Below are 421,773 nucleotides of genomic sequence, written 5' to 3' on the forward strand. Positions count from 1 at the left end.
ACAGTAACTTTTGTTAAACTCAATGAATATTTATAAAATACCCAGTGATAAGAAAATTACAGAAAAATTTCCATTACATTGTTGAAAATGTTTGGAATCCAAAATCCATAATTTTCTGCAATGGTTTTTAATATTTCTTCTGGTTAAAAAAAGATTTTCTTTTTCTTTCTACTTCTACATAGTCCTGGTTAAATTAATATAATCTGTTCCATGAACTTTTAGGATGGCCATTTTCTGGATTTAGATTTTTATTCATACATTTTATATTAATATTTTAATATTTTACATAAAACATTGATTTGTTGTGTTTTATGAAACAAAATTATAGATCCTATTCATGGTGAGACATTTCCAGTTTTGGGGAAAAAAAATCTGTAGAAGGTCATTTTATGCCTTTTTTTTTCCTTTTTAGCTATAATAAATAATTAGCAACCTATTCATTACAAAAATTCTTAATTATGCTTAGAGCAACCAGAGAATTTTCACAAATTTAAATTCCTATTTGTTACAGTATGTTGAAGTCATTAAGAAAAGCCTCTGGTTTTCCAGTTTGGTAACAAATGGCTTTTTTTTTTCTGATGCATAATTAATAGAAACTAATGATGACTATGTAGCTCTTCCAGAGTTTTTAAAGGCAAATCTATATTGGCCTACAGTTAACATGCAAATTCATCCAACAAGCAACACAAAATGTATTGTAGTAGTCATTCATTTTTATCAACATTCAAGAAGATCTAGTCAGCAGCACAACTCCCCTATGTCGGAAACACATTATAACAGGGTCACAACTGAAGTCAGAACACACCTGGTAAAATACCCCTTTCCTAATTCATCCTCTAAAGTCAGTTCTGACTTCCAGCACGATACAGGAACAATAGCAATTAATACTGGTACGAAGGTAAATACAGACAAGAGTTTGGTGTGCTAGCATACAGAGTTTTCGAAACAGTGACAAACAAAACCAAACATCTTGACCTGTTCTCTCTCCTTTCCCTTGGTGAGACTGGAATTCTCAGTCTTCCTTCAACATTCAGTTTGGGGAACTGGGTCCAATGATCCTAGCACTGAAAACTGTTTCCTTGGTGAGAAATGTGGCCACACTTGGGGAGGGGGAATATCACACCCACTGGAGAGAGGGCATGGGGAAGGGGAACACCCTGCTGTGCAAACACTGGTCTGCAATTAATAACCTTGAAGGAAAATTAGAATTTTCCAAAGATTAAGCTTTATCCCAAGGAGTGGCTTGGTGGCTTACTGTGGCTCCAATTTTGTTATTTTTGGTTGGATAAATGAAATGTGCACCTCCATCACCATCACTCTTAAGTCTTCCTCCATCACATAAGACACTTGTTAAGATAAGAAAGATATTCTACTAAAGCTGATGGTGATTGAGAATCATTCAGTATTCAAAGTTCCTAAAGAATCGTTGGTTCTCTGAAAGGGATAAAAAAGTAGGAAAGGCTTTGTTCAAACTCTTGCTAGTAAACAGGTATTACTTCAACTGATACTATGGCTACGTGACATCAAAGTACTATAAATTATCAAAACTATCGTACAGAAAAATTACAAATTCATTGCAAAATACATTACGCTGCTACCATTAAGAAAAAAGTGCTTTTTGTTTTCCTTTCTTTTTTTTTTTTTTTGCCAGAAAATTATTCTTTCAGTATAGAAAATCCTATGCATTACCCTGCATGTGGCTAGGATATGTCGTAACGGAGTTTGTACTGAGTCCTTCTGATTTGCTGGATGAAGGGCTGAAAAATATAATAATGACTATTAAAGCCGTGTTCCAAATGACCACGCCAGCTGTCAGTGGAGAGATGCCTGTTTTAAGACACAAGAAGATGCCCTGGTCTGTTGAACCCTGCCTGTCATCACATTGTCCCACCGATCAGCTGGTTCGAGTACACAGGCCTTTTTCATGTTCCTCATGTTCTCCTGAATTATTGTCATGTCCTCATCTAGCTCTTCCACCTTGATTCCACCAGTAGAATCCTCTACTCAGTGATGTCTGTATTGTCTCATAAGGGGAACGATGCAAGATGGCGGACCTGCCAGTTTCAAGAATGGATGTCCAAGGAGTTCCTGGGCTGTGGCTCTTTGGGAGGGTTCCCTCACCAGCATCAGGTCTAGGAATCCCCGGAGCACTGAAGAAACCTGTGAGAATACAAGAGCCCATCCTGAGGACTAACACAGAAACCTAACCCAGTTCCCCAAAGTGGTTTTCCAGCCACTTCCCAGTTAAGTCATCTTATCAAATAATAGCAAATTCTAGAAAGTCAGCTTGAGAAGAAAGTAGTTATGGAAGCAGTAAGTATATCTTACAAACATTCAAATTAAGTGTATGTCTTGTGTAAGGTGTGTGTGTGTGTACACACATATATACATATACCTATTTACTCTCCAGTCCCACCACAACACAGAACAATTCTACCACTCCAGGGGGCTACTTTGGGTCTCCTTCCTGTTAATACTCATCTTCCTCCAAAGGTTCACCACTGTCCTGACTTCTAGTAGCATAATTTTGCCTTTTTTGTCCTTTCTAGAGATGGAGTTATGTACTGTCAGCTCTTCTCTGTCTGGCTTCTTTTACTCAACGTTGTGTCTGTGGGATTCATCCCTGAGGTGTGCAGTAAAAGCTTTAACCTTCTCACTGCTGTATAATATTCACTGTTAAATTATACCACATATTGTTTATCCATTTGGAAAACAACCTTGGGTGGTGTTCAGTTTATGACCATTAGGATTAAGACTGCTCTAGTATGTGACTTGGAAGAACACCATGCCATTTCCATTGGGTGTAGGACTATTTTGATACCATGCTATTTTAACCACTTTTGATTATTTAAACTTAGTCCAATGCAGTAAAACTCTTAAGCTCCTGTTCAATTCAAGCAGTTTCCTGTTTTCCTAAAAGTTTACACAACTATAGGGGTGATTCTGAAGGGGTTCTTCCTTAAGCTTTAGGGGTAAGGGGAGAGGATAATTGTCCCCTAAAAGGCAGACTCAGTTCCTCCCAGTGCCATGAGGCAGAAGGGAGGGGAGGAGTGGTGTGCGTATGGTCATTTTTTATATGACCTTGTGGAAATGGCCACTCCCTTTTAGCAAGCCCTTCCCTCCACCCCTAACCAGTAAGCAGTTCCCAGACTGCTGTTTCTTTGACTCAGCATCATTATTTTCTGAGCTTGAACCTACTTGGCAATCCTTGGAAAACAGAAAGACCCTACTTGGTTCCTTAACCATGCTCTTCATTGCCCTGTGTGATCTGGCCCCTGCTCCCCTCCCTGACATGTCTTACCCTTTACCCTGGCTCACTTTGCTCAGCCACAGAAGATTTCCATCTTGGCCTAGGGCCTTTGCACCTGTTGTTCCCTCTGCCTCAGACATTTTTCTCCCGGATCTTTGCATATCTTGCTCCTTCCTTCTATTCATATTCCAGTTCAGATGATCTGTCCCCAGAAAGGGCTTCTTTTACCCTTCAACCTAAACAAGTTCCCAATCCCCTCTCCTGCATACTTCATTGCATTACAGTGTTTGCTTTGCTTCGTAGCATATATCGGTCTCTGAAATTATTTTGTTCATCTATTTGTGGTTTACCATATGCCTCCCCAACTAGAACATAAGCTCTATAAGAGTCAGAAATCTGAGGTCTGGTGCTGCAATATTCCCAGTAATTAGAACAGTCCCCAGTATGTCACAGGTGCTCAGGAAGGGAGTTCTCGTGGAGTACCTGATTTACTCTTCTGGCCAACCCTACAACAGATGAGCCAGTTGTAACCCATTTTACAGACAAACTTCAGAGATGGAGAAGCTGACTCCCTTGACCATTGAGTGAACAGGAAGAGCAGAGATCTGAATCCAAGTGATTCGAATTCCAAAATCCAGATCCATCAACCAGGATCTACTTCTAGGTATGAAATGCCAGTCTTTGAAGCTACAGAGAGACTAAAAATGTCTAAGAATGATCTTTGAGCTTCAGCAACAGATGGTGCTTCTTACCTTGTGTAGGTCCTTCACTCTTGGAGGTAAACTGTCCCGAATCCTCCGCATGGCCTGGAGGGGAGGCTCATTGAAGTAGGGTGGTTCGCCATCGATCATTTCTATCACCATGATCCCGAGGGACCAGATATCTACCTGTTAGGCACAATCCAATGGTTGTCTCAGGCAAGGAGAACATTCTGAAATGTTGGATGTTTCCAGGGGACCCAACAGATTCATACCCATTTATAAATGAAGGTGGTATTTGTAAACTTCCAAAACTTATAGCCCAGATTTACAGACTGAAGTGCCCAGTTACCCAGTTTTTGCTAATGGTCTTCATTTGCTTTATTTTTATTGTTATTTTTATTTTATTTCAATTCAGTTTAACTAACATACAGTGTATTCATTTGCTTTTTAAAGACAACTTTAGTGAAGATTCTGCCATTTAGGTACATATGAATATCTTAACATGCTCGAGTTCAGAGCTTTTTTTTTTTTTTTTTTTTTTTAAACTGCTAAATTAGGTAGTTACCTATCTGGGCAGATAAGAAAAACACTCAAATTTTATGTTATGAACACAGAGAAGACAATTGCATTTAAATCATAAAAAAAATGCATCTGACATATTCAGAACAAACTGCAAAAAGCTACATTGCCCAACAACACGATATATGCTGATCCTTTTATTAATTTAATTTTTAAAAATAGCTCTTCCTTCCCTATGTCAGGGTTCTTTCCTTTACATTTTATCATTTTGAAGTAGTGTGCACAAAAACCCTGCTTTACAAAACCATTTTCAGGTAACAGGGAAAAGAAAAGGAAGAGCCGACAAGCAATTCTTTCTGAGTGCAGAATGGGAAGTCAGGACAATGAGAAGCCATAGCTGGGCTATTGGTTCCCAGTTACAGCCACTTCCCAGTCCCAGGCTCATTACACCTCTTATCAGTGAGCTGCATTCCTGTTATAACCCTTGCTGTGATCTTCACTGAGAATTTATGCTCTCGGGACCACATTGAGACAAGTCGAGTACTCATTCAAGGGCAAGCAAACAAGGGAAAGAGAGCGGAGCCTGCCTTCATTTATGCTGATATCCTTAGTTCACTGGTCCATGCCACCTCTTCATGTTCCCCTCTCTTAGAATCGCCTTCTGCACCAGAATGTGTGGAAACGCTGTGTGCCCAGCTGGAACGAGCTCCTTACTGCCGTGTGTGTGGAGACTTGCATGCCTCAGGGCTTTGCTCACAGTGCTCCCTCTCTAGAACACTTTTCCTCCACTCCTTCTGGCCCCTCATTTTCACATACCCAAACCTTATCCCTTAACAGATTATAAGCAATTGCTTCTTTTCCAAGGGAAGCAGAAATTGTGCCCTATTTTGAAATGCGTTATAATATTTGTATATAATTTTTTTCTAGGGGAAAAACATTATTGCTCAGCCCCAAATATTACCTCTATTCTGCAGAGCTGTCTCTGACCCTTTATCCTTTGCGTCGTGACACCTGCTCATGTGTGCATTTCTGGCCACATTTCAAGTTGTGTTGCCCTGTTTAGGGTATGCCTGCCACTGAGGGTGGGGTCAGAGTTTGCCTGATTCCCCCTACCCTGGTGTCTGCTTAGGACCTTGATAAATGCCTCTGGATCAACGTTGTGCCAATTTCCTCAATGGTGGCCAGTCCCCTTCCTGCCACAACCTACTCTATGACAAGTCTAGTGAATGGGGGTCAAATATGGAGTCAAACATCATCGCCCTGATCTGTGGTCATTAACTCTCTCAGAACCACTGCATCCTTGAGTCTGTCCAGCCACCCTCAATGACTGCTTCCCCCTTACCTCTGTCCCATAAGGTAGCCTAGAAATCACCTCGGGTGCCATCCAGTAGGGAGTGCCAACCAGTGATTTCCTCTTGGGCACCTCTTTAGAAACTTGAGCACAAAAACCAAAGTCCGATAACTTTATCTAAAAAGGAAAGGAATGCAACGAGGTTAACAATCTAAAAATACCAGCTTCCAGATGGAGAAATACGGCTTCATATTTAAAACAAAACAGTCTCATGAACAGGCCTTGGAAAAATTGGTGGTTGTCAGACCATTTTATTGGAAAGGCAAGATCCATTTTTTAAAAAAGATTTTATTTATTTATTTGACAGAGAGAGAGAGATCACAGTAGGCAGAGAGGTAACAGAGAGAGAAGGGGAAGCAGGCTCCCCACTGAGCAGAGAGCCCGATGCAGGGCTCGATTCCAGGACCCTGAGATCATATCCTGAGCTGAAGGTAGAGGCTTTAACCCACTGAGCCACCCAGGCACCCCAGGCATGATCCATTTTAATGGAGAGATCTCCCATCGTCCACCAGGGTTCACTTGCAAATGGAAAACAAACAAACAAACAAACAAACAAGTACAATTTACACTCCAAATGAAAATTTGTTAAAATTCAAACCCACAATTATAATTTAATGTACAGATGATGGTTTAGTGTAAGTAAATTGCTAGGGTTTTGTTTGTTTGCTTTGTTTTTTTAAGTAGGCTCCATGCCTAGCATGGAACCCAACACATGGCTTGAGCTCACGACCCTGAGATCTGAGATCTGAGCTGAGATCAAGAGATGGATGCTTAATGATTGAGGCCCCCAGACACCCCAGTAAATTGCTATTCTTAAGGTGAGTTTTGTACATACTGCTGCTGTTTAGGTGGTTTTGCTTTGAACACATTCAGATTTCCAAGTACCATGAGAGGATTAAAATGATCAACCCCATTTCTGTATTTGAATTAAAGCAAGACCCTATTATGTGGAACGCTGAGATATCATTTTGAAGTATTGGCTCTTCTTTTTGTTTTCCTCCTTTGCTCACAACAAACTGAATTTGCCAATGTAAACGTCAGTGTGGGTGTTAGCACTTGGTCACTAGGGGTTTAAGTGGCCATCCTAATGACCCCATGTATATATATGTTATTTATTCTAGATGTCATCAGAGAGAAAAAAAAAAAACTGAAAATCCTTGCACAGAATTTTTACAATTATCCTTAAGAACCATTGGGCTCCCTGCAGGTTTATATACTCTGGAAAACCAAGATTCAGTTTATTTCTGGGGGCTGTGACTCCTGTTGATGATGGCTTGTCTGAACTTCAGATGGCCTCACTGAAGAGGACTGGGGCTTCGGGTTCCTGGTGATGATAGAAAATATGCAATGAAAATGATGGTTCAGAGTGGGTGTTTGAAGGTTAATTTCCATAGATTAAATGTATGGTCTCTATGGCACAAGTTCTCTCTTAATTCTCTTCAGAACTCCCTGAACTTTTTCAACATTTTTCTCTGGCTCTTTCTCTGCTGCCTGTACCTTAAAGACTGGGCTTCTGAGGGTTTGTGTCTTAACCCTCATCTCTTGTCTTTATATGCTCTTGCTGGATAGTCTTTCTCCTCCCATGGTTAATGCAGACCTCTCTTCTCCCTTCTCGGCCTGTATTTCCATTGAGTCTGTGTTTCCACATAGAGTTAATTTTTATGAAAGGTATAAAGTCTGTGTCTGGATTAATTTTTTGGATGTGGATTTCCACGTGTTCCAGCACTATTTGTTAAAAAGATCATCTTTGCTCCATTGTATTGTCTTTGCTCCCTTGTCAGAAATCAGTTGACTCTATTTATGTGGGTCTATTTCTGGGTTATTTGGTGCCATTGGTCCATCTGTCTTTCCTTTTGCCAATACTACACTGTGTTAATGACTGTAGCTTTCTCCCATCCAAGTACTAACCAGGCCTGACCCTGCTTAGCTTCTGAGATCAGACGAGATTGGGCACATTCAGGGTGGTATGGCCGTAGACTGACTGTAGCTTTCTAATAAGTCCTAAAGTCAGGCAGTGGTAGTCTTGGATGACTTTGTTCTTCTTTACTATGTTTTGGCTATTGTGTTGGTCTTTTGCCTCTCCCCATACACTTTAGAATCAGTTTGTCAATTTCTACAAAATTATTTGCTTGGATGTTGACTGGGATTGCACTGAATCTATAGATTGAGTTTGGAAGAAATGACATTTTGGGAATATTGAGTCTTCTTATCCACAAACATTGAGTATCTCTCCATTTATTTAGTCCTTTGATTTCATTCACACTTACGTAGTTTCCCTCAAATAAATCTAGTATATGATTTGTTAGATTTATGCCTAAATATTTTAGGGTGTTTGTATAAGTGGCATTGTGTTTATAATTTCAAATTCATTTTCATTGCTAGCATGTAGCAAAATGATGAACTTTGCTCTAAAACCATATATCCTTCAACCTTGCTATAATTGTCATTAGTTTTAGTTTTTCTTGTCAATTCTTTTGAATTTTCTACATGGGTGATCATATCATCTGTAAACAAAGACAGCTTTATTTCTTCCTTCCCAATATGTTTACCTTTTATTTTTCCTTTTCTTGAATTACTGCATATTTTAGTACTTGGGGGAACATCTCTGTCTACTTCCTAGTCCTAGAGGGAAAGTATATTCAACTCTTAATTCAAGAATATGAAATTCATATTTCAAGGCCCTTGTCACTTCTCACTTACTCCAGAATTTTTCTCAGGAACCCATATTGATCTCTCCTCTTCAAATGTGAGAGAATTTAACGTTCATTCAATCTTGAACTATTTTCTTTTTTTTTTAAGATTTTATTTATTTATTTGACAGAGACAGATCATAAGTAGGCAGAGAGGCAGGCAGAGAGAGAGAGAAAGAGGGAAGCAGGCTCTCAGGACTCGATCCCAGGACCCTGAGATCATGACTTGAGCCGAAGGCAGCGGCTTAACCCACTGAGCCACCCAGGTGCCCCAATCTTGAACTATTTTCTGATGCTGATTTTGTCCCTCTGGCTAGAAATGAAAGTCCTCAGAGGCAGAAGCTCTCCCTCCTAATTGTGAAGCCTCACTGTGTTCCTTAAAATCTGGGAAAATAGTAGATACCCAAAAAACACATATTACTAGATTGATTTTATTTTATAATGACACATACATATATGATAGCAAATCGTGGGTAGAAGACACACTGGTACTCTTTCTGAAACCATTATTGACTTGCTGAAGACACCTGCTTCTAGACTCAAAGTTGGAACACAGATGAAATGGGGGTAATGTTTTGGAAATTGTATCTTTTTCTATTTCTTGTTCATGATCTCCTCTCTAATCAGGCCAAGGTTAGTGGTGGTGTGGGTTGGGGTGGGAAGAGATTGGATTGTTCTGGATGGACTGCTAGAGAAAACTGGCTTAATGGAGAGATACTTTACTCAATTGCTTTGGCATATCAAGAATCAAACCCTAATGTGTCAGATCATAGATTTCCTATGTGGTACAAAGAAGAGAGCCCTGTGGCCTTGCTAGCTGGTCCATAATCCTTGTTGCTTTCCTGTCAGAGGAGTCTACAATTCAGAAGTGAAAAGCCTATAGTCCAACCCTTTCAGCCTATGATTGTTTGCAGGAGAAGACAAAGAGAAGTTATTTGATTTAGGTCCCAACTCTTTATTATATTCACTTCCAGCACCCCAAGCGGATGGCAGTGACCTTCAGAAATACCTGAGTAGCATACAACCCCAAACAAACAAGGGAGAGGAACAGCCACATGCATCTGTGTTCAGAGGTAATATTAAAAATATTTAATAACCGGAATCATCTAGATCAATTGGAGTCTAGAAATGAAGTTGAGCTGTGTCCTGGAATTATCCTATGGGCTTTACGATCTTTAATGAGGTAAGGGCATCCCAGTAAAGAGCTGTTGTAATGGGGGATACTCCAATGACTTGAAACAGTGGGTATTAATCAACAAGCATGAATATATTGCAATATTTTAATAATGGGTATAGACATACTAATGAATGCTGGCTGAATATTAGCTGTAGCTATGCCCAATGTGGCCTCTGGGAGAGATGGCACAACAGAGTGGGTGGCAGTGAACTTGAGGCAGTGCTATTGGCTTCCATGGTCTCTGTCTGTTGTGTAGGGTTCCAGAAGATCCTCCAGATTTCAATGAAGGAATGGAAAAATGCCTGGCACAGGCCTGTGGTTGACATGAGGAGCCTCAGGATGGCTTTCAAGACTTGAAACAAGAGGCTGGAGTTGTGACATGCAGCAGAGGCACTCTTCTGAAAAGCCCAGAGCTGTGGGACCAGTGGTCACCAGTCCTGGTAGCAGAAGAGGCCAGTTATGCCAAGGCAGGGACCAAAGAAGAACAAGAAGATGGGTCTTACATCTGTCACCTTGAGTTCTCAGAAGCCACATTTGTCCCTTATTCTCCCAGACTCCTTGAGAAAGAGAGGGGTGGGAAATGAGAAGAGGAAGTAGATGGTGGCCAAATCTGAAAGTTTGAGATTCTAAAGCTATCAATTTAGGCTTACCATAACGTGGCTGAACTTTCATAGACAATGTTTATTTAAGTAGACTGAATTTAATAGATTAAATTAAGAGTTGCCTTTGTTTGTTTTAGTCAGTAGAAATTTGTGAAGAAGTCTAGATCAGTTTTAAGAAACAGATAAACTATAATTGTGTGTGCATGAGTGTGGTTATTTCCAAAGCTTTAATGCGAGTAAATTCATAACCGTACTATGCAGACAGTGGGGGAGGAACAAATTCGCTAAAACATTTTTTTTTTTTGCCTGTAAATTTAAAAAAACCTGAACTAAGCAGGTGAATGTATCAGCATTTTGACGTTGGCAGTTTTTAATTTCCATACCTCTGGTGTGGCTTTCTTTTTCCAGACAGAAAAAAAAGACCCCAAATCTGCCAGACTAATAATTATCTCCCTGACAGTATGTAAGCTGAGAAACTGAAACTCAACACAGGAAGCTAGGTCTGTTCCTCCGCTGGAGATGTGAAAGTACTTTTATGTGAATTTTTTATTCATCCAAGGACATAAAAGAGACAATTCTCTAGAAGAACATAATTGCACACAATACTCATCCAAACCAATCTGCAAGTAGATAATGAGAACTCAAATAATGAGTACAATAAAGCACCATAGGCAGATCTTCAAATCAAATCACACAGACTCTAAGCTGAGCCTTATTTCACGTAGAATGGTACAACACGGTGGATTAGGAAATGCTTTGTCTCACTAATGCAGCTAGGCTAAGAGAATTGCAGCTAGCACACCGCTAGCGCCTTAAAAGGAGGTGATGCAGCTTCTTCCCCAGGAGCCAGAGGAGGAACTAGAGCTTAGGGCTTAAAGCTGATCTTTAAAGCTGAAATCCTAGTCATCTCAGCCAGTCCTGGCTAGGAATCAGGGGCTGCACAAAACCATGGCTGGAGGAGGAGAAGGTGGGGAGAGTCTATCCACAAAAGAACTACAGGTTTTAGAAAGAGGGTAAAACCCTCATTTTGTAAACTGCCTTCACTCTGAAGAATTCACGCATCTGCTCCAGGTTTTTGCTAAGGCAAAAAGATGGATTCATTTGTGCCTGGTTTCTGGGTGCTTCTTATAAGGCAATGATATTCAAAGTGGGTAGAACTGGCATTCCCTGGGGACTTGAGAGGGATGCAGGCTTTTGGGCATCACCCAGGCTGGCTGGAATCAGAATCTCTGGGGAGTGGACTCAGGAATTTGTTTTTAAGCCGAAGACTCCATTGGTTTTCATGCTCGTTATAGTTCTTAAATTTGTTTTAAGTAGAGCAATGATCCGGGACAAAGGAGTGGAGAGAGGTACTAGAAGGGGCCAGACTGATGAAGGGGTCTCCAGTTTTGGACCCACTAATTCAACTGCTAAACTGAGGAGGAGAGGGAGGGCATCAGAGCACCTACGCTGGATCAATACGGAGGCCTCAGCCAGTTCTCTGCCGTTTGACAGAGTGGGAAAGGATGGGAACTTGCCCAAGACTGTACAACAATAGGAAGATGATAGAGAGGAGGACTCAGACCCAGTCTCTTGACCTCTCAGTCTGTGCTTCTTGCAGGGAAAGGAAGAGGCCTAGAGTCTGGGAATATCTCAGATGCTGTGGTAAAGGAATCAATTTACACATGCTTGTAATATGCTCACATCTCTCTTCATTTATGAACAGCTTCTGGGAGATAACCTTCAGGTCTTCTTCTAACTGTAGAACTCTATGTATTCGAGACACAAAAACACTCAAATGCCTAATGGTGCCAAAAGACAAATTTAACAGGCCAGGTGGAGACTATGAAAAACTAGGGGTACATGTCTTTGGTGAAGAGACACTGTCCTGGCTGTCAGGGCCCAGGAAAGGGGGTGTGGAACAGTCTCAAGGCCCTAGTTGCCTTCTATGGCCCCACAGCTATCCTTTACCTTGGTTTGTAATCCTGTGAAAGAAGAGGGCGCACACACATTACACTGCGCCTGCGCAGTACGTTGGTTTAGTCCCCTCTCCCTCTGAGCATATCGCAAGACAAGGAATCAGCGCAAGTCATTTATTGGGGAGATACATGAAACAGTGGTAATGAAGTGGGCAGGGAAGGCAGCCAGGCCCCAGCAATGTGGGAACCAGAGCTTACTTCTGACGATGAAGTCCGGGAGGCTGGGTAGAACATGTCTATCCAAGGGCAAGGCAGCTGGGGTGTTTATACCCCAGCTTCCATCAGGTGATCCTGGGCTGCCCCAAGGGAGGGTGAACGTTAATTCCCTGGAATTTCTAGCCTGTTCTGGACTGGGAGACCAGACCACAGAGGCTGGAGATAGTCTCCAGGAAAAGAGATGCCAGGGGTGGCCCTGGGAGGGGGAGCGAGTGAGCACTGGAGGAGGAAGTCTGGTGAAGATGCGGCAGCAGCAGCATTGGCTTAAACGCCAGTCACCCTAAACACACCACCGCCAGGACTGCCATGTGTGAAGGCAGGCACAGCGTTGTCAGATACTTTGATTTTTTTTTTTTTTTTTTAAGGAAGATGGGAACCTGAAATTTTCTGTGACATCTCCTGATTCTTAAATTGTGGCAATAAATTTTTAGTTAAAAAAGGTGGGGGGGGGGACTATAAAAATCACTGTGCATGTCCCTTTTCAAAATAGGAACTGGGCTTAATAGGTCAGGGGTTTGAATTCCATTCTAGCTGGTGAATTTGATAAAAGTTAAATCACTCCCTGTCAAGTGGCTCCTAAGTATCATATCTCAAATGTAAGCCTCAGGCTAAAAAACAATTGTAAATGAATTTATTCCACCCTTAAGTTCCAGGGTGGGGGGATCAACCTTTTTGGGCTTCTGTGTTGGAACCGTTTTACTTCTGATGGTTTTACACAAATTATTTCATGTAATTCTTGCAACCACCTGTGATATGCTATTTATTTTCCCTTTCAAACTCCAAATACCATATCCCCCCGCTTAACACAAATTAGTGACTCATTAGCTATCATTTATATCATAGACAAACAGTCAACAATTTACTCTGATCACAATTTCTCTTCTAGTCTTTTTTAGAGGCCACAAAGGATGTATCCCCCCCCTTTTTTTTCTTTTTAAAGTAGGGTCCACCCCCAGCATGGAGCCCAGTGTTGGGCTCAAACTAACTCATGACCCTGAGATCGAGAGTCAGATGCTTAACCCCCTAAGCTACTCAGGCACACCAGAAATTTATCCTTTGAAAAAAACTTAAGCAATTCACTGTCTCTTTTAGTTTTTTTTAATTTTAAAATAACTGTAGATTCATAGGAAGTTGCAAAGCAATGAGTAACCAGTCCTTCCTAATGTTGGCATCTTGTAAAACTATAGTACAATATCAACACCAAGAAACTGATGTTGGTACATCCCATAGACATTGTTCAGGTTTAATCATTTGTACATGAACTCATTTATATATGTAGTGTTTAAGTGTGTGTATATACTTTGCAATTGCAATTGTAGCCTTGAGTAACCAACAACAGAGTAAAGGTACCTAATTGCCCCTTGGGGCATATGGGTGTCTCAGTTGGTTAAGCATCCAACTCTCGATTTCAGCTCAGGTCATGATCTCAGGGTTGTGAGACTGAGCTGTGTATCTGGCTTTGCACTCAGTGGGGAGTCCACTTGAGATTCTTCCTCTCTTCTTCTGTCTCTCCCCTTGCTTTCACATGCTCTCTAAAATAAATAAATTAATTTTAAAAATGGCACCCAATTGTCCCATCACCATAAGACTCCTCGGGCAACCCCTTTACAGTCACCCTGCAGTCTTTCACCCCTGCAACCACTAATCTTCCCTGCCTTTCTATAATTATGTTATTTCACAAATGTTACATAAATGGAAGTATGTGTCATGTATCTTTTTGAGATTGGCTTTTTCCCACTCAGCACAATTCCTTCATCTAAGTGCTTACGTGTATTACTGATTTGTTCTTCTTCTTCTTCTTCTTTTTTTTTTTTTGCCTGGTGTTCCATGGTATAAACACATCACAGTTTGTGTAACCACTAACCCTTGGAAGAACACTCAGGTAGTTTCTAGGTCCAAGCTATGATAAATGAAACTGCTACAAACATATATGTGCAAGTTTATGTGTGAAAATAAGTTTCCATGTTTCTGGAATATATGCCTAAGAAGGCAATTACTGGTCACATGCAATTTTTAGTTCTGAAAGGACTCATGTTTTGGAGCTGAACTGTTCCACACTCCCACCAGCAGTGTGTGGATAAGTGGTATTATTGCTACTTTTCACTTTAGCCATTCGGATAGATGTGAAGTGATATCTGCTAGTTTTAATTTGTATTTCTCTAACGGTTAACGAGGCTGCACATCTCCCAACAACAAGAAAACTCATTGTAGCTTGTGTGACATAACATTTTCCAGAAAAAGCCAGCAATATTATGCCCCAGCCCATGAGCTCCTTTGACGACAGGAGTCAATCCTCTTCCTGCCAAGGAGGGTTTTACATTCCTTCCTCCTGAACTGGAAGAACTGAAAGTACAGTGGATGTGGCGTTATGGGACTTCAAGATTATGTCATAAACCTTGTTTTCTTAGGACCCTTGCTCTTGGAATCCAGCGTCCATGCTGAGAGGAAGGCCATAAGGAGAGGTCACATCATGGGTGTTCTGGTTGATAGCTCAGCTGAGTGCCCAGCCCCCAGCCAGCACGTGTAAGTGAGGAAGACTTCCAGATGCATCATCTAACTACAAGTCAGAGTGGTCCTGGCTAGCTGAGCCCAGCCAATCTTCAGAGCCATGTAAAAATCCTAAATGACTTTTGATTTAAGACCCCAAGTGTTGGAGTGATTTGTTACAATAATAAAAAAATGAGGGTGCTTTCTCCAATATAAAACTTCAGACCCTAATAAATTGGTACAAAATAAATTAGTACAAATCTTGAAGTGGTCACACTATGTCTTCACTCCCATTCTCAAAAAAAAAAAAAAAAGTTTCCTTTCTCTATAGAAACTGAAGAAGCCCAATGGAATCAACATGGTATGTTGTTCTGAAATGTGAAAGAGCATACTCTGGGCCACATACCTGAGACCCATAGGATCTACTCAACACGCTGATCGCTCCCTCTTCTGGAAGATTCTCAACCCTGACAGCCATAGGACCCACTCAGTCTCTGCCGTAGCATCACCACCTCAGAGGGGCCTTCTCTGATCCCATCCTGTATCACTTTCTACCATATTCTTACTCTGCTTAAATTAATTATGGAAAACTTAGTGCTTATCACCACCTGTCTAGAGTGATTTTGTATATTTATCCCACCTCCATGCCCCAAATATGCTTAATGAAAGTAGTGGTTTTGCTGTGTTTATCCTTAGGACCTACAACTGTCCCTGGAAAGCAGTAGACATTCAGGGAATATTTATGGAAGGAGTGAGTGAACAAACCAGTAAGGCTAAAAGCACTCACCATGTGCCAGTCCTTGGGAGCTCTTTGCTGGGTACATGGAAATTCAGGAAGTGTGTGGAGCATAGGTTCTGCCCTCGAGAATGACACTGAATGATTTTAATAACCTGTGTACTGTGGGAAGGGGAGATCTTTGAGCTGATTAAACAATGAATTATCTTAGTCTCATGTCTGATATTGCCATCTGACATGTGCTTGTAGCAAGAAAACTTTTGTCATCAATCTCTAGGAAGGGGACAAGCCTGCCTTGAAACCACTCTGCTTTTTTCTTTTTCTTTTTTTTTTTTTTCCTGTAAGCATCAGTCCCCAGGACCCATTTGTGGACCGTTCAGTGCTTTGTGAATTATGTTCTATAGTCATGGAACCTTGCTTAAGTACTCTCTTGACTCAGGGCAGGGGAAGGTCCCAGACCTTTTCTCACAGCTCTCCCACTCTTTAGGAAATTGTGCAACATGGCCACATATCCTTCTCCTCCCTGTACCTACATCCCTTTGCAATGTGACTCTGCATCTTCTCTCATCAAGAGGTGGAATCCATTTTCCCATCCCTTGCATCTAGGCTTGGCTGTGTGACTCACTTTGGCCAAAAGGGACATTAGCAAACAAGATATAAGGATAGGGTTCAAAAGCGTGCCATGGAGCTTGCCTCTCTTGCTGATCTGAGTAATCTTGCCATAGGCACCATGGAAATAAGCCTGGGAGAATCTGCTGGGAGATGGGGGACCCATGACAAAGCTCTGGGCAAATGAATGAGACCATCAACAGCAGGCTGACCACAAATGCAAAAGTGAGCTTGGCTGATGGCCATGGAGTAGAGACAAGCTGTTCCAGTAGAGGTCAGCCCAAATGCTGGCTCACAGAACTGTGAGCAAATATGTGATTGTCCTTTTAAGCCATTGAGTGTAGAGTGGTTTGTTACGTAGCAAGAACTGACTAATGCACCCTCCCATACCCTCTTTCTAAAAAAAAAAAAAAAAAAAATCAGCCTGAGTAATGCAAAAAGCAGGACTTAAACTACCCATTAAAAATAATCCCAAGTTTGCAAGTACATGTACAGGGAAATATGGGGAGAATGGGAAATGCATTAAGGGTGATCTTTATTTTGTCCTTTATACTTTTCTGAATTTCCTGAATTTTCCACAGTAGAATTGACAATCTCTTTAAAACAGAAAAAAGGCTGAAGTGTTGGGAAGAATTTCTTTTAGCTGCCCTCTGATTGTCCCTGGGCATTCTGCTGTGATGTGAACATTTCCCAGATGGCTGAGATTGCTGGGCTGTAAAAGACAGGTGTACTAATGGGACAACTGGCTCCCTGCATGCCAGTGCCATTACCTGTGGTGGGAGTTTCTAGGAGATTAAAAGGGCCTAGATGATAAAAATCTATGCTTCAAAACTCTACCGTCTAACTAAGACTGCTTTGAAATGCCAACTCATTCTTTCCTTGGCTACTGTAGTCTATATTCTTTGTAACCTGGTGTGGCTGATGAGTTTCTGCAGACTCCCTTGAGCTGGCTGTGGGAATGGGAAATGCAGCAGTCTGGGCCTCGGGATAAGTTGGGGTGATGGATATCTTTCATTTGCCTTTCCATATCTATTCTCCTCCCCTCTGAGCCCTGGGACGCCAACCTGTGTTGACCGCACTGATGGTTTCTGATTGGGTTCGACTAATGGGAAGTACGAATAGGAGACTGGAAGGAAAGAACGGAGGGAGGTTCAGATATTGATCCTCCCAGCTCCCATCATGCAGCTCCACTGTGGCCTGTCTTCCACTGAAGATCAGAGTTCCTGCCAGGCATCCCTCTTCATATAATAATCTCTGTTTTCAGATTCCAGTAGCCAGTTCCTGGCCTCCCCTCCTCAGGCATGAGGCAGTAAGAGTGGCACACTATTCTAGAAGGCCACGTGAATCGTCATGTACTCCTCCTTCTGACTTGTCTACGTGTGCCCACACCTTTATTAAACTCTCCTCAAGCTGTCCACTGGAGTTTGCCTTCTCTTTCCTGCAGGAACTCTGAGAAATACCACAGACATGCACAACTCCACAGACAGGGTGGACAAAACCCCAGAAAAGTCATCTCTTTTCCTCCAACAAAAATAAGAACATAGAAGAAAACGGAAAGAAATTTCCATAGTTCCTATCCCTTCCTACACTCATTGTTAAAGTGGGAAGTCATCCATCAAATTCAGATCACAGATAATCCTGACTAATAGGATGACACAGAGGATGGTAATTTCCTTTTTGGTAAGCTTTCTGGGAAGGGCAGTGGGTGACTGTGACCAGGGAGACTTAGAATTATGAGAAAGGGTTCTTAGGAGGATAATGCCCATGACAGACAAAGTGGCAAACTAAACTATGGAGAGGCCAAATAGGAAATCTTACCCGGCCATCACTTGTCAGGAGGATGGAGTCACTCTTTATGTCCCTGTGAATTACTCCTTGATTGTGAAGGTAGGAGAGAGCTCTTAGAACCGATAGACAGACGGTAGCTATCTGTTCTTCATTCATTCTGGAAAGGAAATAACATTTAAGGAGCAAAGAGAGGTTTGAGAACATCTTTGAAATGATCAAGAGAGGCAGCTCCGTTGGGGTCTAGTGAACCAGTCTATGCTCTCCAGCCCATGTCTGGAAAATCTACAGGCAAGCACAAAGAAGTCTTGGGATCTGACTCCTAGAACCTAAGATTTGGAGGATGACAGAGGCCAAATATAAGCCAAAGGAAATGGTTTGTTTGCTGGCTTTTGGGTCATTAATACAAATGTACTTCCTTAGACTCTCATGGGTAATTTCTTAGGTATTGATAAACCTCCAGGGTTCTATAGAGAGACTGCACTGCATAGAGCCAAGGTTCCAAGTATGCCTGATAGGTGACCTTGAGCAAGGCTTTTTAACTTCCTCAGGTCTATTTTTTCCTCATCTTGGAAATGAGGACACCTACAGTTAAAAGTCGGACTTGGACAACATGGTCTTTGGATCTCTAAGATCCCCTGCCTCCAGGAGCTGAAGATTCCTGTTGCCCTAGGTCCATTAAGAAGGAAACTGGACTTAGTTACTAATAACTAAGCGTGACTGGATGATTCTTGAAGAAATTGACCTTAGGAATGAGAAAGGCAAGCGCAGTGTTGGATATGTGCTTCCACATTTCATGGCTGCACCCTTCTAAAGAAGGGTTCTGGCTTCAGAAGAGACTGAGGTCAAGTGACCTGCCCAAGTTAATCCAGCTAAGAAAGTGACCAGATTATGAATGCAACCCCACCTCTTCTTGAGTTCAGACCCATGCTTTTCCAATGTCCCCACTGTATCACACTGCCATTGTAACTCATATGAATGGATTTTCAGCCATGAAGAACCTATGTGGGAAGAATTACTTGGACATCAGTACCATCAAAACAACCCCCAGAGGCCTAACTCATCTGGGTATAAAACTTCCCTCTCACGGAAACAGTGTGAGGCTCAAGCCAGATAGCAAATGTGAAAGAGCTCCTTAAATAGTCATGCCAACAGAGGAGACTGTCAGGAGAGACAGAGGGTGTAACTGACGAGAGTCCAAATTCAAGGACAGCCTTGGAAAATCACCCCGGGGAACTCATAATTCAGCAGGACAAGGAAATGGATGGCCCTGAATATGTGTCAGTCTTCTTGATGCCAGCAAACCATGTCTGAGTAAAATTAAGAGTCCAAAGTAAAATCCAAGGAGGTGGCCAATTAGGAGAAGGTCAAAGGTGTAAAGAGAATGGGTAACCTTTCTCTTTGAAGACGCTTCTTCCAGCAATGTCTCATTCTCCTACTAAGGCAGGCAAGAAGAAAATGTTCTTGTCTGAGAGACTTCTGTGCTCTTGGTTTTGTGTGAATGGGTTGGTCATTGTGCTGGATTGTGAAAACAATGGCTAACAACTCCCACATCTGCCCACCACAGAGCCCTCGGAGACTTAGAGCATCATCAGCAGGGATAAGCTCAAATATACCTTAAAAATAATTCAGGAGCAGGAATCACCTTTTTTAATAAAATTCATTTTTCTAGGATTTCATGGGATTCCAGTTATTTGAAGCAGGCATTAAAATAGTTTACAGGTCAGCAACAACAAAAGTTAATGGAATCTGAGCCCCTATCAGTGACTGGAAAAATCACCTTTAATTGGCATATGTGACAAATAGTACTGATTCTGAATTCAGTGGCTTTGAAATGTATAAGACCCACTGTAGAAAGACGGTGCTTTCCTACTTCTGCAGAGAGGAAGCCTGAATTGGGATTAAAGATGCCTCAGTTCTGGAATCAAATCCAAACTCAAATCCTGGCTCTGTTTCTTAGAGGTTACAGGAGTTAATGTTTGAAGTGTTTGGCACTTGCCTTTGCCTTCTAGGACCCTCTGTTCCTGGAAACCAGTAGGATGTAATTTAACAAGATGCTAGGTAGGGCTAAAACATTGGTATCCATAGGAAATGCCCGAGTACCTGGTTACCTTGTGTATGGTCAGTCCGGGTAGAGCCTGAGATTCTGCATTGCTAACAAGCTTCTAGGTGATGCTGATACTGCTATTCTCCAGACCACACTTTGAGTAGCAAGGGGTTATTTTATTAATCACTCAATCATTCAGTAAAGCCTTTATTGAATATCTACTATAGGAAAATCTCTCCAAACAACTCAAGAATTAAATTCTAAACTTAAGATTCAAAGGATTTCAAGTTCTAAATATTCAAGAGTTCCTTGACATACAACTTCTCTCCACTCCCTGGAGCTCTCTGCCTTCATCCACAAAACTGGATGGAGAGGATTAGAGAACACAATGGATTCCAGAAAGGCTAGCTCTTAAGTGGATCCCACTGACACACAATAAAAACTGAAAAAAACTGTGACAAAAGGGAGAGCTCTAAAGAGACATGTGTAGTTATCTGAAGTTTTTTGGGGCAGGAAAAAAAAATCCTCTCCTCTGGATATATTTTTATTAATTGTTTTAGATGCAAGTCACATTTGTCTTAAGCTTAGGTTTCTTCAGTATATTTGTTCCTTTAAGTTAAGATGATCTTATATACTTTGGGGAGGGTTGGGTCCTATGGGTTTATTAACAGGGATCTGCCATCTGAAATGGTGGTGATAAACCTTCAGTGTCTTCCCTTATGTTCTTTTGTTTTTAGGTGGTCTACTGAGACTGAGAGCTGTAGAAGGTCATGATTGAAACACCGCCTGATTTTAGGGAGAAACAGCATATTCTGTCTCTCACAGTGTCCCTCAATACCTTCTTACTACCTTGCTTCTCCCCTATTTTTCACCTAGATTCACTTACAGTTTAGGCACCATTTCAGTGATATTGGCTAACATCCAGTGCCTTTCCTTCTTGACAATCATCTCTTATCCCTTTGGAGCGTTATTTTCTACCAAGAGCAAATTTATAAAGTTTCCCAAATGTAACATTTGTTTGTTTGTTTGTTTTTTAATATGTCTGTTCCTTAGAACCTTGCTTCTCCAATGTGGTCCGTGAACATGGATTGGCGTCATCTGGGAGCTTGTTAGAGTAGAATCTCATGCCCCCTTCTATTGAATCAGGATCTGCATTTTACTAAGACCCACAGGTAATTTGTATGCATATTAAAATCTGAAGAACACTGTCTTAGCACATATTTTGTCTACCTTCAATGCCCATTTCCTCCCACTTGCCTTCTTAGCAAACTCTTACGCAACTCTCAAAACTCATCTTGGTTAACCCCTTATATTGGAAATCTTTATTTTCCCTGTTAGAGATACTCGGGTATTCTTTGCTGCTTCAATATATCTTTCTACTACTGAACAGATATTATAATATATTTATTTCTAACCTGTGACATCCTTGAGGGAATATATTTGAGACTTTAATTGTTTGTATCTTTTGTGTCCCCAGCACTCAGGAAAGAGCCTGGCACATAAAAGGTGATCAAGACACACTTAATTCAATGACCACAACTGACACATCAGGGAAGCAAGTAGCAGAGGTAATAATGATAATTAACCATTGTTACTTGCAAGACTATTTAAAAACAGAATCGAAGAATTTCAATTATGTAGGTTTCTTATTATAACATAAAACTTTGACTCATCTTCCATCTGCCTCTTCCTCACTCAGGTACCCTTGGTGGTATTACTACAGAGCAATAGCATAGCAACTCAGAATAAAATTCGGTTTTAGCAAAATACCTAAGAATGGGAAATTCTATTGTTTGGCACCAAAAGTCTTTTGTCATCAGTTTGCTGACTTAAAATCATTAGGTGTTAATGAACTTCTGGAGGACAAGGAGAATGTTAACTGAATGAATGAACTAAACATACATGATATTACAATAGGCATTTAGGGAATTTAAAGAAAAAGGGTTGTCATACTCCCTGACTTCAAAGGGCTTTCAATTTAAAAAGAGTTTGTAAAAATAGTCGTTGAGGGCTTACCCTGGATAAGAAATAATAAGCATTTGGAATTATTTGTCTGGAGAATGAAGAGACATACCTGGTATGAGTGACAATGTCTGTCAAGGCACCACCTTCTAGAAATTCCATGACCACCCAGAGCTCATCGCCGACAAGGTAGCTGTTGTACATGTCAACCACGTTGTCATGGTGGTAATCCCGCATTATCACAACCTGGGCAAATGGAAAGATGCTTTTTGACTTGTGATGGTGAGATTTGGCTTTCTGTTCTCTTGTGGCCACAACTGTGCTGTGAGTATAACTGATTAAGAAATACTGATGGGGGGGATTTATTCAGGAGTCTACAATAGACAAAAAGACAGGATTGAGGGTAGCTAGCAACAATGAAAGGAATCCAGTTAGTCAATTCAGAGAAAATGATAGTGCAACCAGATGCTAGGTTTGGGGATAATGAGATTGAAAATAGGGAGAACTCTGGCAAGGTTTGTACTTACAAGAGGGAGTTTTGTTGACTGTTTGCGTTGAGGGGGAGGGTATAAACAGATATCCCTAAGGGTCTCCTTTAGAATGCACTGTTCATACTCCACCATTGTTTAATCTGGCAAAAGTCACCAATTCTAAATGGTAAATGAAGAGCAGGTCTCACAAGTGAATGAAATGAACAGTAGGAGTGGGGCCACATGAGGCTAACTTAACATCTTGGGAGGAGGTCTGGATTGAGTGTAAGAGAGGTTTGGGCTGAATACAAAGGATAGGTCTTGAAGGTAAAAGCAAACATGATTCAGGCATATACAAGGTTAACTTGAACTTACCAGAGAGGGCTTTCAAGCATTGTTGCCCCACGGCTGCTTCTGGTGACATTTTCAGATTTAACATTAATTAATAAATTACAAAATTATCTACATTATGTTGTCCTGGCTGTTCTGGCACTGTGATTGGGAAATAAGTTCCAGAAATCAGTGTTGTGGAAGTGACAAGCTGAAGCCCACTCACCTGGAGCTGTCTTTGCAATGTGGAACATAGCGAGAAAGTGAACACCCCTGGGGGTTGAAGCCATATGTGGCTTCATGTGAGCCTCCATAGAAGAAGAATCCAAAGTCATTCTTGATTGCATTTTTATAATGTCTGTTAGGAGATGTGTGTGGTCCATCCTTTGCTAGAGACTGACATATTATCTAACATTGGAATCCTCACTTGCTATCTTTAAGACCTAGATTTTCCATCCACGGAAGCTCATCTCTCTTCCCTAAATGCTCATAAAATCAATAGAGGAATATTACTCCAAAATATTTTATGTCCCTAGACATAGGTATTCATGTTTTTCCTCCTATGTGCATTTTAGAACTTTCAAGTAATAAATGTAAAAGGCAAATAAACTGGAAAAATATGTTCAACAAACACATAGAAAAGGGTTAATTCCTTAATATATCAAGAGCTCTCACTTATCAATAAGACAAATGTTACCACCCTAATTGGAAATTGTGCAAAGGACATATAGTTTAATAAAACAAAAATGGCCTAAAAACATATACAAGTAATTTTACCCTCACTAGTAATAATAGTGTTAATTAGAGCAGGAAGATTTACTCATGTCTATCAGATTAACAGAGATAATTTGACAAGTATCCAGTGCTAGGGAGAATGAGACAGGACCGTCAGTGAGGGTCCGCATTGTTAAAAACTTTCTGGAAGTCGGTATTGTATATTACTTTCTCTAAAGAGAACAAAATACAGAAAGGAAATCCTGAAATATTAATGTGGGCTATTTCTTGGTTGTGAGATTATGGGACATTTTCTGTATTTTCGCTATTTTCCACAGGAAGAATTCATTATTGCATGTATCTTAAAGTTCTAAAATAGTGGTAATCCACTGGTAAACTAACCTCTGTTTACTGAGATTAAAAAAAAAATGGCTACAAAGGGCAAACATGGTATCACAATCATGTATATACACCCTTGTGGACAGTGTAACATGAGTCTTTGGAATCTGCTAGAATTAAAATCCCAGCTATGCCATTGACCTGCTGTGTGACCCTGGGCTAGTCACTTCACCTATCTGAGTCCAGATTTCATCATGGCCATGGTGGTAGCATCTTTCTGTCTCACAGGTTGTGTGAATCAAGCCAAGGTCAGTGCTTAGCATGGTGACTGATCCACATGAAGCTCTTTAGAGAACCATAACCCGCAGAGACAAAGACCAGAAGGAAGGATTATGGGAATGTGATCTTTGTATTTATATTTTCGGTGCTTTCTGAGGTCCTGAACCCTACAGGTAATATTTTTGAAATGGGAAGTAAACATTACACAGGAGAGAAAGAGTGATCTGAACACACCATCTACCTCATTAAAAAGTAGTTCTCGCCTCTGTTGCTTCCGGAGGTCCATCTTCTTCACGGCGACTTGTTTCCCTGTATGTTTCTCGGTTGCGATGCACACGATGCCGGTTGACCCTTCTCCGATCTTGATAAAGTTGTCCAAATATTCCCTGGGGTCTCCTGGGCTGACCACCAGCTGTAGAGCAGCCCGAAACTGTTCATGGGACACCCTGGAGGGCTGCTGGTCTGAAGAGGAGCCCCAGCTGGGTGGGGGGTAGGTGCTGGATGAGATACTCAGGGAGCTCAGGTAAGAAGCTGTGGAGATGTACTGGGAACTGGTCTGCAGGGAGGGGTGGTGGTACAGGGTGGCCTTGTGGTACCCAGATGGGTACTGGTGGCTGCTTGAGGAATAGCCTGCTTTGCTTTGACTTTGAGGTAGTTTGGCGGGGCCCCTGGGGTAGGTGTCAGACCCTGACAGTGGAGGGCTGAGGACCATCTGTGCTCGATCGTAATCCACCTGGGAAGACAGACACAGATGGAGAGGATTCACATGCTAGATCTGAATGCCGCAGTGAGCCAAGCCACAGCTGGCCTGACTGAAGAGCACGGTACACGAGATGGTTGTGGGTGATGCTTGCCTTGTGAGGTCCGAGCTTGCTCTTGCTTCTAGACCCTTTACCTACCCTACAACCTCCCCATCCAGCTGCTCTTTTCCTCTTTCCCCTTTTTCCCTTTTCCCCTTTCCCAGAAGCATGGATGCCTGAGGAGCTCAGTCAGTTAAGTGATTTAAGCATCGGCCTTCGGCTCAGGTCATTATCCCAAGGTCCTAGAATTGAGTCCTACACCGGACTCCCTGCTCAGCAGGGAGCTGGCTTCTCCGTCTACTGCTCCCTCTGCTTGTACTCTCTCTGTCAAATAAATAAAAAAAAATAATAAAATAAAATCTTAAAAAAATATAAGAAAAATCCCCAGAAGCAGACTATGAGACCTGAATTTAAATGCAAGTAGTGGAAGGTGATTCCAGGAGTTATGAAGTGAAGACAAAGAAGGGAAAAACCGATGAAGGGTGAGTCATTGAGTGTGATGGCTAATTTTTATGTATTATCTTGGCTAGGCTATGGCATCTGGTTATTTGGTCAAAAACTAGTCTAGATATTACAGTGAAGTTATTTACTTTTTAAAGATGTGCTTAATATTTAAATCAGTAGATTTTGAGCAAAGCCGATTGTCCTCCATAATGTGGGTGGGCTGTATCCCACCAGTTGAAGGCTTTAAGTGGAAGGATTGATGTCATCCCCAGAGGAGAGACTTTGTGTACACATACACATCCCCTTACATTATCTCTCTGGTGAACCCTAACACACACAGCACGTCACTAGTCAAGCAACTGGAACCTAATTCCACCAGGTAAGCGTCCACTCTGGGAGACTATGTTAAGCATGTACCTTGGAGCTGTCCCATCTGAGGGGCCAAGAGCTGGGGTATTTATGCACTGCCTCCCTTCAAAACATTGTTTAACACCTAATTCCATGAATATTAATTTCCTGGCACTTGTGACTTCCCATGTCCTGGGCTGAGCAGGCTCCAGTGGGTAGTGACAGCTCTTAGACCAGAATTTCTCAGCCTTGGTACCATTAATTCTGGGGTCCAGATAATTATCTGATGTGGGTGACTGCCCTGTGTGTCCAGGATGTTCAGCATCATCCCTGGACTCTACCCACTAGATGCCAGTAGCAGGCACTTCTTCCAGTTAGGACCAAAAACATTGCTCGAGATATTGCCAAATGTCCCCAGAATACGGGCAAAATTGCTCTTGGCAGAGAACTACCACCTTAGACAAAGAAAAGCAGTGTTGGCAGACAGAAACAATAGGTGGATGAAGGGAAAAGGTTGGGGCACCAACTGTACCCACTGCTCCTAGGAAAGGACCTTATCCACTCAGGTGAAGCACAGGGCAAGTTTTAGTTAAAATGTGCCTTATCCAAAGTGTTATTTGGTTGTTTAGACCCTATTTTCTTTTTTAGGAATAAAAGATCCCATCTCTCATTAAAGGATGTTAGTCTTCAGTGAGAAATCTCGGGGGTAGAATGCTTTCCCCATGCCTTTGAACTCATATACTAGAGGAGAGTATGGGCCATACACATCACCTAGCAGGTATAGGTAAAAGGGAAAACCTGATTTCCTGTACTAAGCAGCTTTTCAGTATGGAATATATGGTAAACACATGCAATGTTCTCATCAAATAAGTGGAAATATAATTGAGACTAGCCAAAATTTGCAGGAGCATGTGTGTGAAAGCCAATTTGGTCATCCCTCAAAAGGATTCTGGCAGAGAACATTCTACTCTAGTTATGAAGACTGGATTGAGGGAACTCAGTGGAGAATAAGGAGGGCAGGCAAAGCAGGGATGGGAAGAGTCAGTGAGGGGTTTATAGGACACTAGGTGTACATTCTAGCAATCACTCCCTAGGAGGGATCAAGAAGGACCTCTGACTAGCTCTGGAACAACTAAGGTCACATATGGTAAATATACCACAACATAACACATTCACCTCTTTGCCCAGGACAGAAGGCACTACTCAATCACTGCACTCTTGTGTGATATCCTGATGACAACACAGTGCTGGGTACACAGAAGGTGCTCAAAAAGATTTTTGACTGGACTTCAGGCTCCTTATTAACACAGCACTCTAGGAAGTCTCTACCACTCTACTGGGATGTACATGAAATGACATGGACATGTCTCCAGGCCCCATCCACCCCAAGGATCTAGATCTACTCTAATATCGTAGCTACTGGCCACATATAGCTACTTATATGAAATAAATAAAAAAATAAAACTAAAATAAAAATCTGGATCCTCAGTCATATTAATCACATTTTAAGTATCTAATAGGCATCACATTGGACAGCGTAGATACACAACACTTCCACCATTGCAGTAAGTTCTATTGGGTGGTATCTTTCCAAATAAGCCCGTTGTTCCCATGTAGTACATTCATTAATTCATTTAGTCCACAAATTAATCCTTGAGCTACTATTATGTGCTAGGCATCATTTCAGGTTCCACAGGAAGGTCCAGCGATAATAAAAATGGATGGTATTTGTGCCCTTGTGGGGTTTATATTCTAGAGAAGGAGACAGATAATAAACAAGAAAACCAGTAAGTCTGTAGTATGCAGTCCAGTAGTAATAGAGATATGAAGGGAAATAGAGGAAAGGATTTAAGATGAATGAGTAGAAATCTGGCTGACACGAGGGAATAGGCCCAATGTCTATGTGGAGAGGGGTCATCTGGGCAGAGGGCACACACAGGATTCTAGGCAAATACAGCCTTCACAAACAGCACAGGGACTCTTCTGGTATGAACGATGGCCAGAAAAGAAGCCAGAGGGATGATCATGTAGGTCATAGTAAGGGCACTGGTAATCACTCTGATTGATGTGGGAACCACTACAGTTTTCTGAGGAGAGAGGAGTGATATGAGCTTGATGTTGATCTCTAGGTGCTAGAGGAGAAGAGACCTTTGGGGCAAAGGTGGAAACAGGGATGCCAATTAGCTTATTGTGGTCAATGTGAGTTGAGATTAGAGAGGGTGCTATAGTTGGGATAAGAAATGCTGGGGCCTATGGTAGGATCTGAAGATAGAGCTGGCACGATTTCTGTTGGATTGGATTAAAATGTGAAAGGAAAGAATCAAAGATGACTCCCAGGATTTTGGCCTGAGCAACAGGTCATTTAATGGTCTGAGGAGTAGCAGGGCAGGGCTAGTCTCGTGAAGTGTGACAATCAGCCCCCATCCAAGATGGAGTCTGAGGATCCTTGTGTAGTCTTCTCCTACACCATATCAGGCTCCTCTGTGGGATCAAAAGAATACGATGGAAGTGATAGCCAGTGCCTTCTGGGACCAAGAAAGATATCGTGGCTCCATTGCCTTCTGTCTTGGATTGCTTGCTCTGACTCTCTCCTGCTATCACGTCATGAGGACACTCAAGAATCCTATAGAGAGGCTGAAGGACAAAACCTCCTGCCAAGAGTCAGAAACTGAGGCCTTCCTCCAACAGCCACGGGAACCATCCTAGAAGTGATTGTCTGGCCCCAGTCAAGCGTTCAGAGGATTAGCTCCAGCAGACATCTTGACTGCCACCTCTTGAGAGTCTCAAGGCCAGAATCATGCAACTAGTTTAGTCACAGAAAACTGACCCAAAGAAACTATGTGAATGTTTATTATTGTTTAAATTCATTAAGTTTTGTGATAATTTGTTTCAGAGCAAGAGGTAACTATTGCATGGTAAAGCCAAGAATTCTGGCATGGCCATGTTCAGATTGGGAGAACTATCAAGGATTCATGCAGAGATGTTGCTGAGGGGGCTTAGACATGCTTTGAGTCTAGGAAAGAGCTGAAACTAATGCCATGCACCTGGGAGTCATTGGTGAGAATCATACCGTTAGTTGGTATTAAAAGTCAAGATGTTGCATGTGTGAGAGAAGGTCCAAGGATTCCAACATTCAGAGACCAGAAAAAGCAAAAGGATGTTGCATAAAGGAGCAGAAAACTGGCCAGTGATACAGGAAAGAAATGAAGGGGCTAGGGGGTCCTGAAACCAAGGGAGGAATACATTTCAAGGAGGAAAGAGTAGTGAGCAATTTGGATGCCAGAGAAAAGTGAAGTAGGATGGGGTATATTGGTCATTGGACCTGGCAATATGGCAGTTGGCTAGAAGAAGGCAGGTGTCTCAAGCTCCTGCTCCAACACACAGCATGAACAAATGTCTATTCCATGATCTGGCAGCAAGAGCTGTACACAGTGGGCTCCTTAACATTGTTGCCATGGCACCGTTCTCACTTTTGTCCCATTCACTGGCTCCCAAGTGACAGTGCAGCCCCTCCCAGTCTGGAGAACACCATCATCAACTCAGGTGAGCTCACCAGTTAGACGGCCTTGCACCAACCAGCAGAAACCAGCAGGAACCAGGCTACTGCAAAGCCAGCACCCTGTCCTGATTGTTCAACAGAGAACACATGCTTTTGAGGGACATACATAGGGTTCAGCTCTGACTCTGACAGCTTTGTTAAATCACTGAACCGCTCTGAGCCTCAGTTTCCTTATCTGTAAGAGGAAATCATAAATACCTCCCTCATAGGGCTTTAAGGAGGCTAAACTGTGGCAACCCAGAGCGACCTGGTGTCTAGGAAAACAGGCTCTTGGTTCAAAAACCTTGCTGGCCGTTTACCAGTTGCATGACATCAGGCAAGTTATTTCAACTCCTGTGCTTCAGTTTTCTCACCTGTAAAATGGGAGTCATCACAATAATAATGACTTCTTTAGTCACTTTGAGCTCTAAAGGACAAAACACACATCAAAAGATTTGCATAGTGACTGGCCAATACATTCAAGGCTCTGGTATCATTATAGAAAGTCCTTAGCAGAGTGGGAACATCAGAGAAAATAAAGAGTAAAATATTAAAAAAACAAACCCAACCAGCCAGCATTTATTGAAGATAACGTACCAATAGCGTATGTATTCCTAAACACCAGTCCTCAAAACAATCAGAAAAGGTGCTTTGAATTATAATATATTGAACACCACATTATAATTAAGATGCTGTATTTGGAATGATGCTGATGTTTTGCTAAGCCTTTGGATCTGGGCTATATACAGGAAAAATGGGGGTGTTTATGTGAGGTGGGAAGGGGGAAGAAAATGTCAGTGTAAATTAAACAACTGGGTTCTTCCCTTAAATTAAGTCTGAGATTAGCTAGGCCCAGGCTAATTACAAGGCCAGCATGTGAGGCAAGTGGGGGCCATGACTTTTATTTCTGAAAGTATGTCCTGGGAGCTATCACACGCCAGCATCCCCCAGTGTCTTCCATGGAGGATTGGCGCCTGTACGTTAAGTGAAATTGAATTCATTCCCCACAAGCATGTATAACTGATCTCCGAAGATATATTAAAAATAAGGAAGCTGTATCCAAGAGGAGTCGCAGACATCGCTCCACATTGCCTTGGGCCACTTTTCTTCTTTATCGACTGTCAACAGCATTATCAGCGTCTGGTCTTGGCAGCCAGTGTGTGGCATAAAGAAGAGGAGCCTCGCCTGCATGAACGGGACCATTTCCAGTCAGAGAGGAAAGGCTGAGTTGTTCACTGGGAGCTAAAGGTCTTGGAAATTAGGTCTTCGCGACAAAACCGTGCTCTTGTTTTTCATGGCTGCCAGTAAGAGGCACAGATTCAAAGAAATAATGATGGATGAGGAGGAACCACTCTCATGAGGGATCATTTTTGGAACCAAGCTTGAGGTGTACCTACAGAAGGAGAATTGACTGCCTCCCCATTGAGAGAACATGGGGTCCTCCCTCCGGGCTTCCATCCGCTCAAGGAGAAGATGGCAGACAGATAGCTGACTTTGGGAAGGTGAAGGGGATGAGTGACCTTGTTCAGGCCCACCATGTTGCTGACTTACAGCCCTCAGTTGGGTCTTAGTGACCCAACTGGGGGTTCCATGATGATATTGCTAGCCTGCATATTTGTGGCACCCTCATTCTTTTTCTGAGAGCCAAGAAGGGGGCAATTTGTCCCATTTAATTGTTGATAAAATGGGAGGTTCAGGGAGGTGAAATTGCCACCTACCAGCAATCCAAGGCAAATGGCCCCATAACCCTAAGAAGATTGTGCAACCTAGTTCTTCTGCTCTGGTCTGTCCTTCACTCTCAGGGAGGGTGTCTACATGTCCCAGATGCAAGGCACACTGGCATCGCAGGCTTGGTTTCTTGCCTGCTTTGGCATTTCTACCATTAGCTGTCACCTCCTCAATCTGTATTATCAAGGCTGGGGCACTCACTCCTGGAGAAAATGCAGGAGCATGTCACTGGGAGCCCAAGGACAGCCCCTTCCATTCCCAACTGCTCTGTTAGGAGTCTATCCTTGTAGGAGTGATACATATGAGTATTAATTCTATTCGACATTCGTTGAGTGCTTTCCACGTGCATGGGAGACTGTTCTCAGGACTTTATATATGTGAATGCATTTAAACCTCAAGTTAAACAATGAGACGGGCCTCATAATTGTCCCATTTTACAGATAAGGAGACGGAGGCAGAGAGATTTTAAGCAGCTCATGCAAAGGTCCCAAAGCTATTAAGAGGCACAGTTGGGATTAAATCCAGATAATGTCACTTCAGAACTTGGGCCTTTGATATGTTCTCAGACTTATCCTTCAATGATAAGAAGGTAGACATGATCAGGACAGAGGTGGGCATGGTGTGGAAAGAAAACTACAGAGCAAAAGTCTGGTTAGGGTGTTTCCCTGGGGGCTCAGCTGTCTTCTGGGGGCAGCTGGGAGCAAGATACAAGAAATCCAAGGGCCAGAAAATGATGAATGATAATGCCTGGCTGGGGGAGCAGGGTAGTAAAGGAAAATTAAGTTGTTTTGTTTGAACAGTCTTGCTTTAGAGGAACCAACTCCAAATACACAACAAAGAAATAACCATCATAGCAAAATGAGCTGATCATCTACGTACAGAATTTATTGCTTTCATTTTCACATTGGCCAGATCAGAACTTTGTGTTCAGATATAATAATGCCCTTTCTTCCTCTAAGAAGCAAGCAAGCCTAAGCTTTCTTCCATAACAAGGCCTCCTGGCCCTCTTACGTGGCTCTTAAACAGTTCTAATTATTTCATTGTCCTACGCTAAATCATCATGATGTCCTATATTTGGAAGTAGGTGAAAAAATCTGATGTACCCATATATGTTGTTTTGCACAGACATGAACCAGAGTTCATGCATGTAAACACAGGAGTAAAACCTGACCTGTGTGATTGTTTTTACAACCTGACTTTCAAATATATTCTTAAAAAAAAAGAGAGAGAGAGAGAGAGAACATTTGGAATATAGTTTCTTGAGACAGAGGTAGGGTTTAATTGTTGAGTGAAACCATAATAGAGTGGAGTTGGAGCCAGCGAGAGGTACAGATATTTAATGAGCAAATCCAATGTACCTCCCACCACCCGCACCATTTCCAAAATATCGATGGACAGACATTGTTCACCTTTGAGGATTTATCGCAAGGGCATGGGATGGGGACTGGGAGCAGGGGTAGGAAAGTCACTATGCAGGAGGGAGGACAATAAACACCAGAAAGGCGTTCTTCCTAGCCCTCCCAAGAGAATGGCCTGGGGGGATTTTGTGAAGGAGTAACTTCATGGAAATGGGACTAGGGACTTTCAGGGGATTTCCATATGGAGAGAGGTAAGCAGAGAAGACCAGGTCCTTTTGCAGTTTATCCCCCATCCTGCCGAATGACATAGTGGCAGTGCTCGAGGGCCACTAATAGTTACCGAAAATCAAATACCGTCTGAAAAGGACTTATCTCTACAGGAATCTTTAAATGGTCGAAAAGAACATCAACGCAGTCTTGGTTTCCCTTCCTCCTTGAAACGTTTAATCACATACATTCCTAGTTTAGTTTCCATTTTCGTTGCCTTTTAGCATACCATTCCAAGGAGTTCTTTAAGAATGTGCTTTTTCAAGTCGAGTCAAACTCCATCAAAAAATAATGGCACAAAACAAACAAAAGGCTCTATCATCTGGGAATAAATAATCCGGGGCTAACGACTCAGCTGGACTACCCTTCCACAATGGGCACCAAGTCCCCAAGGACAGGGTCAGACACAGGCTTGCGATGTATCAAAATTATAAATAATTATAGCAATGAATTCATTTAATCAATCAATTTCACCAGTGGTGCGCAGGGGTGGACAGGGCATAAAACTCCACATAGCTATCAATTGCTCCGATTACAGCTGGCTGTCAGCCAGAATTCCCCTGATCCATGTTCGTTAAATGCACATTAATCTGAATTTGGCAGTGTAATCAAGGACCTAACTGAACTGTGAAATTGAATTCTGCAGTAGAACATCATTTGACCATTTTATGCCAAGGCTGGGGGGAAAAAAAAGGTTTGGTTGGGGGGAGGGCGAGAGAAAGAAAAGGATAAAAGGAAAAAAAAAAAAAAGATCCTGCCGCAACATCTATTTGTCATAGTGGCCTTCTGTACTGGTGACAGGGAGGCTATGGCGAGATCACGCTGGGCTGGCGGGGGTAGGGTGGTGGTGGGGGAGGGGCCCGGTGAGCATGTGTCTGTGCGGAAGGATCGGGGCGCAGGATGCTCCGTGAAAGATGGCGAGTCTCTCTTTCCACTGCCCACAGAGCTACAAGGGATGGGAGGCGGCTGCTGGCAGCTGCTTGAGCGTGGTGCTCCAATCCACCTTTTTTGAGTACAATAAAGCAGAGACTGCTCAGCTCAAAGAGGAAAAAAGCCAGACCGCGTGTTGTTCGCTGTACATAAATCAAACGTGGGATAAAAGGGAATCACAGACCCCTATTATCTGAACAGGGAAAGGACATCTTAAATTGTCCTTACTTGACTCAAAGGGAAATATATGAGGACCAGCCTTGGCTTTGGGAAAGGAAAAGGACTGCCTATAAGAATTCCAGAGAGAATCTGTAACTAGCTTTCTCTGCAGGGATGTTTTAGAGGCTGGCAATTAGGGAAAAGGGATTCATTCAGCCCTGTGTCTTGAATATGTATTTACTCTCCTGTGTCCCTCTGGCTGTGTCTTGCTGTGCTGATTCTCCCTGCCGTGGGCAGGACTGCCACTGATGGGGGCTGTTCCCCGCCTACCCTCAGGTGGGGGCACATTGCTGCATCCTCGTGGAACAGTGGCTGCTACTCCTGCTGGAGACAAGGCTTCAACACGTGCCCGTCCACAGTCAGTCTCCTCCGAATTACTTATTTTCATTTACACAATGGAGTGGCCTTGTTTCACCGATGACAAAGGGACACAACGCACGCTATGAGCTGCCATTGGATTTCGGTTAAGAAAGGCAAGCAGCACGCGCTGTCACTGCCAGGGAACAGTGGTCATGAGCCAGACCTCTGGGGACCTAAAGAATCAGGTGTCTGCTTAAGATTCTAACGCGGAGGACTTGAAAGTAGCTTAAGTTCTGGATAGTCAGACGCTGGCTGGATTTCCAAATTGCGTGTAGCAGACAGCCATTCACCATGTTTAGTGTTTGGCAAGGAACTCTCCCAAACCATGACGCTGGATTCCTAGTTAGGCATGTAGGAACTTACACCTTGTGACGTGAAGTTGGAAGAGTTGTGCTTTTCTTTGCCTTACAGAATATACGGCAAAAGGACGCTGAGAGAGTCTGGACACATGGCTTATGACCTGTACACGTAGGCAAAGCCTAGTTAAAGAAATGAATAGGTCTGCGCTCAGTCAGCAGGCTCAAGCGTACAGGTCTCTTCCTTCACCTCTGGACTGGTATGTCCAATTAACACCCCCCGCCCACACACACACTTGCTGTTCCAAACTCACAGAACGCATCTTCTGTTCAAGAGCAGATGACTCAGACCTGAGATCTGCCCCCACCTGCAGCAGTGGGGATGGGGAGGGGCGGTGTCTGTACCTCTGGGGACCGGCTGCCTGCTGCGGAATATGGTTCAAGTACATCAGGGCCTCTAAGACAGCCGGGACAGATACTGCCAGGTCAAATTAATTTCATTTTAATTTGGTAATGGAAAACTCACTCACAGTGACTAAAACACAATTTACTTTGAGCCAAAAGAACATTCGCGGAAAGATTTGTCTATTCATATGCAAAGGCCCCGTGAAGCCTGATGGATGGACAAGTCTTCGAGATGTTCTGAATCACCTCGTTGGATGTTTTCAGGTTTTATGAACCTTAATGAATATCCTATAAGAGCCTATACATAAAGAAAAAAGTCGAAATAATACCCATGGTTCTGTTAAGTGATTAGCACCTCTCTCTCCCACTCTCTCTCCCCCACCCCACTGACCTCTGATTTTTGCTGCAGCCCGTAAGATTTCCCAAGTATTGCCATCTTGTGACCCATTGGGTCCTAACAGGATCTCAGCAAGACTTCAGCTGGGATAAGGAACTGCAGTTTTGTCCCTGGACCTTGGCTGAATCTGGGTGTGCAAGTGTTACAGAGAACAGTGAGTCCTTCAATTACTGGTGCAGGAAGGCTGAACACACCGCCTCAGCTGCTTTTCCCTTCCCGGGAAAGCAGAGTGACAGCTAAGCAGTGGAAAGAACCATTGTACTGGTGACCCCAGAAGAAAGATCTGGGGAATCCTGCCAGTTTTTCTTATACCCTCTATCTTTGCTCAGATCCCTTTAATATGTCATCTGTTTGGGCTGTGCTGGGATACAGCACTGGTCACTTGGCTGCCTGGGACACAGGAGATGGTAGGCGTAACATGGAGGGGTTGTTTAGCAAGAACCTTCATTGTAATGACAGATGTAGTTATGGATAGTGCTTCTTGCTTGAATGTTGCTGGATACTCTGCTCTCTCTTAACATCCGGGAACTCTGAGAATTTCATACCCATTCTAGAGGGTAGAGCAAGCAGTAGGGTGATGGGGTTGGGATCCTCAGGCTAGCTCACTGAGGTGTGGTGGGGCCTTGAGGAAGTCACACAGCTATTCTGGCCTTCTGTGACCTGCATCTCTGAGGTGAGGACGGCAGAACTTATTAGTCTATACGGAATGGCTGTGAGGTCAAAGTTACATGGAACTTGTTCTCATATGTTGATAATATGTAAAAGGTTCCATGGCTGGTGTTAGCAGATCTGGGGACATGTTTTCCAACCAGAAATATGTCGGGGAATCGGGGCTAACACTGAGCGTCTGCTGTGTGAGGACTCCTTTACATTTACTCATCTGTTTTCATCTGTAGAAGAAGGTCAAAGTAGTCATGGAAACACTCTACAGAGGAGGGAACTGAGGCACACACAAGATCCTACAGCAGTAAGTGTGTGAATCCAGGGAACTGGATTCTAGATAGTGTCTCCTGTAATGGGTGAGAACATCTGGTTGTCATTCAGAAAACGGAGTAAGACCATCAGTCAAGGTAGAGTGAATGTGTATGAGTGTCTCAGGGAACTTCACTCTTAATGCCTCCTTTTGGTCTGTGGTCCTAGCTTTTCACATGGTCTGGGTGAGGCTAAAGAGATTCTCAGAGGATTTCCCCTCACTGAGAACAGAGAGAATCAAGCACATTCTCTGTGTGCCCCAAATCTGTGATTCATCACCAATTCTTCACCAGCGAGATGAGGGCTGCCTGTGGTGTGCACCTCTGGGCCCCAAGGCCTCATACCCATCTTTCTGGTCCTCAGTTTTCTTCTGGGGAAAAAGGAATATTCTGGAATATATAGACTGTGCAATCAGATGGACCTAATTTTGGGTCCTGACTCAGCTGTCTGTAAAGAGCTAGCCTCTGAGTCTCAGGTTTCTAACTGTAAAAGGGATATGATCTTGAAGTCTTCCAGCATTGCCGTGAGGGCTAAATCGCGTAGTGCTTACAAAATCCTTAGCTCGGTGCCTGGAGCACAGTAACCCTCAGCTTCATGTCACAGCTGTCTCCTGTCCACACGCTAGACCTACAGATTCATGTGTCGACTGTGTGCATTCATAAGTAGACTTCTGCTAATTATCAACTTATTTAACCCTCACACAACGTGATTATTCCCATTTTATAGACAGAGGAGTGGAGTTTAAGCCATTTACTCACCCAGGTTTAAGCCGGGGGTAGTTTATCTCTAGGACCTATACCCTTGAATGCCCAAAAGTACTTGCAAAATGGTTAGCTATGGAACAGTGATTTCTCAGCTGGGGCCAGCTTTGCTCCCTGCTGCCCCATAGGTCATTTGACGGTGTCTGGAAATAGCCTGGATGTCACAGGAAGGGATGCTACTGGCACGCAGGGACAGAAGCCAGGGGCGCTGCTTACCTTCCTCCAGTGCAGAGGGCACCTGCCTACAAGACAGAACCATCAGGCCCAGCATGTCCATAGTATGGAGGCCGAGAAATCCCGCTATTGAGTGGGACAGGACCACACTCCCCAAGGGAGCTTCATGGCTGCAGGTATTTAAAGGAGTTTGCAAGGTGAGGTGAATGCAAAGGCTATTCCTGGGCCACTGGGGATGTGTCTAATGTCTGGTGTAGGGGTTGAGCCTGGAGAGCTGGATGCCAGCTCAGCAATGAGTTCAGATGACTGACTGGGCTATTTCTGAGCCCCTCCAAGCCCCCAGATTCCTCAGAGGTGCAAGGCAGGCAAGAGTTCCTGCCTTCCAGGACTACGAGGCTCAACAAGGCAACATGTGTGTCTGGCATGCAGTGAGTGCTTAGTGAGCTGGCAGAACTGTGATTATGCGGGGGCGGGGGGGGTGCAGGGATGGGGGAGAGGAGCCTTCTTGGGGCTGGAGCCAGAGAGGGGACAGATTGCTGGGTCAGCACCAATACACGCGAGCTGGAGGCTGCCTGCTCCCTGGAGAACAGTGGAATGAGCAAAATCAAATGCCTGGTGACACTGTCTCTAGCCAGTTTCCCTTCCTGTGAAGCAGACTTGTCTGCAGGGGACGGTGGAAAGCATCCTCTCTCCACATCAGGCTGTTTTTATAGTTGTGTGATGTGGATGGATTTTGTTTGGCTTCATTTGTTGCCCAAGGTTTTATCTGCCCAGCCCTAGCACCAGACATTCAGAAGTAGGGAGATAGACGATACCTACAGGTTTATAACATCCTTGATTCCTGTCTTGTGAATGGGAAAATCAGGTAAGTTGACAGCACTGGAGGAGTTTTTTCTATGGATTAACGGTATTTTCTTCTCCATTAGGCCAAAATAGAAAACTGGTGTCTGTTAGTCTCTTTCTCACTTACGCATACCCATCCCTCCTCATTTTTGCTCTGTCTGGAGACCCACAAAAACTGCATGCTTTCATGTATTATCTGAGATATGAACATAACCCACCAGCTTCTAGGACTTTCCATGAGGCACAGCCAAATTATCTGAGTCGTGATCTCTATTTCTTCCCTCAATAGAAAATCCAAATGTGATTGGTAGATTTTTAAGAGTATAGCTCTAAAGTCACAGGCACCTAAGTCTTTTTAGAGAGATGTTATATTTTTAATCAAGTAAACATTTTAATTACTAACATGCCTCCCACCTCCTACCCTCCCACTAATTCTGCTTGTGATTTTCTCATGGGTCTCCTGTGAAATGGAACAGCAGCTTACATCTTTGGAGCCCTTGATTATGAGAGCTGAAAAACCCTTGGTAGAAGTTCCCAAGGGCTAGTATATTATTTATTTTTTTTCTGAGCCAAAACAGTTTCTGCTTTATGTATTTCTTTTCTGAGCCATAATAGTTTTCTGCATTGTTTCTGAGATTAACAAAACTAGATTTCAGAGCAGATCTGCTTTGCCTTATATTTGGAAGTCTGTAGGAAGAGGGATCTAGCAAGGAATGAATCAAATTATCCCCTCCCTCCATCCTCTTCCTATTCCTTTACTTAGCCTAGAGTTCTGGTGGTCACTGGGGCCTCTCATGGGTTTTACTAGCAAATGCAATTGAGCCCCTTAAATAACATATGCCCATATAAAGGGAAAAATGTACTAGGAGAAAGACCAGACCTGGATTTCATCCTTGTTTTGCAACCAACTAACTATGAAAACTTAAGCATTCTACATGACTTCCCTGTCTTTGTTTCTCCTTCTGTGAGATACCGTGGTCAGGGGTTGTGGAAGGGGTGGTGGTGGTGGTCCTATTAAATCCCAAATGCCTTTAGGGATTAGGCTAATGGGGAAAATGAATGAAGTGGGCTGGACAGGGCCTGTCCCCTCTAATGGGGAGTCTTTTTCTCTAGCCAATTCCATTCCCAGTGCTAGGTGAAAATGCGGTCCCAGGGGTATCAGATCATTCCCTCCCTCCCTTTTTTAAAGAGAAGCCTAAAACCCAGAAGTTGAAGATTTTAAGTGAAATATCTTGATTTATCAGAAGTTGGGAATGACTATTTGGTGGATAAAATAGATCAATGGACCAAATATGGCCCCAGGGCTGAAACATTATTTCCTCTGAACAGAACTTCCTCTATGATCTTGACCTAAACAGCTTCCTACCATGAGTGCTCAAATATGTCACACACACACAAAAGTCATATTTGATCCTAACTAGCCATAGCAATCCTGAAAAAGGAGAACAAAGCTTCCTGATTTCAAACTACATTACAGGGCTATAGAGATCAAAATAGGATGGTTCTGGCAAAAAAGCAGACTCATAGATTAAGAGAACACATAAGAGACCAGAAATAAACCTACATATACATAGTCAGTCAATTTTTGACAAAGTTGCTGAGAATATAAAAATGCAGAAAGGATAGTCTTTTCAGTATACAGTGTTGTGAAAATTGGACAGCTACATGTAAAAGAAGGAAACTGGACACCTGTCTTACACACATACAAAAATTAACTCAAAATGCATTGAAGACTTGACTGTAAGACCTGAAGCCATAAATTCTTAGAAGAAAAATAGGAGGTAAATTCCTTGGCATTGGTCTTGGCAATGATTTTTCATCTTTGACGCCAAAAGGCAACAATAGCAAAAGAAAACAAGTGGGACTACATCAAATAAAAAGCTTCTGTCCAGCGAAGGGCAAGATCAGCAAAATGAAAAGGCACTGATGGGATGGGAGAAAATATCTGCAAACCACATGTCTGATAAGGGGTTAAAAAATATATAAGGAACTCACCAACTCAATAGCAAAAATAAGAAACAAAAAAACAAACCAAATAACCCAATCAAAAAACGGACAAAGAACCTAAAAACACATTTTTCTAGGGATGATATACAAATGGTCAATGGTACATGGAAAGGTTCTAGACATGACTCACCATCAGAGAAAAATCAAAACCACAATGAGCTGTTACCCCCTACCTGTTCGAACGGTTAGTATATTAAAATTTAACTTTAAAATGAACTTTATTAAAAACTTACCATGTAATCCTGACTTTTTTTTTTCCTTTTCAACACATTCTTGTAAACTTTGCCAGAAGGCAGGAACCACTGTATTCTTCCATCTAACGGCTTACAATCATATGCTCCTTAACAGAGGACTTCGTATAATATGAGCACCCAATATTTAATAGTAGTGTATCAGGATAGCTTTCAAATAAAGATTTTTTTTTTTTTGGCCTTTTAATCAGAAACCCTGTAGGAGATCTCCAAAGACTTTGATTTTAATGAATAAATGGGCCTTGGCTTATATCCTCTGCCCTTGGGGCTTGTGGATAGAAATCAGGTAGGGTTTCAATATGGATTCTCACTTAAAAGCAAACCATCACATTAGAATCTGACTATGTGAGAAGGTCATGCTAGCACCGCATTTGTGGGGTGCCTGCCCATGGGAGGGAAGAAGAACTTTACCTTTGGAATGCACATTGTGGGCTCGGACAAGCGAGGGTAGGTGTAGGAGTTGTATGAGTGTCCTTGGGGGTGGGTTTTAAATGCACTTCCTCCGAAGGGCATCATAGGTTCCTGGAGCCCTGAGCCTGACCTGGACCTCTGCCGCATGGTGGGCTGAGGGCTGGTCTGATGCAGGTAGGACGACTTTGGCCTCCTATCATAGTCATCCAGGCTGGGTCCCCACTCGCTTTCGCTGAACGCCAGGCTCTCCTTGGAGCACCCACTGGTCCCCGCAGTTCTAGAAGGCATGAACTGGAATGGGTAATCTAGAGGGGAGCTGCTTGAGGCTCTCTGGTACTCCCACTTGAGGTCGCCGTATTCACTTGGTTTGCTCAGTGAGTCCAAGTGTGCGTGATAATCAAGGGGAAATCTGGCGAGATCGGATTTCCAAGGCTTCATCTCAGGATAGTGGGCCTCCCCGTGTTTGGTCTTGGTAACATGCCCGTTTTGCTTGGCCACGTGGCTGCTCTTGTAAAATGGATCCAGGTCATCGCCATATAGACTCTTTTCTTGATACTTCTCGGTTGTGTAGTCAGCAGTGGTATCAGATTCGCTGGAATACTGTGAGAAGGTGATGAAGCCATTTTCTTCCCGATGGCCTTGACCGTGGCTGGAGGCTCCCTGGTCTGGGGTAGGCGGGCTTTCCTTCCTTAGGGAGTTGGAGCGAGTCACGGAGATGTTGTCAAAGTCCTCTAGCAGGCCGTTGATGGAGGTTTCCTTGCACGGTTTAGTTCCTCTAACGATTGTCTGGGAATAGTAAAGGGAATGCCATTTAAAGAAAACACTTCATGCTTTCAAACTGATGCTGGAATCCCACCCCTATTCCATCTAATTTAAACCACAGAGGAAAAATGACTCCAGGGAATCCCCTAAAAAGTGATAATAAACAAAAATTGTTGACTGATTTCAGTGGTGAAATAAGCCACATATTCTTAAATTGCAAATGATCTTATGCTGCAAATTTTCTTTTACCTCACTCAATTGAGAGATCAATTAAACATCAAAAAGCCATTTAGAAGACTATATAAGATTATATAAGCAATTATTGTCTTATTTGCCAGTTTAGGGGAAACCTCCTCCCCACACCATCCCATCCTTAAATAATAAACCCTAACCACCTAACAATAGGCTGATTATAATTTTAAGTGTATAACTTGTAAGAAAAAAATCATATTTATTATTTTTTACATTCATTATTCAGATTATTTGCAAAACCAGCAAACACTGTCACGTGAGTATTAATATACCCAGAAATGAGTACACTTTTTTTTTTAAGCTTTTTATGGAAGACATGAAAATTGAAGTTACCAGATTTTAAGGAGGAGGAAGGCCCTTTCTGAACTGTAAGTAAGGAAGAGCATGAAGATTCCTTGGGAGATTTCATTTGTGATCACATGTGATATTCTCATTAATCATCTAACTGTAATGCCTCCTAGAGCCAGACTTTGGTATCATCATCGCTGACGTCCGGATGGCTTAGTAATTGACACAGTCATACTTGAAATCTTAGTGACAAACTGCCAGGCCCAAATGTTCCCTTTAACGAACTTAAATAACACCGGAATACCAGGAACAGCAAGAAATCACAAACCATTTACAAAGCCAGTCAGCTGTGCCTTCACAATGACAAGGTTTGCCGCAAAAGATGACGGGGGTGGATCAAAGAACAAAGAACAAAGTGTTGTGACTTCGGTCTTCCAGGATTTTAAGAGAAAAATACCTTTGAGCATGTAGCAAAGGAGTTCAAAATCATCTCAGTAGAAGAGAGGGTTTCAAACTAGAGGGAAAAGTCAAAGTTATAAAGCTTATACCTTATAAGATCAGTGTTTCTCAAAGTCTCCAGGATGAAAGCCAAGGTTTTGTTTTTCTCTATCCAATCAGTCCGGGACTAAGACTTTTGGTCTATACTCCTCTTTTAAATAAACTTTTATTTTTTTAATTTTTTTTAAAAGATTTTATTTATGTATTTGACAGAGAGAGACACAGCGAGAGAGGGAATACAGAAGAGGGAGTGGGAGAGGGAGAAGCAGGCTTCCTGCGGAGCAGGGAGCCGGATGTGGGACTTGACCCCAGGACTCTGGGATCATGACCTGAGTCACCCAGGTGCCCTTTAAATAAACTTTTAATTCTGGAATGGTTTTAGATTAACAGAGAGGTTGCAAAGAGAATATACGGAATATACTTATATATCCCTTACTGTACTTTTAATATCTTACACTGTTATTAACTAAACGTGAGCTCCTTTCCTAGTGTTCCAGGTTCCCATCCAGGATATGATGTGTCATGTCTCCTTAGTCTTCTCTGACCTGTGATAGTTTCTCAGATTTTCCTTGTTTCTGATGACCTTGCCAGTTTCAAGGAAGAGTGGTCAGGGGCTCCACAGAATATCCCTCAACCAGGAATGTCTGATATTTTTCCCATGGTTAAACTGAGTTTATTGGTTGGGGGGGGTATGCGGGGAGATCATGGAGTGAGGTACCAATTTTATCACATCATGTCCAGCGTGCCTATGATCAATGTGGCTTATCACTGATGATGGCGGCCTTGGTCATCTGGCCCAGGTAGTGTTCAACCAGGTTTCCACATGTAGAGTTACAGTCCCCTCCCTTCCCTGCTTTCCAAACCATACTCTTGGAAGTAAACCACTCTCCCTCCTTGAGCTGGGTATCTACATAACATATGTGGAATTCTTCTGCACAGGAGACTTGCAAATTCTACTTACTTATTCAATTATTCAGTTTGGTCAGTATGGATAGAAAGCATGGATATTTGCTTTATTCTTTGGATTATAACCCTAAACTATGTTTTGTTCTGTTGCTCTAATTGTTCCAACTTCCTAAAAAGTTTTCAGGAAGAGTGAGTTATGAGCTAGGTCCAAGAGAAAATAATGGATACAGAAGGAAAAAAAAAAAGAAAGAAAGAAAAAAGAAAGAAAGAGGTGATTACCAGCTCATCACTTACTCGATGATGGAGGCACAGAGACGATCAGAGTCTGTTAAGATGCCACCATTTTTAGGGCTATGTGGATAATTATGATAACAGAAGAAAATGTTCCCCACTCATACCAAATTAGCATTTCAATCACTTGTCCTGAGGAATTTGTATCCAGAGAACCTGTTAGTTCATCTTTAGCAAATTAACAAATGGCTATGATAGAACTGCACTATTAGTCTTAGAAATTCACTACCAGGATACAGATATTTAGAATGGAAAAAACCCTCCCCATGTAATTCCTTTGTGATTAGAACATTATTGAATACTTCCTTTGAAACTGCTCAGTCCTTAAATTGTCCTGTTTTCCCACTAAAACTCTTCGGATTTCATTAATAAGCTAAATGTGCAGGCTTGGAACTCAGTCACTTTTTTCTGGGGAATAGTGTGAGAAAGGAATTTAGATTTCTATCTATCATCTATCAATATATCCACCCACACATCCATATAGTAACTGCTAAAGCTGTAACAGAGATTTAGAATGTGCCTATATCCATACTATCTGTAAATATTTTTTAAATGACTAAGTGATAACATCATGAAGTCCTGTTTGGAAGAGTCCCTTTTTTCTCTAATTATGCTTTAAATATCTTACTGATCTTACTCTCACTGAATAAGAAACACTTTTAAAAAACAATGTAGTACTTTTTATTCTTGTTTCAAATCAGGCTCACAGCTATGTGACAGTGGGCAAGTTACCTAAGCTTTTAAAGCCATGGTTTCTAACCCATAAGATGGCAAGAATAAATCTTTTCCTCATCGGGTTAATGTGATTCAATAATATGGGTAAAATAGTTGGCATAATTTTTAGAATACACTAAGTACTAGTAAATGGTAGATTTCACTATTTTATAAGTTAAAATTTACTTTTAAATCAGATTGATAATAATTTAGGGGAAAAAGCCTCAAATAACAGAATAAATAAATAGCTTTATACAATGGAAGAATTGATGTTTTAGACCTTTAAAAACTATGATTTGTAACTTGGGATACAAAATACAAGCTTCCTCAGTTTAAAGATATATCATTAACTACAATTGTTATATATATCAAATAGGTATTCCTTATAGGTCTAAAAAAATGGGATAGTTTCAATCATGGTTAGCACTCCGTTGGTATCTTTCTTACAAAGGTAGTGTCTGAGTCATAAAAATTAACAAAATTAGACTTTCAACCATTTAAACTGAAAGATATATATAGAATAATAAAATTAATAGAAATACAATAAAGTATTGCCAGTGGTCATCTCTAGGTGGGGAGATTAAGGGTGCTATATATTTTAGACCTGTGTTCCTCAAGTCTTAATGTGCATACAAATCATGGGCAGATCCTGTTAAAGGGAGATTCTCATGCGTTAGGTCTGAGGAAGGGGCTGAGGTTCTACATCTTGAATGAGCTCCCAGGCAGTGATAACCCTGGTGTTTTGCTCTTCACACTGTGTACTCAATGGGGTTAGTATATTTTCCACAACTAGGGTAACTTTTTTTTTTTTAAGATTTTATTCATTTATTTGACAGACAGAGATCACAAGTAGGCAGAGAGGCAGGCAGAGAGAGAGAGAGAGACGGGGAAGCAGGCTTCCCGCTAAGCAGAGAGCCCGATGCGGGGCTCGATCCCAGGACCTTCAGATCATGACCTGAGCCGAAGGCTGAGGCTTTAACCACTGAGCCACCCAGGCACTCCTCACAACTAGGGTACTTTTAAAATTAAAAAAAAAAAAATCAGTCTGGCATATACTTTTCAGTTTAATAGGATTCAGGATTATATATATGTGTGTGTGTATTAAATATATATATTTTATTAAGTATATAGTTAAATATATTTTGTATCTATAGAGTTAAATATATGTGTATATTTTGTAATAAATATATATTTATATCTAAATATATTTTGTATCTAGATAACATTATATATGCATATACACACATATATAGTATTACATATGTATAAACTGTGTTAAAATTATTTGATGTTACAGTTGGCTGCTAGGAGCTACACTCTTCAACATTTTCCTGTTCCCTATAGGGGTGAAATATTTTTAATGGTTCACTAAAATGAATACTTTAATAGGTTTCATTATTTTGGCACACCTGCCTCTATAGCATCATGATCTTAGTATCAAACTATAAATCTTAGTTATTGATGGAAAAAACCCTAGTGCCATGGAAGTAAAGTTGTGGCTGTGGATATTGGAAAATTTCAGAAAGAAATTTTATCTATAGCAAAAACAAAAAAACAAAACCAAAGGCCAAAAAAACAAAGAAACACCCCAAGACACTGTAACAGGCCATATAAGGCATGGTCTTTTCTTGGATCCCCTTTTTAGCATTTGGAAATGTTTATAGATGGTGTAAGTGTATTACTCTTAAAGGTAGTACACACTTTTCTCTCTTTCCATGAAAACTATTACATCAGTGTTAACAAGCAGGGGCTTGCAAAAAATATATATCTATTAAAAATAAATTGTTGACCTGCCTAAAAGGAAGACAAAAAAAGAAGCGTCGAATAACCTTATTCAATCAGGAAGACCAGTGCAACTAGAAGGTTTCACTTTAAGGAATCATAAACAGCCGAGCAATGATAATACAATCCAAACATCCAGAATTTTACAACATGGTTTAACCAGGCTTCAAAATGTAAGAACCCACTATTTACGGCCGTCGGTGTCTGATGTTTATGAAAGCAAGATTGTGCAGTTTTAGAGATCAATAATGTAATAACTACGAGAGTATCGGTGAATTCATGCTGCGGAACAGCCAGGCATTAAAAATCAATGCAACCCAATCTCTTTGAGCTTGACATCCCGGTTCTCATTGTCTTTCCATTGTGCCTGAACCAGCTCAGCCTCTGCTCTCTCGGTGACAGCGGCCATATTTCATGGCGCTCCTTCCCCAGGCTGCCGGCCAGTGATAAGCTATAATGGATCTGTCCGTAAGAACAGCTGTCTCCCTGTGTTCCGAGGGAGAGATGAAAAAGGGCCTCTGCGCTCACAGACCGTATTAACCTTGACAATAATGAAGTGTGTAATTAACAGCTTTGCCCTAATAAGACCTTGCATTTCTTTAAAAAACAAAACAAAACAAAACAATGTCTTCCATCGTCTTCGAGAATGTGTTCCATTTTGTCATTCTAGGTACATGCTTCTCTGGAGGTCAGTAAGCTAAATATTCCCATGACTCAAGAACAAACCAAGAGTCTCTCACAGAGAGTATCTACTTTTAACAATTTATCTGAATTCTCACCCTGTCTGCAGAGAACCAGTTCCCTGTGGCTGGAAAGAGCTGCGTACATAACAGACAGATTTGACATACTTGAATCCTTATGGCAAGAAATGTTAATTCTCAGCTGTGTTTTTCTAACACCAGAAGACTATTTCTATTCTATTCTATTTTCTTTCATCTTTCTACATACATCTTTTTTGGTAACCACAGGGGTGGGGCTAATTGGGTGAAAATCTAGACTCGCATATTCCTGGAAAACAGAAGCATCAGGACAACACATCTCAAAGTGGCAGCAGTGGCGAAGATTTCTAGTCATTAAGATCTCAGTAAATATGTAATGATCACACAGCATCCAAATAAGCTAATTCCTTGATTAACTAAAATTACTGTTATGTTCTGCACAAATTATCAGGAGTTACAATGTATCTAAGAATGATTTTGTGAATTCAGCATACAGCTAGACTCCTCATGAACTGGAAAATGATCTTTTTTTTTTTTTTTTTTTTTTTTCCTGCCTTTTTAAAGACAGGGAATCCAACACATTTAGTGACCAGTTGCATACAAGGATAATCCCTAGAGGTGACTTCTTGTTTATTGTTAATCTGGCAAAGCAAAGGCAGTTTACAGCCCTGGTACTTGCTTAGAATGTGAGGCAGTTGGGGGGCTGAAATCAATGGGAGTCAGTTTGACTGGGGGTAATGGTCAGAAATGTTTCATGGATGTGTTTAAAGTTGGTTTTTGACTATGAGTATTCTAGTTGGGAACTTAACTAGTATTTGCTTGCTGTTTTCTGGTTCACGGTCTAGGTAGCAATGAGGTCTAAGGAAGTATCTCTGTTCATGAATTTACTCATTTGCTGCAACAAGAAATCATTTCTAAGGGCAAGGAGTACTTGGAGATGAGACAAGGGTCCACCCATCTACTTCTTAATGTGGGTAGTATGTATGAGAATTTACTAATACTCTTTAACCTTCTCATATGCTATATTTATACCTGAGCCGGTGTTCCTCAAAAGCAGAGCTGAGGCAAAGGCTTGCTTGCATGTGAGTAGTCCATTTTGGAAAATGAGGTTAGGAACAGTTAGGAGGTGACAGAGAGACGGGGAAGTCAATTCAAGGGTGTGTTATCAAACTAGCTCTCTGTGGACCATGGGACTCGGTTCTCCTGAGGAGCTGTGAAGCCCATCTCAGAAATGTTCAATCATAGGAATGAAGATGGAAGGATTCATCAACCTGCTCCCATCCTCTGTGTCAGAAAGGTTAAGGGGACTCCCACGTGTGCCCCACGAGGTGGTGGTGAGGAAACCGCCATGTCTGGTAGAAAGGTAAGTGGTATAACAGAGGGGAGCAGCAGGTTGCCTCAGCAATTTCCAGAGGGAAAAAGGCTGGCCTGAAAGACATGAGATGGGACACAAAAGGCAACCAGCACACCATTTTTAGACATAGATATCACAATTAAAAAAAATTAAAAATGAAGACAGGATGCCCTTCTCGAAAACCCATGGGCATGGATATCAGTATATTGACTGATGCAGCAGAGAGGTTCAGTGGCTACCACAGAGCTGTACTCCCCTTCCGTTGTGTAAAGGTATTGCTGCAAAGCTGTTCCCAGCCAGGATCACATTTTCCAGCACCCTTTGCACCTGGACAGACTGAGGGACCAATTCTCACTCATAGAATGAGAGCCGGGTATAATATGTATCCCATCCAGGCCAGAGCCACAGAGAAATGCCTTTTCTTCTCTTTATTCTCCTGCCTGCCAGCTGAATGGAGAAGACCTGGCAGGCTCCTCTTGGTAGTGAAGGGATGCCGGAGCCATGTGGTAGAATGTGCGTTGCTGAATGACCACAGGGCATATCTACCATGCTCTCAGTAGGAAAATCCACATTGGATATTAAGAGAGACATAAACTTCTATTTTATTGAGCTTATTTACTAAGATGTAAGGGTTAATAAATTACAGAAGCTAGAGTTTGCTTAACTAATATGATAATGATTAGAGCAAGTCCAGAATTAGAGAACAGATCAGGAATTAAAGAGCATAGGTAGGAACAGACTTGACCTTAGTGTTCTGGTCACGTGTGCCCACGCTGACTATAACCGGCCACATCAGTTGCAGGGTTACCCAGGAAAGCACTGTGACTTATGAACCTTAAGCTCACTTTCTAGAATAAATTCACCCATAAGCCTTTGTCTCAGCTCTACTTTTGAGGAGCCCAGTCTAAGATGTGACTAGAGCACATGGAAAGTTTAGGGAACATGATATAAGAAGTTAAAAGAGAGGACACTAAGCACCTGAACCCGAGTAGAGCACTGAGAGCTGTGAACAGAAGTGCTTATCTCAGCTGGATTCAAGGGTTTCAGTAAGACGGGAACCATATCTGAACAAATGTTTTATTTTTCAGTATTTTAGCATGAGTTATAAACTCACTGAGGGGAGAGGAAGAAGGCACACTCGTTAGAGCCTATCACACTGGCCAACCTTAGAGTTTGATATCAGTCTCTGTGATGGATTGCTTCTGCAATGGGCACAAGTATCCCCCCTTTCTACGTAATGTGGATTTATAGTCCTTCAGACCAGGAGGTGGTGAAGTCTATGTTCCCACCCTTGAATCTGAGATGGCCATATGGCTAACTTGGACTGAAGGGAGTGGACAGAAGTGGCATTATACCAATTCTTAGCTTGGGTTGCACGGAGTCTTGGCAGCTGCTACCCTCCCTGTCCCCTGCCTCTCCTGGCCAAGCTTGGGCCAGGCTTGGGCTGGCCTGTTGGAATATCAGAGATGAGTCATCCGAGGTCAGCCAGCCCCAATTCAATTCATTCATATGCCCCATCCCTCCATGCTGTCCAGAGCAGGGCGACGCAGAAGGGGAGTCAGAAAAGCTGGGAGTGGGGCCCATTTATACAAGGGCAGGTGAACCAGACTGCCAGGGGAGGACAGGCTTGTGTGCCTATGGTTAGGGGATAGGGATGGTAATCCTTAATGTGGCCAGAGAGCAAGCATGTATATGAGTAGAAATTCCTTAGAGATGACTCCTGGGGTGGCAGCCTTCTCTGAAGCCTCACTGAGCCACTCAACACCTGCTTTTGCTCATAAAGGATGAGTCAGCATGGAGTTCCAACAGGGCCTAGCCAAGGCTTATCTCTGAGTTGCTTTTCGGATGGCTAAAATTATTTGTAATTGGTATAACTTCATGGTTAGAATTTTGGTTCTGTTTATAGAGACCATAAAAAAAAAATCAAGGGCACCTGGGTAGCTCAGTTGGTTAAGCAACTGCCTTTGGCTTAGGTTATGATCCTGGAGTCTCGGGATCGAGCTCCGCATCAGGCTCCTGGCTCAGCAGGGAGTTTGCTTTACTGCCTCTGACCCTCTCCTCTCATGCTCTCTCTCTCAAATAAATAAATAAAATCTTTTTTAAAAATCAGCCCCAAGTGGGCATTTTGGCAATTGTGCAGTTTCCTATTACCACTTAAAAACTTTTAAGCCATTAGACAGCAGGTTACTTTGGCAAATTTCAGTTACTATTCCAAGATTTGTTTTATTCTATCTTTTCAGAGTCTAAAACTTCATATGTTAACACATATATATAACACATATATTATGAACTTTAAAAATGTGGCTACCAGATAGAACATATGAAATTAAATATGGCTTCACATTGTATTTCTAGGGGACAGCATTGATCTAAAATGGGAGATGGTAGGCTACGGTCTGTGGGCCCAATCCAGCCCGTTTTTGTAAAGACGTTTTTATTGGAACACAGTTACGTGCATTTATGCATCATCTGTGGCTGCTTCTGGACCACTACAGGCGGAGTGGAGCAGTCACGACAGAAACCACATGGCCCATGGCCCTCCACAGGAAAAGTCTGTTGACTCTTGAACTAGACTCTTAGCAGTTGTCCCTGTCTTTTTTTTTTTTGGCCTGGGGGTGGGCTGTGCTGTTCTAGTAATTGATTCATGGGCCGCACCAAAAACAAAACCAAAAAAAGCCTCCTGGTGAGTTGGGTGTGCCGAGTGTCAGTGGGATAGGATCCCTAGACACCAAAAAAGGACTCGGCTCATTTATACTCTGTACTTCTATGGCAAAGGGGGATGTGAAACACAGGTCATCTACTCCTGATTATGTTTGTGGGCCAAGTTAATTGACTAGAGTAAGAGATCCTATCCCTTGTCAAAGGAATTTTCAAGCAACAGCAATCAGAGACGCAAGCTGGCTGGGTTCCTGTTCAGTGATGGGCATCACAGATACAATGACAGAGACAAGTGCTGAGCACACTCCATGCAAGATCTGAGCTTTAAATAATTTGTGAGATCAATGAAATGACTGCCAATATTCCATGAACCGGCTTCAAACACCTTCTAGTTGCCCACATTGACCTAAACACTGTGTGCCGAGACAATCAGAAGTGGTTTCCCATATTCAACCTTCACAAGACCCTGAGATAGATGACATTATTACCCCTGGGTACACAGGAGGGAAATGAGGCTCAGAGAGACGAAGCAATTTGCCCAGTGTCACTCAGTTGGTAGAGTACTGCTTCTCAATATATACGAAAATCATAGCGGAGCTCTTCAGCATCCTCAACTTTAACCTCTCAGGGTGTGGGAGAGGAAGCAAAGCACACAGGGACAAGCTCCACCCCCTCTGGGAGATAAGGAAAGGAAAGTAAGCACACCCAAGGCAAGGTAATAGAAAATATTTCCAGAAACAAACTTCCTTGGGACACCTGGGTTCCTCAATCAGTTAAGGGTCTGACTCTTGATTTCAAATCAGGTTGTGATCTCAGGGTTGTGAGATCAAGCCCCGCGTCGGGCTCCATGCTGGGTGTGGAGCCTGCTTAAGATGCTCTCTCTCCCTCCTCTTCTGCCCACTCTATAAAAAGAAAAAATATATTTTTAAAATATTTTATTTATTTATTTGACAGAGACCACAAGTAGACAGAGAGGCAGGCAGAAGAGAGTGAGGGGGAAGCAGGCTCCCCGCCGAGCAGAGAGCCCGATGCAGAGAGCCCGATGTGGGGCTCAATCCCAGGAGCCTGAGACCATGACCTGAGCTGAAGGCAGAGGCTTAACCCACTGAGCCACCCAGGCGCCCCAAGAAAAAACTTTTTAAAATTAAAAATAAAGAAACAAAGTTTCTTATGGAAAGATGTTTACATCTCAGAATTATGGGAATTGGGGGAAAAACAAGGTGATTGCTCTTTGAAATAATTAGCCTTTACAGCAACTTCAAAATTCTGTCACCACAACAAAGGAAACATCTTGTTACATCGCATTTGCTCAAGATTCTGACATTTGAAAATTTAATAGAGAACAAAATGTGTAGTCTACACATCAGTTGCTATCCTCCCCCTGTAAAAACAAACCAACTAATTACACGATTCTTGAAATACAGCTACTCTGCAAAGCCAAATGTCAAAAGTTTTTCTTTCTTATAGACTATATAAAGATGCACAAGGCATATTTAATTTGGTAAACAAAATTTTACCTTTAAGTGTCTAAAGCTTCCATTTTTTTCCACCTGACATTTTAAGCAATTTTATCAAATACGAAAAGGATCTCTTCGAGGCATAATAAATGTTAAGAAACTTGTTAATCTGGAAGTAAAACTGCTAGGCACTTAAATAATATTTTAGGGTATAAAGTTGGTACTGTCATTATGCACTTAATATTTCAGAGATGGACTGGGTCTTCGATGGCAAGAAATAATTATGTTTCCCCATGGAAAAAAAAAACGTAGACAAAACCTGGGCTCTAAATAGTCCAAAAGTTTCAGAAACATTAAACTTCAAGTCCATTAAATATTAAGGTCAGCTTTACCAAACATTCCTAGCTGTTAGTCACTCATTGCTCTTTAGTGATGGAATTCAGACAGATGATGGTTACCTCCAGGGGAAGGATGGTCACTGGGAAGAGGCCCAAGTGAATTTTCTGGGTGATGAAATGTTCTCTATCTTGATCTGGGTCATGGTCATTCCATGAATGCATACATATGTAAAAATATAGCAAGCTGCACATTGATGATCTTTTATGTAAGTTATTCTTTTGTTAAAATACATTGGGGTGACACCCAAACAAGTGGTTGCTTGTCTTTTTCAGCATATATGTGGTACCCTGAGGACAGCCTCTGCAAAGGCGGGGGGGGGGCACTGGATATATCCCAGAATCAGTGTTTGCCAGGTATTGGCGGTAGGTGTAGGGTCAGTATGTGCTACGGTGTGGATGAACTGTGGAGTTTAATCTGGAAGGCAATTCATAAAGAAGGGGCTGAGAGGTAAGCATAAGGCAGCAGCACTGGTAGACTGGAGGGCCAAGGGAAGGAGAAGAACAAATCTTATGGGGTATGGTTTTGAGTGAGTGACCAAGTCAGAGGGGAGGCAAATCTGATCAAAGATACAAGACTGCACACTGAATATTCTAGTAACTTAGCAAGTGCCAAGGAAAGAATGCTCTTACAAGTGGAGAGGCCATTTTCATCCTTAATTTCCTCACCTTTCCCATTGGTGGAGCCTACTGCATCTCTCCCTGCTAACTTGGCTTTGCCCAGAGAAACCTGGAAGTCTGTGAGTTCTCTCCAGGGGAGGTACTAATTCCTCATTTCTTTGGTTTCTATAAGCCATTTATGGAATAGAATCAAGTGGTTTCTCTTTCCTTTTGCAACATGAGATCTCTTTTCCCTCAAAGATCTCTCTCTATCTCCATCCGGCCATCTTTCCATCTATTCAAGATATAAGACTATCCACATTTCAAAGCTTTTATCTCTTTGAAACTCAACGAAAGGTTTAAGAATGCACCGTGGGGTTTTCTAACAGCGGAGGCAGTGGGAGGCTCTGCTCTACACGGTGGCTTCAAAGGCAGTGGCTCTCGGCCATGGCCACATGCCGGAGTCACTTGGGGGAGTTTATGAACATTCGTGAAGCCAAGGCCTCTCCCCACACCAATTACAGCTCTGGAGGTGGCTCCAGGTGACATTAATTTCTCAAGCTCCCAGGTGAGTCCCACATGTAGCCAAGTCTGGGAATCACACTCTAGGAGAGCTTCTCCCCTTGCTTCTCAAAGTGTGTTAGCAGATCAGCCGCCTGGGACTCCCTGGGAAGCCTGTTAGGGCCACAGATTCTCAGCCCCTTCCTCCAGAACTACTAAGTCAGGATTTGCATTTCAAGGAAACTTCCAGTGAAGCCTGAGCTGCACTGGTAGACCATTTGCCTGAGGTCCCCTTTTCACAACTGAAATGATTTCCATTCAGTAGAGAGTTTGAACAGTCAGTCAATTCTCCATGAGACCTACACTCATAGATGCACACAGAGCTATATTGTTTGCACATTCAGATGTGTTATGTATATCTATAGATCTGTATTATCAAAGACAAAAATATTCCTTAACCCTTGAATTCCAGATTAATAGGGTCATTTCTTTGTTCTATATACAAAAAAAAAAAAAAAAAAAAAAAGGAACTGTTCCCAAACAGAAGGGAAAGACAACTGGGGAGCTCCGGGCACATTTAAGGCTAGAATGCCACAGTGTGAAAAGAGTTTACTGGATAATTTTGTTCCCTCACTCAAGGATATTAACAGAAGAGAAAGAGTCCTTCCACCAGCACAGAGAGATAATAATCCACTTCTCTCTTCTAAGTGGGATGCCAGCTCCCTGGACAGATGTAGAGGGATTTTACAACTCCCCTTCCCTGAGTTATAGCTTAGATGAAGCTGGAGACACATATACACACACACACACACACACACACACACACACATCCCAGAAGAGGCTCAAACAACATCTTTCCTTTTCCTATCCATTCTTTCACATTATGAACAGATTTAACAAAAAGACAGTACAAGAAGCATGAAATCCACTCCTGCTTTTGCCCTGGGAACCTTCTTGAAGACACAGTTCACTAATGTCTTTCCCTGTCCCTACAGAAAGACCTCGAGGAACTTTTCTTTACAAATTAGAGTTAGAAAAGCTTTGCTTTCTTGCAGGAAGGACTTTCTCCCATTCCTTTTTCCTATAGATAAGAACTTTGTAACTATTGCATTCCTAGGAGGGGAGACTTGAAAAAAAAAATCAAATTCATTGCTTAACTATTGTTCATGTTCATGTTCATGTGGGAAGTTAGCACATTTGTGTTCTTTTTTATGGTCTTTCTCTCTTCCATGATTTATATTTTTCTGGTCCTTCATCTTTGATTGTATTTATAATTTGCCACATTTTTTAATCATTTGGGATTTCACTGCATATTACTGCCAAACATTTTTTGGGAACAAAGTTTTTTTTTTTTTTTTTTTAAATTCCTCACAATTACCAGTCCCCGTGTTTACCCGTCCTTCCTTATAAAAACACCTTTAAATAATTGTCAGCAATTTGTAAATCCCTTAATCCTACGGGAGCAAGGTCATCAGTCAGGGTCTTCTGGTGGTGGTTTTCACTCGTTTGGAAAATCCTAGCCTATTGCACAGAAGGAAAATGTAATAAAAAGCAGTCAATATGGGCGCCTGGGTGGTTCAGTCAGTGAAGCATCTGCTAAAGCTCAGGTCATGATCCCGGGGTCCTGGGATCGAGCCCCACATTGGGCTCAACTGCTCAGCAGGGAGCCTGCTTCTCCCTCTCCCTCTATATGCCACTCCTCCTATTTGTGCTCGCTTTCTCTGTGTCAAATAAAGAAAATCTTTAAAAAGAAAAAAAGCCGCCAGTAACTTCAGCATATTAGAGGTGGGCTATGGAGAAGTAGTGGCTCAAGGAGCTGTCAGAAACATGCCAAGACTGTACCCACGAACACATAAATAAGAATCTTTGAGATGGAGCCCAGGCAGGAGTTTGTTTAAACCTCTCCCAGCTAATTCCAGTGAATAGCCAACATTGAAAACCAGTGTCCCGGGACAGTGCATCTTCCTGGCTTCCATGAATGCAAATGCCCTGGGCATCTTATTAATTTGCAGACTCATTCAGCAGGTCTGGCTCGAGGCACAAGATTCTGAATTAATTTTTCTTTTCTTTCTTTCTTTCCTTTTTTAAAATATTTTATTTATTTATTTGACAGAGAGATAGAGAGCACAAGTAAGCAGAGTGGCAGGCAGAAGGAGAGAGAAGCAGGCTCTCTGCTGAGCAGGGAGCCTGATGCTGGACTCGATTCCAGGACCCTGGAATCATGACCTGAGCTGAAGGCAACTGCTTAACCCACTGAGTCACCCTGGCGCCCCAGATTCTGAATTTCTAACAAGCTCTCAGGAGAGGCCGATGCTGCTGGTCTGCAGAGCACACTCCAAGTTGCAAGGTCCCCAAGAAGAGAATCAAGTTCCTCTTCCACGGGCTGAGCTGGGACTTATATACCGCCAGGAAAAGACCACCATCGTGTCATAGAGAGAACACTGGACTGAGAGCTCAGCAATCTGGGGTCTAGTCCAAGTTCCATGGTTGGCAGCTCTGAAGCCATCATCAAGTGCCTTTACCTGGCTAGGTCTATGGTTTCCTTCTCTGCTGAGATGATCTGCTTGGCTCCCTTCAGGAGCCCAGATTCTGCTGTCATGAAGACTCTCTCCATGTCTCAGCTTCTCCAAAAAATTACAGCTCCTACAAAGCACTAAATCTGCAAAGGAGCTGGCTTGACTGCAAACAATAATCGGAGAGATACTTAATGTCTGGGAGAGAATGGTATGGGCACTAAGTGCAGTCTGTGTATATTTCCCTACACTTTGAAATTCTGAGAATAAACACTGCCCCTGTACTCTAAACAACTCTTAGATTCATGAGCCTATCCACCACCACTATGCATTTCCAGAACTTTTTTCATCATCCTGAACAGAAACTGTACCTGTTCAAAAATAGCTCCCCCTCCCACTCTATTTTCTGTCTCTATGAATTTGCCTATTCTTGGTCCCCCATATAAGTGGAATCCTAGGATATGTGGCCTTTTGTGTCTGGCTTTTTTTCACTTAGCCTGGTTTCAGAGTTCATCCATGTTGTGGCAGGTGTCAGAATTTCCTTCCTTTTTAAGGCTGAATAATAGTCTATTATATGTATAGACCACATTTTGTTTATCCATTCATCTGTTGATGGATCGGCTTTTGGCCATTATGAATAATGCTGTTAACACTGGTGTGCAAGCATCTATTTGAGCCCCTGCTTTCAGTTCTCCTGGGTATAGAGTGATAAGCAGAATTGTTAGGAGTGTGTGGTCAGTCTCATGTGTAACTTTTGAGAAACCACCAAATTGTTTTCCACAGTAGTCGTACCATTTTATATTCCCAAGACCAATGTGTTAAGGTTCCAATTTCTCCATATCCTTGAAACACTTTTTTCCATTAAAAAATATTTATCTAGCTATCTATAGCTCTCTTTATGTAAGAGCTATCCTAATAGGTATGAAGCAGTATCTCATTATGATTTTGATTGGTATTTCCCCAGTGACTAGTGATGTTGAACTGTTTTTTCAAGTGCTTATTGGCCATTTGTTTACCTTCTTTGGAGAAATGTCCTCTCTAGTCTTTTGCCCACTATTCAACTGAGTTGTTTGTTGCTGAGCTGTGGAAGTTCTTTATATATTCTGGATATTAATGCTTTATCAGATATTTGATTTGCAAATATTTTCTCTCATTCTGTGGCTTGTGTTTTCACATTCTTGATTGTGTCTTTTTTTTAAGATTTTATTTATTTATTTGACAGAGAGCGATCACAAGTAGGCAGAGAGGCAGGCAGAGAGAGTGAGAGGGAAGCAGGCTCCCCACTGAGCAGAGAGCCCGATGCGGGACTCGATCCCAGGACCCTGAGATCATGACCTGAGCCGAAGGCAGCGGCTTAACCCACTGAGCCACCCAGGCGCCCTCTTGATTGTGTCTTTTGATGTACAAAGTTTTAAATTGTGACAAAGTCCATTTTTTTTTTCTTTTGGTGTCTGTGCTTTTGGTGTCCTAACCAAGAAATCATGACTAAATCCATGTCATGAAGTTTTTCTCCTGTGCTTTCTTCTGAGAGTTTTATAGTTATTTATTTTTTTGTGCTTATGTTTTGGTCTTTGATTCATTTGGAGTTAACCTCCATATGTTGTGTAAGGTAAGGATCCACCTTCAGTCTTTTGTATGCAGATATCCAGTTTTCCCAACCATTTGTTTAAAAATATTTTCTTTTCTCTGATACATGGTCTTGGCACCCTAGCAAAAATCATTTGACTGTAATATATGTAAGGGCATGTTTCTGGGCTCCATATTCTGTTCCATTGGTCTAGATGCTTATCATTATGCCAGCACCATACTGCTTTGGATTTTATTGTTCTTTAATAGTAAGTTTTGAGATCAGAACATATGAGTCCTCCAACTTTGTTCTTTGGAAGAATGTTCTGGCTATTCCGGGTCCTTGAGACTCCATAGGAATACAAGGATGCATTTCCTTTTTGTTTGTTTGTTTGTTTTAGAGGCAGCAAGTGAATGATGGCAGGAGGGGCAGAGGGAGACAGAGAATCTTTTTTTTTTTTAATTTTATTTTTTATAAACATATATATATATATTTTCCCCCCCAGGGGTACAAGTCTGTGAATCTCCAGGTTTACACACTTCACAGCACTCACCATAGCACATACCCTACCCAATGTCCATAACCCCACCCCCCCTCTCCCAACCCCCCTCCCCCCAGCAACCCTCAGTTTGTTTTGTGAGATTAAGAGTCACTTATGGTTTGTCTCCCTCCCAATCCCAACTTGTTTCATTTACTCTTCTCCTACCCCATTAACCCCCCATGTTGCATCTCCTCTCCCTCATATCAGGGAGATCATATGATAGTTGTCTTTCTCTGATTGACTTATTTCGCTAAGCATGATACCCTCTAGTTCCATCCACGTTGTCGCAAATGGCAAGATTTCATTTCTTTTGATGGCTGCATAGTATTCCATTGTATATATATACCACATCTTCTTTATCCATTCGTCTGTTGATGGACATCTAGGTTCTTTTCATAGTTTGGCTATTGTAGACATTGCTGCTATAAACATTCGGGTGCACGTGCCCCTTCGGATCACTACGTTTGTATCTTTAGGGTAAATACCCAGCAGTGCAATTGCTGGGTCATAGGGTAGTTCTATTTTCAACATTTTGAGGAACCTCCATGCTGTTTTCCAGAGTGGTTGCACCAGCTTGCATTCCCACCAACAGTGTAGGAGGGTTCCCCTTTCTCCGCATCCTCGCCAGCATCTGTCATTTCCGGACTTGTTAATTTTAGCCATTCTGACTGGTGTGAGGTGGTATCTCATTGTGGTTTTGATTTGTATTTCCCTGATGCCGAATGATATGGAGCACTTTTTCATGTGTCTGTTGGCCATCTGGATGTCTTCTTTGCAGAAATGTCTGTTCATGTCTTCTGCCCATTTCTTGATTGGATTATTTGTTCTTTGGGTGTTGAGTTTGCTAAGTTCTTTATAGATTCTGGACACTAGCCCTTTATCTGATATGTCGTTTGCAAATATCTTCTCCCATTCTGTCAGTTGTCTTTTGGTTTTGTGAACTGTTTCCTTTGCTGTGCAAAAGCTTTTGATCTTGATAAAATCCCAATAGTTCATTTTTGCCCTTGCTTCCCTTGCCTTTGGCGATGTTCCGAGGAAGATGTTGCTGCGGCTGAGGTCAAAGAGGTTGCTGCCTGTGTTCTCCTCAAGGATGTTGATGGATTCCTTTCTCACATTGAGGTCCTTCATCCATTTTGAGTCTATTTTCGTGTGTGGTGTAAGGAAATGATCCAATTTCATTTTTCTGCATGTGGCTGTCCAATTTTCCCAACACCATTTATTGAAGAGGCTGTCTTTTTTCCATTGGACATTCTTTCCTGCTTTGTCGAAGATTAGTTGACCATAGAGTTGAGGGTCTATTTCTGGGCTCTCTATTCTGTTCCATTGATCTATGTGTCTGTTTTTGTGCCAGTACCATGCTGTCTTGATGATGACAGCTTTGTAATAGAGCTTGAAGTCCGGAATTGTGATGCCACCAACTTTGGCTTTCTTTTTCAATATTCCTTTGGCTATTTGCGGTCTTTTCTGGTTCCATATAAATTTTAGGATTATTTGTTCCATTTCTTTGAAAAAAATGGATGGTACTTTGATAGGAATTGCATTAAATGTGTAGATTGCTTTAGGTAGCATAGACATTTTCACAATATTTATTCTTCCAATCCAGGAGCATGGAACATTTTTCCATTTCTTTGTGTCTTCCTCAATTTCTTTCATGAGTACTTTATAGTTTTCTGTGTATAGATTCTTAGTCTCTTTGGTTAGGTTTATTCCTAGGTATCTTATAGTTTTGGGTGCAATTGTAAATGGGATGGACTCCTTAATTTCTCTTTCTTCTGTCTTGTTGTTGGTGTAGAGAAATGCGACTGATTTCTGTGCATTGATTTTATATCCTGACACTTTACTGAATTCCTGTACAAGTTCTAGCAGTTTTGGAGTGGAGTCCTTTGGCTTTTCCACATATAGTATCATATCATCTGCGAAGAGTGATAGTTTGACTTCTTCTTTGCCGATTTGGATGCCTTTCATTTCTTTTTGTTGTCTGATTGCTGAGGCTAGGACTTCTAGTACTATGTTGAATAGCAGTGGTGATAACGGACATCCCTGCCGTGTTCCTGACCTTAGCGGAAAAGCTTTCAGTTTTTCTCCATTGAGAATGATATTTGCGATGGGTTTTTCATAGATGGCTTTGATAATATTGAGGTATGTGCCCTCTATCCCTACACTTTGAAGAGTTTTGATCAGGAAGGGATGCTGTACTTTGTCAAATGCTTTTTCAGCATCTATGGAGAGTATCATATGGTTCTTGTTCTTTCTTTTATTAATGTGTTGTATCACATTGATTGATTTGCGGATGTTGAACCAACCTTGCAGCCCTGGAATAAATCCCACTTGGTCATGGTGAATAATCCTTTTAATGTACTGTTGAATCCTATTGGCTAGTATTTTGGTGAGAATTTTTGCATCTGTGTTCATCAAGGATATTGGTCTGTAGTTCTCTTTTTTGATGGGATCCTTGTCTGGTTTGGGGATCAAGGTGAGGCTGGCCTCATAAAATGAGTTTGGAAGTTTTCCTTCCATTTCTATTTTTTGGAACAGTCTCAGGAGAATAGGAATTAGTTCTTCTTTAAATGTTTGGTAGAATTCCCCCGGGAAGCCATCTGGCCCTGGGCTTTTGTTTGTTTGGAGATTTTTGATGACTGTTTCAATCTCCTTACTGGTTATGGGTCTGTTCAGGCTTTCTATTTCTTCCTGGTTCAGTTGTGGTAGTTTATACATCTCTAGGAATGCATCCATTTCTTCCAGATTGTCAAATTTGTTGGCATAGAGTTGCTCATAATATGTTCTTATAATTGTCTGTATTTCTTGGGTGTTAGTTGTGATCTCTCCTCTTTCATTCACAATTTTATTGATTTGGGTCCTTTCTCTTTTCTTTTTGATAAGTCTGGCCAGGGGCTTATCAATCTTATTAATTCTTCCAAAGAACCAGCTCCTAGTTTCGTTGATTTGTTCTATTGTTTTTTTGGTTTCTATTTCATTGATTTCTGCTCTGATCTTTATGATTTCTCTTCTCCTGCTGGGTTTAGGGTTTCTTTCTTGTTCTTTCTCCAGCTCCTTTAGGTGTAGGGTTAGGTTGTGTACCTGAGACCTTTCTTGTTTCTTGAGAAAGGCTTGTACCACTATATATTTTCCTCTCAGGACTGCCTTTGTTGTGTCCCACAGATTTTGAACTGTTGTGTTTTCATTATCATTTGTTTCCATGAATTTTTTCAATTCTTCTTTAATTTCCTGGTTGACCCATTCATTCTTTAGAAGGATGCTGTTTAGTCGCCATGTATTTGGGTTCTTTCCAAATTTCCTCTTGCAATTGAGTTCTAGCTTCAGAGCATTGTGGTCTGAAAATATGCAGGGAATGATCCCAATCTTTTGATACTGGTTGAGACCTGATTTAGAACCAAGGATGTGATCTATTCTGGAGAATGTTCCATGTGCACTAGAGAAGAATGTGTATTCTGTTGCTTTGGGATGAAATGTTGTGAATATATCTGTGATGTCCATCTGGTCCAGTGTGTCATTTAAGGCCTTTATTTCCTTGTTGATCTTTTGCTTGGATGATCTGTCCATTTCAGTGAGGGGAGTGTTAAAGTCCCCTACTATTATTGTATGATTGTCGATGTGTTTCTTTGATTTTGTTATTAATTGGTTTATATAGTTGGCTGCTCCCACGTTAGGGGCATAGATATTTACAATTGTTAGATCTTCTTGTTGGACAGATCCTTTGAGTATGATATAGTGTCCTTCCTCATCTCTTATTATAGTCTTTGGTTTAAAATCTAATTGATCTGATATAAGGATTGCCACTCCTGCTTTCTTCTGATGTCCATTAGCATGGTAAATTCTTTTCCACCCCCTCACTTTAAATCTGAAGTTGTCTTCGGGTTTAAAATGAGTTTCTTGTAGGCAACATATAGATGGGTTTTGTTTTTTTTATCCATTCTGATACCCTGTGTCTTTTGATCGGGGCATTTAGCCCATTAACATTCAGGGTAACTATTGAGAGATATGAATTTAGTGCCATTGTATTGCCTGTAAGGTGACTGTTATTGTATATTGTTTCTGTTCCTTTCTGATCTACTACTTTTAGGCTCTCTCTTTGCTTAGAGGACCCCTTTCAATATTTCCTGTAGAGCTGGCTTGGTGTTTGCAAATTCTTTCAGTTTTTGTTTGTCCTGGAAGCTTTTAATCTCTCCTTCTATTTTCAATGATAGCCTAGCTGGATATAGTATTCTTGGCTGCATGTTTTTCTCGTTTAGTACTCTGAATATATCATGCCAGCTCTTTCTGGCCTGCCAGGTCTCTGTGGATAAGTCTGCTGCCAATCTAATATTTTTACCATTGTATGTTACAGACTTCTTCTCCCAGGCTGCTTTCAGGATTTTCTCTTTGTCACTAAGACTTGTAAATTTGACTATTAGGTGACGGGGTGTGGACCTATTCTTATTGATTTTGAGTGGGGTTCTCTGAACCTCCTGGATTTTGATGCTTGTTCCCTTTGCCATATTGGGGAAATTCTCTCCAATAATTCTCTCCAATATACCTTCTGCTCCCCTCTCTCTTTCTTCTTCTTCTGGAATCCCAATTATTCTAATGTTGTTTCGTCTTATGGTGTCACTTATCTCTCGAATTCTGCCCTCGTGTTCCAGTAGTTGTTTGTCCCTCTTTTGCTCAGCTTCTTTATTCTCTGTCATTTGGTCTTCTATATCGCTAATTCTTTCTTCTGCCTCATTTATCCTAGCAGTGAGAGCCTCCATTTTTGATTGCACCTCATTAATAGCTTTTTTGATTTCAACTTGATTAGATTTTAGTTCTTTTATTTCTCCAGAAAGGGCTTTTATATCTCCCGAGAGGGTTTCTCTAATATCTTCCATGCCTTTTTTGAGCCCGGCTAGAACCTTGAGAATCGTCATTCTGAACTCTAGATCTGACATATTACCAATGTCTGTATTGATTAGGTCCCTAGCCTTTGGTACTGCCTCTTGTTCTTTTTTTTGTGGTGAATTTTTCCGCCTTGTCATTTTGTCCAGATAAGAGTATATGAAGGAGTAAGTAAAATACTAAAAGGGTGGCAACAACCCCAGGAAAATATGCTTTAGCCAAATCAGAAGAGATCCCAAATCGTGAGGGGGGGGGGGGGGGGAGAAAAAGAAGATAAGAAAGAAAAAAAAAAAAAGAAAAAAGAAAAAAGAAACAAATAAAAAAAGAAAACCAATAATGAAAAAAAATATAAAAAGGAAAAAAATATATATATTAGATAAACTAGTTAAAAAACGTTAAAAAAGAAAAGGGTAAAAGTTAAAAAAATTTAGCAGAAGAAGAGAAAAAAATTGAAAAAGAAAAAAAAATTAAATTAACTGCAAGGCTAAAGAATCATGGGGAGAAAGCCATGAGTTCCATGCTTTGCTTTCTCCTCCTCTGGAATTCCGCGGCTCTCCTTGGTATTGAAACTGCACTCCTCGTAAGTGAACTTGGTCCTGGCTGGGTTTCTTGTTGATCTTCTGGGGGAGGGGCCTGTTGTAGTGATTCTCAAGTGTCTTTGCCCCAGGCGGAGTTGCACCGCCCTTACCAGGGGCCGGGCTGAGTAATCTGCTCGGGTTTGCTTTCGGGAGCTTTTGTTCCCTGAGCGCTTTCCGTAGAGTCCGGAGGACGGGAATGAAGATGGCGGCCTCCCAGTCTCCGGCCCGGAGGAGCCGAGAGCTCGGGGCCCCACTCCTCAGTGCGCCCTCGGGGAACAGCGTCCAATTACTCCCGTCTGCCTGGCCTCCGGCCGCGCTCCGAGCTCACCGAGCCTGCGACCGGTTCAAGGTAAGCCCGAGCTGTGAGCTCACTCCTCGGCTCCGTCTCTGTAGCCGGCTTCCCCGTTCTAATACCTGCGAGCTCTGCGACACTCAGACACCCCGATCCTTCTGTGACCCTGCGGGACCTGAGGCCACACTGGCCCTGCGTGGGCTTCACCCCAGTTAAGCCTCTGGGGCGATGTCCCTCAGCGGAACAGACTTTTAAAAGTCCTGATTTTGTGCTCCGTTGCTCCGCCGCTTGCCGGGAGCCGGCCCCTCCCCCCGCGGTCTATCTTCCCGTTGCTTTGGATTCACTTCTCCGCCAGTCCTACCTTTCAGCAAGTGGTTGATTTTCTGTTTCTAGAATTGCTGTTCTTCTTCTCTTCGATCTCCCATTGGATTTGTAGGTGTTTGCAATCTTTAGATAAGCTATCTAGCTGATCTCCCGCTACCTGAAGTAGTCTCAGCTGCTACTTCTCCGCCATCTTGACTCCTCCCCCGGAGACAGAGAATCTTAAGCAGGCTCCACAGCCCAGCAAGGAGCCCAGTCTCACCACCTGAGATCATGACCTGAGCTGAAATGAAGAGTCAGACGCTTAACCAACTGAGCTAGCTACCCAGGTGCCCCTAGGATGTGTTGTTGTTGTTGTTGTTATTGTTGTTGTTTTTCTATTTCTACAAAAAAGTGCTGTTGAGATTTTGATGGGGAATGCACAGGTTCTGAGGATGGCTTTGAGAAGTACTGCCATCTTAACAGTCTTCCAATCCACCAACACAGGATGTCTTTCCACTTATTTAGGTCTTTCATTTCTTTCAGCAATTGTTTTGTAGTTTTGCGTGTGTTCGAAGCTCTTTAGCTTCAGAGGGCCTTCTTATCCAACCTTATTTATGATAGGAGCTGACTGATCCGTTGTTTATACTAGACCATGACAGTGACTCTAACCCCACAGATTTCTCCACTGGCTAGAAAGCTCCCAGCAAGGAAGTAGCTGTCCTCATTTGCAAAACGGGTTGGAGGTGGGGTGCTCCTGGGTGGCTCAGTCGGTTGAAGGTCTGATTCCTGATTTCGGCCCAGGTCCTGATCTCAGGGTCATGAGATTGAGCCCTGTATGGGGTCCACGATGGGTGTGGAGCCTGCTTGAGATGTTCTCTCTCCCTCTGCTCACATGCTCCCTTGCACGCATGTGCTCTCTCTCTTAAAAACAAACAGGTTCTGAGGGCAACAGCTTCTTCCTTGTCCTCATGTTTCATGTTTCCATGGAGGGTCTTCCACTGGCGTGATGCTTTTTTTCCCCTCTTGCCTTCCCCACTCATTTGTCTGGATGTGACTTATCTGATGGGGGATGGAGAAGGACTATGGCACATGCATGGCACCAGGGCCTATCTTCTCCTTTCTCTGGACAGTACTCCCATCTGCCTGGCTTGTGTATTCTGCTACTTTCATGGGGCAAGGACACAGAAATTTCTCTCCTAGAATTTGGCAGTCTCACTGACCCAGCGCTGACTGATGAGGACTGTGCCAAAGTGATTCCCCTTGTGGCAGGCTGGGTCAGTATCAGCTCTGCAGAGTGCTCTCTCATATGTAAGCTGCAAGGTGAGGTGGCGGTGTGTACTCTCGGAGGCCTCATTAGTAAAGGGGACTTCATAATCACAAAGCTAATATCTGCATCACAATCTATCTTTCCTGAAGGCTAAATACAAGGGAGAGTCTGCAAAGATACGCACACTGTCTTAACCTCATGAGCAAGTATAGTAATTTGAATCAGTCCTGTAAGTGAGAAAAGCATTTAGGAACTGGGGGAGGGAGGAGCTGCTGGTGGGATGGCAAAGGGAGGACATCAGGGGAGAAAAAGTGTCCAGGGGTGCCTGGTTGGCTCAGTGGGTTAAAGCTTCTGCTTTCAGCTCAGGTCATGGTCCCAGGGTCCTGGGATTGAGCCCTGCATTGGGCTATCTGCTCAGTGGGGAGCCTGCTTCCTCCTCTCTCTCTGCCTACTTGTGATCTCTGTCAAATACATAAATAAATAAATAAATAAATAAATAAATCTTTAAAAAAATTAAAAAGTGTCCAAATTGGAATGTGTGGATTACTTTGTCACTCTTTATGGATCTCTCACTATGTGCTACTCTCTCTCTTGCTTTTAAATTTTCCAGCAGCCCTAGGGGGCAAGTATTATTAAACATCATGTTACAAATGGAAAGAAAAGTTACAAGATTATCCAAGATTCTATAGCTTGCTAAGGGTTGTCAAAGGCTGAAATATTGTGCAATTCCTCACTCCCTCCCTATAACGATTAGATACTCTGATCTTTGCATGTGCCTTTTTAGTTCCTCCCAGTAGAGCATGTGCAATATATATCTCTGCTCCATTGACTGTGAGCTGGACCACGTGTCTTGCTTTGACCACTGGAGGGTTGGTGAATGACACAAGCAGAGGCTTCTAGTGCTTGTCTGGTTTGGTTTGGTTGAGTTCTTGCCATCTTCCCTGAAAAGAGCATGATCTGGGTAGTTGCTTACTCAAGAATCATGCCAAGAAGTATCCAGAGCAAACTTGAACCCTAAACTAAACCCTATAGTCGGTTTCAGCTGTCCTGAAGCTTGAGGTAGAGTGGCCCCACCAACCTGCAGACCCGTGGGCAAGAAGACTATTAGTTGTTCTAAATCATTACCTGCTGGGAACTGTTATACAGCATTTTTACCACCAGAGTTGACTAGTAAAGTAGTGAAGTCAGGATTAAAATCCAGGAATGTCTGAATTCATAGCCCCCACCTGGAGCTTCTCCAATATCTAATGGCTGCACAGCTACCCCTGGCTAGCTCACTTGTACTCAGGGGAAACAGAGCCTTTGGGTGTCTGGGATGTGACTAGCACAGATGATCACCTGCCATGCATTCGTCCCCTTTATGGACAGCTTCAGGCTGATTTAGCACTCAGGTCCCAAGAATCTGAAGGTTTCTTTTGTGGTTCATCCTATTCTCACTGTTATGCATTGCAGGACTTTCCATGCTAGATTGGTAGCTGGTAAAAAGCTTGGTTTACATGCAACATTTGACAGAGCTGCTCCAAATCAGTCAAACGTGACCACAGCATCTGAGCAAAATGCAGGAAGGACCCTCTATGAAGCAAAGTTGGGTTTCCTTTTAAGGAATAATTTGAACTTAATCCAAGACTCCAGCTCTTCATCTTGCCTGAATGTCTATGTCAGAAGGTGTTTGCAGGCAAAAATACCCACTTGCTTACTCTGGTTTCTAACCAGAGAGCAACACAGAACAGAAAACAAAGCAAGCGACAAAACAAAAATAACACGCATTATTGGTCTGGCGTTTTGGTTCCTATTCCTCTGAGTCACAGATGGTTGAGACAGAGGTGGCCTTCATGGGAAAGCCAACTTGATTTATTTGGCCCCATTTTTGTCTTGGCACAAAACACAGGAAGCTGGGTGGGACCCCTTTCGACACAGAAGCATCGCAGACCGTAGCAAGCTGGTAGGTACCGTGGCCTGGAGAGCAAATGTCATAGATGCCTCTAGACAGAGAAGCAGCCAAATCGCCTACAAGCTACCTGCCCAAGGACACAATGGCTTTCTGGGTAAATGGAGCTCTCGGGGAAACATGCAACCTTTGGCCTCTCCTAGGAAGTGCATCGTGCTGGGGAGGGAGGACACGTAAGCAGCAGGCAGCTTTACTGGTGGGGAAGAGGTAGTGGTCCATCTTCCTAATCTCTGTCAACTCCACCTCTCTGTCTTCTTCCCCTGTTTCTGAGAATCGCTTCTTGGGCCACCTCGTTCCCCGAAGGCTTCAAGCTCTGCTCTCCTTTGATCAGAGAATCAGTACATCCTGGCAACGCTGGGTTTCAGCCTTTCCCTGGCTAGCATCCAGCTCACACAGGGCTTCTGCTCCCAGGGACAATTCAGGACTGTCTTTCAACATTGTTCTTCTTGACCAGTCTGCCTCCTGCAGACTGGTCAGCCCAAACCAGCTGGAATCTAACTTTCTGTTTCCAAACAGCTTTTGGATGCAGGTTGTTTTTCTAGAGCGATGGATAATGTTACAGTGCTTTGATGTGCTGTGCATTGTCTGAAGTTTTATCTCTCTGTTTTTCTATTTAATCTTCCAAACAAGTCCACGAGTTCTGTCCTAGCATTAATCCCTACTTTACAGATGTGGAAACTGAGACCTGGGCCAGTAAATAGAAAAGCTGGGTAGCTGAACATAGTCCATCTGGCTACAGAGTCCACATTTTAGCGTGCACAGGACTAGATTGCTAGTCCCATTGCTAACATTAAAAAAAAAACAAACAAAAAATTAAAAAATTAAAAAAACATAAAACAAAAACAAAACCACAAAACTGTATCTCCTAGGAGCTGTGTTAAGGGCTCTATATACACCATCAAATTGAATCCACTCCCTAACCCTATAAGATATCCACATCGGACATAAGGAAACGGAGGTATGGAGAAGGTTAAGAGACCCAATCCAACCCACACAACCAGTTTCAGTGGCGGGACTAAGTGAGGCGTGAAGCTCAGAGGACAGCCGGGCGGTCCCAGAACACAGGTGGAAGGGCTCCTTCTTGGCATGGGTCTGAATCAATCATTTAGCCTCAGGGTTTTCTTTCTGTTTGATTTTCAATATCCTTTTCAAAATCAGAAGAAAAATATTTTAAATATCAAATCTCTACAAAACCTGACAAGGTATTTTTGAAAGAGAAATGTGTACGTAATGTGTGCATATTCTCAAATTAAAACGAGATGAAGTCTAAAATGAATTAATTTATAGGAAGCTGCTGAAACACTATTTGAATCATTTAGATTAAATCTGCTTTGCTGGACGAGTCCACTTCCACCGTGTTCTATTATCGGTGGTAGATTGGTCCTGACAACTCTAATAAATTAAACTGTCCAGCTGCTGCTCCTTCATCTGATGCCACTGGTAACAGACACAAGAATGAAGGAGGAGGAAGGAAAACTCTGGTAATGGAAGATATTCAGGACGGTGATGGAAAAAGCAAAACACATGCAAATTCAGTGAATGATGGATACCTCGTCACCAAGTTATGTCCATTATCTGAAAGTATGAACTCAATGCCCCTACTCAGGTTGGGAGAAAGGGTTCTTTCTGCAGCCAGACACCAGGCTCCTGTGACAGGGTACTGGGGACCTCATGGTGATGGGGGTGGGGGTAAGGGGCGGGTGGGGGAGTGATGCGAGAAAGGTGGTGAATTACACTCTGTAGTCTCTCCAGGAATGAAAAGTTACCTGCCTGCACTTCCCCGGGCCCAGACCTGTGGCTCTCATTTGCCAGCTGACTTGTTGGTCTTTGGGTTGAGCCACAAGAATGAGTCCAATGAAAAGGTTACCGGTAGGTGAAGTCCCTTTGCACCACCTTAAGCAACTGAGCTAGGATGTCACCTAACAGATTGACAAGAATCAGAGATGCGGGGCACTGGGTGGCTCAGTTGGTTAAGCAGCTGCCTTCAGCTCAGGTCATGATCTCAAGAATCTTGGGATCAAGCCCTGCATCGAGCTCCCTGCTCAGTGGGGAGTTGGCTTTTCCCTTTCCCTCTGCCTCCCCCACTCTCCTTCTCTCTCTCTCTCTCAAAAAAAAAAAAAAAAAATCAGAGACACCACAGTTTAATCCTGCACAGGTGCCCACATATCAAGCTGTGAGCAAAGCATAGGCATAAAAACACTGATGTTTTCCGGATGAAGACACCAACAGGGACGGAGAAGGCAAACCATTCCTTTCCCCCTGTGAGGCAGGTGTTTACGGTGAGGGACTGTACTGGGCAACTGAACCCATCAACTTTGAGCTCTGAGACCAACCATCAGCCACCAGCAGTGAAAGCCACTAGAGGGAAGGACATCAGGGCTCTTCATGTGGCCACTGTGCGTGCATTACGGAAAGGTTTTATACTAGCAAAATAAGAACACATTAAAAATGACCCCTTTGGGCAGATTTTCTATTCTAGGAATTTGGGAACCATGGCCCATATTAACTGGTTGGTCTTTAACACAAGTAGTTATATCTTCATGTTCAAAATTCAAACGAATCCTCAAAAACTGTCCCAAATAAAGTAGAAAGAAACCCAGACAGGACAAATGGACAGTAACACTTTTAAAGCCAGCCTAGAAAAGGTTTGTAATCAGCAAGTGACAGTAGAAGAAGTAAAATGCAGAATGGTAATTTTCTTGAGACAGCTAAGTGTAGCAGGTTTGTTTTGGTTTGGTTTGGTTTTTTAAATTAGACCCAGTTATTGTTTTGTAAGAACCACAGAGGACGATTTCAAAGACTCAAGTCTGCCCCCTGGTGTTGAAAGTGGATAAAAGCAACTGGAGTTGTTCAAGATGTTTTTTAAAAGGCATCTTATATACCCAACTTTTGTAGCAACGTGGACGGGACTGGAAGAAATTATGCTGAGTGAAATAAGTCAAGCAGAGTCAATTATCATATGGTTTCACTTATTTGTGGAGCATAACAAATAGCATGGAGGACAAGGGGAGTTAGAGAGGAGAAGGGAGTTAAGGGAAATTGGAAGGGGAGGTGAACCATGAAAGACTATGGACTCTGAAAAACAATCTGAGGGTTTTGAAGGGGCGGGGTGTGGGAGGTTGGGGGAACCAGGTGGTGGGTATTGGAGAGGGCATGGATTGCATGGAGCACTGGGTGTGGTGCAAAAACAATGAATACTGTTACGCTGAAATTAAATTTTAAAAAATTAAAAAAGCATCTTATTAAAGTCTCTTGTTGATAAGGCTGAAATTATTTTACCCAAAACTCATTGTGAATAGTGGGCCAATAAAGCCCACCACTGTTTTTGCGCTCAATGTATTCAGAACCAGACTAGCCGCTCTGGAGGTTTAATAGAGGACTGGAAGAATTAGCCTGTGCCTTCTAGATAATCAAACTCTTATTAAACCCCACCCTTATATGCTGCCCCAGGACTCTGAACGCAGCTTAGCACACAGGGCCTGCACTACTAGCTATCTCTGCTATATTTTTTTTTTTTTGGCTTTCTCAAACAAAATCACTGGCCCACTCCCTGACCAGAGAGCCAACTCCATAGCCCAGTGTGTTTGCAGCATGCCGAATATTATATTTCATATCTTTAACTGAATATAATCCAGGAGATGTACCTGACATTTCAATTACAAATAGGCACATATAAGGTGCTGGCATATTAATAGGACTCTAAGGTATTTCCTCTTTCATTTTGTAAATTCCCCTTTGGTCTTTGTAGCAGATGCTGTGGGTAATCTGCTGGGATCCATGAGGATCTCTTTTACCGTTCCCATGGGTCCCCTCCCCAGCTCCCCTGTGCTTTGCTTGCTGCTAACAGCCAGTTTCTGCAAGTGATCTTTGAAGGACTGCCCGGGACTGTTGGGGCCGCTCTGCCTGCACAGACAGACAGCAGAGGTTCTTGCTGGAGTTCCCATCCCACCCTGTTCATTCCTGGCGCTGTCCTCAGCCCACCTGCTCTGCTCCCTGGTGGAAGTGTGGAGCCCAGCTCCTGCCCCAAGTGGGAATCAACTCTGAGGAATGATCTATGCTCCAGAGCGCAACCCCACCACCCCCCGCGGGACTGGGGTGAGGCTGGAAATCTGCCACAAGCTGCCCATTGCTTAGCTCCTTTTTTCTTTCTCTCTCTGCCTATTTGTTACACCCTCTTACCAGTCCTTCCTGGGAGCACTTCCTTGGAAAATCCTTTGCTTAAGAAAGAAATCTTCACCTTAAGGTCTCCTTCTAGGTAATGCCATCGGAGACAGCCTGGTTCTTTTTAAATTCTTTAAACGAGTATGAACAATGTCATTCTGCCACCACGACCCCCACCCCCACCCCTACTAACCCCTCAGGCAAAGCTGTCTGGTCCTTTAAGGAAAATGCTTCATTGGAATGTCTTATTTAAACTCTGAAGCACAGTGGACAGTGGACAACCAAATCCAAAGTTCCCAGGAAGGCCTGCTCTCAGCTCCTACCCGGGGAGCTCCTGGCTCTCACTGCACCACAGGCCACCTGCCTCTCTGAGCACACCCCACCTTAACAGCTGTTGTCCCTGTCTGGAAGCAAATTGCCCCACTCCGCCCGACTTGGGCCCTCACCCCATTCCCATTTCTGCACAAATGTCACCTTATCTTCTGCTACCACCCTGCTGATTACTCTCCTGGTCCCTTGTTGTCCCATTCTTTATTCTTCCTCCTGGCACTTACCATCTATCCCTCACTAAAATATAAACTCCACAAAACCAGGACCTTTATTTTACATATTATCTGATCCCTGTCTTCTAGAAGAGAGGTCAGCAAGGTCTTTCTGTAAATGTCCGCACAGTCAGTAACTGGGCCGCTATGGGCCAGACGGTCTTTGTGGTGTGTACTGAAGGAGCCATAGAAAGTATGGAACTGAAAGGGTGTGGTTCCGTGCCAATAAAACTGTATTTACAAAAACCAGACTTCTGGTTTCTGGTCCAGCATCTAAGAAGCTTGGAAGCTGCCCCTCAGTCTGAACAAAAGGGGAACAAGATGCACATATTGAAAAATTGACAAGTCTCCCAAGCTCCGTCGGAGAGGTGAGGTCACGGGGCGGACTGCTGCCCCAAAGTTGGAGACACAGGCAGATACTGAGAAGTGCAACCGACCACAGCAGAAACTCTTTCTGAAACAAGTACCAGGATGAGAAAACCTGACCTGTAATTGACCAGTTCCTGGAGGCTCAGTCTAGATACGTCTCAGAGTTAAAAACTTTGTAAGGTGGGGGGGGTCCCCGCTTTTGTGTGTTTTACCTCCAGGTGGTTCTCACTGTGAGTATGGGAAATATGGCCCCGTGCTTCCAGCAGGGGGAGGAGGAGGAAAAGGAGCCACTTCGGAATATGCCAGAGCACATTTCTTAATAAGTCTTGCTTCAAGAGAAAGGATTTCAGCAAAGACCAAATGATTTCTTTTTCCCTTCCAGAGGCTAACATTTAAGGAAGGAATTATATCAATTCTTTTTTTTTTTTTAAGATTTTATTTATTTATTTGACACAGAGAGAGAGAGAGAGAGAGAGGGATCACAACTAGGCAGAGAGTCAGGCAGAGAGGAGGAAGCAGGCTCGCAGAGAGCCAATGTGGGGCTTGATCCCAGGACCCTGAGATCATGACCTGAGCCAAAGACAGAGGCTTAACCCACTGAGCCACCCAGGTGCCCCTGTATCAATTCTCTACAATCTTTTCTAGATGACGGAAGCAAAAGGACTACTTCCTGATCCATTCTATGAAGCTGGCATTGCTCTAATACCAAAATCAGACAATGACGGAATCTGGAAAGAAAAACATAGACCTCTATCTCCCATGAACACAGATGGAAAAATCCTTAAGAAAGTATTAGCAAATTGAATCCAACAATGTATGAAGGGAATCAAATACCATGGCTACAGGTTTATCCCAGGTATGGAAGCCTGGTTCAACATTCAACAACTACTGTGATCTACCACATCAACAGGCTAAAGAAGAAAAATCCCACGATCACATCAACAGATGCAGAAAAAGTATTTGGTAAGATCCAACTCCCATTCATAATAAAAAATCAGCAAACTAAGAATAGGAAGAACTTCCTCAAGTTGGTAAAGAATGTCTACAGAAAATCTAAAGCTAACTTCCTACTTAATGGTGAGAAAATAAAAGCTTTCCTGCTGGGATCAGAAACAAGGCAAGGATTTCCTGGATATCTTACTGGAAGTCCTAGTTAATGCAATAAGCTAAGAAAAGGAAATAAAAGGTAAATTGTTGGGGCGCCTGGGTGGCTCAGTGGGTTGGGCCGCTGCCTTCGGCTCGGGTCATGGTCTCAGGGTCCTGGGATCGAGTCCCACATCGGGCTCTCTGCTCAGCGGGGAGCCTGTTTCCCTCTCTCTCTCTCTCTGCCTGCCTCTCCATCTACTTGTGATCTCTCTCTGTCAAATAAATAAATAAAATCTTAAAAAAAAAAAAAAAGGTAAATTGTTTGGGAAGAAAGAGATAAAACCATCTTTGTTCACAGATGACATGATTGTCTATGCAGAAGATCCAAAAGAATCAACAACAATAAAAAAAAAAATCCTGGAATAAGGGATTACAGTAACGTTGCAGGTTGCAACGTTATTAAACAAATTTGATCACTTTCCTATAAACCTGCAATAAATAAATGGAATTTAAATTAAAAATACAATACCACTTACACTACCATCTCCTAAAATGAAAGGTATAAATCTCAGCAGGCATAGGTTAGGTATAAATCTAACAAAATATTTACTAAACCTATTTGAGGAAATGTCTGATGAAAAAAAACCAGAAGGATAAATAGAGAAATATTCCATGTTCATGGATGGGAAAACTCAATATTGTTAAGATGTCTATTCTTCCCAACTTAACCTATAGATCCAGTGCCATCACAATCAAAACTATCCCAGCAAGTTGTTTTGTGGATATTGACAAACTGCTTCTGAAGTTTACATGGAAAGCCAAAAAAAGCAAAAAATAGAACAGTCAACAATTTGCAGGAGGAGAACAAAGTTGGAGAATTAGCACTGTCTGAGTTCAAGACTTACCATAATGCTATAGCAATCAAGACACAAGACAGTGTGGTATTGCAAAAAAAAAAAAAAAACAAAAAAAAAAGAAAAATAAAACAGTGGAACAGAAGAGAAAGCCCAGAAAAAGACCCCCCAAAAAACAGTCAACTGTTTTTTGAAAAAAGGAAAAAAAAGAAAGAAAAATAGTCACTTCAAAAAAAGGTGCTCAATTTGACATCCGTATGCAAAAAAAAAAAAAAAAAAAGAAAGAAAGAAAAAAGAAAGAGAAGAAACTAGACACAGACTTATACTCTTCATAAAAATTAATTCAGAAGGTACATAGACCTAAACATAAAAACGCAACTCTATGAGATTCCTGGAAGATAACAAAGGAAAACCCTACACCACCTTGAGTATGATGATGGCTTTTTAGACGCACCACCAAAGGCACTTTATGCCATTGGTGGAAATAATGGATAAGCTGGACGTCCCTACAATGAAAAACTTCTGCTCTGCGAAAGACACTGTCAAGAGAACAGGAAGACAAGCCACAGAATGGGAGAAAATAGCGGCAAAAGACACATCTGATTAAGAACTCTTGGCCAGAACATAAAACAAAAAACAAAAAAATAAAAGAAAAACCCTTAAAATTCAACAAGAAAACAACCCAATTAAAAAATGGGCCACAGATCTTAACAGATACCTCAGCATAGAAGATACTTATACACAGATGGGAAAGCAGCATATAAAAAAAATGCTCAGCCTGGGGCACCTGGGTGGCTCAGTGGGTTAAATCCTCTGCCTTCAGCTCAGATCATGATCTCAGGGTCCTGGGATCGAGCCCCAAATCGGGCTCTCTTCTCGGCAGAGAGCCTGCTTCCCCGTCCCCGCCCCCAGTCCTGCCTTTCTGCCTACTGTGATCTCTGTCAAATAAATAAGTAAACGCTTTTTAAAAATGCTTGGCATCACGTGTCATTAGGGAATTGAGAATTAATGCAATGAGATACCACTCTACCTATTAGAAGGAGAAAAATCCAAAATACTGACACCATCAAATGCTGGCAGGGATGTGGAGTGACAGGAACCCTCTCATTCATTGCTGGTGGGAATGCTACACAGTATAACCACATTGGAAGACAATTTGGTAGTTTCCTATAAAACTAAACATACTTTTACATGATCCAGGAATTGTGCTCTTTTATATTTACCCAAATGAGTTGAAAACATTTGTCTACATAAAAACCTACACGTGAATATTCATGGAATCTTTGATTTTAATAATTACCAAAACTTGGAGTCAACAAAGATGGCCTCCAATAGGTGAGTGGATAAACTGGAACAGTCCAGCAACAAAGTATTATTTAGTACTAAAAAGAAGTGAGCTATCAAACCATAAGAAACATGGAGGAACCTTAAATGCACATTACTAATGAAAGAAGGCAGCCTTAAAAGGCTATACAGGATTCCAACAATATGACATTCTAGCAAAGGCCAGAGTAGGGGGATAGTAGAAGGATCAGTGGTTGCCAGAGGTTGGGGAAGTAGAGGGAATGAATGGATGGAATGGAGAGAAGTTTGGGGCACTGAAATTATTCTATATGATACAATAATGATGGATACACGTCAGTGGACGTTTGTTAAAATCCATAGAATCTGCAACACCGAGCGCGAACCCCTAATGTAAACTATGGATTTGCGGTGGCAAGAGCCTGCCAGTGCTGGTTCGTGGACTGGACCAAAACTACCCCTCTGGTGGGGGGATGCTGATTGTTGTGGGGAGGCTGTGTGTATGTGAGGGGAATGGGATGTAAAAGACTTCTCTGTTCCTTCAGCTCAGTTTTGCTGTCAACCTAAACATGCTAGAATAATAATAAGTTCTGTTAAACAACAACAATAACCAGTCCTGCCCTGCCCCCCCCCCCCCCAAAAAAAAAAAAAACAGATGGCAGGCTAGATTTGGCCAGTAAGTCATACTTTTTGGACTCCTAGCAGGGGTCCTTTGTTAAAGGAATGAAGAAATTCTAAAGTGTATTCTAATTACTGTTGCTGCATCAAAACAACTGTTTTATTTTGCTCGCAGTTGTGTGAGTGAGGAATTTGGGGAGGACGTGGGCTGAGGAGTAGTCTAGAATCCGGGACCGAGGTTGCAAGGGTGGGGGAGACATCCACGACGCTCACTCACGTGGCTGGCTCACTCACCACGCAAAGCGGTGCTGAGACTAGCCTCAAGGACACATTCAACTGAAGCCAGGCTGGGTGAGTAGAGAAAGAAAGCAATATTTATCAAGGACAGACAATGAGACAAGCATTAGGTCAGCACTTCCCACAGGTCAGCCATTTCCATCTCTTGCAGTATGTACCAGAGCTCCCACGTTTCCATGGGGGGAACTAGAGGCAGAGAGAGATCAAGGGGCTTCCCCACATCATATGGACAGGAAGCAGCGGATTCCGATGACAAATCCAGATCGGCTGGGTGCTCATCCTTCCAGACTAGTTTATGTTCCAGGGAACACAGCAAGGGAAGCAGCTCATTGGGAAGGGAATCCGTGAGCTCTCTCTGGCTAAAACCTTTGTGTCCTCCAAGATGGCGCTTAAGGTTTATCCTGCACACGCCTCCCCTGGAAGTCTTGTTCAAATGCAGATTCTGATTCAGCAGGTCTAGCTTGGGCCTGAGGTCTGAGTCTAACAAGTTGCCAGGGATGGGGAAGCTGCAGGCCCATGACCAGCACTGTGGGAAGCAAAGCTCTGGGGCAAAATAGGGCGAGAGGCAGGGGGATATGAAGGCTTGTCTCCTTCCCTAGGAACCTGATAGTGTTCACTTTCTGCGGGCAGTCAGGACCCAAGGATAGAAAATATAGGGTGGGTGGCGGGTGGAGCAAAACACTGTGAAATTCCGTAGTGGTCTCAGTAAGAATGGGTAGTTAGAAACTGCAAATTTTCCTCTGCATAAGTCCTGCCTTTTCAGTCCTTCACGCTGGTCTTCCCAGAGTTGTGTGCAAAGTTGGTAAGAGCAGAAAGCTAGACTCGGGCAGCTGTGTATGATTTCAGGCACACTTTCAGAAAAAGGCTAACTCACAGATCAGAAGAGAGATCATACCAATTATTCCAAGTGAATTGATGGGATAACGTCTGCTTACCTCATTACAGCATTGGCTTTCCTAATTAAGTGCAAATTTGGTTTGTCTTTATAAACAGAGATGCTGACAAGTGAAAGTTTCAATATGTCCATATTGGAGGCAGCAACATAAAAAGCACAAAGTGTCAGCCACTGCTGTATCCAGTTCATTCTGGGAGTGAGACTGTATTGACTCTTCACGGACACTAGGTGGCAACCTTTGCTTTTTTTTCTTTTATTTCTTTTTCTTCCCCCCCCCCCCCCCCTTGACCAAATCCCCCTTTTAAAGCTGGAATCCAGAGAAAGAAACCTGTTCTGTGATTCTTTGGGAAATCCTGGGACTGGGCCCAGGGAATTTGTATTTTAAGTATTTCTTCCCAGATGAGTTTTCTTTTTCTTTCTTTCTTTTTTTTTTTTTAAGATTTTATTTATTTACTTGAGAGAGAATGAGTGAGAGAGAACACGAGAGAGGAGAAGGTCAAAGGGAGAAGCAGACTCCCCAAGAAGCTGGGAACCCGATGTGGGACTCGATCCTGGAAGTCCGGAATCATGACCTGAGCCGAAGGCAGTCGCTCAACCAACTGAGCCACCCAGGCGCCCCAAGATGAGTTTTCTATACAGCTCGTTGATGGGCTGCCCCCGGCTGCCTTTAGAAACAGCAGACGCAGTTAAACCCTTCAGTGAAAAAAAATGAAGAAACAGAGGGTGGGATTTACTCAGTTTGCAGGGATGAGACTAGGACCCATGAATTCCGACTCTTGTTGCAGTGGCTTTTCCACCAGATCAGGGAAAACAGGAAGCAAAAAATTTAAACGAGTTTGGCTGTCGAGCCTCCAAAATCATTAAGCCCTCAACTGTGTCCTGAAATTGAAGACACACCATGGAATAAAATGTTGAAGCTATCAGAGTTGTTATACAACCGTTTCAACCTACAATTAGGCTAATATTAATGTAACAAAAAACCCCACCAAAAACCCTTCTGTTAGGTACATGAAAGGTGGGAAGCCTTAGAAAGTGGCCCTGAGTCCAGTAGGTGGCAGCCCACTCTAAGGAAAGTACTATATGAGGTGACAGGAGGTAAGTGTCTAACACATAGAGTCTAATGTTACTTTATGTATATATACAAAACACATCAGGAACCTCCTAAATGTTATCGGCCAACTACATTGTTATCTGACTGAAGAGACGCGGTTCTATGCCATGTGGCTTCAGTGTTTCCTCTGTTGAGATCCCCTTCCCAGTGTTACTGCTCAGACATATGTTAATACATATGACAAACTATTATGGGCTGGAATCTACCAATTCAATCATCAAATATTTATTGAGCACCTGCTTGGTGACAGGCATGTTTCTAAAAGTAGAATGTACAAGCAAATTAAACAAAGCTTAGATAAATGAACATATTTATAACCTAGCGTATGCTTCAGCACTGAAGGTTTTGAGCAGAGATAAGGAAGGGAAGGCTCTCTTTTCTATTGTTGCTTTACTGTTGGCAGACCAGAGAGGAAACCAGAAGGAAGAGAAATTTGGAAGGAAAAAAAAAATCATGGCTGTATTCAATCTTAGGAACCAGAGATGTCATCTAGGACTTGACGAGAGAGAAGTGAACAAAGAACTCCATTCTTTGCTGACTTCTCCTTGAAGAACCATGGCCTCACTTCCCACATCTCCCACCTGTTTCTCCCTCCTCCCAATGCTCCTTCCTCTCAGACACTAAATTCCCAGGTAGAATTCTCCACCCTAGTCCCGCCTGGCTTTACCCCTACCCCATTTGCTGTTCCAGGTGCCTCTTGTGTGCACAGGTGGGTCAGTAGTGGAACCTTCCTAATGATGAGGGTCTCACTACTTTCCCAGATGGCCCCTTCCATTGCTAGAGAACACACACCATTCCCGAGTCCTGTTCTGCTGAGGGTCTGTGCAGTACTGACCCCTCTCTGTGCTTTCTTCACTTAGCTCTTCCTGTTTCTCCTCCCAGGGGATTCCTAGAGGATCCTGAATTCCCCTCCCATAGGCAGCCACTTGGTGACTGAGGAAAGCCATCTTGTACCTCCCTTCCTGGCATCTGCAACTGGGAGTTACCCGTGATCTCAACTGCCTCCCTCCAGATTCTCCATCATCCTGGCCACCTTTCTTCAGATCCACTTGTTATGCACTGTCCAAGGATGAAATAAAAGGAAATGGATACCTTTACGGTACAACTAACATGGCAGGTTCTGGTGTGACAACTATGTGGGTATCGAGAGCAGATGTGTGGGCTAGGACTCACCACCATTCCACCATACCCTTTATTTTCCCCTTCCCAACACTCTACGGTTACGTCTCTGGGTCACGTCAATAAAGCATTTCCCCTCTGGAGTACATGTTTCTGGAAGGATAGATTCATGCCTGAGTTATTCACTGCTGTGTCCTCAACTTGCCGCATTGGGTCTCATCCTTGGCAGCATTTTTTGAAACACAGGGACTTGAAAAAGAAGAATGTTAATTTGAGTACAGGTCTCTTCAGAAGGATCTCAGAGAGTATAAGGAGTATTCTGGAACCAAGAGGATCCAAACATCATTCCCTTCCTCTCCAAGTTCAATTTCAGTGTGTCTGCTTCTCTCCATGGGACTATGGGCAAGTGAACATTAGCCAGGCTTGGGTGATGAGGACATCTGAACAGAGAACACTGATGGGCTTGTTTCCCCCAGGCTGGGAGAGAGCCAGAGATCTGGCTGTGTGTGAGTGGAAAGCAGGGGCAGACCTCAGGAAGAGTATGGCCCACAGAAATGTGTGGACCTAGAGGGAGGTGGACTTCGTCAGGATAGTCCTCCTTGCTCTAAAGAGCTGATATAAAACTGAGATATTCAGTCTCTGCCTTAAGGCTGGTGGGGGGGGTGCACAGAGACTGTGGGAGAAGCGAGGGCTTTCCCTGGGGGTCTCAGTGGAGCTCTGTGAGCACCCCTGCATCTGATCATTAGTCCCAAAGGACAGTTCACTTTGCTCACCTCTAAGAGTGGGACTACTGCCACTTGGAAAGAAAACAGCCAGACCTGGGCATCACCAAACTGGCATATGATTATGAATGTGTGTGTATAAAATATATATTCCTCACAGCCAGAGAGAGAATATGTTCACTCACAGCAAATTAAACTCATACCCAGCAAAAGAGAGCAACTGTGAGAGACAGAGTGGACTTCCGTGCAGTGAGCCAGAGCACCCCTGAAGACCCAAGCATGGCACCAAGAGTGCACCTGGAATCAGGCAGTCCAATGAGTGGACTGAAGGAGAGGATGCTTGGCTGCTGTCACAAAAAACAGAGACTGACACGTGGAAGAAACTGCACAGCAACACAAAGAGATGAAAATCGTGATGAGAAAAAAGAAGAGTCAAAGTAATAGCAGAGCAGACAGAGTAAAAGGGAACTGACGGAGGATGGAACTGACAAATAATAGGAGGACATTTCCCTAAGCTGAAGAAAGACCTAAGTAAACAGGTTAAAAGGGTTCACTGAGTTCTGGGTAGTACTGATTAAAAAAAAAAAAAAAAAGAGTCACCTCAGCATATTCTTGAAGATTCTTAACTCTAGGAATAACTTCTATACTTCTAGGAAAGGAAAAGTAATGAGAATGTCAATGGGATTATTTGCTAAAGTCTAAAGTGCATGGAGTAGGTACTGGGTACCTGACCATATCCATCCCCTTTACCAGGGGCTGAGTGATGGTGGCTAATAGCTCATTGCTGCCTACTTTTTCTGGGAACTGCCCTCGGTGCTCTCAAAAAGGGCTCATAGCCTGACTCAGCAGGGCCCAGGAAGTTGTTTCCTTCTTTGGGGTGACCTATAGCCAACTACAGATTGATAAGTGGGAATAAAGGTCACAGATGTTATGTTGCTGTGAGATGAACCCTGTGGTGCCTTTCACACTCCTGAGCTCTCTATGGGGCTGAGGCCAGATCCCTGCAGATGGCATCTCTTCCCAGCTCTTCCTTCCATCCTGCCCATCTTCCCTTATTGTCACAAGTTTCTCCTGAGAGCTCCCCTTCAATTAATTCACTTGCACATGAATCCTGTCTCAGGTTTTAGAGAACTCAACCTGACAGAGAAGGCTTGAAAGGCCTGTACCTCAGCAAAACCAAAACCAAATCTACACATGACCCTATGTTAGAATTCAGAAAGAGAGAAACAGGGGCATCTGGCTGGCTTGGTTGGAAGAACATGTGACTCTTAATCGGGGGATCATGAGTTTGACCCCGAGGATGGGTGTAGAGATTACTTAAATAAATAAATGAACAAGTAAAAACAAACAAACAAACAAACATTCACATACTCATCTTAGAGATAACACTAGAGTCAAGATTCTATCTGAACAATAAATTATCTGTGTCTGTCTTACCTGATTTGGTAGCCACTAGCCATATGTGGCTATTTAATTTTAAATTTAAATTCAATAAACTTGAATTTAAATTAAAAATTTAATTCCTGAGTTATACTTGCCACATTTTCACAGCTCATTCTCTCCAGGTTGCTGGTGCCTACCCTACTGGAAAGTACATATAGGGCATTTCCATCATCGCAGAAATTTCTCTTGGATAGCATTAACCCAGAGCACTGACCTCAACACGAGATAAACAGAAGGAGAGGAAGAGCTTGAACAACACACCCAGTGTGTCATCGGTCTCTATCTCTGTCTATGTATGTCTCTTTAGGTATTAATTCTGGCAGATAATAAAGGGAACTGTCTAGGCACGGTGTATAACAAAATTACTAAATAAGGAATCTTGAAATAATGTAAGTGAAATCCTAATTTATGCTAGAAAGGTCAAATAATTCTGTCAAAACTTAAGAGTTTGGGAGGTATCAGAGAAATAAAGGTATCCATAAAGAGTAGATAAGGGGAGCAAAGGGAATGGAAGTTTTTACTGGAGTGTGAGACAAGGAGGAAATACAGCACCTTCTGAAGGGGAACACAGTGCATCTCATTGTGGAAATTAATCAGTGTTTTGTTTAGAAAATATATATAGTGAGGAAGAGGTATGTGATCCCAAGAGCAGAGAAATGGGGAAAATCCATGAATGAAATTGAAAAATAGGGGGGGGGCACATGGGATGTTCAATTAGTTAAGCAGAGGACTCTTGGTTTCTGCTCAGGTCATGATCTCAGGGTCCTGGGACTGAGCTTCACACAGGGTTCCATATTCAGCACACAGTCTGCTTGTCCTTCTCCCTCCCTCTCTGCTTCTCTATGTACACCAAATAAAACACTAATATGGAAGAAAGAAAATCAAATCTATGACTGTAATACTAAATATAAATGTACCAAATTCTTCTGATAAATGACAGATTTCATGAAGACAAAATGACATACAACCAAGTAACTTCATGCGGTTTGTAAGAAAACACTTACATACACACACGAAGGAAAATATAGTATTAGAAAAGATATATCATATGGACATGGGGGAGGGTATGTGCTATGGTGAGTGCTGTGAAGTGTGTAAACCTGGCAATTCACAGACATGTACCCCTGGGGCTAATAATACATTATATGTTTATAAAAAAATTTAAAAAATTTTTAAAAAGATGTATCAGGTAAACATAAACAAAAAGTAATCTGTTTTGGAAAGACAGGCAAGAGGTCACTTGAAGTTAAATGCACCAAGTGAACTTACTAATGCAGAAAGAAGTCTTGCCAACAGACACCATAGGCAACCAATATAAAAGTTGGCCAAGGAGTTGGACAGACAGACTGAGTGGCCCAACAGTCAACAGTGGCATGAAGAGATGATCAAACATATTAGAAATCAGTGAAGAGAACTAAAGACCACAATGATACTCTCCTCAGAGCTGCAAATACTAGAATGGCTTATAATGCCAAAGCTTGGTCAGACTTTAGGGAGACGTCTGGCCACCTGGGTGGCTCAGTTGGTTAAGAAACTCTTAACCAACTCTTGTGGGTCATGGGATCAAGTTCCAGGTTGGGATCCCTGCTCAGTGGGGAGTCTGCTTGAGATCCTCTTTCTCTCCCTCTGCTACTACCCTAACCCCGTGCACACGCACACTCCCCCCATCCCTCTCTCTCTAATAAATAAATATATCATAAAAAAAAAAAGACTGTAGAGAATTGTGTAGTCCTGTCTTTACCAGTGGTGTGTCCATCCTGGAAAGCTTATTAGGCAGTACTCATTCAATTTAAGGGTATATATATCTATAACCCAGCAGTCCCACTCTAGGATGGTAATATGCGCTACAGACAAGGAAACTGTTACTTATTTTTTATTTTTTGTAGTTTCAGTTTTTATTTAAACTCCAGTTAATGTATTGTGTAGAATTTAGTGATTCATCACGTGCTAATAACACACACGTGCTCATCACAAATGCCCTCCTTAGTGCCCATCACCCATTTAACCCATCCCCGCCCCTCATCTCCCCTCCAAGTCAAGGAAAATTTTAATTCAAAGCTGCATCTGAAATCCAACATTAGAGAATGAAAGAGTACAAGGAAAACTTACTAAAAATCACAATCCTGGAGAGGGACTTACATCTTTTTCAGAATTTGGCAGAGGTAGGGAGTTTTTGCTATAAAAATAAATAAAGCCTAGGAGAATCGTATCAGGAAATTCAAATTTGGTCCAACCCTGTAAACATTTTAGCTCTGCTGGTTATCAATATCTCAGTTACAGACATATACATCTCACCTCTCAGCAAGGGCCAGCAAAGAGCCAAGCTTGCAGAACAAAGAAAAAGGTATTGCTGTGGCGAATAAATTGGAAAACAACGGAATCTGAACACTTGGAAGGTGTTTACAGAGAGGCTTTTTCCTGCAGTGCTCAGGACAGGGTGGATATATGAGAGAGGTAAAGCAAACAGAGCTTCTTCCAAGTTATCTGTTTTCCTGAAATTAAGGTTGATTTTCTCCACACATCCCCATCTTGTAATATGCTGTTAACTCGGCTCTACCCTCAGCAAGTAGCATCCTTCTTAAACACAGACTGGCTGCCTGGAAAGGCCGTGACATCTCAGGAGCTGGGTGGGATGTGTTTCAGCTCTGCCGTTTGATGGCTGTGTCACCTTCAGCAAGTCTCCTGTGTGCTCTGAGCCCCAGATAACAGGTCTATGGTACAAGGATAACAATAACATACCTAACTTTCCATAGTAAAACCCAGATAAGGTCATGTCCATTCAAATAATGAGTACTGTTAGCTCCAGCCTGCACCCTAGAATTCGTATCCTACAGAGAAAACTGAACTCTGAACCTATTATCTGCAAATTTGGGAGGAGAACCCATACCCTTAGACACATTGGTTTGTGGACAACGGAACTTTCTAATTGGGCATAAAATAATTGTGGGCCTTTCACATTTACAGGTAGCCTTTCTTGAAGGTTAAAAAAAAAGGATTATTTCTACTGCCTTCTCCCACCCCTACTACCACCAGTCACCTCTTTTATCACCTTCAGTTTATAGAGAACTCTTATTCTTGTTCGACTTGATCCACATAACAACCTTCCAAGGCAGGAAGATGCCGTTTAGAGCCGAGGGTACATTAACCCAGCACAGGGAAGGGATGTCTTCTTAAGAGCTAATTCCCAACCTGAATCTTTGTCTAAAAACACTACTCCAAGGAGAGAAGCAAAAGGTTGAGTGGTACTCTGATGTATTTTCTTGCTGAGCCAAACTCACCAAGGGGGTAGGAGACCATTCTGAGCTCAGGTTTTGGGTGTGAAATTATCAAAAGTCAGTTTGGGGTTTTATAATCATTTTTTTTGTCTACATTTTCCTCCCCTGGGTTCTAGGCTACGTTCTCTCTAGTTGTTGCTAATTTATAAAGTCTTATCAAATCCTTGGCTTTATTTTTACTCATTAACTTGGAAATTGAAAGCGTAGATGATGGGTTAAAAAAAAAAAAAAAAAGCTTCCTGTTATAAGCTCATTGTTCCTGAAGCTGAACCATTGACAAAACCAAGAAGATCATAGGAGCTGGTGGAAAATCAAAGCATTCAAGATGGCAGGTGCCATCAGGTAATTGGGCTAATTGGTTTCTGATTCCGGAAGGTGAGAATATAACAGAACATAGCTATGGGTAGTAACTGTGTGTTCAGAAATTCCACCTCTACATGAAAGAACGGAACTTCTTTGCCTTTTGAGGGCAATGAACGTATCAATAGCAAACTAGCAGTCAACATAAATTCCTAACAACAGAAAAGATTTCAAAACATAGTATGCCCATCTTAATGTTTTCACTAAAAATAATGTTGCAGACAATATAACATTATGATTCATGGTTCCCAAAATGTATGTTGATCTCCCTCCAGAAGATTGTCATGAACTCACATGGAGTGACAGGATATTTCAAACTTTTGAAGGAAACAGCAATATCTAACCTGTCAGAAGCCTTGTAAATCACCAGCTCCAGGTCATTTGTTTCTGCACTGGATTCCCCTCTATGCTTTTTGATGACATCATTGAATGCTAAGTTGTGTATTTGGCAGCTGTCATGAGGAAAAAGCAAGTTCTGGGTGAAAATCAAGATGGAACAGGAAATGAGGCTGCTGTATCCAACCTGGCCCCAAGGTTGAAGAAGTCACGTGTGCCCAACAGATGTGCACATTTCATTAGTGTTTTAAGAATTACATCCATTTATTTTCATTTGTAAAAGTATTTGAGAGAGAGAGTGCATGTGCAAGCAGGAGTGCGGGAGGGGCAGAGGGAAAAGCAGACTCCCTCCTGAGCCTGATACAGGGTTTGCTCCCAGGACCCTGAGATCATGAGCCGAAGGCAGATGCTCAACCAACTGAGCCATCCAGGCACCCCAAGAATTACAGGAATTTTTAAAAATCTCAATTTAAATGTGTTATTTTTACTTACTAAGCTGTTGATTGAAGTTACTTAATAAATGGAACGGATACTTCTTTTTACATAGGAGGTGCTGTAACAAAACTGTTGACCCCTGAGGGGTGCTGTGAACAAAGTTTGGGAACTGCTGCAGTAGGTGAAAAAGTGAAATAAAATCTGAAAAAGCACTGTAATCAGTCCTGTTCTCCCTAGTGTGTGTGTGTGTCTGTGTGTGTTTGTGTGTGTGTGTGTGTGAGAAAATGGAACAAAATACATCAAGATTAAACAGTGGGCAGTGGAGATATACTAGGTCTTCCTTCTCCATGGTTTTCTATATTTACTAATGTAAACAGCTATTACTCTCATATGCTGAAAAAAATTAAAGGTTATTAAAAATGCCCCCCCCCAAGCAGCACATTTGCTTCTAGGAATAAAAATATCTGTTAAATATACCAGAGAATTTCATTTTGGGAGAAGGTTTGATTGCACTCCACTAAACTTCTCCAGCTTCCTGCTCTACATGTTTGGGATCTGGCTTTAGGGCACTGAGATTTTGGAGAAACCTGTTTCTGAATGCATCTCTCCCTGGCACTGTTAGAAAATGCCTGTTTCCCACCCCTGCAGCCTTCAAGAAGTGAACTTGGCTTGGGGTTTCAGCTGATCTGGCCTCTCAGGGGGAGCAGGTCTAACCAAGATGGCAAAACTGACCGGGTGGGGAGGCAGGGCTTCCCGGTGTCAGATGCAGCTGCTGGGATACCCATTTCTCTGGCTCCTGCTCCATGGGGAAAAGAATGCCCTGTGGCACGGGAAACATTCCTTGAAGAAATTCACACTTGAAAGCCCCCGTAAGTGAGAGAGAGACAGGGTGTTTTGCTGTTAAAACTGACCAACAGCTGTTTCAGCTCAGGTCACGATCTCAGGGATCGTGGGATGGAGCCCCATGTCAGGTTCTGCCCTCCGTGGGAAGTCTGCTTGAGAATTCTCTTCCTCCCTCTGCCTCTTCTTCCCACCCCAAATTAATAAATATTTCTTGAAAAAAAAAAAAAAAACAGACCAACACCTGAGAACTAACTTTTATATACCTTAGAGAGTTATCTATAAAACTGAGACATATATATGTCTTTATGAACTGTGAAGGAAAACAAACTTGAACTGTTGTTGTCCTCAGAAAAAAAGGGCAATTTTCATTCTACTCTATACTTGTGATAATTGGGTTTGTTTCACTTTATTGACTACTAATATTTTAAATCTACTTAACTGTTAAACCCACACACTAGACCTATGAGGTAGTGCTATTATATCTACTAGGAACAGATGAGGAAACGGAAGTTCACAGAGCTGGGGAACTTGCACAGGGTCAACTAGGTGAAATTGGTAGAACCAAGCTTTTGGAATTATTTTGGATAGTCTGGCTCCAGAGGGCTCTTAACAAGACACTGTCACTTCTTCTTTGTAACAATTTCCTTACTCAGGGGTATCCTTCCATTAGGCACCAATATATGACTATACACTTTCAAAATCCAAGCTCAGGGGCGCCTGGGTGGCTCAGTGGGCTAAAGCCTCTGCTTTCAGCTCAGGTCATGGTCCCAGGGTCCTGGGATTGAGCCCCATATCGGGCTCTCTGCTCCGTGGGGAGCCTACTTCCTCCTCTCTCTCTCTGCCTGCCTCTCTGCCTGCTTGTGATCTCAGTCTGTCAGATAAATAAATAAAATATTTAAAAAAATTAAAAAAAAAATCCAAGCTCATACCTTCCCTAAACTTTCTGGGAAGTACAGCCATTTCGTTCTCAAAGCTTTCATAAAAGCTTTTATATGTTCTATTGTGTTATATGTTACGTGTCCTATATCCTTTTGTGACATTATATTTTGTCTTTACTAATGTGATTCCCCACTAGATTAGGTAGTCTGTAGAGAGGGGGACCAAATATTGTTTTTTTCTTGAGCTTCAGGTTTTGGAACAAAGTCAGTGCACAATAAATATCTGACTAGAAATGAAAGCTGATGTTTGACAGCAGTTACCATTGGTGACATGCCCTTATGCCCTCTGCCCACCTCAAAAGTCACCTGCAGACATTTCCCATCCATGCTGAATGTTTCCTGAGTCTTTTCTACCTGAAGGCATTCTCTGGCTACTGAGGAATGCCTAACCAAATGTGGGAAAGGTTGGAGTTTGCCAGGGAATTAACTCCCAGGAAGAACCCACAATCACTGAGGGGTTAAAGCTGGTAGACAGTTTCTTCAGCTTCCTCACTGAGGCAACTCTGAGCTGTGTTCTACAAAGTCTCTTGGGCCATTCCTGGAGGACTGAGTCCCTGGTGCCCACACAGTTACCTATTCCTTAACACCCCCCCACACCTTTTTTTTTTTTTTTTTTTTTTTTACTTTTCTCCCTTAGTGGTCTGAGTACTCCATTCCCCCAGAGCCACAAAGAAATGAATTCTGCCAACAACCTACATGAGCTTTGAAGCAGACACATCTCCAGTTGGGCCCCCAGATGACATGGCAGCCCAGCTGACACCTTGATCTCAGTCCTATGAGATCCTGAGCAGAGGATCCAGCTAAGCTGTGCCCAGCTCCTCACCTATGAAAACTGGGAGGGTATTAATAAATCTGTGTTATTTTAAGCTGTTGAGTTTATGGTCATTTGTTAAGCAGCAATACAAAACTAATGCAGATTTGGGTACCTGGAAGAGGAGTGCCACTGTAAAAAATTTGTAAAACATGTGTGTTGGTTTCCTTGGGGTGCCGTGACCAGTACTACAGATGAGGTGGCTTAACTAGCAGAAATTTATTTCTCACAGTTCTAGAGACTGGAAATCAGAAATCAGGGTATTGGCAGGGTTATTTCTTACTGAAGCCTCTGTCTTTGACTTGCAGATGGCCTCCTTCTGTGTCCTCACCTGGTCTTCCTTCTGTGTCTACTTGCCCCTGGGGTCTCTTTCTCTCCTTACAAGGATACCAGTCCTACTAGATAAGGGCCCACCCTTATGACCTCATTTATCCTTAAAGGCCCCATCTCCAAATGCAGTCACAGTGGCCATTAAGGCTTCAATATATGGATTTTGGAAGGACACAATTCAGTCCATAACAACACATGGGTTTTATAACCAGAAAATGAGTAGAGGTTGGAGGAACTTCGAGGAACATGGTAGGGAAAGTCTAGGCTGCCGTTTCTTAGTAGAAAACTGGACTTTGAGGATGCTGACTATGAGGGCTCAGAGGCAAGTTAACATATTACTGGAAACCAGAGAAAGGGGGATCCTTGCTCTGCATTGGCAGAAAGTTTGGGAAAATCATCTCCTGGAGTTATGTGGAAAGCTGAAGCTCGAAGTGATAAACTTGGTGACAGATCAAAGATTTCCAAGGAAAGTGTGAAAGGTGCTACCTGATGTCTTCTTTCTGCTTACAGTAAAATGCAAGAAGAAATAACTTTAAAAAAGGAACCAGAATCTCAGGACTTAACAATTCTGAGATCTCTAAATGGCAAGAGTTGGACTCTTGGAAAAGCATGCTCCAGAGGAAAGGATGAGATGTGACTGTACAACTCTGATAAAAACTCAGAAAAACTACAGGTCAGAATATGTAATTATACAAAGGACTTTTTAGAGAAATTAAGGGTATGGCCCACAGATCTTCTCAATCAAACCAGAGAACCTCTAGGAAGCTTAAGGGCACTGTCCCTCGGCCATCTTAGCAAGAGGCCAAACAAAGTACAGAAGGGTTTATCTTAAAAAATTATCTATGGATATACTTTGGAGATAAATGGAGTGAACCACAGTGAAATCTATATAAGGTCTATAAGTTCTTGAGAAACTGTTTCTATAGAAATACTGCTAGAGGAGTGCCTTGTGACTCAGTCGTTAAGCATATGACATTGGCTCAGGTCATGATCCCAGGGTCCTGGGATCAAGTCCTGCATTGGGCTTCCTACTCAGTGGGAAGCCTGCTTCACCCTCCCCCACTCCCCCTAATGGGTTCCCTCTTTCACTGTCTCTCACTCTGTCAAATAAATAAATAAAGTCTTAAAAGAAAAGATAAGAAAGGAAAAGAAAAGAAAAGAAAAGAAAAGAAAAGAAAAGAAAAGAAAAGAAAAGAAAAGAAAAGAAAAGAAAAGACAAGACTGCTAGCTTGGACCAAGGGACAGAGAGATGACAGAAAAGAAAGGGAGGCTTTCAGACTCCCCAAGTTCTACTGGCAGGAGAATGCAGGTTGATAAAAACGGTTCTGAAACACAGGTTTTCATGCTGAGTAAGGGCAGAGTCAGTGGGTGGAGTCCAAGCCACATAGGATTATTCCAAAGCCTTAAAACCTAATCAAGGAATCCCAACGCTTGCCAGGCTGGATTTCAGAACAGCTTTGGACCAGTGATTCTGTCTTATCTTCCATTTCCCCTGTTTTGAACTGGAATGTCTACATCTATTACCCTATACCACCATCATAAGCTGGGAGGAGGAGTGGAGGGAGAATGTGGATAGATGTCTGTTTAGTTTCACAAGTCCACATCTGGAGAGGACTCCAGCCCCAGCAGCTGTACTTAAGAGATTACACCCAAGTACTTTATCCATACCTGATCCCATGCTAACTTGAAGATGACACTTTAATGGGAAGATACTTTGAGAAAGAGCTGGGGTGAATGCATGTGGGAGGCATATCAGGGACCAAAGAGGGTGATCCCTACCACCACCAGTGATTCCAGGCCCTTCGTGTTCATGCCTTTGTGTAATTCCTTCTCCCTGAGTATGGGCAGGACCTGTGGTTTGCTTCAAACCAAAGGAACATGGCAAAGGTGGTGGGATGTCACTTCCACAGCTGTGCTATATTATATGGCAAAGACATGGGAGGTACCTCCCATGGTGATGGTACATGATATGGCAACAGTGATAGGATATATCCTATGATTATGTTATGACATATACACAAGACTGCAAGTGGAGTAGATCTGCCCTCCTGCTGACCTTGAAGAAGCAAACTGCCATGAGTTCCATAAACACAAGGAGATGACTTTTGCCAACAGCCTCAATGAGCTTGGAGGTAGATTCTTCCCTAGCTAGGCCTCCTGATGGCAACGAAGTCCTGCTGACCTCATCATGGCGGCCTTGTTAAAGCTTGAGCAAGGAACCCGGTTCAGAAATGCCCTGGACTCCAGACATTGAAATGGAGGAAAAAAATGTCTGTTCTTTTAAGCCATTATATTTGCGGTAATTTGTTATGCAGCAATACAAGCTAGCTGATACAGATTCCCCACAGGTGATTGTGCCATCACAGAAAATACTTAGACTAGTGCCATCTTGGCAGAGCTGTCTTCATTGAAATCTTAACCTTCTAGCTAACAGAAGAGTCAATCAGTTGGATAGTGGCGTGCTGCTTAGACATGATCAAAGCATTGGTAAACTGCTTTATCGCTGGTTTAAATAGAGTCAGCAATGTAACTGTTCTATTTAAAATGACTCAACAGAATGATAACAATGATAGGATTTGCCAGTGTCCCCAAAGAAGCCTGTGGCTGTCATTTTAGTGCCCCAATTTCTATAAGATGCTAAATGAGAGATAAAATTAAATCTTTCAAGTTCCAAACATATGTGGGAGTCACAGAGAGCCACATGCTTTTTTCCTTTTGATTTAGAAGGAATATTTTCAGTTAGGTCACCTCTGCCAGTAGAGAAGAGCTGGGGCAAATAAGGCATTCCCAAGAACATCATCTCCCTTTATATAGAATCTGCCAGTTATCAAAGCACAACCATTCTCATTTGATGAGTTCAGCTGTCAGGAGTGGAGAGCAGGTCACTCAGTGGGAAAGGAACCCAAGTCTGGAGAGAGGCTTGTGATCGGAGGGTTCATGGTTTGACCTTAGGCATGATCAGCCCATGGAGCAGCAAGGCCACCCTGGAGAGAGTGAGCCACACGTGTCCGGATGTGTATTCTTTGTTTTTTGGTGCACACTTGCACAGACATTTCCTATTTAAATATTCTGCCTTATTCACAGGAGAAGACTTGTAGATTACACGCAAATAAGACGCTGCAAAGGACACAGAGCACTCTGCAACCAGAAAGTAAAATCATGTAGCAGTAATGAGAAATCACAAGGAGGCAGGCATTTAAGGGACAGGCTTTCAGATTCTCAAGAGAGTGTCAGTTTGTGGGCCACATCTGAGCTTTCTAAATGCTTGAATCAGAAGCACCCCCCTTTTGCTTAAAGATTTTATTTATTTGACAGAGAGAGTGAGAGAGCACAATCAAGAGGAGCAGCAGAGGGAGAGGAAGAAGCAGGCTCCCCGCTGAGCAGGGACCACGAAGTGAGTCTTGATCCCAGGACCCTGGGATCATGACCTGAGCTGAAGGCAGATGCTTAATCATCTGAGCCCCCCAGGCACTCCAGAAGCACCCCTTTTACTCAGAGATAATATCTGACATCTAGCACTAACTTGCCCTCTGACCTTGGGAAAAATCACTCTACCTACATGGGTCTCAGTGGCCTCATCTGTTCGATGAAAAGGCAGGACTGGGTAAGAAAGAAGTAATTTTTTGACTTAGCATCATTTATACATGCAAGACCTGTTCGTGCCCAGATGTACCCTTATCATCAGGAGACAGGGTGATGTGGTGGTCACAGCCTGAGTTTTGAGTCAGACAGGTTTGGAGTTTGAAGCTGGGACTCTTTCAGTTGCTAGCTCATGGGACCCTCAGCAAGTTCTTTAGCCTTGATGAGCCTTGCTTTCCTCCCCTAAGAGATACCACCCACTTGAAAATTTGAGATGAATGCTAAGGGAGACAGTGTTATCAGTCAGTCGTCCAATAATGCTGTGTAACAAATCGCTCCACGCTTGGGCTCACACAGTATGCCTGGGGCTGGAGCAGCTGCTTCAAGCTGTAGAGATGCAAGTGGGCCAGGGTGATTTTGCTTTGTGTGTTGCTAAGTCTTCCAGATTCCCCCAGGTACCCAAGGCATGTTCTTACAGTGATGGCAAAAGCCCAAAGCTCAACTATACCTTTTGAGCCTTTGTTCATGTTCCTGGATTGGACAAAGCAAGTCACATGGGCAAATCCAAAATCAAGGCATGGGGAAGTCCTTAGTCCTCCATGAGGCTGTGGCAAGAGGAATGAAGAACTGAGTTTAATAACTCAGTCTGCCACAGATGGCCCATGTGAAGCACCCCTGCAGCACAGGTTGCACTTGGCCACAGACATCTCTGATTATGCTTGCTTTGTTTTGTTTTGTGTCCACTTTCTCTAGGCCAGTCAATCTTTCATGCGCGACTTGAAGCAAACTAGAAAATTTCTCTGGCTCACTACTCTACTCACCTGATACAACAATATAAGGTCCTCTCCTTGGAATGATTGTCTTTTTCCTATGGTCCTCTTATGAAAAGCAAATACTTTGGAGGTGAGGGGTATACAAAGTCATCTTTAGCCCGTTGGGAAAGAAGGGCAGAGAAGGAGGAGAGAAAGGGTATGGGAGTGTGGGGCAACCAAATGCAATTGCCTCTCTGACATTAGATCTGCGCTCAACTTAGAAATTGGGTGGATTTCAACAAATGATCAACCATGGTGCTCTCCATGGAAGAGGTAATTTCCCCCCACCTCTCGGGGAGTCTACAACTTTGGCCTAAATTCTAGAGCATTGGTTTTAGGAATGAACTCAGCATCTCCACATTAACACCCCCACTCTGGCTTCCCAAGTGAAGGAGAAGGAAATGCTCACCTCTCACACTGTATGTGTGTGGGACTCTCTAACACTTCAGAAGGGGCCTGAAGGGTTTAGAGCAACCCCATCCCTCAGGTCTCCCTGATGTCACCCCCAGCCCTTCCTGTCTTCCCATGATCTCAAGCTCCATCAGCTCTGCCCCCGAATCCAGACTCTCCCCAGTTCCTTTCATCCAGGAGAAGTAATGGCCCACCCATCCCATGCCTACAGTCTTGGCTCTTTCTCCTTCTCCCTAAAACTTTTTCAATCCAGACTCCCAGGCTGGGAAGCTTTACCCACCAACCACCCACAAATCTGCTTGTTAACAAGGACAAGGATTGGGACCCACTTAGAGTAGAGCATGAGTTTCTTCATCTATACAACTGTTTACTTCATCGACACAACTGGATTCAAACTATTCAATGGTTGTTATGAGAACACCACAAGATAACATTAAAGATGTACTCTGTATAAACATCTCTAGTGTTTGGTAACAGGTCAGGCCTGTTTCCTAGGGTATTCCTACAAAATCCACAGATTATTAGAAGTTTGATGTCTGCCTTGCTTCCCACCAGCATCTGCTCTGGCATTAGTCCTGGGATCAATCACAATGAGGTGGACGCAGAGCCCCTGCATGCATCCTGTCCCTGTGTGGGAACTTTCCAACCTCCTCTCCAGAGTCAGAGGAGACCACAGTCACAGCAGGGATGCTGGCAAAGGCAGGAACCATAGACGTAACTGTCAGTCCTAGATTACTTTCCAGTACAACCCACTACTGACAATTACTTGATACATGGTACATTCTATTTAAGTCTACCTTGGTCTTGAGGGTGACTGCCAATACTCAGCTCTTGAGAGGGAGTGACTGTGACCATTCTTTAATGAGGTCTTGGGGGTCCAATCCTTTTAATTTTTAAAAAAGATTTTATTTATATTTATTTATTTATTTATTTATTTATTTATTTATTTGACAGAGATCGCAAGTAGGCAGAGAGAGAGAGAGGAGGAAGCAGGCTCCCTGCTAAGCAGAGCGTGACATGCAGGGCTCAATCCCAGGACCCTGGGATCATGATCTGAACCGAAGGCAGAGGCTTTAATCCACTGTGCCACACAGGCACCCCAGTCTTGGTGGTCCAATCTTAACTGGAAGCCTAGAATCCACCTCCTAAGTTCCAGGATCATGGACTAGGAATGTCCAATTATTTGGGGCTTGTTTCAGTGAGTCGCAGGTGTGGGCTCCTCTCGGTGTGGATACAGAGCTGCCTGGGTGTTAAGATGAACAACCTGGAGGCCCAGAAGAGGAGTGAGGCTTACATCCTCCCACCTGGAAAGGGAAGAAGGGGTGAGGATCCACAGTGATCACTTTCCTGCAATGGATCCCTCTCTCCTGAAACCATCAGCTGCTTCTGGAGGAACAACATCTGAGTTTAAAGCTGCTCCACCTTGGAAAGGAAATGTTAAGGTAGAGGTAGCTTAAGTAAAACTCTGCAGTGAAAAAAAAGAAAGATGGTACTTACAAGTGGTTGATGATGATTTTATATTTTTCACTTTCAGAGGGGTCTGTGGGCATGCATGTGCACATGGTGGGGGGTGGGCATGGGGCACATCAAATCCTAATCTCACTGATACAAGGCAAAACTGCTTTCAGAAGCTTTCAGATACGACTGGATCATAGAAATGAAGGTATACAATACATCTGGCTTTGGTCTTGGCTTTGTCTACTCCTCTGGAACAAAGAGTACATCATGTCCAAATCTCCTGACTTTAGGCAAGTGAGAGAATTTAAGGCCACTGTGATGGGTTTCTTCCACATTCTCTCTGGCTGTGGGAAGGTTGAGAAGGCATACTGAAAATGGAAGGAGAGATTCCAGGACATAACGGGCACTCAAAGAATTGTTATCCCCAATGGTTTTGCAAGTGTGGATGGAAATACTAGTGATAACGTCAGCAAAGGATTAACAACCCCTTCTCCTAGGGAATGTCTTGGTTTCAGTCAACAGACCCTGCTGTAGGTTTTTGTGGTTGGTTGGTTTGGATGAGAGGCTTTAAAATACAGGTGATGTGCCCAACAGATTTCATGATTACATTTTCCTTTCCAAAAAAATTAGGTCTTTAAAACACACTATTTTTTTTGTAAGATTTATCAAAATCATATAATCAGAAGGATTCCTTGAATCTCAACTCTTATACCCATTTAATTAATAATGTCCCTAAACGCTGCGGGATGGCATATCAAATCAATATAGTTGGGACACTTTAAATTGGATTGTGCTTTTATTCTTTTTAAAGATTTTATTTATCCATAAGAGAGAGAGAGAGAAAGAGAGAGCACACAAGCAGAGGGAGCAGTAGGCAGAAGGCAGAAGAAGGCTCCCACCTGAGAGGCTCAGTTTCAGGACTTCAGGATCACGACCGGAGCTGAAGGCAGACGCTTAACCGACTGAGCCACCCAGGCGCCCTGGATCTGACTTTTAAATGAATCAATTCATTTCATAATGGAACAATTTCTTGATCTGAAACTGGAGTCCCTCATGCACTGGGGTTTAACCAATGGCAAACTCTTGACTGTGACTTCTGAAAGCCCCAACATCATCCAGACCCTCTTATCTACCTGACCATTATCTCCCACTCCTCTTCCCCATCTTATCTATCTGACCATTATCTCCCACTTCCACTTCCCCTTCCCCATCCCCCATTCACTGTGCTCCAGCCCCAAGAGGATCTGTTTGTCCTTTAAAGTCTCTATATTTGTTCCCACCACAGGGCCTTTGCACTGTTTTTTCCTTCCATCTGTGAATTTCTATCCTCTTGGGCTTCTCCTGGTTCCCTTATCACCTTCCCAGTAGGACTCTACTCAAGGACTCCAAATAACTTCCCCACACCCTCAGTTCCTTTATATTTTATGTTTGATATTCTTCATCTCATTTATGCTACTGAAGCTGTGTTGTTTACTTATTTACATGATCATTATCTGTTTCCTATGAGGATTCAGGCTCCCCAGAATAGGCACCTGGCACTTCTTATTCAAATAGGAAGTTCCTCACCCAGAACTACCCCTGGGACAGAGTGAGCACTCAATAAATGAATGAGTGAAATTAATGTAAAATTTTCTGCATCCTGTGGGTTTTAAAGATACAGATCTCAGAACTGGCTCTGAGTTAATAAACAAGGGTTGGCAACCCTTGGTACATGCTTAACAATGATATTATCAATATTTTTATAGGAGGCTAGGTATTGGTGTAACAATACATTTCATGGCCTTATGATAATTTATGTCTTTTCTCTCTTTTGAGATTCTATTTAAATTCAAGTTAGTTAACATACAGTTACATACAGTGTAGGAGTAGGATTTAGTGATTCATCCCTTGCATATAAAACTCAGTGCTGGGGCGCCTGGGTGGCTCAGGGGGTTAAACCTCTGCCTTTAGCTCAGGTCCTGATCTCAGGGTCCTGGGATCGAGCCCCACATCCGGATCTCTGCTCAGCAGGGAGCCTGCTTCCCCCTCTCTCTCTCTCTGACTGCCTCTCTGCCTACTTGAGATCTCTCTGCCAAATAAATAAATAAAATCTTAAAAAAAAAAGTTTAAATAAAACTCAGTGCTCAACAAAACAAGGGCCCTCATTAATGCCCTTCACCTATCTACCCCATCCCCCTACCCACCTCCCTTCCAGCAACCCTCAGTTTTTTTCCCTACAGTTAGAGTCTCTTACGGTTTGTCGCCCTCTCTGTTTCTATCTTATTTTATTTACTGTTTTTGTTGGTTTATAGGCACTTACTCTTTTTCTAAAAATGTTTATGGTTGAAGCAGGCAAGAAATCTTGATTTTCTTGAAATGCTTGGGAGACTCTGATGAATTAATATCTAAATATATAATTTGATCAACAGAATTAATTCAATCATAAAAGATATTTTTCTAAAGAACTGCTTACCAGATCTGTAATTTTATTCCATTATTAAACCGAAGTACAAACTGCAGAACGCATTCTTCTCCATACACTAAAGCTTCTAGAGAGTTTGGATCCTGGCCATATAAGCTGATCCTCACTTTATGGATAAGGAGACATCTGTTCAAAGAAGTCGGTAGGCTACTTATCTAAAGAACTGGCAGATCTTGGGCCTCCGTTCCAGTGTCGGACTCCCTGAACCCTCCCTCCTCTTTCCAATCCTAAGCGCCTAGCAGGGTGAGCATCTGGACACCGGATTTCAGCTTGTAAGGAAGGTGCTTCTATGTTCAGTAGGATATTTTAGTGGGAACAGACCTGAAAGGAGGAAGATGTACAGCCACACAGACTTAAGAAGAAAATCATGGGGGGTCTGTAAGAGGGTACCCGGTGGAAAACATTGGGATCAAAATAAGAGAGTAGGAACCACTCAGTGCAGCTAGTGGTATAGGAGGCTTTCAGATTATAAGACATGAAACAGGCACAGGGGCCCCCAAAGTCATGAAGGGGCAGCCTTCGACTCTCACAGCTGTCGTGAGTGTCACTCGGCTTCGAGCACGACAACAATCTGATGCCCAGTTTGAACCCCCTGGTGACAGCTCTCGGAAGATGAAGGTAGCACTAGAAGAAATGATCTCTCCACACTTAAGTCTGAGCAGTGAGGAAGAGCCCCTCAGTGACATAGAAATGAGAAGGATCCTTAGGAGACCCTGTTCCCTTGGGTCAAAAGCAAATCAATGCCAGAAATGTCGGAGAGTTGCCTTGTAGTTCAAAAAAGTGGATGGCAAAACTTTCTAAGCAAGTGGTGAGTCCCATGAAAACAGAACTAAATTAAGGATGATGTGGCTCTGAAGACATAAATCCTGAATGTGAAATTGTGAATCATGAAAAGAGACAGAGGGTGGAGAATTAGAGAGTAATTATGATGGGAGCGTTCTGTGATGAGCTTTCTACATAGGCTCTGCTGGGGGAGAATACAAAACAGTGGCACAAGCCCTCAAAAAGGACAGTGTGGCCAGACCTGAGCATTTCCCGCTCTTGATTTTCCCTGTTTCTGAGAGTAGGATGCTTTTTGACATGATGGCCAAGGGTGGGGGGTAAAGGAGGAAGGAGAATCTCACTTTAAAGGACAATAAAACACCAAAGATGATGAAGACGAAGCAAACCCAGGCAGAGCCAGTTTTGCTCTAGTCTTCTTTGCGCATCTTCAACCTTGAAAAGATAAAAAGAAGACTGTCAGTAAGAATTTGAAAGATAAATTAGAGAAGGGATGGTGAGCAAGGATGTAGCAATTTTCAATGATGTTGAAACTCTTGGTTGAGGCAAATTATATTCTGTGACACTGAAAAGGATGGAATATTATATCCAAGAATCTCAGATAGTTGGAGAGACTTGAAGATTACCAGCCAACTAAAGAAGACAAACATCTCTATTAAAAAAGAAAAACCACCAAAAACCATCAGTAGAGTGTGAGGAGCAAATTATAGAGGCCGCATATGATAAAATTTGACATCAGCCTGGGGCACCTGGGTGGCTCAGTGGGTTAAGCTCTGCCTTTGGCCCAGGTCGTGATCTCAGGGTCCTGGGATCGAGCCCCACGTTGGGCTCTCTGTCAGCGGGGAACCTCCTTCCTCCTCTCTCTGCCTGCCTCTCTGTGTACTTGTGATCTCTCTCTGTCTCTGTCAAATAAATAAAATCTTAAAAAAAAATCTTTAAAATTTGACATCAGCCTAAACAGAGTGGTTCTCAAATTTTTGGTCTCCAGAACTTCTAATAATTATTGAGGACAGACTCCGAAATACTTTGGTTTATGTTTTATCTATCAACATTTACTGTATTTCAAATAAAAACTGAGAAACATTTAGAACATAAGAATACAAAGCATTGCTCCATTGGGTATCAGACCAATGACATCAAGACATGTCATGTAGCTCCTCGGAAGCTCCACTGTACACTTAGGAAAGAGTGAGAGTGGAAAATGCAAACGCAATGACCCCACAGTATTATTAAAATGAGTTTGATCACATAGACTCCCTCAAAGAGTTCAGACCACACTTTGAGAACTGCTACAAGAAAACTCCTCACCATATGCCCAAGGAGACATGGACTTTCATGACAATATTACTCACAAATAGCAAATACTTGTCAATATCCCTTAGTAGAGAAACGGATAAACTGTAAAACAAACAGACAAACAAAAAAAACAAACAAAAAACCCCCCCAAGCCCTCTAATTCCTAAATAAACTCATTTTCTACACATACATATGATTTATCTCAAAACAATGTTAAGCAAAAAAGCAAGCTGAAGAATATTAGATATAGGATGACATCATCTAATAACATTTCAGTATACCAAATAATACTGTTATATCTATAGCTCTATACCTGAAACTGAAAACCAAATATGAAGCAAATATTAAAATATGCTATCTGTTCACGTTAGGTAGAAACTACAAAGGCTTTTTAATATCATCCTTTATATTTATTTTTAGCATCTTTTAAATGATTTCTAGGCTGTTCCAGAGAGTGATCATTAAATTCGAACTTCAGTCCAGCTAAAACAGTGGTTCTTAAAATGTTCCCCTCCCCTCAATCATCAGCAGCATGAGCAGCAAATGAGGGCTTGTTAAACATGCAAATCACCAAGCCCCCCCCAGATCTACTGAATCTGAATCTCTAGGTTGGGGCTGGGGAATCTGGGTTGTAACAAACTCCTTAGGAGATTCTGATTAAAGTCCAAGTTTAAGAATAAGAAGCAAGGGACAAGAACAATGTGACCATTCAACCTGCCATTTATATAAATGCATCTCATTCAGAAGTAATTTTGGTAATATTGCTTACGATGTTCCGTGGACAAAATGATGTTGGACAGAAAAAGGAGTTTCCCAAAGGTACTTGTCAAATGTTTTAAAGGGATCTCCCCCAAACCCCTCCACCGCCTCTGAGGGTTCAGATTTTCTCAGTCTGCCTACATGCCTTTGGCTGAGTACATGCATTTTAACTTCTGATGCAAGTTTGAGCTAACCTGTGCTTTTGGTTACATTTCTGAGCATTTGGAAATCCTGACCAGCATAAACTTGTATTGATTATACCTTATGCAGATAAATTCCTTTATAATTACCTAAATCAAAGATCTTAAAGTGTGGTTTCCAGACCAGCAGCATCAGTATCACCTGAAAACTTATTAGAAATGCAAATTTCTGACCCCAACCAAGTCCTGCTGAATCAGAAACTCTGGGGATGAGCCCAGCAATCTGTGTTTTATCAAGCCCTCCAGGGGACTTGGATGGACTATAGTTTGAGAAACACTGACCGAAATCGATCTACATGGAAGAAGGGTGATCTGGCAAGGGAGACAAGCAATTTAAAGAAGGTCCTGAATTGGAACAGCTGAAACTCTAATCAGAGAAGAGTTCATTGTGATGGTGAATTTCCCTTCAGAACCAGCCTGCCCAAAGCTTACTGACCGGTACCCAGGAACCGGCAATTTGCCACAGTGCAAGGCGCTATGCATTTCTTCCATTTACTGCTTTCACGTCGCAATCTCTCACTGTTCTTTGCCCCCATTACAAGACAACCTGAGCAAATTAGAATTGTTGCTTCTACTTGAAGAACTTTGCCAAAAAAGCTTTAAATCTGTACAGCTCTTCTCACTCCTTTCTATCAATTCCTTCATAACTTGTTTCAAGGGTTGTTCAGACTTCTGAAATAGATTCTGTATGATTTATTATAATATGTTTAAAATAGGGACGATTTCTCCAGAGAAGGCATTTCCAAAGTACGTCATCCGAACCACATGACATACTTTGGTCCCCTGAGTCTTTTATTTTCTTTATTCTTGAGGGGCTGGTGGAGTCTGCAGGACTCCCTCGGACCACCAGTACTGCCCAATAGCATTAACTGCACTCAGGATCAGGAGGAGAGTATCAAGTATGGATTTATTGGGCATCCTTCAGTTGAAAGCATTTGATTAACTTTACTTCTTCTGGGGAAAATCCAGCCTAGCTGAATACTGTTTTGTCACTCCCCATCTGTATTTACTTTCTTTCTCACAGGCAAAATTGTGCCTGAAGTCCCATTTGCAAAATTCAGGCCTGGGTCTACACTAGAGATGTATTTTCCAGCCATCTTGTGGTTTGCATGTAAGTGTCTCTAACAAATATTTTCATTTCATATAGACTGGAGGCTCACTCATAGGGCATCAGGGCAAGAAGGCCCCTACCATGAGTAAGAGAATCCTGGGGCTCAGGAGCTCGGCAGGTAGGAAACCTTGCTCCGACTCTCCGTGGGGCTGACAAATTCTGTCAGAGAGGATATGGGCCAGCCCACCTAAGAGACGGAAGACATGAACTAGAAGTCTTGTTAAGTCCACCATCCACCAAGAACAGTGGATTATCACTGAGATAGGATTGTCCTCCTCTACCACCAGCCAGGACCTGCTAGGACTCAGACGAGTGAAAAAACCACAGTGAATAAACGATGCTCTCTAGTAAGACAGCACACATCCTGGGCCTTTAGCTAGGATGTTATACTAAGACTGCCTCCTTCTAGAATGTTCCTCATCATCTGATAACCACACTCAATAACTGTATTTCACTTGGGCATTTTACCTTCTCTGTGACAATCAGTGGCAGAGAATTTTCTGGGCACAATGCATATTCCAATGCCTGAGTTTTAGAAAAACTTGGGATATGAGAAAAAATAAAAATAAATAAAAAGCAAATTCTTTTTAATCCCAATTTCGTATCAGATATGCCCCCCCCCAAAATTATTTAGTCATTCCGAAGCATTAGCCTTCCCTTAGGGAGAAAACGTGAGACAGGAATCCATCAGAATCCTAGAGGAGAACAGAGGCAGTAACCTCTTCGATATCAGCCACAGCAACTTCTTTCAAGACATGTCTCCAAAGGCAAAGGAAACAAAAGCGAAGATGAACTTTTGGGACTTGATCAAGATCAAAAGCTTCTGCACAGCAAAGGAAACAGTCAACAAAACAAAGAGGCAACCCATGGAATGGGAGAAGATATTTGCAAATGACAGTACAGACAAAAGATTGATATCCAGGATCTATAAAGAGCTCCTGAAACTCAACACACACAAAACAGACAATCATATCAAAAAATGGGCAGAAGATATGAACAGACACTTCTCCAATGAAGACATACAAATGGCTATCAGACACATGAAAAAATGTTCATCATCACTAGCCATCAGTGAGATTCAAATTAAAACCACATTGAGATACCACCTTACACCAGTTAGAATGGCCAAAATTAGCAAGACAGGAAACAACATGTGTTGTAGAGGATGTGGAGAAAGGGGAACCCTCTTACACTGTTGGTGGGATTGCAAGTTGGTGCAGCCACTTTGGAGAACACTGTGGAGATTCCTCAAGAAATTAAAAATAGAGCTTCCCTATGACCCTGCCATTGCACTACTGGCTATTTACCCCAAATATACAGATGTAGTGAAAAGAAGGGCCATCTGTACCCCAATGTTCATAGCAGCAATGGCCACGGTCGCCAAACTGTGGAAAGAACCAAGATGCCCTTCAACGGACGAATGGATAAGGAAGATGTGGTCCATATACACTATGGAGTATTATGCCTCCATCAGAAAGGATGAATACCCAACTTTTGTAGCAACATGGACGGGACTGGAAAAGATTATGCTGAGTGAAATAAGTCAAGCTGAGAGAATCAATTATCATATGGTTTCACTTATTTGTGGAGCATAACAAATAGCATGGAGGACAAGGGGAGATGGAGAGGAGAAGGGAGTTGGGGGAAATTGGAAGGGGAGGTGAACCATGAGAGACTATGGACTCTGAAAAACAATCTGAGGGTTCTGAAGGGGCGGGGGATGGGAGGTTGGGGGATCCAGGTGGTGGGTATTGGAGGGGGCACGGATTGCATGGAGCACTGGGTGTGGTGCAAAAACAATGAATACTGTTACGCTGAAAATAAACTAAAAAAAAAAAAATCCTATTCAGTAAAAGGATACTGCCTAATATCAACCAGTAGAGTTGGTTAATTGGTCAATTTCTATTAAATACCATTACCCTTTTTGTCCCTAAAGATGTATCTTCTCAAATATCCATCTTTCGAGTGTTTTACACTTTAGCTTCCTGAAAAATTTCAAATCTTGTCAGAAAATCAAACTGAAAAAATGCACGATTAGAAGACTCTGTATTTATCTTTGGGTTGAACTGATCCACCCATTTCAATGACAGAACAGAAAACAAAACAAAACAATGCCAAAAGAGAATGACCAAGACTATGCTTGAATGATGGAATCACAGTGCTAATTTACTCAGCCCCGGTGATCTAAGAATTTCCAGTAACTCACCAGGTAGGCGTCTTTCTTTGCATCCTCTAAAAACACAACCATTCCTGTTTTGCCTAAATACTTAAACACAATGTATTCAATATTCAAGTTGACTCAGAAGGTATTCGTAGCTCAGATGTCTGCTAATGTCATGAGCAAGAGACATAGAATAGAATCTAATCTCTTAAATAACAGGACAATAAAGTTCAATGACATTTAACCCCCATAGATAGCTTTTGGGCAATTGGTTGGTGGTCTGCAGAATTCATACCATTCTGAGATGCATAAAGAAACAGCAATGAGGGGCGCCTGGATGGCTCAGTGGGTTAAAGCCTCTGTCTTTGGCTCAGGTCATGTTCCCAGGGTCTTGGGATCAAGCCCCGTGTTGGGCTCTCTGCTCAGCAGGGAGTCTGCTTCCTCCTCTCTCTCTGCCTGCCTCTCTGCCTACTTGTGATCTCTGTCAAATAAATAAATAAAATCTTAAAAAAAAAAAAAGAAACAGCAATGACTGGATTTTCTCTATACTCACTTGACATACCTGAAATTCCCAGTGATGGGTGTTATATGTAAACAATGAATCATGGAACAGTACATCAAAAACTAATGACATACTGTATGGTGACTAGCATAACATAATAACTAATACTAATAAATTTATTGGAACTAATTTCTGCTTTAATGCAGTTACTCTCATGAACATCCCTTATCAAAAATCTACTAGCCCTTTCTTTAAGGTAAATTATATCCTAAGACTCAAGTGACTCATTTTTATTTGAAATAGCTAGACCATGAAGACAAATATGAATATATATGTATTTAAACATGATTACATATAAAACATGTACACTATTTTTGGGTATGTAGGTATATGTGCATGTATATACATACATATGAATCATTATTGTTGAAAATCTGTTAGTATTAAGTTTTATATACAAGTTTAAACATTCTGAGGGCAAATGCAAAACACCTAAAGGTTGCCTATTTAATCAGAAGTTACTGCCAACACTTACCAGAGGGGCTCAACAATATTCTTTGGTATGAAGACTAGCAAACACCATTTTAAAGTAGAAATAGGGCTTCTCTATTTTGTGATTGCATTTTATGTGTTTTATGTGTTTGATTTAAAAAAAAAAATCTCACATCTGAAAGCTGAGGTTCCTTTTCATGTGCTGCAATTGACAATAAGTGGGGAACATTATACTCATTGGAGAATAAGTACCGATCATCAGCGGAGATTTAAAAACAAGTGTATGATTTAGGCACTTTTCTAGCTTGCCTGTAAAGATGGTGCCCTGCTTCAAATGAGAGCATGCCTCTTGAGCCGACTAAAAGACAGAATCCCCACCATACCTTCATGGGCGCCAGCTGGATGGGTGTGATGCAGGAAGGGTCCACCATGGGCTTCGGCCTGTTGGCCGTGTCCGCTAAGAGGCTGTGCCACTGCTGGGGGAGGCCCGTGAACTTCTGTTCTTGAGGATCAAACCCGGTGTGCACCCTGTGTTCAAAGTTGGAGGGACCAGATATTTCAATCTTTTTCTTTTTCTTTCCGAACATGATGCAAACCTGGGAAATGCAAACAGAACAAGAGATCGCTGGTTAGATCTCGCTGGCATAAGACGACAGGAAAAATGATTCCGTTGCAGTTCTAGCTTTTCAATGATTCCTCTCTGTCTCAGTGGCAAAAGATGAAAGTTGGATTTTCAGGGTGCATAGAGGAGGTATTTCGTTCCTAATCTGTTTTCTCCTTGCCCTTGCCATGTGGAACATAGTTCCCTGTCCCACTGATCTTGGATTTGGCCATGGGACTGCTGTGCAGTCCAGGGTGGAGGGTTTTGAAGGCACTGTTTGTCTCCACTTTCCTCCTTGTGCTTTTGCCATCTGGCAAGAAGACCTGTCTTGTGCATATTCCCTCAGCCTGGATCCTGGAAGGAGAGATGCGTGAAACCGACCCAAATCCAACCTCCAGTCTGGATCCAGGCGCAGATGAGTCACAGGGGACTCGGGGGTAAGAAAGCAATGTTTATAATTATGCCACTAAGATTCCAACCTTGTTATGTGGTATTAGCAAAGCAAAAGCTGACAGGTACACAGGGAGAAGAATCTCAAAGTTTGGCGTGCACTTAATATCTGAACACTTTTGAACAAACAGGGGTATAGATGAAAAATGGGGTTAATAATCACAATCACCATTAAGTCAATCAGAGAAAGACAATTATATGATCTCTGATATGAGGGATTTCAGAGGCAGGGCAGGGGGTCATGGGGAGTAGGGAGGGAAAAAAATGAAATGAGATGGGACTGGGAGGGAGACAAACCATAAGAGACTCTTAATCTCATGGAACAAACTGAGGGTTGCTGGGGGGTGGGATAGGGTGGCTGGGTGCTGAACATTGGGGAGGGTATGTGCTATGGTGAGTGCTGCAAATTGTGTAAGACTGATGATTCACAGACCTGTACCCCTGAAACAAGTAATATGTTATATGTTAAAAAAAATCACATTCACCATATACAATTATCATGAGGCTGAAACAAGCAAACGTTTGTAAAACACTCTGAAGGGTACCTGGCACAAAGTTAAGTGCTGCAAATATTAAATAGATCTCTGAACAAATATGCAAGAAACCTGAGTGGCATTGCCTGCAGAGAAGGAGAGAAGAGAGCCTCAGGGACAAGGCAGGGAGGAAGACCACTTTTCAGTGGATATTATGTTTAGAACATTGCACAGTGTATTTTGTCTATTTGAAACAATGTAGTTTACCTAATTGAAACATATTCTGTGACCAGGATACCTTCAGGATACCTGTAAAATAGTCACTGTGTGCTTAATGGTACTGAAAACATCTAAGACATCCTGGGTTTGAATCCCAGGTTGGTTCACCTACCCACTAGGATCTTGGGTGTAACTGCTTTTCCATCTCTTAGTTTTTGAGAATAGGACAATCATGATTGTTTGGAGAATCCTGAAAAGCCGGCTTTATATAAAGGGAGATGGTTTGGTTTCACTGTAGCTTTGCTGGGGAAGCCTTATCCCAGCACTTAGGCTTAAATAAGCAGCTTATACACTCATACAGCTCCATGTACCTATTCTTCACAGCCTACATCCACTTGCTGTCAATTAATTAGGGATAATGGTGTGCCTGGTGCCTGTTTTCCCTACTAGAATAGAAGATCCACCAGAGAAGGGATACTGTTAGCTTGTTCATTACGATGTGCCAATGCCTGGCATACAGAAGGACTCAACAAATATTTGCTGATGGACTAAAATAACAAGCACGGTACATTTATTCATGACTAGCACCTAGGGTAAGAGCTTCACGGATGTTAGCATCTTCCCCTGCTCTTCCCCTCTTCCCCACCCTCTCTCTCCCTTGCCTTCATCTTCCATTCAAATTTGTTTCTTCTTATAACCAGTTGCCCTGCTTGGCAAACAGGGTCTTCCTGCTGCCTTCAAGCTTTCTCATAGTCCCATTCCATCCTCTACCGATATCTACTAGGTCTGTTGAGCGGCAATAGCAAAATACCCCAAACTGGGAGGTTTTTTAAACAATAGCTGGTTCTTTCTCACGGGTCTGGAGTCTGGAATCTAAGATCAAAGCTCTGGCAGATTTGGTTTCTAGTGAGAACCTACTTCCCAGATGGCTGTCTTTTCCCTAGGACCATGTTGGAAGGGAAGAGGGAGCTCTCACTGGCCTCTTCTAATAAAGGCACTAATTCCATTCACGAGATTCGACCCTCATGAGCTGGTCATCTCCCAAAGGCCCTACTTCCTAACGCTATCTCTTTGAAGATTAGGAGTTCAACATATGCGTTTTGGAGGGACATACTTAGACCACAACACTGGATGGATATGTATTCTCTTGACCAGATTCTTCATAGCTTTAACTCCTCCAGACTCTAACAAAACCCATTTCCCCATCCATCCTGGTTGTTACTTTGGACTAATTTGGAAAATGCATCAAGTGATTAAGAAAAATCAATGAAAGATAAAGGCTCAAAACACCTTGATATGTTGTCTCTTTTGGAGAGCATAACATAATTTTAAAAAACTCTTTAAGTACCCTACAAAAGTGGATTAATAAATATAAGTCAGCTGATTTTAAACATTTGAGGACACCCCAAGCCAAAAATGTAAAGAACTAAAGGAATCCAGCTGTGGTTGAGGACCCTTGGAATGGCCTCTCAATGTTTCATGCCTCCCAGTGTCCATGCGCCTGGGTGGGTCTCTCCCACATGACTCTGGGCCTGGATATGTAATTAGCTGTGGCCAACGGGACAAAAGAAACCATGACACAAGCATGAAATGATCTTGCACATTGGGGCTTGCCCACCTGCTGCTCTTGGAACCAGCAGCCAGCTTGGGAACAAGGCCAGTCCATCCTGCTGAGGATGACACACTTTGCTCTAGCCACCCATCAGCCCAACCAGCAATCGGTCCAGGTAGCAGAGCCACATAGCTGATCAGGTGAGCCCAGTCAAAACCAGCAGAACCACCATGCAGGTGAGCTAGGTCCAAAGTGCTGGTCTACAGAATCAGGACACACTAAATGTCTGTTGCTTTACGTCATTACATAGTGGAGTACATTTTGGCACAGAAATGCTAAGAGCAAAGACTTGCTTATCATCCCATATCTTGTATCTTTAGATGCCCATCATTTTTCTTCTTCTACTTTAGCTGCTTCAAAGTCACAAGTAATAATGTTCAATCTGGGTCACTACATTAGCTGCTATACAATTCTATCAACTCAGAGGAATCTTAATTGTGATATTACTCTCTGGTTGGATATGGGCCTGTAATATGGCCAGGATATTATGCCAAGTAAGTAAGTGAGTCTACATACCATCTTTCGGTGTTATTTAGTGAAAACAAAAATAATTTGAAAATATAATTTGGTCGTCTGTTGGCTGAGTCCACCTGATGTTTTAATAAACTTTATGACCATTTTTAAAAAACAAGATAGCAATTATCTTAGAAAAATCACATGAGATGAAGTGGGGTTTTTTGGTTTTGTTTTGTTTTGTTACATGAATTCACACATGAACAAGCACTGAAAATGCTAGGTCAAATATTTTTAGAACCAGAATAGAAATGTTTTACTATTCCCTTCCTGACTGTGAATGTCCCAGGGGTTGCCATGCCACTCAAGTGAGAATGTAAAAAAGAAAATATCAATGAACGAATACTGTTCCTTGTTCTAAAATAAGGCAGTTGTGGAGAGAAAAATCTGTGGCTGAATTAATTTTCCTTCACTGTACCCTGCGATACAACTGTAACAACTGTTATAAATACAGCGAGACATATCTAGTAAGTTTGAGTTGAAGAGTTACAGAGGAAGAAACCAGAAAGGAAAATTAAAAAGTTCTACCTTTTCAAGCAACGTTCCTGTGAAGCTCACACTTGACTAAATAGAGAGAGAGACTCTCCATGGTGGACGGAGATATTTCATTAGTGATGGCCATTACTCTGATAGCAATGAGGAATCTCACAGTCAGGTGAAAGAATCCTGATGCTTTTTACACCATGAAGCAGAGAGATACAAGATAGGAGGCCCTCCTAAAACCCAAGATCTGCTTGATAAATGGTCTCTTCTCTCTGAGAGGTCCGTACTTCGTCTGTCCCTGGCATAGTGCTCAAGGTTCATTGCGCCCGCTCGCACTTAAAACTCACAATAACCCTACATTGGCAGTGGAACCGGGAGGGGAATATTTCCAGACCACTGTCAGGTTCGATCTGCTAGGAGAACTCACAGCAACTTAGCATACAGTTCCACTCCAGCTGTGATTCATTACAGTGAACGTAGGCAAAGCATAATCGGCAAAGGGAAAAGGCACATGGACAAAGTCTGGGGGAAACCAGGAGTAAGCTTCCAGGGGTCCTCTCCCAATGGACTCACACAGGACCTGATTAATTCCTCTAGCAATGAATTGTGACAAAACATGAAAAAATGCTGTCTACCAAGGAAGCTTTTTTATAGACTCAGTGCCTGAGGATTTTATTCAGTATTAGTCACATAGGCACCCTTTGCATGGCCCATGCCAAAATTTTAGCCTCCAGAAGAAAAGCAGGGGTTCAGCATAAACAGTTCAGTCACAGTGAACCATTTTTATCAGGGAAAGGTGGGAACCCTCCTGGAATCTGAGCTCCCAGATGCCACCCAAGGGCCAATCTTGCAAATCGGCTTTTCTAAGACATGCTCAGGCCTGCTATGTTAACTCTTCTCTGCACAGGAGGTGTTATCGTCATATCTCCATGGAGGAAACAAAATCTGAGAAGTTAAGAAATGACAAAGCTGGAGGCTCAGAACCTCCCAACACATGCTTTTAATTACTACACAATTCAATGTTGTCCTGCACTAGCCTTCTTTACCAATACCCCTACCCTTGCCCTTCTTAGGAAACTTGGTCCACTAGAGATATGCCTGGGTGGGATGATGAGCTCCAATAAGGGAACTATGAGATTCTGGAAATCTGGGGATCCCCTTATGTTTCTCCAGAAAGACCCTTTTTCCTGACCGAGCAGGACTCTGTCACTGAGAAGGGGCCAAAGTGCTGCTGGGAGCCAGGACAACCCCTCCCACAGGAATAAAGACCCTTGCTTCTCAGCCTTCACATAAAGTAAGGGCACAGAACTCCTCATACTGCTCCTGAGTTCCAACAGACCTATTTCCAGAACGTTCTGGTAGCCATCATTCAGCACAGAAAATTCTGCTGATGGTGTTTATGTTTTAAAAAGATCTATTTATGTGAGAGGATGGGAGCAGAAGAAGACAGAGAATCTCCAGTAGATACCCCTCTGAGCGTGGGCCTGACCCAGGGCTCAATCTCACGACCCTGAGATCATGAACCGGGCCAAAATCGGGAGTCAGAATCTTAACCAACTGAGCCACCCAGGCGCCCCTGCTACGGGTTTTTAAATCAGGCATTTCAAGACTTTATATCTGCTATTTCCTAATTGCTTTCACTGTTAAACACACATGTGAACGCTTATCTGCTAGTTTGACTGTGCATCAACCAAAGTGTGTTCCTGAGCACACCACCTCTCTGAAAGGTGAAAACTGTGCAAGATGAAGGGTAGTTCCTTAGTGAATTACATTTGGGAAACAATGGGTTATATATATCTTCTTCGTGGGACTTCTCTGCTACCATGTAGTTTCATTCTTAGAGGAAGAATAAGCAGACCCCAGAATCCGTGTTTCCAAAAGTTTCTTGCAAAATTCAGAGCAAACCGCACTGCTATGATGGACAGTTTTGGCCAGCATGTGTTCTTGCCTGGAAGCTGAGTCGTGGAAGAAACTGAAGGAAATCCAAACTCCCAGACTCCAACGCAACACTCTGGCAGTTTCCCTGTCATCTCAGCCTGTGAGCTGCTTTCAGCAACACCATAGCTCTCAGCCCCAGCTCAGTGCTGCCTGAAGCACACGCCCGGGCTCAAAGCCCTCGTTATGTGGCATCTTGTACCTTACATGAGCAGAGATTCAAGGGACTGGTGAGCAAGAGAAGGGCACCTGGGATCCTTGGTGTCAGGTTGCCTGGTGTGGTAACACATCACCTCCCTGGGGACCAGAAAATGCTAAAATAGACTTAATATAGGACTAACTATGCCAGATGCTGTCCTGTCTGTATAAACTCAGGTATCCTCTTCATGGTAAGTTATGTTGTAAGGGCTATTGTTATTCTCACCATACAGATAAAGAAATGGAGTCTCAGTGGGGTTAAGAAGTGCCCAAGTTCACCCAGGTAGGAAGGTACTGAAATGGCATACAAGCCCAAGCAGTCCACGTGCTCAGAACAGGCTCATCCACGCTGCTCTACACTTGCTGCCTTGAATACCGGACTGGTCCTCACTTCCACTATGTGGCCTGTCCCGTGGCCCTGGCTGCCTGAGATGGAGCCCTCCTCTCTTAATGCATACTCCAGATTTGCTGATCTTCTGGAATAGTTAGAATTACTAATTAAGGAGGCATTGGAAGAAGCCCTTTGAAAAATCAGTAGTCATAGTAGGTAACATGAAATGAGTATTTCCTGGAACCAGACATTGTCTAACCTAAGTGGAACAGCCATTCTCTTATATTCTCACAACTCTGTGAGGTATTACTTTTATTTTATAAGGGCAGGGATCAAAACTTTGGGAGGTTAAATCATGGGGTTTCCCATGGTACCAAGATTAGCAGTGACAGAAATGGAGAGAAATCCAAGTCTACCTAATTTCAAGACTTGGCCCTTAAGGGCCATGTCTGACTGTCTAATTGCAAGGTCCTATTCCATTATCAATATGCAATTTACTGTCATTTAAAGTGAATTTTAGGCAAAACCAATAACTGTGTGTCTGGAACTAGCCTGGGGTGCATAGACAGGCTGGGAGACTCTCCCCAAACCCAGAGTGACATCACAAAGTAGCAGGGAATTTGGAGATAAATAATAAAAATGCATGCCACCTTACATTACATTATAAGATGTAATAAGCAAAAATAAATGATTATTTACAAAGAAGCCATTATAAAAAGAAGAGAAAGACAACAAGATATTTTGGGAAAACCCAACACTGGAATGGAAACAAAAGATAAGCATAATGTAAGTCTTGGCTCATCAGTAAGCAAAGACAAAAATCACAAAATGTAAGGACCACTTACATATACAACCAAAAATAGTTGAAAAAATTATACTGTGAAAGGGTTAGAGGCAGATTATGTAATAAAGCTAAATCCTATCTACACAGCAGAAAATACTGGAGATGGAGATACCTAAAATTATTATAGCTACATACATATATATTTGGCTCCGTATAAAAAACTGAGGGGCACCTGGCTGGCTCAGTCTGTAGAGCATACAACTGGATCATGGGGCTGTGAGTTCAAATCCCATGCTGGGGATAAAGATGACTTAAAAATAAAATCTTAAAAAAGAAAAAAAAAAAAAGCCCAAACTGAAGAAATGTCATGGATACTTCTGGTAAGCAGAACTTGGAGTTATCATGGGGGGAGGGGCAGGCAATCATTAGAGTTCTGGAGCTTTTTTGTAAACCACATGTGGTATATTTCTCTCCTAAAATATCTTTGAACCAACAGAAAACACACACTTGTCAAAATTAACATGTATCCAAATATACTCAAGTAAAATGTTAAAAATCCATCCTTTGGGTTAATGTTCAGAAAAAGAGATTGATCTACGTGGGTAGCAGAGTACACAAGGTGCTTCTAACCATCATTTTGAAATATGGAGAGTAGCTATTCATGAATGACTGAAGAAGTTACTGGCTCTTGACAAGTATCACAGATGACACCTTGGGTTTCCAAATGGCTCCAGTGTACTCAGATTTCTGTCTTGCCTGAGAAGTGGCAGTTCATACAGAAGGAGTGTTTGTTAAGGCGTTTGAATCCCAGTTGATTTCTAATCCTGGGCCCTTTTGCCCTTGTTTCTATTGTTCTACATTACTTGCTAAGGCTTTTGAGTGCCAGAAAAGCCTACTTAATTTTGTGGTGGCCATGTTCACTGAAAGTGGTGTGTAGCTTGAGAAAGAAGTTTGTCCTCTGATTTTTGAACTGCACACTTAGATGATGAGCAGATGGAGACATAGAAAGAAGCCACATCTGACATAAACTGGTATCCCCCATTTCTTGCCTCTCCAGGAAGTCTCTTAGCTCATACTGCCTGCGGCTCATGGCATATGCCTTGTATTGGTCAGGCTTCTTCCAAGAAACAGAACCAACAGGATTGACATAGATGCACAGAAGAGGAGATATATTATAGGAATTGGCTAATGTGGTTAAGTTGGCCAAAATGTCCCATGGTCTGCTGTTTACAAGCTGGAGAAAGCTCTAGTGTCATTCTATCTGGGTCCATAGGTTTCAGAACCACGGGCTTATATGATGGAAGTCCCAGTCTGAATCTGAAAACATAAGAACCAGTAGCACCAAGGCCAAAGGGCAGAAGATTGGATGTCTCAGCTCAAGCGGGGGGGGGGGGGGGGGGGGGGGGGGGGGGGGGGGCAGAGGGAATTCACACTCTTCCTTTTGCTTTTAGTTCTGTTTGGGTCCTCAAGGAATTAGATGGCGCCCACCCACCTTGGGGAGGGTCATCTGCTATATTCAGTTTGCCAATTCAAATGCTAATTTCTTCCAGAAACAGCCTTACACACACACTTAAGAGTTTACCAGCGATCTGGACTTCCCTTCCACCAGTTAGGTTGTCACATAATATTAAATATCACCAGCATGAGGCAAGAATTTATAAGAACATTCTTGTTTTGGTGGGAAATGAAGTGACCTTACAGGTAGGTTTGAAAACTCTACCTGACTCAAACACGCTTACTGGCCCTGAAAATTGCCACTAACACTTGATTCTCCTGAATCTTTTTAGAGCAAGAAGTCAGTTTTGGGACCATGAATTCCATTTTCAACTTTCTTGCTCAAAGTTTAACTAGTTACATATATGTTTGTACAGCTTGAAAATATATATATTTTGAAATATATTTGAAAAATGTATATATATGTACATATATATATTTTTTCTCTACAATTTAATAAAGAATGGCAGAAGCTATTAAAATTACCATGGCAATTTTATATTTTTTACAGTTTTTGCCATTCTTTATTAATTTGTAGAGCTTGAATATTCAGTAAGAATATTGAGAATGGGAATATGAATGGGAAGCATCTGTACTTTCCAAAATGCTGGCATGCTTGTAAGGGTTTTGAATGGACTTTGGGCCAGAGGATACGAGTTCACTAGTTAATGTTTTTCTAGAGTATTCAAAATTATTGAAGATACTTGAGACACATGATACAACGTGGACGAATCTTGAAGACATGCTAATAAAATAAGCCAGACACATAGGTTCAAATACTGTAGGATTCCACTTACCTCAAGTACCTAAAGTAGTTAAATTCATGGGGGCAGAGAGTAGAATGGTGGTTGCCAGGGGCTGGGAGGACTTACTGTAAAATGGCTTACAGTTTCAGTTCTTCTCTTGGGGATTGGACTCTGGATTCCAGTTTCTATCCTTTGCATTTGAACTCGGCCCCCATACTGGACTCCTTGCTTCTTATCTGTCCTCTACTGTAGGACTCTCTTAGGCACATCCTACTGATTTGAGTTGTTTGAATTTCACCTATTTGCTGGCTCCTTCTCATCTAAGCTTCCTGATTCCATCCTGACTCTGCATTTAGTTAGATTTATCACATCCAGGCACCCAACTCCACACAGTCTGGACCATCAACATCGTGAGACCACTCTGGTCCAACCCAGCTCTCCATCCTGGCTTCAACTCATCCCTCTCATATTTCTGCCACCCAACACACAGGTCTGACAAAAGGAGTCCTTTGAGGAAAACATTAAATTATAATCATTTTTACGGTGTCCAGAGTGATAACGTAATGTTAAAACAGTAGCAAGAAGACTACAATAGTTTATAGAATAGCATCAACAGAGTAGCCACTCAAAAATTGCAGAAAAATATGTAAACGTTATGGTCAGAAGCTATTTTTTCACCATGGTCTTATCTCGTACCACGAGTTTACTCGTTCTTTATGCTGATGATCCCAAACATCAAGACATAGTCCCAGTTCCTCTCCTAAGTTCCTGACTTATGCATCCAAATTCCCTCTTGGATTCTTCCCACTTTTGACATCTCCAAAACTCAAGTCACAAACTTCCTATTTGTTGAACTGGTTCCTTCTCTAGATAACTCAATCCTAGTGTACAGTACCACATGTATCAAATTGTTGAAGCTAATTCTGGGAATCTACTTTGACTTCCCCTACATCCTCTACAACCAATCACCACCAATTCCTGCTCATTCTGCTCCCCAATTGTCCACTACATCTGCACGTCTCTCTAAATTCTTACTGCATTAGTTTTCTACTGCTGCTGTTACAAAATGCAAGAGTTTAGCAGCTTAGACAACACAAATTCATTATCTTACAATTTTTGATGTCACAAAGTCTAAAATGAGTCCCAGTGGGTGAAAGTCAGGGCATCAGCAGAGCTGTATCCTCTGCTGGAAGAGGAGAATCCATTTCCTTGCCTTTTCCAGCTTCCAGAGACTACCTGCAGCCCTTGGCTTTTAACTCTTTCCTCCATATTCAAAGCCAGCAATATTGCATCTCTCTCTGACTGTTCTTTCCTCCACCTAACTCTCTTCTTCTGCTCTGTTCTTCCACTTTTAAGGACCCTTGTGAGTAACTGGGCCCATCTGGGTAATCTCATCTTAAGGTCATTTTTTTTTTTTAGCATCCATAATTCCACCTGTAGCCCTAATTCCTCTTTGCAATGTAACCTAACATATTCGCAGGTTTCAGGAATTAGCCCTTGGACATTACTTTGAAACATTACATTCCCAGGAAATTGCAAAGATAATATAGAGAGGTTCCCTGTACCCTTCACTCCATTTCCACCCATAGTCATGTAATTATTGTATGATACCCAAACCAGGAATTTGACATTGGTGCAATGTGCACATAATAGAACAATATTGTATCACACATATAGAGTCATAAAACCACTAGTACAATCAAGATACAGACCTGTCCCATCACTACAAAGATCTCCTTCTTGCTATCCCTTTTCCAGTCACCTCTATCCCTTCACCCTTGTCAACCACTAATGTTTTCTTTGCCCATTATTTTGATATGTTGAGGCTGTTCTATAAATGGCATTATAGAGTGTGTGACCATTTGAGCCCCATTTGGGCTTTTTTGCTATCAGCATAATGAGATCTACCCAAATTATTTTGAGTATCAATAGTTCCTCTTTATTTCGGAGTAGTATTCAATGATATGGCACACTCCAGTGTGTTCAGCCATTTACTATTAAGGGATAACTTAGTTGTTTCCAGTTTGGGGCTATCATAAATAAGGCTGGTATAAACAATAGTGCTCAGGTTTTTTGTGGTCCAAAGACTTACTAATTTTTTGTATTGGTCATTTGTTGAAATGACAATATTTTGGATTAGATAAATATATCAAGATCACTTTTGTTTTATGTTTTAAAATAAGGCTACTAGAACATTTAAAATTAAATGTGGACCTTGCATCATATTTTCCTTTTCCTTTTATTTATTTTTTTTTTTAAGTAGCTTCTGTGCCCAGGATAGAGTCTAAATTGGGATTTGAACTCACAACTCTGAGATCAAGACCTGGGCTGAGATCAAGAGTCAGATGCTTAACGGACTGAGCCACCTGGTGCCCCTTGCATCATATTTCTACTGAACAGCACTGTGATAGAGTAACTTTGAGGAGAGTAACTATGTGGCTACTTGTGATATAGATACTGATGAAGAATGTTTAAGTAAGATAACACTATGGATGAAGAAGAAAGTGTAGGTCTTGTAAAGTTGAGACACAGCATTCCAGCAGAACGAACACCAAGGATAATGGCTCCAAGAGAGAAAAGGACTTGCCTTTTCAAGAAATGGAAGCAGTCCATAGGGCCTAAGCTGTACAGATCTAAGGGAGAATGGAACAGCTCACCATTTTTAGACAGAAAACTGAGGGCAACAGGTAAAAAGTATTCCAAAGTGACTCTTTAGGCAGAGTTTCCCAAATAGATACTGGCCCATACATTAATCCTAGCAATACCACTGATGTCTGTTTGCTTAAAAATTACCGGGAATTATGAGGAGATTAGTTTACCAATTAGCTTTTATTGTAGTAACAAACCACCTAAAGGTTAGTGTCTTAACCATTTATTTAGCTCCCGATATGGGGTTGGTAATTGGGGCTGAGCTCAGATAGGTGGTTCTTTGGATATTGGCTGTGCTGGCTCAAGTGTTCTGTAGTCAGCTGTGGGTTGGCTGGAGATTGACTCACCTAGGATTGCCACGTGGACCCTAATCTGTCAGCAGGACAGCATGGGTACGCTGTGGTGATGTCAGAGTTAGAAGGGACTGAAGTGAAGCCTTTTGAGACCGAGGCAAGAAACAGGCACATGGTTGATTCCACTATATTCTATAACCAATGCAAGACCTGAGTCCAGTCCAGACTCAAGGTACTGGGAAACAGTCCACCTCTTCAAGAAAGGAGTTGCAAAGTCACATTAAAAAGGGTGTGTGGTTACAGGGAGAGGCAGTGAAAGAGGACCAGGTCTAGAATCTACCACAATTAGTAACTGGGTGCTGGAAAATGTTTAACAGTTGGCTGTGGGAAGGGGGCAAACAATCCGTGATTGCAATGTTTTGTCAGTTTCGGTGGTGCAAATATTCCCAACCGTGGTTGATTTCAAGCTACCAATGTGACACCGCTGAATAAGGAATTTTTAAAAGAGACGCACAATTGGCATCTTTTATGAAAATAAGCCCATGTAAGCAAGCTCCAGCATAAATCTGGGAGTTGGCAGTGGAATGCTCCAATTTCTGGCAGTGGCCTATTCAGGAGAGCACACCAAGATGCATACCCTCTCTTACAGAGGCTGCTGCAGCAAGACACGTGTCCTGACAACAGATACAAAGGCCTCTACATTCCCATATTGGGTATAAAGATTTTAGAAGTCTCTGCCACAAAAATGAGGAGATACACGGTAGCTGGTTCACCATCTAATTCTCAAACTTCCCAGGTGACCGAAAATAGGACATGTGCTGGCTATCAAAATCAGATCTTCTATAAATCACACTTGGAAACACTGTCAAGTTTAACAACATTAAAGACTTCTTTCTTTCCTTCAGTCTCCAAGCTGATAAAATTTGATGCATTGGAATTTCACACTAAGCCAAAGAAACTTAATAACCTTAAGTAACCTTAATTATGCTTTATTTAGATTGGTCCATATGGGTCACATCAACACTTCCCTAATTTTGCTTTTTCTCATCTGAGGGTCATATATTGACACCATCTCCTGATGAGAATATGGGCATCACCTAGGCAAAGCAACGGGCCTGGTCTTATTTCCAAAAGTTAGTTATTATTATTCTAATAATAATATTCAAGTATTTGTCGAGCTCAATGGGAGCTCAATGGGAGCTTGCTTCTCCCTCTTCCACTCCCCCTGCCTATGTTCCCTCTCTTGCTGTTTTCTCTCTGTCAGATAAATAAATAAAATCTTTAAAAATAATAATATTCAAATATTTGAAAACCTCACAGAGCACTTGCTTGAGGCTATGGGAAGTGCAAGTTGGCAAGTTGCCCGCTTCTAAAGCCTGGGATCATATAGATTTACAAATAGGGTATTGGATGTAAGAAACTCTTTCCTGTTGGAAAATATGGGTCAAAACATCAAGAAGGGTTTTCGCTGGTATGAGTAAAGAATAGAGCCTCCTTCGTAAATACTACAAACCTGTAGAATTTCGGACAGGCTTTTAAAAATTTAAGCAGTTGGGTGTTATCGGGAACTAATGAATCATTGAACAGTACATTAAAAACTAATGATGTACTATATGTTGGCTAACTGAACATAATAAAAAAATTTTAAAAATTAAGCAATTTGAATTATTGACTATTGTTCTGTCTTCAAACCATCCAAAACTCTGAACATGAACTATATCCCTGATGGTGTGTCAGCTTTAAACTAAAGTTTCCATCCATAGAAACCCCTGCCCTGATGTGTAACCTGTTAGCTTCTGGCTCTCCTCCCCACATTTGCTTCTCCATGACAGCAAGCATGCCAAAGGGGAAGGGCCGGAATGGGCTTGGTGCAGGCAGCCCAAGTCAGACCAGCTGAGAAGTCCAATAATAGCAGCAAAAATAAGAACTAGCTTGTGAGAGCTTAACTCCCTTCCAAACCCAAAGATGCTCATTCCTACTATCAGACCATTCCAGAGTATCTCACGTAATGCCTATCACCTGTGGCTCTCACACCCCAAAGAGGTCAAGGACAATGCTGGTAACAGGGATAAAGGTAACCAGTGTTCTAAAGACTTTCAGAATTATACAACGATGAGGCAAAAATGATGCAAGCAAACCATACAGCAAATGGACTGTGTGTACATGAAATATGATCAGCATTCCGAGCTGACTAAATTGGTTACAAAGCAAGATTTTCTTGCCTTTCCCCTCTTTCTTGCCACAGTGCTCACTCCCTCTTTTGACAACCACCTTACTGAGCACCTGCCAAAGGTCAGGCACTGTTCTGGGATCTGATGACTCAATAGGGAGATGAAGATCTCTGCGACCCTAAGGGGCTCATCTCTCTCCCATCAGGAGAGAAAAACAACGAACACACAGGTAACTTACTTAGTGTAGTAGAGGGTGATAAGACCAGGAGAGGAGACAGAAAGGCAGGGAAGGGGAGATAGTGAGTGGTGGAACAGGGGAGTAGAAATTTTCAATTGTGTGGTCATGGAAGAGAAGGGCTCCCTAGGAAGGTGCTATTTGGGCAAATATCTGAAGGCAGTAAAGGATGTAAACCAGAGGAATATCTAGTATGAAGCAAACCAAATAAATGCACAGGCCTGGGTAGATGGACATGCCTGGTATGATCCTGAAATAGCAAGGTGGCTAGTGAGTTGGAGAACGGTGAGCAAGGGAACAGAGAGACATGAAGACAGAGACGAAGGAGAAGTCATAGAGCAGACGGCAGGTCTTCAGATATGGTCCCCAGACCTGCAGCCTCAGCAACAATGGCTAGTTTGTAAAAAATGCAAATTTTGGCACTCCATGCCAGTCCCACTGGGCCAGCAACTCTGGAGGGGTGGGGTCCACAGATCCGTGTTTGATTAAGCCCTCTGGATGATTTCTGAAGTACGCTCAAGTTTGAGAAGCAGTGACATAAGGCATCAGCTGCCCCTGTAGGACTTTTGTTTGTGGTTGTGTGTGTGTGTGTGCATGTGTTTTCTGCTGAGTGGGATAGGAAGTGATCTGAATGTGGGGTGACTTGACTTGAAGAAGTATCTGATTTGGGTTATGATGTGATTATCTTATTGTAAGTTTTCCAGGCATATTCGTTTTCCTAGATCACGAAAGACAGCGTGGTTGGGAGAGGGTCATGTAGGACCTGCCTCTGTAGCATCGCCTCCTTGGGCCTCCCTTTTGCCTCTGCGAACAGTGGCTGGTCCTGGAAAAGAGGATGCCCATCCTATACCAATACACTGCAACGAAAGCCTGGGTTTATCTGCAGATGTCCTTCCCTGTGACAGCTGAATCACTATAGCAGAGAAGTTTTTCTTTCCATGGTAGTTTGAGATTTTGCATAGTTTGAGTTCTGCCTGATGAGGAACAATTTGTTGACTCACAGCAAAATATTGGCAGTGGAGTGTACCATGCCCTGGGTATTAACAGCAACCGTATTTCTTACTGTAATCACTCCTTGGTCATTCCTTTCTAAGATAACATGGCGGTGATAGTCCATGTGATTTTGGGGATGCTGGTATGGAATGACAGTACTATAGAGAAGAGCACCTAAAATGTTAAGAACCACCACCAAATGCCTTATAATGTGCGTGGATGTCACATGGTCCCCCTTCTGAAGCGTGGAGCTCACTCTAGAAAGTGTGCGCCCAGCTTGGGACTGCAGGCCCTCAACTCCCTTTGTAGTCAGGTATTGTCACGTGATTTGGCCCAGCCAATGGACTATGTGCAGAAGTCAAGTCAGTCAGTTCTGTTTCAGGGCTTTCAAGTTGGCTGGAGGCAGGGAGAGATGAAGTGCAAGGAGGTGGTAAATCTGAAGACACGTGAAGACCTAGGTCCCTGGACTGTTGTATGGAAGAGACCCACCTGCTGACCAGAAGCACCTGCACTGCCCTTCAAGCCAGAGAGAAATAAAATTTTCACAGATGAGCTAAGCCTCACTGTTCTAACAGTGAGCAGGACGCTAACATATGTCATTTTTTTTTTCCTGGTATCAACACTATGCTGTCAGGGAATAGCGTTAGCCTCCTATCAAACAGGGAAGAGCTGAGAATTAGAACAAATTCACTGCCTCAGGTCACGGGGCTAGCTGGTGGCACGTATAGGGCCCATGTTAAACTCTTCTGGCTTTTAATGTATGGTTTTTACATTAAATTTAGTGAGTCAAAGAGGGACACACAAATAGTAGGGCCCCAGGATGGTTCAGTCCGTTGAGCATTCAACTCTTTTTTTTTTAAAGATTTTATTTATTTATTTGACAGACAGAGATCACAAGTAGGCAGAGAGGCAGGCAGAGAGAGAGAGGAGGAAGCAGGCTCCCTGCTGAGCAGAGAGCCTGATGTGGGGCTCAATCCCAGGACCCTGGGATCATGACCTGAACCGAAGGCAGAGGCTTTAACCCACTGAGCCATCCAGGTGCCCCGAGCATTCAACTCTTAATTTGAGCTTGGGTCATGATCTCAGGGCTGTGGGATGGAGCCCCGCATCAGGCTCCATGTACAGTATGGAGTCTGCTTGTCCCTTTGCCTGTGCTCCTCCTCTCTCTCCTAAATAAATGAATAAATAAAATCTTTCTAAAAAAATACAAAATAGAAACAATGGTGATGATGGGCTACAGTGCCAAGCTTCAGTAGGAACAGCTCAAAGAGGAGGACCACTGCCATTGTTAATAAAATCATTGTCTGTTTTAGAAGATGGACTCTTTTGTGACGTTTGACAGTGGATAGAAGTTTTGCTCCTTTAAACATATAAATTAATAAAGCAAAACCAGTACAGTGGTAAAATTCGTGGTGGTCTGGAGCAATGTTCTGTTTTCACCAAACCTTGACTTTAATCTAGACATTTTGTGTTTCTATGAAGCAATTCCATGAGGCAGTGGCTAGTAGCCCTGTAAAATAACCTCCAGGAAGGAAATATTGCCAGAATAGTAACTCCTAATTTCTGCATCTTGAAACTGTGTCTAAACGTACTTAATGTGAAGTTTCTAGAGAGGGTTATTTAAATAGCATTGTCATTTCCCTCTCTGTTATGCATAATAATAACCTTTTGAAATTCAGATCTTTGAACAAGTGCCAAAATGCATTTTCCTCTCAAACTGAATGCTACTGTTTAATTTGGGGAGGTTTGTTGCAGAGAATGGTGAGATTTCTGTCTCTTTTAAAATGGAAAATGGGTTTATCCGTTCCCACTTTCTATACTGTCAGAATCATGAAATACATAAACTCAGCAAAGATTGCCCTTCCCTTTGAAAAGATAAGGCAAAAGCGAAGGGAACTAAGAGGTATAAACTTCCAGTTATAAAACAAATAAGTCACGGGGACAAAAAGTACAGCAACGAGAATAGAGTAATATTATAATAACGTCATGTGGTGACAGACTGACCATGGCGAGCTCTGAGTAATGTACAGACTTGTCAAATCACTATGTTGTGCACCTGGAACTAATAGAGCACTGTAGGTCAACTACACTTTAATAATAAATTTTAAAAAAAGATGCTATATCGGGGTGCCTGCGTGGCTCAGGTCATCAATTCCAGGTCCTGGGATCGAGCCCCACATCTGGCTCCCAGCTCAGTGGGGAGTATGCTTCTTCCTCTCCCTCTGCCTCTTCTCCTGCGTGTGCTCTCTCTGTCTCTGTCTCTCTCTCTCCCAAATGAATAAATAAAATCTTACCAAAAAATGTTTCTTAAAAAAAAAAGATGCTGTATAAACCCAAGTTCAACAACAACAAAAAGGGAAAGAAACAAAGAAAAAAAAAATGTAAGTCAGGGCTTCACTTTGGAGCCCATGTCCAGGATTTTTATGAGCTCTGGAGTAGAGATAGGGAACTCAGATTACCACTGAGAGGGGAAGTTTTTTCAAGATTTTATTTTTTTGAGAGAGAGGGAGGGAACACATGCGAGTGTGTACAAGCAGAGGGTTGGAGCAAGTCACAGGGAAAAGCAGACTCCCCACTGAGCAGGGTGCCCCAAGGATGCTGGGGCTCCATCCCAGGACCCAGGCATCATGACCTGAGCTGAAGACAGAAGCTTAACCAACTAAACCAGCCCGGTGCCCAACAGGGACAGTTTTAAACTAAGTTTCCTCCATATAAGAGGGGAGCTCTTTGAATGAAAAGAGCATGTAATGTTACTGCTTCCACACACAACTGGCTGTCATGACCTACTTGCTCAGGAGTCCCAAACTGGAAAGCACTCATGTAGCCATCAGCAGTAGCATGCATAAATTATGCTGAGCTCCTACAGAGGAATGCTATAGGCCAAGAGAAGGAACTATAGAGTCATATTTAATGAACATCAGCAACATAATGCTTACTGAAAAAAGCCAGATACAAATGAATGTGTACTTAATCCTATAATAGGAGACTTTACAAATAATAGGTGAGACACAGGCAGATGAGTCCCTGCCATCAAGGTTATACTAGATGATGGAAAGAGCCCCAGAAAACATGTCAGAACTCTGAGACTCAATGATCTCACATGAGCAAGGCTTGAAAACAAGAGCCTGTAGATCTTAACCAGGGTACAATGCTTTAATCCAAACAGAGAGCAACTAAGCATTTCCCCTTATCTCTCCAAAGGGTTCAGTGCACTGACACGCTCTTTTCTACGTGAACAAAGTGATCACAAGAGATTCCTCAACCTCCCATAGTTTCCCACAGTAAATCAGACCTCCAATGATCTCATCCAGCTTTAAAATTCTATGATTCTTTGATGCTTTGGGAATTTGGACTCGAAAATTAACAAGATGATATAAAAACATGGTTAGAAAATGGCAGTATTATGGTATATGTCTATACAGAAACCACCATTTTGGCCAGATAACGGAACTTTGCTGGGTATCCTTTAAATATCATGGACAATCATTTCATTTTTTCAAAAGAACCAAGGGAGTATTTGTTGTTGCTGTTGTTTTTAATTATTTTCCCACACTCTCCTGTAGTTACCCTACTGTATCCTTCGCAGATGAAAGGCAATAGTCATGCATGGGTGATAGTTTATTGTTTTCAAAAAATGGTTCATAACCTACAGCTTCAAGTATGTGTCATAGCCGCATAAATACAAGGCCAAAGGATATTAAATATCAGAAAAATATTCACTGAGACCAAGCCCTAACCCATAAATGTCAAATTATTTTCCTAAAAAGCAGTCTCAAAAAAATGGGCACAGAGAGGCATAACTTGGCAGTTAACGTGTGGAGCGTAGAGGAACAACTGGGTAATCATCTTTGGGTATCTGCTACTCAAAAGCCGAATTATTTTATAAGACAGCAAATACGGCCCACAATTAGCTGTGAGCACAACCACCTACCCAAGTAACCTCAATTTCTGCCTGAATGTAAATCCCCCACGGATGGAAGAATAATACAATGTTGCATTATCAGATATGCCTTCAGCAAGATGGCATAGCTTGGGGGTTGAGGCATTTACTCTTTCTCCCTTGCCCTTGATTATGACTGGGAAAAATGGTCAGGATTAGGTGGGGAGTGAAAGGATAGATCAGCAAAAAGGCAATTGGCCCCTTGGAAAGTGAACCCATGAACTTTACTACTGCATAACATTGAGAGTTAGAACATTTCGTACATTGTCATTAGTGTCTCCCTCCAACCAATCACCAAAACTACCTTTTAGAAGCTGCATTAGCTGTTTCTGGACATGAGGGCACCATTTCCCTGATGAAGTAATTATCTCCATCCTATTGGAAAAATTGATTAAGCTACTTTTAATTTCATTAGTTCCATCTGGGGTTGCTGCATCCAAGGCACAGTTCCCTAAATGCAGAAATGAAAAGGAATGTGCATTTACATAATGGACACTGTACTGGAGGAGAACCCCCCCCGGTGGGGGGGGACTTCCTGCAGCCAGCACAGACTCCTCCAGTGGTGTGTCAGTGCCCAGCAGCCATAGCATACTCAAGAGAGTTCCTTTCTTTGGACTGCAGCATCATAAGAGAAAAATTTTAAAATTTTATTTATTTTTCATGTAATCTCTACACCCAGCATGTAGCTCAAATTCACTACCCTGAGATCAAGAGCTGCACACTCTTCTAACTGAGCCAGCCAGGTGCTCAAGAGATATTGTTAATGTATGACAGAATACAAAATCCAACTTGGTGCTCGTGGTGGAAGTCGGTAGAAATTTCTATAAGAAAAGCCATTTGGTATAAATATGGTTATAAATGTAATTATACATGTTGTAATACATGCCAACATATCTTTTAAGACATACACAGAAAATGTTCAAATGGAAGACCATATCCATGTTTTAGAGGTAAGAAGTGATTTGGTTATTATGTTTATTTAAGTATATTTAGGATGGTTTCTCCTGAACTCAGATTACTATTATATTTACACCCTATTTTAATTTTTTTTATATATTTATCTCTATACATGGCATTGTTAAATATATAATTAGTGTCTTTTAGAAATATCTCAGAGAAACTGAGTTTTCTTTCTTTACTTCCATTTTTAGGTGGTTGTCTTATTTTTAAGAGGTTCACATATGCATTTTCCTCTATATTTAGGTGCAATCATGTTAAATGCCCTCCTTTCTCTAGTCTCCTCTTGGTTATAAACTGAATAAATCCCATATTGTGGGTTTGTAAGAAGATATGTCAAGGAAAGGATTTCATTTTTCTCAGAGAAAGGAAGACCTTCATGTATCACCCAAGCAACAACCAAGCTGGGGCATCTCTACCATGGTCTGAGAGGAGAATCAGCCATTTCGATTTGGTGCCAGAATAGACATACAGTTATTCTCAAGTTTTAAAATTTACCCTAAGAGGGGCACCTGGGTGGCTCAGTGGGTTAAAGCTTCTGCCTTTGGCTCAAGTCATGATCTCAGGGTCCTGGAATCGAGCCCCGCATCGGGCTCTCTGCACAGTGGGGAGCCTGCCTCTCTGCCTACTTGTGATCTCTGTCAAATAAATAAATAAAATCTTAAAAAAATAAAAAGCTTTATTAAAAAAAATTTACCCTAGGGGCACCTGGGTGGCTCAGTGGGTTAAGGCCTCTGCCTTCAGCTCAGGTCATGATCCCAGAATCCTGGGATCGAGCCCCGCATCGGGCTCTCTGCTCCGCGGAGAGCCTGCTTCCTCCTCTCTCTCTGCCTGCCTCTCTGCCTAGTGATCTCTCTCTGTCAAATAAATAAATAAAATCTTTAAAAAAAAAAAAAAAATTTACCCTAAGAGGGAAAAAAAACCCACACAAGAGTAAGTTCTTCTAAAGGTAGCTCTGAGTTTAAAATGGAGCTTGCTTTTACACTGTGTAGAAAGTTAGACTGGCGAGAGCTTTGTTCTTAGTCTTTGAATGTAGAATTTGTTGAAGGAAAGAAAAACAAACAAAAGAAGAAAGGAAAAAGAATCAGAGAGTGAGGAAGAAAGAACCCTATGTTCTTATAGAATTAATTCCAGGAATTAATTAACCATACATTATAGGTTATTCCATTTTTGAAGGCAGCCTTGAAACCAATGATTCAGTTTTCAAAATGCGGACATGGACATTTTTTTACTCCAAAGCTTCCTTACCTAATGTCACTGGAAATGCAACCGATTTATACACTTAACATTTATTGAATGCCTCATATAGGTCAGAGCTTATGGTTATTTTATCTAAGATATGCAAAATCTGGGCACATAATAGACACTCAGTAAATTCTAAAAAGCAAAAGTTAGAAATTTGTATCTTCTCTATTCCAAAATTATAATAGTGAGTTTTGTTTACTTTTTTTTTTTTTTAACTCTGTGCACATAAATAGTAGGAGCATAAATACAAACAGAAGGCTCCTGAACCATGGTCTACCATTCGTAACTCTTGAGCAAAAACCTCACTCTAGAGCGTGCAGAAAGCACAGTTGCTGCATTAGATAGGGATGGTTATAAAAACACCCATGAGGTCCCTTCCACTAAGGAACAGAGACTCAAAGAATAATGTCCACCTCGTCTTCTATCCATTCATCTCTGTGCAAAACTATTCCCCACACAAAAGAAAGAATTACATGGGCAAGAAAGAAATCTTAGCATGGAGGGACACAGAATGTTTTTTAGTGTGTTTGACATCCTATTGCATTTAAAATAACTACAAAATGCCAGTTGTCCTTCCTTTTATAACAGATGGAAGGAAACTGACACCTTGTCTTTAACGTTTCCACGAAAGGGACTCAAAATGTGTTTATTATCATATTTATAGGAAAAGAGAAAAAGAACTCAAAAGAAATGAACCTCTCAAATTTCTTCCCTTAAATAAAGGAAATAACTTTTTAAAAGGGCTCTTCAAGACCTTCTACAATGATGCATATGCCACTTGCAACTTTTGAGCACTGGAAATAAGTTTGTGCAACCAAGGAAATGAGCTTTTAATTATATTTAATTTTTTTAAAGACTTACTTGGCCGGGGTGGCGGGAGAAGGGTACAGGGAGAGAGAAAGAGAGAATCTTCAAGTAGACTCCCTGCTAAGTGCAGAGCCCAAAGTGGGGCTTGATCCCAGGACCTGATAATGCCATGATCAGAAACCCAGAGTCAGACACTTAACTGACTGAGACATCCAGGCACACCTTAATTATATTTAATTCTAATTAATTCTATCACATTTCAAAAGTTACATGTGCCTGGTAATTACTATACTGGACACTGTATTTCTAAAGATGAGGACTTTATAGGTTATTTTAGGAGAAGTTAATAGTACAAATAATTCCCTTATAATTTGCTTGATTTAATTAGAGTTTATCTGCCTCCTAACTTCTCCAAGTATCTGCTTGTTAGAATAATCAAGTTGAAAATTCTTTCCCAGGGATGCCTGGATTGCTCAGTCAGTTAAGCGTCTGCCTTCAGCTCAGGTCATGATCCCGGGGTCCAGGGATTGAGCCCCACATTGGGCTCTCTGCTAAGCAGAGAGCCTGCTTCTTCCTATTTAAAAAAATTAAATATATCTTCCTTTCCCTCTGCCTGCCACTCCCCCTTCTTGTGATCTCTGTGTGTCAAATAAATAAATAACAATCTTTTAAAAAAGAAAAGAAAATTCCTTTCTGGTTCCTACTTATCCATCAGTGTACTGTATTACTGATTTTATGGGACATTTCTGCCTGGAGACCCCTTCTGGGAAATTTGCCTCCACTCAGAGTCCTACAGAATAGGAACCTAATTATGGACTACTACAGGACCTTCCCCAGCACTCCCAGGAGGGCTACTGACCCCAGCTCCACCCATTCATAAGCTGGTCAATTAGTAACTTAAAATCAGTGAGGAAAGTTAAACTGGGCTCATCAGAGGCATGGATTTGCCATCAGAACTCTGGGAGATTCCGTTAGTTAGCATGCACATGGGACCAGAGTAATGTAGTAGGACTTGTTGGGCTATAAGGGATCTGTGCAGCATAATCGCACCATGTAAACTGGAATTACGAGGGAAGAAAAGCTCCAAGGAAGCAGAAGTAGACCTAGAATGGCACAGTCACACGGAAGGAAGGACAGAACTGCTTCAGCTCCTGACAGGATTAGCTCCAAAATCTGTTTTTACTGTGGTCACTGTTTTACACACTCCTGAGACCTACAATTCTAAGAACCACTCATCTTTCTTTTACCTCTGAGCTAAGCCGAACCTGTGAAATTCTCTGTTCCCTAGGATACATAGATTGAACACACACAGATTGAACACCTCCCCCTCCCCAACCAGAGCAACAAGAACTGGAGACTCCATGGGTCCTACAGGTGATGAACCTGGATCAGTCCTAGAGGAAGAAGCCTACAGAGTGGGCTGCCTTACATGGCTCTCTTGGACGGCCTTCCCTCACCAGTATTGCTGCTGAATAACCTCTGCCATTGGAATCTTAACTTGTATAAATGCTGGAAAGACTCTTCCTAATTTTTGTTCGTGTTTTCACTTTTTTAGGTTTTCATAGGACTTAATTCTTTTTTAAAAATTATTTTTATTAGCATATAATGTATTATTTGCCCCAGATGTACAGGTCTATGAACTGTCAGGCTTACACAATTTACAGCACTCACTGTATCACATATCCTCCCCAATGCCCATAACCCAACCACCCTCTCCACCCCCATTCCCCCCGGCCCAGCAACGCTCAGTCTGTTTTGTAAGATTAAGAGTCTCTTATGGTTTGTTTCCTTCCCGATCCCATCTTCTTTCATTTTTTTCCTTCTCTACCCCCCAAACCCCCCACTCTGTCTCTCAAATTCTTCATATCAGTGAGATCACATGACAATTATCTTTCTCTGATTGAGTTATCTCGCTCAGCATAATACCCTCTAGTTCCATCCACGCCATTGCAAATAGCAAGATTTCATTTCTTTTGATGGCTGCATAGTATTCCAGTGTGTGTGTGTGTGTGTGTGTGTGTGTCTGTGTGTGTATCTATCTATATATATGTGTATATATATATACCCCATCTTCTTTATCCATTGATCTGTTGATGGACATCTAGGTTCTTTCGATAGTTTGGCTATTGTGCACATTGCTGCTATAAACATTGGGGTGCGTGTGCCCCTTCAGATCACTGCATTTGTATCTTTAGGGTCAATACCCAGTAGTGCAATTCCTGGGTTGTAGGGTAGCTCTATTTTCAACTTTTTGAGGAACCTCCATGCTGTTTTCCAGAGTGGCAGCACCAGCTTGCATTCCCGCCAACAGTGTAGGAGGGTTCCCCTTTCTCCGCATCCTCGCCAACATCTGTTGCAAGATGGCAGAGGAATGGCTAAAATTAACAAGGACTTAATTCTTATAAAGTACCTCCTAGACTGTAGCATCTGCAGGCAGATACTCCATTCATTTTAAGAGAGGCAAAACAATTAGAGCCTGTATAACTGTTAAGTGACTAGAAACAATAATAAATACACAGACTAGGAAAATCACAGAGGAGCTACATTTTCAGAAAATTCCATCTGCCACTGGAATCTTAATTGAATCTGTTATTTGAATATGAGGAAGGTTACGTGGAAGAGGCTAGGAGACCCTGGTATGGCAAAACCTGGCATGACTCTTGTCCTCTTAAGCTGGGTTCCTAGAAGCAGAGCCTGAAGGAGGGATTTGGACGCTTGTGATTTACTTACTAAGGGAGTGATTTCAGGGAAGCATGGAGCTGAGCAAGATGTGTCTTAGCTGGGAGTCTGGTCTCAGCCTAATCCCAGGGGGAGCTCTGGAACACTAGCCGCCTCACAGCCAAGGGAATCAACATTTTGTACTTTTTTGTCAGCAGTCATTGCTTTGAGTGTAGCCTATTGGGGGGAGAAGCTCCTCCTGGCCAAAGGCAATTCTGTATAAAGGGGACCAGCTGTGAGCTGTGGCATCCAGCACTCACCACAGCTCAGGGATGGTACATGGGCTTGGTAAGAGGATGTGGGGATCCAGGTAGGGCACATACCACAACCACCACACGTTTCCTTAACCAGGAACTACAGGCCCCAGGAGAAAATGGTACATCTGAAAATTTCAAGTATTGAACTGAGCAAAGGAGTTTCCTCAGACTGAGAATGATTGAGGATACAGAGATCCTGGGAGAATTTTTAAGTAGGCAGAACTGAATACAAGTGACAAAAAACAAAGGAATACAAAGAGGGCAAGGTTCATAACAGTTCAACAGAATGGAGCTGGAGAGTATTATTCTAAGCAAAATAAGTCAGTCAGAGAGAGACAAACACCATATGATTTCACTCATATGTGGAATTGAAAAAAACAAATGAACCAAAAAAAAAAAAAAGAGAGAGAAAGACAAACCAAAAACAGACTTTTAGAGATCTGATGGTTACTGGAGGGAAGGTGGGAGGGGAGATGGGTGAAACAGGTGATGGGGACTAAGACTAAGGAGGGCCCTTGCAGTGAGCACAAGGTGTTGTATGTAAGTGATGAATCACTAAATTCTATTCCTGAAACTAATATTACACCATACGTTAACTGGAGTTTAAATAAAAACTTGGAAAAACAAGATGACAACAGAAACAGTCTGGGGGAACACGCACAGAAGCAGAAAGACATCTTTCTCTAATGCAAGAAAAAGAAAATGAGGGGTTATCACACTTGGTAGTAACAGAGATTCAATTTGGAATCAAGAGCAAATAGGACTAATGGTGCTTAGCACAAAGTAGGTTTTTTAAAAAGTAGGTACTTTGAAAGATTTGCTCAACATTTGATCATAATAATGAAGAAACGAATGGATAAAACTCTACACAGGTTAATAATCATCATTATCAATAATCATTTCTTTCACATTCTGTTTACATCATTCAGTTCACATTGTTTAAATTAAAATGTACCAGAGAAAGGAATGTTTTTAAAGAAGAAAAGGGAGCTATACAGTCATCCAAAATATTTATGGATAACAAACCAATTAGTCAACTAATACCATGGGTCTTGCTGCTTATTTGGCCAGTCACAAGGCTATCTGATGACAACTTGTTAGGAGCAATTTTTATTTTCCAATTCTACAACACTTCCTTGCAGCATAGCTATAACTGCAAATCAGTAAAGCAAGGCAATGAAACAACTGCTTTAGGCAATATATGAATTATTGAATTTGGATCAATACACATTTTTGTGAATATATAAAATACCACACACAGTATTTTTTTAATTTTATAACTTACTTTGAAAGACCTAATAAACTGTGATTACTGTCCTCCTCCCCCAAATAAGAAAATCCAATAGGATCCTTATTCCTCAGAACAGTGTGCGTGTTACTGATGCCATTTTTTAACAAACATGAAAGAAAATCAGGTGTTTTCCATTTCAGCTTTGCTGGAAAATGTGGTTGGGAAAGAGAGATAAAGGGAGAAAAAAAATTGTTGTGAATTCTTACATTTCAGTTCACTACAAAACTTCTTTCAAAAACAACATATAAAAATCTTTGGGAGAATATGGAAAGGGTAGGTCAGTATACGTACAGATATACAAATATGTACATATCTATGAAACAGTCTTCTATTTGATATAAAATCATCCTGGTTGGTGATGAATCATTTCCCAGAGGGCAAAAGAAGTTGCGTCAGTCAACTCTAATTTTGTTCACAGTTTTGCATATTGGGTGATGTTCAAAATGTTTTTATGTTTTTATATTTTATATGCTGAAGACATATTTACTTTCAGGTGGTAAATTTTAGGTATGACATATATAACCGATAATCTCACAATAAAATAATGGAAGGATGGATCCAAATGGTTGTTGGCTAGTGTTTCAGGGGCTCTAACATTTAACCACTTTAGAATATCTAAAGTGAGAGGAAAACAAATATATCTTCCTAAAACAACTAAGCCACATCCGAAGGGGCACACCAAAAGGGTAATTCTTTTTTCTACAGGAAGGGAAGAGGGGAACCTTCTCTTTCATTTTACAAAGTTAAGAGTGTTGCCTTTCACTTGGTGCCATATTCCATTAATATGAAGCTTGGGTTTTCCTCCACACTTGAACTCTCTCCTCTAACAAATCTCACCTTCTTGGTATGCTAATGAGATGCATCACGTTAGCACCCTGGCTTGACACCCCAGCCCCAGCCCAGCACTCCATACATGCTGGAAGGAACAGCAGAGTGCCGGGGCTGAGTAGACCTTCAGCGGCATTTGCTGCTTCTTCCCAGTCCAGTTTGAATGACTGGGAGCTTGGGCCTGCACCCAGGCTGTAGCTGGCAGCCCTGCACGTGAGTTTATCAGAAGCCTGTATGACCACACTTATGTTTCTAAGACAATGTTGATCACCGCAATCCCACCTTTGCAAACATGCACTGGCTCCCATTTGTTTGTAGACTAAAAAGTCTAAACTCTTTTGAATAGCGGCCGATTTCTCACACATAGGTGCTTAACCTAACCCTGAAGGGCAGGAGCTTGGATGGGAAAAGTTATAATTTTATCATTATTAACCATTAATAGCAATGGATATTATGCATGGAGCCACAGACCACCATAGTAGTAACAGTACCTGTGATCCTTCCACTCGTTGGAATCACAGCTATTATTGTATGAGTTTTTTCAACATTTTGATAAGTGTAAGCTCAATATAATTGAAATTACTCTGAGAAGGGCTCATGGACCTCACCAGATTGTCACCCTGTGGCATAAACAAAAGTTAAAACCTCATTCCAGTCTAGCAGCTATGGATTCTCTCTGCCTACTTCATGCTTCTGCTATAACAAGATGCTTGTTCTTCTCTGAACACTCCCTGGTCTTTTCATGACCTCATGTCCTGATGTCCTAGCTCCTGGCTTGAGATCTTCATTCCTGCTGGAAAATGTGCCCTTGAACAGTGGTTTGGGAAGAAGCAGCTTAATGAAGCTTTCTCTAAAGTTACCAGGCAGAGTTTGAATCTCTCTCCCTTGGAGATCTCTTTCCTTTTCTTCAGTCTTCAGCATTTTCTGAGTCTGTGTGTCTGTCTGTACCAGTTACACCTCTTCCCTAGATTTGGACTCAGACTCCTGCCTAAGGGTCTGCTTCTGAGACCCCAAAGATGCTATAGGAACAAAGGAAGGGCTATTTCCCCAGGGATGCCAGATTAAGAAAGCATTCTAAATAGGGCACAATGGAAGAACCCACTTGCTCTCAGTGACAGTTTCTGAGTAGAGAACAGTGCTTTCATTTCCTGACTTCACTGTTCCTTTTATTTATTTTTTTATTATTTTTTTGGTCACGGTTTCTCTTAAAATCAAATTACTGATTGATTGCAAATAAAATCCGAATACAACAAAGCATCTTCTCAAGCCTGGCTCCAGGCAAAATTGTGAGAGACAAAAGCCCATCGCGGAAAACTTGTCATCTGTCATCAGCCTTGCCCATCTTCCAGAAAGGTTCTAAGTGTGTCTCCCAAGCCCCCGGAGCTCTTCTGCCATCCTAGTACCTGGATGGAGGATATTCCTTGCAGCATGTAACCCAGGCCTGTCCTTCTAAGAGTTCAGCATTCTTTCTACTCTTTTAAAATCCCTGTCTGTGTGGTTTGTTCAGGCAGCCCTGCCTGGAGAGCATGGGAGATGGGTTTCAAATCAAGCTTCACTCATCAACGTTAAGACGAATGTCAAGACTGCTATTGAGCACTTGTGGGATACGTGGAATGCACCATGACCTAGGACGCAGAGGCAGAGTCCCTGCCATCCAAGAGTCCCCACAGGAGATGGCCAATTGTAATGAAGGTGGTCAAAACTATATTAGGAAGCACAGAGGGGCGTTGACCTAGTTTGGGTTCTCAGAAGCAGACCCTCAGATAAGAATCTGAGTCCAAATCTTTTATGTGGGAGGTAATCTCAGGAGGCATGGAGACCTTGTGTGAGGGAATGAGACAAGAAGAAAAAAATCCAGCAGAGGGTATGTTTTTAAGCAAGTTATCATGCCAGGAGCAACTGGGGATCCATCCTGTTGAGGCTCCGTGGAGGTGTGGAGAGTGTACCCCAGAGTTGTCCTAGTTGAGAGGTAAAGGGGTCATATATTTATTCACTTTTTATTTATTTTTCTGAGAAAGAGAGCATGTGCACACTTGCATGAGTGGGGAAAGGGACAGGGCAGGGGGAGAGGGAGAGGGAGAACTTCAAGCAGACTCCACGCCCAGTGCGGAGCCCAATACCAGGCTCGATCTCATGACCCTGAGACCATGACCTGAGCTGAAATCAAGAGTCAGATGCTTCACCGACTGAGCCACCCAGGTTCTCCAGGATGTCATATATTCATGCAGTGATCCCCACTATTTATTGGTTGGGAACTATAATGGGCACGTTAACTCCCTGGCATTTCCAGCCTGTGATTTTATGTTCTTTTCTATAGGTGTCCACCGTTTTCATCTCTACACTTCAGTCTGGGTATTTTCTATTGACCTATGTTCTAGTTCATTAGTTCTACCTTCTCTTTCGTCTCTTACTTTAAACATAAACCCGGTTGTCGAGTTGTTAATTTTAGTCATTCTTCCAGTCAGTCACACAATCTCCAGTTGAGTCTTCAGACAGATTTCTATTTTCAGAAGGTGTTCTCCACTGGATTATCTCTGTTCTTGAACATATTTGACCGCTGTGTTAAAGTCCACATAAAACAGCCCTGATAACTGGGTGTTGTTTCTTTCGCCTGTTTTGTTTCTTGTATTTCTTTTAGTCATTTGATCCCATTCTTAGCATTTCTGCTAAATTTTTATTAAATGCTCAACAACAGATAAGAAAATGTAATAATTTGAAGCTCTGGTGGACCTTTTCTTCTTACACTGAAGTATTCCCTTTTTTATGGCAGGCAGTTACAATAATGTGAAAAAGTGAATTCTGTCTGGCACCAAGCTTTTTCTAAGCTGCTTTCAGAGTGTATGCTTGATGGCTAGTCTGTAACTAGTATACCTCCTTCTTGGGCTGGAGTCCTGTTTACTGGGCCTTTTTCTCTTATTGTATTTCCAGAACTGTTATTTCATCAGTCAGGCCCCCAAGAAACTGAGACTGTTGAAAGCTCTTAGCTTTGTAAGCTCCTAGATATGCTTTCTGCTGGGTTTCATCGTTTTTCAGCCCTGAGCCACTTATTTTAAATGCTGAGAGAACTATGAAGAGGAGAAATCCACGCACATTTTAAAATTATATTATTTGAGCTTCCTTCATATCAAATGATGGCACAGCATTACCTCTATGCTCCAGATGAAAAGGATTTTTTTGTAAAGATTTATTTATTTGAAAGAGAGTGAGAGAGCACAAGCAGGGGAGCAGCAGAGGGAGAGAAGCAGTCTCCCTACTGAGCAGGGACCCTGATGTGGGGCTCGATCCCAGGACCCTGGTATCATGACCTAAGCCCAAGGCAGATGCTTAACTACCTGAGCCACCCAGTTGCCCCATAACTCATAGTTTCCTTAAAGACAATCCTCTTAGAGCCTTCCATCTCTCCTCAACTGTGGACACACTGCACAGTAATCCTGATGCTCTACTGTCTTATTGTTTCTCTATACCATCATCTTTGGACCTCTTTCCTCTCCTTTCTGGGGGAAGAAAAGGGTGAATGAAACACAGAGAAATGAAGTAACTGGACATCGTCACACTGCTGGTATGTTAGCAGAGGGTCGATTCCACCCCACTCGTGGCTACCAAAGCCTTATGCTTAGAAATGTTGAAGTGAAAATTAACAAATTTCCAGGATCAAAGAAAGCTGATGGTATTCAATGTTAATAACCAATATGCATACAGTCTTTTGCTTGACATACCAATGGCACTTAGTAAATGATATAAAAGAAGTCACAGAGCATAGCATAGGACTATTTCATGGCTTTTTGTCCATTTTTAGAGTTTTACTACATGCATTTCTTTTAATGGTACATAAGCAAATCGGAGCCAGGATGTCTGGGCAGATTAGTAGAATTCCTGGTCACTGACAGGTTGTGATTGGAAAATCTCAAGCAAGTTCCCCTTATTGTCATCATTTTTACCACCGACCTTTTCCTGTGGCTAGAATTTCACTATTAAAAAACACCTTAAATTTTTTTTTTCATCTCTGAAAAGGGTAGAGTACAAACTCTTCCACCTAAAACAACTAACAAAGCTTGACAATTTATGAAATTATGTTCACAGGCACCAGAAAGCTACTAAGGCAGCCAGAACTTGAGAGATCAGGCTGTTGAAGAAAAGTGAAGTGTACAAGGTGACATTCTGAGTTGCATTTCCTCTCTCTCAAGGCATTTACTGATGCAGAAAAATGACAGAACCAAAGCCTGAAAATCCAAGCACAAGGTAGTGGCCAAAAGGCTGAGACGCCAAACTAAGGGTACAGTAGTCTTATTGGTAAATAAGATAAAAACTTCAACGTTAGGGTGATAAAAACTTGAGGATCCACGATCCTGAATAAATGGGAAAGATGATGTGAGCCCCACAGTCTGTGCCAACTTGTGCTCTTGAGGTTATGTTCTTTTATTTTTTTTTAATTTTTATTTATTTATTTGACAGAGAGAGATCACAAGCAGGCAGAGAGGGAGGCAGAGAGAGAGATGGGGAAGCAGGCTCCCCGCTGAGCAAAGAGCCCGATGCAGGGCTTGATCCCAGGACCCCAGGACCACGACCAGAGCCGAAGGCAGAGGCTTCAACCCACTGAGCCACCCAGGAGCCCCTTGAGGTTACGTTATTACACAGATTGAAGAAGGGAAGTCTATTGCTAGAGACTGCTTTAGCAGGAGGCAAAGAGGGGGATTACCATCTTGAGAAGAGCTCCTCACCCACTGGAATGATAATGTTCCATACACGGAAGGACCCATGGATCAAAAAATCCTAATTGTGTCCAAGCTCTAGAAAGGAGCTTTGTGGATTCTGTGAAAGCAAATGCGGGATTCGCATTTACTCTAACCCTTTCCAGACGTTAGGGTAACAGTGTTTAAAACTTCAGGCTTGGGGCACCTGGGTGGCTCAGTGGGTTAAGCCTCTGCCTTCGGCTTAGGTCATGATCTCAGCATCCTGGGGTCGAACCCCACATTGGGCTCTCTGCTCGGTGGGGAGCCTGCTTCCCTCTCTCTCTGCCAGCCTCTCTACCTACTTGTGATCTCTCTGTTGAATAAATAAAATCTTTAAAAAAAATAAAAATAAAAATAAAACTTCAGGATTAAGGAAACTGCGATCTCACACCACTTGGGTACTAAGAGGCTGGCTGATACTCTTCTCTTGAGAGAGGGATGTGATCCCATATTGTTCATTAGAAACCTCTAGAGGAGATTTCACAAACCTACAGAGGCCTCCTGCTCAAACATTCACATATATTCTCTCTCTCTTTCTCTCAAACTTCTGCTTAACCAAAAATATCTCTTGTTGTAATTTAGACTACTGCCTCTGGTTCTGTTCTCAGAAGGAATGGAAAAATACATGTCTCACACTCTGAATAACTGTATTTTTACGCAGAGTGAGACCTCAGTCAGCCATTCTCTTGGGAACGAAGTTCCTATAAACTAACTCATCCATGCTGAAGATAATTTTTATTCCTTGGAAATCTCGGAAAGTAAAGTTGTCTACGTTTGCAGCTGCAATGCAGTTTCTATAAATGCAGGACCAATGAGGGTAAAGAAGATTTTTACAAGATATAGGGGCACCTGGGTGGCTCAGTGGGTTAAGCTTCTGCCTTCGACTCAGGTCATGATCTCAGGGTCCTGGGGTCAAGGCCCCAATGGGGCTCTCTGCTCAGAGGGGAGTCTGCTTCCCCCTCCCCCTCTGTCTCCCCCTCTACTTGTGATCTGTCAAATAAATAAAATCTTTAAAAAAAAAGATTTTTACAAGATATTGTGGAACTGGGCGGGGGGAGTCCGTATCTCCCCCCTTCCCTCCTTTTTGGATACACACGCCTTGGTCTGAGATACAAAATTGTGATGGAAACAGTTTCCTTTTTCTCCTGGGCACACAGTTAGATTGCCCATCCCAGCCATCCTTGCAGTTAGGTGCAGTCACATGGTTAAGTTCAGCTCAGTGAAATCTGATGATTTATCTACTTCCAGGCATGACCCATAAAATTCCCCAGAGGGATTTTCAGCTCTTTTTCCTCATACACTCACTGAATAGAGAAAGGAGTGGAACCTCAAGACAGAAAACAGCCTGAGTCTCTTACTGTGCTAAGACACTGGGAATTAGGACGCTCTGTTACAGAAGTTAGCCAGTTATCACTCTAGAGAAGGCAGAGGCAGGACCCGGAGCTTGTTGAGAGCGCTGGCTCTCTCCGGAAACAGCCTGGGTTCAGAACCTGGTTCTGCCACTGGCACTAGTCATGCGACTCTGGGAAACTCCCTAAGGATTCTGGTTCCTGACGGAGTCTGTGGAAGGCTGCTGGGCCAGAACCCCCGGGATGAGCCTGGAAATGAAGAATAAACACCTCTCGCGTTAAACCACGGAGTTTTGAACCTGTTTATTACAGTGACTTACTTAAACTCCGACTATATCAGAAGGCGCTGAAGATATAAAAAGTCATCAAGACAGGGAAGTCTGCAAGAAAGGGCAGTGTCCAAGTTTTGAAAATGTGCAGAAAGGAAGCTACTGATAACGTGCCAGTTTTCCTTTTCATGAATAATTTGGGCATATTGGCTTGTTGCGGCGGCGTGTTGACCCCCTTTTCCTTGCCCTTTTCCCTCCTCCCAGGGATATTCTTACCACCTCCTGAATGGCCTCTGTTGCTTTCTATAAATAAATCTCTCTTCTCTACCCCCATGAAAAAACTAATGACCAAACTAATTAAACCCATTCATGCAAAGTGTTTCTTCAATCAGGCATTTGTATTTTTAAGCCTCTTAGCTTGAAGTATAGAGCTCCTCCTGTTCCAATAAATAGGGGGAAGATTTTCTTAAGAGGAGTAGCTGGCTGGAAGGCAGATCTGATGGCAGTGTGGGGCCTCTGGGGTGGGGGTGGAGCTTGCTTCCCATGGCAGATGCCCTTCACTCTTGGAAGGGCTGCTGTACAGAGGAGCTACTCTGACTATCTTCCTTCTTTTAAGACCCCCGTGCCAGGCCCAACCTCTCAGGGTCTTCAGCCCCACATTTAACCACTCCTTCTTGAACACAGCTTGGTCTAATTTCTCTAATCTCAATCCAACTCTGTCTTTACCTTCCCAGAATAATGGCCCCATGTTACTGACATTTTTTCCCTTTCTTTTTTCTTTCCTTTTTTTTTTTTTTTTTTTTTTTTTTTTTGAGGATACTGGATACCCTTTAGGAATTTTCTAGTTGGGTAAACTTTATGTTGCCTGAATTCTCACGGACTTATCTGACAATGGTATGTGCTCAACTGTGACCCCTTCCGTTCTTATGTTTAAGTCCTAACCAACCCCCCCCCCATGCCTCAGGGCAGGAACCTTCTTTGAATAAGGTTGTCATAGATACACTTAGTTAAAATGGGGTCACACTGGCATGAGCCAAATCCAATACAACTGGCATCTTTCTAGAAAGGGAATATATACACACACAACGGAAACACCAGTGAAATGAAGGAAGAGACCCACAAGCCACTGATTGCCAGCAAAGCACCAAAAACAAGGGGAAAGGTGTGGGACAGCTTTTTCACTCAAAGCTCTCAGAAGGGAGCCAACCCTGCCAACACCTTGAACGTGGATGTTTCTAGCCTCCAGAACTAAAAGCCAATAAATTTCTCTTGTTTAAGCCCGCTAATCTGTGATACCTGTTCATAGAAGCCCTAGCAAACTGATTCAAAGGAGATGGCATCTACGTAATTGGGCAGTTTGACAGATTTCAAGAGGTCACACATAAGGTGCTTATAGCACAGTGTCCAGCCCATAGCAAGTAGTCAGTAAATGTCAGCTATTGATGCTACTTCTGCTACCACTTATTTTCCTTATTCTCCTTATTCTTTCATTATTACTCTCCTTTCATTTGTCAGTTGCATCATCTATGTTCCGAAGTGCAGCCCCATTCTGCCTGCATTATTTCCATCCCTGCCCTCGAAGCCTTTGATTAAAAAATCTATTATGTTGGAACCCATCTTCTTGATTAGCAAAGCATTGCTACATGCAATGAACAATATTAATTGATCCTTCAAACTTCTTTTCTTTGAGCTAAATGAGCCTTGATTTTTTTTTTCTTAATAGGTCTTAATGCTTTAACTTTTTAATCATCCCTATAGTGGCTAGGAAAGGCTCTCCAAGTTCCTTAGTAAAAGAATCTATAATCTGATATGGTATCAGCAGGAGGCAAAACGCTAATGTGTTAAGGAGGAATACCATATGGGCAATTTGTCTTTGGGTGCTCTGCCAAATCCAATTATCTGCCCTCCTTGATGCCCTCAGAGGCTGACCCATGTGGACTCCGTGGTCCAGCTTTCTCTGGTGACCGATGTCCAAATGGGTTTGGCCATGGGCACAGCCCTGGCAGATGACATAGGGCGAGAAGAAGTGAGGTTGGGGTGTTTCTTTCCTTCTCCCCTCCTCCTTCGAGTCTTTGTCTCTGGAAGTAGTTGCATCCTTCCTAGGAAAACACTTGCACTCCCTCTTTAGATCAAAGGACAGAAAAGGCTTCCTGTTTTTCTTAGTCCCTGGACGACTTACGGTCTTTTGTTTGCTTCTTCAAACCTGTCCACGCCTCTGTGGGCATCTCTGGCACTGAAGTCCCTTCCTTTGAACCACCTGGAGTGGAGATTCTTTCTTACCTGCACCCTGACTGATGCATTTATGAAGTGAGAGCCTGAGGCCGATGCTGAGGCCAGGACTGAGTGCAAGTTAACTGGGGAAGTACAGGGGACCAGTTTTAGGGAAGTTACATAGGAAGAGGAAGACAGTTAATTAAGGCTGGACAGCTTCACCCAGGATGGAAGAGAGCCTTCAGCCCTAAAGCTGCACGAACTGGCAGCTGGGAGCCAACGGGAAGGCTCAGAGTAGACGAGTGGTGCTCGGGGACCAGCCATTACATACAGCAAGTCTGCACACTGCCAAGATTCTCATTTTACGGATGCTTCAGTCATGTCATCCCTGTTGAATGTTATCAAATGACACTTGATCATTTTCCATCTCACTTGTAAACTCCCTCTCCTTCCCAAACATGGTTCCCTGTGCTTTTCTGAAGTGGGTTTTATCTGACACTGGTGATTTTGCCATGGCACTGTGAGCTCTGATTTCCTCCAATGCATACTAAAAATATTATTTTACATGATTCTCACCATTGAAGGGCTATTATTGATTGGGTCAGGGTTCCCATAGGTTTCACGTTTTTCCAAAGCATGGGGCTAGACATATAAATACAGGGTGATTAATTTCAAATGCCACAACTCTGGCTCCAGATATGGCCACGTGCATTTCTGGGTACTAGGGTGAGTTCACGTATCCATTCATCACTCCTGCTGTGTCCTCTGTGTGCTCAGCGCGCGCGTGCACACACACACACACACATATATATATATGTATGTGTATGTATATATATATATATATATATATATATACACACACACACTCACACACACACACACACACACACACACACACTGAGTATACTGAAGCATGTTTTAAGGTCTTTGTCCTCATGAGTAGTCCAAACACATAGATAACTGGAGTGGAGTGCGATAAGTACTTGCATGAAGAAAACACTGTGTCGGGGGGTTGTGTTTGAGAAAGAAGGGGATTATCTGTTCTGGAATTGAGAGTTGGATCAAAGAATTCTCTGGGCTGAGATGGGGGATAAGTGGACTGAGGACGCTGAGCGTACCAGGTGGGGCAGGAACGGGGATAAAGATGCCCCAAACATTGAAACAGGCACCAAGGTGAGAGAGAGGCTGGTGCCTAAGATGCCTCAAACACTGAAACAGACCCCAAGGTGAGAGAGAGGCTCCTGCCTTTTGGGGAGGTGGAAGTAGTCTAAAACTGGCTAGAATACAGCCATGGTGGAAACCAAGGCGAAGGGTTGGGCAAAAATGCAGAGTTAGCAGATGGCAGACTCTTCTGCTTTTGTATTTCCAACCTAGATTTTTTCTGAGAACAAGTGAAAGGTCTTGCTCAGATTCTTTTCTTCTTCCGTGTGCACTGTGTGTCACTGAGGAGATGACAGAGAGTAATCTGTGAACTTGAGCAGCTTTTTCAAAGTGGAGTTGAGATCGCCCAAGGCCTTTAAGAAACAGAGGGAAGATGCCTCTGTGTTCACTCGCCTGGTAATCAACCTTGATCAAGGTCATTTCCACTTTGTAGGCTGCCCGTCTGTCCTGGGAGGGCACCGGGCTCTCCTGCATGAGGCTCCTTCTCTGGTGCTGATGGTCCCTTCCTCTTAGTCTCCCAGCAAAGTCAAGTACAGGCAGAGTCTGGGAAACATTGTTGATTCCTTCCAATGCGCAGGGAGGTGGTAGCTCACAGAGCTTGCAGACAAGACAGGAGTGAAGAGTGAGTTAGGGGCACTTAAACATGTCAACCTTAGATCTCTTTGCCTCCTTGCAAACCACTACCCAGCATTGGTGTTCCAGGTGTTATCATCTAAAAACAATTTGCCTGTCAAAAATGAGCACTCCATGAGTTTTTAACTCATCATCTTTCTTAAGCCCCTCCTACAAAAGTGATAACTGCCAAGTGATGAGAGTCTTCAGTGAGCTCTAAAGTCCAGGATTGTCAGTGAAGATACAGCCCCAGCACTTGCAGGGGTGGTAACAACGTGGGTTCAGTCCCATTACTGCAAATGTGCCTTCTGAATCATTACAAAACAGTCCCCTCACACTAACAATTGCCTTTACATCAAAGTGATATTTCAAACTGTTCCCAAAGAACCATGAGCCTTTATTGCCTTTGTTTCTTATAATTAAGGTCTGTAGCTGAATATTTCTCTTCTCAGGTACTGCTTCCTTTGTTCCCTGCGTCAGGAGATGGCACTGCTCTGTAAACATCCTCCCCTCAGCAGAAGATGTGGGAGGTTGTCTGCCATGCCGCGCTCCCCAAACCCTGCTTCAGAAAGAGAAGGGACCAGGATGCAGGAGGAATTCAGCAGTGGGTTGCTTCTTTTCATTCTGCAGCCAGCCTAATTATCTACTCAGCCAAATACCAATTACCTGTAATCAGTGCTACCGTGAAGTTCAATGGCAGATGGGCACTCAATTGATTTCACACAGACTCTTAATTGTTTCTCCTTCTTTACCCCTCTTCTTCCTTTGTGTCTATATCTGGCAGTCGAACTCTCTTGGGTTCCCTAATCTCCCTTGCAACTTCACCAAACCAACAATTAGTCCCTTCTCCAGCCTTCACGCTTCAAGTGTTTAATGACTTGGAACATAGCAATGAAACTTCCGATAAGCAAGAGACATCTGTGAACTGGCTTGGAGAAAGTGATCTCTGGTAACTTGAATAAGATAAATGGATTACGGAGATTCTAAGACATCATCCAAAATGACTTTGTGATCCCTTGTATGTCATGCTTGTTATTGTGGGGTTTGAAGTACACTGGAAGTTAAGGTGAGAATAATTTAAGTGCCCAATCCCTCTTAGGTAATCTCTGTGAATTCATGGGTAGATACATACATATTTTTATAGTCCTGTGTACTGATAACTAGAACACATCTGAGCTTCTAGGCCATTTCTATGGCTACACGATTAGTAAATCGACCTGTGGGCAGTAAGAGCTTTCAGCAAACTTCATGTACAGATGCTCACAGGTAAAATTCCTGAGGACAAGATGTTCTACTCGAGGTCTTTAAAAGAGCTCACTTGATACCACCCTCACAAAATTGTCCCCTTTATCTTGTAAGTCAGTCAAAATATCATATAAATAAGAGGGTATTTAGAAGTGACTCACTTAGGTCAGTTGATAGAAAAGTTGTCAATAGTCTGCCCCTGGTCAGAAAGACAGGACAGTTGTGGTCATGGGATGAGGAATCAAAATGGCAGCCAGAGTCCTGTGGAAGGCAGGCTGACAATGGCAAATCAAAACACACCCCTCACCCTGCCTACTGCTGGGGATCTGTGGTCACTGCTCAATACTGGGGAGTGCTAATTCCCAAAGAAAAGTCCTTCTGACCATAACATTGGTATGACATATCATGGCGTTTCTGAAAGGAAAGATAAGTTGTCCTTGGTTGGGTTTCCCGAGGACACAGACCTGTTTGAGTGCAAGTAGTTTGAGTGCAAGTAGTTGAGCTGTGAGGTAGTCCCAAGAAGCAATGGCAAGGGAGGAAGGACATGTTTCAGGGAAAGGAGGCACCGACACAAGCTCAGTTAATGAGCAAGTCACTGCTGTGGGCAACTGAGTCTCAGTCGTGCTGGGAACCTCTGGGAGATAGGATAAAGAGGTTCAGAGTTGTCTACTGCCCCTGTCCCCTACAACCCAGCCAAGAGCTAGGAAGTTGCAATTTTTCTACATTAACTCTTGTCCACCACTGGCTGGACAAGATGGTAGAGAGAGGCTGCCCAGGAGAATTAGTTTTTCCCCACTTCAGTCTGCAGCCCACATCCAGGTTGGACAGCCAGAGAAAGCCAAGAAGACAACAGCATCTGTGCCTCTTACAGCTGCCTCACAGAAACTCAGCCTCACAGGCTCAGACATGCCTAAGTAGATATGCACTTGGAGAGGTTTCAAATGCATGGGGCCCGTGGGTTACCAAGAGAAGACCAGCAGGGTTACAATAAACAGGGTAACATTTGTGTCAAAGAATGGCTGCACTTGTTTACTGAGAATGCTCAGATGTGGCTGGGAAAGGGTGAGGAAAGGAAGAGAGTAAAGGAAGAAATGCTGTTTGGGGAGTGAAAAGTCATCCCAAAGAGTTCAGGCAACTCTGGCACCCAAATCACAGACTGTCCGGAAAGAAAAGGACACTCTTTCAATCTCCCATCCAATCAGTAGCATGGAGACTGAGTGGCCTGAATTTGGTAGAGTTTAAACAGAAAAAAATATCACCTTATTTTCCTACAACCACTCTAATTGGGTTCTTTTGCATGGTCCTTGTCCTTTCTGTCCCTGCTCCAGACAAAAAACGTATGAGGAAATGGGGCATCTTTGTGGCTCAGTTAGGTGTCCAACTCTTGATTTGGGCTCAGGTCATGACCTCAGAGTGGTGAGATCAAGCCCCATGTGGGTCTCCATGCTGAGTGTGGAGTCTGCTTAAGATTCTTCTTCTTCCTCTGCCACTCCCCCACTGCTTGCCCCTTTGCATCCCGCTCTTCCCTCTAAAAAAGAAGTCTAAGAAGACAGCATAGATTTCTGGTCATTCTCAGATATAAGGATCATCGAATTTTAATAATTAAGATACACAGAAATTGAGTCACAAATCTTATTCTATGATTTAATATAGGGAAAAGAAATACAAAATCACAAGGACATGGCCCTCTAATATTCTTTATATTCATAGAATATTGTCCATTATTTCATCATGAAACAATACTTATTTCCTCTCAAGAGCATCTCATATTCAGTCTTCAATTTAAGATACTTTATTTTTTTGTAAATACTTATTTTGATCATTTTGACCTTTGACTTAAAAACAATTTGTTTCCAAAAGATCTGACAGGTGATCACAAGTCTTAGTTGTGCCTTACCTTAAAACACCTGCCAATTCCTCCTCCATAATCTCCTAAAATGGCTAAGCCTACCTTACTAGCAGGATCAAATTTACTTAAACAGAGATCACTGAACCTGCTCATGTACAGACATCACTCATTGTTCAAACTCTGATTATATACCTTCTCTTTCAAAGAATTAGTATTTAGTAATTGCTCCTTCTAATATAGTTCTTGGGCATTTTTTTAAAAATTTCATGTAAATTTCACTAATTTGAGGAATTTAAGCATATGATCAGAGGGGAAAAAAGAGAGATGCAAACCAAGAAACAGATTCTTAACTACAGAGAAGAAACTGATGGTCACCAGAGGGGTGGTGGGGGGGCATGGGTTAAAGAGATGATGGGATTAAGGGATACCCTTGCGATGAGCACCAGGTGTAGTGTTTAAGTGTTGAAGCATTAAATTGTATACCAGAAACTAAAATTACACTGTATGTTAACTGGAATTTAAATAAAAACTTTACAAATATGAAAAAAATAAATAAAAATTTCATGTAAAATAGAAAGTCACAGCAGGACCCACTTTGCCAATATTGCTTCTAACTTGACTTTAATGTCAAGAAATACTAAAGCCACATCCATTGTGTGAAAGCAACAAGGAAGTTGCCACTTATATGTGTAGGAATTTATCTAATGGTCAACCATGATTTTATTTCAACTGGGAGTTAGCTAGGTTTTAGTCCATGGATAAAATTCCATAGGACTTAAATGAAGTTATTGGATGCTAAAAATTCCAACTCAAGTGATTTTTTTTTTTGAAGTAGAAGATTCAATTTAATTCAGTTAGCTATTTTAGAGATGGGGAGCACACTGGGAATTGATCATTACTCACTGTCACACAGGCATGATGCCTTTTTACCTAGTTAGAAAAGAGATACTTAACACATTTTGGAAATGCACAATTATGGAATTTAGAAGACTTAGGAATGGTAATGACTAACTGGTAAACCTGGAAGGCTGGATATTGTCCTGGGAAGAGTGCGAGACTTATATGGGCCAATACCAACTTGCAAGCCATAAACCTCACACGCAAATCTTGGATCAGTTCTTCATTCCAACAAAACAAAGCAAGAAAACACCTCCTCCCTTTCCTGTCCAACACAAAAACCCACAGCAACACAAATACCCATATTTTAGTTCCTAGCAGAACTAAATAAAATCAAGTATATAAAGCGACTACCACAGTAACAAGGCTAGTTACTCCCAACTAGCAAATCATAGATCAATATTATAACATATTCCTCCTTTATTGTGTACCACACAATTTGAGTGAATGAACGTCTGGTCCCATGAATGATAAAGAAGTCATTTATGATGAGAGGATGTAATTGACTGTTTGTGAAGGTAATGGTATTCCTTTTTCATGAAGGGGATAAAAGCCTCATTTTTTATAAATCTGACATTATTCTTGATAGCCTAAAAGCAGGATAAGCCCTTCATTTAGAGTGACGCTCTGAAGTACAATATGCCAACGAGAAATTGATTTGACTTTTTAATTCCACCAAATGAGGAGGTCAATGCAGCAGTGAGTTTGATTAAGTGAGTTTCTCTTTCATCTCTACCTCCATTCTTTCCTTCCCAGTGTCTTACCCCTCCATTTCCATCTTTCCCTCCTGCCTGTGTCTCTACCTTTCTCTCCCACACACACCCCAATGTGTAACCTTAATAAAGCCAAAGAACAGTAATTACAGTCATTTCTAACTCAAAGAGGCATATAACACATTAAATTAGGGGAAACTTATCAGTAATGTAGCATTTCAAAGTAGTTGAGCATAGATACTATTAACAAAGTATATTGCACTGCAATCATAAACTCATACACCAAAACTAAAAATGCATTTCATCAAATGAGTTTTGAGTCATACCCCTTTAGTTCATTAGTACTTTATAAAAAGATGCATTAAGACCAACTTCCTGTTGGTAAAAAATACATCAGTACATTTTGAAGGTGGTGTTGAACAAATTATATTTTCTAAAATAATGCTTCCATATAATTTATCATTTCAATCTAATGCAAATTACTGGATGACAGCTGTATAAATGTATACTTGTCATGAATCTTTGGAATCTATAGAACATGCTTGCTATTATGGTCTTTATTTTCTTGGACAGGTTGAATCATGCAGGCTCTCTATAAGCTACAGGTCTAATTCAATATAGAATGCACTACTTAAACTTTAAGCTTCCATAATTCATGGTTATTAGATTTCTGATTTCCAACAATCTGTGTTTAGTGAGGAATTCAGGATAAATAAAATGGTTAGTTCCAAAATTCTTATTGTATTAAACAATTTCAATAAGTCAATTACAAGTTAAGAGTTTAAGATGTCATATATAAACTATAACTCTGTGTATTTTAAAGAGATAAGTTACTTTTAGAAGGCTGTCTGTCATAGACTTGGACTTCTCTGTTAAGCATTTTATTACAGTATAGCATACATAACAAAAATGTGCAGAAATCCGGGGTAGAAATTCATGAATTTTCACAAAGAGAACACATTCCTGCAATCACAGCGCAGATGAAGGAGAAAAATGCCAGAAGGCTCCCTTGAGCAATGCCTGAGTCATCAGCTCTACCAAAGCTCTACCAAAGACAGACCTTATCATGACTTCTCCCACCAGAAATTGGTTCTGCTTGATTTTGAACTTTATATACATAGAATCACACAACATGTATTCTCTTAGGCCAAGTGTCTTTGATTCAACAGTTTGTGAGATTAATTCATGTTGTTGTATGCCACATTCTTTCCCATTGTTGTGTGGTATTTCACTGCATGATTATACCACAATTGATAAGTTTGCTTTCATGTTGATGAATAGTTGGGTGGTTTCCAGTTTCAGACTATGAGAAATAATGCTGCCATGAATGTTGTAGTACTTGTCTTTTGATGAACACACATATGATGCTGCCACAGGGTATATATGTACATGGGAGAATTGCTGGGTCAAGGTTATGTGTCTATTTGGCTTGACAAGATAGTTCCTATCAGCTTCCCAGAGTGGTTACACAATTTACACTCCCACCAACAGCTTCTCAATTATTCATATTCTCATCCACACTTGCTGTTGTTGATCTTCCTCATTACAACTATTTGGTTTTCATTATCGTGTGTAGTGGCATCTTATTGTGGTTTCATTTTGCATTTCCATGATGATTAATGAATCTGAGTGTCTTTCATATACATTGACCACTTGCAGTCTCTCTTTCATGAAATAGCTGTTCAAATCCCTTGCTCCTTCTCCCATTGGATTCTCTCCCCTTTTCTTACGTATTTGGTGGACTTCTTTATAAATTCTGGATAAAAGTCTTCTGTTGCATACCTGTGTTGAAATATTTCTTCACACTATGATTTTTTTCATTCTCTTAATAATGCTTTTGATAAACATGTAATTTTAAGTAGCCCAATTTAGATATCTTTTCATTGTAGTTCTTACTCTCTGTGCCCTGTTTTCAAATTCTTTGCTTTCGCCAAATCATGAATATGGTCTCCTAAGCTTAGATTTCCAATCTATTTGTAACTGATTTATGTGTATTACAAAGGTGGTCCAAATGGACTCAAAGGAGAGAAGTTCAGTCACCTTTTAGCCTTTGCTTCTGAAGCTTAGCCATTCTTAGCAACTCCAAGGAACTAAAGAAAATGCAGGAGAAACTGATACAACAGCTGTATTAAGATAGGGAGATGGCCAAGCATCTACTGAAGGAATCTTCTACTGATTATTATCTTATTGTTATTCAAAGAAAATCAAAAAGGGTATTTTTGAAAAGTATATCCCTTATTTACAAAGAAAACAATATTTTCTTTACCTCCACTAGTAACCCTCAAATTCTTTTTTTAGAAGATTTTATTCATTCATTCATTCACTCATTCATTCATTCATTCATTTAGAAAGCACACAAGCCAGGGGAGGGGGAGAGGGAGAGAGAGAATCCCAAGCTGACTCTGGGCTGAGCATGGAGCTCAACGGGGAGATTGATCTCACAGCCTGAGCTGAAATCAAGACTCCGATGCTTAACTGACTGAGCCACCCAGGTACCTCCATCCAAATTCTAAAACAAAACAAAAACCCCCAAATCCTCAGATGCGTATTTAGAAAAGCTTCACAGAATAGTGTTGTCCAGTAGAAATATAATGCAAACCACATATGTTAACTTTAAATTTCCTAGTAGCTATGTTAAAAAATGAAAAAGATCAGGTGAAACTGATTTTAGTAATATATTTTATTTAACATAAAAGATCCAAAATATTTTCATTTCAACATGTGACATGAACCACACATAAAGAGCCCAATAGCCACATGTGGCTATCGTCTACCATATTGGTCAACCCAGCCATAGACATTTATATGAATATAATGGCCTTCTTAATAAATATTACAAGGTACAAATCGACAAGTCAACCAATTTTATATTCATGTTATGTTTACATATTTTTTTTTCAAAGATTTATTTATTTATTTAAGAGAAAGAGTGCTTGTGCAAGCAGGGGAGGGGCAGAGGGAGAGAGAATCTCAGGTTGACTTCCTGCTGAGCATGGAGCCCAAGGTGGGGCTCGATCTCATGACCCTGAGATCATGACCGGGCTGAATCCAAGAGTTAGACACTCAATCAGCTGAGACACCCAGGTGCCCCTCATTCCATATTTAGAGAATAACACAGTGGTTCTCAATATATAGCCTCTGGGACAGTTATCATAGCATCACCTGGTATTGTTAGAAATGAAAATTCTCAGCTCCACCCCAGATTTTCAGAATCAAAAAATCTCTAAGTGTAGGTCTATCAATCTGTGTCATTGTGATTTTGATGTGTGCTCCACAACTTGAGAATAACAGGGTTATCTGTTTTATACGATAATATTAACTTTGTATTAGAACATTATAAATATACTATCTTTTCTGAAGCAGAAGCATTTCTGGGGTGGGGTATAACCTCTTAGGCTATCATCTTGCATATTCCAAATGAGACCTCTCATGGCATGACATATGGTCTGCTACCCTCTACAACAGATATGTGGGAGAATTTTGTTTGTTTGCTTGCTGATAATTCCCAATTGCCACAGGCATCTATTAAATTTTCAGAAGACTTGGGCCCAGATTGTAATAATCAGAACAAGAAAATTCTATCAGAGAAAAGCAAATAGCTACTTTCCCCTTATTAGCTCTGTATGAATACAGTGAATATGTAAAGAGATGCTTGAAGAACCCTTACGATTTTTTAATATTTATTTGTCTTTAGATATATGATCTTGGAAGACCCAATTTTATTAGATTGATGTTTCCTTAAAGGTAAGGAGCTTTTCCCATGTTTACGACTATGGTATCTCCAGCACATAGAACAGTTCCAGGCGCCCAGTAGGTTCTCAAATAAGTATTTGTTAAATGAATGGATGGATGCGTGATGAACCCCCTCCACATCTCAGATTCTGGTTTAGGAAGACAGTTAATTCAGTTAGTGGGGCTCCCTCATTATTTTAACACAAAATGAGCTCAATCATTCTGCTCTGATCTTTTTAAACAGCATTCTGCTTCTTTCCAAAAGACTTCCATCTAAAGGTTCATATAGGAAGATTACAAGAAATCCTCATAATAGAGAATTTTAAGGAAAGTTCTTAAAATAGATTAGATTGCAAATTCCCTAAGGGTAAAGATTTTGTTTCATTCACTGCTGAAATCCTAACGTTCAGAACACTGCCCATAACACAGATGCTCAATAAATATTTGTCAGAAGAATAAATTTTACCCTTTTAAATTTTCTTTATAGCTCTTTCTCTCTTCTTTCTGCACACAGCCAGGAAACTCATCCATTTTTGTATTTTCCCAGGCCGTTCTACTTGCCTAGAATGCCACCCACTGTGCTTTCTTCACATCCACTGAGATCCCATTAGTCCTCTCAATGTGGTTCAAATCTTCCTCTCCCAGAGAGGCTTCCCAGAACCTCAAGGTTGGTTGAGCCTCCACACTTCTGTCTAAGCTCCATACTTCTACCCTCTTCAATCCAATACTTGCTAACATGATGTCTTTCATTCATTCCTTCTTCACCATTGCATTCTATATAGACTCTGGCTTCTTGAAAGCCAGAACCACTTAGTTGGATTTTTTTTTAAATCTTCCCCACAGATGAGTGCTCAGAACATATTAGACATAATTATGATTTGACTTAAAGGGGAACCTTTCAGTTTTGGTGAGGGGGGCCCAGAACAGTCCTACTTTATTACTGTTATCCTGGTATGACTATTAAACAACTGTCCTCTTTACTCTCAAACCAGTCTGGGTTTGGACAAGATATAATCTGTTTTCTCAAGTTATAGCTAACATTGATACAATAAAATATTGGCCATAAAATGTCTTTGAGTTCTTGACAATAAGCCATGATTTTAGAGCTGTTGGACCATTGTAATGAATCTGACCCATGCAATGTCTTTACTAGTAGTGACTGTATTTATTTGGATTTGGAAAAGAAGGAAAACAAATTCAAATAGTATTGAAGGTGGGATAGCTGGCTTGATGAATCTTCTTTTATCTCTCAACATATTGTTTAGAAACCTTCCTGAGAAAAAAGAGGAAAAGGTGGTACAAACCCTCAACTACATGCTTTCTTACTTCGTACTTTTAAAGCCTTTGCTCACATGTGATTTCCTTTGATATTTACAACACCCCTCTTAAGTAGATCAAGGTGGTAGATACTGGTTTTCCTATCTTGGAAATAAAACACCTTCATGGAGTCAATACCACTTGGCCAGCCAGCAAGAGATAGAAGCTAGAATAAAGTCAGGATTTATATTAAAATTGGACAGCTCCTTTTCCCCCATTAAAATACATGTTCTTCAGTTATCCTTCCACAGCTGAGGACAATCACATCCTTCTCCAATAAAAATGAAAACATTTGTAGCAAGAATCAAGGAGCACTTCATCCGAGGAATATTTGCAAACATGCCAATGGGGATGCTTTCTAAGCCATAGAGATGATTAGGATCACACCTCCCATTCATCCCATCTTTACACTTTCTAGGGTGCCTTTCACTTTCTTTCATACCAAACTCAAGGAATAAGCAGACTAGGTGTTTTCACTTTGCTTCACTCAGCACTCAAGAGAGGGGAAGAAGTGAGCTCAAGACTGCATTGAGGCCTGTAAGGGGTGCAGCTAAAAATGATGCAGGTCACCTGACTCCTGACTCCCGGTTCCTTTGGCTTTGCCAAATGAAAAGGTCACAGAATAAAATGCGAAATTTCCCATGAAGCTTACTGTGGTGAGATTTAACCTGCCTTTAAATTTAAAAAAGAAAAAGGAAATTGACACAAAGATCATTTTAAAATTTTTCCTGTCTTTATGTAACAGATCAACAAAGGAAGAGCTTTACAGAGTTGCTTTACGTTTTGAGCTTCACATGTGGATGTAACTGGAACATTCCACGGGGAACAACACTTTTAGGAACACAAGCAGGAGCATCAGCCTAAGGCTGATGTTGTACAGCACTCTTCTCTGCATCCCCTGAGCTCCAGCCAGCTCTCAGGCCCTCACACTTCATGCCATATAAGTAATAAGCTGCAACCAGCAACTTGGAATATAGTCCTGACTGTATCACCAGAAGCCTCTCCTGGCTTAAGGACTCAGTGTGTGGTTCCACTTCTTTAGTTATTCCTTAGGTTTCTACAGATTCTCTCCTTGGCCCACTTTCCAACCAAAAGGGGAGATGCTAGATAAAACTGACTGGGAGTTCTTTGAGGTCACTGCTCATTACTTCCTTCTGGGGTATGAGAAATAATCTGTGTGGCAATGAATTTCTAGTAGTAGAGAAAGACTGGGGTGCATATTTTTTTTCCTCCTAAGTCTATTTCTTAGGGAATTTTGAGGAAACGTTAAGTTTGTGAATGAAGGGAACAGGGCTATTCTCCCATGGTGTTTTTTGTTTTGTTTTGTTTTGTTTTTTTGTGGTGGTGGTTGTTTTTAAAGACATTAGGTTGCTGCATATAAAGATCTACAAGTAATGTCCCCAAAAGCACCACTCCTGCCAGTTTAGTAAGTTTTACAGAAAACTCTAAATTTCTATGATGACTGAAGGAACTCACACTTCACAGATGGGGAACCTGGAACAACGATCACACCACATGGGGAAGCAGCTGGCCTTCCCTATGGGTGTAGCTTTGTACACTTACTTGTGTTTGCCATGGAGACATCTCAGGTTAGAGGGTAACGGGGAGAATTAACGGGCAAGCACCCAGTCCTCGAACATCTGGGTTAATGGGGATACCTGAAAACCTCCTTAATATTGCTCAGTGGTCATCCCTGGGCTGCAAGGCCAGAAGGTGAACTCAACGCCTCCACCACGGCTACCCATTTGGCTACTGACTTTTATTGCATATAGAAAGACGACATTTCAGTTGCCTGTGGTCATAAAACCACTTCCTGGATGGGACAGACATTACTGGCACCCTACGAGGCCCCTATGTGTCCCCTCTAGTGTTCTGTCCCCATGAAGCAGTTTATTGAGTTCTATCATCATAGATTGCTTTCACCTGTTCTTGAACTCTGTAGAAATGGAATCACACATGACATCCCTTTTGTGTATCTGGCCTCTTTTGCTCAATGTAGTATTTGTGCGTTTCATCCATGTTGTTGTGTCTATCCACTACACATTCTTTTTATTGTTGCACACTCTTCCACTGAACGACTAAATCAAGATTTATTTACCATTCTTCTATTGCTGAACATGTGGCTTAATTCCAGTTCTGGACTATTAAGATATGTTGGCGATGTACTAATTTTCCTTTGTTATCAATCCAGGGGGCTATTGCTGAGTCACAGGGTAGCTCTGTCAAGATTCTGAGTTGTTTCCTTGTTTCCATGTTTTACACACACACACACACACACACAGAATCTGCCATGTGTGTAGGGTATAGGTAGCTTTCATTGATGTGGTATCCACTAGGCTTTTAAGTTTTACCAAAGGGGAAAAGATCCCAAGGAAAATAACAAGCAAGCAAAAGCAAAAACAAGTAAGACAGAAAAGTTACTTTCTTGGACACAAAATAATCAAATTGCCATGAAGATAGGATTTACTTTATGAAACTGGTCAATCTTGAGCTGCATGTTGTTTATTTGAAGTTGTCTGCAGGCTAGATCGCATTTGGAGGTTGCCTACAAACATGTTTTTTCCCCCTACATAATCAGGTTCTTTACTGTTAGCATGTTTTTGTTTTTAATAAACCAGTGGTCAAAAACTGGGAGATTTCCTATCAGAAAACTCCAGCTTTCAAGCTTCTCCTAAAAAACTGGAATATCTGGTAGACTTGAGGCCCCATTGCCATCAAGCAGTAACAAAATAAAGTAGGTACTACTCCACTGAGACAAACACAAAGGTCCCTGTTTGCACAGTGCCTTCCACCACCTATGGTTTTTTATACTGCCTGGTCTCTGTAGGCTTGAGAACCTCTACCCTATGACCCGACAGTAAAGCTCATTCACATTTCTCTCATTTAGAGTACAGGGATTTGGCAATTCGCAAGATGAGAGTGTTCTAGAGAATTAAAATTTTGTCTTTTTACATGTCAAATTTCGAAATGTGTGGAAATCTTCCCTAAAATGTACTGTACACTAACCCACCTCCAAGAAATGGCTGACATAAGAGGGACAGCTCAGAATATGTTGAATCTGTGTACTAAATGCATCAGAGGGAATATGGACAGGAGAGTAAGCAGAGCTTGTTCTCCTGATGGGAGAAACGTCACACAGGATATATGCCCACGGGACCAGGCTTCTGATCAACATCTGTTAACCATGAGGGCAGGATATTTGAAAACAGATGAGAAAAACAGCCCCTCTGATCCATTCAATTAACTACTTCGTGGACCAGACTCAATCCCATTATGATGAGTGCACTGGACAGTTGCTAACTGCATTCATATATTTTCCTCATGCCAAAGATATTAGTAGGGAGCCAATGTTACTTCATTTTGGCAGTTTGCATTCTAGATAATCTGAAGATTCCTTATGCTAAATTACAAATATATCCTGGTTACATTTAAGTTTTGATAGGCTCACTAGACAGTAAAGGAAGTATCTGACCACCCCCCATGCTGCCAGAATGAAAGAAAGAGAAAAGAAGCACGAGAACCTATGGAAAGAGTAATGAAAAAAGCAGCATAGTCCTAAGGGAACATGGTAATAGCACCACCAATCTGGAGACGAACTCTCAGTGCCTTTGCAAAGCAAGGCAGGGAAGCTAAACTTGAGAGACCGAACCTAGAATGGAACTTTGGAAAAGGAACAAAGTTGTCCCTGACTCCTAGAGAAAGCAAAGCAATCCTCACTGCAGGAAAACATCCCCATTCAGGCAGGCCCTAAGACTTCCCACATATTAACATCAATAATCAAATATTCCTATCACACAAAGGAAAACACCACCAAGCCAGCCTAACAGTTGACAAAATAACCCATTTTCTGTATCCTTTGTACTTCATGTTGCAAAATGAGCAGCTAAATACAAAGTAACTATGTCTAAAATATTTTTAAAAATTTAAAAATGGAAGATGAGCATGAGCTGACATAATAACTTCTTTGTCCTCTATGTACTCAGATGTGGAAACTTGCTAAGGGACCATGCTATTTCATGATTTGTAAGCTTTTGACTTCTTTTTCTGATTATCCCAATTGTGCCACATCCCTATCAGCTGTCCAATTAATTTGTCCCAAAGACTCCCATGCTCTCGTGGTCACTGTCAGATCCCTGTGCTGGCATTTTAATTGTGCTCCCCTGTGGCAGTTGCATCCACACATCACTAACAGTAAGTGCAACTACTCAACCCCATTCTGGATCCCATCCTCTTGGTAATATTAGGAAGCTTAACTCCCAGACAGTGTCTTTGAACAATCCACCCAGACCACAGACCACAGCCCCCATGGAGCTTCTCAGATATACCAAACCCCTTCTCTAGGGAATGCCTTACTGTCTTTGTGAAAGGAGTACCCTCAGGGTCAGTTAGGCACATATTCAAGTGATAGGTTCTCAGACTGAACCTAAAACCACCTCAACATTCCTCTTCCCTGAGCCATCTGACCCTTTAGCAGAACAATCAAAGAAGCTATGCAATTTTCTCCTTATTTGCTATAAGCCATCACAGCATAAAGACTTCTAACAACCATCCTAAGAAAACTGCCAGAGACAACTTCAAGTGTCTTTGACAAAAGATTAAATCTTGGGGTGCCTGGGTGGCTCAGTCAGTTAAGTGTCTGCCTCCAGCTCAGATCATGAACACAGAATTCTGCGATGGAGCCCCATCTCAGGCTCACTGCTCAGTTGGGGAGCCTGCTTCTCCCTTTCCTTTTCCCTCTCCCTCTGCCCCTCCCCCTGTTTGCATGTTGTCTCTCTGTCTCAAATAAAAGATTAAATCTTGAGTTATGTGTGAATTCCCCATATCAATAAATCCTTACAGTTCCAGCTTCCCTATGGGTTTCACCCTCCCCCTTCCCTCCATACACTCAAGGTCAGTTCCCATGCAGGTTTCCTTGGTTCTGATGACACCTGTTAGCCAGGTACTCCAATTTTTCAGTGGGTGGGCTCTTTCTCCCTGAAGAAGGGCTGATACTCCTTCTGCTCATTATCAGCTTGCAGCAATGAAGAGTGGCTGAGATATATCTTAAGGAGAATGAGAATAGTCTTAGGAGGCACCTCCTTCAAGGAAAATCCTGGCACAGCCATCAGGTGAGTGAGGCTGTTCTTTGTCAAGGGAGAAGGGATTGCTCCTGTCTTCCAGGATGGTTTAGGGGGATTTAGGAATTCAAAGTTGTCAAGCTCATCAACCTGATGACCCCTCCTTTCTCAGCCTCCATGCTGGAGCCCTGAGTTTGAAACAGCAGATCCTACAAAGCTGCGTGGTCTCTTTTGAAAGCTCTGCCAACCTTACAGTCAGACCCCAGGCCCAAATTTTATCAGACTCTGCCCTGCAATAGCCAGTGAGAATTCTCCTGTACAGCTGCCACATATGCCCTCCAACTCTCAGAGCATGTATTAAGTTGGCAATTAACCATCCTCAGCCTAGCATTCCCTTCTCGCATGTCCAAAGTAGTCACCCTGCTGCACAATCTGTGTACACATCGCTGCCCTACTAGTTACTGTATGCTGCAGCCGCTAAAGATCCCAACACCTGACCCTCCATGTAAGTCTTACCTCAATTTACTACATGCGAAAGCTTAAATGATTGTGATGCTGCAGCACACCAGGGTCTATTTTCATTCCAATTTGCCACAGAAAGATGTGGTCCTCATTGCTTTCAATGAGTAATCCAATTCCAAAATCCTATCCACAGAGTATCCCTTTCTAAAACCACTTATTTTAACTTAGTTTCCCTGGGAAATGGACCTGAGACAAGCATTAAGTGCTAAAGATTTCACTGGAGCATGCAATCCCCAGGCAGGAGAAAGAAGAGAACAGAAGCAGGTCCAGGAAAGATAGGAAGCTAAGGTAATAGGTTACGGTTCTGGCCACTCCATGACCATGAACTATGAAGGAGCACAGCCAGTAGCCAGACAAGGGCATCTGCAAAGTAACATGGAACACCTTTAAACATGTGGTACAAGGACATATGTCCTAGAAGAGGCAATCAGATGAGGAGACAAATGATGAGGGAATTTATGTGCCTTGCTTCCTCTTCTCTCTCCCAGGAGCAAGTTGCTAAAATCTAGGTCAGTGGTTGTCTACTAGGTATAATTTTGTACCCCAGGGTGACATCTGATGAGATGTGTGTGTGTGTGTGTGTGTGTGTGTGTGTGTAGAGATTTTTGTTGTTGTCATAGCTGTCATCTAGTGGGTAGGGGTCAAGCATAATGTTAAATATGCTACAATGTACACGAGGTTCCTTATAACAATTGTTCAGTCCAAAATGTCATTAGTGCTTCTGTTGATAAACCCTATTCTAGGTGATTGTAAAGCCAAGAGAACCCAAAGAAGTGTATGAGACATATTTAATAAAATCACCCAGCAGAAAAAGACAAAAGATATGGAAGACATTTCACAGAAGAGAAAACACAAATGGGGAACAAAACACGAAAAGATACCGAACCCTGTTAGTAATGAGAGAACTCAAATCATGGTAAGATACCATTTCACACTTAACTGATCAGCAAAAATTAAGACATCAAGAATACCAAGCATAGGGAGGAAGTCTCAAGGTGATTCTCATTTATGGCTGGTTGGGAGGAGAAACTGCTACCAACTCTCTAGGAAAGAGTGTAATATTATGTTGTAAAGTTGAACATGTACACATTTGAGGTGACCACTCGTTTCCATTTGCCTGGTATTTTTCCTGGTTTTAGCCCTGAGAATCCTGCATCCCGAGGAACCACACAGTTTGAGGCAAGCTGGGGTGGGTGGTTTCCTATATCATGTGTTCTAGTAACTCACTTCTATGTAGATATCCCTGAAAAACTTACACACACACTAGGAGACACATAAAAAATGATCGTAGTATCCTTGGTCATAGCTGAAAATGCAAAAATGGAAACAGAAATGCCAATCTACAGAAGAAGATATGTTCACACGATGTCACATTATTTAGCTGTGAAAATGAGCTATAGTTACATGTAACAATGCAGATGTATCTTAGAAATATAAATGTGTGAGGAAATGAGCAAATCTTTAGACTGAGTATAAAATCATTATTATTAAGCTCAAAAGGAAGCAAAAATTAATAACATTACCTAGGAATATACTCATGTTTGGACGTATTTTTTTTTTTAAGCAAAATAATGGTAAATGGTAGATGTGAATTTAGGATAGTGGTACAAGGTACAACTATAAACTCTGGAGGGTAGGTGGGGAGATGGAATGGGGAAACACTCTGCTACCTCAGAGAAAAATTAATAATAATTAGGTCCCCAGAGACTGTTCACTGGATTTTGTGTCTTTGCTCTCAGCTTTAACTATATTATTTATTTGTCTTTGGCTATGTTATTTTTTATTTTACCTTCTCTGAAAAATATAATCCTTATCTTACTTTTTAGAAATAGGTAGCAAAGAATCACCAATATATGTGCTAGACGAGAAAAATGGAATATGTTCCCCAAGCCAACAAGGGTGGGTATTTGGGTCCTGGGTTCTCCATTCAGGGGTCTGGCCAGCATTTACTTCCAGAGTCTAATTCCCATTCTGCCTCCAAGGAGCTGGTGATGCAATCTGATATCATCATGTTAAGTCTCATGCTAAAAGGTGCTGTGCCTGGTGGCTTAAAAGAGCACCACATCGAAACACAGACCCAAGAGAACTAGAAGTCACTTAGGAAAACAGTAAAATAAGGCTTCTGTTTAATTTATATAATCCAGTTTCAAAGCGAAATACCCATGAACTGAAAATTACCATTTCACACACACATCCCAGTGGAAACAAACATGGACACATCTCTTTCTAAATACATCCCTGATGTCAGCTGCATCAGAGACCTATTCGAGAAACTTGTCCTCGTGAAGGTCTGGAGCTTTGATATTTTGGTTTCAGACTATAATCCAAGATCTTTTATTTGGGGGACCCTTTGTTTTGTGGGTATGGAAGGTGCACCACAGAAAGAGTTTCCATTGTGTAATCTACATTATCACCTGACCTCTCTGAAGCCACAAGTTGCATATGCTGAATCATGCATACAGCTGTTCTTGCATCCAGGATCTCCCTCAAACTCACCTCTCTCTCCAAGTGCCAATCAACATATTTCCTTCCTCCCCCTTCCTTTTTGAAATAAGTATCAATCTTACCAATCACTTCCTAAGAGAAATCTTATAACACTGTTAACCATATTGCTACAGCAACCCGGACAGCCACCCATCCACTCATTAACCTGACTTTGCTCGCCTTCCCATTTGCTTAACATTTTTTTTTTCCTTAAACGTTATTCTTCCTACAAATTAACTTTTCTTTGCTTGAATTCTGGTACATTTCCCTACCTCTCTCTAGTCCTTAATGTTGCTCTCTCTCCTGGTGCTTGCCTCCTGCCCTCAGCACTGTATGTCTTCATTATGGGACACTGGGTGTCTCTGAAAACATACTACACGCCGTGCCTCAAATTTCCTTCCTGCTTTATCTGGCTGAGGAAAACCTACTTACCCTGTAAGCTTTAATCCAGATGTTTCTTTTCTCGGTAGATCTCCTCTTCCTGTCTCAGTGCCCTTTTGCCATGTGACCCTGAAGTTCCTCTTACCAAGAGGTGGAGTCTACGTCTACATCAGGGCTGGTCTTATGGCTGCTTTGACGTATATAATGCAGTGGAAGTGACTGTTCTGAGCCTCAGCCTCGGGAAGTCTTACACACTTTCATTCACTCTCCAACCCGCCTCGGCCACCACAGGAATAAGCCCAGGCTAGCCACTGAAGAACTGAATTGATCCAGCTACATTCACTCAGTTACCAGGTGTGCGAGGGAAAGCCTCTTAGTCTAACCAGTCCCCAGCCAATGTTAGCTGAACGCAGATCAATGAGTGAACCCACTTCAAACCAGCTAAACCTGGCCCACATCAGAAGAACTTTTTAACTCACCCACAGACTTGGCAGCAATAATACATACTTGTGTTCAGCCACTAAGTCATGGGACTACTCGTTACACAGAAACAACTGATACCTTCTTTCTTCATCCTACTTAATAGCAGTAACACACTTCCATATGGCTCTTGTTACATGCCATGTTTTCTGGTCTTTCTCTTCCAGATCTCCTTGAGAACATGGGCAATTTTTTGGTATCCCCAAATCTAAATGGTTCCCGCCAACTTTCCAATAAACGGGCATCTGAAAAATAATTAATTAGTTAATTAAGGACTACAGCAATGCCTGAGAGGTGGTTTTGGAGGCAAATCAGAATCTGAATCCTGGCTCTATTTCCTATATGTATTACTCCTGAGAATTTGGTTACCTTGCTCAACCTTATCTGTTCATCTATACATCGAAGACCCTAAAAATATATATATGCTGCAGGATTGTGGTGATAAAATACCTATTTCCCCTCCCCTCCACCTGATAGTAAGTGACAACTCTCTGTTCAACAAATAAGAATTAAATGATAAAATGTAATGCATTTATTATAGCGCATGGCTTCAAGTATTACAGTATTTGATAAATGACAGTTCTACTAATATGATCATGAGCATCCCTGTTGTCACTTCTAAGAGCAGTAACTCTCAGTACTCCATCATACCCTCTTGACTTCATCTGTGCATGCTGATCTAATGGCCACTTCTAATGGCAAACACCTGAGGTTCTTTTCCTGAGGCTTCCTCTGGCTGCTGGAGTCCTCTTGGCCCACATCTATGGCAGGTCACAGACGCCAGGGAATTAACATCCTTCACTTCTATCCAGGGGAGCAGTCTTCCATCAAGGCAGATGGGAAAAGGTGGCTGATTGCCTTGTCCTTGGTTAGGAGAAATCCAAGTTTATATTTCTATATTGCAGCCCAGATTTGCCCAATGGGATCATACTCCTCTTGGTCACAGTAATAATAAGGTATTTTTCTGGTTTTTTTTCTCTTCCCCACCCCACAATCTCATTTCCCTATAAAGGTATACTGCCATCACTTTCCAATAAACACCAGTATCCAAACTTTTTGTCTCACTATTTGATTCCACAGAAATCAACCTAAATCAACTACTAATTTTTCTGTTTTATTGTATCCTTATTGCTTCAGCATACAGTTACTTGTTCAGGAACTTTGATTCCATTTGGAAGCCTAGCCTTGTAAAGATGTCTCCAACTAATCAAAGAGTTGTATCTGATCCAGTGGATGACAAGACCAATCACAGAATGTGGTATACTACCTTTAGGTTTTCTTGGATATTTTCATCATGGTTCCATTCTCTGAGTACATCAGGATGGGGTTAACTTACAATAGATCTTGGGTAGTTCCATGCTTATGCTAAAGGGCACCTGGAACCACGGTATTGATTCCTGGCCAAGACAGAAGTGACATGTAATAGCTAGTGATTTATAACATGCAGTTAGAAGTCTGAAACTCCTCCCAAGGCATACTGTACCAGCCTGTCCATGCTGCTTATGGAAACTGATGGACTGATGGTTTACACCTGTTGACCTGTTCACAAAGCCTGCTTTTAACTCCCTGGGCCATGGGTTATAAAATCTCCTAGGTAAGCCTGATTCTTGGCTTCGCTGAGACCATGGTGTCACACGTGTATCTTGGTGGTTCATGATCTGAAGATGAAGGGCATCAAGTGTGATGTAGAAAAGGCCCTGAGAGCCATACCTAGAAGTCTTGGTCCCCTCCAAGGCTTGCTGTGCTTACTTTCTCCTGCTGTACCCTTTCCTTTGTTTTATTACAACTGTACATGTGTAATCTACCCGGCCTGTTTTCTGACGATAAAAGGCTTTTGAGAAGGGTTTGGGGGTAAAGAAAGGAAGGGTTCTCACAGCACCCAATTTTAAAACCCTTCCAGAAAGTGGTAAGTACTGGAAAGCAGTGCTGTGTACCTTGCTGAAGCTCTTAAAACACAGTTTGACTGAATTATCACAAAAAGTCTTCCGAACCCAGGGCGTGAGTTTGGTCTATGCTCTAACAGTGGCTGCTGGCTTCTTGAAATCTTGGACCTGCCTGGCAAGGTCAATGCACAATTCTTTACCCTCTCTTCCCCTCCTCTGTGGCTTTGTACATGCTCACTTGGGTCAAGACATTAAGCCCTCACCTACGGAGAGCTTTCGATTCTCTGGCAAACATTGCTCAAATTCTCATATTCTTGTTTTCTTGGAACATCAATTTTAAGGTGTATTTTAGTTATTGCTTCAGTGTTCCAACTAGAAGGAATCCAGTATGAAGTTCTAGTCTTGAAGTCATGCTTGAGGGACTTAAGCCACCAGTCCTTAAAAAATGCATAGGTTTCTTATCTAGAAGGGCACCTGTCATATGGGTAACCTCTCTGTGATGGGAGTAACAACGTTCTCAGAAGTCAGGAACCCTGCTGGAACCAGAGAGAAGTTGCACAAGAATCTGGAAGGGTCATGTCTCCAAATGTTAGGAGACGACCTGTCTAGAAAACCTGAGCTGTCAGAACGGAATTTTCTTTCTTTTTCACTACCTGACATCAACCTCCTCTGAGTTTCAGAACCAGGCTACAAACAAACATATCCTAAGCTACTCTTTGAAACTATAATACAAAAAGTAACACTGGATGAGTGTATATTAAAATACAAAAGAACAGCATATCCTTCATATGGAATTTAGAGTTACGTCTGGGGATTCATAGCACTGGTGGTCATCTAGTTTAATCTACCTAAAGCAGACCCCAAATATATTTTAAATCCATTTATCCCCAATGTCATGTCCCTAAGCCAATTATCTCTTGCCTAGGCAATGGCACTCTGTTTTCCACTATTACAGAGCCCCTATCCCTTTGCTAAACATACCAGAAAGGCCTTTTTAAACTACAAAATAAACTCACTCCCTTGCTAATAACTCTCCAATAACTTCTATCTTCATTGGAGAAAAATCCAGATACTTTTGTCTGAAAGGGGCTCCAACTTCATCTCCTACACAATGCTTCTCCAAATCCCCTCTCCAAGCAATGCAGATCTCTTCCCAAGCCTTGAAAGCATCTGTCTAGATCCTGATTTATGGCACATGCCAAGGTTTTATCTCAGCTGGGTCTTTTCCATCATCAAAGTCTCAAGACAAGATTCTCTGAATGGTCTTCTCTGATACCCAAACTAAAGTAGCCCTTCAGTCATGCTGCATCTTTTTACCTTGCTTACTGTGTTTGCAAACTCTATTAACAGCTACCAGTTTCCTATGCACATATTGACTTATTTCCCCCAGCCAGAATGTCAGCAACTTCAGGGCCATACCCTTGCCTTCTCTGTTTACTACTGCATCCCTAAGGTCTAGAATGGTTTGCTGACGTGGAGAAGCCACCCAATGAATAGATGTTGAATAAATGTTCTCCTCTGCTTTTTTACTATTACATAGCTTTTAGTTTCTTTAAAAGATTTATTTGAGAGAGTGAGTGGGAGTGAGTGATAGTGAGTGGGCAGGGTTGGGGGAGAGGGAGAGGGACATGCAGACACTCCTCTGAGCAGGGAGCCCAATGCAGACCTCGCCCAGATCCCAGGACCCTGGGATCATGACCTGAGCCAAAGACAGATGCTTAGCTGACTGAGCCACCCAGGCACTACTACATACTTTTTACTGTGATATACTTGACATATATCATTTGTCTGTGTTGTACAACCTGATTTGGTATTTTTATATACTGCAAAATGACCACCACAGTAAGTTGTTAACATCCAGCATCTCACATGTTAATTTTGTGTGTGTGTGTGTGTGTGTGTGTGTGAAGAGAACTTTTAAGATCTATTCTCTTAGCAACTTTCAAATACACAATACGATATTGGTTAACTATGGTCACTGTGTTGCACATTACATCCCCATGACTTATTTTATAACTGGAAGTTTGTATCTTTTGGTCACCTTCACCATTCCACTGATTCCCCATCCTCCAGCCCATCTCTAGCCACCTGCAATGTACTTTTTGTAACTTTTAGCTCAGATTAAAAAAAAAAAAATTTGTGTTAACTGATTCCACAAATAAGTGAGTCTATACAGTATTCGTCTTTCTCCATGTGTGACTTATTTCACTTGGCATACCGCTCTCAAGGTCCATCTCTGTTGCCTCAAATGACAAGACTCCCCCTTTTATGGCTGAATAGTATTCCACTGTGTGTGTGTGATGTGTGCAAGTGTGTGTGTGTGTGTGTGTGTGTGTGCATTATATAAAATAAAATTTAAAAAAGCAAAACTATAACATAATTCATTCCCTACCTTTTTATGATGGCTGTAGATGAATCAGACTCCAGAGGAGTTTGGCTATTTCTGTCCTGCAACTTTTTGTCAGAGTTCTTCAGTGCTCTTCATTTTTCTTCAGTGTTCATTTTGGCAAGAGGTGGAAGCATTTTGCCACAGTATATTTCTGTAACAACATGGTAGCAACATGCGTCAGAAACCCACCAACATTATGCTCCGTTTAAAAATAAACAACCTCACTTACTTCACATTCCTCTACATGCTGCACATCCTTTCTCTACTGTTTCAGTCATTCCCGCAGGCATGCAGCTCCTGACCTGTGATTACCTGGATCCCCCCAGCCATGTTAGGCTCCCCTAAGCACCTTGCCTGCATCTCTCATAGCACTGTCCCACCCTGGTCCGCTGTGAGTCCAACTCTTCAATAAGGAGTGAGCCTATGGAGGCAGGAATTGTGCCCTTGGTTCCTGATTGTCTGGGGCCAAGACCACCTCTAGAAATTCATACAGTCGACGCGCATCATTTGCAATAGTCACATTCTGGACAGTAGCCGCAAACACCAAATTAGTGAATGCTGAACCCATAACCTTATTTTAGAGTTTAGAGTTTTATGTGTGTTTCTGTTTAAAGACACATCATATATATATACATATATATGTGTGTGTGTGTGTGTGTGTGTGTGTGTGTGTGTATATATATATATATATTTGATTCATTAAGTTTCAACTTAGCCAATAACACGAGAACTCACACCTGAATGAAGATTGCCAAGGACATGTATTTTTTCCACAAGGCACTTCACACTGAGAAATACGAAACAGAACCTCAGCACTCTGCTCGGGGACCATCTCAAACAGCAAAACTACCAGCAAAACCACAGAAATGCAAACACACATGAGATGGTGATTTTGCACATACAAAATCCACGAATCATGAAGATTGCCTACCTATACATTGGCTGTAGATCTGTAAGTTCCTAGCCTTGCTTATGGTCCAGCACAGCACTGCCATTTAAATGAGCAAATAGACAAATCCTATCAACTGGGTAGGAAGGGACTAAATACAGATTTCATATGCTTCATGAAAGATCCAAATTTAAAAGCAGTTATTCTCTCCTATCTTATTAAAAGGACAAATCTCAGGTCCTAGTTCTTTTCTCTTTCCTGATATTAATCATTGCTCATCCAATTTTCCGACAAGTTCAAAGAAAACGTCCCTGAAAATAATTATAGGTTGACAGTCTACCCTATCCATTATGGGACAACCCAAACCGTTTCCAGAAGACAGCTCCATTTTTCTCCTTGAATAATAAGAAATACCTGCTTTTATTTCATTACATGCATCAGTTAACTGTAGGTACACAGTATACATACTTAGTACACTTGTATTTTCTGTAAAAATGCCAGTACTTTATGACATAATAAGTGGAGGTATCACACTTTAAGTATCTACTTTTCTGTGCCTTAAAAACGTGTTTAAGTCTTCTTAATGGACAGAGATTTATGTTTTAAAGCTGTTGTAAGGATCTTCCCATTAAGTTTACTTCTTAATATTTTAAAACTGGTTAAATTTAAATTTGATTTATTTGTATTTCATGGGAGGTAATTTGCAGATAAAATCGTCGTCTTAAAAGCATGCCTTATGTTTCCAACTACCATTGCTAAAATCAGAACTTGCTAAAAATGCATGTCTTGGATAGGTAACAGGAAATCTTAGATGGTTCTGAAAGCCCAGTTTCTTGTATGTTTCTGTTGTTTTAACAGGTTTTTAATTGAGTTCAAAATCAGCTAAAACATAAGTAGACATAACTTTGTTTTAAAGTCTTGTGAGATTCTCTTCATATATTTCAGAGTAGCAGAAGATAAGTCACCTTGTCAGGAAATGCAATTTCATGACTGATACAGCCATATGGGTCTCTCACATAACAATAATTCAATACATTTTATAACAGAAATAACTTGATCCAGAAAAGTAAAACAAAATAAATACATCTTATTTTTACACTTTATTAGTACTATCATATTACATTTTCTATACAATTACCCAATATTTTTGTTTTAAATTCTAAACTTTAAGTTTATTTTATAACTAGCTTTGTTTTTAGTTGTCTATTATACAAATAACCAAATTAATTTTTAAAATTGGATGTCATAAATTTAATGTGCTTAAATCATCACTAAAACTCTCCTCTCAATTTTTTGTCTTTAAACATGCTGCTTAGAAACCTTTATCTATATATCTCCCTAAAGCCATATTACCACTGTTGACCTAGAAAAAGCAATCTGAAGTCTCAGTTGACTATATTCAGTAAACAGCTACACTACTCTGAACCTGATAATGTACATGAGGTACGTTATGAGGTACTGATGCCAATTAAATGTACTATTTCCAGGGCACCTGGGTGGCTCAGTTGCTTAAGCGACTGCCTTCGGCTCAGGTCATGATCCTAGAGTCCTGGGACCGAGTCCCACATCAGGCTCCCTGCTTGGCGGGGAGTCTGCTTCTCCCTCTGACCTTCCCCCTTCTCATACTCTCTCTCTCTCATTCTTTCTCTCTCAAATAAATAAATAAAATCTTTTAAAAAAATAAATAAATTTACTATTTCCAACCTTCAAGAGGAAGGGGTTGACTCTGAAACCAATAGACTTGGCTTCAACTTGTAGTAGCTACACAGTTAGGGCCGATTTGTCATTCCTCAAGTTTATCCATTCATCTGAAAAGTGGGTATGGACACAATTTATACAGAGGGGTTCTCAAGATAAAGTGAAAATGTCCTATGTAAGGTACCTGGCCAATAGTGAATAGTAAAGAATGTTAGTTATGATTTTTACTAAGTATAAAACCAACCCAAGAAGCATTTCAGACAACAGAATATAGCTCTTAAAACCAAAAATCAGTGACCTGTCACCTGTGAATAATTTGTAAAATATAACAAAAAACCCAAGAAACAAAACAAACCGAAGTTCTAGTTTACCCATACTTTTTCCTCCCAGCAAAATAAGCATCTCTGTATGTGTGTCTGTTATAGAGATGGACCCAAAGAAGCGTAACTTTTTTACCCACAAGTCTATGCCATTTTGTACATTTCATTTTCAGAGATTCCTAGATTCATTTCACTGACTCAATATGGACTCTCCATATTGGGTTCCTTGACCATGAGCTCAAACAAAAAAACTCTGCTCCAAATGGCACCTGACTCAGAGATAGAGGTATTATTGGGCTCCTGGCCAATTACTGGGGAAAAAAAAAAAAAAAATCTAAGTTTCTATCTTATGTAAACTAGAACAAAGTTTTGCCATCAATGATATTAGTACAAATGCTCCTATTCCCTGCACACTTGTTTTACCCTCTCATTCAAGAAGGAGAGCACTTATGCAGATCATTCTGATAAGGAAAATCTGTGTTCTAAGATGGCCGACTGAGTCAGCAAAGGAGTCCCAGCCCCTTCCCTGGGGTTCTTCTGGTTTCTTCTCACTGCTCTGTTTCCTACACACACCAAAAGTACCAAGTAATTAAACTTCTAAACCTCCAAGGTCTCCAAGAGCCACTTGGTTCTTCCATCAGGACCCAGTCCAGGTTCTGTAACAATTTCAGGTGGTTTAGACCCAGAACAAAATGAGACCCCTCAGCCCTGCAATCCTAGAATGTCTGTTGCATTATTCACCCTTTTATCCGATAATTTCGCCTTGTACCCAGAAATTTAAATATGAGTGGCAGGTCTGATATGTGGTCATATGACTCTTATGTTAAAAAAACAAGACTTTGTTTTCATTCTCTTAAAGAGAATAGACTATGACCTTGTCCTCATTAAATAGTGAGTTCTGAGCAAATAAAGTCCTATGGATTATGAAATCGTGAAAGATGCTAAATACCATCAGGTCAAAATCTTACAACAACTCTGAGACATTGGGATAAGAGGAGAGAAATAAATTGGATTGTGTGGAGAAAACCTGTAATTTATTTTTTAACTTTTTTTTTTTTTTTTTTTTTTAGCTGGGATAACATCATTCCAAAACCAAATTAATATGGATCATCGTTCTTGAAAATTTATCTTCATCACTGTGTCATTTGATAATAGCTTTTTCTTTGTGTATACTTGATAACGGGGATAATTCTATACTTTCAACTAGATGTAGCACTGCTCATCTAATAGGAGAACCCTTAGATACACAAAAGGGTTTCATTGCCAGGTTTGACAGTATAAAAGCCAAGGGAAAAACAAGCTGGCAGAGACAGTTTAATATAAACCTCTTCTGAGGACTTGCAAACAACATCACATTTGTTTTCTGCTACTCATCTGCCCCTCTGTGATCTCTGTCTCTCTATATAATAAAATATTCATAGCCAGAGCTCAGCAGTCCTTCCTCTCTTTTCACTGTTGGAATAAGGTGTGTTCTGCTCCCTGGGAGCAAAGAACAAATAGAAACACTAAAACTCTGAATACATAACTTTGGGGGAGAAGAAAACCTCATCCACGGAAAAACAGCTTTTCTTGCATTCAAACCAAGATAACTATGACATATGGAACTGCATTTTTTTTCAGTAATTACTTATGCACTTGTCAAGTGCACTGAATCCTCTCTAGGGAAACTTCTAGGGAGTTTACGGAACTGTTCCTCTCTTTGGATTTCCTCTAATATGAATTGTGCACTATTTTGTTTTTCTTTTCAGGGAATAATGAAGCTCGACTTTCTAAAACCAATCTCATCTTTTCCTACAGGAAATTATCCAGTTTGAAAGTCTGGCCTCTATCAATGGAAGGATTGTGCTTTTTAGGACTGAACTGTAGGTAGTATTCTCATGTTAATCCTCCTTTCATCTGCAAGACCAGTTTGCATGTTGGCTTTTATTTTAAGGAGTAACCATTCTTTTTTTTTTAAATTTTTATTTATTTTAATTTTTCAGTGTTCCAGAATTCATTGTTTATGCACCACACCCAGTGCTCCATGCAATACGTGCCCTCCATAATACCCACCACCAGGATCAACCATTCTTTACGCTAACAACCAAACAATTAAGTTTGGATATATCGGATATATTGGTTTTCTAGTTGAATAGAAAAGGTACTTTGACTTTTTATTTGCAGAATGCCCCCAAGTTCTAGTTCCACGAATGAGTACTTGCTTTTCAAACTTGATTGACTAAATGAGTCTGTATCTGGGCTTCTTTATCTCACACTCCTGGTAATGACATGCTCTGTCACGCAACTTTCAGAGGGTTAAATGAGAGGGTGTACGAATAAGACCTTTAGATACTCTGAAGCACTCTACACCATTAGAAGAGTTATTTTAATTCCTAGGTGTTTGAATGATATAAACATTAATCTGATACAGGAAACAGAAAAGGTAACAGCTCAAAAGTTGGTGATAACATCTTTGGAATTATGAGGGGTCTCTAGCTTCCACCTCAGTTCATCTGCCCATCTGAGCTGATGCTGCGGAGCTTAGATTTCCTGAGCAAGATGATGACATGGGGAAATAGTGGGGAGATAGACACAGAGAAAAGGGGCCACCATGGAGTTCCGTGTTTATAACCACTCCCCTATTTAAAGCAGGGAGTTTTTAAGTGGGGGGGGGGGTCTTCACTTCAAGTTCTTGGGATCATTTAGATAGGATTTATGGGTTCCATGAATTTGGATGAGAAAGAAATTACTTCTCTATTATCATCAGCATTGAACAGGCAACAAAACCTAGGAACATGCTAAGGACTGGTAATCAAGAAACATAAGACTTTCTATACCCACATTGTAATTGCTGCAGACACTTTGAAACATCATCTGCACTCTACACTACTCCAAATGTAGGGCAGTTATTAGGTCTGCCATTAGGTGTTATATTTCCAAATCAAATAACTCATATCACCATAACACCAATTTGTTTTATTTGATGTTTTGATAACTTTATGCCGATATAATTTGTTTCCTTTATTACCCTAGGTATTTTATTCTATGCATTTTGAAACAGTACATTGTCACCCAGGTAACCTAGAGACTCCACTCCTAGGTATCTACCCAAAAGAACTGAAAACCCATACGCAAATTCTGGTACAGGAATGTTTATAGCAACGTTATCTGCAGTAGCTGAAAGGTGGGGACGACCCAAATATCCATCAACAAATGAATGGACAAATAGAATGTGGTATTTCTAGACAACAGTATGATCCAGGCATAAAAATGGATGATACATGCTACAATGATACATGCTACAATGTGAATAACCTCAAACACGCTAAGGGAAAGAAGTCAGACGTGAACAGTCACAAACATGAACAGTCACACGTGGTATGATTCTATTTATCTGAAATACCCAGAAAATGTAAATCCAGAGCAAGAGAAAGCAGACTGCTGGTTACCAGGGCCTTGGGGGGTCAGGATTATGAAGAGAATGGCTTCATGGGCACAGGGTCTTATTTTCGAATGGGAGAAAGGTCTGGGAGCTAGATGGATGTGGTGGTTGTCTAACTTTACAAATGTTAAATGCCAATGAGTTGCTTACATTAAAATGGTTAATTTTATGTTACGTGAATTTTCTCTCAACAAATAAAACCAAACACAGTATTAAACATTGGCTCCCAGGGGATGCCTGGGTGGCTCAGTCGGTTAAGGTGCTGCCTTCAACTCAGGTCATGATCCCAGCATCCTGGGATCAAATCCCACAACAGGCTCCTTGCTCGGCAGGGAGCCTTCTTCTCTCTCTGCCGCTGCCTGTCAAGCTGCCTGCTTGTGTGCTCTCTCACTCGCTGACAAATAAATACATAAATAAATAAAATCTTAAAAAAAAAAAAAAAAGGCTTCCGGGGGCACCTGGGTGGCTCAGTTGGTTAAGCATTTGCCTTCGGCTCAGGTCATGAGCCCAGGGTCCCGGGATCAAGCCCCACATGGGGCTCCCTGCTCAGTGGGGAGCCTACTTCTCCCTCTGCCCCTCTCCCTGCTTATGCTCCCTCTCTCTGTCAAATAAATAAATATAATCTTAAAAAAAAAAAAAATTGGCTCCCGGTCTTCCTGAGGCTGCCAAAGGAGTCCACGGCACAGCAAAAGGATAAAATTCCTGAGTTAAAGGTTTCCACAATGACACGGCCTCCTCTTCCTCTGGCCCAACTGAAGATGCTAGCCTTACTCCAAAGTTATTCAAATTTCCCTAGAATACCAGAGTACCCCAAAGCCTGAAGTTAGAGTTAGCAGGAAGCAAGGATACAACCAATGAGCATTAAGCTCACTGTTGAAAAATTTATATTTGCCTCTATACTTCTCATAAACTCTTAGTTACATTCCAAAAAACAGAGAATGACCAAAATCTTTCCAGATAAAGGTGGATATTAGCTATCAAAACAAACTACATCTTTTAAATGACCAAAAGTGGTAGACATCCTTTGTCAACGGTAAGGTTTCCCCACACTATCAGTTCTCCTGTGTAATATTTTAGGAATATCTTTATGCTAGGTGCAGTGCTGTACTAGGTCCACTTCCTCTATGCTATTTTTTTCATTCAACAAATATACATTATAATATCCACTAGTAACACATGTTGTGAAGAAAAAGACTGGTCAGGAAAGAGAATGACAGAAAGTTACTAGAAAAAGAGATCAAGAAAGAGACTTACAAGAGGTGGCTTTTGAACAGAAACCCGAATGAAGTGAGTATTTGATACTCATTTGATACTCATAAATATTCATTTGAGTAATACGGTGAGATCAATAGTATCCTAGGCTATGGAGATAGCATGTGCAAATGTCTTGAGGTCAAGAATGTTCACAGAACAACACTGAAGGCCCATGTGGCTACAGAAGAGTGAGGAAAGAATGGTATAAAAATAAGGCAAGAACATGTAGCCACTAACCAGACTCTGGATGGCCTTATAGGCCATAGTGAAGATTTTAGATTTTATTATAAATCTGATGGGTAAGCAATTGGAAAGCCTTGAGCAGAAGATGGCATGATCTAATTTGCATTCTGAAACTGTTCATAGATGTAGTAGAGATACAACAGGTGGGCAAGGTTGAAAACTTAAGAGGCTATTTAGGTAGCAGAGGCAAAAAAAAAAAATGATAACAACCTGTATGAGGGTGGGAGTAGTAGAGACATTGAGAAATAATCTGATTTTAGATATATTTTGAAAGTACAGATGACCCTTTGATGGGGTGGCTACTTGACCCTGAGCCAGGTGGACAGCAGTACCACTTACAGGGCTGAGAGGCATTTGGAAAGGAGCAGATTTAAATGGTGCTGTTGTCCATTTGAGCTGCTATAACAAAACATCACAGCCTGGGTAGCATATAAACAACAATAATTTATTTCTCTACAAGGCTGAAAGCCTGAAATCAGGACAGCAGCATGGCGGGGTGATGACTGTCTTCTGGGTTGCATTTTCACATGGTAGAAGGGGCTCAGAGCTCCATGAGATCTATTCTTCAAGCACACTAATACTATCCATGAGGGCTTTACTCTCTCAGCCGAATCTCCTCCCCAAAGCCCTACATATTTCAACACATACTTTGTGCAGAGGACACAAACATTCAGACTGTAGCTATGTGTTAATCAAGAAAATCAAGCATTTAGTTCAGAACATAGGAGGTATTTCATCACATAAGATGGTCCAAATTCTTTGTCTTTTGCATGCTTTTCACCAAGTAACAATTTAGGTCCCTCCGCTCCATGGTTTGGCTATGTCACTTGATTTGGCCAACGGGACATTAGCCGTTTTCCTGTATTTTCAGAGACTTGTTCATTTCTGACTTCTCTTGTGTGTCTGCCATTACCATGAACACATATCCAGGATAGTTGGATGCAGAAAGAGAGACACAAGGAAAGAAACAGTATGGCTCTGATACCCCAGCCAAAGCCATCCCAGACGAGTTAGCAGCTACCTGGTAAACATATACAAGTCCAGCTAACTACTAGTAGAGTCATCAGGTCAACCTACAGTTGACCCAAGCTTAGATCAGTGGAACCCTGCAAAGCTGCGAACTTAATAGATACATAAATAATTGTGCGGCTGGTTGTTACACAGCATTTTCATGACAATATATGGCTGACACAGGATGTACCCAAATATGAGAAATATACCTCATCCCAGCCAATCCAAAGAGGTTGTTCTTATATTCTAATCTGCTTGTGGGTTGCAAATAGAAAGTGGTAGGAAATCAGTAAGAAAAACTGAATCATAAATAATGAAAAACCATAAAATCCAGGTTCCCTCACTTGTATAGGCCCATTCCAACAAAGGCCCAGCCCGGGTGACTGAAATTAAGCTTTTAAAAATCTATAATTTAGGGCAGAAGACATGGGCAGATATTTCTGCGAAGAAGACATCCAAATGGCCAACAGACACATGAAAAAGTGTTCAGCATCACTCGGCATCAGGGAAATACAAATCAAAACCACAGTGAGATACCACCTCACACCAGTCAGAATGGCTAAAATTAACCAGTCGGGAAATGGCAGGTGTTGGCAGGGATGTGGAGAAAGGGGAACCCTCCTACACTGTTGCTGGTAATGCAAGCTGGTGCAGCCACTCTGGAAAACAGTACGGAGGTTCCTCAAAAAGTTGAAAATAGAGCTACCCTACAACCCAGCAACTGCACTGCTGGGTATTTACCCTAAAGATACAAATGCAGTGATCCAAAGGGGCACGTGCACCCCAATGTTTACAGCAGCAATGTCTACAATAGCCAAACTATGGAAAGAGCCTAGATGTCCATCATCAGATGAATGGATAAAGAAGATGTGGTGTGTGTATATATATATATATATATGTTATATATATTTATAATTATATATATATATAACATATATATATATTTGGTGCCACTTTTTGATGGCTTCATCAAAAGATATATATATATATCTTGCTATTTACATTGACGTGGATGGAACTAGAGGGTATTATGTTAAGTGAAATAAGTCAATCAGGGAAAGACAATTATCATATGATCTCTCTGATATGAGGGATTTGAGAGGCAGGGAGGGGGGTTGTGGGGAGAAGGGAGAGAAAAATAAACAAGGTGGGACCAGAGAGGGAGACAAACCATAAGAGACTCAATCTCAGGAAACAAACTGAAGGTTGCTGGGGGATGGGGGGTAGGGATAGGGTGGCTGGGTTATGGACATCGGGGAAGGTATAGGCTATGGTGAGTGCTGTAAATTGTGTAAGAATGATGATTCACAGACCTGTACCCCTGAAACAAATTATATATTATATGTTAATTAAAAAACCTATAATTTAGGAAAGTTTATTAAGTCTTTAATACTGGGATATATTTTAAGGATTATTGTTAAATTCAAGTCTCTCAAATGCAAGATTTTCTTGCATTTCAGAATTTCTTCAGATTGCCAACACTCAACTACTGATTTGTCATAAAAACCCTCATTGACTCGGCTTCTCATACCTATCATGCATAATAAGGAACAAGGACAGATGTATCATGAAGCCTAAGGCTCAAGGCCATTTACTTGTTTATGGACACTGAGACCCTGAAACAGACCCTAGCAATATGTTCACATCATTGTATTTTCACAAAACATGCAAAAGTAAGATATTTTACCAGTAAATAGTTAGGACAGCTGTCTCTTTACATTCCAACTTCCTACATCATACTTCCCTATATGTTGCACAGGGTTGGGGTGGTGATGGTTATTTTGGGGCTCTAGCTAAGGGTTAACTTGAGCTGAGGTTGCATTTGGTTTGTAGTGAGTGGGCTATATTTATGTATTCTGCAGTAAATTTCCATTACAGTTCAGTTTCTGTTGGTCAGCCTGATGCAGCAATGGCTTTCAGGAATACCAGGGGCTGAATGACCCAGCATCACAGCACAGAGATACAGGCCTGGGACACTGCAGTGTGAGTGTCCCCTGCAGCTGTGGATGTGAATGCATGGAGGAAGTCTGCCTTTTCTAAAGCTTCTTAAGCTCTGTGACATGGGGACAACATTTCCCAGGCTAAGAGGTATTTCCAAAGATTCACAACATGTTTATTCAGAAAGTTGATAAGGTTTGAACTTACCATCTACTGCAATCTGGTAAGTTGTCATGAAGGTCTCAAGAAAACAAGGGAGACATTAAAAGTCCCTGCTTCAATCACATAAGAAAGGTATGCTTTTATGTCATCTTTGTATTTATTAAAGAATGGAGGAAAAACGAAGAAAAAAATTAAGAGACTATGAGACAAACCATTAAAATGTTAAGTCAATAAAAATCATTCTGACACAGAAGAAACCTCTGGTACAAAAAATTTTTCAGACCACTGTGAAAGCAGTCATTAGAAGAAAAATTGTGGGGCTCCTAGGTGGCTCAGTTGTTATGCCTCTGCCTTGGGCTCAGGTCATAATCTCAGGGTCCTGGGATCGAGTCCCTCACTGGGCTCCCTGCTCAGCAGAAAGTCTGCTTCTCCCTCTCCCTTTCTCTCCCTAGTGGCTTGTGTTTTCTCTCTCTCTCTTCTCTCTCGATTACTCAGTCTCTCAAATAAATAATAAAATCTTAAATGAAAAATAGTAAAGGTTTGAAAAATATAGTTAGGGTTTGTCTGGGTGGCTCAGTCAGTTAGGTGTCTGCCTTTAGCTCAGATCATGAACCCAGGGTCCTGGGATCAAGCCCCTCATTGGGCTCCCTGCTCTGCAGGAAGCCTGCTTCTCCCTCTCCCACTCCCCCTGCTTGTGTTCCCTCTCCGGCTGTGTCTCTCTCTGTCAAGTAAATAAATAAATGATCTTTAAAAATAAAAAAATAAGTAGGTAGAAGGAAAACAGTGAGGAAAAGTAACAGATTGGTTCTTGATTATTCAATTAATAAAAAGGAGATCATATGAATAATGGAAAATACTGAAATCCTTCCTGATTTGACACAAATGAAGATTATGAAGAGAACATAAAACCCATCACAGTCACAACAAGGAAGACATTGATGAGTAAGTGGTGATGCAATTCATCAGAGAGTATCTAAGATTAGTCATTGCACAAGCAAACTTCAAATGCCCTGGAATCTTAGGCCTCCAGTATTCAAAAACTGTGATAAAGATTTTCCAGAATTTGATAATTTAAAAAAAAAAAAGTTTTCATGTCATTACTGATAAGCTGTAATGCCAAAATAAACTTTTCTAAAGTGTATTTATGTAAAATAAATCTCAATCAGACTCCTTAACAGAAGGGCTGCTTTCTGTTTCTATTTACACTATAAAAAGATATCTCAAAATAATTTTTTTTTTAAGAGAAAGAGGGAGGGAGAAAGAGAAAGAGCAGACAAGCAGGGGAAGGGGAGAGGGAGAAGCAGACTCTCTGCCGAGCCTGACTGACGTGTGGCTTGTTCCCAAGACCCTGAGATCAAGACTGAGCCGAAGGTGGACACTTAATCGACTGAGCCATGAAGGCGCCCCTCAAAATAATTAAAAAAAAATTTTTTTTTCAGTGTTCCAAAATTCATTGTTTATGCACACACCCAGTTCTCCATGCAATACGTGCTCTCCATAATACCCACCACCAGGCTCACCCAACCCCCCACCCTTCTCCCCTCCAAAACCCTCAATTTGTTTCTCAGAGTCCATAGTCGCTCATGGTTTGTCTCCCCCTCCGATTTCCCCCCAAAATAACTTTTATATTTAAAGGTAAAGAGATAATCGGAGCATTTTCAGCCAAAATACTTATGGGTCCAGGTATCACAGAAGTGGAGTGGGAAGTCTACTAATAAAAACACCCTGCTTTTCTGATTTTGTGATGTTTCCATTATTAGCTTTTTAGCTTTGTAATTTTGTTATGGATTATTTTGTTCTAGTATTCACATCCTTACTTAAATTTAGTGTCCACTGGCATCTTTAGATTTATGGATCTCATTTGCTGGGCCATCGGCTATGTTTTCCTTACTGTGATTGCTCAAAGTCTAAATTTAAAAAGTTAACGAAAATGTATATACAAAGCATGACTAACAGTTCGATCAAATTAGAAATGTCACAGTCAAAAAGCAGGAGCTTTGGTAACCTTGTCTGCCTTTGGGATGGCTATCCTCAGCAATTTCACTTCTGGAATTCATCTTCAGTTGGGTGGCGTGTGTCAATAAATTGAAATCCTGATAAGGGTAACTGATTTTAAGTGAAACTGAAATTAATCAAATGCAGGCAACATGGAGTATAGGAATTTTTTTTAAACAGAGAAAATTATGAATAGATCTTTGCTTGTATGGCTGAAAGGAAAAGAAAGCAGTATTTTTATCACTTGGTTAAGGGGGTATCTGCCATGTGGTAAAATGTTATTATTTGTCCCCCTTTGTAGTTAATACCTGGGGGGATAGATACTTTGTGACTAGGTAAATGCCCTCTTCTCCCCAAACTTCAGCCCATTAACTTTAGCATCCATCAGTGGATTGTGTCTGCAACAATGATTACTGTGGTATTTGCTAAGGGGAATGTCCTTTCTTCTCTTTCATTGGAATTTATTTAATTCCATTTATTTAAATGGGATTCTTCCCTAAAGGCAAAATGCCCCTTCACTCCATGTATATATTCAATTATTTATTTATATCTTCATGTACTTAGGGACATTTATCATTTTTCTATGGGTTAGAATCCAAAACTCTCATCATATATTTGGTAGCTCAAGTTATCCCAGGTTTGTCTATTTGGAACGCCATCAGGTTGGTCCCTGTATCCTGTTGACATGTTCTTGTTCTTTTGAGAGTGTTACCTTACTTTTTGACAACACAAATATTCATTCTGGGCAGTTCTCATCTTTTCCCGGCCCCAGGCATGGAATCAGTTACTTTTGCAAAGAGCCCTGGTTCCTTTATCGGGAAATATTGTTAAGAAATCAAGATCTGGGTGCTAGGTATGCTCTTTTTTCCTGAGGGGTCACTGACTGTAGACTCTCTCTGTGGACAAAGGTAGGAAATGTATGTATGTATACTAACTCATGCATATACACACACCTGCATTTGTGCATACCTCAATCTAATCATGAAAAGGCATCAGAGAAATCCAAATTAGGAGATTCTACCAAATAATTGAATAGTGTACTTCAAGTGTCAAGTTCATCAAAGGAAGGAATGAACAACTGTGTTAGTTTGAAGGAGACAAAGACATGACAACTAAATGTAATTTGGGATCTTGGATTGAAGAGAAAAAGGATATTAATGGGAAAACTGATAAAATCAAATAAGGTTTGTAAGCTTAGTTTATAAGCTTAGTTTTATATAAACTGCTTAGTTTATAGCAGACGTTGGCAAATTACAGGCCATGAGTGAAATCTGATCCACCACCTGTCTCTGTAAATAAAGTTTCATTGGAACACAGATACTCTCATATGTTCATGTAGTCTGTTTCTTTGTGCTACAATGGCAGAGTTAAGTAGTAGTGGCAGACACTTAAAATAATTACTGTCTGGCCCTTTACAGAAAAAGTTTGCTAACTCCTGGCTGATAGGTGTTTTGTTGTTGTTGTTGTTTGTTTGTTTGTTTTTAATGTAACTTGTATTTTTTAAAGGATTTTTATTTTTATGTTTTCATATTAACATATAATGTATTATTTGTTTCAGGAGTACAGGTCTATGAATCATCAATCTTCTGCAATTCACAGCACTCACCATAACACATACCCTCCCCAATGTTCATAACCCAGACACCCTATCCTTCCCCCCTCTCCCCTCCAGCAACCCTCAGTTTGTTTTCTGAGATTAAGAGTCTCTTGTGGTTTGTCTCCCTCTCCGGTCCCATCTTGTTTCATTTTTTCCCTCCCTTCCCCACCCTGTCTCTGAAATCCCTTGTATCGGAGAGATCATATGATAATTGTCTTTCTCTGATTGACTTATTTCACTTAGCTTAATACCCTCTAGTTCCATCCATGTCATTGCAAATGGCAAGATTTGGGGGTTTTGGTGACTGCATAGTATTCCATTGTATCTTCTTTATCCATTCATCTGTTGATGGACATCTAGGTTTTGTCCATAGTTTGGCTATTATGGACATTGCTGCTATAAACATTCGGGTGCACGTTCCCCTCTGGATCACTATACTTGTATCTTTAGGGTAAATACACAGTAATGCGACTGCTGGGTTGTGGGGTAGCTCTATTTTCAACTTTTTGAGGAATCTCCATACTGTTTTCCAGAGTAGCTGCACCAGCTTGCATTCCTACCAACAGTGTAGGAGGGTTCCCCTTTGCTTCCTCACCAACATTGGTCATTTCCTGACTGGTTAATTTTAGTCATCTCCTGGCCAACAGTTTTATACCATTTTTAAATTCCTATTTTTGGCAATTGTACTACAGTTATGTAAAATGTTAACATTCGGGATGAAAAGTATAAGGAAACTCTTTGTATTATCTTTGCAACCTCTCTCTAGATCTAAAATTTTAAAATAATAATTTTAAAATATTTCAAATTAAGAGCTACCATAAAAAATTCAGGAAATTTCCCATAAAATCTCTGTGAGGTTTTTTTTTTTTTTTTAAGCCAAGTCATTTCGTAATATTTTCCAACAGTCAAAGTAAAATGAAAGTGGGACCTATGGTTCGTGTGTCAGATACTGCTAGTTATTGACTCATATTGGCTTCCATAGCATGAGAACCCTAATTTTGTTTGGCACAAGATGTCTGTTTAAGATCATATTTCCTTATCTCTATGATAGCCAGGGCTGGGCAATGAAGTATAAGCACAGGTGTTTCAGTGAGACTTTAAGGAACACTCATTAGAATACGGCCTCAAGGGCCCTATTTGCCCTTTTTCCTACTGCCTCTTGCCTAGAAAATCAATGTGATGGCTCAAGTTTCAGTAGCTTTATCAGACCATGAGGTGAAAAGAGTAGTCATGGATCCACCCCCACTTCAGGTAGAGCTCAAAGGCAGAAGAAGTTTATGGTAGATTTATTATGGCCTAATTTTTCATGCATCAAACCCTAGTATTCAAACCCTTTGCAGTATTTCCCATCAAGAACTAGAACCTGTTTCCCAGACCATCTAACCTGGGCTGGACTTAGGACATGATGTGATCAATATAATATGGCAGAAGTGACAGAGAATCACTTCTGAACCCAGACCGCAACAGGCCCTGAGGGATTCTACTCTCTTTTAGAAAATTTCCACTGATATGTGAAATATCTTGTGCTAGAGAAAGGTGAAAGGTCATGTAGGATGGGACATTTGCCTTAGTTGAGGACATTCTGAAACCAGGCCCCCAAATATAAGAGATGACCAAGTCAAGATGAACAGAGCTACTTACTGAACCCTATGTTGATTGCAGATACAGGTGAAACCAAGACTAGAAAATTCTCCCAGTTGATCTGTAGACTGATAAGCAAGGGTACATGCTTGTTTTAGGACACTGAGTTTATGATAGTCTGCTATGTGGTGATGGTGGGCTTGATATAAAACCTCTATCTCTGATAACCATGAAGTTACCACCGTGACCTGAGACTTTGTGCCTAAGGTCATTTTTTAAAAGTAAACTTGGCCCACAATGTGGGGCTTGAATTCATGACACCAAATCAAGAGTTACATGCTCTACTGACTGAACCAACCAGGTGCACCATAAGAGAAAAAATCCACCTTGACTAACCAGTTTTATTTTCAGTCTCTCTTCTTTGCCACCAAATAGAAATCCTAACTGATACATAAAGGGCACGAGATGTCTACTTTTCTATAATCCCCATGCATCATCCATTTAGGTTACCTACCTCTCCCCCCTCATCCCCGGAGCATCTGAATGTGTGACTTCTACTCTACAGCCACATTTTTGAGAAAGAGGAAGAAAGAGTATCTTATGGTCTCACTTTGTACTTCGAGGCTCACTTAATTTAGTGGATTTTTTTAAGGGAGCATATTTGAGGATAATTATATATTTTGCTTCATAAAACTCATACTATACCCCAAACCACCTAAGCTGGTGGCTTGTGGCTCAGGACAACAGTGGAAATACCCATGGGAAACAAAAGAAATAACAGAAATGATTTTTTTAGAGCATTCAAAACTTACTAAATTCATGTCAGCCTCCTTACATTGTCAAGTGTTGCTGGAAGTTCAGTGAAATCCCTTTAGAGAGAAAACATTTCTCTTGGAAAGAGCAGTATAAATCCACCTTCAAATAATATTACCCCAAAACGTGAAAATCCAGGCTACCATTTCCTTTAACATATATACATAGGACTATATATCAAAAGAATTCCAAATTTCAAACAAATGTTAACCACATTGTCCTTATAGTCATAAAAATGTATATGTAAAATAATTAGCTATACGTAAATCATAGCAGAGTTAAAATAATTGTTAACATAGTGATTATTTAAAATATATATGAAGTGGGCCCCTGGGCAGCTCAGTCAGTTTAGTGTCCAGCTTAGGTCATGATATTAGGGTCCTGGAATCCAGCCCTATGTCAGGCTCCATGCTCAGTGCGGAGTCTGCTGGGAATTCTCTCCCTCCCCACCACTCATGTTCTGTCTTTCTTGCTCTTTCTAAACTAAATAAATAGGGGTGCCTGGGTGGCTCAGTCGGTTAAGTGTCTACCTTTGGCTCAAGTCATGATTCTGGGGTCCGCAGACAGAGCCCCACATTGGGCTTCCTGCTCTGAGGGGAATCTGCTTCTTCCTCTCCATCTGCCCTCCCCCCTACTCGTGCACACGCTCTCTCTCAAACAAAGAAATAACCTTTAAATAAAAAATATTTAAAATATACAAGAAGCGACAACTTATGAATTAAAATACACAGAAGCAATTAATTATATCTAATGAAAAGTAGTATAATTCCTTTTATATTTACTTTTTAAAAACTAAATAGCAGTGTCTATCAATATAATTACCACAAAAAAAGATGCTTTAATTTATAACTAGTATTCTGCCATGTTTTCAGAAAAAAATTAATAGACACCCTTCTCTTATGGAAACCTCTACTTTTTAATATTATTTCAGGTATGTGAGAAACACACGAATGCCAAGCCCATGTTTTGAATTTGGGTATTTATCATTTCATTCTGCATGACAAAAAAAGTCAACAACAAAAAAGGAAAAACACGCTCAAGTATGCTCAAGTATGTCTTGGGCTCCAAAGATTCTTTGTAAAACATAAAAGCTCTTAAAATCTGAAAAAAAGTATGCTGCGGATGTGTTCTGACATGATATGCTGAGTCCCTTGGAATGAATATACCTGTATATCCACACTAAATTGCAGATACCAACAACCTCTGTTAGCCCAAGCAAGTGACAGTCTATTCCATCTTTTTTTTAAGATTTTATTTATTTATTTGACAGAGAGAGAGAGAGAGATAGCACAACCATGGGGAGTGGAAGAGGGAAAAGCAGGCTCCTTGCTCAGCAGGGAGCCCCGATGTGGAACTCCATCCCAGGACCCCAGGATCATGACCTAAGCTGAAGGCAGATGCTTAACCAACTAAGCCACCTAGGCATGCCATCCATTGAGTTCTTGATTGCTGAGTTCATATTCTTCTCAGCTAGTTTTCTGTGCTAACCTTTATCTGGTGTGCAGGAACTCAACCTCATCCAATGTAAAATGAGATTCCTGATTGATAGGAACAGTTTCTTGAAAACATATCTCAAAAGTCAGAAAAGGGAGAATTCCTGTGCTGCAACATATAGCAAGACACAATTCAAACAGCTCCAGTGGACACTAACATAATGACAGAGAACTTGGATAGCATTTTGCCAAGTCCTATGGCATTCATTTTACCAACAGATTTTGGTAGAACCTGTCTTCTTGGTAAAGAAACAGGCTCTAAACTGGCACTGTCCAATAGAAATATAATGTGATCTACAAAGGTCCATCACAAATGTAAGTTTAAATTTCTTAATAGCTGCATTAAAAAGGTAAAAAGAAAATGGGTGAAATTAATTTTAATAATTCATTTTATTAAAAATAAAGCCAAAATATAATTCAACATATATTAATAAATATTTTTGTTTATTTAAATAAACATTTCAATTTGGAACAGCCATATCTAAAGTTCTCAGTCACTGGGGTCAGTGGATCCAAAACTGGGTATTGCAAATCTAGAGTCCTCTGTGAATTATTTTGATCATTTAAAAATCTAAGGAGTGACAGTAACTGGAGAAAAAAAGAAAGAGGTTTCAAATACAATGGGCAAATGAATTTTCTAAGAAAAATTTGATAGAAATTATACTAACAATTTGATAGAAATTATACTAACAAGTTGACATCAACTAGCTGGATTTTTTAGGTTTTGTTTTTTGTTTTTTTTTTTTTTAAGATTTTATTTATTTGTCAGAGAGAGAGGGAAAGAGAGCGAGCACAGGCAGACAGAATGGCAGGCAGAGGCAGAGAGAGAAGCAGGCTCCCCGCCGAGCAAGGAGCCCGATGTGGGACTCGATCCCAGGACGCTGGGATCATGACCTGAGCTGAAGGCAGCCGCTTAACCAACTGAGCCACCCAGGCGTCCCGGATTTTTTAGTTTTTAAATACACCATGTTAAAGCAGATACTTCACAGAGAAATTACTAGGACATTGAAGTATGCCAAAATGATTCTATTCAACTTTAATGAAACATCCCAAGCAAATAATGAAGCACATTTATTTAGATTCTGCAACATGGATAATAAAACATAATATAAGAAGCCTGAAGTGAATATAAAATATCAAATCCAATAGCACACTCTTATAATCACAGCCTCCAATCTGATGATTAGTCTTTAGGTCAGAATTTATCTACAGTAAAAACAGACATCGAAATATGTTTTTCCAGAATCAAATTAGTTAATTAAAATAATACATACATCCAGGAGGTCAAGTATAAGGTATAGAGGTCTGGCTGCATGTCAAAAAGCCATAAAACCGAGGAGTCAAGATGGCGGAGAAGTAGCAGCTGAGACTACTTCAGGTTGCGGGAGATCAGCTAGATAGCTTATCTAAAGATTGCAAACACCTACAAATCCAACGGGAGATCGAAGAGAAGAAGAACAGCAATTCTAGAAACAGAAAATCAACCACTTGCTGAAAGATTATAAAAAAAAAAAAATAAATAAATAAATAAATATAGGAAAAAAAAAAAAAAAGCCATAAAACCTCCAGGCAAAAATAAGTGCCATGCAGAAAATGAAAAGCCTTTCTAAAAGTTTTTTAAGTAAAGGTGTTTAGGTATTTCAACAGCCTAAGTACTCTAACATCAATAAAACACTGCAAACCTCAGGGCTGTCAAATTACCTGATAACTCATAATACCGTGTGCTTCTCAGGGCAGATTTTAATTTTCATTCCATGATATTGTGAAACAAATAAGTGGCACCCAATATAAATGGCAAATATTATACATTTTTAAAAACTTTCCTTATCTACTATTCATGTGTATGTTGTAGAAAAATTGGAAAAACATATAAAAGCAAAAAATAGAAAAAAAAAATCACTCAGAATCCCAGCACCTAAGACACTGTGGACATTTTAGTCTATATTCCTCCATGCTTATATTAATATAATCATTACTGCCAGGTCTTCATGATATAATAAACTCATGTGGGCTCTCTTGTAGATCTAATTCTCTCAATAGATCTGATAATCCCACTTGGCACATATGTACCCACACACTTCCCTTCCACACAGATGTCTATTCAAAGGTTGTACAGAATCCAAGAGCACTCTGATCTGGGGTTGATCTGTCAATGTCTTCTGTCTTTTTCTCCCACTCCATCCCCACCTCCAACCATACCCCCAACACCCATACAGTACGATCTCAGTCTAAACGTACTTTCTTCCAGTTAACTCAAAGCTTTGGGGCGCTCTCTTAAGAAGAGAGGGGTTTCATAGAAACAATGACTACCAGTCTACTTAATTACAACCCTAAAACAGAATTCTTAGGAAAAGACACCTTCTTCTCTCTTACTAACAACGTTGGTACTGGCTGATGAACATAACTTTTTGGTCACATTTGGCTTTACTTTGTGCCTGAAATAATCTACTTTCTCAGACAAATCTTTAGATTCAACAATAAACATCTGCCAAGTGCTTGAAAGGGCAGACATCGTGTTTAGGACCAGACAGTGAACTGTGGATGAAGCAGACATGATCTTTTGGCCTCACAGAAGTAATATTTTAGTAGAGAAGAGAGTCTGCAATCAAGTCAGCAGATAAATACATAATTATATACTGGGATCAATGCTACAAAGGCAGTGGACATGGATGTTGAGATAGAGAACACAGCATTGCCTATCTTAGTTTCTGACACAATGACTTGTCTGAAAGACTGGCAAGAACTAAGGAAGTTTCCCACCCATTCCGTCAACACTGACCTGCTCAGAAGCATACCACTGTGCTAAAGAGAACCCACACTGGTTGTAACAATTTTTGAATCAATTACCAAGGTTAAGTCATTCAAGAAGCTTCTATTAGACTTCCTATTATAATAGAGGAATGTCTCCCTTTAACACAACTGTGGACATCCTGCCTATGAAGCTGATCTCATAAACCTTGGAATAGGACACCTTTTTTTGTATTAGAGAGGATGGAAATCTGGAGAAATTTGTGAATCTTTGTTGAGCAAAAGCACTATTGTGAATGTGCATATATCCAAAAGAAGGCCTGTAGTGTTGATGGGATAAGACCGAGAGCTAGTTTGTCCTCCATGGAAGACTAAAAGGAATTTGGAAGAAGTGAGTAGGCAACTGGATAAATCTGAGAGAACAGAGGATAAGTGGGGAGACAAATAGAGACATAAAGACTAATAGAGAATTAAGGTGGGAAACAGGAAGGACAATAAGAGAAAAACATAAAGAAAGAGATACAAAGAGAAAGAAAAGGTAAAGAAACGTAAGACAGCAATGCATGCATACACACAGGTACACCCATGCAAACACACAGAGAGCAGGGGGTGGGAGCGGGAGAAGAAACCCCAAGACAACACCTAACAAAGTTGAGGCCAATAATGTGAGCACACAGTCCGTGAGAATTCCCTTCTGGCTGAGAATGTCTGATGTGTCCAAAATATTAATAACTAACTAAATTTAAAGTTCTCGCTCATTGTCTGGTATAATTTCTCTCTGTTAATCTAAAGTTTGCTAGCAATACTCCCCTTATAATTAGAAGTGTTTTGAGGAATGAAGAAAGAATAGAGGTAACCATAGTGGGGCAAACACGCTGTTGAGAGAAGATGCTAGAGGATCCAAGGGCCATGGAAGAATGAATAAGAGAAACAGGCTTTCCTGTGGGCTGCCTTGGCAGTGGTGAGTGAACTGCCATTCCTCAAAACTATTCTTGAGAAAAGTATATGCAATATATAATACTATATAAATGATAAAGAATTTATATATACTGAGTACCTGTTACCTCTGTGCTTTATAGATACAATCTCATTCTTGAAAACAACCCTACCAATTGGTTCTACATACTTTGATTTTTTTCAGATCAGAAAACCAAGAGTGAGTTTCCAGGCTGGGTAGTCGGGAGGGGGAATCCCAAGAGAGGACCAGCAGACTCCCTGTGCTGTGAGACAAGAGAGACCAAAGCAGCTGGAGTTTTTAGCAGGAAATACCAGAGATGAGAGAGAGCAAGGGAAGGAGGGGGGAGGGATAGGAGAAAATTATACAACCACAGATTCAGAAACCTCAATAAAACACAAACACAAAAAAAAAAAAAATGTGAAGAAAACTTATACTGTTCAAACACAGAGATAAAGAGAAAAATCTTAGCAGAAGCCAGTGGGGGAGGGGGGAGACACTTATGTATGGAAAAACTAAGATAAAGATGACATATTTCTCATCAGAAACTATGTAAACAAGGTAACAGTGGAATAAAATCTTTAAAGTACTGAAAGAAAAATGTCAATCTAGAAAAATCCAAAAGAAAAATATGTTACATAATTGAAAGTAAAATAAAGATATTCTGAGAAACAGCCCCCCACTGCCAAAAAAAATCCCTGGGACAACACTGGACAAATAGAAAAGAAATAGCAGGAGACATCAGACTTAAACTTAACCATATTAATAACCACATTAAATATAAATAGTCTAAATATTCTATTAAAAGGCAGAAATGTCAGATTGGATAAAAAAGCAAGATCTAACTATATGCTGACCATAAGAAACACATTTTATAGGTAAATAGACAAATGTAAAGAATAGAAACAGATATGCTAAAACTAATTAAAAGAAATCTAGAGTGCTATATTAATACTACAGAAAATAGATTTCAGGGCAAAGAATATTACCACCAAGATTAAAACTGGTCATATTGTAACAATAAAAGGGAAAATTCATCAAGACCTAACAATACTGAATGTTTATACATCTAAAAACAGTCTCAAAATACATGAAGCAAAAGCTGCTAGAACTGCAAGTAGAAATACACAAATCTACAATTATTGTTAGAGACTCAATGTTAACTTCATAAAGGTATCTCAGTAAGGCTACAGAAGACTTGAACAACACTAACAACCAATTTGGCCCAATTAACATTTACAGAATAATTCAACAACAGCAGAATAAACATTCTTGACAAAACCACATACAACACTTACCAAGATAGACTATATTCTGGGCCATAAAATTAGCTTCAATTAGTTTAAAAGGATTCAGTACAAAGTATGACTCATACAGAAAAGATTCATACCAAGTATGCTATCTGACTAAAACGGAATTAGAAAACAACAACAGAAAAATCTCTGGAAAATTCCCAAGTAGTTGGAGACTAAATAATGTAATTCTAAATAAACCAAAAGTCAAAGAAGAAATCAAAAGAGAAATGAGAAAGTATTTGGAAGTAAATTAAATTACACATATAAAATTATAGATATGTACATAATGTAAAAATATGTGGAATACCACTGTTATAGTACCTAAGGGACAATGTATAGCATTAAATTACAAAAGAACATAAGGGGTGCCTGGCTGGCTCAGTTGGTTAAGCAGCTGCCTTCCATTAGGGACATGATCCCAGGGTACGGGGATCCAGCCGCACATTGGGCTCCCTGCCCTGTGGGGAGTCAACTTCACCCTCTCCCTCTGCTGCTCTTTCTCTCTCTGTCAAATAAATAAAGTCTTAAAAAAAAAAAAAAAGGTCAAATCGATGACCTCAGCTTCCACCTTAACAAAGTAGATAAAGAATAACAATTAAACCCAAAATAGAAGAAAGTAAATAAAAATCACTATAGAAGTTAATACATAAAAAGTATAAAAATAATGAAAAAAATTGGTGAAATATAAATCTGATTAAGAAGACTGAGAAAACTGATAGCAAGATTGAGCAGGAAAAAGAGATAAATTCTAATAAAAATTTTAGTGGATGAATCTAAAAGCACATAATCTATGAAATAGTATAGATAAAACAGTATATAATCTATAAAACAGATAATACATCATGATCAAATAAGATTTATTTCAGAAAAGCATAGTTGGTCTATATTTGAAAAATTAATGTAATTCATATATTTTTTTTCTCAAATACTTATTTTTCGGGAGAAAGAGTGCAAGAGTAGGGGGAAGAGCAGAGAGAGAGAATCTGTCAAGCAGACTCCCCACTGAGAGAGGAGCCTCTGGAGAGGGAGGTTTAATCCCACAACCCATGAGATCATGAGCTGAGCTGAAACCAAGAGTCAGACTGAGCTACCAAGGCTCCCCTGTAATATATTAACAAGCCATAAGATTATACATCTATTCTCAATAGACATATAAAAAGCATTAACAAAATCCAACATCCATTCCTGATGAAAAAATATCAGCAAACTTGAAATACAAGGGAATCTAACTTGATAAAGGGCATTTATGGAAAACATAGAACTAATATTATATTTAATACTAAGAGGACTCTTTTTTTTTCCCTAAGGTGACAAACAAGAAGTGAATGTCTTCTCTTACCACATCTATTTAACATTGTTCTGGAGGGTCTAGTTAAAGTAATAAGGCAAGCAAACAAAATAAAAGGCATCTGTATTAGGAAGTAAGAAGTAAACTATCTTTATTCATAAAAATGGTCTGTTAGAATCTATAGAAAAGCTATAGAATATACATTAATTTATCAAAATTGAAGAATACCAGACCAATATATTAAAATATATTTTATTTAAAATACTAGCAGCAAATAGAAAAAGAAAATTTTAAATACCATTTAAAATAACATTAAAAACTATGAAATACTTAAGGATAAATGTGATAAATTATGTTGTAAGCTATAGAATATTACTGAGAAAAATTAAAGACCTAAACAAATGGAGAAATATATCTTGCTCTTAAGTCTCAAGTCCTAAAATTGTTAAGCAATCAGTTATCACCAATTTGCATTATAAATTAAACGCGATGACCATCAGAATTCCAGGAGGCTTTCATTTTAAGAGAAAATGACAAATTGATTCTAAAATTCATACTGAAATTCAAACAACTTAGAATAGCTGAAATAAGGCTGAAAAACAACAGAGATGTAATCACTATAATACACTGCAGTAGACAAATAGATCAATGGACAGAACAGAGTCCAGAAATAGAACCACAGTTATATGGACTACTGATTTTCAGCAAAGATGGGAAGGCAATGCAGTAGAGAATGCGATTGCAACAATTACATATCCAGTTGCAAAAACATGAACTTCAGTCATAATTATCACCATATAGAAAAATAACTCAGAATAGATTACAGATCTAAATAAAACCTAACACTAGAAAGCTTCTAGAAGAAAACACAGTGATAATCTTAGTAGTCGTGGGTAAGCAGAGATTTCTTACACAGAACACTAATGACACAAAAGAATTTTGAAAAATTAAACTTCATCAAAATTAAGTACTTTTATTCTTCGAAGGACACTGTAAAAAGAATGAGAAAATAAGCCAAAGAATGAGAAACCTATTTTAAAATCATAAATCTGATAAAGGGCTTGTATTGATAATATATAAAGAACCCTCAAACACAATCGTAATTTAAAAAAAAAATCAATCCAATTAAAAATGAGCAAAAGACTTGAGCCAACTCATGAATATACTGTATACTAAGAAGCATTCCCATGAAAATACATTCAATGACATCAGTCATTAGGATAATATGAGAACACCATGAGGTACTACTCCATTCCCGCTAGAATTGTTATGGTTAAAAAGATTCACCATACCAAGGCTTGGTAAGGATGTGGAAAAAATGGGAGTCTCGCACATTCCTCAGCGAATGTAAAATCCTGTAAACACTTTGGAAAACATTTAGCAATTTCTTGAATTGTTAAACGTTGGTCCACTATTATGGTCCAGCCATTTCATGCTTGGGTATTTGAGAAATCAAAGCATATGTCCACACAAAGCCTTGCACATCTATGTTCACAGCAGCTTTACAGGTAACAACCAACAAAACCAAAACCAAAAATAATAAATAAACCCCACCCCCCCTCCAACCACCACTAACACAACCTAGAAACAGGCTACCTGTCCAACAGATGAATGCATGAACTACCTGTGTAGTATATGCATACTCTAAACTACTAACCATAAAACGAAATAAACTCTTGATACATGCTACAACAGGTATGAATCTCAGAATAGTGATGAAATGGGCCAGACCAAAAAAGTGTACATACCACACGATTCCATATATATAGGTCTCTAGGAAATGCAATCTAATACATGGTGACAGCAGTAAAATTTGTGGTTGCCTGGGGACAAGGGTGGGGGTGGGTAGATAGGGAGGAAAATGAGAGACTGAAAAAGGCCACAGTAAAACTTTTGGGGTGAGGGACATGTTCACCATCTTGATTATGTTGATGGTTTCATGGTTGCATACATTCATCAACACCTATCAAATTGATTTCCATGTCAGTTATACCTCAATAAAGCTGCTTTTTTTTTTTTTAAGATTTTATTATTAGAGAGAGTCCCCATAAGTGGGGGTTGGGGGGGCAGAGGCAGAGGATAAGCAGATACCCTGCTGAGCAGAGAGGCTGACATGGGGCTTAACCCCAGAACCCCAAGATTATGACCTGAGCTGAAGGCAGAAGCTTAACCAACTGAGCCACCTAGGTAACCCAAAGCTGTTTTTTTTCCTTAAAAAAGGAGTATTTTGTTCCTCAGTTGTACTAGCCGTATACATACGCTCAATAACCTCATAAAGTTAACAGCTACTGTATTGTCAGTATAGACACAAAACATTCCCATCAGTTGGAAACCCAACAATAACAGACTGTCTTGCAAGTGATTTTAAATGTTGCTGTATTTTGTGCCAGAGATAAGTTAGAAGATCACGTGGAATTACCCGAAGCCCAAACCCTGGCATGATTCCCAATTAGTCCAATTAACATGTTATGTTAATGTCTATATAGTAAATGATGCAGACAGAGATAAAAAGTAATCTTATCCTGGGGCACCTACACGGCTCAGTCGGTTAAGTGATGGACTCTGCACCCTGCACTGAGCACTGTGTTGGGCTCCAACTCTGGGCATGGAGCTTACTCAAAAAAAAAAAAAAAAAAAAAGTAATCACTTCCTATGTATTTGGTGTCATTCAAAAGAAATACATAATGATCCTAAGAAATCAGGTTAAATCTGAAATACAGTTAATAAAAAGCAAGTATATTTCTTTGCCTTTGGATTATAAAAGGAACTAGCCCCTTGTGAACAAATATGTGAAATGATGTGCTATGTTTATGTTAAGAACATCACCCCAGAGGAAAGATTAACTGTATTTAAATGAAAAGCAAACAGATATGATGTACCTCATGTAATTACAACCCAACCTTGAACAGCTCACGTTATGTTAACTGATAACAGCTGAATAACACATTTTGTATGTTATATGTAACATATACTATAGTCTGAATATAAGCTAGAGAAAAAAAATTAGGAATAGAAAATACATTTACAGTAGTGTATTTAATTTAAAAATCTGCATATATGGAGCACCTGGGTGGCCCAGTCAGTTGGGTGGCTGACTCTTGATTTAGGCTCAAGTTGTGGTCTCGGCATTTTGGGATTAAGCCCCGCATCTGGCTCCACACTGGGTGGGGAGTCTGCTTCGGGATTGTCTCCTCCCGTTCCTCTACCCCTCCCCCTCTTTGGGCATGTGCTCCTGCTCTCTTTCACTCTCTTTCAAATGAGTGAATAAATCTTTTTTTAAAAATCTGCATATAAGTGGACCTACACAATTAGAACTTTTGTTGTTTAGGGGTTAACTGTATTAGTAAATTTGAAAAGGATAATGTTTACATGGTCACAGATATGATGTGGGAGCAACTGTGCAGCTGTATAAAGAGGCAGAAGCCATCTTTGCTGTGTCATTACGGTATGTTGGTACCTTGTTCAGCTCACAATCTTCAAGGACACAATCTCTGCTTCTCCAAATTAAAATATGATAACCTTAAATATATTATACAATGGATAAACATGTTTTGGGGGAAAATATTGAGTAAAACATTCCCATCAAAGCAAAAAGTTCTATTAGACAGCACTTTTCTCAGTCCTATATCTTAATTAAGGAGTGATAAATGTTCAAAAGCATACTGGGATTACTCTCCACCTCACCAATGCCTCAGGTACTTCAGCCAGTATTTGCAATATCCTGTGACATACGCAAAGTCCTTCCAATATCAGGATGCCACACCACACTGAAAAATCCCTCTTTCCCAAGTTGGATTGAAAGAAGGTTTTTTGTTTGGTTGGTTGGTTGGTTTTTGGTTTTTTGAGGGCTTTTTTTTGTGTGTGTATGGTTTTTTTAATCACAGCTCGCAACCACTTTCGATATGCTCATTGACCTCTACTTGGCTACAGTCATACAAAGAACCAAATATTCCAATGCCTAAATGATCTCCATATTTGACCTTTCCCATGACACAGAGATAAAAGACAATTTGCATGCATTTGGAACAGAATCCGTGCATGAGAAGTACAGCAGTAAATTGCAACAGCTAAAACTTCTAAAACCACCCTTGGCATATTTTATGCAAGTTGAATTTCAAATCACCAGAAATTTACAAACACGTGAACTAAATTACCTGCCCGTGAGAGTGCTCTTTTTAATTCATCCTACCCTTTCTCTTGATTTTTAAACAGACTTTTCCCAGAACTAAATGACATCCGTTTCTAATATGAACCCCTACCTCTGTCTCAACTTGTTATCAGAGGGCAGATTAATGACCTCTGTGACTGAGACTGAATAAATATTCTCTTTTTAGTGATCAAGTTTCCGTGCCTCGTTTGAGAAAACCCCAGACTGAGCGACTTATAGAAGGGAGGGATCTTCTGTCTTCAGAGAGGTCCCGTTAGAAGAAAAGGCTGAAGACAGAGGCGTATCTTGTCAGTACAACTCAGCCTGGAATCAATGAAGATAGGAATGAAAACCAAAAAGGCCTGACCACACTTGGGCATTTCGCCACGAAGTGCAAGTTCAAGCCGACTGAAGCAGGGACAGTCTTTATTTTTGTCTTGCTTTGGCTCAGTTCAGCATCTCACACCAATGAGAAGTTGTTTAGAAGTTTGTATATGCTTCATATTTTTAAAGGGAAAAATAATTATTAAGAACTCTGGCACTGGGCAGTTTCCAAACATGGAGTCTACAGCAAAAAGAAATGATCAATGTTCTTTGGTGGTAAACATGTTGAAGCCAACCCCGGACATTATCAGTGAACACCTTAATTAAGAGCTCATCTTGTGGCAGGGATCAGGGGAGTGCTGGCAGAAAACAAGGCCATGCATGGCACAACTGGAGAATGAGAAGAAAACCTGGCAGCAAACCCAAGGCCCTGAATACCTAGGGGCTTATTTGGGGTGAGAGGCAAGTCTAAGACAAATCGAGAGTCTCTGGAAATGAAGTGAGAGGCATTTAGTGTGGGGGTGGGGCAAAAGGCCTGGCTCTATCCTGCTCTTGTTCCTAAATGGTTAGGTAACTGGATTGACTGTTAGGAAACTGGGATTAACTTCTTGTACCCATATGTTTTGCCACTTGACTTTGAAGCTGTTCGCCAAAAGGTGAGGTGTATTTCTCGACCCAGGTGACTTGCTTTGTCCAACAGAATAACAGTTTACTACTCCAAGGTCCTGAGAGTCCAAGCCTGGGCAAGCCTTTTCTCAGCCGCCCTGCTCTTCCCAGCTGAGGCCCACCTAGATCAACCAAGAGCCGGCCAATATCATCTAAGCGCCAGAGTGGACCCGTGGCTCATCTAAGCCCCAAGGGCAATAAACATTTACTGCACTACGCCCCTGAGGTTGTGTGTGTTAGGAGGTATTCCTTTGGTAGTAGAAAACCAATCACTCTAACACCCACACATTCTGAAGTGCTTGAAAATGAGTTTAACCACATGGCCTCTCAGATCCCATATAGCTCAGATTTCTGCCATTGAGCCAACAGAAGGTCTTGGGCTCACCTGTCGAAACCTTTTCCCTGTCACTTTAGACCTACCTATCACATACCATACTGCCAAACATGACCAGCAATCAGCCTCGAGTCAACCTTATTCATGCAAGGGCCCCTCCTGGGTAACCATCACTTATGTTCGCACTGTCTGCAAAGCTGAAAGGCAGGAGTGACAAATGTCTGGCTCCATGAGGCCCAGGAAGCCTCCAATAGTGCTGACAGGGCATAGGGGAAGAAAGAAGGAAAGAAGAACAATTATAGAATTGTTCACACTCCTTTAAATCACCTGTGAGCACACCACTTTCTTTCTCCCCATCCAACATCCCTCAACTGTTATCCACAAAACCCCTGAAGGAATGTATGTCTATCACCGTTAACAGTAAGAATTTTGGATTAAGTTCCTGTGGGAATGAGTTCCAGCCTCCACTCTGTTAAGAATGACGTGATTCTGGGCAAGTTGTTTGACCTCTCTTAGCTTCCACTTTCTCATCTATAAATTGAAGATTAATACCTGCCCAGACTACTTCAGAGGACTATTCCAAGAGAAAATGCGCTAACATTTATAAAAATGCTTTTAAAACCCTAAGGCGCTCTACGAAATATCAGGCTCTATCATAAGCCCAATTGCGAAGGGCAAAGGTCTTTGTTAGGAGAATGATAAAGCAACTAGTTAAAACGTGGGGGTCTCTTGAGGTCTTGCATAGAATCTGTAAGACATGCTTTTTCAAGCAACACTAGGTAGGATCCCAGTGATCCTCAGAGAAAAACATCCTCTCTCTTCCCTCTACTGAAAGTGATACTTTGAAAACTATCAGGCCAAAAATTGAAAGTAGCTACGCAGGGATCTTGCCCTTTTGTCCTTGCTTTAAATCCTACCTTAACAAGATAAAAAGAGAAGTTGGAGACCAACAGTGGTCTTACTATGAGCAGGTCGTCCTAAGGCAGAGAGCAAGGAAACCCGAATAAAGCAACGCGGTCCCCAACTCTCACCACCCAAGGGCATTCAGACACCACACAGAGTTGACCTTCTTAGAAAAGATTCTGGTAATGATTTCCTCCCCACACATGACTGTGAATCTGTTCACAGCAAGAAAACCAACAGACAGATGGCAGTGTAAATATCAGGTGCCAAGTATACACTGTTCCTCCCATGTCAAAGCCAAAATCAAAGGGAAAGAGAATCACCTTACTTTTATTATTGTCTCCATAACAAAGGTTAACTGAAACTAAAGTCAATCCGTCCATAAATAAAAATAGGAGCTCCGTTATTCCATCCAAGTCATTCTGCCATTCCTCAGATGGATATAGGTCTTTGTTTTTAATCTCTCACAATAAAGGCATCTAAATATCCCATAAATAAATTACACACACTGATGATCATTCTCTTAGCTAAAGTCCCTGAGGCATCCTGAGTATAAGCAAATATACAAATTCTGTTCAAACAGCAGACATGATGCCCACAACACCTGCTTTTTAAATGGTTCCTATTCATTCCTGCTGTGTATACTATACTCCTGATGTAGACAAGACCTACACCAGCGAAGTCATTTCAGGATGGACCGAAGAAGATAGTTTTCTGGATTTACTTATATGCTTGGTCTCCAAATAGTAAGGTTTCAAAAATGAATATTCTCTACATCGAAGCCCCAATTCATGTGTGAGGGAAAAAAGAGAATTAACTGTGGGTCTATCACTTCTCCTTCTTTCTCTCCATTCCTAGATAGACCTCCGACCCCTTACTCTAGGAAGGGTTGACCTTGATAAAACCAGAACTTCTTGTCAACTCTATGCTGGGATTTACTAGCAGGAAGATAACCCAAAACTTATCGAAGTTTTTAGCAGGTCATTCCTGGTCTGCCTTGATTTCTTCAAAAAATTAACCCAGAATTTTTGGATTTATGGGACATAGCCTTCTGGAGAATGGACACTGGTTACATTGGCAGAGAGTCTATAGGACCAATCAAGTATAAAAGAGAAGTAGGAAGACCTAACGCTAAATGGCTTTGCCTGAACTAACTTGTACCACACTCTAGGCCATATTATCAGTTACTCCTAGACCAAAATGCAACCCAGTGCATAAAAATAGTTTGAGGAAGCTGTGTCAGAGGTTCTAGACCCCTTCAAAGACCGACGTTGGGATGCTGAAATTGTGCTTATGCTTTACTCATAGTCTTCATTAATTATCAGTAACACTTGATGTTGGATAAGACCTATGATCCTTTGTGGAGCAACATGCTGGACACAGTGTCTATTCTTTTTTTTTTTTTTTACAGTGTCTATTCTTTAATAAACATTTTAAAGGGGAGTGTCCTAATTCCCTGAAGTCTGCAGAAGGCTGAGAAAGGATCAGATGTGATTAAGTTCAGGATTTTACAACGGGGAGATTATCCTGAATTAGCTATCACATTGGGGAAGAGGAAGACACAGAGAAGAAGGCAATGTGGAGAGAGAGATTTGAAGACTGGAGTGATGTGGGCATAAATCAAAGAGTGGTGGTGGCAGCCACCACCTCTTCCACCTGGAAGAGGCCAGGGACAAATCCTCAGGAGAGACACATCAATTTCAGTCCATTGACCTCGATTTCAGACTTCTGGTCTTCTAACCTGTGAGGGAACAGATTTCTACTGTTTTCAGTCCATAAGTTTGTGGTAACTGGTTACAGTAGTCACAGGAAATTAATAATACATACCCTAAAAATGCCCTGTAACAGTACATTAAATAGAATAACCCGAGAATGAAATATGGCTTCTTCTAGAACAAATAATTTCGGTTATTAGCTCACTCAACTGGCAAAAATGGCATGTGCTCCAAGGTCCTAAGGTCCCGAAGACCTAAACCATGTAGAAGCTAGACCATGAAGGCTCACTACCAGCAACAGCTTTTCTGATTACACTGGCACCCCCCATACAGGCCCCCTTCCATGGGCATTCCTAATATGGCTAATGAATGTATTTTTTTTTAAAAAAGGAACAAGTAAAGAGTTTGAGGGGAAAAAAATCATCGAGTTCATGCTGGGTGACCAGATGGCTAGCTAGAAGTGGATTATGGATTGAACAGAAGACTGGCAGACCATTCTGACTATCACCCTGATGACAAGCAACATCCTGGCAGAACTCTTTCACCTTATGAGAGCTGTGTGGTGGGATGACAGTCCTGAATGATGTTCCGCACAAGTTCAAAGTTATTTCTGTTGTGACCGAAGCCAGCCTTGGTCTTGCCTTTGGGTTCAGCAGTTGGCACAGCCACTGCACTCAGCATTGGTTCTCATTTTCTTTCCATGTCACCCGAATATCAATTTTGTTGTCCATGTTTGTGGTTTAGCAAAATCAGCCCATTCCAGCTAAGGTGTGAGGCCTCTTGGGGAATGTACAGTTTATTTGCCTATGATGTGAGCTACTGAAAAAGTTCCAACAGCAGGTGAATGGCGGGAGGGAAGAAACTTCCCAAGCAGAGGAAGCTTTGTTCTTCTCAAGTCAGGTTTTCAGAGTACATCCCTTAGTACTTGATCTGAAATGAAGTCATCCCTTAGTCAAAAGTAAGCAGGACATGCATTACACAAAGCCAACTATAAGTATAATTAATTATCTGACAGTTGGGGTTATTCATTCTTTTTCTTCTTTCAATTTCAGAAATTAATTGAAAGCTGTCAGTACCCAGTTATTTTTTATTAAATTGCCATCTTAGTAAATTGCCATTACCTTAGTCAAAGGCTTAAAATGGTGCACTTATCTTTATATGTCATTTTTCACTGACACTACATCAAAAAGCAATTTTCACTTCTAATACCTAAAATACATTCGACATCTCCCATGCCTATTAGAAGATGGACCGCAACACTGGTGACTCAGTTTCTTTGTGAGATGAAAAATCCCACAAGGAGGAAACCACCTTTTATAGCTGTTAAATTTAGCTGACACTAGATAGTCAATTTAATATCTATAACTCATCTTGGCTAATGGACTACAGAACAACCAACCTAATACAGTAGTGCAGTTAATGCAATATCCTGGGTGCCTCAGATGATTTTCATCCATCAATTTCAGACTCCTACACAGTGCTTTTGCTCTAGCCACAAGGTATGCAGGAATCTCCTTTTGAGATACAGGCTCTGGCTTATAGGTCTGGAGGAGGGCCAAATAACCTGCATTTTACCAAACTCCCAGTGACACCAATGCTTCTCCCCCAGACTCCATCTTGAGTAATAAGGTTTTAAATGAATAAAGGATAAACAAGTGCATTAACTTTACTTAAGTACCCAAAATATGAAAAGAAAAATAAAAGGAGGAAGCATTTATGTAAAAACCACAAGAAAAAGGAAATTGTGAGGCTAATTTAATGTATTATTTTCTCACTAATTGTTGTCCCAGCACCCTCCAACCGCTCCCCATTGACATGATCAATGAAAAGAATGTCTGCATCAAATAAGCAAGGTTTTAAAATGACTAAGAGTGAGCCCAACATTGATAAAAAGTGTTTCCCATTTCCTACGTAGAGAATAAGGGCTCCTCTGGGAATGATCTTCCAAAGACTGTTATCATTTTTTAAAAAAATATTTTATTTACTTATTTGAGAAACAGCCAGAGAGAGCATGAGCAGGGAGGAGAGGAAGAACCATGCTCCTTGAGAGCAGGAAGCCTGACATGGGGCTTGATGCCAGGACCCTGAGATCATGACCTGAGCCAACGCAGATGCCTAACTGACTCAGCCACCCAGGTGCCCCAAGTCTGTTACCATTCTTAAGGTGTCCCAACTCTCCCCTTTAGGCTGATGGATCTGAGGCAGCCTTTGCCCCGTCCCATACACCCTTGACACCTGCTCCATAGAGGGCCATCTGGCTCCATGGAGCACACCTGGTGGAACACATCTTGGAAATGGGTCTTCTCTATCTCAGCTAAGTTCTTCCCAGACTTCTCAGTATCCAGAAATGGCAGAGACATCCCTTGAACTGAACCAAAAAAGCGAATAGAGCCAAATCTCTATCTTTTTCATTATATACTTTCCACACTAATGTATAACTTACTACAATAAGTCTTAAGTGTAAGACTTGATGAATATTGACACTCAATATTCGTATACTAAAGCAACAACCCAGACCAAGGTCTAACATAGTGCTGTCCAATAGGACTTTCTACAATGATGGAAAGGTTCCATAAAGAAATATAATTATGCACTGCCCATTCATTAGCTATTGCCTACCATGTCACATTGAACACATCAAATTGGCTCGTGCAACTGAGGCTCTTAATCCATAAATATATTTATTTTAATTAATTTACGTTTAAATAGCCACAGTGGCTAGTGGCTACCATGTTGCACAGCACAGGCCTAAAACATTTTTAGCTGCTCGAAATTTCTCTTGTGCCCTCTCCCTGGCAAGATTCTCTAAACATGACCTCTCCTTCTTAATTGAAGTACAGTTGAAACACAAAATTACATTAACTTCAGGTGTATATAACCTCTCTTCTGACCTCCAATATAATACCACAAGTGAATTTTGGATGTCCCTGGTTTAATGATGATCAAAAACTTTTTCAGTTTTTAGATTTGGTGCTTTATTTGAAAGAATGATGGGTAAATATTAGAAAATGACTCTTACTTTTTTATCATTTTTATCCATAAAAACTGTTGCAGGGGCAAATAGTTTAGTTTTTCTGTTTGTTTTTTGGAGGGAGATAGAGAGAGGGCATGCAAGTGGGACAGGGAAGGGAGGGAGAGAGGGAGAGAATCTTAAGCCAGATCCATGCTCAGCACGGAGCCCAACACAGGGTTCAATCTCAGGATCCTGAGATCATGACCTGAGCCAAAATCAAGAGTCAGACACTTAACCCACTGAGCCACCAGGTGCCAAGAGTTTTTTAAAACCTATTGATAGCTATCAGTTCTCACACACACATGAGATAAAAATGAACAGTCAACTTATCCAATATTCATTCAAGGTACTATATAGACAGAGCTTTCTAATAGCTATAATTCTTATTAAAAGCAACAATCTGGTATTTGAAACATATGCAATTGTTTTGCTATCTTTTCCCACTTGTGAAGTTGGAAAATCCTGATGACCACGATTATCTCAGATGATTTTGTAAACCCAACAAAATCCAGAGTAGTGTTTTGCATTTAACACTTGTCCAAGGTTCACTTATAGAAAGAGAATAATTGAGTCCTAAAGTAAGGACTAATTTAAGTGTTTTGAAATGAACATTAATGTGAGATATTTTGCTGTTCCATAGCTTGATGTAATCACTAGTTATTCTTGCTTTTTGTAAGATTAGCCATACAATTACTGCTATATACAAACTTTTTGTTACGACCTATGACAAGATAAGAAATTTGCACAAAGATATAAATCAAGTCAAAAAAATAAATAAAAATTTAAAAAAAGATATAAATCAAGTCACTACTTCAAGAAAGTCTTATACAAGAAAAATATCAGCTGGACCGAATAGTGTACTGAATGATTTATATTCTAGCACAAACTTTACATTTCATTGTTTGACCAGTAACAGTGCTCAGACAGCACAGGTCCATGGACCACACTTTGAGTACTATTGCCTTAGACTATAAATTCTGGAGAGCTGTTTTGTAAACAGGAACTACCCAAACATTATTCAGTTCTTACTCTCTGGTGCTTCATAATTCCTGACTTTCAGCAAGTATCCAATGAAATATTATGAACAAATAGTTGTTGAGCCACATAGATCTTCAAGTATTTAACATGTTAATCTTCATCAGTTTCTGCTCAAAATTTTTACCCAGAGGGATTACTCTCCTGGTGGCAGCAGTAAATGGTTGCCCCCCGAAACCTCCTAAAACACAGAATGAGAATGATCAGACTCCACACAAAATTGTTAAGTAGACTAATTCTATTTAATGAAACTATTTTAAGAAGAAAGTGACACCTTCCTCAACAGAGTGAAGCATAACATTGACTTAATGTGCTCTACTTTTAAAATTATGGTTATGATTTAATTAATAAAAGAACCTGGAAACCAATGGAACAAAACCTTTAAATCCTCCTAAATAAAATTCTCATAATTTGGGTCATACATGACAATACTAACTTACAACTCTGTTTGTCATAAGGGACAATATAGTTAGTGAAACAGAACTACTCACTGCCTCGCAAGCATAATTAATTGAAGGTAGTCACGGCTCTTATGTGTAAGCAACCAAAAAGGACCCTGTTTTACCAAAGAGTAAAAGAATTTATTGAAAGAATCATAATCGGAAACATGCAGTATGGCGGAAAAGCCTGAAGAAAGAACCAAGGAGAGACAAAGGAGGCTAACAAGGACCACAGCTCTTAGAATTCCACCCCAATCTCCCCAGTGAGGACAAGTATGTGTTGTCCTATAATTTGCAATGCCACCAGCGTCTGCACTGGTCATTGTTCCTCCTGGGCCTGTAGCCCCAACTGCCACTACCTCTACCAAGAAAATGGCTTCCTTCCCGTGCTGTGCTCATCAGAGTCTAGGCCATCTGATCACCCAAACCCAAACCCAGGCCACATGCCTGAACCCCCGCTGCAAAGGAGGCTGGGAAACCAAGTGTCTGGCTTCCCGGGCATCTACAGAATCCAAAAGGGAGGAAATCACCCAGCTAGAAGAGGGACTGTGGATATCTGGCAGCTCTTCCAAATGACAAATGTTCACCGCAATGTGTTTCCAAACTATTCATGCTAAGAGAGGGTATGACTAATTCCTAACATATAGAAGTCAAACATTACTAACATATAGAGGACCTATAAAAATTAAAAGGGTCCTCTAGCATCTTCCAAACACCAGATGTGCCTTGTTCAAAATGTAGTTTTTGCGACTCAAAGCATTTTAGCATAAACACTTCGAGACGGGATCCACCTGGGGAGAGGCTGTGCAATGTACCACTTCCTCCCCCATCCATCCCTCTCACAGTGTATTTCCCAAGGCCATCGTCTCATTAACGAGCACGAACCCTCCTGCAACCCAACCGCCTATCAAACGGCTGGCTTCTTCATTAGCTTGCATCTCTCTCTTCATCTCTTCCGATTAGCAGCAGATAAAAGGAAATCAAAAGCACCTGATACTCATTTTTCATGATGGAGAGATTTCATTTCTTTCTGAAGCACGAATAAAATTCAATTTCAGAGAGCTCTCTTCTCCGTTTGGAAAACCAGGCTCTGACTACCGAGGCCTTTATCTGACAAAGACTCCTCTCGGAAAATGTTTACTTGTGTCGTATTAAGCAAGGTACTAATATGTTTCTTCTGTAAATGTCATCATTTGATACGAAGCACCGTATATTGGGATTGTAATTCTTTGGACCATTCCAATTCTATTTCCATAATAAAAGATCATTTGTCATGATCAATATTTATGATGTGTGGCTGAGTCTATTGCCATGAAAATCTGGCAAATAAAACACATTTGAAAAGGAAGGTTACTTTTCATTATTTAGTAAAACTTTCATGGAGGGTTTGCTCTGGAGGTAATCAATGAACATTTAATAAGTGACCACTACCCAATGATGTGTATAATCAGATACTGTCTTTGACTTTACGAAGCACATATTTTGGTGGAAGAGCTAAGCAATAAATATGTTAAATTAACAAATCAAACAGCATTCTTAAGGAAGTGCACAAAGCAATACAACAGAAAGTAATCAGAAGAGTCCTATTTGACCCAGGTAGTTAAGGATGTGGTTGTATTCAGAAAGAAGTTCCATGAAAAACTGGAGAAGGAACATACCAGGGAGCGGGTATAGCAGTTACAAAGTTCCTGAGACAGAATGGGCATGATATGCTCCAGGAATTCAAAGGAGGCAGATAAGGCTGCAGCTGGACAGAAGTCAGATCACTATAGGATATGTGGGCCATGGAAAGGAGTACAGATTTGTTCGAAGAGGAAGAATGACAAGAGACAGGAATTGATTTATATTTTTAAAAGGTCACCATGCCTGATGTGTGGAAAACAGATTAGAGATAGCCCAAAGTGGAAGTAGGGAGGTCAGTCAGGGAGTTACTATGGTCAGCCGGGTGAGATGGTGGTCTGGATCAGTTTTGGCAAGAAAGAGAGAGAGAAAGAGATGAATTTTAAAAAATATTTTAGTGAGGGACGCCTGGATGGTTCAGTTGGTTAAGCATCTGACTCTTGATTTTGGCTCGTCATAATCTCAGGGTCATGGGATAGAGCCCTGTGTCAGGCTCCATGACCAGGGTAGAGCCCACTTAAGATTCTTTCTCTCCCTCTGTCCCTCCCCGCTGCTCACATGTTCTCTAAAAAATAATAATATTTTAGTGTTAGAACAGGTAAGGATTACTGACTGATTCAACATGGGGAATCAGCATGCAGCAGACTACAAAAAGACCAGCAATTCTCTAACCCATTGTAACATGACTTTGCACCTCCTCCTGCCAGGAAGATGGAGTCTGTTTCTCTACCCCTTAAATGAATGAATGAATGAATATATATATATATCTCCATCCCTGACAGGATACTGTGAAATAACATAAAACATCATAACTGAACCCCCAAATAAAAGAATAGGAATGTGTAAGGTCTCAGGTAATAATACCAAAATTGGGCAGCTTCAGGGTTCATCCAACAATGCCATGTCAAGGTTACCTATCAGCTTTTCTGGGATTTTCTTGGCTTTTCACTGGTTACTCGATGGCTACCACAGCTCCAAGCACCATGTCCTCACATGGCTTCATTCAAAGCAGGAAGAATAGGTGTTGGGAGTTTCCCTTTCCCTATCTGTTTTACAAGGGACGAATCCTTCCCAGAAGGTTCACCTCCCTAAAGACTTCTTGTCAGCACTCACTGGTCAGAATCGGGTCATATGCCTCTGTCATGGGTGGAGAGGATGCTGGGAAAGTCACTATGTGGTAATTTTTAGGTTCTTTTTGTTTGTTTGTTTTTTTAAAGATAGGATTCTGCCATCAAGGAGGAAGTTTAGGAAAAAAGCTTAGTAGAGAAGTAGGCAACCAACAATTTCTGCCGTCCTATATGAAGTAGCTAAAACAGCTGCCAGCAAATCAGTATTAGCATTAAGTAAAAAATGATAAATTTTAGTTCCTTTTGTTACAATTATGCCAACTTCCCCTCCACATGTAGTAAATCTTGTCATTGATGTTATGCAGCCTCCATTTCCCACCAGTAAGTCTTCCCCAGCCTCCTCTCTGGGAGTCACCATTCCCCCAGTCTTATATCATTTTGGTAGAAGTTAAACTTCCTTCTACTACTGAAGGACAGTGGACTACATCTTTCCTCATATTTTTCTGGTAGAATCAGAGGGGGGGCATGAGCTTTAGGCAGTGCCAATTCACACCTTCTTTCAAGACTGCATTTTTAGTGAGTGATGTAATGGTGGCGAGTGGACCACTAGAGAGGCAGCAGAGGCAGCAATAGGAGCCGGCCTGCTGACCTTCCTGTTCCTGCTCTGTGAGGCTTTCCATGTTTCCTATGTTGCACTGGCTTCTAGATTTTTCTCAGATCTTTTGTGGGCCAGTGCCCCTATCCCCCAGCTGCTATCAGCTTACAACTGCCCCTTTTTCCACAGAACTGCCCTCGACACACAACAAGCCCCCCTTTAGGAGATGCCTGGGAATGGAGATTTGCTAGATTCAGCTAGCACTGGCTCACAAGAGCTTGTTGTACAACCTAAATCTCAGCTTTCTCCTCAACTTCCTATTCAGTAACTTCACACTAGTGGCCTGAAAGAAGCCGTGAGGAGATTATTTAAACCCTGGAAATGGACCAGTGCAAATCTCTTTCTCCCCTCCCCCAGAGACCCTGGGAGGCTATGCCCCATCTAGAGGCAATCCACAGCCAAGCACTGACTGACAGAGGAGCATGAGAGGTTGGCACTATACCTCTAGGTAGAACTATTCTCTGATGAAAACCTCCAGAGCTCCCTGTGGAAAGCCAGCTCCAACCAGACTTTACCTGAACCCTCCTGTTTGCTCCACTCCTCCTCAAACCTATTCTGTTTCCTTTACTCCCTTAAATATTTCTCCGGAGGGCATCCCTTCCTTCAGTCAACCGCACAAGAACCTCCATCTCAGGGTCTGCTTCTAGAAATCCCAACCTAAGTCATCCCTATTTTACCCCTTGGCTCCTGCCTGCCTGCAATGCCTGAGGCTCAAGATTTCTATCAATTCTCTTAATCCCACTCTTTCCAGGAAGTCTTCTTTACTTATGACAGTGTCCTTTTCTATTTTGCTCACATCCATTGAAGAATTAAGAAGATATAGAGAAAGGAACCCAATAACTACCTTTTATCTACTGGGAAATGGCTTAAAGCAGCTTCAGAAAGCAACACATCCTGGAAAATGAGATCTATGAAAACAAAACAGAGGATCTTCAATAACTGAATCCACTGACCCAGTCTGATGTGTTAAAGATGTTTAAAACTAAATGTAATATTTTCAATTAGAGTTACATTAGCACTATTCCAATAGCCAAATGAAAAGTTCACATCCATTAAGGCAATTATTATGTAATAAAACATTCTATTACACTCAGCCAGTTAAATCCTACTAAAGGAATCTTCCTAGCATAACTCCAGAAATACCCTGCATATGTAATCAGCTGAAGCAAAATCTTTCCAAGTGCCATGCTTAGAGTTATCATTTTTCCTTTAGCATCTCAAACCTCAAAAGTCAATTATGCTTGAAAACATCATCTGTAAATTATTAAATGCTTTCACATTTCACTCAATGAATAAAACAACCTTAATTAATAGAGAAACCATAGCCTTTTTCACATTAGCAACTCAAATACCTCCTAGGGTTCAACAGGAAATATGCAAATACAAAGTCTTTGACCTGCCCTGCTGGCAGCTACTTTTCAAAGGCCTCTAAAGTTTAGGCCAGAAAGGTGGCACAAACAATGATTCTCAGCCATGTATCTGACAGCCTGGGGAAAGCAAAATGCTTGAATTCCCATGGATTCCAAGGGATCCATAATATGGCCTTGTAAATGTCCTCCTAGCCAGACTTAGTGCAACTCATTTTACAGTACAGGTAAATCCCTATAAGTGTCTGTAAATTAGTCCAAAGAATATGAATCAAGGCTCTAGGTAAAAAGAACTGCAAGGTGACAAGTTCTGAAAAGTGAGAAATCCTCTTTTAAGAGTATTTTAAACAACAACTATCCAACTTGTTTATTACTACACATGATATTTGAGTTTTACACATGGCATTTGACGAAAATAAGATAAAGCTTAGTAACACCCTTTAAAAACTATTTGCTAACACCTGTTCCTCCTAATGTAAACTATGGGCTGTGGGTAATTATGGCTGTATCAGTGCAGGTTTGCCAACTGTAACAAATGTACACTCTAGTGGGGAATGTTGATGGCGGGGAGACTGTACATGTGTGGGGGTAGAAGGTACAAGCACATCTCTGCACCATCCTCTTAATTTTGTTTTGAACCAGGGGTGGATGGGTGGCTCAGTTGGTTAAGTGTCTGTCTCTGGCTCAGGTCATGATCTCCAGGTCCTGGGATGGAGCCCAAATCTGGATCCTTGCTCAACAGGGAGTCTGCTTCCCCCTCTTCTTCTGCCCCTTCCCCTGCTCAGGCTCTAGCTCTCTCTCAAATAAATAAAATCTTAACCAAATTTTTTTTCTGTGAGCCTAAAACTACTCTAAAATAATAAAGACTTAAAAAAACAAAAAGCAAACAAACAAACAAACAAAAAAACAGAACAAGGACTCTGTTCTTCAGGGAAATTATTTCTATGGTATTCTGTCTACTGTGCCTAATCAAACTGTAAGCTCGATGAAGAGAGAGAGCCCTTGTCTCTTCACTGAAAGTTCACAGGGCCAAAACCATGCATGGCCGAAAGTAACTGTTCCATCAATATTTGGCTGCTGGTGGGAGAAAGCAAAAGATAAATGAACACCTATTTTTCACTAGTAAAACTCTATGCTGATATATTAATGAGAACAGCAGAGACATATTTTCAAAGACATTAAAAATATTAAAGTTTTCCAAATGTCAATAAATCAAAATACTTCTGTAAAATAAGCAGAAGATTGCATTTCCTGGGTTTTATATCTTGAGAAATCAGAGGAATGTAATCTAATTGAGAAAGTAAAGCATCAGTTGGGCCAAAAACTCAATTTACGTATTTGGTTCCCTGGTATACTGGATTAGAATTAATTTTGGGGGTTACTCCAAGAATGACTGACACATGCTCCCCCCCCACACCCCCTGCCAAATGCAGTAGAAAGTCAAATGCCAATCCATTCTCCTAGAACTGCACTGCACTCTTCACATGGGGCTAATGAACATTTGAAAAGTGATTAGTGTGAAATGAGACACAAGATGTGCTCTCAAAGCAAAATGCATACCACATGTCAAAGATTTGGGGCAAAAATGTAAAATATCTCAAATTTTATACTGGCTCCAGGATGAAATAAGGTTTTGGATGTACTAGTATAAAATATGTATTAAGTTGAATTTCACCTGGATCTACTTGATTGGCTCTTAGAAAATTAAAAATTACATAGGTAGCTTACATTAGGGGCTCGCATTAAACTTCTGTGGACAGGCGCTACACTAAGGAATATCCTTCCTCTGCACAGTGAAGACTCCTTACTGCAAACACCTGGAACTTTCTGGCCAAAGAGCTTCTATCAGGCTAAAGCAAGAAAGTAGTCTCACATAGTTGAAGACCTTGGAAGCCACCTTCAACAAGTGACAGAAAGTGAGCAGAGTCAATATACCAGTTTTCTTGCCTTTTCACTTGGGACAATTCAGAGTCATGTTCTACCTGTTTCATGGAATTCCCCAGAAGGACTGAGTACCAGTTGCCCATCAGGGCAGCTCACTTGATAACATACTCTTCGCTGAAGTCTTTCCCTTTCCTAACTTCTACTCGCTCAGATATTTCCTAGGAGTCCTTCCAAGAGATTAGACTTGTGTTAGAATCTGCATCTGGATGAACACAAATTACAACAATACCGAAGACACGACAAACCTTTTAGGAACATCCCATACCTTTTAATCTGCCAAGGAGTTCCAGTTCAACTCTTCATAATCCTAACTTATTAACGTGAAAGTGTTAGAATATTTTTCTTGTGCCTATCACACTCATTGTCCTGCTTTAAACAGGATGGAATTTTTAAAATGTGAATAAAACAAAAACAGATGTTAAATTTTATCAAATCTAATATGGAGTTGTTTTCCTCCTAGAAATTTTATTGGATTCCACTCGACCCACTCAGTAAGATTTTTTAGCTCTGTTTTCTCTGATCCTGTTGGGAAACTTCTAACTTTTTGGAGATACAAAGTTGAAAGATACTGAGATTCAATGAAGAATTTTGTCATACTCCAACATGGATCTATAGCTAAGATGCCTCATCATTCCCTACTCCCATAAAATGGCCTTATTCCAAGAGCTGTGTGAATTGATGAATACACTTACAAAACAAACTTTCCAGATTCCAGGTCTTCAAAGAGCATTCTTTAAACATTTACTTGAATTCCTTTCCTCCTCTTTCCAAATACCTTGGTTACTCAGGTACTGACAGAAGTAAATATGTACATTTGCTGCTCTTGGTATATAAACATGATTCTTTAAGAAGGAGGAGTTTGCTTCAAAAATTATGCTGCCCTGGAGGCTACTTCCTAGTCTTACTTGGACTGCGGACTCTTACTATTTCCTACAAGAGCAAATGTACATATGCAACAGCCTTCTAGAACAATGAGCTGTTTTGCACACATTCCTTTTACTCTTGGGGCAGCCTTAGCTGGGAGTAAGGGTGGTTGCTAAAGTCATGTATGTGAAAATCTGAGGTGTGAAGTTCCTCTGAGCCTTATGCTTTGAGGTGGAACTCATCATATTAATAGAAACACAGAATCCAACTTTTTGTTTTTTGCTGCATCTACCCTAGAATCCAAAATTTTAAAGCTCCCCAACACAGGGGCCAACACATTAGCATGGAAAGGAGTTGGCTCAGGCACATGAATATATTTTCTCATCTACTGAAAACCAAGAGCTCCCCACAGGCTTTTCCCCCCCCAGTTTTGGGTAATACCACAGGCTGATCTAAACTGACAAAAATGATAAAGGGGGAAGTTATCTCTGGCTTTATTCTTCCTGATGCCCTTGTTTCTTCTAAAAAACTAATCCTAATTTCGTCTTGATGCCATATTAATCCAAACATACCAGCTCCCCGCAGGCCAAGCCTATGAACCCAAAAGCGATTTCTCCCCTCCTACCCACATCCACCAAGGGCTAGTTCAATTCCCAACTACTTCAATCTCAGAGGGCTGGGAAGGACATACTTTGGACAGTGCTATGCTCAGGCCAGCTGGCACAGGACAGCGACAGCCGGTTGTCCCAGCTCCACTCCAGCAACATCACATTGGTAAGCTTGAAATTGGCCATGGTGGGAGTATTACAATCACAAAAATCAGCCAATGCTACAGTCCAGGACTAACCCCCCACCCCAACCCTGCACATCAGTTTGCTGACATTTAACAGCACACTAGTGAATTTGGTGGGGACTAGAAACAACAGAGCAGTTTATCACAAATGTGTTCTGCCCACTCAGGAGAAACCTCTGCCCCAATAAGGACAAGAAATGCCTCAGTCCAGTCCACAGGTTTGCTTATCCATGAATTGTCTGCTTTGATGTTAGCCAAGAGGCCATGTCTAAGGAAAAGAAAGGCAGTTAAAGGCTTTTATCAACATAGAAACAGGTTCCAGGACTGAGTTTAGTTCAATGTCTTCTTTTCAAAAGGGACTGAACCTTTTGTGATTCTAGACATAACAGGGTCTCTTGAGGAGTTACACACTAATATAACCTTGTTCAGCTCCTTAAGAACTCCTAATGAGAAAGCAAGCAAGTAACCCTTATAAGAAAAAACTCAAATGAGGATCTTACTTAACATCATGTCCTACAGTATAACAAGAAAAAAAATTTTCCTAAAAATCTTAAATGTAGGGGCACCTGGGTGGCTCAGTTGTTAAGTGTCTGCCTTGGCCCAGGTCATGATTCCAGATTCCTGGGATCCAGTCCCGCGTCAGGCTCCCTGCTCTGTGGGAAGCCTGCTTCTCCCTCTCCCACTCCCCCTGCTTGTGTTGCCTCTCTCTCTCTCTCTCTCTCTCTCTCTGCCAAATAAATAAATAAAATCTTTTTTTTTTTTAAATCTTAAGTGTATGGCAGTTACACTAGATGCTGCAAAATTTAGCTCTGCCTCTTAATATTACTCTTTTCACTGCTAAGCATCTAATAATGCCATGTTTTAAGGAAATTACTTTGTAGCACGTTTCCATGTATAAGAACCTACTTCTTATCATATCTTAAGTGTTGACTCATTTGAGTCTCTGGGAACAACTCTTATTTGCAGGGTAAACAGGTGATCAGGGTGATCTTCAGGGAAGTGTAAAGCTCTATGTCTGTGGTCACCCCCCTCCCTCATTGGAACTCTAAGGTTAGACTTCAGAGAATTACCAAGAGCCCTGCTCCCGGGGATTCTGAGTCAGTAAGTGGGGCCCAGAGCTAACATCTCGAACAAGCTTCCAGGAGTTGATGATGCTACTGGCCCAAGGACCTCCATCTGAGACAGTGCTCTACCCGACACTGCACTTTAGGTGCAGAGGATGTACACTGAACAATGTCCAGAAAGGAGGGTCTTCCGGTCCCACGCATGTGTCTTCTGTGAAGCCCCCAAGTAGTGTTGTTCCCATGTTTCCTCAAACACAGGTGGGAAGGACTCCCTGGAGGCAGAAGGACCATGATCCCTGGTGACAGAATACTGTTAGGTCCTAGAGGAGAGGACCTTATCAAACACCAAGAGACTATTTTAACCTCTGCATCTAAGGTTATGTGAAGATCATAATATATATACCAACCATGTCATTCTCTATTCAATATCTACCTATGAGCTACCAGGTCAAAGAAAAACTTTCAGGTAAGTGTATCTTCATTTTGTGCTAAGCTGCTACTCCCCTGGGAGGGGTCCCCCTGCCCTCATTTTATCCAGGGCTTGTACTGAATGCTATTTAAATATTGGCAATTAAATCAAACAGCACAGATACTCTTTCCATGTGTTTTAAGGAGAAGCTGTGGCAGCCAGAGCGTTCCAGCCCTACCTGACATATTTACTGCAAATAAACACAAATAATGAAGGCTTTATTTTTTAATGTGTTTCCAAAAGCAGAACAAAAAAGAAAGAAAGAAAGAAAAAGAAAACTAAAGTAAAATTAAGGGAAAATTAAAAAGCTCATTCCATACTTTAAGGCACTGACAAAATAATGAAAAAATCTTAAAATATCATCTTTTATTTCTCCGTGCTATCCACAAGAAGTTCCACTACTGAGCGTTTAATGATTACTTTGAACAACAATTCTTTCTGGGAACAAGCCGAAAAGGACTCTTGTTTTCAATTCTGAGCAAAACTAGCCACACAAATCTACTGTTCTTCCATTAGGATTTGGACTCATAAAAGGCATGGTAAGTATCAATATTGCTTCTACAAATCCATCAACCTATTTCTCACAGAATGCTTCCAGAAGTTCCCAGCACAGAATTTCAAGTTTCCGATAGTTTACCGAAAATGCATATTTATCTGAGTTTAGCTTTTTGAAGTTCATCATCTGTATCAATTCAACTGACATTGATACTCTTCCCACGAAATTATAGGGCCTGTTGTAAAAAGACAGCTTATTCATTTAGCACCTCAGATTATGCTAAATCATTTTTCTTATAACACAAGCATATCAAGTATCATCAGTGTTGTTAAAGAATTAGACAAAGATTTTTTCCCCCAATTTTGGGTAATACCACAGGCTGATCTAAACTGACAAAAATGATAAAGAGGGAAGTTATCTCTGGCTTTACTCTTCCTGATGCCCTTGTTTCTTCTAAAAAACTAATCCTAATTTCATCTTGATGCCATATTAATCCAAACATACCTGAGATTTTCTCTGGGTAGTCTCTTCCCCTTGTTCCACATATCTTCATCTTAGGGAGCTGATTGTTAAGAATTCTTCCTTTAAAGCTCAATTCGGTGCTCACTTTGACAGCATATATACTCTTAAAGCTCAATTCTTACCAGATTACTAGACAAGTGTAGGTTAAACACAGTGGAGTTGATCCCATTAAGACTTCGGCCCAAATATTAGAGAATGGATTGAGTTATAAAACTTCAAAATAAATGGAATCAACAGTAGTTTCTCAACTCTTTTTATTTTGAAAAATTTCAGAACTGTGGAAAAGTTGCAAGAGTAAAAGATTCAGGCCTATATAACCTTCACCTATAGGAGTCAAAAGTTAAAATGTTGCCACATTTGCTTTCTCTTCCTGTTTCTGTCTCCCTATCTCCATGTACATGTGTGTGCTGTGTACACAAGCACACATGCTTATATGTAGAAATATATGCATATACTTTAAGGGAAATCATTTGAAAGCTATTTGCATATATGACACTTCACTCATGAATATTCAGCACATTTCTCCTAATACCAAAGTCATTCTCCCATGTAACCACAATATACTGATCGTATCTGGAAACTTAACATTGATATAATATTATTACTTAGTCTATAATCTAAATCTCCACACTGTCCCATATAAACGTTCTTTATAGCTTCATTTTTCCAGAATCCAATCCAGAACCACACTCTGCATTTGATCACAATGGAGATGCCCTTAATCTATACCAACAAGCTGGCTTCTGTGGCATTGACTTTTTTTGTTATATTTTCTTTTTTTTTTTTTTCTTTTTTTAAGGTAGGCTCCATGTCCAGTATGGAGCCCAACATGAGGCTTGAATTCATGACCCAGAAGATTGAGACCTGAGCTGAGAAAGAGTCAGATGCTTAACCAACTAAGACCCCTGTTGTCCCTGTGACACTGACATTTTAAAAAAGAGTATAGGGGTGCCTGGGTGGCTCAGTGGGTTAAAGCCTCTGCCTTTAGCTCAGGTCATGATCCCAGGGTCTTGGGGTCATCAGGCTCTCTGCTCAGCAGGGAGCCTGCTTCCCCCTCTCTCTGCCTACTTGTGATCTCTGTCAGATAAATAAAATCTTAAAAATAAAAAAAAGGAGTATAACCGAACTTTTTCAAGGATGGTCCTCAATTTGCCTCACCCAAGTTTTTTCCTCACGATTACCTTAAGTTTTGGAAGAAATTCTGCACAGATGACATTACATCCTTTCTCAATGCATCTCGTGAGGCACAGGGTTTCATTGTGTCCCGTAACTGACAATATTCAATTTGATTAGTTGGAAAAGGCAAGGTCTGCTCAATCTCTCCATTTTAATGGTAGCTTTCCCTCGTTGTAAGTAATAAATAACCTGTGGATGACACTTTTAAGACTATGTAAATATTTCTCTTGCCCAACAACCTATAACCAGCTGGTTTTAGCAGCCGCTGGTGACTTGCCTAGATTACTATGGTGTTTACAAAATAAGTATTATGCTTCAACCACTCTATACACTAGAGATAGTCCAACACAAACACCTTTACTTGTATACAGAAAGTATTCCTTACAACGAATCCTATTATTGTTTAATAAAGAGTTTCTTCTCTTTCCTCTTTTCTGAGAAAATGCATCACTAGTGGGTAATTCTGTGAGTACAGCTGCCAGTTATTTTCTTAACTCAGATAAATGCAAGAATGAAAATAAACAGAAATGATTTCAATAAGGCTTAACAACAAAACTAAAATGAGCAGCCCTGAACGGATGGTCTCTGTGGCAGACACAGTGATAGTGCATCAAAGAGTCCACGAGTCTTCCCATATTTACCAAGTGCCCTTGCAGTAGGGAGGAACCACATAACCAGTTCCAGCCAAATGACCTCGGAGTGGAACTGACAAGTCACATCTGAGCTGAAGTCCCTACAAATCCATGTATCACCGTCGCGGCTCCCCTTTGCTCCAGAAATGGCCATGGAGCCTGAGTGTTGAAATGACTGTGTCCCAACACAAGAGCCACCCAGGCTGCTGAATCACTGCATGGAGAACAGTAGCCCTGGAGGGTTATTTGACCTACAGAGGACATGATGTGAGTGAGAAATAGCCTATGTGTTGAGCTGCCAGAATTTGGGTTATAACCACATTTTAAGTCTAGTCTATCCTAACAGTGTCTAAAGGCCAGTTTTCACCAATAGTCAGAACTTTACAAGAACAATCTTGGGAAGAGAATGGTGTTTTATTAATTTATCCATGATAATAATTCAATAACGGATGTGAAAACACTAGTTGCCTACAGAAGAACCTTCTCCACTCTTCCCCTGGCCCTCTTTTTTTTTTTTTTTTTTGGCAGAGGCAAACTTCAGCTTTAGTGAATGAAAATGAGAGCTAGCGGTGTGCGGGAGCTGGCCTGTACGAATTTGGGAGAGCTGCTTTGCAAGCTGGTTGATGTAACATTGACACCTTGAAATTGACCATGGTGGAAGCATCTAAACTGAGGAAACTGACAAATGCTACAGATCAGCCCCACTTCCCAAATCTTCATGCAGAGAGCCGGTTGTTGAACATTTAATGGCACATCATGGGCTACTTCTTTTTACGATTTTATTAATTTATTTGACAGATAGCAGATAGAGATCACAAGGAGATGGAGAGGCAGGCAGAGAGAGAGAGGGGGAAGCAGGTTCCCTGCTGAGCGGAGAGCCTGATGTGAGGCTCGATCCCAGGACCCTGGGATCATGACCTGAGCTGAAGGCGGAGGCTTTATCCCACTGAGCCACCCAGGCGCCCCACGGGCTACTTTCTTTCCTAGGTTTTGATGCAAATAGGAGATGGGCATATGACTCCATATTGGTCAATAAAGCTTGAAAGGAATTAGAATACAGAACATCAAGACTTCTCTCCATATTAAAAAATGAAACCGTCTTAACGGTATATCCAAAACAAATGCAGGCATATGATCACTAAAAGACATGTACTAGAATGCAGCACTACTCACAACAAAACCGGTCACTATTCAAATGTTCACGAACAGGAGAATGGACAATACAGTGCTTACTACACAGCCATGAAAGCAATATACAGCTGTACACAAAAAAAAATGCCTGTAAATCTCAAAAACAAGAATGATAAAAAGCAAACACAACACAGTACGTGGTATGTGGTTCTCTTCTGAATAAAGTTCAAAACAGGCAAATTAATCTGTGGTGGTAGGGATTTAAAATGATACAGCCAGTTACACTTGGAGAAGGCAGTCATGGAAAAGGGGCTTATGAGAGACTTCTTACGTAAGAATTATGATCTGCTTCTTGACCTGAGTGCTGGATATCAGATGTTTAGTTTGTGACAATACATCAAGCTGCACACTTAGGACCTGTATATTTTTTGTATGTATAAAACAATTCATTTAAATACTGTTTTGAGAGGAAAAGGAGAGAGCGAGAGAAGAGATAGGAGAGAGAAGAGATGAGACAGACTTTATTTTTCCTTATTATATTAAATCACATCTATGTGAGACCCGGAGGCCCAGAACTATGGTCGCCATCTTAATCAATGCACTGTGGGTAGCAGAGCTGGCTGTCTCATGAAAGGGTTGAATTCTGCACCAATCTTAGAAGTTCCTCTGGGTCTCTTGTTTTGGAAATAATATCACTGTTTTTTTGGCCTAGGGTATTTGTGTCATCAAAATTATTCATTCTGATCTTCGATGAAGGCAGCCTTTGGTATTTGATAAGAAAAAAATCTGAATGTCAAGATTGCAAAGCAGAACGGTTAACCTATATAAGTGAGTAATTTGCAACACTGTATCAAATAATCAACAAGGCTGTCTTAGTCCATTAGGGCTGCCATAATAAATTACCACAGACTCGGTGGTACACAAACAACAGGTTTATTGCTCCCAGTTCTGATGGCCAGGAAGCCCAAGATCAAGTCACCAGCAGGGTCATGTTTTGGTGAGGGCTCTCTTCCTGGTTCATAAACTGGTACCTTCTCACTGTATCCTCACAGGGTGAAAGGGACTGGAGAGTTCCCTAGAACCTCATTTATAAAGGCACTAATCCCATTCACGAGAGCTCCACTGTCATGATTTAAGCTCCTTGCAAAGGCCCCACCTCCCAATACTATTACGTTTGGGGGTCATGATTTCAACATATGACATGGTGGCGGGGGGACAGAGATATTCAGATGATAGCAAAGGTTTTCCTGATCATTCTGTTTCTAAAAATTGGGTCCCCTAAGTTATATTCACTTACCTATCTACTCAGACGTCACCCCCTCAATGGAATTCATTTATAAATATTTATTCTGTAATAACAATTTCTTTGCCCCTGTTACCTATTTCTTTCCCATTGCCCTTTTATTTTTCTTCAGCATACCTATGTCTCCAAAATCATATTTGTGTGTTTCTCTTCTGGAATATAAGCTCTATACAAGAATAAACATAATAGAGGGGCGCCTGCGTGCCTCAGTGGGTTAAAGCCTCTGCCTTCAGCTCAGGTCATGGTCTCAGGGTCCTGGGATAGAGCCACACATTGGGCTCTCTGCTCGGTGAGGAGCCTGCTTCCTCCTCTCTCTCTGCCTGCCTCTCTGCCTACTTGTGATCTCTGTCAAATAAATAAATAAAATCTCTTTAAAAAAAAAAAAGAATAAACATAATAGAGAGCCCTTTTCCATCTTGTTTGATGTGGTCTCTCTGACATCTGAAACTGGCCTGACAGATTATGGACAATCAAGAAGTGCTTTAAAAAATGTAAATAAAGAAGGAACACATGTCCAGGCAATATTTAAGCTCTTCAATGGACACCTGTTGACTTGTTCCAGATTTCTGTTCTGTGGTTTATCAGTCCCCCTGCTGCTTCCCTTTATTTCTTACTGCTACACACAGATACCAGGCAGGCCTTTTGGCACTGGGATCTGTCCTATCTGTTCTTGGGATTCAAGGGGACATACCTTGTCTCCTGGTTTTGTTCTAACCGTTGTCTATGTGTTTCCAGCTTTGCAATCTAACTGCCCCATGTTTGTAAGAGTATTGTAAAAAGATAACCAACTATGCCTTCCAGTCTGCTGACCACCTACCCAGAATTCCCCCTAACTATAATTTTTAAACATTTCCCAAAATAACTCCGTGGCAAACATGCCTTTTAACAAATCAAGAAAACAGAGTTATCATACCTTCTTATGGCCGAGCCTCTGACTAACCAGAAGCCCAGAATAGCCAATGTAGCACAATTACCATCTGTTAGATGAGTGAAAATACAGGCAGACAGGGTGTGACTTGAACCATGGCATTAATACACAAACTCTGAAGTAGGACACAGCTCCAAGTATATGCATAGGAAGCTTACCTTTCCCATCATCAGTACGGTACATGTTACCTGCAAATTCTGCCCATGGAATAAAACATTCCATCAAAATACAAGGCAGAGATTCTAGTAAATCCTCTGTATCCCTGCCAGTCTGCATCAATACACAGGTGTCCCCGTGACATGCTCTACCCCTCAGCCATCAGGACTAAAAATAGTTCTTGGCTACAACCGCTACAGGGTGAAGACTTTGACTTTGACATAATTTATCAGATTGAGCTATATCTCTTCCTCCTTTTCCTAACTTTCAATGACGCTCTGAACTCTTCTGCACAAAACTGAATCTGACAACTGCAAACCAAAGAGATTTAAGAGAACAAATGGTCTCCAAGCTTTCCTTCAAGCCCAGTTACACAGACTTAATGTGCCTTTAGCTCAGCTGCGGGCTAGGGAGAGCACACCCAAGGTACAGAGAAAATTGAAATGCTTCAACAAAGGTGATGGAATGGAATGGTTTCACTTTTCTCTAAATATTTGGGAGCTTTTCCTCTGTTTTAAACCAACAACCAGCCATTCCCCCATGTGATGTGGCCTCTGGTATGGAGATGAAATATTTTTAGAGAGAAGTTCTTTAAGAACTAAAAATGTTAGAAATAAATCAGTAGTAGCTGGTGCTTCCACCTACTCCTACAGAAGTAGGAGACCATGGAATGATCTGACTGCAGAAATAGATGAATGATTCTATTGAGGAATTTTGTTCTAAAAGGGAATATAAAAATGGATAGCTAGAAATTTCAGATAATTTTTCTAAAAGGAAAAAAAATGGAGCATGCATGTGGGTGATGCAGAAAGGTAAAACCAATGATTCGGGAGAGAGGGAAGAGTTGTGAGACCAAGCAAGAAAGCATGGCACTCTGCTCACTAAGTGGAGGGTTTGACCCTATGACCCTGGCAGGAGCACTAACAGTCCAGAGAAAAGGGAACAAAGACAGAGACCATGGGTGCAGAGGCAGGGTCGGTAGTGTGATGGTGGGGACAAGGGGGCATCCTATTCTGATGGCTTCTCTTTTCTTCATGAATCAAGACTATCAGCTACAAGTGAAAATGAGACAGAAGAGAAGATATGGAAGTTACCTAAGCCAACAAGAGACCAAACGGACTTAGGAAATAGGACCAGGCTACTCAGGCGCTCAAAGGGCTCCTGAGTGGTTTGTGGTCATGGATAGAAAGGGAAACCAGCTAACACAGTGGTATGTTTTCTGCAGCCATTTTAGCTTGGCAAGTAGAGGCAATAAGTGAGTCAAGAGTTGAATGTAATCAGGGCTAAACTTTGACCAAGTGAAGAGAAAAGGAGAAAAGGACAATTGTGTGCCAAGTGGAGGCAAGAGAGTAGCTATCATAATGGAGATGAGAACCTGAGCTGGAACCGAAGGGTAAAGACATGAAGGAGACGAGGAATGGTGAGAATGTGGTAGCATCAATGGATTCCAGGTCACAGAGGGATTGAAAAAATATTGAAATGGAACCACTAGAGGGAAAAGGGCTCTCAAGAAAGTATCCTTGCTGCCACATAGGACTTTAGTATTAGCATAAATGGAGAAGCAAGGGGTCAAGGATATACAGTGGAGATAGTCCCCAGTTGCTTGAGTCTGCCATGGGAACAGACATCTCAGACTGGAGTGGTCTGAGGGAAAGAAAACTGTCCCATAAGGAAGACATTGGAAAGGACAAAGGAGACTCCTAGCTATAAACATATACCTGAAAAAACCATTTTCTCCTGTAATATTGTAGATATAAAAAAAGATAACAAGAAATAAAAACATTCTTGAAACGGGATTTCTTGCAGCAGTCATGACAATGACCCATATCCTGGAGCCTTCCTGTCTCCCTTAACATTCATAAAAACAAAGACCGCTACTACTGAAAAGCTCCTTTGGAGTCTTCTAGCCAGACCCATTTTACAGATGTGTAAATAAGACCCAAACAGGTGGGAAGGGGGGAAAAGCCACATTAAAGCCACTTAGTTCTAACAGAGGCATCTTGACTCAGTTTTCTGTCTTTATATCAACTGACCCATATGAAACTGGTATTTTATAGGCCAAAAGAGGCTGAATATTGCTACATTCACATCATTCAACCTAATGTACTCCAGAGTTCTCTCCATGATAGCAGTGTCAATAATAAGCAAGTATCAATAATTTTTTTATTAAATTAACTATTGCTGATCACTAATTCTCTAAATTTTTTCAAGAATATTTGGAGGAACTAAAGTGAAGCTAACAGCAAAGAATCTTTTAAAAGTGAAGTTACTGTTAGTAAGGAGATGACAAAAATCCAGAAGTCACAGAGAAGAGCAGCCATCTGGGGCTGTGACTAAGAGATTACTAGTGACTCTAAGAACTTAATTAAGGTGAGCTGGGAGAAGTGTAATTGGATTAGGATTATGAATCTAATGCTTATGGCTGAGCAACTGCCTGGTTAGCAGGAAGAGAGTGGTCAGCAAGGGGTCTACAGTAAAAGTAGAAAAACAGAATCAGATTCCACACAGTGGATTTTGTCGGAGTCTCCCAGACCTTCCCCATGGAAGAATAGCTCCACTTGGGCATGGAGGCCATTGCTCTACAGAGCTCAAGGATACCAGCCGAGAAGCTCATGTTGCCAACTCTGAAAGCCCCAATCTCTTTGAGAAGATAACCTGGCCTCTCACCAGGACACAACCACAAGGAGAGGCTGCCATCATCAGATCACACATTTGGGATTCCTGGTGGTTATGTTTCTCACTGAATATTAATAAAGTAGCACTATCACTTTCCATACATTAGTCTCTGTTCTTGATAAATGTGGTTTGTCATGCACTGGTGCTTGATAAGTAATAAAGCTCAGTGTCCATGCATATCCACTGGGCCCACACAGAGGGCACCAGCAGAGACTTTCCTCACATGCCAAGGTGTTCCTGCTTCCCTTGGTTAGAGGGTCAAGAAGGTGGTGCTCAGCCAATATGCAAAGCCAGCTGGATATGCCAAGGGGTTAATAGCCCAAGAGCAACCCCCAAGCCAATCAAGTGTTGTTAATATCCCAACTTCATCCCCCTTTGGTGGGAAAATTCAGGTACACCCTACACTGTCTCCTCAAGGGTCTTCAGGGAAAACTCAAACTAAGATAGGCAAGTCCGCATACTGAGAAAGCAGATTTCTCACCCTTCAAAATTAAAAAAGGGCACTGGTGAATTCAACAAGGCATGGAAGGCCACCCATGAGGACCTGTCTGGAAGACAAGCTGGCTTTGCCCAAAGAACTACACCATGGAACAAAAAGAGATGCATCTTGTCCTTGTATTTTTTCCTCTTTAAAGTCTACATTAGCAATGTTATTCATGTAAATTATAGGTTGCTGCTTTTTCCCATTTGGTTAGAGGTCACTTTTCTCATGATTGGTCTTATGAATGAAGAAGAGAAGCCCAAAGCCTGAGTATTACACATTGAGTTAATGGAGCTAAGGAATATGCCAAAAGAACAGAGAAAGAAAGAAAAAAAAGCATGTGGGAAACAAAGGCAGAAGGTGGGAAAGAGCCAAGTTAGTGGACACCAGAGGGTACAATGAAGATGTTAACATTCTCACAGCCACCACCATAATAACGGACAGCAGAGCTGGAGCCCTGAGGTAGCTGTAGTTATGGGCTTTGAAAGCTTGACTCTCACTATAACACGTTTTACTATTTTATTCTCGCATTGCCAGCACTAGGTATCTACAGCTGGTGTCCACCTTGCAGGTGAAGGTAACAAGGCTTGAGGTTAAGTGCCAGGTAAACAACAGGTAAGCAGTCGAGTTAGCAGGTGTGGCCAGGGAGTTTCAGTCCTCAGTGCGTGCTCTGCAACAACTCTTTTTCTAGTGCTCTTTTCTCTCTCCTGACAAAGTGATGGACAGCAAGAGAAAGGTTTCAGAAGGTTCTGAGAAGCAGGGGTGGGAAGAAGAGAGAGGAGAGCCACAAAGCAAAGCAGGATGTGGGGTCACCTACTTACTCTGGCAAATGTTGAGGCCATCCCAGTCTGGAAGTGACAACAGGCTGGAGACCTGCCCTGGAGTGGGACCATCACAAGCATCTGGTGGCAACACTTCCAACTAGTAGAGCTTGGGGGAAGAGGCAAACAAAGACAGCCCAACGTTTCTCTTGTGAAACTACAGCACAGGCTGTAGAAGATGGAGAAGATGGGATTATGTATGTAACCTAAGTAGGAGAGATTGTGGATACCATTGCATACCCACCAGAATGCCTAAAAGTGGAACAATCAACATCAAATATTAGGAGCATGTGGAGCAACTGGACAGCTCCTACCCTGCTGGGTGTAGGGGTGGAGGTGGGGGAAGCTTAAAATGGTACAACCACTTTTAATAATGGCTTGGCTGTTCCTTCTCAATTTAAACACCAACCTTATTACCCACCAATCACATTCCTTAGTATTTACCCAAAAGAAAAGATATGCAAAATAGTTCATAGAGGCTTTATTCATAATAGCAAAAAAAATCAGAAACTCAACTGTTCAACAGATGAACAGATCAACAAACTGGTATACCCACATATTGGGATTTTTTTTTTTTTTTTCAAAGAAAAAAGGAAAGAATTACTGATAATATGCAACAATGGACCTCAGAGGTATAGTAACAGGTGTGGCAGTACACACTTTCTAGATCAGGCTAAAGTAAGGGATGACAGAAATCCAATCAGGGGTTACCTTGGGGGTTGGGGTGAATGACTAGAAAGGGGCATAAATAATATTTTAGGGTGACGCAAATGTTCTGTCTTGATTGGAGTATGGGTTGTACATAGCTATACATTTGTGAAAACTCATAGAACCCTAATATTTAGATGTGTGCCTTTCATTAGTGTAAATTACAGCTAGAACAGCATCAGTAGACTCATTCATATGTTGACAAGTTTCAGGACAGCGTGGGTGAAGTCATTGTAGTCTGGGATTCCATCAAAGTTGTTGAGCACCGCTCTTCCATGCACAGGGTCCCATGGCCTCCTTTCCCCTCCACTAAATAATTTCCCAAATTCATCCTACTCTACTTTCACACATGAGTAAATGGTGTAACTACAGATGAATCCTTTGATTTTTCCTTCAGGTTCAAGTATTACCACATTCATTTCTTTCAGACAGAATAACGGGTCTGAATTACAGCTATGTTCCCTTTACTAAAAAACTGTTCAACATTTGTTGTACAGATTGGAATTCTCTTGCAGGCACATAATAGGTGGAGATTATGCATTCATATTAAAGTTCCTCCAGTGTAATGTAAATTGATTTCTTCAAAAGACTGAACATTCAGTCATTCATCGTGAGGAGAGTTACATTTAAAATTCTGACCTTACTAGTAAAGAAATGGTTACTGTTGAGAAATGGGAAAAATGGAAAGATGGGTGGGGGGGGTGAATCGGGTAAGCTAACATTTGAATAACATTTGAATGCTCACTTTGCACTGAACACTTAAGCATATGCTTTGCATATGCAATCTCATTTCAGCCTCATAGTACCCCTGTGAAACAGGTGTTAATAGAACATAATGGGCATGACAAAACTGAGGCTCATAGAAATTAATATGTTCAAAGTTCAGAGCCAATAAAAGGTAGAGGCAGAATTTCATCCTTGGTCTACACAACTCCACAGCCTACATTTTTACTGACTAGGAGGACATGCACCCATTTACTCATTCAAAAGATGTTTTATCTCCATACGTCCTTGGTTTGCTCTGGGAGAAAGCACACTCTAGCAGCCTTATAGAGAGGCCCATGTAGTGAGGAACAGGGACCTCTTGATGATAGCCATGGCAGTGAGCTTGAAGGCAGACCCCCCAAAACCAGACAATATCTTCAGATGGGACTGTAGCCCTGAGCATTCAGACTCCAATCTAAAGAGGAGCCCAAACCAGAGTCATCCAATTAAGTTGCTCCTGAATTCCTGATCCACAGAAACCATGAGATGAGAAATATTTGTTGATTTAAAGCATTAAGTTTGGGGGCAATTTGTCATGCAGTAATTAAATGGACAAATAAAGATACATTCATTACAAGTACATAGGATAAGATGAGCTGGGAAGAAAAAAAAAAAAAGTGCTGAAAGAAATGGAAAGGTGCCAGTGCTACTTTAGGTACAGTGGACATGGGAGGCATCTCTGTGGGTTTCATATTTCACTGGAGACATAAAGGATGAGAAAAGAGAAGTGCTCATTGGATTTGACAGCATGAAGATAGCTGGTTCCCTTGACAAGATCAGTTAGAGTAACTGGAAGCCAAGGCCCAAGTAGAGTAAAATAAAGAGTAAATGGATAGAAAGAAGTAGAACTGTATGCATAGGTTTTCTGAAATTTCAGGGAGGAAGGACAAAAGAAATGGCAGGAAGCTAGAATGGAAGAGGAGGGCCATTGCTAGTGGTGGTATTGTTGCTCTTTTGAGATGAGTGGTATCAGTGTATATGTATAGTGTGAGGAGAAAAGCCCAGTGGAAAGGGAGGAAATGACCAAGCTGAGGATGTACAATCTGGAGCACAAATTATGGGATCAAGAAGGAATGGTATTTCTTTCATCACAACAAGGCCTGAGAAGGCTGAGCATTAGGGTAAGTTTTCTTTGAAGCTCTGTGTATATGGAGATGAATTGGAAACAATAGGGCTATTGTTTTTATGAGTAGGGCAAAATTCCTCTAACAATGTGTATTAATTTTTAAGTCTAAAACTTTTAATTAAAATATTAACCAAAATAACTATAAACAGGTTAATTTTTAATTTACCGATTTGGGGTTTTATGTCTTTCTTAACATCTCCCATGCCTCTGGAGTGTAATTTACCATAATCCTGAACAAGTTCTCCAACGTTGTTTTTTTGTTTTGTTTTGTTTTAAGTAATCTCTACACCCAACGGGGAGCTCAGATTCAACCCCAAGATCAAGTGTTGCATGCTCTGTCAACGGAGCCAGCCAGGTGCTCCTCCAATGTTATTTTACAATACTATCTATTTATTTATTTATTTATTTACACTTAGTTCTTTGACTTTTATCCTAACATACACAATGGAGCATAGATGATCTTTCTACTTGGTCCCATTTATTTGATTGTTTACCCTCTCTACACTAAATGGAAATGCTACCCATGCTAAATTCTCATGTAAACATGAATCCATTTCTGCAATACCTATATTTTCCCACTGATCTATTTGTCTATTCCTGGGTCTAGACCATAGTTTTTCTATTGTGAAATATAAAGTAACACAGAAAAAGGGGAATCCATATATATGTACAGTTTAATTAATAGTACAAAGTGAACTTCCAGGTAAGAATTTACACATGCATATTTTAGATAATATATCTATCCCTAAACAATAAAGTTTATTTAGACTTCCCCTTAAAAACTTGGTCTCTGGCTGCATAAACCTTGTGCACTATTCTTTTTTTTTTTTCACCTTTTTCCTTTGTTTTGTTTTGGGAGCATTTTCTTTTGCGGATAAATTCTGGAATTAGATTTTACAGTTCATAAAATACATTAGCATTTTGGTTAGTACTGCATTTAATTAATAGATTTTAATTCTTCCTGTCAGTTCTAAGAACTTGATATTAGTGGGGAAAGGGATGTCAATCCCTCCCTTATATATTTTCCCACTTTTGTATATTTATATTTAAACACATATACACCCACCTTTATGTATTTTAATTATGTTTATGCTACATTTAATACTTCAGATGAAATTAATTATAGCCCCTTAAAGTCATTCCACTATTAAAACTAAAAACACTTAAATAACGTTATTAGAAGATCATCTACTGAAGACCTCTGTTTTCAATTAGCAGCAAAGAGGAAATGTATCAATACACCTTAACTAAAAATATGTTCTTTTATTAATAGCTCAAAGAACAAAAAAAGCATAAATTCTATATAAAACAATATGTAAGAATTTGTACTGAATATCCATTTCCAATACATACTTTCTATAATAAAATGCATGTTTGAAGATACTAAATTCTCAAGAGCAACATTTCTAAGAGACCCTCTCGTGGAGCTACCGATACCAACAGGCACGTTTTCTGCACAGCCTGGAGACCAGGCCAAAGTATGAAAATCAATTTTCTAGACTCATGGGGAAAAGGGAGCTCCTAGTGAGTTGCTATCAGTGTGGGACAAAATCAGATGAAAAATACACATTAAATAACCCTTCTAAAACTCTCTTCACCACTAGTTCATTTTTCCCTAACACTAACTCACATCAGGAAAATCATGGACAGAAGCAGAAAAAAATGGGATATAACAGGGTGCAATTTTTTTTAAAGATTTTTTTTTTTATTTGACAGATCACAAGTAGGCAGAGAGGCAGGCAGAGAGAGACAGGAGGAGGAGGCAGGCTCCCTGCTGAGCAGAGAGCCAAATGTGGGACTCGATCCCAGGACCCTGAGATCATGACCTGAGCCGAAGGCAGAGGCTTTAACCAATGAGCCACCCAGGCACCCCAACAGGGTGCAATTTAGAAAGTTAGGCCAATACTTACCAAAAATGGGAAAAAAAAAATCACTTCATGACTCTTCAGCTTTGATATTCAAAGCAACATTTACTTATTCTGTTACTAACTCTATTTCCAGTTTGAATATAAAATATTCTCTCAGTCAAAAGCAAATGTTATCCTGGTCCTAGAGGATGCAGAGACATTTATGCCCATATACCTCCTCAGTCAAATACAATTGGGCATATCCACCAATATAATCTATGTTTACTTAGAACCGTATTTGCATTAATGCTAATCTGTAGTTTAAATACTAGAAAGATTAATTTCTGTATTTCGGTTAAAATCTGTATCTATAACTACACATCTTCGTTGCTTTCTTTCCACATCCCTTCTATCGTGTAGTTCACGCATAACCCCTTGGAGACTGTTCCTCTAAACCATACAAACATTGTATAGTACCTTCCTTTCAACAAGCCTTTTTCTATGCTATAACCATTTGAATGTTAAGCAGATAGAGATCTAACTTCCTAAAAGTGTGTTCTATCCATGTGCCATGTGCTTTAAAGGTTATAATCATATAGTAAGTTATGACTTCATCTTCTCATCAATCACATAACCCTAATGTGCTTGTTCCTTTACTTATCTGGCTATTATCATGATGATGATTATTTTTCCTTTATTGTCAGAGGTCGTAGCCTTCGTCTTTCTCATGAAATGGACAGTGCCTGTTACAGCATCCTCGGCAATAAAGAAAAATATAATAGACAATAGACACATTGTCCATGTGAATTTTAAGTCGGCAGCTATCATGGATACAAATATTGCTGTATCGTTTCTGTGGGGTGAAAGACCTCCTTTTCAGAGTATTAAATCTTAACTGGCTACATTTCTAAACAGATCCCATCACTAACTCAATCCTGGATTTGAGGAACAGAAGTGGGCAGGCCTGGAAGAAACGTACATGGAATCCTTCATGAACTTACCACTGATAAAAATGACAGTCCAGGGGCACCTGGGTGGCTCAGTGGGTTAAGCCTCTGCCTCGGCCCAGGTCTTAATCCCAGGGTCCTGGGATTGAGCCCCGCATCAGGGTCTCTGCTCAGCAGGGAGCCTGCTTCCCTTCCTCTCTACCTGCCTCTCTGCCTACTTGTGATCTCTGTCAAGTGAATAAATACATCTTTTTAAAAAAATGACAGTCTAAAACAAGGTATCAGAAAATGGAAGGAGACATTTTAGAAAAGTTTTTGTGGTACAGGCCTAAATGTGACAGCACCCCCAGAGAAGGCTATCTGATCAGGAGAGTACTGTTCAGAGGATGCTGCTTTTGCTTGTTCCAGAGCCTCAAGGAGCAAGTAAGTTAGGGCAGATATTGCACATTGTATTTGCTGAAATCAGGACATACCAATCTAAGAAGTATCAAGACCAGACCTCTTTCCCAGCACAGGGACTTCTTTTTTTAATGAACATATAATGTATTATTTGTTTCAGGGGTACAGGTCTGTGAATCATCAGGCTTACACACTTCACAGCACTCACCACAGCACATACCCTCCCCAATGTCCATCCCCCAGCCACCCTATTTCTCCCCTAACCCTCCCCTCCAGCAACCCTCAGTTTGTTTCCTGAGATTATGAGTCTCTTGGGGCACCTGGGTGGCTCAGTGGGTTAAGCCTCTGCCTTCAGCTCAGGTCATGATCTCAGGGTCCTGGGATCAAGCCCCGCATTGGGATTTCTCCTCAGCAGGGATCCTGCTTCCTCCTCTCTCTCTGCCTGCGTCTCTGCCTACTTGTGATCTCTGTCTGTCAAATAAATAAATAAAATCTTAAAAAAAAAAAAAAAGAGTCTCTTATGATTTGTCTCCCTCCCCAGTTCCATCCAACATTCTCCTCAACATCTTTTGGATCACTTGCCATCAGGCGTCTGAGAGAAAACTCAAATCCAGCATGTCCAAACCTGGACTCCTGATCTTTTCTCCCAAACTCATTCTACCCACAACTGTCCTTACTGAGGTGAGGTTTCAGATGCCATCAGTTGTGAATCCTACCATTATCCTGGGAGGACACACAAAACTAGGACATGGCACTGATTTTAAGATACCTCTGGGTTTTAGGGCTGTTAAAATGTGAAAGGTTAAGTACTCTGGAATCAATGACATATGGGTGGCAGGCAGTTCTTTGAGAGTATCTTCCCTCGCCTCTTACACAAAACATGCAGCAGCAATGACAGGACAGGAGCCACTGGAGACTCCAACTTTGGATTCCCATCCTCATTCATTCCTGAAACAAGGCTTTCCTGGGAACTTACTCTTCACCAGGCATTATGGGTACAGAAATGAGGACACAACATCTGCTCTGAGAGGAATCTGAGTCCAGTAGGAAGCCTGACTATAAACCTGAGATTGAATTACAGTGTGCTCAGGGCTATGATGATTATGTCATCTCAGAGGAGATCCCCACCATCATCAAACACATACACACCTCCAAAACTAGAGAGTATGCAGAGTTGTGTTGTTTTTTCCTTTTCCCAAACTGCAAAATGGAACAAGTTATGGTACTAACATAGCACCAATTAACATACCGGCTAAAGTATCATTAGACATACACACACATATTTATAGTTATTCCAAGTCCATATACATGCTTGTTCCCACCCCGTCTTGATGTATGAACTCAGGCACTCTTTCCATTTCTGTCTCTACACATTGTGTGACATTCTGAACTTCCGTTTTATCAGTTTTAAGCAAGATGCCAGAAAGGCTGAGCTATTATCAATTCTCAAGAAGGTTATCTTTACCCTCAGAAAAGGAGTCTATTTTATTTTCTCCCACCAGGCTATGTTACAGAACATTGTATTAAAATAGAGACTAAGGATACTTGTTTCACAAGTTAAAAAACATCACATAGGAGTCTCTAAATCAAGTCTGAGTTTATGAACTCTGGGACTTAATTTTTAATTCACAACACAATGTGAACTCTACATCAGGAAGAAGAGTTAGAAATATTCTAATGCTTCGGTCTCCTTTAAAATGATGCACTTGAAGACCCTGAAGACCAGAAGAGCTTTCATCTCCTCAAAAGATTTAATCATGCTAAGAATCTTCCACCTGTAAAATTCTTCTTACTGTCCCAATTGCCAATCAATTCCTGAATCAAGTTTTTCATCATGTAGGACTCTGACAAGATATGGGATACATCAATCAACTACAATTCAACAGTGAAATAGTTTGAGTCATAAATAGCAGCTGCCAGTATCCTCTCAACAACCTATGACACGACTGACCACAAGATTGTCAGGTAACAAAGAATATAGATAATAAGGGTTTTTACTGGCCTAAACTTCCATTAAAAGGACTATTTCTGATGTTCTATTTCCATAGTATGACATAGTAGCTTGTTTAATTTTTGGCTTTGGCTTCTGAGATACAGGATAGGGGATGGGAGAGTGGCTTCCAAGATGAGAGGGGGCTAGAAATAAATTCAGTTTGGGGTATATTTTTAAGATATCACCCAGATGGAAACAAGATGGAAACACAGCTTTGTTGCTCAAGGAAGAGGATGGAGTTAGAGGGACAGACTGGATGACAAGTGTTGTGGAGAGCCCCGAGGCTGGACATGATGGCAGAGGGAGATAGGAGCTTGTGGAAAAAGGCAAAGAAAAATCTCCTCAAAGAGAATGAAGAAAACCACAAGGGAATGGTGAGCGGGGAGAGCTGAGAAGGAGTGATGGAGAACCTTCAGAAGTCCGGTGGATGAAGGCTTAAAATGTTTTGTTGGGTTTGGGGCAGTTTTTTGCTATCAGGAAGAACTCAGCCATTGATGGAGTCACAGGTGGAAACCTAGGTGAAAGGCAGATAAGAAAATGATTTGCCGGAGCCTGAACAGAAGACAGGACTATGCATGAGCACTTCAAGATGTTTAGAGGAAAATCTCTCCAAGATTCCAGTCTCTTGAGGGGAAAGGCAAGTTGCAGGAAAACCTGATGGGATATGTGGGTTGAAGATGAGAGGGCAAGAAAGACATTCTTTGAATATACCGGTAAAACACAGGGCCCACTGGGAGATGCAAAGTCCTAGATCACGTAGGTGAGGTCAGAGCTCAGGGTTTGCAGTAAATTTGATGTTAATACCAGAGCCCAAGGTGGGTGGGGCAGGTGGGTGGAAGCAGAGGCATGAACCACAGATGGACTGCATTCACGGTCAAGTAAAAGGCAGGGCCATAAGCAAAAAGCAAGGAGGAAACAAGACCTCTAGCCAACCATTATGTGGCATCTGACAATCCTCTTCAGCTAAACCCTCTCACTGTTTACAAATGAATAAAGGGAACAGATTGGTCCAATGCATGTTAAATTGAGCTATATGTGTTTCAATTTCAAGCGAAAAACGTTCTCCTTTTTTTAATATAATAGTCACTTTTTCAGGCATCTGGATGGCTCAGTCAGTTAAGCAGCTGCCTTTAGCTCAGGTCTGTTCCCAGAGCCCTGGGATCAAGCCCCACATCATGCTCCTTGCTGGGCAGGGAGCCTGATTCTCCCCTGCCTGCCACTCCCCCTGCTTGTGCTCCTGCTCTCTCCCTCCCTCTCTGTCAAATAAATAAATAAAATCTTGAAAAAAAATACTCCCTTTCCAATAAGTGCAGCTCCTCTTCATATTGTATTAGAGTCCCTTTTACTTACATTTTATCTTCCAGCTTTCAAAACACCTGTATCAACTTATATGTACCTTTAACTAAATATCATAATCCTTAAATGTTTCAGGGCACCTGGGTGGCTCAGTGGGTTAAAGCCTCTGCCTTTGGCTTGGGTCATGATCCCAGGGTCCTGGGATCGAGCCCCGCATCGGGCTCTCTGCTCAGCAGGGAGCCTGCTTCCACCTCTCTCTCTCTGCCTACTTGTGATCTGTGCTGTCAAATAAATAAGTAAAATCTTAAAAAAAAAATGTTTCTCCAGTCTGTATCCTTATGATTATGAGACCTCCTGACCTTAATCAAGTATTCTAGGAAAGGATGTAAAAAATTCATCCATAACTATTAAACAGATTGAAACCATTTTTCTCCTCAAAGTTGACAAATTAACATGTAACTATTTGCACCATTTAAATTATCACCATGGCTTAGAATGCTTATACAAGACATGTACCATTACAACAGACCGCGAACAAACAAAAAGTTTGGTGACGAACGACAGTGAACAAAGAATTTTAATGTTCAGCTTCAAAATGGCTGTGATAAAATGTGCTAGCTCAACCAAAAAAAAATCACAGCATCTGTTCTGTCAACTTTCCAAGTTATCAAATTCCTTCCTAGTCTTTCCATCTCCCTCTGAATACATCTTGGAAAATCATCCAGGCTCCAAGTAAAGATAAAATATCCTCTTCAGATATGGAAATTTGAAAATGTTTCATTTTCTATAGAATTGCTTCACAACTAAGAGGACATAAGATTGCCATCTTGGGGGAGGGAGAGGGGAGTCCAAGGAGGAGAGAAAAGTGTGTGAATCAGTAAAAACCTTCTGCCAGTACCTTTGAGAAAGTTGTGGAGATCAACAAAACCTGGGCTAATTTCATCACGTGTTCTTGCTACCTAGCGTAGGTCCAGTAATGTCAAAACAAACACGTAAGACATTGTTAGAGAAAATAACAATTGTATAGGAAGGGGTCAAAATTTCCAAAGAGGAATGTTTTGGGTAGCCTCAAGGTCAGAGAGACAGGGTCCTAAAATGGACTGTCCCACACCCTCTGAGCCACTGGGTCTGTTAGTTGGACTGACCAATCCACAAGAAGCACAGGTCCCGGGGACATCCCACTTCCCATTTGTCCATCCTCCATTGTGAGTATAGAGGCCTCTTTCCTGAAGCTTGGCATATCATGGCTGAAAGACAGCTGACCTGATTCCAGGCACCACTGCCCTATTCCAGCCAGAGGAAGAAAAGAGAAGGCAAAAGACAGGATTGGAAGGTATGCCCAGTGAGTCTCCTTCTTTTTAAAAGGCTTCTCCAGATGCCCTTTCAACAATTTCAGATCGCCATGCCTGTCCAGAAGGGTTAAGAAACTGAGTATTTTTTTTTTAAGATTTTATTTATTTATTTGAGAGAGAGAGAGAGAGAGAGCTCACAAGCAGGGGGAGGGGCAGAGGGAGAAGCAGGCTCCCCGGTGAGCAGGGAGCCCGATGTGGGGGCTCAATCCCAGGATTCCGGGATCATGACCTGAGCCGAAGGCAGATGCCCAATGACTGAGCTACCCAGGCACCCCAAGAAATTGAGTGCTCGAGCTTTGTGACTTTGAGAAAGAAGGGCAAGCAAAGAAGATGTGGGCTGTCCATTAGTTTAAGGTTCCCATCCCGCAGGATCTTCCAGGTGGAACAAAGGAAGTGTTCAGTGACCACTTCCATGTGGTGCCATGATCTGTCTCCTTGCTGGGTGGGACCCATGCATGCCACGTCCATCCTCGCCCTGGCCTCGTCTCATTTTGTGTCCTGCTTTTGTGGTTCAGTAGAGCAAGCACTTTCCGCTCTGTTGAAACCCTACCCATTCTTTAAAGACTTTTTTTTTTTTTCATTGCAGTGTATCAGGGCGGCTGGGTGGCCCAGTCGGTTCACCGTCGAAATCTTGGTTTCGGCTCAGGTCATGATGTCAGGGTCCTGGGTCTAACTTAAACTCTAACGTCCCCATTTCTTCATGTACCAAACAGACCAACTGATGCCTACTCTGCAGGATTGTGGGAAGGACTTGCTTGCACACAGAATGGCGTACGGTGTTCGTCTCCAGTGCTGTGCCGGTAAATGCTTAATAACAGGCTCTCCAGGAAAAAGAAAAAAAAAGTTCCCGATGCTACCAAATACAGATGTGCAGCAACACACCATTATGTAGTCTTCCCCTGTACATGGCACAGACGTGGAAACTGCAAGAATAGTTGCACATAGTAAAATAATGAGGAAGTGAGGAGGTTTTAAGTGTTTGTTACTTTTTAAATTAAATGTCATTGTATGTTTATATGGTTTGTATTAGGGGCTGAAAACGAGTCGGCTGTGTGGTATCATTGTGTACATACAAACACCCCTGGAGAAACCAAAGCCCAGGCTATTTACAGAAATGAAAAACTACAGTATTTTCTTCGTTTTCTCTAAACAGACATAAAGTAAAGGAAACACTGATTTTGTTGAATGTGATCTTGTACCAGTGATGTATCAGCAGGTTTTATCACGGAGCTACGGCCTCCGCCCCAAAGCTAAGGCACAGAAACTCTGGGATATGTTATACTCAGAATTACAGGGGACTCTCCAGCAAGGAAGTGCTGAACATGTGTCTCCAATAAAAAAGCAGGGATCACAGGTTAGCCTTTCATAGCAGGAGATACCGAGTATCTTCACTGAAACCACATGCTGACAGATCCCCCCCAAAACTTGTCAGGACATGTTACAGACCCCGACAGGCTTTTTTTTTTTTTTAACTTTCTATTTAAATTCAATTTAATTAACATATATGGTATTACTAGCTTCAGAAGTGATTTGTCAGTTGCAATACAACACCCAGTGCCCTCCTTAGTGCCCATCACCCGGTTACCCCATCCCTCCAACCCACCTCCCCTCCAGCAACCCTCAGTTGGTTTTCTATAGTCTCTTATGGTTTGCGCCCCCGCTCGGTTTTTATCTTATTTTTCCTTCCCTTCCCCTATGTTCATCTGCTTTGTTTCTTAAATTCCTTGTGAAAGAGACAAGCCTTAAATCAAGGTACCAGTGCAGTCCTTCCACACCGCCATCCAAACGCCAAACTATCAACCTGCTCCAGCTGTGGTGAAATCCCAGTGGGGGGGGGGGGGGGGGGTAGGATCAAAACAGGGGAGAGAAGCCTTAAGAGCTGGCCCTGGATGTGAGAACCAAGAAAACACTGACGCTCCTGCAGTCAAAGGTACGTTAGGCAGATGCAGCACACAGATAAACATGGCTATTACCTGGCAAAAAAAAACGAGCATCATACTGACCATCCTGTCTTCATATTCTCTGCTCATATCTAAGCCACTGACATGCTTTTATCTCTATGGAAATTAGGTATTTGGACCAATTTATGCATGACTCCATCCATCACTTCAAGTGTTCAACAGGTTCCAAGATTCAGCATAATCCTAGCGTTGTCCCATCTCCACAAAGCAAACAGAGGAGCAGTTAAACCCAAGTGTAAAACTTACCTTGAGCCAGGCAGCAAGGGGGACACAGCCAGGCCAGTGAATTTCAGGTGTTAGAGCTTCCAGTAGGCATCAAACACAAACTTAGGATGTATGAAGGTATTCAAGTGAATAAAGACCCAGACCTACCCTCAGAGATCTCGCCATCTACTAAGGTGCACCTGCCAGGGCATGGCCTCCAGACAGGGGATGCACCTGCCGAGGGACAGCCTCAGAATAAGGCCACCAGAAGGCCTGAAGAGCATTCCTGGCTGAGCTGTACTGGAATCCATCAGTATACAACTTGAACTGAATTAATCAATTATTTGTAGAAGTATGTGCTTCACTGCCACAAAGTCAAGCCTCTGGTCACTCAAATACATCACATTCAAGTTCATTCAAATACTCTGAAAATTGCTGTAATCTCTCTCCTTGGTGTGCTGTCTTTCTTTACAGAACACTGTAAGTGATGAAAGCTATGCCTAATTCATGATTCTCAATCCAAGCCAGTGTCCTTTATGCTTTTTCTTGCTGCCAAGGCTGCATTTCTTGCAGACGGATGGCTATCAAACTGCTCTTCCATTCAGAATACACAGCAGATACCCTCACAATCCCAGTGAAATACTAGGCTTTTAAAGGTCTCAGCATTTACCCTCTAAAGTTTAAAAACTCAAGCTAACTTTGAATTCTCCTAATAGGAGGAAGAAGAAATTTCCTTTAAGCCTTTCTTTTCTGTTTTTCATTAAACACCACTTAAATGAAGTTTTAACTCTTTTCTGGAGTTAACACTCAACGTGACTTCAAGGACAACACAAACCTGACCTCTCTGGACCAAGAAGGGTTCACCACATTTAGTGGAGGTTGCTAGCACCAGCCTGAATATGCATTCCCGGTCCCATATGTGGTGGTCTGGAGAAGACAGAGCAGATCAGGATTTCTAGGAGCAAGCAAAGGAACGGTCTCCTGAATTTCTTGTGGAGGCTCCAGGAGAGGCCAAAATAAAGCATCCCCTCTCCGTGAACCTCCAGAGACTTTCAAAGTCATTCCTGAGGACCATGTGGGTTATCATCACTCAAAAACTGCCCCAGGAATGACACCAACAAGACTAAACGGCTCATTTCCCCATAAATCTTAACCACTTGAGTTTGCAAAAAGATGTTGATGCAAATGAGAGAAGGAAGCAGGGCGGCGGGGAGGGGTCCTCTCCATACCCAAGATGCAAGCAAATGAATAAGCACTGGCCGCGGGAAGTAGCTGCAAGGGCTGTCAGAGAATTCACCTTCTGGAACCTTCTTCCCTACCATAGCTTTCTACCCAAACTGCAGAATAGCAATCTAGGATTGCTAACAAGCCTGCCTCTTGCTGAGGCAAAGCAAACTGTACCCCCAAAGTTCCTAATGGGTTCTGCTTCTGTGCTGGTAATTTCTGCAACCAACTGCTTTGGCTCACGTTTCTGAGATCCAAGGTGAGGGCACAGCCATACCACACCACTGTGAAGCCATAGCACTTCACGCAGTACAATTTACCAATTTGTTTGTTGCCACAGAGCAACTGGAAAGAGAAGTTCCTATTTTGAGGTGAAGCATGGTAAGAGAAAGAAAGGGGAGCAAGAAACGTATTTCAGGACATTAGGGAGAGGGAGGACAGAAGGCTTGGTGGGGGAACATTACCCAGGGGGAGAATGGCGGCTAAAATAAGCCACCTGTGAAGAGTTCTATTTTATAGTCTGATCTTGGAACAAAGATGAGGAAAGGGGAGAGACTCGTTCTGGAAATAAACTTCCACTACTGCACAGCTGGTCGCAGATCCAATCAAGGCTAAGGGAAAAGAAGCAAAAGTTAAGGCATCCCAACACAGAATGGGGAAGAGCGCCACCCTCTAGGACCAAGGGGAAGCTTCCAATAGGGTATGCGATGCCATCCAGGCAAAGGGATGGGCCATAGACACTACCCGTGCCCAACTCCCTTTTGTGTTATACATGGCATTTGTGGTTTTCTTCAAAACCCTGTCTGGTCAGTGCTCCACCAGATTATTTTGCTTTTCGTCCCTGTATCATCAAGCTCCACACAGGTGCAGCATTCTCGGGGGACATCTCATTCTGTATCATCCCCTGCCACTGCCCCTTGACACTGCTCTTACAACAGAGTTGATTGTGAGTCCCTATTGACCAAAAGTCTTGGGATCTGGTCCTCCTCTTCCTTGTCTCTCTGCAGCACTGGGAGTGGGGGGGTTGCATTACTGGTCTTCCCTGACCTTCCTTCTACTGACTTTGTACTTCCTTCATGAGATCACCTTTCCAGGCCCATTTTCATTTGCCCTCCTCTTATGCAAGAGTAGCATCCAATATTTGGCATCTTTTTCTCAGTTTTCTGTCCTTGTTTTATTGTGCTCATTTGCTGTGGTTAGCCACAACTCTATTGTAGACCTCAAAAGCTTTAATTTTTTAGTCCAGACATCGCCTCTAAACCCTTGACATATAGTCCAGATTTCCTGCGTCCTGGGCAGGTCCATCAGCAGGCCTTTAGGCACCTCACAGTGCACATGTCTGTCTACAATTGAACTTCTTGCTAGGTCCTCACAAAGACGTTCCATCTTCTTTTCCACGAGGAAATTCAGTGAATGTCCCACCACTCACTCAACCATCCAGAGGAAAACCTTCAATCGTCTTGGATTCCTGTCTTTCTGACACATGCCAATAAAGGTAGGGGTGTGTGCCATTCATACCCTCCCTGTTCACCACTTCACACACAGGAGACTTCCAAATACCAGCCCTACCTCCCTCTGGGCCATCGATCGAGTCTCTTTGCCCACCTGTGTAGGACTGGCTCTCCACCTGGGATTAGCCAGTACAAGCAACCCTATTTTTTTTTTTTAAGTAGTCTTCTTATCCAGCATGGAGCCCAACAAGGGGCTTGAACTCACAACCCCGAGATCAAGACCTGCGCTGAGATCAAGGGTCAGACGCTTAAGCAACAGAGTCACCCAGATGCCTCAACCCATCAATCCTTTTAAAAAAGTATACCTTCAAACAAAACACTGGTTGCTTAGACCAAACCACTCTTATAATTACTTTGCTGTAATTGCTTTCTATTCAAGGTCTATGGGCTAGAGATGCAGCAAAGAGAGTCCTTTAAAGAGGCATTTCGTGGCTGAGCCATGGGCCTCATGAAATCAACTTTCCCAGGGACCCCATCCTACTGACTGGGTCACACTTCCATGGCTTTGCTGAAGCTGCTGGCTGTACTGGTATTGTTCCTTCTCACATCAATGGTGGGTTTTGTCTTCAAGGACTTGAAGCAAGTGCTACCTTTATGAAGCTGCTTCTGTCTGCAAACCCTTCCGTTAGCAAGGTCAGGGGCGTTTGGGAGGGAAGAGTATATTGAAGCTCAGAATCTCTACCATGGTATTCTTCTTCATCTGCCTAGCTCCCTCACTAGACCACAGGCACCTTGAGGGGCAGGACTGGGTTTGTTAACTATTTTGGATCCTGCCACCACACGTGCTATTGTTATACTTATTAGAAGGATAAATTTAAAAATGAGTGAATGATTTATGAAAAGATAACATTTATGACTGCTTTACACTGGCAGAAAAATACATGGGGAGGTGTTTAGTATTTACAGGATCCATTCTGAGTAACGAGAAAGTCACAGAATCCCAAATAACCGTATCTAAGAGAGGAAAGGCAGCATGGTAATCAGGGTGGGCAAGATCTCCGGTCCTGACCCCTAAACTGAGACAGTATCTTGCATCACCAAATCACAATAGTTCTACAACAGAGCCAGGAGTCAAGTGCCTTTCAGAAGTGCTGTTGCCGTTGTCACAACCCTTAGTCTAGGAATGGCACCAGGGGTTATCTTCATGTGAATATATAACCAAGAACTGCCAGGAACCTTTTAAATGGGATGGTAATTTCTGGCAGACACATCTCTGAATACATCTCCCATTTCGTTTTCAAGAAGCCTAAGTGGAAACAATCCTTTTGAGAATACCTAATAACAGACCCCAAAGAAACAAGCCCAAAGAAACATATTCAAATAGAGAGCTGGAGAAGATATTACCATTTCGGGGATGACTGACAACCCATTTATATTTTACTACATGTTATAGTAGTAATCCCGGCGATGCAGTATTTTCAGAAAGCGAGATTATGTGAGAGATTCGTCGGTTACAGGAGATATAATTAACCTCAGATCAAGTGGAAGTTGGCATCTGAAATCCTTCTAGGAATCAAGCAGGGTATGACTCAATCAATCAAGTACGCTGGCAGAGTTAACAGGCAGGTAACTTGGATTGCTTGCTTAGAGAAAAGGGACTAAATCAAGCTCATTCTATTGCATCAGCAGAGCACCTTGAAAACATAGGGGGAAGGTTTTTCAAATAACCGTGATGGTTCCTGGACAATTTCTCAGCACCATGAGGAGACCATTTTGTCCCTTACAGGCAGAAGAGCTGGTAAAGCCTATCCACCCAGTGGCCCCTCCCTGCGCTGCTCAATCCTTTCATTAGAGCTAACTTCATTTATTCAGCAAATATTTGAGTATTTACTCTGCAGTTGACAATGGGCTAACTTCCTAGGGGATATGAACTATAATCTTAACCCTGTGATTATCAATCTTTGGTAGCAAAAGCATGAAACCAATGAGTAAACAAGTGTTTTAAAAAGATAAAAATGGCTTTGTAAAGAACATCAGTTTGTGCTGGTACCAAGTAACCTGCAGGTCAGTCTACCTACCCCAACAGGTTACCTAGAGGAACCATTTAAGGGGGGCAAGAACTGACTTGGGGTTCTAGAATTAGGAGAAGATTCAGAGGGAGAAAAAGTCACAAGGGTTAATGGAGACGAAGGATATGGATGTAAATCATTGAATCTCTCTGCAGAAGTAATAAAGACAAACAGGACAGGGCTAGAGAACAGAGAGAAAAATATGGATTAACAGACCAGTGGTCTTAATGAAGGAGGAAGGTTTCTTGTAGGAGAATATGGCAAGTGATCTAGGAGAAAAGTTTTGGTCACAGAGCAGGACTCATGCAACCATGATGCTGAAGGCAGTGGTGTTTCCAGTCACGACAGAACCTCTGGTGCAACCTTAGGAGTGTTGTTAAGGTAAAATGCACAAAAAGGTCACTGGAAATTAGAAGATAGAGGAATGAGAAAAGAAATATGGACACATTGTGCTTGTCTGTTTTTGAAAAGTTGGTCACAATGATACTGGCAGGAAGAAAGCATTTCATCTTCCATTAAGGCAAGAGTCTCCAAATCTGACAGTTGTCTTTTTTACCTCCAAGTTACACGTTGCAATAAAAGAAGAATCACAGCTTTTGTCTATGAGGCCCTGGTTGGCTTTCCCTCTGGCTCCCTATCCACCGGGCCTTCCCTCTCATACTGGAAATTTTTGTCTTTTTTCCCCATCAGACTCACATTCTCTACATCCTCCAGACCCCCAAAGCACCCACTCCCCTTACAACTCACCTTCCACCACTCAGAGAGGTTGGCCCTTCTGGATACCCATATATACCCAGTGTGTATTATACATCTCAGCAATTAACAGAAGATCCTGAACCTCCCTTGGGTACTCATTTTTCAAGATGAATATGTCACCAGGTCTGTTAAATCAGTCTCTAGACAAAGACAAGCAAGAATGAGTTTTGTGTCTCCTACTGGGAACCACTGCATATTTATAAATTTTCCAAGCTGTAAGTACTACACATATTTTTATAACTGTACCTACACCAAAAGTATTTATACAGTCAATGATTTTTTCTTCCATCAAAAAGGATGCACCTCGCCAAGTGAACAGTTCTAAAAAGATTAATGAGTATTTTCCCATATAAGCATTTAAATGCCTCTAAAAATAACTGGATTACAACCTTGATTGTGTTTGTCATCGAAAACTTGGAAATAAGGCGGCACAATGGAATCCAACATAATTCAGCACCCTCAGAGATAAACCCTCAAAATATTTACCATCTTTTTCAGATATCCAATTATCGGGCAAAAAATGGATCTCTACTGTATAGCGGTGCCTGGAACATAGATGGTGAATAAATATTTGCAGGCTGAATGTAGTATCCATAAGTTCTGTAGTCCACTTTAAAATATCATTCTTCTCAAACTAGGATATTACAAAAGGACCCCTTGTAAGTTATAAAAATTTAAATAGCTAATAGTTCAAAAGGAGATGAAATAAGAGAAATGCTTTTCACTGCATATTGCCATTCCCTGGAAGAAATCCCAGTAGAAATCCTGGCAACTCACACAGAAAGAGAGATGCACGGAGATAATCAGTACAGAGCTACATTTAACAACAGCTGGTATACATTCTATATGATGTTTAACATTGTACTTATTCCACTTAATATTGCTTAAATAGATCTCCCATATCTGCACGCAAATGTACTTCTTTCTTTACAAAGGCTTCATTTGGATTGTCCTGTAATTTTACCATTAAACTGGTGGACCTGATGTAGTGGCCAAGATTCTCTGCTGTTAAAAGCAGTCCTACAATAAACACTCTCCAGTCTCTCGATAAATACTGACTGAGCACCCACATGCCATACCAAGAACCCAGTTTTGGAGACTGGGATGTGCACAAAACAGCTGAGATCTCCAAACCTCACAGAGTTTGCAAGAGGAGAGTGACAACAAGAAAACAAAAATGAATGTATCCTTCCCAATTTTAACTTGTGCCATGAGGGAGAAGGAGAGAGAGAAAACTAAAAGGAAGTGATGGAAATCGGATAGGCAGGAAGGTCCCTCTGAGGATGTAACCAGTAAGATGAAAAAGAAGCTGGCTGTAAGGTCTGGGGCATCTAGGCACCAGAAGTAGCTGATGCAAAGGGTCCAGTGAGAGAGCTCATCTCCAAGCAAGACAGTCAATGTGGCCACAGTATAGAGAATACAGACCAAGGCTGGGCTGGAGAAAGGAGAAAATGGGTCAGTCTTATAGGATGCTAAAAAGAGTTTTCATTTTATTCCAAATATTACAAGAAACTACCAAGGAGCGATTAGCAAGGGAGTGACACGATATTACTTGCATTTTTAGAAGACCCCTCTAACTGCTATGGAGAATGGACTAGGGAGAAGCATGCATGGGGAACTACCGCAGGTTGCTTCAGGGCACAGGTAAGAAAGAATGGCAGGGTTTGGTCCAGAGTAGGGGCACTGGATGGGGAAAGGCACAGATCAAAGTCACAGTCTGGGTTTGGACCGGACAGAGCAGAGGAGACATGTCTAAGAACATGGCTGGGCTGTGAGCAACTGGGAGATACCTTTTTCTGAAATAGAAGACAAAGGGAGGAGGAATAGGGTTGGGGAAAAATGCAGAGTTCTACTTTGGATAGATCAGTTTTGAGTTGTTGACTGGACAACCAATTTGGAGGTGCCAGTTACACATGCGTGAGAGTCTGGATTTCAGCACAAAGGTCTTTGCTACATAGAAATGATTCCTAGCTTATGAAAGGCTGACTGTCATCCACAGAGATATGAACTGGACTATGTGGGAAAAGTGGGTTGAGAGAAGTAACAACCAGTAGAGACTAGAGAAGGTAGCTCTAGCAAAGGCAGAAGGTTAACTGGGTCAAATGTTACCCAGAAGAGAACCAGAACTCAGTGAGAGGGAGACCAGAGGGAAATCCAGTTTAGTGGCATTTTGGGGGCAAAACTGGACTGGAATGAGTTTACCAGTTATCAGAAGGTAGGAGGATGTATATGAAGACAACTCTTAGAAGTTCCACTTTTTAAAATCTGCCTTAGAGTAACGGTAGGAGTTATAAGATCAAAAATGGTTCACAGTTGTTACTATGTGTATAATTGTAAAATGAGAAGTCCTACAGCATGTTTGTGTATCCATGGGAGTAATCCAATATGGTAAGAGGAGCATAGTCAAGCAAACAATGAAACCTGGAAAAGGTTAGGAAGGATAGGATTCAAAGTACAGGGTTTGTCTTTGACTTCCTTCAGGAGAGAGGATGGATGAAGGAGAAAATGGAATGTCAGACCCCAGCTGGTTTGTGGATTTGTGATAAGATGTCAAGAATCTTCTCTGCCCCTATTTTCTCAAGAAAGCATGAGGTGAGTCATCAGGTTCAAGTGCATGTACTTTGGTGCCTGTAAGAAGAACAGGCAAGTCTGGAGGGGGGAAAGCAAGATGGTGAATTTTTTTGTGGACCCTGGAGTGGAAGCTCGGTAAATTCTCCAGCTAGTGTTTTCCTACCGTTTTAGTTGGGGCTCACAAATTTATAGTGACACCCATCTTCCAGCCATGATTCTGTCGTAACACTGACAAAGCATTTACCTATGGCAGTGTTTCTCAAAGTGTCCTACCCGGATGAGCCCCAAGGGCTTCACCTGATAAGTCATGAAAAATGCAAATATCCAGCCCCACCCCAGACCTACTTATGTCTGAATTCCTGGGGGTGGGGCCTAGCCATCTGTTAATACGCCCTCCAGGCAATTCTGATGCACTGGAGTTGGAGAACCACTCATCCTAGAAGAGCTTTTTTATTCTCTTTATTCTCTTTTTTTTTTTTTTTTTTCCCCATGTGAATGCAAAGGAGGGAGAGAGCAAAATAATTAAAATGCATCTGCAAGAGTAATTATACTGATGATCCACAGAATAAGAAGTAGATAGGCTGTGAAGGCATCCTTTATAAATACAATGGCCCTTCTTGGATAAATACTTAAAAAATAGGCTTACTTCAAATTTTAAATTGTGATATATATTGTACGATGGCCCACCAAGAATGGTATATACATGTCCACAGAGGGGGTGGGGGAGAAGAAGCCCCCTGCACTGTATGGCACCCAACATTTTTTTAATTGAAGTATAATTAACTTACAATGTTCTGTTAGTTTCAGGTAAATAATTCTTATTTCATTTACATCCATTTAAAAAGTGAAGAAGGGGATACCTGGGTGGCTCAGTTGGTTAAGCAACTGCTTTTGACTCAGGTCATGGTCCTGGAGTCCTGGGATCGAGTCCTGCATCGGGCTTCCTGCTCGGCAGGGAGCCTATTTCTCCCTCTGACTCTCCCCTTTCTCATGTTCGCTCTCTCTCAAATAAATAAATAAAATATTTTTTTAAAAAAGTGAAGAAGTTATCTCTTGGTTATTGTTCCTGTGTTGTTGTTGCTTATCTTTTATTGCACTTAGGTCCCCAAAATGAACTATACAAGAACAGGATGGGGGTACCTCGCAGAAACATGAGAGAAAATAGCCAAAGGAGAGTGAATTGCCACAGGCAAGAAGGCCAGAGTATGGTATGGCTCCATGGATAGCAATGTGTGTCCTGTTCCACTGCAGAGACATTCCCATTCAATTCTGCCCAGGAAAAATGCCCAGAGGTCTTCCTATTCAGTTCTGGATATCACACTTTGAGAGAGATGTGCTATCTAAAATTCTACCATAATGAATAAGTGTCTTCCGGAGACCACTGAACATAAGGTAGAATTGAATGGTTGGGGAATATTTGGCCTAAAATAGAGACTTCTGTGGAGGGAAAAGAATGTAGAGAAAGAGACCAGCATGAAACCCATAAAGAAATATGAATAACAAATGAAAGACAGTGTAGACTTCATCATCATAAATCTTTTTAAAAGAATCAGGGGTAGAATTTGTAAGAACACAACTTCTATTACGACCTATAAGAATACTTCCTAATAAAACAGAATCATCTTTCCTGATCCTCTAGGTTTTTGGCCAAGGTTGAATGACATTAGCTAAGGTCTAAAACAAGGGTCTTTACCTTCTTCTCAAACTTTGGAACCCTCAAACCCTTATGTCTAAGAGTGCCTGTTTTCCAACCAAGCATTTTGAGTTTCTCATTTAGCTGTAAGGAAGGAAATACAGGTCACTTTCATTTTTCAAACTTTATAAAAAAAAAACTTTTATTAGGGCATCTGGGTGGTTCAGTCGCTTAAGCATCTGACTCTTGATTTTGGCTCCGGTCATGATCTCCAGGATGTGAGGTTGAGCATGCCAGTCTCCCCACTCCCCACACCTGGCCCACTGCCCAGGCTCCTTGCCAGGTGTGGAGCTTGCTTATGATTCTCTCTTTTCCATTTCCCTTTGCTCCTTCCTCTCTCTCTCCTTCCCTCTTAAAAAAAAAAAAAAGAAAGAAAGAAAAAGCTTATATTTAAAGTCACGATTGTTTATCATGAATCTTAACATCTATTTGAACTTTGTGCCTATGAGATAACAAGAAAAATATACTTGGAGACCTTCTACTTCCCAATATTCTTGCATAGTTTTGACACAATGATAAATACGACCAGCAAGTCAGAAACGAATGTGTAATACCAGACCCAGAGTCTGAATCTATCACGATGCAGTTCACGGTGGCTCTTTGGTAGATTTACTTCCAACATCTCCATGGCTGGTGAAATGACGGATTATGGACTAACGACCTCCGCTATCTCCACTGCTACCTTCCAAGAAGTGAATCTAAGTCACAAGAAGTGAATCTAAGTCACAAATGTCAACCTCCCGCCAACCCGCTCTTTTCTTGAAAAGACTAAACCAACATCACAGACATACTAGCCTCTCTCATCTGCACACCTCCCTCCACCAAGGAGTTTGATTCCAGATCATGCTTCCAGCTGCAGAAAGGATGGAGATCTCTGGGAGTGGCAAAATGCAAGGCAGAAACTGAATAGCGTTAAGAAATGACTATAAAGATGCATTCTGAAAATTCAAAGACTGTAGGAGAATTTGGAGAAGTCTTGTAACAGAAGCACTGTTATGTAAGAGGGATATCTAATTAACCTGTTAGCATATAAACTTCTTTCTTTACAGTAAGATATGGAATCAGTGAAGAAAGAAAACAGGATTAGAGAATTCGTACTTCAATAATACTATTGTCCCTATGGGAAAGCAAATTATGAAAACCTTATATATAACCCCTGTCAAAAGGTTTTCAGGTCATGGCTGAGAATAATTTAGTGGGTCACTCCTCCCTTCACTGCAACCTACAAGGAGAAAAGGGATGCAAGCTAAACACATTTATTCACCATGGGCGAAAATATTAGGCGTAACACCCAGTTAACTCCTCTTTTTCTTCTTGTCCATGAAACGTCTCAAATTTTCAAACTCTGCTAGTGTCAATCTTAAAATTTTTGATCTGCTAAAGACAATAATTAGATAGCACACCCCATGTATCTCACAACAATATCCTGTTGTGTTCTGAATGAAGATTTTCTTCCTCTGTACTTAAAGAGGTAGCCAATTTTTGGACAAAGCTTCTTAAAGAGCTTATCACTTGGGAAATATCTCTGAAACTCAGTTCTCTGAGAAGACAGAGTTGTATTTGTGTGTGTAAAACACATATAAGCAGGTAAACTATTTCTGCCAACTAGAAAAAAATAAAATTTTTCTTCTCTCCATCCCCATGATTCCAAATTCTGTTTTAATTGAATGTGATATTGGCAAGATTTATAATTCAACATTTAAGTAAAAATAAACCCTTACTAATTCAGACTAGTTGTAGGAATGGCCAGTGTAAACTACAGTATCTCAATTCTCAATAGCTTGTGATAAATTAAGGTTAATTCTACAGATCCAAGTAACTCAAACTGAAGGCCACCAAAATACGGCAGAGGAGGAGGGCCTTGGGCAAAGGTTTGTGGGCTGCTACTTTATCAGGGAGTGCCATCTCGGAAAGGGACAGTGAGTGATGAGCCAACTAAAACAGGGAAGCAAGAGTCAATAAAGAAATGCTTCCCAATGCTGGCCACCACTAAGGGGGACAGATTTCACTTGATCTTGCAGAACCATCACCTGAAAGCCCATTTAAAAAAAAATGCTGATTAGGATGGTCCTTCTGCGGGTAGAATTTTTTTTTTTTTTAAACGTGCTCTTGCTTCCCATCTATCAAAGATAAGCTCTATGGAACGTTCATTTCCCACAGTTCTGGGTTGTGTGTTTGTGTGCAGTAAGTAAAGATCTCATGGAGTTTCCTGCTTTGGGTACAAACAAGGGAGGCAAAAGGCATATGGCTCCCGCACATGATGTGGGGCCTGGCTAGACGCATGGGTGGCTGCAGCAGAGACTCAAGGGAGAGACATGTGAGCCCAGGAGGACCTCGAGGACCTCAAGTGGTAAATATGGCAGTTGGCATCCGTGTCTACACAAAGCTTTCATGTTCATTGAAACCATCTAGAAGGGTAGCCCTTGAAATCATTAACATCACTTACCTCCTGGGGGGAGTAACTCTGTAACTGGGGTGGGGAGAAGGAAGAAGCCTAAACTGGGTACATTTTTATGTTTTGATTTTGAACCATAAGAATGTGTTCCCTACTCAAAGATAATTTTAAAAACTTAGAGTTCTGAAAAAGAAACAGGATTTAAGCATATACTTTAAGGTCATGAAGGAGAAATATATAACTTTGGGAAGTGGGGAAAATGGGAGTTGGAGAGGAGTGGGAAGATAAAAGTTAGAGATGATGTAATTGCTCTAAATTCTCCATTTTTCCTCCCTGAGTAAGGATTGAAGAGATTCTGCATCAAGCAAGAAAGACTGGTGTCGAAAGAGCGTTTAAAACAAAGCAGAAACAAAAGGGGGATGGGGTGAGAAGGAGGACAGTGAATTATCATTTTATTCACTTCTGTGCCATTTGATATTTTAAACATGTTCATGCATTACTCATATTAAAAACACTGTTTAGTAAGAAGGGAAAAAATATATGTTCTAATCCATTCCCCAAATTACAGACTAAATACAGAGCTACCAAAGGTGGTCGCACCAAGATGACTTCAAATCAGAAAATCACCACCGACTGTACAGACACTTATTTGAGAGCACCAACGCTTCCTGAGGCATTCAGAAAACAATGAAGGACAATAACAAACAACAGCAATGCCAGTGCTTTTAACTGAGAACACTGCCACTGTTATGAACACGAACACTGCACAAAAAGAGCTCCTTTTAAATATGTGGTTTTACTAGAAATTGACATCCAGAATTAACAGCTGCAGTTGCCTGAAATGATAAAGCCCCTTTACCAGGAAATCAATGGCCACTTACTACACCAAGCCCAGACTAGCATGAAATGATATGCAAGGGCACATCCCAGCACACATTTGAGGACTGCAAAGTGCCAGCCTCACCAAAGTACTTGAGAAACATCAGTTTCTCAGAGAGGAGAGGGATAAATTCTCCTTATGTGAAAAGGGAGATGCTCAACATCCCAATAATTAGGATAACTTCCTAAAGGCAAGTGGTGAGAAAAGGAAACATTGGGAAGACTCTAGTAATGTCATTAGCCTTCAAAACTGATCATCTCTGAAATAAAGGCAGATCCAGTGCACGTTGGAAAAGCTGATGTAATCCAACACCATTGGCTTCTGGAAACCAATTATTTAGGCAAACATGCTGCAATAATTTATCTGCATTCCAGTATCAACTGCAAGAGAAAAATAACCTGCCAACAGGCAGCTTCTGGGAAAAGGTAGAATTAAAATAAACGGGAACATTATGGTCAGTATGTTGTTCAGTAACCAATAAATCCCATTCTCAGTTAGGAATTCCTGGCGCCACAGGTCTCCTGCATGCGCAGAAATAAAGTCCTGAAGCCTTTTCAGAAACCTTGGACATCCTCGGACACGTGGGCTCCATATACCAGCTAGAGGAGTTCATCACATCGTCAGTGCTAAAATAAGAGCAAAGACTAATAAGGAAGAAATTCCACGTATCTGATGAAGCCTACTGATGCCTCAGAGGCCCACCTGGAAGGCATGAGTCATAACTATTGTAGGAGACTCCCGAGCACCCTACCACCAAAGTGTGGTGTGTGCCCAGTAGCAGCAGCAACAACATCTGAGAACTTGTTAGAAATGCAGAATCTCAGATCCCAACCCAGACTGGCTGAATCACAATCTGCATTTGACAAGAGCCCTAGTGAGTCATACGTTCCCTGACGTTTGAGAAGCAGTATCACGTTTCTCAATCTTGACCCTGGTGGTGCTTATACAAAAATACAGATTTCTAAGAGCCTTCCCAGACTGACTGAATTTCCAGGCATTAGCCACAAAGAGCTACTAAGCAAGAACTTGAGGTAATCTTTCACACCAGGAAAAGGATAGACATAGATGTGAATGAAATAGAAATAATGAAAGTCCTGAGGTGCCTGGGTGGCTCAGTGGGTTAAAGCTTCTGCCTTCGGCTTAGGTCATGATCCCAGGACCCTGGGATCAAGCCCCACATCGGGCTCTCTGCTCAGCAGGGAGCCTGCTTCCTCCTCTCTCTCTCTCTCTCTCTCTCTCTGCCTGCCTCTCTGCCTACTTGTGATCTCTATCTGTCAAATAAATAAATAAGATCTTAAAAAAAAAAAGAATGAATGAAAGTCCATAAAAAACAAAAACATGTCTCTGTGGTCAATTCATTTTTTTTTTTTTTTCCTAAAAATTGTGTCTTGGGGAGCCTGCGTGGCTCAGTGGGTTAAGCCTCTGCCTTCGGCTTGGGTCATGATCTCAGGGTCCTGGGATTGAGCCCCACATCAGGCTCTCTGCTCAGCAGGGAGCCTGCTTCCCCCTTCTCTCTGCCTACTTGTGATCTCTCTGTCAAATAAATAAAATCTTTTAAAAAAGAGTTGTATCTTGACAGGCCTAAGGTTTTTTGCTAAGTCATCACTTACATATAGAAAGGCTGTATGTTCTGAATGTGTATATCTTGATTATTCTGAAGTATATACCCATGATACCATCACCATATACAATGGCATAATAACCTTAATCATCACCTCTAGAAGTTTCCTCCCCGTTTTTGAACACTTAAAATATCTATCCTTTCAAATTCTTAAGTATGCAGTATAGTACTATTAATTATACTCTATTGTACAGTAGATTCTTAAGACTTGCCAGTCTTGTACAGGTGAAACTGTACCCGGTCACCAACATCTCAATTCCTCCTCCTCCCCCTGGTCCCCGGTAACTCCATCCCATTCCACTCTAAGAGTCTGACTATTATAGGGGCGCCTGGATGGCTCAGTCCGTTGAGCCTCTGACTCTTAATTTCAGCTCAGGTCATCATTTCAGGGTTGTGAGATCAAGCCCCATGTCAGGCTCCATGCTCAGTGGGGAGTCGGCTTCTCTCCCTCTACCCCTCCCCCAGCTTGCATGTATGTCCAAGCATGCTCTCTGTAGCGCTCTAAAATAAACCTTTAAAAAAAAAATCTGACTATTGTAGATTCCTGATATAACTGGCATCATGTAGCAGCTGTTCTTCTGTGCCTGGCTTATTTCACTTAGCATGTTTTCTGAGTTCATTCATGTTGTAGCAAATGGCAGAATTTCCTTCTTTTTTAAGGTGGAATAATATTCCATTGTATGTGTATACTTCATCCATTCATCTGCTGATGGACACTTAGAGTGTTTCCATGTCTTTGCTATTGTAAATAATGCTACAATGAACACAGGAGTGTAGGTGTCTTCTCAAGATCCTGATTTCAGTTCTTTTGATTATATACCCAGGAAGTTGCTAAGACATTTCAATGAAGGCAAGAATGGTATTTTCAATAAATAGTGCTGGGGCAACTACATGCAAAAGAATGAATTTGACCATACTACCTCAATACCACATGTAAAATTTAAATATAGATCAAGAACTAAATGCAAGAAGTAAAACTATAAAACTCATAGAAGAAAACATACAGGGTAATCTGCATGATCTCAGATTACTTGGCCATAGTATCTTAGGACATAAGCAACTAAAGAATAAATTTGACTTCATCAAAACTAAAAAATTTTGTGCAAAGGACACTCGAGAGAGTGAAAAGACAATGCATTGAATGGATAATATTTGCAAATCATATATCTGATAATGGTGTAGGATCTAGAACATAAGAACTCTATCATTCAATAATTTCTTTACCTTTATTATTGAGTTATAAGAGTTCTCAAACAGCCCAATTTTTTCAAAGAAGACATACAAATGGCCAATAAGTACATGAAAAAGTGTTCCATATCATTACTCCTGAGGGAAATGAAAATTAAAACCACAATGAGATACCACTTCATACCACCTAGGATGGCTTGAATCAAACAGATCATAACAAGATGTGACAAGGACTTGGAGAAACTGGATCTCTCATGGGAATATAAAATGGTACATGACTTTGGAAAATAGTTTGGCAATTCTTCAAAACACACAGTGACTAAACAACCTAACAATTCCATTTTAGGTTTAGACCCAAGAGAATTGAAAACATATGTTCACATAAAAATTGACAGAAGCAGCATTATAGCCAAAAAGTGAAAACAAGTCAAACCCATCAACAGATGAATGGATTAGCAAAATGCAGGGTACCATATAACAATTAATTGGTCATAAAAAGGAAGGCAATTCTGATAGATGGTATAAACATGGATGAACCTTAAAAACATTATGCTAAGTGAAAAAAAGGCTAGTCACAAAGGACTGCAACTAGATGATCCTATTTATATAAAATGTCTAAAATAGGTAAATCCATAGAGGTAGACAGGAGACTGGTGGTAGCTTAGGGTTTAGAGTTTGGTGGAGTGCAGAGAAGAGAATGACTTCCAATGATTACTAGGTTTTTTTTAAGTTGATGAGAGTGTTCTAAAACTGATTATGGAGGTGTCTACACAATTCTGAATATCACTGAATTATATACTTCAATTGCATGGAATATTAATTATATCTTAATAAAGCTGTTAATTAAAAAGAAACCAGGAGTGATTATCTCTAAGGGAGAGAAGGTGATACAATTTGGGGACTAGTACACAGCAAGATTTCAATAATATTAGTAATATTTTATTCTTTATGCTGCTGGTGGGTATATGGGGTACTTTAAATTATTCTTTCATGTCAATAAATCAGTTGTATGTCTTGTAGGTCAATAAATCAGGTGTGATAATTTTATTTACATCAATAAATCAGTCAATATGTATGTCAATAAATCAGTGTGATAATTTTATTTCAAAGATGCTCCCAGAAGGGAGACCTGAATGCTGACCAGTATGGGGAAACTCATCACCATCACTTCCAAGTTTTCAATCAACACTATAAACCCTTAATATGCACCAGATACACCTACAATGTTTTCATAAAAATGCAGATATTCAGGCCTCACACCCGATCAATCAAATCAGAGACTCTGGGAAGGTAAATGGACTGAAAAATGGTCAGGTCATTTGCTGAACAATTCAGTTAGAGAAAAACTCTTACTACTGATCTGTTGAGGCCATCCAAAATTGTCTTTGGCAGCCTCATAATGATGATGACTCACATTCTGAGTTTGGGGGACAACCCTGTGTTTAAAAAAATAGAAAAGAGGTGTTAATTTTAGTCATTCTGACTGGTGTGAGGTGGTATCTCATTGTGGTTTATGATTTGTATTTCCCTGATGCCGAGTGATGTTGAACATTTTTCATGCATCTGTTGGCCATTTTATGTCTTCTTTGTGTCTGGGCAAGAACACAGAGAAAGGGGAACCCTCTTACACTATGGATGGGAATACAAGCTGGTACAGCCACTTCGGAAAACAGAATGGAGCTTCCTCAAGAAGTTAAAAATAGAGCTATCCTATGACACAGCAATTGCACTACTGGGTATTTATCCAAAGGATACAAACATAGTGATTAGAAGGGGCACCTGCACCCCAGTGTTTAAGGCAACAATGTTCACAATAGTCACACTATGGAAAGAGCCCAGATGTCCATCCACAGATGAATGGATAAAGAAGACGTAGTGTGTGTATATATATACATACATACTCACACACTCACAAACAATAGAACATCACTCGGCTATCAAAAAGAATGAAATCCTGTCATTTGCAACGATGTGGATAGAACTAGAGGGTATTATGCTAAGCAAAATCAGTCATTAGAGAAAGACAAATACAATATGATTTCACTCGTGTGTGGAATTTAAGAAACAAAACAGATGAACATAGGGGAAGGGTAGGAAAAGTAAGATGAAAACAGAGAGGTAGGAAAACCCTAAGAGACTCTCAACTACAGGAAACAAAGTGAGGATTGCTGGAGGGGAGATGGGTGGGGGATGGGGTAACTGGGGATGGGCATTAAGGAGGGCACGGAATGTCATGAGCACTGGGTGTTACAGGCAACTGATCAATCACAAAATTCTCTCCCTAAAACTACTAATAGAGTATATGTTAACTAAATTCAATTTAAATAAAAATTTTTAAAAGAAGAAAGGAGGAAATAAGAACAAGAGGCCACAAATATCTGCTTTTAGAAAGGAAAGTAACAGCTGAGACAAATGAATGATCACACAGGAAAAAACTTTTTTCCTACCATCAGAGATTTAGTTGGGTGTGTGACTGGATCCTATCTTTGCCTAATCTCTGTTGGGCTTAAATTTGGTTCTAGTTCATTCTGTTTGGTGGGGAAAAATCAGAAGTGAATAGTTCTGACATGAATAGTTTTGATTTGTCATCTCTACCTTCTACCATTTGCCTCTTCAGAAGTAGGCTTATCCCTTCCTGGTGTTTTTCACTGAGAACATCATTTCTTCAAGGTTTTGAATTATTGCCTTTTGGGGGTACCAGGGTGGCTCAGTGGGTTAAGCCTCTGCTTTCAGCTCAGGTCATGATCTCAGGGTCCTGAGATCCAGCCCCACATCGGGCTCTCTGCTCAGCGGGGAGACTGCTTCCCCCTCTCTCTCTTTCTGCCTGACTCTCTGCCTACTTGTGACCTCTCTCTGTCCAATAAATAAATCTTAAAAAAAAAAAAAATATTGCCTTTGCATTGGTTTGTTTTGTTCTATTTTGTTTTTTGGTCCCTTCACATTTGTAAGTACTGTTTCTTCAAAACTCTGACCTCAAGGTACCATTTTTTTTTAAGATGTACAGTCTTTGCTGACTTAATATTTCTCAAATGTTTTTTAAATTTATTCACATCCTACATTCCTTACTTATGCCATCTATGGAATTTATAATTTTGTTTAAATCAATTTTAAATTGACTCATTTTTAAAAATTTATCCTAAAAAAATTATCCTAACCTACTACAGATAAATTCACAAGTTTAATGTGCCTCTTTTGTTTAGTGTGCATTACATAAATGCATAAATAACCATTTTTAAGTTTGTGAGCTATACGAAATCATAACATGTACCACATATCCTATAGAAACTACCATTTGGAGAACACTGCTTGAAAGGCTGTAGGGTCAGAATTTTATTCTGAAGAAGCCTCTTCATCTTCTTGAGTTGCCAAACATTAGAAAGCCTCTGGCCACCAGATCCTACTTATCTTTCCTGGGACTTTCCAGTCTGTAAACATTTTCCTAACACTGAAGCTCTACCTTCCAACACTAAAATGACAGCCACTTCCTCCCAAGAATCACTGGCTTCATTTCACCATCTTCCCCTTATTGGTCAGAGTTTAGTTCATAGTCACAGATGTTCCTCATTGCTTCCTCTACCTTTTGGTCAAAGGTTCTCAACCTCCTCTGCACCTGGAGGGCTTTCAGAAATCCTGATGTCCTATAACAATGATGTCTTATAACAATACTCTCAACTTTTATTGAACATAATACTGAATTCCTAGCCACAGCAATCAGAACAAAAAAAGTATTAAAGGCATCCAAGTTGGTAAGGAAGAAGTAAAACTTTCCCTATTTGCAGAGGACATGATACTAAATATTGAAAACCCAGAAGATTCCACCAAAAAGTTTGTAGAATTGATCAATTCAGCAAGGTTGTAGGATGCAAGATCAATATACAGAAATCTGTTGCATTTCTATACATTAATAATGAAGCAACAGAAAGAGACATTAATAATCCCATTTAGAGTTGTACCAAAAATATACCTACAAATAAATTTAACCAAGGAGGTAAAAGACCTGTGCTCTGAAAGCTATAAAACACTGATGAAAGAAATTGAAGATAACAAACAAATGGAAAGATATTTCATGCTAAGGGACTAGAAGAACAAGTACTATTAAAAATGTCTATACTACCCAAAGCAATCTATAGATTTAATACAATCCCTATCAAAAAAAGCCAAAAGCATTTTTCACAGGACTAGAATAAATATCCTGAAATTTGTATAGAACCACAGAGGACCCAGACTAGCCAAAGCAATTTTGAAAAAGAAGAACAAAACTGGAAGTATCACAATCCCAAGTATCAAGCTATACTACAAAGCTGTAGCAATCAAAACAGTATGGTACTGGCACAAAAACACACACATAGATCAACAGAACAGCGTAGAGAGCCTAGAAATAAACCCTTGAATAATGGTCAATGAATCTATAACAAAGGAGGCAAGAATATGCAATGGAAAAAAGTCTCTTCAACGAATGGTGTTGGGAAAACTGGACAGCAACATTGCAAAAGAATGGAACTGGACCACTTTCTTACACGATACACAAAAATAAACCCCAAATGGATTCAAGACCCCAGTGTGAAACCTGAAACCATAAAAATCCTGGAGTAGGACACTGGCAGTAATTTCTCTGACATGAGCCATAGCGACATTTTCCTACACACACACACACACACACACACACACACACACACACACATATGTACTCTGTCCTGAGGCAAGGGACACTAAAGCAAAAATAAACTCTTGGGACTACATCCCAGCTTCTATACTGTAAAGGAAACAATGAACAAAACTAAAAGACAACCAACTGAATGGGAGAATATATTTGCACATAACATATCTGATAAAGAGTTATTATCTGGGGTCCCATGGGTGGTTCCATTGGTTAAACATCTGACTTCAGCTCAGGTCGTGATCTCAGGGTCCTGGGATTGAGCCCCGTGTTGGGGGGGGGGGGTTCCTGCTCAGCAGGGAGTCTGCTTCTCCCTTTCCCCCCACTCGTATTCTTTCTCTTGCTCTGTCAAATAAATGAATAAAATCTTTTTTAAAAAGTTACTATCCTAAATATATAAAGATTTTATACAACACCACACCAAAACACAACCCAATTAAAAAACGGGCAGAAGACATGAACAGACATTTCTCCAAAGAAGACATACAGATGGCCAACAGGTACATGAATAGATGTTCAACATCACTCATTATAATGGAAATGCAAATCAAAACAACAATGAAATATCACCTCACAACTGTCAGAATGGCTAATTCTACCACTGGGTATTCACTCAAAGAATACAAAAACATGAATTTGAAAAGATACATGCACCCCTATGTTTATTGAAGCATTATTTACAATAGCCAAATTATGGAAGCAGGCCATGTATCAATGATAGATGAATGGATAAAGATGTGGTATATATATATATATATATATATATACACACACACACACACACACACACACACATATATAAATATATATATAAATACAATGTATATAACAATATATATATAAACACACACATATACATAAACACAATGGAAAATATATAAAAATATATATATTTATACATACAAATATATATATATAAACACAATAGAATATTACTCAGCCTTAAAAGAGAATAAAATCTTGCCATTTCCAACAACATGGATCAATCTAGAGGATAGGATGTGAAGTGAAGTAAATCAAAGAAAGACAAATACCATATGATTTCAATCATTTGTGGAATTTAAGAAACAAAATGAAGAAAGGAGAAAAAAGCAAAAGAAAGAAAACCAAGAAAGAGACAAACCAAAAAAGGGACTCTTAACTATAGACACCTGATGGTTTACCAGGGGTATGTACGGAGGTGGGTGGGGGATGGGTGAAATATGTGAAAGGGATTTTAGGAGCACATGTATCATGATGAGCACCGAGTAATGTATGGAATCATTGAGTCACTATATTGCACATCTGAAACTAATATAACACTGTATGTTAACTACACTGGAATTAAGGCATTTTTTAAAAGTAAATAAAGGCTTTAAAAAAAAAATTCTGATGTCCTAGCCATACCACAGATCAATTAAACCAAAATCACTTGGACTGGGGCCCAGACATCAATAATGTTAAAGCTCCCCAAGTGACTCCAGCATGTAGCCAAAATTGACAGCCACTTCTTTAGAAAGACACAAATACCAGCAAGGCAAACCAAGAATATATTGAAGGTAGTATTTAAGTAGACTTAACTGGGCAGATATTTGCTTTTCTGACATCTCCAGACACTACCATTTATAATTCCAACTCTGTGATCTCAAACTTGAAATGACCCTTTGACCATTAGCTGTTAAGAGTATCTCTGCAAAATGTACTCTGCCTGCTATTCCCCTGTTGAAGTTTCTTAATATGGACCAATAAGAATGGGCAAAGTCAGGTTTCCCCATTTCTTGAGATAGATGAATGAAAACCTTACAGAGTTTCACTGTATACACACCACATACACACACAGTTGGAGATATTCAGGAAATGAGTCTTCAGATAACTCAAGCGATAAGGAAAACACTATCCAAGTCAGCTCACAAAAGACATCTGGTAGCCACATCAGCAATGGAAGAAGTATAAAAATTTATATAGATAGCATGATTTGTTGCACATTTTCATACATTCTCTGCTGTCTAAGCACTACTTGAGTATTTTTAATGACTGTGGAATGTTTAAATTGAGTAAAATGAGCACCAGATTGTTTACAAAGTGCTGGTCAATGATCTCCTCCTTACAAATTAATCTGCCCCCCCCCAACTGATCCAATGTGATTTCTTGAAATGTACTATCCTACACAGTTTTCCTTTTGATGAGACTTACCAAAGACCACCTGGCAACCCCTAAACCCCTTCGACTCAGGTCATGATCCCATGGTCCTGGGATGAGCCCCACATCAGTCTCCCTGCTGGCGGGAAGTCTGCTTCTCCCTCTCCCACTCCCCCTGCTTGTGTTTCCTCTCTCCCAGTCTCTCTTTCTCTCTCTCTCTCCCTCTCTCTCAAATAAATAAATTAAATCTTTAAAAAAATGTGTATGTTTTGTATATATGTTAGGATTAATAGAAAATCTTTTAAATAAGATTAAAATGAAGCCACATGATGGGAGAGGGATGGACTGTTTTAGGCTGAATGTCAAACACCTCTCTGAACAGATAGCAGTTAGGCTGAAACCGGAATGACAAGAATGAGCCAGAGAGGTCAAGTTCTCGCACAAGCATATTCAAGGCACAAAGAATGACAAGTGGACATCAACAGCAGAGCCAGGCAGGGAGATGAGGTGGGAGAAGTGGATAGGGGCTATATCATAAAAGAGCAGCAGAGTCTAAGGAAGGAGTTTAGATTTTACTCAGATCCAATGTGAAACCACTGAAAAGTTCCACACAGAAAGATTATGAAATTATTTTTATCTCTGTGAGTTGTCTCACCTTTTTAAGCCATAGTTTCATCATCAGTGAAATGGGAATAAGAAAATAAATGACATAATGCATATAAAGGGCTTAGCCTAGTGTTTAGCCATCTAAAACTGCTAATGGTTAATAGTAACGTATTTCATTGAATTTAACACAGCAGGAATTACAAGATGCACCATTGTTTTAGAAGTTATTAAAAAATATTTTTTTTATTTTTGGTTAAAATATCCCACTATTACTTTATCAGTTAGGGTTTTTAGTTTACCTTGCAAAAGCTTGGGGTCCTAGGTCACTTTTCAGGCATAGAAGGTAAAAATATAAGGTAACAGAAACTTCTTCAATTCAAAACCTCACTGCTCTGAATCTCTTTTGAACTCTGAATCCCTCCAACTTCTTGTTCTGGGCGCTGGGGCAAGGCCATAGTAAGGACATGAAGGGGACCAGCTCGAAGTCGTGCAATACTTTTGTTATCCGTACTGTTGGCCATATAAATCTGGTTTAGTATCTGCACTGAAAATAGAAATAGGATTACTTGCCACCATTCCTGGGGAAAGCAGGGAGTGAGAACGGACATCCATCTGTGGAATGCTTGGAGTTTCTTGGGAAGTGAGGCACTGTGAGGGTCCAGGTGATGTTACTGGGCCGTCCCCCCACCCCTAGAGCCGCTCTTCAAAAATCACACACTCCACTTGAGCGCATACACACTGCCCCTCTCCCAATGCCAGATCTTCCCCAAGTCCTACAGGGGACGGTAATTACTTTCCTATGCCAAATCATTGTTCAGGTATAATTTTATCCCTGTCCTATTGATTCTTTGTGTTCTGAATAATCTGTTCTCACTGTGGCCTCTGGTGATTCACAGCAAGTCCTTTATTACGATTCAAGGTCTACTGTAGCAATTCTTTTTATTTCCACTAGGTAGAAATTTTTCCTTTCTTCTACCTACTAAAATGGTAATTAAATTTAATCCCACCAACCTACTGGGTGGGGGGGGGGTGGGAAGGGAACAATCCAATCCACTTCTATTTCACATGCCAGATGCCAGTTCCTTCCTGACTCTCCAACCCCTCAAACCAACGGAGTTCCTTCTCTGGGTTTCCCTTCCCCGAGGCCAGACACCCAGCTTCTCACAGCACAAGGTGAAGAGGACTCTCATAAAGCAGAAAACACACACACTATCTGGGGAACTTGAAAGTCACACTGCAGTGGAATTGCGGGTTTGGAGTCACTGGAGTGTGAGGGTCAGTCTGCTTTAATAAAAGTTCTCAATTCTGGGAACTGGCACTCTGGGGTCAGTACTGCTTGATGGCAATTGACAGCAGGCTTTGTGTGACCTTGACCACGTTCAGGAGTGGCAGCATAACCTCGGGTAAGTAACTCCCTCAAGCCTCAGTTTTGCCATCTGAAATATGGGGATTACTATAGTACCAACCTCCGGGGATTACTGTGAGCATCACATTGATGTGGGAAACAGAGGCAGAAGAAAAATTATTGAATTTCCTTACTTACTGACAAGCCCTTAAAACAGGCAGAGTGACTCTCCTCTAGGGACTCAACTACCCCCACCTTAAGGCTCTGCTAAGGGCAAAGGGCAATCCTAGCCTTACTGACCCCCTACCCCCAACCAGGATCCTGTAAGTCTACTTTAACAATTCCTTTGGAAACCTTATCTCTAAACCTCCAAGATAGTGTCAACAATCATTCCCAAGCATATGGCCCAATGATATACATCTAAAGGGTCTCACGAAAAGGTTTTATTACTGGTAATGAATAACCTTTTCCCCAGACAATAACTAGCCCCTCAAGGTCCTAGAAACCTTGCTTCCAAAATTCATTAGAGTCTCATGCCATCCCTAACCCCCTCCCCAACTTACAAGTATATAATAGACCACTCCTCACATCCCTGGGTCATCAGCTCTTCCTGCCCACGGGTCCTGCCACGGGTCCTGTCCCCGTACTTTAATAAACCACCAATTTGCACCAAAGATGTCTCAAGAATTCTTTCTTGGTCATCGGCTCCAGACCTCACCCCACCAAACCTCACCTACATTCTAGAACTTCATCAACATCAGCCACAGGGAAGAATGAAATAAAGATTGGCCGCCATTCCCATTACTAATACTAGTTTTACGATTCTACTAGAACTACCACTACACAGATGTGCCCTAGAGGAACAATAGGACAGCTGAATGCACTTGTAACCGAACAAATTCTCTTAACTTTTCTGGGATTTCTTTGAAGCAAAATCATGTTTTACTACAAATTTAAGAATATACATGTACGGACATTCAACATAATTACAGTTTGTGGTGGATGTACAATCTTAGAATCACTACAGCTTCAAACTCTCAGTAGAATTTTATATCGGTATAGTCAAAAAATCTTATATCCCAATAGAAGACTTTCAAGCTCCACACAGAAGAGCCTCAGGTATCAGCAAACGACAGTGTGCATTTATCGAGCGCCTGCTGTGTGCCAAGCATGGTTTATCCATTCAGTCCACAGATAGGTACTGATCCCCAACAGATGTTTCAGGCCCTGGAGATAGAGGGCTAAACAAAATAGACAAGGTCCTTGATCTTGTGGGGAAGAGATTTTAATGGCTGAGGAGGAAAATAATAAAAAAGTACAAAATAATAGTAATAAGATTTCCTTTATGAGAGGGAGACAGAGAGCGAGAGAGTGTAAGCAGGGGGAGTGGCCAAGGGAGAAGTAGGCTCCTCACTCAGCAGAAAGCCCGACAGAGGGCTCAATCCCAGGACCCTGGGATCATGACCTGAGCCGAAGGCAGACACTTCACCGACTGAGCCACCAAAGCACCCTGAAATCATAGTAATAAACAGAAAAGTGTGTAGAAAGTACACCAGAGGGGCGCCTGGGTGGCTCAGTGGGTTAAGCCTCTGCCTTCGGCTCAGGTCATGATCTCAGGGTCCTGGGATCGAGTCCCGCATTGGGCTCTCTGCTCCGCAGAGAACCCGCTTCCTCCTCTCTCTCTCTCTCTGCCTGCCTCTCTGCCTACTTGTGATCTCTCTCTGTGAAATAAATAAATAAAATCTTTAAAAAAAAATTAAAAAAAAAAAAAAAAAAAAAGAAAGTACACCAGAGTCACATTGGGGGTCGGGAATGCTGCTAACCCACAGCAACCCTATGAGTCACCTAATAGTATTATTTTTTTAATCCTTAGGAAATCAATGCTCAGAGTAACTTATAAATTGGGTCAATTTGCATAGCTTGCAATGGTCCAGACAGGGCCAGGGACCCACACGTGCCAAACTCCAGATCCAATGTCTTACGCACTGTGCAAAGAGCCTTTGTAATAATGAGGTTTTGCTTAGTTAACGGTCATGGCTAGTACGAGTCACACAGTAGGTTGGCCCCTATGACTTACATCAAATTCCCTAACTGTCAGTTCTGAATTAATGAGGTTGAACCAGGTGAGGTCCAGACACAACCAGACTCAAGCAGCAGGACCCTCCTCCCCACCGGGTCACAGAGCAGTTGGGGTCAGCAGCTTACCTTCGTCACAGAAAAATTCAGCTTCCATTTCCAAAACAAATATTCAATTGCTTCTGTTGTGAAAATTAAAGACCACAAAATCTTTTTGAAAAGAAAAACAAAAATAGAAAGAAATGCAAATTCAGAATGAATAATGCCTTCAAACAGTTTTCTACTCAATGTTCTTTCTGCTCTTTAGGCTGGAGGAAAATTGTCCCAGGGGAAGAATTTCACTCCCCACCCCCCCCAGAAGGACCTCAATCTTCTCTTTTCTGGAGGACAAAGTAGAAGGACATGCATATTTTTCAAGAAGGCAACCCAAAAGGAGGTCAAAGGAAGGGAAATCGAGGGATCTGGAACTTCCAATCCATCGACCTGGGAATAGCAGCTCACAGAGCAGTCTTATAGAAGACGGACAATCTACAAGAACCACAAACACTAACCATGTCAGGGAAAGTGAATATAACCTAAAGATGCTCACAGACCTGATGTTCCAAAGGCCACTGATGTTTCACCCTTGAATGATGGATGAATTTATCATAAAGTATTTATCTGATAATGTTCCATGGAAAAGACTGAAAACATGGTTTCAGTGGGGCTGAAGGCAGTCGTCAGGTGGGGTTCTAAGTTTGCCATTTTCTCAAGAATTCGCAGACATCCAAAGCCAAGATAATAGTAGGTGTACAATGTTAAAATAGATTGTAGGTTAGCAGGAGGACTGTAGAAATAATATAAGAGTGCTGGACATATCAATTAAATAATAATAGGAGTAGTTTACCAAAGGTGCTTTCCAATTTGTCCTGTGCAAAAGTTGAACAGACCTAACAAAACACAAAACTATGCAGGGCATTGCGATACCCGATCGTTAAATCATGGAGACAAAATACATTCTGCGTGATAAAACCAAAGAGAAAATACCAGGAGAGGTTGAGGGCTTGGGTGTATACATTGCATGATAGTTTGGTGGGACATTATGTTCCCACTAACCCACATATGTTCATTTCTCTGAGAAACAGGTTGCAATTATCACTGATTTTCTTCCCATTAAGATAGGTTCTGAATATGCAAATGACTTTTCATTTTAATTTCATACTAAGTCAGTATATGCACACAAATCTATTTCTTACCAAGGTTCCAAAATAGAAGCAGCAGTACAATGGCAAAATTAGGACACAAAGATAAAAAGCGAAGATCACAAGAGGATGAGGAAAAAGAATCTATGTATAGTGTCTTTGGGAGCCAATTCATTTCCAGGAAAAATAGAAATTTTTAAATACAATTAGTCCAATAAATTAGAGCTGCCAAAATCATGTGACCAGAGAAATTTCACTGGGCCAGAAAACTTTGTAGGGAATAGAATTGCAATGGTCAATTTTAATTTTATCCACTCTAAGGGCAAAATTTTTTTCATGATGACATCCATTGCTCCTGTTTCGGATAACATCCTCATACTCCTTGTGAATCCTCTCTACATTCCCCCCCACCCACCCCCCCCACACACACACATACTCATGGTCCAGGTAGTTCAGGAGATAGGAGCTCCACTCTGACTTCGGACTCTGGGGACAGATTTGGGCTCAAGTGGGGTCAGAGGGTAATACATTCCCCCTAGTAGTGAGACTAGGAAGAAGCACGTTCATGTGACCCCCCCACAGAATTAACACTGAAACCCAATGCTGAGACTTTTGCTGGAATTCTTGGGCATTCTGGCTTTTAACATTAGTAGGCTCTAAACCTAGAGCTGGAGGGGGCCATCTTGCCAGAAGAAAAATGGGAGAACCTGCTTGAGAATGAAGCCCATCTAGAAACATACAAAGCTGGGAGATGGTAAGAAATGGCACCATGGTAATACTTCTAAGCTCCTAATCCAGAGGTATCCCTGGACATTTTAACTATTCAGGTCAGTAGAGGCCTACTTCTCTTGGTACACTGTGAGCTACACCCCTTTGAGTTGAGTCTTTTTCAAGCAAAAGAATTGGGTTGAAGACTCTCAGTCTGGGCTTCCCATAGCTTCAGGCTGCAAAAGTTCAGCCTACAGGGAGTCCATTCGTTTTTCCTCCTCTTAATACCACCTTTCATGGAAATGAATGAATAGTCAGAAATCAGTAGAAGTGATGTTTATTTCCTTTAAATGCATTTGACAAAATTCAAATTTCCCCTATGTGCCCAAAGCCTCTCTGCTTTTATTTTAGATTCTAATTAAATGGGCCAAACTCTTTTTTTTTTTTTTTTTTTGGTAGATACAAAGAAAATGTGTACTTAGAGTTTTCACTGGCAGCCATGGTTTCATTAATAGAAATTGATGGAAAGACATGGAAATGCTACGGTCTCTTAGCAACTAAGTCTCTCTGAATTTCTGCAAAGACCAGTGCATACTTTCTCCACTCTCCTTAAAACCGCCATCACCGTTGTCAAGACCGCCACAACCTTCCACCTCCAACTGAGTGAGTCACTTTGCCTCCATCTTTGAAGATAAACAGAGATGGCTCCGAACAAGAACGTTCATCTTCCCACCACCAAGCTTCCCTGAAACTACTCCATCCTGTCCTTTACTCCTCTTCTAGAAGAATAGTCCTCCTGGCCACTCCTCCAGGGGTCCTCTGGGTTCACCTCCCTACTATATCAATGACCAGCTCTTGAAAATATCCAACAGGGTGTTTGTTTGGGTCAAGGAACATCAACAGACAAAATTCACACAGGGCCTAACACCTCATCAAGCCTCCCAAGTCAGAGCATTATCCTCATTCATGTGTTCTATAAAGACGAATTAAGCAACTCACATAGGGCGTCACGTGAGAGCCTTGATCAGGAATAGCTAAAGTCTAGCTTCTTCCCTCAAGCTTCTTCCAGTCCACCAGGAGCAAGAGGGAAAAGGAACAGGAAACACGTGATTACAAGGCATGGTGATCCACCCTACCAAGTTTGGATCAAACCAAGCACATTGTAAGCGTTGTCCCTGCAAGAGGCCCACTCAGGCTGCGGACCACACCACGAGGAGGCGCCATTCTCACGGACCAGAGGTGAATGGTGCCCCTGAATTTTTACAACACAGACGTCCTGAATATAAAGGAACTGAACGGTGAGCCCTGAAGTTCTGAAGAGGGAAGGGCAAAACTGAAACCCTCAGGGTTTCCACACTTAGAGCAACTGAAGATGGTAATGAAGGGCTCAGTGTTGATGGTCCAAAGCCACCGAGGACCACTCTTCCTCTGGCTCTAATAGCTCTCTTCGGCCTCCTCCTCCTTACCCCTTTAGGCACCCCAGAAATTACGGAAGGACTCTACATGCTTCTGCCATTCCTGGTGGGAAGCTCTAGCATGCAAGGTGCTATCTGGTGTGAGAAATAAACCTAGAGGGCTCCTTGCTATAACAATGAGGATGAGTTTCTTAAAACCATACCTCAAATCCAAGGCTTAACAGACATTATTTTGAAGGTGCAATGATTTGGGACCTGCCAAGCCTGAATATCCTTACTGGTGATCACTGTTACGACCTCATCAGCTTTGGATCCCTTTCTTGTGCCACACTGTTTGAGGCAGAGGGCCAATTTTAAAACACTTTGCCTACAATCCCAAACCACTTCAACTGATAAGTTTTATCAAGGGAACCATCTGGGTTATTTTCTGAAACCCCACTACAGGCTGCTAACTGCCTATCAAGTACATTTCAACACCCCGTTAAAATACACCAACATTTACTGTATACCCATATATAAATATGACTAAGCCTTGTCTCTCTGCCCTCAGCATATGTGTTACACCCCCTTCTTTCTCTATGCAAAACTATTTTTGGTTTGGGGTTTCTAGCAAGGCCCAGACTCAAGACCATTTTTATTATTCCTGCCAATAGATACAACTTTTATTATATTTTCTCCAACGTTTCCCTGCTTTCATATTATCTGCTGTTAAAAAAATGATCACGGCATGAAATACCTTATTTGGGACACAGAGTTCCATTAATGCCTTGGAGGAGATGGCTTACCAACTGGTCCACCAGTGTCCGACAAGAATGCAATTGCATTACACATGGGTAAATGATTTACTCCTGGGGAATATTTTATCCTCTGTTTTGTCACAAGGTCAATTGTAGCCTTACTTCTGTCCCATTTTTCAGTATCCAGTACATTTAACAACTGCATGTTTAATTACCTAAGACCCCAAGTCGGTACTGACAGTTATATGACTGCATTCAATTGGAATGACCATGACTATGAGAGCAACTTACCTCTGGGTCAGTGTCCTTTTCCATTGTATATGCAGTGTCCTTGTCTATGCTGTTAGATCATCCAATTAATATACTCACCATTGGCTAGCAAAAGATAGCGTTTTCAAAAAAATAAAAAGAACAACAAAAACTAAAAAACAAAAACACACGGACCTGTGAAGTTCTGCAGGCACATGCTAAGGAAAAACCAGGTATGGACATATCAAGCCCTTTTAATGCCATCCATATGCCTCCTAACTTCCAATGGCCTGTATCTGTGTTCCTAGGAGCTTTTTCCATACTACGTAAGGTTGGAAATACAGCTGAATTAACATCCCCTGGGTACAGTCTTCAACCAGTTCCAGATGGAAGTTGGTGTATAAATATCTCAGCTCTTCCTTTTTGGATGGAATCATTCTGAAGCATGAGTTATACACCATTTCCAGTTCCGCCAGTAGTAAATTCAAGTTCTGGTAGCTTTTCCTTCCTTATGTTACTTCCCCTTCTCTTCTAATGGTGTTCCCGAACTTTCCAAATAAACTACTTGTTCCTGACTCCTTGACTCAAGGTCTGTTTCGGGAGGGGTGTGGGGACCCAATCTAAAACAGAGGAGGTCAGAGGAATTAGGTTTTAGAACTTAAGAAAGTACTTTCTAACTTCATCTTTTATGCTTGCAGGAGAATAGTTTTAATAAAGCAAGGAAGATCTGCTCCTGGATGGGGACTCTGCCAGTCACTAGTCATAAAATGAGAATAATGAGAGCACCTCATTTATAAGCCCACTGGAAGCATTGAATAAGATAGGGCACCTAATGCATACAACAATATCTGGCAAGTAAAAAATGCTCAGATGATCTGTTATGGTAAACACCATCGTTCTAACTCTATAGTATAACTTGTCTTTTTATAGCCACATAAATAGCTTCTTGAGCACCTACTATGTGCCATAACTTCATCTCAGAAATTATTAAAACCCCAGGAGCCAGAGCTGTGGTTCAAATTCTGTGAACATGGAACTGCATGAAAAACTATTTTCACCAAGAAAAGTCTGGGAAGTTAGCAGGGCTGCAGTAACAGTGTCCTCAGCAGCTCAAGAATGAGGCTAACATTTGACCTGAAACTTAAAATTCTATTTCCAAATGAAAATTTCTGAGGGTCTTTGTAAGAGGCCAATCGTATGCAAATTGGAATACACTGCAAAACGGCCATAGCCTCCACCTCTGCATCCAAGGCCTTTGCAATGTGACTGTGCAGCAACTTTAAGTAGCGTCCACTTCCCTACCCCTTAAATCTGGGCTGGCCTCGAAATCTGCTCTGACCAAGAGAATGTGCCTACAGTGACCATGTACCTTCTCCCAGTCTGGGCCTTAAGATACCTGTGTATCTCCCTTTTCTCTTGGATTCCTGCTCAGGTGCATGGGAACAGGCTGAGAGTAGCCTGCGGAGGATCAGGGTCACGTGACACATTCAGCCCCATCACCCTAAAGAGCAGCCTGTCAACCACCCCGTCCATGATTGGGTAGATCCTATAGCAGCTGGCTCTGCTGGTTCTACTGGATCCACCTCTTCTACCCAAGGGTTCTAGCCACCTCTTCTACCCACCTTCCACCCAGGATTCAACCCTTGGATTCCTTCTCTATCTAAACTCACTTGCTTTGGTGAGGTTATCATCTCTACCTCCAGCCCAAACTTTTTTCCTTAACCCCAGACTCACAAACTACTCAACATTTCCACCAGAAGTAGATGTCCACTGTTTAAACTAAACTCCTAATTGACCCCCCAGAAATCTCCTTCTCCCACAGTCCTCCCTTCCTTAGGTGAAGGCAACTTCATTCTTCCAGGTGCTCAGGTCAAAAACGTTGGAGTCTTCCTGACTCTTCCCTTCCTCTCATAACCCATATTGAATCCTAAAGAAACCCTGCCTGCAAAATGTGTAAGAACTGGGTCACAACTCACCACTTCCACAGCTCTAAGTCTGGTCACGCCACCATCTCTCTTATCTGAATTATCAAAATGTTCCCCTGATCAGTCTCCCCACTTTCATACTTGCGCCTTCTCAACAGGGAAGCCAGAGAACTCCTGGTAAAATAGGTCAGATTCTGTCCTCTGCTCAAATCTCTCCAGTGGCTCCCCATCTTGCTCAGAGAAAAGGCTAAGGTGCCCTGCTGACTCTGACCCCTCCTTCACTTTGTTCTAGCCACACTGGTTCTCCCCAGACTTCCTCCCCCAAGCCAGGCATTGTACCTTGGGGCCTGCGCACTGGGTTCTCTCTGCTGGGATGTTCTCCCATATCCCTTACAAGGCAGACCTGAATGAGTAGTTCCTTCCTCTTCTTCAATGTCACCTTCTCAACAAGGCCTATCCTGACTCCCCTCCTCCACACCCATTTAAAACTGCACCCTTTCCTGCCACCATCCCACTCACTTCCTAACCCCTTGAAAGCACTCTCTTTTTTTCAAAGCTCCAATCACCTTCCAACATTCTATCCGTTTCTTCATTTATTTTTTACTGTCTCTCCCCGCAGGAGAGGGATTTTTATCTACATTCACTGAAGTACCACCCCAGTCAACACTGCAGTACTGAACTCAAGTCTGTGGGATAAATGAATGACTAGTGAGGAATGGTCACTGTCATATCTACTTTTATCCTATTTTTAAAATTTTATCCCTTAATCCTTTTTATCTAGCCTGTCCAAAAAAACCAAACCAAACCAAAATAAAAACACAAAAACCAAAAAAGCAGAAGCAAGCAGGCACCACCCTAAAAGATCCAATTATTTTTGTTTTTGTTTTTGTTTTAATCCTACCACTTAAGTGGTTAGCTTTGAAAGTTTTTGTTTTATAAGGACATCAACAGTCTTTGCACAATCGGGTTTACCTAGGAAAGAAAACCCCCTCTGACAGGCGGTGCTCTGTGTTTAAAATCAGGCTTAGGGAGGGCACCTGGGTGGCTCAGTCAGTTAAGCATCTGCCTTTGGCTCATGTCATGATCCCAGGGTCCCAGAATGGAGCCCTGTGTCAGGTTCCCCACTCAGCAGGGAGTCTGCTTTTCCTTCTTCCTCTACCCTTCCCCTTGCTCCTGCTCTCTCTAGCAAACAAGTAAAATCAAGCTGAGGTCTGAAAAGAACTGGGAAGCCACTTTCTAAAGTCTTCTCTTATGCTATTTCAAGCAAATAGTAACTCTAAGGACAATTCTGGAATTTTCTATCTCGTTCGTTTTTCATTACTTTTTAGTAAGGTACAGTGATATCATTATTCTCAGTTGCCCTGGGTGATTCCAATATTGATTTTGAGCTTCTCCCAGCTATTCTATAGAGTGCATATCATTTATAAAGTTCTCCCTCACTTCTATGAGCATATTTGCATTCTGAATGTTTTATATTTTCCAGATGATAGTATCACATGAAATATGATAGCATCCTTCTGAGTTTTGATAATCCGTACCTCCAGCAAGCTCAAGACCACAGGATTTCCTTTTCTATTTTGGCTTAATTCAAATGGAACACAGAGGAAGTTTTTAATAATTACCCCGTATCGCAAAAATATTGAAGTTGAGGTGCTGAAGCTTAACTATGCAAATATTACCAGCAAATATTAAGAAGGCTTAACTCAATATTTTTTTCCCTAGGATGGAACTGTAAAAATATATCTTTCTGAAATCTCATTTGCCTTATATTTAAATTATTAAACAAATAGGCTTATATTTTCAGGAAATGAGATTAAGAAGGAACATTGTATAATAATGACTCAAAACCATAGAGCAATCCTCTCCTGTAATCCAAAGATGACAAATTCAAAAGACTTCAAGGGACAAGACAGCAACTTAAACAATTAAAATGGCCTGATGGGATCCCTGAGGGAGTGATGGAAACGGTGACAGAGTGCAGACTCCATTACCTGTCTATGATGAAGACAGCTTCTCAGCTACAGTGAACAGGTGCCATAAGAAAACCTCGCACTGCCAGATTTTGTACTTGTGTATATATCGGTTTTCTTTTAAAAGAGAAGAAACCTGAATTTTTAGGGGAAATTTCACACCATATGTGCCAAAAAGAACATATCCAGACCACAAGGCTCTGCTCTAAAATGGCATTGTCAAGTGTTTAGTACCTAATTCACAGTGTTCTCCCACACTTTCCAGCTTTCAAAGGACAGCCCAACTATATTTCACAGATAGTAAAAGTCTCCAGTCGTGTTCTCTGATTCCTAGTTGTTAGCGGGCTCTGGGTGTTGAGTGTTTCTTTCAACTGGAGTAGAATGCTAATGTTGCAATGCAGGTACCCGCCACAGGAATCCAAGCTGAAGTCAACCAAGTAATTGCTGTCACAGTGTATCTATATACAGTCTTTAAAATCCCTTCCAGTTATCACCCTAGAATAGTCTCTCTCTGGGCATGCTGCCACAAATATCTGTGACCAGAAGCCTGAAGAGACCCCGGTCCCACCTTGGGGAACCCCTTACTCGAACCACTTACTTTGATTCATTTCCCTCCCCAGTCTTCCTGGTTTTTCTCATTTTTTAGTGCATCTGTTACTATGGAAACACGTGGTACCAAAGACCAGAGCAGAAGTGAATAAAACCCCAGCTTTCCATATAAAATATCAACTAATATTCAAGCACCATCGACCAGGCATATTCATACCAGGTTTGAGACATCAGAGAAGTGTAAGTTGCATCTAGTAATCAAATAACTATCTGTAATATTTTTTTAAGAAGCTCAGTTTATTTATTTTAAGATCTTATTTATTGGGACACCTGGGTGGCTCAGTTGGTTAAGCGACTGTCTTCGGCTCAGGTCATAATCCCAGAGTCCCAGGATCGAGTCCTGCATCGGGCTCCCAGCTCCATGGGGAGTCTGCTTCTCCCTCTGACCTTCTCCCCACTCGTGGTCTCTCTCAAATAAATAAAATCTTTCAAAAATATTTATTTATTTATTTATTTGTCAGATTGAGAGAGAGAGAGAGCACAAGCAGAGGGAGCGGAGGCAGAGCAGGAAAAGGGAGAAGCAGGTTCCCTGCTGAGCAAGGAGTCCAATGTGGGACTCAATCCCAAGACCCTGGGATTATGACCCAAGCCGAAGGCACCCACTTAACCAACTGAGCCACCCAGGCGTCCCAGAAGCTCAGTTTATTTACTGTATTCCTGGAGAGCTGGCTCTTCATTTATGGTTTGCTTCATTACTTCCTTTTCAATGTATTTAGAAGGTCTACTTTATACCCATATCCACTATTAGAATTTGTCTCTAACCAGAAACAGAGTATCAATCTTTCCTTCCACATGTTTTTCATTTATAGAAAGTAGAAGAAAAAAAAAATTGCATGCTAGTATTAAGGAAATGGATTAGACCATTTCTAGGTCCCATTCCACAATTTTAAACCATCGCATTACTCTTTTGCTTCTAGACTCATTATTTAGCCTAGGTAACATGGATTTATCCACAAACATTTTTTTCCTCCCACAAACATTTATTAAAGACCTGACATACATATGCATATAGCTTGATGCTGGGGATATAGACACCAAGAGACAAGTTACCTGCTTTAGAAGAGTTCTTGGTCTAGTACAAGAAGGGGGGCACCTGGGTGGCTCAGTGGGTTGAGCCTCTGACTCCAGCTCAGGTCATGATCCCAGGGTCCTGGGGTCAAACCCCGCATTGGGCTCTCTGCTCAGCGGGAAGCCTGCTCCCCGCCCCCCACCTGCCTCGCTTGTGATCTGTCAAATAAATAAATAAAATCTAAAAAAAAAAAAAAAAAAAAAAGGTAACCAAGTAAGAAAACATCTACAAAACAGTGTGATGACTGTTTTGAGAGGGGCAAGCCAAAACCAGGTATGAGAAGATTTTGGGGGGTGGAGGGATGGAGGGTAGGACAGGGGAGTGGTAGTTGGGTAGGAAGTTTTCAGTGGGATGGTGATATCAGATGATATAATGTTTTTGTTTTTGTTTTGTTTTGAGGTGGGAATGAAGGCAGAAAAGATAAAGAGGCTGACACAAGGTCTAACAGATGCTATGGCAAGTGGCAGTGGGACAGGGAAGGGCATATGCAAGAAAGTTGAGATTTAAGGACTCTTTGGATAGGAGGGGGTAAAACACACTAACATTACTATTTAACTCAAGTCACGAATGGCTGTTACTCAAATACTTAGAAATTTCCTTTTTATTATTTGTTTCCATGTCTCTGAAACCTAGACATCAAGAAAACTCTACATCAGTTTAAGACTTTTTTTTTTTTTTTTTTTTTTTTTTTTTTTTACTTTAACCACCACCCCCCCATCACTGTTTATATTTTTAGAGATTAAGTCATACCCACGTAGCAACTGTCTCTACTTTGGGGGAAGAATATTTTAAACAAATGAAGTTTTCTAGTCTTCACTACTAGGAAGTTCTTTTCCCAGGTCAGTAAATTGCAGTACAACTAAATTAGGCAAGTGGGCAACTCAGATAACACTTCAGAACAACTTACTTTGAAAATCAGTGTGTTATACAAATATCTATTTGCAGGACTCAGATGATCATCCTCAGATGCAAAGGGGCCAAGTTCCATCAGAAAACAGTTAAAGAGTTTCTTAAATAGTATGTCAACCTTGAATTTGAAAAGTGAAGCTAATAATTGTTGACTCTGTCATAGAATTTATATTTGGGACTGAAGGTGTGAGTGAGCTCATGCCTCTCCTCCCTCCCTCCTTCTAAAACTTGTTATTAAGAGTGACGGAACCAACGCTTGGATAAAGCCCTCTTGATTCAGTTGGACAGTGGGGGAAATGGAGGCTTGGGGTTAAGAACCAGTGCTTTATAGAAAAAAGAAAGGTACTCTCCATTGCTAATTTACCTTCATCACCAATGATGTAAGTGGTAATTCCTTGGAAAACTGGCAAAGGGACTCTCCTGACATCTGTTTTAAAATGTCAACCAAATGTGTTTCTCCTACAAGCAACCAGATATTGATTTTTACTTTTGATCATTCAGTTAATCTTAACACTGAACACAGCGAGGACACCGATGCATTTACTTTCCCTTTTCATGGGGAAATTTGCATGAACAGAAATGCTGAATCAGTGGATTGGAGAGTTAGAGTAGGTTGATTAATCCAGTGATTTGTACATTATTGAAGGTTCAAGGACTCCAAACAAAACTTTTCTTATCTACTGACATTGGATTTCGATGAGCCAGAGTTTGACTCCTCTTCACTATCCCACCTAACTTGAATGACCTATTTTATAAAGCCCTTCTGAAGATTAATTAAGATATACAGGTAAAGTACCGGGATAAGGATTTAATGCATCTTGTTCAGTCTGTTAGCTATAATCGCAGGAGTGCAATCCACTTTTCTCTTGCTCTGTATTGTTGCACCAGTAGCTAATTGTTGTGTGTGTGTGTGTGTGTGTGTGTGTGTGTGTACACAACTGAGTATCATCTTTCTAAAAGACTTAGCAGGCCCAAGCCTAACATTTCCCTTCCCTTTCAAGTCTTTTCTCAGGGAAGACTGTATTAAATAAATAATTACAAAAGCATAAATGGAGTCTTAATTATTACACATTTACATATGATAAATCAAGTTAAAACTTACTAAATATGTTCTATCTGCCTAGCTTGACAAGCATGCCTTCATAGCAACCTAGAAGCTGAGTTTAAATTCCGATTTCTTGAATTCCAGAACCCAGCCAAGTAAGGAGCACCAGTCTCCTGCCTGGTCCCCTTGCTCTTTCCACCCTAACCTCCAGCTCCTGTGTGTGGACTATAATTTCCACCTGTCCCGAGCTCCAGCCACACCTCCCACGAACAGTCTCTGCTCAGCCACCCTTGGGCCCAGGAGCCTTTTGAGCAGGGAAATCCAAGACCTGGGTAAGCAAAGCAGAGCACAGAGGGGGGCCAAGGGGCACATGGGCTCTTTGGTAGGGGGCAGGGTTGGGGGTGGCTGTGCAGGTACACAGAAGTTGAGGGACAGAGCAGCTGAGTTCACTGCAGGGCAGTGTCTAGGGTGGGGGCCTCTCCCAGTAATTTAAGATTTTCTCGGTCCTGTTTTTAGTGCAACTGAAGAACAATTTCCCTTTTTCCCTTCCATTTGCAAGTCTTTCCTTGGGGAAAAGTTTATAAATAATTACAAAAGCAACATGAACCTGAGCATGAAATTACCCAGATAGCCACAGACATTTCCTGTTTATGACAAGAACTGTGGGAAGAATACCAACTTACCTATGGATGTTTGGAATCCTGTACCAAGCTATTTGAACTGAGACCACAGTATTCATGGTGGACAAGTTCAAATACATAACTACAGGACTTGCTAAATGTAAGTTAGAATAAAAACAGGCTTAGACTTGTGCTGGCGCCCCCATCCATTTCTAAACTATACCTCTTGCTTCTGTGAAACTGGTTCGGATAATCCTTCCCACTGGTTCTTAACTCATTGAAGAATGGGGCCTCCCCTCAAAACTCCTGCCCATACCCAAAGATAGAGTCTGAAAGCCATCTGCAGGACATGTCCCTGCTGACTCCAGGAGAAAACAGCATCTCCTGGGTGAGGGACCACCACACACACACAGCATCATGAACCTCGTAGTAGCTGTCTGTCTACATCTCAGGTGTTCTCTGAGGAGGAGGAAGGCAGGCTGCTATTCAACCCTGCTGGCCTATAAGTCCTGGGGGTAATGGGCATTTTAATTGTCTTTTTCGTGTTGGTTTGGTTTTGGTTATCACCCATCTTTCCTGTTTCTTTGTTAGTAAAGGGGGCAGTGGGTCTGCTAATTGAGGCGCCCTTCCCTCCTGGATGCCCAGAGGCTGAGTTGGTTGGGAGGGGGGTGGCTGCAGGGGAGGTTGAGTCCAGGTATAACTACCCCAGACTGTGGCCCAGCCCTGAGCAGCCCTATTCCTGGCTGGAGCCTGTCTCTAAGCTCCTGATATTTAGAGCTTGGAGCTAACTAGGTTCTGGTTTGCTTCCAAGCCTGTTTTTTGTTTTTGTTTTTGCCATTCACCCCGCCCCCATTCCTGGCAATTCTCTTAGCTATCTGATAACCTTCTAGTAAATTCTTTTTGCTCAAGTTAGACAGTTTCTTTCATTTGCATGCAAACTAAGAGTCATTGCTGATACACTTGGCAGAGCTCCTGACACAGAGATAATCAATGAATGTGTTACATAAATGAATAATTATAACCTGAGTGTGTATCACTACCATATTTGTAAAATAATCGGTTTTTTTTTGATTCATAAGACAATGCTATTGACTTTTTTTTTTTAATTCGGAAAGGCATAAAAAAAGAAAAGCAAAGCCATAATTCTACCATCTAGACACAAACTAACTTTGTTTTTACTCCAGCTTTTACATACCTATAGGATATTTCCATCTCACAAAACACACATCATTGTGCACTGGCTTATTTCCACTTGAAACTAAAGTTGGGTTGTCTGGGTAGCTCAGCAGCTTAAGACTCTGCCTTCAGCTCAGGTTGTGATCTCAGGGTCCTGGGATCGAACCCCGCATCGGGCTCTCTGTTCAGTAGGGAGCCTGCTTCCCATCTCTCTCTCTGCCTACTTGTGATCTCTCTCGCTCTGTCAAATAAATAACTAAAGTCTTAAAAAAAAAAAAAAAAAAAAAAAAAAAACTGAAGTTGTTCCACATCACTACATAAGCTTTGAAAGGATCACCTTTAATACTCAGTAATTGTCTATTATCTTGGGACCTTCAAATATCTTCAACCAGCCCCCCAATTTTTAGTTTTAAGGGTAATTTCTTTATTGCTTTTGCCTGCAACGAATTCCTCAGCAGAGACTAAAATTAAAATTAAAAACCAGAGGGGCGCCTGGGTGGCTCAGTGGATTAAGCCGCTGCCTTCGGCTCGGGTCATGATCCCAGGGTCCTGGGATCGAGCCCCGCATCGGGCTCTCTGCTCGGCGGGGAGCCTGCTTCCTCCTCTCTCTCTGTCTGCCTCTCTGCCTACTTGTGATCTCTGTCTGTCAAATAAATAAATAAAATCTTTAAAAAAAAAAAAAAATTAAAAACCAGAGAAATAACTATGTCAAATAATTTGAACTTCGAAAATATTTGTCAAATGCTTTTAAAACTGTCCTCCAGGAAGGCTATAGCACATAATTCTCCCACCAGCAGTAATGAAAATGTCACTGCATCCCTCCTGGTACTAAGTATTTATATTCATATATATATAAATACATATATATACACATATATGTGACTATATATTGCTTGTTTAATACATGAAACATGGCATCACATTTTTGTTTTAATTTGCATTTCTGTGGTTAATAGTAAAGATATTTATTAAATATGTGAATTAGCCTTTTTATTTCATCCTTTCAAATCATTTCTTCAGATAATTAGGCAATTCTATTGGGGTGTTATTTTCTAGTGACTGATATGCAAGAGTTCTTCAGTGCAATTATTCTATTAACTGTTCTGTCATGCTTGCTGTTAATATTTTTCTCCATGATTATTTTCTGCTCTAAACTGTATATTTTTGCATATGAAAGTTTAAAATATACTCAAAGTGATCTTTTGCTCTGCCATTATTTGCATTAATTATTAAGTACTTTCTTCTAGCTTTGTTTCTCACCTGGCAGATCAACTTTCCAATATATCTGTAATTCAGTGAATTGTGCAAACAGGTTCTTAGTTGACGGTTTTCTACTTATTGGTGCAGTGCCTTGGTTTTGTTGAATACTTCCCCCTGTTTCAGAATGCTTTACCCATCACTCTTCTGTTTCCTAGAACTACCGGAGTCTGTTTCCAGGCTACTCTATTCCAGTGAGCTATCTATTGATTCCTCTACCAGAACTACACGTCTACAGTGACGCTCAATGACCAGATTTTTATTTCTGTAAGGGCAAACCACCCCCAGATACATTCTTTTTTTTTTTAATTTTTATTTATTTGACAGAGAGAGAGATCACAAGTAGACAGAGAGGCAGGCAGAGAGAAGGGAGAAGCAGGCCTCCTGCCACCAGAGAGCCCAATGTGGGGCTCAATCCCAGGACCCTGAGATCATGACCTGAGCTGAAGGCAGAGGTTTAACCCACTGAGCGACCCAGGCGCCCCCCGCCAGATACATTCTTTAGCAAAATCTTCTTGAGTCTAGTCCTGTAGTAATTCTTGTGGCCTGATGTTAGAATCATTTCGTCGTTTCCCCAAATCCCCAAGCAATAAAACTGTAGGATTGATTGTAGAAAAGTAACTATTTCATAAAATCTTTCTATCCTAAGAATAGCATGTTTTCATTTGTTCATTTCTTATTTTATGTGTTTGAGTAAAATTTTACAGCTTTCTAAACAAGTTTTTAGATGTTTCTTATTATTCCCAAATATTTTCCATACATTTCCTATGTTTCTTGAATTTACATTTTTGTGGATTTATGAACAAAATGCTTCTCTATTGTATTTTGTAGTCAGTGAAGACCAGTATTTTGGGGTAGCCATTGATTTTTTAAATTTTCTTCTAAAGATTTTATTTATTTGACACAGAGAGAGAGATCACAAGTAGGCAGAGCAGCAGGCAGAGAGAGAGAGAGAGGGGGAAGCAGGCTCTCCACTGAGCAGAGAGCCCAAAGCGGGGCTCCATCCCAGGACCTTGAGATCATGACCTGAGCCGAAAGCAGAGGCTTAACCCATGATCCATCCAGGTGCCCTACCATTGATCCATAATCATGAATTTTATAACTAACCATCTCACCAAAATAGCTCTTATTAGTTTCTTCAGGTTTTAGTTGACTCAGTTGTGTATCTATCACTTCTACACATAATCAAGACACGATATCTGGGTTTTTTTGCTACTTAGGTGAAAAGTCTTACTTAAACATACACATTAAATATTTATTTTAAAAAAATCACTTTTCATGAAATAAGATTACATGAAATTGCGGCCATCCTAGAAACCCAAAATGTAGCCTTGTAGTCCTGCATTGAACCACATTCTTTTCCACAGGGTACTCAGTTTTGCTTTTCTCAAAACTACCCAGAAGTGTGCTGAAAGAGCCATTCGGTCACTTCTCACTTGATTTAAATAGACAAATGGAAAAATTTAGTGGCCGATTAAGAATTGTGATTACTGTGGAAGACCCAGAAACATACCAGGAACTTGCTCGTGTATGAACAGCGGTCTCTTATTTAACCCCTCTTATTTAACCCCAGAGACAGGGTTAAATAAGAGACACACACAGGGGGCGCCTGTGTGGCTCAGTGGGTTAAGCCTCTGCCTTCAGCTCAGGTCATGGTCTCAGGGTCCTGGGATCGAGCCCCGCATCGGGCTCTCTGCTCAGCAGGGAGCCTGCCTCCCCCCTCTCTCTGCCTGCCTCTCTGCCTACTTGTGATCTCTGTCTGTCAAATAAATAAATAAAATCTTAAAAAAAAAAAAAAAGAGACATAGGCAGGATGATTTTTAAAGTAGAACAGGGCTCACCTGGATATATTCAAAACACAAATGCATGTTCTTCTGTGTATGAGCAGGTTCCTTTTTCCACAGATAAGCCCAAGTTTCTTATTTTCAAAGATCAGGATAATAGTATCTACTAATTATTAATTCATGGGGTATTTATCGTGCATCTGATTTGGGTTCTGTGTTATGGGAAAGACAAAAAGCCTATCTCTAGTAATGAGTAGGGATAGCGACTGAGGAGAAGCGGGCATATGACAGAAGCTGAATAAATGTTATTACTACACATTATTATTTACTATTAATCTCTAGAAGGCTAAAAGTCTAGTGCTCCATTGTCCCCCTAAGGCCTAGCATGGCAAATATAAATGTCTAATAGATATCTGTGAAGTGTTTGTTGACTGACTGATGTGTTTTACAAAAACATCAGTTGTTAGAAAATATTTTGACTCAATTCTAAACCGCTTGCTTAAAAGCAATTCTTCGAAGATGCATTTGTTAAAGCCAAGAATACTCCTCTTTTGAAATCAGAATGAGTTTCTCAATTGCTCTTTTTATACAAGTTAGTAAAAAAAAAGAAAAAGTTTCTAAAAAATCAGATCTTTAAGTTGGCATAGGAAAATGCTGTAAGAATATTCATTCTTTCACTCATTTGCCAATACCGAGCATCTTCTACATGCAAGACACAAAACAAATGGCCACTGGAGTTTACAGAAATTAAATATCCAAAGAAATAAATAGGAAATTACAAATTAAGGTAAGTGCCTCATGGCTATGGAAGAAAATTAGAAGGGTGATAAGGAGAATGGGGCTGCTGGGGAAGAGAGACCAAGGAGGCCTAAATGATGAGTAGTTTGCCCTGGCAAGGTATAGGGGAAGTGCTTGGGATAGTCAACAGACATGAGGTCAATGTTAACAGCAATAAGAGGGGATGCCCAAGATACGGCTGGCTAAGTATATCCAAGGCTCAGACCATCTCTGGACCCCATCCCAAATATGTGAATGCATTTTATGCAAGGAACTGACACGATCTTATCTGTCCTCGAAGAATGATTGGAGGGGCCAAGCAAGGAGCCAGGGGTCTTCCTAGAAAGTTATGCTAGTGATCCAGGAGAGAGACGATGACTTGAGGTTTGATGGTGTGGTGGTAGGGATGGAAAGAAGAATCTATCTAGAGATACATGTAGGAAACAACATTTATGTAACTTTGTGATGATTTGGGATTTGGAGGGCGCAGGATGAAGGTGTCAAAGACAATTCTCGAGTCTGGCTAAAGAAACACCATGGACGGTGGTGAAAGATTAGAAAGGTGTTAAGATTGGGGTGTATCTGTTGCTCTTGTCATTTTTCTCATTCAATTTGGTTGTCTGCTGCTTATTTGCATTGTAGTCAGTGGGGTAGCAAAAAGAGAAGGGGCAACATTAACGAATGTCATTGGGACAGGGTGTGTCAGGTAGGTCACCTGTAGGAGACCGAGATCCTGGAGCAGCTAGGTTTTCAGATAAGTGGTATTTGTCTAGTACCTCTAAATACTGCTCTTCCTTACCATGGTTGGGAAACATCAAATATGTTAACTGCATTAAATAACCTTGAAAATCTTTTCCAAAACCACAATACTCTACCTTCTAGTCCTATGCTGAAATAATCAGGTCATTAAACACAGATCACAGGCATGTTGACACATAGCATCCTCCAAATATTATTCATGCCTAACCAGAACCTATAAATGTGACCTTATTTGGAAACAGGATCTTTGCTGCTATAATCAAGAGGAGGTCATACTGAATTGCAATGGACCCTAAATTCAATATGAATGGTGTCCTTATAAGAAGGGGAAACTTGCGTGGCTCAGTGGGTTAAGCCTCTGCTTTCAGCTCAGGTCATGATCTCAGGGTCCTGGGATCGAGCCCCACATCGGGCTCTCTGCTCGAGGAGCCTGCTTCCTTCTCTCTCTCTCTCTCTCCCGGTCTTTCTGCCTACTTGTGATCTCTGTCTGCCAAATTAGAAAAAAAAAAAGGAGGGGGGTACTTTGCCATATGAAGATGGATGCAGGAATTGGGAGCTATGTTGCCACAAGCCAAGGTACACCTGGGGCCACCACAGGCTGGAAAAGGGCAAAAGAGGGTCCTCCTCAAGAGGCTTCAGTGGGAACATGGCCTTGTCTGCATCCTGATTATGGAGCTCCAGCCTCCAAAACAGTGAGAAAATAAATTTTGTTTTGAGCTCCCTGGTTTTTGGCAATTTGTTATGGCAGCCCTAGGAAGAAAACAGTTGGAGAGTTAGATCACTTGTTTGGGGCTGACTAGCATTAACACAGGGCACCCAGTGAATGTTAAATAAATATCCATTTTCCTTCCTCTTCTGAGGGTCACCACCATTTTTCTGGTGGTTTAGGAGTCACCCACACACCCACCCATTTAGGTAAAGCTCTGTCCCCAGGATTGTTTAACAGGGGAGGAAGCCAAGGTGCCACAAAGTTAAATAGCTTGCCCAAGATCAGAGAGTTAAGAACAGAGGAGTCAGAGCCCAAACTCCGCTGTCTCATCCCCAAGATGGTACCACGCCCAGGAACACCTGCCTCTCACACCTGCAGGGTTGAAGCGGAGAGGAGCTGCCAAACTATGTTTTCAACGCCTGCAATTAAAACTCACATTTATTAACAAAATTCCAAGTTGCAGGCACCTAGTATACCAATCTTCACCCCTTCCCAGAGGAACACAAAAATCTTATTCTAAGACCAATACTATCAATAAACTTGCCATCAACTCGATTGCTTCTATCAGCAACATTTCTGCTTTGCACATTACGTATTCCACCTCAAGGTATTACCATCAGATTGGACATGTACGGCTTTAATTTACTTAGACGCATTTTCCTCAAGCACTCCCCATTTCATTTTGAGGATACTGACTCATTCTTGCCACCTAAGGAGACCAAAAGAATAAATACTCTAAGTCCGCAGGAAAGGGTCTCTAAACTTCATAGTCACAGATGTCCATCCTTTAAATGATAAAGTAAAAAATAAAAGCATGTTCTAAATTTACCTTCTCTCCTTAACTCAGGGTGTTGTGCTGAATATAACAGATATAGAAATACAAGGCGGCAGAGCTGTTATTCTGGGGTGCCAGTTTCATAGACTTCTAGTGTAGGAGGGGCTTTTCAAGAGTGTCTTGTGCATCTGGACTCAGGTGAGAGACATTGTATCTACATACCACCAAACCCCAGAAGAGAAAAGGGACATGCTGAGAGATTTTGTGAGTTATCTAAGACTCCATGGTTATTTCTTGGTAGAACCCCGTACAAAGCCAGGTTTCCCAATTTCCCCAAAAGCGTATTTAACCTCCCAAACTGTCACCAGCTATTAAAGATAACACTTTTTCCTGGCTTCCTGCCAACTTCTCTATTAATTTGACCTAAAAAAAAAACAAACAAAAAAAAAAACAAAAAACAAAACACCACCACAGGCAGCCCCACTGATTCAAATTCCCTTAACGGATACCTAATGTTGAATTAACTCGATTCCCATGTTTAAACCTCCAGCTACACACACATGGGTTCGAGGAGGTCAAACACGCTTCTCCAAACCGGGCACAGATGATCTTTAGACTTTTCAAGTTTACCCTCCAGGAGGCCGACATCACACGCGATTTTGACAAGAGTTTGGAACCGAGATCCTCTTCCACGCTCTGCCCACACCCGTGCCCACGAGCAGAAGTTCTCTCTCCATTACAACCCACCACGCGCGCGCACACACATACACACACATACACACCAAGGCAAGTAACAAAGGAAAACACAGCCCCATAAATGTTCAGCTATTACATCTTCCAGTCCACACCTGCCAAGAGACAAAAACCATACGGAAATCCTGCCCTGGCAATGTGTGCAACACGCCTGGGGAGAAACACCCTGGCTCCGCCCTGGGCGTGCGCGGCTGTATACACAAAGAACCGGTGCGGGGCTTGCTAGCGGTCCGGGGGACCAGCGCACTCCCAAAACTGGTATCCGGGGGTCTCCCCCTCGCCCTCTCGCCCGGCAGAAAGGAACTATCCTTTATTTGACCCGCAGAGAGCCCAGGCTGGATGGCAGCGCATGGGGGGTGGGGGCGGTCCCCGGATCCCTGCCCTGCAGCCCGCCGGTCCCCAGCCTCTGGCATCTCCTAGGCGATGCACAATCGCGCGCTGTCAGATGCCCGCTTCGTATCCTCCGCCGGCGAAGCGAGATGCCCGGGGTCCCAGCCGGGCGCATCCCCGCAAGCGCCCCTCCCCGCGCGGCTACCCACCCAGGAAGCCCAGCCTGGCGCGCCTGCCTACCTGGCGACTGGCTGTCAGCGCAGCGGCGGCGCCTCCTCCGCTTCCCCTCCGCGGCTGCTACATCGCTCGGAGCGCCATGTTCCCAGTCTCCGCGGGCGCACGCCGGGCAACTACTACGGGCTGGGTAGGGGCAAGGGGGGCGGGGGCCAGAGGGAGGGGGTGGGAGGCAGAGCCGCGGCTTTCTACTCTCCACCCAAGCCTCCCCCAGCTACTGAGCATGCCCAGCTGCCCGGCTTCGCCCCTAGGAGGACTTTCCACGAGCGCACGCAGCTGTTCCGGGTTTTCGCGGCAGCCGGCGGGAGGCAGGCAGTAGCAGATGCGGTGGGGGGTGGGGGGGAGTCGGGGGGAGTGTCTCCACTCTGCGGAGCCCGGAGCCGGGAGAAAGCAGCCCCTTGCCAAGCCAGTTACCCAGCTCCCCTACCCCGGCGCCGGGGCAGCTCCTGCACGCCCCCTCCGCACACACTCGGGGTTCGCAGAAATTTTGTGCAAGACCAATGCGGGGCTGAGCTTTGCTAAAGAGGAGAGCAAAGGTGGGGGAGGAGGCGGGGCTGAGAGGCAGATCCCTCCGCTAACCCTCTTGCTACCACCTGGACCTGTGCTTCTCAAACTTCAACGTGCCATAGGATTAAAATGCAAAATCAGAGTCACTGGGTTTGTCCAGGTGCCTCAGGTTCTACAAGCTAAACAAGCTGTCAGGTGATGCTGTTGCCCATGGTCCTCTGACCACACTGAGCAGCAGGAATCTAGAGAACACCCCTATGACCTTTGTGTGGCCATCCTTCAATATGCCAGCCCGGAAATGGTCTGTGGCATCACAGAGGCTCCTTCTGCCTAGAGAGGGTGCCTTGGCTAGTAAGTAAAGGTCCTGCAGCGCGCGCGCGCGTGCGCGCACGCACACACACACACACACACACACACACACAACTGGGTTGCTGTGCATCCCTGATAGAAGTCACATTAGGGTGGCTCTGTGCACCCAGCACCAACTAGCTACTTTCTGACTTAGAAGTTGAGGTTTAGGGGGACAATGGGTTCCCAGACCTCTCCATGCTCATTTTGCTAGTTGGCTAGCAAACTAGTTGCTGCTTGAGCTGCTCTCCTGAAGTCTGAACCAGTCTCCCTTGGCTTTCTTGAGCTAGGACAAAAATTCAGTCTGGGCATCCAAGTGCCGAATTTATTACACAAGCCATGATAAGGCTGGGCTTGCCCAATTAAGAAGACTGACAGATTGTGACAAAAGGAGGACATTTATATACCAAGAGATTACAGGGCTTTCTAATGAGTGATGTTTGGGCTGAAGCTTGCAATGGTATCTTGTGGTTCATATTAAATCCCCTAGTTGTCCACTCTCTTCCCAGCTTCTGAAGGCTCACACAATGTCAAGAATATTCACTGTCCTTGCCATAGTGAGAGAGAGACATTCGCAAAACCAGTCATGAGTTTCCAACCTTGGAAATGAAGAAGTTCTACCCTTGTCTGTCCTTAGCTGCCCCAACAATATTGTCATGAGTTACTGATACGGTATCTGATTCCATAACTGCACAGCAAATTAAAAAGAAGGGTTTGTAACCATCTGTACCCTATAATACTCAATAACTCTAAACAGTTTTATAGTTAATGGTACAGTATTTATCATTTCTCTCTTGTTTTCCATTCATTCGGTACCCTCAATACAGTAGCTGTAGTATTAAAGCAGGAACCATAGGATAAATGAGTAATTACTTTTCTCCCTCAATACTCCTATGTACAAAGGCTAAATATGTCCTGGTATATCAGCCTTGTTTTTCTGTTTAAAGGAATAGGAATCTCTAAGTCTACCTCTTTATTTTCTAAGCCACACACATAGGCCTAACTATATACCCACCACTCCTACTCCCACCATTATTTGCATAAATATTTTCTATTTTTGACCTTCTTGTGTGTGCTTGCACAGATGCAAGAACTAGAAAATATTTTCATAGAGGTCTTCTTCGTGATTGCTATCAATTAGAATTTTGCTTTGAAATACTGAATTTTAATCACAGGAAAAAAAAATCTTACCTGTTAAACAAACCTTGCATTTGCGTGGTTGTTTAAGTGATTACATACCATGATTATTCATAGTTGTCTTTAAATTCATTTAGGAGTTATGCAAGGTAAACTTTATAAATGAATAATAATACTATTTCTGGACATACCGCATTGCATTAAGACCTAGGGAGTTTCCTTTTATATAGTATCATTTCTTGAGAGTTTGTTAATTAAGGACCAAGAGGTATGGGTGGGAAGTGCAGGAAGCAGGAGTGGACAGAGGTAGAAGTCAAGTTATGATGCAGGCCGATGAGTCTTGGTCAGCCATCCAGGGAGCTCTGGAGCTAGGATGACCCTTCAGAGTAGTCGAGAGTTGGTTTGAGTTGTCCGATCCTTTATATACAAACATTATTCTATTGCTTGTATTGGAATGGGCATGAACTTGAAAATGAAGCAGCTCTCTGAAGCCAAGGCAGTCCCTAAAAGAGAGAACACCTGAAGGCCATCGGCCATCAGTAATCCCTGCAACCGGGGTAATAGGTCCTTCACCTAAGAGGGATTTGGGTAGAACTTTACTTTGTCCACCACACTAAGAATCATCAAATATAGCACTTTTGAATACACGAAGTAGGACTGTATCAATTTGTCAGAGGGATTTAAAAACTTTATTTTTAAATAAGTAATAGACTTTTTCCATGGTGCAGAAATTTAACATTTGGAAAATAACCTATAAGCAGCAATTGAGAGTTGTTGGAGGCAGTCACTGAAAGGACTTGACTTTTAATTAAACCACAATCTGGACCTGGGCAATCAGAGACTCCTTGCCCCTGAATGTACATTCAGCCCACGGTTCCCACAGTAGGAGCCAGTTTCAAGGACACAACCTTAGAGAATAATGTATTGTTGGGTCCACCTGCTGAATATGTGACTTAACCCAGTTAAGGCCTCTGTAAACTTCTAAGATTCTGGTGCGTATGTGTGGAGATCTGCTCATCTTGCACCAGTTAAGACAAGCCTCACATGTAAATTCTCTTGCTTATTAAAATTGCTGCCTCCAATCTGGAGTGGCCTCTTCCTTTGTTTTCTCCTTGCCCTCTATGTGTGGGGACCAGTTTCAGATTTCACCCAGGAAGCTCCCAAGTTTACAAACCAACAAGAGTACATTTCTTTCTCTCTCTATTTTTAGAGACCTATTTATTTATTTGGGGGTGGATGGGGGAGAGCACATGTGAGTGGAGCGGGGAGGGAGCAGAGGGATAGGGGGAGAATCTCAAGTACTCCTCCCTGAGCACAGAGTCCAACTCAGGACTCAATCCCAAGACCCATGAGATCTTGAAATCAAGAGTCTGTTTCTTAGTTGACTGAGCCACCAGGCACCTAGAAATAGATTTTCTCTTTAGTTATCTGGCTCCATACATCTTTTATGTGTGAAATGATGAATCATGACCTCCTGAGCTGACATGTATTCATTCCTTAACATTTAAGACATGATTTTATCCACTATCAAAATCTGTATTTGTGCTTTGTAATTTCTGAGGGGGGATATAGCAGTTAAATAGTAATTAGAAATGTGCATTTTTCAATACAATAAAGTTATCTACTAGTGAATATTTCATGAGAAATTAATCCCAACCAGCCTTATTAACACAAACAGTGAAAAGATATATATGAGCGGTAGAGAACTTTGGTAAATTGTTTAAGACCACACTGCGGAGTCAAGATTCAGACTAACCCCAGCTTACATTCCCTCTCAGCCATGCTATTCATCAGCAAGTAGCTAGAATCCCTGAAGATTCATCACAATTACAAAGGAACCAGCATGGATTCCAGAAAGAAACAGGACACTTGCTCAGATAAGAGGGGAGAGGCACGACAGGGGTTGGAAATGAATGTTTCAAGAAGCAGAAACAAAAAGCATAAGAGAAAAATTCACCTGAAGGAGAATTACCCCCAGGAAACAGAACAAAAGATCAGATAAAAATTTCTCCAAAGTTCTAAAAAGGTAAAGATTATATGATCTGACAAAAAAAAAAAAAAAAAAATTTCTTTAAGAAATACAAGGATTTAAAGAAGAAAAAATCTGACCAGATATGAAAGGGACCCTGGCAGAGTTTTGGCAGGGGTGGGCGTGGGGGAGAGGGAGAAGTCATTAAACAACTCAAAAGGTAAAAGAATAGGAAATGAGAATAAACACAACTGAAATCCAGTGATAGACAGAACTAGATACCAAAAAAAAAAAAAAAAGGTATAAAACTCTGTAAGAAAATTATATGGAAGTCAAACAAAGGAGATCCAACATATGTACACATAAAGGATTGCACCAGTCTGCAAGAGCTCCTAACTCCATATTTGGTAAAAACACTGATAGCTTGAAATCAACCATTGTGGGAGACTTTACAGCATACAAATTGACAAACAGTACATATCAGAAAATTTTAGTTGTTTTCATTTACCAGCATACCAGCCACTTTTTACAACCTGTGTTGTTAAAAGCAACAACAACAAAGCAGAATAAAATGGAATAGAAAAATTAATCAAAGATATTATAGAAGTTAAGTTCTTGAAATAGAGTCTTAAATTTTCTTTTTTTTTTCTTTTTTTTTTTTTTAAGATTTTATTTATTTATTTGACAGAGAGAGAGCTCACAAGTAGACAGAGGCAGGCAGAGAGAGAGGAGGGGAAGCAGGCTCCCTGCTGAGCAGAGAGCCCGATGCGGGGCTCGATCCCAAGACCCTGGGATCATGACCTGAGCCGAAGGCAGAGGCTTTAACCCACTGAGCCACCCAGGCGCCCCTTTAATTTTCTGAACAAAAGGACATAGTTAAGAAATACTCTGGTGGAGGTATAGAATTTCAAAGACAAATAATCTTTGGTGCATCCAGGCAGAAAAGGCAATTTACATACAAGAAAAAGAAAATCAGGCTGCATTTTGATTGCTTCACAGCGTCGTACAATGCCTGGGGGAATGTTCTGAGTTAAAAAAACAGTGACCCAATGATGTCTGTTTCGCCTAGCCAGTCTGTTCTTCAGCTTTTCAAGATAGCAGTTAATTGTTCTCAAACAACAAATCAGGATATACAGCACACTTAAACCTTGAAAAACAAATCCTACTTGACCATGACATGGACTCACCCAAGAAATAAATTTAAAAAACAATTCCTAAGAATGATGAAACCATGGTCAAATGTGATGAGGAGGATTATATCTGTTTTTAAATAAATCTGAAACTAAAAACTATGTGTTTGGGAGCTTTAAAACAGAACAAATATTACAACCTTGACAATATAAATGTTTTTGTGTAATTTACTAAGTTCTGCAGATAGAGAGAGGGGAGTTCTGAGGAGATTTAAAGACCATGGTTTCCTCATTTTCCTCAACAAGAGGTCAATGGATATTATTAATGTTGAAGCACATAGTTACATATGCTTCATATAAACCTGATATATATATTGATATCTTATGAAATCCTACCTCCAATCTCACTGAGCTCTTTCAGTCTTTTTTCTTATCTTTATTTCTTTTTTTGAAGATTTTATTTATTTATTTGACAGACAAAGATCCCAAGTAGGCAGAGAGGCAGGCAGAGAGAGAGGAGGAAGCAGGCTCCCTGCTGAGCAGAGAGCCCCAAAGCGGGGCTTGATCCTAGGACCCTGGGATCATGACCTGAGCTGAAGGCAGAGGCTTTAACCCACTGAGCCACCCAGGCACCCCTTTTTCCTTATCTTTAAAGGACTAGTTTAGAAACTTATCTTCTTATGAAAATAACTTTTTCTCTGTGAAAGTAACATTTTTTCTGAAGTTTAGAAAATGCTGTAGGAACATTTTCATTCCTTTTCCTTTTATTTTTAAATTTAATTTTAGTTAAGATTAAATATAATTTAGTTTTAAAATAACGTAAGTGGTACCACCCATATATGAAAAAGAATACCTTTCAGTTTATTTTCGTTATAATCTTACACTTTTATTTCTCTCTCTAGAGGAAGATTTATAGAATATTATAAATCAAGGGATATTTCTTCTTTTTTTTTTTATTAATTTCTTTTCAGCGTAACAGAATTCATTGTTTTTGCACCACACCCAGTGCTCCATGCAATATGTGCCCTCCTCAATACCCACCACCTGGATCCCCCAACCTCCCACCCTCCGCCCCTTCAAGACCCTCAGATTGTTTTTCAGAGTCCACAGTCTCTCATGGTTCACCTCCCCTTCAATTTCCCTCAACTCCCTTCTCCTCTCCATCTCCCCATGTCCTCCATGTTATTTGTTATGCTCCACAAATAAGTGAAACCATATGATAATCGACTCTTTCTGCTTATTTCACTCAGCATAATCTCTTCCAGTCCCGTCCATGTTGCTACAACAGTTGGGTATTCATCCTTTCTGATGGAGGCATAATACTCCATAGTGTATATGGACCACATCTTCCCTATCCATTCATCCGTTGAAGGGCATCTTGGTTCTTTCCACAGTTTGGCGACCGTGGCCATTGCTGCTATAAACATTGGGGTACAGATGGCCCTTCTTTTCACTACATCTGTATCTTTGGGGTAAATACCCAGTAGTGCAATTGCAGGGTCATAGGGAAGCTCTATTTTTAATTTCTTGAGGAATCTCCACACTGTTCTCCAAAGTGGCTGCACCAACTTGCATTCCCACCAATAGTGTAAGAGGGTTCCCCTTTCTCCACATCCCCTCCAACACATGTTGTTTCCTGTCTTGCTAATTTTGGCCATTCTAACTGGTGTAAGGTGGTATCTCAATGTGGTTTTAATTTGAATCTCCCTAATGGCTAGTGATGATGAACATTTTTTCATGTGTCTGATAGCCATTTGTATGTCTTCATTGAAGAAGTGTCTGTTCATATCTTCTGCCCATTTTTTGATATGATTATCTGTTTTGTGTTTTGTGTTTGGTGTTGAGTTTGAGAAGTTCTTTATAGATCCTGGATATCAACCTTTTGTCTGTACTGTCATTTGCAAATATCTTCTCCTATTCCGTGGGTTGCCTCTTTGTTTTGTTGACTGTTTCCTTTGCTGTGCAGAAGCTTTTGATCTTTTTTTTTTAAAGATTTTTATTTATTTATTTGACAGACAGATCACAAGTAGGCAGAGAGGCAGGCAGAGAGAGGGAGGAGGAAGCAGGCTCCCCACTGAGCAGAGAGCCCAATGCGGGGCTGGATCCCAGGACCCTGGGATCATGACCTGAGCGGAAGGCAGAGGCTTTAACCCACTGAACCACCCAGGTGCCCCAGAAGCTTTTGATTGTGATGAAGTCACAATTTTGTTTCCTTTGCCTTTGGAGACATATCTTGAAAGAAGTTGCTGTGGCTGATACCGATGAGGTTACTGCCTATGTTCTCCTCCAGGATTCTGATGGATTCCTGTCTCATGTTGAGGTCTTTTATCCATTTCAAGTTTATCTTTGTGTGCAGTATAAGAGAATGGTCGAGTTTCATTCTTCTACATATAGCTGTCCAATTTTCCCAGCACCGTTTATTGAAGAGACTGTTTTTTTCCACTGTATATTTTTTCCAAGGGATATTTCTGATGGGAAGATTTTGGTTGATTATTTACTCTCTTCTCTATATTTTTTGGAATGGTCTGAAATTTTTTAATAATGAATGTACATATTTTAAAAACAAATCATTATTCTTTTCAAAAAATTTAAAAATATCATCCCTTTCTGTGGCATACTACAACATCACAAATATACAAATTGAATGAAAATAGATTATCAGAGTCAGCCTGGATTAAAATCACTCATTTAGACAAAAACAAAGGGAAAACATAAATCACCAGTATTGGTAATGAAGTAGGAGTGATAACTGTGGTGTCTAAATGGAGTGTCTCTCCCCATGAGATGGGGGACCCAAATGTGGGGCAACAATCCTGTGGAGGACAGGGGTTTGGGCAGTGAAAGGATTCACCTGAGGCAGAACAAAGAAGATAAAAGTTTATGGGATACATTGTAAGGAAATGGTGGGCATTATGACAGAAGAGAGGCTGGCGACAATGAGGCAGTGGGTGAGGGCTGTTTTTAAAGGAGGAAGATGAGAAGGTGTGGCAACATACAGAATTTTCCCTTTTTGGTTAATTGTGCCTGGTTGTAACTAGCCCATTGGTTAGTTAGGGCCTATGGATATTTTCAGGTGGGTCACCTAATGGCTCTTTCTAGATTACATCACTCAAGCCTGTTTGCCTAAAAGCAGCCTTTACAATAACTATAGATTTTACAGCCATTAAAAGGATAATAAACAAATACTTTGAACATCTTTATGCTTACAAACTCAACAAGAAAAATCACAAGAAATGGACAATGTCTCAAAACCACACACTACTAAAATCTCAACTAAGATGAAATATATAATCAGAATAGTCCTCAAAATATTAGTATTTTATTAATATAATCACTAATAAAAATTGAACTCATAATTTAAAAGTTCTCCTGAAAGAAATCTCTGGGCCCAGATGGTTTCATTGGAGAAAACTACCAAACATAGGAAGAAGAATTAACACCTCTCTCACACAATCTCATTTAGAAAATAGAAGAGGAAAAAGTAATTCTTAACTTATTTTATGAGGCCAGTATTACCCTGGTATGAAAACTAAACTAAAATTTATCCTAAATTCTGTATGGAATCTCAGAGAACCGAAACAGACAAAGCCATCTTGGAAAAGAAGAACAAAGCTGGAGGACTCACAGTTCCTAATATCAAAACTTACTACAAAGCTGAAGTAATTGAAACAGTGTGGTACTGGCATACAGATATAAAGTCTAATGGAATAGAATAAAGAGCCCATGTATATGGTCAAATAATTTTTGACATAGGTGCCAAGACCATACAATGGGGAAAGAACCGACTTTTTAAATGGTATTGGGGAAACTGAATGGATATCCACTTACAAAAGAATTAAGTTGGATGCTTAACTTACACCATATATACCAATTAACTTGAAAGGGGCAAAAATCTAAATATAAGAGCCAAAAACTATAAAACTTTTATAGGAAAACAAAGAGCAAAATTATCATGAGTTTCAATATGGCACTGATTTCTTAGATATGACACCAAAAACACAGGCAACAAAAGAAAAGTTACATAAACTATACTCCATCAAGGTTAAAATCATCTGTGCAAAGGACACAATCAACAGAGTAAAAGGTAACCCATAGAACAGGAGAAAATATTTGCATATATATGTTAAAGGTTAATATGCATAATATATAAGAACTCCTAAAACTCAACAATAAAAACCAATCAACCCAATTTAAAAATGGGCAAAGGACTTGAACAGATTTGCCCAAAGAAGATATATGGCTAGCCAATAAGTACATGAAAACATGCTCAAAATCACAGTCAGGGAAATGCAAATCAAAACCAGAGTGAAATGCTACCTCATACCCATTAGGATAGCAATAAACAAACAAATAAGTGTGTGTGTGTGTGTGTGTGTGTGTGTGTGTGTGTGTGTGTGTGTAAAAATGCAGAAAACAACTGTTGGCAAGGATGTGGAGCAATTGGAACCCTTGCGCACTAATGATGGGAATGTAAAGTGATGCAGCCATGGTGGAAATCAGTATGGCAGTTCCTCAAAAAATTAAACATAGAATTACCCTAGGACCCAGCAATTCCACTTCTGGGTATACATCCAAAGAATTGAAAACAGGGACTTGAATAGGAATTTTTACACCAGTAATCACAACATTGTTAACAATAGTCAAGAGGTGAAAACAAGGGGCGCCTGGGTGGCTCAGATGGTTGGGCAACTGCCTTCGGCTCAGGTCATGATCCCGGAGCCCTGGGATAGAGTCCTGAGTCAGGCTCCCTGCTCAGCGGGGAGTGTGCTTCTCCCTCTGACTTCTCCCCCTCATGTTCTCTCTCTCAAATTCTCTCTCACATTCTATCTCTCCCAAATAAGTATATAATTTTTTTTTAAATCTTGAAAAAAAAAAAAAGAGGTGAAAACAAACTAAACGTCCACTGACAGATGAATGGAAAAACAGAATATGGTATATACTTACAATATCAATCCTTAAAAAGGAATGGAATATAGAGACATGCTACAACATGGATGAACTCTGAAGACATTATGCAAATGAGACAAACACAAAAGGACAAATAGTGTGTGGTTCTACTTATATGAGGTACATGGAATAGGTAAATTCATAGAAACAGGAAATAGTGTTTTCTAGGGCTGAGGGAAGGACCAGGCAGGCGGGGAAGTGGGAGGAGGATAGTTATTATTTAGTGGATACAGAGTTCCAGTTTGGGGTAGGAACAAAGTTCCAGATGTGGATAGTGGTTATGGTTATGAAAGAAGATAAGCATACTTAATACCACTGAACTGCAACACTTAAAAATGATTAAAATGGTAAATTTTAGGTTGCATGTATTTTACCACAATAAAAACAAAATAAAACAAAACAGATGACCTAATTATGTTTGCATCTTTAAAATACCATTCTCCCAGCAATGCCTTGGAATAGAGCAAGACTCTGCGGGGAGCTGTTGATGTAGCTTCTGAGAGGAATAATCAAAGGCTCAAATATGGCAGTGGAAAGGAGTGGGAAAAAGGAAAGAGATTCAATAAATATTAAAAAAGCAGAAGCAGGGTACCTAGGGGGCTCAGTTGGTTAAGTGACTGCCTTCGGCTCGGGTCATGGTCCTGGGATCCTGGGATAGAGTCCCACATTGGGCTCTCTGCTCAGCAAGGAGCCTGTTTCACCCTCTCCCTCTGCCTGCCTCCCTGCCTACTTGTGCTCTCTCTCTACCTGTCAAATAAATAAATAAAATCTTAAAAAAAAAAAAAGCAGAAGCAGAAGGATGTTGTACTCAAAGGGATGTAGGCGATAAGGGGTAACAAGTAATTGAGATGGTTCCCAGGCAATTGACTGCGTTAACTTCCTGGATGGTGGGACTACTGACTGAGATGGCTAATGAGAGACAAAGAATGGCTTTGGAGCAGAAGGCGTGTGGCTCAATTTTTTAAATGTGCTGAGATCAAAGGGACTGAGAACATCCCAGGACTCAGTGATGTCTAGTAGTCAGTGAGAGGAATAAAATATGAGGCTCAGGGAGGAAGGCAGATGACGCACCTGTTTTGGTGTCTGCTCAAAACATAGACACAGCTGAAAAGACTTTATTGAGTGAGAATGGTCAAAAATGGAACTTGGGCAAACACCAGCGTGGGAGCAGTTGATGGAAAAAGTGGCTACAAAAGAAAAAAGTGGCTGGAGAGATGTGTGAGGAAAAGCAGGAGCGGGGCTCGAGAAGACACATGGAGCATGATTCTGGGAGGACAGATGAGTCTATGTTTACAAAAACTCATAGAGGACTTTTCTTTTTTTCTGGCCTGACGGAAAGAGAAATGAAAACATTTTGCGATCAGGTCATGAAATAAAGAGACATCCACAGAAGAGTCCAAAAATAAACCCAACTCTATATGGGAATTTCATTTGTAATAATGGTGGCCTTGTAAGTCAGTGGAGAAAAGAAGGATTTTTTATTGGTGAAAAAGTACAGCTGAATTTCTGTGGGATTGAGCTTTAAGTGCCAATGGCCTTAAGCAACAGTAAATTACTTTATTCAATTTAGTGAGCGCTACCCTCTTTCTGAAAAAGAAACCTGTGTACCTTTAAGGTTACAGATTTCAGTGAAATTTGTATGAAATCCCTTTGAATGATTTAGGTTGAACTTCACTCCAGAGCAAACTTACGAATTCCGAATAAGAAGCCAGATTTTGAAAAATTAAAATATTCACTGCTTATATATTATATATACTGCTCAGAAAGTACAAGGCTTGCTAGCCAAGCAATTAGGGCCTTTGCTTGTGTAAATTACTCATACCTAAGTGTGCCTAATTGCTTTTATCTTGCTAAAATCCCAGCATGCCCAAGGATATCAATGCCGGGGGTTTCTTTCTGTAAGAGAAACATCATCAACACCACCATGTAGAGGCTATCCCTTAATGCCTGTATAAGCCATTGTTTAGTTTTGAGGTTGAAGAGTGGAAAAGTGGAAAATAAAGTACAACCTCATCTACCACAGCTTATCCACAGCACCTTAGTCATGGTCCCTAGGCCATGCCTATGTGATGAAAGATTGTAACTCACTTGTCATTTAGCAAAGTTGTCAGCATGGAGAGCAGCATGGATTCTCTCAGAGGGATTATTGGTTACCTTTCTTTGCTTTGTGCAGACCTAGTGGTTTAGACAGGATCAGAGAGTTGATCAGAGATTTGAAGGAGGCCCCATGTGCTTGCGCCAAAAAAAACCCCCAAAACAAAAAAGACCCACCAAAAACAAAGCAAAGCAAAACAAAACAAAACAAAACAAAAACAGGTTTGTGGCCCATTAAACCTACCCCATCTTCATTTTAACTTTTTTTTTTAAACACATCCTTGGGGCACCTGGGTGGCTCAGTGGGTTAAAGCCTCTGCCTTCAGCTCAGGTCATGATCCTGGCGGTCCTGGGATCCAGCCCCGCATCAGGCTCTCTGCTCAGCAGGGAGCCTTCTTCCCCCTCTCTCTCTGCCTGCCTCTCTACCTACTTGTGATCTGTCTGTCAAATAAATAAATAAAATCTTTAAAAAAAAATAAAAAATAAATAAAACATATCCTTGCTGCTGCCACCTAAAGCCTAGGTTGACTCTTAGAGGGGAATTTAATAGGCTCTCTGTTTTCTGGAAAAACCCACTTGGTCTTGTAAAGATCTAGGCAGGATTTATTCAGAGCAAACAGATGAGAGAGCATTGCAGTTTTTTTTCAGTATCTGGTATTGTGAGTTAAAGGAAAAGCTATTGCCAAGATCAAAGTCGGCACCACAGGACCATCTATAACCAGATAAACTCTAGGGGTATCTGTTATTACCATGACAGGGACAAGCTTCTATTTTTATAAGAAGGGCCACTAATAAAACATTAGAAAAGTTTCTAAGGATAATGAGGGCATTCATTTCATTTCACAAACAATATGACTTATACACAAGTAAATTTTAAATGTATGAGATATGGGAGAGCAAGAAAAGGAAAAGAGGGAGTTGGAGAGGGGTAAGACAGGGGGAGCTTGGAGCAGAATGGAAGAGTTTGAGCCTCAGTAATATTTAGCAGCTGTTTGACCTTGAGCATGTCATTTAAGCTTTCTAAACTAGTTTCCTTACCTGCAAAATATAAGGAAGATACTTTGAGGCAGGAGAGATGCCCTATAATTAAATAGGAGAGACGCCCTATAAGCAAAGGACATAGGCCTGTCCCAGAGTCCTTACTCGAGGGTTTTGAATGAATTTCTAAAAGAATAATGATCAAACTTCTGTGCATCAAAACCATCTGAGAAGTTTATTTGAAATAAAAGTGACTGGCTTTCTTCCATGTCTACCAATTCAGAGGCAAGCCTGAGTTTCTGAAGGCTCCTAAGTGATTCTAAAGTATAGAATTGATGGGGTGGGTATGTAATGTGCCATCTACCTCCCCTTTCAAGGAAGAACTTGTTGCCTAGCCCCTGGAAGGATGGTTGGCAGATTATTTTCAATACAAGGCAATTCAGGGATGGGCTCAGCTGCAAAGAGGTCACAGCCCTTCCCAGTTCACCCACAAGCAATGACAAATCAATGTGGAAATACCAAGACCTGGTAGAGTGACCTCTATGAGGTCACTCTAGCTCCAGAGCTCCCTTTGGGGTTGGCCGGGGCTGTTGGCCAGGGTCTGCATTACTCACACCTTGTTTTTCTGCTCACTCTTCCTCCTTCCCTTCTGCCCTTAGGTATTGTCACCTTAATACACATCTCAGACATTAAACACTGCCTCAGAGTTTTCTTCCTGGGGAAACCAACCTATGACATTAGGGTATCTTGGATGGAAAACCAGAGCTGATTATATCTTCCTCATCCTAAAAGCCTTCTTAGTCCTCATTGCCTACAAATTTCATTTCATGGAAGTTTAAGACCTTCATGATTTAGTTCCAATCTTTCTTTACTGCCCCCTTCTCCATATGCATTTCTTAATCCTCAGGCCAGCAGGAATGGACCGGTTTCTGTAAAGCTGAGCATCTCACAATGGAATCCTTTGCTTAAGCGTTCCCTGGACACGAGTTTACTCTTCCCTTTTGAATTGGAAACCTGTTGGTTGATAAAGGTGACTTTCCAGGTGCCACCTGATCCATAGTTCTTCCCGATTCCCCAGTCTCCTCTCACTCTTGCCTTACTCTCTTGCTAGGAATTGTGTTATGTGTATGTTTTGCTCACCAAACTGAGCCCCTTGAAAACAGCAGTCCTTTGTTTTCCAGCATTTCATTTCCCCACATCAGTTAACCCAGTGCCTTGGTCATAGTAGATACACAAAACATTTGTTGGATTAGTCAACGGTACTGAAACCATAACTTACTAACTTGTACTGCTAGAAGGATCCCCTGGACTATATCATTGGAGCTCTTGCTCCCTTTTATTGCACAGATAAGAAAACTGGGTTTTTTTTTTTTTTTAAGATTTTATTTATTTGACAGACAGATACCACAAGAAGGCAGAGAGGCAGGCAGAGAGAGAGGAGAAAGCAGGCTCCCCACAGAGCAGAGACCCTGATGGGGGGCTCCATCCCAGGACCCTGGGACCCAAGCTGAAGGCAGAGGCTTTAACCCACTGAGCCACACAGGCTCCCCCAAAACTGGGTTTTCTTATAGAAATGTTCTGTTTTCTTAGACATCAGAGGGTTTGCCTAGAGTCATATAATTATTAAACAGTAGAATAGAACCATAACTCAGATCTATCGACTTTTTATTGTGCATATATTTTAATACTCAATTTTAAAATTAAAAACATGCGAAGTAAGCATTTGTAAACCCATTTTTGGTAACTTTTAACAGATTATACAATCAGTTAAGTTGCTGTATACGGAATACCTCAAACACAAATTTGTTTGTAGTTTAGTTATTTTGACCACTTTAAACACATTAAAGAATAGATAAAACATCCAAATACAATTTTTTTTCAAACTTGTTGCCTACTTACACATATTCTGAAACTCAGCCTCATGAATTTGACTCTCTTCCTCATTCTCTTGACATCTACTTCCATAATTCTTAGATTTAGAATCACTCTTATATTTGGTATTCCCCAGTGGTTTTCTAATGTTATTTTGATAACTTCCCAGGGTTTCAATAATCTTAAAAGAACTGGGGAAAAAAAGTATTTTCTCAGATGAGTTCTAATTTATGGTTTGGGATTGCACTTGACTAATTTTTTTTTTTTAATGCTTAAAGTACAATATCTGTATATAAGCATAAGCATAAGCTAAACATATCCATTTGATCCGTTTGATCAGTCCCCGGAGCAAGAAAGGTAACATTGGGTTACAAAGGTGAACCAGATTACCAGCATGTTTAAAATAAATATCAAGGTTCATGATGTATACCCAGGGGCTGGTTTTGGGTTTACACCATAGCTAGTCATTTGGCAGGGATGTGACCAACTCTATTTAAGAACTGTGGACCCCATGGGGCGCCTGGGTGGCTCAGTGGGTTAAGCCGCTGCCTTCGGCTCAGGTCATGATCTCAGGGTCCTGGGATCGAGTCCCGCATCGGGCTCTCTGCTCAGCAGAGAGCCTGCTTCCCTCTCTCTCTCTCTCTCTCTCTGCCTGCCTCTCTGTCTACTTGTGACCTCTCTCTGTCAAATCAATAAATAAAAAATCTTTAAAAAAAAAAAAAAAAAAAAAAAAAAAAAAGAACTGTGGACCCCAAGATGCAAGCCAACTGTCCTAGACATGAAAGCCTCATTAATGCCTTTGTACTTCACAACTGAAAAAGATCCATCCAAGCATTCCCTGCAAAGGATATACAAGAATGTCTGCGCTTGACCTATGTATATATTTTTTCTGTTTTTCCTGCACTGTATCCTTTGCCGGAATAAATCTTAAACCATGAACTGTTACTTCATGTTGAGTCATATTAGTCCTTCCATCAAATTTCCAAAGTAATGGATATTCATGGGACCACTGAGACAACTAGCACCTCTGAAGAAGTCCCCCTTTGGTCCCATAAGATTAGTATATCCCCCAAGAATAACTACCATCCTGACCTCTAACAGCATAAAGTAATTTTGCCTGGATTTGAACTATATGTATTTGAAATCATAGTTCATATTCTTTTATATTTAGCTTTTTTCATTCAAATATTATATTTGTGGGAGTCATACATGTAGTTTATGCAATTATAGCTCACTCATTTTCATTGTTGTGGAATAATCCATTGATTATACCACAATTTATGTCTTCAGGCATCTGGGTTGTTCCAAGGTATTATCAGTACATTGCTATGTGTATTTCCATTAGTGTCTTTGGGTGAACACGTGTGTGCACTTTAGTTAGTAATAAACACAGGAGTGGATCTCTTGCATCATAGGAATGTGTATATTGAGCTTTGGTAAATATTGCCAGAGAGGTTTTCCAAACCAGCTGAACCAATTTATCCTTCTGGCAGTAGTGCATTAGAATCCCAACTGCTCCACATCTTCCCCAATATTGCCATTGTCTCTCTTTTCATTTTAAACCAATCTAGTCAGAAGACACAGTATTGCATAATGGTTATAATTTGCATTATTCTGATAACTAATCAAGTTGGGCACATTGTCACATGTTTACTAGCCAATTAGATACAATGTGAAGAAATTTTTTGCCTTTTTTTCCCCCATGGGGTTGTGCTTTTATATTTGATTTATAATTTTTTCATAGTCTGGGTTGGAGTCCGTTATTGGCTATGGATTGCTAATATGTATCTTCTCTAACTCTGAGATTTGTCTTTCTATCCCTAATGGTGTGTTTGATCAACTGATCTGCTACCATATTTTTACTCAACAAATATTTATTAATTCAGTACTATGTATTTGGGTACTTTGTAGATATTGGGGGGAAATAATAAGCTGAATGATTCCTGTTTACACGCTTCTTAAAGAAATTAGTGTAGCTTGCTTTCACCCTGAGCCAATTCATCTGAATTATTTAAAGGATGTGGTAATATACTCTTCCCAGTGTTTCAGGATTATATTTTCCAAGCACATTTTTTACTAATCAGTTTTTTATTTTTTTTTTAGGGGTGTATTAAGTCGTGCTCTGTTCTATCATGAGGACTGAAATATAAAGAAAGAGGAAAGATACTCTAGGCTTATTGGCAATCATGTCATGTCCCTGTGTATATCATTCCCTGGCCATAAATGTTTGTACTGCCACTCCCACAATATACAAATATTCTGTCTTGGCTCCGATGCCCGAAAAACAGACCCTGAAATGAGGATGTATGTGCAATCGTGTATTTAGGATGTGAATCCAGAAAACAGTAGTAGAAGAGTGGAGGGGTGAGGCAAAGAAAAGCAGGTAGCCAATAAAACCTATGCTATCAAGCTAGTTTTCCACTCTGGATAACTGGATCTAAATCTTGGTGGGGAACTCTAGGAACCAGTATAGAACAAATGCCTTTGAGTTAATCCACCTGGTAGGGCAAAGCAACTGGGATATTTATAAGTGGTCTCCTTTTGGCATTGGTTCAGGGCTCTCCTTAGTTGGGGGTCTGTGTGTTAACTCCCCCAACACACCCAGCCTGTCCATCCTCATGAAGAGCAGTTTCTGTTGCCAGATCAAGCACTCTGCAAGAAATCACAGGTGCTGAGAGCTGGAAGTCTGATTTGTTGGTGCTGAGTTATGTAAGTTCGATTTCACTAGGTGGAATACCAAAGAGGAACTTGAAAAAGAAAATGAATCACACAGGAAAAAATAACTGCACAAAATTTCATTGTCTTTTGGTCTTGTCTTCATGAAAGAAGATCTCGATGACTTAGTGCTTTTTCTTTAAAATGTCCATTGCGATATACATATCAGTACTTGGATCTTGGAAATGACATCTGCTAGAAGCTCTGATTAGTAGGACACTATCCAATTTTTCTAAAATATGTATATAGATACTAGGCTATGAAAAAGAGTCCAAAATAATGATATAAGAATAGCAATTTATGTTCCCCTCACATTCAAGGTGTCTGATTCAGGAAGTCAGCCAACGCAGGGTTAAAGTGATGTCCCAAGACCCAAGCTCTTGTTATCTTCTTGCCCTGCTGGCCATGGCTTCTATTCCCAAGGTTATCTTACTGTCTACCCTGGCAACTGGCACTCCAGCCCCTCCAGTCTCTTACTGCTGCTTAAAGAAAGGCAGAAGGTTGATAGAAGAGATGCAGTGTACTTTCCAGAAGTTGTACATCCTACCTCTGCTTATATGCCATTGCCAAGAACTTGGCCATATGACCAGATCTAGTTGCAAGGGAGGCTGGTAAAGGATTTTTATTCCAAGTGGCCACATGCCCAACTGAAATGGAAACTTTACTACTGAAGAAGTGGGGAAAGAGATTTTCAGGACAACTCTCACTCTCCCCCTCACGAATTCAAAAATAGGAAATGTGGATTTTTAAAAATTTAAAACAAAAGTAACTTCTAGCAGAAAGTTTTAGCTTAACCCAGTGATTATTTAGACTTAAGAGGACACCGGTGTTTTCCTTAGACTCCTGAATTCATTCTTAGGTCAAAAATCTTATCAACTTAAAAAATATATATGTTCAATCAAAATATAGTATGCAAATAGCATGGACCTATTCCAAGGAGTGTGTGTGTGTATGTGTGCGTGTGTATTGGGATCCTACATGGAGTCCTTTCTTTTTGATGCCAGCAACGTTATGGAGATGGTCATACAACTTAACCTATTTGAGAAGGTGACGACATAAATACAATGAGTATATGGGGGAAATTCTCAAACATGAATCTGCTTCAATAGGTCTCATTTCTCATCAGAGTGGTATTCCAATTCAAGCCATTTATTTGACTTCCGAATGTGGAGTACTCTTTAAGCTGTAGTAATATGATAAGCCTTTTAAAGCCCCATTCTTCCTGAAAGCATACATAGTTCCTCAGAAAACTGAGTGAAAGACAGTGACAAGGAAGAGGAGAGACATTTTCAAGCCAGACTTCCTGGTCACCGTAAGAAAGAAACCCCAGGAAAAACAGACGGTTGGCAATGCTATCGTTCATAAATTCAGAAGCAGATCTCATGGGTAAAAATAACACCATGAGCCTCTTGACAAGAATGATGGTAGAAACCAAAAATTGTGACTCTCCTTGGGTGATTTGTGATGGATAATCAAAGGCAGCTTTTTTATATTGATCGGCCTCGCCTTTCTGGAGACCAGAAATGGAATCCATCTGGATGTTCGCTAAAGGACAGCAGATGGAGTTCTACCACGTGACAACAAGCTGTTTTCTGTCTCTCTCATAACCTACCAGTGGTGTTCTTTGTAAGAATAACAGTACTGGAGACGCGGAAGATCATTTTTTTTTTCTTATGGTTTAGCTCCAGATTTGTTATGGTCGTGCATTCTCCACTCCAGAAGAGAAAGTTTCTTAAATATTCTCAGTGCTTTCCTTTTTTAAATTTGGAAAATAAGGGGAGACTAGGCAGCATGATTTTGGTATCTGAAAAGCAATTCATATACACAATATACATATACACAATACACAATACAAAGGTTCCTTTGTAGACAACTTGAAAATAAATGTATGTTCATGAGAGGCAATAATCATTTTGCTTAAGTGAATTATGCCAAATAAAGCAAATAAACTTTCTCAGTTTTACTTAGTCTTCATATACTCATATGTGTTAATAACATATTAATATGTGTTATTAAATCGTATGTTAAATTAAATTGGTTTCACTTATTTGTGATTATCTCCTTTTCCAAATCTTCATCAGCATGGACCCCGGATCTAGATTTACATTGGTCTTCAGGACCCAGTTAATATTTTTTTTCCTTTCCTAGATCTCTTGTTATCATCTGCTTTTGTCTTCATCATTTTAATATTAGTCACTTTGTTCCTATTTTCTTGACTTCTGTCTTCACCTGACATTCTAGACTTACCAAATAGGTTTCAGCCTCCTGTGGTTTTCCTGAGGTCTCCAAATTAGTGCTCTCCAAGTCTTACAGAAGGAACATCTTTATCTATTATAAGTCCCCTTCTCCCAAGAAGCTACGTCCATTTCAGATCCCCATTCATTTCACCAAGACCCTTAGCCTTTCTTTTCAAACTCCCTTCCCATGCTGTACAAGGGCCATATTTGGTTTTACTCTTTATACGACAAAATTGTGAAGATTCATGTAGCTCCTTGGGTTTGTCCTCAGATTTCAAGGACAGAGAGGCATGGAATAATGGCATTCAAAACAAAGGCACTATTAGATGTTCTCAAAAACAAAAACAAAAACAAAAACAAAAACAAAACCCACAGAGACTGAAGCTTGGTGAAAAACAGTTTTTCTCATCAGGTCACTGATCAGTCCCTCCAGGGTCCATTGAGGTGGGCATTAGGTAGTATACCTCATTCATACTTTTTTGCTGGTTCCCTCCATGGTTTCATCTCTCTGGACCCCCCCCACCCCAACCAGGGTCTCTCTTCTCCACAACAGGTTCTCTCTGGTCTTTCATCCACCCTATAGAGATAAAGAATCCCTACTAGGTCATTCAATATTCTGAAGCCTCTGGAGATGCTTTTAATTTCTCTAGTTCTTCCCAGAAAAATTCCTCCAAGTTCAACAAAATGTTCTCCCATTGATACAGAGCAACTCTAAAAACATACATTTAAGGCAACTTTATGCTGAGGAGCCTTCTCTGGAGGGTGGAAAGAGAAAGTAAGATGGCTTGAGGATGCTTTAGTGATCTATACAAGAATGATCATCTCTCAACATCCTATACCCCCTCAGGCTTCTAATTTGCTATATTCACCATGCTCAGCTGTAAATAATCTGCTTTATTTTTATCTTGTTACCACTTTGCTAGGGAAAGTCAGAGACACAAGCAGATTTGACTCACTACATGTTTCTGTTCTGTAATTTTCCTGTTATTAGGGCAAAAAGACAATTCTTTCCTACATGGAAATTTAACTCTAGATTCCTTCTTATGTATCCTTTTCTGCTCCTTCAAAAGCTGTGCTCCTTATTCCCCTCAAAAAAAGCATATCTACTTCTACAATGATACATGCAAAGTTATGACACATACATTCTTGACTCACCTCCTCTTTCATTCATTCTGCAAATTGAGCAGTTATTAGGTACACATTATTGTGCTAAGAACTAGAAATAGAAAAGTGATCTGAAAAGGACCCAGTCCTTGGCATTATAGAGGATATTTTGTAGACAAGACTAACTCTCATCAAACAACCAGTGGTATAAATATAAAAACTAAATTAGGGAAAAGTGTACATTGAGTTACATAGTTCTAGAACAGCTTATAAAAGAGATTTTGAACAGAATAAGGCATGTTTGGGAATGTTTTAGAGTAAGTGACTCTGGATCTGAGATCTGAAGAAGATTAAGCATTAAGTAGGCAAGGGGCTAGGTGAGGAGAAGATTGCAGAGAAGGATTCTTCTAGGAAGAAAAAAACATAATTACAAACATTCCATAGTGCAAGGAAGAAAGATATTTGGAGGATTGAATGAAAGACAGGCTGGATGGTGGGAGCGGATAAATAGGTGATGGGGATTAAGGATGAACCTGTCATGATGAACACTGAGTAATGTATAGAACTGTTGTATCACTATATTGTACACCTGAAACTAATATAACACTGTATGTTCACTAATTGGAATTCAAATAAAAACTTTTGAAAAGAGGAAAGGCTCAATGCGTGGAAAGCTGAAAGCTAGAGGAATGTGGTTTAAGGTGAGACTGGAGATGTGAGAGTTGGGGGAGACTCCAGATCATGTAAAATCTTTCATGTAAAATATATAATGCAAGAAAGATGAAAAGCCATTGCTCTAGTCAGCTTGGGCTGCTATAATACAATACCATAAACTGGGAGGCTTAAAAACAACAGAAATTTATTTCTCATAGTTCTAGAAATTAGGAAGTCCAAGATCAAGGGACTGGCAGACATGGTGTCTAGTGAGAACCCACTTACTGGTAAAAACAGATAGCTGTCTTCTCACTGTGTACTCACATGGTAGAAGGGGTGAAGGAGCTCTCTGGGGCCTCTTTTATAAGGGCACTAATCCCATTCATGAGGATTCTATCCTCATGAGCTAATCACCTCTCAAAGGCCCCACCTCCAAATATTAGCACCACAGGCATTGGGATTTCACATATGAACTTGGGGGTTACACACATTGTAGCTATTGTAGCTATTGAAAGAGTTATAAGCAGTATGCAAGATGTGGAAAATCAGACTTGGCTTTGAGAAGTTCGATGTGAGTGGAGAATGGATTGGAGGAAGACCACAGATTGGAGGATGTAAACCAGTTAGGAAGCTGGTATAAAAGTCAAAGTGGGAAATGAGGTATCCAGGCCTTGGTCTATGTACACTGAGAAGGAGAAAAGTGGATTCGAGAGAGATTTATGAGATGAACTTACAGAACTCGATGATTTGAATACAAGATATGAGGAGGCGGAATTGTCAAAGATAATTTTTAAGTTTCTATTTTGGGGAATTGGGTAGATAGCTGGTGGTTATACTGGATGCGGTCCAGGTTTATAGGGAAGATAAAGGCTATGTTGAGGGATTCTATTTTTTTTTCCTTCTTCTGCAGAGGAATTTGGTTTCTCGGTATAGGCTCAATTCTACCAGAAGCAAGGATTTGAGTGCAAGGCATTATTTAGGGGAAGCAAGTGTGGAAACTGAGTAAGGAAGAAGGAAATAAGAAAGGGAAAGAAAGGAATACTTGTTGAGGAACAGGTTAGTGCTATGGACAACTGAGGCTCCTGCTGGGGCCCTCTGAGAGGTGGGTAGACTGTGCCTCTGATTTGTCCCATCTGGGGGATGAGGAATCTAGAATATTTAAGTGCCAAGGTCCATCCATTATTGGTTGAAGGATCTCCTACAGCATTAATTTATGGCACTTATGGCCTGTCCTGTGCTTTAGTCAATAATGCTCTGGAATTCAGAGGAAACCTCAGGCTTTCTCAAAAAGACATCAGCTTGCATTGGCAGAGGGAATGCTAAATAGAACCAGAGGAGTACGGACAAGTGTCTGCTGCCCTTGAATTCCTTCCTTTAAGGTGTCAAAGTGCTTTTCTCTACATGCCTTTCCTTTGTCTTGATGCTTTTGTCCTTGTCAATTACTGGCCCATTTCTCAGTTTTCTTTCATTGCCACATTTTGAGTTAATCATTGATCCACAAATTCTTTGAACTTCAAGTTAAAATGGTACTTTCTGTAACCCTCCACACCCATAACATTATCTTTTTTATGAGATGGTAATTTATTAAGTGCAAAGCCACACATGATTCTTAGAAAGCTGTGATAAAAAGCTAAGATGGACTCATAGCCAGGCAAACAAAATATAGGTTACAGTGGAATAGTGCTATAAATAATGTTGACTTAAAAATGTTCAAATGGAGCTGTCAGTGCTTTGGTCTCAAACTGGAAAGAGAAAGCAATTGGAGTGCCTTAAGGACCTAAATCCAAAATTACTTCTTATTTTTATTAGTGACTTCTAGGATGGAATAGAGAACACATTTTTTAACTTCTGCTGATATTGCCAAGTTGGTAGTAACCACAGCACTTTGGAAAGTGAAAATATAATATCTAATATACCACTGGGCATAGACTAGATGCTCTTATAAGCACTTTATGATTGATGGATTAAAATCTAGTACAGTCTTTGTAGACATCCTTCATAGATCTCATGCCAAAACTTTCCACCCTCTTGGGTCCCCATCCCCACCTCCTCCTTCTTTGAAGAGAACCTGATGACCAGATTAAGTCCAGTCATCTGATTTTGGCTTCCCTCATTTTTATGCTCCATTAAAGGAATTTCTAAATTAACACACCATTCTCTCCTCCAACATCCCCCCTTCTCCTTCCATTAATTATTTTTCTCCTAGCCTCCTTCTGCATGTTAAGATTTTTCTCATCATTCCTTTATTCTCCCTATTGGAAACCTGCTCAAGTGTCCCTAGGTTCAAAACTCATCTGCTCACTCTCTCTCATGTTACTCCTCGGAGCATCTAAGTGCTTCTCTGGAGAATTATAACCTCCACATCCACCTCCTCACTTATTTGTTAATCCCTTTTGCCTTAAAAGAAGCTTCATGTAAGAAGTCTGGTTTATAATCTTCTATCTCCAGCCCACAGGGGTGGCACAGCTCCAGTCCCCTGATAGGCAATGACTGACGGCTTAGTGAGGGCGTGCCAGTCAGAACTTTGCAATTCATTTTCTTCCCACCCCACTACTTCTTGAAAATCTCCTTTGCTGTCTTGGTTCTGCTGCTTCAGAGCCTTTCTAGGTCTTTTTTCTGGTATGTTGGAGTTTCTTCCAAAGCTTTCTTCTGTCCTTGGTCCTTTTCCTACTTTCCCTAAATTCTCTCAGGTGGGATAGGATCCACTATCACTCCATATCACCTAGTCTCAAGGTCTTAGGTATCTAGGAGCTCTTCCTCTGTGTGGCTTCTCTCTCGCCTTTATCTCTCCATGTTCTCTACCCCTTGTGCAACTTAGGCTGTTCTGAAAATTTAACAGCTTGATGTTTCTCTAGCACATCTTGAACTTGGATACCTCCGTGCCTTTGCTTATGCAGGTTCCCACTGCCTCTAAGGTTCTTCCTTTGCCCTGTCTCCGATATTTGCATTCGAAAGCCTGTGCATTCAGGAAAACCCAACATTGCAGTGACCTCCTTCATACAATCTTTCCAGGGGTCCTTCAGTCACAAACAGTTATCCCTCACACTGCATTATCTGAACTCCCCCACACCATTTATTGATGTTCTCTGTGCACAAGTTATATGATTACATGACACCTTCTCATGCTTCAGCCTGTTGGAGCCCCTGGAAGTAATCCCAGATCCATCAGATAGGGGATGGTAAAAATGCACAGCACGTTTAGGGATTCATTTCTGCGGTTATGACAGACCCACCTATCTCTGCTCCCATGTTCTTGTTCCCCCACCTCCTGCTTTCTAATTCTCATTTACTTCATCATGTATGTTCCTGACACTTTGTCTGCTACTAACCCTCCACCTTTGCAGTCCAGGTAGACACATGTCTCTACTATCTTTTGTATGACTTATATTACATATCAGAAAAATGAGCCAAAGACACTCCAAACCCCACCTGGGAATTTCTAACACTCTGGATTCCAGTGCAGCTGATAAAGGATGGCCGGCTGAAAAAGAAACCAAAATCCCTTTGACATCAAGGACCAAATCCTTTACATTTTCCTATGCTCATTACAGTTAATACTGATTCTTTAATATAGTGAGCACTTAATAATAAAATTTTAAGCAATATATTACTTCCTTGACATAATACATATCTGAAGAGATGGAACGTAGAATTAGGTGTTTTGAAAGGCAAAAAAGGGAGAAAATGTATGTATTTGGTAAATCTTCTGGGAAAACTTCTGTAAAGGGTTCTGTGTAGCTGAGGAAACTGGACAGGACAGCTAGAATGTAGCTGGAAATTTTACAGTTTAGTGATTAGGTGTGAATGTTCAGAGTTAAATCTTTTTTTCTTTTTAAAGATTTTGTTTATTTATTTGACACAGTGAGAGAGCACAAGCAGTGGGGGCAGTAGGAGGAGAGGGGGAAGCAGGCTTCCTACTGAGCAGGTTGCCAGAAATGGGGCTTGATCCCAGGACCCCGGGATCATGACCTGAGCCAAAGACAGATACCTAACCTACTGAGCCACCCAGTTGCCCCAGCATTTAATGTTAATTCCATTGTCTCCTAGGGATCTGTAGCTTTCACCTTTCTGTGCTTTATTTCCTCAACTGTGAAATGAGATTAATAACAGATTGCACTGCACAGGGTTGATAGGGAGATCCAATGAGACAGTACCTATAATTAGTATAGAAATTAGTATAATGTCTGATATATGTTAAGCACTCCATAAATGTTAATTATTATCATCAAAGGGATGAGGGTGTTGAAAGAGGAATAGAGAATCAGAGAAAAAAATATTTGCCTTCATAATTCTATCTAGCAGTGGACTTGTCCTTTATAGCCACAACATGGCCATGGCATTATTTAAAAGAGAGCAGATATCTACTTAGTTACTGAAGGGATCTAGGTTCTTTCCATGTGTGTCTCCCATCAGGGTCCTGGAAATCTGCTCATTCAGTCAGTAGATGGGAAAAATAAGATGAGTATCAGGAGACCCAGTTAACTTTGTGGCTGAGGACTAGAAGTGGCACTCATGCCTCCACTCACATGACATTGGCCAGAACTCATCACATGACTGCTTCTAGCCCAAAGAGAGCTAAGGAGATATAATATAGCTGAGACCAAAGAGAAAAGGAAAGAACACAAATGTTAGTGAGTACTTGTACTACTCACTTTATGGGCACTTCTCCTCAGGAACTAGGGGACCATTTCCAGAGCATGATCATCACAGGAAGTACAAAGCTCATGTTCATGCTCACAACTGTCCCCCACATCCTTTATCATTGCCCCTCACCTCCTCACTCATGGCCACATTGGGTTCAAGGGTACTAGGAATCAAGGAGCATAGAAACATGATAGGGGAAGTAGTTTTCCATTTCAGTTAACAGATGATTACAGAATGCCTTTACATGTGTGCACTAGGAAAAGAGATAAAGGAAAAATAGCCAGATCCACCTGCAACAAAAGCTTCTGACCACAAAGCTGAGTTTACTAGAGTAACAAGTGTTCTGAAGAATGAGGTGAAACAATGAATGTGTGTTTTTCTCACTCAACAGTCCTGGATAGAGTTTCCCTTAAATAATCTTGAGCTATTTTCAACCTTTGCTGCCTAATGTTTTTAGAGCTATTATTTTGTGTTAAAATGACAAAAACAAAACAAAACAAAAAAAGGTGGGGGGTGGGGAACCTGGGTGGTTCAGCCAGTTAAGCATATGACTCTTAATTTCAGCTTAGGTCACAATCTCAGGGTTGTGGAACTGAGCCTTAGGGCTCTGAGCTCAGCGGGAAGTCTGCTTGAGGTTCTCTCCTTCTTCTTCTCCTTCTGCCCCTCCCCCTGCTCTCTCTCTGGCAAATAAATAAATCATAACATGATAAAAAATATTCAAGAATAATGTAAACTATAAAAACATATTTGAACATCCATATTTTCAAGGCCAAATTTCAAATTCAAATCTATGACCCACTTGGCTTGCTTTGGGAATCATGACATCAAGGAAAACATTCATTTCACATAGCATTATTTTCACTACAGAATAATCATAACTAGAACTTACTATTGTCTGGGCATTGTTATAAGTGTTATATGTATATTACCACACTGAATTTTCACTATTATCCTGTGAGATAGATATTATCATCTCCATTTTAAAGATGAAATCATCCTGGGACACATAGGTGGCTCAGTCAGTTAAGCATCTGACTCTCGGTTTCAGCTCAGGTCATGATTTCAGAGTTGTGGGACTAAGCCCTGTGTGGGGCTCTTCACTCAGCAGGGAGTCTGCTTGAGAGTCCTTCCCTCTGTCCCTCTGCCCACTCTCTCTCTTAAAATAAATAAAGAAACCTTTAAAAATAAAATAAAGATGGGGGCACCTGGGTGGCTCAGTGGGTTAAAGCCTCTGCCTTTGGCTCAGGTCATGATCTCGGGGTCCTGGGATCGAGCCCCACATTGGGCTCTCTGCTTAGCAGGGAGCCTGCTTCCTCCTCTCTCTCTCTCTCTGCCTGCCACTCTGCCTACTTATGAACTCTGTCTGTCAAAAAAATAAACTCTTAAAAAAAAATAAATTTCTATTTTATTTTCAAAGCCTGGCACCACACCTAATGCTCATCACATATCTGTGGTAGAAAGGTTGTTTTCTCTCCTGAGGCCCATGTGGAGAGAGTCCTCCCAGGCCCCCTGGTAAAAGCCCCAGAATTTGCCCAAATCCTGTATCATTCCCTCCAGAACCTGCTTAGAAATCACCAAGAACATCTTCATTGAAAAAAACAAACAAACAAACAAACAAAAAAACTTAGCATCTTTATTGAGGTATAAATGACATTCCACAAATGGCCCATATCTAAAGGATATAATTTGGCAAATTTTGATATGTGTATATACCAGGAAACAATCTCTATAGACAAGATGTAACCAGGGCGAAAAGCCCAGTTGTTCCCAAGCCACAAGGGTCCCCACACAGACCAGATTCATCCACTCACAACTAACAAAATCCAAAGGCAGAGAGATGAGTGGAGGTGAAACAAGAAAGGAATTTATTTCAATCAGGTCAACCCCCGGAGGACAGTGGACTAACGTCTCAAAGATTGTCTCCCAAGTGCAGAAAATACTTCTAAATTCATATGAGGAAAATGTGGAATACATGTTGGTGGCCCATGCAAGCGGACAGAAAGATCATTGTCTTGGGGTAGATCTTGCTGACATCAGAGCAGTCCTTATTGCTTAAGCAGATAGATTTGGTTACCATTATGGGATGCTTTGCCCACTGTGTCTTTTTCTTGCCTGAGTTAAGAGACAAGCTGGAAAGAAGAACTTAATCAGTTAGAGAGTACAGTCCTAGGTCAAAATGGAGGTTGTTGAAGTCCTCTTTCAAAGATAGTTTACCTATCCATCATCCCCAAAAGTTTCCTGGTGCCCCTTACATTTCCTTGTGTTCCTTCCCCAAAGCATACCCCCTGTCCTCATGCAATTTAGTTTCTAGTGCTTATCGACCATGATACCACCAACATTGAACCCAACTGAAGGAGAACTTCATGAGAGACATAGTGGCCCCTTCAGTGTCTCAAGAAATAATTGCTTTATCTTCTTAGTCCAATGACTTCTGTAAAAGATTTGGGATGTATCTCCCAATGACCTTGTCTAGTACTGGTTAAAATAAAAAATGGAATTGTCCAAGTTAATTCTAGGACAACCAAATCACATGCATGTGATTTTACTACTTGTAGAGCTGTAATCCTTGGTCTCCTTTGACTTTTCCATATTTTAACATTTCTTTTCATATCATCTTTATGATTCTTTGAAAGAACATTATTTGATGGGAGTGGAAAGGGAAAAGGAGGAACCTTGCAAGGTGCTGTCAGCTGCTCATTCTACGTCTCTGAAGCCTCCAAAATAAATATGTTTTTAAAAACCTTCCAGAACTTATTTCCTGGAAGCATCATCGCTGGCTAAACTACCTGGTTGGGATAACAGATGTTAATTTGTTTACCAAGACTAAAGTAAGAATCTAAGTGTATTTTTCACAGAATGTCCCATATGGGTGACACAAACATTTAATTAGTCCACACAGAGTTCTTGTTTTATTTTTATCTGAATATTTTACCTAATCCATTTTAGGTATGCTCTCATATTATGTTGTGGGATATTTTTAAAAAATTAAAAGTAAATGTATAAAGTATCTCCATTGAGTCAAAACTTCTCTGCTGTGCTTAACTAATTTCATATCTCAGTGGGAGTGGAGGAGAGAGCTAATATTTGAATTTATTAAGAGCACAGACTTTGGGACAACACTATCAGGGATTGAGTAACTACTGTGCCTATTACGAGCCGTGTGACCTTGAGCACATGGGTACTTAACATCTCTGAGGGATGATTTCATCTTTATTTTATTTTAAGATTTTATTTATTTATTTGACAGACAGAGATCACAAGTAGGCAGAGAGGCAGGCAGAGAGAGAGGAAGGGAAGCAGGCTCCCCGCTGAGCAGAGAGCCACCCAGGTGCCCCAATATAAAATAGAAATTTAAAAAATAAAAGATAATATATTATAATCAAGAAACAAAATTCACCAATCTGCAGAATATACAAGACAGATCTAAAACAGAATTACAAAAAAAATGGGCAAAAGAGGAAGGAAGTTATACGAAATGAAATTGGGAAACAGAGATCACAGTCTTAATACCAGGCCAAGTTGAATTTACAGACAAAGTATTAGATTAAAGGACATTCATTTGCCATCGTGACAGCTAAGGAGCTGAGAAGAACTCGGTGGACCCGCTGGGGGCGGGTGGGGGGGAGCACAGAATAATAATCATCAATTAAATGAATAATTTTTTAAATTAAAAAGTATATTAACATTTAAAGTCTCCAGAAATGATGGAAATGACAAGGGTATATAGTACATGAAGAAATGCCTGTTTAAGAAAATCTATCAAATTTCATTAAGAACAGTGCAAGTCTGTGCTATTTGGACTAAGACAATTTCCTCTTTGCCTTCTGGTTCAGCAGGACAAAGCTTCACTCCAGACGGGAGCAGAGAAAGAAAACACAGGGTTCCCTCTACACGTCTGTTCCCATTCCAGGCCTATCTTACTGGGAGGGGAAGGCCTTCCGTGTTTCTCACCCTACCCTCCAGCACTTTGTTGCTAAGACTAAGTTCGGGTAGAGTTTACCCAAGAGGTGGGGGTTCCTCATTTACCAGTCCCCACAGGTGAGACGGAGGCTGTAGGCTCTACCTGGGCACAGCACACCTGAGAATGCTGGGGTCCCCTGCCTTGGTTTGCAGGGCCAAGGTTCCATGCCAGGAGATTCAGGCTGAGGTGGACTGAGACAGCCTGAGACAGAGGCCTCTTCATTCTTCCTTGGTTCAGTTCCTAAAGCAGAGGCATCACTCTTCCTACCCCCAAGCTCCAGAGTCCCGGATGTTGCCCTGGGCATAAAGCAGGCTTTAAAACAGAGATCTCCTAATCTCTTCACAAAGGTATGAACTTCTTGTGCAGTAGGGTGTAGAGACAATGCAAACCTTAGGGGGCTTTCAAAAACAATTGGAGGCTGTGCTGAAAGGTAATTGGAAGGAGATCGGTAGAGTCATTGGAAATACAGATTCAATTGTGGGAGAGGTAGTTTGCCAGAGAGAACTAGAATCCTTCTGGTGGTCGGAACAAATCTAAAACATTGACTTTAGTAACTGTCTTTTCAAAGGAGCCTAAATTTGATGGTATTAGTTTGTACAGCCTAGGACAGTGTTGTAAACAATGGAGCACTTGGCCACCAATCAGTGGCTCTTAACTGCTGGTTGTGGTCAGGGAAAGAGACAGCCAAAGAGAGTATCACTATGCTCTCAGGGTGACTACTAGCTTATCCAAGACAGCACCCTCTGCACCGGACCCCACCAACGGGAGCATCAGCAGACACTTCACACTGTGGGAGAAATAGACTCTACTAAAACACTCCATCCAGTCACTAAACAAATACACAAACAAATAATAATAAGCCCTGGAAGTTAAGGTTGGAGGGAGGGCAGTGGGGGGATGGAGGTGGGAAGAAGTACTCAGAATGACTACAATATATTATCAAAACCAACCATTTTCCAGCAAAATATCACAAGACATGCAAAGAAACAGGAGCGTATGACCCATGCACTGGAAAAAGAACAAGAAACTGAAAGTACTTTGGGGAGTAACCAGATGTTGAATTTAACAAAGACTTCAAAATAGTCATTGTAAATATGCTCAAAGAAGGAATGGAAGCTATGATTAAAGAGCAAAGGAAGGGGCGCCTGGGTGGCTCAGTGGGTTAGGGCCTCTGCCTTCGGCTTGGGTCATGATCCCAGGATCCTGGGATGGAGCCCCGCATCAGGCTCTCTGCTCAGCAGGGAGCCTGCTTCCTCCTCTCTCTCTGCCTGCTTCTCTGCCTACTTGTGATCTCTGTCAAATAAATAAATAAAATCTTTAAAAAAAAAAATAAAGAGCAAAGGAAGGTACAATGACAATGTTGGGTCAAACAGAAAATATCAATTAAGAGAAAGAACCGGATGGTTGAAATGTATAAGAACTAAATCCCAGAGTGTAGATGACATGCCCTTTCTGCCTTTGGTCACTCTGAGAAGGACCTTTCCAGCATTTTCTTGTCCTCCTCTTAAACTAAGCAACTTCAATAATTTGTCAGTTACTAGTGCCACTGTGTGTTCTCCTATATAAACAATCATTTTTTTAATATTTTAAGGTAATGAATTAAACTGATTTAATGGGAAAAATATTTTCTTTAACATCAGTGGGTTTCATGAATCTGGCAGAACTACCCTGGTGAAAAATGTTCTTAAAATAAACATATCAATAACAAAGGAAAGGAACTAATATTTGGTGAATGTCTCCATCATCTCGGGTACCTCCTCTTTGCTCTCTCATTGAATCCTCATTAAATGAAGAATTCCTCTAGGAATCACCAACTTAGACGTCAGGAAACTGAAATTTAAAATCAATGAGCAAATAGCAAGTGGTTGGCCATGTATGACTCAAAGGTTATCTCTTCTAAAGTACTTCCTTAAATTTATGAATATTTACTTTACTTCTTATATATCTGAAAAAATTGTTTAATTCCAGTTCAGTTAACAGAGAGTATTATATAATTTTCAGGTACATTATATAGTGATTTTATAATTCTATACATTAATCAGTGTTCATCATAATAAGTGTACTAACATCTGAAAATTTCTGACTCATCCTTCTAGACCCTGTGAAAAGGTTAGCTGTCTTGTGACATTCTCGGTTCTCTGAGGATATCACCATCCTGGTACCTGGAGAGGGTCCCACTGTTATCTATTCACATCTAAGGTCCTTATGGAGGTTCTGAGCTCCTGAAAGGAAGAGATGATATCTTATTTGTCTTTTTTATCCACAGGACCTAAGCAATTTAGTCCATAGTAAGAACTCAATAAATGTTTGTTGAATGAACAATTTATGTAATCCTCCTTTGGGAAATTCCTTTGAGTTATGTGAATCTTAAAACAAAACAAAACAAAACAATTTACCAGCAAAAATGGGTTCATTTGAAATACCAGAGAATTGCAATTCGGAACATACAACCTACTGCAAAACCACAGACAAGTCCAGCAAACAAAGGAGAGAAATGTTATTTTATGGAGAAAAAGAAGGAAATTGGGAAGGGTTATTTTGAACAAAAGTCCATTGGAAAAAAGTGAGAGTTCAGGGTAATGATGGTTTCTCACTGGCCGGAGGTACTGAGGTAGTAGATTTCTTGTAGGAGATACAATGTATATTTTGCCCTATCGGGGCCTGTGTTGATGATTTTTTCCTGTTGAGGATTCTTCTGGTGGGCTCTGTGATTGACAGTTTTTCCTGTGATTGATCTCAAGTGGTACGGCACGAGAGCTCCCCCTTCTGGCCCCCAGGCGACATAAGGTTTCCCTTAATTTTCACAATTAGTAAACTGATTTGAAAATGAAAATTGACTAAGGTAAATATATAAATGGACATTTCATTAATTATATGATGATGATTCTTCTTGGCTCGCTGACATCGGCTGCTCTGGAGAAGTAGCTGGCTTACCCACGAGGCTGCAGATGCAGCACAGACAGTTTGACCGAGGGCAGGACAGTGTGGGCGGCCTTATTGGGATGGCAGACTACAGACTGTGGTGGAAACCATCAAAAACAATTGGTGGAAACCACCAGAAACAATTTTGGCGACGTTAAGTTTAAAAAAAAAAAAGGTTTAAAATTTTTTTTTTTTTTTTTTAATAAAATAGGGATGCCTGGGTGGCTCAGTGGGTTAAAGCCTCTGCCCTTGGCCCAGGTCATGATCCCAGGGTCTTGGGATCGAGCCCTGCATCGGGCTCTCTGCTCAACAGGGAGCCTGCTTCCTCCTCTCTCTCTGTCTGCCTGCCTCCCCCCTTACTTGAGATCTCTATCAAATAAATAAATAAAATCTTAAAAAAAAATAAAAAGGTTTGCAAATATATTTGTTAGCTTTTGGGATCAAAGAGGGTTCTGGAGAACAGATTTTGGAAAATGAGCAGTAACCAAAGGGAGTGAAGTGGTGGGAGCACAGTCAAGGCTGCATCATGCAGCTCTTTTTAGGGTTGATCACTAGATACCTCTCATTGATCTGGCTCAGTCCCACAGCTGCCGTGACAAAAGGTCTGGCATTTTCAAAATCTTGGATTGTCCCAAATTAGGTAACATGATCATGTCTTAGGTGCCAGCGAGTGAGGAAAGAGAGTGCTTGCCCCTTTATCTTCCATGGTGGAAATTATGCTCTGTATTATACTTATTTGGGGATGGATAGTCACCACATTGGAAGGGTATTTGCTTGCTGATAACCACAACAATTAATGGTCGTAATGATAGATCAATGGCATTGATGGCTCCAGGACCTTAATTCTGGTACTGAATCCTGAAGGAATATTTCTGTACTGCGTCTCACACTTCTTTCTATTCCCACGGTGCCATTTGTCCTCTCATTGTTTCTGTTCTAGGAAGTGGGAATGGCCTACTATAAGCTACCTGTTCTCTGCTCCCCAAAATCATGATGCTGTACCTCCAATTTACCCTCTCATAGCTTCCAGAGTAAACTTCTTGAAGTCAAAGACTACTTTAACATTTAGGCAAGAACCATGTAATTCCTTCCTCCAAAGACCACTTCAACATTACCCTATGCTATGAAATATACTAAAAACTTTTTGGGGTGGAATTGGAGTATCTCTGTGATCTGGTGCCAATTAATCTTGCCAGTGTTTCAACACTCTCTAGTTCACATGGACACCTTAGATGCTGGTTATCAAGGACACTCAAGATTGCTGAAGCACACTCTTAGCTACAGGCATTCCTTCCAAACATTTACTGTGTGCCTAGCTACTGGAGAGGTAACCATGAATAAAGACTGGTTTTCTGCACCTCAGATGTGCTATTTGAGCTATGTAAACTTAAAGGGGGTATCACCTAACTATAAAAGCCAAGCAAATAAATCTGAATTGGTTGTGACTATAAGCCCACCACCTTGTACCAAATATCAGCCCTATTCTCATTGTTTCTTAAATACCTAGTCTGCATAATCTTCACCCAGGTTTCAAGGCCCAGACCCAACACAACCCAAGCTATAAAAGTATTTATGATCATCTTCCTTTGGAGCAAGTCTATGTCCTTTCCGTGCTCCTAGAGCTTCTGTCGATACACAGCTCTTCTACCTTGGACACCATGTCTGTAATTTATCATACAAGCCTGGCATTCTTCTCTAAATTTCCAGCTTCTTGATAATAGGGACACCCCTCCCCCCAGCTTGTTCACCATTGTGTTCTTCAAAATATGTAGCCTGAGACTTTCACATGGCAAGTAAGCAACAAATATCCATGAGATTGAAAGCCGTTGGATTTAGGTAGAAGACAGAGAATTGAAAGGTTTTAGCACAATACAGTCTTCAGTACTTTGAGCATATGTTATACTGACAACATGTTATTATTTTGGCCTCTGTTACAGGGTTACTGCAGGATATCACAAATCGTGGAAAGTCACAATTTGCTAACATTGAATTTAGCTTTGCTTAAATGTAGGGTACTTTTCAAGACCTTCGAAAATTCAATGGAAATGTCAACATACATAGACTGAGGCCCACTAATGGTAAAAAATCACTTTTCCTTTGCCTGGTAAAAAGGAGAATTAAAAAAATTCAGTTTACTGAAAAATAGCAATGAATTATGCATGTAACATGTACCATTTCCTCTTCTAAGTCCTTTAACCTAGTAAACGCATTGATTCTCATGACATCATCACTTTGAGATTGAAGGTATTATTATAATATTTTTACAGATAAAGAAATAAAAACTCAGAGGAGTTCAGTGAGTTGCCTAAGGCCAGGTTAGCTAGTAATCGGCCTGGCTAGGATTAGGTATCAGAACTGTCCAATTCTATTTTCTACACTACACTTCCTCCCAACGTGTTCATAGGGAGAAAACTCTAACTCAATTTGATTGGAAGGCAACAAAGTTAGTACTGTCTTAGATGGGATTTTCTTTCTTTCTTTTCTTTCTTTCTTTCTTTCTTTCTTTCTTTCTCTCTCTCTCTCTCTCTCTTTCTTTCTTTCTTTCTCTCGTTTTTCCATTTCGGACAAGTCATAGGAAGACTCCTAATACTTTTGGGCAGCACTCTTAGTGTCCTGATTTGAATAGGAGGGTTCGATATTGATATAAATGAGCAGTAATAAGTTAAAAGGAAAGCAAAAGTTCGTCGTCTTTGGGAAAAGAGGTGATGGTGGATTGTTGCTCATATAATTAACTGCCATCACGTTATCCTTCAAAGAGGCAATAAGGCCCCTGGGTAGAAAGTAAACTTCGGAGTTGGAAACAGAATCTGCGGTCAAATTTTGACTCTACTGCTTACTATGTGGATGCCCTTGGACAGTTTACCTAGCTTTTAATAAATTTTTATTTTCACTGATAGAAAAGGAATAATGTGTGGTCCATACACTCTGGTGTGATTTGAGGATTATAAATGGCAAATATAAAGTTTTCAGCACACAGCCAATACATGGTAATAATCATGATTTGCAGGATGTCCTTTGCATAGAGACCAGATTCAAAGCAATTGACTTTTTACCAGGGGCATAATATGTTACCACTTTCCTTGATTATATTGATTTTTTTCCCCCTTTAATAGAAACTCACAAGCAGGCCTTGCTGCTCTGGAGTAACTATGGTATAATGGAGAGAGGATCTTTATTAAGCCCTGTCCCCCCTGCTTCTCTCCATCCCCAGGACCCAAAGTCTCCTCTTGGGGCAGTATGTGATACTCTTGATTGAGTCTGCATTGGCTCACACCTTCTACAGTGTATGGTGTTTAAATGGCCATCCTCCTGGGGTGCCAGGGTGGCTCAGTCAGTTAAGGGTCTGACTCTTGATTTCAGCTCAGATCATGATCTCCAGGTTGTGAGATCCAGCCCCGCATCCAACTCTGCACTGAGCGTAGAGCCTGCTTAAGATTATCTCTCTCCCTGCCCCTCTGCCCTTCCCCTACCATTCGTGTTCTTGTGTTCTCTCTCTCTAAAACGAATGGCCATGATGCCACATGCTTTACATCAGGTTCACTCCTGACTTATTTGCACAACTTGAAAAAAAAATCTAAATATTAAAAAAGCCCTACTAATTTACTGGAATAAAATTCCCTCAGTGAAATTTTGTATGGGGACAACCTGGACGGGAAGCCAATTTAAACTATCAAGTGTGGGATGTGAGTAGTTAAAATGCCGGATGTGGCAGAGGCATCAGGTAGAAAGCTGTGGAAGACATTAGGATGTTTTGGAAAGACTGGATGTTAGCTTTTGGAGATCCAGAAATTCCTTTCAGATTTTACATCACAAGGTAATTAGTCTCTGACTCAAGCCCGATTGGCTGGCAATACAATGAGATGAATAAGCTAGAGATTTAGCTGTGTGGTTAGAGTTGTATTTTTCTTAATATCGAGCTGAGATGATCTCTTTACATGTCTCAAAGGTCCTCACATTTTGAGAGCTCATTTCTAGCACCCCATCTACTCAATTATAAAAGTCTTCTTATCTTTGGACCCCCAGAACCAGAAGCACTGAGGTCTTGTACCTGAAAGATTCAGGAAAGGAACTAAAAGCATGTCATACTTAGCCCCCCAATCCCTGCCCTTGATGGAAGTGAAAAAACTGATACCACCTGGTACGAGAAGAACTCTGGGGAGAGGTTGGAATTGAGGAAGCATTGGAGGAAGCAAAACGTTCTAATGTCCCCACCCCAATTTGGCCCACACCCATTCGATGGCATCCCAGCCTACAGCAGTAGGTTCTTCTAGCCAATTTCCCCAAACCTCAGTCTACCATTTGTGTCTTGTGCCTTCCCCCTTTTGTCCCAGCCTGAAGGGCTTGGCAGTGACCTGCTCTTGGTTTAGAATCTGGTGATGAGAGGCCTAATCCCGGGTCTGCAGACTATGAATAATGTTCTTTGCTGAATGTCTCACAATGCAGTGTCCCACCCACCCATGTCAAGTCCTCCAGATGGAAATGGTAGCCCGAAACCCTCTTGAACTTGGTAATGCCTGAATTTGGATTCCCACTTCTCCTATCCCTCTTTTGAAACTGTGCTGCCAAAATGCCAGAATTCCTTAAATATCTGTCAGAACTGTGACTTTTAATTTCACAATAAAAACTATACAAACATGTGCAAACGGTTTAAAATATAAATCTGACTTGTAACAGACAGACATAGATAATTACATCCTAAGTGGGGTTTTACTAGCCCCAAGGTAAGAGTGGTCACACTATTCTCATTCCTCCGTTGGTCAATAAGTCTCATTTGTTTCCATGTCTTCTCTACATTTGATTTTTTAAATGTTAAAGTCCAGGACTTCTGATTTTCACAAGACCATAAACATTTCTCTCCTCTATTTCCTGAAACTTCATAAGATAAACTACAGGTATCTTTTCTTAAACCAAAATCCTTAAGGGAGACCAGGAGAGGAGACATCTGCAGGTAAGTAATGCCACTACTTCTTAATGCCTCTCTTCAATGAAAACTAAATGATACTTTAAAAAAAATTTTTTTAAAAGATTTTATTTATTTGACAGACAGAGATCAGAAGTAGAGCAGAGAGCCCGACGCAGGGCTCGATCCCAGAAACCTGGGATCATGACCTGAGCCGAAGACAGAGGCTTTAACCCACTGAGCCACCCAGGCGCCCCCAAAACTAAATGATACTTGAAGAAACACTCTTAGATGAAAGGGAAAAGAAGAGTTGAACAGATATATAGAGAAAAGGAACCCAGAATAGAGAGATCGAGTGATGGAAATAGAAAAAAAGCAAGGCAAATAAACAAAAAACCTTTAAGATGATAAGTGTCACACCCTCAGAAGAAGAAGAAAATGTACATTTGTGGCAGGGGAAACAAATCCTATGAAAAAGTAAAAGCAGGGCAAAAATGAAGATCTTGAGAATTTTTTAAAATTATGGATGCTGAAACATAAAAATATACTTGAAGTATAGAAAATCTCCCAGAAAGGTGATCAAAAAGAAAAACAAAAATAAAAATAGAAAATAGAAAGATAGGAAAGTTAGCTAGTGCTGAATTGTTTTACTTGTTTTTTGTTTCTGTTTTTGTTTTTGAGAGAGAGAGAGAGAGGAGGGACAGAGTGAGAGGGAGAGAGAGATAATCTTAAGCAGGCTCCACACCCAGCATGCAGCTCGACACAGGGCTGGGTCTCACAACCCTGAGACCAGGACCTGTGCCAAAATCAAGAGTCAGACACTTAACTGACTGAGCTACCCAGGCACCCATGCCTTACTTGGTTTTTGGAAAGAACATGTTTCAAATTAAGATAGTTGTGTGGATGATAGGATCTCAAGTATTCAGAAAAACAAAACAAAAATGATTCACCGCTGGGGCGCCTGGGTGGCTCAGTGGGTTAAGGCCTCTGCCTTTGGCTCAGGTCATGATCCCAGGGTCCTGGGATCGAGCCCCGCATCGGGCTCTCTGCTCAGCAGGGAGCCTGCTTCCCCCTCTCTCTCTGCCTGTCTCTCTGCCTACTTGTGATCTCTCTTTCAAATAAATAAAATCCTAAAAAAAAAATGATTCACCAGGTGATTGCTATGAATATAAAGACAGGTACACATGTTATATCAGTGTTCCAGGTGAAAATGTGGATCGGTAATTCCACTAAGCTTCATATTCCTATTGTCCTCAGCTCATGAAGCATTTCCTGCCATGTCATACTCTTATTCCGATGCTGACCATGCTTGTACCTCCAACCCACCCTCTTATCTCAAACCTGCCCCTGTCTTGCAGATGACACCACCATCCATCAAGTTACCCAAATCAGAGCCTTGAGAGTCATCCCAGCACTGTGCTTCTCTGACCTTAGTATTGTGAAAATGCAGTTTCAGATTCAGGAGGTCTTGGCTGGACCCAAGAGTTTATATCTCTACCAAGCTACCAGGTAAGACCGTGGACGCTGATCCAAGAGCCACAGTTCGAGTAGCAGCACCTAAGCATCTGTATTCCTTCATCCCCTCTAACCATGAGGTATTAAGCTCTGTAGTTCCACCTATGCCACTGATGAAGGCAGGCTGGCGTCTCTTTTTGCACAGATTAAAACAATACCTACGAAGCCAATCTTCCTGCCTCTAGTCTAGCTTCTCCAAAAGCCACATTTTTGGCAGGACATTGATTCTTTCTTTCCTCTTCTTTCCTTTTCACCTCCCCTCCCCTCTTTCTTTTTTTACTTTACTCTGGGTTTCGTAAAACACAGGGGTCATGGCCATAAAATTGGTTTTGACTGAAAAGGAAGAGATCAGAAGAGGAGAAGCTGAGTTAAGTGGATACAGGATGGTGATTGGTTGAGAAACTACATTGCCAATTCAAACGGGTCTCAAAGGAAACAGAGGATATGCACTAATGAAAGGATCTCAATGCCATTCAAACATTCCTAAGGAAGAGTGGAAGCTAAAGGTAATTCTAACTGCTTAGCCCGGAGAACCATGTTCCCAGTGCTTCTATTAGCTAACCACAAGGCCTTGGGAAAAGTCACTTCCTCTGAAGTGTCCATCCCTGGGAGTGTTCTGGATAAGGTGTCCGATTTCATCCAGGAATGAGTTCTGCATTTTTCTCAGAATGGGGCCAAGGAAAGATTTCTGGGATGTGTATTTAATCTTGGCTCCACCTCCAACAGCTCTGTGCACACAGATAAATCATGTGACCCTGAGGGAGTCTCCTCCTTCTCACCTGTAAAATAAGAATGTTGAACTAGAGGATCCCAGGGTTCCTTTCAATTCAAAAACCCTGTGGTTATAGCTCTTCTTTTCATAGAGGAGCCATTTATTTTCCTCTTTAAATTAATTCACATATCAGGGCGCCGGGGTGGCTCAGTCGGTTAAGGATCTGCCTTCCACTCAGGTCATGATCCCAGGGTCCTGGGATAGAACACCATGTCTGGATCCCTGCTCAGCAGAAAGCCTGCTTCTCCCTCTGCTCCTCCCCTTGTTCATGTGTGCTCTCTCACTCTCTCAAATAAATAAATAAAATCTTTTAAAAAGTAAAATAAAATATTTCAAATATCAACAATCCATGACCATCAGGAGATAGAGAAGAGGCAGGAAGTAGACACAATGATGAGCCCAAACCCACTTATTAGGAAGCTGAATAAGAGGGGAAAAAAAGCCTATTAAGCAAATTAGAATAAGATTGATTAATGTATCTTATCTATCTATCTACCTACAGTGGCAATTTAGTAGAAGGCCATGATAATATCATCTAAAAGCTAAAAATATATATACATATGATATAAATTTAAATATAAATATAATATATAATATAATATAGATATATTATATATAATATATAATATAATATAAATATATATAATATATAATACACACACACACACACACACGAAGTTTCAGAGCTTCTCTATTACTAATTCAATGCTTAGGGTTAGTCTGTCAGGAATGTTTGAGTAAAGATTGAGGAAAGAGACATTTGCTGATGAATTCCAGGAAATGTGTGTAAGGGGTGTTATTAATGATAAACTTGAGAATATTTTCCCACTGTGTATACTCATTGGCTTTTTATTTTAATTTGACCTCAGAGACTCAGGATGGGATTTAATGTAATGATAATTCTTAAAAAAAAACAATTAATTATTTTAGAGAGAGAGAGCATGTGAGCACACAGAGGAGGGGTAGAGGGAGAGGGAGAGAAAGTCTCAGGCCGACTCGGTGCTGGACTGGGCTGGACTCAGGACTCTGAGATCACAACCCAAGCTGAAACCAAGCGTGAGATGCCCAACCGATTCTGCCACCCAGGCACCCCAATCATAATTTTTGATATGTTATCACCAATCCATACACAGTACTCGTTTACTTACTCATCTATCTATTCCCTATTCACTTGTTTTCAGATGATGTAATGGACAATCTTGTCTCCTTCCCTCAATTCAAGAACAAGAAATTAACAAATATTTATGTCTATCTATGTGCTTCTTCCCTCTCCCATCCTTCTCCTCCCCAAAAGGAGCACCCATCTTGAATTCTGTGTTGATAACTTATATAACTTTTCAACATTTATATGGATTTATCAAAAATGGATATGTTGAAACAACATATTGGTTCATTTAAAATTGTTCTTAGATTTTTACAGAAGATTATTGTGTTCTGTGTAGTCTTCTGAAACTTACTTTTTTCACTCACTACTGGGTCCCTAAGATTCATCCATGGGATTGCTGTATAATATCTTGGGAGATTGACTTATCCCTATTTATGCCTTCTCTGTCTTTGGGCAGCCAGAGTGTTTTCCCCCACATTTCTGTATTACTAAACAATATTGCTGTAAATCTTGTGTATAAGATGTGTCTGTTCAAATTGTTCTCTACTATGTAGTTACTATTTTCTCTTCTTTAATTAAAGACTGTCTTGCAGGAGATACTTTGAGACTATGTAAAAAATCCTGTTTCTCCTCAAACATTCACCCATTAATTTTAGCATCCTTTGGTGGGTTATGCCTGAGCAATTATTACTATGGTGTTTGTCTAATGATAACTTTGTCTTTCCCTCATGTATTCTACATTTATTAATAATAATAATATTATTAAACCATGTTAATATATTTAATGATATCATATAAATGTTATGTATTAATAGTAATCTATAATATATTAATATTTGAATAATATAATATAATTATATGGAATAGCTATCTGTGCTCTTCCATTTATTTGCATATTTAAATATTTATTTAGTTTTGCAGTCATAGGTATTTATTTTATGAGTTATCATGAAATATCATATCAGCTAGTTTTGGCTTTGGCCATTGGTTGCTCATCCAGGTGGCTTCTGTACCCTTTTAGGATGACTCATCCTTTTCTGTACCCTTTTAGGATGACTCATCTACTTTTGTACACTATAAGATATTCTAAGGACTTGGGCTTGCTCCCCAGGAATCTTGTGTTTTCCCTGCCTTGTTCCTGAAATCAACCACTTTTAAAGGAGCCCTGATTCCTTTTATTGAAGAATGGTGTTTAGAAACCAAGATCTGGACACTGGGTGTGCTCATTACTACTATGTCATCATTGTCTCTAGATCCTTTCAGTGGACAGAACTACACATATATTCCCTTAGCTTTGAATGAAGTGTTTGTGTCATGTCTACATCTAACCCATTCTTTAATATAATTTTCCTTCATCCCATGAAATCAACTTTGACACCAATGCTAGAAGTATTTGACTTTCCTGAAATTGCATAAATCTTAATCTGTACCACAATTTGCCTTCCCCCATGGACTATGTTAATTCCTATATCTACATTATAGTTGATCTTAGACCATAAGTTCTCTCAAAGAGGACATTTTATAGTTTTTTTGCATATAGAATAAATATTAGAGCCACCTTTTCTGGGGAGCTACACTTTTTGAAACAGGTAATTTTATTTGTAAAAGTGAATTTCAAAAATCATTTTAAATTTTCTCAATAATGTAAGACTATTTCAGAGGAAACAAAATTATTGAAGCATGTAGAACAATGTTTATAATATTATAGTTATAAAATACATGTGAATTATTGCTTTTGTCCATTATAAAACTACTTTCTCACAGGGAGGATTTAATGATCTTCTAATAATCTAAAAACATTAATCTGGTCTAAGAATGCAGCTAGTTTCTTATTCCTTATTATGTCTAAGGAAGTAAAAATGTCACTAGAAATACATTAAAAAGTAGGACAGAACCGATTAAATATTGTAACATATATTTTATAAATAAGACTGTAATTTTTAAAAATTTAATTATGAGAAATGATCAACATTGTCACTTTCCTCCTATTAAGAATTATTTTCTCCATTTTTATATTTTTACGATACTGAGTAAGTTAGACTCTTTAAAGAATGTTTGATAAGCCCTTTGATTTCTTTTACACATACTGTTTAGGAAGTCCAACTGGTCATATTACCATATGTAATCTTACCAAATTCTTTTGAGGGGTGTGTGTGTGTGTGTGTGCGCGTTCATGTATGTGTGTGTGTGTGTATAGAAAAACTCTTTAGTCGGAAGTTCTGTTTTTCCTTTTCTCTATCACTGAATTGGCACAGTATGTCATGTAGATCATATTTCTAGGCCAACAAGACATTCATTCAGCATCCAGTCAAACATCTTTATTACTTTGTGATTCTGATCATATTTCCTGGCACTAGACCATATGTTATTGTTGATGACAAGGTTAATAAATACCATGGCTCTAAGAATTGCCAGAAAATGATCCATTTGTCTTCCCCACTTGCCTTTTCTTTTCAGAAATAAGATCATCTGACCGCCACTGTCAGTCCTTTAGAATCAATTTTGACCTCAGAAAGAGAGATTTAAAGTGTTTAGAACTCTCTGGCACTTAGAATTGAAGACTTCCTGCTCTAATTCTGAATGATGCTGGGCCTCTGCAACATTTTCTTGGGGCCAGATTTCCAATTACCAACCCCAGTTGCCCACTATTGAATCTCATGTTGTTCCTTATTATTGCAAACTGCTTAATTTCCAAGCTTCTCTAAGAATCTGCCTTCCTCTCATAAGTCAACCTCCCAGAGTCTGAGGATTGCTCCTCAGGAATCTTATCAGCAACTTGGGCACCTGGCTGCACTTCTCAGAACTGCTAGAAACATTATGTAAAACATGAACTGTGTTCAGACTCTAGGAATATACTTTCATTTCTACTCAGTTCAACTCAACAAACATTCATTAAGCAATTTCAGAGCCCAGCCCTGTACTAGAGTGTGGGGATGTAAAGATAAATGAAACAAAATAGTGTTCTCAAAAATTTCCTAGTCTTGTTGAGAAAACCACAATGCAAATACACAAGTGTGTATTAATACACAAGTGTGTATTAAGAATTAGACATATATTCCTAGTCAGAGAGAGAAGCAGCTCTAAAGGAGTAGGAAATCTGGTAGGAAAATCTGGAAATGACATAGTTTTCATGTGCAGTGATGGCATAGCCACCATGTCTGGGTTTTATCCTTTGGCAATTAGAAGATATGGTAGATTACATTATTGGTCCCAGTATATACCTTCTCATATATGTATACACTGTTTGACATGACTTTGTGGGGGTAGTCACCTGAAACATCCTTTAACTCTTGAGACATTAGTATACATAATATAAGCAGGGTTGTGGAAATGGATTTGCATAATGGAACTTGTGCTTTTATGTTGCCACCATTGCCATAAAGAGATACTCAGGTCAGTCTATGGATCCCAGGAGGAGATTGAGAGACAAATGGAATGAAGGTGCTCCAACTAAGCTAAGTCAAGCTAGCCTATAGCAGCACCTTCAACTGATGCATGAGAAAGCCCAGAGATACATGAGAAAGCCCAGCTGAGATCAGTTCATCATTGACCTCATGATCCATAAAAACAAATTATCATTGTGTTCAGCCTTTTAATTTTTGGTGGTTTATTATGCAGGAATAGCTAGCCATATAGGAATCATTGATGCTCTTGAAAAGTTTACCAGCTGTATATTTTAGAAGGATCACTTGGAGAAACCAGTAAATTTGAAGGGAGGAGACTAGAGATGGACAGACAAGCCAAAAAATGACAATATTTAGCTAAGAAATTATGAAAGCTTGAACTACAGTGACAGTGAAAAAAAAAAGAAAGATTTAAGAGTGATACAGGATGTAGGTCATAGCTATTCATTGGATGTCAATGAAGAAGGAGAGGATGAGTTGAGGATAGCTTACTGATTTCTGGGTTAGATTACTGACATATCTGACTGTGATAAATGGAATATGCAGGAGTTCAAGCAGCTTTATTAATGGACAGGAAACAATAGCAGGCCAGTAACCCATTCCCTTCTTAGCAGAGATACCCAGAAGTAATGAATTCAGTTAGATCTCCATGTAAACATGGTAAAGGCTTGAAAACAAGACCTCCCGGTAAACATACTAATGTTGGTTATTGGTGGGACAATACCAGGGATCTCTTACCTAGGATTTTTTTCCATGTGATATACGTGGTCTCTCTTGATTACTTATTGTTCACAAAACTGGAATTTGTGGATTTGTTGGTCATGAATGACTGAAGAATGGAAAGTTGTACTGTAGACTGTAATTGATGGAGTATAAAATAGGCTTTTCTTTTTTAAAAGATTTTACTTACTTATTTGAAACAGGAGAGAGAGAAGATCACAAGCAGGGACAGTGGCAGGCAGAGCAGGGGGAGCCTGATGTGGGACTCAATCCCAGGACCCTGGGATCATGACCTGAGCCATAAAATGGGCTTTTCTAAAATGGAGATGGGTCTCTTTGTATGATTGGTATCCTCATAGAAATTGCTCAGAAGAACCTTCTCTGTTAAATATGAAACCAAAATTCAGTGACATGAGGGACAAAAATGGTGTTTTGGGGATCTGCATCTAGTGTTTCAGAATCCTCCAAGAAATGAATGTTTCACCAGTGACTGGTGACTTCCTGCTTCCTTTGACTTATTATACATTTCAGTATTGGGTAGGACTCACAAAGAGTCTCCTTTGACAACTCAACAGTTTTTTCCTCAAATGCTGGAGCAAGGAAAGTGTGTGACAACTTGGATTGAGGCCAATGTTAATAAAAGAAGCAGAAGCCACCAACAGGCACCTGACACTTCTTTTGATAATCAGTGAATGTTCTCCAAAAGATAGGTTCCTCCTGGAGTGTAATGAACAGGGCTAGGGGCTGACTTATGTAAGATAAAAAGACTTTTTTTGATTACACCATGAGGACAGTGTGGATGGATTGAGTGCCAGAAATTGCCAGAAAGAGATGGTACACGTCTCACAAAAAGTCAAAGATATTTGGCAAACAAACAATGGCTGTCTTTATGAAATTCTCTCAGGGTTGGCACACAGTTTTGATATCCGGGTAGATTTGATGTCAAATCCTTTGTTATTCTGGAATTATTTGAAATGTGTATGTTCACTGCTTTGCTCATTTTAATGGGTTTATGCTTTATTTCTCTCCAAATATTAACTTCTTGTGAGCAAGAGTATGTTGTACATCAGTAATTCTCAAATCAAGAGTGTACAAATCACCAGGGGATCCTGATAAAATGCAGATTCTGACTCAACACATCTGGGGTAGAACCTGAGAATCTGCATTTATAACAACCTATCTGGTATAGTTGATGCTGCTGGTCCATGGACCACATGTGTAACCCCAGTCTAACTCTAGATATTCATCTAGAAGAGTAAGGGTATCTCACAGCTGTTTATTATGGGTTCTTAATAATAAGAATTATTCCAATGACTACCTCCCATCAAGAAATTCTCCATTTGGAGGTACCTGGGTGGCTCAGTTGGTTAAGTGACTGTCTTGGGCTCAGGTCATGATCCTGGAGTCCTGGGATCAAGTCCCACATCGGGTTCCCTGCTTGGTGGGGAGTCTGCTTCTCCTGCTGTCCTCTCTCCTCTCCTGCTCTCTCTCACTGTTTCAAATAAATAAATAAATAAATAAAATCTTTAAAAAAAGAAAGAAAGAAAATAAATTCTCCATTTGGGTGAAGGCCCTTCATGGACTTTTGTCTTCCTTCTGAAGAGCAGAAAGGGACTCAGGGAGCAAAACAATGCTTTCCTCCTACCCATTACAAAGTGGCTGCTAGCTGCCTTGAAATGAAGATATGACTCCCATCAATGGCAAAGTGTTCGTGAATTGTCCTCAGCAAACTAAATGACAAGCTTAAAAAGGCTTTCGTAGAAAAGTGCTTTTGAAGAAATTTCAGGACATCTAATTTCTCTTTCTTTTATACCCCAGGGACTTCATAGGGCACAGCTAAAACCTCCCCTACTCTACAGTCCCTACTTGTCCCTGTTTTATTCATCAGCCGTACTGATTTAGAGATATTATCCACTACTAGATTTCACCATAATTTACACATTTCCCATGCTTGACTTGGGTCCCCAAGAAGATGTTAAACTCTTGTAGGTCAAAGACAGTAACAAAAACAATGGCACCAGTTAACAATGAAATATTTGTATTTTCTTCCTACCCTCTGTGCCTAACTGCATGATATGTACTTTTTATGTTCTACTTAATTTGGTTTTAAGAGTGAACACCTTGGGGCACCTGGGTGGATCGGTAATTAAGCATCTGCCTTGGGCTCAGGTCATGATCCCAGGGTCTTGGGATCGAGCCCCGCATCGGGCTCCCAGCTCAGTGGGGTGCCTGCTTCTCCCTTCCCCATCTCCTCTGCTCCTGTTCCCTCTCTCAAACTCTCTGTCAAATAAATAAATACAAATCTTAAAAAAAAAAAAAAGGAGTGTGAACACCTTATTAAGGAAAAAACAAAACAAAAAAAACCCTGTGTGTTTTCTGTGCTGAAATAATCCTTCTCAGGAGTTCCTTGAAGATCCAGCAGATATACAGCATCCCCTAAACAATTAGAAAATGCAATAAAGGTATTTCTTAAATATAGGAACTTCTTGTGAAGATCCTTATTTTATTTATTTGTATTTTTGCACTCTGCATTTTTCCCATTTGCAATTCATACATCTGAAGTTGCCGTTATCCTGTAAATATGCTTTGGCAAATATTTGTTAAGTATCTACAATATGCTAGGAATCAGTTAGTTGCTGGGGACAGAAGGGTTAACAAACTAGGTAATACCCCTGATATTTTGGTGTTTGTAACCTCATGAGGATGGAGGAGGATATGGGGAGAGGGCAGACAATAAACAAACAAATGATGAGTCAGATAGGTAAAGGGGATAGTGTTGCCAGGATTGGGGTAGTTACCTGAAGTGGATAAGAGAGAAAATCAATGAATGTTTGTGTTCCATATATGGCTGTCCACATACATTTTCAGTTTGAGAATGAACATATATCCTCGTGACAGAATACTGATACATTTCTGTCTATGGCCATACTACCCTGAACACGCCTGCTCTTGTCTGATCTCGGAAGCTAAGCAGGGTCGGGCCTGGTTAGTCCTTGGATGGGAGAATATTGACACATTTCTGAAAAGGTTCTACATTATTCTTGACAACTTAAAAAACTTTCTGTGGACTTGCCCGAGCATTTGTTGTCCAGCAACACCAATTGGTCAATAACCGGCTTGCTTTTTCTTTTCTTTTCCTTCAGCTGTGAATGCGATGTCATTCCATCAGGAGCCCAACCCCTTCCTTCCTCACATGAGATTTTACCTTATGAAACCAACTTGGAGAGGGGAGGGAGGTGGATGGGGTGGCTGGGTGATGGACACGGGGGAGGGTCTATCCTACGGTGAGTGCTGTGAATTGTGTAAGACTGATGGATTAAAGACCTGTACCCCTGGAACAAATAATACATCATATGTTAATTAAAAAAAAAAAACAACTTGGAGAAGAGAACTGAGTAAATGAATAATGAGTATATGTGGGAACATGGGGGCCTACCCCAGATGGCAAGTATATAAAAAATGGGAGCTGGAACAATCTTGGATAAAGATTGATATTCCTGAATTTCCAACCCTGATTCATCTTATGCCTTTTTACATGTGAGGCATGACACTGCTCTCTGTGTTATGTGGTTTGAAAAGTAAGTGGAGATGGAAAGAGGAGTAGAAGGGGATTTGAAAGTAGTAGAAGGAAAGGTAATGAGACAGCTGCTAACGTTTTTGCAAAAGGGCAGGAAGACTGTCCTTCCTGTTTAGAGATATGATCTTTTGGATTTTTCCATTTCCATTTCATTTTTCTTATCTACTGAATATATGAGAATCCAGATGATCTGTATGTCAAGCATTTTCTAGAAATAAGAAGTTTACAGTCTTTGGCTTTGTTCTAGCAGTGAAATCCATCTGCCTAGCACAAATCAACAGAAACCCACTTTCCTGTCTTCATTCACAGGAAGCCCCTCAAAAGCCTATGGTGACTGGCAATGTTTATCATTGGAATTAAAACTGATAACTTCTGATCTCCAATGTGGAAATGTGCATACTTCTCAGATAGTATACTGTTGTCTCTAAAAATAACTACAAATTGAATTCTGAGTTTAATTGTAATATACAAATCATGAAGTGCCATTTCTGTATCATGGTACCCCGATCTAGTTTTACAAAATCTGACTGCACCCTCCCGGGTTGATATTTTGCTATTCTCTGCTAAGAAGACAATTAGTAATAAATGTTGTGTTGGTCTTTGTGTTTTATGTTGGTCAGAAGTCCCTAGAACTCTGAGACTGAGATGGATTCAGGAGTAGGTGATTGAGGAAGATTTCTTAGGAGAAAAGGTTTATAACAGTGGGGAAAAAAGTAAGCAAAACCATGGTCTTAGCTGGAATCAAGTCTCAGTCTCATTCCACAGGGAGTTTAAGAGCATGAGTTGTATCTCTGCTTCTTGTCTTAGTACCCCTGAGTCTATAAGTTGTTGGTTATAGGATGTCCTTCTCCCCCTAGGAGAAAGGTCTATAACCTACAGTAGAAGGCAGCTCTCACTGACTAAGGACAATTCTATGCAGCTGTGAGCCATAAGCAACCAATGGTTAGAGAAGCTGGGATATATGGGTACCCTGACCCATGAGTCTACCAGACTGGTAGTGGTGATCTAAAAGCATCCATATTCCCCTTTCTTTTCTTTCCTTTTTTTTTTTTCATCCAGGAAAACTCCCTGCTTGCCTTCTGTTGTAGTATACTCTCACAATTCCCTTCTTATTTTCCTTTAGTGCTCAAGCTTTTCTTTGTTCTACTCCTGAAAGATATGAATGATTGCATTAGTCCTTGTATAATTGATGACAATCAAGATTTTCATATCTATCTATATCTATCTATCTATCTATATACATACATGTACATATGCTGGCCTAGATATTTTGACTTTTTTTTCCAAGAAAATCTAGAAATTTCTTTATTTTTAAATGTTGATGATTAACTGAAACAAACAAACCCAAAAAACTAACACTGTCAGAACCATGCCCTACATTTATTAGCTGAACTTCACCTGGGAGCTTTTGATTTGTATCTACTGCCATTAAGTATATCCAGATGGACAATTACCATTTCTACCTGTTTGAGTTGAACAACAACAACAAAAGGAAGAACTAGAGGGTGATACTCTTTGTCATCTTTTGCTGTTCAAAAGCAGCTCAACCAAGAGCATCTTTTTTTTTTTCCCTATACAGCTCTGCTTTGAGTCATTTCCCATACCAGTGACAGCTTCTTCTTCTACCTTCTTTACTCCTGTCTTTTTTTAGTGTTACTATTCTTAAGGCCTCAATTCCTTAACCCTCTTTATCTTCTTACTCAACACCTGGAGCTCCTAACCACTCTTTTGGAAAGCTGGAGGAGGTCCATGGCTGTGCTCCAAAGGGGGTCAGTGAACACTTGAAAATTCCTCAGCAAAATTGTATGTATGTGTTGATGTGTGTTTGTATGTGGAGGAGTTTGTAATTTTTCTCAGCTTCTAAAAGTGGTGCCCCCTTGTCCTGGCTTATTTCATTCACTCCTGAAGCCTCATCCATGCTGGCAGATACCCTGGTCTCTCACAGCTAGGCCACAACACGTTCTCTTCCCTTCTTTAAGAATGCTTTCGTGGATCCCCACTGCTTTCCAAATAAAAGGCAGACTTTTTTGATTAGCAGACAGGATCTGTTTTCATCACCTCCAGCTCACACCCTATGTTCCATCAGATGTAACGCTTCAGTCTCAGTTCTCCTCATGCTTCCATGTTTGAGCGCATGTCACCAACACTTCTCCCCACCTCTCACCCATGTGCACATGGACGGCTCATGTTTATCTTGGGGTTGAGTTCTCCCAGAAGCTGACCCTAAGACAAGAACTTGAGTGTGTTTTTTGGGGAGTTGATACCAGGAACCAGCAATAGGGGAGTGCATGGGAAGAATCTAATAAAAGATACGTTATCAAGCCAGTTACTGCTGTGGGCAGTTAGAGAGACTCTAGTCCACTAGGAGCTCTGACAGTGTAGAAAAACTTCATGGGGGATCTGGGGGGACTCAGTTGAGCATCTGACTCTTGATTTCAGCTCAGGTCATGATCTCAGGGTCATGAGATCGAGCCCCCTGTCTCCACACTCAGCCGGGAGTCCGCTTGAGATTCTCCCTCCCTCTCCCTCTGCCCCTCACCTATGGCCCTCTCTATCTCTTGCTCTCTCTCAAATAAATAAACAAATCTTAGAAAAACAAACAAACAAACCTTCAGTTATCTCATCTGTAAAGCCAGGCAGTCGGGGTGTTTATCCACCAACTCCTGGAAATCTCTGGTTGAAGTCTGTTCTTGGGGGCGACTTCTGGTGGCAACAGGATATGTTTCAAGGGAAAAGCCCTCAGGTGGTGAGTCTTCAGTGTTCCTGGGAAACGGCCTGCAGCACAGAAGTGAGTTCTGAGCGGAAGTAGGCAAAGTAATGCCAATTTCACTTAAACAATCCCAAATATACAGATTCATGGTAAACATACCCAGTCAAATGAAACACACCCAGAGGAAGATCTCCACAGGTTTTTCTCCTGCATTTGAGGTAGATAACTATCCATTGTGCTCTCTTAGTAGCTATAATAAATTCGAACAACATATTAGCTACACCACTGAGGAAATATTTATTAAGTAAATGCCATGGGCTGGTCATTGCCATGGGCAACAAGGGTGTAGCAGTGAAAACAGCAGGCAACCACCCATCAGTCACAGGTGCATGAGCATCATACAACTATAGAAACTTAACCATTTGCCTCCAAGTCTAAACAATATCTTTCATGTCTTAATTCTCAGGCCTTACTCATGATCTGTCACAGAGTGTGCATTTAATAAATGTTGACCAATGATTAGTGAATAAATGAGTATATTCCTTAGGCTTTTTTGGAACCCTTTACTCGAAATTTGTGAGCACAAGGAACAATGCCAAGTTGAATTAGGCATTTAAACTCTGCTGATAAGCACAGATCTGGGAAATCACTGAAATCACTGCCTACTTTGGAATGTGTCACCTTGACTGGGGCATTTAAGCGAAGTAGTAATCCCTGATTAGCTGTCACCCAGAAAGAACACTCTGTATGATTCCATGCATGTTTTTTTTTTTTTTCCCCAGTAGACTCAAAGCAAGCCAGCTTTGCAGCAGGAATCAGTGCAATTGATCAGCAGTAATTAAAACTAGGCCTAAAAGACAGACTTTTCATCTTTGAAGTAATTCCCAACGTGAACCTTTAAAAATATCTGCCCTAGTAAGCCCAAACCCGAGCAGGATGGATCGTCTCCTGACCTTTTCGGGGAAGACAAGTGCAGCATTATGGATGGAGCCTTTTTTGATCACTTTGTCTTGGCAGACCTGAATCTTTCTGGAGAAGAAATGCAGCTTAATACAAAGCCTATTTTCAGATCCGAGAATGGAAGTTTCTACGTATTTGTCTGGAAGCATCACATATTCAAAGATATTACAGAAGAAGGGTATTCGAAGTATTCTAGAGATGTAACTGCAGTATTTATTTCCACATATTACTGATTTCTCAGGAAATGCCTTGATATGCAAATGAACCTCGTTCCCTAACCAGTGTTGTGATCCTGTGAGCCACCTTCTGGTCACTACTGACAACTACACCAAAATTAAGTCACTTTTTTTTTTTTTTTTTTTTTTAATTTCAACGTGGCCTGCTGTAGAATAAGTGGTTATTAAACTTTGGTGGGTCTCAGAATCACCTGAGAACACACACAACTAAGTTTCCCGAAGAGGACAGAGGGCCTGGGGCTTTGTATTTTTACTAAGCTTTCATAGCCATTGAATTTGAGAATCACTGCTTTACATTATACACACAAGTTTTTCTCAAACATTTTGGGCAGTTATTTTATACAAAACACCTCTGGAAAAAAGCCTTTAAGTTTACATCACTCAAAAAAACTTAATAAAAAACACAATAATAAAAGAAAGTCAAAAGATTATATTGCAAAATCGAATGGAAGCGAATTAAGTATTAGTCTACCTAAGACTATTTCATTTTGTTTTGATGCAAAAGAAGCTATACTTGAATTGTGTGCTACATGCAAGTCATTCACAGAATAGTGGTTTATTAAATACTGATCTAGAATATCATAACCTTCTTTTATTAATTTTCCTTTGGTTTCCTACTTAAGTTCTAACCTTAAAGCAAGACTATTCACACTCCATATTCCAATTTTTTCTTCCAGCCTATATTTACTTTTCAGAGGATTTCAATAATTTTTATTTAAAAGGTATTTATTTATTTTCATAACATTGTGACTCATTTAAATTTACAGGATCTAAATAAATAAAAATAAACTAGTTCAATCATATTGTAGGAGACTGAAGCTCAAAAGATGATTTCTACCTATAAACTTTAAAAACATTACATACACACCTCAGAATTAAAGAACTTGGCTCAAATATGGATAATTTCAGGTTGGCATCCAGTGAAGAAAAAATTCTGCAAAAATAGTAAATGTTACCACTCAAGCCTACTAGTATGTTTAAAATGAAAACAACTGGCCCATGCTGGTGAGGATATAGAGCTACTGGAACATTCGTAACAGCCGTTTGGAGTGTTAAATGATACAATTATCTTTTATAAAAAAGTCTTTATAATGTTAAACACTTATGGGGCGCCTGGGTGGCTCAGTGGATTAAGCGTCTTGATTTTGACTCAGGTCATGGTCTCAGGGTCCTGGGATGGATCCCTGCTTCTGGCTTTGTGCTCAGTGGGGATTCTTTTTATATTGTGGTATTAATTTCAGTTTTTTAAAAGTAGGCTCCATACCCAACACAGGTCTCGAACTCATGATCCTGAGATCAAGAGTCGCACACTCTACCAACTGAGTCAGGCAGGCACCCCCTAATTTCAATCTTAAGCAGTGATGGCTTTCTTATCATGAGTTCCATATGCATATTTCTATTATCTGTAATTCTTCCTCCATTTTTTGAATTGTCTGCCTGTAGGTTTTCATCTCCTCTGCAACTGATGGCTTTTTCTCTTTCTTTTCCCATTTATTCTCTTTGCAAATCAGCTTTTAAAAAAGATTTTATTTATTTGACGGAAAGATAAAGACAGAACACAAGTAGACAGAGGGAGAGGGAGAAACAGGTTCTCTGCCAAACGGTGAGCCCAATGTGGGGCTTGGTCCCAGGACCCTGAGATCAACTCAGGGTCATGAGTTGAAGGCAGATGCTCAACCAACTGAGCCACCCAGGCACCTTAGTAAATCAAGTTCTTTACAGAGTGTACTCTTTATGTGTTTTTCAGGACCATGACACTGTGTTGCAGGGTTTTGCATTCATTTTCCAATAGAACTTTGTTCAAGTCAGTGAACAAATCTCATGTTCTTTATTTGTTCTTCCAGCCCATGCCTGGTTGACACCTCATCACTCAGTTTGGATAGGAAATGGCCTCAGTCTTTTCCAGCTATTGTTAACAAAGATTATATCCAGGAGATATATATCATCTGTCATCTCTGATTTATTTTATCTCCTCACTCTGGTGATTTACCCATTATTTCAGCTGCCCAGTGCAATTATTCAAAACTTCAAATTTGTTTTTTTTTCTTTTTTTCTCAAGGTCTTTCTGAATTTAGTAGCAAACTAATTTGATTGGTTTGCTCAGCTAAGTTTCATTCAAATTTTCTGCTTTCTGGAGTAACTACTCCATGCTCCCCTTAGGTCTTGATATTTTTCTTTCTCTTGAACCTGCCAGAAGTCAGACTTGCTCTTCTCTTTGCTGAATTTTGCTTCATTAAGGCTTCCCCCACCCCTTGAAAGTTTTGGAAAATCCCTTGAAAATATTTGTTGTATATTTCCAGTGTCTTGTTCTGTTTGAGCTTGTTTCCTTTATGTGTCTGCTTTTATGTTTTATACCTACTAAGTTTCCCAAAACAAGTACAGTTTCTAGCAACACTTCACTTATTATGTTAGACATCTTAAAAAGACTCTGGTAAGAACCTTTATGTGCTTCCTTCCTCAGAGAAATGTTTATTTCAAATCCTGATTTTTACCTCCTCCCCCCAACAAAGCATTTGCTGCTTTAATTTTCTGTTCATATTTGACAATTTGTTTAATCTTAAGGTGTTTTTACAATCCCATGAATCAGTTTTGCCATCATTTGTTATCCTCAGCTCTTCATGGAAAGAAACACTCTCCTGCAGAAAATGGTCAACGAACAATTTCTCAGTAAGTACTATTAATTCTTCACTCATGCAGTCCTTCACCAAAATCAGACCTGGTTTAGGGTCTCCAGGGGATGTAGAACTTGTAGCATCTCAGAATCTATAGTTTCAGCAACCCCCCCGCCAAATGGCTGAAAAAAGTCATTCTTCATCCCTGAAATGTGCCATGGTTCTGGATTTGCTTCTGTATTTTTTGTCTCTTAGTTCCATAGACTCACAAAGCCTCTTTTAATAGTTCTGAATCACCTCTCAAGGACTTCTCAGCTCAGTTTCTAGTAGCTGGCAATCTACAGCTAGCGGGTCAAACCCGGCCCACCACCCTTTTAATTTTTTTTTTAATAAATAAACTTCTATTGAAATACACTTATGCACATTTGTTTATTTATTATCTATGACTGCTTTCATGCAATAAGAACAGAGTTGAGTAGTTGTAACAGAGACCATGTGGCCTGCAAAGCCAAAAATATTTCCAATTTGGCTCTGTACAGAAGTATTTTGCAGACTCCTACTCTAGAGTTTTATGCATAGTGAGTGCAACTCTATGCTCCAATGAAGAGGGCTGGTGCCTGGCCATGCTAGGTCATTCCCTGATTTCGTGTGTGGCTCCTTGGGCTTGATCTCATGGACCTCATCTTGGGTTTTTAACAGGTTCATGTCTTTCCTTCCCAATTTCAACTGTGGGCTTTTTCAATAGGGTGCCTATTGAGGAATGGTCCATTCTGCCCTCATTCTCACCTAAATCCTATTTTTCTCCCTCTAAAGTATCAAAGCTTCATTTCTTCTATGAGGACGGTCTTTACCTATTGATAACACTAGCATGAAATCTCATCATCTCTCTTCCTCTCCCTCCTTCTCTCTCTTGTACTGCATCATTAGTTGGATTAAATCATTTGGAAATTGCCTACCACCAAAACTCCCCTAGCTCATAGCACACATGCTGTTTCCTGTTTTTAAGTTTTTAAACTGTAATCAGGTAGGTGAAACCCTGTAGGACTTTACCCTCACATGTTACATGCTGAATTTCTCAGTGGGACATTGTTTCAGCCCAGAAATGTCCAATCCCATTCTGCCTTAGTAACTGTCTTGGCAGTTAGAACAACAACACTGAGGAACAGCTAATTTAGAGATCCTGGAATCAAGGCTGGGAGGAAGTATGGAGATGGGAAAGACGTGGGGAGAGGTTGGGAGAACTAGGCAAAGCTATTGGGGCAGGAATTCAGGGCCAGAAGTGAATCCTTTCTGGCTTTAGCAAAGGGATTTTTACAAAGTCTTCAGGCCTGACAAGTCTGTCCCATCCACGTACATGAGAGTGGAAGTCCCCTGGGATTCCCAAAACAGCTTCCTTATTGAAAGGATAATGAGATCAATCCTAAGGGATTGCAGCCAGTGGTGTCCAGCTTTGAGTCCCTTCCTTTTGAACACAATCCTCTGGCACTGCTTTTAGGACTAGGATCAGGGGTCATTCTTCTATCATGTGTTTTGAAATAACTGGAAAGCTCAATAAAACTTTATAAAATTATATGTTTATAAATGGTAACTAAGATTGCAAGAATTTATTCTACTGAGTAAATTTTAAAGCTAGCATGTAATGATTATTACATATTTCTGGAAGTACTCTATTAAATTTGGACAGATTCCTCTACTTCTAGTTGGCTAATTGTGTGTGTGTGTGTGTGTGTGTGTGAGAGAGAGAGAGAGAGAGAGAGCAAAGAGGGAGAGAAAGAGACATGGGTAGGGGGGATGGGTATTCTATTTTATCAAAATGTAGTATCTATTGAGGAGGTGATTTTTTTCCCCTTTAATCTAAAAATTAAGATATTTACTAAGAATGGTAATGTTGCATCCTTGTGTTAATGGATGCAAATAAGTGAATAAATATATATTGATGAAAGTTAACATTGTAATTTTAGTATCTGGAAAGTAGAATAGAATGAGACAATGTTATTTTATACTAAAATCATAATAATTACAAACGTGTATATGAACTATCAGTCTTATGACAATATTAGAAATATTGACAAGACCTCACATATAACAAGACACTTAACTAAATTCTCATAGTTTGGGATGCATTAAAAGGCCAAAATTAAATAATGAAATGTAACCATTGAATACCAAATAGTATTGACTAAATTGATAAATAATTATTTCCAATGTTCTATGAAAATTTGATGGGGAGGAGTATCCAATCAGGAGTGGAATGAGTACACATACAACACATACATTTTATATAGGTTTATCATGTATCTAGTCATTTTATTGAGCTTTCTGAATAAGGCAATTAGGGTTTTTAGCTGAGTTTCTTATTTGTTGCAGGCATGAAATCATATCGTTTGAAAACTGTTGTATGAATTTTGAATATTTCTGATTTTGAATATTTGTTCCTTTTTGATCATTGTTAAGGAACAAATGGTACAAAGCTTCAGAGAATATGTGAGTGTGTTGTTCAAAGGGAACAGTCCAGTGTCCTGGAAAAGGGAGGACACCTCTGAGGGAAGAGGAAGGAGGGACAGTGATGGGAGAGAATAGTGTGCTGGGCAGCATGTACGAGGGGACAATGCACAATAGCTTCCCTGTAGGGACTGTGTGTTTGGAAATCTGGATGGCCCATTTGTTAATATCTGAGGAGCCCTGAGAGCAGAAACTGTCTCTTGTGATTATTTTCTACTTAAAATAACTGTTGCATTAGGTGAACACCAAAAAGAAGGAGAATTCAACCCATGTAATTGTTAATTTTCCACTTTCTGCATCCTTTGATGCACATTTTGCTCTGAGGATATATATAAAGATAGCCTGAGAAGGCACTGATACAAAAGCTAAAGTGCAAAAGTTCCAGAAACATCAAAACAAAATCTATACTAAGCCTATAGTTTAGCACATTATAGCAGTCCTCACTTACCTAGGGGTGAGGGGATGCAATCTAAGACCCCTGGTGGATACCTGAAAACACAGATAGTACTGAACTCTGTGTTTCCTCCTACACATACATATATACCCATGGTAAAATTTCATTTATAAATTTGGCTGACGTAGGAGACTAACAGCAATTACTGATAAAATAGAACAATTATAACAATATACTATAACAAAAGTTATATGAATGTGACTTCTCTCAAAATATCTTATTGTACTGTACTCACCCTTCTTCTTGTGATGATATTCAATGATAAAATGCTTACATGATGAATTGAAGTAAGGTGAATGATGCTGACATTGTGCCATTGTGACCATTGACCAGAGGATCATCTACTTATGGCCCATGGTTGACCATGGGTGACTAAAACCATGAACAATGAAACTGTGGATAAGGGGAACTATGGTATAGAAATGGTTCATATTCTGTCTCTTCCTAAATCTACTTCCTTTCTAAGGTGATTTTGCCACTCTTCCCACTAAGATATTTCCCCACCTAATGACCCTGGGCTGGCCTTGGGATTGATTTTGGCCATAGAATGATGCAAAAGTACTGTTGTACCAGTTCTGAGCATGGGCCTCAAGAGGCTTTGCTTTATTCTGTTCTTACTCTTAGATCCTGGCTACCACCAGGAGAGCAATCCTGAGCTAGCTTGCCAAAGATGAGAGACCATAAGAAAGAGAGCTGAATTTTCTTTTTTTTTTTTTTAAGATTTTATTTATTTGACAGACAGAGATCACAAGCAGGCAGAGAGGCAGGCAGAGAGAGAGGAGGAAGCAGGCTCCCCGCTGAGCAGAGAGCCCGATGCGGGGCTCGATCCCGGGACCCCGAGATCATGACCCGAGCTGAAGGCAGTGGCTTAACCCACTGAGTCACCCAGGCACCCGGAGAGCTGAATTTTCTATGTCAAAGTCATTCTAGATCAATCAGCCTCACACTGACCAAACAGTGAATCAGTTCAGGTCATCAGGAGAGACCCAACCCAGACCATCAGAACCAACTAGCTAATCTGTAGATGCATTAGAAATAATAAAGGGCTGTTGTTTTAAGCTACCAAATTTTGGATAATTGTTACTTAGCCACAGTTAACTAATGTAATAGCTTCTTATAAAAATCCATCAGTTGTTGAGTTAATATGCTGGGCTAGCCCATATTTATTACAAACGTATGTACTTGGGTTTTCACATCTCTTCCCCCTTTCGTTTACTCTTCCTCCAATCAAATGATAGTTCCCCCATTAACTCTTTAGATATCAAAGCCCCCAGTCTGATGTCCCCAATCTCTTACTTCAATGTTTGGCCTTCATTCATACTAAAGTGTTAATGATTAACTGAAGATTAAAGTAATTTTCTTCTTAAGGGACTTCTGTACTTTAACTGAGATCATAGATGCTTGATTTTTAAATGGCTGTATTTGTCTGCTAGGGCAGCTGTACTAAAGTATCACAGACTGGGTGGCTTAAGTAACAGAAATTTACTTTCTCATAGTTCTGAAAGCCGTAAGTCCAAGACCATGGTGTCAACAGAATTGGTTTCTTCTGAGGCCTCTGTCCTTGGGTTGTAGATGGCCATCTTCTCCCTGTCTTCACATGGTTTTTGCTCTCTGTACATGTCTATGCCCTAATCTCCTCTTCTTATGATACCACCATGTTGAATTAGAGCCCAGCCTCATGGCCTCATTTTCACTTAATTACCTTTTTAAAGATCTTAAAGTGAACAGTGACTTCAATGAACATCATACAGCAAAGGGTGAATGCAGCCAAAATCTCCAGAGTGGAGGAACTTGCTGGACTGAATGCCAATAAATACTAAACCAAATGAAGCTACTGGTTTAAATTGAACACTGACTATTGCTCAGCACTATACTAAGCTTATTACTATGATGTTTCTTTGGTTTCTCACAGCAACTTTATTAGGCAATTCCTATTATTTTTACCACAATAGTTTTGTCCAGGTTATACTGGGATATAAGTAGCAGGGCTGGGGGCTTACACCACTCTGTCTGAAACTCATATTCTTTCATTTAGCAAATACAAGTAAGAATTGGGTTTGGAAACAGAGTCGAGTAATTAGCAGGTACTTCTGGATCATATCCAGGGGCCAAATCTGAAGATTGATGAACTAAAAGGGTAAATGAAATCAGATGGGAAGCAACATCAGAATATAATTTTCTAAAACTTCTAAAACCTTTTCACAAATATATATGGAATATATATTAATTAAGAGGAGAAACTCATTAATGGCAGTATTCACAGGATGGTAAAGCTGGTTCAAAGGAGAGTTCAAAATGCTGAAGCACATATTGTCAGTAAAAGCAGAAATGTTGAAACGATATTGTTAATTAAACACAAAACTGGTTAATGTGCTACAGGGCAATAAAACTGTTTTACAGGACAGGATAGAAATCATTTGCCACTTATCAGTCTTTTAAAAGTTAACATTTAACTTTGGAGAGTCTGGGCCCTAATCATTGGTAAATAGTAATTCAAACAAGAATACACTGTGCTAGAGTTGCTATGTCCAAGATGGTGGTCAAGTCACATGAGGCTATTTAAATGTGAAATGAAATTAACCTTACATATAGCTAAAGATCAGGTTCCTTAGTTGCACATATTTCAAATGTTCGATAGACACATGTGGCCAGTGGCTACCATATTGAATGACTCAGATACAGAACACTTGTATTATCACAGAATGTTCAGTTGGATGCACTTCTCTAGAATATCAGGTGAAGCTCAGGCAGCCTTGTTAAAGAATACCATGATACAAAAAGGGCAAGGTTTTGCATAATTTTCTTTGATAGCAGAAACCGTGAATTTCAGGAACTTGGCCTTTCACTCGAAGAGCATTGAAAACTGAGATGAGAGGTTAGCTGTGCTGGCTGCTGCTCTGATGAAGGTTTATTCTGAGATATTTATCTGGACTTCTACCATGGCCCAGACCAGTTTCAAAAACATCCCTCCTATATGGTAGCTGAGATGGCCCTAGTGCTGCCCACACATGAACCTGTTTCTCTAGAAGTGACATCTCAACACAAAGGTCTTGCTGCCATATCCCAAAACTAATTGTAAAAATTACAGATACCCTCTCAAATTTTAAGTTGAGTCCAATGAGATAACACTACGAGTACATCATATTTTAAGTCAACAAAAGGAATCTAAATATCAATGGCATTGAAATTTGGCAACATCAATTAAAAAGAAGAAATTCTCCAGTGGTAGAAAATTCACATTATTTCTCTTACTACTTGAAATCAAATTTTTATTATGGTCTTCTGGCATGATTTTATCAAAAGGTAATTTGTTTATATTTGAAAATTTTTATTGATCTTTCTATATTTTTTGAAACACATCATTATCCAATGGAAAAAAGACAGTCTCTTCAACAAATGGTGTTGGGAAAATTGGACAGCCACATGCAGAAGAATGAAACTGGACTGTTTCTTTACACTGCAAACAAAAATAACTCCAAATGGATGAAAGACTCCAATGTGAGAAAGGCGTCCATCAAAATCCTTGAGGAGAACAGAGACAGCAACCTCTTCGACCTCAGTTGCAGCAAGTTCTTCCTAGAAACGTCACCAAAGGCAAGGGAAGCAAGGGCAAAAATGAACTATTGGGACTTCATCAAGATCAAAAGCTTTTGCACAGCAAAGAAAACAGTCAACAAAACCAAAAGACAACTGACAGAATGGAAAAAGATATTTGCAAATGACATATCAGATAAAGGACTAGTATCCAAAATATAAAGAACTTATCAACCTCAACACCCAAAGAACAAACAATCCTATCAAGAAATGGGCAGAAGACATGAACAGATATTTCTCCAAAGAAGACATCCAAATGGCCAACAGACACATGAAAAAGTGCTCAACATTACTAAGCATCAGGGAAATACATATCAAAAGCACAGTGAGATACCACCTAACAACCAGTCAGAATGGCTAAAATTAACAAGTCAGGAAATGACAGATGCTGGCGAGGATGTGGAGAAAGGGGAACCCTCCTACACTGTTGGTGGGAATGCAAGCTGGTGTAGCTACTCTGGAAAACAGTATGGTGGTTCCTCAGAAAGTTGAAAATAGAGCTACCCTATGACCCAGCAATTGCACCGCTGGGTATTTACACTAAAGATACAAATGTAGTGATCCAAAGGGGCACATGCACCCGAATGTTTATAGCACCAAAGTCCACAATAGCTAAACTATGGAAAGAACCTAGATGTCCATCAATAGATGGACAAGATATATATATATATATATTTATATATATATATATAACAGATGGACAGATATATATATATACATGATTAACTTATTTCACTTAGCATAATGCCCTCTAGTTCCATCCACGTCATTGCAAATGGCAAGATTTCGTTTTTGATGGCTGCAATATATATATATTGATTGTGAGATATATATATATATATATCTCACATCTTCTTTATATATATATGTATCACATGTCCATATATATATATATATATCACATCTTCTTTAGATATATATATATATCACATATATATATCACATCTTCTTTAGATATATATATATATATCACATGTCCATATATATATCACATGTCCATATATATATATATATCACATCTTCTTTAGATATATATATATATATCACATGTCCATATATATATATATATCACATCTTCTTTAGATATATATATATATATCACATGTCCATATATATATATATCACATCTTCTTTAGATATATATATATATATATATATATCACATGTCCATATATATATATCACATCTTCTTTAGATATATATATATATCACATCAATATATATATATTGCAGCCATCAAAACGAAATCTTGCCATTTGCAATGATGTGGATGGAACTAGAGGGTATTATGCTAAGTGAAATAAGTTAATCAGAGAAAGACAATTATCATATGATCTCTCTGATATGAGGAATTTGAGAGGGAGGGCAGGAGGTCATTGGGGGAAGGGAGAGAAAAAACGAAGCAAGATGGGATATAGAGGGAGATACAGAGGGAGACTAACCATAAGAGACTCTTAATCTCATGAAACAAACTGAGGATTGCTGAGGAGTGGGGTGTGGGGAGAGGGTGGCTGGGTTATGGACATTGGGAGGGTATGTGTTATGATGAGTACTGTGAAATCTGTAAGCCTGATGATTCACAGACCTGTACCCTTGAAACAAATAATACATTATATGTTAATAATAAGTAAATAAATAAATAAAAGCTTAGAATCAAGTACATACTGGTTAGGAAAATATGCTGGGGTTTTCTTTAGCTCAATCTTTAAAGCATATTTTACTATGGAAGATTATTTCTGTCAATATTAAGAGCTACCCAATATTTCATTTTCCAAATATAATGGGTAAATACAATAAAAAATGTGTCAAATAACATTGCAATTACTGGTGATTCACAATTAATAAAAACATTATAAATTATAAACTTTGATAAGTAAAACAAACAAAAACAATTTTTTTGCAAGTGCATCTCTTTAATGAGGTAAATGTGACTTATTCTCAATTTGCTTATTTGTGGATATTTATGAAGAATGCAAATATTTCTTTATTGCTCCAAGGACATGCATCTGATCATGGATTCTACTTCTATACTTCTTTTTTGTAAATATAAATACTATGAAACTTGTTCTCATAAATTCCTTCCAAATGATTAGAAAGAGTTTTGTTATGGTAATGATGTTCAGTTACTTGTACTTTGCAAATAAAGGCAAAATCACAATGTGATCTTTCATAAAAAATCTTATAATGATCAACTATCAGCTGTGAATTTGACAAACCCCTCCTTCAATTTTGCTGAAAGTTCATGATTAAAACCCTCTTCAAAAAGGATTTCTAATCATTACAGTTGTTCAGTATCTCAATTTCTGGGAGGAATGACAAAAAGGCTTACCGAGAATAATCAAAAACTAACAAGGCTTATTACTCTTTCAACTAGAGATATAGTCTGAAATATCTTGGGAAATCAAAATATTGCCAATTTCTAGATACCTTTTTGAATAAAATATTTTTATAAGATGTCTTAAGGTATTATATTCTTTAAATACATTTTCCTTTTTTATCAAAATCTCAGAGCTACAGATCAAATCATGGAAAAGTCCCGTGAGTTATCTCATTGAAAAAACCAAGACTCATATTTAAATTCATCAGCCAAACCCATCCTACTGTCAGAAAAAAAAGTGAGACATTATTTTTCCATACAAATAGATATGTTATGATGCATATCGAAATAGCCATCTTACAAGATGCATCTGGTAAGGCATATTATTGAAAACATGATATAAACTTATTAATTTTATGGTAAATTATAAAAACAAGTTAATAAACCAGTAGCCTGCTTTTCATTTCTTAATTTGTAACGACTGAACGTAGCTAAGCTATAAATTATTTGTGAAATGTGATAGCATGATATTTCTTTGAAACTCATGTTTGTCTGTGTGGGTGCACGTGTGCACACGTGTGTGTTTTATTCTGGTGTTCTGTTTTTGAGAATAATGAGACAAAACTCAGGTATTACAAATTAGAAAGAAGTTATTAGATCTCATTAGGTATCATGATCAAACTATCTCTATATATTTAATTTAAAAGAATAGCTAGACTGCTGAAAACAAATTGACCTGACAATGAGCACATAATTTAATTTTTTTAATTGCAAGAAAAACAATGTGACATTTATAAGATGAAACCAGATAAGGTTACTGTAATCAAGATAAATAGCTAGTGATATTATTTGATAAAGTAAGTTTTAATTCTCTTATTTAACAACAACAAATAACATTTCATCTCTGATTTGTACCCAGAACAAGGTGATATTCCCAGAAAGCAGTCTAGTTAATGTTTAAATGAATTAGAATCACTGAAATGTCATCTTTCCGTCATTCAAAAGTTATTTTCTTCTCTTTTCTAGGGATGAGGATAGAGAATAGTGATGATTTACATTTAAACACATGAAAGAAATTGGCATTTTAGATTTTCTTATTTTTTATGATCTTTTTGCTTTGTTCTCATGCAATTTGCCTCAAGAGGAATTTCTTCTTTGACAATATTCAGGGATTTAAGAGGTTAGGTCATATGCCCTCACCTCCCTACTCTGTAATACATCTGAATTTAAAAATGTTTAGAAAAAATTGGTAATGAAACACCTGTGACATAACAAAAACTATGTATTTGATCTCTGACTCTGTTTCCTTAAAACACTTGGAATCTCCAAAGTCAAAAGTACCTAATGACATTAGCAGTGGCTGGGGGCTCCAGGATAACCTCAGGATGGGGACTGGTTGCCAAAGGAATCAGCCATAAGATTAGAGGGTTGGAACTTTCAGCCCCTAGGGACTGGAGGTGACTTATCACCTTTGACCAGTAATCTAATCAATCACGCCTATGTGATGAAGCCTCCATAAAAACCCTAAAGGAAGGGATTTGGAGGCCTTCCACGTTGGTAAACATGTGGAGGTGCTGAGAATGGAGCCCCCCGAGAGGGCACGGATGCTCTACACTCCTTTCTCCATGCCTTCCCCTATGCATGACTTCCATGAGGCTCTTCCTGAGTTGTATTCTTTTATAACAAATGGGTAATAGCAAGTGAAGTTTTGACTTTTGTAAGCTATTCTAGCAAATAATCAAACATACGAAGGGTGCTGTAGGCAAGCTGAATTTATAGCCCGTCAGAAGTTTCAGAGGTCTAGATTTGTGACTGGCGTCTAACGGGGGGCAGGGAGGACACTTCTGTGGGACTGAGCTCTTAACTTGGGGGATCTGGATGCTGTCTCTAGGTAGACAGTATCAGAATTGAATTGAATCATGGAATACTCAGGTAATATTGGAGAATTGGTTGGTGTGGGAAAAAAACCCTGCATATTGGTGAGAGAGAAAGAGAGTTTTCTCTTTTATACCACATGTCCAATTCTAAGGGATGAAAAATCTGTATCTGGAAGGAAATATCTGGCTTTAATACATATGTCAAGAAACAAAAGAGGTTAAAAAGAAAAGCAAGCTAAACATGCAAATAAATAATATGAAAAATAGCAGAAGAGCAAATCCAATAAACCAAGACAAAGGAAATAATAAAATAATGGCAAAAATCTATGAAATTATAAGCAATAGAAATAGCAGCAAATGGCAGATCTTCATAAGAAGGATAGATTTCAGTTAAGACTGACTTGGGAGGGGTTGTTATTTGTTATTTGCAAATAAACCCATAACATAAAGGAGAAGGACTATACATGCAATGGAAATTTAAAATAAAGAATATTATGAAGTACTCTATGTCTATTAATTTGAATACCTAGATGGAATGAATAAATTCTTAGGGGAGTAACTGCAAATATAATCAATGTAGACAGAAACTAAATGAACCAGTAAGAATTAGAGAAATTGAACTGATTGTCAAAGACTTCTTCTAAACCATCCCATGTCGAACCAGTTTTATAAGCATTGTCTCCCAAATATTTTAAAAATGGTTAATTTCTATTGTTTAACCACTTTTTTCAGAAATTACCCTAAGTGAAAAGTCTGCCTCCTTATAACTGACAAAATAAAACAGAGTTTTAAAATGACTGCAACAACAAAACATCATTAAAAGAATGTAAAGAGGGGAATAAGGCAACCAGATTTACAACTGAAGATCACTTTCCCTGCTTAGTAGGGCATGGACTAGATGAAATTTAAGTTGGAGGAGAAGGAGGTCTTGTTAGGAGCATATCGCAGCAGTCAAGGTGAGAGATGGTAAGAACCAGAACTAAGACAGTAACATGGTGGTGGAAGAGCTCTATTAAAGAGCTTTTAAAGAATTAAATTAGGCCAGTCTTAATAACTGATTAGCCTTGAGAAGAGATGGTGAGGGAGAGCTCTGCAGTGACTACCAGATTTCTGGCCCAGGAGACAGAGAGAGTCACAGTTCCATTAACCAAGGAGGGGGTGGAAATGGTAACCAGAGAGAGCAGTACTTGATTAACCACAGCTAGGACTAGAGGAGCAGGAAGACATTTGGTGATTTTTTGGATGCCAGAAGTAGGTGTCCAGGAAGCTGGTGAATGAAAGGATCCAGATCACAGAAGGGAAATCTGGGCCAAAGAGGAAGAGGATTAGATAAGGAGAGAAGAGCATGTGCAAAAAGCCTGTAGGGGGAGGGAGAATGGCAAGATAGGAGCCTTAGAAGAAGGGTCCAGATACTGGAACAAAAAGAACCCAGTTCAAGAGCTACAGACTAGCTAGGCAGGGGTCAAGGTATGTAGGCTTTGCTGGCCATCTTAGAGGGAGCTGACTTTATCCTAAGAGCAAGAGGAAGTCTGAGAAATATAAGTGGGGTGGGGGTGAGTGGGTGTCAGGGTAGCAGTTAGCAGTGTGACATGATCACTGTGGCTCCAAGTACTGAATCGATGGAAGGGAACCATAAGGGATGAGATCTGGTAGGAGGATACTACAGCAGTCCTAGCAAGAGATAGCAGTGGCTGGAACTGGCACTGTGGCGAGGGAGATTGAAAGCATGGAAAAATTCAAGGTATATTTAGGAGATTGTTAGGTCTTGTGTCTCCTGTGGAAATAGGAACTTAAATAGTCCCAGAATCAGAGCAAATGAGAAAGAATCCGGAAGTTACCCAGACTAGAGTGGCAGGGTGGCAGAACATACATCATCACATATCATAGCACAGGATGGGATGGGAGGGTATTTGCAGGTAGTTGAGTGAATACAAATTGTATCACCCAGGTCTATAAGGTCAAGTTCTGGGGAAAATGAGGTGATAATTACAGACAGGGAGAGCTGCACTGGGGCAAGTGGAACCCCGCTTTAGTGTCAGGTAGGTGGAGATTCTCAGTGTTGCAGGATTATCAAAGCCCTCAGAAGATCAAGAACCAGAAAGCCCGTCATCTAGGTCCATTTTCTACCAATTGGCTATGTGACATTCATTTGTTTATTCACTCATTTGTTTGTTGATGTATCAATTCATTCTTTTATTCAACAAATATTTATTGAGTGCTAATACAGAAAGGTTATATGTTATATGCTGAAGAAATGAGGAAAAAGACAGACAAGCTAGTACTTTCATGGAAAGCATGACTAGTTCTTCTTATGCTCCTCTCCCTAAATCAAAGATCTGCTTTGTAGTTTATGCCAATTTATATGGAGTAAATATTCCTGCCATGGTTGATTTCAAGTTACCACCATGATGTCAACTGGGCTCACGAAATTCCTGGGAATGTAACAGTTGGTTCTTACACGCTGATAAAGCCAGCCCAGTATCACTGGAATTGACAATGTAATGAGGGAGACAGGGGAAGTCAATGGTAGGATGTAAAGTGGGAAAGTAAATATTACTATTATTTCATTACTGGTATCTAGTGGTTAAGAATGAAGGGGTGCTGTGACAGAAAACCATAAGGTTGGAAGAGTGTCTAGTTAGATAAAATGGTGAGTCAAGACCTCTTCATAAAAGAACATCTAAATTGAGACTGAATGAATGAGAGAGAAACCAAATAGGAGGCTTCTGTTTTAAGGGAATAACTAAGTAAAACTCCTTGTTGGGGTATTTCTCCATCTTGCTCTCTATTAGAATTCTTTCATGTTGTCTGAGTTTCTCCACGGAGATTCGCAGATGCTTTTCTTACTCTCTTCTATACCCACTACTTTGGTAATGCCTTCCCACACTGACATCAGCCTTGGTCATGTGACTTGCTTTTGGACATTAATAAGCACAGGGCAAGAAGCAGCTTGGAAAAGCATTTGTTCATTTCTACTCTAACTCATGGTTCCCTGCCCTTCCTGTGAGAACATACCTGTGCCAGCAGGCTGGAGAATGAGAAATAAGTAGGACAGAGCTGAACTGGCTCAGTACAGCCAAGGTTCAGACATGTGAGAAGTTCCAGATAAGATCACCAAACCACCTAGATGACCCACACCAGACCACAGACTCACTAGTAAGCCCTGCTGAGACTAGGTCTTAATCAACAGAACCCCTCCCCCCACCCAAGCCACTTCTGACAAACAGTAAATGATTACTATCAAGCCACTAGGTTCTGAAATGGTTTGGTAATTAACTAATACAAATGGCTTCTTTTATCTAACTATCCATCAGTCTTCTATCTATCTAGACTGACAGATAAACAATGTAGAGATTAAGAATTTGTGAGAACAGTATCTTTCACTAAGATGACAATTATACAGAAACCCTCAAATGTTTAGATAAGTAGTGAAATAGTGCCTTTTTAATTTATAATTAAGAATTCAGTGACTTAAATACATGTTCTCAGGGTAAAACAAAAATGGGAATCAGACTCTGCAGAGATTTCTCTTTCAGCTCCAGTTAACCTTAGATAGTATACCTGATGGTTTCATCTTCTGGTTATTAAAATTAGACATGCATGCCTTTACTGGTTTCTCCATCTTTCCAGAAGGAGAGAAATCTTATTTTGTAAGAGGGAGAGAAAGCTTTAGAAATAACTTACTCTAATTTCTACCGACTTGCAAAATCTATGCTATCTCTACCAACATTTGATTTTCCCATTTACGTAACCAGGAATCTCTCGTTATGCTCTGTTGTTCAGAGAAAGGCTGTGTGCTTCTTTGTATACACACCCACACACTGTGTTAACTCAGATTCCTTGGAAAACCAAGCAAGCAGATCTTTTAAAAGAAAGGGGGCATATGTTAAATTTCTCTCAGACCTCTGCTTTTTATTTGGTTTAATTACTCCAAAAAGTTCTCAGAGTTGGGCAGATGAAAATAAATAAATTTAAAAAAAACATGTAAAAAATTTACAGTTATATATCACTAACAGTGGTTCACTGATCTATACTGACTTGTAGTGAACTTTGGACCTGGAACATAGCAGGTCACCAAGAAATTTTTGTGGCACAACTGACTTAAAATGAACATGCCTAGAGACCTATTTAATTAGGTGGGCATTGTCAACATTAATGTTTGGATTAAGTGCTTATCCCCAAAATAATATTCAGAATGTTCCTATAAACCTGTGTGTTTTTATCACATTTTATCACTAAGAAATTTACAGCAGTCTCAAGAAATATATCAAAATAATTTTCACCCCCAAAGTTCAAGGAGGTAGAATTTTTCTCATTAAGTGCATCACATTAAGCCCACATCATTTGTGTCATGAAAAAAGACATGCTTTTGAAGGCCAACTGCTGTGAATTTAGCTCTTTTCTTTTATGTCAATTATTTTTACACAGCGTAATTGCCTTAAAAGCCAATGATCACACTAGCAGGACAGGGGCAAATTGCTAAAATGTTTACCACTGAACCATAAGCACAGGTTTTCTGTCCGTTTTTTTTTTTTTAATTATGATCTTGAAATGCTTTTAGAAAAACCAAAGCAGGTTAAAAAGCAAAGCCCCTTTCTCAGTGCTATATTAATTTCAAATGAGTGTTTGTCATCTGAAGACTATACTGAGTGAAGATTGCTCAAAAAACCCACTTTGGTAGAGATTCTCCACTCTCAAAATGCATTCTGTATACACACAAATCAGTATACGAATAGAGTCTTTTAAAGACACATGGAGCTTTGCAATACTTAATAGTAGAAAGGAATCCATTACTGATACACGAAACAACACAGATAAATTCTACAGCCATTGACAAGGGGAAAAAATGGACCCAAAAGAATATACCATTGACCCTTGAACAATGTGAGGGTTAGGGCCACCAACCCACACACAGTCAAAAATCCATGTATAACTTTGACTCCCCAAAACCATAACTAGTAATAGCCTATGTTGACCAGAAGCCTTAGTGATAACACAAAAGTCAATTAACATATATTTTGTGTGTTATGCATATATATACTATTTTCTTACCAGGTAGTAAGTTAGAGAAAAAAGTAAGAAAATTATAAAGAAGAGAAAATACATTTACAGTACTGTACCATATATACCAAAAAAAGTCTGCATATAAGTGGGCCCATGTAGTTTGAAGCTACATTTTTCAAGGGTTAACTATATACTGTATGATTCCACTTACATGAACTCTAGAGCAGTCAAAACTAATCTTTGGTGATGAAATTCAAAAAGAGGTTGCTTCTGGGAAAGAATTTGACTAGAAAGGGGCACAAGGGAAATTTCTGGGGTGATGACAATATCCTAGACCTACTTTTGGGTGGTGGTTACACAATCCTATGCAACTGTCAAAATTCATTGAACTGAACACTTAAGAACTGTGTTTCATTTTATATAAATTATACCTCAACAACAACGACAACAATTAGGCACGCAGGAATAATTTTAGTTTTGCTACTCTGATTATATAGAAGAAAGGTTGATTTTATAACCAGAAAAAAATATTTCCAACGAGGGAGCAGTTATTATCCAAATACACACAGTACTAAATACATGGTGGCCAACTAATTATGTGTGCTCTACTGGGAGTACTGCTCAGTTTTGTGTTATGCAGTGAAATAGGAAAATTCACAAAAAAAGTAATTGTGAAACTTGGTAGAAAGTCAAGTACATATATAAAGATTATGGGTTCTCAACTGTAGCAGCGGGGACTGGCTGACCCATTCCATATGTGGTGCCTTGTAATGATTGCCGCTATCATACAGGTGTGTAAACGTTCACACAGGTCATTCATTGTCTATATTGCTGCTGGGACTTTATCTTCCAAGGTCGTGCTCAGGTTAAGGGCCTGCCGAGCTTCTGGACCCATAATTTTCTGACTTACTTTGTAAAACTTCTCTTTTTTTGTTTTATATATGAAGATTTTATATAAAATTTCATTTGGAAAAGAGGTTTTGTGGTTAAAATAAGGCTGAATTTCATTGTAGAACTAGTATTTTAATTCTTCTAAGTCGTATAAGAGAGCAAGTTTGAGGTATTTTTTCCCCAGTAACACATGGTAGGTAGTCATTATGGGTTTTGCTAACCCTCCATCATCTCTTGATTAGCCAATTTCCTGACCAGGGACATTCCTTTTCAGAATGGGAATCACGACTCAAAGTCTTAAGAGATTCCTATATTTTCCCGCAGATGTTAACTACACATGATACTGCTGCCATAAACTTGGGTTACGAGTGTAAGGGCCCAAAATTTTCTTACAAGGTACATAACCAACAGCATTAGAATAGAACAGGATTTTGCATGCTTCTCAAATATTCTTTTTAGAAAAGTAAATTTTAGTTGCTAATATCAGGATCTTTGTACTAATATTATTCCATATTTAGAGGCATTAAAAAAAAACTTTTGATCTAGCATCAGTTTGCTTTCAGACAAGCTTTACAATAAAACCTGACTTACTAAACAAAACCAGAACAAAAACAGAGCTTCTCTGGTTGAAATAGGATTGGGGAACCTAGAGTCTCACTCATTTGGTTTTCCCCTTGTTTTCTGCAGCAGACCTAAGGAACTGTAAATAACCATAGAGACCACAAAAAGGATATTGAGGTGGAGAGGTGATTTTTGAACTAGAGGCACTTTGTGTCCTAGAGCACATATGACAATAGGAGGAGACATGTCTACTTGTCCCCCTATTCAGTGAGTCACACTCTGTCACCCTGGCATCTGGCAGGTAGAGGCCAGGGATGCTGCTAACCATCCCAGAGGGCACAGGGCAGTCCCCACAGCAAAGGAGTGCTTGGCCCAAAACATCAGTACTGCTGAAATGGAGGGACACAGAATTGGAGCAAGATTTAAAGAGATGCAAACACTTAGATATAATTTGTTCCATTTTTGAGGCTGAGTTAATGAAAGTCCATCTAAATATTTTGTTTTATTATGAGGTGAAAATATAGAGCTTCTCTCTGATACTTACATTTCTGGGTAGCTGCTTATAGCATTTTTCTTCTGTCTGTAACTACTTACCTAGAACTAATTAAAAAGAATGCTTTTAGTTGTCTCCTTAGTGCCCTCAATTGGGTCTCGACATACTTTGTCTTCATTTCCTCTAGCCAGGGGTCAAAAGCACTGACCTCATCACATCGTTCTAATGCAAAAGGGAAACTTTTGCCAATTTTCTGAAAATACTGCATCAATTATGATCCAAATTCCTAGTTATGGTACCATTAGGACTATGTGAGAGCTAATAAAAGCAATCATAATTATTTATATAAGAGTGTTTTTCCTGGAGATGGGGAATAATACCTCTCTGCCAATAAAATAAGTAACATATGTCCATTGTTTTTGATGACAGAACTAGGCAAACATTTCCATCAGGTCTTATTGTTATAAAAAACAATCCACCCCAATGCACAGGAAATTAAGTAATAATTAATGAAAAACAAGAGAACATTTTATTAGCACTATTTCAGTACAGAAAAACAAGGGAACATTTTATTAACACTCCTCAGCACAAAAAGCAATCAAGGCTGCTTGCCAACATCATATATTACTTCTAAAAGAAAGAATTTTTTAGAAACTCTTTATGTTGGCACTTGACTAATTAGAAAACTGATTTGCAGCAATACCTTTCAGTCCAAAGATACAGTGTCATAAGCAAGTTTCCATGCTTAGAGCCTGAAAACATGAACCTTTTCAAGTTTTGATTCCGTAAGTATGATCTACTCACTCACTTACAAGCTCACTCTATCAGTTATTGCTGCATAAAATAGATAGCTATTGCTGCATTAAAGCTATCCCAAAGCTTAGTAACCTAAAACAACCATTATATATTTAGCCCTTAACTCAATGGGTTGGCAATTTAGCCTAGGCTTAGCTGAATCGTTATTCTTGTCTTGACTAGGCACCCACCCATATGCATATGGAGCTAGAAGTAGATCAACTAAGTGGCTTACCTTCTTGCATTGGGCAGCTGTTGGCTGGAACAAAATGGAGAGGACTGGGTCATCAGCCACCAGGCTAGTCCTGGTTTATTTACATGGAGAGACAAGGATCTAAGGAGGGAGAGAGCAGAAGCAGCCAAGTCCTCTTGTAGTCTAAGCTCAGAACTGGAGCGAAATTGCTTTTGTCACATTGTGTAGGCTAAAGCGAGTTAAAAGGTCAGACCAGATTCAAAGCATGGAGAAATAGGTTCTACCAATTAATGAGAGGAACCGAAAAGTTGCAATGCAAAGTGTATGGATACAAGACCAAGTAGGGTATTGAGGCTACCTTTGCACTCAATATACCATACTCACCCAGCATGCTGCTCTCATCTTTATCCTTATTTCATTTTATTTACTTTTTTCATTCTTTACTATAACTTTTTTAACTTTTTAAAAATTGGGTTATGTTATGAAAATAAAGATGATGATGTACTGTATCATCTTTATTTTCATAAGCTTGCACCTGGCAGGAGGACAGTGCAACACAATCCAGAAATGCATGGGTATTAATGCCTAATGGAGCACACTTGGACTAATAAGAGAGAGGAGACGAAAGTGGCTGGTAGATAAAATATCTTCTCTTCCTTTTTTCTGACAACCTGTTCCAAAAAGCTGCATACAGATTAGAAAGCTGACACTATAGACATTGATTCGAAAACCATTGGTCTATGTGTCTGTATTTGTGCCAATACCATGGAACAGAATAGAGACTCCAGAAATGGATCCTCAACTCTATGGTCAACTAATCTTTGACAAATCAGGAAAAAATATCCACTGGAGAAAGATCTCTTCAATAAGTGGTGCTGGGAAAATCGGACATTGTCAGAATAGAAGAATAAAACTTGACCATTCCCTTACACCATACACAAAGATAAACTCAAAAGGAATGAAAGACCTCAGTGTGAGGCAGGAATCCATCAAAATCCTAGGGGAGAACATAGGCAGTAACCTCTTCGACATGGACCACAGTAACTTTTTTCAAGACACATCTCCAAAGACAAGGGAAACAAAAGCAAAAATGAACTTTTGGGAATTCATCAAGATGAAAACCTTCTGTACAGCAAAGGAAACAGTCAACAAAACTAAGAGACAGTCCAAGGAATGGGAAAAGATATTTGCAAATGACATTACAGATAAAGGGATGATATCCAAGATCTATAAAGAACTTCTCAAACTCAGCACTCAAAAAACTAATAACCCAGTCAAAAAATGGGCAGAAGACATGAACAGACACTCCTCCAAAAAAGACATACAAATGGCTAATAGACACATGAAAAAATGTTCATCATCACTAGCCATCTGGGAAATAAAATCAAAACCACATGAGGTACCACCTTACACTAGTTAGAATGGTAAAAATTAACAAAACAGGAAAAAACAAATATTGGCAAGGATGTGGAGAAAGGGGAACCCTTTTACACTGTTGGTGGGAATGCAATTTGGTACAGCCACTCTGGAAAACAGTATGGAGTTTCCTCAAGATGTTAAGAATAGAACTACCTTACGACCCAGCAATTGTACTACTGAGTATCTACCCCAAAGATACAGATGTAGTGGAAACAAGTGGCACATGCACCCCAGTGTTCATAGCAGCAATGTCTACAGTAGCCAAACTGTGGAAAGGGCCAAGATGCCCTTCAACAGATAAATGGATAAAGAAGATTTGGTCCGTATATACAACGGAATATTATTCAGCCATCAGAAATGATGAATACCCATCATTTGCATCAACATGGATGGAACTGGAGGGGATTATGTTAAGTGAAGTAAGTCAAGCTAAGAAAGACAATTATCATACAGTTTCACTCATATGTGGAACATAAGCAATAGCATGGAGGACCATAGGGGAAGGGAGGGAAATCCAAAGGGTGAGAAATCAGAGAGGAAGATGAACCATGAGAGACTATGGATCCCGAGAAGCAATCTGGGGGTTTCAGAAGGGAGGAGGGTAGGGAGAGGGATAACACGGTGATGGGTATTGAGGAAGACATGGGCTGTGATGAGCAATGGGTGTTATACTTAACTAGTGAATCACTGAACACTACATCAAAAACTAATTATGTATTATACAGTGGCTAACTGAACAAAATAAAAAAATTTAAAAAATTTAAAAAATTAAAATATCGAAGAGTTTGTTGAGCAAAAAAGCCCCCTGAATTCAAACAACATTATTCATCTTAGGCAGAAATAAAGATGATGAAGTGATATAATGAGTACTAGGTATTATATAAGACTGGTGAATCACCAAACTCTACCTCTGAAACTAATAATATATGTTAATTAATTCAATTTAAATTAAAAAATTAAAAGAAATAAAGATGACAGCATTTTCTCTGAAAATTTTGCTCTGAAATTTGTATTAAGAGATTTTAAAAACAGCTTCATGGAGCATACAACACTTATATCAAAGATGTATATGAAATGCACTTCAGACTTACACAATGTTATGTAAATTATGTCTCAATAAAGATGTATATGAAAAGTTGTAATGTATTTATTTCACAAGATGTGAATGAAAAGGCTTTATCTCTGAACTGACATGTTATTTTTATAATGTATGGTTTTAAATAAATATATTTAAATTAGAAAAAAAAGAAAGAAAGTCATACCACCTGCACCACAAGTCATATTTGCAAAATAAGTGTCCTGGGCCCTGCCTCTTCCTTCTCTTAAGAACAAATTACTCTGTAAGTACATCTGATTGGTGGCTCTTAACATATGTTCAGTACCCAAGTTTAAAAAAACCTGACAAATCTGTTTTTGACATTTCCATTTTTGCATGCCAGAAGTAGGTTGGAATGAAAGTTAAGTGAGTCAACCCAGAGTATCTACCACAATCTCTTCTACACGAAGGGTTCCTATAAATCATAAGAAAAGAGACTGTGGACTCTGAGAAACAAACTGACGGTTTTGGAGGGGAGGGGGTTGGGAGGTTGGGTGAGCCTGGTGGTGGGTATTGTGGAGGGCACGTATTGCATGGAGCACTGGGTGTGGTGCATAAACAATGAATTTTGGAACACTGAAAAAAAATAAATTAAATTTAAAAAAAAAGAAAGTGCTAGGGTAGGTACCTATTTAAAAAAAAAAAAAAAAGGATGGGTCATCTGGGTGGCTCAGTGGGTTAAAGCCTCTGCTTTTGGCTTGGGTCATGATCCCAGAGTCCTGGGATTGAGCCCTGCATCGGCCTCTCTGCTCAGCAGTGAGCCTGCTTCCTACTCTCTCTGCCTGCCTCTCTGCCTACTTGTGAACTCTGTCAAATAAATAAATAAAATCTTTTTTTAAAAAAAGGATGATGAACTGATTGCTAAAAGTAATTCACAGAAAAACAAATAAAAACAACTTATATACCATAAAAGAATGTTTCTTTTCAATAACAATCAGGGGATGACTTTACATAGTTTAAAAAAAATCAGATTGGCTGAAATAAAAAGTAGTATTTAATATTGACAGGAAGGAACTCTCACTGACCTATGTTGAGAGTGAGTTTATATGCTTTTTTTTCCCTTCCTTTTTTAGAGGCTAACTTGTTATTATCAATCTGTATTTAAAATCTTTTGATCCAATAGTACTTCATCCAGTGATCTGTCTTTTAGAAATGCCTGTAATGCACAAGGAGATATATGTATAAAATTTATTGTATCATGGTTTGATATCAAGTAATTAGAAAATAATCTAAATATTCATCAGAAAAGAAATATTTAAATTGTACAGTCAGGTTATAGAATTTTATACAGATTTTTTGAGAACTATATTATAAGGACTGTCATCAGAAAGGCCCACAAAAATTAGTAACTATAAAAGCAAGTTGCAGAACTATATACAGAGAGAGATCGCATTTTTAAAAAATAAAAAATATATGTAATCTAGTCATCCTTATTTTTCTACAAAAATACCTTAGTAGTATTTACATTGCTGATCTGGTGTGTGTGGTGGTGGTGGTTGTGTGTGTGTGTGTGTGTGTGTGTGTGTGAAAGAAGAAAGATTCTGGAAGAATAAACACTATATAGTTAATGATAACTTCAAGATAAGGGGACAAGAGGCAGGGGGACTAGTTTTTACCCTGCATATTTTAACATTGTTTGAATATTTTATAAGTTACAATGCTCTTGTAACTTAAATAAAAATGCATGATTCACCAAGGAAAACTCTGTCAACAGTTACTCAAACTGTTATACTATTCCTTAAAGCCCTCATTCCAAATGCTGTCAACAATAATTTCCAACAGTATCATCATAGAATATCCTGGAGGCCTAAAAATTTGCATATGAAATCTTCTGAGATTTGTCTGCCTGATAATCATCAAAACTTTCCACTTAAATTAATTAACTTTGATACTTCCGAGGGCCTGCCCACATGGCACACAATCTTTGCCCATTTTAGTGCTCTTTCCAATTGGCAGTAGCAGTAAATACTGCTGCTAAAAGTGCTCAGAACCTCACTAAAAAGAGCTAAAATACAAATCCTCAGTGAAATGAACAATTATTTTGGCTACTTTTTGACCTAAGAAAGTAAACATGACCCAAAGCTGTTCTAGACATTTAAAATTAGTAATAAAAAGGGCTAATAAGTCTGCCCTTACTTTTGCTTTAATTAAGATGCCTGATTTCCTCAAAGCTCACACTGGTTTGTTTTTGGCCCTGAGTATTTAACAAGAATGAAAATCATACAAAGCAACTTTGGGAGAGCGTTTGCTCCCTTAAGTGACCAAACCTAGACATCACTGGAAAGGACATTGGCCATTTTCATTGTAGGCAAATGTCCGGCTCTTATCAAAGCCCATGACAGCAAACCCAAACTGTGACTATATTTTCAAAGACCAAAATCCACTTCCGTTTTGTACAAATCCTTATCCTGAAGCTGATTAGAAAAGCTGTCCAAACCACTTAGAGTCTATGACATACTGGATACCGGATAATTTCCAGCTCATTTGTATAAGCCTAGGGTAAGAACCATCTTGATAAATTAATCTCTGAACTAGGTGGAAATACAAAAATTTGTCTGTTGGAGATAGATCATTATCATAACAAATGTAGGAGAGTTTAAAATGAAAACATGGTATTCTTCCCAAACAGAATTTCATTCAGTCACCTGGAATTCTTCATAGAAATAAACATATTCTCTAGAAATTAATGTTAACTGAAATACATATTTTTCCTTCTTTTCAATTGATAGTCATCTCAGGCAAAGAAAACTTGATCCATCTTGATTTGATTTTTTAATTCCACCTAACATTTATCCTTTTATTATTTGGAGGGAAATCTCAATGTAAAAACAAATCTTAATTCCCAAAGTCTCAAGTTACATCACATTGAGTCCTGATTTTGAAGCATGTTTCCCATGTGATCTTTGCAAATGGAGGTCTTTAAATGAAGTTAGTCTTGAATCACATAGATGTGAAAAGAAGCAGTAAGCTTGTGGTCCTCTGTGTTGTGGAGACCATTCTGGAGGACTGTTTCAGGCAAAAGTGGTTAGGCAAGGGAGGATGCCACATTCCTGGTGGCATTGGTTTCTATCAACAGTAATAACTACCATAGTCACATGTTTCCCATTGCAGCCCCATTGGCTTCCTTTCTTAGGAAAGCACACTTAGGAAAAGCACACTTAGGAAAAGAGAACAAACTTTCCTGTTAAGATTATTTTCCCTGCTTAGAAAACATATAACAGTTTCATCCTAAGGATGCTATTTAAAAAACCAAAACCAAAACCAAAAAAGTCCCAATTCTTTGAAAGTTGAATATTCATTTATGGCACATGTTGTCAACTGTTAGTGGTTATTGGTTAGCTAGTACAGTGTAAAAAACCAACCCCACATTTAGTAGTTAAACAAAACTTTGTTTTGTTTCATTTTGTTCATGAGGTCTCAGGTGAACTGGGCAGTTCTGATGTCAGCTGGTTTCACTCTGGTCTCTATAGTCAACAGTTGGTTTGTTGACATCTCTGCAGACCCGAGCCAGGCTCCCTCACAGAGCTTGGCTGTAGGATCTTTTAACAGGGCCGTGACTAAGAGTACTGAGTTATCATCGATGTTACATTTTTCAACCCAATAATCTGGCTTTTCATGGCAGTGGTAGGGGTGCAAAAGAAAGTGTTGACATACACCCAGCTCCTTACAAACTAGCGGACTATCACTTCCACAACATTCCATTGACCAAGCAAATCACAAGGCTAGCCCAGATTCTAGGACAGATAAAGACTCCACTCATCAATGAGAGCTGTTACACAGTCACATTACATACAGAATGCATATAGGAAAAATGAAGAATTAGAGCATTTCTGAAATCAGTCTACTACACTTATAAAATCTGAATGTTCAATTGATGAAAACATCTAATTTTCCCAGAATTCTAAATAACTAAAATTTTTACTTTATTCAGCTCATGAACACAAAACTAATTAAGCTTCACACTTCATTAAAAAATGTTGTACTTTCCCTAATGAAAAACTAAAACAACTTCATTAGATTCCTTTCAATTTAATAAACTACATATAACCTAAAGCTAAAACGGTACCATTGTGGTCATCTGTCAGTTATTCTTGCCAATACCATTGAACCCATTTTTAAAAAAAGATTTATTTACTTTTGAGAGAGAGAGAGAGAGAGAGAGAGCGAGCACATGGAGGGAGGGGCAGAGAGAGAGGGAGAAAGAATCTTAAGCAGATTCCATGTTGAGTGTGGAGGCCGACATGGGGATTGATCTCTTGACCCTGAGATCATGACCTAAGCTGAAACCAAGAGTTGGATGTTTTAACAACTGCACCTCCCAGGCGCTCCTACCTTTGATTCCATTTAAACAAAAGAATATTTAAATGATTGTGTAAAAAAATTGAAATAGAAAAAAAAAAAAAGAGGAAGCTAGTTTGTAACTTAGGATTCCCTAACATGTCTTTTTTTTTTTTTTTGAAGGGGGTGATTTTATGAAGTTACACATGTACATAGTTTAAAGAGTAAAATAGTTTTCCAATGTTTTTATCAAAAACAACAGTTCCCTGTATCCTTGCAAGAGCCATGCCCATGCAACATTCAGGTATTTCAAAACTTTTACAACTATTTTTTTTATTTAGACATCCATATTACTTAAAACTGAATGCTTATATTTATTGTTCCCTCTTAATTTACAGTCTTGGGCATTATCTATTTTCTCCCTATAATGGAGAAGGATTACTTTGTATGATCTCTCCTGTATCTTCCCACACCCTTATTCCCCACCGAATGCACCTTTTCCTTTTCCCCATCTTCTTAGGATAGTTATATCCCAATTTGTGTTAGAACAATATGTATTTATTGTACAAATACTATCCACAGCTGGCCCATGTGATATACTATAATTACTTTTCCTTTCTTGCAATCTTTATGTTTTGTTTATAATTAATAATCATGTTTTATCTCCTTAATCCTCCATGTACTTTTTCAACAAACCAACCCAAATAACCCAAATACTCTTACATCACATATATCTCCTCTTTAAATGTTCAGCTATATAAGAACACCTGTCTGGCCCAGCCAGTAGAGTATGTGACTCTTGATCTTTAGGTCTTGAATTCAAGCTCTACATTGGTTGTGGAGCCTACTTAAAAAATAGAATAGATATATAGGTAGATAGATAGATAAAAATTCAGATATAACCTTATACAATAATTTCATTATCTCAAATAAATTTCTCTCAAAACCTTCTGGCAAACTTTCAAGGGGAGAATTGACCTGTGCCTGGTGAATCATGCTGCCAAGGTATAGAATTCTAGGCTGAAAATAAATTTCTTTTGGAATTTTGAAGACATTTTTCTGTCATCTACAGCTTTAAGGGTTAGCTATAGATTTTACTGTTAATCATGAAAAGTTCAAGACCCTTCCTAAATTTTATTCTTTTACTGCGACTTTTTTCTCATGTGGTACCTTCTGTTTGTTCCATACATTTAACATATCTCCAGTGTCTTGGCATAGGAATATTTTCATCCATTGTTCTTGGCAGTTGCTGAGTTTATTTAACCTGGACATTTGTCCCTTCATTCTGGGGGATTTCTTGAATTATGTTTTTGTCCTCTCTGCTTCCCTGATATCTCTGTCTGAAATTCCTACTTCTTTTTGACTTTGAGACCTGGACTGGTACTCTAGCTTTCTTTTTATTTTTCTCTCTTACTTTACATCTTTGTCTTTATATTCTTCCTTTTGTAGAGATATTCCCAACTTTATTTTCCAGTATTTACCTGGAGTTTTTATATCTATTCTCATATTTCAATTTCTAAGGGCTCTTTTTAAATATCTGAACATTTCTTTTAATAACATCTTGTTCTTTTGCCCATGAATTCAACATCTTCCTCTGTAATTCTGAATATATTAATGTAAATGCTCTAAAATTTCTTCTGTTAGCATAATATCTTTCCTTCTAAATAGTTGTGTTCCTTGTTTTTTTTTTTTAAGGTTTTATTTATTTATTTTACAGGCAGAGATCACAAGTAGGCAGAGAGGCCGGCAGAGAGAGGGGAAGAAGCAGGCTCCCTGTTGAGCAGTGAGCCCGGATGGGATGCTGGGCTCCGGGGCTCAATCCCAGGACCCTGGGATCATGACCTGAGCTGAAAGCAGAGGCTTTAACCCACTGAGCCACCCAGACACTCCTGTTTTCCTTGTTTCTTTTGGTCTTAATCTTTCATGTTAAGGCTTTCTTGAATGTCTGGCGATCCTTGGCTATCTGCTTATATTTAATCATAGACCTCTGAAAAGCTGATGGGATGCTCTGAACTAGTGGATGGGCTTTGTCAACTCTGGGCTTTACCGTAGAAGCATCTAAGGGAGTTCTCTGGGGGAATCATTAATGTCAGAGTCTTTAGCTCTTTCCTCTTGGGTGGATAAGATTCCTCAGAAAAAGATTTCTAATATTCTGCCTGGAAAACATGGTCTTTGCTGCCAGCACTCTGGAAACTAAATGGGAAGAGAGGGCTGGGGATTTCAGAGTTAAGTGTGCAAATACAGTACTATTCTTGAGCCTGGTAGGGTGACCAACCATCATGGTTTGTCCAGGACTAAGGAGTTTCCTGTGATGTAGGGCTTTCAGTGGTAAAATCAGCATGGGACAGTTTATCACCTTGGATACTCTTTTATAAAAAATTTTTAAAGATTGTATTTATTTATTTGAGAGAGAGGGAACTGGAGAGAGAGATCAAGCATGAGTGGGGTCAGAGGGAGAGGGAGAAGAAGGCTCCCTGTTAAGGAGGGAACCCAATTCTGGACTTGACCCCAGGATCATGACCTGAGCTGAAGGCAGTCACTTAACCAACTGAGCCACCCAGGTGTCCCACGTTAGATATTCTTTAAAGGACCCTGCTCTGGCCTTTCTCTGTAGTGCCCTTCCCCAATGTTAGGGGGACCTGCACCTCATTTCTTGACCATGCTTTAGAATTCCTGCCCAAATGACCTCAACCTTGCCTCCAAGGACTGTGTGAAACTCTTCTCTCAATCTATCCTCCTTATAATGAGCAATTTCATGCACCAGTAAACGTTCTCCTAAAACCAAGTCATGGACAAGGAGTGGGAGTTTTGGGGGATTTGATAGAGCTTGAACAGAAGGTCTGGGTCTCCACAGGTGCTCAGTGGAGGCCTTGACAATGAGGCAAGGGACCAGGATGGGAAGAGAAGGGAAAGTAGACCAGAAGCCAGGTCCCCCATGGGCACTCTCTCTTTGGGCTCTGCAAATGCCAGACAAGGCCTGAACCTCACTGCTTTCCCTGTGATATTTACTCTCCTTCCAACTGTGCTTAGAGCCTTCCAGTCCAGTGACCTCTCAGTTATGTGCTCCTATGACTTACCTTCTTGTATTTTACCAGGATTGCAAGGGACAACAGCCCAGCTACATAGCGTAGACAACAGGATCTTAGAATCAAACCACCTTAAGAGACTTCCAACCTATTGCCTATCTTAGTCCCATCTTCATTCCTCTTTCTGGAAGTACGCAACATGGATCATCAATTGGATTGCTTCTCATCTGACTCCTGCTCAGATTTCTAATGTCGCTTTCTTTAGTTTCCTCAGTTCCTCTCATTCATCCATTTTCCAGCTTCTAACATCCAAGTAGTTGCTTCTCCTGTCCTTTGTAGGTCTTACTCTTTTTTTAAAAAAATGTTTTATTTTCATGTGAACAGGGCTTTGGAGAGAAAGAAAGCGAATATATATATTCAATCATCCATTTTTGCTAGGAAGTTGAAATGTCAAAACATTTCCAGCAAAGCAGTTAACAGGAAGAAAAAGAATAAACTTGGGGTAAGGGTGTATGTGAGATATTAGGAGAGAAACAGTCAATTTCCATTTGCTCCACTAATGAAGCAATATCCTGAAATTACATGAGATAACATCAACCAGTTTGTTTGCCACTAAATGTTTTATATCAGGCAAACATGCAGCTGCTCTGGAATGGGCTGAGAAAGCAAAGGGAATTGGATTTCCTTCCAAGACATTATTTCCAAACTCGGCTGGGGATAAACTATAGTGATTGTGCTGCTTTATATATAGACGGAGGATAGAGGCAACTACAAGCTCTCAAATTAGGGGACACATAGGTTTTAAAAAATATTCTTAGGAGATGAAATGTTTTGGGATGGTACCAAAAAACCAGACCATAGCTTCCTTTCAGCCTCTGTTCTTAGTCATGTTACATTTCAGAGTAGTGAAGTCTTGTCAACATGTGCAAATCTCGAACCCTCATGGGTGTGGAAGGACAGGACACTCTGCTGGGGAGAATCCAGGCATTCTCTACCGCCCATTTTTGGGGGCATTAAGGTAGGCCCTGGCCAGGTGAGCAACGGGTATTGTCATCAAGGCCAAGCCAAGCCCATGTTAGCTCAGGGGAAAAGGCACTAATCTTGACTTCATGCTTCATATGGACTCATCTAATGCATGATTTCATAGAAAACTTATATAATCACACTCTCCATGCAAGGAAATGGAAGGCCAGAGAGGTTAAGTAATTTACTCACGGCCCCATTGGCCAGCCAATGTGGGAACTCGGAATCCCATCCCATTTTGTCTAGTTTTTTAGACTATATGAAAATAATCACAAATCTGAGCAGAGGCAAGGACTTCTTGTTACAGTTTCCCAGGCAGCAAGGAGAAGAGCCTTTGGACATAGCTTTTGTCTACCTGGATACAGGTGCCCTAGGCCTGCCCTTCGCAGCTGCAGCAGCCTTGTCTCTGGCAGATGCAGCCTTCTCTGCTGGGCAGTACACTCAGCTTCTCTCATATACAGGGCCCAGCTCCTCTTCAGATTTCAGATCTCTGTCTGCGGGTCATCAGGGGATTATTATTTTAGGGGAAATAAATTCACACCATTGAGTGTGCTGACATCTCCTGGCCCATGGCATTCTGCACTTTTATTTTTCTAAGTGTGGCATGGTATGTTTGTTTCATATTAAGGAATTTAGCTGATTGAGATCAGATGGTGACATATGATAAGAATAGGAAATCTTTACCTTTTGAGGTTTAGGATGTATTTTTAATCATTTTAGACAACTTTTATCCAATCCTGTACACACACATACAACCCAAACTCACTGGCTGAGGTTTTTTTTCTTTTTCATGAAAGGAGCATAGATATTATCTTAACTGCTGGAAGACAGTAAAATACTTGAGATAACAATGCCCATGGACATACCAACTGTCATACCAAAGTGATTCACTCAGTTCTTGAGAAGAGTGGACAACCGCGTAAAGCTGGATCTCAGGTCTCCTGCAGCATAGCTCAAGGATTGCAGGATGAAGGACTTGTCCAGGCGAGAGGACAACTGTGAGCTGCTTGCAGCCAGCTTTTGCAACAGAGGGTAATGGGTGCACTGGTGCAGAGAGCAGAAGGGAGCAGATCTTAATAGCACCCTCTTCTCCCCCCTTCAATGCACAGTCAGCAGCCTGAATCAGCTCCTGCTTTTTTCTTGTTTTTTTTTTTCCCCCTATCTGCTCCCATTGCCAAAGAATTGACTTCACTTCTGTTATTTGATTTTTTAAATTTTATAAATTAAAAGTTACTGAGTATGATTTTAAAAACAGGACAAAACACTCACATGGTCATCATCCAGAATTAGCAATTGTTAATATTTAGTTAGGTTTACTTTGAGAAACAAATAAAACATTACACAGTCCCTTTCCATCAAAAATCCCCTAGGTCCCATTACTTAACCCCCTCCCCAAAGGTAACAATAGTCAATGGTGTGTTTCTTTCCACTCTACAAACAAAAACTAGCGTCTGTTTTGGCACAGGTCATACTCTGACTTCTCTCCTTCATCCACCATTCTGTGTCCTACTGCTGTCTTCAAAATCTAACCAAAAGCCAGAAAATAATGGATTCCGGGCCAGGAAGTCCATAGGAATCATCAGCCCTTCCCCCAGGGCACACAGCAAGGGCAGAGAAGGAAGAAAATCAATTAGGTTGGAGTGGAAGGTAAGCAAATGGAGAAGAGCATGCAAAAAGGAACCTATAGAATGTTTTCTGTGACATACTGGTAAGTCACTCCAATGCCCTTTCCATACTGGCCTCGAGGACATAACTGCTGGGAGAATAATCTTTCCTCTCCCCACCACCCACCCTGCTCATCTTACTTGTGTTTATGAGACTCAGAGGGATGCCACTCACTCCTCCCCCATTTCAGTAAATGAACTGAATGGGGCGTCTGGGTGGTTCAGTCAGTTAAGTGCCCTCCTTCAGCTCTAGTCTCATGTCAGGCTCTCTGTTCAGTGAGGACTCTGTCCTTCCTCTCATTCTCCCTCTGTGCTCTCCCATCTCTCTCTCATTCTCAAATAAATAAATAAAATCTATTAAAAAATAAATGAACTGAGTAACTTCATTCAAAATGTCAAATCCATATGATCCAACTTCACATCTGACTTCCTGCTTATACCCAACACAGTGACACCTTTGAACTCCTTAAGAGATCTCCATTGCTCTTTCTTTAATGAAGAAAATCCTATTTTTGTCTTCTATTCAAGTTTGACACCCACAGTTTGACTTCACCCATCATCCTCAGATATTTCTCCTATTATTTCTCAAAAAGAAATAGAATCTTTCTGCCTATTCTTATACCCACATCCACTTGTAAAACTTTTTACTTTTTAAGAGCCAAGTGAAATGTCACTTGGTCTGGTGGTCTTACTGTACTCGGTTTCATTATGCAGGAGTTTCCCTTCTGCTATGGCTGTCCGCTATCACTCTTGACCACAATCAAGGGTTGGGGGAAGGGTTAAGATGAACATACACTGAGATTGTCTGGAAGCTCACATGTATTATCTCATTTATTCCTAGTCAACAATCCAATGGAATTAGATATCTTGATGAGGTCAGGTAGCTCAGAGGGGCACAGAGTTTATTATATGTGGATTACATATGCTCTCACACTAGTGTGTAAAGATCTTGCATTTTTTGGTGAGGAACTGAAACTCAGGAAGGTAAGTAACTTTCTCAAGAACTCATAGCAAATAAGGCAGAGGCTAAATTCAAACTCAGGTCTGTGTCCTCAGGCTGTTTGCCATGGTCCCTTACAACAGGTCAGAAAAATAAAATTACTTGTTGTCCTCTCTGGCCCAAGAACAATGTTGGGGGTTTGCCTGTAACATCGTTTAATCCTAACTAGAACCTCGGGAAGGAAGGAATATTAACGAGGAGGGGAAGCAGAGCACACAGAAGTCTGGAGTCTATCAAAGAAATGCTGATGATTTTAGGTTAAGGTCCTTTTCTCCAGCCCTAAATTAACTTGATCTGTTGATTAAATAACTCTTTGAAGATGAAGTTGCAGAGTTACAAAGAAAAATTTGTCTACTTTATAGTTCTTCTAAATGATGGTCTTGATAGCCTTTGTAATGTCAGGTCTTGGGAGAGAGGAAAAAGTGGGTATACTCTGGCTGCTGAAAAAAACAAGCGTCTCCCTTGTGGCCACCATCTTTCCAGCTAATTCTCCTTGAGTTTTTACCATTTAATCACTTGTCACAAACTATGAAGTTTAAAAAGTGATTCATATGATTTTTAATCCTGATTTCTACGTTAAAATTCAATGACCCACTCAAACATATTCTGTGGGAAAACAAATATCCAGATTTTCTAGCCCCTTCACCTAATCTGACTCACACACACACACACACACACACACCCTGGCTCACACCCATGTTGGGGCTGACCTGCATCTTTATTCCCACTAATTTTTTCATTGTGATACCTCCATCTTGCCTTCCACTCACATTTCACCTCTATGGTGGTCAAACAAATATTCTGAGATCTACCTTCCTTTTCTAGATAGACAACAAGGTTACATAATCTTAAAATAATATCTAAATTCATCGCTATTTCCCTTTACTTACAAATAATCTATTGCAAACTCCTATTTGATTATAGTATAATATCTCCTACTATTTTAACCAAAGTTCTACAAAGAAAAAACACTTTTTTTCCAGATGATTCAACAAAAAGACTATTTACAGGGGAGTGGGCAGCATTAAAAGAACCAACAAGGAAGGTTGGAGCATGCAGAGACTGACAACAATGAGAAGCTGCTATCATCCATAGGTTTCAAAGTTTGTGGAACATTGATGATGCTACTGATGGAGCCATGGAAGATGGGTAGCCCCTATAATTATTGATGGACTCAGCCATTTCCAGAACTGAATAACTAAGGGCAACAGAGAATAGGGAAGGAATACTCTGAGCTCTTTTCTCTCTGTGATCTCTGGCAGCTTCCCACTGGTCAAATTCAGAAAAGCACCATATGACAAGAGAAGCAGCTAATGTAATCCAGAATGATCAGCCTCCTGAGACACAGAGCAGAGGGGAGGAGGCTGAGAATGGATGGGAATGGAAATAGGAATAATGGGAAAAATGGGAATAAGAAAATAACCAATACACTAATCTTCTTAGTTCCATAGATCTCTACCATCAACAGTGGCTCCATTCTGGTGATATCCTATCTCCCAATGTCTTCATTCATTCATTCAACATAGATTAAGTGACTGCATTATTAAATTATGGAAAATATAAATAAATTTAAAAATAAGAATAACTTTTCTCTTAAAAAATATATGATTTAGACATGAGAGAAGACATATCCAGTTAAATATACATTAGAAATATTTTCTTGACTCTTATATTCTGTGGTAAAACTATATCATGAAATTTGTTTTCATAATAATCAGTATTATCTCCTGGTAATCTGTATCTAAACTTTATTGCAGATCACAATTTAGTTAGTGTTGAAAACCTGCATTTCTGGCATGTTTTAGGGAGTTCACTGTAAAGTATGTTGGTCTTGGAAACCTTCCAATAGCAGGCAACGGAGCAGAAACTCAAGGGCAAATTTTTCAGGAACTGGGAATTCCATCCTAGTTTATATTCTTAAAACCTTATCATTATGTCGAGTTGGTATATCCCAGAAAGAAATTCTCCTAAGCTAGCTTAGCTCTCTACAGAAAACTGTCATTAATCTATGGTTTAATCCTCCAGGTTTAACTGAAGGTCAGTATGAGAAATAGTCACGTGAAACACGTTTTTGCTTATGCTACAAAACTACATTTATAGATGACATCTATAATATTCTGTGACATTCCTCACAAAGAAGCCATATAAACTCCTAAAAGGTTCTCTGAAAATGAAGTCTCTAGTTTTCTTTTCTATTTACCATAATTGCTAACGCAACTTCAATATATCAGATTTCTAGAATGTTGCTACCGTAAAATTGTTCCTCCATTCTTTTCAATATTTACTTATAATGATACACTTTGTATCTCTGAAAAATGTCACCTCAAATTCTTTTTATAAAAAGTCGAATATAAATGAGGAATTAGAGTGAGTTTTAATCAAAATAAATCACAGGGATATAAAGTTTAGCACAGGGAATATAGTCAATAATATTGGGGTTTTTCTTGTAGTTTCATTGAGATATAATTGATATGATCATTGTATAAGTTTAAAAGGTACAGTATAATGACTTGTCATCCATATATTGCAAAATGATTACCACAACAAGTTTAGTTAACATCACCTCATATAGTTTTTCTTCTGATAACAACTTTAAGGGTTTAGTTTCAAAGCAACTTTTAAAAGATTTTATTTAATTATTTGTCAGAGAGAGAGAGAGAGCACAAGTATGGGGAGCAACAGGCAGAGGGAGAACTAGGCTCCCTGATGAGCAAGGAGCCTGATGCAGGACTAGATCCCAGAACACTGGAATCATGACCTGAGCTGAAGTGACTTCAGTGACTGAGCCACCCAAGCATCACAGTCTCTAAGCAATTTTCATATGTACTACACAGCAATATTAACTTTAGTCATTATGTTGTACATTACACTTCCAAGACCTATTTATCCTATAACTGGAAATCAAAAGGTAGAAACCTCTAGTTATAAGGTGAGTCCTTTGAAGGGTTTTAATGAAAACATAAAATGGCTTCATGTTCAATTGACCTAGAGTTGAAAGCTAGGTTCACCACTACCCAGCAGTAAAGTCTGAGCAAGTTTCTTAAGCTGTCTGATCCTCAATTTACTTATCTTGCAAGGGCTTATGTATCCTTACTGGTTGGTAGAAAGCAACATTAGAGAATATAGTCAATAATGTTGTAATAACATTACTGTAATAACATGTTGTAATAACATGTATGGTGACAGATGGTAACTAGAATTTCCATGGCAAGCATTTTGTGATGTATGCAAATGGTGAATCACTAGGTTGTACACCTAAGATTAATAAGATATTGCATGTCAACTATACTTTAATTAAAAAAGTATTATTTATGATGAGGTAGTTAATTAAGCTAAATAGCAATGAAATAACTAAATAACCACATAAGACATAAAAATCTGTGTGTATACATATGTATTCATATGGATATATACACAAAGACATATGTGTGTACATGTGTATAAGTATGTATATATCTGCAATATGGTACATTATCATGAAGGGAAAAGTTTGTAGTGAATGATAAAGACAATTCATAAAATGAATCATAGGAGAAGAATCACAATGTGCTGAAGAGGGCAGTGAGGGCTTCATCTATTAGTTTATAAATTCCACAAACTTTTATTATACTGCTTCTATGTGCTAGGCACTGGGCTGTATGATTCAAAATTGCATTAGGCAATAACTCTCTTCTCAAGGAGTTTTTAGTCCAGTGGGGCAGAATATGGTGGGCAGACAAGTACATTTGTTATATGAGTGTGCTATAAGAGGAACACTGGATGCTAATGAGAGTCTGAAGTTGACACTTGAAGCATGGAAAACATTTGGAAAGGCGGAAAGGCCATGCTATAGATCAGTTACCACCAAAACAGGGGTGGAGATCAGGAGAATGAGAGGGTAGATTTGAAGTCAGCATGCATGCATACTGGTATGTCTAGAAGAGAATGTTTACAGAAAGTCCTGAATAGGTATCTTACTCCAGTAAGAAGTCTATTCCTAGTGTTAATTTTTTTTTTTTTCTGAACTATTTTCTGTTACTTCCTTGGCAACTTTTATGTAATCATTAAAAGGTAATTCTTAGTGCAAGATGGTGGTAGATTGCAAAATGACCACACCCGAAACCATACCCCTTGCAGCTTATAACTCCTCCCTGGGGGAGGGGGAAGCTCTTTCTCCCACCCTTGAATCTGGGCCTGATCCGCTAATTCCTTTGGGCCAATACAGTTTAGGGGAGTTATAGTCTGCCAGGTCTGAGGCTCAAGAAACCTCATGTACTTTTTTCTCTCTTTTGGAACCCTGCTTTGCCATGAGAACAAGTCCTGGCTCTGCCCTGGAGGATGAGAGGCCATGAGAAGCAGTGATAAATCATCCCAGTCAAGATCCCCAGTGTGTCAAAGAGTACAGCAACAATCAATAAATTACCTTGCAGACCAGCAGCTGACCAAGATGAATGAGGGAGCCCCACTGAGCCCAGCTCAAATCGGCAAAACCAGCCAGTTGACTTGAAGACCCATGAGAATTGATAAATGGCTGATGTTTTATGTCACTAAGTATTGGGGGATTTTGTTATGCAGCGATAGCTAACCAAAGAATTTAGTGGAAAAAGGAAATCAAGGTATTATGGAAGCAGAAGGGCAAATGGGAATAAATCGCCTTCATAAATTCAAAGAGACCTCTGTTCTCAGCTCTGTTGTTAAGTGGTGCCTCTAAGCAATTTATGTAAGTTCTTTGGACTTCAGTTTTCATGTCTTTGGTTTCGGTAAGATTATTTCTGATTAAGAATGGAAGAGTAAAAGCATTTTTATTTCACTTCTCTTGAAACACACCAGGAAAAGAATAATAAACAGAGAGAGAAACATCCCGCTATAAAGAGAAAAGACTACCCCTCAAAACTGATAACATGTCTATACAAAAGTTTACACATTGAGTTTATAGCATCACTACTCATAACAGCCCCAAAGTGGAAACAACCTGAATGTCCATCAGAAAATGGATGGACGAAGAGCATGTGGTATATCCACACAATGAAGTATTATTTGCCAATAAATATAAATTATTGGTTCATGCTACAGTATGAATGAACCATGAAAACAGGCAAAGTTAAGGAAACCATACATAGAAAATCATGTATTTAAGATTCCACTTCTATGACATTTCTAAAATGAGCAAATCCATAGAGATAGTCGAGTAGAGGTTTTCAGGGACTTGGGGGAGGAGATCTAATAGGGTGACTGCTAACAGATACAAAGTTTCTTTGGGGGGCAATAAAATGTTTTGGAATTAGATAGTGGTGATGGTTATATAATATCATTAATATACCAAAAAAAAAAAAAAAGCCGCCCCAAAACCCAACCCTACTGAGTTTTATACTTCAAAAGGGTGAATTTTATGATATGTGAATTATATACCTAGTTTTTAAAATGTAAAAATAAATAAATAAATAAAGCAGGTTGCCTGCTAGCTCAGTCAGAAGAGCATGCAACTCTGGTCCTCGGGGTTGTAAATTTGAGCTCCATGTTGGGTGTAGAGATTACTTAAAATAAGTAAACACACAAACACACTTTAAGAAAATGTAAAAACAAAGAAGAGAACAATGGAGCTAAAACCTCAAATCATAGACTAAGAAATACAGTGCCCCAAGCTATCCAAATCTCCACTAAAATGACAATGCATTACCACAGTCGTGATACTACATGCAAGAATTCTGCTTGCAATGCTAAAGGAAGAGAATGCGAGTTTCCAATGAGAAATTAGATTTCAGGAATTTAGTTGTGGGACACACTTGTAAGGCCCAAGGACAAACATATTTCTTGAGAGGATGCTGGAAAGAACAGATCTTGTAGAACCGCCACTGTCCCAGAGCACTTTTTCCTCCCCTGCTACAGTATTATCCATCATCTAGCCATCTCTAATCAAAATGAGAGTTAGGGACCAGCTTGAGATCTGTTCACAGAGTTTAGCTAAGTTATTCCAGATCATTGCTACCTCAGCATCCATCCTGTTTGGTAAGGTGGCCCGCAGCTGCCTTAATGGACACTAGACCTTGCATGCAGGCACATGCCTTAGATAGCAGCACTCAGAATTATTATAAGCATATGCAAGTTTCTGATGTGATTTCCCCAAGTCCTCATGATGAACAGTCTGCCTTGCCCCCCAGGTCCGGTATGCCTCATGTGTTGCTTAGATAAAACCCTGATCTTTGTGTTTGAATTAACCAATCCAGCCTTAGCCTGGAAACCTTAAATCACTCCAACCACAGATCCTAATAAAGGCATGTGCCCCAAGTCCTTCCTTGTTCTTTGTTTGCACCCTGCCTTGACCTCACCACCCGAGGCTCCTGGAAGTATGTTGTGCTCTTCCTCCAGGACCTCTGAGTAACGAACTTCTTTCTCTATTTCAATTTCTTTTGTGGCCTCTTGTTGAGCAGCTTATCACCAGCACCCTGTGCTCTACTTAAGAAATGTTAATTTAACAAAGTGTGACAGTTCTTTGTAGATATTACCAAATAAAGATGAGGGAATGAAAGAATTTAAGTAAAAAGTAGGTGAGAAAAAATTCCACAAGAGGACTCCCAGGGAGAGAGATTGTTCTCCATATATTTTTTAAAATATTTTATTTATTTATTTGACAGACAGAGATCACAAGTAGGCAGAAAGGCAGGCAGAGAGAAAGAAGAGGAAGCAGGTTCCCTGCTGAGCAGAGAGCCTGATGTGGGGCTCGATCCCAAGACCCTGGGGTCATGACCTGAGCCAGAGGCAGAGGCTTTAACCCACTGAGCCACCCAGGCACCCCTCATTCTCCATATTTTAAAAAGAAATGGTTGGAGGGAGCAAGATGGTGGAGGAGTAGGGACCCAAGTTTCATTGGGTCCCAGGAATTCAGCTAGATAGTTAACAACCCATCCTGAACACCTACAAACTCAACAGGAGATCCAAGAGAAGACTAGTAGCAATTCTATGGACAGAAAAGCGACTACTTACTGGAAGGTAGGACGTGCAGAGAAGTGAATCCGAGGCCATATACCAGAAGAGCGACTGTGGGGATAGGGAGCCTCCATCAGCTGGCCACGAGCAAGTGAGAGAACAGCAGAGCACAAAATCAGAACTTCCAGAAGTCTGCTCCATGGAGGGATGTCGCTCCAGTGGCTAAGCAGAGGGTGGAATGCTCACTCAGTCAGTGTAGTTTCAGGACCCTCAGGGTCACAGAAAGACTGGGGGTGTCTCAGTGTGGCAAAGCTCTCAGGTATCAGAGTGGGGAAGCAAGTGGCAAAGATGGAGCTGAGGAGTCAGCTGTCAGCTCAGCGTTACCTTAAACCAGGATCCAAGGCACAGTCAGGCCACTGATCTTTGAGCAGGGACCCCACAAGTGGCAGATCCAGGGAGACTCACTTTCCTCCACTGGGGAGCGGCATGAGAGCGGTGCAGGAATCTGCTGGGTTTGGAGACTCCAGACGGGGCCGTGCGCCAGAGATAGAAATGCTCAGTCACAGGCCACATGAGCTCAGAGCGCAGCCAGAGACCAGGGAGAGGGGAGTGACTGAGCACTTTTCTGCGAGGGCACACTGAGGAGTGGGGCCCTGAGCTCTTGCCTCCTCCGGCTGGGACAGAGGTCTGTAACATACAATGGTAGGAATATTAGATTGGCAGAAGACCTATCCACAGAGACCTGGCAGGCCAGAAAGGACTGGCATGATATATTCAGAGCACTAAATGAGAAAAACAGAAGAAGAGTATATCCAGCTAGGCTGTCATTGAAAATGGAAGGAGAAATAAAAAGCTTCCTAGACAAACAAAAACTAAAAGAATTTGTAAACACCAAACCAGCCCTACAGGAAATACTGAAAGGGGTCTCTAAGAGAAAGTAAGTAAAGAGAGAGCCTAAAAGTAACAGAGCAGAAAGGCTGAGACAATATACAGTAACAGTCACTGTACAGACAATACAATGGCACTAAATTAATATCTTTCAGTAGTTACTCTGAATGTAAATGGGCTAAATTCCCCAATCAAAAGACACAGGGTATCAGAATGAATGAAAAGAACAAGACCCACTGATATGCTGTCTGCAAGAAACTCATTTCAGAACCAAAGACACCTCCAGATTTAAAGTGAGGGGGTGGAAAATAATTTACCATGCTAATGGACATCCGAAGAAAGCTGGGGTGGTAATCCTTATATCAGACAAATTAGATTTTAAGCCAAAGACTATAATAAGAGATGAAGGACACTATATCATACTTAAAGGGCCTATCCAACAAGAAGATCTAACAATTTTAAATCTCTATGCCCTGAACATGAGAGCAGCCACTTATATAACCCAATTAATAACAAAATCAAAGAAATACATCAACATCCAATGGAAAAAAGACAGTCTCTTCAACAAATGGTGTTGGGATAATTGGACAGCCACATGCAGAAGAATGAAACTGGACCATTTCCTTACACCACACACAAAAATAGACTCCAAATGGATGAAAGACCTCAATATGAGAAAGGCATCCATCAAAATTCTTGAGGAGAACACAGGTGGCAACCTCTTCGACCTCAGCTGCAACAACTTCTTCCTAGAAACATCGCCAAAGGCAAGGGAAGCAAGGGCAAAAATGAACTATTGGGACTTCATCAAGATAAAAAGCTTTTGCACAGCGAAGGAAACAGTCAACAAAACCAAAAGACAACTGACAGAATGGGAAAGGATATTTGCAAATAGTACATCAGATGAAGGGCTAATATCCAAAATCTATAAAGAACTTATCAACCTCAACACCCAAAGAACAAATAATCCAATCAAGAAATGGGCAGAAGACATCAACAGATATTTCTCCAAAGAAGACATCCAAATAGCCAACAGACACATGAAAAAGTTTTCATTCAACATCACCCGGCATCAGGGAAATACATATCAAAACCACAGGGAGATACCACCTCACACTAGTCAGAATGGCTAAAATTAACAAGACAGGAAATGACAGGTGTTGGTGAGGATGCAGAAAAAGGGGAACCCTCCGGGGCACCTGAGTGGCTCAGGGGGTTAAGCCTCTGCCTTTGGCTCAGGTCATGATTTCAGGGTCCTGGGATTGAGCCCTGCATCAAGTTCTCTGCTCAGTGGGGAGCCTGCTTCCCCCTCTCTCTCTCTCTGACTACCTCTTTGCCTACTTGTGATCTCTCTCTCTGTCAAATAAATAAATAGAATCATTAAAAAAAAAGGGGGGGTACCCTCCTACACTGTTGGTGGGAATGCAAGCTGGTGCAGCTACTCTGGAAAACAGTATAGAGGTTCCTCAAAAAGTTGAAAATAGAGCTACCCTATGACCCAGCAATTGCACTACTGGGTATTTACCCTAAAGATACAAATGTCGTGATCCAAAGGGGCATGTGTACTCCAATGTTTATAGCACCAATGTCCACAATAGCCAAACTATGGAAAGAACCTAGATGTCCATCAACAGATGAATGGATAAAGAAGATGTGGTGTACACAAACACACACACACACACACACACACACACACACACACACACACACAATGGAATATTATACAGCCATCAAAAAGTGAAATCTTGCCATTCGCAATGATGTGGATTGAACTAGAGGTATTATGCTAAGCAAAATAAGTCAATCAGTGAAAGACAGGTATCTCATAATCTCACTGATATGAGGAATTTGAGAAATAAGACATAGGATCATAAAGGAAGGATGGAAAAATGAAACAAGATGAAACCAGAGGCAGACAAACTATAAGAGATTCTTAATCTCAGGAAACAAACTGAGAGTTGCTGGAGGGGAAGGGGGTAAAAGGGATAGGGTGACTGGGAATGGACATTGGGGAGGGTATGTGATATGGTGAGTGCTGTGAATTGTGTAAGACTGATGAATCACAGACCTGTACCCCTGAAACAAACAATACATTATGTTAATAAAAAAAATGATATGCACCATGACAACTCAAAAAAGAAAGAAAGAAAAGAAAAAGGAAAAACAGCCTGGAATCAAATGAAATATGCACAAGTTTAAGGATATTGCAAGACAACAGAAGGAGATGAAAAATTAATTGACTGAGTCTAAGGAAAATATGGAATGGAAATATAAAATTGTTATTGAAACAAAGGACATATTAGTAGTAACAAATGTTGAAACATCACTACTAAAAATGTGACGGGTATCATGATGGTCAAGTTTGGGAATATCATACAAAACAAAATGAAAAAGAACAAAAAATCATTGTAGGGTAGTTGATAGATATGGAAGACATACAAAGGAGATGAAGTAATGGTTGACACTGTATTAGTTTCCTATGGCCGCTGTAACAAATTATCCCAATCTTAGCAGTTCAAAACAAACAAACTTATTATCTTACAGTTCTGGAGGTCAGATGTCACTGATCTAAAATCAAGGTGTCTGTAGGGCTACATTCCTTCTGGAGGCTCCACAGGAGAATCATTGTCTTGTCTTTTCCAGGTTTTAGAGAATGCCCGAATTACTTGGTTTGTGGTCCCTTCTTTAATTTTCAAAGCTAGCAGTGTAACAACTTCAGATTTCTGACTCAATTTCCATCCTTTCACATTCTTCTCTGATTTTTGAAGGACTCTTGTGGTTAAATCAGACTCACTTGGATAATCTAGGATAATCTCTTCATCCCAAAATCCTTAGCTGCATTTACTAAGGTCCTTTTCTATGTGAAATAACAGGTTCCAGGGATTGAGGTGTGGGCATCTTTTGGGTTGGGGGTGGGGAGCATTACTCTGCCTACCATAGAAACCAACATATATCCTGGTGAAATTTCAGAAGTTTAAGGGTAAAAAAATACGTGGGAATCACAGGCAGGAAAGGTAAGTGACATACAAAAGAAAAGTTAGTTTACCTCATAGTTTTCTCTGGAAATAACAAAAGAAGACTTAGGCAATACTTATAAACTGCTGAGAAGAAAAATTGGGACTTAAGAATTTTGTACCCCCCTAAGCTGTCCTTAACATTTCAAGTATACAAGCCATCCTGCCTATGAATTCTATCTGCCAAAAGGAAATTCCTGAGGATCAAGTCCAGTCAATTCAGAGTTGAATAAAAATAAAGAACCCAGGAATTGAAAAGTTAAATAAAATGACTGATGGTAAATTTGAATGCATTTAAACATAAAACTAAGACCAAAAGGGTGCACTGTGGAACACACTTTGAGAATCCTACTCTGAAGCCCTTTACCCAGATGCCCCAGAAGAGCCAGAGTGCCCATTTCCCAGTTACTGTGAATATTAGACACTAATGAACACCTGGTTATCAGCCACTCTTTCTCCAGAGAATTGCCCTCAACTCTTATAAGATATTTTGTGCCAGGGAAGTTATGTCTACCCCTATGCAACTGGGGACAAACTTAGAGCCAATGACTGACCAATCCGGGGATACACACTTGTGATGTGGCTTCTACTCCAGAGCTCAGCCATGGCATAGGGGTGAGACTAGCCTTTACTTAAGGTCACATTCTTGTTATCCTGCTGCATCCCCTGTGTTACAGGATTTTCCTAGAGAGAATGGATCCCCTTCTCAGGCTCTGCTTTGGGCTTGACGTAGATGCACTATGGTTTGATAGTCCTTGTACTCATTCCTTCTTCTCTTCCTTTGTTTTTCAAATGTATCCATTCGTTATTGTGGGCAAACCATTTGCTTTTATGGGGTCAAACATCAGGAAGCTGTGGTGACACTGGGCACTCACTTTATTTCTTCAGAAGTCAATCTTGGTCAGGGGTTCTTTACACCCAGCTTTAAAACAATCTTGACTTGTAGATTTGGTCAGGTCAATCAATTTCACAATTCAGCAAAAATAGGTATAAAAGAGAATTTCCATGCTTTCTGCAATCAGGATCTTTACCCTGATGCGTAATCTCTTGATAAAGCTCTTCTAAGATTCTTTGCATCCATGCACCTAAGATACTCTCCAGCTCCATTTAAACAAGAAGTTAATATGAACTCATAACTGTTTATGTCTGTTCTTACAAGCAGAAACAATACTTGGGGTTGAGGACATAAAACTGAATTGGGTTAATTAGCTAGTGTTATTAAGCAGTTCACTTTATGTACCTCCCAGGATGACTCATTGATTCACACTATACTGACTGCAACAGAAGAACTAAAGAATCTGTTACTTACAGTACTTCTACAATTTATAATTTCAAAAGAGTTTACGAGCCAAGAAATGGCTTATCTTAAAATGTCTTTTTAATAGCCATGAGCTATTGAACTAACCCAAAGCTGCTGTATAATAAGGCCACTCAGTAGAAAACAAGAGGTGGGTGATAATAGGGAAACCATAAGCTGCATTCTCTGTACCTGTCAGGGCAGTAGTTAGCAAATCTTCAGGACAACAAGCGAGCAGATGGAATAGGCCAATAGGTGGTGCTATTGCTATGTGGAATGCCTGAGAAAGACAAAAGGAGGAACATGCTGTGGGAAAATATTTGCCGGAAAAAACCGCAAGACAAGAACACACCCCCAGCTTCTGAATTCTTCAAGAAGTACATTGTCATTTCCTCATAATTCCTGTCTGAGCTTGAACCATCACCTTATCATTAATTTATTGAGTTGAATTGCTCAATTTTTGTGTCCCAGGCCAATGCCATAGCCACCATGTCCATTTCATACACGTTTTAAGGAAGGATGTCTATTTCAATAGACCTCTGATATTTCTCCCCTGACTTGAAAGATTTCTTAAGCCACGTGCAGAAGTAAATATACACCGTGACAGAGGTCTTTAAAAATAGGGGACAGTGGAAAGCTCCAGGCATGTTGGGGGAGGGGGGAGCATCTGATTTCTACAACTTTCCATAGAATGATTCCATAGTAATTTGAGGGGGGCTGGGAATTCAGATGAAATAATTCTTTAACTTCCTAAACTAAAATGACAGACAAGTTTCAATAAAGTTTTGTAAAATTTGAAATAGTTCTCACAAGAAGCATTAGCTGTGGGAAGGGAAAGAGGACAATATAGGTAGTTAATAAATCGTGAAGAATCTTTCAAGTATTGTTTTATGCAAGGAGAATGGATTTTTTTCTTTGTTCCTTTGTGATGGGATTCATCATCTTAGTATTAGTTTTCGGAAATAAGTCTTCATGGTTTGAAAAGAGACCCAGGTGCAGAAAGGAAGTCACCTTGGGATAAAAATTGGATGCAATTAATCAACCAAATTGTGGAGATTTTACCACATTTGGCATGCATTTTAAGACTGATTTGTGGAGACAAATTATTTTTGACTACAATGGTCTCACTAGAAGGTATTGGTCTCATCAAATGAATCTAGTAAGCATCCTAAATTATCGCTACCCTTCAAAGAATCACAATCAAAGAAAAATAAGTCGTGTTGTACAGCAAGGTAAAAAAATAAGAAACAACAAAAATGATGCTTCATAAATTTCATGAAGTTCTTTCTTAGGCAACTCATTGTCTTGCAACCTTTAGAGATAGGCAAAATAGCTAATGATGTTAGCTTACATGAACTGAATAGTTACAGAACTATTTCAGCATTTTACCTCTTTAACTCATATAATCCTTGCAATGGCCATATGAGGTAGGTCATATTATTGTCCTCCTTTCCTAACAGAAGACACTGAAGTATAGGAAAGTTTAAGTAGCTCCCCAAGGGTATACAACTAGTAATCAGCATTGCTATAATTAAAACCCAGACAGGTTGACTTGTGCAATCATTCAATCGCCATTTTTAAAGACAAAAAGAGCATTGAAGTTTATATAATAATCTATTAAATGTGGTATTGAATTTAGAGCTAAAGTCTTAATGATTTATGGCCTGATGACCTTCCCTGAATTGCATTCCATTTTGATTTGGACAACTCCAGACGTGTCAAAAATTACATCCCCCTTGAATATAAATGCTGCCTGGACCGTGCCAGTCTAGCTGGTCTACTACAGATACGTCTTTGCACGTGACCAGTAAATTGAGTTATTCTGCTCTCCCAGGAACCTCCCCAGATAGTAGCTCCCACCTGAGAATTTTACTGTGGCTGGCTTAATGTTGCTATCAGCGGATAAGTGCTGTGAAATCTCTAGACTTTAAAGAGTCCAGACTTTCCTCCATTCTGTCAAGAAAATGGGAGAATATGAGATCACCTTTGGGTACAGGCATCTTGCATTTCTGAAAGCAACATGCCCAATCTCCAATATTTTCCAAAGGACAAATAAAAAGGATAGACCAGCAGTGCAGAAATCCAAATCTCAAGAAATAAGAAATATTTCTCAAGAAATAAGACAGCACTCTTATTGGCCAAAGGTTTGGTGACTTTTTTTGATTTATTCATACTTGGAAGGTTCTTACAGTTTCTATAAATGATACTGATTTTTTAAAAAAGATTTTATTTATTTATTTGACAGAGATCACAAGTAGGCAGAGAGGCAGGCAGGGAGAGAGTGGGGGAAGCAAGGTCCCCACAGAGTGGAGAGCCTGATGCTGGGCTCGATCCCAAGACCCTGAGATCATGACCGGAGCGAAAGGCAGAAGCTTAACCCACTGAGCCACCCAGGTGCCTCTAGGTTACTGATTTTTTATCAGTCAGTTTGGACTGAGTTATGCTAGTAACAAAAGATACCTTCTACCCTCAGCCCCCTGGCTCTGGAAAAAGAATCCTAGAGTTTTTGCTCCCAACTCACATCTAGCATTTCTGACCACATTTCATTGGCCAAAGCAAGTCGCATAGCCAAGCCTGATGTCATGGACCTGGAAGGTTTAATCCCTTCATAGGGAGAAAGAGTTACCAAATATTGGGAACAACAATGCAATCCTCAGATGTACTGAATTATATTGTATAGGTTTAGGGAGGTGCCTATCTGAATAAATTAACAGAGTAAAAATGCAAGCATGCTCCAGCAGCTTCCGGTTAATGTCATAAAAGAAATATTAAAGAAGCCCCAGCATTGAAGTTCCTCTCAACCTTTCCCTGCAGTAGTCATGTCAAGCTGCGACAGCTGACTGCAGAGGGCAAGCAGCAGAGCTCAGGGGGCTTCTGAGCCCAAAGTGCAATCACTCCTCCAGCACCGGCTACCCAGCATGGGCCAGGTCACACAGCTTCTTATCTTGTCACATTGGCAAAAACCCAGTCTTCGCTTTTAACTCACGGCATTGCAATTCTTTTCAAGTACATTGCCAGGACTTTATAAAGATTGATGGAGTGCTGGGAAGTCATTGGGTTGAAAGTCCAAATGTACATAAATCACGTCACAGCGTCATTTAATTCAGAATGTTTCTGCCCAAGTCATTACGGGATGGAAGCAGAGTGTTTTATAGCGAGTCTTTGGGGATTTGCTGATCTGAAAGGCAGGAGATAGTCAATGTATAATTTTGCTTCAGGAGTCACTGCAGTTGTTTAAATCGACTGAAACCCTGATTGCTGCTGATTTAAAATCCATTTTAAATGATTGGAAATCTATTTGGGGGACAGTTTAGGATGAAGTGTTGAGTGTGATATTTGGTGGTCCAAACTAAAGTCTCATTTGCACAAATAAAGAAACCTATCCATCAATAAAAATTATGTCAGCAAACCTCTCTTTATTTTAAAGCACTATTCTCCACCTTAACTTGTCCTAGATCTGCTGATTTTTACATAAATTTACTTTGGGATAAGAACCCAAAATCTTCATGTTGGATGAGAGAATTTCCCATATCCTTCTAGTCTCGAGTCTACATTTAAAATCATCCTAGTTGTCACACTGAAGGACATGAAAGGCTACAATCCCAATTTATGTCCTCAGGGTCTCACACTAGCCACACAACTTACATTTTAAACCTGCAAAGTGGGTGGGGTTTGCCATGGTTTGTCAGAGCCCATTTCTGTCTTTCTTCCTTTGTTCAAATCTCTTGATGTTCTCTAATGCCTCATTTCCCCTTTTGCCCTTTTCCTATCAAAACCTATTTTTTAGAATAAATTATTTTTATTAAAAATTTTCCAGCAGATATCCATACCTCACTGACAGGAAATTACATCTGTTCGCATAGGCTGCAGCATACGGCTATCAATAAAAAACCGAACATTTTAGCCCAAGGAATGATGTTCAAATGGGAAATTAAAGACAATTAAAAGTGAAAGTGGGGTACATTTCTCTGTTTTGTAAAAATTAGTAGAGAAAATATAAAACCAATGGTCCAAAAGGACCATTGGTTTGTATTGATATCACATTTCTGCAACCCCCTTTGATAAGTTTAAAGGAATTTTTGATAGAACAAATTCTTAAGGGAAGAGAGAAATTTCCTCCCCAGTGTGACCTCTGAAAACATACTCTCTATCAGGGAGGAAAATCTAAATTTGTATTTTTTTCTAATTAATACTATAACTAATTTAATTTTATATAAATAATGTGTCTGAGAAATTTTGGATATACACATTCATTAATAGTTTATGTAAAGTTAGTTTTACTTAATGTTCCTTTAAAAAAAACTGTCCTTTAATTGCAATTACAATAGAAAATTTGAATTTTTCCCCTGACTGTTACTTCTCTAGCAGCTTTGTAAAATCAGGAAGTTGAATTTGAGAGATAATATTTAAAGGTGTTTGGTTTTGAAGTTGGTTGTTCATTCTTTCAGTTAAGGACAAGTTTCTTCAGTAAGGTGAATAAGCACAACAGGGTCTCTCTGTTAAATTGGGAACATGTGTGTATCATTTAAGCTACATACACTTTTATTAACCATCACAATGCATGGTTACAATATAACTGTACAATATAAACCTAAGCAATATTATTCCAACAAAAATTATTTTACATTTATTGTTTAATCTCATCTGTGGAAAACCACCAATTCCCAACATTGAGTTTTAGGCTGAAAAAAAGCACTATTGCTCACTATAAGACATTTCATAACTTGAACCTCCCTTCCCAATTATAATTACCTACCTTTCCTTTCCTATATGTGGAGAGGTATATTATTTTCTTTGTATTTTTTTTAAGGTTTATCTGTTTGAGAGAGAGAGAGAGAGAGCGTGAGCCGAGGGAGGGGCAGAGGGAGAGGAAGTAGACTCTCAGGGTCTGATCCCAGGACCCTGTGATCATGACCTGAGCTGAAGGCTGACAATTGGCTAAACTGCTCAGGTGCCTGGAAAGGTATATTGTTTTAGAGTTTTATTTACATTATTCTCCTTCTCTTTGTTTTTTTGATTTTGCCTCCAGTTCACCCACCTATTTTATTCTTTAAAAAGTATTATCATCTTTATTTATGGTACATTATCTTTTATTTGTATTTTATCAAATGTTCACTAAACAAATAATAGAGGGACTGATAATAAAAACTTGGACCATACGAAAGGGCACAAAATGAAAACACAAAGTCTTTCCCTCCCCCCACACCTGTCCTAATCACCAGAGAGAACTAATTTAACATTTTTTAGTTTTAATGCTCCGTGGTGATTAGCTCTAATTAGTCCTATCCAACGAATATAATGTGAACCACAATTAACTACTGTAGTAGCTATATTTAAAAGGGCGAAATTAATTTTAATGCTATATTTTATTTAATCACATCTAACCAAAAGGTTGTCATTTCACATATATTCAATATAAAAACTATGAATGAGCTATTTTAAATTCTGATTTTTTAAATTTTAAGTGCATTTCATAGTTAAAGCACATATCAATTCAGACTAGCTACATTACAAATGTTCAATAGTCCCACGTGGTTGGTGATACCATATAGGACATCACAAGTCTAGAGAATATACTTATAAACCTAGTGTGTTATTTAGCAATTTTAAACAGTATTCGCTAATTTCTTGCCATGAAAATGAAAAGCCTAATACCTTCTCTACTCTTTTTATCTTACAAGGCTTGTTAAATTTGTATTTTTGGTTCTCCCATTGGTCCTTCTTATTAATTACAAAACTATACCAAATCTTTATTTCTTACACCAATTATAAACAGGTATTCCTTGAATTCCAACTGTGGAAGATGTAGAAATCCATATTTCCTCACTTCTCGTCATCTCCCTCACTATAACCTCTATTATTTTTAAATTGTCAAAGGTTCTAACCTCTGTATTCTGTGCTATCACTATAATGAATTTTCTTGTCGTGTTTTAGGTTTCCAGAAATGTAAAACTAAGAGAGAGCATTCAGAATGTTAAGCATTTAGAAATATCTGTAAAGTCAAGCAGTCTGATTAAACCCTTTGGAAATAGAATCTCACACTCTTAACCTATATTACATGGAGAAGAACATTCTGAGTATTAAGGACCAATAGATTCTCACTTCCAACATTGTCTAACTCAAAAGTACCCTTCCTGGGGTGCCTGGGTGATTCATTAGTTGAACATCCAACTCTTGACCTCAGCTCAGGTCATGATCTCAGGGTTGTGAGATTGAGCCCCGCATCAGGCTTGGTGGTCAGCTGGGAATGCACTTGAGAGTCTATCTGCCTCTGGCTCTCTTCCATCTCGAGCACACAAGTGCTCTCTTGTTCTCTCTCGCTCTCTCTTCCTCTCTCTAAAATAAATAAATAAATACATGAAATCTTAAAAAAAAAAAAGAGCACATTTTGGGGCACCTGGGTGGCTCCGTCAGTTAAGCTTCTGACTCCTGTTTAGGTCATGATCTCAGGATCCCAAGAGCAACCCCGTGTCAGTTTCCCTGCCCTTCAGGGGGTCTACTTTACCCTCTCCCTCTGCCCCTCCCTCTACTCATGGGCTCTCTCTCTCTCTAATAAATAAATAAAATATTTTTTTTAAATGCGTGTTTCAGTTTAGTTTGCCTCATTTGAGGACAAAGCTTCATCATTCAACTTTATGTATTTTCTTGGATTCTCTTATTACTTTTCATTTACCTTGTTAACTAAGAAATATCCTGGTCCTTTTGTTTTTAGATCATCAAAATTTTTAATCATGCCATTTAATACAGGAAGGTGACTGTCTTCTCAAAAGCTATCTCTGGTAGCCTACCAGCTTCCTTTTCTAATTTGAATTTATTACCTTGTATGTCTGCTGCTGAGCTGTGATTCTGGGATTTAATTCCATTGCCCCATTGGTTAAATTCAGTTTTTTATATGCCAGAAATTCCTCTTTTTTTTTTTTTAAGATTTTATTTATTTATTTAACAGACAGAGATCACAGGTAGGCAGAGAGGCAGGCAGAGAGAGAGACGGGAGGAAGCAGGCTCCCCGCGGAGCAGAGAGCCCGATGCGGGGCTCGATCCCAGGACTCTGGGATCATGACCTGAGCCGAAGGCAGAGGCTTTAACCCACTGAGCCACCCAGGCGCCCCGGAATTCCTCTTTTAACAGAGATATTTTATTGGATTATATTCTCTAATAATTTTTTTTTTCAAACACATGCAGGAGAGGTCAAACTGGCATATTGTAATTTCCCAAGAAATATCAAATTTCTACTGTAGCCTTACATGTTTTAAATGCACACCATTAGTGTGTTCCTATCCCCTGGTGATTAGAAATCATATGACTCAGTTACATAGTTAGGGTGATAAAAGAAATCCCTGAACTTCTCTCCACTAGAGAAGCAAGTGGTGAAGCAACATCCCACGCTTTACCTTTAGCCACTGTTTCACACCAGTTGGGAAATCAAAATTTCATTATATGACCCTCCTGGAAGATACTTGTAGGAATTACAACACACTTTAGCATGTTTAGAAATGTCCTTTTCCCTGCCCACATCTTACAAAGACATAATTGCATAGTGGGAGCCTTTGGGAAGTTTTAAATATCTTCTGAGAACGAGGAGAAAGCAGACATGTTGGCCAAGCTAACCATTTTCATGGTGGATCTCACACTGGCTTTGGCCACTTTTGGTTTCCTCTATGCTGTTTCCTTAATAGCAACCACAGCTATATTCATCTTCGTCCTCTTCTATCTTTTCAAAGGGATGGACAAACACTGACTTCAGCAAGGGAAGAGTCCGGGGACTAGATTCAAGCAGTGCTACTGGGAAGGCATTTTCGGGCAACATGGGGAGAGTCAGTTCCGGGATGCTCCCTGTCCATTTTCCAGCTGCAAGAGAAGAGGCACAAGGAGTGTGTTTTTGTCTGCCAGAGAGTGAGGAGCCCTCTGTGGTGGAGGAGGGGTGCGGGAGGACCTGCCTGGAAGGTTGCACCCACCCAACTGACAGGTATTTTTTTTTAAAGGCATCTTGTCCCCTAAATTAGATCAGCTTCTAGTCCCATTAATTCTGGGTTCATCACTGCAGAGTGATATCTGTTACTAAATAAAGGAAACTTGTGTGCAATATTACATCTTATTCCTTAAGGAATTTGGACCCACCAGCATCTTCTGTAGGAGGTTTTTTTGTTTTTGTTTTTGTTTTTTGTATGAGGTTATTTTTAAGGTGGACAGGTGTCATGTTCATTTTAATTATCTCTTTTGTGAATGAGAGCATACAAGTAACATGTGTGTTTGAGGTGAGAGGAAGAAAACCAGTGTTCTGTATCGCTGCCCTTCATTTTTTCAAAAATGGGAGTCAGCAGCTTCTGTAAGGACCACAAACCATTTTTTGTTTTCAGCTGAAAGTCTCACTTACCCAACAAATCAGGGAATCCTACCTGTATAATTTTCTCTCCCAAACATGGGTTAACCACAAGTCAAAAGTAGTTGAAACTTTTAAGTCTTCTCTACCAGTTTGACTAAAAGGCTTGGAAGAAAAGGAAGTTTGAGAAAAATGGATGTTTTTTTCTCTCTATGGGTTCCTTCCTTGACTCCAAGAAGCTGTTCTCAAGAGGACAGTGTATTTTCAAACGGCCCTTGGAGCAAAAGCAGTATTGTGGTGCCCTGGGACACTAGAGATTTTAAGTGGGAAAAAAGTCATGGTGGTGTAATGATAATGCTCCAAAATCTGAAACAGGACTCCTTTGGAATTACTGAGTTGTTCATTTTTTTTTTTTTTATCACTTTGGTGCAGTGAAGACCGATGGATCAGTTGTGTCTTCTTTTTGTCAAGTAAATGGCCACCATAGGTGCTCTGTGTTTGGGTGTTTATGGTATAAATCTATACAGTTTAGGGCATATAGATATATATTCTCAGGAAAAAATATCTGGCTTGTTTGCAGAAGACTGTGGTAAATTGTTTCCATTTTGGCCATCATGATTAGAGCTTTTTTTTTTTTTTAAGATTTTGTTGATTTGACAGAGAGTGAGAGAAGGAGGGGGTGCAGCAGAAGGACATGGGGAAGCAGGCTTTCTGCTTAGCAGGGCACCCGATGCAGGACTCGATCCCAGGACCCTAAGATCATGACCTGAGCCGAAGGTAGAGGCTTAACCCACTGAGCCACCCAGGTGCCTCAATTACAGCTTCTTAAAACCAAGCCCTGTCCTCATATTTCATCTTCATTGCCTTGTGGACTTTTCGTGTCTAACCTTTTTAAAGTATTTCTCCCCAACAAACTGGAAAATCATTTGTCTATAAGTAAGATAACTTAAATGAATCCTTACCAAAAAAGTAGCAAAATTTGACTCAATAAGGAAAAGAGAATGAGCTTAGTCCCACAAACAACAAATACTTCAATCTTTAGTTGATCATAAGCATCCTCGCTCCATACACACACACACACACAAACACCAGAAGGAAAATAATTACACGAGATGTTGTGTTAACTAGTTTGATTGTGGCGATTACTCCACAATGTATACATATATCAAAACATCAGGTTACACACCTTAAATATATGCTAACTATGTAATATTATGGGTTGTTATTGTATTATTATAATTATAGGTTACACATAAAATGTGTTGTACTCATTAAATATATACAATTCTCAATCAATAAAGTGAAAAGAAAAGGAATGGGAAAAAAATAAACGCACCAAGAAAAGAAAAAATATTTAAACTTTTAGAAAACAGTGAATTGACTTTAGGTTAATAATGTTACCCATGTTTCAGTCATGGTGTTTGTTCAAGAGCATAATACCTGCTCCAAGAAATTGATACATTTTGCTGAATGAGTACAGACTGTAGTAAGGAATTTATTTTTTTTAATTTTTAAAAATATTTTATTCATTTATTTGATGCAGAGAGAGAATGAGAGAGAGCACAAGCAAGGGGAGCAGCAGGCAGAGGAGAAGGGAGACTCGGGCTTCCCTCTGAACAAGGAACCGGGCACATAACTCGACCCCAGGATCCTGAGCTGAAGGCAGCCGCCCAACCGACAGAGCCACCCAGGTGCCCCCATAGTAAGGGCTTTAAAAATAATTCTCCATTACATATTTTCCAATTTTAGGTAACAGATGTAGCATGTGGAGCGTACAACCAGACCCTACTTTAAACCATTGCCTCTATTTCCCACTTGCGTTCAATTTACAATCACAGAGGCATTATTTTGTGAAATGGTTTTTCAATTCTAGGAAAACTCAACTACCATGAAATACCACAAAAGCTGTACACAGAGTGTGTATGTATTTATCTTTAAGTCTTAATTCACTCACCAAATTATCTAGAAGGCACAGAACGATGAGACCACAGCTTAAGTCAATTTTGATTCAAATGAGGCAGAGGAACAGGTCTTAAATATGAGGCATTGCCTGAAGTCAAGGATCCTAGGGAAGAACTAAGGGCAGGGATGAGGGAGAGGAGCATGGAGAAGGGAAGAAAGGCCATAACATCCGAGGCTCGGGTGTGATTAAACTTAAGGGCCCTGGGACGCCTGGATGGCTCGGTTGGTTAAGCATCTGCCTTCAGCTCAGGTCATGATCCCAGTCCTGCATTGGGCTCCCTGATCAGCAGGGAGCCTGCTTCTCCCTATCCCTGCTGTGACCCCTGCTTGTGTGCCCGCTGTCTCTCTCCCTGACAAGTAAGTAAATAATCCTTAAAAAAATAAACCGAAGGGTGCCACATCGAGCAAAATACAAGTTTGCCTTGTAGAGCTTTTGAGTACCTAAGAAACTTCACTCCACTGTGCTAGCATTCCTAGGTAATGAGTCACAGTTGTACCCCAACAAAGATTTCTTTTACAGTCTCTGCCATTTGTCCCAGAGTTCTCTTAGCTTCCATGTATTCCTATTGGAAAGGATTAGGTCAATGGTAATGATTTTATAGGAAAAGAAACCAAAGATGCTTTACATTTTTAATATCTTGAGACTTGCCCTCAGTCTCCACTGTACACCTCCTTACAGGTGCCTTCAGAGACCAGCTGGCCCTATGGGGTTTTGGGTGTGCATGCTTTGCCAGGCTCATGCAACTCCCTTGAGGTCTTTTTTGCATCCTATGCTGTGACTGTCCATTAGCTTCTCTGTGGGTTCCAGAAACTTCACTTTAGTTGAGTGAAATTCTAAATACTGTTAAGTGAGACTTCACTTCTAAGACATGTTATTTACCCGGGATTCAACTAGGGCTCCTTTTAGCTCTATCTTATAGAATGTAGCAGCTCAGTCTTAAATTCAAAAGGACCTTGAAAGTCTTTGAATACACTTCTCATCCAATTAAGAAATATATTCTGCAATATCCCTGAAACACGGTTCTTCAACTTTTTCTTAAACATTTTTCATGAGAGGCACAAGACAGCCATTGTTAAGAAGTTCTTTAAAACATCCAGTAGACGTCTGAGCCCCCGCAACTGCCATCTCTTTGTCCTATTTTTGCTCTATTAGGCAGTCTAGAAAATAGTTGACTAAGTACAATGACTTCACTGGTACCACAAATCCCAAGAAAAAGGAACTTCCCTCCTGATTTTCTACTTGCTACTCACACCATTGAACAATGTTGCCCTTTGCAGTGCAAATAGGCTCCATTTAAAATCATAACTCGTAAAATAAATCTAGGGTTTATTGTGTACTTTAATAGAGGATTCTTAATTTGTCTTTTCTGACTTCTTGTACATATTTTTTAATCGAGAATTTTGAAATTCATTTCTTCGAAGCTTCTGAAGTCTGGGAGAGTTGCCAATTTGCACCAAAGAGCGGCATTTTATTAGTGCATTCATAACTATTAAAACGCAATTCTAAGGCACTGACCCAATTTCACAGCACATCAAAAATTTAATTCAACCCCAGATGACTCTCCAGATGTCTGATAATTTTCCAGTGGATGTTGTTATTTAGAAGGTCAGATGAATTTGAACATTTTGGAAGATTGGCAAACTTGTCAATATAATTTTTTCATGTGAATTCAGAAACAGCAACACTTCAAGTAGGCTAATCTTTACAGAATGAAGCCCCCTTTATCAAAGATGGCTGAAAGTGGAGAAAATTGGGACAAGGTGCAGCCATCCTGTTTCTGGTGGCACCGAGAGCAGCTAAAGCCTATCCTAGGCTTGTGAGGGGATGTTCCCATGGCTAGGATCTGTGTGGCTTTGTTACTAAGCTGGGGCAGTTAGAAAGTTAGAAGTCAATGATTTTTCTGATTTTGTGAATGGCTGAGGGAGGGCAAGATTTCAGAAGCTGCAAGACAAGGAGGGAATTCAAGTTTTGGAATACATACCTGGCATGCATTATCTCTTTTTTGTTTCTGCTTTTGGTGACATTCCTAAAAATATATAAGCTTTTTGAATCTGGGAGTCCAATTATGATCTTGACCACACTCCATTGGCGGTTTGTGTCAAGTCACTGTCTCCTTAGGCTTCTGCTCCCTGATCTGAAAAGAAGACAATATGAACCCAATGACTTGGAAGGTTCCTTCAGGTCTACAATACTGTGAATTTTATAGAATAACATGACTTAGAAATATGAAATGTGGTCAACCAAGATGGCAACCTGCACAGAGGATCTCTTAGCATTTCTCAAAATGTCTAGTTAATACCTGGAGAGTGCATGAGATGTGGGAGCCCCCAAGGGACAAGGTGACAGTTTTCTGGAGCATTTATAGAACTGAAGTAAAATCTCTTGGAATAAATTTTCTTAGAGACCCCAAATTTTCCCTGTCATTCCTATCGCATCACCTGCTCATAATTAAAGGTTGACTTCACATGCACATCTGCATCCCACAGGCATCAATTATCCCATTAGTTCAGACAGGCTGTCCAAACTTCTACAGCTTTGCATTCGTGTTATATCTGCAAGCAAGACATCTCTTTTGTATTCTCTATTGACCACGTCATTACTTCTCCTTCAGGATCTCAATTAGTTCATCCACAAAATAAATACATGGTACAAATAATGTTAATTGCCACTTCTGGGCTAATATTTTATTATTTTAAGGCTTTAGTGAGTAGATGCTCATTGCTACTCAGGGTACTAGACAGTTTGGCAAAACCAAGATCTCTAATATGGAAACTTCGACTTCAAATGGGTTTCCATTATGTTCCAACTTGAAAGAATCTATGAACTAGACATGAATCAGAAAACTCATGTGAAGTTATAACTACTTAAATAAGATTTAATACTTTTTCAAAAATTAAAATGTCAGTGAAAGCTCAGAGTTCCCCAACTTTGATTTATTCATTTTTAATAGTCTGTGTTTTGAGTGGGCAAATTAATCCAGGTTACCCAACTGATTTGCATTGTAAATCATCTTTGTGCCTTAGAAGGCAGGCTTTGCTAAAAGTAAATAGATTGTTTCTTGACTCTGGTGCCAAAAGCACAGACAAAAAGGAAAAAAAAAAAACCCAAAAAACAAAAAACGGACTGCATCAAAATTAAAAACTTCAGTGTATCAAGGAACACAAACAACAGATTGAAAAAACAACCCATGAGATGAGAGAAGATATGTGCAAATTATGTATCTGATAAAAGATTAATGCCCAAACTATATAAAGAACTTTTACAACTCAACACCATGAACAACAAAACAACCTAATTGTAAAATGAACAAAAGACTTGGACAGACATTTCTCCAAAGAAGATATATATATATGGTCAATAAGCACATGAAAAGATGCTCAATCTCACTAATTACTAGGGAAATGCAAATCAAAACTGCAGTGAAACACCACCTCACACTCATGAGAATGGCTACTATTAAAAGCCAGAAAAGAACCAAGAGTTAGTAGAGGTGTGGACAAGTCTGACCCCTTGTACAGATCAAATGGTGCAGCCACTATAGAAAATAGCATGGTAGTTACTCAAAAGTAAGAAAAGATGAGCCAACAATTCAACCTCTGGATATTACACCCCCCCAAATTGAAAGTAGGGTCTTGGAGAGACATTCATACATCCATGGTCATAGCAGCATTACTCACAATGGCCAAAGAGTAGAATTGTCCGCTGACAGATGAATAGATAAACAAAATACAGTATGTATATACAACGGAATATTATTCAGACTTATAAAAAAAGGAAATTCTTCCAGGTGCTACAACATGGATGGACCTTAAGGATACGTTACAAAATAAGTCTGTTACAAAAAGTCTCTTACAAAAAAGACAAAAAGTATGATTCCACTTATAGGAGGTACCTAGAATTGTCACATTCATAGAAAGACAGGAAGTAGAAGAGTGATTGCCAGAGACTGGAGGGAGGGTCAAGGGAAGAGTGTAGGGTTCCAGCTTCACAAGATTAAAAGAGTTCTGGAGATGGTTGGTGGTTATGGTTGTGTGACAATAGGAATATCCTTAATGACACTGAACCACACACTTAAAAATGGTTGGGATGGTAAATTTTATATTATGTGCATTTTATCACAATTGAAAACAATAATAAAAAGAAAAGTATGGGTGCCTGGGTGGCTCAGTGGGTTAAAGCCTCTGCCTTCGGCTCAGGTCATGGTCCCAGGGTCCTGGGATCAAGCCCCACATCAGGGTCTCTGCTCTGCAGGGAGCCTGCTTCCTCCTCTCTCTCTGCCTGCCTCTCTGCCTACTTGTGATCTCTGTCTGTCAAATAAATAAATAAAATCTTAAAAAAAATCTTTAAAGAGAAAAGTAAGCGAATTATAATATTAGCAAAATTATATTAAATTTCTGAATCAATATCTAGAATCAGTGTACAAATTAAATTATGTTCTTGGTTTTTGCTTTTGTTCTTATTTTTGTTTTTCTTTTCTTTTTTCTTTTCTTTCCTTTTCTTTTCTTTTCCTTTCTTCTTTTTTTTTTTTTTTTTTGCCTGGCTCTAAAAACTAGGCTTTAGGATATGATGTTCTTTATGGGGCATTTTGTGTAGGTAAACTATTCAGATTACTTGGCTTTTTATTTTTTATTTTTTTAAGATTTTATTTATTTATTTGACACACAGAGAGAGAGATCACAAGTAGGCAGAGAGGCAGGCAGAGAGAGAGGAGGAAACAGGCTCCCTGCTGAGCAGAGAGCCTGATGCGGGGCTTGATCCCCAGGACCCTGAGACCATGACCTAAGCGGAAGGCAGAGACTTAACCCACTGAGCCACGCAGGCACCCCAGATTATTTGGCTTTTTAAAAATTGCATCAAACATACATGCCCTGTCTCAACCCTGGCTGCATAGTAAAATCATCCAGAGAGCTTTTAATAAATAATTATTGTTCGGTCTGGGGTAAAGCCCCAATATGGGAGGTTTGTGTGGTTTTGCTTTTTAAATATCCCCAAGTGGTTGTGATGTATGGCCAGGATTGACTGGCCAGGAAATAACTAATCTTAGCTCTCCCCACTGAATTATCTTTATTAACCAGTGATCATTTGGTTTGTTCTTGGTAGTAATAAGCATGGGGTCTCTCTCATTGATTAGCTCCTCGTGATGAAGAATTCAATACTGGTAGCCCCCACCATGGAAATATTACAAATAAGTACTGTAGGTTCTTAGGTAAATAGAAAACAATTCATAGCTGGTTTCAACAGCATTTATTAGATTTTCTTTCAGTCTTGAACAAGATAAGACAATAATTCACTCGATGCTCAGATGAAGTTAATTCTTAGGAAGGCCACCTATTAACTCAATTAACTTAACAATTAATTGAAGGCCTCATTTGAAGGTTCCTACCAATACAGGCTAAGTGGGGACCACAGAAAACAAGCAAATAGAGAATATTTACTATGTGATTGTTCTTGTTCAAGACACTCCAGGGGCGCCTGGGTGGCTCAGTGGGTTAAGCCTCTGCCTTCGGTTCAGGTCATGATCTCAGGGTTCTGGGATCAAGATCCTCATCAGGCTCTCTGCTCAGCAGGGAGCTTGCTTCCCCCTCTCTCTCCGCCTGCCTCTCTGCCTAGTTGTGATCTCTGTCTGTCAAATAAATAAATAAAATGTTTAAAAAAAAAAAAAGACACTCCAACTCGGTGAGAACCTTATTTCCAGAGGTTCCGATTCATTATTTCCTTTGGGTATTAAGCCATCATGTTGCAAATGTCCAACCCTGAGTTCTTCACATAGTTGTAGCCATTCCTCGTATTGCCTTATGCATCTAAAAGTTTGGCATCAGAGGCTCCTATGTGGTTCAGTCAGGCAAATTATTCCATCATGTGTCCTCTGAACTCTTTCCTCAGCTTCAGTCATCATTGTTGGAGGCTCAGCTCCCCGACAAGTGTACATAGGTAGGACCAAATGTCAGTGCTGTCTTGGAAAACAGGGGCTTTGGGGCTGCAACATCCTGGGTCTGTCATAGTCTAGCTCTGAACTTGGGCAAATCATATGAACTCACAAGTTCATAGTTTATTTAGTAAAATTTGCCCAAACTGACAAATAGTTTGCTGTGTTGATTAAGTGAGATAAGATATGTAAATACAGTTCCCAAAATATTAACCAGAAAATACATATCCTTATTTATAGCTTGCTAGACTGCAGTCTCTATGGGTTTCTTTCTCTTCTACTGTATTTACTCAATTTGTCTTTACTTAGTAGTAAGGTGTCATTAGGAGCAGAGAAAATTTTTTACTTTATGGATAAATAGCTAAATAGCATTCTTGTATTAATGAATATAATGAATTGTTCTTAGAGACTATAGGCAGAAACAGATTATAATAAAAATAGTGAATTATTTTAATTTGGTTTTAATAATATGGGATACCATACTTGTTTCAAAATTTCCACTTTGGAATATCACGTAACAGATATTGACCGCAAATGAGATCACTCATTGAAGCAAGTGATTTTTCTCTTTTTTGTTAAAAATGGTAATTATTCCAGAGTGCTTGAGTGGCTCAGTTGCTTAAGCATCTGACTTTGGCTCAGATCATGGTCCTGGGGTTCTGGGATCTAGCCCTGCATGGGGCTTCTTGCTCAGCGGGGAGGCTGCTTCTCTCTCTCCCTCTGCTCTTCCCTGCCTTTTGTACTCTCTCTCTCTCTCTCTCAAATAAATAAAATCTTTTAAAAATTTTAAAAAAATAAAGAAACTAGAAAGATACTAAAGATACTAAAAAAGAGTGAAATGAATAAAAGCAGCTCTCAAATAATCTTTTAAAAAACAAATAAAATGTTATTTTATTTTATTTTTAAAGATTTTATTTATTTGACAGACAGAGAGATCACAAGTAGGCAGAGCAGCAGGCAGAGATAGAGGGGGAAGCAGGCTCCCTGCTAAGCAATCCCAGGACCCTGAGATCATGACCTGAGCCGAAGGCAGAGGCTTAACCCACCGAGCCACACAGGCGCCCCTGTTATTTTAAATATAGTATATTTGGCAAGGTATTTCCCGTTCCTCTTGGATGTCAAGGAAAGCTGCATTAAGTTATGAGGACAGACAACCAGATCACCTTGGGGTGGTATGATTCATTCTTTTCAAACACCAAATGCTTCTTTTCCTCTCATTACATATTTAGAATCCAAATGTAGTCATATGTACTCACGTGCTAGATAAAATGAAGAATGAACCGGCATATTTAAAACAATGGCTCTCTTCAATCAAACCTAACTGGAAAATCTAACAAATAATCCTAATAGAGAACAATTATTCCCTCTGGAAAGATGACCATTTTGCCGCATTAAAATTATTTTAGTTGACTAAAATTTGGAGTAGACCAAGCAAAGCTAAGTACCATTACCATTACTGCAATGCAAAGTCGAACCTGCAAACTGAAGTTTATAATGTGAATACATTTCAGTTTGCTTTAAAAATATTTAAGTGTTTTATTTCCAGTGCATTTACCTTGACATTTAGAAAAAAAAAAATCTAACATTTCAAGGGCTGCCGATTCCTGCTCTGGACCTGTGAAGAACTTGGGGTTTAGTAGAAGAAGATAGGATTACACATACAGTCACAATATAAAATTAGTGCTATGCTTACAGGTGTGAGCTGTTGCGGTTTATTTTGCCTGAGGAAAATCTGCACCAAAATGGAGGTATTTAGTTTAAGCTTTAAACTGATTTTTAGTTTGAACCGGGTTTGGAGCTTACCAAATAAAGAAGAGAGGAAATGAACAAGTAAATGCCCTGCTCATGAGACGCCGCAAAAGCAAAGGCAGGAAGATATTAATACTCACTGTGGGAAACTGGAAATAAGATACAAATCATGTATTGTATTTCAGTGTCAAGTGACTGACAGGCCATATGGTATCTATGTCGCTTGTTTAAAATGCACTTTCACATGGAGGAAACAAAACATTGTATTTCAACTAACCTGCTTCTTTTATGAATGAGGAACCTGTGCTTATTAATTTCCCATTTTTGGTGTGGAGGGAACAAAGAGGTTTGCATCAGGGACCGGATTTGTTTAGCCCTTAAAAGTTTGCCCTTTCTGTATTTCCTTATATTATCTGTATTTTATACAACATGTTATCTGTTGCTTGATCTGTCATAATTTTTTAATTTGTTTTAATGTATATGTTGGCATTTTGAGAGAAAAGTTATATTTAGACTTAATTCTGTCTTCGTGACATCTTTTCTGCTTTCATTACTGTGATCTCAACCGAACCAGCCTTTAAATCTGCAAACTAATATCCATTTTATTAAGCTTTTTCATTTTGGAGGGGAGGGGGAATTTGGACTCTTCACTTTTTGATATTATTTAGTTACTTCTTTGCCAGTGGCATGATCAGGCTTCTTGTAGCCTGACATATAGGACAAAATGATATCAGACAGGAGTTTCTGTGAAAACAGGCTTAAGCCAAAGAATTGTCCTGAAAAGTACAAAGCCAATGTGAGCTTGAGGAAGTCTAGCACGAAAATAGTTTCTGCTGAAAAAAAAAAAAAAAAAGTGAAAACAAAAGCAAAAACATTTAGATCTTTTAAGAAGCTACATTCTTAATAAGTTAGAGCATCCCCAAAACAGTGCCTAAAGAATAATGAGTAGGTATTTACTGCTCAAAGGTTTATAAGCCATTGGGGTGGGTCTTCTGTTCTCACCGCACTCTCTTACACATCTGTGGTTGCGTGGGGGTGAGACAGGTGGGCTCGCTCCCATGTTTGGGGGTCGCTGGCTATCGACTGGTCGAGTGTGGCTTCTGCTAGGTCAAATGGGCCCTGCTGTATGTGCGGGCTCATCCTCTAGCAGCCTGGCTGGGGACTTTTCCCAACGTCCTGGGGTACTCCCAAGAAAGAGCATGGACGTGGGAGGTCCCTGACACCCAGACCAGGACTGACTCGCTCTCACTTCTGACACGTTCTATTAGCCGAATCACATCCAAAGGCCAGACCAGATTCAAGAGGTGGGAAAACAGACCTAGCCACCTTCTAATGATGGTTGTAAAGTCACAGGGCAAAGAGGATGAAGGATGGAAGAATTGAAACACAGTAGCCAGAGATATGTTACTCCTTGGAATTAAAAGCCTTTTGCATTCATCTCTTCCATTTCGTGCACCTGAGGCTTTCTTAGAGGCTTGAGCATTCTTCATTAAAAGGAAGACAAAATAAAATTGAATGAAATTAAATGAAATAAATGAAAGGAAGATTTTTCATCATGTTTTAAAAATGGAAAGAAGCCTATCATGCAGCAATTCGTTTGGAGGCTTTTAAAATTATTATTTTATGTCCTGATGTCAGTATTTCCACTTTGAAGTTGTGAAATTTTCTTAACTCTCGGAGTATCAGAAATGTTTGCAGAGCAACTTACGAAATTTGCAAGCACCTGTATTTTCTAGAATAAAGAAATTGGAGAAAATTAATATTTATTCATACATTGGGGTTTATAAACACTAGTAAAACTTAAGCAAGATAGATTTTACGTAGCTACCGATGAGTTTTATTACAGTCATGTCCATTTTCAGAAGTTGTTTTTTGTTCCCGGATGATTAACTTACATATCTGAGATTTGAAAGCATATGAACTATTCCCTGATTCCACAAAAGTTATGTTATATTATTTTTCTCATTCATACTATAAGCAGTATTCAGTTAAATAAACCTGGCTGGGAGACACATAACCTTTTGAAATAAAGAAACTTTCCAGATATATTTGTCTAAATTGCTCAGGCTGTTTCAGATACATTAATCATCTTCTAAAAGAAATCTGTGATTTGCTCCTTTTGAACTTGTCAAGAACCAACAATGACTTGAAATCAAAGTGTTTCATAAAGATACTATTTGGTAAAACTTCTAGAGATCAAAACTAGAGATGAAAAGAAAATATCCAGAATATATGCATCAAACATTTTCTTGTTGAACAAACCATTCACATGAAAAAACAAAAAACAAAAACAAAAACAAAATCATTCACATGTAAAGTGAAATGGGGAATTCTGACTATTTTTAAATACTTAAGAATGCTATTTGATTAGGTTTTAATAAGGCTGGAGTTAAATATTGGAATAATTATCTTTTTTATAAAGATTTTTTATTTATTTGGGAGAGGGAGGAAGAGAGAGGGCATGAGCAGGGGGCAGAGGGAGAAGCAAAAAAAAAAAAAAAGGTGAAAATATCCTAGAACTCTTTCAATCTCTAAAAGACCCTACTTTTCAATAAAAATTATTTGAATCATGATTCTGATTCAGCATTCTCATTGCCTCTTTCCCCCTAGTTTTCTGTACCTTCTTAAAAATCAAAGCTCTTAGAAAAACAAGCTAATGCATAGAACTCTCCAATGTGTCCCTCAAAGGAGTGCCATAAAACAATTTAAGATAGTATTTTTTTATTTAAAATTTACGCCTCTTGAGTCATGGAAAACACACAATTATATCCCTTCTCTCGATATTTTTTTACCTTTCATAAGCCATTAAGATGAAATGAGAATATGGGATAGAATTCCATGCCCTACATTGTTCCCAGTTTGGAAGGTGCCTTATATAAACATCCCCTTCCAAATTCACCCTTTATATCTTTTCACAAGCCTAATTACAAGGAGAAATTTTTTTTGAATTATTTTATTCTCAAAGGGAGATTGAAACCCTGGAGGAGTTATAACTCCACAAAGATGTGGAGTATGTTTTAAAAAAAACAAATTTTGCTGGTTCTCTTTACACTTTTTAAAATTTGAAAATATTTGGGGACACCTGGATGGCTCAGTTGGTTAAGCATCTGACTTCAGCTCAGGTCATGATCTTAGGGTCCTCGGATCAAACCCCATGTCAGGGTCCCCACTCTGCTTGTCCTTTTGCTCCTTCCCCTACTCGTGTTGGCTCTCTCTCTCAAATAAATAAATGAAATAATATCTTTCAAATTTTAAAATATTTGGGAATAAAAAGGCTTACCATACCATATTCTCACATTAAAAACAAAATTCTAGGGGCACCTGGGTGGCTCAGTGGGTTAAAGCCTCTGCCTTTGGCTTGGGTGGTGATCCCAGGGTCCTGGAATCTAGCCCCACATAGGGCTCTCTGCTCAGCGGGGAGCCTGCTTCCCCCCTCTCTCTCTTCCTGCCTCTCTGCCCACTTGTGATCTCTGACTGTCAAATAAATAAATAAAATCTTTAAAAAAATAAGTAATAAAAAAACAAAAAAAAACACATAACAAACAAAAAAACCAACAAAATTCTATGAAAAGAAAAAGTCAAAAGGTTGTTCTCAAATCTCTTGCCTTTGTGATGGCCATTGTCAAGAGCCTGGTATTGATTCTTCCCAACTTTGTCTTATGCTTATTCTGACATATATTATGTACTTACAAAATGGTATCAGGCTACCCATATCGAACTTGGTTTTTCCATTTAAAAATATGTATCTTCCCATCATTATGTGTATACCTACTTGTGATTGCTGAATATTAGTAACCTTTTAATTTTTTTATTTTATTAAAGATTTTATTTATTTATTTGACAGACAAAGATCACAAGTAGGCAGAGAGGCAGGCAGAGAGAGAAGAGGAAGCAGGCTCCCTGCTGAGCAGAGAGCCCGATTCGGGCTCGATCCGAGGACCCCCGGACCATGACCCAAGCCGAAGGCAGAGGCTTTAACTCACTGAGCCACACATGCGCCCCTATTAGCAACCTTTTTAATACTGGCAAATGTTTTGCCAGCTTGATAAGTGGAGAATGATGTCATTCTACTTTGCATTTTGAAAAATCAACATCACTCATCAACCAGGGAAACACAAATCAAAACCACAATGAGATACTACCTCACACCTGTCAGAATGGCTAAAATGAACAACGTAAGAAACAGGTGATGGCGAGGATGTGGAGAAAGGGAAACACTCTTGTGCTGTTGGTGGGAATGCAAGCTGGTACAACCACTCTGGAGAATAATGTGGAGGTTCCTCAAAAAGTTAAAAATAGAATTACCCTATGAACCAGCAATTGCACTACTGGGTATTTAAACAAAGGATACAGATTTGAAGGGGTACATGCACCCTGATGTTTATAGAAGCATTATCAACAATAGCCATACTATGGAAAGAGTCCACACACAATGGACTATTACTTGGCCATCAAAAAGAATGAAATCTTGCTATTTGCAACAATGTGGATAGAGCTAGAGGTATGATGTTAAGCAAAATGAGTCAGTCAGAGAAAGACAAATATCATATGACTTTACTCATATATGGAATTTAAGAAACAAAACAGATGAACATATGGGAGGGGGGAAAGAGACAAACAGAGAGAGATAAAGAGAGAAAGAAACCACAAGAGACTCTTGGAAACAAACTGAAGGTTGATGGGGGATGGGCTAGTTGGGGGATGGGGATTAAGGAGGGCACTTGTTAGGACGAGCACTAGGTGTTGTATGTAAGTAATGAATCACTATTCATTCTATTCCTGAAACCAATTCTATTCCTGAATTCTATTCCTGAAACCAATATTGCACTGTATGATAACTAACTAGAATTTAAATACAAATGTGAAGAAACAAAATAAAGTAATAAAAAATGAATATCAGGGGAAAAAGGTTACCTGTGAGTTTAGTGTTGCTTATTTTACCACATATCTTAATCTAGTAGTGGAAAACATATTAATTTAGAAATCAGATATTTCTCAGAAACTCTATAGCTGAGGATTGCTAAGAAGTATTTCTTGAGCAACTCTTGAATTTTTTTCTATTTTTAATTTCTTTGGATTGCACACAGATTCTGAGATTTATAAGCCTATCTTCTCCATCTAACAGTGCATAATTTTTTGGGGGCTAAGAGGAAGACATTCAAAAGAAAAATATTTCTAAGTTATACATTTATTTTGATTAAAAAAATCAAACAGTAGATAAACTGCAAAATAAAAAATCTTCTATCCTCCCGCATACCACTTCCCAGCAGCAGCCACTGTGAACAGCTTGGTGTTTATTCTTATGAGCATTTTCTATGCATAGGCCTATATCTGTGGCTCATCTAATCTGTGTCTGTAATCTCCACATGTATCTGAATCTAATTATATATATCTTAGACACTAGCTTATCTCTTCCTCTTTAATAGCTACATAATATTGTACTGTATTAGCTTGCTACAATTTATTAAATAATTTCTTAGTGCCGATAGACATTTAGGTAATTCCAGCTTTCATGTTTATATAAATTGTTCAGGACACATTCCTTTATGTATTTCTTTGCAAACATATGGGAATATCTCTGTAGAGTAAATCTACTTTGTGGAATTTTTGGTCAGAATGTAGGCCCACTGAAAAGTTGATAAATATGTCCTCCTCCACAAAGTTCACGTCAATTCAGATCCTTGCCAGTTGTACATCAGGTTGGTTTCCCTTCCTAAATCCTGGAGTAATGATGTCATTCATTACTCAATCTGATGGGTAGGAAAAAATTCTATCTTAAAAAAAAAAAAACAACAGTTTAAAAAATGCTAAATATGGTTGAGCATCATTAAATATACTGTTGGGCATTTATCATTTGAAAAATGTTCTTCTACTCTCCAAGAGCTGTACCAAATATGTGACCATTGAAGTGGTTTTAAGTTTCTAAAACCTAAAACATTTCCCTGGGAATCAGTACACAAATGATTAGCACCATGGAAAATGGGCCATAGTAATGAAAGATCCTTTAAACCTGTATGCTAGTTTGTTTTAGAAGGAGCAAAAATAGGGGGACCTGGGTGACTCAGTCCGTTAACCCTCTGACTCTTGTTTTCAGCTCAGGTCATCATCTTAGGGTGGTGGAATGGAACCCCCACATCAGGCTCTGTGCTCAGCAGGGAGTCTGCTTCTCTCTCTGTCTCTCTTTCTCTTCCTTTCCCTTTGTCCCTCCCCCAGCTCATACTTTCTCACTCTAAATTAAATATATCTTTTTCTAGAAAGGAGCAAAGGTATTTTTACTAGAAGTTAATATTTCAAAATACACTGATACATTTTAGAACCCAAGTACCATGGTCGTCTGGTGTCTTGGGAGTATCTCATGTGTCACATACAGTTGCAATTAAGACTGAAGTTAGTTCTTAAAACTTGTTCTAAAAAACAGATCAGGGATTTTCTAATTTTAAAGTGCTCATAAATCACCGGACATCTTGTTCAAATGCAGATTTTGAGTCAGTAGTTGTGGGGTGGGGCCAGGACTCTGAATTTCTAAAAACCCATGGGTGATGCTGCTGCTACTGGTCTATAGACCACACTCTGAGTCCAGAATGTTCTAGACTTCAACTAGTTTTGCTCCTCATTTTGTAGACCCAAAAAATTACAGTTAATATACCCTGGTACTTGCTTTTTTTAGATTCAAGAAATACACAGAATTTGCTTGTTTTGAGCTAACAGACATCCTATTTGTGTGACATAAATAATATGTGAACAGACTTATGAATAATACAACATCTGTAGCTCTTAGAAAATAAAACATAGTTAATTAGAGATCACATGAATTATGTAATCATTATTTTTAATGTTTTGTTCTTTCTAGGTCATTCAAACTGCCATCCACACATGAATAACAAAGAAAGTCTCATAAACAAGAACAAATACCCAAGAGGCATGAAGAGTTTTAATACTTCAAAGATGCGGGTCTTATGATAGTACAGATGCAGAGAAGATAGATTTTAGAACTCTAAAAACTCAAGTACTGAAACTTGTCAAAATGCCTTTGGAGCTTGAAATACCTAGAGCCACCAAACGTTCAAGAGTGAAATTGAAAAATGTTTCTTCAGAATGCCTAAGCCAACCAAATGTGAGCATATTTGCCATCATGGCCAAATGGATAATTGCTTTTGCGGGTCTCAGCCTGGGCCAAGTGGGGCATCCTTCATGACCAGACTGAAGACCAGTGTCAAGTCCATGCTTCCTTCTACTTTGCCCAGGTGGGATTTCTCTCTCCACCATGACACCCTGTCAGCACTGTACTTGTCACAAGAATGCAAAACATTCTCTGCTTTACGTGCTTTGGTTATTTGTTGTTTTTGCGATTTCGTCCTTAGATTATCCTTAAACTTTAACAGCTGTCTCTTAGCTGTTCTGTATGATCAACAGTGCCAACCCAAGTGCTGCAAATATTAAGAAACACATTTTTTTAAAGATTTTATTTATTTATTTGACAGACAGACAGAGATCACAAGTAGGCAGAGAGGCAGGCAGAGAGAGAGGAGGAAGCAGGCTCCCCACTGGGCAGAGAGCCCGATGCGGGGCTCCATCCCAGGACCCTGGGATCATGACCTGAGCAGAAGGCAGAGGCTTTAACCCACTGAGCCACGCAGGTGCCCCGAAACATGTTTCTGAATCAATTCCCTCATGAAATCTACAGCTATAGGGATAAATGCTGTATATTGCAAAGAAAGGTGACGATGAATGAAGGAGGATCATAGGCTTAGGAAAGGGCTTATCAGAAGTCCCCAAAAATTCAGTAGGAAGGAGCAAAAGGTAGAGTCTTAAAAATATGTTCATGTCTTACTAACAGTTAATTCCTTAAACATAGTTAGTCAGCAGCAGAATTCTAGATTTTAGAACTCTAGCTTCAACCTTTGCTACCCTAGAAGTAAACACAAAACTGTGACAGTGTCAGAAAAACAGCTGGGCTGGAAATGTGTCTGAGGAGTTACTGGGAAAGGAGACAGGGGACGCTTGGCATCCTACAATGTGGACCTAACCAGCACTGGATTCTCCAGGAAGCTGAGCTGGACACAAGAGTGTGTATCCAGGAAGTTTACTTAGGGAAGTTTCATCCCAAGGAACAGGGTTGGGATACTGGAAAGAGGAATACGAGGAAAGTATGGGATCAGGCTCAACAGTACCATGGGCAATTGGGTCTCCATCCTCCAGGGAGCGCTCTGAGAAGGTGCGGAGAACGCACTCAAAGCTGTCCACCGGTTGGTCACGTTACAGGGGCAGGGGGGCACTGTTCATGACCTTGCAATTCCAGGATTGCACCTGCTTCAGAATAGCAGAATGATTTCCCTAAGGGTTCTTAAGACATGGCAAAGGCGAAGGCGCAGAGCAGAAAGCAAGAGATAGGAACTGTCACTGATGCAAGGTGCAGGCTGGTGACATCTTCACCAAGCTGGTGGTTGCAAAAAGGTGCACAAAGAGGATGTGATCAAGGGCGCAAGAGGGGGGGCTGCTACCAGCTCTCAGAAGCACATGAGTTTCATACAAATCTGTCTGCGCTGGCAATCATGAGCACAGGATCACTCCCATCCTTTCTGAACAAAAATCAGAGAAGGGGGTATGAAGACCAAGGATTAGCAAGAGAAACTAGTTGGGGAGTGGAAGAAGCCAGGGCATCTTTTACAGTGCCCTTGCCTAGAACCAAAGTCCACCTTTTCTATGCTTCAAGCACAGACCAACAATAGGTGGGAGTTTTTCTTTCTCCCTATTTACATTTTTCATACTTGGTTGCTACTTGTCTCAGCTGGCAACTCTGATACAGCCATGCCATCTGCCAGCTTTTTTAACCTACTCATTAAGTTACTTTATTGCTTCTGGTGCTCTGAGTTTTATTTAGGGAACGCTGTGAGCTTTTCTGCTCATACCCTGTCTTAGTTTGTGTTGCTCCAAAATCTGACCCTGAGGAAAGGATGTAGGGACAAGTAGTCTTTTCCTGGGGTGTGAGTGATCCCCAAAAGTGCTGTGAGTGGGGAGGAAGGCAGCCAATAAGGCTGTGTGCCTGAGCAGGTTATTGGCATCCAGTTTTTCTGGGAATTTGCTGCACTGAGGGACAGGGAAGCTGGGGTGTCTATGCACGGGTTCCAATTCCTCACGAGCCCACTGAAGTTCCCAGCTGCCCTGCACACGGGCAGAGCAAGCTTAGCACTAGGTGCTAAGAGAGCCTCTAGGCAGAGAAATTGGGCAGAGACATGTGGATGATTGGGGGGAGGGAATGGTTGTATACTACAGCTGCAAGGAATTCAGAAGATGGCAGAAGGGATCTAGCTTGCAGCATCGGTAGTGTCCACTACACACTCTGAGATAATGTGGCAAAGGGCCAAATATCCAAACATGGAGAAAACCAAGAGCAATACCCCCTGGCGGCGGACGGAAAGAACAGTTCATTAGTACGGGATCTGAAGGAATGAAAATTAGCTTTGAAATGACATTATTTATCAGACTTTGCAGACAAGAACTTCAGAACGGCATTGAAAAGAGACTCAATGTCACGAAACAAACTGAGGGTTGCTGGAGGGTGGGAGGATTAGGGAGAGGGTGGCTGGGTGATGGACGTTGGGGAGGGTATGTGCTACGGTGAGTGCTGTGAAATGAGTAAGCCTGATGATTCACAGACCTGTACCCCTGGGGCTAATAATACATTATATATTAATTTAAAAAGAGAGAGAGAGAGAGAGAAAGAAAGAAAAAGGAAAAGAAAAAGAAAAATCCCCTTTGTTATTACTGAAAAATTAATTGGGAAAGAAACCAACATGTTTTTGCTTTGGCAGAAAAAGGACCTCACCCCTGTTAAATACCCACTGCTTGGCTCTGTTTCTACGTGAACACATGAAAACCTGGTGTGTGTTGGGGAGGGGTGATTCTTTTATACTAGTCATTGCTCTGGAACACCACCAACGTGGAGTCTCTCAAAGATCAGATGGAGTTTCACCTTTTTTTTCTCCACCCGATGCTTTCTGTTGAAAAAGCTCGATGACAAAAAAAAAAAAAAAAAAAAGAAAAAAAGAAAAAGCTCGATGACAACGTATGCGATTTGCCAAGGGTTCAGTGGATTTCACTGCAGATGGAAGACTGCACAGAACACAAAAGAGAGGCTACAAAGGAAATACTTTCAGTGGCTTCGTAGATTAAAAATTCACCTTGATTTTTCTTCATTTTCTTTACACCCCTCTGCCATAGCCTTAGAGTGAGCTGAGACGGCCGTTTCTTCTGTCCTGGGCTTGGCCACATTGCAGACACGACATAAACCTGAATGTTGGGCTTGTCTTCTTGGCCATCGTGATTCCCCATGAGAAGAACATGCCCCCAGTAACCGCCACTCCTCCTTCAGCCTTGGAGCCAACTGGCCGCCAGTCCCAGCTGGGAGCTCCCGTCATGAAACACAACAGCTGTAGTAAAGCTGCCCAACCAAGAAGACTCTTCTAGATGAAATAAAAGCAGTCAACTTAAGGTCTCAAGCATGCAGATGGATGCTTACAGTTGTAAACCTCTGAATTTGGGGGTGAATTTATCATGCAGCGTTATGGCGGCTATATAAAAGTTCTCAATAAATACCAAAGGTTTCATTATACAATTCCCATTTGTTTTTATTTCTATATACAGAGTGTTTATTATACCAAAGTATTTATTATCCACAGAGAAGAGAGACTGAGGGAGAAGAGTGGAGAATGAAGATGGTTTTTTACTTGTATTCCATCTATTTCAATATTCGTTTTTTTATAACTATGTACTACTTTGTGTAATTTATGAAGGAAAATAAATCTGACAAAACCTGTTTCCACAAATAAAGAAGAAACAAAATATTATTATAATATATCTAGTCAACATTTAACTACTAAATTATCATTTATGTAATGAATTAAAATCTTGCTACTCAAAGTGGGATCCTGGGACCTGCAGCAATGACATTACCTGGGAGCTAGGTAGAAAGCCAGAATCTTGGGGCATCAGGGTGGCTCAGTTGGTTGAGTGTCTGCTTTTGGCTCAGGTTGTGATCCTGGGGTCTTGCTTTTCCCAAGCCCGCATCGCATCAGGCTCCCAGGAGCCTGTTTTTACCTCTTCCTCTGCTGATCCCCCTACTTCTGCTCTCCTTGTCAAATAAATAAAACCTTTAAAAAAAGAAAAGAAAAAGAAGAGAAATCCAGAATCTTAGGCCTCACCTAGACCAGCAAAATCTGTAACAAGATCCCCAAGTGATTCTTGTGTACAGACAAATTTGAGAACCAGTGCTCTAAAAAATTAAACATTTTGATTATTGCTTTAATCACTGAAAAAGAAATGGTTTAACAAGTAAAATTTTATTTAAAATTCTTTCCTATTATGTGAAAAGTATTCAGAGGTATTTTCCAATAGCAAAGATAATTTGTGAAGATAATCCTTTCACAATAGTAAAAAAAAAAAATAAAAAGTTGAAATGTTAAATGCAAAACTTGATTTTTTGTTTTTTTTTAGCAGGACAACAGAATGAAAACAAAACAAAAAAAATGGGTCTTTATGTATTTCGAGAGGAACAGGGTGAATTTGGAAATCGCGCTTTTTCGTTCCACATTAAAAATCAATGCTTTGGGGCGCCTGGGTGGCTCAGTGGGTTAAAGCCTCTGCCTTCGGCTCAGGTCATTATCCCAGGGTCCTGGGATGGAGCCCCACATCGGCCTCCCTGCTCGGTGGGGAGCCTGCTTCCTCCTCTCTCTCTCTGCCTGCCTCTCGGCCTACTTGTGATCTCTCAAAAAAAAAAAAAAAAAAATCAATGCTCCCCCTTTCTGAGTGGAGAGTCAGCCAAACCCAGGCCATCTGTATTCTGCATTCCCAGGTGAACTTGCACAGCGTAGTGTGGGGACAACGGAAGGTAGCCACCTGGTTAATTCTCCAGTCCCAGACACCCTGGAGGGGCCTCAAGTTCCTGCTTTCATCTGGAAGTCAAATCCATCTCCTTCACAACCTCTCACATCAATCCTACCCTAATTTCTGCCTTGCCCAGAGGAATTTCCCGGGACCTGGTGTGGCTCCGCCTCTAATTATTCATGAGTTATTTGCATGTGCATTTCCTCATCATATGTCATTAGGGTCATTAACAAAAGGAGATGGTTCCTGTTGCCTGGGCAAGCATAAGTAACACATCCATTATGCCTATTGATTGGACCCTACTTCTAGTTTTTCTGTTATGTTCGTAGCTTTTTTTTTTTTTTTTTAATATTCATTTATTTTAGAGAGAGAGAGAGAGAATGTGCACACACGAGTGGTAGGGGGAGGCGGGGAGAGAATCCAAAGCAGACTCCCTGCTGACCCTGACTTGAAGCTAGATCTCATGACCCAGACAGAGATCATGGCCGGAGCAGAAATCAAGATAGTTGCCTGACTGAGCCACAAAGGGGCCCCTGTTATGCTATTACTTTTAAGATAAAAAAATGTAATTTGTCCCTCAGTCCTGCCTCTTGTTTGTGGTGCTCCCTAAGTGTCCAGGTGATCTGTCTAATTTCTCTTGGATTTATTGCCTTAACTCCTCTCATTTCCACTAGATAATGCTGCTGAGCTTTTTTCCATGGACTTCTTGGCCATTTGTAGATCTTCTTTGGATGAGAAAATTCAAATCCTTTAACCATTTTTAAATTGGTTCACTTGTCTTTTGTTGTTGAATTGGAGGAGTTCTTTATATATTGCGGGTTCTATAACATTATCAGACATATTATTTGCAAATATTTTCTCCTATTGCATGGGCTGCTGTTTCACTTTCTTGATAGTGTTCTTTGGTACATGAATTCTTATTGTATTAAAACAAATTTGGGATTCCTGGGTGGCTTAGTCAGTTAAATCAAGTCAAGATCCCAGGGTCCTGGACAAAGTAGTGGGCAATAGGACTGAAAGTATGCAAAACTGATCAGACTGTCTCTAGAGTATTTCTTATCTCAAGTGTAGTTAACAAACTCTCAGTACATCGTTATAACTAGATGACCCATGTACTCATACACATCTGAGCTTATGAATAGCATGAAATGAATTCAAAATAAAATCTTCTTATAGTACAAGACATGGCAGTCATTAAACTAAGATGATGCAAGTGTCATGAAGTATGAAAACATGGTACTTGAGTTCTATTTATTCAAAATTCTTCACTGAGCTGAGCATGTTCTTTTAGTAAATTCAATTACTGATTTGAATATGTATTATATTTTAATTATTACAGTCATGAAAAGAAGCAGTGGTTAAGGATGCATTTAATAAAAATATCTAATCAGTTTGAGTTAGTCAATCATTTAAGTTTTTTTTTAATGAAGATCTAATTTCTAGAACATTTGTGCCTATATTTTTTATAGGTACATCCCTATACTCTGGTATGTTGAGTACACAAATTATTTTAGAATTATACTGGTTATCTCAACTGCTTTTCTAGAGAAGTGTTAAATGAAAGAGAAAGGTTTTGGGTTTTTCCATAATTGTTATACAAGTACAATGAAGAGTAACTTCCTGATTTCACTGCTCTGTTTTGTTTAATTAACATAACAATGCAGATTTACTCTGCCCATATACGGCATAGTAAAAGAAGTTTGAGAAGGAAAAGCTATCAATTAATATAGGCCCTATGGTACTTATGTATTTCAGACCAGCTTTAATTTCTGGATGGATATTCAGATCATATGTATATTACATAGAAGAGACAGACATCAAAAGATTTATTTAATGAACATATCGAATATCGATGAGCATTTCATTGGGTACCAAAGAGGATGCTGTGTCATGATGTCTTTGTCTGTAAGAAGATGCTCATCTCAAATGGCTTAAAAATATGACAATTTTTATCTCACATAGTATAAAGTCAGAGAGAGAGCTGATCCAAGTCAATTCAAGTTAAAGCTGACACATTCTTGGAATTCGCTCTCTTAGTCTTAGCTGGTTGGCTATTATCCTCAGGCTTGTCCCCTCATGTTCTAATGGTTGCATTTCCTCCTAACGAGAAAGCCTGAGTACAAGGTGTAAACCAGCTTGTCCTTGTCAAACCATTTACACAGGGTTAACCAGTCCTTAACCAATCATATCATCCATTGCAAAGCCCTCATTCTCACTTGATGGAAAAATTAAATGCTTTCTTATTTAATAATCTAATCTAATCTAATCTAATCTAGAGTTTTCTGTCTAATCCTGCTATAACAATCATAATTAATTAGGGAATGACATCCATGTTTTATCAGACTTAGCATGTAGTCCACCACTGGTGTGTTTTGGTGGGAGGGAGTAGGGAGAGAGAGGGGAGGAAAGGGAGAAAAGAGAATCTGCTTGGATGAGTGATGGTCACCTTCTGTGGACACAGCTGGGCTCTGCTGTTTTCTACTGCTGGGCTCATCAGCTGGTCCTGCCTAGGGGCTCAACAGATAGGGGTGTCTGACTTTTTTACTTTTAAGTAGGCTCCATACCCAGAATGGAGCCCATGTGGGGCTTGAATTCAGGACTCTGAGATCAAAACCAGAGCTGATATCAAGAGTCAGGCACTTAACCGACTGAGCCACCCTGGTGTCTCAGGGGTGCCTGATTTTTAAATGATTACTGACATGCTGGTTTCAACAGAGGGGGTGGACATGCTATTCTAGACCTCCATTGAACCTTATCCTGGCTGCATTTTTCTTTCGAACTCCTAAAGCATGCGCACTTCTGTTTCGGGGTGTGTCCCATTGTTCCATGGTGCCACCATCATGGGTAGCCCACAGCTCCTGCTTCTCAGCTAATCTCAGCAAGCTCTTGTTTGGGAAGGTGGAAACTTGTGGGGTCAAATTTGCTGCCCTCCAAGAGTTTAGGAGAGTGAAGAGCAGGGTGGGCAACTCTTTACTCTGAAATCCCAGCCTGTCCTATTGGTTCGGACCCTTCATGAAACCCCTTGCCTTCTGTAATCTCCAGGTGAGAAGCAGGTACCATCTCTAGGGTCCAGCATACATACACACTTCAAAAGATTGACACTTAGGCCTCTGTCTACTCTGACTGATCCACTTGGATTAGGACGTGTTCAGGTGCCAAACGAACTTCCCTAAACTCTGCCTCCTCCAGAATATTTCTCTCTCCTGTATCTGCTGTTTATACCTCTTGTGTCATGGTTAGGAACGGGATAGGAACAAATCAGTCATTTTGTGGCAGTCCCCACTCATCCTAGCCAAAAGTCATCTAGGCTGGGGAACAAGCTTGAGAGAGAAAAAAGCCCGATGTCTCCCACGTATATCATAAGTAACTTTATGCACATATATTTTATTACTGACTTATCTTTGGCCACAGAGTGCCAGACTCCCTTAGTTGACAGGTACTTGCCTTCCACATACTCTAAATCAGAATCTGCATTTTAACAAGATCCCCAGGTAACGCTTACGCATTTTTAAGTTTTAGAAACCCTGCCTTACCGGTTCTGGGGCTTTCTGGATCCAGAGAAACTAAAAGCAATAATTAAGCAATCAATAAAATCATACTTATTCTGAACTGAAGATTTAAGTTCGTATATTGAAAGAGGCTCCTGACTTCTATGCAGAATTGATAAGAAAAGATAGCGGCTTAAACACATCCTGATTATATTTCAAAATTTAAATAACAAAGGGAAATATTAAAAAAAAACTTGAAGGAAAAAATAACAACTGATATACAAAGCAAAAAGGAAATACTATCTGGTGACAGGTATCATCCACTAGGCAGGAGTAGAGTAATTATCCAGTAGAGGAAAATGAGAGCAGCTAGAAGGTAGGAGGATAACATTAGAGAGTGCTGAGGGAAAAGGCCTTCCCCTGGAAATTCAATACACGACTAAGATGCCATTTACCTGTCAAGGTAAAATAAAAATATTTGCAAAGATATGCAACGATTCAGAAAAATCTAGCATTTATGTACCCAGCTTGTGGAAAATTCTGGAGGCACAGCTCTAACTGAAAACAAATGACCCAGACAGAAATGTCAAGAGGGAGAGATGAAAAGGAGAAAGTGATTAGGAGAAAATCTTTCAACATAACTTGCTGGGTCAAATAATAATACTAGCAAAGTTCTTTACCTGCTCTATCTTGCTCATTCCTCATCATGCTTCTGGAAAGTGGATACATTAGTTATCTTTTGTTATTTAACAAACTACCCCCACATTTAGCAGTTTAACACAACAAACAGTCATAATTTCACACTTTCTGCAGGTGAAGAATCTGTCTCAAGAGCTTTTTTGAGGATGCAGTCAGAATGTCAGCCAGGGCTGTAGGCATCTGCAGGTTTGACTGTAGCTGAAGGGTCTGCTTCCTGGAGGACTTCACTCACATGACTGTGCTATGGGCCTCTCCACTGGGCTGCTTGAGTGTCCTTGGGACACAACAGCTGACTTCCCCCTGAGCGAACATTGTGTTTGAAAGAGAGAGATTCAGAAGTCACAGTGTCTTTTATGATCTCATCTCTGATGTTACACACTGTCATTTCCACTTTATTCTAGTCACTAGAAGCAAGAGATGAAATCCATCACCCATTAGAGCGGGGGAGAACAGAATTGGGCTCCACTTCTTTGAGGGGAAGGTCAAAGAACATGTGGACCTTTTAACCGACCACAATGGTATTATTTTCTACACTGAGGCACAAACAAGTTATTTAACTTGCTCAAATTTACAGGATTAGTAGACAGGGGAGCTGAGACACAAAGCCCAGGGATTCTGACTCATGTGCCCAAGCTCATAACTGCACTGTGAAACTGTCTTTCAATGAAAAAGTTTAAGTTTCCTGGAAATGTGTCATATGCATTGATATAGAAGATGGATACTGCCAGTGATAACATAATAAATACCTGAAATTAAAAGTACTAATTTATTTTGGCCAAACTCAACAGTTGGTATCAACTCTTGAGAGAGATGTGGAGAAATGTGACATCCCAAAGATCTAAGAATAGATGAGTATTTGGGGAAAGGACAGTGGGGAAAGCATTGAGAGAACAGAGCTTCTGGAAGTAAGTGGGGAAGAGTTATCTTATTTTTATAAAATAAAAAGTAGAATATTAGTGCCTGAAAATGCAACGTGATTATTAATGGGATGGAAAAATCCACCAGATTTCCCAAGTTAACAAAAAGGAATTTGAGAAACCAGAAAAATAAGGGGAAAAAAGAGGTGACAACAGAGAAAATGAAATAATAAACAATAGGATTAAGAGACTAAAATCAAGTATATCCCTTGTTATACTAAATGTCAATATATTCCATGCTCTCATCAAAAGATGAAGATAGATTGGACATAATAATAGAAAAAGCTAGTTATTTAGTATTTACAGAAACATACCTGTAAATTGATAATGAAAGTTTAAAAATAAGACATTGGATGGAAGACACACAAAAAGATTATTAGACCACAAGGAATGAAAGGTTATGGACACTCCCTAAGAAAAGGAGAGACATTACATAACAGTAAAAAAGCATAAGCAATAACCAGATATGTCATAAATCTGTATGCACAAACAGTATGGCAGGGAAAATGACTAGAAATGGAAGAAGAACTTGATAAAAGTATACTGACTGTGAGACATTTAATATAGTGTTAGAATTAGATTGATACAGTACAGTTAAGCAAGTACTTAGGAAATCTGAATAATACAGCAATGGCCTACAAATATTATTAGTGTTCAGGGACAAGAGAACTTTTGAAGTGTTTATTTCAGATTTACAAACATTTTTCTCCTTGATCTTCGAAGGCCTTACTCCAGGACAGAGAAAAGCACAGATCCTGATGCGAATACATTTATCCATTTATCCAGACTTGTCTCTGCCGGCTCAACATTCATTCCTTCAAGAGGTGTTCTGTAATTGCTAGGATATAAATGAAATGTGTAGGTCCTTAATGAAAGTAGTAAGCAGTGCTCTATGTTGTCAATCAATTTATTTTCCATTGCAAAGCTTTTTGACATGTTTTTATTTCCCTTTTGGAAAGAAAAAACTAAATATGTTAGGAATCCATCATTTACTTGTACAATACATGAGGCTTTAAATCAGTGTGCAGTGCAACATAGCCAACAGCCTCCCCCATAATTCTCTGGCATCCCTGAAAGATTATTTTTAGAAGGAAAAAACATAAACACAAGGGTAATAGCAAAGATGAATTTTGTAAGTATTTTTGGAAAGGTAGCAATAATAAACTCTACAAACTCTGCCCCAGTCTTATGAAAAGATCCATAACAACTTAACAGATTTTCTTTCCAGTCTCCCCCACTGGAATGCCATACCAGTTACTAACTCATATTTCAATTATTTCCACATTTAAATTAATATTGTATTGCTAAGGAACAGCGAGTCTGTGGCCAGCTTTTCAGACCGGTAAATATGAATTTAAGGGCTCTGGTAGCTAACTCAATTTATTATTGGATTTTAATCACAACTTTTATAAAGATGTGGGAAGTAATTCAAAAGAATCACTTTATTTACCAAGCATTTTGCAGAATGCCTGGGACTGCATAAGAAGTACTAAATGTATAATCCCTTTGCGTAGTTGTAACTTAAAGATAAAATTTTATTGAATACCAGATAAAGACGGAAGCACAAATTTGATCACTGATAGGGAACATCGCCCATGCATCAGTCTGTCTCTTAGTCCGTACTGGTAAGAACTACATAAATTTTTCTGCCACTTTTCGATTAGCTTTATTTCAAGCAGTAGGACTATTAGCACCCTTTACTCCCATTCTTCCTTTGTGTTGCCCAAGTTTGGATGACTTAACTGCCAAATGGCTAAGAGCAAAAATATAAACAAAGTTCATGTTAAGAACTTTAATGTTTTGGGGCGCCTGGGTGGCTCAGAGGGTTAAGCCTCTGCCTTTGGTTCAGGTCATGACCTCAGGGTCCTGGCATCGAGCCCCGCATTGGGCTCTCTGCTCAGCAGGGAGCCTGCTCCCCCCTCTCTCTCTGCCTGCCTCTCTGCCTACTTGTGATCTCTCTCTCTG

General features: G+C 40.5%; 1 protein-coding gene across 2 annotated transcripts; it reads right to left on the reverse strand.

Moving 5' to 3' along the window:
* Positions 1 to 693: 693 nt before the first annotated feature.
* Positions 694 to 285,136, reverse strand: PAK5 (p21 (RAC1) activated kinase 5). Of its 2 annotated transcripts, XM_032859176.1 has the most exons (11): positions 284,851 to 285,136; positions 283,582 to 283,715; positions 167,166 to 167,313; positions 106,042 to 106,254; positions 40,732 to 41,517; positions 24,464 to 24,955; positions 22,203 to 22,336; positions 18,115 to 18,241; positions 5,813 to 5,938; positions 4,003 to 4,137; positions 694 to 2,160 (listed from the first exon to the last, which is right to left on the reverse strand). In XM_032859176.1, exons 4-11 carry the CDS (start codon positions 106,243 to 106,245, stop codon positions 2,005 to 2,007), a joined length of 2,160 nt encoding a protein of 719 aa, XP_032715067.1. In that variant the 5' UTR covers positions 106,246 to 106,254; positions 167,166 to 167,313; positions 283,582 to 283,715; positions 284,851 to 285,136; the 3' UTR covers positions 694 to 2,004. The 2 variants fall into 2 exon arrangements, with proteins under 2 accessions (XP_032715067.1, XP_032715069.1); XM_032859178.1 differs by lacking the exon at positions 283,582 to 283,715.
* Positions 285,137 to 421,773: the final 136,637 nt, after the last annotated feature.

This window comes from Lontra canadensis, unplaced genomic scaffold, assembly GCF_010015895.1.
Source record: "Lontra canadensis isolate GAN:19392208 unplaced genomic scaffold, GSC_riverotter_1.0 scaffold16, whole genome shotgun sequence".
Taxonomy (NCBI): domain Eukaryota; kingdom Metazoa; phylum Chordata; class Mammalia; order Carnivora; family Mustelidae; genus Lontra; species Lontra canadensis.

What these genes read in the sequence shown, in the direction of transcription:
- PAK5 (XM_032859178.1), bottom strand. Translation starts at nt 106,245, where the DNA reads ATGTTCGGAAAGAAAAAGAAAAAGATTGAAATATCTGGTCCCTCCAAC. An exon ending in GAGAACTACTTTTTAATGAG is followed by an intron (nt 22,337 to 24,463) that starts GTAGATGGTGTG and finishes CCATTTGCCCAG; the next exon opens with GTTGTGATAATGCGGGATTA. An exon ending in GAGTGAAGGACCTACACAAG is followed by an intron (nt 2,161 to 4,002) that starts GTAAGAAGCACC and finishes GTATTCTCACAG; the next exon opens with GTTTCTTCAGTGCTCCGGGG.